We start from the raw sequence: 545633 nt of genomic DNA, 5'->3' as shown, positions 1-545633 counted from the left end.
CGTGAAGTGTTTTTACATGGAATGTCGGAAAAAGGGGTTCGAACGATTTACGGCAGGAGATTTGGATCGGTTTGTTTTGCTATGATTCACGAGTGTATGTGGTTGAGTAACCAGTAAAAGCTTAATTCAGCAAGCACATCTTTGTGGTTCTTGGACAAAATAGATGTGTTGATGGTGAAAATCATTGCCTTCTTAACAGGTGTAATTAGTGTGTTGTTCTCCAGTCATAATATGAAAGAGCCCCACTGTTGTTTGACAATGTGAGCAATATGCCAGGCTTCATAACCAATCTATCTATCCATCCATCCATCCATTTCTCTGCCACAGTCAGTCTATACACATTGCACATTGCAGCAGCTGTGACAGATGTTGCCACCAGCTCCAATACAGCCACCAGGTTTGGGGCAGGAGAATGGCTGGCAGAGTGTATGAAGGAAAAAGCCAAAAGCAAGGCTCCCGAGAGGCTCCCCATCTTCTTTTTCTTTAGTTTTGTTTAACGGTGGTTATATGTGGCTAAAGGTGCATTACCGCCACCCACTGATCTGGAGTGTGGACTGGGGAGGCTTACAGACTACTTGAAATAAAATCTCTCTGTTGAGGAAAAATAGATCATATTTACCTTGTACATTCAATGTAGCAGAGCTGCTAATCAGAGAGTATACAGCAGCTCTCTGAAGCTTTCCTCTGCAGGTGTATGGTCCAGTATGTGACTGATCAGCAGAAAGGATTGTGTATGTGCCTCCATTTACACTGCTGGAGTCAGCCTCATCTACAGGAAGCTCCTGTCCATCTCTGTACCATTCATAAATCCACTCTGTAGAGCTGCCCTTAATTACACACCTCAGAGTCACTGTTTCATTGGGGAAGACCTCTGTCCATCCAGGCTGCACTGTCAGCTGGGCTTTTGGGAGAGCTGAAAATGAATATGACAGTGTCTTGCTGTAAATGGAAGGCTTCAGAAGAAAACCCTTTCAAGGATTTTTACCAGATATTTTAAATAACACATTATCACTGCAGTGGAAATGAAATGTAGAAGAAGCAACTTTAAACATGACAAAACAAAGTTGGAATGGTTTAACAATGATGATTGTTTTATACAAATGAATATAATTAACCTTTTAAAAAAAAAAAGTTTCTCTCAGCCTCTGTTCTCACAGTGAGTAACTTAGTTGACCAGTTTCCTGAAGTCATTCATTTTCTATGAAGTTGAGCGATGGCCAGCAGCATGAGCAACTGGGCAACTGAGACACAAGTTGGCCAAAAAAGGTGCCCGTGGCTTAACTTTTGGGCTGCATCGCCTGTCAACATCCAATCAGAGTTCTGTGCTTCCTAGTTTCCAAACCGATTTGATCCTAGTTTGTGAATAATTGTACCACCTGGCTTCACTCAATGCAATGGAGAAGCAGCTATAAACTTAAGGACAGGTGGTAGACTGTGGCAAATACATAGCATGCCCTAAAAAAATCAGTCACATTAACACCAAAAACACGTTGAGCTTTTTTACAGCACCGGAGATCTGGCTATTGCTCACAATTTAGCTATTCAATGAATTAATTCAAGCTCTTGCCCCTCCCTCAACCTAGTACACTTGAGCGACCCGTCAACCAAGTCACTCACAGTGAGAACACTGGGTTAGATATCCACAAAGTAAACTAGAAATAATGGAATGATGGGCAGAGAGAGGCACTGAAGATCAGTATCTCTCTTTTTATTCACCTCTTGTATAAAAAAAGGAATTTACAGGGTTGAATAAAATAAATAAGGTATGTCTGTGGCTCAAACTGTCTATATTGAAAATGAAGAACTTTTCACACTTACATAAAACATTCAGGTTTACAGGACTGCTGGTTATAGACAGAACTGGGCTCCTTGTGAGTTTTCCTCTGCAGGTGTATGGTCCAGTATGTGACTGATCAGCAGAGAGGATTGTGTATGTGCCTCCATTTACACTGCTGGAGTCAGCCTCATCTACAGGAAGCTCCTGTCCATCTCTGTACCATTCATATATCCACTCTGTAGAGCTGCCCTGAATTACACACCTCAGAGTCACTGTTTCATTGGGGAAGACCTCTGTCCATCCAGACTGCACTGTCAGCTGTGCTTGAGGTATACCTGCAAATCAATACAACAGTCTCTAATGATGAAATTAAGGCATCACTCTAAACACTCTCTTTGTATGTTTTTAATTATTAAAGCAGATCGATCAAAGCCACATTGTACTATTGTAATAGTTCTCACCAGATATTTGTAAAGTCATAGGATCACTGTAGTCTGAGTAAAAAGGGTTTCTTCCTCTTGCGGCTCTACACCGGTACTCTCCACTGTGGGCCAGAGCAGCAGGGCTGATAGTGTAACTGGACCCTTCAGACCTGCTGCTGGCAGTGTTGGACAGAACTGTTCTCAGTGTGTTTTTGTACCAGAAATACTCCCAGCCAGCAGGATCTCCCCCAAACCCACAGCTCAGGGTGACACTCTCTCCTGTGTACATCTCTCTGCTGGGGGCGTTCTGGGTAGTAACAGGCTTTGGCTTTCCCCCTGATGAAAGTAAACATGTGTCTTAATTTCTTAGCATTTAAAAATGTAGATAGGCTTCATCACATACAAAATCATATGGTTAAGAAAAAATCTCCTGGAGAAAAACTAACCAGACACATTTAACACAAGTGATCCAGGGAAAGACTGGATAACAGGGTTTTGTCCTCGTTCACTCTCCACTGTCTGACTCTCTCACAGAGTGCAGGATGAGCTTTTGTTGGCTTTCAGTACTGTGGGCACTGAGCCTCTCCAATGTTCTCTTGGTTTTTCTTATCCATGAATATCTCCAGCCAGACCCTTTGCTGATGTCACAAGCCAAGGTAACTGTTTCTCCTGTGAACATCACTGAGGCTGGGGGATCAGTGACTACAACAGCCTGCGGAGGTGTAGCTGAAATGCACATGGGAATACAGAATGGAATTTGTTTCATAATTTCATTTCATATTGTTTTATGAAGCAAAAAATAAAAACACGAAACACTAGTTGAGGAGACTAGTTTTCAATTACACAACTTACCAGATGCTGTTATGTTATCAAAGTTTGGTCATTCCCTTTTACAGCTACACACCGATACATTCCACTCTCTCTCTCTTTCACAGCATCCAGAACCAACTCAGAGCCATCACCACTGGAGCCTGAAAGATGTTTTTGATAACCCTGTCTATGTCTGATCCAGTAAAATGTCCACCCCTCAGATCCAATAACTTGACAGGTGAGAGTAATCGTCTCTCCTGGGAACACAGCTGACCATGGAGGATTAGCAATCAGATGAACCCTCGGACTGGACTGTGCAGCTGAACAAGTTATAACAGAATGACACAAGGGTTTAACAATGAAGAGTTTGCAATACATAGTATCAATGAAAATAGACATTTTTAAACTTAATTTAAGTTTAATATTTTCTAAATGCCTTGCATTTTTTCTCATGATTTGCATTCTTTATTGTAACACTTCCAGTCTTTCAGAAAGCAAGTGTTTTGTAAAGTTGCCATGTTCGTTGTCAAATGTAATAGCTGTGTGTGTTCCACAAAACAAATGTATGGTAGTTATGTCCCCGCCAAAGCATAGATGTAATATCTATACCTGTCTGTTCACCAAAAAACAGCAATGCTGTTGCATCTGAAATAGAGAAAAAGCAATTTCCATGTCTGATACAGGTTGAATAAAATACAATGATTTTTTTTTTTTTTTTTTTACATAATAAACACCAATACATTCTTCCAAGATTTTCATGAAACAATTATTTTTAACATTATCAATTTTTCAAATGTTCATATTGTACATCATTTTCACTTGCTACATTTTTCATGCAATATTTTAAATTGATAAACTTACACCAGTTAACCAAATGTTAGAGTATGATTGTTCAGACACAAGAGACAGTCATCATTTTGAAAATACATGTTAAAAAAAGTTAAATATAAACAATGCACTTCTTTTACAATATTGTTCAGTGAAATGAAATTAAAATGAAAGCAGTCACAATTATACACTGTATGACTCATGCCCAAAGCAATATTTTGAATGTATTCAGGTTTTTCCCAACATAGCTGTTTTTGTAATGTCCCACATACTGCATATTAAACCTTTTAATCATCATTCTCATGTTAACAAATCATTATTGCTTGAAATTGCATGATTTAAGTTTTTCTACTTACAAAGCAGAAAGGATACTGTGTGCAGCTCCATTCTGATTACTCTGCCTCAGCAGAGGCCAGGAGGTGTATTTGGGTCAACTCAGTTTCCACACAAAGAGGAAATGCAGCAGGCAAGGCAGTGACTAAAGATGAAACAAATGCAATGCCTGCATCTAAATCAAATCAAAGTTTATTTGTCACACTCGGAATTTCCTCAGACGTCTTAGGTGATACAGTCTCTGCCGTGACTTCCTCACTTCCTCATTTCAGTGTTGGTTTTCCATGTCAGGTGCTTGGTGATCTGGGCACCAAGATACCTGAAGCTCCTATATGTGACCTGGCATAACACCACTCGATTACGCCACCTTGGGAATTATGCCCAAGGAAATAGTTAAATATAATAAATGAGCCGGTAGGTCTTCCCTGCCGCTGGGGGGGCTACTGGGTGCGTGCGGGTACGGGTCCATGGAGGGTGGACTTACCGGAAGTGGAACCGAAAGGTCACTCACTCGTGAAGGTGCCAGCAGACATACAAACATACGCACTGTATAGCAGTGAGATACGGACACGGTGAATGAAATATTCTACTTCTACACACACACTATACCATGCAGTGAAAAGAACAATACCACTTCCGACGGCACCATAGCAACCTCCACGCCAACCCAGATCCCAAACTACGCACTGCAACGTAAACAGTAAGTCGCCCCAAAGCCCCAACTCAAGCAACAGTTGGTTTGTCAATAGTAAGGATATATTAAAAATACAAATAAATACAGAACCCCAGGGAAAGGTGGTGTGGTGGCCCGATCAGGAATCGGTACACCACTGGAGTGGAACGGCCCGTGCACCGGCGCCAAGCACTGGGAAAGATCTTTAACCACGTGTATTTCCCCTGTTCGTATCTAACAGAGTCGCACCGAGGAGAGAGAGCCGGCGGGGAGAATCAGCACCATGGCCAGCGACACGGAGAAAAGACGCGTGAGGAATGCGAGCTAGAAATGAATTAACATTTCTAATTGGACAGGCGCAGCCGGACTGACTCCAAGGAAGAACGAGAGGCCGTACAAAAGACGGGGCGCAACCACAGAGCGGGGCTGAGTACGGAGGGAGACGGAGGCGAAGCCCAGTGAGTTGGAAAACAGCCATTAGAAACAAGCAACGACACCACGGTGGAACCGCGGGTCTTCGGAGGCCCTACAGAAAGGCGAAGGCGGAACGGACCACCCACAGTCACCGACGGACCGGTGTACCTAATTTTTTGGCCGGTTATTTTTTTTCCCGTTTTTTGAGAAAGCTGTTTTGTTGGAACTTTGTGAAAGTGCCCTGAAGGCACGTGGGAAATAATTAAAATATTATTTTTTGATCTACTCTTGCTCTCTCTGTCTCTCTCTCCCCACGGGGCGCCACAGTGGGTACAACAGTTTAAAATCACCAATGCTCCACGTAGCCAGTTACTGGCGTATTAATAGAATTGTCGCCCCGCTATCCACGTTCCTTAGCTCTTTAATGAGCCTATGCGATAAATGCAAATTATTAATGTCAGCAAAACAGCAGCTAGCAATGTCCTATAATGGCAGAAAAACATTTCTTAGTGCATAGGCAGTGTGGCGTTCTGGAAAACGCAATATTGTAGCGCATTTTAACAACTACATTACCTCAGAAGCTAAATGCTTTCCTACTCATACCATTAACAAGATAGATTAAAATAAATACCTCAATAGGCTATGCACATGTAAAGTCTCAAGCTCCACAACCTCGTCTATGGCGACCTACAATAAAAATTCTCATCAGGCTTACATGGAACATTACGTGGCTGCAAGTAACAGAGCAAACTGCAACATACCGTGAAGTCAAACAGGGACTTGCATACCGGAACAGGGAGGAACACAAACCACCAACAGGTAAGGCATTTCCTTGGACCTTGTTACTATTTATAGGCCCCCAGAAATTATTGATATGCCTGTCAGTAAACCAGACACTGGAATGCACATTCACCTAGCCTATTCACTAGTTAGGGTGTTAGTGAGTAATCAGTACTTGCAACCTGTTACTCTATAGTCCACAATCATCTCCTTCGTTTTGCTGATATTCAGGAGGATGTTGTTGTCCAGACACCACTGGGACAGACACCCCACTTCCTCCAGGTAGGCCTTCTCATCATTGTTGGAGATCAGGCCTACCACAGCTGTATCGTCAGCAAACTTGACGATGGAGTTGGAGTCAAAAGTGGCCTTGCAGTCATACCTGTACAGGGAGTATAGCATGGGGGCTCAAAACACAGCCCTGGGGTGCTCCCGTGTTGAGGATGAGGGAGGATGACATGTGGCTGCCCACTCTCACCACCTGAGGTCTGCCCGTCAGGAAGTCAAGGATCCATCTGCACAGGGTGGTGTTTAGTCCCAGATTCTTGAGTTTGGTGATGAATTTAGAGGGGATTATGGTGTTGAAAGCTAAACTGTAGTCAATGAACAGCAATCTCACATAATTCCCCTTTCATTTGTCCAGGTGGGATAGGGCAGTGTGGAGGATGTGGGCGATGGCATCCTCTGTGGATCTGTTGGGTTGGTAGGTGAACTGTAAAGGGTCCGTGTGCAGGGCAGTGAGGAGCAGATGTGGTCCTTGACCAGCCTCTCAAAGCACTTCATCACCACAGAAGTAAGAGCTACTGGGCAATAGTCATTTAGACAGGCTGGCCTCGGTTTCTTGGGTATGGGGATGATGGTGGATTCCTTGAAACATGTGGGTATGACAAACAGGGCCAGGGACGGGTTCAATATTTCTGTGAACACTGGTGCCAGTTGGTCGGCGCTTGTCTAGAGGACTCGTCCTGCGATATCACCTGGTCCTGTAGCTTTCCTGGTGTTCACACGCTTAAACATCCTTCTAACGTCATGCTCAGAAAGAGCAAAAGCTGTGAAAGGGGTCTCTACCCCGCCTGCAGCCTCTGCCTCAGCTGCGATGGCTTGTTGGCGATTTCTCACCTCAAAGCACGCAAAAAAAGCGTTTTGCTCTTCCATGAGTGACGCATCGGCGTCATCGTTCTTATTCCTCACCAAATGCTTCTGGGATCACCCTGTTGGAATTGTGATTCCCCTTCTAGCCGTATTTTTCCGTTTTGTCTCCCTCACTGCTTTCCTGACATTGTATGAGGCTGCCTTGTAATCATCCATGTTGCCTGTCTCCAGCCCTGAATTGTAGGCAGTAGTGCGCATGTTCAGAGCATCACAGATGGTTTTCTTAATCCACAGTTTGGGAATGTCTTAACAGTGACTTTGGGTACAGTTGCTTCAGTTGTTTTACGTATTTGTTCCAGTGCAGACTCTGTGAATTTGTTGATGTCATCAATGGAGGTGCTCTGGAACGGGCCCCAGATAGCGGCATGCAGTGCTACTTGAAAGTCGGCTTCTGATTGATTAGTCCAATACGTGACCTCCCTCGCCACCGGTCGCTGGCGTCTCAGTTTGTTTACATATTTTGCTTTGTTTGCTGTATGTTTTTGACAATTTCAGGCAGCAAGGTAGAGAGATCTGCCAACAGTCAGTTGACTTTGATCAGTTTTATCATTTTCCCGAAATTGTATGTGGTGAGTGTCCTGGTAGTATTGTCAAAAATAGCAAGAAAAAAAAGTAAATAACGTAAATAACAAATAAATATCACAGTCTTAGCAGAGCCAGCATGGAGGCGACCGGACCCGCCCGCGCCAACTACATCTAGTTATGGTCTCTCAGGCCTGTTAGAAAATAAATAAAAAACATTTAAAATGGGTGTAATATAGGCAGAACGTTGCATGCATATTCACCCTCTTAGGCTAATTTCCTAAGCGATACAGTATCTCCTCTTTCTCAATACTCAAAGTTGATGGGATGTTTGAGTATCTCAGAAACTGCTGATCTCCTGGGATTTTCATGCACATTACACACTAGAGTTTGCAAAGAATGAAACAAAAATTACAGTGAGCAGCAGTTCTGCAGACAGAAATGCCTTGTTAATGTGAGATGTCAGAGAAATAGATTTAATCAAAGGTTCCATAATTATTGGAACCCCTGGTTTAGTACATCCGACTCTGGCAAAGATAACAGCATGGAGTCTTTTCCTATAATGCTTGGCAGGGTTAAGGAACACATCTGGAGGGATTTTGGACCATTCCTCAATGCAGATCCTTGCAAGATCATTCACATTATTGAGTTTCTGTTTATCAACTGCCCTCTTCAGTTCAGGCCACATGTTTTCGATTGCATTGAGGTCCGTCGCCTGAGATGGCCATTGCAGAACACAGATTTTGTTGCCACAGAACTATTTCTCTGTGGATTTTCGAATGCTTTGGGTCTTCGTCCTGCTGGAAAGTCTACCTCCAGCCAAGTCTCAGCCTTGTGGCAGAGGCAACCAGATTGTCAACCAAAGTTGTGTAATACTTGATGGAGTAAGTCACTGACTCACCACCATATTTCACTGTGACTATGAGGTGCCTTTTATATAGCTCTCTTTTGACGCGGAACCTATTTGATTTGGTCTCATCAGATAACAGTACCTTTGTTCAATCATAATTTAAATGACCAAATGAGACCAAAAGTGAATGTTTATAATGTATAATGCACATACATCATCATGTTTGGCATCGAAACAGAGATGCATCACAATAATTATATTATTCATTTATTTAATTATTTGTGCATTTTCTGCCAGGTAGGGGTGCCAATAATTCTGGAGCTCACTGTATATTCTCTATACTCCATTAAGCACAATTGATCTTAATACCATTTTATCACTAGAGTTCAATATGAATACTTGTACACAGTGGGGTGCAAAAAATTGGGCAACCCTGGTTTAAATGTCTGTGAACATCGAATCTGTATGTGATCGAAAGCAAATCTGAACTCTAAGTGGTTGCGTTAAACACACCTTTCTTCATATTTTAAAGCAAGATTGCGTTTTATTTTCATTTTTTACTGTTTTAAATTATGAAAAAAGGAAAAGGGCCCTTTTTGGATTATTACTTTAAAAAAATTGTTACTTTAAAAAAATATGATTACTAAGGCCCAGACCCAGGTGATTTACTCATTAGGGCTTCAGTGATTCAGGTGAATATAATTCCAGGGCTGAACTTTTTATTCTGAAGTAACTCCATGCCTTCTATCCAACTGCAGTGGCTGATCTGTCTGGTGTTAACAACCATGGGTTTCTCTACAGCAGTTGTCCAAGGATTTCAGAGTTAAGATGGTTCATTTCCACCAAGAAGGATACGGCTACAAAAACACACAATGTTTCAAACTACCTATTTACACTGTCAGAAATATTATTACAAAATGGAAGATAAATGGAACAGTTGAAGTCAAGCCAAGGTCTGGAAGACCAAGACAGTTTTCAGATAGAATGGCCTGAGACCTGATGAGAAATGTTCAGAAGAACCCACACATTACTGCAAAAGACCGGCAAATCAAGTAAGTATGCAAAAGAAAACATCTTTGTAGAGAAGACCTCTACCAACTGTGAAGCATAGAGGTGGATCCATTCTGCTTTGGGGTTGCGTGGCAGCTGGGGGCACAGGAAATATTGTGCGAGTAGAAGGAAAAATGTATTCCACCAAATATCAAGAAATTGTAGAGACTAATGTTCAAACAGGCAGCACGGATGGTGCAGTGGATAGCACTGCGGCTGGGGCCTCTCTGTGTGGAGTTTGCATGTTCTCTCCGTGTTTGCGTGGGTTTCCTCCGGGTACTCCGGTTTTGTCCCACAGTCCAAAGACATGCAGGTTAGGCTGATTGGAGATTCTAAATTGCCCATGGGTATGGGTGTGTGAGTGAATGGTGTGTGTGCCCTGTGATGGACTGGCGACCTGTGAAGGGTGTATTCCTGCCTTTCGCCCAATGTATGCTGGGATAGGCTCCAGCCCCCCTGCAACCCTGTTCAGGATAAGTGGGTTAAGATAATGAATGAATGGATGTTCAAAGGTCAGTCCGGACATTGAAGTTGAAGAGAGGATGGGTATTCCAGGAAGACACTGATCCAAAGCACACATCTGTAAAGCTGTGGGTTCAGAGGACCAAGCACGACAGTGAGGGAGTTTTTGTCAGTGAGTGCGGTCCAAGGACCGAGTGCGAACACTACATACACTAAACAAACATACACAAATTTTGACAAACAACAACAGTTGATGTCATGACTGCCTAACTTAAGGCCAGCCCTTCCTGCAGCAGAAATCAGACATCCGGCTAACATCTACCTGGTTTGGTGACTTAGTCCCAGCAAACTCCACCTCTAGTCCTATTAGCACTACAGACAGTGCAACGCTGTTGTAATGACAGGTAATGACCTGAAGAGGTCATTGTCATAGCCTAGGGCATTGTTCTGTGCCGAGTAGAAGAAGAGGAAGCCGGATAGACAGGGGATGCTTTTGTTGTTATGCTGGCAGACCTGTAATAAACCGAACACTGAGAACTCACGTGTAATCGTGTGTTATGTTCCCTACTAGGGACAGGAAACTATAACAAATTACTAAATAAAGCAAGGGCAAGAAAACGGCAGACAACGGAGGATAACTTTCAAAAATAATCAATTTATTATAATTACAAAAAAACATAAGTATTCAAAACGAAAGATAAAAAAAGAAGCCAGAAGGCCGCAACGAAGCCACCCAATTTTCCAGGCCTCGCTCCGAGCCTCTCACTCTGAGAATGGCAGGAGAGGCTGGGCGAGCGCGAAGTGTGGCGTGTCAGCTGCGACGAAGCCAAAAACCGGAAACAAAGTTTCCCCCCCCAAAGTTTCCCCCCCCAAAGTGAGCCAACCCCCACGGAGTGACGTCAGCCGGCACCTTTTATAGGACCGGCCCCCCAATCAGGCTCAAACAGCAATTAAGCCTCCTGCTGGACTGTCTGAAAAACACAGGAAGACAAAATGACAGCACAGCAAGAACACATAAATGCTTAGGGATGTAACATCGTGTCTAAATATATATGTGCCTGTTAGTTAGAGACAGACATTACAGCTGTGTGGCTAACAAACCTACACACAGTACAAGTAAGTAGGGTGTTCTAAATGACAAGGTTAGACAAGGATAGGGATATCAGAAAGGAGGGGCAGGGGAAATCAGGAGGGAGGACTAAGGTAGAGTTTGAAAAGGTGGGTTTTGAGTCTGCGTCGAAATAGGGGGAGGGATTCTGCTGTTCTGACAGTGGTAGGCAAGTCATTCCACCGCTGAGGAACCAGAACGGAAAACAGGCGTGAACGTGCAGCTCGACCGCCAGGTGCACGTAGAGAGGGAACCGTAAGGCGACCAGAGCTGGCAGACCGGAGTGGTCTAGCTGGGGATTAGGGAGTGATCAGGGATTGTATGTAAAGTGGGGCAGTCCCCTTAGCAGCCTGAAATGCCAACACTAGGGCCTTGAAACGGATGCGTGCCGCAATAGGAAGCCAGTGGAGGCCAATGAGAAGCGGGGTGACATGAGCCGACCTGGGCTGACTGGTGATCAGGCGGGCTGCAGCATTCTGGACCAGCTGGAGGGGCTTGATGGCACATGCTGGGAGACCGGCTAGGAGGGAGTTGCAGTAATCCAGGCGGGAAATGACGAGCGCCTGGACTAGGAGCTGGGTGGCTTTCTCAGTCAGGAGATGACGGATACGGCGTATATTATACAGAAAGAACCTGCAGGTTCTGGCAGTGGAGGATACTTGTAGAGCCAGGGTGAGGCAGTTATCAAGAGTCACCCCAAGATTCTTTGCCGTATGGGAGGAGGAAACTACAAAGTCCTCAACAGTCAATGAGAGGTCAATTGACGGAGAGGACTTAGCAGGGATGTAGAGAAGCTCAGTTTTGGCAAGGTTGAGCTTCAGGTGATGGGAAGTCATCCACGCAGAGATATCAGCCAAGCAGGCAGAGATCCGTGTGGTGATTTGGGTGTTGGAGGGGAAGGAAATGAAGAGTTGGGTGTCATCAGCGTAGGAATGATAAGAAAAGCCGTGGGAAGAGATAACAGAACCAAGAGACATGGTGTATAGCGAGAAGAGGAGAGGCCCAAGAACCGAGCCCTGCGGGACTCCAGTTTGTCGGGGTTGAGGGTCGGAGACTGCGCCCCTCCAAGTCACCTGGTAGGAGCGACCAGAGAGGTAGGAGGAAAACCAAGCGAGTGCAGAACCTGTGACACCCATCCCAGACAGCGATGAGAGCAGAATCTCATGGTTGACTGTATCGAAGGCGGCTGACAGGTCGAGGAAGATGAGGACAGAGGAGAGGTATTTGGCTTTAGCAGAGTGGAGTGCCTCAGTGACTGCGAGCAGGGCGGTTTCAGTGGAGTGGCCACTCTTGAAGCCAGACTGGTTGGGGTCATGGAGATTGTTCTGGAGAAGATAAGTGGACAGTTGGGAGCAGACCGCCCGTTCCAGAGTTTTAGCGAGAAAGGGAAGAAGAGAGACAGGCCAGTAGTTGTTCAGGGCAGAGGGGTCAAGAGTGGTTAACCATGTAGGTGGCTTTGTGAATAACCAAAAAGTGACAACCCTAGACCAACTAAAGCTCTTGCCTGCAGCTCTCTTTATAATAATAGAGATACTAGATGAGGCGAGCACAGAAAGCACACAAAGTCACAGCAGTAATAAGGGCGCGGACCTCACAAAGAAATAACCTCAGCCCTGGTTCTCTTGGGAAATTGAGCAGCTGTACCATTACATGGATATAGGGGTGTTTTGCAGGCTAACGGTGGACTAGACCATGAAGACATCCATCCATTCATCCATTATCACCGGCTTACCTGGAGTCGGGTCACGGTTGTAATAGGCTGAGTAGAGTATTCCAGGCGTCCCTCTCCCCAGCTACGCATTCCATCTCCTCCTGGGGGATCCCGAGGCGTTCCCAGGCCGGGAGAGATATATAATCTCTCCAGCGGGTTCTGGGTCTACCTCGGGGTCCCCGTCCAGTTGGACGTGCCCGGAAAACCTCCAAAGGGAGGCGCCCTGGAGGCATCCTGGCCAGATGCCTGAACCACCTCAATTGGCTCCTTTCGATGTGAAGGAGCAGCGGCTCTACTCCAAGCTCCCTCCGGATGTCTGAGCTCCTCACCCTATCTCTATGGCTGAGACCAGCCACCCTACGGAGGAAGCTCATTTTGGCTGCTTGTGTCCGCAATCTCGTTCTCATTTAGAGGTCAGGTTCACTTACATGTTAATTGGAAAAGGCTTTTTGACCAGTGGTGCCCACATTTCTGCACAATACTGTCTAATGCAGTATCTGCATCTGCATGCAATCGAAATGTTTCTGAAATTGATTTTGCGAGAAGTGCATTGCTCACAGATACACTGATGCATATGTTTGTTCATGCAGCATAGATTTTGTAACCGATGCCTTTTCTCAGCTGAAATGTCACTTCACCACACTGATGGCGGTAGAACTTAAATACTGAAGTGAAACTACTGAAGTGGTCTTGCTTTCACTTCAAATCAATCAAAAGGCACAGACAATGTTCCGAACTGTTTCAGCTGATGAAATCACTCACCACACACAAAGTTGCCAGTTGCCTTGGCCTTGGTTATGCAGTCAGCCATCTAAGGGGAGTCTGAAACTTTCATATTTCAGTTGTAGTCATTGTATTTTAACATACAGTATATGTCCTTATATGGTGTGATGAAGAGGTCATACCTGTATCATACAATGCTTTCTTTGCTTGTAAGAGGAACAACTTCTCTGTTAGTAGGAATTCAAGCCGCAGGTCAGTGGGTAACCTTGAAGATGACAGTGGTGTGAGATACGGTATAATTATAGCTGCCCCTGATAAACACATTACAGTCAAAACAGTTTGATAAGCAACTATAATCATTTGAACCTAACAGGGACAGCCTGTAGCCTTGTGGCTAAGTTGCTTGACTGGGACCCAGAAGGTTGGTGGTTCCAAAACCAAGTTTATAATTATAGTAGTCACCCAAACTCAATATAATTCTTTATTAGTATCAAACAACATTTCAAAATGACTATAACATGTATCCACTATGGTTTTAATCACCCTTAAGCAAGGTCATCAACCCTGCATTGCTCCAGGGGGGATTGGCCCCTGCTTAAGGAAATCAACTGTAAGCTAAATAACTGTAATGTAATAGAATGTAAATGTTCACGTTTCAAGTGTGCAGCATTGTTCATCCCTGAATTAAAATTGTAATAGAAATGGAAAATGTATTGTAGTGTTAGTAAAGATTCCGCCATGATAAAATGCTGCAGTGACAATGAAAATTTCACTTTCCAACTGCTCAGAATGAAAAAAAGGAGCAGCTTAGTTCTTCATTTTACAATTGTACAATCTATCAGTTTTGTGGGTGTGTTCCACAAACCTATCTTCACATTCATCGATTTGAGATTTTCACTCAAGCCTGAACAAAGCAGATTCTACAGATAGAGATCTTGTTGAGCTGCTAATTAGCATAGAGTCAGGTGCCTAATTACAGGAAACATAAAGAAAACCTACAGGATGGTGGATCTCCAGGAACAGGGTCGTTTACCACCATTTTAGAAGATGACCCTAAGAAGGCAACTGTCTTGGTAGGATGAATATTCATGCAATGTCCTATCATTACACCCATTCTAAATGTTTTTAATGTATTCTCAAACAGACCTGAGACCATGAATAGATGCAGGCATTGTATTTGTTTCATCTTGTATCTTTAGTCTCTGTCTTGCCTGCTGCATTTCCTCTTTGTTAGGAAACTGAGGTGAGCTAAATAGACCCCCTGGCCTCTGCTGAGGCAGAGTAATCAGAATGGAGCTGCACACAGTGTCCTTTCTGCTCTGTAAGTAGAATAACTTTAATCATCCAATTTCAAACAATAATTATTTAATCATTAATATTTTTTTAACATGTGAGAATAATGATTAAAAGGCATAATATATAATATGTGGGACATTACAAAATGGCTATGTTGTGGAAAACCTGAATGCATTCATAATATTGCATTGGACATAAGGCACACAGTGTATAGCTGTGACTGCTTTCATTTGAATTTAATATTCATTGAACAATATTGTGAAAGATTGTGAGATATTGTGCAGTGTTTACAATTAATTTAATGAAAATGTGCAACATGTATTTTCAAACTTATGACTATCTCTTGTGTCTGAACAATCATACTCTAACATTTGGTTAACTGGTGTGAGTTTATCAATTGAAAATATTGCATGATAAATGTAGGGAGTGAAACTTTCGAGAACATTTAGCTACTCAAAAATTGAAAATGTATTGTTTAATGAAAATCCACCCAACAAAAATGTATTTGTGTTTTCAATATGAAAATAATAAAATCCTTTCATGTCAACTTTTATTCACACTGGATCAGACATGGAAATTGCTTTCTCTCTATTTCAGATGCAACAGCATTGCTGTTTTTTGGTGAACACACAGGTATAGATACTACACTCCTTTGATCTATACTTTGGCAGGGACATAGCTACCAAGCATTTGTTTTGTGGAAAACACACATGAATTATAAAGCAAAACATATGGTTCATAATGGAGAGACTGGAAGTGTTACAATATAAGGAATGCAAGTAATGAGGAAAATTATACAGTTAGGAAAGTTTTGCATTTAGAAAATGCTATGTAGTTAAATTGAATTTAGAATGTGTATGTTCATTGATACTATATATTAAAGCAAACTCTTCATTGTTAAACACTTGTGTCATTCTGTTATAACTTGTTCAGCTGCACAGTCCAGTCCGGGGGTTCTTCTGACTGCTAATCCTCCATGGTCAGCTGTGTTCCCAGGAGAGACGATTACTCTCACCTGTCAGGTTATTGGATCTGAGGGGTGGACATTTTACTGGATCAGACTCAGACAGGTTTATCAAAAACATCTTCCAGGCTCCAGTGGTGACGGCTCTGAGTTGGTCCTGCATGCTGTGAAAGAGAGAGAGAGTGGAATGTATCAGTGTGTAGCTGTAAAAGGGAATGACCAAGCTTTCAGTAACTTTCACAACATAATAGCATCTGGTAAGTTGTGCAATTGAGAACTAGTCCCCTCAACTAGTGTTTCGTGTTTTTGTTTTTTGCTTCATAAAACAAAATGAAATGAAATTATGAAAAAAAATCCATTCTGTATTCCCATGTGCATTTCAGCTACACCTCCTCAGGCTGTCGTAGTCACAGATCCCCCAGCCTCAGTGATGTTCACAGGAGAAACCGTTACCTTGACTTGTGACATCAGGAAAGGGTCTGGATGGAGATATTCATGGATTAAAGAAACTAAAATAGGATTTGAGCATCTCACTGTCCGTAGTACTGAAAGGCAACAAAAGCACACCCTGCACTCTGTAAGAGAGTCAGACAGTGGAGAGTACACATGTCAGGGTGAACGAGGACAAAATCCTGTTATCCAGTCTTTCCCTGGATCACTTGTGTTAAATGTGTCTGGTGAGTTTTCCTCCTGGATATTTTCTCCTGTCTTTAACCATATGATCTTTTATGTGATGAAGCCTATCTATATTCATAAATGCTAAGAAAATAAGAGTAAGCACACGTTTACGTTTATCAGGGGGAAAGCCAAAGCCTGTTATTACCCATAATGGCCCCAGTGGAGAGATGTACACAGGAGAGAGTGTCACCCTGAGCTGTGGGTTTAGTATTTCTGGTACAAAGACACATGGAGAACAGTTCTGCCCAACACTGAAAGCAGCAGGTCTGAAGGGTCCAGTTACACTATCAGCCCTGCTGCTCTGGCCCACAGTGGAGAGTACCGGTGTAGAGCTGCAAGAGGAAGAAACCCTTTTTACTCAGACTACAGTGATCCTCTGACTTTAGTCATATCTGGTGAGATCTATTACAATAGAAGAATGTGGCTATGATTGATGTGCTTTAATAATGAAAAACATGAAGAGAGTGTTCATGATGCAGTTCATAGAAACTGTTGTATTGATTTGTAGGTATACCTCAAACACAGCTGACAGTGCAGTCTGGATGGACAGAGGTCTTCCCCAATGAAACAATGACTCTGAGGTGTGTAATTCAGGGCAGCTCTACAGAGTAGATATACGAATGGTACAGAGATGGACAGGAGCTTCCTGTAGACGAGGCTGAATCCAGCAGTGTAAATGGAGACGCATACACAATCCTCTCTGCTGATCAGTCACATAGTGGACCATACACCTGCAGAGGAAAACTCACAGGGAGCGCAGTCCTGTCCATAACCAGCAGTCCTGTTAACCTGAATGTTTTACGTAAGTGAGAAAATTAATTCATTTTCAATATTGACAGTATGAACCACAACCCAAATGAAGCCAGAACCCCAAAATTATTTTTGTATCCAAGAGGTGAAAAGAAGAGAGATATTTATCTTCAGTGCCTCTCTCTGCCCCTCATAACATTATTTCTTTATTTCTTCATGGATATTTAACCCAGTGTTCTCACTGTGAGCTACTTGGTTGGCAGGTCGCTCAAGTGTACTAGGTTGAGGGAGGGGCCAGAGCTTGAATGAATGAATTAAATCGCTAGATCGTTAGCAATAGCCAGCTCTCCGGTGCTGTAAAAAAGCTCAACGCATTTTTGGTGTCAATGTGACTGATTTTGGTAGAGCAAGCTCTGTATTTGCCACCGATTACTGCCTGTCATTAAGTTTTTAGCTGCTTGTCCATTGCATTGAGTGAAGCCGGGCAGAACAATTATTCCCAAAATAGGATCAAATCGGTTCAGAAACTAGAAAGCACAGAACTCTGATTGGATGTTGACGGGTAACGCAGCCCAAAAGTTAAGCCATTTTTTTTGGCCAACTTATGTCTCAGTTGCCCAGTTACACATACTGCTGGCCATCGCTCAGCTTCATAGAAAATGAATGACTTCTGGAAACTGGTCAACCAAGTCACTCACTGTGAGAACACAGGATGAGAAAAATCCATATCAAAAATGTTAATATTAATGGTCAATTATATTCACGTGCATATCACCAATCATCATTGTTAAACCATTCCAATTTTGTTTTGTCGTATTTTATATTGCTTCTTCTTCATTTCATTTCCATTGCAGTGATAATGTGTTATTTAAAATATCTGGTAAAAATCCTTGAAACTGTTTTCTTCTGAAGCCTTCCATTGACAGCAATATACTGTCATATTCATTTTCAGCTCTCCCAAAAGCCCAGCTGACAGTGCAGTCTGGATGGACAGAGGTCTTCACCAATGAAACAGTGACTCTGAGGTGTGTAATTCAGGGCAGCTCTGCAGAGTGGATATATGAATGGTACAGAGATGGACAGGAGCTTCCTGTAGACGAGGCTGACTCCAGCAGTGTAAATGGAGACACATACACAATCCTCTCTGCTGATCAGTCACATACTGGACCCTACACCTGCAGAGGAAAACCTCAGAGAGCTGCTGTATACTCTCTGATTAGCAGTGCTGCTACATTGAATGTACAAGGTAAATATGATCAATTTTCTCTCAACAATTTGCATGTCCAAAGTTAACTGATAAGGTTGAACAACAAAGTGAGAGCTTCCATTCAGCTCCTTATCATGTGCATTGGGAATGATAGATCAACTGATACTGTTCATCACGGCTTTGACACAGTTCTGAGTACGATTGTGATGTGAGGCCTGAAACAGAATCGGTGAAAACGTTATGGAAATAGCCTAATGCAGCATTGGGCATAATATTCCTAGCTGCTTGTTCCATTCATGAGTTCATCTGCCAAATTATTTCCTTCATTATTTTTACTATTTCAAACAACAACATGGCTTTGTCAAATTATGACTAGAGTGCAACACACTAATTATACCTGTTAAGAGGGCAATGATTTTCACCAGCTGTCCATCAACAAATCTCACCAATGTGAGAGGAATTCCATTACTTCAGTATCATGTGGGAGTGAATCCTGTCACTCCAGCTACAGTAACTTTCTGCTCTTAATCAGTAGTGTAAGGCTTAGTGGATTACAGACTCAATTGATGATATTGGTTTTGACATATAACACGTTGAGTTGGATGATAAGCATTATGGGATCTTGCAGCTCAGCCTCAGGCAGCAGTGACCCTGGATAATGGATGGATGGAGATCTTCTTGATCATCACTGAAGGCAGTCTAACAATGAGGTGTGAGCTTCAGGGAACCTCAGCCAACTGGAACTACATATGGTACAGAGACGGAGCACAGATCTCACTCAACCACACTCGGGAGAGGCACACAGTGGGATTTTGGAATGGCTCCTACGATGGTGAATACAAATGTCAAGGAAACAGGACGGACAGAGTGTGCTACTCTCTCATCAGTGCAGGCTTCAAAACAACTAATATTCGTAAGTTTAATTAATCATTAAGACCACAGACAAGTAAAAGGTTAAATCCAGTGAAATAGCCATTGTACCATAATGTATAACAACTTCATGCAAGAACATTTGTTAAATCTTATCATACATTTCTCTTTCTTTTTTCATATGAAAGACTCAATAAACAGTCCATGAACATTTGTGGCAAGAAATAAGCAATACAGTTGCTGAATGATTAATATTTGATCTGCAATGCCTAGTTTTAAAGTTGGAGCTGAGGTTCTGCACTGCAAGCCTCTCCATAGGAAATGAATGGAATGTGTATTTACATGATTCGTAGGACAGGTTGTGACCAGTCGTAAATGTTGTTTCTACATTACAAAAAATACAAGACCAAATCTGTTCGTACGAGTGGTTCTTGCATGAGCCCATTGTCACTTATATTAGTTGACCTCCATTCTTGATTTAAGATGTCATTTATAAATGAGAAATGTCAATGAAATGTACTAGATTGCATTATTTTTTGTTTTTAATACCAATCCGTATCTGAATGATTGTATATTTTGGCAATTAAGGCCCAAAAAAGGGGAAATACAATCCCATTCATGTCCCTTCTTGATTAAGATGAGCAAAAAAATAGATCATATCATATTATACTAATGTATTTGTAATGTAGAGATAGGTGTCAGGACTATTCAGTACTTTGTGCACCCCCTCCTTGTAAAGATAACACTGCTGCCCCTCTTATGTAGCGTTTCATGAGATTGGTGATCATACAGTATGGGTAGGATCACTGACTAAAATCCTTCAGACCTTTTGCTCTGTGCTTGTTGCCTGCTCTCTTGCTGAACTTTAGTTAATTTTATGGGGCCTTTGCTCATCTTCATCACGGGTATGAACAATTTTGGATGGCACTACACTGTACATGAATACACAAGGCTGATTTTGCAATCCTGTATTGGTACAGGATTGGAATCTAGTTTTAATGTTTTGAAAACATTCAAAAGATTATATTATGTCTCATTACATCTTCCTGTTCTACCTCCACTGCAGGGCTGTACTTTATTGTGGGTGTTGCTGGTTCAGTCATAATTTTCATAAGCCTGGTGGTGCTGGCAGACAAATGCTTTAAGAAATGCAGGAAATCAGGTGCGTAGTAGTACTCTTTTACCACAGCTATACATTAGGCTATCCACTTTAACAATGTATTAATGTATCAGCATTGCAGGTAAAACTGAACATTTTGTATAGAAATGTAAATATATGCACAGTTAATATATTTTCATTATATTTCTTGTAATTTTCAGGTTACAGAACAATTTTTCTTTTTATCTATGGTGTCTAAGACTTTTGTGCAATACTGTAGATATGGAAGTAATTGGAAAGAATGGAAATAAATCGGAAGATTATTATTTTAATGAATAGAAATGATATAATAACTTCATAAATGCATTGTACATATATGTATATTTCTATATTACCAGATTTATTTCTTCACATTTTTTCGATTATTTTATTTATTTTAGTATTATTACATGTCGGGCGGCACGGATGGTGCAGTGGGTAGCACTGCCGCCTCACAGCAAGGAGGTCCTGGGTTCGAATCCCTGTCGGCCGGGGCCTCTCTGTGCGGAGTTTGCATGTTCTCCTCGTGTCTGCGTGGGTTTCCTCCCACAGTCCCAAGACATGCAGGTTAGGCGGATTGGAGAGTCTAAATTGCCCGTAGGTGTGAGTGTGTGAGTGAATGGTGCATGTGCCCTGCGATGGACTGGCGACCTGTCCAGGGTGTATTCCTGCCTTTCGCCCAATGTATGCTGGGATAGGCTCCAGCCCCCCTGCGACCCTGATCAGGATAAGCGGGTTCAGATAATGGATGGATGGCTGGATTATTACATGTGCTCGTTTTTCTATTAACACATTTCTGTATTTGTTTATTTTTTATTTTTTTATTTAATTCTGGGATACTCTGTGGCCCATAGGGGAGTGAATATTTTATGTCATTGTCATTGTTCATCTTTGCTGGTGTGTCATTGTTTATCATTGCTTGTGTGTCATTGTTTATCAAAAACCAGCGTGATGGGGATGAGTTTTACTCCAGGTTAAATGGATGTTACATAAGTGCAGGTGAGAATAGATTGTTCTGAGTTCTGTTCCTGTTACACTGCGCCCCAAGTGTTTGTTGAATTCAGGCTTTTTTTCCTCTCTTCTCCAGATCATGGATTACCAACTGATGCTGTGTATGAGGAAATACCCCTTAGTATAGAAACTGAAGGTCAAAATACAAATTTCACACCTGTGATTGACAAATTAGCTTGGCACTAAACTAAAAGCCATGATACTTTGACAGATGTTGTCTTCATTTATACATGACACTCTATTGAGATCAAGCTCCATATGTTCTTCCAATGTTTTCCCTCAACCCCTCTGATTTATTGGCAATAGGTTCTGAAGCAGTCATGGGCCAGCATGGTTTCTACTCAGCTGTTCAGTTAACACCATTAAACAAAGGTAAGTTTAAAATGAACTGTGATTAATTCAGTGATTTTTCATGATCATTCTCTGTGATTGTATAGATTGATTTCTTATATTTTTCTTGCATGAGTGTTGTTAAAATCTTATTAGTTAAAGTGCTGTTACTGATATTATTTTATGGTAAGGCATTCAAAAATATATATTGGCATAATCCTTGCATGCACTGTGATTGCAGGTCCAGTTCTGTAAGTGGACACGGGAATCCACGTCTTACCTTCATATGTGAGGGAATATACTATATCATACAATGTGTATACCCCACTATGTCATATTATATTTTTTTAATATCTTATATAATTTAAGGTCACCATGTTTCCCATTGAATAATGATATGCTGTTGCATCACTCTATTCATTTCCTATTCTGAAGCAGTATTCTATTCTAAAATGTATTAAACAATTAAAGGTACAATAGGTCAGATTCTTTTGTTAAAACATTGTTACAAGACCATTTTAAATCGCTTCCTATCATTGAAAAAGGCTCACTGACATGTTGACTCACCCTCTGCCTGTGTTTATAGTCCTTAAATAAACAGTGTTGTGGTTTGAGGGTGTTTGTTGCTGCAATTCTTCTCTTGACCATTAGAAGTCTGAAAGTACCTATTCTACCTATAAATTCCAATACAGGTGTCCTCAACCCTGGTCCTGTGGTGCTGTGATATGTCTTCTGTTTTATTGTTCCATATTTAATCTTCCATATTCATTTAATTTGTCATTTAGCTGACGCTTTTATCCAAAGCGACATTTTTATCCAAAGCAACAGGATAAACTTTAGTTACAGATCTTATCGTGGCAACACCGGGAATTGAACCACCAATCAAAAATGTTTTTTGCCTATTTTTTCAATTTACAATCCAATTTCTATTCTTTTGGCTCTGTACACCAGCACATTGGATCTGAAATGATGTTAAAGTGCAGACACCTTTAATTTGAGGGTATTTACATCCATGTTGGGTGATCCGTGTAGGAATCCCTTTTTATAAATCTTCTTGTCATTTTATGTGACCAAACGTAATTGGACAGTTGGCTTTTTCAGATTAGCTCAATAATTTCCTTAGTGCAGGTAAAAGAAAGCTTTGAGTATCTAGTTCTGCTTTGGAAATGAGAATAACACAGTCATAGACATAGACCAAACAAAAGGCTCATGGAAAACAGTTTAGAACATTATGAAATAAAAAATCACAGATCACCCAGCGTGGATGTAAATACTCTCAAATTAAAGGTGACAGTTTGCACTTTAACCAATTTAAAATTTCATTTCTTCCTAAATTACAGGCGGCACGGATGGTGCAGTGGGTAGCACTGCCGCCTCACAGCAAGGAGGTCCTGGGTTCGAATCCCCGTCGGCCGGGGCCTCTCTGTGCGGAGTTTGCATGTTCTCCCTGTGTCTGCGTGGGTTTCCTCCGGGTACTCCGGTTTCCTCCCAAAGACATGCATGTTAGGCTGATTGGAGAGTCTAAATTGCCCGTAGGTGTGAGTGTGTGAGTGTATGGTGTGTGTGCCCTGCGATGGACTGGCGACCTGTCCAGGGTGTATTCCTGCCTTTCGCCCAATGTATGCTGGGATAGGCTCCAGCGACCCTGTTCAGGATAAGCGGGTTCAGATAATGGATGGATGGATGGATGGATGGATGGATTTCTTCCTAAATTCCTTCAAAATTTCACGGAGGTGTATGTACGTGGCATGTTTCTAGATTTCTCTTCCCACTTCTTTGTTGTGCATCAGCTGACAAGTGCTCAGTTCTGCTCTGACAGGCTCCCACACATTGGTTTCTCTGAGCTTAATTCCCCCTGATGGTTTTTAGCTGTGTGAGCTCTATATTAAGGTCTCTGTTGCCTAGGCTCTGTGTAAGCAGCTCCGAGCCATTTGCTGCAGAGCAGCAGCCTGTGTTGCCTCACTAGTGTGTAGGGGGTGTCCGAATCTGCAGAAGTTACCGTGTCAATCTATGAGATTTGGGCACAGTTTAGTGGGTTCTCTTAGCAAGACATATTCTTAGCTTTGTGGTGGGCAGTTTTTTTTTGAGACAGAAGCATTTGAGGCTGCCTAAATCCACAGAAGAACTGTGGATAGTTCTCCAAGATGTTTGGAACAATCTACCTGCCCAGTTCCTTTAAAAACTGTGCAAGTATAGCAAGAAGAATTGATGCTGTTTTGAAGGCAAAGGGTGGTCACATCAAATATTGATTTGATTTAGATTTTTCTTCTGTTCATTCACTTATTCTGTTCATGCATTTTGTTAACTGATAAAAATAAACTATTGACATTTCTATTTTTGAAAGCATTCTTATTTTCCAGCATTTTTTCACACCTGCCTAAAACCTTTGCACAGTACTGTAGTGGCACTCTGTTTGACTGTCTTACTTCCTTTTATGCCATTTGATGCACATGGTCGAAAACAGGTTGTATGCAGCAATAAAGTCAGTTCCAAACCAGTTTTCCTTTTTTGGTCGTTTACTCCAAAATAATCCATGTGAACAAACATACATGTATTGAATTCTGCTGCTGCTGGCTTTGTCTGCTGCTGACTTTGTCTGCTGCTGGTAAAAACCATATGTTCTCCCAGCCACATGCATACCTCCCCCCTTCTCCCGCACTACCTATATTGCCTGATTAAAGTGCGTCTCTGCCAGGTGCATTTGGTTAACCAATTACAGCCTCTCCTGTAGTGCTTAAGGCGCGCCCCCTAGTGCCCAAAAATAATCAAACTATACAACTACAATAACCTTCTAGAAATAATTAGTCAAATGGCTTCTACAGTACTGTATATATATATTGGCTTGGCCTTAAATTTCTCTGTTTTTTTATGTTGTGTGTTGTGTGTTAAGATTAGTACCTGCGCTAGGCTGTCCCACTGAAACTGCCGGTAGCCTGCTGTTGTTTCACGTCTGTTCTCGACTGCAAGCCATTTTGAGTCATCTCCCCACTTCCTTCAGAACAACTCAAATGCATCAAAATCTAAGATATGTTGAAAGCCATAGATGAAATCAGAATGTTTGTAAACAAAGTTCGCTGAGATACTTCCGGGTGGCCACTCGCGAGTAATGTTATTTAAAAATCGACTGAACCAGAGCTGTGTAGAAACCATTAGCTAGTTAACTATGTAAGTAAAGAAAACCAGAACTTCAAATTGTATTGCTCATTTCCTTAACAAATGTTATTGGCAGCTAACATTAGCTAATAAACACCAGACGCTCATCAGCGGCTGTACAGAGAAACACTGGGATGATAACTTTACATGAAACGATTAAACGTTAACTTGACAGTTAACCTGGCAAAAAATAAAAATTCGAAGAATAACACATTAGTATTTGCTAATTATGTTGTTTCTAGACATCCAATTGGTGCAGGCCTTCATATTACCTGTTAAATATGGCCTACAGTTTATTTGAAAAACATATTTGGCGTATTATCATGATTATATTATTATGTGGCAATTGCTTCTTTAAAAAAAAAAAGCTACAGTGTTTATAAAGCGTTTATACTGCAGGACATGATGGTTTCATTGAACAAAATGGCCTACACAGACATATTTCCCCGCAAACTTTGCATATCAGAAAATAACCACAGAAACTGACCACAAATTATTCAATTGAATGTTTTAAACAATAGGCAACGTCTTCTGTAGAATTGGCATATAGGCTAAAACGTAATCTCTGATTATTGTACAAAGAAAGTGTAATAACCATGATCATGTAACCTTAGTTAATAGACCCATTACATTTTCAAGTATATTAATTGCTCTTTGACTATTGTTTTATGCAGGTGTAACATTTCTGAGTTGTTGGGTTTTGGTTCCTACCTGCTGTTGTGTGCGGGGGACAGTTTAGTGGGGGAGACAGTGTGGAGTTGTCAGTTACTGTCGTGCCGTATTGGTTGTCGTTATTGGAATAAATAAACACTGATAATATCCATTGTAACCCGTGCGTTACTCAGGCCAGAAGGACTGGAGAAAGCTACCCCTACAAAAATAAGGGTTACAGATTGGTGGCAGCGGTGTTTTCTTAATTTTCGACGTGAGCCAAGGCACTCAACTAACAGACGCCGGCCGGAATTATCGAATAACGGCTGCGGTCTACGGGTGCACTCCGTGAGTTTGTTTCAGTCAAACGGACTGTTAAATAAGAAACGGACACTTGTAGAAGGAAAAGCAGACCGAATATTTTTTTAACTTATTTTCGCCAGGCTGTTTAAGTTGGACAGTACTTTCAGCATGTCGTTGCGGTCAGTATTCAATGATGCTGAGGACGAGTCTCCCGACTCTAATGGCGACGCGGCCCAACGAGAGACGACAAAGACTGTGTTTCACTACAGAGTGGAATTACCGCCTTATTTCCATGGAGATGGTAAGGATAAAGACAGTTTTTCAGTGTGGAAAAGTAGATTGGAGCTGGCAGTTAAAGCCTGTGCAGATGGACAGCAGTTAGATATTGCCACGATACTTCCCACCCGCCTTAGTGGAGATGCACTGGCATATTGGCTGTCGTTATCACCAGACGTGCAGCGGGACTATGGCGACTGTGCAGCTAAGCTAAATGATGTTTTTGGGAGGAAAGAATTTTTGCTTCACTTCCAGTCTTTTGTGAATGCCAGACAGCATTTGCCTAAGGAACCTTTAGAGGTTTATGCTGCGGAAATCACAAGGCTGGTACTGGAGGCATTTCCTAACTATGGCGGGCCAGCTATTACAATGGAACGCTTCAGAAGATTTGTTGCTGGTTTAGATCCCATTCTTCAAGCAAAATGTCATGAACATGGCGCTGCTACACTGGAGGATGCCTTAGCTGTTGCATGTAGATGGGAACGTGCACAGGAAGCTTTGAAATTCCTTCCTCCACCTGCTTCTTCACATGCAACCACACAGTATGCTGCTCCTCCTGCTCCACAAGGTGAGCCACTTTCAGCTATGATTGCCACCAACCATGGAAAACCTCACTCTGACCCATCTGCTGGACTTTTTGATGCTGTCAAGCAGCTCTCAAAGGATGTTCATGCACTCAGGCTTGAAGTTACTCAGCTGGGACAAGATTTTAGCCACTCTGCTAGTCACCGAGCTCCCCATGCTGAATTCTTCAAACACAAGTACGAGGGTGAGGGTAGCAGAGGAAGATATCGCCGCTCTCCATCTGTGTCTCCTGAGCGTGGTGCCTACTCCTCTGCAACCAACCATCAGAGATCCAGCAGGTCTCAGAGTGATTATCCCCATCCCAGATACTCTCCTGGTCGCCGTGATAGGCGCTACTCACCTACTCCTCCATCTTCTCCACATCATCGACGTGATCATCATTCTGCCAGCAGTCAGGATCGCTTCAGGCACTACAGCCCAGACAGGTGCCGCTCTCCTGACCGCTTCAATGCAAGATACACACACCAAAATGACTCCTACAGTCACGCCTCCTACTCTTCCCCATATGATTCAGCTAGACCCAGGTATGACTCACACCAAGCCCACCCTGCTGGGGAAAGACACCCACCACACAGGGAGAGGAACCATCATGTGAGCTTTGAAGAAGACCCCCTTGAGCGGGGAAACGAATGGTAGCAGATGCTGTGGGCCAAATATCTGCTGCTACTGGTGATGAGGCCCCACAACAGGTGTTGCCACCCTCTCACAAAAAGGCCACACGCTATGTAATGGCTGTCATTGAGGACATTGCCACATTGCCTACTTAGACACAGGTTCAGACATATCACTAATTAGTGAAGCCTTTAGAATGTCTATTCCATCTCTGAGAACAAAAGCTATGCAACGCTCTGAACTTTTTCCTAAGTCAGTGACTGGTGATTATTTAGACAGTCTAGGCACACTTCCTATTACCATCAGGGTAGGTAATGAGGTTTTCACCCACACGGTTCAAGTGGTCAGAAATGTTACACAACCAGTGATCTTAGGTTGGGACTTCCTACTTGCACATTATGCAGTTTTTGATTTGAGGGAAGGAATTTTTAAAGTACGGAATCGTACTAGCGTCCCTCTCTTGAGTGCTACTGAGACTGCTCCCTTGAGCTGCAACGTTGTCACTTTATCTCCTGTTGTAGTCCCTGCTATGTCACAGATGACTGTTTTGGCTAAGGTTCAGCCCACTATTGGTGTACTGGATCTCGAAGCAGACTACACAGGTATCTTGGAGCCGGGTCCACCTAGTTTTCAAGGCCTGTTAGCTGCACGCACACTTGCTCCTGTAAAGGCAGGGCTGATTTACGTCAGAGTAATGAACCCGACTAATGCTGACCTACAAGTATCCTGTGACACTAGGCTAGGAGACTTTCATCCACTAGGCAGAAATAGTGAAGACGACTACTCTATAGCGGAACGGACGTAGCTACAGTTGCTATGATAGCAGAATCCTCCCCTCAGCAGACATTACCAGATGTTGACCTCAATCAGTTAACACTTACTGACAACCAGCGACAACAGCTTGAAGCTTTATTGTTGACTTACAGTGATGTTTTCAGTGCTCATGACCAAGACTATGGACGCACTAACATAGTCAGACACAGTATCAAGACAACAGATGCTCCACCTATCAGACAAAGAGCATACAGAACCTCACCCAACATCAGAGCAGAGACAGACAGGCAGGTTCAGCAGCTCTTTTCACAAGACGTCATTGAGGACAGTTATAGCCCCTGGTCTTCCCCTGTTGTTCTTGTAAGAAAAAAAGATGGTAGCTACAGATTCTGCATCGATTACAGAAAGTTGAATGCAGTCACCATCAAAGACTCATACCCCCTGCCACACCCTGCCGATGCGCTTGACAGTCTGTCAGGTGCATGCTGGTTCAGCACAATGGACTTATCTAGTGGGTATTGGCAGGTTGAGCTTGAGCCACTTGACAAGGAGAAAACAGCATTCAGCACTGGCAGTGCTCTGTACCAGTTCAAAGTTATGCCTATGGGTTTAACCAACGCCCCACCAACTTTTCAAAGGCTGATGGAGCTGGTGCTCCATGGTCTACACTGGAAGGAATGCTTGATTTACCTGGATGATGTCCTTGTGTTCAGTCGCTCTTTTGCAGGTCACCTACAGAGCCTGGAAGAGGTGTTCAGCCGGTTTCGCTCCGCTGGTCTCAAGTTGAAAGCCAGAAAGTGCCAGCTGGCACAAACACAAGTGACCTTCCTGGGACATGTAGTCTCCAATCATGGACTCCAACCAGATGCAAGGAATCTTGAAAAGGTTCGTGGATGGCCTACACTCAGAACAACCACAGAGGTGAGAGCATTTGTTGGACTGTGCTCCTACTACCGTAGGTTTGTCAAAAACTTCTCTGTCATGGCCGCTCCACTACACGCTCTCACACAAAAAGGAGCGAGGTTCACATGGACTGTTGAATGTGAGGATGCTTTTCAGTCACTGAAACATGCTTTCACTCACCCACCGATTGTGGCACACCCCATCTTCACACAGCCTTTCTTGTTGTACACAGACGCTTCACAGGATAGCATTGGCTCTGTGCTGGCTCAACGTCAAGACAATAAAGAACGTGTCATTGCCTATGCTAGCCACACACTCAGGCCTCCCGAAAGAAAATGGTCTACCTTTGACCGTGAGCTCTGGGCAGTTGTTTGGTCTGTGAGGCATTTTAAACACTTCCTGTCTGGCAGCTCATTCACAGTGATCACTGATCATAAGCCCCTCCTGAGTCTGAGGAAAGCTCCAGTGGATAACGATCCTACTGGCAGACGCAGTCGGTGGATACTTGAGCTGGATGTGTATGACTACACCCTCCTGCACCGGGAAGGTAAAAAACATGCCAACGCAGATGCCATGTCTAGGCGTCCCAACTCTGGGACCCACAACAAAGCTGTTCAGTGTGTCATCTCTACCATCACCTCCACAGACAGCCATGACAACACTACCTCAGGTATTCCTGAAATCAGCCACACACTGTCAATTGACTTGGGAAAACTCCAGGAACAGCAAGGCGAGGATGAATGTCTCAGTACAGTCATTGCATGGCTAGAGGACAATGCTCATAGACCACCTATAGGTCGCCTCAAATATTCCTCCCCTACACTGAGGAAACTCTGGCATGAGTGTCCCAAATTGACCATTCGACATGGTATCCTCTGCAGGACAGTCAAACAAAGCCCACACAAACCTGCAACCTTTCAAGTTGTTCTACCTGCAGCTCTCATTCCCACAGCTTTGACAGGTTTGCATGGAAATCAGTTCAGTGGTCATTTGAGCGCAGAGCACACACTGCAAAGAGCCAGACGCATCTGTTATTGGCCAAACATGACCCGCGATATTCACAAGTTTTGTGCAGAGTGCTTGCCATGTCAAACACGGGGTTCCCCAACTCCACATGAAAGAGCCCCATTACAGTCAATTCAAGCAGAGAGGCCATTTCAGAAGATTGCTGCAGACATCACGGAGCTACCTGTCACTACACAAGGCAACAGGTATGTTCTGGTAGTAATGGACTATTTTACGCGCTATGTTAACCTTTTTCCACTGAAAGACCAGCGTGCCACTACGGTTGCAAAGTGCATTTTTGAAGACTATATAAGACATCATGGCTTGCCAGAGTCAATTCACACTGACCAAGGCCGCCAGTTTGAGTCAGATCTCATCAAGCATCTTTGCAGCTCACTTGAAATTGGCAAAACACGCACATCACCATACCATGCTCAGTCAGATGGTATGGTGGAAAGACTAAACAGGACATTGAAAGATCAACTTGCTAAGTACATATCACAAAGTGGTGGCGAATGGGACCAGTACCTGCCACAGTTTGAGCTTGCTTACAACTCAAGTGTTCATTCAAGTACATGATTTTCTCCTTTCTTCCTCGTTCATGGGAGAGAACCTAACTTGCCACTGGATGTCATGTTGAACTGTAGTCCTGCTGTGACCTTGTCCCCACCAGGTACACCAGCAGCTTATGCCCAGGACCTTGTCACACGCTTGTCACTTGCTTTCAAGGATGCAGGCAAAAACTCTGCTGCAAACAAACAGCATCAAAAGACTCAGTACGACAAAAAGGTGGTATTTCACCCTCACCAGCCAGGAGACCTTGTTCTCCTGGATGACCCAGCACAAAGGATGAACAAGCTTGCTCCCAGATGGAAGGGCCCGTTTGTGGTCCAGCAAAGGATGAGCAGAGATGGACAACCTGGCGTCACCTATGAGATCACAGATCCGAGGAATGCACGCTCACGGACATGGATTGTTCACCATAATAGACTAAAAACCTATAAAGGGACTTTGCCAGCTACCCCTGTCAACAGCCGGACACCCTCAGTGCCAGCTGATGCGGGTACATCAGTGACATCAGCCCCTTCTCTCACCGCTTTGTCGGGGGCCCTGCCTTTTCGCCCTCCTACTCCCCCGTATGTGCCTGCCAGAGCTGGGAGGGAGCCTCTCCCTGCTCCTGTCAGTATTGCTCCTCAGTGCAGTGCTCCACCTTCTCCTCTTCCTCCCAATCTTCCCCCCCCTTCCCCCTCCTCAACTGATGGCCATTCCTCGTCTCTTCAGGAGCCCCTTCGTGTCACGTCACGTTGTGGATGCCTGATTAAGCAGCCACTCAAGTACGGAGACTTTGTTACTTGAGGTGTTTTGATTGGACTTTCACAGACCCTTACATGTTGTTTTTCTTGTTGAGGTGTTGCGATCTTGTGTTACATTGTTTATATGTACCTGACTGTTATTTGGGTTATACGTCAGATCAAGGACTTCCTTTCAACTACATTGGTTTGTGTTTTTTTTTTTTTTTTTTTTTTTTCTTACAGAAAGTGTTTCATGTGTTGCTGAGTTGCTACATCCTGAGTGTATTCAGATTACTGGGTTGTGACTGTTGACTTCATGATGGGATTTGTTGGTGTTACACTGTTTTGAGAGGTTGATTGAAATGAGGACATTTCTTCTTGTAGCAAGGGAAGACTGTAACCTTAGTTAATAGACCCATTACATTTTCAAGTATATTAATTGCTCTTTGACTATTGTTTTATGCAGGTGTAACATTTTTGAGTTGTTGGGTTTTGGTTCCTACCTGCTCTTGTGTGCGGGGGACAGTTTAGTGGGGGAGACAGTGTGGAGTTGTCAGTTACTGTCGTGCCGTATTGGTTGTCGTTATTGGAATAAATAAACAGTGATAATATCCATTGTAACCCGTGCGTTACTCAGGCCAGAAGGACTGGAGAAAGCTACCCCTACAAAAATAAGGGTTACAATCAAGATAAGTTTGCTGATTGAGTGATTTGCAGATTGCATTTAATCACTGAAAATGCTTTAATATGCAATCCCCAATGGACTCAATCTCAATTTCCAAAGATGTAAAATCCAGCTATGCCAGTTTGACTAACTTGAAAATTGAGCTGGTCAAGCTGGTCATGAAGATGGTCTAGCTGCGCATTAATAGATAAACCAGTTAGTGCTGGTAGCTTGTCAGCTGTTTCAAAACATAGCTTCAGCTGTATAAACCATTTCAAGCTGGGAGTTGGTCTGAACTGGACACCCAGCTTAACCATGTCGGCAGGGAGCTGGTCTGAACTGGTCACCCAGCTTAACCATGTTGAGCTGGGAGCTGGTCTGAACTGGTCTGGTAAGTATCCATTGGACACTGTCTAAGTCTAAGGAGATGAAGGAGGAGTGGGGCGGGCAGATCTCAGTGCTTGGGGAGAGAGCCAAACTGCCCATTACTAGTCTGAACTGGTCAACCAGCTACCAGCTGTTTCAAAACCTAGCTTGACTTTTTAAAATGTAGACCCAGCTCTTTGTGAGAGGATGACAGACCCTCTCAGACCTCGGGCACCAGTGTGGCTGGACCTCCAATACCTTTACTGGTCTGGACTTTGCATTGTATGTCTTTCTTCAAGTAGTTTGTTTATATATTATGTTTATATATTAAGTCAAAAATCTTGAAGTGAAAGATTAAGTTTCTTTTCATAGAATAGATAGATCTGCATTTTGTAATCCCTTTTCAGAAGCCATTAAAGGCTGTTCGGAAAAAATAATATTCAAGATTACTTGTATCATTTCTGGTTCTTAAACCTTTGTCTGAAAGTTTGTTTGTGGGTGGGGCGACATTAGCTCAGCCGGTAAGAGCGGTCATCTGGCAGTCAGAGGGTTGCTGCTTCAATCCCCTGCCGTGGGTGTGTTGAAGTGTCCCTGAGCAAGACTCCCGACAAGCTGATTGGAGCATTGCATGGCAGCCAATCGCCGTTGGTGTGTGAATGGGTGAATGAGAGGCATCAATTGTAAAGTGCTCTTGAAAAAAGTGCGATATAAATGCAGTCCATTTACCATTTTAATGTCACAGAATGCAGAACAGGAGGGCCAGAGCATCACTCTGCTTTTACAAACCAGGAGAAAACCCTGCAATGTTTCACATGAACTATTTGCTGTGTGCCGTCTGACCCTTATCAACAGTGGCTCTTTAAGCACAAATTATTTGGGTTGGAAGTCTAAGAACCCCTTCAGTGAATGTGAGCTAAAGCAGTATCATTCTGAAAGAAATAGGCCCTGAATGGGGAAGTGAGAGAAACAACAGGGAACAGTGCTGGGTGGGTAAAGACTGCAGAGACAGGAACATCATTGTGTGAAGGCTTGTCCCACTATAGCCCATAGCATGGGGGGGAGTCCAACAGGATACTGTTAGGTTCGATTTCTTAAGGGTTGGGCTGAAACTTGTTTTGTCAGGGGTACAGTTCAGTTTTTGAAAATAGTAAATCATACACATGAGCTTGAACATTACATTTAAGTGGTTTAATGTCCTTAAAGATGTCAGACCTGGGTCAGGAGCAAGGAATGGATAGCCCACTATACATTAACACTTTCATCCACATACCCCTTCCCCCCATTAAAAAGCACAGGCATTGAGAAGAACATCAATCATGGCCCTCAGGGGAGGTTATCAATCCAGAGACCAGATTCCATAATTCCCCTTTAAATTGAGCTATTGGGCTCATTAGCAAGTAGACGGTCCAGGAAAACGCAAACTGAAAGTTTCATATCTCATTTAGCGACATTCTCAAATGAAATATACTTTATCTAGCTTATACAGAATACGCATGTAGTTATTGAATATAATCATAGTGTGAAGTAGGTATGTGTTTAATGTGGTTCCATCATGACAACGCAATCTTTGAAAGGAGATTGAGATCCTTAAAAAGATTGTGTTGTCATGATGGAACCACATTAAACACATACCTACTTCTCAAATGAAATATACTTTATCTGGCTTATACAGAATATGCATGTAGTTATTGAATATAATCATAGTGTGAAGTAGGTATTTGTTTAATGTGGTTCCATCATGACAACACAATCTTTTTAAGGATCTCAATCTCCTTTCAAAGTGTTACACTCCCAATTTAACAGTGAAGGCCATTCTGAAGGGGCTTCCGTGCTGGATATAGCAGAAGGAACAGTACTTTTGCATTCCAACCCTCATCATCAGAAGAGCCCCTAGATCAGGGGTGTCAAACTGAATCCCCAGGGGGCCGCAGTGTCTGCGGGTTTTTGTGGTTTCCTTTCAATCAGCTTCCAATTAAGGCCAATTAAGGCCTTGAGAACAAGGTGTGTGGATACTTTAATCAATCAATGACTTGAATGAACCCAGAACACCCCAAAAACCAGCAGACATTACAGCCCTCCAGGACTGGAGTTTGACACCTGTGCCCTAGATGAACACAAAAAGCGTCTCAATGCTGGCCCCGGTGGACACTGCTGGTAACACAAGACCCAAAGAAAGGTCTCTGGATTGATACATGTATGCCGGTATGTATGCAGGATTATAGCAGGGAAGGGCGACTCCAGACCTGGTCCCTGGTGATGACCAGCTTGGAATACCAGCTACCAACTGTTTAAAAACCTAGCTTGAGCTGTTTATTTCAGCAGGGGTGCGTCAGTGTTTTCACAGTATTGTTTTTTCCTTTTTTTGGGAATGATCTTATGATGAGTGACGAAAATGGAGCAGCTTCCATTTTTACATGCACTCTCTTTGAACAGCTGTGTGTTTCCTGTGCTTTACCGAGCAACCACCCCTGAGTTGCAAGTCCAGCTCCAAACCTTACTGTATATAAGTGATGAACAGCTGTGTACAGTGATGTCTGCTGTGTATTACCTGTTAATGGCCATCAGAAAAGACTAATATTTTATGTTTGAAATTAATCAAAAATAAGTGATTAAATACCAGTAATGTATTTGAGGAACCTTTTGGCTACAATTGCTGTTTGAAGATTTGACACCCAGATAGGATGCAGCTATTGTACCCAAGACAATGGTAAGAATATTGGCTTTATAAACAGCTTTTATATAAAGGTATGGGACTGGAAACAATCCAGATTGCCGCCTTTGATGAGCAAGTGACTTTATGCTATGCAGAAATATAATATTAATAAATGGTAATTTGGTAGAAAATAAGTAATGTCAGCTAATTGCACTGTTTTAATATTCACAGTTGCCTTAACTCTTGTCTCTTGTCCCAATGTGTCTAATTTGACAGACAAATTTGAGTAGGAGCAGGAGGAGCTAAACCTTAACAAAGAATGATGAGAGGACCAGGTTGGACCAGTGGTCTCCAACCCTAGTCCTGGAGAGCTACGGGGTCTGCTGGTTTTCGTTGCTACTCTGCACAGAGACGGCCTGTAGCGTAATGGTTAAGGTACATAACTGGGACCCACAAGGTCAGTGGTTTGATTCCGGGTGTAGCCATTAGTGCATTAGTGTTCTGCAGTGGGTTGGTAGCATTTTCTCCTGGATTAGTTAAGTATCATTTGTTTGTTTGCTGTTTCTAATTCAGTTTAATTGTCATTATAGTGTTCTGCTATGTATTTGTTTGTTAGTTAATACAAGTGGTGTTTATTTAGATTACAGTGAAACTGGGTTAGATGTTTGTTTCTCTCAGGTGAGCTAGGCTATTGAGTTAGGCTATTGTTTTTACTGGCTGACAGGCCACAGCTTTTGTTGTAGGAGGAGCCAATAGTTTGCACCCTGCTTAGGGTATAATTACTGGCACAACTGAACTCACTTCAGTGTGCATTAGTGTTCTGCAGTGGGTTGGTAGCATTTTCTGTATTCAGCGTCAGCTAGTTATTTAAGCAGTTGTGTAGCGCACCAGCGGCAGCTGGGTGCGGCAGCCTCAGCTACTTGCCTCGGCATACGAAGTCGCAGGCGTACAAAGTCGAGGGTGTCTATCTACGGGTGTCCATCCAGGCTGTCTGAGAGCCTGATGAGTGTTTTTGTTTTCGCTGCCTGCCCTCATTTCACTATGTAGTATTTCTCTTGTCCTCCCTAGTTCCCTCCATGTGTTCCCACATGGGCAGAATATCTCAAACCTCATCTTCCCTCCCGGACCGCTGGTATTGATCTCTGTGTGGCTGGTGGCTTCTGGAACTGCCAGTCCGCTGTCCAGAAAGCAGACTTCATATCTGCCTATGCCTCCCACCTCAACCTTGACTTTCTTGCTTTAACTGAAATGCGGCTCTCACCAGAGAACACAGCCACCCCGGCTGCCCTTTCCTCTGCCTTTTCTTTTTCCCACACACCCAGAACCTCTGGCAGAGGAGGTGACACAGGTCTCCTAATCTCATCCTCATGGAGATCTAGTGTCTTCTCCTCATCCTTCACCTTCTCCTCTTTTGAATTTCATGCAGTTTCTGTTACTTTGGCTACTTTGCCGTGCAAACTGTTTATTATTGTTGTTTATTGCCCCCCGGGTCCTCTTGGGAGCTTCTTGGATGAGATGGACATCCTCCTTAGCTCCTCACCAGTCAATGACACCCCCCTGATCCTCCTGGGTGACTTCAACCTCAACTCAGAGTCCACCCAGTCTACCTTTCTCTCCCTCCTTTCTTCTTTTGACCTTACCCTCACTCTTTCCCCTCCCACCCACAAAGCAGGCAACCTTCTTCACCTCATCTTCACAAGTAGCTGCACAACAACCAACCTCTCTGTAACACCACTCCATATATCTGACCACTCCTTCAACTCTCTTCCACTTTCCTCTAACACCCATCCATCTCTCCCACCATCCACTGTCACCTGTCGGCAGAACCTACGCCACCTGTCTTCCTCCACCCCCTCATCTACAATCCTCTCCTCCCTACCAACCACGGAGTCTTTCTCTCGACTGTTTCCCGATGATGCTGCTACAACTCTCATGTCCTCCCTCTCATCTTCCTTTGACTCTCTGTGTCCCCTCACCACCAAACTAGCTCGGGCCTTCCCCCCTCAGTCCTTGGCTTTCTGATGCTCTACGAGCTGTCCGAACCGAACTGCGGGCAGCGGATGGAAAATGGAAAAGGTCCTGTCTCCCCAGTGATATAGCTTCCTTCCATGCCCTCTTATCTTTCCATTCCTGTCTCTCTAGCTAAATCTTCCTTCTTTCACTCGAAAATTAACGCAGTCACCTCTAATCCCCGCAAACTGTTTTCAACCTTCTCCTCCCTTCTGGCCCCCCTTCCCCCCCCACTCCCCTCATCACTCACACCTGATGACTTTGTCTCCTTCTTTGAAAAGAAGGTCGATGCCATTCGCAATTCCTTCTCCCAACCCTCTCCCCCCGCTGACCCTCCTACCTTCCCCAACTCCCTAGCCTCCTTTTCTCCCCTCTCTGACTCCGACACATTGAAACTCCTTACATCCCACCGCCTGACCACCTGTCCTCTTGACCCCATCCCCTCTCCCCTCCTACAATCTATATCTGATGACATTCTCCCTTTTCTCCTCTCTAATCAACAACTCCCTCTCTTCCAGCACCATCTTCCCTGATGAGGGCCAGAGTCACACGCCAGAGCCCATACCACACAAACCTACTCTTGACCCCTCTGCCCTGAACAACTACCAGCCTGTCTCTCTTCTTCCCTTTCTCGCTAAAACTCTGGAACGGGCGGTCTGCTCCCAACTGTCCACTTATCTTCTCCAGAACAATCTCGATGACCCCAACCAGTCTGGCTTCAAGAGTGGCCACTCCACTGAGACCGCCTTGCTCGCAGTCACTGAGGCACTCCACTCTGCTAAAGCCAAATACCTCTCCTCTGTCCTCATCTTCTTCGACTTGTCAGCCGCCTTCGATACAGTCAACCATGAGATTCTGCTCTCATTGCTGTCTGGGATGGGTGTCACAGGGTCTGCACTCGCTTGGTTTTCCTCCTACCTCTCTGGTCGCTCCTACCAGGTGACTTGGAGGGGCTCAGTCTCTGACCCTCACCCCCTACAAACTGGAGTCCCGCAGGGCTCAGTTCTTGGGCCTCTCCTCTTCTCGCTATACACCATGTCCCTCGGTTCTGTTCTCTTCCCATGGCTTTTCTTATCATTCCTACGCTGATGACACCCAACTCTTTATTTCCCCCCCCCCGACACCCAAGTCACCACACAGATCTCTGCCTGCTTGGCTGATATCTCTGTGTGGATGACTTCCCACCACCTGAAGCTCAACCTTGCCAAAACTGAGCTTCTCTACATCCCTGCTAAGTCCTCTCCGTCAATCGACCTCTCACTGACTGTTGAGGACTTTGTAGTTTCTTCCTCCCGTAGGGCAAAGAATCTTGGTAACTCTTGATAACTGCTTCACCCTGGCTCCACAAGTATCCTCCACTGCTAGAACCTGCAAGTTCTTTCTGTATAATATACGCTCGTCATTTCCCGCCTGGATTACTGCAACTCCCTCCTAGCCGGTCTCCCAGCGTGTGCCATCAAGCCCCTCCAGCTGGTCCAGAATGCTGCAGCCCGCCTGATCACCAGTCAGCCCAGGTCGGCTCATGTCACCCCGCTTCTCATTGGCCTCCACTGGCTTCCTATTGCCGCACGCATCCGATTCAAGGCCCTAGTGTTGGCATTTCAAGCTGCTAAAGGGACTGGGCCACCTTACATACAATCCTTGATCACTCCCTACTCCCCAGCTAGACCACTCCGTTCACGCCTGTTTTCCGTTCTGGTTCCTCAGTGGTGGAATGACTTGCCTACAACTGTCAGGACAGCAGAATCCCTCCCCCTATTTCAACGCAGACTAAAAAAAACACCTTTTCAAACTCTACCTTAGTCCTCCCTCCTGATTTCCCCCGCCCCTCCTGGTTGCTTCAAAATGTAGCTGCCCACTGTCTGGTCAGTTTTTTAGAGTTTCTTCCTCTTTATTTGTTTCAACTGGAAGAAACAGCCTGAGGTCTATAAATACAGCAATGACAAAGGGAGGGGGGAATTATATGTTTTGCCATCAACAGTGACTGTTATGCCGGAGGGGGAACAGAGGAACCAAATGCAGACAGGGGTGCAGAAAAATGGCAGGTTTAATTTCAAAAGGGGCAGACAGAGCAGAGTCAAAAAACAGGCCAGGGTCAAAAAGCAGGGGGTCAGTCCAACAAAGCAGAGGTATAGATATCCACAAGGCAAAGAAGAGTCCAGGGAACCAGGCAGGGGTCAGAACCGGAAATCCAGATAAACAAGGGCAAGGGCAAGGACTCAGGAACAAGGGCAAGGGCAAGGAAACAAGGAGGCTAGAACTGTAACTAGTAACATATAAATGATTGTTATTATAAAGTGTGACCAATTTTTTCTTAACCATATGATCTTGTATGTGATGAAGCCTATCTATATTTATGAATGCTAAGAAATTAAGATTAAGCACATGTTTACTTTTGGAAGGGGGAAAGCCAAAGCCTGTTATTACCCAGAATGCCCCCAGCAGAGAGATGTACACAGGAGAGAGTGTCACCCTGAGCTGTGGGTTTTGGGGAGATCCTGCTGGCTGGGAGTATTCCTGGTACAAAGACACACTGAGAACAGTTCTGTCCAAAACTGCCAGCAGCAGGTCTGAAGGGTCCAGTTACACCATCAGCCCTGCTGCTCTGGCCCACAGTGGAGAGTAGAGCTGCAAGAGGAAGAAACCCTTTTTACTCAGACTTCAGTGATCCTCTGACTTTGAACATATCTGGTGAGAGTTATTACAATAGAAGAATGTGGCTTTGATTGATGTCATCAGGTTTATAGAACACCAGACCCAGAAGCAAGACCAAGGCATAGCTTTTTGTTCAAAGTCTTTATTGAAGCAAAGGCAGGTCAGACTGGCGAGGTTTGATAGCCAGTAAACAGGAAAAGCACGGAATAGGCAGTTTGTTATCAAGTGTCCAGAAAAAGGGTCAATACTCCAGCAAACAGGTATATCAAGTATAATCCAAATCTCATGGTCACAGGTGAAAGGTTGAATACAAGCGGGCAGACCAGACAAAAACATAATCCAAAGACAGAGGTCAAAAAACAAAAACAGGTTGATAAACAGTGGATCAAAACTAAACAGACGGGATAAGCAAAATGCGGAAGTCGAAACCAAAACAGGTCGTATCGAGTATGTAGAACCCGCACAGCTAGACCAATGAGGGAATAGCTGGTGTTTTTCCTACTGGTGTTGTTGATGCGAAAAAGGGATTTGTCAGTTATTTTATCCTCCGTTTATGAACAGAGCACAATCACATTTAAGAATATACTGGGTCCGTTGCCACGAGTCAGATATGAATCACCCTGCTCCATATCCCGCTTAAAACAGGCCTGAAACAGATCAGAAAGATTCTTAATATTCTCCGCTTGCAAACGGGGCCATGTTGTCATCACGGATATATCCGATCTGTCGTCCAAATGTCAATATTCTATAGTAGCATTAGGACATTCACAAAGGAGCTGAACAACACCGAATATCTATAATCACAAAAAGTAAGCTAAGCAGTTGCTATTGTTTAACTCATTATTTGCCTCCAAATGAAACTAGAATTTAGAATTTGGTTTTAATCATGCGCAAATCTTGGAGTGGTTACACTCGACTCTTCCCTGTGTGCCACCATTACTCAATATATGCTCCCTGCTAGCACTGTTGCCGAATCTCAGTTCATTGGAGAACACAGAGGTTGGGGGTCTAGCCAACACAATACATGCATTATATTGTGCATAGCTAGTTGTGATCCCTGGTCAGCGTGCATTCAGAGGGCTCCTTAACGCTAATTTGACAAGAACCGAAGAAGAACGTCCATGGGTTCTCTTCACGTCAAATCACCAGAACCATGCGCCACCAGTCTTAGCTTACCTGCCTATCCCCACTTGGGGACTCCACTAAAGTACCAATCCACTGATCAGTTCAGTCATAATTTAGGCTGAAAAAGGTATAAAAATGGATTAGAGTCATGGAGATCACAGAAGTTAAAATCAGAAGAATTTATTGACAGGCAGGTAGGTCATTAGCTTAGAATTCAGAAGTCAATTACAACATACAGAAATTACAAATAGAAATACAAAGTAAATAATGGCGGCACGGATGTTGGAGTGGGTAGCACTGCTGCCTCACAGCAAGGAGGTCCTAGATTCGAATCCCCATCGGCCGGAGCCTCTCTGTGTAGAGTTTGCATGTTCTTCCCGTGTCTGTGTGGGTTTCCTCCAGGTACTCCGGTTTCCTCTCACAGTCCAAATACATGCAGGTTAGGCTGATTGGAGAGTCTAAATTGCCCATAGGTATGAGTGTATGAGTGAATGGTGTGTGTGCCCTGCGATGGACTGGCGACCTGTCCAGGGTGTATTCCTACCTTTCGCCCAATGCATGCTGGGATAGGCTCCAGCCCCCCTGCGACCCTGTTCAGGATAAGTGGGTTAAGATAATGGATGGATGGATGGACAAAGTTAATAATCTTACCCAGCCTGCTTCAGCTACACACAGACACAGAATATACATGGTGTGGGAAATCGGTTACGATCTTCCCTGATAGGCTTGTAACACAGACACAGAATATGCACGGTGTGGGAAGACAGTTACAATCTTCCCAGATTGCTTGATTTAGTCTCCTTGAAGCCAAAATCAGGCCTTTGATCTTGCCCATTTGGAATTTAGAGCCAGGCCTCCCCAGGCAGTGAGCAGGGGGTCAGGGGATGAGGCCAATGGCTTTCACAGGGACAGATTTCCACACAGTTTCCCCTTAGGTTCCTGGATGGTTATGTTGTCCTAGGTATACTATTGTGGAAATTAGACCATTGCACCAGTCACACTGAAACAATCAGAACTATGTTCTGATCTAGGATTGTCATGAAACATCTTTATGCCATATACACCATTTCAGCGCTCCAACCCTGAAAGGAATGTGAGAGGAGGGGGGATTTACAGGGGGTTCAGGAAGACAGCTGTTTAGCGAAAAATGCATGAGTTTTTCCGCCACAGGCTCCCGCCTGTATGGGTGCCGAGAAAGTGGGGGCTAAAGATGTATGCCCTGGGGGGGATAGTTAAATTACTTTATAGCCACATATTGCCATTGTATCAGAGGAGGTGAGCGAGCTGACCAGCGAGACCAGATTTAATAATTTCCGCCTTACAGATATCAATCACAAATAAACACTGGAGACTATGGTCAGGACGCATAACAATCTGGAGATGATCAAGACCAAGAAAGTGGTTTTTATAACACAGCTAACAAAAGGGAATGACAATCAGATGTGGGAAACAATCAAGAAGTGAAACACAGGTGAAACAAATGAGTGAGGTGAATTGAACTGACAGTCAGATTATGGTGTGCACAGAGGGTAACAAAACACGGAAACGCAAAGCAAGTAGAAAAATACTCAAGATAATGAAAAACACAGATCCTGACAGATGTGCTTTAATCATTTAGAAATATGAAGAGAGTGTTTACGATGCTTTCATTTCATTAATAGAAACTGTTGTATTGACTTGCAGGTGTACCTCAAACACAGCTGACAGTGCAGTCTGGATGGACAGAGGTTTTCCCCAATGAAACAGTGACTCTGAGGTGTGTAATTCAGAGCAGCTCTACAGAGTGGATATATGAATGGTACAGAGATGGACAGGAGCTTCCTGTAGACGAGGCTGACTCTTCAAGGGTTCTGAATTTCTGTATGTTTACACTAGGACTCGGAACTGTACTGTCCTCTCAGGTCCACTTTTGCACTTGTTCTTGTGTTTGATTTGCACTTTGTTGTACGTCGCTCTGGATAAGAGCGTCTGCTAAATGCCACGTAATGTAATATAATGACTCCAGGAGTGTAAATGGAGACACATACACAATCCTCTCTGCTGATCAGTCACATACTGGACCATACACCTGCAGAGGAAAACTCACAAGGAGAGCAGTTCAGTCCATAACCAGCAGTCCTGTTAACCTGAAAGTTCTAAGTAAGTGTGAAAAGTTATTGATTTTCAATATAGACAGTTTGAGGCACAGACATACCTTATTTACTTTAATGAACCCAGTACTTTAAATTGTTCTTTTTGTATCCAAGAGGTGAATAAGACGAGATAAACTTATCTTCAGTGCCTCTCTCTGCCCATCATTACATTATTTCGACTTTACTTTGTGGATATCTAACCCAGTGTTCTCACTGTGAGCGACTTGGTTAACAGGTCGCTCAAGTGTACTTGGTTGAGGGAGGGGCCAGGGCTTGAAGTAATTCATTTAACAGCTAGATCATTAGCGATAGCCAGCTTTCTGGTGCTGTAAAAAAGTTCATGTGACTGATTTTGGTAGAGCAAGCTACGTATTTGCCACAGTTCTTAAGTTTTTAGCTGCTGCTCCATTGCATTTATTGAAGTCGGGTAGAACAATTATTCACAAAATAGGATAAAATCGGTTCAGAAACTAGGAAGCACAGAACTCTGATTGGATGTTTACGGACATTGCAACCCAAAAGTTAAGCCGCGGAACCTTTTTTGGGCAACTTGTGTCTCAGTTGCCCAGTTGCTCATGCTGCTGGCCATCACTCAGCTCCCTAGAAAATGAATGACTTCTGGAAACTGGTTGAAAAAAGTCATTTACTGTGAGGACACAGGGTGAGAAAAAACCCCCCTTTCTTTTGTCATGTTTTATGTTGCTTCTTCTACATTTCATTTACACGGCAGTGATAATGCATTAAAATATCTGGTAAAAATCCTTGAAAGTGTTTTCTTCTGAAGCCTTCTATTTACAGCAATACACTGTCATATTCATTTTCAGCTCTCCCAGAAGCCCAGCTGACAGTGCAGTCTGGATGGACAGAGGTCTTCCCCAATGAAACGATGACTCTGAGGTGTGTAATTCAGGGTAGCTCTACAGAATGGATATATGAATGGTACAGAGATGGACAGGAGCTTCCTGTAGACGAGGTTGACTCCAGCAGTGTAAATGGAGACACATACACAATCCTCTCTGCTGATCCGTCACATACTGGACCATACACCTGCAGAGGAAAGCTTCAGAGAGCTGCTGTATACTCTCTGATTAGCAGCTCATCTACATTGAATGTACAAGGTAAATATGATCTATTTTTCCTCAACAGAGATATTTTATTTCAAGTAGTCTGTAAGCCTCTCCAGTCCACACTGCAGCTCAGTGGGTGGCGGTAATGCACCTTTAGCCACATATAACCACCGTTAAACAAAACGAAAGAAAAAGAAGATGGGGAGCCTCCCGGGAGCCTCGCTTTTGGCTTTTCCCTTCATACACTCTGCCAGCCATCCTCCTGCCCCAAACCTGGTGGCTGTATTGGAGCTGGTGGCAACATCTGTCACAGCTGCTGCCTTGTGCTGTGGTGCAGGTTTCTGTTTTTGTATTCACAGCTGATTTCTGTTGCATTATGTCCTCATTCATCAATAATTTCAGAAATCTGTGTCCAAATTTATGTTTGATCAACCAACCAAACAAATTCCACCAGATTTATCGAACAGGTGTAGCATTTTTTGGAATCACAAGTGTATGATGAATACCAATCAATTGTAAACAAAAAGTACATGTACAGAACGTATGACGTCGACCTCTGGAATTATTGTTGCGTTCATATTTATATCATACAAAAAACAATAATATAATAAAACCGCAAGATTGTTGAAAAGACTCCACTAGCGAGAATACCAATTCAGATTTTTATCAACCTCTCATTTGCAAAGCAGGCCAATAAAACTCCACCCTCCCCCAATTTCTTGATACCATTTCTCTTTGTCAAAAAATCATGTTCCAATATAAGAACAAAAATACACTCACCCCTTCCTGATTTCTTATTTTTTTGCATGTTTGTCACACTTAAATGTTTCAGATCATCAAACAAATTTAAATATTAGTCAAAGACAACACAAGTAAACACAAAATGCAGTTTTTAAATGAAGGTTTTTATTATTAAGGGATAAAAAAAATCCAAACCTACATGGCCCTGTGTGAAAACCTAATAACTGGTTGGGCCACCCTTAGCAGCAACAACTGCAATCAAGCGTTTGCGATAACTTGCAATGAGTCTCTTACAGCGCTGTGGAGGAATTTTGGCCCACTCATCTTTGCAGAATTGTTGTAATTCAGCCACATTGGAGGGTTTTCGAGCATGAACCGCCTTTTTAAGGTCATGCCACAGCATCTCAATAGGATTCAGGTCAGGACTAGGCCACTCCAAAGTCTTCATTTTGTTTTTCTTCAGCCATTCAGAGCTGGACTTGCTGGTGTGTTTTGGATCATTGTCCTGCTGCAGAACCCAAGTTCGTTTCAGCTTGAGGTCACAAACAGATGGCCGGACATTCTCCTTCAGGATTTTTTGGTAGACAGCAGAATTCATGGTTCCATTTATCACAGCAAGTCTTCCAGGTCCTGAAGCAGCAAAACAGCCCCAGACCATCACACTACCACCATATTTTACTGTTGGTATGATGTTCTTTTTCTGAAATGCGGTGTTACTTTTACGCCAGATGTAATGGGACACACACCTTCAACTTTTGTCTCATCAGACCACAGAGTATTTTCCCAAAAGTCTTGGGGAACATCAAGATGTTTTCTGGCAAAATTGAGATGAGCCTTAATGTTCTTTTTGCTCAGCAGTGGTTTTCGTCTTGGAACTCTGCCATGCAGGCCATTTTTGCCCAGTCTCTTTCTTATGGTGGAGTCATGAACACTGACTTTAACTGAGGCAAGTGAGGCCTGCAGTTCTTTGGATGTTGTTGTGGGGTCTTTTGTGACCTCTTGGATGAGTCGTCGCTGCACTCTTGGGGTAATTTTGGTCGGCCGGCCACTCCTGGGAAGGTTCACCACTGTTCCATGTTTTCGCCATTTGTGGATAATGGCTCTCACTGTCCCAACGCTTTAGAAATGGCTTTATAACCTTTTCCAGACTGATAGATCTCAATGACTTTCTTTCTCATTTGTTCCTGAATTTCTTTAGATCTCGGCATGATGTCTAGCTTTTGAGGATCATTTGGTCTACTTCACTTTGTCAGGCAGGTCCTATTTAAGTGATTTCGTGATTGAGAACAGGTGTGGCAGTAATCAGGCCTGGGTGTGGCTAGAGAAATTGAACTCAGGTTTGATAAATCACAGTTAAGTTATGTTTTAACAGGGGGGGCAATCACTTTTTCACACGGCCATGTAGGTTTGGAATTTTTTTAACCTTCATTTAAAAACTGCATTTTGTGTTTACTTGTGTTGTCTTTGACTAATATTTAAATTTGTTTGACGATCTGAAACATTTAAGTGTGACAAACATGCAAAAAAATAAGAAATCAGGAAGGGGGCAAACACTTTTTCACACCACTTTACATATGCAGACAACTCTTCCCACAATGTTTGCATCTGTGTCATGATCAAAAAATGTGCATGTGATTTTAGAGTAACCCGAGAGATGTATATCAAAAACTCAACTTGTGAGTTTGTGAGCGGTGCGTCCCCCATGCACTTGCCAGCCATTCTTGCTTGGCTTTCATTCAGATCTGAACATGCAAACATCTTAACCAAAATAGGAACTGATAAAGAACCAAAATAAGCTGTATACTGTAAATGAGTGCAGTTTTAGGAAGTCATAGCGATGATCTTGTGCACTACGAACTGCTCATTTGGCTGCAGATATATTCTTGGACATATATAATTTAAGCCCACACATGACATTTGACACTATCTGGGGTACTGGCCAAACTGGTTAGTTTCAGAAATGTAATACCTTACAATATATGAAATATAGGTATATGTACTGTATATAGTAAGTCTATTATTTAAAAAGGCACAGTGCTTCTTCAAATACACTGAAATTCCTTCACATGTTGAGAGTCCTTTTCTGTTATATTTTTTTAAATAAAAAGTATTTCACTAAAATGCTGGTCTAAGGTACAGCTATGTTATCCATCTATGCTTTAGAGAGAAGTAAAATAATTTCACTCGAGTTTTATGTGGATCCATCATTTCTTGATTGTAACATTCAATAAGTGATCTACTACTGCCTTCTTTTACAGATTACTCAATGGAAACTGCCACAGTCCCACTGACATTGGATGGAAACAACGGTAATTGGAATTAAACCTTTGAACTGAGTTTTAGATTCATTCAAGGTTTCACAGTACAGGGTAGAATGCTGCACTAGTTGACTAGTTGAAGCACCGGCACTATAGTGCATCAAATGATGATGGGTTTTTAAGGGAAATGCATTCATTACAAGGTCAAATATGTCTGATAAAAAATACTTTGGCATAGATTATTGGATTATTGCAGAATCATTGCAGAAATAATCCAAATTATAGCACTGAAATGGGAAAAACCCTTTTAATGTTATTCATCTTAAATCTAAAATCTAAAAATATTTTTGCAAAATTGAATGTGTGAATTGCTTCTGCATGTGTCATGGATCTTCAAAAAAGATTGAACTTCCTGAACTACTGCTTTCTGTTAGGTGTTACAGACAGCCTGGTTGTGGTTGGTGCAGCTCTGGGCATGTTGGCGTGTCTTATTATGGCTGCTCTTGCTCTGCTCCTTCTCAGAACAAGATCAGTTTCAAAATCACTTGGTAAGACCAACCACCGTACAAAGTTTGGAAAACATTACTGATCAAAACCATCCAACATTTTGCTCAAGCACTGGGTGCTTAGGCAGAAACTTGTGTGCTTGCGCTGACAGTTAGTAAGTTTAAAAAATGACATTCAAGCCCCGTATTTCAGTTTGTTGAAAGAAGCCTGGTCATACCACCAAGTGCTTTAAAAAAGGATTCGGGACCTATTGCATAATTTAACCCTGGTTTTCTAAACCCTTAAATCCAGCGGACTTGTCCGTCTCTGTGGACAATGTACAGGTAAGTAGCATCTTATTTCTAAACCCTTATTATTGCAATCACTTTTTCACACAGGGCCATGTAGGTTTGGATTTTTTTTCTCCCTTAATAATAAAAACCTTCATTTAAAAACTGCATTTTGTGTTTAATTGTGTTGCCTTTGACTAATATTTAAATTTGTTTGATGATCTGAAACATTTAAGTGTGACAAACATGCAAAAAAATAAGAAATCAGGAAGGGGTGAGTGTATTTTTGTTCTTATATTGGAACATGATTTTTTGACAAAGAGAAATGGTATCAAGGACTTGGGGGAGGGTGGAGTTTTATTGGCCTGCTTTGCAAATGAGGTTGATAAAAATCTGAATTGGTATTCTCGCTAGTGGAGTCTTTTCAACAATCTTGCGGTTTTATTATATTACTGTTTTTTGTATGATATAAATATGAACGCAACAATAATTCCAGAGGTCGACGTCATATACATGTACAGCCTGGTCTCAGTTGTAACTGGCAGCTGGTCAACCTATAATCATTTTGTTGACTCCAATGATATATACAGTAACGGAGTCACAAAATAGCAACAATAATCTGTGTTACAATATTGTACATGAACTGCATGTCCATGCAGACTAAAATTTGATGAAAAGTTGTGAAATGCATCCAGTTTGCATTACGCTAGCCCTACAAGACATTACAAGACATATTGTATCACTTATTAAAAGTAGATCTGCTACAACGTATATAATAATGTGCATCGTAGGGGCTTGAGAGCTAAATGTAATATCTGGCATTGTATTAATTTGATTAAAAATATTGTAATTTGCAAAACATCGTGTTCAATTAGCTTTTGCTTGAATTTCCATCAGGGGGAGAATGATGGGGGGTTTCATGTCTTGGGCAACTTCTGTTATTGGAGGGTAGACAGTGTAGCAATATTAACTACATATTGTTTCATATTTTGCTCCCAAACTGTATGTGCTCCCACTTTTTCATTTTCAAAACAAGTTTATGTACCTTGATATAATGAAAGATTCTCAGATGAGTATTTTAATAGAATGTAGAAATTTAGCATACTGTCGCTGTCGTGCAAATACTTTTGATGTCATTTTTTCCATACTGGATAAACACACATTGGACTTTGAAACCCAGCTCAAATGAGCCCTGTGTGTAAACAATGTTGTTTTGATCAATGTAAAAAGAGGTATTTGAAGCTTGCTGCAGTTCACTGCATACTGCTTTAAGAATCACCTCAATGTGGTTCTCAGGGTCCTCCCCCCCCCAGGAAGTTTGAACAATGCAATTTCCAACTTAAGAGTTTGACTCAAAGATTTGGGGGGACTTGTTATCTTCAATTCCACTAAATCAGTTTTGTTACAAAATAATTTCCCACCATACAGTAGGGTAAGCAGGCCTACTGTATGTTTCGTTAGAGATTTTAATGTGTTCTCTGTAAACATTGCTAAAAGATCGACTGGACGAGCTGGTGTCACTGCTGATGGCAAAACATACAATTTCCCCCTCCCTTTGTCATTGCTGTATTTATAGACCTCAGGCTGTTTCTTCCAGTTTACACAAATAAAGAGGAAGAAACTCTAAAAAAAACTGTCCAGACCGTGGGCAGCTACATTTTGAAGCAACCATCAATGACGCTCATATATCTTCAAGCAAAAGCTGTTTTTTTTCGATCGCTTTCGTTTTTATTGGCCATGTTTTGGCAAACACATGCCTACCCTAAGTCAATGGGCATGATAACACTGCCCAGAAGAAACATTTATAGTCTGACATTAAAATAGCTTGTTGAGAAGAAACAGACACCCGTAACGAAGACGCAGACACGCTAACTCTGAAATTGGAACAGAATGAAAATGAGTTTTAATAAATATCTACGCATTTTCAAACAATGTCCATTTTGATACAATGTTAATTTGATTCAGTCATTTTCTTGGCACAACTACTTAACTTATACAGCCACAATAGAGGACACAGCCAGGAATAGCACCCCACCAGATATCTGGTTCCATCTTTACTTTGACCGTATTATTTGTGGATATTTATTTTCTGACCAGAAAGGACACTGTCAAGGAGCTGGCTTTGTGAACTCACAGAGTACAGACCAACTGCTGGAGTCAATAAACATACTTTCTTTTCCTTTATATTTACACATTTTTGTTCTTCTTTCAGCCACCTCCATAAATGTCCTGGAAGATCCTTCATCTGAAATGAAGAAAGACAAGAACATTAAGTTAAGCAGGTCAATCAGTATGCTGTACTTGAAAATGCACTTTTAAGATTCATATTCAGCACATCAGTTTTGATTTAACATATGAGCATCCCTGTTAATTCCTTCCTCCACCAGCAGGTGGAACAGAAGGAATGTGTGAGCAGTCCAACCCAGTGGTCTCCAACCCTGGTCCTAGAGAGATACTCGTTATGCTGGTTTTTGTTTTCTCGTTAAAATCAGCACTCAGTTCAGAATCAGGTAAGCAGGTGAGGTGAGGTAACCGTGTAATTAACTGCTCTAATTGCTTAATTAAGTGCAGAGTAACAACAAAAACCAGCAGACCTCGTAGCTCTCCAGGACCAGGGTTGGAGACCACTGGCCCAACCTGGTCCTCTCATCATTCTTTGTTATGGTTTAGCTCCTCCTGCTCCTGCTCAAATTAGACACATTGGGACAAGAGACAAGAGTGAAGGCAACTGTGAATATTAAAACAGTGCAATTATCAGACATTACTTATTTTATACCAAATGAAGATATATTAATATTATATTTCTGCATAGCATAAAGTCACTTGCTCATTAAAGCAGGCAATCTGGATTGTTTTCAGTCCCATACCTTTATATAAAAGCTGTTTATGAAGCCAATATTCTTACCATTTTCTTCGGTATTGCATCCTAGCTGCATCCTATCTGGGAATCAAATCTTCAAACAGCAATTGTAGCCAACAGGTTCCTCAAATATATTACTGGTGTTAAACCACTTATTTTTGATTAATTTCAAACGTAAAAGATTTGTCTTTTCTGATGACTATTAACAGGTAATGCACAGCAGACATCACTGTACACAGCTGTTCATCATTTATATACAGTAGGGTTTGGAGCTGGGCTTGCAACTCAGGTGTGGTTACTAGGTAAAGCACAGGAAACACACAGCTGTACAAAGAGAGTGCATGTAAAAATGGAAGCTGCTCCATTTTTGTCACTCATCATAAGATCATTCCCAAAAAAAGGCAAAAACAATACTGTGAAAACACTGATGCACCCCTGCTGAAAAAAACAGCTCAAGCTAGGTTTTGAAACAGTTGGTAGCTGGTATTCCAAGATGGTCATCGCTGGATTTTACACCAGGGACCAGGACTGGAGTCATCCTTCCCTGCTATAATCCTACATACATACCAGCATACAGTCATGTGAAAAAATTAGGACACCCCGTTAAATATTCAGTTATTCATTAAGAAATGATCACATATCGAAGAACAAAAATTAACCTTTTTTTACTCATTAAACAAAAGACATCAACATAAATGCATATTCTAACTGAGGACAAAGTTAGGACACCCTACTCCCTAATACCTAGTGTTACCCCCCTTTGGCTGAAATAACTTCAGCGAGACGCTTCTTGTAACCATCTACCAGTCTCTGACATCGGTCTGAGGAAAGTTTGCCCCACTCCTCAACGCAGAATTCTTTAACCTGTGAGATGTTTGAGGGGTTTCTTGCATGTACAGCCTGTTTCAAGTCACCCCACAGCATCTCAATGGGATTAAGATCTGGGCTTTGACTGGGCAATTCCAGGACTCTCCACTTTGTAGTTTTCAGCCAGTCCTTGGTGGATTTACTGGTATGTTTTGGGTCATTGTCTTGTTGCAGGGTCCAGTTCCGCTTCAGCTTAATTTTTTTTACAGATGGTCTCACATGTTCCTCAAGCACCCGCTGGTACACTGTAGAATTCATGATAGATTCTATGATGGTGAGCTGGCCAGGTCCTGCTGCAGCAAAGCATCCCCAAACCATGACACTTCCACCTCCATGCTTCACAGTTGGTATGAGGTTCTTTTCCTGGAACGCTGTATTTGGTGTGCGCCAAACGTCCTCTGTTCTGGTGTCCAAATAATTCAGTTTTAGACTCATCTGTCCAAAGAACATTATTCCAGAAGTCCTGGTCTTTGTCCATGTTCTCTCTGGCAAACTTCAGTCTGGCCTTCATGTTTCTCTTGGAGAATAAAGGTTTCCTCCATGAAAGTTAAACTTGTGCAGTCTCTTTCTGATTGTAGAGGCATGCACTTTCACATGAACAGTCGCCAGAGCCTGCTGTAGGTCCCGTGATGACATTTGAGGGGTTTTGGAGACTTCTATTAGCATCTTGCGGTCTTCTCTCGGGGTGAACTTGCTTGGATGGCCAGACCTGGGCATGTTGGCAGTTGTTTTGAATGTCCTCCACTTGTAGACTATTTTCCGGACAGTGGAAAGGCTGATTTCAAAATCTTTTGAGATCTTTTTAAATCCCTTACCAGACTTACCCTTACCTGTGTGTGATTTCAGCCATTTTAGGTGGGAAAAAATGTGGGGGTGTCCTAATTTATTCCTCACCAGAAATTGCATTTTTATATTATTACATTTTACAGAAAGTTTTAAAAAGGATTTTCTTCAGTTTTACTTGTTTAGTTATATTACTTGAATCTCTCAGTTTTGTTCAAATTGATATTAAATATCCATATGTCTGAAAATGTTTAAAAAACACACAATTGTCCATAGGGTGTCCAAGTTTTTTCACATGACTGTACATGTATCAATCCAAAGCATTGAAATGCTTTTTGTGTTCATCAAGGGGCTCTTCTTCTAATGATGAGGCCATTCTGCTGAGGGCTGGAAAGCATTGCGAAAGCATTGTTCCTACTGCTATATCCAGCATGCAAGCCCCTTTAGAATGGCCTTCACTGTTAAATTTTGAAAGGAGATTGAGATCCTTAAAAAGATTGATGGAACCACATTCAACACATACCTACTTCACACTATGATTATACTCAATAACTACATGCATATTCTGTATAAGCCAGATAAAGTATATTTCATTTGAGAATGTCGCTAAATGAGATATGAAACTTTAAGTTTGCGTTTTCCTGGACCATTGATTAAACGGCCTTGCTAATGACAGCTCAATTTAAAGGGGAATTATGGAATCTGGTCTCTGGATTGATAACCTCCCATGAGGGCCATGACTGATGTTGTTCTCATTGCCTGAGCTTTTTATTGGGTGGAGGGGTATGTGGATGAAAGTGCTTTTCATTCCTTGCTCCTGACCCAGACATTGACTGAGGTCTGACATCTTTAAGGACATTCAACCAATTAAATATTCCTTCTAGGAGCTATAAGTAGAAGTTATGAACTCCCAATCTTTCCTTAGAGCAAGAAAACATCAGCGCATCCTTTTGCGGCAAGGCAGGAAGAGAGGCAAAGCCAGAGTTTCTTTGGGTCTTGTGTTACCAGCAGTGTCCACTGGGGGTCAGCATTGAGCTGCTTTTCATGTTTTTTCGCAGCAGTGACTCCAGGTCTTCAATCTCATTACATTACATTATTGGCATTTGGCAGATGCTCATATCCAGAGCGACATACAGTTGATTAGACTAGGCAGGAGACAATCCTCCCCTGGAGCAATGCAGGGTTAAGGTCCTTGCTCCAGGGCCCAACGGCTGTGCGGATCTTATTGTGGCTACACCGGGATTAGAACCACTGACCTTGCGTGTCTCAGTCATTTACCTTAACCACTACGCGACAGGCCGCCCCAGTCTCCTGCCCTCGTACACCGACACGACTCATGCAAATGCATGAGGTACTTATCCTGTCAGTGCTCAGTTACCAACATTTACGTATGTTATCACAAAATAACTGAATGAAAGAAGATGCCAAACCACAGCTTGTCTCTCCAAAAGTAATTCCAAGAATATGCCAAGACCAACAGAAAGCAGAATATTCTAAAAACACCAGTGATGAAATAGAACAGACCTGGATGCAAGCCTAAAGTAAAGACAGGCCTACCTTTTATATAGTTGAAGGGACCAACCCATACAGGAACCAAATAAAACTAGTACTGTACATTTTCTAAAGTAAATTACAGGCAGTCATACGTTCAAGCTCATGTATGTGATTTACAATTTTCAAAAACTGAACTGTACCCCTGACAAAATAGCCCTTAGGAAAATGAACCTGACAGTTTCCTGTTGGACTGTACACAAAGCTATGGGCTATCGTGGTACAAGCCTTCACAAAATGACGTTCCTGTGTCTGCAGCCTTTACCATTACACAACACTGTTCCCTGTTGTTTCTCTCACTTCCCCATTCAGGGCCCCATTCATTCTCTTTCAGAATGATACTGCTTTAGCTCACATTCGCTGAAGGGATTCTTAATAATTAAAAAAATAATTTGTGATTAAAGAGCTGCTGTTGATAAGGGTCAGACGGCACACGGCAAATAGTTCATGTGAAACACTGCAGGGTTTTCTCCTGGTTTGTTAAAGCAGAGTGATGCTCTGGCCCTCCTGTTCTGCATTCTGAGACATTAAAATGGTAAATGGACTGCATTTAATCAATTGAGCACTTTAGAGTTGATGCCTCTCATTCACCCATTCACACACCAACGGCGATTGGCTGCCATGCAAGGTACCAATCAGCTTGTCGGGAGTCTTGCTTAGAGACACTGCAACACACCCACGGCAGTGGATTGAAGCAGCAACCCTCTGACTGCCAGATGACCGCTCTTACCGCCTGAGCTAATGTCGCCCCACCCACAAACAAGCTTCCAGACAAGAAGGTTTAAGAACCAGAAATGACTTAGGCCAGTGATACAAGTAATCTTGAATCTTATTTTCTCCGAATAGCCTTTAATGGCTTCTGAAAAGGAATTACAAGATGCAGATCTATCTATTCTATGAAAAGAAACTCCAAAAGAAAATAAATATTAACAGTGAACGATTAATCTTTTGCTTCAAGATTTTTGACTTAATATATAAGCGTACTATATAAACAAACTACTTGAAGAAAGACATACAATGCAAAGTCCAGACCAGGAAAGGTATTGGAGGTGCAGCAACACTGGTGCCTGAGGTCTGAGAGGGTCTGTCATCCTCTCACAAAGAGCTGGGTCACCATTTTAAAAGGTCAAGCTAGGTTTGGAAACAGCTGGTAGCTGATCTGCCTGCCCCACTCCTCCTTCATCTCCTTAGACTCCAATGGATACTTACCAGACCAGTTCAGACCAGCTCCCAGCTCGACATGGTTTAGCTTGGTGATCAGTTCAGACCAGCTCCCTGCCGACATGGTTAAGCTGGGTGTCCAGTTCAGACCAACTCCCAGCTTGAAATGGTTTGAGCAGCTGAAGCTATGTTTTGAATTAACAAATTAACTGTAGCCCATGTTTAAAAGGTAATAAATATGAAGAAGGCCTGCACAAATTGGATCTCTAGAAAGAACATATTTAGCAAAAATTAATGTGTTAATACTTGGAATTTAAATTTGTTGCCATGTTAACTGAAGTCAATTGCATTTCATTGCAGGCCTATAGATGAAATCACCTTGATGTCACAACAGCAAATAACTTAGTTCTGGGTGGATAAGGTTGAGGAATGTTAATAGCAGGCAGTGTTTTCTGTGTCATTTAACCAAGGTCTGAACACATAAGGTCAATGTTGGAATATAAAAAGAATGAATAAAAACTTTTAAGTAACATTACTCCATTCCGCGGCTGAGTGGCCACCCGGAAGTATTTTAGCGACCTTTTCTGATTTCATCTATGGCTTTCAACATATCTTTGATTTTGATGCATTTGAGTAGTTCTGAAGTGGGGAGATGACACAAAATGGCTTCCAGTCGAGAACAGACGTGAAACAACAGCAGGCTACCGCCAGTTTCAGTAGGACAGCTTAGCGCAGGTACTAATCTTAAAGCATGTGATTATTTGCAGAAGAGAATGCAAGGTAACAGACAGTATCTGGGGGACATGGTCAGAACATGCAAAAAAAAAAAATGTTGTACCTAGATTTAGATAAGTGAAAGTTCTCAGGTTTCCATTTCCTGTCTGTAAAGAAAAACCCAGTCACATACCTAAAAGGTTGAAATACAACGTTTTATTAGGTTAGAGCATAATCTTATTAATTATCCTCACAATTAATGTAAAAGAATACATGCATAATGCTTAGAATGTACACCTCCAAGAGACTTTTTGCCTTCTGAATTGATTTAGGAAGGAACCAGAAGCAATTAGGACAGTTGTGTGATTTATTGCATGCAACATCTCACCAGAAAATATAAAGCCCTCACATTCATCAAAACACATTCCACTGGTTTAATTTTCCACATAACATCCACATACACTATCAAATTCATATTGAGATGCTAGAAATAAATATTAAAATATACGGCAAGCTACATAATGTACATTTGGCTCTGTACCCCACAATTTTACATTTGTCATCAAACAATTCACCTGTGGTTCAATTCACATTCTCAGCAACTTTAAAAAGGTATTTTTATTTTAGTTTCACCATGTAGGAATTACAGCTCTTTTTTTTACATATGTAGTCCCTCCCATTTCAGGGCACCATAATGTTCGGGACAAATGACTTCGCGTGTTTCTGATTAGTCATGTGTGTTCGATCACTTCCTTAGTGCAGGTAGCTATGAGAGCTTTCATTATTGAGTCTTGTTTTGAGGCTTTTGATAGCCTTTGGTGTCTGCTATTGCCACAGTCATGCCAATGAAAGTCAAGGAAATCATTATCCATCCATCCATCCATTATCCTAACCTGCTTATCGTGAACAGGGTCGCAGGGGGGCTGGAGCCTATCCCAGCATACATTGGGTGAAAGGCAGGAATACACCCTGGACAGGTTTGATTTGATTTGATTGATTTGAAAATTTAACTAGCATACCTATATATATATATATATATATATATATACATATATATAAATATATATATATATATATATATATATATATATATATATATATATATATATATATATATATATACAGTACTGTGCAAAGGTTTTAGGCACGTGTGAAAAAATGCTGGAAAATTAGAATGCTTTCAAAAATAGAAATGTTAATAGTTTATTTTTATCAATTAACAAAATGCAGGAACAGAATAAGTGAATGAACAGAAGAAAAATCTAAATCAAATCAAAATTTGATATGACCCCTCTTTGCCTTCAAAACAGCATCAATTCTTCTTGGTATACTTGCACATATTTTGAAGGAACTCGGCAGGTAGGTTGTTCCAAACAATTTGGAGAACTAGCCACAGTTCTTCTGTGGATTTAGGCAGGCTCAAATGCTTGTCTCAAAAAAGAAACCTACGTCTTGCTAAGAGAACCCACTAAACTGTGCCCAAATCTCGCAGATCGACACAGTAACTTCTGCAGATTCGGACACCCCCTACACACTAGCAAGGCAACACAGGCTGCTGCTCTTCGGCAAATGGCTAGGGGCTGCCTAGGCAACAGAGACCTTAATATAGAGCTCACACAGCTAAAAACCATCAGGGGTAATTAAGCTCAGAGAAACCAATGTGTGGGAGCCTGTCAGAGCAGAACTGAGCACACCGGGCTGTTGGATGGTCACTTGTCAGCTGAGGCACAGCAAAGAAGTGGGAAGAGAATTCTAGAAACATGCCACATATACACACACCTCCGTGAAACTTTGAAGGAATTTAAGAAGAAATGAAATTTGAAATTGGATGATGGATATGAGGTTAAAGTGCAGACTGTCACCTTTAATTTGAGGGTATTTACACTGTTTTCCGTGAGCCTTTTGTTTGGCCTACGTCTATGACTGTTTTATTCTCATTTCCAAAGCAGAACTAGATACTCAACGCTTTCTTCTACTTGCACTTAGGAAATTATTGAATACACTGGACAAAACTGAAAAAGCCAATTACGTTTGGTCACATAAAATGACAGGAAGATTTATAAAAAGGGATGTAATTCCTACACGGATCACCCAACAAATTAAAATACATGTAAATACCCTCAAATTAAAGGTGACAGTCTGCACTTTAACCTCATAAAAATTGTTTCATTTCAGATCCAATGTGCTGGTGTACAGGGTCAAAAGAATATAAGTTGTATTGTAAATTGTAAAAAATAGGCAAAAAATATTTTTGTTTAGTGGTTCAATTCCCGGTGTTGCCACGATAAGATCTGTCACTAAAGTTTATGAATATGTCACTTTGAATAAAACCGTCAGCAAAATGACAAATTAAATTCATTTGAAAAATTAAGCATTGAGTAACAATGAAAATAAATACATATTACAGCCCCACAGGACCAGGGTTGAGGACTCCTGTATTAGAAGAATTTACAGGTACAATAGGTAATTTTGGACTTCTAATGGTCAAGAGAGGAATTGCAGCAACAAACACCCTCAAACCACAACACTGTTTATCCCTCCCCCTTCTCTGTGCTGACGTTGAAACCATTGGCTGTGGTAATTAGAACCACTTTCCAATCAATGAGCTTGAATTATTGTACAGCTATACAATGTTTTGGTGTGTTGGCCAATCAACTGCATATTTTGAAACACAAATGTAAGGACTATAAACACAGGCAGAGGGTGAGTCTACATGTCAGTGAGCCTTTTTCCGTGATAGGAAGGGATTTAAAATGGTCTTGTAACAATGTTTTAACACAAAAATCTGACCTATTGTACCTTTAATTATTTAATACATTTTCATCAAGTCAGTTCTGGAGACTGCTTCAGAATAGGAAATGAATAGTGATCCAACAGCATATCATTATTTAATGGGCAAGATGGTGACCTTAAATTATATAAGATATTAAAAATATATAGTATGACAGAGTGGGATATACATATAGTATGATATAGTATATTCCCTCACATATGAAGGTAAGACTGAGTGAATATGGATTCCTGTGTCCACTTATAGAACAGGACCTGCAATCACAGTGCATGCAAGCATTACGCCAATATATATTTTTTTAAATGCCTGATCATAACATAATATCAGTAACAGCACTTTAACTAATACGATTTTAACAACACTCAAGCAAGAAAAATATAAGAAATCACTCTACACAATCACAGAGAATGATTATGAAAAAAAATTAACATAATAACTTACCTTGGTTTAATGGTGTCAACTGAACAGCTGAGTAGAAACCATGCTGGCCGATTACTGCTTCAGAACCTATTGCCAATAAATCAGAGGGGTTGAGGGAAAACATTGGAAGAACATATGGAGCTTGATCTCAATAGAGTAATGTATAAATGAAGACAACATCTGTCAAAGTATCATGGTTTTTAGTTTAGTGCCAGGGTAATTTGTCAATAGGTGTGAAATTTGTATTTTGACCTTCAGTTTCTGTAGAAAGGGGTATGTCCTCATACACAGCAGTTGGTAATCCATGATCTGGAGAAGAGAGGAAAAAAAGCCAGAATTCAACAAACACTTGGCACACAGTGTAACAACAACAGAACTCAGAAAAATCCATTCTCACCTGCACTTATGTAAGATCCATTTAACCTGGAGTAAAACTCATCCCCATCAAGCTGGTTTTTGATTCGAACTTCTGAAATCGCAAAGATAAATCATGACACACCAGCAATGATAAACAATGCCACACCAGCAATGATAAACAATGACACACCAGCAATGATAAACAATGACACACCAGCAATGATAAACAATGTCACACCAGCAATGATAAACAATGACACACCAGCAATGATAAACAATGACACACAAGCAATGATAAACAATGACACACAAGCAATGACAAACAATGACACACATTAAAATATTCACTTTTGACTCCCCTATGGGCCATAGAGAGTTTATATAAGAGTTTAAATAAATAAATAAATAAAAAAAGAATACATAAATGTGTTAATAGAAAAAATGAGCTCATGTAATAATACTAAAATAAATAAAATAATTTAAAAAATGAATGAATTAATAAATCTGGTAACATAAATATATATGTATGTACAATGAATATATGAAGTTATATAAAATATTTCTATTTATTTCCATTCTTATTTATTAATTTATTTCCAGATATACAGTATTGCGCAAAAGTCTGAGACACAAAAGATTTTTAAAATAAAATTTAGGTCTGTAATCTGAAAGAAAAAAAAAGGAAAATATATTAACTTATGAAATTAATTGCGCATATATTTACATTTCTACACAAAATGTTCAGTTTTACTTGCAATGCTGATACATTAATACATTGTTAAAGTGCATAGCCTAATGTATAGCTGTGGTAAAAGAGTGCTACTACACACCTGATTTCCTGCATTTCTTAAAGCATTTGACTGCCAGCACCACCAGGCTTATGAAAATGATGACTGAACCAGAAACACCCACAATAAAGTACAGCCCTGCAGTGGAGGTAGAACAGGAAGATGTAATGAGACATAATATCATCTTTTGAATGTTTTCAAAGCATTGCCTAAATATACAATCAATCAGATACCGATTGCAATTCAAAAATAAAATAATGCAATCTAATACATTTCATTAATAGTGACAATGGGCCTCATGCAAGAAGCACAGATTTGTTCTTCCATCACTTGTATTTTTTATTATGTAGAAACAACATTTATGAGTGGTCTCGACCTGTCCTACGAATCATGTAAATACGCATTCCATTAATTTCCTATGGAGAGGCTTGCAGTGCAGAACCTCAGCTCAAACTTTAAAACAAGGCAATGCAGATCAAATATTAATCATTCAGCAACTGTATTGCTTATTTCTTGCCACAAATGTTTTAAGAAATGTATGTTCGTGGACTGTTTACGAGTCGTTCATATGAAAAAAGAAAAAGAATTGTATAAGATTAAATGAATGTTGCAAGAAGCCAGTTATGTTATACATTAGGGTACAATGGATATTTCACTGGATTTCACCTTTTACTTGTCTGTGGTCTTAATTATTAATTAAACTTACGAATATTAGTTGTCATGAAGCCTGCACTGATGAGAGAGTAGCACGCTCTGTCCTTCCTGTTTCCTTGACATTTGTATTCACCATCATAGGAGCCATTCCAAAATCCCACTGTGTGCCTCTCCCTAGTGTGATTTAGTGAGATCTGTGCTCCGTCTCTGTACCATATGTAGTTCCAGTTGGCCGAGGTTCCCTGAAGCTCACACCTCATTGTTAGACTGCCTTCAGTGATGATCAAGAAGATCTCCATCCATCCATTATCCAGGGTCACTACTGCCTGAGGCGGCGCTGCAAGATCCCATAATGCTTATCATCCAAGTCAACATGTTATATGTCAAAACCAATATCATCAATTGAGTCTGTGATCCACTAAGCCTTACACTACTGATTAAGAGCAGAAAGTTACTGTCGTTGGAGTGATAGGTTTCACTCCCACATGATACCAAAATAATTGAATTCCTCTTCACATTGGTGAGATTTGTTGATGGACAGCAGGTGAAAATCATCAACAGGCGTAATTCGTGTGTTGCACTCTTGTCATAATATGACAAAGCCATGTTGTTGTTTGACATAGTAATAATAATAAAGTAAATAATCTGGCAGATGAACTCATGAATGGAACAAATAGCTTGGAATATTATGCCCAATACTGCATTTGGGTATTTCCATAACGTTTTCACTAATTTAGTTTCAGGCCTGACATCACAATCGTACTCAGAACTGTGTCAAAGCCGTGATGAACAGTGATTTATTTCACTCTATAAGTTGATCTATCAAAACATCAAGGGGTAGGCCATTACTCTGCGGTGCCAGCACTTTCTTGTAGAAAACTGCAAACTTCAGAGTTGTCACAAAAGATTGTATGAAATCATGGAGTAATTAGCATATTTCAGTGACTTCAGTGCAGTCATTTGCATAGACATTCCCATTCATTGCCTTGTATTCCCATTGCACATGATAAGGAGCTGAATGGAAGCTCTCACTCACTCCTCATACACTAACTACTTTATGGCACCAAAAAGTGCCAAATGTTTTCTTTTTTTTCTCACAATCTGTCAAGGGAACAGCTTTTACTTGGTTAATGTAAGGCAAGCCAGTCAAAGATCATGGTAATTATTGATAAGGGCTTTGTTCTTCAACCTTATCTTGCAAATTGTTGAGAGAAAATGGATCATATTTACCTTGTACATTCAATGTAGCAGCACTGCTAATCAGAGAGTATACAGCAGCTCTCTGAAGTTTTCCTCTGCAGGTGTAGAGTCCAGTATGTGACTGATCAGCAGAGAGGATTGTGTATGTGTCTCCATTTACACTGCTGGAGTCAGCCTCATCTACAGGAAGCTCCTGTCCATCTCTGTACCATTCATATATCCACTCTGCAGAGCTGCCCTGAATTACACACCTCAGAGTCACTGTTTCATTGGGGAAGACCTCTGTCCATCCAGACTGCACTGTCAGCTGGGCTTTTGGGAGAGCTGAAAATGAATATGACAGTGTATTGCTGCAAATAGAAGGCTTCAAAAGAAAATTTTTACCAGATATTTTAAATAACTCATTATCACTGCAGTGGAAATGAAATGTAGAAGAAGCAACATAAAATACAACAAAACAAACTATTTTAAGTACTGGGTTGATTAACATAAATAAGGTATGTCTGTGGCTCAAACTGTCTGTATTGAAAATGAAGAACTTCTCACACTTACATGAAACATTCAGGTTAACAGGACTGCTGGTTATGGACTGAACTGCTCTCCTTGTGAGTTTTCCTCTGCAGGTGTATGGTCCAGTATGGGACTGATCAGCAGAGAGGATTGTGTATGTGTCTCCATTTACACTGCTGGAGTCAGCCTCGTCTACAGGAAGCTCCTGTCCATCTCTGTACCATTCATATATCCACTCTGTAGAGCTGCCCTGAATTACACACCTCAGAGTCACTGTTTCATTGGTGAAGACCTCTGTCCATCCAGACTGCACTGTCAGCTGGGCTTTTGGGAGAGCTGAAAATGAATATGACAGTGCATTGCTGTAAATGGAAGGCTTCAGAAGAAAACACTTTCAAGGATGTTTACCAGATATTTTAAATAACTCATTATCACTGCAGTGGAAATGAAATGTAGAAGAAGCAACATAAAATACAACAAAACAAAGTTGGAATGGTTTAACAATGATGACTTTATATGCAATTGAATATAATTTACCATTGATATTTATATTTTTTCTTTGGGTTTTTCTCACCCTGTGTTCTCACAGTGAGTGACTTGGTCGACCAGTTTCCAGAAGTCATTAATTTTCTATGAAGCTGTGCAATGGCCAGCAGCAAGAGCAACTACAACACAAGTTGGCCAAAAAAAGTTGCCCAAAAAAAAAATGCCCATGGCTTAACTTTTGGGCTGTGTTGCCCGTCAACATCCAATCAGAGTTCTGTGCTTTCTAGTTTCTGAACCGATTTGATCCTATTTTGTGAATAATTGTTCTGCCTGGCTTCACTCAATGCACTGGAGAAGCAGCTAAAAACTTAATGACAGGCAGTAAACTGTGGCAAATATGTAGCTTGCTCCACCAAAGTCAGTCACATTAACACCAAAAACACGTAGAGCTTTTTTACAGCACCGGAGAGCTGGCTATTGCTAACGATCTAGCTATTAAATTAATTAATTCAAGCTCTGGCCCCTCCCTCAACCTAGCACACTTGAGCAACCCGTCAACCAAGTCGCTCACAGTGAGAACACTGGGTCAGATATCCACAAACTAGAAATAATGTAATGATGGACACAGAGAGAGAGAGAGATCAGTATCACTTTTCTTTTTCAAAAATACAAAAAATAATTTTTGGGTTCTGGCTTCATTTGGGTTGTGGTTCTTACTGGCAATATTGAAAATTAATAACTTTTCACACTTACGTAAAACATTCAGGTTAACAGGACTGCTGGTTATGGACTGAACTGCGCTCCTTGTGAGTCTTCCTCTGCAGGTGTATGGTCCAGTATGTGACTGATCAGCAGAGAGGATTGTGTATGTGTCTCCATTTACACTGCTGGAGACAGCCTCGTCTACAGGAAGCTCCTGTCCATCTCTGTACCATTCATATATCCACTCTGCAGAGCTGTCCTGAATTACACACCTCAGAGTCACTGTTTCATTGGGGAAGACCTCTGTCCATCCAGACTGCACTGTCAGCTGGGCTTCTGGGAGAGCTGAAAATGAATATGACAGTGTATTGCTGCAAATAGAAGGCTTCAGAAGAAAACACTTTCAAGGATTTTTACCAGATATTTTAAATAACACCTGATTACTGCAGTGGAAATGAAATGTAGAAGAAGCAACATAAAATATGACAAAACAAAGTTGGAATAGTTTAACAATGATGATTGTTTCGATACAAGTGAATATAATTTCACTTGTATATAAACTTTAATATTAAAGTTTTTCCTATGGGTTTTTCTCACCCTGTGTTCTCACAGTGAGTGACTTTTTTTTCGACCAGTTTCCAGAAGTCATTCATTTTCAAGGAGTGATGGCCAGCAGCATGAGCAACTGGGCAACTGAGACAAAAGTTGGCCAAGAAAAGGTGCCCGCAGCTTAACTTTTGGGCTGCATCGCCCATAAACATCTAATCCCCGGTGTGCAACTGCAGCGAACTGCAACCGCGAGTCTGCTGCGAGAACCGTTCATTTAATTATTTTTGAAAGAATCTGATCTGTACAGAATGTTATACAGGTGCCTAAGACTTTTGCACAGACCTGTATACACAAACAGCAACAGGGTCACGGGGTCTCAGACACAGAACCCCAGCACAGGGTCACAGGGTCAAAGGGTCTCAGACACAGAACCCCAGCACAGGGTCACGGGGTCTCAAACACAGAACCCCAGATATCAGGAGTTAGCAAAGCTCTCCACCGAGAGGGGTGATAACTCCAAGAACTGTATATTTAGAATTAGTGAAATGCATAAAATATTCACAAACATGCAGTCAGAAGAAAACGAAGACAGTGAGCATCTCGGCTCCAATGTCAATGCAGAACTTCTGACTCTAACACAAGAATACACAAAACATATTAACTATCTAATTTTCCTGACGAAACAGGATTACTTAAAAAGAGACGTGAATACATGAAACTCATTAACCTTGTAATTTAACTGATGAAACAGGAATACGAAATACAGAGGTAGGAAGTGTACATGAACAGTGACAGAGTTCTCAGATACAGAACTGTCAGCTTTCGAGGAGTCTCGCGAGGCTCTTAAATAAGAGGGGCGGTCTCCCACGACCATGCATTTAGTCTCGGTGAAACCCCACACTAATAGCACACATGCAGTAACATTAACGCAACAACAATATGCTTCTCGGCTCCACCACCGGTGCATGAGCCCTAAGCGGAAGCAAGATAAACATCCGCCGCAAAGATCTCCCACAACAAACTATTTGAGATTCACTAAACTACGACCGGGAGGAGCGATGATTTCAAACTTGTGTAATTAATCTTAATGCTATACAGATAAACAAACCTGCACTAAGAAGGCAACAGAAAGCATAAGTATCTCGTGCATGACACCTATGTGGAAGTAACCTAAATGCACAATCCGCCATGGAGATCTGCACCCACAGATCCCCAGACCATCGGAGGTGTGTAAAAATCTAAAAGGATGTCTTCTGCGACAGGGTGTCTTGAGTGCTATACACACACAAGAACAGACATGAACAATTACAACAACAACGAAAACAATGAATATGAAAAGTGACCAAAAGAAACACCTCACTCTACCAAAGTAAACGCACTGTGGCAGTCAAACTTGGAAACAGCAAGCTACAGGAAACAGATACACAGCAGTGCCAAGAATAACTTCCATGTACGGATAGGGGAAACATTGACTTATCCCTTACGCCTGACCAAAGCTGAAAAAAGTCTGAGCCAGTCTTAGCCACTGAAAGAGGGCCTCATGACACAAAAAGGTAGAGCCTGAAAATACATCAGAAAAGAGCTCAGAACCATCACAAAAAATAACAATTCTAAATACTGGGTTGATTAACATAAATAAGGTATGCCTGTGGCTGTCAATATTGAAAATAAAGAAGGTTTCACACTTACCTAAAACATTCAAGTTAACAGGACTGCTGGTTAAAGACTGAACTGCTCTCCTTGTGAGTTTTCCTCTGCAGGTATATGGTCCAGTATGTGACTGATCAGCAGAGAGGATTGTGTATATGTCTCCATTTACAATGCTGGAGTCAGCCTTGTCTACAGGAAGCTCCTGTCCATCTCGGTACCATTCATATATCCACCCTGCAGAGCTGGCCTGAATTATACACCTCAGAGTCACTGTTTCATTGGGGAAGACCTCTGTCCATCCAGACTGCACTGTCAGCTGTGTTTGAGGTATACCTGCAATTCAATACAACAGTTTCAAATAATGAAATTAAGGCATCATGAACACTCTCTTCGTATTTTTAAATAATTATTAAAGCACATCAATCAAACCCACATTCTTATAATGTAATAGTTCTCACCAGATATTTGTAAAGTCAGAGGATCACTGTAGTCTGAGTAAAAAGGGTTTCTTCCTCTTGCAGCTCTACACCGGTACTCTCCACTGTGGGCCAGAGCAGCAGGGCTGATGGTGTAACTGGACCCTTCAGACCTGCTGCTTTCAGTGTTGGGCAGAGCTGTTCTCTGTGTGTCTTTGTACCAGAAATACTCCCAGCCAGCAGGATCTCCCCCAAACCCACAGCTCAGGGTGACACTCTCTCCTGTGTATGTCTCTCCGCTGGGGGTATTCTGGGTAATAACAGGCTTTGGCTTTCTCCCTGATGAAAGTAAAAGTAAATATGTGCTTAGTCTTAATCTCTTAGCATTTAAAAATATAGATAGACTTCATCACATACAAGATCATATGGTTAAAGACAGGAGAAAATATCCAGGAGGAAAACTCACCAGACACATTTAACACAAGTGATCCAGGGAAAGACTGGATAACAGAGTTTTGTCCTCGTTCACCCTGACAGAAGTACTCTCCACTGTCTGACTCTCTCACAGAGTGCAGGATGTGCCTTTGTTGGCTTTCAGTACTGTGGGCACTGAAACTCTCCAATGTTCCCTTCGTTTTTCTCATCCATGAATATCTCCAGCCAGACTCTTTACTGATGTCACAAGTCAAGGTAACGGTTTCTCCTGTGAACATCACTGAGGCTGGGGGATCTGTGACAACAACAGCCTGAGGACGAGTCGCTGGAATACACATGGGAATACAGAATGGATTTTGTTTCATAATTTAATTTTATATTGCTTTATAAAGCAAAAAATAAAAACATGAAACACTATTTGAGGAGACTAGTTTTCAATTACACAACTTACCAGATGCTGTTATGTTATGGAGGTTACTGAAAGCTTGGTCTTTCCCTTTTGCAGCTACACACTGATACATTCCACTCTCTCTCTCTTTCACAGCATCCAGGACCAACACAGAGCCATCACCACTGGAGCCTGGAAGTTGTGCTAGGCCCCCCTGTCCGTGTCTGGTCCAGTAAAATGTCCACCCCTCAGATCCAATAACCTGACAGGTGAGAGTAATCGTCTCTCCTGGGAACACAGCTGACCATGGAGGATTAGCAGTCAGATGAACCACCGGACTGGACTGTGCAGCTGAACAGAATGAAACAAGTGTTTAACAATGAGGAGTTTGCTTTAATACATAGTATCAATGAAAATACACTAAGCTAAATTTAACTACATAACATTTTCTCAATGCAAAACTTTCCTCACTGTATGATTTTCCTCATTACTTGCATTCCTTATATTGTAACCCTTCCTGTCTCTCAGAAAGCATGAGTTTTGTGAAGTTCCCATGATATTTTTAAATTCTGGTTTATAATTGCTGTGTGTTTTCCACAAAACAAATGAATGGTAGTTATGTCCCTGCCAAATCATAGAAGTAATATCTATACCTGTCTGTTCACCAGAAAACAGCAATGCTGTTGCATCTGAAACAGAGTGAAAGCAATTTCCATGTCGGTTCCAGGTTGAATAAAAGTTGACATTAAATGATTTTATTATTTTCATTTTGAAAACACACATTTTAATGAAACAATACACTGTCCATTTTTGAGTAGCTAAATGTTCTCGATAATTTCACTGATGAACTCACACCAGTTAATGTTAGAGTCGATTATTCAGACACAAGAGACAGACAAGTTTGAAAATACATGTTGCACATTTTCAGAAAGTTAATTGTAAACACTGTGTAAACACAATATTTCACAATAATATTCAGTGAAATTCAGTGTGACTTATGTCCTAAGCAATATTATGAATGTAATGTCATTCTTACATGTTAACAAATAATTATTGTTTGAAGTTCTTCTACTTACAAAGCAGAAAGGGCACTGTGTTCAGCTCCATTCTGATTACTCTGCCTCGGCAGAAGCCACAAGGTCTATTTAGCTCACCTCAGTTTCCACACAAAGAGGAAATGCAGCAGGCTAAAGATGAGACAAATGTTATAGTTATATTATTCATCCTACCAAGACAGTTGCCCTTTTAGGATCATCTTCTAAGATGGTGGTAAACAACCCTGTTCCTGGAGATCCGCCATCCTGTAGGTTTCCTTTAGGTTTCCTGTAATTAGGCACTTGACTATATACTAATTAGGAGCTCAACAAGATCTCTAGCTGTAGAATGAAGTGTGCTTTGTCAAGGATTGAGGGAAAATCTCAAATCGATGAATGTGAAGATCAGTTTTGTGGAACACACTTGGCTGCTCCTTTTTTCCCAATTCTGAGCAGTGGGAAAGTGAAATTTTAATTATCACTTCAGCATTTTATCAGCTTTCCTAACACTACAATACATTTTCCATTTCTATTCCAGTCTTAATTCTGGGCTGAATAATAATGCACACTTGAAACTTGAACATTTACATTCTATTACATTTCAGTTATTTAGCTTACAATTGATTTGCTTAAGCAGGGGCCAATCCCCCCTGGAGCAATGCAGTGTTAAGGACCTTGCTTAAGGGCGTTTAAAACCATAGTGGATAAACAGTGGAGGCTCCTCCATAGAGGTGGAGGAGGCCTGGCCTCCCCAATAATTTGAGAGAAGAGAGAGATTAAAAAAAAACAATAAATATATTTATTTTATTTATTTATTTTAACAAAAAACATATTTTTTCTTATTTTTTATATTCATATTATTTTAGTTTTGTTCATAAATCTAAATTTTCCCATGGCTAAAACCCAATATTGCAATTGTAAAGCAACAGGCCAGATTTCCCTATCAGTTTGTATTAAGGGAGGCCAGGCCAGGCCAGGCCTCCCCTAGGAAATGAGATTCTCATAGAAGTCAATGTAATGCATTTTTTTTCATGTCAATATGTGATTGGCCAGATCACTGAAAATGGGTGGGCAACGGAGGCCTGGCCTCACCATGCATTGTGTCCAGGGCTGAAAGATTGACATTTTGTTCGTCCAATCACATGCTACTGGTTCATTTGGAATCAACTATCCTTTCCTTTCTATTCAACACAGAAGCCATTTTGAGAATTCGCTAGTCACTTCAGTCAAACAAACACTCGCCATAGTGGCTACGAGTGTCCTATCAACTTGTGCTTTTCAGGAAATTTAGAGAACACCCCTGGCTATCATCCCTGGAGCTCATTTGGCCAAACACTTTTGCTTAAAACTACCTCGGAAGTCGGCGAGATTCTAGCGCAATTTGAGATCTTGGGCTGGAGATATGCAGATTCCAGATACTAGGGAGTGAGAATGACATTCAATAGGTCATGTTAGACACCATTTGGGATTTATTGAACAGTTTTATTTTTAATGTAGTCCATTTCGTTTTATTACAAGTCAATTTAATAATCTTCCATATCAAATTACCGAATTGTTGCTCTGTGAGGAAATTCACTCTAAATACGAATAGAGTGCTGCCCTCTAGTGGATAACGTTAACATTAGATAAAGCCAACTGGAACCATATTTTTACATATTTTATATTAAATATATTGAATAAAACTACATATGATAAAGAAAGTGTTATCTTATCTTTTTTATATGCTAAACTTGATTAAATTGGTGATTACATGTTGAAGCTGTAGAAGAATGAAAAATGTAAGCTAAACAAAATTGTTTTTAACTACATAATTAAAATTCCTGCCTTTTACACATGTTCACTTGGCATTTATATTATAAAGAATTATATTGAGTTTGGGTGTGCAGTGTGTGCAGGCTCTACTGTAATTATAGACTCGGTTTTGAAACCACCAACCTCCTGGGTCCTAGTCAAGCAACTTAGCCACAAGGCGACAGGCTTAGATTCAAATGATTATAGTTGCCTATCAAACTGTTTTGACAGTAATGTGTTTCTCACGGGCAGCTATAATTATACCGTATCTCACACCACTGTCATTTTCAAGGTTACCCACTGACCTGCAGCTTGAATTCCTACTAACAGAGAAGTTGTTTCTCTTACAAGCAAAGAAAGCATTGTGTGATACAGGTACGACCTCTTCATCACACCATATAAGGACATAGACTGTATGTTAAAATACAATGGCTATTGAAATATGAAAGTTGCAGACTCCCCTTAGATGGCTGACTGCATAACCAAGGTCAATGGTCAAACTGGCAACTGCGTGTGTGGCAAGTGATTTTATCAGCTGAAACAGTTGGGAACATTGTCCATAGCTTTTGATTGATTTGAAGTAAATGGTATTTACTTGGTAAATTTGAATTGTTACATCGGAAAGAACCCTGTGAAAGCCAGACCACTTCAGTAGTTTCACTTCAACATCTAACTTCTACAGCCATCACTGTGGTGAGGTGACATTTCAGCTGTGAAAAGGCATTGGCTGTAAAACCTACGCTGTATGAACAAACTTGAGTCAAAAGCAATGTATCTGTGAGCAATGCACTTCTCACAAAATTGATTTCAGAAACATTTTGATTGCATGCAGATGCAGATACTGCATTACAGTACAGTAGAATGTAATAGTTTTGGCACCCCTGCTCAAAAAGCATTTTCCAATTAATATCTAAGTGAATAGAAGTGAACCTGACCTCTTTGCCATTCTTCCTGGCAGAACACATCTCGCTCATGAATATTCTTTGGCTTCCTTGCATGTACAGAATTTTTGAGATCTCTCCACAGATTTCTCTCCATAGATGTTTGTAATATATATAACCCCAGTCTTTCACAAAGTCATTTAAATTATGATTGAACAAAGGTGCTGTGGTCTGATGAGACCCAATCAAATGTTTTGGTCAGATACACAAACATGTGGAAACCTGATAAACCTGTTGGTCAGATCAACATTTTTAGCATCAAAAGAGAGATGCATAAAAGGCACCTCTTACCCACAGTGAAACATGGTGGTGGGTCAATGATGCATTGGGGCTTGTTTTAATTTGAGAGGCCCAGGGACACTGGTTAAGATCAATGGTTTAAAGGATTCCAACAAGTATCAGACAATTTTGGCTGACAGTCTGGTTGCGTCTCCCACAAGGCTAAGATTCGCCTGCAATGGCCATCTCAGGTGACGGACCTGAGATGATCCAATCGAAAACATGTGGCCTGAACTGAAGAGGGCCACATGAGGGCCACAACTCCCTCCAGATGTGTTCCTTAACCCTGTCAAGTATTACAAGAGAAGACTCCATGCTGTTATCTTTGCCAGAGGTGGATGCACCAAGTACTAAACCAGGGGTTCCAATAATTATGGAACCATGATTTTGGTGGCATTTTGAGTTTATTTTAAAAATTACACTCATTAAACTTATTTTTTTAGACTTCTACTGATGTAGCCTATCCACGTAGAGTTATGATGTGTTGTGTGTTCAGAGATGCTCTTCTGCATAGCACTGTTGTAACTTTGTTTTTCGTTACTGTCAGCTTTGACCAGCCTGTTAATTCTCTTCTGACGTCTCTCAATAACATTGCGTTTTTGTCTGCATAACTGCTGCTCATTGGATGTTTTTTGTTTTTTTGTACCATTCTTTGCAAAATCTAGTTAATGTGCATGAAAATCCCAGGAGATCAGCAGTTTCTGAGACCAATCTACAACCAACGATCATTCCACGGTCAAATTTTTCCCCCATTCTGATGGTCGATGTGAACATTAACTGAAGCTCCTGACCCGTAGCTATGTGATTGTATGCATTACATTGCTGCCACACAATTGGCTGATTAGATAATTGCATGAATAAGTTGGTGTAATAAAGTTAAAATGTTTCCCAAACAGTGCGAGAGAGAGAAAGAGAGAGAGCCAGCCCACTATACATACGGTTCTGTGCAAAGGTTTTAGGCAGGTGTGAAAGAAAATGCAACAAAATGCTGAATATCTAAATCAAATCAATGTTTGGTGTGACCACCCTTTGCCTTCAAACCAGCATCATTTCTTCTAGGTATACTTGCACCTTCTTTGATTTGGATCCTTCATCAGGTCAGGTGATCTGTATACAAGTAGACTCTTCATACCCAATATTGTGAACAACTGATCACCGCAAGAGTAGTATTGTTAACTCAAATTATAAACTTGATAAATATGAAAATATTAATTAATAGCCCAATGAGCACAATAAGAAAAGCTGGGGAACTATTTATGAGGGCTATTGGAGAGTAGCTTATAACTTTGAGTATCGAGAAAGAGAGGAGATACTGTATCTCTGAGCAGATGAGCCTAAGTGAATATGCATGCAATGTCATGCCTATATTACACCCATTTTAAATTGGTTTTTTTGGGGGGTTTTTTCGGACAGACCTGAGAAGACCATCATTGGATGCAGGCATTGTATTTGTCTCATCTTGCCTGCTGCATTTCCTCTTTGTGTGGAAACTGAGGTGAGCTAAATAGACCTCCTGGCCTCTGCTGAGGCAGAGTAATCAGAATGGAGCTGCCCACAGTGTCCTTTCTGCTTTGTAAGTAAAAGAACTTTAATAATGCGAATTCAAGCAATAATGATTTGTTATGATAAAATGAGAATGATGACAAAAAGGCATAATATGTAGTATGTGGGACATTACAAAAACAGCTTTGTTGTGGAAAACCTGAATACATTCATAATATTGCTTTGGACACAAGTCACAGAGTGTACATTTGTGACTGCTTTCATTTTTATTTAATTTCACTGAACAATATTGGGAAAAAAAATTATTGTATTGTATTTTCAAACTTATAACTGTCTCTTGTGACCAATCATACTCAAACATTTGGAGTTAATCAATTTAAAATATTACATGAAAAATGTTGGGAGTGAAACGATCAAGAACATTGCTTTCAAAAATAGCTACTCAAAAATGGAAAATGTACTGTTCCATGAAAATCCACTCAACAAAAATGTATTTTTGTTTTCAATAAGAAAATAATAAACTAATTTCATGTCAACTTTTATTCACACTGGAACAGACATGGAAATTGCTTTCTCTCTGTTTCAGCTGCAGCAGCATTGCTGTTTTTTGGTGAACAGACAGGTATAGATATTACACTCCTTCAATCCATGCTTTGGTCAGGACATAATTACTGTGCATTTGCTTTGTGGAACACACACAGTCATTATAATCCAGAATAAAAAAATATCATGGGAGCTTTACAAAACACATGCTCTCTGGCTGGTGTTACAATATAAGGAATGCAAGTAATGAGGAAAATGATACAGTTAGGAAAGTTTTGCATTTAGAAAATGTTATGAAGTTAAATTGAATTTAGAATTTGTGTATTTTCATTGATACTGTGTATTAAATCAAACTCTTCATTGTTAAACACTTTTTTCATGCTGTTATAACTTGTTCAGCTGCAGAGTCCAGTCCGGTGGTTCATCTGACAGCTAATCCTCCATGGTCAGCTGTGTTCCCAGGAGACACGATTAATCTCACCTGTCAGTTTAATGGATCTGAGGGGTGGACATTTAAGTGGAACAGACATGGACAGGGGGGCCTAACAGGCTCCAGTGGTGATGGCTCTGTGTTGGTCCTGGATGCAGAGAGACAGAATGGAATGTATCAGTGTGTCGCTGTAAAAGGGAATGACCAAGTTTCCAGTAACTTTCATAACATAACAGCATCTGGTAAGTTGTGTAATTGAAAACTAATCCCCTCAACTAGTGTTTCATGTTTTTATTTTTTGCTTCATGAAACAATATGAAATGAAATTATGAAACAAAATCCATCCTGTATTCCCGTGTGCATTTCAGCTACTCGTCCTCAGGCTGTCATAGTCACAGATCCCCCAGCCTCAGTGATGTTCACAGGAGAAACCGTTACCATGACTTGTGACATCAGGAAAGGCTCTGGCTGGAGATATTCATGGATGAGAAAAACCAACATAACATTGGAGCATCTCAGTGTCCGCAGTAATGAAAGTCAACAAAGGCACATCCTGCACTCTGTGAGAGAGTCAGATAGTGGAGAGTACACATGTCAGGGTGACCAAGGACAAAACCCTGTTATACAGTCTTTCCCTGGATCACTTGTGTTAAATGTGTCTGGTGAGTTTTTCTCCTGTCTTTAAGCATATGATCTTGTATGTATAAATGCAGAAATTAAAACTTAGCACGTTTACTTTTATCAGAAGGAAAGCCGAAGCCTGTTATTACCCAGAATGCCCCCAGCGGAGAGATGTACACAGGAGAGAGTGTCACCCTGAACTGTGGGTTTGGGGGAGATCCTGCTGGCTGGGAGTATTCCTGGTACAAAGACACATGGAGAACAGTTCTGCCCAACACTGAAAGCAGCAGGTCTGAAGGGTCCAGTTACACCATCAGCCCTGCTGCTCTGGCCCACAGTGGAGAGTACCGGTGTAGAGCTGCAAGAGGAAGAAACCCTTTTTACTCAGACTACAGTGATCCTATGACTTTACAAATATCTGGTGAGAACTATTACAAAAGAAGAATGTGGCTTTGATTGATGTGCTTTAATAATGAAAAACATATGAAGCGAGTGTTTATGATGCTTTAATTTCATCATTAGAAACTGTCATTAGGAAAACTTCAGAGAGCTGCTGTATACTGTCTGATTAGCAGTGCTGCTACATTGAATGTACTAGGTAAATATGATCGATTTTCTCTAAACAATTAGCATAACCAAAGTTAACTGATAAGGTTCTAGAACAAAGCCCCTGTCAAAAATTACCACGATCTGTGACTGGCTTGCCTTACATTAACCAAGTAAAAGCTGTTCCCTTGACAGATTGTGAGAAAAAAAAAAAAACATTTGGCAATTATTGGTGCCATAAAGTAGTTAGTGTATGAGGAGTGAGTGAGAGCTTCCATTCAGCTCCTTATCATGTGCATAATGCAATGAATGGGAATGTCTATATAAATGACAGCACTGGAGTCACTGAAATATGCTAATTAATCCATGATTTCATACAACCTTTTGTGACAACTCTGAAGTTTGCAGTTTTCTACAAGAAAGTGCTGGCACCGCAGAGTAATGGCCTACCCCTTTATGTTTTGATAGATCAACTGATAGAGTGAAATAAATCACTGTTCATCATGGCTTTGACACAGTTCTGAGTACATTTGTGATGTCAGGCCTGAAACTAAATTGGTGAAAACGTTATGGAAATACCCAAATGCAGTATTGGGCATAATATTCCTAGCTATTTGTTCCATTCATGAGTTCATCTGCCAGATTATTTACTTTATTATTTTTACTATGTCAAACAACAACATGGCTTTGTCATATTATGACAAGAGTGCAACACACTAATTACGCCTGTTAAGAAGGCAATGATTTTCACCTGCTGTTCATCAACAAATCTCACCAATGTGAAGAGGTCCAAGTGCACCTCTAAGCCAAGCCAAGAAGACTCAAGGCACGGAGGTGTAATATAGGCTACACACCACGCGCACCAGCCGCTACGCGCGCGCGCACCTTAGGTCGTCCGGCCAACAACTAGTCTATAGCCGTGCAACACGGGACACTAGCGAACGTGCCCGACAGGGTTCCGCCTGCCTGACAAGCGCAACCAAACAAACTTCAAACAAAACAGCACCGAGGCAAAACAGCAGTGACTGTTGCACCTACAAAGTGAAGAAAGAGTTCAAGAGATTGGTTCATCGGGTGAGATCCTGCCGGTGCCACTCCCCCCACCTCAATTACTGCACTATTAGGGACAACAGCGAGTCTAGCTCGCCTTGTCACATAAGGTTAGTGGATTTCAGACTCAATTAAGGATATTGGATTTCATAGATAAGCATTATGGGATCTTGCAGCTCAGCCTCAGGCAGTAGTGACCCTGGATAATGGATGGCTGGAGATCTTCTTGATCATCACTGAAGGCAGTCTAACAATGAGATGTGAGCTTCAGGGAACCTCGGCCAACTGGAAGTACATATGGTACAGAGACGGAGCACAGATCTCCTGATTTCTTTTTTTCTTTTCTTTTTTTATTTTTGCATGTTTGTCACACTTAAATGTTTCAGATCATCAAACAAATTTAAATATTAGTCAAGACAACATAAGTAAACACAAAATGCAGTTTTTAAATGAAGGTTTTTATTATTAAGGGAGAAAAAAAATCCAAACCTACATGGCCCTGTGTGAAAAAGTGATTGCCCCCCCTGTTAAAACATAACTTAACTGTGGTTTATCAAGCCTGAGTTCAATTTCTCTAGCCACACCCAGGCCTGATTACTGCCATACCTGTTCTCAATCAAGAAATCACTTAAATAGGACCTGCCTGACAAAGTGAAGTAGACCAAATGATCCTCAAAAGCTAGACATCATGCCGAGATCTAAAGAAATTCAGGAACAAATGAGAAAGAAAGTAATTGAGATCCACAGAGAATACGAGTATCCATTTGAGATTTTCAAAAACCTGGTCTCAGTTGTAACTGGCAGCTGGTCAACCTATATCATTATCATTTTGTTGACTCCGATGATATATACAGTAACGGAGTCACAAAATAGCAACAATAATCATGAAATGCATGTCCATGCAGACTAAAATTTGTTGAAAAGTTGTGAAATGCATCCAGTTTGCATTACGGTAGCCCTTGACGTCTTTCAGGCCGTGACTTCTTTGTTTTTTGGTCCCTCAGTTCACCATGCTGTGGAGAATGTTGTTCGCATCTGTGTGGCTGTGGCGGTCCTCCTCTTTCTGTCAGTCATTGTCAGACTCGCCTTCCGGAGAAGAGTGTCAGGCCAGGACGTGGTGCACAGTGAAGAGGAAATGGCAGAACAAACTGCAGATGCCTGACCACACATTGCGGTTTTTCTAGCTTTGCTAAATATTACAAGACATATGTATCACTTATTAAAATTAGATCTGCTAGAACGTATATAATTATGTGCATCGTAGGGGCTTGAGAGCTAAATGTAATATCTGGCATTGTATTAATTCGATTCTAAATATTGTAATTTGAAAACATTGCGTTCAATTAGCTTTTGCATGAATTTCCATTGAGGGGAGAATGATGGGGGGTTTCATGTCTTGGGCAACTTCTGTTACTGGAGGGTAGACAGTGTAGCAATATTAACTACATATTGTTTCATATTTTGCTCCCACACTGTATGTGCTCCCATTTTCATTTTCAAAACAAGTTTATTTACCTTGCTATAATGAAAGATGTTATTCATCTTTTTTCTCAGATGAGTATTTTAATAGAATGTAGAAATTTAGCATACTGTCGCTGTCGTGCAAATACCTTTGATGTCATTTTTTCCATACTGGATAAACACACATTGGACTTGAAACCCAGCTCAAATGAGCCCTGTGTATAAACAATGTTGTTTTGATCAATGAAAAAAGAGTCAGGTATTTGTGCTTTAAATCAATAAAATACATGTTTCTCCATGTACAGCAAATCCATGTCTCTAGAAGTTGTATGTGTACATTCATTTTATATGAAGAATACATGGGTAATCCAATCGTATGCATAGCCTCACATTAGCATTAGAGAGTTAATCGTCAATGTTATGAGTTTGCATATTGCTGGCATAAAAACAGCTTGAAGCTTGCTGTAGTTCACTGCATACTGCTTTAAGAATTACCTCAATGTGGTTCTCGGAGTCCTCCCCCCAGGAAGTTTGAACAATGCAATTTCCAACTTAAGCTTAAACAAATAAAGTGGAAGAAACTCTAAAAAAACTGACCAGACCGTGGGCAGCTACATTTTGAAGCAACCATCAATGACGCTCATATATTTTCAAACAAATGCTGTTCTTTTTTTATTGCTTTCTTTGTTATTGGCCAAGTTTGGGCAAACATATGCCTGCCCTAAGTCAATGGGCATGATATCACTGCCCAGAAGAAACATTTAAAGTCCGACATTAAAATAGCTTGTTGAGACGAAACAGACGCCTGTAATGAAGACACAGACAGGCTACCTCTAAAATTGGAACAGAATGAAAATGAGTTTTAATAAATATCTATGCATTTTCAAACAATGTCCATTTTGATACAATGTTCATTTGATTGTCATTTTCTTGGCACAACTACTTAACTTATACAGCCACAATAGAGGACACAGCCAGGAATAGCACCCCACCAGATATCTGGTTCCATCTTTGCTTTGACCATATTATTTGTGGATAGTTATTTTTCTGACCAGAAAGGACACTGTCAAGGACCTGGCTTTGTGAACTCACAGAGTACAGACCAACTGCTGGAGTCAATAAACATACTTTCTTTTTCTTTATATTTACACTTTTTTGTTCTTCTTTCAACCACCTCCATAAATGTCCTGGAAGATCCTTCATCTGAAATGAAGAAAGATAAGAACATTAAGTTAAGCACGTCAATCAGTATGCTGTACTTCAAAATGCACTTTTAAGATTCATATTCAGCACATCGGTTTTGATATAGCAACATATGAGCATCCCTGTTAATTCCTTCCTCCACCAGCAGGTGGAACAGAAGGTATGTGTGAGCACTCCAACCCAGTGGTCTCCAACCCTGTCCTGGAGAGCTACTGGTTATGCTGGGGTTTTTTTCTCTCGTTAAAATCAGCACTCTGTTGAGACTCAGGTAACCAGGTGAGGTGACGTAACCATGTAATTAACTGCTCTAATTGCTTAATTAACATTACATTACATTATTGGCATTTGGCAGACGCTCTTATCTAGAGCGACCTACAGTTGGTTAGACTAAGCGGGAGACAATCCCCCCTGGAGCAATGCAGGGATAAGGGCCTTGCTTAAGGGCCCAATGGCTGTGCGGATCTTATTGTGGCTACACCCGGAATCGAACCGCTGACCTTGCGGGTCCCAGTTATGCACCTTAACCATTACGCTACAGGCCGTCTCTGTGCAGAGTAACAACGAAAACCAGCAGACCCCGTAGCTCTCCAGGACTAGGGTTGGAGACCACTGGTCCAACCTGGTCCTCTCATCATTCTTTGTTATGGTTTAGCTCCTCCTGCTCCTGCTCAGACTCTTGTCTGTCAAACTAGACACATTGGGACAAGAGACAAGAGCATTTGTTTGACATTACTTATTTTATAGCAAATCACCATTTATTAATATTATATTTCTGCATAGCATAAAGTCACTTGCTCATTAAAGGCGGCAATCTGGATTGTTTACAGTCCCATACCATTATATAAGACCCGTTTATAAATTCAATATTCTTACCATTTTCTTGGGTACAATAGCCGCATCCTATCTGGGCTTCAACATTTGTGGCCAACAGGTTCCTCAAATACAGTACATTACACCACTTATTTTTGATTAATTTCAAACATAAAAGATTTGTCTTTGCTGATAAACAGGTAATGCACAGCGGACATCACTGTACACAGCCATTCATCACTATATATACAGTAGGGTTTGGAGCTGGGCTTGCAATGCAGGTGTGGTTGCTCGGTACAGCACAGGAAACACACAGTTGTACAAAGAGAGTGCATGTAAAAATGGAAGCTGCTCCACTTTTGGTAGCTGGTTGACCAGTTCAGACCAGCTCCATACTCAACATGGTTTGACCAGCTCAAGCTAGGTTTTGAAACAGCTGATAGCTGGCTTGCCACCTCAGACTGGTTACTGATGACTGGTTACTGCCATAACATCTGGCACAAGAGTGGTCTGTATTTGTCTACCGTTTAACAGCCAAATAGGCGGACTCTCAGAAAGACCGGCGGAAAACTTCATTATCATGCCTCTTTTTTGTGCAGCGTTGCGTTGGAGAGGTCAGTGCGTAGCTCCGGGCCACGGCTGTCGACTCATGGAAATGTGAAGATGTCGGGCGGAGGACCATATGGAGCCGTAACGGGGTCATTTTTAGAACCCTGCCATTGAGAACATTTACATGGGAGAGGCTGCATTCCCCCTTACTCAAGAGACCAGCCTGGTCCCACAGCTGCCTCTGTCCCACCGGGACCCAAATAGATCATCAAATATGTGAGCAAAATGTTCAAATGTAGAGGCAGGCAATCCCCCCCCCTACTCCCTGGTGTCTACATTTCCTCCTCCGAGCCAGGCCCAAGTCGGCTCTTGGTTCCCTACAGAGTTCAAATGGCTTCTCTCTGCTCCCCGGCCCAAACTCACAGCTATGCAGTCGCCATACAGGATCCACCACCAGTTCCTAATGTTCCTCTGCAGTTCTCTGCAAATCTTCAGTGCTCCTTAATCTCTAAAAAATGTATGAGTTTGCGCTAGATAGAAGGCAGTCTCTCAGAGTAAGAGTAAGTAGCATTTTGCCTTGTGTAACGAGTAACATTTGCATTCTCATGATGGGAGGCATATGGAAGCCAAACACGATGCCAAACGGTGCTCTATTACAAATATCCAGTTGTAGGGAGAGTTGCATTCTTTCTTTATGTTTCCTGTGAAACAAAAAACCCAGCTGCTCTTTAAAGCTGAAATGAGAACATAAGCCCAGTGCTTGCCTGTACAAAATGGAAAACGGAACAAGTAAATAATTTCCAGATGAGCAGTCCTATCATAAGGTAAAACAGGCTTGTGACAATTTGGAATAAAACTAATAATCCCTGGCGAAAAGTATCATGATATGCAGCTAATTCTGCCATGTTTGAGAAAGATTATCCACTTCATGATTATATACTTGACTAGTCATTGTGCATTTGATCTCCTACTTCAGGTGCCACCCTCCATGTATCCCTTCAAATGCACCCAATTCAGTGGCTTCCCTACTGTAAAATCCAGCTCTGACCAGCATGAAATTATCAGCCACCAGCTGTTTCATAACCTAACTTGAGCTGGTCAAGCCACTATTTCAACAACGAGTTGATTGCAGCAATCAGAAAAAACCTCAAGGCAACAAGAAGGAGGATACTGCTCAGGTGTTGGAAGTGGAGATGAGAAAATGCCACTTGATAAATTAAAAGTAATATACAGTAAATCCTCAAATTGTGTCCGGGATTCTATTTGAAGCCGGGCCTCGGATAATAGCCGGGGGCGTGGCTGATTCGGACAAATAAAGGCTGGCCCCCAAATACAAGCCGGGGTAATATTGCCTACCAGTAGGGCTATCACTCCATGAGCACTAGAAGACATTGTTTCGATTTAACTTAATTAAATAAAAGAGCTCTTCTTAATATTTTATATTGTTGGTTGGTTTAATACTGTTGCCAATGAAAAGTCATTGTCCTACACCATGGGTCTCCAACACGTTGCTCTCAAGCTACCAGTCGCTTGCCGTCCCCTTCTAAGTAGCTTGCCAAAGGCTGAAGCAGTATACATTTAAACACAATTCCAGCCTACAAATTTAATAAGTAAATCAGGCAAAATTAACTCAATTTAGGCTACTTGGCTACGCAATAAGGTTTCCATGTATTTACAGCACAGCGCACGTTCAATGAATGAATGAAACAGAAGGGGGGAAATCCCAACACTCTTTCAACTACATAAAACTTAACAGTGAACCATCAAATACCCCCCAGATTTCAGTACCCATCAGTCCCAACATTTAGCAATAGAATCAAACAGTCCAAAAGTAAATTAAAATCCTAAACCAAAACGAAAATCTTTTGATAGCCTACCGGTATGCTGCCCCAAACGAAACGCATGTCTCACAATAAAACGCACTTTAGGAAAAAAAGATCATTAACTTGCTGTTATCTATCCATCCATCCCATCCATTATCTTAACCTGCTTATCCTGAACAGGGTTGCAGGGGGCTGGAGCCTATCCCAGCATACATTGGGCGAAAGGCAGGAATACACCCTGGACAGGTCGCCAGTCCATCGCAGGGCACACACACCATTCACTCACACACTCATACCTATGGGCAATTTACACTCTCCAATCAGCCTAACCTGCATGTCTTTGGACTATGGGAGGAAACCGGAGTACCCGGAGGAAACCCACGCAGACACGGGGAGAACATGCAAACTCCACACAGAGAGGCCCCGGCCGACGGGGATTCGAACCCAGGACCTCCTTGCTGTGAGGCGGCAGTGCTACCCACTGCACGCTGTTATCTATGCTAATTTGTTATTGTTCATGAAGGCATGTCTGGCAAGTTGTTATTTTATGGATTCTGGACATGCATGTGATTTATTATGTTTGAGAATATTTGCAATAAACTAAGTCTGTTAAGACTGACACTATGACTTACCAAACGGTGTTTCCTGATTAGCCTACACTAATTGATTTCTGAACGGTTACAGGAAGTGTTGAACAGTGTTGGCCCACTTTAAGTGTAGCCTTTTACTTTATTTCTAAGAATAAAATTCTAAAACAGAAGCCTAATAAGGAATACAGGCCTGCCTCGATTACAAGCCTGCCCCAAATAAAGGCCTAAAAAATAAAAGACCCCGGACACAATTTGAGGATTTACGGTATATATATATATATATATATATATATATATAAATAAAAGTTGGCAAAATATATAGTAGCAGTTCAATATAATAACAAATATTTGCCCCAATGTTTCTGTTGAAATATAAAAACTCAAATATTTTTGGCATACCATGTCAACACTGCACATGTAAGAGACACAAAAAAAAGTATACGTTTTCAGCTCAGTTTCTTAAAATGGCCGACACTCAGCCCATATAAAAAGCCCTCGTTGGCCATGGCACTTCCTGTACTGCTATCCTGTCTCGATCTGTAATCCTCGCTCTAGAGGACAGTCCACTCATAAAAAACAGAAATAAATAAAAAAACTGTCGGTATTAGTCGGTATTCAGATTAACCTGAAGTCTGTACAGTGCCCATTGGATGTGACTGTGTTTGAGTGCTGTTTAAATTCGCAGTACGCAGTACAGTTGTGTAGCAATACTCTACTGCACATTAGCGTATGTACTTGTCCACTGACCTGTGTGTATGTTTGAGGGTTTACTTTCTTCCCTTGACAGCCTCAGGAAGTATGACCTCTGTTAAGGAAGATAAAAATTATACATTAGGCACAGCACAAATAAAATGATGCTAATTGAAATGTATACATTTTCATCTTGCTTTGAGTATTCTTTGGAAAAACTAGAAGCAAAGCCTCAACATCACAATAATATAATACTATAATTTAAAATATAATTTATAAGAATAATATAGGAGAAATATTATGATAATGGAGGGCTCCAACCATCGAGATCTAAATTAGTTTGGTCCTGTAAAATGTAAAGACTGAAGTATACATTGTACTGAAAACTGAAGTTCACAGTTGCTTAATAATTTGCAAAAAGAGTTAAATTGGTTATAACCAATCAACACTTAAAATCTTTAATAACAAGCACCAATTACTTTTTTCCTCTTTTCTTGAATAACCAGTCACCAATGACTTATTTACTCATGTTTGAATAACCAGTCACCAATTACTTTCAGATTTAAATATCTTAGACATATTCACTCATAAATGAAATTTGCAAAACATTTATCTACTATATTATTTTAAATAAGCATTTACTAGATTTAGGAAATTATTCATTAAAACAGAAAAAAATTGTTTCACTGTGAACAATATCCATGCCCCTGAATGAACAAGTTCCTGTTTGTAACTCCTTACTAAAAAAATGTTCACAAAACTAAGCCAGATCACGTTCTGCTTCTGTCTGAATGAGTGACACTTCGCAAGCCGGAGTATTATAATTCCCCAATGAAACTCAATCACAGGGCCAGACTCGGCGTTGGTTCAGCAGGTTCAAAGGAGGACGGCTTCCGTCCTGGTCCAATGAGACGGGCCGACTGCGGTGACTCACGTCTGACCTCCAGCTTGCAGGCCACGGCGGCCTCCCCGTGGGGGTTCCGGGCCCGGCAGGTGTAGATCCCGCCATCGAAACTGCATGGCTTGCGGATTTCCAGGGAGCACACACCCTGGTTGCTGATCTGCCGGAACTTGGGATCGTCGCCTATGATCATCTGGTTCTTCAGCCACTCGATCTTGGGCTGGGGACAGGGAGGGAAGGGGGGAGTTTGGTCACGTTAGCGTCACCATGAGCAGCATGTTGCGTGGAGCAGAATAAGCCTAGTGGCTAGCGTGCATGACTGGGACCTGGAAGGTTGGTGGTTCACAAGCCCCAATGCAGCCAATGATAAGATCCGTGCAGCTGTTGAGCCCTTGAACAAGGCCCTTGACCTCACATTTCTCCATAGGGGATTGTCCCCTGTGTCAAATCAACTGTAAGTCGCTTTTGATAACATTGTTGGCTAAACAATTATAATGTAATGTAATATTATTATATACTCCTTTTACACTCACTGAGCACTTTATTAGGTATTTATTCAACCTATTTCTTTAGACTTATTATTGGTCGTCTGCTGCTGTGGCCTATCCACAGGGTTGATGTGTTGTGTGTTCAGAGATGCTCTTCTGCATACCACTGTTGTAATGTGTGGTCATTTGTGTTACTGTCACCTTCCTGTCAGCTTTGAGCTTTGAGATGAGCAGTTTCTGCGATACTCAAACAACCCTGTCTGGCACCAACAACCATTCTACAGTCAAAGTCACATTTCTTCTCCATTCCGACATTTGGTCTGAACAACATCTGAACCTCTTGACCACGTCTGCATGCTTTTATGCATTTAGTTGCTGCCATATGATTGGCTGATTAAATATTTGCATTAACAAGCTGGTGTACAGGTCTACCAAATAAATTGCTCACTAGGTGTATATTAAGGGCACTTGTGCTACACAGCATGCATGTTTACCTCAAAACACTGTGCCACATTGCCGCAATTATTCATTACTCTTCAAAGTGAGGAGTTTGGGTATCAGCTCTAGCTGCATGGGTTACACAGAATAATTTCCTTTTAGACCATCATCTAATACTGAAGCCCCCCTGTCACACAGAGGGAGACTGGGAGTTAATTGCAGGGACTACAGTATATTATAGATGTTATTTACTATACTGTGTTTTGGCATTTGACTTCATGACTGCACTTCATGACGAGTCACTATTTAAATGAATATTGTTCAATAATAGCTAGGTTGTATCATATGTCAGTCAACGTTATCTCCCCAGGTTAACATAATAAGGCCATTTCCCATAACAGACAGGGCCATGGTCTCCTTGTTGGGGGGGGGGGGGGGGGGGGGGCTCATGTCCCGTCATGAGTGCCAGAGTTGGTAACATCCGGAAGAAGGACCTTAGTACACCTCGAATCCATCCCTTTTCAAGTTCCCGACCCACAGTGGAAAAAAGACCCTTGACCCAGTGGGAGTGCATTTTAGCACTCATCCCAAACTTTCACTCTGAAACCCGGCACTGGGTCCACACAGGCCATGGGCACTGACAAGCGTATGCTGCAACTCGACTCCACACTGCACATCTCTCTACTCCTGGAGATGTTGCTAAATGGCGCACTGACAGATTAACTGCCCAACCCCCTGCGCAGAATCTGTGCCGGCAAAGCCTTGCCAAGGCAACCCACGTTCTGTCCTTTGCCCGGAACACTACATCCAAACATACCGCAACGCGAGCCACCAGTGGGTCGATGACTTATCGCAAACCGGTCCTCATTTTAGCCAAGGATTTCGCCCCCAATGTCCAACACACTAGGCAGTCTCTCAATGTGTCCGTATTTTTAAATTTCGGCCTTTGCGGTCATCATTGGTTTTCCACCAACAGGAGTAACTTAGTGGCGGGGCGGAGGCCCGGTCTTGCCTGGAGGCCAGCGGTGCAAACTTTGTGGATAGGGGAGTGGTTATCCTTGTGTGACACGCTACGAGGAGAACATTCTCAACCGCTTGAATATAGGATGATACATTTTAAACGCTTACTTCTCCAAAACTACAGAATGGACACAAACTAATACTTTCATTGTGTTTCTTCAATGCCCTCTTGTGCAAATTGCACATGAAAAGCGACAAAGTGTGACCAATCACCATGTTACTCCTTTAAAACAGAGGAGGGCGGGGGAGAGAGCTGATAAGCGGGCAGCTGCTGCTCAAAATGGCTGCCAAAGAGACCCAGGTGGAGGCTCTGGAGACGGAGATGGCACCGGCCGCATTCCCGGTTATCAGCACCCTGTTCCCAGGGATACGTTTTATCAGCCCTGTCCCTGCCTGGGCTGCACTCTGTCACACAGTGTCACAGGGGAGTCACAAGGCCTGATAGGGTTTCCAAAAGTAGACGGTGTCTGGCAGGGCACTGGGACTTTTCTCTTGGCAAGGGCAAAATATTCCTCAGAGGTCCCCTACTACAGTGTTTCTCAGCCACTTGCCAGAAAGTTTGTGCTTGTAACCAGGAACAAACACACCAAGGACATGTTTGGTAGTTCGTTTGGTTCAGTCATTAAAGGTACAGCACGTAAGATTTTACGTGTGTTTTTTAATTTTTTTTTAATTTTTTTTTTAAAGTGTTAAATCATTGTTAGAAGACCATTGTAAATCCCTTCCTATCATTGAAAAGGGCTCACTGACATGTTGACTCACCCTCTGCCTGTGTTTATAGTCCTTAAATTCGGGCTTCAAAATATACAATTGACGGACCGACGCACAGTTCCAAAACATTGTATAGCTGTACAATAATTCAAAGTCATTGGTTGAAACATAAGCATGTTCACAGAGAAGGGGTGGGATAAACAGTATTGTGGTTTGAGGATGTTTGTTGCTGCAATTCCTCTCTTGGCTGCTTGAAGTCCAAAATGATCCATTTAAATTGGTTGTGTGAGTTTCTGGTTACAACAAAATCCTTCTGGCAAGTGGATTTTGAGGACTGAGAAACATTGCCCTATCGGACCACTGGGGAAACTAATAGTGGCATAAAAAATTCAGACAGAACCAACATCAGCTATACACTGATTTGACCATCGCACAATCCAGAATTATTATAAACAGCAAAAATCTGATGAGCTACAATTGAGAAGTTTAGCAATCAAGCATCAAGCATGATTGATTTGTATTGGCCATGACCCTAGGGTGGCATGGTAAAGTATGAACCTGTATTTTGAGGGTTAATTTCTATGGTGCATTCCCATAAATGCTCACTTTGCTTCTCCTAAGTGCAAGAAAAAGATCCGCCGGTCCACATTGACATTATTGACATCAAACAAATGATATTATTTTTAACCAATATGCCAACCAAGCTCATATCCACAGATATGTCTCGTGGTTAGGAAGTGAAAGCTTTCTCTGAGTACAACTGGTTTCAGAGTATGCTGTATTTTTCCACTGTATTGTCAAAGAGAAGAAATCCCATTTTTATACTCATTGCTGCACTCATGCCCACTCATGCACGCTCATGCGCGCTCATTGTTGCACCCATGCACAATCATTGTTGCACTCATGCACACTCATGCACACCCATGCACAATCATTGTTGCACTCATGCACACTCATGCACACCCATGCACAATCATTGTTGCACTCATGCACACTCATGCACACCCATGCACAATCATTGTTGCACTCATGCACACCCATGCACAATCATTGTTGCACTCATGCGCACTCATTGCTGCACTCATGCCCACTCATGCAGGCTCACGCACACTCATGCACGCTCATGCACGCTCACGCACGCTCACGCACGCTCACGCACGCTCATGCACGCTCATTGTTGCACCCATGCCCAATCATTGTTGCACCCATGCACAATCATTGCATACAGTACTGCATACTACATGCACCAGAAACTAGATATGCGGTAATTAATCCAGGGCATCGGTGGTCAGTCGCACTCATTTTTAAAGTGACTGCTCAGAATTCTAAATTTATCAATGAGATGGTTTTAAAATGTCATATCCACCTACTGCCTTCCAAATTTGACAAGGTTTGCAAAGACAAGGTTTGCAAAGACTGATCACGATTCAGAATGTGGAGAGGGGTACATGAAATATTACCAACAACATTATTTAATAGTCTCTGCAAGACTGATATCATCACAAAGTCTTTGATTAAGCGGAAGCTACACTGCATATTCAAAGCAGTACAGTGGTTTCAAGTGCTTTAACTGAAGACAAAAACAATTATACATTCTTATGAAGATACATTCATTTTGTGATATAATCGCGACTGAAATTAGTTTATTGCATTAAACCACCACAGCTAGCAACACTGCTTATGAAGTGCCCACTGATGCTTATGGAAAGGATCAAACATTGTTTGGTAGGAGAGTTTGCACGCTCCCCTCGTTTAGCTGTTCCGACTCTATAGCCGATCTCTAGGAGGCTCCTGGCTTGTTTTGCAGAAAGATTGCATGAGCCTACTGTACTGTAGCAGGGCACACCGGTAGGCCAGAGGGGTTGGGGAACCACTGACACAGTTTCCTGTGCTGATGGCTTAACCTAAGTGGACCCACACATGGGGTGCACAGCAGTCTCCTGTTGCGGCTCATGGTTGTGGCCCCTACACTCAGGGGTGTTTGACCGTATGCAGCCTCTAGGGGGCGCCTGCCTGCTTTCGTGAGAGATGTTAAAAAAGAAGTCTACAGTAGCAGCTGCATTGTCACACCCACTGGGCAGCTGTGGGCCTCATTTAGAGCTCTAGCTTGGCAGGGCGACTGTACGAGTCCCTGCTTGTTTATTGCCTGTGGCAGCAAGGGCACCTTGGTCAACTAAGAGCAATATTCCCATCGTTACAGGAACTGTGGCCTGCTGACCTGGAATGTGCAGGCTGTGTTTTTTTCAAATGAGGTTCCCACACAACGACTATAATTCATAATTAATTCATGATAAAGCCTATAGCTCAAGCATCACAAGAATTACATTTTCACATTTTTCACCAGTGATATCAAACCTGTGAAAAACTACATTCACAGCAACAAATTAAGATTTAATTCTGCTTCCGTAGATTTCTCTCCAAGAAAAATATAATTAAGAAAATAAATAAAGTCTGTCCCTGGTGAAAAATCCAGCTATGACCAGCTTTAAACTACCAGCTACCAGCTGTTTCATAACATAACTTCAGCTGGTCAAACCATGTTGAGTATGGAGCTGGTCTGAACTGGTCAATCAGCTACCAGCTGTTTCAAAACCTAGCTTGAGCTGGTCAAACAATGTTGAGTATGGAGCTGGTCTGAACTTTCAGGATAAAACAAATCTATCAAAGTCTATCGGATCTCATCTTAATAAATACAGGCCGGGTATCAGAGGATATGCTTTTCTTTTGTCCTTTTGTCATACTCGGTAACTACAGAAAATACGAATTGGATGTGCCATGATGGGAATGTGGGTTGAGGGGAAGTGTGCAGTGAAGGCGTTACCTTGGGGGTCCCGCGCACAGCACACAGCAGCCTGGTGGTGTAGCCCACAGTCGCCGCGTGATCGTTCAGGGGAGCCGTGAACTTGGGAGCCTCGCTGAAGTCAAAGGCTGGGTACTCCGGGGGGGTGTACTCGATACCTAGGAGAGAGAGACGTTTTCCCGCTCAAACTGCTAAATTCTCTCCATACTGCACAGGGCCTAGAGCAGGGATGGTCAACTCCAGTGCTGGAGGGTCGGTGTGTTGTGCAGAATTGTGCAGCCACCAGTTACCCCGGCTCAATCAGCTATATGCAGCATGACCGATTCACTCATAAACTAGGCCACAATAAAATGCTACAGGACAAGAATATTTATATATTTATATTTATCTGCTGCTGTTTATGTCATGGAATGTGGCTATGAATGTCAGATCATGTAAACGATTGGGCTAATTCAACAATTAAGAGCAGAATTTGGTCTGAAATCCAGAAACAGATACGGTCCTCCTTGCCATCCCTGGCCTAGAGAGTAGAACCTTTTGGAAGAGGACAAATCTTAATGCCACCGGACTTGACGCCCAGTGTAATTTTGGGACTTGAAAGTGTGGGCTGCTCGGTCCTCAGTGCTTAGCAAGGGCTCTCCTTTGAGTGCCTCGGGACCTGAGCCCAGCCCTGTGGGCACACAATCATGGCCCCCTAATCACTGCCATAAATTAAGCCTTAAGTAACGCATACCATCCTCATCCTAATGCTGTTATAATTCTGAAGCAACATGATAGCTTTGCAACAACGGCAAAAGGAGGTTGTGGAAACCTTACCCAGGGCCTAGTGCATTGTCCCAGGGTTTTTTTTGTGTGCAAATCCTATGAATCCCTCACTGGTACATCCAACCTGCCTGGTCAAACTTTGAATTTAACTCCTACTGAGCGCTAAAGGAAATGTCAGACGTGCTGAAGTCCACCGGCTACGGAGAGCGAGGCGACCCTCACCTATCTTGTCGATGGTGACCTGCCCCTTTGCGACGGTCGCCTCCTTGCCCGTGCCGCACTTGTTCTCAGCGAAGACACGGAAGCCGTATGAGTTCCCCATGACGAGGTCAGAGATGGTGCCACTCAACCTGTGGTAGTGCTCCAGGACCGTGAACCACTCCTGTCAACGAGAAATGGGAAGTTAAGACTTTGCAAGGGGCGGCCTGTAGTGTAGTGCTTAAGGTACTGGGGCCCACAAGGTCGGTGATTCGATCCCCGGTGTAGCCACAAGATCCACACAGCCGTTGGGCCCTTGAGCAAGTAAGTCGCTTTGGCTAAAAGCATAAGCCAAATGACAAATAATGTAATGTAATGTAATGCAAGGCAAAGGAGTGCATGAGTAATTGACATCAGGGCATGTAACCAAATAATTACTTATTAAGACCTTGGGAATAAAACCAGACCATAGATGGTTTCCGTGAGGTAAAAACATTAATTCACCCGATAAGTCCATCCAAGCAATATACTTTGTTTCTCTGGCGTCTGTGCTGGGTCATATAGACTGTCCACAGTATTTCATTGAGTGTTTGGTCATTTCACATTTCATAAACTTGCTATGAAATTAAAACATTTAAAACATTTCATGAAAGTTACTGGAATAACATCATGACATATCTTTCAAGGCATTTATTTCAAGAAAGAGTGTACAATGCAATTAGAAAGCAAAGTGATCTGTTGACATCTTTCAAACTGAAGTGTCTTCCATATTATGCTCATTAGCTTTTCCAGTGGAGACATGGTTGATTATAGGAATGCACTTGATACGCAGCAATAAAATAACACGGCATGGTGTTTCTTTTCAAGAGCAATTTAATCATCTCATGGTTTGACCTTGTTATGAAGTGTCAGGTTTTCCTTTGGCCCAGTGAACATCCCATGTGCTATATCCTGCCTTCTACTCTCCATCACCCACGCCAGAACTGAGTTCTGTCGTTCTGTTAAAGTGTGTCCATCACTCACAACACCAGACGTGCGATCAAGATGGCAAACTTTAGCTAACGTTCACCAACATAAAAGTTTTAGATAACTTTAGCTAACAGTTTGAAAAGGTAGTGTGTGGCAAACAAAAATGGCTGCTGATGGGGGAAACTTCAGTTGACAATTCTTTGGCTGTTAGAGGACACTTTAATCAATGTATTATTTGTTCTTACCTTAAACAATTAATCATAGGTAAGCAACAAATCATCCAGCTGGCATTGTTAGACCCAAGTCGCATCCATTTCTAATAAAAAGGCGTTGGTGGCAAACTAAATGGAATGTTCATTTCAAATAATTTAATAGTAACCATTTGCTGCAAACATAGTTCGGCGCAAATATATGCGGTCTTGAACGCACGTCAGGCAAACAAGCTGTGGATCAGGAGGGACAGCCTGAGACAGAGCCCAAAGCCTCAATACCCGGTGTAGATTTACAGGCTTGGTAAGCAGTTAAATTAGTCCTAACATCACCTCACACTGCCCGCCAGCTCACCCCCTCCCTTGCCACCATCTTAAGAAAAAGATTTTTCCATCACTGACGTGTCCCCTCCTATCACTCTCTGGGAGTCAAGCCAGACACCACCCATAAGCGACAGTCCTGTCAGAGGTGCCATAACTCACATCCCAAAAGAGATATGGCATCATTATCTGGGCGTAAAACAGGCTTGAGTCAAATCTCAAGGCCCGCAGATGCCGATTCTAAGCCATGGAGTGACTAGGTTAGGAGAAGAGAAAGTCGCTAAAGGAGGCCCAATGTTCACTTCCTCAAAAATGCTGGGAGGCGCGGTGAGTTTATTGAAATCCACAACTAATAATTATTCATGACTAAGGTTTAATAATTCACAATTTAACCATGTTAAGCAGTGTTGCCAGCCCATGAATCAGATTGATCCCTAAAATGAACAAAACCTGTTATACTGTTTACATTGCACTGTCCACTAAATAAACTCCCCACCCATCCATTATCTTAACCCACTTATCCTGAACAGGGTCACTGGAGCCAATCCCAGCATACATTGGGTGAAAGGCAGGAATACACCCTGGACAGGTCGCCAGTCCATTGCAGGGCACACACACCATTCACTCATACCCATGGGCAATTTAGACTCTCCAATCAGCCTATCATGCATGTCTTCGGACTGTGGGAGGAAACCGGAGTACCCGGAGGAAACCCACTCGAACACGGGGATAACACGCCAACTCCACACAGAGAGGCCCTGGCCGGGATTCAAACCCAGGACCTCTTTGATGTGAGGCGGCAGTGCTACCCACTGCACCATCTGTGCCATAAATAAACACTCCTCTCTCCAGAAATCATCAGGCAATATAAGGCAGTTTCTGTCTTGGAGTGTCTACACATGAATGGGTTCCCTTGCTTGAGTCATCATTGAGACAGTGCAGGACAGTCTGTTCTTTCTGATGACCTCAAAAGCAAATCACACATTTGAAAACATTTAGCACTTCTGCATTTGCGTTATCCAGGTATTTATAGGCCATGTCCGAAACCGCTTACTTGCTTATTATTGCATAAGTAAATGGAGTACAGTGGATGAGAAAGTTGTAAAGTAGGTGAGAAGTATCTGTAATGTAAATGTAATGTAAATGTAATATGATATGATATACGTATTTCCATGGATTAGCCCAGTGTGGGCGTACCTGAAACTACAGCCTACTAAACAGACTGCTGACTGCAACATATTCCCCATACTATCTGCCACCCCAACTGCGTAAGTGTGGTAAGGTGCCCGCCCTTGTAATGAAAAGCCCCTCTATGATTTACTGGACTGTGATTGAACCCCAAGATGGCTCCACCACTTCCTCTCTCTGGGGAACCTCAGCGAAACTCAGCGAAAATCCTGGAAATAGTTATATTAAAGGTACAATAGGTCATTTCAGACTCCTAACGGTCAAGAGAGGAATTGCTATGAATATATTGCGTAATATAAAGCGTGTTCTCATGCACTCTTTTGGAAAGCTGGCAGTGACAAACGTGACAGAGTCTGCTGTCTTTTCGTAGTGTTTGAGTAAAAAAATGTTTGCCTAACAGGTGACTTCATGAAATGTTGATTTTAGTGTGCTACACAACACTATATTTTTCGTCTTTTTGAAGTTTTCACTATAGCTAACCAACTATATTATGAGCAAGCAACTTATTTATTCTAAAAATATGATAGTCTGCCACAACCGATGCAAAAGCGACTTACAGTTTGAGACAAATCAAGGTTTAGCTAAACACGGATGATTGTACACATAAAGAGATAAAAGGTATGTGTAGCTGCCAAAATTGTACTCCAGACAAGCAATCAATAAAACTCTATACTATTGCTCATTATCCAAGCAAATACTACATATCTAGCTCTAAAACAATACCAGTTTGTTATCGGTAGCAACAAGCGTATTAGCTTGCCGAATATGCAAATATCCTAAATGGATCATTTGCTTGTTGCTACTGATAGCGAACTGGTATTTTTTTTATAACTAGATATGTAGTCTTTGCTCGGATAATAAGCAATATTATACAGAGTTTTAGTTATCGTTTGCCTGGAGTGCAATTTTGGCAGCTACACATGAACAATCAGAATAAGCCCCCACGCCATTGGAGGTGGCAATTAGAACCAATTTTCAACCAATGAGCATGAATTATTGTCCAGCTGCACAATGTTTTGGTCCAGAGTGACGGCCCGTCAACTGTATATTTTGAAACTAAATTTAAGAACTACAAACGCAGGCAGAGGGTGAGTCAACATGTTAGTGAGCCTTTTTCCATGATAGGAAGGGATTTACAAAGGTCAACAATGTTTTAGCACAAAAATCTTGCCTATTGTACCTTTAAAGTAGACTACATTGAGAGAGAATGTGGCTACTTAACAACTTTCTCATCCACTATGCTCCATGCCTGCTTTCAAGAATACATCGATTACTCATATAAGTAAGCAGCCTGTTTAGTAAACATTACATAATTTGAGGAAACAGTAGTTACTTGACTCAAAATGACCAGTCACTATGATACCAAACAACCACAGTATTTTTACCATGAACTACTCCTGACTGGAGAATCAGGAGTAATCACCAAAAGCTAAGACAACAGATATCCAGGAAATGGTTGTCTGAAGTATGGGGTGCATGAATTTGTAGTTTTCTTTAACACTGTCATCAACTTTGTGTTTTATAGTATGGCTGACAGTTTATGTTATGCAGGAAATACAAAACATTTATCAACCACCGTTGTGGGTTTGAGCAGAAGCTACTCACCCCAGTCTTCTTGTCAGACTTCTGGATGGTATAGCCTGTGATTTCGGTGTTGCCAGTGTCCTTGGGTGGGGCCCATTCCAGGGCCGCACTGAAGCCCCAATTGTCCACAAGCTTCATGCTGGCGGGGGGTCCAGGCAGGTCTGCAGGCCAATGAGTACAGAGACAGACGCCCATCAGCACTTGCGAAAAATGGGCCCCAGGCAAGAACCAGTCATACTAACAGATTTGTTCTTTAATCACTTTTATGAGCGATTTAAGATAACTTTGCATTCACCAATTTTCTTGTTTTAGTTTTTCTCTTCGGTAGGAACAACATTTATGAGTAGTCCCAACCTGTCCTACATATAAGCCCCCACGCCATTGGCGGTGGCAATTAGAACCAATTTTCAACCAATGAGCATGAATGAGTACAGAGACAGACGCCCATCAGCACTTGCGAACAATGGGCCCCAGGCAAGAACCAGTCATACTAACAGATTTGTTCTTTAATCACTTTTATGAGCGATTTAAGATAACTTTGCATTCACCAATTTTCTTGTTTTAGTTTTTCTCTTCGGTAGGAACAACATTTATGAGTAGTCCCAACCTGTCCTACATATCATGGAAACACGCATTCCATTTGTTTCCTGTGGAGAGCCTCGGCTCAAACATTCAAACTGGGCATTGCACAGTAAATATGAATCAAGATTCAGCAACTGCTGGAAGGAATAAGATGAAGTCTATCGATGGTCCACCATATTATTATAGTTTGCTAAAAAAACAATGAACCACAGTCTACCCAATCAGTTATCAACTCCATGAGATGTCCCTTATTCTTGTTAATCCCATTGGCCATCTATCCGAAGGAACCCACCTACAATCCTGCAATTCTCTATATATAGGCTTAGACCAGTCCTCTCTCTGCCGTCTGCAGCTAGTGCAGAACGCTGCTGCCCGCCTTCTGACTGGCAAAAAAAAACGGGAGCATATTACACCAGCACTGTCATCCCTACATTGGCTTCCTGTCCGTTACAGGATAAATTTTAAAATTTTATTATTTGTTTTTAAGGCAATGAATGGTCTAGCACCTACATACTTGTCTGAACTCCTCAATATGTATACCCCAGCTAGATCACTTAGATCATGCAATCAGCAACTTTTGGATGTCCCTATGTCGAGGAGAGCTAGGAGGGGTGACCGGGCCTTTGAGGTAGCTGGCCCCAAGTTGTGGAACAGCCTACCGCCACATATTAAATCTGCCCAAAACATAGATATTTTTAAATCCCTGTTAAAAACCCACCTTTTTAGTGAGGCCTTTATGTCAGACATAAATGGGGAATCCAGATGATGTACTTGTATTTCATTTTATTTCATTTCATTTCATTTCATTTCATTTCATTTCATTTCATTTCATTTCATTTCATTTCATTTTATTTCATTTTATTTCATTTTATTTCATTTCATTTTATTTCATTTTATCTTTAATTTTATTGCCTGGTTTTGTTTTGTACAGCACTTTGGTCAACCATAGTTGTTTTAAATGTGCTTTATAAATAAAGTTTATTATTATTATTATTATTAATCCCGTATATACTGCAATATAAATGATATCTTCGTTTAGGACAGTTGACTGAAGTTAGAAGCGTTTTTTTAATCCAACCTGGCACACTTGCATGAGTCTCAGTGGAGCACTGACCGCATGCTCATTGTGCGAGCCGTGACTTTGGCGGTTTGAATCCGACCGTCTGACATTTGTTGCATGTCTTTCCCTCTCTCTCTCGCTCCCATTCTTCCTGTCTCTCTATACTATATACTGTCCAATAAATCTGAAAAAGGCCGAAAAAAAATCTTTAAAAAAAAAAAGTAAGATAAATGTATGATAACAATATAAAAATATTCTTGCATTACAGGCCCAATGTACAGATAGGCCTAAATCAATGTTGCTTCGTCGATTGAACATCTTCATTCAAATAAATGCAACTGTTCAGATTGTTTCTTCCCATCCATGGTTTAGAGAGGTCAGCAGTGATTAGTATGGAGAGAAAATTTTATTATTTTTGCTTTGGGAAAAAATGCAGAAATTAGTATTGATTAAAGCCCATAGTCGCATCAATTTGCCTTGAGCATTCTCTCGTTAGAGAGGGCTGCAGTGCCTGCTGGTCTTTTGTGCGTGTCAGCACACAGTGCTTGACTGAAGCTGTACTGGTCACCCAGTCTTTCTGAAGCCTAAAATGGCTGCTGTTTGAAAGGAAATCACAAAAACCTGTAAGACTGAAAGACTGTAGCTCGAGACACCCATCTTCTGGAATCAGTTCCTAGGCAGGTAAATGTCGAGCCAGTGTCGGTACCTGTGACAGGGTACTCACCAACAATCTGGATGACGATGGAGGCCTTGTCCTCAAAGCTCTCCACCTTGACAGACAGCTGGTACGTGCCGGAGTGGCTCCTGTCAACCGTGCGGATGAACAGGATGCTGTCCTTTTCGCTGTTGCGAACATTGATCGTCTTGGTATCCAAAGGCTCGCCATCTTTTGTCCAAGTCACCAGAGGCTTTGGCTTGCCCTGCACAAGTAAAACAAAGAACGAAGAACTCCATCTATGGAATACACCGTAACATAATACAAGTTCTTTTTGGAAAATATAAAAATGACACTACACTCACCAAGCACTTTATTAGGTATTTATTAGCCTTATTTTTTAGAACGCTCGAGACTATGCACTTAGAGTTATGATGCATTGTGTGTTCAGAGATGCTCTTCTGCATGTCACTGTTGTAATGTGTGGTTAATTGCATTACTGTCACCTTCCTGTCAGCTTTGTCCAGTCTGGCCATTCTCCTCTGACGTCTCTCATTAACAAGGCATTTCTGTGTGCAGAACTGCTGCTCACTGGATTTTTTTTTTTCCACCACTCTTTGCAACCTCTAGAGACTAGTGTGCGTGAAAATCCCAGGAGATCGGCAGTTTCTGAGATACTCAAACCACTCTGTCTGCCACCAACAATCAAAGTCGCTTAGATCACATTTTTTCCCCATTCTGATGGTTGATAGGAACATTAACCGAAGCTCCTGATCCATACCTACATGATTGTATGCATTGCACTGCTGCCAAACAATTGGCTGATTAGATGATTGCATGAATAAGTAGGTGTAATAAAGTAAAAATGTTCCTAATAAAGTGCTCTGTGAGTGTATATTGCAATAGCTGAAAGTTTGTATAGAGTGCAACATATCTTAAAGGTGACAGTCTGCATCGTTTCATTTCAAATCCAATGTGCTGGAGTGCAGAGCCAAAAGAACAGAAATTGCACCACTGTCCAAATACTTACAGACTGCACTTTATTTGCCTATACGTGGTACAGTGTTGCAATACATTGATAAGACACTGTATTTACTACATATTCCCACCTATGTAAGAGTGAATACGGAGCTGCCTTTAGATCTGGGCAGGGGCCACCACCACCACCACTCCCCCCCGTCATGTTAATGGGATTCCTGGGGGTAGGCTTTCCTGCAGTTGACTTACATTGAACGGGATGACAAGGTTGACCTGGTCGCCGACCTGCTTGACAATTCTTGACCGGAGGGAGCGAGGCAGGCGGACTTTGGGACGTGCTGTTTAGGGAGAGGAGATAGAAGGATGGATGAGCAAAAGAAGACCCGGTTCTCTACATCACTTAAGGATCTGCTCCAATGAAAAAAAAAAACTTAAAAAAAAAACATTTTATATTTTCTACTGCAAATCATACCTCAACTATTCAACTTTCAGGATAATACCACTGTTTGAATGATTACGCCATGTGTATGGTGAAACGAGTATAATTATTTAGAAACTACTTTGGAGTCGATTTTCTCGAAACCTAATTTTTGGCGATATTACAGAACCATTTTTCTCAGTGCGTAGTCATCCTATCATCATTAAACTTTTACTCCATATCCAGGAGAGTGTTGTGAGTCAATTGTTTTTTGTTTTTTGTTGTTATAAACTTGAGGGGTGGGTACAGCATCTCATTGTTAGATCATGAAATTTCATAATTTTTTTATAATACATTTCTCCAAAATGTCAAGAAATTTTACCATTTGGTACTGGTGATAAGAACAAATGCCTCAAAACAATCTTCAAACTTCAAACAGTCTAATTCAGAATCTGAAATAATGATAATGATATCTTACTTGGTTCAGATCATAGACTGTTACAAATATCTGTCATTTCCGCCATCTTGAATAACGTATGCAAATGACCTGGGGCGACATGGCTCAGGCGGTAAGAGCAGTCGTCTGGCAGTCGGAGGGTTGCCGGTTCGATCCCCCGCCTGGGCTGTGTCGAAGTGTCCCAGGGCAAGACACCTAACCCCCAAATGCTCCTGACGAGCTGGTCGGGGCCTTGCATGGCAGCCAATCGCCGTCGGTGTGTGAGTGTGTGAGTGTGTATGAATGGGTGAATGGAGAAGCATCAATTGTACAGCGCTTTGGATAAAGGCGCTATATAAATGCCTGCCATTTACCATTTACCATTTACCTAATCTTTTCAAGTCCAAACCTCATGGTAATTGAAGGATGTACCTCTGAAATGATCTGGAAGACCAGGGATGCATTTTCGGTGGAACATATCCTTAAGCCTGGTGCGCACTACAGGACGTTTCAAATCCTAACCGATATTGAAAACGTGGAAGACCTCAAACCTCAAACAATACATTTGTTACATGATATTTATACAGTAGCAAACCACAGGATGAATTGTCAATGAATTGCCAATACCTAATGTAGATGTTAACATGAATTAATTATGTACACATTAACAGAGCTGTAAAGATGAACTCCTCAGTAGTAGTTCGTTAACAGCTACATTAGTTCATGCCAATTCATGGAACCGTATTGTAAAGTGTTACCACCACAATACATAGTTTAAGATACATATGAAATGTAAAGGTCATATAATGCATGTATTGCTTTGCTTAGCAGATACCATAATCCAGGCAAAATGACACTGCATACTATATTTTAAAAAATGTATATCCTGATATTACTTCCCTATTTCTCACAGCCATCTGGAAATTAATATTCAGTCTCATTGCAGCCTGGGCAGTGGGAGGAAATGAAACCCATATCCCTCATATTTGGTGTTTAACCGCAACACCACCCATTGTGATACTTCATTGTGGACATTATCTGCAAGTGTGAAACCTGCAAAATGTATCTAATGTGAGGGGTCACACATGTAGGGAATGACAAATCACTGAGACCAAAAATAGACCAGAGTTGCACTGGGAGACAAATGTTAAGGAGTTAAAATTAAACCCAGCACTCAACTGGTCATTACGTACAACACCGTACCACCTTCTGTTAGTACTTAAAACACCGACACAATCCAAGCAGGGATAACATTATTACTTTTTAACCATTATGGGTTCTGCTTTTCAGAGAAGATTATGATCACAATTGGAATTGGATGGTAAAAGGATGCTGATTACACAGAAATGGTGAAAATACTGTGTGTCATTTTAAACAAAGAATATAGATTTCCTGCCATTTTTGACTGACTTTTGGACTTTGGACACCCAGTACTTTTGGAAATGAGTGGTTGGAAAGTTTCAAGAAGATTAAAGAAAAATAAATCAAGTCCAACGACTACCTTAATAAAGTTCACAGACTCAAGGTGACAGGTTTACTGCTGACCTGAAGCAACTGAGAAGGCCAACCCTGGAATTACATGGTCTGGTCAGCAGGCAGTAATGTGGTCCTGTACAGAAATCCCCCATAATCATCTGAGAGACACCTCACATAAGTTGCAACAAGGAAACCTCACCCATCAATGAATACATCATTAAAATAAATACAAAAGCCCTGAACCCTGCGGCAAAATCCAGCCATGCCTGCTTGGAAACCAAACTTGTGAAGCTGGTCCTAAATGGTCAACCAGCTAAACCATGTCAAGCTGGTAGCTGGTCTGACCTGGTCAACCAGCTCCTAGCTGTTTCAAAACCAAGCTTGAGATTTTTTCCAGCAGGGGGTAGTCCGGTTTTAAGATAACCATATTCAGACTTTTCCAACTTTAAAATGATTATTGATGTGGACTGACGCATCGTTCCTCTTGGATTCTTAAGTATTTGTGGATGAGGGGAAAAGCTTCTCAGGTTTCTGGAATCATCTGATGTCATGGATTATTTACCTGCTGTCGCAACCTGAGACACTTTGCAGGATTTCTCCATTTAAGCAAAATCCTAGATGCCAGATTTGGACGACCTGACAAATCTTCGCTGTGCCCTGACGGGCGAACATGACATACGATATAGACAGCGATCCCCTACTGTGCCCCGAGCCGGCTTTGACCAGCTTGAATTCCCCCCCTGTCGTGCACACTCACTTGTCACTGTCACTCTTCAAGGGCCACCAAGACCCAACCCAGCTCCGGTAAACATCCCTTCCGAGGAATCAAAGCCGCACAAAACGTTCTGTTCCTAATCCGTGCTAATAGCCACGCTTCCCAGTCATTTTCCGGCTATTTACGACTGACCTGGCTGTTCTCATTGAGGGATATGATTCATAACGTTCCATTATATCTGCACCCATGTTCATCCGACCCTATGGCTTCCACTAGAGGGTGCTGCCCAGAGTGCACCAATCAGGCTTGAGTTACAGTTCCCTGCCCAGCAAGGGATACGATGCCGTTTACAAATAGTGCCTCTTGTTTCGGGCCAAGGACCACGGCTTGACGCATGACTTTAAAAATTGTGACTGATCAATAACTGAGTGGTGAGAATTGGCAGGCAAATAGCCGATTCAACCACAAAGAACAGTTATGGGTGCAGAATTCCCAACAAATTTGATTCCCAACAAGATCAACCAATATTGAACCAAAAATAAACATACTTCCACAGAAGCTTGAATTCAAAACACGGCCACTCTTCTGTGTACACCATTTCCTTGACCACACTAAGGCCCCCCAAACATAACTAGAAGGGGTTACTAATTAATTGTACGACATGTGTAGCATACAGCCTAGTACTCATCATGCCCCAGCGGGGTCCTGTTTTGGACCTACAGTGGTGCCGCTGTATTACTGGAAATTATTCTCCTGATGTATTTAGCTGGAGACCAATACATTTACTCCTAGCACGGCTTCTCATTCGAAACTCAATTCAGCATGACCACTTTGCCTGGCCTGGTTAAGAAAAAGAGCTCCATTAATGAGTCAACTTTTGCCAGGAGGAAAAAGAACTGTGAAACCAAGAGTTCAAGAGGTCACTGGCAGCCATCTTTGTTTTGGGTGAGAGTAACAGCACAGTTTTATGCTATATAATTTAAGAGCAATGAAAGCGCTTGTCATCGCAGGGTCTTGGATTTACGGCTGCACATCTGCAGAGCCCAGTGGGGTGAGAGGCGCTAGCAGGAAGCCCTGCCACCTCAACTCCTTATCAGCACGCCAACATGACATCAACAGAGAGGGCAGTTTGGCTGCACCTTTCAGGGGCCCCTCCCATGCTTCTGTAGGGTAGTAACACCTTAGTTACCAAAGTCAGTTAAAATTATGAAATCAAAACGCCTCAAGCAATCTATACCAGGGCTGCTTCACAACAAAGACATGACACATACAGATTATGTCAATAAACAGACACGCCAAGCAAATTGGATCCTAGCCCAATTTCTTCTGATAGAAGGTAGGCAGGTATCAGGACTAATCTAAATCTGTACAGAATCAACATATATCCCCCCCAAGGGAAAGAATAAAAAGCAATATCCATGCACTGGAATGGACACAGCAGAGTATTTTGCATTGGGTATTCAAATATGTAATAAGTCTGCTGTCATGAAAATAATGACTCTCCCCGTGTGTCATTTTTCCTAAATATGTGGCTTAAAAATATGCCTATATGTAACAAATATAATCAATCTCATCAAACCATTTGAGCCAGGCGACACACATTGTCACTGGTTCTAACACAAATGCTGCTAATAAGGAGAAATAAGATGAACATCATTCATCATTAACAGCCATTCTATTTTAATCTATCTGGGTATTGATTCTATTTACATCTGAAATTATCTTTTAGTATAAGCCTGGTTTTTATTCTAAGAGAGTATACATATGTAAAATATTGGAATTTCAATATTTTTGTTATTTTAAATACAAAACAATCTTTCAATATGTCCTAACATACCTAAACAACAACAAATGCAATGTTATTTTTGCAATGGCAGATATCAGATGGAGAATGTACTGCAACACTGCCGGAAATGCAGTGTTAAGTGTTATTCTGTCAACATGCGCTGCACAAACTCTTGGCCATTCTACCAATAGGAAGGAACCTACTAGTTTGATAATGTAATGTAATGTAATGTAATGTAATGATACATGTACAGTTGTGTTCGATACAGCAGAACAAAATCAGTAACCTGATGAAACGCTATTGTTGGTAGTAGTGATATTTCTGCATGGCAAATAATTTAGTAGTGTAATAGAAAAACAATAGACCCAACTGTCATGAAATGCATGCTGCTTGTTCGGAGTAATTGACTCATTCACAAATTGTTATAAAATATATTTCCTTCTGAATTGCTAAGTAAAATGGGCTGTTCCAAACATTGTTCGGAGGGACAACGTCATTTCATTAAAAAGTTGATTGGAGAGATGAAAACGTATAAAGAAGTGTAGCAAATTATAGGATGCTCAGCTAAAATTATCGCAAATGCGTTGAAATAACAACAAAACCCCGAAACACGCAGAAGAAAATGAACAACTACTGTTAAAACGGATCGAAGAATAGTCAGAATCGCAAATATTCAGCTATTCATCAGCTCCAGAAAGATCAAAGATGATCTACAATTACCTGTAAGTGCTGTAACAGTCAGAAGACAGATTTGAATCTTAGCTATCAGCAAGAAGCCCCCGTAAAGCACCATTGTTGAAAAAACGGCATGTGAAATGTCAGTTAAAATTTGCCAAGGAACACATCAATTGGCCCAAAGAGAAATGGCGTAACATACTGTGGACTGATGAGAGTAGAAATGTTCTTTTCGGGTCTAGTGGTCGTCAACAGTATGTCAGATGACCCCCGGGTACTGAATTCAAGCCACAGTACACTGTGAAGACAGTGAAGCATGGTGGCGCAAAAATCATGGAATGGGGATGTTTTTCATACCACAGTGTTGGGCCGATTTGTCATATACCAGGGATCATGGATCAGTTTGAATATATCAAAATACTTGAAGAGATTATGTTGCCATATGCCGAAGAGGAAATGCCCAACAACGACCCCAAACACACAAATAAGCGAGCAACATCTTTGTTCCAGACAAAAAGGATTGAGGTAATGGAGTGGCCAGCTCAATCCCCCGACCTCAACCCCATTGAAAACTTGTGGGGTGACATTAAAAATGCAGTTTCTGAAGCAAAACCCAAAAATGTACAGGAACGGTGGACTCGAGAGATGTTCACAAGTCATCAAATGCAAGTCCAAGTCAAGTGTCAAGTCTCTGAGCTAGAGTCCAAGTCAAGTGTTAAGTCTCTGAGCTAGAGTCCAAGTCTCAAGTCTCCAGAATGGTGCAGCCTAAACAACAGTATGGCTATAGAAAATGTTTTCCATTCTCCACATTTTGCTAGTTGCAATCATTTTGTTTGGCTCCATGAGCCTGAATTATTTAAACTCAAAAGGCCACAGCATGCGGAACTGTAATCTTAGCGAGCTATGCTGCAAGAAATACATTGTAGGGTGTTGCGCGTAAAATGACGTTGGGTGTTTTAATGAAGGAATATCTTTAATATAAATAATTGAAAAATAATCATTGGCTGTGACATTATTCACTTCGGCATTTTCACGATGCCATTTGGCAGACTCTTATTGTTCTTATTGACGAGTCCAAGTCGAATCTGAGTCGAGTCTGGAGTTTGTGTATGTGAGACTCAAGTCCGTCTCGTCCCCATCTCTGGTTGAATTGATGCAACGCAGATGGGCAACAAATATTTGTTCTGTAATTTAAAGTGAAGTTAAATCTTGAGTTTATACAGTAAGTGTTTGTTTGAAGAAAAAAACACATACCTGATTAAATGTGTTAATGCATTGATTTGGAATTGAATGTCTAATGTTTGAACTACACTTGAAAAATTTTTTACGCACTGCTATTTATTTGAACACAACTGTACGTGCATGACATCTTATTCATGCATTGCTTTATAAAGTATAGTGTGTGGAATTTTGCTTGGCCCACATGTACCATTATAAACGAAACATCCCCCTTGAGGGTGGTATGGCCCAGGTGTTACTGGACTACTGGTGATCCCCCCCCCCCGCCCCTACTCCTCCTCCTCCCAGAAACTCACCCACAATCTCTGTGACTTTGACGGGCTCGGCGAGCACAGCGGGGGGGCTATGGCCAGCCACATTCACAGCCACCACACGGATGTGCAGAAGGTCCCCCTTCGTCAGGTCACTGATGACCATGCGATTGGCCTCTGTCAGCTTCTCGTTCACCACCACCCAATCAGGCGCTGCGGGAGGGGGTGACAACATGCATGGAATGGTGATAACGCCAAACAGCAATACCACGCAACGATGCTCACATAACCTGCCTTTTTGGTTTTCCCAAGAACCAGCTAGGATCTGGGCCAGAGTAGATCTACATCTTTGATCTTTACAACAAGTATCATAGGTTGACCCATGTCGTATAGCACCTATACCCAAATATAACATCTGAAACACAGCCCTCTTTACAACATCAAGTACAGCAAGTACCACAGTATCATCGTTGACACATATAGTATAACACCTATACCCATATATAACATATGACACATAACTCCTCAGTATGTTAATGTTGGCACACTGTCCAAACCAGGAACACAAAGAAGTACTCGCTACCATATTTGAGAATTCAGGTACATAATAAAATGTGACAAATATCAGAGAACAATTAGTCTAAAAGAAATCAGTACCATTGTGTGTACTACCACAATAAATGACCAAAATGTTGTAATTTTCTAGAGGGTAATGTATACTGATACGACATGCTGCTTGAAAACATATCCTACTACCATGGACTCTGTAGAAGCTTTATCAAGTAGCTCCTGCCTTTCTTTTTATTTCATTTTATTTCAGTCATATTTTAAGATTCTAAGGCCAAGAAATCTCTGGGATGCTCCAAACTCATCAGTTCCAAACTTACAAACTGGGTCATACACACTAATAATCAATTTCTTCTGCATACCTTTTGATTTTTAAAAATTACTTGCTACTCGGCTACTATCCGTATCATATTATACACTTCCTTCAAGGCCCTGATGAAATTCCTATGGAAATCAAATGCCTTTATAATGCAAACTGTTCAAACCTACAATCCAAAGCGTCGCTCCACAGTATAGCATGCAGTTCACTTCCGTTAGTATAATGCAATTTTAAAGGCATGCCTTTGTGACATCGGCATAACCCCCTGTTCTAAATGTGGGCTTTGCAGATACAGTGACAGTCCTTGACAAGCAGTCTTCCTAATACGGGCAGGAGAAAGTTATGTAGAAATCTAGCGCTGACATACTGGGGACAGGTGCTATCGATGGGTCTGAGGCTCCAGGACAAGTTTCCAGACTGAATTTCTGTAGACTTACAGACAGTTTCATCATATAGGACCAGTTTCACTGACAGATCAATTATTACATTTTATTTTGAATGGTAATTATCCATACAAAACTCTTTAGTCCAGACGTAAACATAATCTGTCTATGAAACTGCCCCATAATTTATTCTGAGCTTCAACAAATTTGGCATAAGGGGTCAATTCCATGGCCTTGCAAGACTTTGAGCAAGCAAGTTCAAATAGAATCAACCTCCACATATTTTTCTCCTGAACCTTAGTGTCATTCAATAACTATTTATATTGTATTGTGAGATACACAGTAACATTTATGGACAAATAGCAAATGTAGGCTAATAAATGCTGGCAAATGTTTTTATTTATTTATTTATTTAATTTCACAAAAACATGCTTCATGAATTAACTAAATTAACATGAAATTTATTTAATGTATGTGAGCTTTAAAATAAATGCGGAGAATTTTTACATCAGCAGGGATGAACATAGCCTAATGAACTCATCGCATACTGTTCAAATGAGCTGCATTTCCTGCTACATTCAGACCTGACCTGAGGTCAAAAGGCCAAGCATGACGAAGCACGCTAATGGGAGGAAGAGTTCAGAGCTGGTTTTTAAAATTATTCCATGACCTCATCTCCCAACTTGTCCAGAGTGAAATGGTGTTTAGCATTGGCTGGCAAACTCATAAACAGTTACAGATTTTTAATGAATTAAATGCTTTGAAATAGGTAAGATATTTGTGCTAAAACAAGGCTCACTGACTTACCCTCTGCCTGTGTTTATAGTCCTCAAATTTAGGACTCAAAATATATAATTGACAGCCCGAAACTGTAACAAAACATTGTATAACTGCACAGTAATTCAATTTAATTAGTTGAAAATTGGCTCTAATTGCCACAGCCAATGGTGTTTCAACGTCAGCGCGTTTACAGAGAAGGGGGAAACAGTGTTGTGGTTAGAAGGTGTTTGTTGCTGCTATTCCCTCTTGACTGCTAGAAGTCCCAAACAAATTTGGAGACAAATCAGGCTTTTTACTTTCTGTAATATGTCCATGTATCTAGGCGCTTTTTCCCAGAGAGCCACTCCGCACCCCACCTCAAGCATATTTTGACATAGAGTTATACTTACTTTGGTCTTTGCAATACTCCACTGTGTACCCATCCAGACCGGAATTGCCAATGGTCTCTGGCGGCCTCCACTTGATTGTTACCGAGCTATCATTGACATCTTCAAGCGTCAACTTCAGAGGTTCGCTAGTGGGAACTGGTCATCAAACCGAAACAACAACACCAACAACAACAACAACAACAACAACAACCACATTATAACAAAAACAAACCACTGCTAAATAATTTAAGTCATCCAGAAATAGCAGATGAGAGGAGGTTCTCTTCAGTTCAGCTTACCTGCTGGGGGAGGGGGTGTTGGAGGTTTGGGCTCCTCGGCTGGAGGTGCCTCAGCAGCTGGGGTTTCGGCAACTGGTGCGACAGTATGTCAAACACGCAGTTATATTAGATTTATTCAACTAGCTTCCCTCAACTGCATTCCCTTCAAAGATCCCAATGAGGCCAACACCCAAACCGTGTCGGATGGTAGGATAATGCAAAAAATATCTTTAGGCTTAGTGTCAAATTGAAACATCTCTTCAAAATCCGTACTTCCGTAGCTTTATCATTAAAATACTGCAGAACATTCAGTCGTTTGTTACCGCAGTGATTTTGCAACCCTGGGAAGAAGGATAATTGAGCATTCCGAAATCGTGTTTTTGAATTCTAGGGTTAGTCGTACCCTCTGCCGGCGCTTCACTGGCAGCTGGGGCGGCAGCATCATCAGCAGCAGGAACAGCGATGGCAGCTGTTATATTAAACAATTGATGTTACCTTCGTTACAGCAGCACATACGCACAAGTTGAAGTGATTCAATTGCACTTAACAAACATAGGGAAGGTACGAAATTGGAATTCTGAAGCCTGGTGCATATCGTATAAGTCCGTTAAGTTAAGAGCGGTGAGGGTACCATTTTGTTCTCCAGAGGCGTACCCGACCTGGAGAAACTCTATTGCAAAGTTTTTCTAGGTTTTCCTCGGAATGTCGGTTTACCATCAGCAGGAGCTTCTGGGGCAGTGGGAGCAGTGACCTCTTCTGCAGCTGGGGCAGCAGCGTCGGCTAATGTTAAATGTTAGATGGTGAATGACAGCCAAATGCAATCAATGTTACAAACCAAATGCAATTGGTGTTAATATAGCTAGTTGCACAGCTTGGTAGCTAGTGGAGCTATTTGGTGAGATTAGCTAGGTTCCAGTGGCTAGCTACCGAGCCATATGCAACTTGTCGTTATATACTCAGTGGACACTTTATTAGGTACACCTGCTTGTTAACGCAAATAGACAGTCCCCCAAAACAATGAATCATCTAGCTGCAACTCAATATACAAAGCATACAGACATGGTAGAGGTTTAGTTGTTGTCGACCAAACATTGTAATGAGCAAGATGTACAGTACTGTGCAAAGGTTTTAGGCAGGTGTGAAAAAATGCTGTAAAATAAGAATGCTTTCAAAAATAGAAATGTTAATAGTTTCTTTTTTTATCAATTAACAAAATGCACAAACAGAAGAAGTGAATGAGCAGAAGAAAAATCTATATCAAATCAATATTTGGTGGAACCACCATTGGCCTTCAAAACAGCAGCATTCTTCTAGGCATACTTGCACACAGTTTTTGAAGGAACTCGGCAGGTAGGTTGTTCCAAACATCTTGGAGAACTAGCCACAGTTCTTCTGTGGATTTAGGCAGCCTCAAATGCTTCTGTCTCTATGTAATCCCAGACAGACTCGATGATGTTGAGATCAGGGCTCTGTGGGCCATACCATCACTTACAGGACTCCTTGTTCTTCTTTACACTGAAGATAGTTCTTAATGACATTGGCTGTATGTTTGGGGTCGTTGTCCTGCTGCAGAATAAATTTGAGGCCAATCAGATGCCTCCCTGATGGTATTGCATGATGGATAAGTATCTGCCTGTACTTCTCAGCATTGAGGAGCCCATTAATTCTGACCAAATCCCCAACTCCATTTGCAGAAATGCAGCCCCAAACTTGCAAGGGACCTCCACCATGCTTCACTGATGCCTGCAGACACTCATTCTCGTACCGCTCTCCAGCCTTTCGGCGAGCAACCTGCCTTCTGCTACAGCAAAATATATCACATTTTGACTCATCAGTCCACATAACTTGCTGCCATTTTTCTGCACCCCAGTTCCTGTGTTTTCGTGCATAGGTGAGTCGATTGGCCTTGTTTCCACATCGGAGGTATTTAAGACCACTTCTGACCAGACGTCTCGGTTCAGGAGAAGGGTGTACCTGGGTCCCACTGGTTTCTGCCAATACTGAGCTGATGGCACTGCTGGACATCTTCCGATTGCAAAGGGAAGTAAGCATGATGTGTCTTTCATCTGCTGCACTAGTTTCCTTGGCCGACTACTGCGTCTAAGGTCCTCATCGTTGCCCGTTTCTTTGTACTTCTTCAACAGAGCTTGAACAGCACATCTGGAAACCCCTGTCTGTCTTGGAATTTCTGCCTGGGAGAGACCTTGCTGATGCATATATAGTATAACTATATAGTATAACTACCTTGTGTCTTGTTGCTGAGCTCAGTCTTGCTATGATGTATGACTTTAACATGATATTAAACTGTCTTCAGCAACCTCACCTTTGGCTGTTTGGCTGTTCCTCACCCAGTTTTAAGCCTCCTACACAGCTGTTTCTGTTTCAGGTAATGCTTGTGTTTCAAACTACATATTAAATTGATGATCATTAGCTCCTGTTTGGTACAATTGGTTAATCACACACCTGACTATATGCCTAGAAAATCTCTGACTTGCAAGTGTACCTAGAAGAATTGAGGCTGGTTTGAAGGCAAAGGGTGGTCACACCAAATATTGATTTCATTTAAATTTCTTCTGTTCACTCACTTTGCATTTTGTTAATTGCAAAAAAAACAAAAAAAAACTATTAACATTTATATTTTTGAAAGCATTCTTACTTTACAGCATTTTTTCCACACCTGCCTAAAACTTTTGCACAGTACTGTACTTTGACGATTGTTGGTGCTGGTCGTAGCCTAATTATTACTGCATGTCAGAAACAACTGCCTTCCTGAGATTTGAATGCGTTACAGTCTCATGAGTTCACAAAGAATGATAAACAAAAATGAAAAAAGTGAGTGGTGGTTCTGTGGGCAAAAACACATTGTTAATGAGAGAGATCAGAGATCTCAAATAACATGTTGAACTTGTTGGAAATGGGTTAACTACAGCAGCAGAAGACCACACCCGGTTCAACTTCCCCAAGCTAAAAAGAGGAAGATGAGACTATAGTGGGCATGTGATCTCCAAAACTGGACAATTGGAGGTAGGATAAAGGCAATGCAATGATTCTATGAGTCAGCATGAACCAAAGTCTCTGAGGAAAGTTTTCAGCACCTTGTTGAATCCATGCAAAAATGTAGGTTGTTCTTCAGGCAAAAGGTGGATTCCTAACCCAGCACTAGAAAATAAATAACTCAATAAAAAAATTAATGTGGCCACTGAGTATAACTACTCATTATATACGGTAAAACCAAGTAACGGTGAGTTTCTTTTCCTTCCGCTAACAGTGGGGTTTTTATCTCAAATTCATCGCATGGCTCTACTGAGACAAAAAGTTCAAAAGATCAAAAGTTTGCTATCCTCTGCAGAGGGAAAAGAAACTCCTCCAACCTTTGTGTTAATTTACCGAGCACAGGCGCCTCGGCGTCGGGAGCAGGGGCAGTGATGGCAGCAGGTTCCTCTGCAGCAGGAGTAGCGACGGCGGCTGATGTTAAATTTGAGATGTTAAAGGACAGCTTCACATGTGGACAACACAATAGCACCATATGGTTATAGAGATATATATATATATATATATATATATATATATATATATATATATATATATAGATATATAGATAGATAGATACTTTATAGATAGATTATCGTTCATTAAACAACTGTTTGTATCTTATTTGGCAAAAAAGTCATGCAAATATGATTTTTAGTCTAAATATAAGACTAAAATTCTAGTTAAGATTTCCTTCTCTTTTTTTTGCAGTGTAAGATAAGTTAACCAAGCCTTTCTTTTCCCTCTTCCAACAATTATACTTTAGTCTCAAATCAAGATGCGTCACTAGCCTCTGAGCCAATTGAAGGCTGTTGTGCTTTGCGGGTGGAGGGATAAGAAATTTGTCTAATCTTGATGCGCTATTTTACACTACTTTACCATCTGCTGGGGCAGTTATAATATTATGATTATGATATTATATACAATTATAATGTTGTATAATACCAGTCATTATTGGATAATATACTGTAGCAAGTAGCCAAGCATCCCTATGTTACAAAATCATGTTTTACCAGCTGGTTTCTCAGCTTCCGGCTCAGTGGGGGCAACAGGTTCTTCAGTGGCAGCTGCAGCTGATGTTAAACGTTAGATGTTAGATGTTAGATGTTAATATATTGCTGTAGAATGTCACAGATCTCTTGTTGAAAGTCAATATACAGAAAACAAGGGGAACTATTACGAGGTTACAGGCTAGTCTTATGTAGGCTAAATATTAGTAGCTACTGTTAAGGCATGTAGGCTTAGTTAAGTTTACTGAATTTACTAATAAATGGGCAAGCATAGATCTTCAGTAGCTTGAATTGTTACTCGTTTATTTACCATCAGCTGGTTCCTTAGGGTCCGGAGCAGCTACTGCGACAGGTTCAACAGCAGGGGCTGGTGCAGCTGACGTATACATTTGTTGTTAAGACAAATGTAATAGCTACCTAGACTACTGCTGAATTATACACGTTATCAGTTTGCAGAGGTCTCAAGTTAGGCCTTTTCTGCAGCTATTGGTGCAGTAAAAATTATGTGCCGGTCTAACAACTAGAAAAACAACATTGACTGAAAGCCAAGCACCCTGAAAGGATAAGGCCAGGGGTTCCCAAACTGTGGGTCACTCAACTTCAGGATGGGGTCGCATGAAAATCTTTAAAAAGATTTTTAAAAATTGCAATATGCAAATGAAGGCGACTATATGTTTCAAATGACAGCAACCCTGTCTAACTAAAATAAAGCAATGAGGCAGAAGAGGTTGTGGTATATTTCCAGTATAGTCCTGCCTAAAGAGTGTTGTTAGGCACAACATGTGTGGGTGGGGTGTTGGGGACATGTAAGTTTGTGAACATTTATTTGGGGTCACATCAGAAAAATGTTTGGGAACCCCTGCATAGGGCCTGTAACTCAGCACATTGAAGGCAATTAATTATTGTTTGGCGTAATACCTGGAATAGCATTATCCTCAGGCTTATCAATCTTTTTCTTTTTTTTACCATCAGCTGGTTTGGCAGCAGGAGGAGCCGCTTCTTCTGGGGTGGGGGCAGCAACGGCTGATGTTAAAATGTTAGGTATGTTAGATTAGGGTATAACTTGCAGGTTAGCTACCTGGGTTCTACAGGTAGCTAAACTATTCAGTAGTGAAATAAAATGTCATCACCAATTGCGCAAAACCAATCTAACAACAGTAACTTTTAAAAACTTTTAGGTTATGCAAAGCATCATTTTACCTTTACTACATAAGCTATAGCAATTAATGCTGTCACATTGATGTCAATTAATTATTGTTTGGCGTAATACCTGGAATAGCATTATCATCAGGCTTATCAATCTTTTTCTTTTTTTTACCATCAGCTGGTTTGGCAGCAGGAGGAGCCGCTTCTTCTGGGGTGGGGGCAGCAACGGCTGATGTTAAAATGTTAGATATGTTAGATTAGGGTATAACTTGCAGGTTAGCTACCTGGGTTCTACAGGTAGCTAAACTATTTAGTAGTGAAATAAAATGTCATCACCAATTGCGCAAAACCAATCTAACAACAGTAACTTTTAAAAACGTTTAGGTTATGCAAAGCATTATTTTACCTTTATTACATAAGCTATAGCAATTAATGCTGTCACATTGACGTCAATTAATTATTGTTTGGCGTAATACCTGGAATAGCATTATCATCAGGCTTATCAATATTTTTCTTTTTTTTACCATCAGCTGGTTTGGCAGCAGGAGGAGCCGCTTCTTCTGGGGTGGGGGCAGCAACGGCTGATGTTAAAATGTTAGATACGTTAGATTAGGGTATAACTTGCAGGTTAGCTACCTGGGTTCTACAGGTAGCTAAACTATTCACTAGTGCAGTAAAATGTCATCACCAATTGTGCAAAACCAATCTAACAACAATAACTTAAACGTTTGGGTTGTGCAAATCATTATTTTAACATTATTACATAAGCTATAGCAATTAATGCTGTCACATTGACGTCAATTAATTATTGTTTGGCGTAATACCTGGAATAGCATTATCATCAGGCTTATCAATCTTTTTCTTTTTTTTACCATCAGCTGGTTTGGCAGCAGGAGGAGCCGCTTCTTCTGGGGTGGGGGCAGCAACGGCTGATGTTAAAATGTTAGATACGTTAGATTAGGGTATAACTTGCAGGTTAGCTACCTGGGTTCTACAGGTAGCTAAACTATTCACTAGTGCAGTAAAATGTCATCACCAATTGTGCAAAACCAATCTAACAACAATAACTTAAACGTTTGGGTTGTGCAAATCATTATTTTAACATTATTACATAAGCTATAGCAATTAATGCTGTCACATTGACGTCAATTAATTATTGTTTGGCGTAATACCTGGAATAGCATTATCATCAGGCTTATCAATCTTTTTCTTTTTTTTACCATCAGCTGGTTTGGCAGCAGGAGGAGCCGCTTCTTCTGGGGTGGGGGCAGCAACGGCTGATGTTAAAATGTTAGATATGTTAGATTAGGGTATAACTTGCAGGTTAGCTACCTGGAATAAAAATGTCATCACCAATTGCGCAAAACCAATCTAACAACATTAACTTTTTAAAACGTTTAGGGTATGCAAAGCAGTGAAAACGTTATATTCTCCTGATTTTGTCGGGTTATTTATAAACATTGGGACCTGCAGTAGGCTACGCATTTAAAACGCTTAAAAACCGTTACAAAATTGTTGGAAAGATAGTTGTGGTTTGGGTTACGTTAGGTATGGGTTAATGTAAAAGCCACTACAACGTAATTACCATATGCATAACCTTATGTAACGTTGTAAAAAGTTGTGATACATGTTGGATATACAAGAAGAAAGCAATGTAATTGGTAATATGAACTAGCAATATTATTTTACCATCAGCAGGTTCCGCAGCGTCCGGTGCCGGAGCAGGTGCAAGTTCTGGTGCGGCTGCTGGTGTTAAATGTTATTCGTTAGCTTTGCAATGTTAATGCTGAATGCGAATAGAACAGCTATAGTAATTTTGGCAGCATAATCATTTATTGTGCAATCGTGGAATTGGATCCAGAAATCATGTCGCCGATTACCCTCAGCTGGCTTGTCTTCGGCGGGAGCGGTGTCAACGGCTGCAGATTCTTTTGGTGCAGCAGGGGCGGCAGCTGATGTTAAATGTTAGATGTGAATCAAAAATATTGTAGGCTACTGAATGTTGTAGGAACTTTTAATGCTAGCTGATAAGTTAGGCCTACCGTCAGTCGGAGCCTCTGGCTGTGCAGGTGCAGCAGGTTCCTCTATGGCAGGAGCAGCAGCGGCAGCAGCAGCGGCTAACGTTAAATGCCAGTGCCAATTAATCATCGCTGGTCAGGCATGGTTAGTTAATTAGGCTACACAAATATAAAGGTTAGATGACCTTATAAGTCCTCAATGGTACAGTTAGTCTTAAACATAAATTCGATGGATAAACTCCAAAAGTAGCTACTAATAATGGTATTAATCTGTGTTAGAATTAACCCTTATTTCAGTTAACTTAATGCTTTCATTAGCCTAGTTACGCAAGGTAGCATAATGCCGGGTTTTATTTAATTTTCTTTTTTTTTTTTTTAAGAAAGTTTGATTAGGCCGGTACGCCCTGGATTTTGAAATGTAGTTTTATTAATTATTATTATGATTATTATTATTATTATTATTATTAACTATTTCTAGGGTCCACGCTTTACCTTCTGCGGGGGGTGCGGGAGCGGCTTCCCCTTCTGCTGGAGCCGCAGCTTCGGGCGCGGGGGCAACTTCTGCAGGTGCCGCCTCTGTCAGGACAGGAGCAGCCTCGGCTGGGGCAGGAGCAGCCTCGGCTGGGACAGGAGCAGCCTCGGCTGGAACACGAGCAGCCTCAGTGGCGGCAGGCTCGTCGGGAGGCGGGGCGGGAGCCGGCGTGGGCTCCGGTGCAGGAGCCACTTTCTTAAGCGCTACCTTCTTAGAAGGAGCTTTCTTGAAGAGAGCCAATTTGGATGGCATGGTGCTTGAGGACCCCGAGGGACAGCCAATCCTTTGAATAAAACGTCCCAAGAGGGGGCTGACAAATATATATGTACAGCGGCGACTTTGAAGCCGAGGGACTCCACCCATTGACAACTTTATATATAGCGCGTTGCGCGCACTGGACCATCCCCTTGCTTTTCTGAAGGCACCCGAGAAGTCTCAAGCACGGTCTAGCCGACATGGTGGTTACGCTGCAGCATCGTCACATATTTGTTTTAACGGCCAATATCCATTAAAACGGAAGCAAACTTTTCTAACTTCTTTATAGGCTCAGTGAATGTTCGACTCTTGATATTATTTTTGCCCTCTTATAAGATGGAACTCAGAAGATGGGTAACTATAGCATCAGCCACTTGTTTGTTTTTAATAACTTTTTTCGATTAGTATGTGTGCTTTATTTTGGTGGGGGTGGGAATGGTGTAACACTGGTATTACCATTATACTGAATGTTGTAATGTGTGTTCTGATCAATTTGTGGAATAATAATAAGACCTTAAATGGAAACCTGTTTCAACACATAAGTAATTCCCTGCCCTCAGTCGACATCGTTCCACTAGGGGCTACGACCACGCAAATAAATCACAGGTGTAGAGTTGGTTTGGCATGTTTGCAATCCTGCCCTAAACTAACAAGCTGCGTCAAAACTTAACAGCCCTTTGCGCAGGCTGGATTTTAATTAGATTAGTTAAAGGTAACAAATTACCATTTTGACAATTAACCAGGGGTTATTAGATGTAAATATAGCCGTCTTAAACCACTCCAGTGCACTGAAAATAATTATTCTAAATGTTTTACTTCAATTTATTAGTTAGCTTTGTGTTTTCCCAATTGAAAAACCTAAAAAAAATATACAGGTTTAAGAACTAAAGTAAAGAAGTAAAATTAAGTTTATCCAATGACGCATTTTTTAAAACACTTTCTTCAGTGGCACAATGCGTTTTCGAGACTGACATAAGTATGCCCTTAACAGTGGTCATATTTAACGATTTGCATTAGACTACAGCGCTGTGTATAGACTACATCATCATATGTGATTGAATATAAAGGATAGCCTGAAATATTATTATTATATTGCATTAGCTTTTTAAAATAACTTTGGTGGTATGTGGAATAATTTCAACATTTCAACCTGGACTCAAATAGCTAAATTACAGCACTGTAACACAATATCATGGTCAACAAACCGACGATAGCACCAGCAGGGAGCCGATGACCCCATCTTGCCAAGCATTTTGACAATTATCCAGGGGTTATTAAATGCAAATATGGCCGCCTTAAACCGCTCCAGTGCGCTGAAAAAAATTATTCAAAATGTTTTATCTTTTCGTTTTTCCAATTTAAAAACCTAAATAAAAAATAATAATAGTGTAAGAAGTTGATGTAAAATTTTTGGTTTATTCAGACACATTTTTTTTTAAACACTTTTTTCAGTGTGGATTATTTTGCCATAATGCTTCTTCGAGACTTATCATATGTGATTAAATATAAAGGATAGCCTGAAAAAATGCATTATTATATTGCATTACATGAGCTTTTTAAATCACTTTGGTGGAATAATTCCAAAATTTCAACCTGGACTCAAATACGCGAAATTACAGCATTGTAACACAATACCATGGTCAACAAGCCGACGATAGCACCAGCAGGGAGCCCGCGACCCTATCTTGTCACCAAGCATGAGCTAAAGAGGTACAGGTGGAGGCCAACACCACATACCCATGGCTTCTGCCTTCATCAGTGCCAGACACGGCGGCGTGGCGACAACAATCACGCTTACTGTGACGGCCGGCTGGTTCTAAGGCCAGTCCAACCAAAGTATTTTTGGAGGACAGAAAACAAGAAAAGATAACTAGGGGAATTAGCATGCAAGCAAAGTCACCTGGAAAAACGAAATCACCGTACAAATTATACAAACCTGGAGAGAACGTGCCCGTTATGTTTACCTAAATCTAAACCTACATATGCATGCTGTTCAGTTCACGAGTGCAAAGACTAAAATATTAATGTTATATATTTTATATGACGGTGTATAGTCACTTCAGTATTCGCATGCGTTCTACAGTAAAGCAGAAAGAGTTCAGCTTTTGGAATGAAACCTCTCCATAAAATCACCTCCACTCCCACCCCATACCCAACCCAGCCAGCTATCTTTATCATCTTACAGATTTGGCTGCTAAATTTTTACAACACCAGGCATAAGTCTGAGGATAAAGCACGTTGCCAAAATGTAATATACGCTTACTGAGCACTTTATTAGGAACACTATACAAATACTGCTTCCCTTTGTCCCCAAAACAGCCTAAATGCTTCATGGCTTGGATTCCATGCAATTTGTCAGCTGCACATTGATGCTGCGAATCTGCCGTTCTACCACATCCCAAAGGTGTCCTATTGGATTCAGAACCGGTGACTGAGAAGGCCACTGAAGATCATTGAACTCATTGCCATGTTCATGGACTGTGTATAAAAAGGGATGCAATTCATACGCGGATCACCCTCTGGATTTAAATAACCTCAAATTAAAGGTCTGCACTGAAACCTCATATTGATCTATTAATTAGAAATGTAATGCATTGGACTACAGAGCCAGGAGACCAGAAATTGTACCACTGTCGAAATGCATACGATCTGCACTGTATGTTCTCATTGGATGAGTCTTTCATGCTCACGTCTTTCTTGACAGAATTAGAAACATTTAACTTCACTGTATGGCATGACTTTATTGAAACAAGTGAACGAGGTTAGACAGATGAATTTTTTGTAGTTAAAAAAAGAAACCATGCCTTCAAGTACCCTTTTTTCCTGCATAGGGCTACTCAGCACTGAAGCAATATAAAAAATGGCTACCCAGCCAAACGCTCACTCAACCACGCCCCCGGACATCCTTTTTTTTTTTTTTTTTTTTTTTTTTTTTTAAACGTGATTGTTGTCGCGGATGCGTTCATTATTTACACTGTTTACAATTGTAATATCCTGTACAAAATACGTTTTACAAAGGATTGCTTAGGAAAAAGAAAGATCTGTTCCTTAAAAAGAAAAAGGAGAGAAAAAGAAATGCATAATTATTTTAAAAATCCCTCAAAAATGCAGGTAGGTCCCATGGAAAAGGCTTCGCAATGCAAACACACCAAACGCGACATGCATTAACATTAAGACTCCCATCACATCTGCACGTCAGTTACATTATATACCATCATTACAATGTAGTTTTTTCTTCTTTTTCTTTTTTTTTTTTTAATAGCAAGCTTTGCAAGATTAAGACTTAAGTGTGACTATTCAGCAACCTATAAAGGCTTCAGATCGTTAGAAAGCATTTGTAAATATCGGTAAACAATCGCCATTGTTTGACAATGCTACAGGATAAATAGGAAGGCAATACCACTTTCAGTTTCCATTGGTTATGGCGTGGAGCGGAATGCCAAGGAGGAAACCGCCTTTTCCAGTAGGTCCACTGATCATTTTTTGGTTAATCTACACTTGAGACTCTAGAGAACTAAAGACAGTCCACTACAGCTGCAAAAAGATCGCCCTTTTGACGTTGTGCCCATAATAAATAATAAAAAACACCACCAGAAAAAACCTCTTCTATATCCGAAAACCTGTTGATTGATGCCTCTAATGAGTTGCCATATGTAAAAGATCTTTGGCTCGTCAAAAAAACAAAACAACAACGTTCAAACAAGCAGATCAACAGCAGCTGGGACCACAGCAGCATTCTGAGAAATGTTGGGCAGATACTGAAAGCGGTGTTCAAATATGGTGAGGTAAGGCCACAGTGCCAAAGACATTTTGGTCTGAATCCGACACACGAAAACCATTACACAAATACATTTACATTAAGGCGTGACCCCGTCATCCTCGTCTATCATCACTTCCTCTTCCTTGTTGGATCTTCACCAATAAGACTATGGGTTAAGAGGGTCTTCCAATCGCATCAGCGAAGCCTGAATATAAAACTAATATCACACTAATTTGCTCCAATTTCGTTTGGTACTGAAATTTTAGTTTCTGGATGATTGTTTTTATTTTTTAAATTTTTTTAGTCAAAGCCAGTAGAAGTTGCTGCATAGTCTCTCACACACAGGACAGCTGCTCCAGCAGAACACAGGCACGACAGTCAGCAGGGATTTACACAGGGAACGGACTGTGCAGACAGAGCAAAAATGGCTTCCGACACCTGCCTGCTCAAGGAGGCGATTGGCTCGGTCACACCAAATGCAGTTATTCACGAACCCCCTCACAGACAAACATTTAATGTCACAATTTTAGATGTGAGTTTAGGCAGCTCACTCTTAAACAAGGGCAGATGTAATTCACACACTTTTGATATTCTGAATAGCCAGTTTTAAATTAATATATTTGTAATATCTTTTCTAGGGCAAGCGTTTATTCTTCATCAAAAAATGTCACTTGTTTCTCTTTCAACAGAACATTCATGAGTAAATGTGTAGCGATGCAGAGAAGTATTGGTCTCAAGAAATTACAACCACCGTTATGATCTTCTAAAAGCCATCCAGAGCAAGGCATCACGAAAGCCAATTTTGTTCCTCGTCTTTTTAAGCAAATTTAAGCAAAATAATATTTGAAACAGGTTTGATTAAAAGTGCAATACACAAAAATCCAGTCATACAAAATTCCATTTAAAAAAAAAGAAAAAAAAGCACAATCAATTCTCACCATGAATTCTGTTTCTGATAGTGGCAGTAACCTACAACCGGTAGAAATGGCCAACTATTTGGGGGTGATCTACGATGAATGTTTTGGCAGGAAATTCTAGGACTCAAAACACAATGGCCACTTCACTGGCATTACTAAGAGAAGGTTGCAATTTAGGACCAGACTCACTTGATTTGGTTTCCTGCCTTGTTTGCTAGCTATTAGTAAAGTGTTGACATTCATATATACAGATTACTGTAATGTTAGAATGCATTGGTATAAAGTCCTAAAAACACACATAAAAAACATTTTTCATTACACCGTGTCAGAGGACACCTACTAAGGATTATACACAGAAATAAAAGGTTACAAGCCTTATCTGAGAAGGGAATTGTGTACAAGCTTGTTCTCATTACCCAAACCACCTCTCTCCCCGGGGGCATGCCTTTTCAGTTCACAGCTACGGAAATCATTCATCTTTAACCATAAAGGGAACTTACTGGCCCACAACTGCAAATTTTATTTTATTTTTTGCTTTTTGCCACTGCCTCTTAATTATGTAAGTGCTTGACTGCCTTTGTAGATCACCAATCAACAAGCTCTTAAAAATCCATACAAGTGCAATCACAAGCTGTAGACCATGGCCCTTGTGCACGCCCGCCCTCTAGTGGTAACATTTAATCACTGCGCCCCACTGATGGTGGCTATAGAGTGGCGGGTACTCAAATCTGACCCTCGGAGTCAGCAGTATTGGCTGGTCTTCTGTTCTACCTGATAGTCCATAGTCCAATATTGCCAGTGATTGGCCAGATATTACACTCACCATCTGCATCACGTTTAAATAATTCCCCCATTAGAGGGGAGGAAGGAAAACCAGCAGTACTCCTGGCCTGGGCCAGTTTTGAGCATCCCGGTATAAAAACACAGAAATACACAGCGTAGCAACACCTTCACCTTGTGGGTACAAAGGGAGCCTACACTAGTCATACTGAGAAACCATAGTCTTACTGCAATTTCAACTCAACAGCCTTTCTCCATTACATCATAAAATTAGTCAACTTGCTCAGTAACGGTATGTTTCACCCCACAAAGTCAAGAAGCTTATAGCTGCTATGGTATTAACTGCATTCTGAGGCCCACGCAGTGAATGTATTACAAATGCTACTCCAGCAGAGGGATTTTGGTCTTTTTGTAACCAATTGATACAGTGTGTTAAACAATCGAAGACATTCTATAAAAATGGATTTCAGTATGCGCTGGATTTTACACACTGTACCTCCCACAGGAAGAGAAATATATTTTCGAAAACTGGTATTAATTTGTACATGGCTCTCTAAATAGACATTATAAAAGAACTGTGTTGGGGTCGGGGTGCAGTAAAGTGAATGCTAACAAATACTTATAATGGTATCTTCCCCAAACACACCCATACCCAAAGATGACCCTTTTTCTGAGCAGAAAGATAACGGTAATACAGGGTGACCTTGAATTGGATATGGGGCTACGTTTTTTTTTTGTTTCGTTTTTTCCCAGATGCAAATGTAGTATCAACTACCATGCAGTTACAAATCAGCATTTGTAAAATCAGGATAACATTATATAAAAAGAAACGATCCTTAGCAGGCACAGTACAGAGATTTACTGGATCCTGACACTGTTGAACCACCATGCAAGAAAACCTCAGAACTGCTGGCTTAGGCCTTTAGAGGGCATTTTCCCTCAGACTATGGTGCTTCATATAAAGGCTATTGAACATTGGCATGGTGCCCATAGTGGGAGCAACAAAGAGATAATGATTGTGGGTATTTTGGAAATTGTCACCATAACCGTCAGCAGCTTTATGAATCGTCCACGATCAACGTCTAGCAAAAATGTTTATCATATCAAATGGCCTCCCCTTTTCACTTTTACATACATCTTAATCATCATCTTAACTTTGCTTGATATTATGATTGACTCCAGTAAGACATGGGAGCTGCAGCCTGGACATAATCTTTTTAAGAAATCTGTAAAACATTTGAATTTCATCAATCCATTAAACTTAGAAAAGTGATAGTGACATACCCATTACAAAAGGCTTACATGAGAGAATGTAAAAATCATAAATATATGTAATAAATACGGTAAGCTGCAGAGCTTGGATTGAAACAGAATGGTACTACATTATATTAATGATGAGGAATTTAATAAGAATAGCACAATGGAAGAAAACACAGAGCTACAGGGAATCATGAACACTGCCCCTGCAGGATTTGCATGTGAACTGCACCTGTAATTGCCTTTTCTGTTTTTTTGCAAGACACAGCGCAATCCACTGATCTCCGCTAAGGTACACTTGCTGACAAAACAACCAACAAAATGGAAACTAAATAAAGTGCATTTTGGCTAGTATCAAGTAAAAAGGTAAACAGAAATAAGCAAGTCCAAGCACCATTTTCTTTTTGAGGTCAGCCTCAAAAAGACCAGTTCACTCTGCTACCTGCTGAAAGCAGTGTACACTGATGGTTTGATAGAATAGAACTTTTAAATTGTATACAGTACAGTTTTCTATGGATAGCAGAGTGAGGAAATCTGCGGTCAAGGAAACAATATAGCGAGTTTCTAAATTAAGGCGTTTGTTTTGAGCACCATTTGTTTAAATGTGTGGTCATTTAAAATTGCATATCTGTAGGAGGGTTGATCTACACAACCTGGGCAGCTGGGTCCTATAGACATCTTCACAATGTTTTCAAAGGGCACATGCCGTCTCACACCTGGTGGGCAAAGGGTTAATAAATAGGGTTTATAAAGAAAAAAATCTAAACAAAACAAAAAAAGAATACAAAACAAACCTGACCCCATTGATTTTAGCAAATAGAGACAAATAAGAAATGTGGCTTTTGTTATCCAGTGCACTGACTGCTTTTCAGCTAAATAGGTAGCACTAGCTGTGTAGCGAGAAAGTAACTAAATCTATGACAGACTAGGTGGCTAGTTCACTAACCGTTTTCAGTAGCCGAAAGGAAATAAGCATCACGTCCATGAATTCACACAGGATTTGACAGGATAGCGCAATTAAATCTCATAAACAAATCTAAAATCTCAAAACGCATTTCATGAAAAGTTTGGAAAAAATGTTTGTCTTTTTCTAAAGTGATTGCCATGCTTTTAAAGAAGGTACCCAATCCAGCGAAAATGTAACATCCGTACAAAGTCACTGTCATGTGGCACCAGAGCAATACTGGTAGGACACTTCTCAAATGTTGCAGAAATCGAATACTAGCTGGATAATCATTTAAATTAACTATAACCAAGTTTAAAATATTGTTTGAAAGTGCTCTGCAGTTCTGAACTGATTGGTCTTGTAATCACATAAAGGTCTAAGAATTTGGAGGTTACAAATGGAAACTGTTCTTTGGAACTATTTAAAAACTACACAACCTCTTTAAAGTCTATGATTTGGAGCAGGTTATTTTTGGGTCAGTTAAGTTGACTCATCGCACTCATAATTAATCAAATTACATTTGACTGGGGTATCCCAGAGATGTGTGATAAGCAAGTGTTTGCTGTTGAAAGCTTCTGTGTGACTGTCTCTGACCACAAGCTGTGAGGACCAATGAGGTTAAATAATACTTGACAGTTTATCCAATCAGCAGCAGTTTCCTTGAGTGGTATTGAGGGCAACAGTGGAACAGTAATGGCTCCCAACCAAGGGGTTTATTGTCGTTTTTTTTGTAAACAGGACCATGTAACATTTTCTTTAAGAAAAACAGAACAAAATAAAATAGAAAATGTGGAAACTAAATCAGAATAATTCTATTTGAAATCTGCTGTAATGATTGCCATGCATTTGTAGATTTAATAAAACTTAAAAAGGCCAGTACGAACAGCTGTTTTCTGTTTTTTTTGCTGTTTAGAGTTATAGATGAAATCCTGGGACATTTGATTCTGTCGAGCGCATCTGAGGAGCTGTAATAGATACAGGACAGACTATGTCTGAGTTATTTTTTTGTCTCTGCGAAAACCCACACTAAAGACAAATGGCAGAGCCTAGAGGCTCAATGACGAATGAAGGAATAACAGCACTAGCCATCCAAAGTGTTCGTTCGTTCGTCGTTCGTTCGTTCGTCCATTCATTTCCTGGAGATGTTCAAAGTGACGACTGGAGGCTGGGGTCTGCCGTGGTTTCTCGGTCTGGAGATTCTATGTAATTGGCTGCCTCCTGTAACTTCAGTAGCATGGCCATCTAGGATGGATGGAGAGATCAAAGTGAGAGAGAGGAAGAGGGAGATATCTTACCATAAAATACTCATATTCAGTCATATTCAGTGTAGCTATAAAAAAATAAAAAAATAAATAAAATAAAAAAACTGTTGAAACACATCCTTTACTCCCAGTTTTCTGTGTCCAGTTGGTCGGTCATGTAACTTTCACTATTTTAATGTCTACGACTAATGTCATAAACCTCAGGCCTGTAGCACGAGAAGGCCCAGGGAAGAGCTGGCACCTGCTGGATTTTACTGCTTTCAGGTTGCCTCGTGAACTACAAAACTATCAGACCTTGATGACATCAGCGTATGAGAGAGACTCACCAGCGGGTCTGAGTCGAGGGAGCTGGGGGGGGCTTCCTTGGTGACCCTCTCCTCGGGGGGCTGGCCAGCGCTGCTGGGGCCCACAGTGGGAGGGGGCAGGTGGAAGAGCTTGGCCTGGTCCTGCTGGGCAGAGGGCCAGGGTAGGGTTCCCCTCACCCACTCCACCGGGTCCTCCCAAACAGCCTTCTGACCATGCACCTGCAGCACCACAGCACAACGGTACGGTCACATGACTGCTCCTAAGTAACAGTCACACAAAAGGGGGCAGCCTGGAGCCTAGTGGCTAAGGTACATGACTGGGACCTGGAAGGCTGGTTGTTTGAGCCCTGGTCTAGCAACGATAAGATCCGCACAGCTGTTGGGCCCTTGAGCAAAGCCCTTAACCATGCATTACTCCAGGAGGGGACTGTCCCCTGCAGTACCTTGATGCCGTCCTTGGCACCCTCCTGCAGGTAGGGGATGATGGAATGGTTCCACAGGTCGATGAACCAGGAACGGAACTCCTCCACAGTGACCGGGCAGGACAGGAAGAAGCAGGGACCTGCACACAATTTAGGAAATTAGGAAACCCCTGTCAACCAACAACCTTCCTCATACTGAGGGCTCCTGGACGGCTCATAACTATAACGTCCAACCGGTGCCAAAGCCGACTGTGGCTGGCAGCCCTGCAGAGCTACACAGTGGACTCTAGCGCCACCTAGTGTAGGGAGGACTTCAGTCAACGGGGATGATGGCACCAAATCAGGCACCAGCTACGAACCAGGCCAAACCAGGTATTTGAGTAGTATGACCTCTGACCCCGTACCAATGAGGAAGTCTGAGGTGCTGTGCTTCTCTAGGAAGGCGTGCAGGTGGTACCACAGCTTGGGCACCCAGTCCAGCACCCGCAGGAGATCCTCGCTGTCCAGGCTGCCCCCGCTCTCCGACTCCACCAGCTTCCTGCGCAGGTACCGCACCAGGAACCCGTTAGCCGGCTCCACGTTATTGGAGAACGTCACCATTCTGAAGTGGAGAGGAGCAGAGAGAGGGGGAGAGGAGGGAGGGAGAGAGAAAAGGAGGAAGAGAGAGAAGAGGGAGAGAGGGAAAAGATAGGAGAGGGAGGAGACATTAGCAGTCAATTTCGTCCTTTGTCGACTCATTTTTGTGCAGAAACACACCAAAAACCAGACACCAGGACTGGTATGTGCAATCCCTGGGTTCACAGATGACCTTTTAATGATATCAATAATAATAATAATAATAATAATAATAATAATAATAATAATAATAATAAAAATAGTAATAATAATCCTGTACAGTATTGCACATTATACCTCACTGTGGTAATGAAAATAAAATGTTAAGAAGTAACAAAAAATTTAAATATTAGTTAAAAATGCTACAGCTGTGATCTATGAATAGTGACAACATACAATATTATAAGGCTTGATGGACAGCAGGACAGATACAGAAGGTCACAAACAATGTCACATTCAGTGAAATGGAGAACCAGTGTGGGCTTTGTGGCCATTTCCTATGGGTACCCCCCCCCCTCCCCCCTTGACTACACAAAGGTTTCACGGTTCCTCAAGCACAAATCATCAAACACTGCTCCAATTTAACGAAAGGAGAACAAAAACTGATTTTAAAGCTGTTACAAAAAGACGCTTTCTACCACTGTGTGTGTTTGGGTCACGTGAATACCTGAAGCTGAGATGTAGACCGTGGTTGGGGGTCATCTTCACAGGCTGATTGGTTGTTCCGATGATGTATGGACTGCGGAGGGAGGGGGAGACGGAAAACACTCTTTAAGGAAAGATTGATAACCAGCGTAATGCATGTAGATGAGGACTGTTTAATTCCCTGTACTCTGCTATTCAACCTCTCGAATTTAAATCCCTGGTTCCCGTTTCTCCTGGGTAATTAGCCCTACTGATTTGGTAGACTGTGTTCACATCTGACTCCCAGGTAAAGGGTGGGTGGAAAACCAGCAGTTCTCTGCCCTCGAGGGCTGTTTGTTACTGATCCCTCATTTATAAATATGTCACGGCAGCTCACCACTTATGGTACTTGCAGGTGAGGGCACCGTTGACAAGCTCGCTAATGGAGGCGGAGTCACTGAGGTCGTCCACGACTATGACCAATGGGACGTCTCCTGTGCTGGTCTCCCGGTCAATCTGATTGGCCAGGTTGGACAGGTAGAGCTGAAGATCCTGAGAGCCAAGAAGAAGAACAAGGAAGTGCCATCAACAGTGTTTATTCTCCTGTGATCAGCTCAAGAAGATGAGTCAATGAACAAAACTTCAAGACATAAGATTATTTTCATTGTCCTCCAAACAATGACATTATTGATCAGTATTGATTTGAAAATCACTGGCTGCATACATCCAAAGCAGCACTCCATGTTTCACTTGCAGCGACGTAGTAATTCAATAATTTGACAGTACACTTCAATAATTTGAGAGTCCATGGACACAGACTGGTAAAACACAGGGAATACCTATGAGGATATTTCAACCAACTGAATTCGAATTTAAATTGATTGAACTGAAACGGAACTGACCCGAACTCTGGCCCTAGCACACCCCGTCTTTTTTTCAGATTGACAGCAGGGGGAAGCGAGTGAAGGGGTTGAAATCCCCCCCCCTGCCGCAGGTTGAGTGGCCCCTCCCGGCCCCTCCTGGGTCCCTCACCTTGCAGGACTGGCGGTGCATGTTGTAGTTGACGGCGATGCCCTCGGTGAGCTGCCGTCCGCTGCGGTCCACCAGGTACTCGGCCAGCCGGGAGGTGAGGTAGGTCTTCCCGGTGCCACTGGGGCCCGACAGGATGAGGCGGCGGTGCTTGAGCAGCAGGCTGATGTAGTGTTGCATCATGGGCTTGGGGATGAGTGTCTCGAACACCAGGCTGTCCACGCACTTCTCCTTCAGCCCTGAGCACGGAGAGGAGAGGGACTTTTAACGCTGCGACCTCAGCCCTGAACGGAGTGGAGAGAGACCGTTCCAACACAGCCGGCAAATTCAGCACATATGCATTCGAAGTTATGACAGCAGATAGAATTAAAAGTCTGGGGCCATTTTGTCTTTATCAGAGTTTATTCCCAATGCAGAGGACAGCTGGTTAGTGCAGACCGTCACCCTGTTAACCCTTCTATTACATTAAGAGACTCCAACAGTTTAAATGAACAACCTCTCAATTCAGAGGTACGGGAAGTGAAAGTTTGGCACCTGTATGGGAAAGTGCCACCAAAATCATCCACAAAGAAATCGGAGATTAAAATAAAAATGGTTGTATATTTTCTGACATTTTATACAGTTGGAGGGTCAAAATAAATCCATACAACAGATTGGTACAGGACTTCTGAAAACAAACCATTATGTTTATTGCATGTTTACTATTTAATCCCACCAAAATATATATTTTTTTAAAAATCATACAGTATCAAGATTTTAAAAAGGCTAGCTCGTTTTTAAGAGATGTCAAACACTAATGGGGTCAATGGGCCCAGACATAATAGCAGGGTTACAGACATTTCATGAAAGTTAAAATATACCAAACAAAGACAATAAATACCATTGCAACCAATAGAAGCAGAATGCTATCATTAATAAATCACCAGCAAGATCTGAACAGATGGCCTGAGAGTAGATACTGAAAACACCTCACCAGCCAAATAAACAGGATAAAGAAACAAACACTCACTGAGCACTTTATTAGGTATACCTGTACACCAGCTCGTTAATGCCAATATTTATTCAGCCAACCATGTGGCAGCAACTAAATGCATAAAAGCATGTAAATGTGGTCACGAGGTTCAGCAGTTTCAGACCAACGTCAGAATGGGGGAAAAATGTGATCTTTGACTGTGGAATGGCCAAAGATGCCAGGAACTGTAAGTCCCTTTGGATACAAGTGACAGCTAAATAACAGTAATGTAATCGGTGCCTGTAGACCTGTTGAGTGCTACACTGCCTTTTCAGACTGCTGCATTACGGGCATCTTATCTGAGCCCTTACTGTGAAAGCAAGGGCAGCCTGTGGTCAAACAGAGGGTGCGTAGGTAGGTGCTTGTGAAAATAACACAGACAATCCGATAAAGAGGAGGAGGACTGTTGGAGAAAGAAGAAAGGGGATTATATTGTAGCCGCGGCAACAACAGAAAGACTTGGTGCCTCAGGAGAGTAGCATCAATGCTTTTATATGTGGTACAAGTGAACACCAAAGCATATCTGGCCTTTCCAGGCTCCCTGTAGACTTACTGTACTGTACACTGTATACATTTATTACGATTTCTATGGATGGTTATGATGATATTTATTTATACATCTGCACAGATATTCCTGAGATCTGTTCTAAGATGCCCTGAGCCTGCTCATAATGAAAATGGATAGATTGGCCAAATAAAACTGCCATGACCCCCCCCCCCAAAGTGAAGCAATAATACACTAAAACACAGCCACAGGAGGGAAAGGAGAGGCTGATATTCACGACTCCCACACCGAGTTCAGCTACCACAAGATGAGGTCACTAAAAACTGTTCGTGAACCATTGTTCTGTCACTGATAAAGAACAAGAACTCCTACTCATCTGGGTTTTGTGAAGACTCCCTCCCCCAGTTCCTCCAGGAAGTGAGGTGAGGTCATTACGGTCAGCCACTACTGGGTGTCACTGTGAGGCCATAGCTGCTATATTCAGCGGTGTGGTGCAGGTTTACGGGAACCAGTGCCATTTTAAAATTCAGGAACTGAATGTACAATAGGCCTTTATAGTTTGCCATAACACTAAAATGCTGAGATGTACAGGACAGTATGTCATCGTGGTCCACGGCTACAATGAAATTCAGTGGTGCAGGTCATGATGGTCCACCACTATTTTGAAAGTGCGAACATTAAGAAGGGCTTGAGACTTGAAACACGCGGCAATTAAGATGTCGTGACCGTTGTCTCATTATTTGCCTCCCTGCCCACAGAAATACTCAAAATTAGACACATTTCAACATTTAATTTAGCATTTATCTCAATGGCCCATATTGTGGAGAATGACATGTCCCTTGCTATGGAGATTATTAAGGAGTTTAAGGTGTTATTAAAAACTGTGAAAGTATCAAAACGCAAATGAATCCAAACCATCCGTATGAAGAAAATGTGCATTTTAAACGACCTCCGTGAAGTTACGGCATAAATGTATGCTCGTTTGCTTTAGCGCGGCCCACACTTTGTAGTCAGAACAGATGACGTTCAGTTAGTTGGAGCTAGGAGCCAATCAGAACAGAGGTGTCTTAATGTCAGTGAGACACAGTCACTAAAACAGATTGTTCTAGGTCAAGAGTGTGGACATGTGAAACTGGACGGAGATTGTATTTGGTACGTGAAACCACACAAACGCCTTCTTTTGGATATCAGCACCTAAATAAAAGCCTAAAAGCCTCACTATTCACCTTTAAGGGCCACAGTGATGCAGCAAGGGCCCTTGCCCATGCACCAGGAGGGTGTGGTCTCTGGGCAGTCCCCACCCAGCACCCTCCTGCCTTGGTTGAGGCTGTAGCTGCAGATGGAGTCTGCAGACAGGCCCAGGCTGGAGGTCGGGTCCACCCTGCTGATATAGTCCTGGTGAGACAAGGAGACCCGCATTAGCCTCAGCTTAAAACGAGGAGAGGAGAGGAGGGGGGGGGGCATATCATTGAACAGGTAGTCCTATAAGACGTGGGACAAAAAAATCTAAAAAGTTATTTTAGTGACAGTAATTTTCAAGTAAACATGTTACAAACTAAAATGTGCAGTCATATGAACTAGTAATTATTGTCTCGACATTGGTCAAAGCAATTGCGTTTCTTTCAGAATTGTGAGTATTATACAGGAATTTTACCAGTACGTGAATTAATTGATTACTGTACGAGAGAAACGCACACCTACGTAGATTGCAGAAGTGCTGGCCAGAGGAACATGATCTGCAGCAGCTTCGTTAATGCTTTATTTTACAGCCGGTTAATTACCTACAATTTCATAGGTGAATACCAGGTACGTATTAGGCAACCATTTTGATTTCAGAGGCAAGTACTATGAACCAGGCTGTAAAATGTACTTACATAGTACTTACATACCCACTGACTTTGTTGCAAAGTACCTACCACTGAAATCAAAGTAGTTACCTAATAATTAGTACGCTAGGTAATTAACGGGCTGTAAAACAAGTCTTACCGTGTTACCGCAAAGTAAGGTGCTCTTTGCTTGTCACTCTAAATCATTTGACCCAGCGGTCATAACAGAATAAGATGGGATGAGGCACCTGGAAGGCCTGGCTGACATCAGCATCCAGACCGGCCCAGTCCGTTTTCCCGTTCACCTTCACCGAGCCGATGAAGTAGTCCTGCTGCTTCACCTCCTGCGATATGAAAAAGGGAAAATAAAATGGCCGACCACATCAGGACGACCGAGAAAATCCATACATAAACCGCAACCTTAAAGCAGAAACGTGTACTGCATTTCATCAGTGCTGCAGCAATGCCGCAATGCAGCAATCGTGCCGTAAGGCCGTGGTCTCAAACTCAGCACCCGGCATGGCCAAGAGGATGTTGGTTTTCATTCCAGCTTTAGATTTCGATGATATACAGTTGTGTTCAAAATAATAGCAGTCCAACATGACTTACCAGATCAATCACTGTTTTTGGTAGAAAATATATTACTACATGGCAAATAATTTACCAGTAGGTGTAGTAGAGTCATAGAAAACCAAGACACAACATTCATGATACACATGCTCCTGAGTCTGTGTAATTGAATAATTAATTGAAAGAGGCGTGTTCAAAATAATAGCAGTGTGGAGTTCAATTAGTGAGGTCATTCATTCTGTGAAAAAACAGGTGTGAATCAAGTGGCCCTTATTTAAGGATGAAGCCAGCACATGTTTGCATGCATTTCTCTCTGAAAGTTCAAAAGAACAGTGTACTTTGATTAAAACGTTGATTGGAGAGGGAAAAACATATAAAGAAGTGCAGAAAATAATAGGCTGCTCGGCTAAAATGATCTCCAATGCTTTAAAATGGAAAGCAAAACCAGAGAGACGTGGAAGAAAACGAAAGACTACCATTCAAATGGATCGAAGAATAGCCAGAATGGCAAAGACTCAGCCAATGATCAGCTCCAGGGTGATCAAAGACAGTCTGAAGTTACTGGTGAGTACTGTGACAATTAGAAGACGTCTGTGTGAAGCTAATCTATCGGCAAGAAGCCCCCGCAAAGTCCCACTGTTAAAAAAAAGACACATGCTGAAGAGGATACAATTTGTCAAAGAACACATCAACTGGCCTAAAGAGAAATGGAGAAACATTTTGTGGACTGATGAAAGTAAAATTGTTCTTTTTGGGTCCAAGGGACGCAGGCAGTTTGTCAGACGACCACCAAACACTGAATTCAAGCCACAGTACACTCTGAAGACAGTGAAGCATGGTGGTGCAAGCATCATGATATGGGGATGTTTCTCTTACTATGGTGTCGGGCCTATTTATCGCATACAAGGGATCATGGATCAGTTTGCCTATATCAAAATACTTGAAGAGGTCATGTTGCCTCATGCCGAAGAGGAAATGCCCTTGAAATGGGCAACGACCCCAAAACACACCAGTAAGCGAGCAGCATCTTGGTTCCAGACCAACAAAATTAAAGTTATGGAGTGGCCAGCCCAATCCCCGGACCTTAATCCAAATGAAAACTTGTGGGGTGACATCAAAAATGCTGTTTCTGAGGCAAAACCAAGAAATGCAGAGGAATTGTGGAATGTTGTCAAATCATCCTGGGCTGAAATACCTGTTCATAGGTGCCAGAAGTTGGTCGATTCCATGGAACACAGATGTGAAGCAGTTCTCAGAAACCATGGTTATACAACTAAATATTAGTTTAGTGATTCACAGGAATGCTAAATCCTGAAGATTTTTCAGTTTATACAGTAAATATTTGAGTTTGTAAAGAAAAATGCAGACACTGTTATTTTTTTGAACAGCCCAATATTCATTTTTCTTCATTTTCTGTAAAGTAATTTAAAAATTGACACATTTTTCTTCATGTTTTGATTTAGGATATAATGTGCAGTGTTCCCAATGCATCAAAATAAAAACTATTATAAGGATTTTGAGCTTTACTCACGTTTTTAAACACACTGCTATTATTTTGAACACAACTGTAATTAGTTCAACCATTTTCTCAATTAGTGCTGTATTTCTGCACACAATGTATAAAATGTGAAATGTCTTATTTGCGTTGTCTAAATAACAGCTGTTAACATAAGCAGTTAAATGCATGTGGCTGAATGAGCGATCAGAATCAATTCAGGCAGCATTAAGGGGTGACATTGACTGCCAGACGACTGCTCTTATGAGCCAGAGGGTTGCCAGTGTCAAAGTGTACCTGAGCAAGACACCCAACCCCCAAATGCTCCTGATGAGCTGGTTGGTGCCTTGCATGGCAGCCAATCACCGTTGGTGTGTGAGTGTGTGTGAATGGGTGAATGAGAAGCATCAATTAAGGCGCTATATAAATGCCAGCCATTTACCACATTTGCATTTAATCGGCTGGAATAAAAACCTGCATACACACGGCCCTCTGTGGCAACGGGTTTGAGACCGTTTCCATAAAGGAATGTAGCGAACTACGCAAGCTATCTGAACATGATGACAGCCTACCAAATGACAGCCTACCAAATATGTACAACATAGAGCAACGGCAGAGCAGAGAAAACAAGAATACTGACGTCTTTGAAAAGTCGCTGGTCAGGCAAGTGCACCACCACCCGCAGGTGTGTTTCATCCCTCAGGGGCGGGAGGCTCAGGACCTCCACGGGAGAGAGGTCTGCAGGAGGAGAGGGGAGGAACCATCGGAAAAATTAGGCCTAAATCAGGGAGTCATCAAATCTGGTCCTCAAATCCAAATCCAGTCCTGGTTTTCTTTCATCCCCGGTACTAAAATTAGTGCTACCGATTCCCGGACTGTCTTCATATCAGACTCCCAGCTAAAGGGAGGGTAGAAAACCAGCAGTTTTCGGCCCGCTGAGGACAGCAATTTAACAGTCCTTGGCCTACATAATCCCACAATAAAACTGCTGAATAAGTCCTCAGAGGCCGACGTGCTGGGTGCACGATTGTGTTGTACCCAGCCGTTTATAAAACAAATTGGTACAAGGAGTGAATTTGAGGCACAATTCTGGGTCACACTGGACCCATGACCGCATTTCCCCCCATAATATTATGTCTACATTGGATTACCAATAAAAACAACCCTTTTGACCTCTAATTGACCAACCTAATTTGAGTTCAATGGGTCACATATTTGGCAGGAATGTCTAATATTTACCCAAATAAATAAACAAAAACAAATGAGCAGATTTCTCTTGGCTGTGCTGGTTCTGACAAACTGACCTGTATTGTTGCATTCATTGAGGCTCAGGCTGAAGGACTTTGTGAGGGACATGGTCAGCGATTGCCGTGGCGATGAGGAGCCCAGGAGGGACGTTAAGCCTGAAGGTTGGGAGGTGGAGGTGGGGGGACCTGAGGGGGGCTTGGGGCTCCCTCCAGTCTTCAACTGATCGTTCTCCGCCTTAAGGTTCTCCACAGTCGTCTGCAGGTCACACAGAGTATAGAGGGGGGCGACATTAGCTCAGGAGACAAGACCAATTTTCTGGCAGTTGGTTGCCGGTTCGATACCCCGCCCTGAGTGTGTCGAAGTGACAAAGGAACGAGTTCCCAACGAACTGATCGGTGCCTTGCATTGGATCCCATGGAAGTGTGCCACTGCAGCCTACAGCATACGAACACGCAGAATCAAAGTCTTCAAAGTTAATAAAAACATCATGCAACGTGCTATATTTCAAATGATTCCTTTGGAAAGAGATTTTTTTAATGTTGTGAAATAAGAGGTGAAATCAGTGGAGCTGTTGGTGTTTGAAAAAGTGGACACATTGGTAATTGGGCTCTGGGGGCAGATTTACGGACATCACTGCAATTAGCGAATGTTTTGTTTTATTGACTAAAACCAGGGCCACATTCAGCCTCAACATCCATCCATCCATTATCTGAACCCGCTTATCCTGAACAGGGTCGCAGGGGGGCTGGAGCCTATCCCAGCATACATTGGGCGAAAGGCAGGAATACACCCTGGACAGGTCACCAGTCCATCGCAGGGCACACACACCATTCACTCACACATTCATACCTATGGGCAATTTAGACTCTCCAATCAGCCTAACCTGCATGTCTTTGGACTGTGGGAGGAAACCGGAGTAGCCGGAGGAAACCCACGCAGACACGGGGAGAACATGCAAACTCCGCACAGAGAGGCCCCGGCCAACGGGGATTCGAACCCAGGACCTCCTTGCTGTGAGGCGGCAGTGCTACCCACTGCACCATCCGTGCCGCCTCAGCCTCAACATAACATGGCAAAATGTTTCAACAGAAATGGTGGCGTGTTGAACATCTGGTTGCAAACTGCGGGTGGACAGACTGACGCAGTACAGTTTGCTCCTATGGTGTCTGAGAAGGTGTTCTCCAGCCTTTAAAGCAGAGGCCTACGTCATTATAGATTCGGACTACACCCCTGACACACCCACCAAATGGGAGCAAACATATCTCAAAGCCCGTTGCAAAACATTGGAAGGAAATGTATCGTCCAACACAGAAACCGTAGCAGAACGTTTTCTGACTGAACGTGCCCCGTGATGAGAACGCTGAGGCCTGTGGGCCGGTAACTAAGACAACTCCCCCCCCCACCTGCATGCTGTTCATGGCGTCCCGCAGCTGCTCCAGCTGGTGGGCGGAGTTCAGGGCCTCCAAGCGGATGTCCGTCAGCTTCATCTCCTTCTCCCACAGCTCGGAGCGCAGGTCCGACACCACCTTCTCGTCCTCGTTCTCGTTCTCGTTCTCCTGCTCCTCGGAACCCTCGAAGATCCTGCGGGAGGGAGGGTTTGGGGCATGAGCTATCGCTGAGGAGGGAACACCCGCCCACGCCCCGCAGCCCTGAGAATGCACCCGCTCTGAAACCCGAAAAGTGACAGGAACTTACACAGAGGAGGAAGCGGAGGAGGAGCAGGGCTCCAGAGAGAGTGGGGGGTTGTCCCCGCCCTCGTGAGACAGCTTGGGGGAGGAGGGGGCCGAGGAGTTGGGGGTGACAATCTCCTCGATGTCGGAGTACGAGGTGCCAGACTTGGGCTTCTTAATGCTGAAGGCCTTGTTGAAGGAGCTTCTCAACTGTTGGGGGAGAGATCGAGAGAGGACCGAGAGTTATGGAGATAAAGTGGAAAGAAGGATAACTTATGCCACAGCTGTGGTGAAAATATCCACCATAAGCCAACTAGGCATCCTTTTGTATTACACATCATTAAGCAGACCTGAATGAATATTGTTATAAAAAAGAATTAAGCAAAAATAAAGCAAGAGAACTAAACCTAGAATTTCTACACCTATTTGAATTCCCCAGACAAAGATGGAGAGGGGGCAGCCTGGGGCTTATCTGACAGAATATTTCCACAAAGTCAGGCACTTCCAATCAATGCTCTCAGAGGAGAAAGACTGAAAAAAGTGGCTTAATTGAGCAGGACTTTGTGCAGGAATGGAGGGTGAATACGCCAGAGAGCGAGGACGGTGGATGAAAGGTAATTAAAGCGCGTCTCTGCCGTGGCTTTGAGAGAGAGAGACGCCGAGAGCGACGGGCAGCGTCGACCTTCCGCCATCACTTTATCCGCCGGCTTAGCTCCAAGAGGAGTCACCTTGAATCTGCCCAGATTGTGAGGGCAAACTAGACTTCATGGAGTGCATGTGGGCAGAGACACACAGAGACAGACAGACAGACAGACAGATGTTTGGAGGCCTGCTGTATCTCAGGGGGTCTGAGCTGTGCGTTTCGCTCTCAGAGACTGAAGGCCGCTCACCCAGCTCTTCTTCTTCTTCTTCTTGGCGTCGGCGTCCTTGAAGCTGCCGATGCTGGAGTGGCTGGTGATGCTGTTGAGGCTGGAGATGCTCTCCGACGAGTTCTGCCGCTTGATCCGCAGCTCTGGGGAGAGGGGGCGAGAGCACCACCATCATCATCATCATCACCATCATCATCATAATCACCACCACCACCACCACCACCTTTAAAACCACCGCCCTTGTCATGAGCACAAGCTACCAGAGATCTATACCAGTGGTCCTCACTCCTGGTGCTGGAGAGCAGCAGGGTGTGCTGGCATTTGTTCTTACTCGGCACTTAATGGGTCAATGACAGCAGCTGATTCGACACTTAACTCACATCACCTTGTTGCTTACTAGCACTAGATAGGCTACATCGCCTATCCTTCATCATCACATATTTGCACACTGAATCCTCTTATAGCTGCGGTACTGTGACTGGGTTTTAGGGGGGTCCTCCCTACCTTTGGGGGCGATGTCGGGGTTGTTGAGCGCCCCGTGGATGACGGCCTGAGCCTCGGTGTTCTTGGTCTGCAGGAGCTCGATGGTCTCTCGCAGTTCCACCAGCTCAGTGTCCTGCTGAGAGTAGGGGCTCGCATTACTGCTTACAGTGTCTGCAGCGCTACTCAACACCGTGTCCTGTGGGCAGCAGTGTCTGCAGCGCTACTCAACACCGTGTCCTGTGGGCAGCAGTGTCTGCAGCGCTACTCAACACCGTGTCCTGTGGGCAGCAGTGTCTGCAGCGCTACTCAACACCGTGTCCTGTGGGCCGCAGTGTCTGCAGCGCTACTCAACACCGTGTCCTGTGGGCCGCAGTGTCTGCAGCGCTACTCAACACCGTGTCCTGTGGGCCGCAGTGTCTGCAGCGCTACTCAACACCGTGTCCTGTGGGTCGCAGTGTCTGCAGCGCTACTCAACACCGTGTCCTGTGGGCCGCAGTGTCTGCAGCGCTACTCAACACCGTGTCCTGTGGGCCGCAGTGTCTGCAGCGCTACTCAACACCGTGTCCTGTGGGCCGCAGTGTCTGCAGCGCTACTCAACACCGTGTCCTGTGGGCCGCAGTGTCTGCAGCGCTACTCAACACCGTGTCCTGTGGGCCGCAGTGTCTGCAGCGCTACTCAACACCGTGTCCTGGGGGCAGCAGTGTCTGCAGCGCTACTCAACACCGTGTCCTGTGGGCCGCAGTGTCTGCAGCGCTACTCAACACCGTGTCCTGTGGGCCGCAGTGTCTGCAGCGCTACTCAACACCGTGTCCTGTGGGCCGCAGTGTCTGCAGCGCTACTCAACACCGTGTCCTGTGGGCCGCCAGTGTCCGCATGCGTTTGCGTCAACCGTGCGCGGATTTCACCGATTAGCTTATTACACTGCGGTCCATTTTCGGGTCGCTGCGCTAAGGCAGCTCACGCTCAGACAAAGACCACCACGCCGACGGTCTAGACTACTCCATTCCCTGGGGGCGGCAAGGCAGAAATGACGCAGGAGGAAGAGGGCAGTCCATGTTTAATTAACCCGGATACCGGGGCTGTGGGGAAGAGTGTGCAGGAATGCTGGAGAACACGTTATTGACTGCAAAAAAGTCCGGCTTCGCACGCATCAGTCTTGTAATGAGGCTTAAAATCTTATTTTCTTCTCTCCCGTAAAAGATAATAGCTTGGTATTGTTTACTTGACAAGTGCAATTCTTACCCCGTTGGCAAATCTTGAAATGAGTCAAAACGGTCTCATTACATGTAGGGGCAGCACAGTGGTGCAGTTGCCTCACAACAAGAAGGTCCTGGGCCCTGGCCATTCTGTGTGTTTGCATGTTCTCCCCATGTCTGCGTGGGTTTCCTCCAGGTACTCTGGTTTCCTCCCACAGTCCAAAGACATGCAGGTTAGGGACTACAAATGAAATTGAGTTTATTAGCTAACTCTGGCGCATTTACATTGATATGGAAACTGAAAATGTTGATTAATGTACACTGTCCCTGATAAATAAATCAACAATGGTTGCTTATATAGTAAAGTCATAGAAATACTATTTTAAGTCTAAATATAAGACTAAAATACTTGAGGGACTTTTGTTCTCCTGAATATTTCCTCTCAAGTATGGATATGCTGACTTTCAGACCCCAGATGTATTGAGCGAGGGATTTGACTGCATCACAAACACATCAAGAGTAAGAGCACCAGTAAGGCCGAACACATCTGTCCTATGACATTTCCGTTTACGGTCCAAAAACCAGCATTTCCCCGTTAATTGGGAACAGTCACAACCCAGCATGGACCCCTCCAGCAATGATGAAAAAGCACAACCTGACAACAGCAACCCTGTTTGGGATCCCCTCCTACCGCATTGCCCAGGTCTCTCCAGCACCCCCTCCCCCAGAAGCCCTGGGCCCTCCCCTCCATCCGGTTGGTTAATATCAGAATGTGGGTCACACACAACTACGGTACACATTAACCAATCAAAGTGCAGCGGGGTGCATCTGCTCGGCTTGGCTCGGCTGAAGGTCTGGTGAACGCTCGCGGATATTCAGGTGCGTGCGGTTTAGCTGGGAAGATACGAGTCGCTGGTGAAAAAAAAAATCTAACGCACGTGTCGCAGATGCGGACCGCCCCCCGGGGGCGAGAATCAAAGGCGTTTAATCGGCTCTCCCGCGGCTCGGAGCGCTTCACGAGGCCACGCTCAAACCTCCTTTACGGGCCCTCCCCGTTCCTCCTCGCTGATCAAAGGAGGTGAACATTACCCCTCTGCATGGGCGCCATCGCCAGGTGGGGCGCGAATGAATGACCCTCTCCCCGCCGCCCATTCGACCGTGACGCGAGGAGAGAGAGAGAGAGAGAGAGAGACAGAGAGAGAGAGAGACAGAGAGACAGAGAGAGAGAGAGAGAGAGAGAGAGAGAGAGAGAGAGACAGAGAGAGAAAGAGACTGATAAAGAGACTGATAAAGAGACTGAGAAAGAGAGAGAGAGAGACAGAGAAAGAGAAAGAGAGAAAGAGACTGAGAAAGAAAGAGAGAGAGAGAGAGAGAGAAAGAGAGAAGACAGGAGGACGTACCTTCTGCTCGGCGCTGAACGAGAGGCTCTGCAGCCGTGTCGTCATGAGGGCCAGGCTCTGCTCGAAGGCGGCCACCAGGTTTGCCTGAACAGAAAGACGGACGAATGGTGAATGGTAAACAGACTGCATTTATATAGTGCTTTGAATAAAAGCGCTTTACGATTGATGCCTCTCATTCACCAATTCACACACGCACATGCAATGGCGAAAGGCTGCCAAGAAAGGCACTGACCAGGCAAAGGCAAGAAGGCCAGCTAATAGGCTAAGCTCTTGTACATTTAACCCAAAATGACACAAATAACCTTGCCAAAGGGCAGCAAATGTTGGTGTATAAGCCTCAGGCACATTAATCACAAGCTATTGTGGCTCCCGTTCTTAGCGGTGTTGCTGAAATAAATAAGTAAATAAATAAAAAACGCACACACAACAACTAAATTATTTCCTGGAATTAATAGTTCCCTCCCTTATCAAAAGCATACAGTAAGGCTATAATCTGAGGGTGAATACAGATCTCATTAGCCTGAGTTATGGAAGTAATTAATCTCTCAAAACCCAAAAAATGGCTTTCATGGACACTGGAACAAGGGTTTTGTCTTTTTTTATTCCCGTTTTTGTTTCCCCAGACAGCAACTTTCATCCAGTACAGAATCTCACACGTTGCCAAGGGCAGGTAAAGCCACAGCAGAGCACAGAAAATAGGTGCTCCTTTAATTACCACAAGATGGCCACATGCAAGCGCAAAAAGGCAACGAACCCAACGCCCTCTCAGGTTTAAAAAATCTCAAGGTCGATTGGGGTCACCAAGTGGTGAGTCCGCCACTTAAAGAAAGGGTTGGACTAATGCACACACTGCAAAGAAATCTGTACAAGTGAAAATATTCAGGCTATAACAATTTTTTTGATGAGATAAATTCGCTAAAAGTACTGTCTGTGTAAGTTTCTGTATCTTGTTTGAACAAAATCTAAAAAGAAATCTCATCCCATTGGCAGATAATTTTGCCTGATTCAAGCATTTTTTTTCTTGCAGTGCAGAGACAGACGGACGGACAGGCTCAGCCGAGTCGCCCCCTTCCCTCTCCGCTGTCCGCAGGAGGGGGTAGGCAAACAGACCTGGGATCAGGGCCTGCATTGGGCGGGGCCAGGCTGGGTTAATGGGGGCCGCAGTGGTTCGGAGGCTCTGTCTGGGAGCATTGGGGCGTCACGTTCCCACAACTCTCCGTGCTGTAAATCTCTCCCTGTGCTCAGCTCAGGCAAGGTGACTGCATTCTCCACCACGCTGGCAGGAGGGGGGGGGGTTTATCATGTCTGGGGAGGGGCCTTCATAGGCCAGCGCATGGTTTTTACTGACTCCGGGGGCGCGTTTCTTCCTCCTACGCAAACTCACATAAATGACGGGAGCGAATACACTGCGTTGGAGGGACGGAGGTTTTGGCAAGCTACGCTGTACTCCTCTCCTTAAGCAACCCCCTCTCTCAAAGGCCTTAAATTACCTTAAAGTAACAAGTTTAAGTATGCTTTTTATTTTCCTGAAGAAAGGAGGTGGACTTGTCACATAAACACCATGATTGCACTTGACGAGTGGTCATAAACCATCTATAGAAGACTCAAGTTTATGCAGTTGCTTGTTATCAAACTACAGTCAAATGGGATAAGACAAGTTTGAGAAAACCATGCTCGGAGAAAGATGCAATCATGGAGTACAGTGGTACTGACTAAGAGAAGAATGTCGGCAATGATTGGCCAACCACTTAACCAACCACCAGTCACTGTCTATATATCAAGTGAACGTGAAGGTGGTCTGCTTCACCTACTGGCCTTTTCAGATTAGCCCTCAATGAAAGTTTTATAAATATACACTAAGTATATACCCCATCCCTTCATATTTTGCCTGTCTTTTGCTATGCATCTGTACAACAACAGTGACTTGATTACAGGAAAATGAGATGAGTTAGTGGCTTTTTCCCCATATTGAATGTACCTTTTTTATGCTGCCTTATTCCAGCTGAATGCCTATTTTGTAATTGTAAGCCTGAGCCCTTTCTTTTGTCCTCAGAGTCATCACCCTCTTTCTCGTATTTCAATATGATTGAGGCTGGGGTCCCTGATTAGCAAGGACCTGTTGTATCTGGACCTACAGCTGAGGTGAATCTGTGCGGCCTCTCAACCGCAATGAGCCCATGTATACCAAATAACATGGCCCTCATAGGCAACATCAACCCGTCTTATTAGTTACCCTCTTAATCCGTCAGCTCCACTGTAGGCTACACTGTGGCAGGCGTGTTCACCTGAAATAGTGGTGGTGGACCTTTCCTGTATTTGCCCTTCTGCTAAGTGGACACAGAGGTGGGTAACGTTCACACGCAGAGGAATGGCACAGTAAAGCGTGCAGCAGTACGTATGTTGGGTAACGTTCGCACACAGTAAAACCTGCAGCAGTAGGTATGTTGGGTAAGGTTCACACACAGTAAAGCCTGCAGTAGTAGGGATGTTGGGTAATGTTCACACACAGTAAAGCCTGCAGTAGTAGGTATGTTGGGTAACGTTCACACACAGTAAAGCCTGCAGTAGTAGGTATGTTGGGTAACGTTCACACACAGTAAAGCCTGCAGCAGTAGGGATGTTGGGTGAGGTTCACACACAGTAAAGCCTGCAGCAGTAGGTATGTTGGGTAACGTTCACACACAGTAAAGCCTGCAGCAGTAGGTATGTTGGGTAACGTTCACACACAGTAAAGCCTGTAGTAGTAGGTATGTTGGGTAACGTTCACACACAGTAAAGCGCAGTACAGTACATACGTTGGCAGACAGCTGCGTGGTGAGGTTGGCCACTTTCTCCTGGGAGGACTCCAGTTCCCGCCTCAGCTTGCGTATTTGCTGCCAAAAGCAACAAACAGGAGTCTGTTAGTCATTCAGGGCCTCCAACAAAGCACTCCGGGCGTCGGGCTCCAGTGAGCACAACGCGATACCTGTACAGACAACGGTCCGTCACACTGGTAGACCGAGTCCGCCTCCATTTGTGTGGAAGATAAGGACAGCTTGCTTTCTCTGAGCTGCATTCAATGAGTTTAATTCTCTGCAGTACCGTGTATTTTATATCAGGATATCATGAATTTTCAATTATCATATTAAAAAGAATAACTAAAAATGGGGGAAGGGGAAGGCGGAATGGCATGATGGGAGTTGGAGTTGGATGAAAAACAACGGGTGATAGACCTAAGACGAAGCCTGCAGACGGGAGGAGAGACAATAAAATGGCATCTTCCCGCCAAAATCTTGACGAAGGCAGAGCTGTTCACACGACAATAAGAAGTGGAGACGTACAGTAGAAGTACGATAGACCCTGTCAGAGGGCACTAATCTGGAGCAGGGAATGACCGGAGGGAGGGTGAGTGCTGGGTGGAGTAAGCGTGCGGGGGGCGGGGGGTCCAGACAGAAGGAACTTACCTCTCCCTGCATCCTCTCTTCAGCCTGAAAGAGCGTGCGGGACAGACAGAGAGAAAGAGAGAGAGAATAAGGCGCTACCACTAGAGCAGGGTTAGGGTCAGAGCTGCAGCCTACAGCAGTGGCAAGGTTAAAGGTCAAAGAGTAAAGGGGGAAGGGCCAGAGAAGGAGAGGTGGGGTGTTGGGCACCGTGCACGTTATACGATTTTAACTGTCCATCTGCAGAGAATATTTCACCAGTTTGTCTGCAGATAATATTTCACCTGTTCATCAGCAGAGAATATTTCACCAGTTCATCAGCAGAGAATATTTCACCAGTCAATCTGCAGGATTTTGAATTCTGAACCGATTCCAAATGGATTCTGGTGCAGACCAGTGTGAAAGCAAAATCAGAGACTTTTCGGCCAGTGGCTTTTTGAAGCGTGCAGTGAACAATGAGTGAAGAAAGCCAGTTCTTACAGGCTAATCACCATGGTTTTAATAAGCGACTAAATTCTGGTGAGGTCTGGAGGACTGCACGCCCGGCGATGCACTATTCTGACAGGGCTGGTCATCATGCTGCCTGCTGACGGAACCTTCTGGACAAAACCTGCTGCGGTCGGCAGGAGTCTACAGTACTCACCGAGGAATAGTTAGATGACGCGCTGGACGCCAGGGAGAGGACGGAGCCATGAACTGTAGAGAGGGAGGGAGAGAGAGAGAGAGAGAGAGAGAGAGAGAGAGAGAGAGAGAACAAGATAGAGAGAGAACAAGATAGAGATGAAGGACAATTATGGAGGAAAAAACAAGAAAGAAAGGGGAGAGCAAGGCGGAGAAGGCGAAGGACAGAAAGAGAGAAAAAACAGGAGAGAGTGATAATGTTATAACAGGTTTTAGGGTTTTAGAAATGATGCATTCCTTTAATATTCCTCTGACACAGCGACCACAGCATAACGAGGGGAAAGATCTGCTCGCTGCGTTTCCGTCTACAGCCGAGAGGCTTCACGCTCCCGCCTCCTTCGGCAGCTGCGTTTCATTGGCTCGGGGATGAGCAGCACATAAACTGCGGTCGATTACTGCAGATTCACACAGTCACAGACGTGTAAACGAGTGACGCAAAACCTCCGTTTTGGCACAGCGGCGTGAAAACCGGGAGGAACTCGGTCGGGCTCCCCAGAGTTACGTCATACAGTGCAAAAAGGGAGCCGCTAACAAACCGAACGGAGGGGAAGGCCAAGGGCTCAAACTCCGATCCAGAGCGGCTGTAAAAGTAGCAGGCTGCTCTAAAGTCGTACTAGGTCCGAGCTAGTAATAGTCCAATATTATCAAAAGCATTGCACTGCTCAGCTTACATTTAAGACGCAATTGAAGTATATATATTTACTTAAGTAGTTCATGTTAAGCATGTCGCACAAGGGCACACAGGCGATTTCACCACCCGGGAGTCGACAACGAAGTCACAGATTTATTAGCCGCAGTCGCTAACCGCTACGCTAGGCTACCCCCATAAACACTGGCCTTTCTGGTACTGAGCCAGAGAAAGAGATGAAATTGGCTCAATAAAACAAAGAAGAAGTAAAAGCAATGAAAGCCCCGCCCTGGCTGAAAGCGGGCGGCGGGGGACACTCACCGTCGTCTGCAGGTTCGCGGAAGGATCCGGAGCGGATCATGCTCTTGGGCCGGTCGGCCAGCGAGAGGGTGCTGCCCAGCGGAGACACCCCGTAGAGCTCGAACCCGGAGTCGTGGGTGGGGATGCTGTTGGATCGCGTCATCCTGGGGGGGGCGCCGTTGGGGGTGGGGGCCACTGAGGGGGCGGGAGGGTCGCAAAACAGATCCTAATTTAGCCAGCTTCCTCCACGCATGCCGTTTACGAAAATGACAAATACTGTAATTATGCAAAATAGTTAAGTGGATTCAGTCCAGAGAGAATCATGCTGTGATGAGGGGGTTTTAAGATTTAAAGGGCTTTCACATGGGCTTTTATACTTAATTAATACCCATTTATTCTGCATCTTGACACGATTATCCTCAAAAATGTATCATTGTTTTACAAGTGCTCCGATGGTACACTATAGGCCAGCTTGGCAGACACAGATTAAGCCTCGTCCAAGACCAAATAAAAATTTGGTCTTTCTCCATGCAAAATGCACTTTAGTCAAGGATAAAGCTTACTCTGATTCTGTGAAACCAGCCCTAAATATTCAAAACCATTTGTTACTTAAAGCACTACACCAGGGATTATCACAGAACTGCTGCTCGGTGGATGTTTTTTGACTCTCACCATTCTCTGCAAACTCTAGAGACCGTTGTGCGTGAAAATCCCTGGAGATCAGCAGTTTGAGATACTCAAACCACCCTGTCTGCCACCAACAATCTTTCCATGGTCAAAGTCACTTAGATTACATTTTTCAACTGGATGGTTGATGTGAACATTAACGGAAGCTCCTGACACTTATCTGCATGATTTTATGCATTGCACTCCTGCCACACGATTGGCTGTTTAGATAATCGCATGAATAAGTAGGATGTACAGGTGTTCCTAATAAAGTGCTCAGTGAGCGTGTTTCTCGGCATAGCCATGTCTGCCTGTATTTCCCCCTCCACACCAGCAGGGGGTGCCAGACGCGTCACTCACCCACATTGGTGAAAGGGCCCTTGGAGGAGAGGGAGACCGAGGTGGGGGACGGGAGCATCGGGGGGCTGGCCGACTCGGTCAGGCTCAGGATGGTGTGGGAGTGGCGTCTCTCTTTGCTCTCGTCCTCCGATTGGCCAGAACCATAGCGACTGGGAGGACGGACAGGCAGGAAAGGTGTTAAGCACACGCAGGAAGAGAGCCATTAAAACGCAAGGCTGGTGGAAACTACTCTGAAAGGTTAAATCAAGTCACCTTAATCCTTTCTTTGGCAGGGTGTTCCGGTCCCTTTGTGAACTGCAAAAGGTTAAAGAAAAAACAAGACGCAGTTATTTAGCGCCCGAGTAGTGAGTGCAGTTATTGCAGAAATTAATTCAGAATTTTTTGGACCTTCTCCACAATCAATATTCATACAGTAACATTATTTATTTACATGCGCAAAATAATAGCCTAATGGCCATCTTGAGTTCCACTCAGCCCTGTATGGGAGGCAACTTATTTTAATTAAAAAATACCCTGGAGGAAAAAACATAGATTTTCTCAATTTCGTTATCCAGGGAATAGAAACAATTAAAGCTTTTCTGGCAGCAATGAAATCTGTGGTCCTTCAGAGAAGGGGGGGTGGGGGGCACCTTTCCATAATCCTCATGAGGGTCTAGATGGCGTATTGTTGCCCGGCGGGGACTGCATACGGTTTGTGTGACAGACCGAGATGTACGGCAGAGAAACCCACTCCCATGCCTAGCTAGCCAAGTCTCTTAGCAGGCCCGTTCTTAGCCAACAAGTTACCCTGCAGGGAGTCTGATTGTTAACTGCCATATTAACAGTCTGACATGTTATTCATGATATTATTTCTGTCTGAAGTATGATGGCTGATTCTTCATAACCTGAGATATGAGACCGCAAACAGACTATAGCTACGCACTGCAAGTACACTCTTCCTGAGCCTGAATACTGAAAAACCATTAGAGTTCAGAGTTACTTTCTAATTTTACTCTGCAACCTCTCATCTATTAATTAATATTAATATCTCATCTAAACAAACCCCACACAGGAAGGAAACCCTATCTGGTTTATACAGATGCGCTGGCCAGTATTTGTGACTGCAGATATGATTCACTCATTCTGTCTGAGTCTGGTCATCCTGTCATATCTGACATGTTCTCATTGTTAGTGGCACAAGACTATATACTGGACGATGCAGCATTGCAAAGGGTATCTCTACATCAGGGATCATCAAATCTGGTCATCGAATCCAAATCCAGCCCTGTTTTTCTTTTCTCCCGGATAATTAACAGTTAGTGCTACTGATCGGCCAAGACAGTCTTCACACCTGACTCCCAGGTAAAGGGAGGGTGGAAAACCAGCAGTTCTCAGGCCTAGTGGCCATCACAGAATGGTCATGCTTACAACTGCCTGCTTCAGAGGATTATATCATAAGCAGATAGCCAGTACACCGCTAATCATTGCTGCTTTGTAGACTATCACCACTCCAACGGTGCCACGTAATAAGATGCAGTCCCTGATCTGGTCAACAGATGGAGCTAGATATAGTGTGGGAAAGGCAGAAGCTGCTTCTGGACAGTGGTGGTGGGAGCGGACACACCTCACACCTCTGCAATGCTAAAGCAAGGCAGTTAGAGCAGGGAGCGCAAGCTGATTCAGGAGCAGAGCACGAACTGACCCAGGTGCGGGGGGGTAAACTGACCCAGATGCGGAGCAGGAAACTGACCCAGCTGACAGAGGGGTGGCCCAGAGGCACCAGAACATCCCTTGCCAGTCCCCTGCCTGGGTCAGACACAACACTGCCCCTATCGCGGGAATGAACCGTGGGAGGAGAAAACAGCTAAAGGGGGAGGGAGATGTTTCATCGGAACCCACCTGTCCAGGAGCGTGAGCGAGGTCCTGTTGCTGGAGCTCCACCCCCCCGGGGGTCTCTCCTGCTCCCGGGGCCGGGGCTCGGCCGGGGGCACGCTCATGTGGAGGGACAGGCTCTCCATGCTGCGGTGGAGCCCCGACAGGCGGGGGTACAGCAGGGGCGGGTCGTCGGGCGGGGGGTCCTGCTCCGGGAAGCAGTCGGCAGAGTTGACGTGGAGGACGGGAGCGGGGCTGGGCGTCAGGCAGGGCGAGGGGCCACCGGAGCCAGCCAGGTCCTGGAGCTTGGAGTAGGGCGGCACTTTGGGGGGCAGCTCGCTCTGAATGGCCAGCAAGGTGGAGTCCAGGCTATTGGAGTTCACCTTGTCCAGCTGCATCAGGCTCGGGGGCTTGCCCAGAGACTTGCCTGGAGCTCTACGGATTAAAAACACAAGATGACAACGTCCAAGACTGCACGTGGAGTACATGTTCTGTTCAATAACAATATAGGTTAAAAAAAAAAAAGAAATGTCTGAAAAATACCTAGCATACTTATTTCATACATTTCAAGAAGATGTTTTTATTTCAATGTTTCTTTATTCTTCAAATTGTATTGTCCAATCTTCTCCGTAACATACAAACAAGCTCATCCTCCAAACCACAAGCAGAGCTAGCTGCCCCTTCATCCACTCTGTGATGCCCTAGCTGAGCTATGCCAGAGGAGTGCCAACCAGAGGACCTGCCTTTGAGTGAGGAGGAAGTGCTTCTCATAACCTTCTCTCCCAGGACAATGGTAAGGTTAGTGTTGAGGTTAAGGTCTCCCAGCTACAGTCAGAACTGGAGAAAACACTGACACGGTTCTGGGGCTCAAACCACTGCACAAATGCAATTACCATGGTTCGATACTACAGCTCAGAGTCCCCACATCTTACACACTGTAGGCATCTATATGCTCACCTAAACAAGGTATTTTGTCTCTGGTATTCACTTATTTAAATATATCCAGTGATTAAAAAGCTATACATCCATCCATCCATCCATTATCTTAACCCGCTTATCCTGAACAGGGTCGCAGGGGGGCTGGAGCCTATCCCAGCATACATTGGGCGAAAGGCAGGAATACACCCTGAACAGGTCGCCAGTCCATCGCAGGGCACACACACCATTCACTCACACACTCATACCTATGGGCAATTTAGACTCTCCAATCAGCCTAACCTGCATGTCTTTGGACTGTGGGAGGAAACCGGAGTACCCGGCGGAAACCCACGCAGACACGGGGAGAACATGCAAACTCCGCACAGAGAGGCCCCGGCCGACGGGGATTCGAACCCAGGACCTCCTTGCTGTGAGGCGGCAGTGCTACCCACTGCACCATCCGTGCCGCCCCTAAAAAGCTATACAGTGAAATACAACTGAATATTTGTGAAATGTAAATGGAATATGTCGTCAGAAGATCAAACCCTGTGCTTTCAAAATCTACATCACATGAGCCTCATGTGACCCCATGGTTACCCCATGCCCTAAGCATCCCATAGGAGAGCACTGGGGGCAATGAATCGGCACACATCCCAGGAACTTTCAGGAATTACAGCAGAACCCGAGAAAGCAGCTCCCCTCCCTCCTCCTGTCCGAGAACACTCACAGAGGGAGTGGGGGCTTATGGGAAGAGGGAGTAGGAGTTGGAGGTCGAAACCACAGCTGTTACTGACTACCTGCTGACCAATCACGGGGCTGTTAGGATCTGACGCACCACACACGTTGGGACGAGGTACGATTTCATCAAGAAGCACGTGAAAATATTAACAGATTCTCAACGGTGATTAAAGGCGATAAATCATTAACAGCTGCCGAGCATAAGGCTGAGCTGTGAAGAGATACCCCAGAATCTCCAGAACCGGTGAGTCATAATCATTCCCCTCCACTCAAATGAGAATCTCTCTTAACCTCACCGTGCCGCTGGCTTCCAGAATACCTGTCTCACCTGCCTGAATTTTTTGCCCCTTCCTGTACTTTGTAGTCTAATCTAAAACTGATACAATTGTATTTGTATCTATATTGCATTTGTATTTATCTTGGCGCTGTTAATGTCCTAATTCCTTACTGACTTGGCCTATTTGGAAATAACATTCATGGTTGTACAATGTTTCTTCTTTCTTATCGGACATGACATTACAAGGCATTTAGCAGACGCTCTTATCCAGAGCGACGTACAATGGAGTGCAGTTCAAACACAGGAACAAGTGTGAAGAGGACGGACCCTAGAGGACAGTACGGTTCGGAGTCCTAGCGTGACCATACAGACACAGTTGGAACCCTTGCAGAATACATCAACTTCCGAAATGGCATACCACGGTTGGCAGCTAGAGGTTACAGTTCCTGACCTGTTCTGAAGTTTGCTTTAATGACCTTTATATTCCCTTTTTGTATTTTGTTTTGGATAAAATAATAGATCTTCTTGATAAAATGTAAACAGGGAGAATAACATGAAAAACTGGCCACCACCCTTAGTTGCTTGGCGTCATGGAAAACCAATGGAAGAAGTTTACGCTGAGAGTGCATGCCATGAAAAACGGCAATAAAAGTTGGCCTCTGAGGCTTAAACTGTCATTTCCACACAGTAGGCTTTGGCCCAGATGATGATTCTAGGTATCATGGGCAGTCTGAGAGTTAGGTACCAGACTTCTACCTTTCAGGTTTGCCAGTATCATATGCTACCAAAGGCTGCGGGTTTGCTCATTGTTTTTGGATTGAAAGCTGATATCTGCTTCAGTACAAATGAATAGGCCAGAAAGAATAGTACTTATGGTACAGGACACAAAAGCACTCAGAGCACAGCATGAGACTATTCTGGAAAGGACAAAGCGTATGATGGGGACGGTACTTGGGAATAATGGGGGATAAAGTACAGGGAGTGAATGTGGAAAGTGATTAGCGACATTAACGGCCAGATTTGGGCTGGCAACCTGATCGTATGTTTGCTTTTAATGTGTAAAAAAAGCCTGTGCTTCTTACAATAAGCACAGTGTCTAGTTCAATACTCATGTAAGAGACACGTTTCTTCAGTATCACCTTAGTTCCGTACTTTTTCAAATGTGACTTCGCAATTCAGTGATTGTCAGATAAAAGCAACCAAAAGCTATCTGGGATATTGCCGTTTGTCACTATGGCTATCTCTCTTGCAGCTGGAAAACAATTGCTCTGAAAGTGAACCCTATGATATTGTCCTCCACTGTCATTATAGTATAGTTATAGTTGTGGTGTGGACTTCAACTACTTAACTTGAACGATTTTTAAAACAACATACTTATTGTTTCTGTTATAGCTATCATTCTTGGTGTGGATGGGCCTTTAAGACTGGACAAGCGGCCATTTTGTGTCCTGGGAGGAGGTGCTGACAAAAAATGGCCACGTTACCTGTGTGAGGTGGGGGAGGACAGCTCGGAGAACCTCCCGCCGCTGGTGGGCCGTAGCCCCAGCGTTCTGGACCCGGTCTCCCCGGGGGGCTGGGAGGAGGGCGGGGCACAGCCCGGCTTCGCGGGCCCTCCCTCAGAGTCCCACACCCCGGCCTTGGCCCTGGCCTTCTCCTTCTCGCGGTCCGTCTGGTTGACGGGGCCTGTGCTGGAGCGGCCCCCAGGTTTACCGCTGCCCGGCTCCCTCAGACGGGACCCCCCGGGGCCCGGGGCGGAGGGCATGGGCTTCAGGCTGAGCAGGCCGCTCCCGTCTGCGGTGCTGCTGATGGGGCGCGAGCCGGGCCGGCCCGTCAGGCTCATGGTGCTGGACTTGGCCGGGCGGGGGAGGCTGCGGTACTGGATGTTGTTGCGGGCGTTGGGTGACAGGAAGCCCTGGTCGCAGTTCGACACGTCCAGGCTGGTCTTCCTCCCCCCTCCTCCTCCTCCTCCTCCTCCTCCTGCCGCCGTTCCGCTCACCGGCTTCACCGGGATGCCGGAGGACTTCGGCGTCTTGCCCACCGTTGCCGAGCCGCTGGAGATGGCTGTGCCGCCGGCTGTTAGCACTGTTGCCGTGCCGGTTGCCGGGGGCGGCTTCTTGTAGCCGAAGCCGGCCGAGGGGCGGACCAGGCCTGAGGGAGGCTTGCGGTGCTCGCCGCGGTCCTTGCCGGCATCAGAACATGACCGCTGCAGCGCCGTCCCCTTGACCGCCATCTTGACTTTGTCCACTGGCTTCTGCTCACTCTTTGGCACTGGAGAGACAGAAAGACAGCACTGAGATCACCACCAATAACCTCACATCTCAGGCCCCATAACCATATGGTACTATGACCAAGTGGGAGAGTTTACCCAATATCCATGAGTGAGCATTGAATGTGCTTTGAGATTCTTCAGTTCCAGTTCCATCAGTAGAATGAGGGGGCATACATGGAAATTAGCAAAAGGAAAATCCCACAGACATTAGGATGAATTTTTCCCACTGTGTGCAATAGCTTACCAGTTCATGAACTTGAGGCAGAAACTCAGGGGGTTTTCAAGACCAAGCTTAACATAGTGTTAGATCCCATCTGGTTTGTAGGTAACCAGTGAGCATTAGGCACACTTTCATGGTAGTAAAATGGCCAGCATTGTTAGGTTGAATGGTCTGTTTTCATTATGATACGTTATGATAAGCCAGTAGTATGTTCCATTTCTCATGACAAATCATGAGATTGTGGAGGTACGGTCCAACGCGATCGTTGAGTTATAATGTCGGCAAAAACTTGGTAAAAGCCAAAAAGACCAACGTCACAAACCCCGACTCATGGGTGCTGGGACTGATAGAACTCCATTAATAGAGTCAGCCAGCCCTGTTCCCACCACTATCGCTTCATGATGATCGGTTTTCCAGACCTGTGAGCTAAAACCGTCCTTTCCTGTGTACCCAGGATGCAAGGGGGGTGGGGCGGCCAGACCCAAAGTTAAAATGGACCACACCCTGCAGGAAAGGCCAGACCTCCATCCTGGATGGAGTTTCCACCGTCGCTGCAGGCAAGTCCCCTCACAGTTTCCCAGAGAAAGTAGCAAGTCGACACTGGTCATCTGATCCATCACACATATACATATAGTATATACTCTTAGTACCAAGGATATACCCTTACCTTGAGACTGCTGCTCCCCTATACCTCTGAAGATAATAAACAGGTCATAACCCATCCCGCGATATAGGTATATTTATCTCAAAGCAGTCGACCTCTTAACCACTCAAGAACTACCCATTTTAAAAGGTTTTCTAACTTTTCTTGCACATTTCTTGTAAATATTTGTAACAGAGTTGATAATATATATCATTGACATTTGGAGTTTTAATATGATTGTGCGGATTAGTTACAGGAATGTGCAAACCAAACCTATCAATATATCCACTGTTATCCATCTTCTGTGCTAATATTGTTGCAGTGTTCATGGCGTAATTAGTTAGCTGATCAGAACAGGCCTTTCTTGGGCCAACAACCCAGCAACTGCGTTAAAATCAGCAATACACGGATGTGTCCATTTCTACAGTATGGGAAAAATCTGGATTACAGGCAGTTTTCTTTTTATTATTATTTAAACCATGAAAACAAGGATCGTCAGTTAAGCCTAAGGGAAACATCCAAGAGATTTAAAACACATTAGCTCCGTAGCTTGGTCACACAAATGCAGTTCGAAATGCAAATTGCAAACAACTGGACTGCCACTGGACATGGAGGAGACATGTGAATGTACTTATGGGCATTTACAAACGTTCAAAACCAGCAGCGTGACTAACACCAAAAGAGTTGTGACTTTGATCCCGGTGAAACATGACAACATAGGCCTCTGCCCCGAGGGCTCGGACAGACCCTTAACTGCTTTTACAGCGACCCAATGAATTCACTGCGTTTGACAACCGCAAAAAAAGTCATTCTTCAAAAGTGCTGAGAACAACAGGATCCGAAATAGAAATTGAATGTTGAATTTAAAAGACGCTATACATGAGCATGCATTCTTAAAAGACACAGACATGCAGCTGCTACAAATGGCAGGTTAGCGGCCAAGAATAAGTTCCCTGTAACCTAGTGGCGAAGGTACATGACCCCAATGCAGCCACAATAAGATACACACAGCGGTTGTGCCCTTTTGGCAAGGCATTGCTCCAGGGGGGATTGTCCCCTGCTTAGTCTAATCAACTGTACGTCGGTTTGGATAAAAGCGTCAGCTAAATAACAAATTATTTATTTTATTTAATATATTCCCACGTGGCTGTGATCAAAAAGCAGTGTACTATTGCTCAATGTCTTTATCCGCCCTTCGTCAGAGCTAAAGGGGGCCATGGGGCAGGATTTGAATCCTCCGCGAAATCTGTCAGGGTGCCAACGCAGCCCGTGCCAGGCAGGGCGCCAGGCACAACGGGGAGGTCCTGGTGACAATGAGCACTGTAACAGACTGAGCACAGCCACGCTCTGGGCAGGGGACGGGTTAGAGGGGGAGGGAGAGAGAGAAAGAGAAAGGGAAAGAGGGGAGAGGGGGAGAGAGGGGGAGAGAGAGACAGCGATGAAGATGGAGAGTGGGAGGGAGAGAGGGGGAGAGAGACAAAACACTCGCTGTCTTGTATAGAAAAACTGCAACTCTCATTCATGGTATTAACGCTCTGACAAAAGTACTGTTGCAGAACAGACCCACTCAAAAGTAGCTGATCTGCCACACAATGCAGGGTCAGGGTGGATTACACCAGCCTCTCTCAGAGACAAGTGTGACCCCCAAAGGGCTGATGCCACCAAGAAAAATACCATGAAGCCCAAAAGCTGCTTTTCTTCTACTTTTATGCTGTGCTCTTGGCACGTTGAGCAGGCCAGCACTAGAGGATCATATGGCCATACTAGGACCTAAGAAATAGTCATAATATATACTCAGTCATCACTTTATTATGTAGACCTGTACACCAGATGCAAATATTTAATCAGCCAATCATGTGGCAGCACCTAAATGCATAAAAGCATAAAATGCAGACGTGGTTTTCCAGACCAAATGTCAGAATGGGGAAGAAATGTGATCCAAGTGACTTTGATGGTGGAATGATTGTTGGTGCCAGACAGGGCGGTTTGCGTATCTCAGAAACTATCTCAGGGATTTTCACTCACAACAGTCTCAAGGGTATGCAGAAAGTGGTGCGAAAAACAAAGAAACATCCAGTGAGCAGCAGTTCTGGGGGAAGAAAGGCATTGTTAATGAAAGAGGTCATCGGAAAAGGGTCAGACTGCTTAAAGCTGACAGGAAGGTGATAGTAACGGCAATAACCACACATTACAATGCATGCATGAGAGCATCTCTGAACACACAACGCATCATAACTGTAAGTGGGTAGGCTACAGCCTATAAAACATAAGTGTAATAAATACCTGTGTAGATTTGGGGCCAAGTCATCTGTGCTTTAGAACAAGTGAAAGTGCTTAAAATCAGGTAGTGTGGGAGTAAAAAGGACAGGATCCAGGCTACTGCTACGGTCACACAGCGTATTGGGCTTTTTAGAGGTCTCATAATTCTGAAAACAATGGGCCTTTCAGCACATACTCTTTCTTGGGGACAGTCAATAAAGCCCCCCTCCCACCCCCACAAAACATGATTTGAAGAACAGACGTTTAACAGGAATGACAACACGAGAATTTTACCACCAAGTGAAGCTCACTAGCAATTTCTAACGGCAGGAACAATCCTCTAAATTACAGCCTCGCCGTACCCACAAGCACATGTTGAAAAGGTCCGCATTCTTCACTGGTGGACTAACGCTGCGGGCGGGTTCCCGGTACGTGCCGATAGCTCGCAGTGTCACCGCTGATGCGGGTTTTCCCCGGCCACTGGAAGGGTTCGGCAGTCGCTGAAAACATAACGAGCTTTCGTTGGTGCCCCGGCAGCGGAGCGTTTCATTAGAATTTTTGAGGGTTTCCCCTTCTGGGCTGTCTCACATCCCCTCCCCCCGAAACCAGGCTCCCACAACACGCCCCAATCCGGATTCGTAGAGGTTGCATTAAAGAAAAAAAGGTTTTTGGAGGTGTCCTGTGGTATTGACATCTGTTTCTCACATCCACGGGGATATGGTTTTTATTATCCTCCGTTAAAAATAATATTTCGCTTGATTCGTATTTTTCTTGCGTAGAAAATGTATCTTTATTTAGATTGTTAACAGCCATTAGACATGCAAGCATAAGCATTCAAATTGTAATTCAGATAGCCATGGCTTACTATATACATTTAGCATTCTATAGTACGATAAAAGTGAATTGCTATTCAGACCACATTACCCTTTCACATATGGGCAGATCATCTGGCGAGGGCTAGCAGATATGCTCATCTAAAGCGACCTCAAACGCTTCAGAAAAATCACCCTTCCTGAAGCGACATCCGCTGATACAACTGGATTTACATTTACTGAAGCGATTCAGAAATTCAATAGAAGCTATTCAATACCTGCTCAGTGGTACAACAGCAGTGTCTAGGATGCCAACTGGTAAGCGGACCAGCAAATTTCAGCAAAATTATGTTTGCCATCAGTACCGGTATTGCAATTCTGCAGCTCCATCGACCATTTGAAAAACAGCAGTCTGTCTAGCAGCGCTTTCCCTTTAGCCATCATTGTTTATCTTCATGTCCCCCCCGAGAGTATGATAAATTCACCAACGCTTCAGGCACCAGACCCATTTCTCAAAGTACAGCTAAAATGGGTCCCAACTGTATTGCACTGTTGCAGGTCACAGGTCAGTCATGCCAGGCTACGACTCTCCATTAGCTGTTGCTAGGCAGAGCCTACCTTTGACAAGCAAAACGGAACGTGATTGGCTGAGAGCCGCCTCGGGGGCGTACCATCCGGAGTGGCATTCCCCAATCATCAACCCAAGGTCAGAGTGCTGACTGACCCAGTACACACAGGCGCTTGTGGTTTGAGTAAGGATGCTCGTCTCGAACAGAAAACATGACTCATGTTCAATGCGGAGACAACGGTACCCATCTAAAGTGCCCACGCACGCCGCAAAAAACTTGTGAAGCTGGACAGGGGGTCTCTGTTGTGCCAAACAGAGGGCCAAAAATAGTCTGGACACCATCAGGTGGATTTCCCCCTCTTGTTAGGAGCTGAGACTTTGGCGTTTCTGCCCGACATACACCTTCGTCCTTCAGCCCCTGATCATACAGTAGCACACAATGGCCCATATTCATGAAACATTAGTAGAGCTGATCTGGGATCAGTTCTGACTTTTAGATCATAATGGACAAGGTCAGGTTGTGGACCAGGAAGAACAGATCCTAGCTTGCCACCCTTTAAGACCATATTTAGTTCTACAGGACACACACAATCATCTGGAAGGGCCATGTCAGCATTTTGAGTTTCAGCTGCGGAATCATTTCAGATCTGGGAACAGGTACAAGTATACACACTCTCCAGGGTTTAGACTCATAGGATCTCCTTTTACAACAAAGACACTAAAAAAAATCCTTTCAATCAAGGGCTTTACATTTATTCTACTTAATCATTAATACAGTTTTATGAAAAGGGGTTTTTACATCAAGTGGAGAGGAACACACACTTAAAAAAAAGAAATAATTAACAGCAGCTACCCAAACATGAAAAGTACCATATTTTAAATACTTTCTTTTCCATGAAAAAAATGAAGCAGGGAAATTATCTTTGTAGTTAGCTGAACTGAGCTGTTAGGTGCTCAAAATGAAAGTGCTCATTTTCTTTCGGTTTTGCCTCTACCAAGGCTGTGGCATTTTGTAACAATTCCAAACGTATATCTTTGTCTAGGTCGGGTAAAGCGGTTTGGAATTAATTTTTTTTATTTTTTATTAAGGGACGTTTGTCATACTTAAAAAATAAATAAATAAAAAAAAATAAAAAAAAGTCCAAGGCATACACAACATTTCTAAATGAAATTATTTGAATCAATAAATACTCACAGAGTGGCATTGCTCACATTCCTTCATTGAAGGCGGTATTTTTCGCATCACAAATACGGTCCTTTTCTGAGGTCATCATTTATGCATACGAATAAACTACAGGACGATCCTACGCATGTCAAGTCCTATTGTCCTCTACTCTGATTAATATTCATAAGTAAGCTCAAACAAAGAAAAATCCCACCGCAGCCATTCTAGCGGTTACTACGGAGAATAGACTCTGGGTCAACAACAAAGCAATGCTGTATAGCTGCGTAGCATTTACAACCCATAAACCAAGAAACCATATTGTCTCAAGGTTTATGAAAGTTTAGAAAGCACACTCTCTACAGACATACCTTCAAACATAATCCATTTGAACCTCACTGCCACACAAAAATCAAAATGCCATCAGCGCTCTCCTATTGGTCGATGTGTACTCTGATCGACTGTGACATTTAGATGGTCTTTCAGAGGAAATCACCCCGAGCAGAAAGGCTGACACAATAACATGGAATGGCAGATAAAAGCAAGGTACAGGGCTATAAATACAGATATAGGCACGGAAAGGCACCAAGAGTCGCTGAGAACCTTTTCTTTCACTAGGGTGTATTTATCCTTCATGACAAAAGAACCAATAGGGACCCTCAAGAAGGGTACAATACAACCACACGTCGCTTCAGCTGGTATAAAGGTCTATGAAAAAACTGGCTGAATCGACTATCAATGCAGGACAGTCATTCCTCCACATCCTTGACTAAATTTCTTAATTTCTTTATATTTTTCTAAGAATATTTCATAGGAAACATTTTGTTAGGATATCAAGCGGCTGTTTTGGTGACGTCCCTGGCCATCTGGTCCCACTGACATGAACGCACCAAGCCTCCCTCCCGCATGGACAACTCAGTAATACAGTTCAGACACACTGGTCCGGGCTGGGACAAAGCCATTTGTTGGCTGTAAATGGAATTCCCATGGCAGCCAATCACAGTCGGTTTCATTCTGCAGTAGTAACAGGGAGGGGGAAAAAAAACTAAACAAATGTAAAACAGCTCTGCATTTTCTAGCCAGGTGCCTACAGGTCACCAGTTAGAGATAGGCGCGCAGTCACATGCTACAGTATACTGTGTGGCTTGTAATGTGGATATCACTCACTGGTTCAAAGGTGATTGATAGAGGAGAGCCTGCTTTTTAGGTGCAGTACCTCCAGAGTGGCCATCAGGGGTAAAGGTTTTGAATTGAATGTAATTGATGGTGAGAGCATAGTGGGTAGAGTTATGGTCTACTCAGGAAATGGAAGGGGTGGGGAGGTTTATCTTCAGTGGCCAAACTCGCAGGTTTGTTCAAACAGCGGGATGTTGGCGTTCTGACGGTGGCGAAAACGATAAGCGACAATGCTACGGATAACGGGAAACAGTCGTAACTCACAAGACAAGCATAAAAAAACCCAATGTTATTCCTTGTCCGAGACTTTCATTTCAATGCTATAAATTCCCAGCCGTGAATATATACTCCATGGGAAAGTGGCCAACAAAATGGCTTCTTTCAGTGTTCAGCTGGCAGGAAGCGGAGAGGGGTGTAGACGGGTGAGTATGGGTGGCGTATGAACAGCTGTTTGGCTGCGACCCCAAAACGGAGCTCCACCATTCAACCAGACGGGCACCTCTGAGAGGCCTCCGAGACCTTTCATGTACCTTCCTGTTCCTGTAGATAACCAACGGAATGCATGCACTACCAAAACAAATCATTTCCTCTTCATGCATTTCATTTTCTTCGTTTGTCCGATTGAGTACATTGCATGAGAACCTTTTCGGATTTTGTCAGGACTCCAGGCATGCCCGATTCCCATCTCAAAAAGGGAAAACACTGTGAAATGTCTGTTACAACTGTGCCGATTTTCAGCACTGCCCTGTATTTGCGAATGCTGCATGACCTGTTCCGCTGTCTTCCACATTGTGGATGCTAAATAAAGTTCAGTGGCTGAGGTATTGGAGCCGTCATACTAGCTTTGGCAATAAAGAGATGATGCTTCTTCAAATGGCCCTAGTCTTCATGCTCTATGCTTATACGCATAACTGAAGGATATGAAAGAAATAGCATCAAAGGAACCTTTCCTGACAGGCTGACAAGACGGAGCCCAAAGTGAGGCCCGTAGAAAGGCAAATCAGCCCCCATGAGCTCACAAATCACACCAAGCAGCACAGACTTGAGGATGGTGTTTATTTGTGTGTGTGTGTGTGTGTGTGTGTGTGTGTGTGTGTATGCATGTGCTCTTACCTGCCACTTTGAGCATGCTCTGGTAGGTGTGTGTGTGTGTGTGTGTGCATGTGTGTGCGCGTGTTCTTACCTGCCACTTTGAGCACGCTCTGGGAGGTGTGTGTGTGTGTGTGTGTGTGTGTGTGTGCGTGAGCGTGCATGCGTGTGTGCGTGTGGTGTGTATTCTTACCTGCCACTTTGAGCACGCTCTGGGAGGTGTGTGTGATGGGGGAGGTGACCCCAACAGGGGGGTTGCGGTTCTTCCTCAGGCCGTGGGGGTGTCCCAGGGTTTGGGGCTTCCTCAGCTCGCCCCGGCCCCCCGCGTCCTCGCCCCCGCTCTCAGGGGGGCGCGACTTCCTCCACTTGCTGGAGGGCTCGGTCTTGAGGCTGCCCGTGTCGTAGCCCCCGCTGTCGGGTTTACGCTGGGCCTTCCCCCCCTCCTCACTGTACCAGGACAGGCCGCTCTCCACCAGGGAGTGTTTCTCCGCATCCGTGCGCAGCTGGGAACAGGGACACACACACAGAAACGTCAGGCACGCTTACCCTCGTCTCAAACACCATACTGTACATACTGACTTAGGGCTCATTTATGCTTTGTCGACAAAGTGTCTGCAACGTGTCCACAGACAAATAAATGATTAAAATTCCTCAGTTTTGAATTCAAACCGACGCTTTAGTATCGGAAACGGGTTTCCTGAACCTGCTGATTTTCGTAAGGTCGCAGACACCCGTCAGAAGTGTCGCGCAGCTGCGATTGGTTGACTGAAACTAAAACAAAAGGTTACCACGGCGAGGATACTAGTTTACTAGGCCTCTGGTTTTTATGAATGAAGATGTTTTGTTTTCATAGCAAGCAAAGTGGACCGGTTTGTGGAGAAGCTGGTTGCTATAGTAACAATGTGCACTGTCTGTGAACTATAAATGCAAAACGTCGTCGGACAGAGTTCAGTTTGTAGACATTTGTATTGCACGACACTTTGTGGCAATTGCATAAATCATTCTGTGTTGCATTGGTGAAAAGTGTCTGCTAAATAAATGTAATGTAACGCAACATACCCTTCTGTTTTTGGGTTTGGGACTGGGTCTTCCCTAAACTGTGGGACATGACCCCAAATTTTTGAAAAAAAAAAAAAAAGATAATGTACTCTACTACATGTCGAGCATCACAACAACCCAACCATAATAAACTCAATGAGGCACCAGACATTGTAGATCAGCAAAATGGTTTTGCTCCTGGGCCCAACATCTACACAGATCTTATCGAACTACACTGGGGCTTGAACCACCAACCTTCCGGACCCCAGGCGTGCGTGTACCTTAGGCACGAGACTACAGGCTGCCCAGCTGCAGTAAGGTAAAGGGCTTTGTCTCGGAGCGTTCCAGTGATCTCACTCACACTAAACCTCCACAGTCTGCGTTTCGGTCACCGTTCGTCATTCACCAAAGATGGAAGCGAGACTCATCGGTTTCACGCGAAATATGCAGCTGCGCTCCAGCCAAGAGACCAGGAGGGGGGGGGGGGCCTGGGCTTCTGAACCGGCGCGTTAGCGGTCAGAAAAAATGACTGCTGCTTTTCTTCTGCCTTCTGTTCTACATCGCGCAGGAGTGAACCGAGTCAACCGCCGCCCACGAACCACAGCCAGGTTCACCGTCCAGCCACTCTGCGCTCTCATGCTTCAATAAAACAGCCACGAACCCGCCCCGCAAACTCTCAGGAATTACTGCCCCTCTCATTACCTCTCTCAAATATTAAATTCTCCCTGTTGTATGAATCAGGCAATTTCCCAAGAATCACTGCAGGTCACCGAGCTAAAGGTCGCTGATACATTCCTTATACATTCTCCCTCCCTTATTCCTTTTGTTTAGTCTGGGAATCAGACAATATTAATGGGCCAGAGACAAATAGGTACAGCCCTATTAACTTTGTGAAGCCATTACACACCTCCCTGAAGCACTAAAGGCCTTAGCAAAGAGACCCTCTTTCATTCAAGCGTGGCAGTTTATCAAGAAAAGAAATTTCAATCTATGCGAAGTTACAAAGGTAAGAGTAATTAAACGGAACGTACAGTAACTCATGCAGATCATATCACTGGGTTGTCCCGAACAGCATTTTTCCACGCTATTACCCCCTGTGTCTTTGTCTACCCCCGTTTGTGCTTCTCACACCTTCTGCACAGCTCATATACAGTAAACCATCCCTGAGAGATGCTCAGACGGACGGGAAGAGAATTAAACGTGGACAGCAAACGCAATGAACCGAAACGCAGTCAGGACAAATGTCAAACAAAAACCAGAGGATGTATGACAGAAGGAGAGGAAGTGTGAGGTTCAGGTCTGGGTTCAACAAAACAAGAGCACTGCCATTTTATCTGCCCCCACGGACACAGACCTGCACAAAACTCCCCAGTGAAGGCTGCCCACCCCCACTCAACTTCCTCAGGGGCAGCCTGTAGCCTAGTAGATAAGGTACAAGACTGGGACCCAGAGGGTTTGTGGATCAAGCCCAGGGGTAGCCACGATAAGATCCGCACAGCTGTTGGGTCCTTGAGCAAGGCCCTTAACCCTGCATTGCTCTGGGGGGAGATTGTCCCCTGCTTAGTCTAATCAACTGTAAGTACCTTTGGATAAAAGTGTCAGCTAAATAACAAATTAAATTAAATTTTAAATTAAATACAATTATTTCCAGAGCCATGCATGACATGTAGAGTGGCTGATTTATTAAAGTGAGCTGCCCTAGAACAGAGGAAGAATATCCTGGCCTCTCTTGCTGACGGGGGTGAAAGGGGAGGCCTACGTTGTCTTGTTGAATAAAACTGACTGGCCCTCGGCGATTATCGAAGCAGCAAACGCTGGCGCTTCCTAAAACAACTTTGAGGAGACGCCTTTGGCCTTATGAGGAGCCGCGGATTAGACAGGGCGTGACCCCTGACCCCACAACGTGTGTACTGCAGGGTACAGGCTGAACTCCTCCTGACTGCAGGGTACAGGCTGAACTCCTGACTGCAGGGTACAGGCTGAACTCCTCCTTACTGCAGGGTACAGGCTGAACTCCTCCTTACTGCAGGGTACAGGCTGAACTCCTCCTTACTGCAGGGTACAGGCTGAACTCCTCCTGACTGCAGGGTACAGGCTGAACTCCTTACTGCAGGGTACAGGCTGAACTCCTTACTGCAGGGTACAGGCTGAACTCCTTACTGCAGGGTACAGGCTGAACTCCTCCTGACTGCAGGGTACAGGCTGAACTCCTCCTGACTGCAGGGTACAGGCGGAACTCCTCCTGACTGCAGGGTACAGGCGGAACCCCTTTTGCCAGAGAGTGATGATGCCAACGCACCTGTCATTGTCTATTTGTGCTGAATGTATGCCAAGGAGGTGCGTGAGAAAGACGCGTTTGGACAGCGTTGCTCAGAACCAGGGATGAAAAGCGCATTAAGTTCAATCTGTTCCTGAGCCTTGATCAAAATGGCGGCAACAGATGAAACATGCTAGGCGCTTGGCAGACAAACTGATGCGAAAGGGGGGTGGTGGAGGGGGGCACGGGTGTGTTTGTGTGTGCGGTGTGGGTGCATGTGGTGTGCGTGTGTGCGCGGTATGGGTGTGTGTGTGTGTGTGTGTGTGTGTACGTGTGTGTGTGTGAGTGTGGTATGGGTTTGTGGTGTGTGTGTGTGCTTGTGTGTGTGGTGTGTGTGCGTGTGTGGTATGGGTGTGTGGTGTGTGTGTGAATGTGTGTGTGTGTGTGTGTGTGGTGTGTTTGTTGTACATCGCTCTGGATAAGAGCGTCTGCCAAATGCCAATAATGTAATGTAATGTAATGTAACGGTGTGTGTGTGCACGTGTGTGTGTGGTGTGGTATGGGTGTGTGGTGTGCGTGCTCATGTGGTGGGGCTTGGCGGGGCTGTGTGTGACAGATGCGCGCGTGTGTGTGCGGTGTGGTATGGGTGTGTGGTATGGGTGTGTGGTGTGTGTGCGCGTGTGTGTGTGTGTGTGTGTGTGTGTGTGTGTGTGTGGTATGGGTGTGTGGTGTGAGTGCTCATGTGTGACTTGGCGGGGCTGTGTGTGACAGACGCGCGCGTGTGTGTGCGGTGTGGTATGGGTGTGTGGTATGGGTATGTGGTGTGTGTGCGCGTGAGTGTGTGGTGTGTGTGTGTGTGTGTGTGTGTGGTATGGGTGTGTGGTGTGAGTGCTCATGTGTGACTTGGCGGGGCTGTGTGTGACAGAGTGGACAGAACGAGTCTCAGTAGGGCCCACAGCCGCTTCTGCGATGAATCGGGCCCGGTAACCCCGCCCCCCACAGTTCCGGGGTGCAGATGGCTCTTTCTGAAAACGCGCCCTCGCCGTGCCGAAAACGCCAAAACCCTACTGCTCCACTTCTAGCTTCCCCAAATGCAAGGTTGCCATGGCAACGCAGCGTCCTCTATGATTGAGTGATCACAGATCTGTTTTCCTGGCGATCGTGGTCCAACCTCATTCCTGGATACATTTCCTTTAAACAAGCTGTCAAGTTCCAAAGATATCTTGACCAATACAATTTTTAGCATTTCGAAACATAGCTTAGCTTTAAGGCTGGAATAATAGACTGCACGAATGCACTGTGAATCTGTAGGAAAGTAGGAAAGAGCAGCGATGAACATGCTTGTTCTGCAGGGCCCTGCACTATCCAAATAGAAATCCAGCTATAACACAATATTCAACTATTCACCAACCTCAACGACAACAACTGCAGCTGACCTGTAAACAGCACCCGATTGTTGATAACCCTACCCCAAAACATGCTGCATGTAGACGATACATTTGAGGATATATACCATAGGAACAGGCCAGCTCATTTTTGCCAAGTGTGCAGTGCTTTGGCCATGCTTCCCCATGTGCCATCACAATACCCTGGGACTGAAGTCAGCTATTTTGGGGAGACAGTGTGAACAAGGGGCACCACTGAGACACGGCTTTGAAAAGACGAGTGTGGTTGACAGAATGTTATCCAACCCGAAACTGACAAGCACTCTGTGTTTTGGTGTTGACTTGACCCAAAACCATTGCGTTTTAAAAAGGAACACAGCATACAGATCATAAATTAAGCTTAAACAACAGAAATAAGTGTTAGATGCCATTGCTTAGTATTTCACCTTGAGAAGAAAATGATACAACAGCTGTTATTCATAGGCTCCAATTAGCACAGTGCCAAAAATATGTTTGTTCCTTCAGACGTCAGAATGAGGGAAAACATTGGTCAGGCAAATAACCTAAATACACTAAAGGGTCAAGCTCACAGTCAAAATAAAAGGACTACAGTCCTTATTATGAGTATACTTTTTTTTTTATAGACAATTGATATATATATTTTTTTTTTACATAATTGTTGGAATTTTTATTTTCATCATTGATTACTTTATTGCAAACTATTTTTCTACTGTATTTTTACATGATCTTCAATTTACTCTTTTGCTTTAATTGACTACTGTTTTTCCTCATTTCATTGTATAACCTTTGTGCAACGGGCCATACATGAAGGATGGAATATGAATGGCTATTATAATGACCATTATCAGGTGTTATTAACTTTGAAGAGAGTGAATGCAGTCCCCTCCAAAAGTATTGGAACAGCAAGGCCAATTTCAGCTTTTATTTCCTGGTAGTTACACCTAGACGTGTTAGACTACTTAGAACATAGCACCTTTGGCATCAGACTACCAAATGTTTAGGCGAGCAAAAGTATTGACTCAGTGTATAGCAAAAGCAAAGGAATTGACCTTGCTGTTCCAGCACTTTCGGAGGAGGTCTGTCAGTGAGGTCTGTCAGTGAGGTCTGTCAGTGGGGGCGGTTTGCGGGCTGTTCTCACCACGACGGCGGAGTTGCGGCGGGAGCCCACGGGCGTGGTGGGCAGGGAGTTGAGGGAAGAGCTGGCGTTGAAGTCCTCGGAGCTGAGGTTGTCCGACGCGTCGCTGAGACCGCTGCTGATGGAGCTGCTCTCGTCCCAGCTGGGAAAGACAAAATGGAGGAGGTCTGTTAGTCCAGGCAAAACGGTCTCACCTCATTGGCAATATTTCTGTTTTATTTGGCAAAAGTAACAGAAATAAGACATTAAGTCTAAATATGAGACTCAAATGCTTGCCGAGATGGACTTATTTGTTCATCTTTACAGTGCTCAGTCACTTGCCAAGCGAACGTTGATCAGCCCATCATGCTGTCTCAAGGGACCTGGGACTCGGCTATAAATAAATTACAACATATTTCTTTGTCTGTCTGTCAATGTCGCATAAATGATTAAACCCCACTTATGTGGGATGCTCGAGAGGCATAAACAGGAATGCATCAGCTTTGAATAAACAGAGCTTGTATGAGGGAGGGAGGGGCATTTCACCCTTACTGTACCCAGACCTCCCCTTACCTTGACAAGTGAAATCCATGTCACATGACTGAGCACTATGGCAGGGAACCTCAAATCTGGCCCTCAAATCCAAATCTAACCAGAAGTTCTTGGCCCTCGAGGGCCGTGATTTGAGCAACAGGGTACTACAGCATATAAAGCAATTCCAGGCAGGTTACAACGAGAGGCGATGGTTACATTCAGGAACCAGCAGACAAAATCAATGATTCAAGACTCAGACTTGTCACATGCACATACAAGCACAGTCATGCAAAGTGAAATGTTGGTGTGACACTCCTTCAGGTTGCGCAATAATAACATAAGTAGTAAATAAGTTGCAAGGAAAATAAGTCACAGGGGATGGTACAGTGCAAAGGAGGAGGTAGGTAGGTAGGTAGGTACAAAAATATACGGAAACAATAAAATAAGAAAACAATGGGAGTATCCGTCCATTGAGTCGAGGGGGAAGAGATTTCACATCTACTCTAGATTTTGTATTATTTGTATTGGGTTTTCAGCTTACGGAGTTGCGATTGACAGCTTCTGTGCACTCTGATGTGATGCAGTAGAGGAAAGGAGCTTGAAATCTCGGTCACAGCTGCCGATAGGCCCGAGGGTTGGGGAGGGGGTGGGGGCCGGTATACTGGTGAAGCCGACTGACCCGTATGCCCGTCAGAGCAGATGTGTGAGGGGTTCTGCAGCGGATGTGGAGTGGTTAAGCGTGAGTGGTCGGCCATTTTAGATTGGGTCACACTGTAGCCCAGGGACGTGGTCTGAGGAGCAAGGTACTTATCTTGCCTTTATGTATTTTCGGCTTTATATACACAATTTCGGATTTTATATTTACATGTATAAATAGAAAGAAAAAAAAGAAAGAAAGAAAAAAAAAAAGCTATGCAAGTCAATCGGGATAAGTGTCTAATCATCAAAGTCTATCATGCTGAAAGAAGGCGGGTAACATGTAGATCAAGGTCCTGCCTGAAGAAGATTCCTTCTGCAAACAGTCATTGAGTTAGATGTGTGCTATGCTAGGACTGCAGAGATTAAAGGCTTTGGAAGGGAGGCTTGTATTCCTGTAAGGAGTCTACGGGTCTCTAATGATACGCTGGTTTGAAGTGTCAATATAGACTCCAGTCACAGGGAACGATAAAGTCATCACGAAACGAGCGGTGACACGCGTCACACACCCTCCCCCCACCTGTAAAGGAGGCCTGCAAACTGCCCCCCGGTTAACCTGACATTCCTCAACACAAATTATACCCCTCCGTGCCCCCCTGTTCAAAAGCGCTACCTTGCCACGCAGTGTCGAAACTGCTCTTTTTTTCTGTGTCGAAACTGTTTCATCTGCTACCCTGCGACTCTGGGACCCAGCCATCTCCCGGAGACTTCTAGCCGTATGGGCATATGCTGCGCTTCCAAACCCGCCTCCTGAATTATTCAGACTGAATATTAACAAGCGCCACTCTACTGTGAGAGATACAGAGCTCCACGGCATAAAGTCTTCACATGTCAGGAGCTGCTGTACAGATTTCTTGTGCAGAAGCGTAAGAGAGATCCAAGAACAGGGTTGAAGGTCAAGTCGACACTAACCTTGTTCTAGACGCAGCCTGCCAAAATCAGGAATTTGCCACCCAATATGAATTAAAATTAAATTTAAATTTAAACTAAGAATAGAACTGTACATAAATATTTCATGGGAGATTGATGGACCTACTTGAAATATCACCTAAATTTCTAATTATAGTAATCCCGTTCAGACTTAAATCGACTAATCTTGTGGAAAAGGGACCAGTAAATACCCTTCATTGATCCACACTGGCCTGATATGCTGACATTTTGAACTGAGGCATTGTGAAGCATAAGGGTGTGTGGTGAGAGCTTTTAAAGGGGACCGCAGCAGAAAATACGCTGCAGTTTGCTAAACTGAAGTCCAATGCACACAGAAATCCTGGCTTTTGAAACCACACTCAACTCAAAGTAACAAAGCTACCTGGGTGTTGGTCCTACAAGCAGAAAAGTAAATAAAGCACTCCCACAAAAAAAATGTAATTACATTTCGGGCAAGATGCCCTTCTTCACCGTGCCAAAGGTTATAAAGCAAGTGTTGCCTTAAATGGGGCTAATTACTGCTGGTTCAGGCCTTCAGAAGATTTTAGTCATTTCATAGATGCAGACTTGATGCTCCACCTCAAAGGGAACTGATATTATTAGGGAGCAGAAGGTAGTTAGGACATAGTACACTCAGTAATCTCAGTTTCAGACAAATTAAGGACACAGTCGCAACAAACACTTACACAATGAATTTTTGCTACTACAAGTAGTCTATACTATAAGTAAATCTGAGCTGTGAAAAGCCGTTTAAAATGCTATTTTTCTTTTCAGTTACAACTGACAAATGAAAGGACAGGCAAAACTTCAGCCCCTGTGTCCTACAGGCAGATGTGACATTGTACACGTCCATAACAGAATGTCCGAAAGAATTTAGTTGAATTTAAAATTTTCACATATTTGTTTGGGATGCAGGACAAAAGGAAGGAAAATGACATTTTAGAAAACAAGAAAACCTCTCTCCCTGAGCCAGTATGCCATTTAGTGCCACACCCAGGCATATGTCGTGGCCTCTTCTCGTCACTCTCAAACTGTGACCTTGACAGCAAACGGTCTGCAAAACGCCGGGGAGCTGGGGAAGTGTCAGGCGACCCTGTTCTGACCCGGTCCCAGGGCTTCACCGCGTCTCAGAACCGCGTGAAAGACATGTCGTGGTGTGACCCAGACGACGCACAGAGCTGTCACTCAGCAAGCCTGGCGGCTCGAGCAACCCGAAGCCAGCACATCGGAATCCTGGTCATTCCCTACTAAACACGAACCAATATGCTGCGATTCTGTTCAACACATTGGGCTCCACATTGGGCACCCTGTTCGCTTGGTTTAAATTGGGGTCATTCCGTGCAAACCGAGGGGAGAATTTTTGCCCAAACTTTGTGTAAATGTTCTTAATATATTCAACAGAGAACAAGCAACAAATTGATTAGTCATTCAAACATTTTTTTAATGACCATAGATTTTCATAATACTGCTCAGAAAAAAAGTCCACCCACCCGCCCTATTTTAAGCATCAATATCTCTACAACTACAAATTCAATGAGAATTGAATATATAGTTAACATTTACACAAAATTTGAGCAAAACTCAAGTGCCCCCCCACCCCCACATCTCTGATTTATTTATCATGGAATGACCTGATGGCACAAATCGTACCAGTTGTTATAAACCCTTTTCCCATGAAAACTGCATGAAGTGCACGGCTTTTTCCTTCCACCGCGTTCAGCCCGGGCCCTGTTCTCAGTTCACTGCACAGGCAGGCGAGATGGAAACAGACATGTTCACAGCCACCCTGGGACTATGACCTATTGGCAGTTGAGCACTGTAGCTGAGCCCATCAATATCTTAACTGTGAATCAACTGTGCCCGCTGGCCTCACTACTCGCCCCCCCAGTCATGTGACCCATCTGCAGCCTCGTCTTAAAGGACAAACATTCAATTGTTTTTGTGACTTTGTGGGTTCGGCTACGTGCATTTTAAAGGAGAATAGAAAGAGTGACAGAGGCCTCTGTCAGGCCAATGCAGAAGTGGGTACTGTTTATTTGCTTAGGGAAGGGGGAAAAATAGGCCAAATAATTAAGGCAACATACTGTTAAAGCGAAAGAATGATTTATTAAGCAAACCATATTAAGCTTACAGTATAGTATATTATCAGTGAAGCATCTAGTTCAATCAGGCATAAAACATGCAAGAGTGATATATGGTTGTAATGTCATAATCACACTTCTATAGGACCGTGCAAGCCCTGAGCTGGTCATTAAATATCTAATTAGAACCGACCAGTGAGAAAAAAAAAAAAAAAGCCTATTTCTCCTAAATGAGCTTTTCCGTCTGAATTGATCATCTCCTTGGATGACCATCCTGACAGATTCATGGTGCAGTCTCGGTTATGGACTTAACGCAGACAGGAGCCCCTGATAATTAGGCCTGTATGTTTCCATCAAAGCAAGGCACACGCGTCGGCTTGACAGGGGCCATTTGACACCATATTGGCGTCCGCCTTAAGTAATAAAGATCAGGCTGGTTCTTCAGAAGCGGATTTAGGAAGGCAAGTCAAGTGTGATGGTTAGACACAAGTTGTTAGGCATCCATCAGGAGGTAATCTGCTTCTCGCTTTGAGAATCACACCCGGGATCCCCGTGTGGACACCTGCATGACAACGCACACAATTTGGAAATTATCTGAGCTGGCCTAATACTTCTACAGAGAAACGGCTTTGCTGTCCTACAATAGATCCTTTGAAACAACTGCGAATCGCCCTCACACACACACACACACACACACACACACATCTTTCACAGAATCAAACTGCACAATAATTACTGCAGTGAAGCTCTCGAGACTATTGTAGAACAGAGGCGCGGTGCAAAAAGCCTGTCAACTAGGAGAGATTTGGAGATTAAGGGTCCTCTCCTAAACCGAACATTAGCTTTAACTGCACGGATGCTAGGCGACCAGATAATAGCATTATTACACGTTGGGAGTCGGCTCTTCAGTAGGTTTTCAGCACTGCCTTGCTGGCCTAAAGGAGAGATTGCATTTATGACGGCGCCCATCCCTGCCATCGACCCAAATAGCAGAACAGGGATATCAGGGACATACCGGGCGTAACTTCAGATAGAAGTGCTCCTCAGCTGAAGAAGACATCTTCACAGCTGTCTTAGCAATGGGAATTAATTCATGTCAGATGGTATCCAACGGCTATGGAGTTACACAAAACAAAGAACCGACTTGTTCGGGTTTAAAGGTTCTGCTTCCTGCTACTTTATACTGTACATTGGCGATGGCGAAATGCACGGTAATACAGAGCGACTGTGAATAGAAAGCAGATTGATCTTTTGAGATTCCCCTTTTCACATCGCGGTCTTTAAGCGACGCCACTCCCATCCAATTTCAAGCGAGATTTTCCCGAGCACCCGGTAATTATCGCAAAGAAAGCTAGCCCCATCTGCTAGCATGTCAAAACACACTGTTCTGATGGGTTTTTTTTAGAATAAAACCCAAAGACTGTCTTTTTAGGAGGCCTAGGAGCTGGATCCCCTGCTGTGCTCCGTCAGAAGGGAGCTCAGCAGGTGCAGCACACGGGAGCTCGGCTGATCAGCTGAGACGCACGCGGCGGCCATTTTGCTGTCGAAGCCCCCATTCAGCCATCGCCTTCTAGAAGGACAAGCCCAAATCTTTCTGAGCATTTGTACATTTACAAAACTTAGTGCGACAAGCTAGTGTGACAATAAAACGGTTATGAATATATTTTCATATAAAACTATTTTTTGTCGGGCGTTACATGAAGTGAAGTGGGCAAACGTATTCAGCAAAACCGGTCTTCTTCTTCCAAGGTGCAGTGCTTCGTACAGTGGGTTACTTGTTGTGGCTTGTCTTCACTCAGAACAAGCAACCCGAAAGAAAGACTGCCCAGACAGAAGCTATAATTCATAAAGCACGCAGGCTCATTACAAAGAGAATTGAAATATTTGTGGGATTTTCTTCATATTTCCCAGCCACTACTCGCTACCTGTTTGAGCTTTGTGCTTCTGATGCAGTTCAGCTCCCATGTGGTAGAAACTGCTTGGTAAGAATAATAATTATGTTATTTATCGGACACATTTTATCCAAAGTGACAGTTGATTACACTAAGCAGGGAATAAAGTTAAGGGCCTTGCTCAAGGGCCCAACAGCTGTGCAGATCTTATCGTTGCTACACCGGGACTTGGACCACCAACCTTCCAAGTCCCAGTCATGTACCTCAGCTACTAGGCCGTCCCTGTAGCCAAGTGGTGGTCTCCTTAAACTGCACTTCCTCCCAAACACCTTAACAGAGTCTCCACTGAACCCGAGGTAAGCCGAGGGGCTTTACATGGGAAACTGATCCGGGTCTCAAGCATGAACTCCAGACCAGATGTCACAGCACGGCTGGGGCAGCAGTAAGTTACTCATAAGTAGTAATATTCTCGCGTTAAATACCATGGCTGAAGAGGCTCATATGATGCTAATCCCTAGGCACAGTAGTCGGGCCAGACATATTCATACGTCGTGAAGAGTTCACAAAAGATTAAGAGTTTTATTTACTGAGCTGTATGCCAGTTGTAAACACAATCGGCATCATTCGTCATAGATATTTCTTTGGTGTTCCTCCCAAAAAAGGAAGAGGAAGCACACACTTGTGCTTACATACTTCCTCCATAAAGAGCTAGCAAGTACACAATCAACTCTGACATCCATTCCTTTACAAACTGTGGCAGGAGTAAGCAGTACCATCAACATTTTGCCTATAAAAATCTAAAGCCCCATGGTCAGCAGCACTAGTGAATGCAAAGTGGCACACAGGGTCATATTAAAGCAGTGGTAATAATAATAATAATAATAATAATAATAATAATGTTATTTACCTCACACTTTTATTCAAAGGGACTTACAGTTGATCAGGCTAGGCAGGGGACAAGTGGGATTAAGGGTGTAACAGCTGGACAGATCTTATTGTGGCTACACCGGGGCTTGGACCACCAACCTTCAAGGTCCTAGTCATGCACCTTAGCCACCAGGCTACAGGCTGCCCCAGTACATAAATACAGAGATAGGAATGCAGGCTAAAGGAGTGTGAAGTGGGTGAGGGTGCCCTCTGGAAGGGGCCTCTACCGATACCCTCACCATGATCCCTGGTACGGACAGCCCCAGCCCAGCGGATGGCAGGGGGAGACTCCCACTCTTTTGGGGCACTTAGCTTTTACATTCCAACCAAGAACCCTTAGATCCAGCGCCAAAGGAATCATGCGCTCGGGGTGGGGTGGGTTGGAGAGGACGGCAGTTGATAATCCAGACATGATGCTTTGCAGGTAAATGGAAATTTCATATCCGGAGGAGAAGGAGGAGGAATATGCGAATCAGAAGGGAAACGCAAAGAGACTAGATTTGCTGGAACAGATGGGTTATTCACGGCTAAATCTGGAAGGAAACGAGAAATTGCACAATTCATCATTTCACCCAGGTAGCTCCTGAAGCCAGATGTTTGTGATGAAGTGTAAAAAAACTGCAATTTGTTTTTTAACCATGTGCAGTCATTCATTAGGGCTTGGAAATCTAAGATTATCACTTCATCTCAAAGGATCAATACGCAGACACGCCAGTGGACTTAATTAACTGCCTGGTCCGAAACTCTATCCAGCTTTCTGCCGTCGTTGAGAGAGCAGAAGAAAGAAAGAAAAAATAAGCGCCTCCTCCATCTACTCCCAAAGTGTTTTCGGAATCGAAAACAGCTGTGATATGAAAACCCACTCAAGCAAATCAATTTAACTGCCGCCCAGCCAGTGCACACTGCAGTACATTTGGCCTCGTCTCAACCAAACGTTTCTGAAAAGTCACACACTGGCAAACACAAGGACTCCACTGCGATATAGGGAACACGAAGGCTCAATAAAAAAAATAATTAGGTGCCAACAAACCATGAGGGCTCTTTTTAAAACGCAATTTTAAAAATTGCCCAATTTTATGTTTTATGCCAAACGGTGCTTGGCTTGGGCCTGACCAAATCCTTGTCAAAGCATTTCCCATTTCAGGCACCTACTCTTTGAACCTCGACCGAGTGGAATCTGATCACATGCAACAGGTGGGAAAGGGATGGTGGAGGACTATGGGTTCCACTGCCGTGTATCAAAGCTAGCACAGGTCTCGACGCTCATCTGAAGTTTCTATGGAGGCTTCAGATGGACTACTAGAGCAGATGGAGCAGGGCTGGCCCTGGCTGATGGCGCAGATGGACTGCAGAACGTGCTGCTAGACTACCTTTCCGGCCTGAGCTACGAAGACCTGACTGCTGTTTCATTAAGCTTTGGGACCGCGCTGTCTGCTAGCGTGCCAGCCATCCAACCAAGTTAAATACAAGTAGTGGCAGAGACAAAGATGCTAAGCTACTTCGCCAATCATGGCAGGAACAACTGAAGAGGGATTTAAGATGGCAGAGAGAGAGGGTCTTTGGAGCACCGTTTTTTTTTTTTGTGAAAGGAATATCGATTAAGCATCCCTGGAATTCAGTTGCCTGTTGCGTAGCTTTTAAAAATGTAACATCGGGCTTTGAAACGCAAAGCAGAAATGGGAGCATTTCAGAACAATGGCTTAACAAAAACCAGGCGCAAGCTGTGCATGAAAGGGGACCTCAGAATTAGCCCTTTGTAAAGTTGGGAAGCTCTTCTTGTGAAAATGAAGATTAAACTTCCTTTTTATGTTGGTTTCCTCAAAATCTGCTGTTCTCTGTTGTCGAGCCCACTGACATCATAAGAAATAAGCAACAATTAGTAAAGGGTGGTCACACAAAGAGCTGGGCCTGCTCGTACAATGGGAATTACAGAGGATTATTTATCAGGCATTGGTCCTATAATTCCAATTAATTCCATCTGTCAAAAGGTCAAAAAGATTATTCTCAAGCAGAAAAATAGGGCCCCTTACCAATATAGACCCAGAGTGGGGGTGGGGGGGTGAGTGTGGGAGGCCCCTGATTGCAATTGCTCCTGACATCCCAAACTGCGAGGCCACCTGTGGACTACGGAAGTGGCCCCCCACCTGCCCCCCACCTAACCCCCCCCCCCTTTTCAAGTGGCACTTCAGATAATCCGCTCTGTCACCGGAGCAAATGCTGGCTCCCTTGGGAATTCTTAACCACCAAGGATTACTGGGAGTGGAAGGGCATGGAATGCCTTGAACTTTGTTGACTGTGGAATTTGTGCAATTGTCAACGACCTAGCCTGGTGCCTAGTTTTGCTTCCTAACATAAGCCAAAGAGGGCAAAGACAAGGCACTTCAGAGCCATGAGGGGTTCGAAGAGGGGTAAGGAGGGGCCAGGTTGTGTTCCCCGTATTGAAAAATGCCTTTGCAGACAAGCTCCTTGTCCTATATATAAACCTTTATTTCACTAGGAAGAGGTTTATATAGGACAAGCAGAGGCATTGGAGCTGCTTGTCCTATAAAGAAGAAAATACAATTCATTTTCTGGTTCAGACCTCATCACCTCAGGATTCTGCCATGCTGCTGTACTGGGACCCAGGACGTCAGACAGCTTTTCAGACTCACAGACACCTTAAAAATAGAGAGCGTTGTTTTTTTGTTTTTTTTCCTCTTTCAGCAGCCGGCTAATGCTCCCACACACAATTCACTGAAGTAATCAAAGGAAGCACATTTATTTACGATTCCACAGGACCCCAAAAGCAGGTCTTCATGCCCCCTTGGTTCATCAAATGAAAGTGAAATGATCAGATAGAGAAAATTTCATTCACTTTTTAAAAGATATTTGTTTGTGTATCACGCTAAAGGCCTACATACACAAACAAATCCTTGTGTGACAAACAGGATGTAGCACAGGACCATTTCTGTAATTCTGAAATCCATCATTATATATACAAACACAAATTTATATCAACTACCAATAATGATGTTACACGTTTCCTATAATCAGATGCTAATGGGTAGGTGTTGAAATGCAAAACCTCATATGAAGGGATTTTATATTTTATAGGCATTGTTAATTGAGCATGACTGTGGTTATTTGAAAAGAATTTTGGAATATCAAATGTGTTTTTTCAAGTCTTGGTACAAAGAAAAGTTATTTTCCAAGTTATTTTTCTTTTGTTTTGAAGCACTAAATAACTGGGATTGTTTGCCAGCCCATCAGAAAGCCATCATGCATTTTCCCTCATCTTTCAAAGCTCTCTGATTACATTTCTGGCAGCAGCGTTTTCTTACAAGTCATTCATAATTATATGCATTATACTTTTGAGCCAGAATGGCTCCATGCCTATTGTTTTGTTCGCCTCTTTCTTCTTGTTCTAAAAAGCATTCCTGCTTTACCACCAAAACGGAGCAAAGTTTTCATTGTACAGATACGCGTAGAAACAGATTTCAGTTGCCAAATATCCCCAACCAAGCCCAGTACCAACAATATATGTCACATTTTTCTTTCAAGCTGTGATGTCTGAATTTAACCCAGCCATGATTATTCAACTGGAATAATTAGTAGTATTTGGACTGCCTTCTCTACCATGCTGTTGGCCAAAGAGCAGGGCGATAATTCCCTCACGAGATCAATCACTGTCACTGTGTTTCATATTTAAATGACTGTCCTTGTTGTTGCCCCGGACATGGCCGCAGAATGTTTGCTGTAGCTACTAGTCAAGTCACCGTTCTGAGGTGATCCTGAAAATGCAAAGACGTCACCATTTCCTCAAAGTATTAAAACATTGGCAAGCTTCAGACACTTCCTGTAATTTTATACAATATACTGCAACTGCCCATGCCAGTGCTCATAGTCTTCACCAATAATTAGAAAGTCAAACTGAATTTGTCCACAACACATTCTAGAAATGCTAATGGTCTGATTTTGTATTTGTTTAATTTATAGCAGATTGAACATGCATAGGCCATAGATGTAGGCCTACATGCATTTCTGGTCAATACCAATCTGTCACTGCATGCTTGCACACAATTTAATGAATCACTTGCGTACTTATTCTTTTTTTAAAGGACAACAGATGGTCCGCCTTTTAATATAGTAAATGTTTCATCATATCCAGGCAGAGAGGAAGCAGAGCGGGTCTAAAGGCCCACACGCATATTCTTTGTGCATTTGAGCTTTTCATATAGTCCTGTAGCTTTCGATTTGTGTAGAACAATTGCAATTTTGGAAGAAGTATGCATAGTTTAGGGGCGAACTGCTGTTTTTCCAAGCCGTTTATAAAACGATTTCCCACATGACATGACGTGTTTTTGCATAATTATCGGATTACGGCGCTAAATGTTAACACAGAGAGCTGACCACAGGAGACAGAGGGGGGGAAAGCTCAGGGAAACATTACTGCTCTTTGCAAATGTTCTGTGGCAGTTTTAGATACGAAAACAAGGAAGAGACAGCTGATGCGTGGGGACCTATAAAGACAGAGATGGCATCGCTGTAAAGAAAGTTCCATGGTGGGGAACCTAGCTGTAGACCAGGGGGATTCATATACAGTTTGAATCAAACACTAACGTCTGTGCCACACATTCTTTCCACTTGTTCGCTTCAATTAGCATCCGGTCATTCATGTTATATTTTCTATTTCTCTCAAACGTCTCAGTAAAACGGCTCACGACTACAGCCTAAAATCATCGTTTACCACTTAAAAGCCTACAGCTTTCAGATTATAGTTTCGCTTGTTGGAGCACGTGTTCTTCTGTAACACCTTGTATTTTCACGTTCATTTAGCTATAAGTGCGCATTAATTTTAAATGCATTCCATAAAAACAAAGAAATAAAACAGAATATTAGCCGAGGACTAGGCTGGTAGGCAGGCAACCACTTGTCAAAGAAGTAGAGTAAGCAATGTATGATTATGAAGACAGTGTTTTTTGAGTGTTATTTATTTTTTTCCTCCTGATCCTAGTTATCATATACTTTCAGCAGTATCACCATAACCGGTAATCTTGCTCAGCAGATAATTGTCTTTTTCCTTAAAGCAAGATCCTAAGGTTGCTTTGGCCTTTGTCGAGAGTGTGATGTTCGCCATTTTCTGAGGGTGAAAGTACACGTTTGTGTGGGTGTCGGGATTTCTCAATTCTGCACATACAAAGCTGGGGGTCTGTTAGTCATACCACCCGGAATGGTTTGGGAATGGTTTGGGAATGCTGACACACAGCCAGAGATGAAGCGGCTGGAGCAATGCTCCACTGTGCTCGGATGGAGTAGGGAATCTACAGTTTGCCAGACGGTTTTTGTAAACAGACGAAAACCAGATTGTGGAACTCCATTGCAGTGAGACACGTGTTTTATGCACCGAGATATAAATGTCGCTGTTATCATATGTGATGGTTAACTGAACTAAAAGGCTGCGGTTTAATGTCAAGACAACAAAGCAGCCATTTAAGGTATTGAAATTTTGAAAACGAGCCTCTTAAACATTTTTTTCCATTAATAAAATCAGCAGGCACCTGGTCTGACCAGTAGCAACTTCCAGATAGTGGTGAGACAACAGAACTAGCCAGTTTACAGTTCGAAAGACTTGACAATGTGAGCCATCCTCAGCAAGCCACTGTTAATCTATGTGGAAAATCCTTCCTTAGGAATGCTAAAAAAATAACATCTTTCCATGCTGTTTCTGTCTTGAGGACCAGGCCACATTCTGAAAATTTCCTTTGTGGAAATTTGTACCCCCCCCCCCCCAAAAAAAGCCATGAAATGTGACTCTTGGTCAGTATAAGTGATATTTTGCTGAGCCTTTTTATTCCTTCCAACCCACAAAAGACTATCACAGATACAGGCTATAAAAAATTCAGATTGATTCACGAGATCCACTGACAAATTCTCCAAAATGAAGCACTAACCCACCAGACTAGCTTTGCAAGAATAGCAACGTTTCCTGTTTCAGATGCTTTAAAAGTGTATGTGGAAAAACTGCAGAAAGCATGACAGAAATAGGTGTGGTTGGCATGAGGGCACAGACTTTCTGAAGTCACCATGCGGAGAGAAGTCATTGCAGTATGCAGTAATGGAAAGACAGCCATTATCGTAGGCTCTTTTAAAAAAAGTCTCCTGTCAAACATGATACAAGCTTGCTCCCTTGAGAAAGGGTCACACAGCATTGTCTTGGATATAATTACACACACTTTCATTCAATTTTTCCATATCCCTTACTTGTATATCCACAGTTTATTTACTGAAGTATCTGGCTCAAAGAAAAAATTGCTGTTCAAAAGTGGGCACATGAAATCAAGCATTCAAACCCCCTGGCGGTCAAATATTAAACAAGGACACCATGCATGAAGGCTTGGGAAGAATGTGAAACTCAAGAGTAAAAAAATAACAGGTTTATGAGGAACATGAGTGTTAATGGTGCTAAATCACATTCAACGAAACACTGCCTCCCAGATATGAGAGAAATTTAATAGAAAGGGGTTCACCGTTCGTGGTAGCCATGAAACTGCCAGGATTAACAGGTTTCTCAGTCCTATGTAGTTATCAATCTGTCACCGAGGTAAGGGAAGGAATGTTCCAGAAACTTCCCGGGGATCCCCGCTCTCAGCCCACCTCGAGCCATCGCTGGACATGAGCAGGAGGAACCCAGGAAGTTTGTCGGAGGCTGACATGCTTGAACTGGCTTCATAGAGAAGGCTGGGGGGGTACTGGTGTCTGCCTATGAAGGGAAGCCTTCTCATTGGCTAATGAAGTCAAGCGGAAGGCACACCAGGAAGAAGATGGGCCCTCAAGCTGTCGACCGAATTTAAATGACCCTCGATAGAGCGACCGTTCGGTGTGCTTCTCCCAAACCGTGACTCGAGGGCAGGGGGCGGGGGGCGGGGGGGGGGGGGGGGGGAACCTGGACAAACCTGGCCAACCAGCTGAGTGCTGGGGCTGGGGGCCACTTCCTGTTTTGTGTGGCGGCGCTCCAGGTTGGACGGTTGATTTACGCGCGCACGCTATTATGTAGAATGTTTTGGTTTGAACGGGCGAGAGAGAGGGAGGGAAACCTTTAAACGGTCCTCGCTCCTCCCCAGCACGGCGTAAACCCAGAGCAGCTGTGAGCGGAGGGGAGGCCGACCTGCTGCCTGCTGCAGCTGCTGGACCAGCTGGAGGCCTCACACACACTCATAATACACACACACTCATAATGTTCACACTCACAATGTACACACACACACTCTTAATGTACACTCACACTCACAATGCGCACACACACACACACATAATGCACTCACACACACACACACACTCATAATGTACACACACACACTCACACACACTCATAATGCACACACACACACTCACTCATAATGTACGCACACAGATATACACAGTGCGCGCACATACTGTGCACATACATACAGACACAGATATATGGACTGTACTCACACGCATACACACACACTCACACGCATACACACTGCATACACACACAGATACACATACACTGTACAAACATACACAGGCACACACATCAACATACCCATATAGAGACACACACGCACCCATATCCACATATACACAGATATACACGCATACACACAGTAAAGTGGAACACACAAACTTGGTGTTTGTGGAAATGCAATTTTTTTTTCTTCCCCCAATTGTGAAACAAAAGAGGGAAGTTCTCTAATGCAAAAACAAAAATAACAAAGCTTATTTTTCATTATGGGTCATGGCACCTTCGGAGCTGTGATCCCTTCTCCATCTGTGAAGGTCTCTGCTTTCAATTTTTTTATTTATAAAAAAATAATAATAATCCAGCTTTCATTTGAATTATTTCTTTATCAATTATTATTATTTTTTTTTAAATCAAGATTCTCTATTGACCCAAATGCTTGTTGCATCTACAAAATCGCAAATAGCCAAGGCGTAGGCCACTGGTTACAATGATGGACACTTGTGTTCCATCACCGTTCCAAAGCCTGTGTGCCTGTGTCTTAGTTCTTGCTGTTAATTCAGCAGAGAGATTATATCAGTAGCTGTATTGTTATCAGTGCCCGTGAAGAGGTAGTCTGGTGTGGAGTCTGCGCCAACCGACCACAATATGTCCCCTTGATCCGCAGCCATTCTGCAGCGCCAGCAGTCCGCTGTGCAGACAAAAGGGCCACCGGCAAAAAAGGAAAACCTGCAACGGTTTCTGCAAGACCGTATCTTAGTCTTCGTGCCTTAGTCCGAGACATTTATTAGTCCAATAAACAAGCAGTTTTCAAATGAACAAAGACAACCTGCCTCCTGGCCTTCAAAAAATAAGAAAAGCACTGAGACCCATGGACAAAAAAATAATAATAGTACGCAAGAATTTAAAACACAGAGCTCTCGCGCAGGTTCAATATTGATTCAACACATTAACAGCTGGTAAAGTGCCTGTTTTCCTCTTTGTTGGGTGGGCAAATGTAACCTGTCAGTCTTCTGCAGGTTACTGTAAGAACAACAAGAGGCAGGTTCCTGGCTCGTTTGAGGGAAACCTGAGAAAGCCAACGGCTCTTCTTCACCTGCTGAAAGAGTGCACAGTGGTCAGCCTCGCAGCCCAAGAGCAAGGCTTTACTCTGGAAGCTGGCATCGTGGTCACACACCCCAGAGGGACCTTTCCAAGAAAAACCGAATAGAAAGTCCACAGAAAGGAGAGGTTTCCACTTGAGCCCAACGATGTACAACGCGATCCACGAGCAAATAGAGGAGTCGTTTATTATTGGTAATAAAAACTTTAAAATAGTATTATTATTTGTAGCTGATGTTTTTTTCCAAAGTGACTTAGAGTTGATTAGATTAAAGTGGGAACTCTTAGTCTGCATTTATATAGTGGTAAATGTCTGTCTGTATATAGCGCCTTTATCCAAAGCCCTCTACGTCACACATACAAAAAAAAGTTCTCATTTCCTTCTTCATAGTCCAATTTATTATCCAGAAATCTGTATCTATAATTCAGCAATCTTCTCATTTATGACTGCCATTAATAAAAGTATGTCAAAGGCTACTGCACCAATAGAATTATTACCATTACATTTCTGAGACACTTTTTGGTTTAGTTTTCTGGTCTTGTTAGAAGGCTTAATTTGAAATACTGAATTGGCTGAATTCGATTTCACAACTGCACTCAAGCCTGTCATCACTATTGCTATTATCATAACAATCACATTATCATTACTCAGTGGATTGGACAAGTTGGCTTGTATGAGTTTAATATTTAACAAAACAGCCAGACAGTCAAGCAGGCAAATAAGTGTTGTGGTTGGCAGGGAAGTGCACAGTTCCTATCCAAATACAAAAATAAAAAAGGCTGAATCTTCTTGCCTGGTGAAATGTGCAGCTAATGGCCTTTGAAGTCCTTTGTCTAACCGGTAGGTGACTTATGAAGGCAGCCTTAATAAAGAGCAGGAGCTGTCACCTAATGAAAATATGGGCTTACTTCATCAACAGAAAGACTTCTGTCGGCAATAAAGTCTAATTGGCAGCTGGCGTCTCACTCAGACTTGCCCAAACGACCTTGATGAAACCAGGCAAGTTTCTCCACCAGACAGGAGACGGCCTGGAGCCCCCTGCACCCAAATGAGCTCAGCCCAGGCCTCCCGGTCTCACAGGTTTCTGCCTCTCCAGCAAACCCCGCTCTTTTCATCACCGCGCTAAGATCTTAAAGGGATTACAAAGCGGGAGAGACGAAACGCACAAACAGACTGGCAGATCCCGTCGTCATTAAGCCAGGGTGTCCGCTTCCATCTGCTCCCCCTGTCAAGACTCCGACTGAAGAGAAGGTGGGTGCGCTCGACTCCGTACGGTGACCCAGTTATGGGGGACAAAATGGCAGAACGGTACCATGACGTGGTGAGCCGCAAGGGTAGACTACGTGGTTTATTTCACCTAACCGAATGGCCTTCGCTTGTTACTTTTGACCATAACCACGAGGACACCATCTTACGGCAAAATCTATCCATCACTCCTAATGAATTATGGGTAGAAATGTATAGTTAAGATCAGTGTGATATGCAGCCGTCCTATCAACACTTTGCTTTTTGACCCTGTTGGGGAAACAATTCCCCAGAAGGAGGAGTGTACTTTCATGTTTACACCTGTTCATAGTTAGAGCCAAGGAGCGATGACATCATGGCACTCTGCCCATTTACACAACGAGTGACAGGCGAGGAAAGAAAGGATCTTTGTCCATACGCCATATTTACCCCATCAACAGAACCTGCCCGCGGCTCGTTGGGCCTCCAGCACAACAGGAAACTGGAAACCATTAGACGATAGAGGCCCACAGTAAAACTTAACAACAACTTCAAAATAAAGCTCTGGTGCCCTAACCAGACCATGGGGGTGCATTTAACTGTCAATGGCACATTTTACACATTACTGTTTGAATTTAAAAAAGCTTGTGTGATGAGCTTGTTTAGAAAGATAGCACGATTCCTACCAGGGAAAATAACTTCTATTCTACTTCTAAAAATAAAAAAATAAAAATATAATATTGGATATGTTGGCCACCAGTTTTGTGATCAAAGACAGAGCAGTAAGTAGGTGCAAATGGGGATGTCAATCAAGAAGCCTTGAGGGCAATTCCATGGTAACGGATGGTACAACTGCCAGATATAACGGTCTGATAAAATTCTGCAGCTACACAATAGAGATTGATACAGGCTTCTATAACCATCAGGAGCAAATAGCCCCGTCAGCCTCTTAACAGCTCATATTTGCACGGTAATATCCAATAATCATCCACATTTATAACATCAGTTACCAAGGAATTGCCCCTGTGGTACCTGTTGTAGTTTCACCTGTCCTTCAAAATATATATATTATTTGAAGGACAGGTGTTTAAGAGAAATGCACAATCTTAAACAAACAGATACAAAGGTCAAACCACCAACTGTGAGAGCCCCCCCCCCCCTTTTCTTAAGTCCATTGGTATTGCTGCTCCACTGCCCCCTACCCAAGCTAAAGCTCTAGTTTCCACATGCTGGGTTTCAAGATGGCTGACGGTCTGACTGCCCTTCTTCACGCTAATGGGTTTACATAAAGGGTTGATCTGGGGTCACCCATCCTAAAGGGGGGGGGGGAGAAGTACACACACTCTCAGGTCAGGTCAGAATCAATAAGCCCAGCTTCCACATACACACGCACATGAGGGGGTGGGGCTGAGGGGGCCCCCCTGTCTGTTCTGTCAATGCTAGTCTGCCATGACAATGCCCTTGAAGAGGTCAGCCACAAGTCATACTCAAAAGGTACAATAGGTAATTTTCAGACTTCAAACGGTCAAGAGAGGAATAGCAGCAAACACCTTCAAACCACAACATTGTTTATCCCTCCTCCTTCTCTGTAAATGTAAATGTGCTGACGTTGAAACGCCATTGGCTGTGGCAATCAGACCCAATTTTCAACCAATGAACTTGAGTGCTATACGATGTTTTGATACAGATTGCCGGCCCGTCAACTTCATATTTTGAAACCCGAATTTAAGGTCAACATGTCAGTGAGCCTTTTTCAATGATAGGAGGGGATTTACAATGGTCTTGTAACAGTCTTACCTATTGTTACCGACATAAATACACTTCTTGGTATGAAAAATAAATAAAATAAAAAACTGGAGTGAGACCCATGGTGGCAGTAGGGCTGTTTGAGGTTAGATGATACATTAACGTGGTTGAATGGGTCAGTCTTAAGTCATTGGGGTCAGGCAGCCCTAGTCCTGACTTAAGCAGTTTACATCCAGGACCAGGCTGACTAAGTGCCAGATCTTGCTTTGTAGCCATTTTCTTGCCATTAGTCTTCTGAAACAAGACTGATCTTGCTCATCAAAGTCTCATCAAACAGTCATTACACAAGCTGTAACACATAAGACTCTTAGAGGTCTCATTACCAAATATCAAAGTGCCCCATTTGCTTGTGTTCTAATAATTAGGTACAACGCAACCCAAATATATTTGCATGCACAGCTATGATAAACAGTACAAAAATGTCCAAAGTGAGTAACACCTGTGTGTTTGTCACAAAACCGGTAATTCCACAGCATAGCGACAAATGAAACTGTGGGAAAGGTGGGATCTCAAATCCCCACCCACAGAAAAGGCACTCTGAAGAAACCAGGTCACCCTCAGTAATACTGCAGTCAAGCACCAACGTACTAGTGCTGTGTCCCACTTGTCAGAAGAGCTTGGAGGTCCTCGTCAACAGACAAACCCCCAATCTCCAAAACACACTCACACAGACACCTATTTGAATGCAGTTTTGCATAATGCAACTGTTCATCAGAACAGCTATTCACAATCCAAAGGCAATTGCATTACACACAAAGCAAAGAATGCAAATAATTCATTCTGCATTCTGTTGAGACAACTCGGTCGTTTCTTATTTATTGATCGTTATGGGGCGCTTACAGGTTAGGTTGTATCTCCGGTTTAGTTGATAGAAAAGACTGGCTTTTGATATGAAGATACATATATAAATAGCTCATCCAAACGTGTCCGTGCACACAATGAAACAGCGTTTCCTTGATTCTGTTTCCTCACTCCGATGCAAACAATAGATTGGAGAACAGAAAGCAGACAACAGCTAAGATTAAGTGCAACAGCAAAATAACCTGTGCTAAATGCCGTTTAACAGAAATCGTTATACTCTTCCTAAAGAAATGTGCGCATACACACTGGCTATAACCTGATAATGTATGTAAAATGGAACAATTATCATAACTGCACTGTACAAAAGCGTGGGTCTATTTTGCCGCATTTACTTCGATTTAAACCATACAGCACATCTTAGGGCAGATCCAACGACCACAGGCTACGCGCACAACGGTGGCAGAAGCGCAAGAACCAGTGTAGCTCACTGGTAGATTCATCAGATCCGTCTCTTACCTTGAAAGAAAGTGCATTGTCCTCCCGACGCGCTGAGCCGGCAGCTGCAGCATTTTCCCATTGAGAACGCGGCCGCTCATCCTCACGAAGCTCCGTTCACCAAAAGCATGACACGAACGTAAGAATCCCACCTTTATTCGCTATGTTCAAAACGGTGTTGCTTACGAAGGTATCGCGGCTGCGCCCGTACAGACTCGATGCCTTTCCACTATAAAAACCGCAGCCCCACTCTCCCACATGGAGAACGGAGGCACGGTTGGGCAACACCCCCAAAGTCCCCGCCCACCCTTGCCTTCTCCCCCTTGATCACAACCAGCTGTGATTTTCAATGTTCGCAAAACTGCCGCATATAACCCACAAAATGCGCCCGCTGCATCAACGTATTTTCAACGGGAGAAGATTCACAATCGTCTTAATTCATCTTAAACGGCGCTGCAATTAATTCGCATTCATTCTCGTCACTGTGTTCTTTCAATGAGATAATTAACTGTGAGATAAAAGGAACGAGCTTCATTTGCATTCGATTTGAATACGTGGCACCTCTTTACTGTCTTTATAAGTAGGCTATGAGATGTGTACTTCAAAGTGCCATGTAGTGTAGTCATTCTCAGAGGCTGCAGAAATTAGGGTACTGTACTGCATCAGCGCGTTAAGGACTGCATTAAGAGAATGCATTTATTTCCTGTCATTGCGGTTTGATTTACCAAGCGTCTCTCTGACAGCTCCTACCACTGACTAATTGGTTTTGCCAGGAGAAAATATATTGGGCGCAATTTAATGCGCTATTGACATTGTACAAGTAGAGGTTTGGCGACCACAATAGCGGTATCCGACTTGACAGCATTAATTAAATAGCAAAAATTGACGTGAATTCATGACCTTGGCCAATTTTCAATAAGGAATATTCTGCTAGGGAATGGTAGAACATTGCAGAGCGAACAGAGTTACTAAATGAAGCACTTTGTTTGACTGCTGAGTCAGTGATATCCTGGTATGACTGCCCTGTTTCTGAAGAGCTAAGACGCCGTTGGACGTGAGTGGGGGTTCATGAATACGAATATCGCTTTAACACAGACGATTCTCTCAAGCTCTGGGTAAACAAAGAGGAGCTTCTTCCCAAAATGGTCCTTCTGCTCCCCCGTGGCCCCCACCCCGTGCCAGGTGTGAGCTGAGAGGGGCTGTGCCGGGCATCTCTGATGGTACAGCCAGCTCGTGCTGGGGCTTCGCCGACGCCGGGGCAGAAACAAAGAGAGTGCTGACAGGCTAACAAACGGGATGCTGATGGAATCGATGGCGGCCCACACTTCACTATGCTCCTCCTGCAGCACGGATGAGGGGGTTGTGGGTAAGCGTGGCCGTCTCCCCCACCCCCCCCCCCCCCCTCCCCCGCCCCCAGGGGAAAGCTCTCCGCTCCGGTATGCGCTGGAGCGTGTGCCCGAATCCACCTTCGGTGGTCAAACCCCCCCCCCGCCCCCATCAGCACCCCGGGGGGGAGACCGAGGCGAGGGACAGGGGGCGTTTATTATCCTGCTCAGTAATGCGTCCATCAAAACGCGCACGCACACATGCGTCCCGGCACACACACACACGCTCAAATGCGTTCCTGCATGCACACACACACACACACGCGCGCGCTTCCCTGTACACACACACGCACGTACGCACACCTCCCTGCACACGCACACACACACGCTTCCCTTTACACACACACACACACACACGGGTCCCTGCACACCCTCAGACACAGGGCCACAGCTATGACTTCTCAGGCCCGGGAAAAAAATACATTGGGAGGCCCCCCTGCCTCACAATATTTAGTAACAAATTTAAAATGCACCCCATTTCCGGGCCCCCTCCTCATTCCTGGGCCCGGGAGAAAGTGTCCCGGCCCTGCTCAGACACACACAGATAAACGCCGTGTTGAAGCACAGTTTGGACAGTACGAGTCAGTTTAAAATCCATAGGGCCGCTGATGACAAGATGGTGACCATTCCTGCAGCAGGGGTCCCAAAATGTTTACACAAAGCCTTCATCATGCTCCATCTTCTCCCTGCCTCCTACTCGGGGATGTGAATGTCCCCTGACCACCACGACCCCCGCATTCGGGATAACGGGACAGGCTGAGGCCAGAGAGCGCTTGGTTTGCCTGGGAAACCCGTCGCAAGGAGGGGGCGGGAAGATAAAAGCCGGAACTCCAGGTCGAGAAGAACCTGGGAAATCTCATCCCCGTTATCTAACGCGCCGATTCCTCCCTCTTTCCTTTCAGACGGGGGGCCCCACCACTTTCTCCGGGCCTAGCAGACTTCAAACAAGCCCCCCCCCTCCCGTTCCCCTTCACTACCACCACCTCTACCACCCAGACCTGCGATACGCGCTGGTACGAACCTGCTCCCCGGGACAGCCCGGGTCCAACACTCCCGGCTAATTGATCCAATGTGTCTCAGAGGATCCACTTCCACAGGAGGGCTGAGGAGGGCTTCCCCCCCCAGCCTGGCCACACTCGGACGAGCACAATGTCTGCCATTGTAGCGGAGCGCGGAGGAGCCAAAACCGAGCCCCGCGTTCCCACAAACGTTTCTTTTTCTCTCCCCTCACACGCTCGCACGCTAGCGGGTGGCGGGGCGGCCATGATCTGCCGTTTCAGGTGCGCCACGGGGAGGGAAGGTCGGGTGCGGAACGCAGGCCCAGCGAGACGCTGACCGCGAGCAGCGCTTCCAGCCAACCCGAACAGCTCAGCCTCACACACCGAAGGCCGGGTTATAGTTAGGCGACGTATGACCGGACGATGGATATCGCTGCATTGTTCCGTTATCACTCCACTTTGATTTTGAACGACGTCATTAAAAGTGTTAACTAGGAACGCATCGCAAAAGTGGAGTCATTGCGAGGTCAAGACATGGAAGCTAGTTAATGCCACTTCGCTAAAGATAATTACAATGTGTAATAAGTTTGTCATGAGAATTACAAACTGAATTACAGCGATGGGGTGGGGGGAAGTTCAATACAATTTATGTCTCGGCGATGGGCACGACGATGATGGCGGTGACATCTTTCTAGTATAAACAAAAGGCCTCTGAGACCTACCACAAAATGTGATAATCACTGCTGGCAACGATCATCCATCGCCCAACTATAAACTGGCCTTGGCGCCCGGAGCGTACACACTAAAGAGCTCCCCGTTTACTTTACATTACATTATTGGCAGACACTCTTATCCAGAGCGACGTACAGTTGATTAGACTAAGCAGGAGACAATCCTCCCCTGGAGCAATGCAGGGTTAAGGGCCTTGCTCAAGGGCCCAACGGCTGTGCGGATCATATTGTGGCTACACCAGGATTAGAACCACCGAACTTGCGTGTCCCAGTCCTTTACCTTAACCACTACGCTACCGCCTACCCACACGGCTCAAAACACAGGTGTGCCCCGCCCAGTACACGCAGAGTTCAGCCGTGTTAACGGTCGGACTAATGCTTCCTGGTTTTTTTGTTCCTAATAGCTTCCTCGAAAGGCTCCCGGGGGTGAATTTATGAGCTTGTGCGATGGCTTTATTTACTGCCTCCTGCGTGAGCCGCAGTAGGTGAAGAGCTGAGGCTTTCATATGCAAAAAAAGAAAAAGAAAAAAAAACCCGACTGCTCATGAAGCCCAGGCCAGAGCAGGGACATCATAAAGTTTAATGTACACGCACGTAAAAACCAGGGGAGCGCCAGGAGGCTGGAGCGAGACTCAGGCCTCATTCCAATCGTATGTTCTTCTCCACTCTTTTCCTTTCCCTGCTCCTGACCCGGAAATCGATTGAGATCTGTCTTTAAGGACATTCCAACCCATTATACGTTCCTTCTAGGACCTAGAAGTAGACATGAGGAACTCTAAATCTTCCCTTTTGAGCAAGAAAACATCAGCGCATCCTTTGCGGAAGTTTAAAAAAAAAAAAATTTCAGAAACCATGATGTATAAATGATCGACCAGTGGATCCCCGTCTGCCACGTCTATAACTGACGTGGCTTCAAACTAAAGGAGCGAGGACATTCCATTTTCCTAATTCAAATTTTCTTGATTTCCCCATCTTTTCATTACATTGCATTTTATTTTGCAGAAGGTGCTATTCAAAGCGATGTACAAAACAGTGCGTATCAAGGTCATATAACAAACAACCGAACACGCCAGATATGGTACAATTCACATATGATTGGTTGTAAGGGCATGAACATATATCCAGTACAAAAGGTAGGCTAGGCCAAGTCAAACTACCATACCAAGACAACTACAACTTGAGGAACTACAGTACCGAGACAAATACAAAAGTAAAAAGTCCTAGATTAAGGTATAAAATACAAGGGATATAGGACTAAAGATAGACAGGTGAAAAACAAGTGACAGTAGGTTCGGGGACTCCTGCAGAGGAGTTAAGGTACAGTGTGAAGAGATGAGTCTACAGACTGGCGGATGGGTGGAGCTAGGAGCGAGAAAAGGAAAAAGAGGAGGAAAATAAGGCCGTGGAGCCCTGGGGCTCTGGCCCAGGCCTGGTGGGTCCGCAGTGAGCGTGTGCAGACGAGGCACAGCTGCTCGGCGCGCTGACCCGGCCCGTTACCGAACGCAACGACGGGTCTGCGTGTCTGCAGGCCACCGCTCTCTCCAGGAAAGTCTGGTACAGCTCTGCATCGACCGTCCTCCACGGGTAAGGGTTTCCTATACGTTTTACACACACTTTCCTTTGGCCACAAACCGGTATTCATCACAAATGACTAATTTTTAAGTGACTACTCTCTTAAAAAAAAAATTCCAACAGGATTAAGATACATTTTCTGTGCTCTTACCAATATGTTCAGAGGAATGGTACTTAAATAATTATAATGCAATAAGACAGACAAAACCACCCTGGTACCACAAGCTTTTACTCTTACACAGAGGGACTGTGACTTCTTCCAGTGTATAAGGCTTTGTAGAAGTCCATGTCTTGTCTTTTTGCACATACAAGGCCAGTGTTGAAGTGAGACTTGACTCAATGAGAAGTATAAATGGTTTTGACACTAGAGAAACCCACTAAAGTGCTGTTTAGTCAACACATCCCCCTGAAGATTGACATTTTTAAAAGAGGAGGGAACATTACAAAACAACCGCTGTTTCTTTTATTTTGTTTTTTTATAAAGGGAGGCCAAAAGCATTCCACCACTGGCCAGATGGAATGCAAGAACAATACTCAAAAAAAATGTTTTGCTTGTCCTCTTTGGAAGTCAATAAAAATTTCGTAAATTTTAATTTTTTTCTTTTCAGTGTCTGGAGAATGTGCTTATTTCTGCTCTGCTGCTGCCAGACTGGGAGGGAGGGAGAGAGAGAATAAGAGAGGGAGGGCATGAGACAGGTAGAAAGGGAGAGAGAGTGAGAGAATAAGAAGGAGAGTGTGAGAGAGGTAGAGGGAGAGAGTGAGAATAAGAGAGGGAGAGCATGAGAGAGGTAGAGAGGGAGGGAGAGAGAATAAGAGAGGTAGTGTGTGAGAGAGTGAGAGAATAAGAAGGAGAGTGTGAGAGGGAGAGAGAGAGAGGGAGAGCGTGAGAGAGGTAGAGAGGGAGGGGCATCCTGAGGGTAACGTTCCTCTCTCCTCTACGCTGTGCCCTGAGGCTCATCCGTGTCCCCCCCTCAGCTGCCTGGCCTTGGCCCCAGGGCTCCCAGCACACACAGGGGCCCCCAGGAGTGCGTGAGACCCCCCCCCCCCCCCCCACCAGGGCCCCTGAGGCCAGGAATGCTGGAGGAGGTGGAGGGCGGGTTGTGAGAAAGGGAGACCCCCCCAGCCATTTTATGCGCATTTTAAGCTTCTTTCACACCTCACTGTTTTACTCCCAGATTAGCTTCCACTGGGAGGAGGAATGAAAAGGGAAACGGCTTCCCTTCCACAAGTTGTAAGTGTCGGTATCTGAGAGCACACTAACCAGGAGCAATGCCTGGAATAAGTATTGCCTCGGGCATATCTGAGGAAGGTGCGTGTGATAGCTTGCCTGACATTAACTGCCATTTTTAGCGGCTTTTTAATATGTTTGAAAAGTAACACTAAAACAATGAATAACTTTTCTGTTGTTTCTCTGTTCATAATGTGGACAGTTCCTAGCATCGTCTATATGCCATTTTGAAGGCTTAACAGATGACAGAACGAGGACGTCTGTAATCCTCAGCAGTCATTAATGCATTAAAAAGCACTGTACCCCGCGGGGGCCTTCTGGCTCGTCTTTGACCCCGAAGGTTTGGTGAACTGAAGCGGGTCCCTGGGGCTCAGACCGTGGGGAGCAGTTAGTCGGAGGATTGAAATATAAATCACAGGGGCTTTTTTTAAAGCTTCCGCTTTGGGGCGCCATGTGCAGAAGGTTGGAGAAAAGGCCGCCTGTCGTTGGCATGTGGCCTAACCTGGCCCCAGACGTGTTTCACCACCACAGCCGTTTCCGAGCCTGACCGCGAATCACCCGTAGGGAGAGACCACCCATAGGTACGGGGCTGGCTTCCACGCAAACAAACAAAAGGCCCAAATGCATTGTTTGCCGTTTTTTGTTTTCATTTTAAATGGTTTTCGGTTTACACGAGTCTAGCTTTGTCGTCTCCTTATGTCGGCGTCGGGGGAAATGTAGGTCAAAGCGGTGCTTTCAGAATTAACCTTTAGGGTACAGGAATTCCTCGTTTTCTGGGCGATACTGAAAAGGGGCCTCGGTGTTTAAAAAAGACACGCGACCTGGCTGACCCCTGCGTGTTTCAGGATGGGCCTCTTTGAAAGGCTGGTTGCCAACGCCGGGGGGAAACATTTACCTTCTCCCAGACCCCCCAGCATCCTGAACAGGAGCAAACACTTTGACCCCCTCCAGACACCCTTAACTTGCACCAAATCTACCTGGGACCCCTCTCTGCCATTTTGGCTCTGCCATTTGCAGTCGCAGTGGATCCGTTTCTCTGTGAGAACAACCAAGGACCTTTTAGTGGGATGGAATTTCAAAATTGAAAATGTTTTTTTATTTATTTTTATTAATCCACAGTCATTTTTTATATAGCTATGTACTTTTATGTTATGAGGAAACTGTATATAAATGAAACCCAGGTAATCCATAATCATTTTAATGTATACACACTCTGATCACAAGTAAATCTACTCATATGCAAGTAAATAAAAGGAGCTGTGGACGTATCATCAGATCGATACAAATCCACAAAGAATCGCCTGACAGCCCTCTGAATGTTCGATCTGGGTGACGATGTGACGGACTGCCTGTGATTAGCAGCACTGTGGCCAGTTGTCTCTGTGCAGGTCTCACTGCAGGAAGTTGTCTTGGGTACATCAGCCTGTGAGACATGCCCCCCCCCCCCCGGCCCCCCTAGGGTTAAATGCAGTTTGCAGACGTTGCAGCACGATTCTCCCCAAACCCCCGGCCTTCCTCAGTGCCTGGGCTGTCGTCTCTTATCTGATTACGGGACAGCCGAGGCCGTTATTAGACCCCTCCGCTCATTTCCTCCCAGTCACGCCGCCCACCCGCGCGGACAGGGGGATTTATGGGTAAACGACGTCGGAATGACACCTGTTTGGTGCACTGGCGAGACGGTATGACCAGCACCGGAGAAGCTTCCGGAACAAAAACAACATGACTTCATCCTCCCCACCCCACCCCACCCCACCCCTGTCCTGGTCTTCGGGTCTCACTTGACGTAATTCTGCTTTCGAATAAACTTTGGGTCTGCCGAGGATGATGATGATGACACTTCCAGTCCTTTTGCCTCAGATCCCCGAAGAGAATGTTCAATGTGTCACAGCCGAAGCCTGACGTGACTTCTGAACGATGAAGAGGAATGCTCTCCGTGCGAGCTAACGAGTAAAACTGCTCGAGTGACGGAACGGTTAAGGCACGTGGAAACGGGCACCCAACCGAGCTGTGGTCCTCACAATGCTAATAACAGGCTTGGGCAAAATAGCACGCTTGCCTTTCAGTTTGGTCAATTTCCGTGGAAGATTTTCTCATTTAATGTGTACGCTTGCTTTATGAAGTCACGTTGAGAGTAAATATATCCATTAAGCTGATATATTTTCCAGCTGCTGCAGTGTGCGTCATTAAATAGCAGTTCTTCGCGGAACGCATTTAAGTTGAGCTCGGGAATAAACTGCAAGCTCGCAGTGAAGGACTTTACAAACATACCTGCCACCACGATGAAGTCAGGGCTTTGGAAACCGGGGAAGAAGGGCCTACATCTCCCAGACTGCCACTGGGCACGTTGCCGCACACCTTGGTGCACTGACGGGCCTTTGATAGCATTCCTGTGTAATCGCGGCCTCTCAAAAGCTGCGATTCGGGGCGAGGGTCGCGGAGCGGCAGGGACTACAGGGTAATGATGAGCCCGTCCCTGGCCCCCGTGGCTCTCCCTGACACCTGACCCTCCCACGTTTACAGGTGTGTCCACGCCTCCGTTCCCACATGTCCCACTCCAAACACACCTGGAGCAGACAGCCTGTTCCTCCGGTTAATTGGGTATCGGGATAGTGTCCTCCAGCAAAAATAACAATGCCCTGCCCTTTGAAAACACCCCGAGGGATGGGCCACATGGCTGTTTTACTCCAGCAGTTCCGCCACAGGATTCACCCTATTTGCGCCAGGATCCAGGGAGCGAAATTGTTCATCTGTATTTGACATTTTATGAGATCGGAACACAAAGGCGCACGGAGATTAATCACGCAGACAGAATTCATCCTCCGCCACCTCCAGACCCGCTCGAAAACGTAAAGGTCCCCACTGCTTTCCGAACGGGAGGCTAGGCCGGACAAGAGGGCGAGGGGGTTGACATGCGGTCGGCATGGAAACAGGAGAGCGACACCTCGCGTTGGTGTAGCAAAGGGGAGCTGGTGTCAGACAGCGCATTTGGGGTGTTGTGGTACCCAGAGACCGTTCCTCGATCTCCCCCTCTGTAGACCAGACGAGCCCCCTGCCCGTGTGCTGGCTTCCCTTCCCACTGTGCTCATAATGAGGTTTGTTGAGCTGTTAATTGGAGGCAGTTCCGGAGTTTTCTCCGTTTGATCCGATCTGGTATTGCTGAAGAAATGAGACTGGAAGTGTGCAAAAGCACAGCATATCTGTTCCTGCGCACCACTTAAACAAATTGCCAAAGGGTAATATACTATTTAGCACTTACTAACTTAATTATTAACACCAAACTTAATTATTCAAGTTAATTAGTTTCTCACTGAGCTGTTTAAGGTACAAGGATTTGTTCCGCTTTATTGAGACAGGTGCCCTGAATTAAATTAAAGGTTGGTTAAGAGTAAAAATATATATATATATATATATTTTTTTCCAAAGGTGAGCTGTGCAAAGGCCATGATTAGTAGCTTAAACTAATAAAGCTCCAGCAATTTCGGTTGCTAATCGGCAAAAATTACACGGATGGTAACTAAGTTTTTAACGTCTTGCACCGACGTCTTGGTAACCACCTTCAGCCATTGTTACTGTTGCAGTTTGCATAATGCTACCTGTATTGACAAGTACATCTGAGGTAGTTAGACGAGGTTTATTTGGAAAAATGTTGGCTAACAAGTCCTTTCTATATCCTGGTGAGTGTACGATGAGTTTGTTTCCATGGCGCTGATATCAAAAACAAAGAAATGCAGAAGATGAACAAGGAAGCAGTGTATGTCTGACACTTATTTAAAATACCCATTTCCTTTGAAGTGCTTTTTATGGGGATCTTTATCTCTGCAAAACAAGAGTGGCTAACAACTGGACAAGGCCCTGAAGAATTTTTATAGAATACTCTTTGATTCTGTGAACACAAAATATACACGGCACTGAAATTGTGCAAAAGTAGTTCGCATAACAACAGAAAGCAGTTGTCTGCTTGGCTAACTATACTATACTAACAGGTTCTAGCATTTTCATCTGTCTGTATAACCATAAAGAAGATTGCTTTGAGATCATCAGGGGAAATGTAATGTTCACAAAGGTAATGTTTTCCAGTTGTTATATCCATAACTAGCTTGCATTTGACTATTCTGTGTCATTATGATAAAATATTCTCCCTACTCTGCTAAAATCCCCAATGTTTTAATCTGGCCCTTTTCAGCTGTATTACCTCCTTGGAATGGACAATTCCATGGTTCAATCGCAGGACTTATTTTTATGACTAATACTCATAATTAATTGCAGTTTTATTTCCATCTTTTTATTCTGCAAATGTGAGACAAATTATTGATAATTGAAAATTAAAAAAAATGTTTTTCTTTTTTGCCTAGCAGTTCCCTGCACCAAGGCATGGCCCTTGTTGGCCTATGCAGGGTTCCAGGCCTGGTAACACCCCTGTCTGTGTCCTCATAAGACAGCTCTACCTTAGTTCATATGAGATTTAAATATCCGGGCAGATGAGGATCACAGGGGAACTTCAGCGAAAGGCAAGGCTGAAATATTAATAGAGGCATGCTGTTCTCTGCCTTGTCTGAGAGCAGAGTTTGTGAAATTGCTCAAACCAGGGCTCTGCAGTTTTGTAAGATTTCCTGACTGTCCAGGAGATCAAGACATTAATCTGGGAGGCATTCAGTCTAACCCCTATGGTGTTCTGTCTTGCTTAAGCATGTACTTAATAATAAACCGCATTCTAGACACAATACAGCGTGTTACAAATCCATCTAAGTACTGCCAACAATCTATGGGGATGCCACTTGAATCTGGATTGTTTTGTTGATTTGAACTGAAGTTGAGTGACCGGTAACACGTCACTGTAGACTGACTTAGTTTCAAGATTACAAGAGTTCCTTACAGCACAATTGTGTTGAGCTTTCCTCCAGGAACACACCTCTGGTTCTGGGGGATTTCTCTGCATCCTTTTCCAGGTACAAATTATGGATCTCCTTTCTTCACGCTGTTGTCTTTGGCTTGGCTTTGGTATTATTCCTCTCTTTGCCATCTGCTGCAAGCTCTTCGAGGTATTTCCCAACCTCCTAGTGTTCATTAGTGGAGAAAGGTTGCATTGTGAGGACGTTTATTTGGGTAGTGATGCTCCACTGAGTTGGCACGCCTTTTTGGAGCGGGCGCTAACGGGAAGCAGAATGAGTTTCGAGAGGGGTTTGCTGGAATCGGGCATTCCCACTTGACTGTGGCTCAGTTTGGATGACAGAGCTGACTCGCGTGTTGCTTTTTTTAAAGAGCTGGACAAGCCAACGGAGATGTCTCCATTTTCTTCGGATGATAATCTGGACATTTGTAACAAGGACAAACAAGTGTTTAACTTTTATGTTTAGTCTGCGTCAGTTGACTAACGAAAATCAACAGGGGTCTCCCATTCCCCCTTTGGCCCCCTTTGTGTGTGCAACACTCCGAGGATGACGGAAAATTCTCTGTCAGGGAACCGTCAGTTTGTGGAGACTCTAGAGAAGGAACAGCGGTGGAAATTTGACTGAAAGCCCTTCATGGATTCTTGATACAAATGTGAACTGGCTTGGCTCTTCAGACCACACTCCAGCTTATAGCTTCCCCCAGACCAAAAGAAACAAAATGGTTCCTCATTAAAAAATAAGGAGGGCCACAATTAAGAGTCTTTCAGCCTTCTGCGACTAAACTTGCCAACAGATTTAACTTTCAAAATTGGCTTCTTATCCTGCATTTCTTTTTTTTAATTTCCAAAATTCCTGCAACTGATGGTAACAGGTGAAATTTTGTTTTTATATCTGAATGGAATAAAATCTCGAATTAAAACTTCCAGGTTGCAGGGCACGTGGAATAGACAGAATACTGCGCTGTATTCAGTGGGCATATATTGTACAGACACACATTAACATAGCAAGAGGCAAATCCACTGAAATTTAGGATTCCTCATCTAGACGGTAAAGTCCACAGGCTTTTAATCTGCAAGGATCTATTGGCCGCCTGTTGTCATCCCAGGTATTGCTAAATTAGGCACACATTTCACTCGATTCTTCATTTTGCTTTGACAGAGCACTTCTGTTATAATTTGGGGGTGAGAATGGAAAACCGCGCTATACGCCAAGGTGGCAAGAGAGAGCCATTTCCTTCGCCAAACAAAGGACCGCCGCTCTCTCCCCAGTCCGCATGGGAATCTCGTCAGAACAGCAGAAAGGATAAAAAGGGACTGATGAAGCAAACAATATTTGTGGAGATCGCAGGCATTCAGCCTGGAGAACAAACGGTTCGGTGATACGGTTTCTGACGTACACTGCTCTCAGCAACAGTCAAGCGAACAAACACAGTCCCAGCCTCAAAGCACTGTTCCCGTTTAAACTGCGAGAGAAAGAATACATTAAAATATGAACATGAATCGCATCAATGGCTGCAGGTTTTTAATACAATAAAGGATTATGATACTGCACGGCATTTTCACTGCAGGGTATTGTGTCTGCTATCTGGTGTACAGTCTGGTTGCTGTGATTCTCTTTGCTTTAATGTTCCTATTATGATTTTTTTTAAAAACCTATTATATATAAAACAAGAAAAATAATTTTCCCGAGTGCAATTTCCGACCTCAGTGACAAAATGATCAGGGATTTGCCCATGACTGTATTTTATATTGACTGGGAGCTGTCTCATTGAGGGCATGAATGGTTGTCTGATAACTTTAATATTGTTGTCTTTAACCTCATTTCCTCTTTCATATATACATATCTTTTTCTAGAAATTCAGCTGAAAATATCAAGTAAATGCAGTATTTAATGGAAAATAAAATATTCTCAATCTTAATAAGATTTTAGGGACTGACACACAGTCCAGATCCTTCATCGAGATCCAGCAACTGTGGAGTCTCTGCAGCTAGGAGTCTTTTGTGACCTCACGTCCATGACCTTTGACCCCCGGGCGGTTAAAGTGAGGAGGGTGCCAGTTGGTCGCCCGCCAGACGCCCGGCCCTTGAGCGGATTGTTTAAATAGGCGTTCCTCACCCTGCCGCCGTCCTGCCAACGTACACAGCGCCGGTCCAGCCAGCATGTTGCGGCATTCCCACAATGCCCCAGTGGCACACGGCGGGGCGATAATGGAGTGGCGCGTCGCAGGAACGTGAGAACAAACATTTCTGAGGGAGCCCAGTGGCGATAGCATGACCGCGGCTTTATTTTTAGCATTACAGAACATCCAGCATAAACACGTGGGATTTGCAGCAAAGCAGCTATCTTGGGGTTTGCTGTAGTGCCACTGTAAGGGTACGCCATTGTGAGAACGTCGCACGATAACATATCAGGGTCTGATGGACACGTGACTCAAACGTGGTGACTGGCACGCGTGGAAAAGGAAAGTTATGAAAATATCACCGTACACCACAGCGACATACAGTATCTGACGTATGCCAGACAGTTAACACAGGACTCCATTATGGTGACCAAAACCTCACGACTATTTTTGTTCACCGGAAATAAAGCCTTGAGAAGGAGCTTTAAAAGGATATATAATAATAATAAAAAACAATTGTTATTTTTTGCTGATGCTATTACCCCAAGTGACTTAGAGTTAGTTGATTAGACTAAGCAGAGGGCAATCCCCCTTGGAGCAATGTGGGCTTAAGGGCCTGGCTCAAGGGCCCAACAGCTGTGCGGAACTTGTTGTGGCTATAACCGCCAACCTTCCGGGTCCCAGTCACATACCTTAGCAACTAGGCTACAGGCTGGCCCACTCTCTACAAACAGATGGACCCCCTGGGCCCATTACCATGCTAACTGACTGACTCTATCCATTAAATTACATTACATTAATGGCATTTGGCAGACGCTTTTATCCAGAGCGACGTACAGTTGATCAGACTAAGCATGAGACAATCCTTCCCTGGAGCAGTGCAGGGTTAAGGGCCTTGCTCAAGGGCCCAAAGGCTGTGCGGATCGTATTGTGGCTACACTGGGGATTGAACCACCGACCTTGCGTGTCCCAGTCATTTACCTTAACCACAGGCCACCCTCGCCACCCTTGTCCTACGCTATCCTTCTGCCTGCTCTGTCATGTTTGAGGTCCGCTGCTTATCCTGCTGAATGGGACTAACACCATGGGGGGGAAAGGTCACATGATGTACTCGGGCCAATAGAGGAGGCTAACAGAATGGATTCGCAGGAATAGGAGGAGACCACCGCATTTTTGCATAACGATAGCCACTGGCAAGTGTAGGCCCAGATGCACGGTGGGAAACGTTAAGCTCGAATCTGTGTTCCGTCACGTCGGGCTAAAGATACCCCTGCCCTCCAGCCTTCAACAACGGCCACATTCATCGAGGAACGAAGGAGCGCTAATAAAAACAACGGATCGCTCCCGACTGGCCTGTGGCGCACAAAGCGGATGCCGGCAGAGAAACTGATCTTTTTGGCTTGCGCTCCCCGGCGAGACGAGGGGGCAGAAAGGTGGATTTCAAACTGCGGGACTTTGCTTAAAAACAAAAAAAAACCTGCAGACAGAGACGCCAGAGCAACAGGGGGAAAGGAGAACGATGATTTATCCGGATAAATACTGCAACAGGACCCGAACTAGGGCGACAGGGTTACTGACCAGTGTCTGTGTGTGTGTGTGCATGTAAGAACGTGTGTGAGTGTGTGTGTGTCCTGTGTCTGCATGTAGGAGAGTGAGTGTGTGTGTGTGTGTGTGTGTGCGTGCGCGCGCGTGTGTGTGTGCGCGTGCATGTGTGTGTGTGTGTGTGTGTGTGAGTCTGTGTGTGAGTGTGAGTGTGCGTGTGTGTGCATGCGTGAGTGTGTTTATGCGTGTGTGTGTGTATGTGTGCGCATGTGTGGGTGTGTGCGCTTTAGGATGCATTAATCATTACAACATGCTGGAGTGAGCTAGTCATGTCTCCTGGTGGGATCTCCCCTGGAGAAAGCAGGATGACAGGAGGAAGAAAGAGAGCCAGAGAGAGAAACTCATAAACACAGGCATATGCAAACATATTCTAACGACACACACACACACACACAAACACATGCACACACACACTCATACCAATGCACAATCAAGCACATGCTTAAATAAACAAACAAAACAACAGCATGTATATCCAAACAATTCACAAGTATGCAAACAGACACACACACAGACGTACACACTCAGAGACCGAACCCCGATGTTGTGTCTATTTTACACAAGCTGACTCAGCCGTTGTTATGAACAGGGATGGAGTCGGTGCCAGGTCTTGCAGGAGGGTCTGTGTGCTAATACCGGGATTGGGGATCGTGTTCCAGGGATGACTGTTTCGCATTAGGGAAAATACAACGTGGGGAAAAGCCCCTTCATCACGGCCCCCCAGCAGCTATGACTCCCCCCCTTTTACCACAATGCCACGGTGAGGACGCCATCACGCTGACACCACATTACACTTTTACTGCTGTTACTACCAGGCTAAACAAACGTTTTGACAACATTGCTACTGTCGCCATGATGTGATTTAACTGAGGCCTCTTGACAGCCAGCTAAAATCGCTAAACAGAGCGAGTCAATCCCATTTGTTGGCCAATTTAACACCTATAAGAGCTTAAGTGTCTGATTAGAGCTCATTTAAACGCCGTCTACGAACGAGCTGAGCAATATCGGTGGAACGTCTCAGGGGTCGGTAAGGAGGCTATCATTCGTAACGGTCCCCTACCACGGTGACTACATGAACGGACGTCGGCGTAACCGGTCGAATTCCGGTAGACCGCACTCAAAAACGGCCGGCAACCTCCTCAAAACGGACGAGACCGAATCCGCAGTTACATACTTTGCCCAGCAGGTGGCATAGAGAGCAAGGAACGTGCCCTGTGGCCTCTAACACTGAGGCAGCAGCAGCTTGCTCTGAGAGGGCAGCTTCTCCAGTGGATGCTCGGCCTCTCTCTCGGGAGGGGAGTCCAGGGCACTGCAGGGGGAATCTCCGCAGGATAGAGCAACGCACCTTGCACCAGGGACCGAAGGAAACGGCCACCAGCTCAACGAGACCGAGAGATAGGGAGATGGAGAGAGAGAGAGGAAGAGAGAGAGAGAAAGAGAGAGGGAGGGAGAAGGAGGGAGAGAGAGTGACTTAGAGAGAGGGAGGGAGGGAGAGAGTGAGAGAGAGGGAGAGAGAGAAAGGGAGAGAGGGAGAGAGAGAGAGAGTGAAAGAGAGGGAGAGAGTGAGAGAGACTTCCGACCCATGTAATTACAAGCAGGGCTTTTTGCCGGCGTCTCATGTTTCACAACAGTGCAGAGGTGAAAGAGACTGAGCATTCCCACATCTGATCCCCCACCAAGCAGATCCATTAGAGCTGCCCCAGACAACTCCGTGAACAGGAGAGGTTGGGGGGGGTCTCCAACACCCCAGCCATCAACCTTGGACGGCTGCCAGCACGTTGTCAGTGTTTACATGACAGCCTGGAGAATAAAAAACATCAGAGGGTCCTCACATAGCGTCCATGCTAAACGACAGCGAAACAAAGGCTCACAGAGGACGTATGCGCGCGCGAGCGTGTGTGTGTGTGTGTGTGTGTGTGTGTGTTACGGTTCAAGGTTTGACTGTATTGGCTTTCCGTCCTGAGAGATGCATAACTGCCATAATTAGGGGGAAAAGAATTGGCCATGGGAGGCCAGGCAGGCGTGCGAAGGCCAGAGGGATGTATGTCTAATTAAAATGACCGCTCCGTAAAATGGCCTTCATGTCAGCTCCAGTCACACCGCCAGCTCTGTGGGAACAAACCGACACCTTCGTATCCTTATCTGACTAAACGAGAATCAGTCTGATTAAAGGAGAACAGTCTGCGGGGCGAGTGTTTCTTTCAGATACTACCAGGGCTTTAGCCTGGCCCTGGTTGACAGTACTTCCCCATTTGCCTAGCCTGCTGTGTGAACGAAAGATCGGCTGAACATCAAGCAAATATTTACAGTCTCTGTACGCCCGCCAAAACAAACCAGGTGGACGAGCGAAATCAAACGGTTTACAGCAGGTGTTCAGAGAGAGCGAGAGAGAGAGAGAGAGAGAGAGAGAGAGGGCCAGAGAGAAAGGAACGAGGAGACCTTCGGCCAAACGGCAGTTCCCGCTTCATACGTTCCCCAGCTGTTGGGATTCTTCTCCCTTCGGAAAAGATCCCGCCGCACCTCGCTGGGAATGTCAGTGTCAGGGGGGGACGGCACAGCCGCGTTGCTGTGGGAGCGCCGGGCGTCTCGAACCCCAGGCCAGGCTAATGAACCGAGTCTGTCCACCGAGGTGGAAGACAGGCACGTGCACTCCAGGGGCCAGGAGCACCTCGCCCTGTTAGCCGAGCGCTGTTCACAGGCATGTCGCACTACGCTGCTCCTCCCAGTCAGACCAAACTCCACTCAGCTACCGCCCAGAGCAGTCACACCAAACTCCACTCAGCTACCGCTCAGAGGTACACCCTTCTGAAAAAACAGCTCAGGCTAGGTTTTGAATCATCTGGTAGCTGGTTGACCAGTTCAGACCAGCTCCATACTCAACATGGCTCAGTCATTTTTCGCAGACAGGAAAGGAATACTATGTGTGTTTGAAAAGGTTATGCTTATTGTTTTTGTTTGCATTGGATAGATCTCCTCTTCAAGATTCACGAGTTGCTGTCAATGTTACTTTTTTGTCATCATTATCTTACCCCCAGCAACTCTCATGTCTTACACATTATTTAACATGCAGTCCTCTTACACAGCAGTAAATATTACTGAAGCAATTCAGGTCAAGGACGATCCATAAATGCTTGTCAATAGTCAAAAATGATTATAGCAACGTGTGACTAAGTGTGTGTACATGCGTGTGTATATGTCGTACACACACACACGTGACTCAGTTAATGTGAGTCAGTACATGTTCCGTACTGACTCACAGTGTCATCCCCCACCCCCCCCTAGCAGGGAGACCTGTAGAACCTGGCCCTCCTCAACCCCATCCCTGATGTGCCGGCACACCGACCCCCCCAGCGGGGCTGCAGCTCCGGCCCTGATCTACCCAGAGGAAGCCGCTTCTTAAATCGCCAACCCCAGACCAGCTCCGAGCCGCATTCCGGAGGTTTCCTGCGAAGGCGTGACGCACGCGGCCTTCCGGAGATCCCGCAGGAGATACGGAATCTGGGTCGGGGGGAAAACAGCGGCGCGGAGCGAGCCGAAAGCGCCCCGTCACGGCCAGGGAGAGGAAATTAGAAACCGGAGTCCGGTGAGGGCGACGCCTTGAGAGACGACAAGGGAGACCTATGACACACTACGAGGAAATGAGCACTTTACCCAGGTCTGAGCACGTGCAGTTCAAACAAAGAACAACAAAACCCAAAAGCCGATTACGATCTTTCAACAAAATTAAATCCAAGCCACATTTAAACATTTTCTTGTGTGTGTGTGTGTCTATAGAAGTCCATGGAATAGAAAGATACTTCGATTTTAGATTCCAGAAAAGTACTTCCTCTTCAGGGCATCAGGTGTAGTATATTGATTTAAGCGCTGGCCTAAACCTCAGCAGTGAGCAGACAGTTCAGTGGTAAGCAGTCACGTTCAGTCGGGCTATCTCTCTCGCGCACAATGGATGCGTTTCGGGAAATCAGCCGGCTGCCACGGAGAGACACAAGCAAATTCTGCGAGACAGGAAATAAACGCGGGGAAGATGGAGAGAAATATGCATTATACATGACGGGCGTAATAAACGGTGAGGCGACTGCAGACCCCAGGGCTTCGCACCGGCGACAGGCAGAAAAAAAAAAAGTAGCAGCTGGGGTCAGATTGACCCCCTATTTCTCTCCTCGCTCCTGTGGGCGGGAGGGCAAATAAAACGGCTTTACCTCGGCGGCCAGGTTTCCTGATTATGTCAAACGTGCGTACGGTTAGCAGTTAGCGGTTAGCATTCATAGCGTTTGGGGGGCGCACTGTCCGTCTCCTCTCTAATGAAGACGAGCCACCCCGCCGGGAAGGAACAAACGTTCGCCGACTGCTCCTAATGTTCTTGACTGGTTACAGAACATAAATCAACCGCATAAATCATACTCCCTTTAAAGTGCCTGACTATATGTACAAAACTCATAGTGTGGTGGAATAGGTAAGGAAAGACAATGTGGACTTGCTGTGTGACTATGCATGTACTGTGCAGTTCAGAAATGCTCTTCTGCATACCGCTGTTGTAATGTGTGGCTTCCTCCTAGCTTTTCCTATGACCTCTCTCATTAATAATGCATTTTTGCTCGAGAGACTGTTGTACATGAAAATCCCAGGAGATCAGCAGTTTCTGAGATACTGAAACCATGCTGTCCGGCACCAACAATCATTCAAAATCAAAGTCACTGAGATCACATTCCTTCCCCATTCTGACATTTGGCTTGAATGCTTTTATGCATTTAGTTGCTGCCAGATGATTGGCTGATTAAATTTGCATTAACAAGCTGGTGTACTGGTGTACAGGTCTACCTAATGAAGTGCTCACTGAGTGTATATCACCAGGGATAAGGCCGATCTGATAATAAAATTTAAAAAAACAAATAGACCCTCTCAAGGTTGCCTGTGCATCTACAGTCCCTTTTGTCTGTCCGTAGCTGGTGGAAATTCATTGATTTCAGACTGAGAGTCCTTTTTCCTCTCCTGGTTTACAAACAGTCCTGTTTTGACGGCCGTCCATTATCCACAATTAGCCACTCGACAGGACAAGAGGCCAATATTCTCCTGGAGGTTCAACACATGGGCAGCATTAACAGAGTGGGAGTGATGGTGGTTATTTTGACTTCCCTGCCTGGAGGCTGCTCCTCCCCCTCCCCCTCAGTGTGGGTCCTTAATAAGTTAATGTTCCTGAAAGGGTTGCCGTAATTAAGAGGGATTCCACTGGCCGCTGGATGGCTTTCCCTTCCAAGGCCTGATTGCATAAAAGTGCCTTGGCCTCCTAATGGTGGGTGAAATGTACCCTCTAATCCTGGCAGGCGTTTTGTTTTTGTAGCGCTGCTAGGGTTATCAAAGAATGACTACGATCTCTGTTAAGCACACCCACAATGCACCCTGTAGGTCTAAGTATCCAATTCTAAGGCAGGGGGGAAGTCTGGTAAGGGCAGAGAAGCAGGAGTAGTGATGCATTAGATTGTGTGGGGTTAGCACGATCTCCCCCTTTCCACATGCATGCATTGACACATGAGCTTGTCTAGCTGGGTAACAGCTGGTCAACCAGCTAGTGCTGGTAGCTTGTCTGTTTAAAAACACAGCTTGAGTTGGTCAAACCATGTCGAGCTGGGAGCTGGTGTGAACTGGTCAACCAGCTAAACCATGTCGAACTGGGAGCTGGTCTGAACTGTTCAACCGGCTAAACCATGTCGAGCTGGGAGCTGGTCTGAACTGTTCAACCAGCTAAACCATGTCGGGCTGGGAGCTGGTCTGAACAGCCTAGCTTGGGCAGTTTTTTTCAGCAGGGCAGCCATCTCAAACGTGAATATAGAGTGAGCTGGACTCCTGTTCCATGCTACCTGTTGTCACGGCAACCCCCCAGCGGACGCAGGCTTGCGTACGTACAGGGGCGGGGCGACGGCGAGGCGGTCCGTAGCTCTGGAGACATGCAGCAGCAGTATGGACCCGGCGGCCGGCTGACACAGTGACTGCGCAGACCGGGTAGATGGAGTGGGAAAGGCAGCGGTGGCTCTGACTCCATCTTACACGCACGTGCTTTGAAGGAAAGCCCTGTGCGCTCCTGCTTTTCTTCACGAAGCAGGAGTGCCGTCTTTTAAAACGGCAAAGCTCATCGGCTGAGAGAGCAGGATGGGGGGGGTCTTCGGGGGAGATGAGGGGGGGTCGTGCGCATTCCTTTTGGGCTTCCAAACCACAGAAATATCAAAAGAATAAGCAGAATCTTGGAAGTCAGGGCTGAGCCACTGCTTTAGAGATGACAGGGGGGAGATGAGGGAGTGGGCTGGACTTACGTCCCTTACGTCAAATATGCAGTCTTATGTGTGACATTCTTCAACAACGAAGTTGTACTCTGACCTGATTATCATTGTCTCTACCTGTCAGCCTCACGTATGCACACCCACACACAGACACAGACACAGACACACACTGATTGTGCCCATCCCACCCCAGCCCTCTCCACTCCTCTCCCTTGGGGGTCTCCGATCCGGAGCGGATTGATTTTGGAGCGGTGCGGGAAAGCTTTGTCGCAGTTGCCACGGCGACGGCACAGCCAGGACCAGCTGGGCGCATTAAGCCGAGAGGTTCTTTATTCGTCCTCTATTGTGGACACGAGGGGCTTATGGGTGTTTTACACGTACCCTACATTAAAATGGCCTACCTCGGCTCAGACCAGCCATAAAAATAATAGCCATTTATAAGAAGGGCTTAATAATATTAACATATTGCTGGTCCATAGCGATGCCGGATGTCAGAGCTGGTGTTTGTGGTGACACAGTGTTGTGTTTGTGTCGCTATTCAGGCGAAGAGAGGGTGAGACAGACCTAGTCCACAGTGCTTTAAAAACAAGAACATCTATCTTTCACACCATGACACCATTTTGTATACATCATGGAGATGTACTGTTTCCTCACAGAAAAACACTGCTACTTCCAACAAGTAACCATCTGTCACACCGGGACAAAAGGACAGAAATGAGCCTTCATTTATTCAAGAGAACGTCATCGGCTGTACATCTACTGTGTACATTTGCATAGCTCAAAATGAGGAGTGCAATTAATTTCATAACAGCCAGACCATTGCAGACAAAGACATGACATTATTCCTGATGTAGCAAACTGGGGTGGATTAAAACACCCAGAGCCAGAAATGCCAAGGACAAGCAATTTAATAACTACTACAGTAGATCTCACACAGATCCATTTCCACAATGGAAAACGCATTAATTACAAGCCCCTGGGAGGTCTGTGTGTGTGTGTGTTTGTGAGTGCTTGTCACATGTAGCTGACACACACTCTTTCCCGCAAGCACGCACAGACACACACACACACACACACACACACACACACACACGCACGCACGCACGCACGCACGCACGCACGCACGCACGCACGCACACACAGACACACGCGCACACGCACACGCGCACGCACGCACGCGCACGCGCACGCACACGCACACGCACACGCACACGCACACGCACACACACACACACACACAGACACACGCCAGACTGGACTGATTTGAAAACACTGCACGGCTCTAATGTGGCTCTGAGGAGGGGGTTGCCATGGCGACCAGCTTCCTCTCTCCTTTCGGGGCCCTGTTGTGAGTGTTTGTGGGGGCCCTCTTGCGAGAGTGTATGTGGGTGTGTGGTATTGTTTGTATGTGTGCACGGTAAATTTGGTGGTGGTCTTTCTTTGGGCTGGTCAGCATATTACCCATAACCCCTCTGGCCCACATCTTCAGTCTCATTCCGCATCACTCTATCACTTATGAGGATCAAATGACCTTCCACGCGCCTCTTTCAGCTCAAACGGCTGTCGTGCACACAGCGCAGATCGAGAGAGTCAATCACAGGCCTCTAATCGCGTGCTGGAATCAGGGACATGGAATTGAGTTGATTATATGCCAGAATCCTGTGAGAACACAGAACACAGATTCTGTACTTCGGAAAAGCTGAGGATGCAGAGCAAACTAAGCTACAGTAGGTCTTAATGGGTGTTCATTTTAGATCAGGCCCTCTTAGTAGTTTAGTCAGTGGAGGTCTGACCCAAAGTGCATACCACAGAATAAGAAAAGAAGGGAAATTATAACAGTCGCTCTAGGCAGCCGGCAGACAGATTTGGGATTGACCTCTGTCAGAATTTGGTTGCTTTCTATGACACACTCACACACGCACACTCTCACACACACAAACCAACACTCACACTCACACACATACACTCTCACAGGCATACACACACACACACACACACTCATGCACACGTGCCCACACGCATACACACACACGTCCTTAATCAATAGTATGCACTCACTCTTGGGAGCAGACAGGCAATCAATAGCCATTACACCAAGAAAATCATGTTGGAGTTTTTCAACCATAAGGAGGAATATCCACTCTGGAAAGAGAACATTTCTGGCTGCCAAGCCAGTCCAGTTGCTATCACATTAATTGCACTGCTCTCGTATTATAAAGCAATACTTTACAACACACGTTTGCGTTTTGTCAAAAAAAAAAAAACCCAAAAACACGGTGTTCATTTACAATGCACTAAGCGCTCTTATGTGAGGACTTTTGTTTTGTACGGTCAGTATTTCTGCAATACGGCATGATTTGAAGAGAGACAGGCCGAGCTCCAGTGGCATATCCCACACACATCGCTGAGAGGGAGAGGCGTTCGGAGACGAACGACCCTCCGCCCGCGTCCACGCGGGTACGTCCTGCAGGAAATGAACTTAGCGCTCCACTTCCATCAAGCCAATAATCGCCTGAGAGGAGCATTTCCACTGGAGGGCTGCTGGGTTGCAATAAAGCACGCTCCTCCAGGTCCGAGAACCACTGGTTTTCCACCCTCCCTTTACCTCAGGTCAGGCGTGACTACAGTCTGGCCGATCAGTAGCACTAATTGGGATACACTGCTGTACAGCAGTGCTAACCAACCTTGTTGCTGGAGAACAACCATCCCGTAGGTTTTCACTCCGACACTAATTTGGCACACCAGACTCAACTAATTAGCAGCTCAACCAGATCTCTAGCTGTTGGCCACTGGGTTGCAATAAAGCACTTTCCCCCCCACTGCATATCAACCCAATTCCTGGATATCTACCATCCTGTAGGTTTTTACTCAAAGTCGCTAATTTGGCATAACTGTCTCTACTGATTAGCCGCTCAGCCAGATCTCTAGCTGTTGAGGGAGGTGTGCTTTGTTAGGGCTGGAACAGGGGTGGGTTCTGCTACAGTACAGGGCAGGGATGGAGGGGTGTGGAGGGGAAACCAGCTCTTTTTCTCCTTTAGCCATCGCAAATGTGTTTCAGCGGGCTGAGCTGACCTCCCGACGGAAGCTTCGGTGGGGTCAAAGGTGGCTTCGTCCCGCAAAACCATCCAATGGTTTTTTCCTGCCGCCCGGTATCAGGCCATGAGAACCGGGATCAAGAAGTACTGTAAGCAAATGCCGTCCTGTAATTCTGATTAATTTACCAGGACCACGGGACTCAATTAGCCAGTTTAGTGCAATGTGGAACGTAAGGCTGCTCATGTGCGCATTAAGTTTCCTGCAGGGCAGTAATGGTGTGTACAGTGATTACCTCTGTATGCCCACCACACAGGACTGGAATATACTGCAGTTCACTGAAGCAAAACATGTCATCAAGATCAGAATAAGACACCCTGCACTGCGCAGTACACGGGTAAATGTGCAAAGTATTGCCATGCTCAGATACTGCCAGATTTGAAAATATATATTTATGTGAAATTCAGTGCAGTCCGTAAGTATTTGGACAGTGGTACAACTTCTGTTCTTTTGTCTCTGAACTCCAGTACATTGGATTTAAAATGAAACAATGAACGATGAGGATAAAGAACAGGAATTGTACCACTGTCCAAATACTTACGGACTGCACCGTCATATATATTTACTGTAGGATAATTCTCATTCATAAATGTAAATCTAGTATTCAAATTGCTCCCATCAAGCTTCTCTTGGTAGGGAAGGTGGTTGATGAATAGTATAAGCGATAGAGAATCTTCCAGAACGGTCTACTGACATGGTCAAGGTGAGAAGGTTTGACCAGGCCTACCCAACTGGCCCTCCAAAACACTAAACCAAATGCCCTTCCCTTGCCTCAAAGTCCTCCTAAACATTAATGTAGTATAGACATGTGGGCGCACAGCAGGTATATTAGAGTTCCTATGGTGACGCTCACAGTCACCTTGGCAACCTGGGGCTGCGCTGACAGATGCCGACATCCCAGAACAGCCATGGGGGATGAGGGGAGGGCACTAGGAAGGACCAATGTCCTATAACAGCAGTGTAATGTAACTGACAATGTCACCAGTCATCTGTGATACAGGATGTCCTTCCTACACAAAGAAACATAATCACACCTGTGAGCTCAATGCACTGGAGAGGATGCATGTACATCTGCTGGACAGGTGTCAACAGCGTTGAATATATGCAATGTGACTCTCCCAATGCAATGACTGCTCCCCTTTGAATGCTCACTGGGGTGGCATAAGCAGCTAGAGGATTCAAAGTTAGCTTAACTCTCTCCCTCTTTCCCTCCTTCCTCTCTCTCTCGCTCTCTCTCTCTGTCTGTACCCTTCTCTCCTTCCCTTTCTACTTCTCTCCCTCTCCCTCTCCCTCTCCCGCAGGGTGTGGGTCTTATTACACATGGTTAGCCATGTAAGACTCCACTGCACAAGGGCTGAGCTGAACCAGTACCCATCCGTCTGGAGCAGTGACCTGAGCTGCCTGCACTTTACCACCTATAACAAAGCCTGTGTGTGTGTGTGTGTGTGTGTGTGTGTGTGTGTCTGAGTGTGTGTGTGCGTGTGTGTGTGTTTGTGTGTGTCTGAGTGTTTCTGTGTCTGTGTGTCTGTGTGTCTGTGTGCGTGTGTGCGTGTGTGTGCGTGTGTGCGTGTGTGTTTGTGTGTGTGTCTGTGTGTGTGTGTGTGTGTGCGTGCGTGCGTGTCTGTGTGTGTGTGTGTGTGTATGTCTGTGTGTGTGTGTGTGTGTGTGTGTGTGTATGTGTCTGTGTGTGTGCGTGTGCTTGTGTGTGTCTGTGTGCGTGTGCTTGTGTGTGTGCGTGTCTGTGCGTGTCTGACTGTTTCTGTGTGTGTATGTGTGTGTGAGAGAGGGAGAGAGAGACAGAGAAAGAGAGGGAGGTGGACTTCAAGCATTTGGCTTAGAGAGGGGAGAGACAGAGAGAAAGACAAAGGGAGCTTTAAATGAGTAAATGAGACAGAAAATGAGAAAAGCAGCCAGCTGCCCAGCTAACGTGGAACCCATGGAAACGCATCCCCATCCTGAACACAGCAGGATATTTATGAACATTAACCTCATCATCCTCATAATGCATACAGTTTTTATGGTGGAATCTACTAAACTATTAAGCTACTCCCAAAAAGTACTCATTTTTTGTATCAGCGGTTATTTATGCTACTCTAAAATTTAAAAATGCAGAAATGCACACTGCCACTGTGTTGGATTTCTGTTACAGTTTTAGAAACCACCTGATAACTAGATAACATTGCTGTTTAATCAGAGCACACTTTGAGGGTGTTTATAGAAATACTGGGATAACTCTTTATATCTTTGAGGCTCTTGGTGATGACATCATAAACACACACACACACAGTATTGAGAACCCTAACCCCTTCGCCAGCTAACACCCTTCCTCTGGGGGAGCGAATGTTTGAAACATTTGTGGCAGGGTGATATCATATTCCACACAGCTGTGTCGTGCTCCACGATGAGGTCCATGGCTGCACTCTCATAGGGGCTCTTTGCTGAGCTCCGCGAGGAGGCCCGTGATTACACAACAGGAAGGGGCTCACAGACGAGCTACAGGAGAGAGACCATGTCTATGTCCTATGGACAGGCACAAAGTATGGCTCCGTGAGGGGGGCCCATGACTACACTGCACAGTGGGCCTCACAGACGAGCTACAGGAGAGAGACCATGTCTATGTCCTATGGACAGGCTCAAAGTAAGGCTCCACCAGGGGGCCTCACAGACGAGCTACAGGAGAGAGACCATGTCCACGCTCTGAGGACAGGCTAAAGCTGACTAAGGCTAAGGCCTACAGACGCCTGTGACAAGATGATATTGGTGGGGAGCCTCATAATATGCTTCATTACAGCACAGCCAAGCCGTGTGTGGCTTGGAAAGGATCCTTTTATCCAACTCCGTTTCATATAGATCTGGCTTGCGCATTCTGGCAGCTTCACACTGTTCCTCAAAGCAAACTCTGCATGGCTCTCCAACAGGGGTGCACAACTCCGGTCCTGGAGGGCCGGTCTGCATGGTGGTTTTTGTTCCAACCAGTTACTTTCATTTCAGTTTTCTGACAGCTCTTTAGATTACACTGGTTCACAGTGAAATCTTTAGGATACACCTACAGTCTGTGACTGTAGCTGGCGCTTATACAAATGACCAAGATGCATCTAATTGAAAAATTGAGCTAATGAGATAATTAAGGGCAGAAATAATTAAGGGCAGAAGTCATGAAATGGTTCAGCCCTTGCTGTACACCCTTGCTCTGCAACCATTAAAACTTCTAAAAAAACTATAATTCTGAGAAAGCACTGAAGAATCCCAAAATGTATCACACAATATGACCAATGCTCCACATCTGATATCTGGACTCTGGGACTCTACTATACAATGGCTGTATTGTGTTTTGTTTAAACATTTGATACAGATCCAGTGCAAACAAATGGTCAGGCCATAAAGCTGCCTTCTCTGGCAGAGACCAGGCAGCCCCGCCAGAATCGAAAAACAACAGCAGGTGTGCTAAGGCAGCAGAAACTTAAAGCTGAGATTTGACTTCGCACTTGAAGATTGTCCTCCAGAAATAAGCCCAGGGAAAGTGTTATATGACTAACTCAAGGCCCCTTTTCATGCTGCTACAGTGACAGACAGGAATAGATCGATTATGCGATTCCCTGGCTGTACTGCATTGTATTGTGGTGTCGTCAGATCCAGTTGTGTAGGGCTACGGTGTTGTCTGGTTTCTGATGTGTTCTGGCACCTAATTAGAATTGAATTCAAGTCATTGATTGGCGAAAGTACACACACCTTGCCCCTGGGTCCTAAAGACTCCAGCAAGTAGTGCACATTTCTGAAGACATTATTTTAAATAGCACTTCTCTAAGTATTTTCAAAGATTTCTTTTTTCTTTTCTTTCCTTTAAATGTGATATGCTATTTTGTGTATATTGTTATAAAGCATGCTTATTCTGATTATTGTGGAATGAAAACTTGTGTCCTGCAAAGGACTATATAAAATTAAGTACAACTACAACTACAACTACTACTACTACTACACTGGTTAAAAGGGATGAGTAAACGCCTGCAGACACTGTGGTCCAATATAAGGCCACCGTTCTACATGCTCCTTCATGAGTCTGGATACCAAAAAACAATAACAAACAGAAGAACATGATTGGACAAACCAATCTCCACGGCTATGTAGCAGGACAATCATCAAATCTGGACCTCGAATCCAAATCTGGCTCTGGTTTTCAGTGGTTTGCAGTTCTCTGACCTCGGGGACCGTGATTCGATGACCCCTGCAAGAGGCTCATCCGGACGGAGGGGGCGGAGTCAGGCATGCTCACCCATTGGCCAGGTCGTCGTCCTCGTCATCCTCGTCGTCGGGCAGGCTCTTGCTGAGCTGGTCGCTGTCGCTCAGGTAACCGGACTTGGGGTGGAGCTCGGGGTCGAGGCCCTGGATGAGGGCCAGTCGGGCCACTCCCCCGGGCCGGGCGGGGACCCGGGCGGGCATGGTGTGGGAGGCGTACTGCCCGGCCCCCGGCCCCCCGCGGTAACCCCCGCCCGTGGAGGAGGGGGCGTCGCCCGCCTGCAGCCGGGGACTGGATTGGCCGTGGCGCCAGGAGAGCGGCGAGGAGCGGTTGGACAGGCTGGACACGCTGCGCGCGTTGGTCTCGTCGCTGTCGTAGCACACGCTCGTCTCCAGGCAACTGCGGAAAGGGGAGGAGACACGAAGTGTTCTATGGTGCCAAAAATACTCAAATGTATACAGCATTAGCCCTAAAAGAATAATTAGCAAATATTCATTGAAACAATCGAGCCTTTGATTGTTTAAAAGACAGAATTTCAAATGAACCATGTTGATGTAAATAGATGTACATTTTCTAATTGTTTTTGTTGTAGTACATTACAGTCCAGTACAGGTAGATAGTATGGTAGTTACAGACTTGGCCTAAGACAACTACAACTTCAGAAACTACAGCACCGAGACAAATACAAATTGAAAAGTCGTAGATTAAGGTGGAATGTAGAGAGGACAGCCTTCGCCCGCAGAAACAGGCGTGACAGAGGAACGCACTGTTTATGCTAATGCACCTGTGTGTTTGATTTATGTGACATCTTTATGAATATTCCAGTGTGAAAATGTGAGTTATAATCAACCATAAACCAGGAGCCATTCATTTATGTTCCACAGGAGTGCAGAACTCAAGTCCTGGTGGGTGTGTGGATCACGTTTTTAGTGCGTCTTCAGTGTGTTTTTAGTGCGTCTCCAGTGTCTTTTTAGTGCATCTCCAGTGTCTTTTTAATGCATCTTCAGTGTGTTTTTAATGCATCTTCAGTATGTTTTTGTGCATTTCAGCACCAGTGCTGTGGAGTTTGCTCCACTATTCTACAGGACTTCATATAAAAATGTATAGAACTATGAAACAAACAAAAAACAACTATATTTCACCAGTTTACTTTTCTAAGCTGACCAGCTACCAGAATTAATTTCCATCTGCTTTGGATCCACAAAAAAATGGTCAATGGTCGTACCCCAAAGTTTGTAGGTCAAGTTCCCAGGCAGAGCACTGCTTTAGTAACACAGTACATAACCTGCGTGACTTCAGCATCTCCAGCAGTACACACGGATGCTATGCTAACAGTGTAACACTGCCTGCATACGTGGCCCTGGACAAAAGCCCGTGCTAAACGCTAGTAATCTAATGTAATGTAACAGGAGGAAATTGAGCCCAGGAGTGTTTAATAGGAGTGTCAGCAGCCAGGTCGACAGGGAAACGCTGCCAACTGCAGCAGGGGCCAATCAGATGCGGTCTGGCTGAGGACATTTCTGGGCTGAATGGCTCTTCCTCCACCTGCAGGCAGATCCGCGAGGCGGGGAACTGTGCGGTGCCGGGCAGGGGAGGAGCGGCAAGGAGCACAGGTACAACCAGGGGGACACGGGTTCAAGTCCCAGGCACACCAGGCTGGAGGCAGCGCTGGGGGTAAATGGCAAGCCTAGGCGGGCCGGATGGCCTCCACTCATGAATATGTATGAGTCACACGCCGCGTGACACCCCCGGGTGCGGAAGTTTCCGGGTTTGCACCGTAGCTTGCCACATGGAGAAGGAGAAGGAGAAGGAGGGAGAAAGAAAAGGAGAGAGAGAGCATCCACACCAATGTGAAATCAAATGAACACCTTCACCCTTCCCCCTCACAGGCAAAAACAATAAACTAACACAACAAACTAAAACAACAAAGACAAAAGAGAGCAAAACCCCGCGACAGCTTTTCAGCTCCCTGCTGGTCTCAGCTGGCTAATACCATGTAACATGTAACATGCAACATGCAATTTTCTATTCCCTATGAGGTTTGTAGAGATACATGGTCTGCATATTTTCCCTAAAAGAAACATTCACAAAAGCGAATTAAACATTCAAGCCCTTGATGGTTTAAAAGACCATCAAATAAATTCAAATAATCTGTGTTGATGTAAATAGATGTAACCATTTCTTCACGGTTTTTGTTGTAGTAAAATCTAGAGAGTATAGCCTTTGCCTGCTCTCTCTATTGCTGTCTGATACACTGTCTGGCTGTTTCATCTCTCCACTGTCTATTTATGTCTATGATTCATACACTGGGTGACTGCATCTGACTGCACCTTGGCTGAACCTCACCAGAGGTTTATATATTCTGTGTGAGGCCTTGATGCTGCAAGATGCATAATGAAACAACACTTGTGAATTACATTAAGAACATTTTTTATTAAGGTTTATGCAAAGTCTGCTTCGAATCTAAAGTCTGATCTCAAACATTTGGGAGCAGAAGATCCAAATCATATCTTAGTTTATATTTCATTTGAGCAGGTCATGCTTTAAAAAGCGATGTATTTTATCTCAATGTTTTTGTTTTATGTGGTAAAATACAGGAGCATCCATTATAAGAGAAAATTATAAACCCCACAAACTATGCCACGTATGCAACTTATTTTAGCATTTTCAAAACCAATGAATTAGATTTGTGCTCAGAAAGATAAAAACAGATTGGACAAAGGAGGGCCAAGAATCATCAGAAGCAATCAATGGCTGTCAGTCATCTACCTGATGGTCAATTATGGGTATACAGTGTAAAGTGTCTTAGATAAGCTGCTGAAACAAGAACTATGAAGAAGGATTATGAATCCTCATCCAAAAGCCATATTAAAACATGAAATGCAGTAATTACAAATGGGCTGCATTCTTAGACTAGTACCTTTCCATGAATCATTTTTCATAATCTCAGAATTCTTCAGACTCTAGTCTTGCAAACTCTTTTCAAAGATATACTGTCCTTAGAGAAAAAAAAACCTCAAAGTTTTGGATTTGAGGAAGGAAAAGTATTTTGAGGCACTGTTCAGTGCTGATCTAATTCTCCCTCTAGTGGGGAACTGTTGCTACTGCAGGTTACAGCTGAGGGAGCCACAGGTTATTGGGTAGAGGTGGAAGAAAGATACTGAAGCGTTGGTCTGCTGGTAAGTGGGTCAGGGTGTGCCTCGTATCACCTCAGACAAGGCCTTTTCTGCCGAGACTGGGGATTACATAACCTGATGCAGCAATACCAATGAATAATGCAATGCCTCCCTGTCCCCAGCAAATATAAGGGCATGTTGAAACTATTTCCCCCGAAGACATGGATATTTCATTAACGGTGGAGTTCATCCTTACAAACCTCAGTCGCAAGTAGCCTTTCATTTGGAAAACAGACTACAACAATTTCAGATTTCCCACAGCGTCTTTTTTATAACAAGTCTACTGCTTGTATTATTGTAATAGTTTCAGATATCAAAGCGAGCTCGGGGTGAGCAATTCAAATTAAAGAGTGTTTACACTAGCATGGCTCTCAATGCAATACAAGGACACTGGAGTGCTGTACTGTACATATTTTTAACTCTTATTTAAAAGACTTGCAATACATGCAAAAGTCATACCCTCTTTGTGGTTGAATTGGCATTCTTTTTTTGGAAAAATTGAATTTGGAGGCCAACATGAGGCTGAGCATATCCAATTCCAACCCAAATTTGGAATGGCCAATCATCTACAACCGCGGCTACGTATATCAACCAATCCCGCTGCCGATTCAGGAAACTGTAGACACGTGGTGTCACCAGTGGCTTCTTTTCACACCGCACACTACAGCTAAGCTCATGTAGGGTGGAGACCTTCCATACGTATGCATCCTTGACTGGAGTCTACAGACATTTGTTGGACCAGGAAGGTTTGGTGGGTAGCACTGAAAGTGGAAGCCTATCCTGGCTGGGTATCCAGTTCCCTTGGCAACGCAATTGGCAATAGTGCCAATCACAAAATGAAGCTTCGGTACCAGTCACAGGGGACACTGGCATGACTCAATCTGAGGCAATGGGGCTCGTCCATCCACCACTGTGAGGTGCCTGAACAGGATGAGCAGGATAGCACTTCTTCAACCAGCCTTTCTCAGATCCACACGCTAACCAGAGGTGGCGAGAGTAGCTTTCATGTGAGTCCGTGTCTGCCAGAGTAGATGACATCAGAGGTTGCTTAATGAGCAGGTGCCTTTGGCCAATGGAAACAGCCCATGCTTCAATTCCTTGTGCCATTGTGCCCGCCCTCGACGATAGCTCCGACGGGATCCAGGCTGAGAATCACACCCAGGGCCGCAGACGCACCATCCCCCACCACCCCCTCCAGACCAGCTCCATACTGGTCAACCAGTTCAGACCAGCTCCATACTCAACATGGTTTCACCACCTCAAGCTATGTTGTAAAACAGCTGGTTAACCAGTTCAGACCAGCTCCATACTCAACATGGTTTCACCACCTCAAGCTATGTTGTGAAACAGCTGGTTAACCAGTTCAGACCAGCTCCATACTCAACATGGTTTGACCGGCTCAAGCTAGGTTTTGAAACAGCTGGTAGCTGGTTGTCCAGTTCAGACCAGCTCCATACTCAACATGGTTTGACGGGCCCAAGCTAGGTTTTGAAACAGCTGGTAGCTGGTTGACCAGTTCAGACCAGCTCCATACTCAACATGGTTTGACCGGCTCAAGCTAGGTTTTGAAACAGCTGGTAGCTGGTTGACCAGTTCCATACTCAACATGGTTTTACCGGCCCAAGCTAGGTTTTGAAACAGCTGGTAGCTGGCCATAGCTGGCCATTTTACACAAGGGCACTGCAGTCACGTCTATGCAGTCAGGACCTCTTTCTCTCTCCCTCTCTCCATCTGATTATGTTTTCAGGTGTCTAGCTTTCATGCACTGACACACAGAGCCTCGTTTTACCGACGACCTGACATTCAATGTTTTCAACCCCGCTCTCTGGATTTCGAAATGGCTTTCATTTCCTTTCCCGCTAATTCTACACTTAAGATATTCACAGATTTAAAAAAATAATTCCTGCCTGTTAAACCGCACACATTAGCATGACATTAAAATCCGCGTTTGCTAATATGCTAATTCCGACATTCCCCATTTTGGCTCTCTTTAACTGTCAAAAGAGTTTCACATTAGTTTGCAATTTAGAGCCGTGCGCTCTGCCAGTTTCCTTCGTGGCCATATGAAGAGTATTAAGAGGGGAGCGGATATGAGATTGTGGGTATCCTGTTTCATTTCAGAAATGAATTAAAACTAGACGGGTCTCCGAACGTGGATTTTGTCCTTCTGCTCTCTCTGAAGTAGGTTATATGTACAAAGTACTAAATCATCTTCAATGACTGCTTACCTTGCTTCTTTTGGATTATAACGCATTGACATATAATAACAATTTATAGGTCACAATGTTTATTGGGTTTGATTTTTCATTTTTGAATACAATTTTATTCAGTTCATCAGTATGGGATGTATGTACACCATGAATGTACATCCAACAGTAGCATACAACAAAAAGGGTTTGATTCATGACTCTGGGTCTGAGTAGCAGAAATATTTAGATAGCAGAGGATAATCCCGGCCTTTCCCCAGCACTGTAAGCACTAAAGCTTACAAAAGGGAACAGGTTAGTTCTTACAGGAATTACTATACAATTTGCTGCCGGGATATTGCAATAATTGAAGATTTCTGTTGAACTTCAGAAATTGTATTGCCTTCGACTGTATTCTTTAGAACCATGCATGTAGGCAAGTACGGCCCTCAGACAGATATGGCTATTTTACCCTTCAACATTACCCTCGCATGATAATATGTATAACACTTAGGTTTGACTATTAGTCCATTTATGCTTTAGCACAGGCCCTTGTGAAATGCTATTATATGCCCTATGTTTCTGCTAAAGAAACAAAATATAAGCGCAAAATACAATCAAATATCCCAAATCAACCTGGCTCCCCCATCTTAGAAAACAGCTGAATAATGCAGCAGCCCAGCTCACAGGCAAGGACACACACATCGGCCAGTCTGCGATAGAATCAAAACAAGAATCACCTCCCTGTGTACGGAGGGGGGGATTGCTAGGCCCTGCACGTCCTGCATAGTCGGGGGCTTGGGGTGGAGGTGGGCAGGGGGCTAGGATAGCCAGGAGACGAGCGCTGAGCGAGGCCTTTTAGCCTGAGCGTATCCCTCTTTCTGCAGCCGTACACAACGCGCTAAACAAGGGCAGTGCACATAAACAGGGTCGTTGGCGAGGTCTGCTACAACTCTAACTCTGACTCTCTGTGCAGCTCAGACTCTGTCTCTCTGTGCAGCTCAGACTCTGACTCTCTGTGCAGCTCAGACTCTGACTCTCTGTGCAGCTCAGACTCTGACTCTCTGTCTCTCTGTGCAGCTCAGACTTTGACTCTCTGTCTCTCTGTGCAGCTCAGACTTTGACTCTCTGACTCTCTGTGCAGCTCAGACTTTGACTCTCTGTCTCTCTGTGCAGCTCAGACTTTGACTCTCTGTGCAGCTCAGACTGTCTCTCTGTGATGGCGTGTTTGCTGTCCAGAGATAAAACCAAGATGGACCGAAGTGCCAGAGATGGAGCACGCCATTGTGCTGTCCAATCAAAATCCTTTCAGCATGAATGGCCGGGAAGTGAGGTCAATTAGCATCTGCTGTGAGTGACTCGGAGAGTGGACTCAGAGAGTGGACGCTTGGCCTTTGCAGGAAAAAAAAGCAAATGTTTGGAGGCACAGTGTAGCAATGCAAGTGGCCTGAGTGAATACTGCATGTGTGCGTGCGTGTGCGTGCATGTTTGCATTTGTGTATGCGCAAGTGTTTGTGTGTGTCCCAAATGACTAAATGTAAAATGTGTGTGTCTGCACCGTGGGATTTACGACTTTGTCAATGTCCAATAGCGGCAATTAATTGCACTTGACCTCAATAAGTCACACAGACTTCAATTAATAGGCTGCTAAATGCCGATTGTGAATGTTTCCACCACAGTCACTGACAGACACAGTCACTGGAGTCAGCAGCGTGCAACTACCAAGCAAATCACAACTGACCCATCAGGCCTGTCTAGTTCCTGAACACTAGGAAAGCCCCGCCATATTAATCAATGGAAGAGAACTGCAGTCAAAAACAGCTCAAGCTAGGTTTTGATACAGCTGGCCGCTGGTTGACCAGTTCAGACTAGCTCCATACTCAACATGGTTTGACCAGCTCAAGCTATGTTTTGAAACAGCTGGGAGCTGGCCATAGCTGGGTTTTACACCAGGGTATATGTATTCATGAACAAACTGGAGGTTTTGAAAATAAGGCCAGCCCTTCATGAGAGAGATATCATGCGCATGCTGGATGTCTGTCAGGCAAGAAAATGAAATCCAGGTGAAGGAGGAGGTATAATATCAGAAGCAACAAAATCTTTTTCATGTCAGATTACGGTTAATCCTACAGGTTTAAAGTGTCGATAGGGGGAAAGGAAGGAGAAATCACATTTCAAAGGAGAAAACGGAAAACAATATCTCTGAAAAATTCAGCCAGTTATCGCTGTTCCGCTTGCTGTTTTAAAAGACTTGCGCTTGCTTTTTTCTTTTTGAAAGTCGATAGTTTTGTAACTTGAAAGGCAATAAGGAGGACTTTTGAATCCAAGACAGTTACTGTATGTATAAAAGCCTTTTGCTTACCTGTGGCTTAGCTGTGACCCCCGCAGGCTGGTCATGGTATCTTCCAGGTTCTGTCTCAGATCGAGGACGTTCTGCACAGTCCGTTTCCTCTGGGACTCTGGATCTGTGGGAGAGACCATTCAGCAGGTGAGACACTTTATCCTTTGTTGTCTGTCACGGAAGTACTGAGACAGCCACCAACCCCCCCCACTGCTCCCACCCCAAACACACGCGCACACACACACACATGCACACGCACACACACACACACACACACACACACACACACACACACACACACACACAGGCTTTGCCGAGTTAGCATTCCCCCCTCTCGCGGAGTACTCATGAAGCACACGATGCATTTCTCCCAGATAGATACTCTAGAGCCTAATGTGGTCTCAGCTAAAAAGCTTTCTTTGACACAGAATAGCGTAGGAACACTTAAGAACCGGGACAATACAGTGGGCCCTTCCTGGACAATACAATAGTGGGGCTTCTCATCAGCCTCCAATGTCGATGAATTAAATATTAAGTAGAAAGCCTGCCAAAAAGCCAACGGCTCCTCCAGCTGTAATGGAACTCACTTAACAGAACACGCTCTCAGTCTCTTAAACAACACATTAGGATGGTTAAGGGTCGATCCATTGTCTAATTACTCCCATTATTAAAGTGGGTTGCGCTGGCACAAAATCCTCCGTGGTGCCCAAACCTCCAGAGCGCCATGAAAAAAGGAAAAAAAGTCTGGAAATACACAGAGGAACAGCAGAGGACGTTGACTGAAATTATTAATATTTAGCGAAATCAGTATCTGAAAGCATTGATCTTATCATTTTGATTAAGATGGCTTACACAAAGCATACAAGTTCATTTTCAAGTAATACATTGTCCTTGCTTTGTTTTAGTTTTTACTCCACTTTTGAAAGCGCGCACACACACACACACACACACACACACATTGTCAATGATATAGTAGAACATATCTATTTGTGCTGAAGTGTTCATGAGCATTTTTCTTCTGAATAATATTAAAAAAGCCACTTGAGTGTCAAATTAAGAAATCAGAGTGGCGAGCCCATTCGCTTTTACAGTGCACAAGAAATGAAGCTGCTTCTCTTCCACATCATAATATGTGTGTTAAGTACATAATTGCTATAGTACATCAAAGCAGGACATGACACTGTAATTAAACCCGGGCCACTTTAATGAATACGTACCGTCTCCTTAAGTGGAAAGGATGCGCTAGGGTGCTTCAGAACCGAAAACCAGCGAGTCGCCTTCTGTTAGCTGCCCGGAGTGGCTGGTACTACGCCCCGTATCCAGGGTTAAGGGGGCAGAATCAACAGCACACTGACAAGTGGCCATTAGCATACATCAGCTAACCTGACTGCCAGTCGCCATGGCGACAGAGGCCCCTTACAGAGCGGCTTTTACGGGCTTTAGTTGTAGAATATTAATGTGATAGCTTGCCTCCCCTCCTAAAAAAATACCTCAAACCCAAACTCTTAGTGAGATTGTGAATGCGCCAAAAGCCAGGCATCTTTGGGTGTGGCAGGTTGGTTGGCTAAGGCACCTCTGCCTCTGACCTCTTCACCTCTTCACCAACTCCACGGTCCTCAAGGGCCAAGAAGTGCTGGTGTTCCACCCTCCCTTTACCTGGGAGTCAGGTGTGAAGACAGTCTGGTTATCTTGCTATTTGTTATTTAGCTTGACCCCTTTATCCAAAGCGACTTACAGCTGATTAGACTAAGCAGGGACCAATTCCCCCAGGGCAATGTGGGGTTAAGGGCTTGCTCAAGCTCTTATGGTGGCTACACCAGGGATTGAACCACCAAGCTTCTGGGTTCCAGGCATGTCCCTTAGCCACGAGGCTACAGGCTGCCCCCTGGTCAATCAGCAGCAATAATTACCCAGGAGAAAATTATACCAGGGCAGGATTTTTATACAAGGGACCTGGATTCTGCTCTATGACAATGGCACAAGTACCATGGTTGCTCATGCCCCACTATTTGAGGCTTTCCCCATGACCTTCCCCCTTTAACATCACTACCAACTAGGGTTGCCACCCGTCCTGGATTTTGTTCTGTCCTGGAAAAAATAATGAAACGAAATGTCCCGGAAGTATTTTCGAGTGTTGCATACATTAGTCTTGCTTAATGAAATGTAGACAGCGTATCCAGTGTTCCTTCCTAAATGTAATGTAACAAATGGTGTTATTAGCCGTACAATAAATAAAATGTTCAATAGTTTACAACAGTTATATGGTGTGCTGTTTGTTTTTATCTGGTTAACTTGCTTTACGAGCGTCTCATGAGCGACTGCATAATTCAAGACTTACACCAATATACCAGACTCTCAGCTCCTGCTTGCACTTAATATTAGTTAATATTACTTTCAAGCTTCCTCTTCACTGGAATGCAGTTAAGGTTTGTAACACTAATCTTATCATGAAAACAGGTCCCAAGCCAAAGCATTCCTGGCTAACAAATGAATTTTGCAACTCTAGTTTTTCGGATTCTACTTGTCCACAAGTTTGCGTTTGGATAGCCCACCAGAGGACCGGACGAAGACTTGTCCACTTGGACGACTATCCGTGCACGGAGGTGATACTGCATCGTGGTGGGCCGTGAGTGGAGCGATTTTTCAAGACCGTCAAAACGTCAAATCCAATTTAGAGTGCGAGGGTCATGTTGGGCCGTGCTCCCAAACTTTCCCCGCAGGTCGTCGAGAAATAAAACAGTTTGACAGTATCCCTCAATCCATCCTGGAAGGCCAGGAGCTAATCATTTTATAATCTCCCCGCGAAGGGGGAGGGCAGACAGAGGGGAGAGCGGGGCAGCCACAAATTTACTGTGAACCCCGCGACCCAAGAGAGGGAGGAATGAGCCCAGCAGAATGTTGGAGAACTTCCAAATGGACGTCGTCAGCACGAGTTTGCCGTTTAATTGCATTCTTTTGCCACCTGCGTGAGCTAGAAACGACTCCGGATTGGAGAAATCACTGCGTCTACGGTATGGAATTCTTACGCACAATTTTCACTGGTTCCTCCCACCTATTATTTTCCATTTTTACAAAGCTGAGATTATTTTTCTTGCTCACGGTTACCATTTCATAAGTATGAACAAATGGAACTCAGAGAGTTTTTGTAGGACATACTCAGCACGCACCAATGAAAATACACCTAAAATGAGTCCAAAAAGAGAATTATTTTTCCAGAGAAACTCTACTGCCACGTTCTAGCTTCCAGAGCAGATGTGCTAACCTGGAAAAATCACGAGTCTAAAAACGGCATTCATCAAACCGCGTGCTCAATCGCACCTCCACCTCATAACTTTTTTTTTAATGGAGGTAGCTGCGAAATGGTAAACGGGGACAGGAACGGTCGCGTTTGCCTGCAGGGCTGGAGCCGCAACGCCCTGTTAGCGAGGAGGCAGGCCCAGCGCTCCAACAGCTCTGCGTTTTTATCGGCTCCGCCACGCTGCGGAGGGTCATCAATCACCAGCCCCTGCCACCAAACCATCACCTCTGCCTGGGCCTGGCCCGTGTCAAACTGCATTTAGCATTCAGGAACCGTGCTCCGAGCAGCCCCGGGGCAAGCGCAGGGATAATGGACCACACAACGCCGGCGTGTACTCCACAGTAAAGGTTAGAGCGCTGGCCTCTAGAAATGGGGTGACATTGCAGGCGCTGATATAGGTCGGTCAAATTAATCATCATAATGCATCGTCTGCCATTAATTCTGTGCGTGGAGCCAGACAGCAGTGGGTATACACAGTGACTGTTGCTAATATGGGAATAGCATATAAATAACAATGCATACAAGTACACTCTCAGAAGTAAAGGTACAAAAAGTACCTAAAAATGTACAAATACTCATCACATAAAATTGTACCCCTAGCCAGCAATATACCGTATAATTAATTTGTACCTTTCTTGCTTCAAAAAGTACTTATTTGTACCCAAAAGAGAACATTGCTGTGTACTTTTGGGGGAAATTTGATCCTTGAACAACAGAAATGTACCTTCTTTGTGACTTCTGAGAGTGTATGTTGATGACATTCCAAGATGGTGCAGCCCCGTTGCATACATTGTAATAAACCTCAGCAGAACTACGCATGTATATGGTCTCTGTAGGATTAAGCTCAGTTCAGTGCTTTTCAATGAGGCTCTTACAGGGGGTGCTGTAGCACACAAAATAGACAGTGTCACTGTTGCTCCATTTCTCCTTTGTGAAGCGCCAGTGTAAACAAGGACTCCAGAGATAAATCCGTTCCAAACAGGATCCCACAGGCCAGACACAGCCTCCGGGTCCTCTGTGCAATTTGAGGGGATTCTGATGGATATTAATGCCCACTTATTTGTTTAACCTAGCTAGCCTTCACACGAAAACCATCATAGCGCCATCGCTAAATCATTAATGTGAGCTTTTCCGCGAGGGCAGATCTAAACAGGATGGAGTAATGAATGGTGCGCTTCAGAATGAGATCCTCCAGGGCTCTCTAAAATGGTAGGTGCGCTGTGCATTGCGGTCGTACTGTAGATGCGCCAGTGAACGCCATGCATTCAGAGGCAAATTACAGAGTGAGTGCCCACTTTACTGCCCCCAGAGGGGCAATTGTGAGCACACAGATACTGCATCTTGAGTCTGTGCCCTAATCTGTGCTGCCAGGGCAGAGAGATTCAGTTGGTTTGTGAGGTCAGACGCCAGTAAGGAGAAAGGTCCCGTTTTAATGCTTTAGCCCCCCTGCCCAGGAGGGACCAGTGCACAGCCCGGTTATGGATGACCTGTAGGCTAGTGGCTAAGGTACATGGCTTGGACCCAGATTCTTGGTGGTTTCAAGCCCCCGTGTAGCCACAATAATAACTGCACAGCTGTTGAGCCCTGGAGCAAGGCCCTTAACCCCGTTCCAGGGGGGATTTCCCCCTGCTTACTCTAATGAACTGGATAAAAGCATCAGCAAAATGTCTAATTATTAATTATAATTATTTAGTATCATTATCGTTATTATGGGTGTGGTGCATTGTGGGTAAAGGGAGAGAGGTACAGAGAGTAGCCCCCCCCCCCCGTAGCTGGAAAGGGGGTCTCTGTAGCAGACTGCTGAGGGTTCAAAAACAGCAGCAGTCTGGTGGACGGTCGTGGGGACCAGCTGGGTGATGGTGGGGGGGGGGGGGGAGAGAGCCCCTCCGCTGGGGAAGGAGGTCACAACCTTCAGAGGTGTCATTTTCCAGGCCAGCTGGTGCCGCGGGGCGCCCCCCGCACCCGAAAATGGATTTGTGCGCGAGGCGGGCGGACGCAGGGGGATTGATGAAAGGGGCACGGGGATGGGGGAGGCGTAATGGCGGGATGATGAAGTCATCCTGAACACGGGGCCACGGCCAATCACAATGTGCACACCCTCCTCTATTGGCTGGACAGACGCATACAAAGAAATCAGTGCACTTTGTCATACGTGTAATTATAACTTCACTACAGCATCATTTTACACCGGTGGTGTATCAAACTCTACTTCACTAATGAATTTAAAGCAAGTGCTTATTTTTTGTTTGTTCGTTATACAGCATTCGTCATGAAATTCAGAGGCTACTAGTCTCGTGATTTTGTGATTTTCACAGCATAAACACACACTGCACTACATTTCATGGATCTTACACGCACATGAGAGAAATACGTATAAAGGTCAACTGTACAGCATATGCCCTAAGTGTGAAAAGCTACACCATCTTCAGAAAACACAAGAATAGGTCGTCATAAAGATGAATATGTTGAGGGAAAAGCCCTGTTTTCCTGCGCGCGCGGTTCTGCCCCTCCCGGGAGAGCCATACTTGCCGCCACGCTACACTAGAGGGCACAGTCGTCTGAGAGCAGACCTCCAGACTGCGCTCTACGGAGAGGAGCTCTACCCAACCGCACGCACTTAAGCCGCTCAGGCCTGTCCGAGCGGCTAAAACGGAGCGCCCACATTCCTGAAGTGCCACGCATCGCCCTTCTCCTTCAAACCCCCCATGCCAGGCCTCCGTGACGCCGCCAAGAAAGTATAAACTGGAACGAAAAGGGCACATTCTTCAGCGCAAAATTAATTAGCGATTGAGACGGCGCTGTAGGCTGATGAGAATCAAGTCCCGACCAAGTGCGAGAAATGTATGAAAGGGACACTTGGGATATGCGGTGAGGACCGTAAGTATTCGGACAGTGACACAATTTTAAAGGGCTGCAATTCCTACATGATTCACTCCATATGGATGTGCGAACTCTCAAGACTGTCAGATGTACTTAACGTTAACTTGATGGTAAGTACATCTGTAGGACATACACAGTGTAGGAGTTACAGCAACTCTACGTTGTGGATTTTTTTGGGTTTTTCATTTCAGCGAGTTTCTTACTGACAGTTTGGTTCTTTTGTGCATACGCAACGTTGATAAATGAGGCCCCAGGTATGGATTTGCCAAAGATAAATGCATACAGGAACAATTTAGATTTTGTTCCATTTTCTAAATTTCACAGTAAAGTCCTGATTCGATTAAGGATCAGTCTAATACTCCAGCACAACCAGAGCATAATGCATCTATACGGATAAGGGAATCAGTACACCTCTAGTAGTGCAGGTGCTACTGGATGTCACTTGCTCATACGCACTTAGCTGATGTTTAAGTAATGTTTTTTGATTAAAATGTCATTTAGTCTATAAAGGCAGGATATGCCATTCAGTCTATGAAGGCAGGAGTTGCACAGGTTTAGCACGCACGCACGCACGCACACACGCACACACGCACACACGCACACACACGTCCAAGGACGCGGATAATGTCAGACAAATCGAAGGGTTGGAAATTGATTTGGTGCTCGCTTGGTAATTAAGGAACGGCCTGTGTGGGCTTTGTCTCACGCTGGGTGGTTGTTGGGTGGGTGGGTGGAAGAGCGAGGGAGAGAGAGAGAGAGAGAGAGGGAGAGAGGGAGAGAGGGAGAGAGGGAGGGAGAGAGGGAGAGAGGGAGAGAGGGAGAGAAAGAGGGATGGAGGAAGAGGGGGTAGACAGGTGGGAGGTGAGAATGCTGCCCCCCCCCCCCCATAGCTTCCAGACTCAGCTGTGAGGAAGGCGAGGGTATTAGCCATGCAAATGTACCCCCCTCCGCACACACCCGGCCCCCAGAGGAGGCTGATGAATCACCGCTGACTGGTTAAACTGGGAGGATACCGCCACGGCCGCCACTGGGAGGAATGAAGGAATTAACCGCATCAGACAAGCGATTTGCTGCGCTCATTAGCCTATTCAGAGGCAGTTGCGCTAGCTTCATCCGGCGCGCTCTCGTTCTGCTGAGCCCGGCTCTGGCCCCCATCCTAATTGGGGGGCTCTTTTGGGGGGGGGGCGCTCTTGACACAAATTTGGAGACAAAGAGTCGGAGCGTCTGATCTCTGTGACAGTAACAAATACCGGAGAATACTCACAGGGGCTCAAAAGGCCAACAGCACACAGACAACGTGTGCATTTCACATTAATATAGACATAACCGTTGAATTCATAATTCTGTAGAGACCCGAGAAGTAAGGCAGAGGTTAAAGCTTTGTGTTTGTGTTTGTAGAGTTTGAGTCCAGAGTTGTTGTTGCAACCCTTTGCAGCTGAACTCCTGTCCTTCACTGCACAAAAAATATTAACAAGCGTTATAGTCTTATAATGATTTAAAATCTTTCTTTTCTCTCTCTCTCTCTCAAGTAAAGAATATTAGCTTGTTTTTTTTAGTTACGGTTTCCTTGACAAGTTGGCAAATCTTGTTGGCCATATTTTTTCTTCTTATTTAGCAAAAAAGTAATAATATTTGTCAAAACATAAGACAAAAAATGCGTTTTGCAGCGCTGAAGTTCATGTATAAATAATGGTGCGGAGCCGAAAGGACATTCACAGGCGTCTAAGCCCCAGAGCTGGGCGTCGCTCAGTGCCATGTAACGCAGCAACACTGTCACATTTACGGCTTCCTTTATGAGGAACAGCAGTGGCATCAGATCCAACACGTGTGAATCATTTTTACTCAGAATTAAAGGCAGCACGCAAAGGCGGCGTTAGCATGCACCACTGGGATCTCAGTGAGGGAGCACACTCACACACAGAGCTGCGCACTGCCCTGTCTGTCTTAACAAGCGTCTTTAGTCTTAAGACTAAAGTAATAATAATAAGACTTAAGATCTTTTTTTTTTTCTCTCAAATAGAAAATATTAACTTGTTTTAAGTAACCGTTTGCTTGACAATTGAAACTTTCACACCTCATTGCCACTCTTTTTTTGTCTCACAAAAAAGGAATAGATCTAAATACAAGACTAAGATACTAGTCAAGACTGATGTATTTAGAAGTTTTTTTGCAGTGTATAAAAAAGAATGAGGAGGCGCAAAGCCAGCTTTAGCCCAGACGACTGGGATCTCAGCGGAGGTCTAACGGCGTGATGGCACACACACACACACACACACACACACACACACACACACACACACACACACAGCTCTGAACACAGTGCTTCCAGAACCTTCCGCCCTCCAGCTCCCCCACCCCTACGGGCCACTGGCCTGCTCATGAGCTCCAGACCCCAGCTACGCATGACTCGTGCCATCTAATTATCCGCTCCAGCGAACGCACCCAACTTCATGATATCCTGCTGAGAAAAACAACTCAAGCTAGGTTTTCAAAACAGCTGCTAGCTAGGTTTGACCAGTTAAGACCAGCTCCATGCTCAACACGGTTTGATAAACTCAAGCTTAAGCATGTTTTGAAACATCTCTTAGCTGGTATTTTCAAGCTGGTGTCATAGCTGGATTTTACAGCAGGGCACGCTATTGCACAAAAGCCAAAAAATACATCTCAACATCTAAGATTTATTTTATCTCATTACAAGACTAAAACAGCGTGCCTCGCTATTGTGAGAGGGCAGATTACCAGAAGTCCAATCATGAGTGATGGGATATAACCGTTCAGATTATGGAGATCCTAGCAAGCAGGCTAGCCGCGTGTAGCGAGTGAGCTTGTGTCCGCTGGTAACCACGAAATGGGATTTGGCCCAATGAAAAGACGCTGACAGCTTGTCAGGGGGAGTTTTCCTCACTGATCCCAGATCCCACCCAGCTTCAGAAAGAGGCATCAAGTAATAAAACACAGCGTGCTGGGACTTTTGTCACATGTGCCCAAGAGAAACTCAAGGTCTACAGAGACCAAGGATTTGAAGAAAAAATGTTGAATTCCGATTCAGAAATTATGAGTCAGAAATGGCTAAACTTGGTTTCTGTCTGTTGTGGTGGTAGAGTATAACCAGAAACATCTTCTCTTTTTTTAAATGACAGTAAATTATACATAAATTACCACAAGGGCTGCAGTATGGTTATGCATAAACGTTTTAAGTTAAAAAAAATATATATATCCACGGCAACAAAACTCACTTCAGTTTCCACATATTGAGCAACGCAACAGTGAAAAATTATCAGTGTGGCGATATTGCTCATTTTAAAAACAAAGAGGGGATCATTTTCCTCCACATTCAGATGATTATCTGGGTCCTATCATTGATTCACATGAAAGATAGAGGCAGACCCTGGATCCTTCACAACGGGGCCGAGCATTGAGAGATTCAGTCACTGCCCCCGCACTGCAAAGAGAGGGAGAGGGAGAGAGGGAGATGGAGAGGGTGGGAGAGAGAAAGAGAAAGAGAGAGACCGAGAGAGATAGAGAGAGAGGGAGAGAGAGGGATGGAGAGGGGGAGAGAGAAAGAGAAAAGAGAGACAGAGAGAGATAGAGAGGGACGGAGAAAGAGAGAGAGGGAGTGAGAGAGGCAGAGAGCGATGCTCTTCCGCCCACAGGGTAATTGAGGTAAAGAGAGTGGGACCGTAATGCACTACAGTACAGTAGAGCCTGTGAATAGCACACATAATGGAAAAAGAGAGAGAGAGAGAGATGGAGAGAAAAGGGTTATTGTCTCCGGGAGACAGTCTGGAAGTCTTTTTAAGAGGAAGGCCAAAGAATCCCCATCATTCCCAGCAATCTGGGAAGTGAAGGTGACAAGACAGGTCACCTTGGATGGAAAAGTGAGGCCTGGTCTTTATAGAGGAGCATTATGCCTAAAGCACGCTTAAAGGTTTGTGTGAGGCCTTTCACAATGACAGCCAATGCTGCAGGCCTGCCTGTATACAGTACGGAGTGCCAGGGCTGCTAGCTTTCTGGGGTTCTCTCTCAAATATAACATTAAGAGACACGCCTAGGGCTAATATCTAATGGAAACACGATCAGGAGTTCCCTGGGGATACCCAACCTAGATTTTCTGTCCTTAGTGGCTGTCCGTTTGTTTGCAGTGTCCCAGGACTGAGGACATCTGCTCTGACTCTGCTGATCATCAGACCCGGGGTCAAATCCATAATAGTTTTAGATTCAAAATCATTTTCTACACTTTACTGAGCTTGTCTGGTGTATTGAAACCAATGGAATACTCTCAAAAAGCGCAAACCTTGCCTTCTGGTCCTCTTGGTAGGCTCAGGCAAGATCAACCGAGCACAGAAAAATGCTCGACCCAGGTCTGCTGCCAATACAAGTGAGAATGCACACGGTTAGGAAGTTGAACTCTGTGCATTTAAAATGAACCGTCATATGGTGCACCATATGCCCCGAACAAACAGGAAGCAGGCGATTCCATTAACTCCAGCAGAACACACAGTGCGGATAGCGGAGCCAATCCAAAAACAAACCAAAGTGCTGTCATTGAACCATCTCGTTTGTTCTCTCAAGCCACCAGAGCAAAATAAAGCAAACACACTGGAAAAAATGGCTGTCTTGAGAAGTGTTATAAGATCTTTTTTTCTTCTTCTCTCAATTAGAAAATATTAGCTTGTTTTAACTTTCTGTTTGCTTAACAAGGGACATTTTCTCACCCCGCTGGCAAATCTTGACATGAGTCAAACTTTCACACCTCGTTAGCATTGTTTTTGTTCCATTCAGCAAAAAAGTCAAAGAAATGAGATATAAGAATAATTTGAAATAAGTCTCAAAATAAGACTAAGATACGTAGACTGACTCATTTGGTTTTTTGCAGTGCAGAAATGATGACAAAGCGAAAACGTTACCGGGGGTATTCTGGAAAGCGCTTGAGGTGTCGGGTCCACCTCCGCCCACCTGCTTCTGTGTGGTGACATCATCCCGCCCGGTCCCACCGTAATGTCGTCTCATTCATTGACTCAGAAAATGATCCGCTTCCTGTCGGCTCTTTCATGTTGCGGGGGGGGGGGGGGGGGGGTGGAAGCTCGGCGTCGACCTTCAGCGGTCGGGAAAACAGGAAGTGGAGCGCACGAGCGGTTTTTCGGCAACATCTGCCGCTTCGCCACCCCACCCTCCTCCCTCAGCAGGGGGGTCCTGAGCATGCCGTATCACAGCGGGGGGGAAATGAAAACATGCAGGAGGAGCGTGAACCGAAAGGCCCCCCTTCAGGCCAAAATAACACGGGAGCAGCTACACGGGAAAAACCACAACACTTATTTTACTCTCATATTTAGACTATATATAGACAATGAGGCAAGACATCTTTACTCATGTAAAGATTTGGAGTAAGAAAAGCTCACTTGTCAAGCAAAAAACTTAGCAGGCTAATATTTCCTACTCAAGAGGAAAAAAAGATGATTTGAAGTGTCATTACAAGACTGAGACACTTGTTAAGACAGGCAGGGTTCGCGATGTCGAATGCCCTTTATTCTATTTGCAGGAACACAAAAGCCCGTTCTCCACATCACGTCTCAGCAGTACAAATGCTTGGAGCTAAGTAGTTAGCCCAGCGAACTCTTCAGTTCAGTCAACCCCCCACTCAAACCCTGAGTGTCGGATCATTGCTGAGCTATTACCTCATGGCTAATGTGTTTCCTGAAGGCCCAGTTCTCCTTCAGTTCAGAGACTGTCGAGGAGAGCGTTGTTTTCAGCTGCGTTTTAATAGATACAGAAATGGCAGTTGTATAGTACACATCAACTGGAAATTATGAATAATAAACATGGACTAGAAATGGTGTCTAAATGGCCTTCTAAATGATCTTGTTCTCTAAAAGCTGTTACTTCTTTCTAAAAGTATGATCCTCTTTTTAAAATGTAACACAATACTATTGCTGACAAACATTGTACACAACAGTAAGTATTATGTAGTAGTATTAATGCAAAAATAATTGTCCTTCCCAGGACCTTGAAGGAAAATGATCAGTTTTCAAGGGTCTTATTCGTGAATGAATGGCCTTAATATCGCCAAATATTTGTTATTACTGCTTTTTAATGCCACCATTTTATCATCACGTATCAGCACACCATTACTCCTTAAGAAAACACCCCATTTTGGAGACGTCCGTGTTCATCTCCAAAACAACGCAAATACCACAACTGCACAGAACAGCTGAGGAAGCTGCCTGAAGGAACGCTTCCCATGATGCAATAGATTTGTTATCCAAGTCTTGGAGAGAGCGAGAGAGAGAGAGAGAGAGAGAAAAATCTCAGAATGTGGGGGGAAGAAAAGAAAGCGGAGAATCGAATGCAGGAAAGGGTCCATCCAAACCCTTAAACCGTGGGCTGAGCAGTGCAGCCGTGAGTCTGGGGACCGTCGTCAGTCCTTCAGCAGTCAAACAGACCCTGGGAAAATATATTGAAGTATAGATAATAATTTAGCTGAGGCTTTTATCCAAAGCGACTTACAGTTGATTAGACTAAGCAGGGGACAATCCCCCCAGGAGCAATGCGGGGTTAAGGGCCCAACAGCTGCACAGATCTTATCGTGGCAACACCGGGGCTTGAACCACCAACCTTCCGGCCCCAGTCATGTACCTTAGCCACTAGGCTACAGGCTGTATGTACCTTTAGCCTTGAGGTCTGTAAGAAAAAACGAAACAAAAAAAATTGACCAAAAAAGAGAAGGGGGACCCTTAAAGGGCGGTGAAGAGTGTTTTTGCCTTGCTAGTGGACCTCGAGGCGTTGTGCTGGGACGGTGGCCCGGATGACCGGAGGTTACACGGCCCTGTGCAGCTGCGAAAACCCCACGCGGCCGCAGCTGCGCCCGTGACAAACCGCTGGAGTCCCGCCAAGGCCGAGGGAGCCCCCCCCCGCCCCTCCACACAGGCCCGTTTACGAGCCTAATCCCAGCAGAGCTAGCGCTAGCCTGGAGCTGCAGCGCCGAAAAAATTTCTCTTAACAAGCGGTTTTAGTCTTGTAACGAGACTTAAAGGTACAATAGGTAAGATTTGTGTGTTAAAACATTGTCACAAGACCATTGTAAATCCCTTCCTATCATTGAAAAAGGCTCACTGACGTGTTGACTCACCCTCTGCTTGTGTTTATAGTCCTTAAATTCGGGTTTCAAAATATACAGTTGACGGCCTGACTCTGTACCAAAGCATTGTATAACTGTACAATAATTCAAGCTCATTGGTTGAAAATTGTTTCTAATTGCCACAGCCAATGGTGCGGGGGGGGTTTCAACTTCAGCACGTTCACAGAGAAGGGGGAGGGATAAACAGTGTTGTGGTTTGAGGGTGCTTGTTGCTACAATTCCTCTGTTGACCGTTTGAAGTCTGAAATGACCTATTGTACCTCTCAGATCTTATTATTTAATACTTCAGAAAAAAACTATTAGCTTGTTTTAAGTTGTTTAAGCTTGCTTGACCAGTGACATTTCCTCACCCCAATGGTGAATCTTGAAATGAGCCAAACTCTCACCTCATTGGCATTTTGTTTCATTTCTCATTTACCAAAAGAATAAGAATAAGTGTGGAGCCTTACTCCAAGCGGGGATAGCGGTTCATTACCAGCGTGCCTCTGGGCACGATGGCTTGACTGTCCAGGCCATCCAGTAGGACGCCGTACCGTGGAACAGCACCGCCTGTCGAGTGCTGACCTCAAGCGCGACTCCACCCTTGTTGTGTGACTTTTATGTGGCCAGCGGCCGTTTCTGTTGTCTCCATGGATTTGCCAGAACGCCAGAGCAGATGGATGGGAGAGGGAGGAGGGACAACTTCAGAACAAGCCTTTAGCCTTCCGAAGCCAGTCATTTACTTCCAAAATAAGCTGGAAGAGATTCCACCGAGTAAGATATTACAGTGATTTGTCAACAATCTGCTTGGAGTCGTTTGACCTGCACGGTCAAGGACACAATCGTGTGCATTTAGCCTGCTGCGATAAAGCAACAGTGAAAACCAGCTTTGACAAGGACCCATAACTCCATCTAAATAAATACACAGTGAAGTTCCCGGGATAAGAAGTGATTTCCTCTGGATACACCGTCTTACCTCCATTAACATGGAAGAACTTGCACGAGTTGCACAAGTTCTGGTTTGCAGGGAAAACCATCCCTTTGAGTGGAGGAGACGTATCCAATGAAATGAAATCAGAATGAGGTCAGTGGAAACACAGAGGACTAGGCCCCAGGAGGTAGACCCACCCGCTGCCTGAATTGAGACACCACTGAGGGGGGGAACCTTCATCAGCGATGAGGCATTCAGGGCATATTCTCACAATTATTGTGTCAACTATGGGAAAATTTTATTCACATTATTCAATAAAGCCCAGTTTCCTCAACAAAAACATTTTTGTTTTTTTTGTTTTACTTGAAAGTATGGACATGATTAGTCGACTAGCACAGCTGCATGCACAGTTACAGGATGCTAAGCAGCTATTCCAGAGGCTCTGGCTAGCGTTAATCCAACTCTCAACCCAACATTCGCCTGTCGCAATTATGGTGTGGTTACCACATTGTGTTTCACAGGCTGGCAAACAAATAACCACATGTATTTGTTAAAGCCCTATTGCTGTAATATTCTTTTTCATAAACGCAGTCCCAAAGTGTTCAAACTACGTTTTCTAGAGGGAAATGGACAACTCAAGTAAATGGGGCAAAAACCCAAAAATTCTTCAGTGATTTGATCACTTTTGGAATGCGTCCTATAGGGTGATCAGAGGTTCAGAGCGACTATAAAGGGAAGACCCCGTTGAAACATCACGGCTGACGCCTGAACTTTCACGGTCCATTTCTGTGTCCAATCATGGGTCATTAAGGGAAAATAATAGACTTAAAAAACCAGCAAGTTATGGTGCTAGACTGCATCCCTGAAGCAAATGCTGGATTTCTGGGGGGTAACGGCAATGGAAGAGTCAGCGTGCAATTAAAATATTGGAGGGGGAGAAGCTTCTCAAGGGACCAGTGAAATTAGTGCTGTTGTTTTGGGTCGGTCCATGTTTTTGTGTTTTGGGTCCAGGAGAGAGAGAGTGAACTTGTTGAGGACAGAAAAGGTCTCTCGCCCATGTGATGTCACCTTGGATCTCCATCAAACCCAAACGGTCACCCTGACGCCAAGCAGGCCTCCCCCCCTACAGAGGCCTGATGCTATGTGACCACGGCGCATTTTCGGGGGTGGGGGTCACATATGCTCTGAGTCCATAACCAGCGCCACAGCAAGAGCCAGAATGGCTGCCCCCTACCAGCGCAATACAAGAGCCCCGGTTTCATCATTCGAAAAAGCAACAGTGATGTTCTGAACAGTATACTAGCATGAAACACGCTGCACCTGTTGAGCCATTTCCCTGTAAAGTGATCGCATTATAAAGGAGCGCGTTGGGATTAACATTAAAGTTTCATACTAATGAGACTCACAATGTGACCCTGGCAGCCTGTCACAGTTGTTATGATTCAATAAAGCGGGTAATCAAAACGACACGCAGCATTTGAAGAATTCTGAACGTAAACCCGTCTGCGGTACAAACGAGGCAAAGGCTCCGACTCATTTTTCCAAAAACCTTTCAACAAGATATTTATTTCCCGCTGAAGTGGTGGCACTAAACATTTAAAAGCTTGCGGTCATATGTCAGTGTGTGTGTGTGTGTGCGTGTGTGTGTGTGTGTATGCGTGTGTATCTGTGTTTAAATTTTTTTTTTTTCATTTTTTACATTCTACATATTTTATTAAAAGTCACCTCTGTACTCATCTGGAGAATTTTTAATTTTCCATGTAAAAAACAAAACGAAAGAAAACCTGGAAATAATGATTTTCAGACCATAAATATATTTTGATTTTTAGTTATACTCTGCTGCGATCAGCCCTTGATGTGAGTGCATATTACATTCCTAAGTACATTACATTCTTACAACCAGTGGCTGAGTAGCTTGGGGTCAGAAGACAGTGGAGAATGTGGGAAAATGGCGTCCAGGCCCACAACCTTTCATACAATTCTCTGTTCGTGACCATTTCTTCAGGAGAACATAGCAAGACATATGCATACACTATGAGCTTCCTGTTGTCAAAAAATATGTTTATCATGATTTTAGAAGGCTGCTAAAATTGTCCAAATATAGCCTTTTTCTTTTGGGGTCCAGACTGCTTGAAAAATAAGGCCTGGGTTCAGAAATACAGAACCTATCCTTTAAGACCATACATAATTTATGTAAATGTTCCCTATAAAAACAAATCTGTAAATGCCCTTCATTTGCCCAAGTCCCAATGATGCTTAAAAAAGACTGATCCACTGATAAGCACAAGACCTTTAAGTGACCTGCATTTAAACATTCTGAAGGACAGACACAGAGTCAATCTGCCCTTTCTTAGGGTTAAGTCGGCACAACATACTCTAGGTGGGAAGATGATCTTTCTGCAATATGGGCCAAAGGGAGGTACACAAGACCTATCCAGTCAACCATAAACAGACCAGAAACACAGGCAAACAAAGCAGGCAAACAAACATTCCTCAAGTGTGTTTGTGAGAAAGGGAGCAAGCAAATGAAAATGGGAGGAGAACAAATGTTGTGGCGTATCTGCCAAGTATCAACATGCACACACACACACACACACACATACACATACACATGCACGGTTACACACATATACTCACACACACGGACATACTCATCCACACACACAGTCACAAACCCAGGCACACACACAAACACGCACACACACACACACACACACACACACACACACACACACACACTGTCACACTGACTCATTAGCAAACGCATTGAGTAGGACCAGGCAGAGGATGTGCTCTGCGCTTCAGACTGTGTGCACATGTAGGTCAGGAGATGGCCAGATGAAGAGCAGTCCATTATATGTATTACCCAACATGTCGTTATACTAATTATCAGAATTAGGGACTGTATCCTGGAGTGGAATCTCCCAAAACCCCATTTTGAGGCCCCACCCCATCATACCTCCCTAAGCTCCACTATGAGGACAGATAGGCATCACCCATACATCCCACAAACAGACGTACGTTGCCACCCTCGCTAACCACATTCATCTGCAAGTACAGTAGAGCATTCAGCTGCCTCGAGGAGCTCCGCTTTGCTCCCATTAGTGCTGGCTGGCACGGGAATCCAAGGTTTCTGAACCTCTTAATAAATATGTGTCTGTTCCATAAAGTCCCCTTTGAACGCTTTGACCTCATACCATGTGACGGTCTCTCACAAGCATAGCTCCCGACAGCTGTGAAGCCGAAAACGAGGCTCGTCGGGCTGGAATGTCTGCCAGCACAATGGAGCTTGTGTGGAGAGAGGCATAGCGGATAACTCTACGCCCATCGCCCATACGGTCTCACCCTGACTGCGCTAACGTGCTCGTGGGCAGAGACCGTGCCACAGGGAGAACTCGAGGCCAGAGCACAAGGTGGAGGGGAATTCACAAGGTGGAGGGGAATTCATTCACAGAGCTGACTCGACGACCAATGAGGGGATGCGGTGGGACATACTGTGACAGTTCATGCCCCGATCAGGTGAATGTCCTTCTTGGACCACATAGGCGGGAAGCTGCTGCATTGTGCAGATTATCTACGTAGATTAACGCACTCGTGCATTCGATATTGAAGTCTATTCCACCAAGGAGACCCACCTGTAAAAGTAATGCTTGACCAGCTTGAAAAGTTAGCTGGCCTGGGTATGAGCTGGTCAACCTGCATGGCCAAGCTGGTCAAGAAGCTGGTCCAGCTGGGTATGAGCTGGCCAACCAGCTAGTGCTGGTAGCTTGTCTGAGCTGGTAGCTGGTTAACCTTTTGTTTTCAGTAGGGGACTCAACACCAAATAGGAAAACACACAAGGCTGGCTAAACACACCCACAGGAAAAGCATCGTAAGTGATGGCGAGTTGGTCGTTTCTTGAAGGTGCACTTTTAGATGCAGTGTCCAGACCAGTTAATGAGCCAAGCCATTATTTTATGAGCAATCTATGAATGCGGCCTCAGAGGTCAGGTCATGGCGGGACATCCCCTGGGTGATATACAACTAAAACCCCTGGTCAGTCTTCAACTACACCCCCTCCACTTCCCATCCCAACCCCTCCCCAAAATTCCCTCCCAGCCATTCTGGTGTCCATAGCTGCTGCCCCCTTGACATCTATAAATCAGAACATTGATTCTCCTGTCTGGTCAGTATGAGTCCCCACTTCTAAGGAAACGACAACAAAAGGAACACGAAGGTGGGGGGTGGGGGGCTGAAGGCATAATTAGGAAAGTCAAGCCCCCAGGAAGATTAAACTCCAGCTTATATAACCTTTGGACTTCACTGTTTAGCTTCTCCCCGTTTTCCTGCCCCCAAGCATCCACCTGCTATGGTGGAAGTGGCGGCCATCTTAGCCCCCGAATCCATATCGCCCGGGAACCAGAAAGCAATCTGGGCCTTTTCCTCCAGGGTGGAAACGCATATTCTCCTTTTTCCAAAACCTAAAATGTTTGGCCAAATGAACACTGGAAACTCTCAGCCTATTTTCATCTCCAGACCAACACAAAGACATGCAAAAAAAAGGACCCTCACTCTGATTCACTTTAAATAAGCGGAAGTGGAATTTGTTTGTTTCCATTATGAGCGAGTTGTGTTTCTGTTATGTTTCTGAGGTGTGTGTGCTCCAGCCATTTCGGGACCCAGTGAAGCATCCCGGGTAAAGATCCTTCTTTACGTATCTTGGACTCCTGGTCGTGCAGCACCGACCTCTTTTATAAAGCGGGCTCACTTAAATTTTTTTTATTTAAACGCATGCATCTAAGATGGACTGCACATCCCATTTGATACGGCAGACAGGGAAAGCAGTGCTCAGCAATATTCACTGAAGGGCTGGAGACTACAGACGACGTGGTGCAGAGGCGGTTTCCCAGGGGAAAAAACCAAGATCACCACAGAGCCGTTACAACCTTGAGAACAGCCTCTTGTGCTCTTGGACAAAACCACCACCAGAAGCAACACTGGAGCACTGATCCAAACCAGCAGACACGTCCACTGTAATTGACAAGCAAGGGCTAAATATACGTGCCCAGGCCAGCCTTTTCTGCTGAAGTACTCAGAAAGTACGCACCGCGGTTTCTCCTGCGACCTATTCAACGATGACTTGTAAACACGTTTCTATTTTAGCGGAGCCTCTATTCCTTTGCGATGAAGCGGAGCTCAATTTGCACCCTTTTTTCTAAACGCGTTCGCGAAGCGGGCTAAAAGGCCACAACTCTCCCAAGAAGATTCACATCTAATATGATGGCATTTTCTCCTATGTTTTTAATGACATATTCCCAATTTGCATAGAGACTCAGCGGGTTCTGTTGAGGGACAGTGCAGTAATGCTCTGGGCCCTCCCTCTGCCACACCTCGGAGGAGTACTGTGCAAAATGAAATTGAGAGACAGACTGCATTAGCATTCCATGCAGAAGCGGAGACATTAGCCGCGATGGGTAATTGTATTACACGGTGGCTGGCCGTGAAACAGTAAACAGTAAAGAAAGATATTCACATTTCATTGTCAGAAGACCGCAGTCGGAAGTGTGCAGTGCAGACTAGCATCACAAAAACACCACCCTCATGCCTTTACTGCAAAAAAAGATCTATTGTTCACCAGACCATTGCTTTTAGCCTGTCCTCAAGCTTTGTTTGTTTACATAACATAAGAGCGCTCGTCTTTCTGGATGCGCAAACAAAATTACGGACACGCATCGCTGCATGTGCTCACACACACAAACGCAAAGACGCATTCTCATGATGAACACCGCTTCTCAGGCCAACTGCTGTGCGTCTGGACACTGTGAGGGGCGGTGTGTGTGTGTGTGTGTGTGTGAGAGCTGATCAGCCAGAACAATTTGGGCGCACCGATGCAATTATAGAGAGGGGGAGGGAAGCAGCCGGCACCAGCGCAGCTGGCTGCTGATAGGTTAACCTTTCCGAAACTCCAGCATCAGGCCAGCGCCTAACAGCCACAGTCATCTCATGTACACAGAAAGCAGTCCTTCAAATTGGGAAAACGACAGATCATTTTGGAGGAAATAGCATTTCCAAACCCATTTCCTGCTTGAATGGATAACATGCCATGTAATGTGAACCAGAGACGCTTTTCAAACAGGGCAAGAGACGCGATGAATGGATCTGCGATGAATGGATCTGACGGACATTAAATAGCCTCATGACATCAGAGGTAGGACTTGCTGACAGTGGTCGAGGAGCGGGTTGGTCGCTGGTCCAAGGAACTCTGAAGGTCAACCAGGACTGGGGTAAAGCAGTCCGGCAGTCAGGACCGGGGTAAAGCAGTCCGGCAGTCAGGTTGTAGCAACCTGGTGTTAAATCCAGCTATGAAATTACCAGCTACCAGCTGCTTCAAAACATAGAGCTTGAGCTGGTCAAACCATGTTGAGTATGGAGCCGGTCTGAACTGGTTAACCAGCTACCAGCTGTTTCAAACCCTAGCTTGAGCTGTTTTTTTTATAGCAGGGCACTACATTATGCATTTAGCAGATGCTCTTTACCCGAGTGACACTGCTTACATTTAGAAATACAATCCGCAATCCACTTAGACCGCCGGATACTTGGTGAAACAATTCAGGTTAAGTGTCTTACTCAACTGCACAACAGCAGCACCCCACTTGGGTATAAAACCTGTAAACTGAATTACTGAGCCCAGTTCGATTGGCATTACACGAGATGAACAACAATCTCAGCATGATATTAAATTAAGGTCAGCAGAAAAAACCCTGTAGAATCCAGCAATGTCATAAGCTGGTCTAGCTGGGTATGAGCTGGTCAACCAGCAAGTGCTGGTAACTTTAACTGTTTACATATAGCTAGAGCTGCTCAAACCATGTCGAGCTGGGAGCTGGACTGAACTGGTCAACCAGCAAAACCATGTCGAGTTGGGAGTTGGTCTAAACTGGTCGACCAGTTACTAGCTATTTCAAAACCTAGCTTGAGCTGTTTTTTTTCCAGCAGGGTGGACAGACAACAATCTTAGCGTGATATTAAATAAAGGTCAGCAGAATGGACACAAAGGGCAGGAGAACCCCCTTGTTGCCCCTCGCTGGGCTCTATAACCCAGCACACAGAAGGAAAGGGTGTTACAGGCTCTGCCCTAGCCAGGCAGGGGAAAAGGAAGCCAAACCTACTTTTATCGGTATTAGAATTGTTTCAGTCACTGACTTTTTACAATAAAACAAAATAAAGTTTTACAATCGTTTAGCCAACAGTACTCCGGGACCTTTTCGGTCTAAAGATCAAAACAACCCGTTAATACAGGGGGACCTTTTTGGACATTAAAAACAACGGCTTCCTTTGGTGCCCACAAAGGTGTTTTCGTAACATTTCTGTGCGTTGCTCATTGAGGAAATTCATTGTTTTTCCGAGCCCCGAGTGGACAGGAAGGACTTTAGCGGCCGCGCTGATATGACAGTATTTCCTGTTCCTCTGTACGAGGGACACGTAGAGCGCGGGGAGCGGGCCACGGAGGCGATGTCGGCGGAGTGGCACTCCTGGGTCAGGGGGAGACGTGCGGCGGGATGGCAGGGGGAGGAAAGAGAGGGGGGGTGGGGCGGGTGAGTGATCCCACTCAGGGTGCCGGAGCCCTGGGCACAGAGGGCAGAGGCAGTGGGTAGGGAGTACCAGCACACTGCAAAAAATGTCTGGCTTAACAAGCGTTTTTAGTCTTGCAATGAGACTTAAGATCTTATTTTTTGAAAATAGTAGTGTGTTTTAAGTTACTGTCTGCTTGACAAGTGCAATTTTCTTACCCCATTGGCAAATCTTGAAAGGAGTCAAAACTGTCTCACGCCATTGGCAATATTTTTTTCTTATTTTGCAGAAAAAAGTCAAAGAAATAAGATGTATTTTTGCAGTGCATGGTGACACACCGTAGCACTAGCACAAAAACAGCCAGAGTGTCTAGTGCTTAGAGCGGCAAGACACATCCTGGCCCTGCTGCAGTTCAGACCTGGGTCAAACACACACTTGAAGCACTTTAATAACTCTGCTGGCTTTGAGCCTTCGGTCCCCGCTCGAGTGGCGAAATGGCCGCTCCAGCAAGGAAAACAAAAGAGCAGTGACCGACTTTCAGAGCTTCTCGGTGTCCCTGAGTCCTTCCACTGAAACAGAGTCACAAGCAGCTGTCACACTAACAGTCCAAATATTGGCATTTCAAGAACTAATGGGATAAAAATTATCATTCACGCCGTGACGTTCCTTCATTGTCTTTATGCTTCCGTGGTCTTTACGACTCCCATTCTGGGACCGGGTTAAAACAAATTGAGGACATGCACAGCAAAGAGAACTGTTATGGCAATTAACCTCTAGCTCTGACGCTGTTTCCGGGGGATCTGGCAGATCACATTCACAAAGGTCAGCTTTTCACCTTCAGCTTTTCATTCTTATCGGCCACTTCCAGTCCATTTTGATCCTAATCTTTTTTCGAGTCACAACCTACCAGTCTATCCATACAGACATACACGAATACTAAACTGGCTGTTGTGTGTCACTGAGTCAACATTACTAGTCCAGGCATCAGCTATTTAACAAGACACTGAAACTTCACTCCAATATGATTCACCAAAACCCTTCACCATATTGCAAATGCAGTTCCGACTAAACACAGAACAAAAATGGTATCCGACTGACTCACTTCACGGCTGACTAATAACAATAATTTTGAACACTATAGTTGTATTCGACGGTAAAGGGAGTCAAACGGGCACGCAAGCTGTACATTCAGAATAGCATTAAAACTGAGGTTATTGAGAAAATGGCCGCTTCCCCTCAGGCCAAGCCTGGATAGATAAGGCGTACGGCAGAGATAATGAGGGCCAGGATGTGAAATAAACAAGGCCGGGAGCGAGTGTGGAAAGGCCGCGGCCGCGCTGGGGGGGCACTCAGCTTCAGCGGAGACGGCGGGAAAAGCATCTCGCCGTGACGGTTACGGGCCTCGCTGAAGCGCTCCCCGTCGAGGAAAGACAGATAAAGATGCGCCCGTCTGTGTACACCTGTCTGTGCATCTTTTATTAAGCAGCGTTTCCGCGCGAGCGCTTGGTTCCACATAGAAAGCGAGTGAGAGCTGTCCGTCCATCCCCCGCACTGCAGAATGTAAACAAACGGTCTACCGGTGCCGTCAGGTACCTGCTCCCTCCCTTCCCTTCAGATCTCATCCTGCCTGCATTCTCCACCCCCGCCTCGGTGTCAGGGGAAGGGGTGCGGGGGTGAGGCGCCATCTGCCAGCGGCCGTAGATGAACAGGGACCGACCGGGGGCTAAGTACGCCGCTCGCTGGGCGCTGAGACCCGCTCAATATGCCCCGGTTTATTTCAGGGGCTCCTATTTCCGGATGTCAAAAGGGCCGGCTGGCATATTGAGCGGAACAGAGGGGACGGCACCCTGGGTAAATGTCACGGATATACACGGAGCACAAACACGGGACACGGGCAACCCGTCACCGCGGCGAATGACGGACCCTGGGGCCGGGGGCCGAGGCCCGTACGGCGCTCACACGCACGGCGGTAGACGGCAGGCTTCAGACTCTGTGTCAGTGTGTCAGCCTGGGGTGCAGGTACCGCGGAAACAATGCCAGACCCCCCCCCCAACCGACACCTCCTCCCCCTCTCTCTCCCGCTCCCTCTCCCTCTCTCTCCCTCTCTCTCTCCCGGGCTCTCTCTCCCCCTCTCTCCCCCTCTCCCGCTCCCTCCTGCAGAAGCGCATGCACTGACAGCCTGTCAGAAGCAGCTCCGGCTCACATCATGCTCACATGCGCGGGAACCAGCAGCGGGATGCGGTGAAAGCAGGCGATGTTTTTTTAATGAATGGGATTATCTCCGCAGAAGGAGGAATGCGGGTCTGTGACGCCGAGCGAGGGAGCGGCAGGGTAGTGGCGATGGCTCTGCTGCCGGAGCGAGCGATGAGACAGCCAGGGCGCATGCACTCCCCTCCTGCCCCTGTTTACTCACCCAAAATCTGGCTGAACAGCAGCTGCTCCAGGTCCCCCAGCACCGTGACCACCAGCTCTGGGTCCACCTTCAGGAAGGTCTTGTCCCCTTCCTCGGTCCCCTTCTCCCCCTTGTCCCCCTTCCCGCCGCCCTGCGGAGCCGCCCCGGAACTTTCCGCCAGCTTCTTCTTCTCCTGAGCCTGCTTGGCCTTGCTGGAGAGGATCTCGTCGTCCGACTTGCTGTCGTCGGCCGCGTCGGGGGCCTTGCTCAGGGGCTTCACCTCGGCGTAGGGGCCCCGGGGGATGCGGCTGGGCTTGCCCAGCCCGGAGGGGGCCGTCAGCGGGCTGAAGGGCTTGGCCTTCCCCTGGAACAACGAGTGCTCCGATTTGGAGAGGTTCCGGGACAGCGGTGCGGAGCCCTCCTTGGCCTTGGCCTTCAGGCAGCCCCCGCCGGCCGGCTTGGCCGTGTCGTCGCACCACTTGGGCTCGTAGAGGTGCAGCTTCTTCTCTGCGTCGGTCAGAACGCACAGGTTGGTGAGGGACTTCTGCTTGCGCAGGCCGGAGGGGGCCAGCAGGCGGCCCTCGGGGGCCCCGGCCCGGAACACCCGCAGCTCGCCGCGGGGAGCCTGGGGGACTCCCGACTTGCCCCTCTTGGCGGCCATGTTCCCGTCGCCCTGGCCCTGGACGTCGCTGGCCTCCCGGTCGCTGTCGAGATCTACTCCTCTGCCCTTCACACTAGCCCCAAGCACCCCTCCTGCGTGAAACCATTCAGAGACATGAGGCAGAGAGACGGATGAGAAAGCAAGCAAGAAATCCAACCCGGTACCGATTCCCTCTCCTCCGGTCCCTCTCTGTCTCTCTCGCCCTCCCTCTGTCTCGCTGTCGCTCACACACGTAGCCTTCCCGATAGACTACGGCCGGGAGAAGCGCTAAGGTTGGATTTTTAAAAGGAGAAGTCCTCCCAGGCAGTGGTAATCCGTGTATCTGGGTGTGAAAATCCTGCTCCTGTCTCCCTTTCTCTGGAGCTGCTGCTGTTGAGGCTGCAGCTGCCTCACTGCTGGTCAGTCTCTCTCCCCCTCTCGCTCCCTCCCTCCTGCTCTCTCTCTCTCTCCACTTCTCCTCTTGCGTCGGCAGACCCTCCTGCCGCTGAGTCGCGCAGCAGCCGAATGACAGCAGAGACAAACGCAGCAACAATCCCTCCCCCTTCTCCTCTGCCTCGCTCGCTCGCTCTCCCTCCCTCCCTTCCTCTCTCTCTCTCTCCTGCTCTCTCTCCCTTCCTCTCTCTCTCTCTCCTGCTCTCCGTCCCTTCCTCTCTCTCACTCTCCTGCTCTCTCCCTCTCTCGCACTGGTTCCGAGATGCTTCCCTGCACCTAAGCGCTAAGTGTGATAGCTTAGGGGCCGGTGATAAATTACCAGCCCCTTATAAAAACTGGATGGCTCCCAGACTTTTATTCTGTTCTCACCAGCACTCCCGTTCAGCTCTGGGTTAATCCTTTTGTTCTTGCCCTCTTCCTCCCCCACCTCCCGTTGCCTTTCGCTCACACTCACTTGCTATTACACACCTCTGGTCAGACTGTGGTTCACAATGGGTTCAGTAAACCAGATGAAAGATCAGCGCATTTCCCTTTGCCATTTCTAGTACAGGATAAGTAAATTAACTCACTCAATCCCCACTCAAGTCTGATAATCTGATTACCTAAAAATCCATTTGATTACTATAATTCCAAATATGATAAAAAGCACGTTTTAGAATCAGTCGCTCGGTTGTTAAGAAAAAAAAAAGCTTCATGCATTAGACTGAATAGAGGATTCCAGTCTCGCTCATTGAAACATATGGGACAAGAAAAAAAACTAACTGGGATGCCCGCGTAACTGGAATTCAGTTTGAGTCAGGGAAATGAGGATATCCCCGACTTTCAGTGTCAATCACATCACACATTAACCCTCCCATCTCTCCACACTCATCCAGACAGCCGTGTCTCCTAACGCGACCCCGTCGCTCCTAACGGGCGTGACAAACGAAGAGGCGATTTGTCACGGTTCTGGGTTCCCATGCACTAGTCGGGGCTCCCCTCCTGCCTTCCCGTACGCATTCTCCTCCTACGTGAAGGAGGGACGTCAAATCGATACGGCAGCCATGGTTATCGTAGCCTCCAGAACCGTTCTGGGTTTGGCCGTGTTCCACTTGCACGAAGAGGGGGGGGTGGTGAGCCCCCAACCCAAACACACCGTCTTCTCTCCTGCCCCCCCCCCCCTTCCCCGTGCAAAAAGAGCTCACTTGGAAGAAAAGCCAAGTCATCCGAGCAGACAACCCGGGCTCCCTCTCAACCCGGGCATCCAGAATCCCTCGGTTATTAAAAACCCTTTGATGTCCCTCCATTAACGGAGAATCGGTTTGATAGGTCTGTGGAAAAAAATAAATAGGTGGCTGTCGCACGATTGGCTGATTATAATTAAGGGTTTTCAAGGACAATTTCATCTTGCTTTCATTCAAAAAGTGATAGCACGCGTGCTTCTGAATTTAGAGTGAAATCCTATTGTCACATAAAAAGGTGATCTTATTTTGTGTGTGTGTTTCTGCAGATTATTGCAGTTTCTTCTCTCCTGAGAGACCCAGTAAAGATACACAATGGGAGTGTGGTCGGTCCTTAGTCCTCTCCGAGATATGAATCGCAACTGTTTCCATCTCACTCCATTTGTGTCAGTGAAAAATGTACCTATTATAAATGTTTTGTCAATTAGGTTTGGTTTGATTTTCTTGACATTTTGTTTGAGTGATGCTTTACTTTTAATAGAAGGACATGACGATTGCAAGCTTAATTGTAAACACATCGAAAATAACTGTGTAAGTATCAACATTTGAGTTTTTTAAACAAATATTGAATATTATGTCCTACCTTTATATTGTGGAGGGAGACCAACCATTTCAAAGATTATCATAAACTGATCTATTTACAATGTATAAGTAACTGCAAACTGTATTTCAAATATATATATAAAAATATAAAAATGAAATGAACTGAATGAAATGATGATTTGTGAGGATGATTATACATGACTAAAATTTCTCACTCATTGATTTAGGCTCTGCGTGTTACTGTAATGGCATTAGACACTCATTCAGTGAAAATAAACACCTTTCTAAGACTTCTTCGAGCATTCATAATCTTCCCTTACAGTCACCGATCCCTTTGCCAATGTGAAAATGGCATATTTTACGGAATATTTTTTAGTGGATAGGAAAATACAAATCTTAACAGATTTTAAAAATAATAATAATAATAATAATAAAGCAAGATAAGATGATACAAAAACAAAAATATCATGACACACTGTTGGTAAACGAAACAACTTGTCTTGGAGACTCCAGTATTGCTTGCCTACATAGAAAGAAGGTACACTAAAGTACATATTGAATGAAGGATCAGGGCTGCAACTCCATGACTGGACAGAAAATAAATATATCTGTCGGTAATGTGCATCTCTACCTTTCACTTAGTGTGTTGTTTTGTCTGTTGATCAATACAACTACCTTTGTTAAGTGCTTGTGTAGCGGAGATCGTAAGATCTATGTGCTCTACCCCCACACGAATACACCATTAGCATAGTGATTACTACATAATACATTTTGTGACATTAGCAGAGAATAAATATCATTAGCATGTCAATATAGTATACAGGACTGATCATTGTAACAGATTGCAATTATAAAGCACCTTTTATCTCAGGATCTAAATGCACTCGACTGTGCACCCTGTTTTTGTGGCAGCCATTTTGTACTATTTTTCTCTCCCCACACAAACACTCATTATTTGCAGGGACAGTAAATATATTAGGTGTGGCTATTTTGGAAAGGCTGGTTCATTGCCATACTTTTCCAAAAATATTCCACGTCCATTTGTTTTTTTCGGCCATTGGCTTACACAAACTGTTCCCTCCTTTTCGAACACAATAGCACCATTAACGTGGCCCACATTTCAGGAGCCCCACACCCTCTCAGACACAGCTTTTTGTGACCTTATCTGTAGACGACTGTTACGGCCAGTATTCAAAGAGATGTGTAGGTTTGAATACTCCAGATCATTTTCATAAATCTAAAGAGCGCCTTTCACAGTTATGTCTATGCAAATCCTGGTGCACAGCAACTGAATAAAAAAGCAGCCGGCGTTAAAGTAGTATTTGTTTTATGCGTGCTATTCTATTCAATGGTTTTCTTTTTCAATTTAATTTCCACCAATGTAAAATTTATATCACAAACAAAATACAACAGCAGCCACTGTAACTAGAGAATGTGTGGCGAGCACTCTTTAGAAATCATGTTCTGGGATTGCTCATACAGTAGACTTGACATAAATGTAGGAGTAAAAACGTAAATGAACAAGAAGCCAATGATGCAGGCGCCAAATCAGATGAATACAGGACTGCATGGTCCTGTGCATACGCAGTTGGTAGACCAGACTCGTACACTGTAGACACACACTAATTACAGAACCAGCGCTCCTGTTTGCAAACTCCCAGCCATTCTGGCCAGTGATAAGAGGGTCGAGGGGCTAGCGGACCCAGGCGATGTGTTGGGCTGCTGTAATCCCTCAAAGAAACATTAAAGTTGTGGAGCCATCGGAGGACACAAGGGCAGCGCTGTTTGGACAGCGGCACGCTAGCTAACCCTAAACAGCGCGCTTGTTTATCCGCAAGCCCAAACGCCCAGACGCACCACGGCCCCTGTACTCAAAACGTCTCGGGACGTGACCTCACTGGCTGGTCACACTGATGACTTTCATAAGTTTCGACACTGACCCGACTGTGCGGTTCTGCCACCCCAGACATGAGGTGGGCGCATTGGACGCACTTAAAAAAATGGCCTTAATGTCAAAGACCCGGTTTTTTTTTAAAATCCTGCTGAGAAAAACCGTGGAAAACTACGATTGCTCAATGCATTCATCGCATCGCTTGAATTATACACTCGATAAACGCCACAAGCAATTAAACATCGTGTTAAGAAACATGTTTTTTTCCTTGCGTTATTCAAAATTTCACACGATGAAATATATTCTTTACTGTGAATAAGGCTTCGTGTCTACGGTGAAAAAAAGTTGGCGGGGGTTGCGCTGAACACGCCCATGTGTTTTATGGTCATTCTCGGGCAAATGTGCCATTCTGGAACGCTTGCTCTACGGGCTTTACAAGGAGTTTTCTCTCTGGAAAAAAAAAAAAGGTTCTAATTTTGCACTGTGCCACACCCGAGCATGAGTCAGACAGGAGCTCTTGGAGCATGGATGTAGGAGACGGGGCGAACAGACAGGGACCATACGCTTACACGTGAAGGACATCCTGCTACAGATGCCATACATACAGGTCGAGCTTATATCAGCTCTGGCTATGAACACTCTCCCCCTCATAGTCGGGGTAAGAGGAGTTCTGAAGCACGGACTTCCATTTTCTGCTTTACACCCAAAAAGCCGTCTTGCGCAATGACACAATGGAGCATGGCTGGCTAGCTGTCAAAAAATGATGTTATTAATCAAGATAATCGAAAATATATACCCAGCGAACAATTTTCTGTTCCCAGAAAGTTTTGGTAACGGTTTCCAAGGCATAAATTTGTTTGGTTTCCTTGATATTCTTTGAGCTTTATTTTTAAGTCAAAAGAACATGTTAGGAAATGTTTTCAGCTTTAGTATTCCAGTTTGTTTTTGTTTGTTTGGTTTGTTTTTTTGTTCATATATTACGTTATGTTAATTTTATCAATGTTGTAAATAAAAGTGAAATCTCTTGGAATGTTCTAGAAATATCTAGAAATCTGTTCGAGAAACAGATCCTCCTGTTTTCCATGACTGGAGTTTGTATACGACACACCTTGAACATTTTCCTGATCAACATTCTTGAAGTAGTATTATCCCACAACCAAATGGGAATCTAGCAGGAATGTTCGACAACATTCTTGAAGCATTTGTTTTAGGTGGGTACATAAGGCAGTGAATGCACAACTTAAAGGCAACTAAGGCTCTGTTGAAAAAGCTTATTTAAGCACTTAAACTCAGGAGAGTGTCAGGTTGGATGAAGAAAATCTCTGAAAGGGTAAGCGATAAATCTTTGGTGCCTCCCACGTTTGTCAAATGCGTTTAAAAACAACTTTTCTGCTGCATAAGACAAGGCAAAAAAAAAAAAGTTTGGCATTAGTCAATGTCCTGTCCTCACATTGGAGAGAGAAATTCTACCCTCCTAAACAAAGAACACAACTCCCTTGAAACGCACAGCATTAATCATACACAGAGCGTAATGAAATCTGATGAATCCATTGTGACTATGCCAGTCAGGCTTCCTCTTTAAACAAATTATGTTTTTTATCAGTAATGTTTTTTACTCCTATGAAGCGTTCCCAGCAAAAACAACATGAGATGTTATTGTTCTAGAAATTCACATTTCCAGTCATTATTTGGCCAGCATTTTCAAAGCTGTCCAAACTCTTATGTTTCTTAATCGAAACCAAAATATGGACTAAATAATAATGAAGAACCCTTACATCATACTGATGCCTTCAAGCATAATCTAATGACAGGATACCTGGAATATGAGGGCAAAAAGGATATTGTTACTATACCACAGGGAAGGCAGACAATTCTATAATAAGGATGATCTGCACGTAACATGACAGTTAAATGTAGAAGTATTGGCACCATGACTCGATTTTTGTTACGGCTCTGTACACAGGCACAGTGGAAACAAGGACTCAATGATGAGGTTAAAGGAAAGACTGTCAGCTTTAATTTGAGGGTGTTTAGATCCATAAAGGGTGATCCTTGTAGCAATTACAGCCCATTTATATACATAGTACCCCCCATTTTAGGGGAGTAACAAAAATCCTGTCAGTGTTCCGATACTTTTGCATTTAGCTGTATGTGTGGTACAGAAGTTATTGAACAGAAGTTTCCAGGATATAAGATGTAGGATGAGTCCACCTGTGAAGGAAGATGCCAGGGATTAATTTGGGGAGATGGCATCCAGCACATGCCAAGGTAATAATAATAGTAATAATATTATTAATATGTAATTTAGCTCACGTTTTAACCAAAACTTACAGTTGATTAGTCTAAGCAGGGCACAATCCCCCCTGGAGCGATACGTGGTCAAGGGCCGAACAGCTGCACAGATCTTATCGTGGCTACACAGGGGCTAAAAACTACCAACCTTCCTGGTCCCAGTCATGTACCTTAACCAAAGGCTACAGTCTGCCACAAAACCTGGTGGGTAAAACGTGGCGACCTGCTGAGACCTCCCAAAAACTGCAGCCCAAAATCATTTGGCACAACCATGGAGCTTTGGACTTCACTGAGACCAGGTCGGGGGGAATGGTGGCTGTGGACTTCACTGAGACCAGGTCAGGGTGATGGTGGCTTTGGACCTCACTGAGACCAGGTCAAGGGGAATGGTGGCTGTGGACTTCACTGAGACGAGGTCAGGGTGATGGTGGCTTTGGACTTCACTAAGACCAGGTCAGGGGAAATGGTGGCTTTGGGCCGTTACACTGAGACCAGGTCAGGGTGATGGTGGCCTTGGGCCAGTGGGCGCAATAACAGCTGCACTAATGAGGAAAGATGTAAAGCTGATTCATTTAGAGGCAAACACAGGTCTTATATTTTCCATTTGTGAAACCCACAAGAATTAATTCAGTTTTTCTTGTAATTTCCCCCCACATATTCAAATAATTTTTTGGTCAACAAGTTAACCTGTTCCACGCTGTAGCTGCAAGGCTGTGGCTCTGCTCTTTCCAGACAGCCCCTTAGTCACACATTATTTTTGACATTCCTTGCACACACACACACACACACACACACACACACACACACACCTCCCAGGAGTATCCCACAATGCTCCAGCAGCATCTATCATCCATGGAAACAGAGCGGCTTGCCTCACAGCTTGCTGTTACTGCGCTCTGTACTCCGAATCTGTCGGCAACGTCACAGCAGATGAACAAGGGGGAAAAAAAATAATCAATTTTTAATTTTACACTGGTTACATCGGTTTGCTCTGTAAGACGGCGCAAGGCAAGGGCAAATCGGAAGACGTCTCTAAGGTACGGGTTGTCTTGGCGTGTCTGTCGGCGTGCGTTCAGAGAAAGCCCGCTGGAATGCGAGGGGTGCCATTCTTTACGGCGCGCGGGTCTGAGTCGGACCGTTAATCTGTCAAGTTTACGCACCTCGCTGTCGGACAGAGGCAGATTCATGGGGCCGTCAGGGCGACTCGACGCTTCGTGACAATGAGAGCGGAGAGAGAGCACGCACACACGCACGCACGCACGCACGCACGGCCCGGCGCTGCGACCCTGCTCCCCCCGCGTTTGTAAAGGACGATTAAGCAATTCAGCGCGACCCAGTCGGTGGAGAGGGAGACGGGAAAACGCACATTAAGCGCAGTTTTACTCGGGTAAGGAGGGCAGGAGAGCGCTTTGCTTGGGGCGCGAGAGACGCTCGTGCGACTTCCCGCTCGTTCCTCACAGACATCGTTACTCAGAGCGATAGCCTGTCAAATACACGGCGGCCATTTTGAGACGCTCGGCTGCCTTGCACCAGTGTCCTCTCCACGGTCAGTTTCATCTAGACTACTGTACAGTACGCTCACACAGACAGGGATACAACGCATTAGGATTGCAAAAAAACATTTTAAACATGCATTAATTATGCTTTAATCACAACATAATCTTAATATTTCAAGCGTTATCCCCTCCTCATCAGTATTTCTGGAGTAAAGATGAGACGCCGTGTAACTGCAGTATTAGCCGGTCTCCATCCATTGTGGTTGACTCAAAAGTGGGTGGTTATATTAAGTATTCACTCAGGAGGTATGCGTAGCTTACATCTGCCCCTAATACGCACCTGGACATGGACCAAAGTGATTGGACTACAGCTGAACCCCGCCCGGGTCGTGAACTACTAACCTTCCGGTGCGGTAATCATTCTGCCACATTAGGCCCCTCCGGGGAGGAAGGGATGATGAGACGGTAAGCTTAGGAAAAATGCAGCCAAAACGACAGATTAAATCAAAATCCCAAAGCCCTCATTTCCAGCGGCGTAGCTTTGGGACAGGGGCACGTGTCGCTGGACCTTAATGAGGTGGATGTGGTGAGCAGGCCTGGCCCTAGTGACTGAGAAAGCGTGGCGGCGCTAACCCATATCTGACTGCAGGCATCAGCGTCCGTTTGGCCGCCGCCGAACGCGCGATTCGGCGCGTTAGCAGGGCGTGTCAGCAACGACGGGCGCACAGTAGATGCTTAATAAGATTGCTCCAGACTTATCTCTCCAGGTAAAGCTAAAAAAGCTCCTTTAGTGCGCAACTTTCCTTATTCCGTCAATATCATTGTGCGTTGGTGAGAGCCTGTCGTGTAGTGGTTAAGGTAAGTGACTGGGACCGGCAAGGTCGGTGGTTCAATCCCCGGTGTAGCCACAATAAGATCCGCCCAGCCGTTGGGCCCTTGAGCAAGGCCCTGCATTGCTCCAGGGAAGGATTGTCTCCTGCTTAGTCTAAATCAACTGTAAGTCACTTTGGATAAAAGTGTCAGCCAAAATGACATGTAATGTAATAGAGCTGACGTTCAGGCGGAATTAAAACAGAGGCTATCCTCCCGGCAATCCTCCTGGATCAGGCCCAGACTGCTGGAGAGACGGAGGGGGGGGGGGGGGGGTGGGTGTGGGTGTTTTCGGGGGTCCCACCTCGCACATCTGGAACCCATTGCGGGCCTCAGGGCCCGGAGCAGAAGCGCACAGCTGTGTGCGGAGAATTCGCCCGAGATAATCCCCCAGAAGATGAATAATGGCCGGCGAGACCCAGCAGCTGCGGGCGTAGCGCCGTACACCGGCGAGAACATCGCACCGGGAACGCTTTTTCAGGGCCCTTCGGACGATCGCCGGGGGAGCGAGCTACCCACCGGACACACCTGCGCTGGATGGGAGCGAAGGCGGGAAACGATCGGGGGAAAACTTGATGGAAAAACCCGGGTGACCGATTTCGACGAATAAAAAGGTAGCGATTACAATAAACGAAACGCAAACAGCCCCGCGCCTTTTTGACGGTGATCCAGTGGGACGGGGATATGGTAAAACATTAAAAGCCCTGTGTGTCCTCCCCCATCGCCACATGCTGCACGCTAGCTGAATCCCAGCGCTCTCCATCTGAAACCTGTAAACACGGACAGATGCTAAGTTTTCCATTTGGAGAATGACTCGAAACCCACTCATGTACATTTGCGCTTCGACACGCTGCACTGAAGGGGATCTAAGTGCTTTCTGTGTGGAGCCGGGCTCTCTCACCGAGGTGAGTCTGTCTGTCCGTAATCACCGTTCTGCACACACATGCCCTGGGAAGGCATCTCTGCCGCTTCACATCACCAACTACTTTAAAGCTTGCCATAAAAGTTTCGCTTGTAGGCACTGTAAAACAGTGGAAAGGCTGGTTTATACTCCGTCGCTCAACTGAAATTGCGACTGTTCATGAACATTCTAACGTCCCCTGACATTGACTATGGTTGTTTAATTTAAAATATATTTAATTTATGAAGTACAAACTGAATGTTGCTTGCTGGTTGTAGTGACGGAACTTCTTTCTATTATGTACATACTGACATCTGTCCTCTTATTTTTTACTTTTATTGTTTTATCTCTGTAAATATACCACTGTGCACTTGTGTGTATGTTTTATGACACATGCCTTCCTGGCCAGCTCAGCATTGTAAATGAGAATCACTTTCACCTGGTTAAAGAAATCAGTAAAAATGAATAGTTTTTCAGCTGTCATTCATTTTCCATTGTGTCACTTGACTGTGACTTGTCACTGGGCTGGAAATTGGCTTCCTCGTAATGGACTCGCAATGCGGAGAAGCAAGGAGGCCATTGTGCCCTGAAGCTGAGCAGAGTCTGGCTGAGGAAGCCCGTCACCGTGGAAACCATAAGGAACCCAGCCATTGGCCTATTGTTCGCTGGGCTCGGGGCAGATGTCAGACCCCGGCGTGACCCCGCTCCCGTGCGGTCCGGAGTGCGTTAGTCAGGGGAAGGTCCAACAATGCAATGTCACTCTTCTCCAACTGCTACGGTGCAGTTAAGTTAACTCTGCAGTCGCAACGGAACAGTGCTTTCACTGTTCATGCTCGCGTAACTTGGGTACGGTTACACAATGCCACTGCCATGATTCAAACGCAATAAAGATATTGATTTTTGTGTTATTATGGTTGTGGTAGGTGCTTGGTTGTTACGGTGCACTGCTTTTGACGCACCAAGGCAAAACAAAATAATCATGTCTGTCAATCACAGCACAGGATGGAGGCATATACAGCACAGCGATGGGTGAAGTCCTTACATGCATTTATTTTTATATTTTTATCAAAACATCTGAAACTTGTACGGTTCTGCTTCCATTGACATGTTGCGTAGGTATCCGTGGTAGTAGGGAAAGGCATTACCCCATACGGGGGTGGTAATCGAGAATCCAGACCGGGAAATTTAAAGACAGGTGTATCCCCCATCTTCCCCCAGGAAGGGAAGGTTGTACACACCCAGCAGAAGTTTGAATTGAAAACTCCTGCGAAACGATAAGGCCTGAGCGGAATCAACACTTCACAGACACGGTGTAAGTGGAAATGTACAGCTTTTTATTGGACTGCACAGCATAGAGATGGGAAGAAAGGGGAGTGAGAGAGAGAGAGATGTGATTCTAACCTCCGACATCGCAGCTCGCAATGAGCACGGTGCTCATCACTGCAAAAAACAAAAAAGAAGTCAGACCAAGTATCCTGGTCATATTTTTAGACTTAAAATCTTATTTCTATTACATCTTTTGCTACATAAGCTACATAAACTTCCAATGAGGTGAGAATGTTTGACTCATTTCAAGATTTGCCAGTGGGGTGAGAATTTCACGCAAACAGTAACTGAAAACAAGCTAATATGTTCTACTAAAAAAAGGACTGACAGTCATTTTTTGCAGTGTACAGTCCATGCCACAAGACACATTTTGGTGTGTACTGAACTAAAAGTTGAAGGAGAGAAAGACCAAGTTTTATTTATGAGTAAGCGTTGATTGAATCCGGCCCTAAATCTCTGGGATTGTAGCCCACAGCTCAGCTGGTTATATCAAGCACAGAACACAGTGTCCCAATCAAACATTTTCCCTGGCTATATTTCTTTATAGACCCACTGTGTCTTTCCTGTGTTTTTCTGCAAGACAAAACAATCACTTGCACTTTCTTTTTGTAACAGAATCACCAAAAAATGAATATATATAATATATATATACATAAAAAAGGCAAACCAATGACTATGCTGTATGCACTGCATAAGTGTCTGTCTTAAGTGTTTTAATCTTGTAATGAGACTTTTACAAGATTAACTTTTCACTTGTTAAGATTACATTTGTTTAATCTCAATCAAAAAATATAAGCTTGTTTTAAGTTACTTGACAAGTGAAATTTTCTTGAATTGAGTCAAACAGCCTCACCTCACTGGCAATATTTTTGTCTAGCAAGTAATAGAAGTAAGTGAAAATATAAGACTAAAATACTTGCCGATATTGAGTTGTTTTAGTTTTTTGCAGTGTATATATGGAGAGTAGAAAAAGGAAATGCACATTGTGAATGTATTGGGGACTCTTAAAAGGGCTGTCCTGTTCCTGTCCAGTAGTGAATCCAGACCATTAGCTCCTGGATCAATAAGCGACAGACATTTTGAAAACGGGCGGATGGGCCCTGGGGGGTCTGACCGCATGGGACCCCACTCCACGCTGACAGGAGGCGAAACGCAACCCCCGGCCCCGTCCCCCGTCCCCCGTCCCATCACATCTGTCTGCGGTCTGTTCCGCCACCTAACACCCAAACGCGGACGCTCACCAATGAGTGTGGAAGGCAGCCAATTTACCCGAGAGTTATCCGTGTAATTAAGTGTACACTCTGAGACTTCTTACGCTATATACAGTCCTTGACTGGATGTGTTTCTCATTAACCTCTCTGGGTGTTCCCCGTATGCATTTCTCAGGTCTGGCATTTCACAGTGCTGATGGTACATTTTCAGGAGGTAAAAAAAAAAAGAAAAAAAGTAATGAGATCCAAGGTGATGGATCTCCTGCAGCAATGGAAATGAAACAAATCAAGAAAGCAATCTATTTGTAGATCCACTTCAATCAGAATATCCCATTTTCAGTGGATAATTCCCGCAGAAAGAGATGGTTATTCCCACTGATATTTTATCATAATTATGGCAAGTCCCAGTGCATGAATGAATCAAAATGATACAAAGAGATGACGGGCGTGGCACGTGGGATATTGAGGAGGAAAGCAGACCGCTCGGGCATCAGTCAGAGAGAGAGAGAGAGAGAGAGAGAGAGCGAGCTTGGAGGGGTCGCAGGTCACCTTATGAATCATTTTGTACGGTGGCTCTGAAGTGCAAAACACAAAAACAAAAATAAAGTGCAAAAACAAAAACCTTCGGCCCTGAGGTACAGATGCAACATACAAAAACAAAAATGTGCAGCCCTGAAGTGTAAAACACAAATACAAAAACAAAATGCTAAAACTTTTGGTCCTGGCAAATACAATATACAGAAACAAAACCTAGAAGCCCAGAAGTGCAAAACACAAACGTATAACAAGCAGCAGCCCTGAGATGCAGATGCAATATACAAAAACAAAAACTAGTAGCCCAGAAGTGCAAGTGTTTGTTGCGTTTTGCACTTCTGGTCCACTCCTTTTTGTTTTTGTATGTTGCATCTTCACCTCAGGGCTGATGCACCTGTGTCCCAACACAAAGGACACAAAGAGAGATAATGCCCAAAGACACAGCACACTCTAAAAACCATGGAAAAACTGTCACCAGCCAACTGTCTCATCTGAGATTAATTGTTAGTATGTAAGAGCTCACTGCAAAAAATGGCTGTGTTAACAAGCGCCTTTAGTCTTGAAAAAATTCACTGATTGCTTAAAATTCTCACCTTGAACAGAGTAAAACTCTCACCTCATTGGCAGTTTTTTGTCTTAGAAATAAGATCTTGTTAAGACAGCTTTTTTTTGTTTTGAAGTGCTGGGTTTGGGTCATAGTGCCTGCCAACTACGACTCCGTCCGAGGACAACAAATTGCTATGTATTGTCAATAAGCAATATTACACAAAACAAAATTGTTTCAACTTAAAAACCCAAGTAAATGAGCTGCCTTAACGTTTTAAGTTACACAGGATTCATGTAAACAACTTGTCTGCACTTAACCTACAATTTTAAGGCAGCCCAGACCCTAACCTTTTAAAGTTGAAACAATACGTTTTTTTTGTTTTTTTTCAGTGTGTATTTTATTTATTGGGAAGTTGCATAAAATTGTTTGTTGGTTGCAGTGAGCCCAGCTTTGCATGACAGTGCTCAGAATTTTGCCGAGTGTGCTGGCTAACGTGCAGCCTCGGGGTTGACTTTTTGCTTGAAAACTTGAAAGCTCAACTTCTGCCTTTCACATAGCTACAAATGAGCACTCCCTTTCTCGGTCTCCTGACCGCAATTACAGTAATTACCGCCGCTGCCCACAGCCCTGTGTGAAGAGCGGCAGGGGATGCAGTGCTGCTCCCAGCGTCTACGCGGAGCCATCCTACAGGCCTCTGAACGGAGGCCAGCCGCACCCACAGCCTCTCTCCCTTCTGACAACATGAGATACGAGAGAAAACCAGCAACACCAGCTTTGAGCCGGCGACATTCAGCTCAAACCTTCTCAAAGTTCTATGCATCGTTCATTTAAGATTACAATGGCTCTTTCCACAACATTTCGGTTGGCCGAGAGACACCCCCAGCTCCCCATGGACATACGTGCAATATTTACACTAGCACCTGGTGGCCTGTTCACCGTGTATTCCTGCCTCTCACCCAGTGCATGCTGGGATAGGCTTCAGCACCCCCCACAACCCTGACCAGGAATATGCGGGTTAGACACCGGATGGATGGATGGATGGAGTTACAAGAGCTAAACCCCATTTCTAACAACGCAGGCATCCAAAAAACCAACCCTGAGAAGGAGAGGGAGAAAGAAAGTGTATGTTGGAACCACACTGCAGAATTCCAGAAAGTTCCATCACTGAGTTCTGGAGTGAAACCTACACAGTGATTAGGGAGACAAAAACACAGAACAAAACCAGACCAGAGCAAACCAGACCAGACCAGACACAACACCCAAAAAATGGAGGAGATAAATGAAGGATGAAAATGAATGGTAAGCTGTAATGAGAAGGTTTCTGGTGCAGCAAGCAGGCAGAAAGGAATGAACATTGGGCCTGTTCTCCAATAAAGAACCATAAATCCACAGTCAGACTAGCCCTGATACAAACCAGATACGTTTGGAGAAATCTCATGATGGCTCTCTAATTTATATCATCCCTTCCAGATGAAATTGAGTTCTCCAACTTCACCCAGAAGTTGGATGAAGGTTGGCGCTTTAAGAATAGTATCCGACTCCACTGGATCGGAGAACGGAGTTCTATTCCCCGCTGCCAGAGGGGAAAATCCGCCTCGTGTCACATGTCATTTCGGCCTTCCTCGGAAAGACAAACAACCCGGAGAGCTCGGAATACCCTGGAACAGGTCCCAGATCCATGTTCCTCATCCTCCACTCCCCAAAAACCTACTTTAGAGAACAAAATCCAAAATCCAGATCAGGAGGGAGGATTTATTAGGATGAGAGGGAAATATGCAACTCTGTTGAAATACCTGAAAATGCTCTAATCCCCACTGGATAAAAAGCCTCTGTACAGCTGCAATGGAGGCTGCAGAAAGTGGCTGTATCTAACTTACAGTGGGATTGATTATTTTGCTAAGGCATTCCCTGTAGATATGGTGCCAAAACGTGACATGGGACAGTCAAAATGTGATTTATTTCGCAGCATGTGCATACATTTGCATTCTTCTGGTCAATTTACATTTTTTTTGCAAATTACCCTGAAAAAAATTATTTTTATTGAACACAAACGCAAGGATAAAATATTTTATCGTCAAACACAAAAACAACGTAAAAGCATTGAACAAATTTTCTGTTTTCAATTTTCTATTGACTATGAACCTAGCATCCGGGGTTGTTAAGGACACACTTTGTCCTCAAAGTCTGTGAAGCCATTTTAAATGAGAATCTTTCTGATTGAGACATTCTACACATTGAGAATCCATTATGAAAGGCCGCTGTACAACAGAAACTATTAACATTCTGGTCAGATTTAGTGTCATCCTGCCTAACTGCATAAAGGTTTATACTGATACTGGAGTATAGCTAAAATAATGAAATACAGCGCCTGTAAAATCAGGGTGCACACAGCACAGCACACAAATCTCCCATAAACGTGTGGTCAGGGCGAATGAAATTACACATCCTAAATGAAGGAACATAATTTTTTGCCTTTTGAAAGGGAGCTGAAAATTAAAACTAGGCTTTTGAAGTTCTGCAAGGAAGGCTATAAGCACTGCAAGCAACCTTGTCCCTGTTTCACATCCTGTACCCCGGAGAGTGTCTGGAGACACGAGTTCGGCGACAGTGTGTTCTTTCTGTGAGCCCTCGGTCTCTATCCTCCCGTACCCCGGGGCCCCCCCCGAGAGGAAGGAGGAAGCGCTCCCGCCAGCCTCTGGGGGGGGGTTAGGCAAGGTTCTGTCAGGGTACTGTTCGACAGAGACGCCATCACACAGTGACTGCCCTCGTTACCACTAACTCACAGGAGGACCTGCAGCAGAGCGAACTCGTCTATGTCAACCTCAGGTCTGGTCACAGCAGCGCGGCAGGGACTGGGAGTGTGTGTGTGTGTGTGTGTGTGAGAGAGAGAGAGAGGGTTGTGTGTGTGTGTGTGTGTGTGTGTGTGTGTGTGTGTGTGTGAGAGAGAGAGAGAGAGGGTTGTGTGTGTGTGTGTGTGTGTGTGTGTGAGAGAGAGAGAGAGAGGGTTGTGTGTGTGTGTGTATGTGTGTGAGAGAGAGAGAGGGGTGTGTGTGTGTGAGAGAGAGAGAGAGAGAGAGAGAGAGAGAGGGGGGTGTGGTGTGTGTGTGTGTGTGTGTGAGAGAGAGAGTGTGTGAGGTGTGTGAGAGTGAGGAGAGTTAGGTGTGTGTGTGTGTGTGTGTGTGTGTGTGTGTGTGTGCATGTGAGAGAGACTGTGTGTGTGTGTGTGTGTGTGAGAGAGAGAAAGTGAGTCTGCCTGTCCGTGTGTGTCCGTGTGTCCGTGTGTGTGAGAGAGAGAGAGTGTGTGAGGAGTGTCTATCTGTGTGTGGGAAGGGGGGGGGGGGGGGGGGTATGGAGTAAGTAGGAGATTTATAGATAGAGCACCAGGCCTAAAGCAGATTAAAACAGGACTGGTGACCTTTGACCTCTCCCCATTATGCTCTCCCCCTGCTGTTTAGGAAAATGTGAGTGTCAGAGGAGATGACCAATCATAGTGCTTTAGACAGTGACTAATTGTGACAAGTGCTGAAAAGCACACAGTTGAAGCCATGGTAAACAGTTTGGATGGAGTATAGACGCACTCTCAACCCTAATGAATGAGGTGCTCAGCTTGTGCTTGGAAGACTCACCTTTTCTTGAACCACCTCCTCCTTTAATAGTGACACATACAATTCAATAAACCACCAGGCACACACCAACCCCTGTAATTGTGGGTTTCCTCTGCGTTTCCTCCCACAATAGACATGCAGCTTAGGCTACTGAGGGGAAGGGGGTGGGTTCACAGGGTGTTGCTGTAAATGAGTGTGTATGCTCAGCCAACCGACCTTGTATAAATAAAGGTTAAAAATATTTTTTTTTCCCCACATATGCAGGACAGATCAGGCTTTTCTTTGGGTCAGCAGAGTTGGTAAATACATCATACTTTTTCTAGGTTGTGGTTTTCTACATATCTTTATTTTCTGCATCCTGTGTCTGCAAGATGGCCGTCTGACTCAAATATACATGACTACTACACTGAGAGCAGGTGTGGTGAGAGTTTTCCAGGATGAGAGACAAATATCTGTACGTCTGGTATGCTGTAATTGCCTAATATATTGACCATATGGTTCAGTGGAAAGTTTCATTTTTCTCTCGGGCTGAAGAGCAGCTCCGGAGCCGAGCGGCGAAGATGGCGGCTCGGTGGGAGGACGGGGGCGGGGGGAGGCGCTCACCTGTGGGGAGGTCATCGCAGCACACTTCCATGGAGTCAGAGGAGCAGTCGCTGAGTTCCTCCAAGGACGAGGCCAGGTTCTCCTCCTTAGCGTGTAGCCTGAAAAACCAGAGTGGAGATCTGCTTCACTGTCCTCCCCTTCTAAACACATTCACTAAGTTATAATAATAATAATAATAATAATAATAATAATAATAATAATAAATAATAATCCTAATAATTCGCTGACACTTTCATCCAAAGCGACTTACAGTTGATTAACCTAAGCAGGGGACAATCCCCCTCAGAGCAATGCGGAGTTTAGGGCCTAGGCTCAAGGGCCCAACGGCTGTGCGGATGTTATCATGGCTACACCGGGGCTTGAACCACCAAGCTTCCGGGTTCCAGTCACGTACCACACGGCTACAGGATTCTCCAGCTAGAATAAGCTCTTCAGACCAAACAGAACAAATGCCCAGTAATGCTCTTTAAACCGTAGGTTTGGGTTTGGTTAGGGTCTGGAAGGGACAGTCAAGGCCTGCTTACAGATACAGATAGAAGCAGCTTTTTACCATCTACTGCAATACCTCAGGCTGTAATCTCCCTATCCACCATGTTATTTGCCCTGTAAATTCTCCATTCCCTTCCTGTTACCATTAAGCCCAAATTTAACTGCTGGCTGGTCAGCATATTTACTTGTGAAATTTCTTACCATTGTGGAGTGTCTTTCTTTGGACAGGATTCCTTTTTATCTCGCTTGCTAGTTTATGGCGGGGTCGGGCCCTTTCTTTCCTAACTTCCTGTAAATTGTCTATGTCAGTGTTTCCATAAAAATAGCAACAGAAATTAAATGAATTTGAAGAGATATGAGGGTAACATGACTGCAGAAAAGACATTTATGCAGAGGAGTATGCTAAGAAGTAGTCATTGATTCTTGTTTTTAGGGCGCAAAATATAAAATTTAAATCCTGGTGTATTTTCAAAGCATAACATAGGTTAGTGGTAGCCATGTTTAGGAAAGTTGATTACAGAAGTAATTTTTCCACTGATTGAAATGTAATACTTAACTGAAAGCTTATCTGACAGTAACAGTGGAGACTCATTTTTACACAAGTGGAGACTCACTTTACTTTGACTTCTCAAATGTACTTATCTCACTTTGTAAGAAAAGCACTTCAACAATAAATGCAATATTGACAGTGGCAGCGTAACAAGCGTGAGGCAGTTACAGAAATATACCCGCAAACGCAGGGTCACATGGGTGAATACGAGACAGAGTGGGAGATGTTTGCATTCCTTATCTTCAGAGTGATATGTATTCCTTCACCGCAAGACCACACAACCCTCCCCGCCCACAACCCCTCACACCCTGAGGCTGATTTGTCGCATCCCCAACGAGTCATCACTGAGTCACCGTGTGAATTGGCTGGGGAGAGTGTTTCTGGCAGAGAAACAGGCAGACATTTTGAAGGTGAAGGAAGGGGATGGGGGTGAGGGGGAGGGGAGAATTGTCCCAAAAGGGCCCTCAGGACTTATTAAGTGTGTGCGCAATACAGAGCAACAGAGTGGCAGTGGGGGGACACCAAGGGACCTGGCGGGCAAGAGGAGGTGCCAAAAAGGAAAAAACAACCAGAATATAATGACAGGCGGCTAGAGGCTCTCATGAGATACACGGTATTTGTGGGCATTGGGTGGAGTGGTGAAACGGACAGAACGGGTGCTAAAGAGATGCAAAGTAAATGTGAACTTTCTGCTGTAAAATCCAGCTATGCCATCAAATTGGTCAAGCTGGACATAAAGCTGGTCTAGCTGGGTATGAGCTGGTCAACCAGCATGACCAAGCTGGTCATAAAGCTGGTCTAGCTGGGTATGAGCTGCTCAACCAACATGGCCAAGCTGGTCATAAAGCTGGTCTAGCTGGGTATGAGCTGGTCAACCAGCATGACCAAGCTGGTCATAAAGCTGGTCTAGCTGGGTATGAGCTGGTCAACCAGCATGACCAAGCTGGTCATAAAGCTGGTCTAGCTGGGTATGAGCTGGTCAACCAGCATGACCAAGCTGGTCATAAAGCTGGTCTAGCTGGGTATGAGCTGGTCAACCAACATGGCCAAGCTGGTCATAAAGCTGGTCTAGCTGGGTATGAGCTGGTCAACCAGCATGACCAAGCTGGTCATAAAGCTGGTCTAGCTGGGTATGAGCTGGTCAACCAACATGGCCAAGCTGGTCATAAAGCTGGTCTAGCTGGGTATGAGCTGCTCAACCAACATGGCCAAGCTGGTCATAAAGCTGGTCTAGCTGGGTATGAGCTGGTCAACCAGCCAGTGTTGGTAGCCTTTCTCAAAACATAGCTTGAGCTGGTCAAACCATGGAAGCTGGTCTGAACTGGTCAACCAGCTACCAACTGTTTCAAAACCTAGCTTGAGTTGTTGTTTTTTCCAGCATGGCACTCTAAGGCCTCTGGAACAAAAGTGGGCATGCTAAACTGAGAGAGAAAATAGACCATGGGTGCACAACGAGGGCCAATCCATTTGATGATTTTGCGCATGAGCTCAATCATATCTTAATGTGACATCTGTACCAGCTATAGCCACACACTGTGAATGTATCCTGAAGATTTCACTGTGCTCAGGTACAGGAGTGGACAGCATAGTTTCTAGAGCTGTCAGAAAATGAAAACTAAGGTATTCGGTTGGAACAAAAAAACAATGTACAGACCGGCCCACCAGGACCAGAGTTGCACATCCTGCAACAGACCTTAATAAATTTGAAGTTATTGAATTATGAATACAAACCAGTCCTGTTTTGTGATGTATAACATGGTGTAAAATGGAGGACAGGGAGTGGAAAGACCAAGCTCTAATATGACTTTCGGCTTTGAATGTGGCCCGTGCTGCGGTCTGTTTAGTGAAGCGAGACTGGGCCCCAGTTTTGTGCGCTCTGCTGCACTCACCTGTACCTGAACGGTGCGATGGCGGCCATGTTGACGTGGGGCGGCTGCCTCCCTTTGGGCAGCTTCACGCTCTGGGCGTCGGCAGGCGGGGCAGGGGGCGGAGCCGTGGCCGGGGGGGGGTTGGGCGTGCTGGGGGACAGATCTTCGGGGGTGGCCATCTCTTCATCCGAGAGGCTCCCGGACCTGTCGCGCTCCAGGGGCCCCTTACGTTTTGCGAGGCCGGACCCACCGGACCTGGGGCCCGACGGCCCAGAGAGGAGGTTCTCGTTGCTGAGGCCGTGAGGGGGGCACCCCTCCGTCCCCTGCCCGGGGGACACGCCCGTCTCCTCAGCGGAGCTCCCCTTTTGGGCGTTGGTGTTGTCCAGCCTCTTATGGGCCGCCCTGGAGGGGGCAGGAAGGCAGTTCTTGTTCCCGTTCCTCCTCAGCTCTCGCAGGGGCTCCAGGGTGGGCGCCCCCTTGCGGACGTCGAGCGTGTCCTTGGAGCGCGGGTCCTCTCGGCGGGGCGCCTGGGGGCTGCTGAAGGCCGAGCGGGTCCCGTTGGCCCTCTCGGCCGCCCGCGAGGCCTTGCTCTGGGCCTGCGAGAGGGGCAGGCCGCTCCTCTGCAGCTGCATCTGGTTCCTCAGAGCCGTGTCCCTCAGGAGGTCCCGGGAGGAGACGCTGGCGCCACAGGAGGCCTTGGCTCCCGTGGGGATCTGGGTGGCGGGGCGGGGAAGGCCGCTGCTCAGGTGCTTGTGGTCCAGTTTCGGGGAGGGCATCATGGTCCGGGGCAGGGGGATCCCAGAGCCCGGCTTCACATTCACCCCTCCACTCATGATCGCCTGGAGGGGGTCAGAGAGCGCCTTTCTGGAAGGGGGACACCAAAATCACGATTTAGACAGATAGATAGATAACATTACATTACATTACATTACATACATAAGATTGATAAACAGATAGACAGATACATAGATAGACAGATATACAGACGCATTTCTATATCACTTTTCCCACACTCAAAGCGCTTCACAGTGATGAGAGGGAAACTGGCCTGAGCCACTACCAATGCGTAGCACCCACCTGGGTGATGCACGGCAGCCATTTTGCTTCAGAACAAATGCTCACCCCACACCAACTGAGACAGAGAGGGAGAGAACCTTCACCCCTCACTCAACAGTCACCCGCAGTCAAAACGCCATCACACAGTCCAAGAGCCTCTTAAAGCTGTCAGTCCACCAGACTGTTAGCTGTCAGTCCATCTAAATTGGTCTATTTGGTCAACCAGCCTCAGTCAGCAAGTCCACTAGTTGACCACCAGCTCACTCTACCAGCTTAACCAGCTAGAGAACAGCTTTGACCACCTACTGACCAGCGATGGACCAGCTAGAAGTGTTGAAAACACAGCTTAAACCATCTTAAACCAGCTTTGAATCCCAGCCGGCCTGAGCTGGAGTTTTTCAGCGCGGAACAGCTGGCCCCTCGTCTCAACGGCCACTCGCCGCAACTGTCCGCTGTTGGACCGCGGCGAGGAGTGAAAGGCCGTCAGCCGGACAGCTGCTCCGATGGCGGGTCGCTAGCGCGCCGCTACGCACACAGGCTGGGTCGGGCACGGTGGGAGAGATGAGAATCACCGAGAAAAACACCCAGGAATTTCATCAACAAATACGATGCGGTCAAATTGGACACGATTTCTGAGTCTCTCGCACTGCAGCTTACGTAATGTGAGGGCGAGTGTTTTTCTTCCCCTTCATGACCTCTCTACAAAGACCGTCTGAACAGAGAGCAGAGGTTAAACAGCTCGTAAATCTGCTCCATCTGGAAACACTCTTTCTCTTATTGCCAATCTTGAAATTCATTGTCAAGTGTCAAGCAACACACACAAACAGACACACATACAGACACACACACACACACATACATACAGACCCACACACACACACACACTCATACACACACATACACATACACATACACACACATACATACGCAGACAGATATACACAGACATACACACGCACGCACACGCACACGCACACGAACACACACACAGTCTCCCCTTGCTGCAGTCTGATTCTCCCTTCAGGCAGCGCTACAGTCTAGATCAGCGAAAAACAATAACAAAACAATAACATTTCCAACTGAAACCATATTATTTGAAACAGAATCTGAAAAATCTGAAGCTGGAAATATCAAGGTGGAAAAAGCCAGTAAAAGGGTGTCATTCCAGGTATCGAATGAATAAAAATAAATAAATCTTACCTTCGCACCAAACAATACGGTATCTTAAACTATCTCCCCGGCAGTTAAGGGTCCCCACAAAACATGCAACATTGCTGAAGAATTCAGTACGAGCAGATGGGAGAATGCATGTGGCCTAGCCAAGCATTACACCAGCTTATGAAAATGCAGGCAAATCTCAAGCCCATCTTTAATAGAGAAGAGGGGGGGGGGGGGGCATAAATGAGATTTAACACATCCCATTAGTGGAGGGTAATCTGCTGCCACTACACTGGGTCCCCGAGAATTGACACGCGTACCCAACAGTCACAGAAATGCACGGAGCCGGGGTTAAGACTAATTTGGGAATTGTTGCCCCTGAACAACAGTGGCAGAGTTTGGGTCGGGGGCTGTCAGGGGGGGCGGAGGTGGGTAGCCGCGTAGACGCGGAGAGGCATTATGAAGACCCGGGGACCTACATTAGCCAATCGGTCATAGTTATGGCGGAAAGCACTGAAGGATATCCAACCTTCATAGCAAAGGACAAAAAAAATAGCCACATCTATTGTTATTGAAGAACGTTTAATTTCTCGTTTCGATAGCTATATCTTTGTTCTGGCCAGTGCTGACAGGATAAATAACGTGAGACATAAATGGAGACGTACTGGTGAAGGCCACAGAGAAAGCGAGTTTAAAAAACTATTCTGAATGATTCACAGTGATAGTCCAAGTATTTCTACTACAGGGTAACTGTTACTTTTATTTAATTGGATGCAAGTAATGATAATATATTAATAGATAGAGAAATCAATTAAGTAATCTATTGATGAACAAAGGCAGTTACAGTTTGTACTGCTGCAATGACCAAGGCACTATATTTCAGAGGAATATGAGTCTCATCCAGGCTTCATTACTGACTGTAGAATTAATTTTCACTCAAAGCACTCAACTCAATCTCAAATGTAACAGCACGTAAACTATTTAAATTTCAAATGCGTTTGTAAGTATATGCCGGTGCACGCGCACAGGCACAGACACAGACACAGACACAGACACAGACACAGACACAGACACAGACACACCTTTAAACCACCTGAGGGCTTTGATGTGATGTATCATTCTGAATCATTGGTTTCGTATTTCCTCCACAGGTCACTGCGGCATTGAGGTGCTGTATCGACCGAGTGACACACACACACACACACACACCAGGGAAAGAGAAACTCAGCATGGCACACACACACACACACACACACACACACACACAGCGGGGAGAGAGAGACCTTTCAGGCATTGCCAGCACCCCGTCTGAGCCCCCCTGTCTCTTCGCCCGCCCACAGTGCCCTTTACTCTAAGGTACACCCCCCCCACCCACACACACACCCACACACACACACACACACACACACCCTACCGCGTCCCATGAGACCGGCCGCAGCGTCTGTGTACAAATTCTCCCAGGGAGACGGGCGCCTTTCCACAGAAACAAAACATCACAGTCTGCGCCCCAGAACGGCCTTTTACTGTTTGTGAACGCGCCTGGCCTGTCGAGGGAGCGGGGGAGGAGAGGGGACGAATGGGCGCGGGCGAAGGGACTGGGGGGAGCCAGGCGGCGAAAAGACCGGGCGGGGCCGGGTGGTGGGGGGCGTGCGACACACGGTGGTCCCCAAACATCTGCTGCTGCCCGGCGGAACTTCTAAACAAGCCGCGAGGAGAGAACACTGAAAAACACCCAAACAAAGCGGAACGACAAAGTGGTCCGTTCTGGAGAAGTCGGCGTACGGCGCGGGCCAAAACCAGGAGGGTTCAGAGCGGTGTTTACCAGTCCATGGCAACAGGGGGTTGCGGGTAGAATGCTCAAAATGCCTTACAAAGACACAGACAAACACCTAGAATCATTCATACACCACACAAAATGGATGTCTAAACAAGTGTTTTTAAGTAACTTGTAAGTAAGACTTTTTTTTTCTGAAGGAAAAAATACTAGCTTGTTTTACGATACTGTTTGCTTGACAAGTTAAATTCTCTCACCCCATTGGCAAATCTTGAAATGAGTCACACTTTCTCACCTCATTCGCTGTTTTGTTTAGCAAAAAAGTAATAAAAATGAGATTAAGTCTCAATATAAGACTAAGATACATGTTAAGACTGACTTTTTTTGTTTTTTTTGCAGTGTACTACAGGGCTACAGTGAATAAGAGAGCGTTGCGCGGGTTCGAATGGCTGCAATAGTTTTCGGCGCAGGCTCACCATGGAAGTCAGCTGCAGGGGACGAAGGTCTCTGAAGGTCCCAAGCCTTTCTGTAGACGTTCTCCCAGTCACCTGAAATGGAGATCAAATAAGATTAGACATTTACAGCTGCCGTGACCAGCCGTTTGCATGCAATTTACCAATTTACCTGCTGAGAGCAGCCCTAAAACAAAAACAGTCCCGTCTTTAAGGGTGGTGGTGAGGATTGGGTGGGATAAAAACTTGCAAGCAGGAGGAATTGCACATTAAGGATTTTCTAATGACGAGAAATTCGATTTCAACCTAACGCAATAGCCCTGGCTCCTAGATGGAAGCGCATCGATACTTTCCCACGCTCGTAAAAAAGGAAACTGCTGCAGTGCACAGCGCATGAGCTTCTAGGCAGCCGTAAATGACTTGAAGTAAAACCTCTCCGGTAAAAGAATCCAGTGTGCTCCAAACCAGCGGTGAAAACCAGCGCACATGGAGACGTTATGCAGTGAGCGTTTAAATCGGCATGACGATGGCGGTACGGGCCAAAGCGCACAAGCTTTAACCGACCGAATCGGCTGTGATGTTTTATTATAATCATCGGTGGGAGAATGAATCGGGCGATGGCGTGATGCAGTCGGGGAGCGGCAGGGGTAGTTGTCTGCTCCGAGACTCGCTCTACACCCCCCCATAACCGGACAGCCGAGACGCCAGCAACACAAACCAGCCCGCGACAGCGCCAAACGGGCCGGGGAACGGCTGTCAATACACAGTGCAGAGAGAGAGAGGGAGGGAGTGAGTGAGAGTGAGAGAGGGAGGGAGGGAGGAGAGAGAGTGAGAGAGGGAGGGAGGGAGGAGAGAGAGTGAGAGAGAGAGGGAGGGAAGGAGGGAGGGAGTGAGGGAGTGTGAGAGAGAGAGGGAGGGAGGAGAGAGAGGGAGAGAGTGAGAGAGAGAAAGAGGGAGGGATGGAGGGAGAGGCAGAGAGGGGGAGGCAGGGAGAGAGAGAGAGAAAGAGGGATGAAAAGTGGGGATAGAACGATAAAGCAACAGAATGATACATGAAATCCTGGTGAAATCCCCTGCCTATGGCACCTTTCACAATAACGAATATTCATGAACATGACCCGTTTCGCTCAGCGCAGGAGCTGAAGCCGAAGAGATAAGATAAGAAAGGTGGTTATTCTCACCGGTCCGCAGTGTCTCCGTCTCACTGTCCCCCTCTCTCTCCCTCTCTTTCTCTCCCTCCCTCTCTCCCTCCCTCTATCGCAGCAGCAGCAGCAGCAGCAGCGCGAGATCCTATCCGTGCAGCGCCTGCACAGCACCAGCTGCTGTCTGTGGCAGCGGGATGAAACCAATAATGCAATTTAATACACTTTCTACAGGAGCCTCGTGCTGCTTTCCAGAGAGAGAGAGAGAGAGAGAGAGAGAGAGAGAGAGAGAGAACGAAAGAGAGAGAGAGAGGGGAGGGGGGGAGATGCAAGGACAGAGTTGGTGAGGACGAGTCACCAGCCAGTGAGTCAGCTGGGACAGGGATAGTGGATCACAAGGTCTGACAAAAGAGAGAGAGAAAGAGTGAGATAGAGAGGTGGAAGGAGAGAGATGGACAGAGAGGCGATGGAGAGAGGGGTAGAGAGAAAGACAGACGCACGTGCCGAGCACGCCGCTTTCCCGTCTGCGAGCCAGCGTCTCTCTGCCCGCTCGACGATGACATCATCGGCTCCGGCCCCGCGGGAAGGCGTCCCTCGCGCTGCCTGGTTTCTCCTTTAGAGAACGCCCTTGGAGCAGCAGGGCAAGAGCTCAGCCTCTCTCCACGAGTACAGCACGGGAACGGGCCGCACACGCTAACACGCGTCTATAAACGACATTATATTCATTTCACAGACACAGAGCACGAGGGAACACACTGCATGTGCGTCCCGCGTGAGTCATATCAGCTGCATGCAGGACCAGGCTAACAACGCATAGCCTGTGTATGGGCAATGCTGTTAAAGCAGTCATGAAGGAAAAGCACGCCAACCCAGAACCGTGGCTAAATCATAATTATTAGGGTTACTGTAATGCAATAAAGTGTTTTGGTCTTGTAATGAGAAAGTACAAGACCTTAAAGAGTAGAAAATGTTAGCTTGTATTCAGTTACTGCTTGACACATTTTCTTACTCCACAGTCATACCTCATTGTCGATATTTTTGTCTTATTTACCAAAATTTGGGTTTTTATCTATTTAAAATCTAAATATACTTGCTGAGAATTACTTATGTTTTGGCTTTTGCAGTGTGAGATGGCTAGCATGTTGTTTTTTGGCTATGCCAGGGTCCCATAGGACATTGTGTGTCCTTGCCTAAATGTTATGCAACGGCTCTTGTTTGGCGGTTAGGTCTGGGCCGGTGCTCCCACATGGATGCTAGTTTCTGCCAGTGAGCCTGGGGGGAGGGTGCGGGGCGTGCCCGGTGATGTGCCACGAACCGGCAGCATGGATGTGACAACCGGGGGAAGGTCACTGAGGGGTGACAGGCCGAGGCTGCTCGACAAGGAACAAGGTGCTACCCCTGAACCCTGCAACCGGTCTGAAGAACCTTGAAATGCTTTTTAAACACCTGGTAGCTGGTTGACCAGTTCAGACCAGCTCCCAGCTCTACATGGTTTAGCTGGTTGACCAGTTCAGACCAGCTCCCAGCTCTACATGGCTTCACTGGTTGACCAGTTCAGCCCTGCTCCCAGCTTGACATGGTTTAGCTGGTTGACCAGTTCAGACCAGCTCAAGCTAGTTGGTTCACCAGCCACCAACTCAAACAAGCCGCCAGCACTAGCTGGTTGACCATCTCATTCCCAGCTAGACCAGCTTAGCCATGCTCGTTGACCAGCTCATATCCAGCTAGACCAGCTCATACCCAACCAGACCGGTTTAAGACCAGCTTGACCAGCCTTTACAGCAGGACTACTCCAGGATACCCCACTGCTGAACCCATCTGCTGCTTCAGCTGTGATTGGTGCACTTGGACCCACACTCTGAGAAACACAATAAATAAAAGTACCATGGTGCTACATTTTTGTTCTGTGGGGAACTATTTGCCAAATGTACCCTGAAAATACAGTAATGCTCTATTTAGGCACTAAAAGTACCTTTTACAAGCAAAAACGTTATAACTGAATTGTATTGCTGGCTAGTGGTTAAAGTTTATGTGCCCATAGGGTACCACCTTCATTTTGCAACTTCATAGGAACTTTTTCATAGCTATTTTTCTGAGAGTGTAGCTGGCTTGCCAAAAGGTTTCCAAACACTGGCCTTGACTCTCCCTTTGATGTTTTCCCACATCGCCACTATACTTTAAAAATGTGAACACTCCAAGAATCTTCGATGGTGGTACCTAAAAAAAACCATCTCTTTCTGTGCCACACCATATACAGTAGATGCTCTTGGGCAACAACAAAATGAGTTTTTATGCGTTTTCCCAGAAAGGAGCTACAGCCAAATCAATGCCTTTACTGTCCCAGAGAGGACTGCTGAGAAACCTTCTCCATTTTACAGTTCAGACAACGATTAACGGCGCACGATTAAAGGCTCTAGCCCCAACACGGGGACGTGTGCTTTCCATAGGCTAGACTGAATCCAGCCCTAAAACCCATCCACTCTGGGGGAAAAAAGAAAAAATGGATAGTTGGCTTCATCCCATTAAAAATATAAACCGTCCACTGGAAACACACTTAAAGCTGATTCATCCCATATGACAGGCAGGAAAGCCCTGGATGAGGGACCAGGGGAGGACAATGCCTGGGCATAGAGAGACGAAGCAAAAGTGCCAGAAAACAGAGCGAAACCCACCGGAATCAGGCCTAGTGCCCACTGCCGCCAAAAAAGACGATAGTATATGTGTGTCTTCATGCCAGGTGTAACGGGTTAGACTGATCCCAGATACTCTCCCACGAGCTGCCCTGGCAGGACAGGCGAGAGAACCGGGCAACCGCCCCGTTCCCAGAAAATCTAATTCTCCCAGAATGCATTGCCAGGAGCGGGGGCCGCGTTCCTGGATCGGAGAGAACTGTAACAGCATTCTGGGTCCGGTTGAGGACCAGCCAAAACACCCGCGAGCTAAATGTTCCTCAGCATGCGGAGGACCCCGACGACAGGGGGTCAGACAGGGGCAAGGTTCAACAGGAGGGATCGTGGAGAGAGAGTGGGGGGGAGGGGAGGACTCTGGGAAATATCCCTGGAAATGCAAGGAGACTTCATCACGCATCATCACAGAAACTGCACCGGCGGAGGGACTTGTGCAAATTCCATCCGTTTCATGGAATATCTGTCCGCTGATGCGGATCGAGGAAGGAATAAGAAAGTCATCACGAGGCAGAGGATGAAGACAAACTCCATCCCCGCATCCTATCATCAGAGCCCGGAGTGGAACTTCAATTCAACCAAATGTGTTTTTAAATCCCCCACAATGTGTCGTCTACTCACCCCGAAACAAATATACAAATGAAAAAAGAAAACGAAAACAATATCTCTTTGAAACACATCTTCGCCTGGCACGGTGATTGGACGGAGCAAATCCTGTCTGGCTGGGCATTGGCTGTGCAGTGGGCTTACGCTGGTCATGTTGGAAAGCAGGCATTTATCGGTCTTAATCTCTGCTGATCAGTCGACGCTTAAATCGGGAGAGCTCGGGAACATTACGGGACCTGATGACAGATGTTAGGATTACGGCCCTGCCGGGTCCCAATGAACCACAGAGCATGTTCCAGAAGGTGAGATAAGCAGTTTTATCATGAGGTGGCTCTCTTTGCCCGATTAGTCACTTCAGACTAATCCGTCTGGCCATACCACACTGGGAATGACATTCTCCCATGAGCTCACCGAGCGACGCGCTCGTACTCATTTCGGAAACTTCCACAGTCGCGCGCTGGCCTCCTCCGGCCATAAAATGTGGTTTGGTACATGTGTTTTTATTGTCTTCACGAAAGATATTTTAAATGACATCGTAAATGTCTCGAAACTGCGGGTTCTTGTTAGGTGCAGGCAATGAGTCCGTCCTCGCCACAACCCAGAAAGATGAGTTCTGTGCTTTCGCTGTAATAAACTCAGCAATAAACACCACGTTTTTGTGTTTCAAACGCATGATTACAGAAGCTCTCTTTGCCTTCTCTTTGGACAAATGTGAGGGACATTCACAAAGTGGCAAAATAAATCTATCAATGAGTGATCTAAGTGCCTGTAAACGAAGATGATTGACCCATTTAAAAGTGCAAAGCTCTGTCTTTAATGATATTAAACTGGGGATTTGGCACGAGTTCACTGGAACAGAAGGATACGCTTGCCTATCCTATAAAGCCCACTACAATATGTTAATGCCCATGTAATCTGCAGTGGAGTACCCAAGGTTTCCATGGTGACGGTGGACCAGGCTTCGGCCTGTAGATGGGTTAAAGGGTCCCTTTTGTCATGCTAATCCATGGTTTATTTTCAATTAAACAAGCAACGCAATACAGAGTGTTGTCAAAACCGTCTCCAAATAGGTGACCCTCGCCGGTCATACGATCCGATCACTTCCAACGCTACATGAAAGTTGTTGTCGGTGCTCATTGTGTTGAGAGAAAAGGACTCGAACTGTAATTGTCCGGTAATGCAGTCCTTTTTTTAAGGTCAGCACTGTTGATGAGCAGGACCACCACTGGCTGGTGTGGTGAGTGAATAGGGCTTTAATCTCACGTTCCGTCTCTTCTTTAGGCCGGACGCCATTGTGACTCGTCACACCCGTGACAATGAGAGAGTTCAGACTTCAGCAGTATTTTTCTCAAAGGAAGGCCGTGCCACACAATGGCCGTGTCACACAGCAGCCCAGAGCTGCTTCTGGCCGAGGCCTGACGCATTTTATGGTCACCTGTTCGGTATCGATGGCAACAGCTGTGTGGGGGGGGGAAGGGGGGGGATTGTGGTAGTGGCGGGCATTGGGGGGGGGCCAAGATTCTATGTTGTCAAAGTCACTAAGCTGTCTCAGTAACCTAGAACAGTCGTTGGGACATATGACTCAATTCTGAGGAGTCTTGTCTAACCCGTTCTCCTCTTTGGATAGTTGGCCAGATTCTGTGTAGCCTTGTCCCCTCTTTGGATACTTTACCAGACTCTGTGTAGCCTCTGCCCCTCAAAAGATAACTGGCCGTATAGCCCGTCCATGACTCATTGCGTAACTTGCCAGAATCCATGCAGCCGAGGTTACTCATAGGACAGATTACCAAACACACTACATGATTATTTGAGGCCGTTTATCTCTTTAAGCAAAATAACAACTTCAGCTCTATCATAGCTTTTACACAGCATCCCAGCTGTAGAAATACTTGGTACAGTTTCATAAGAGCTTTTTGTACAGACAGGAGACATGTCACCCACAGGCTCCAGGCGAAGGGTAAATCAACAGTTAAGACACAGAGGTGCAAAAATGGGCCAGAAAACCAGGTTACAACATTAGTGTTCCGTTCCTGACACCCTCGTGAGTGGTGCTTGCTTGTCCTGACCCCAAAGCTTCTCCCCAGTGGTGAAACGACCTCCCCATTCCTCCAAGAACTTCAGACATGGCCCATTTTCCAAATCCAACACCACTCTGCAGGAGTACCCTAACCTAGTGCCACATGTGTCTTGTTCCTTTTGCCTTGTTGTACTTCGTATCTTAATCTAGCACTTGTGTTGAAAGTGTATCCATCTTGGTATTATATTTGAATATTATATCTGCTATAACATTCCTTGCTTCTAGTCTCACCCACGGTACCGACAGACAGAACCAATATTTACCTTGTGAACTAGACATGATATTCATGGCTGTAGACAACTGATTATTTTTGCCAATTTAGTGACCTTCTGCAGTTCTTACCATGACCTTTTGTACATCGCTTTGGATAAAAACATCTGCTCTGCATCAAATCTTATGCAAGATGGTGAATGGCAAATGGATCCCATTTACGCAATAACACTGATCCAAAGTGCTATCACAATTGATGCTTCTCATTCACCCATTCATATACACACTCACACCAACGGCGACTGGCTGCCATACAAGGCACCAACCAGCTCATCGGGAGAAATTGGGGGCTAGGTGTCTTGCTCATGGACACTTCCGACACACTTAGGGTTACCAACAGACCGCTCTTACTTCCTGAGCCAATGTCACCCCAATAATAAAACATAAATGCCGCTATTGGTCGGAAAGAGTGAAGCACAACCTATAAGAAAGCAACACCCTGCTGCGGCTGTGACATCATCGAACTGCGTGGGACCTCAGCACCTGCTGTTCTGTTACCTAACCGACACTGATATCCGAGAAGACAGATGGAGCGGGAAAAAATAACACAAGCAAAATAAATGTGTGAAATTCTCAGAAGATAATGAAAATTCATGGCACACTCTGTAAGCCTGCATACCCGGTGCGTGTGTGGGCAGGGGAAGTAGGTCAGTGGCACAAGGAGATTGCTACAAATATGCTGAAGGTGCGAGAACGAGAGGATGCGCTCGACGGCTAATTACGCTAATCCCAGGGTGTCTTTCTTCTGACCACGTTTAGTTTCCCGGGAAACGTTCCCGACACCCCCCGCCGATTTCTCGGAACGGCAAGCTGAGGCTGGACGTCACGTAGGCACCCCCTCCCCACACACCCCCACCCAGCAACTAGTTATCAGTCAGTCTCATAGCAACCAAAGTCAATCCCTTCCGGCAGATTGAGAAATTGATGGAATCTGATTGCAAGCGCTGACAGGGCCCCGTGTTTGACAGAAAGCGTCCAGCAGTGCATCTGTCCACTGCATTAGTGGATCTGTACACCCGGTCGACAGGAAAGATTGAAATAGCTTTCCTTCCTGGTCAGATATTCCATTGTCTTTGTCGAGCTCAACACAACAGCGAGTGCTCGCCGTTGAAAATTGACTCCATCTTAATTGAAAATGCTAATGAGTCACAAGCGGGTCACCCAGTGACACACATATCCATATTTCATCCAGGGAAATGTGTCAGAGTCTCTCCCGCCACATGCCAGGTTAGTTCCTACACTAGCAGCTGCTTCCTAATTTATCATTATAATTTGTCAATTAGCTGATGCTTTTTATTCAAAGCGACTTAGTTGATTAGACTGAGCAGGGGAAAATCTCCCCTGGAGCAATGCGGGGTTAAGGGCATTGCTCGAGGTCCAAACAGTTGTGCAGATCTTATCGTGGCTACACCTGGAGCTTGAAACACCAACTTTCCAGGTCCCATGTACCTTAGCCACTAGCTCACTTATTAGGCTGCTTTCACCCTAATAAGTGAATAGGTTGCATTGATGGCTCTGTTTGGGTGAAAAATTGCGGTAGCCGCTATTCGTGGAATGGCAAGATGGCGTCACGACAGCGAAGAATGGGAGCCCACGTCATCGATTCTATTCGCAGAAGGAGCCGCGTGGCTTAATAAGCAGGAAGCTGACAAAAAGATTATCGCCTTTCACTGCTAACCTTTCAAAAAAACATAGCATTAGCCCAGAGGAACGCAGCCTCTTTACGCAGTGCTGGCTTTCACAGAGTTAACTTAACGGAGGAGCCGTTTAATCGCTGCGCGGAGAGGAACCATCGACACACTCGAGAAACTGACCCGAACTGCGAGAACAAGAAAGGCCGAGAGGGTTGCAACGAAGGAGGGTCCGATTTCATTTTACATCGACCGCAGTGCCAAGCTGCAGTGTACACACATGCGCGCACACACACACACACAACACGAATGCACACATAATGACTGGTGTTCTTGCTGTACTCCTCTGCAGTTCATGCATAATGCAACAGGAGAAATCCAGCCGTGTGTTCAAGTCAGCACTCCTTAATCCTCACTGCCAAATTGGAGAGTCTGAGATAGCAGCCATTTCATTGGCTGGTTTCTGAAATGGTCTTTGAGCATACTGGTTACTGAACCATATTAACCCAACAGGCTTCCGGCCACAAGAACAGCTGGCACAAGGAGATGTCTGTGAATATGCAGCTTCTCAGTGGGCAAGGGTAGCACTAGGTTGGGACTTAGCTTTAGCTCAACCGGCTGACTCATTAGAGCCAGAATGGCTGAGCATTTGCAAGGCCTGATCTCTCTTTTTCCACTCTTACTTCTGTTTCATACCTTTCTGCCTCTCATTAAAATACAAATCTCTCTCCCTCTCATTTGCTTTACTGGCAAGACAACTACAATCACATCGCCAAAGCAACCCAATAATATAATACTGTACATAGAAACACAGAAATATGTAAATCGCATATACACTCACTGAGCACTTTATTAGGTAGACGTGTACACCAGCTTGTCAATGGAAATATTTAATCATCCATTCATGTGGTAGCGTCTAAATGCATAAAAGCATGCAGACATGGTGAAGAAGTTCAGCTGTTTTTCAGACCAAATGTCAGAATGGGGAAGACTGTGAAACTATTGTTGGTTTTAATATCTGAAAAACTGCTGATCTCCTGGGATGTTCACACACAGCAGTCTCTTGAGTTTGTAGAGCATGGTGCAAAAAAAACAAAAAACATTCAGTGAACAGCAGTTCTGCAGGCCAAAACATCAGAGAGAGGTCAGAGGAGAAGGACCAGACTGGTCAAAACTGACAGGAAGGCAATAGTGACGCAAATAACACCACATTACAACAGTGGTATGCAGAAGAGCATCTCTGAACACACAACCTGTCAAATCTCAAAGTGACACTAAGGCTACAGCAGCAGTCTAGAAAATAAGACTTAAGTCGAAAAAATAAGTATTAAATGCCAAATAAAGGGCTCACAAAGTGTGTAACATGCAACCAGCGTGGACACATACAGGTCGTAAAAAAAAAAAAAAATTGTGAAGAACATAACAAAAATTATATATTTCATCTAACATCAAAAAAAATATGTAGTCTATGTAATAAAACAAATAGGTAATAAAAAAATCTCTTTAAAATAGATTACAAAAATGGAAATCCATGAACATTGCATATTAACTAAAATATAAAATCTCTCTCTCTCACTTTTTCTCTCTCCCATAATGTCTTCATGCACATACACAGGGATAATTTTTTTCTCTCCTTGTGTGTGTGTCAGCTTGCGTTTCACTTGCCTGTGTGTGTGCCGGCATGTGTGTGTTTGCGCACGTGTGTGTGAAGGCCCTCCGTGTATTTCCATTAGGGTGTCTGTCTGAAGAGGATGGGAGGAGAAGCCCAATTAAGCAGCCTTGGAGATCATTTTCCAAGCCAAACAGATGTGGCCCGATCCCGCTGTCTGGCTGTATGGAAATTTCCAGACCCTGCAGCACTGTCCCACACCAGCAAAAAATAAATAAAAATAATGAACTATAATTACTCGGGAAACACCTCCCTTATCCATAATTGGACAATTTAACTTGAATTATAACGTTTGAACTTAGGTAAGCGTTTTCATAACGCATATTATGAAGTTCTGCGTATAATATGGCGAACGGAAAGTGATTCTAATGTCGGCAATTCCACGGTGACTGAGGGTTATTGACAGGTTATTTTTATAATATATACATAAGCCCTTATGTATCCATATTGGGCTTTACCACCTAAATATTTTTGTAACGTCAGTCACCGTGGAATTGCCCGGTACCTCGTTCATGAAGGCACACCAGAGGTTAGTGCTTAAGTCTTAAAGTGAAATGCTATTGAAGCTACTAAAGAGTAGTGTTTCTATTAGTCCCAACACCAGTGTGCAGAGAGCACTAAATGGTGGGGGAGCCACCGTGTAAAGAGTGTGTCACTAAGACCAGGCAGGAAAGGGGGGAGGAGGGGGGGCGCAGTTTCCTTGGTCAGTTTGTGTGGGGGAAAAGTGATTTCATACAGAACAACTCAGTGCGGTGACTCATATCGGTGCCATAAGGAGATATAGCTGCAGCATATCCGTGACACAGTGACACAGTGAGTGACCTCATGTCTTTATTTTGATAGTGCCTTCAGCACTATATTGAATAAACTCTACCTGAACACAAAAACAAATGAAATAAATCACGCAAGTATTGTCTAAAATATAATACAACAAGCAGATTGGTTCCTCTGGCAAAAATGTGATTTCCTTTTTCGTCCCAGATAACCAGGAACAAGAGCCGTAAGTTTTCAGAACATTTGGATTGAGTGGTGCCCCAGTTCTCTGGGACATGCTATCGGGTTTAACTGAAAAGTTAAAAACTCTCTTCTTCAGCTTCCAGACTGCCCCAGTGCCACTGCCTGCTATTTCCATCAGCCTAACATGCAATCAGGTTATATAGATGTCTATACACACACAAACATGCAGACACACGCACTCACACATACACATGCACACACACGTATACACATGAACACATGCCTGGCTGAAGAGAGGTCTCATCCCATGAACTGCTCCATACAGTCTGCCTGCATCAACACCTACTTCACAGATGCATGAACATATCTCACACAAAGAAAATACGACACGTACAATTATAGCTTTCCATTTGCAACTTCCATATTTTCTCAGTACATTATTCAGCATCTATATTAGTTTTAATGTAAAAAAATAAGTTGTTATTTTTAAGGAGGTATCCTCGATCTGTTAATCTTTTCCGAGGTGGAAATCCAGGTTCAGAAAGTAAAAGTCCTCCCCAGTATGTTGTTTGCCAATTAGTACAATATAAACAAAACCACAGAGCAGGGGCACCAGGTGCCCCATACCCAAAAAATTACACAAGACTAAATGTAAAGTGACCCTGGTCGAATCCAGTTACCCTGTTGTGTGTGAGATACGCAGCCAGCTCTTTGTATTGTTGTGCTATTGTGTAGTCATGTGATAAAGGCAGTACATAGAGAGACTCTGCAGACAGGAGACACACACTGCGGTTCACACAGGCTGATGGGGCTCCCGTAATGTGAATCACTGCAGCACTGTGCCCACTCCACAGCCTCACTGCTCAGCACTGCCACCTACTGGTGAGCCTCCTCTCCGACACCCAGCCAAAGAAGCACACAGGAAATCCTTTTAGGTGAAACTCACCATGGAGGACAAAAACTGTGTTTTGATATCATGACCGCTAGATGTGCAGGACCATGCCGTGCAGCTGAAATGCATCTCATATCTCATTTAAATGGACGTGTAATGGTAGTTTTAGTGTTTTGTTTAAAAGGCCTTTATCCATTCAAACGGATTCACACATTTTTCTTAAACTTCCGGATGGAAAAAAACAGCTTGAGGAGGAAATATAACTGTACTGCTAATGTCAAGCCACTCTTGACAAATGCCCCACAGGGTCTAATTTTTCAGCATAAGGAGCCTTTTTTTCTGAGGGAATAGTTTTAAATATAGCACAGCACGCTTTGAGCTCCCAAGCGGACTGTCACACATCGTCCTCCTCTGCGGCGGCCATCTTTGTCCTCGCATCTCAGAGCGCCCCAATTAAAGCAGCAGCTTGGCCTCTGCCACCAGGCCTCTCCCATGTTGTGTGGCCCCCCGGCTTAACTACGTCCCTCACAAAGGCCCAGCAGGGTGCCGGCATGGCCTCGTCGGAGCATTAGTTCCACACGGCCCCGTCTGAGGGCCCCCGCGTTGTTGGTGGGTCACACGGCGTCTGCATGACACCACTTGACATGGGTATCGTAACCTTGAGTAGCGTCTATGTCGCTTGTGTCCTTTGTGACTGCGTGTATACGTGTGCACGCCTACGCGTTTGTATGCGTGTGCGTCAATAGCTTGAGTCCCTCACCGGCTGACAAAGATGCGATTCACGGACGGACAGGAAGTGACCTCATCGACTTTATCAGCGATGTACTTTCCCCCCGTGTGTGGCTCATGTCTTGGTCACTCTGTCCAATATCCTGTGAGTTTAGCACGCGTGTGTTTTTCTGTTTCTTTTCATCTGTTAGAACATTTTACAACTTAGTCCTCCACATCAAAGTTCTTTACAACAATGGAAGCAACCTCATAACAGCAATAATCCCGATGTAGTGTAATAGCTAAATACCAACTTCACACACAGTATATATGCATGTCATATCATGTCAATTTTTTAAGGCTGATAATTTTGATTATTGTTTTAGTTTAAACACAGAGAAATTATACAACAAGCCTATTCTCATTCATCTGAATGCTGTGAAACGATTCAAATGTGTGAAAGTGAAGCTGCTTAACTTACCAGCTCTTCTCAGAAATTCCCAGAAAGCGAACTGAAACTGCTTCCAGTGAGTATGAATTGAGTCATTCAGAGCTTTAGCCTGAAACAATAGAATGTTTTTTCCTGGAGTAATGGCTGCAACAAGGGTCCAGCTGTTTCATTGGCCCATAGTGATGAGTTGGAGGAGGAAACGGGAAGCTGTCATAACAGCCAACAATGGGCTCAACCAATCAATTTTCCCAATGTTGCAGCTTTGAAATAACAGCACATTGTTGGGAAAAATGGTACACAGTACCGTTTCCTCCCATCTCAGTCTTCAAGCCTAAAAGCCATCTCAAAATAGTAGCATCTCATCTTTTAACTACAAAAAGGAATATTTTTTAAATGAATTAACATCCAAGATACATGGAACTTTTAAGGCCTCTGTCAGGTTGAAAAAAAAAGACAATATTTAACATTAACAACACCTTCTACGGAGAGAGTCAATTTCATCTGCATCCTGTGCTAGGTCACAAAGTTCAAATTCACGGATGTCACACTCGCAAGCTATCAAACAATTTTAAGTTTTAAATCTGCCCCATGGACAATATGGCCTGCAGCAATATCTATTAGAGCGAAATGGTACTCACTTAAAGCGAGGCTTGCCAGCGGAGGAAAATCTGTCCTTCAGTGTGTTTTAACAGGGAGAGACTGACCGAACAGGAGCTGAGCATCTTTACACGCACTACGATGAGTCATCCATCTTCGATAATGCTGAGTCGGGCAGATGCAGAATCTCCACTGGAGATTAAAAGCGTACACAATTCAATCTCAATTGCCCACCCCCTTCCACACACAAATATACACCCCTCCCTCCTCTCCTGCCCCACTCCCAGATGATTACCTTTCCTAGTTTTAAGTGATTGATTGCCAACACACCGTCCTGTACCACACGATTCCCCAGAGCGGCCGGACTAAGTGCATTCAGTCCTCTGCCGTTTAGCTCGAGGCTCCGTATGGATTGGCGGAGCTAGCCGGGTCTCCTGAGCGCCTCGGCGCTTCTACCGCGTACGTCACTCTGCATGGCCGATGCCGCAGTCCGCCGCAGCGCCCCGGACCCCGCCCCTCCGCCGCTAAACGGGCCGGCTGGCTCCGGTCCCGCAGCGGCTGAAGCCCCGGGCTCCGGGAGAGCGGAGGGCTTGCACGTGCTAACCGTCAGGAAAAGAGGCGCCCCGATCCTGGCACCCGTTTTTATTGAGAGGGCCGCACCCCCAAAATGTGCCTTCAGGTTCTGCTTTCTCGATAGAGAGTACTGACACCTGAATAAGCTAACGTGCTAATTAGTTAACCTGCCTTTGCCACAGAATAACGTGGCGTGTTTGAAAGTTCTCACTTTCTGGAATAGTTATGTGAAAACTCGAGTGTGTGTGTTTTTGCCTTCTGCAATAACTGTGTAAATATAGGCCACGTTTCTGCTCTCCTTTGCTTAGGCTGGGAACTAGGCTACAAGCCGAGATGCATTAATCCCCATGGTGAACATTAGCATTCGTCTGCCATGCGCCTCCTTATGAACCTGTGAATATATGATGCTCTAAGCATTTCCCCAAGTCCCATCGCGCTGCAGCGGGCAATTCCGAAAGAGCTCTGCCCCCTGAGTAAAGCGGCCTCAGAGCTAAGGCACTCTTCCTCAATGCGATTCTGGCACGGGCTGTGCTTAAGTGCTGTGCGTAAATCGACCAAAATAAAAACAGGAAGCGAGGACAAACTACAAATAAGGGTTTCATTAAGTCGATGTGACCGCGGGAGGGGCGTCGAAAAAAAAAAAGGGTTTTGTAGAGGCAATTACAGGAGCACAGCTGTGTGAGAGAGAGAGAGAGAGAGAGAGAGAGAGAGAGAGGGGAGGGGTAATTAAAGTGACTGTAATAACGGGGCAGAGGAGGAGAGGGGGCAGGAGAGCCGAAGTATTTTTAGAGATCCCACCCTCCGCCTCCCCATGTCTACGCAGAGCGGTGTTAACGAAGTGCCTGGGGCTTGGCGAACACGCGGCTTGGCGAACAGAGAGAGTGTTGTTATCCACACCTTCCCAGAATGCTAACACAGGTGCGGCATGCTGACAGTCTGACAGTGACTCCACAAAATTCACAGGGCTCATTTCAATCCCTTATTTTTCTCCTCTTTTTTCTGTTTCTTGCTCTTTATCTACTCATTACATTACATTACATTATTGGCATTTGGCAGATGCTCTTATCCAGAGCGACGTACAGTTCATTAGACTAAGCAGGAGACAATCCTCCCCTGGAGCAATGCTGGGTTAAGGGCCTTGCTCAAGGGCCCAACAACTGTGCAACCACCGACCTTGCGTGTCCCAGTCATTTACCTTAACCACTACGCTACAGGCCGCCCCTAACTCCTAGCTCCACCCATCGCGAGAGGCTAAGAAAGGTGGCAAGAAAAATTAATGAATATGGGGAAGTCGAGAAAACGTCAACTGGGCAAATGGAATGTCCTTGCTCCTTCAAATGTCAGTTCGAGTTACAGATGTGGCAGATGGAGAGAGGCGGATCCATAGGTTGATCATTTATACGTCAGGCTTTCCAAAAAATACTTCCGCAAAAGAATGTGCTGATGTTTTCTCGGACAAAGGAAAAATTGGGAGTTCCTAACTTCTACTCCTAGCTCCTAGAAGGAACATTTAAGGGGTTGGAATGTCCTTAAAAATGGCGGACCTCAATCGGTTTCCGGGTCAGGAGGAAGGAAATGAAAGGAGAGCAAAATAAGGGACTGGAATGAGCCCCCAGTCTTCACTAAACTCAAAGTTCTCTCTGAAGGTCCTGAAGTGGTTGATGGCCTTTGGGCCCACTGTATGTTTTTCTCTTTTACTCTACGGATCTAATCGGTAAAAGAATGGTAGCACAAGGAATTAATCTTCTCTCATAATTACTGTCCCAAACAATAAAAAAAATGTGCATTACAGATGGCCATGCTACCTCGTACATGCAATCCAATTATACGGTTGGATGACAAAGAAGTTAAGGATCAAAGGTCTTCAGATACAGGACTATGTCCGACAAAAATATGATCATCATTTTGTTAGGTGGAAAAGAAAGTCCCTCTTTCATGTTAAACGTTCTCAGATGCTATGGTAATGATATCATTATTATATAATTGAATGCTGCAGCACATAGCTGTAGTTAATGCAAATCATCCACAGAAGTTATTCTTTACTAACACAGCTCATAGTAATCCAAAAAGAATGTCTTCCCTTCAAGATAAAGCACAACATGAATACATGGCTATTGCATCTGGATTTCTTTACTTAGCCACAACAACACAGTATAATAACTGATAATTATAAACAGAAAGGCTTCAATCGTTCCAATTGTTAGCAGATGGAGCAGGGACATTAGTTCCTTGTGTTTAATGTGCTTCAGATGAAACACACCTGACCAGACATCCAAAGACCACATTGCGAAAAGCTCCATATATGTCCAGCCAGGCGAACCCCATCGCTGGTCAGCTACAAAGACACTCAGTGGGAGAAGTATATGGCACAAAGGACACAGGATCCCACAAAAAATAAGCCAGTCTTAACATGTATCTTTATCTTATATTTACACTGAATCTTATTTCTATTACTTTTTTCTATGAGACTAAAGAAAATGCCAATGAGGTGAGAAAGTTTGACTCATTTCAAAATCTGTCAATGGGGTGAAAATTTCACTTATCAAGCAAAGAGTAACTTAAAACAAACTCATATTTTCTACTTGAGGGGGCAAAAATCTTACGTCTTATTCCAAGACAGCCATTTTTGCAGTGTAGGAGCATTGTTTTGTTGCACATACAGTATAGTATGTTGGTGCCTTTCTTATCCCAAATTTAGACTTGGCACTGAGTCACCCACAGCCCTGCCAGGAAGCTTGCCGGCTTATACAGTACACTTCTCCAATGGCCTTACGCATTAAGCTATTCCACCGGCCACACAGTACTGCAGGAGAAAGCTAGTACTTTACGAATCAGAGGAGAGTTTTTCTCACTGAGGACAGCAGGCAGCTGTGGATATGTACCATGTTAGAGTTATCTTGCATTGCAGGTCACGTCTGCTAAACTACCTGTTACAGTTCATTGTAAATGGTAAATGGTTGGCATTTATATGGCACCTTTATCCAAAGTGCTGTCGAATTGATGCTTCTCTTTCAACTGTTCATACACACAATCGCACACCAACGGTGATTGGCTGCCATGCAAGGCACCAAGGAGCATAGGGCGGCCTGTAGCGTAGTGGTCAAGGCACATGACTGGGACCCGCAAGGTTGGCAGTTCAATCCCCGGTGTAGCCACCATAAGATCCGCACAGCCGTTGGGCCCTTGAGCAAGGCCCTTCACCCTGCATTGCTCCAGGGGAGGATTGTCTCCTGCTTAGTCTAATCAACTGTACGTCGCTCTGGATAAGAGCGTCTGCCAAATGCCAATAATGTAATGTAATTTGGGGGTTAGGTGGTGTCTTGCTCAGGGACACTTTGACACACCTAGCTCTTACCACCAGAGCCAATGCCACCCCATTGTAGATCGCTCCATTTGCTCTAGTCTGCCAAAATCAATGTAATTGAACTCATACAACCCCTGCTGAAAAAAAAACAGCTGGTAGCTGGTTGACCAGTTCAGACCAGCTCCTAGCTTTACACGGTCTGACCAGCTCAAGCTATGCTTTGAAACAGCTGGAAGCTGGTTGACCACCTACCAGCTCAGACAAGCAACCAGTGCTAGCTGGTTGACCAGCTCATACCCAGCTAGACCAGCTTGATCAGCTCAATTCTCAAGCTGATTAAACTGGCATAAGTGGATTTTACAGCAGGGAACAGTGACATGAGTAACCAAACCAAACTTGAACCCAACTTGTTTCTGATGGACTTCACTGCATTTCACCACAGAAAACTCCAATAGTTCGATATTAACACCACCAAGAGTCAAACCTGTAAAATCTATGGGAACAGGTAAAGAGGTGAGCACCTTTACTGGCTATGCTACTTAACAGAAAACCTCATATCATATTAATCTTTATCAGCACTGCACAAAACTGCTACAGCTTTAGCGAGAATATCTTTATAACACAAGGTCACCCTGCCGTAGATGCATCTCGACAAAAATATCACCCGATATTGCACTCTGATATTACAGGATTCATAAGTGTGCAGTCTGTCCTCCATTTTGACAAAAGAGACAATAACCTAACCGGCAATAGAGCAGAGGAACCGAACGGCCAATCGCATTACGGCTGCCACCCAGCCGGCGAACACCTCTCACAGGCGGAAAACAAAAACAAATATATTTCTCCCCCCTCGGGCATCTAGGTGCGGCCATTTTAGCAGGAGCCTGAGTTGGGGACCAAGAAGAAGACATTCATCTCTGCTATCAGTCCCCACATGGGCCACTGCCTTCTCAGTCACCGCCCATGCGCCTCCAGCAGACTGAGATGTTATTCTGTCATTAATCACGCTGGGAAAGAAATCGAACCACCGGGAAGGAACAGGAGAGAGAGAAACCGATAAAGAGGAGGACGGATTTTGATTTTAAATAGGGTTGGAGGCAAAGTGGAATAGAGAAAAAGTATAACTGCAATCCTTCTTCATCTCCCTTCTTCTTCTCCTAGTGGCTAAGGTGTTTGTGTGGGACCCGGACGGTTGGTTGCCCCCGTGTAACCACCATAAGTTCCGGACATCTCTTGGGCCCTTGAGGAAGGCCCTTAACAGGGGGTGTCTCTGTTAGAATTAGAATGTACAGCCTATCTGTCCTTCAGAAAGGGGAAAGGAGGCCTGGGATTGTATTCGGTTCTGCAGAGGAGGGGGGGGGGGGGGGGCTTTGCCAGGGTTTATTTTGAGGAGGAAGGTGGAGGCACAGCTCGCCTGGGGGAGCGTGAGGCACACGTGGGCAGATCTGTGAAAGTGAAGTCGTGCGCCTGCGATTGGTCGCGATGCTGGCGCAACGCATCCACGCACACGCATCCTGTATGAGGCAGAACACCAGCACTCCCGCAGTACCTGCGTAAGACCGGCGCCCTCTACAGGCCACACACCAGACCTGCATCTGGGACAAATGAAGGCAGCGAACTCCACAGGGTTCACGAGCAGCGACGCCACCGTTCCGGTGATACGGAAACACGATCTCACCTCGTGTCCTTTAGCCGGAGAGGAAGTCGTGGGAATTTAAACCGCAGCAAACCCGGGGACGAACAGAGGACTCAATGACTGTGATGCACATCCCCCAGGTGCCCGCAGTAATTAAGATATTAGGAACAACAAAACGGAACAAACTGAGAAAATGGCCGATTAGCGCAATGAGCGATTAGCACTAATGGGCTATGCAATGGAGGCAACACCGGAGAAATCCTTTGCTGGTCCCACATCTGACAGCTACAGCACAGCAGGAGTTGACTGTGATTCAATAACACAGGGTTTGACTGCACATCACACTAATGCCCTTATTGTGCACGCTCAAATGTGGAACAATTATAGATATCTTCATCAATCATCTCAGTCTATTTTATTAGTTTTACAACTAAGCCATTTGTTGCCTCAGAGTGGGTTTCACAATATACGGAAGGAATTACAGACGGGAAAAATGAGCTTGTTTGGTTGAAAGATGAACAGCAATTTATATTGAATATAGTAGCCAATCTACCATCATATTTAGTACAAATTTCCATCAGTATGTTCCAACGTTGCACTGATTAAGGTACATCAAATATTTCAATATTTGAGTAGCAGCCTGTGGCTAAGGTACATGTCTGAAGCCTGGAAGGTTCTTTAAAGCCCTGGTGTAGCCACGATGAAATCCACACAGCTGCTGGTCTCTTGAGCAAGGCCCTTAATCCTACATTGCTACAGGGTGGATTGTCCCCTGCTTAGCCTAATCAACTGCAAGTCACTTTGGATAAAAGCAGCAGCTAAACAACAAATTATTATTAGCTGAAAAATTAGTTTTTTCTTTGCCAAGTTCTTTGAGGGTCTTTAATGAAGGCAGTAATGTACAAGCCCATAGCTTCTTCTAATTCTTCTTCCTCTTAATGTTTAGGCTTGGTTGTCAAACACAACGATTGCATAAAGACTTTCAAACATCTGTTACATCAAAACATCTGTTAAGTGAACCGAAGAAGGGAATGTGTATACAGTAAAAGTGAACTAAAAGTCCGTCCATATTTGTTTGCGAAATAATCTTCTGTTGAATTAATGTGATGTTAAGACTATGTACCCTGACTTTGGCAAGCCCCATCCCTCTGATATCCCCGCTCTCGCGCATCACTTTACATAAGACATGCACTGTTCAGAGCAGCAACAACACAGAAACACCATTTGATGAAGCAAGGAGAAGCTGCAATGTCGGACAACGAAACTAAAATTAGACGAGACGACATCTGACTCACGCAGGACAAAGTCACAAGACGGTCACATTATCACTGAGAAAGATCCTTACAGCGTTATAGTAAGTCAACAAAAAGAACAGGTTCGAAACAATTTAAAAATTAAGAGAATTACGAATTCGCTATACCCTAATAGCTAAACCCCCCCCCCCCCCCCCCCCCCAAGAAAAAAACAAAAAAACAACTACTTTATTTCACTACAAAAGAGGCATATTTGCTCCGCACAAACAGTTAAAAAGCAGTAATGTTGTTAGACAAGGCTTCACTGCCCCATGGCCCTGTAGCAATCAGCAAAACCACATGATGTCTCCTTACCACACACAGCACAAAAAGGACATTGAACTATATATATCAGTCGGACAATTATCCTTGGCACACCACACTGCAAAAAACAGAATCTTCTTCTATGCAGATATCTTTTTTCCATTGCCTTTAATAATTTTTTAATTAAAAACTTTTTTGGACTCTAATGAATTCTTAGAATATAAATCACTCGTTGAGCATTACAGAACTCAAAATAGTTCATATTTCATTAGGGAAAAGAGAGAGACAATGATTCTTATTGTAAAATGCACCTATGTCAAGAATGCTATGTTTATTGCAACATTGATTCCCTTTTATAAATGACGATACACCACATAGTATTTTGTGTACGCTCTGGATTTCTACTTGAGGTACCACTTGACTTGTTGGCAGCCTAAACCATTTTCAGTAAACCTGCAGGTGTCTGGCATTCAATGGAAACGAAACAACCAGTCTTAGCCACGCTATTACACAACTCGCAGCTCGCAAAAGCCACAAGGGTGGTCCTTTGTTCGAGCAGCCAGATCGCACACCAACTTCCCTTGAACTAAAGCTTTGGTTCGCAATGACAGACACCCACACTGTGAAAGGTTTAAAGGGGTCCATCTTCCCCAGCAGCTGATTAAAGCCCTCTCTGACGCCTCGTTACAAATTTACAATGGTCAAGGCAGCCACAGTAAAATTACAGTGATGGGCTGCTTAGAGTTGGTCACAGGCGGTGTTGCCAGAAAGGAAAAGAGAGGATTAACTGCAGGGACTTACTCAGTTCTCCTGGCCGCCGGTCAAACTCCACACACAAAGACAGAGCGATAAAGAGAGGGAGACAGGCTGTCACCCCCACAGAATCATGTAAACTGAAAACAAAAGCACTTCCCCTTTGGAAAATGGCAAATTTCTTCAAAACTAAAAAAGCGAGAGAAAATTTAAAAAAGTATAGACGTTTTTCTCAGTTAATCTGTCACAGAGCGCACTCTGGTCCCCAGAGTAGATGTGAATGCGCATAGGAAACAGACAGTGAGGTTACGCGACAGGGGATATAAATAGGGTCTCGGTGGGCCGCACTTGTCAGAGCGTGAAGCCGAGAGACGCAGAGAGGAAGAGCGCTTCGGTGATTTTCGGTTCTACGCTTCCCCTTTCGGACTCCTTTCGGACGCGATGCTCCGGTGTGCGTTTCGCTGTCCTTCAGTTCTTCGATCGCTGGTATTGGATTACCTTTTTGTGGGTCTGCTGTGTTGCATCCTGAGCATGACTTTGCTAAATAATAAACTTTTTAAATTAACAGAATTTGCCAAAGCCGCAGGTTTTTAGTAGCCCCTGAAAGGTTCAAAGTAATATTTTTGTGATCAACACAGTCTGACCTGCGGAACTAAACCATACTCTGATGCACTGAACTGTTGTGCACTTTTGCACTGGGCAATATTATACTTCCTCAAAACATAAGCTACATACACCCAGATCTGACAATCAGTGTCTCAGTGAAGTTCAATCGGGAAGTGAATGCATCACACATTATGCCACAAACAAGATGCTTAGCTCCTGAATCCTCCCAGATTAAAGCCTAAAAATATTTATCGAGAGCCATTCAGCCGTTACTGCAGCAAACCTCAAAGTCTGACGACACAAATGGGACAAATACCACACTGTGTGCTGGATTCTCGGAAATAAAAACAGGGTATGCAAGGCCAAATTAGGCCATAGTCTACCGATTATTAAAATCTGGATTGCTTTACCCGCACCATTACAATTCAAGACTTGTTTTAACACACAGTGATCCAAAAACAACACCAAAAGCTGAGCACAGATAAGTGTCCCGCTAGCCAGCTGGTCATGAAGCTTGGAGAACAGAGCAACACAGCCATCCGTCACTTCCTGGACAGCGCTGCTAGACGTCTCCCAGCTGGGGCAGTCCGCATTATATCACATCGAGGGCCACTGCACGACAAGTACAAAAGCCCCAGACAGGATGCTGGACCCTCAGAATAAACCCCGCCAAGGCACAATACCTCATTATGGTAGAACTGCAAAGCAGTGGGCAGACCCTGGCCAGACATGGGTCCTGCTGTCAGAAAAGGGCTGGCACAACCCAGTCAGACTCGGAATCACTCCAGTGTAAGAGAGGATGGAACGGGGATGTGCTTTTACTAGAATCCATATTTCCATGCAAGGGAGATGTGCTATGGATACTCACTGTTCTCCCCCTCGTGAAACTCGTGACTGATGCTAACGCTAGTAGCTGAATACTTACAGTAGCACTACATAGCCTCGCCAGCAGCTATATACGGTATACAGATATATACACGGAGCACTCCATACAGCTCAGACAAAACCAGGATAAACTGTTGCTGTTATCAAGTGTGAATATAATTGGTTGGTAATTTACTGTATTTATTGAATATTTTATGTGTGTATTTATATTTAAACATATACACACAACTATTATTTGATGTTTGCATTAGATAGTTTGATATAATACTACATAATTGTACTGTAGTAGCTGGAGGTACCTTTAATATTCTATATGACTTATCAAAATTTTTTGTCCAGCCGAAAGAGCGTCAGTGAACTGCCCTGAATCTGCTTGTGATCATGCAGAGTACAGTGAAATAGTCTCTTCTGCTTTGAGTGATTATAGGTCATGGGTGTACTCCCCTTGCACTGATTGTCTCCAAGATATACTGCTGATTCTCAAACAGGATTGCAATAAATCGAAAAGAAAGAATCAATAAAATGTTGCTAAATACAGTAATGTTCATCACAGGGTTAATGTTGCAGTTTATATACCAGCACAGAAATCCTACAACACCCTGTTTCAGTACAGTGCCACCGGCTTGCAAAATTCGGAATAAATTATCTTTTTTATCAAGCTTCTAAACATCCAAAAAACAAAAAGCGGCCTGTTCTATTGTTTCTAGTCTTCCTTTCACAGACAGATAGCCGTTTCTGTCGACCAGGATGTAATTAACGAGTTGATGCTGTCTCCGGCGTTTGTTACATTATAATGGATAACGAGCTGTAAATACAGGAGTGGGAGAGAAAGGAAAGGGGGAAGGGGAGACAGAGAGAAAGAGAAAGGGAGGGAGGGAGAGAGAGAGAGCAGGAAGTACACTGCGAAATGCACACACATAACAGACAGATGACAGGCTTCCAGCGAGAACACGGTCACAGGAAAACCTCAGGTTTAGCCATCACTCATAGTCACAGATGCACCGAAATAGCAGCAAACCCCATGCCCGGTGTAACAGAAGCCAGTGCCCACACCGGTGTAAAACCCAGCTATGACCAGCTTGAAATCACCAGCGACCAACTGTTTCAAAACATAGCAAGAGCTGGCCAACCCATGTCGAGGTGGGAGCTGGTCTGAACTGGTCACCCAGCTACCACCTGTTTCACAACCTAGCTTGTGCAGCTTGTTCAGCAGGTCAGACACCTGCACTTCTCAGAACGGAGCAAGTGCACACAGCACGCAGTCACTCGAGTGCACTCACACTGCCAATCTCCCCGTCCCCTACGCTAGTTTAGCCCTCTCACAGACAGACACGCAGACTGAACCGGCAAGCAGAACGAGACGAAAGGAGAAGTCGTCTCCCTACTTACGCGGGTCCCGGCGTTCGCCGCGGCGTGAAAGAGCACATTGTGCGCGTCTCCGTGCCCCCTGCGGAAGGAGCGCTCGCGGTCGCGGTCGACAGGTCTGAGTTACAGCACCGCGCGGAGAGCTGTTGCTCGGTCGATACAGAGGCGTGAGATAGCGTCTGGACTGCAACCCGGCGCGGGGCGTCAGGAGCTTCTGTTTCGCAGCGGGCGTGGGGTGTGGGGAGGGGGGAGGGGGGAGTGGGAGGGGAGGCAGGAGGTGAGGGGGGCTGGGGGGGGGGGGGCAGGCGCTGGCCCCCCAGGCACGCTCCGTCCCTTTCTTTCTCCCCGTGATTAGGAATGCCCGGCGGCCGCAGCCACAATGGGACGCCTGTGCCAACAGCACCCTAAAGGCCACCGGGGTGTGGGGGGGGGGGTGCTTCCTTTCAGCGCAGAGACCCCGGCTGGAGAGGATGCACACACTGCCATCTGTGTGTGTGAGGGGGGAGAGAGGGAGAGAGGGGGAGAGAGGGAGTGAGAGAGGGGGAGAGAGGAAGTGAGAGGGGGGGAGAGGGAAGAGAGAGGGGGGGAGAGAGAGAGATGGGGGAGAGAGAAGGAGAGAGAGGGAGAGAGAGAGGGACGGGGAAAGAGGGAGAGAAAGACAGGGGGAGAGAGAGGGAGAGAAAGACAGGGGAGAGAGGGTGAGAGTCAGAGAGGAAGAGAGACAGGGGGAGAGAGAGAAGGATGGAGAGGGGGGAAGAGAGGGAGGAGAGAGAGGGATGGAGAGGGGGGAAGAGAGGGAGGAGAGAGAGGGATGGAGAGGGGGGAAGAGAGAGAGGGGAGGGACAGAGAGCGAGAAAGAGGGAGAGAAAGGGATGGAGAGGGGGAGGGGGAGAGGGAGAGGGGGGAGAGAGGGAGAGAGGGGAAGGATAGAGATAGAGAGGGATGAGGGAGAGAAAAGGAAAGAGATGAGAGATAAAGAGTGAGAGAAAGAATGAGGGAGAGGAAGTAAGAGGGAGGGAGAGAGACAGCCAAAGACAGACAAATTTGAGAGAAATTTCAAAATGACTGAACAACTTTCACGACGCACGTCAATGATGGAGACAGAGAGCAAGACAGACAGGTAGAGATTTATGTAAAGAACTGGACAGGTTTCACCGTACATTTCACCACCATAGACACAGACTGGGAGAAAGCTCATTTGCCACTTGAAACAGCCTCCACATGCAATCACTCACAAAGAGCAGGGAGGAGAATACAGTCTCGTTCAGTGCCGCAGACTGAAAGAAAAATATGTTAAAGGACAACAGACCATTATTTATCCTGGCATGTACACAGAGACAGAGAGAGAGACAAGAGACAGAGAGAGCGACTGAAAAGAGGAGGAGGAGGAAAGATAAAGAGAGAGGGAGAGGGTGGGAAGAGGACCCGGGCCTTCAAAGAGCCCGACAAACAGCCTTTGAGTAGGATGGTGTCCAGACGTGCGTGATAGCAAACGTTCGTGGCGAATTATGTTTTCCGCCACCTTTTTAATACAAATGGATGCAACTTGGGTCTAATGATGCTAGCTTACCTGTGATTTATTTTCAAAGGTAAGAACAAGTATTACATTGTTTAAAGTATATTATTACAGCCAAATATTTGTCAACGTTTTCCCCATTAGCAGAATTTATTTTCATCGCGTAGGCCTACTACCTTTTCAAACTATTAGCCAGCGTTCGTAGCGAACAGAAAACAACGGTGAATATTGTTGGCGAAATTTGGTCCAACATTTGCCGTCCCGAACGCACGTCAATACATACACAGTTTGACTGACACGGCTTGGTTTGCACAGAGGCGGCTAATCTAGGGCAGTCCCCAAAGTCTGGCGTGTCCCGGCTTTCCATACCTCCCCCACGCCCCACGGGACTCCCCCTGCTACCTGCCCTTTTCGTCACTGCCGGGGCCCCACGCTATCGACTGCAGGACCGTCACCCATTTTCACAGAGACGGAGAACACAAAGCGAAAGCCACAGATGTCCATCGGTGGTCCATGCGTCGCTCTGGTTTTCATCACACTCCCAAAACTGCCTACGATTCAGCTCACCCTAAAAGTCCACACCTATCGTATGTACAGTTTTTTTGCAAAAATGTCTAAAAACATGTTTGTCATTATGAGTTATTGAGTGTAGATTGATTTGCAAAAATGGCAACTTTATCCATTTAAACTTAAATGTACAACACAATGTGCAAAAAGTTAATGGGTCTGAATGGCCTATTTTCTTGGATTTACATAGTGTCTGTTATTAAATTGCTTTCAAAGGACACCATTCGTTGGGTGATGGTCATGGACTATGACCTTCTAATTAGGATAAACTCTGGGTCATCAGCACTCAACGAAAGCAAGAGAGTATTAATTCACTAAACTATCAATTTCATCATGAATTTAATTATATCTGGTAGCAAACACGTTTAGCTATTGCTATTAGCGAACGAAAAAGAACATCAGAATACAATTAGCGCACCGATGTCAGTTCAGTTCAATCATTCAACTGGTGGGCAGAGAAACGAAACGATTGCAAATATATGCTCTGGTTTCCAGAATAATAAGACATTACATCACCATTATTCTTGATCGCTTTAAATTACGATGTGTGTGCTATGCGTCTTTGATATTGAGCATTTATATGGTTGTTGCACCTTTTTCCACAGTGGAGCAAGAGGTAAAGGTTTAGTTTTCTATCACCTTATAAGGAAACACCAACGTAACAAAAACGGACACGCGCAACTAATCTTCTTACCATTTAATAAAGAGCCTTGATCATGCTGTACATGTTACTTAATAAGTAATATAATGAATATTGAAGTGCAAATAAGTATAAACCATAATCATAAAAATGCAGTATTTGTGTACAATAGAGACGGGTAATTATTATTATTTTTGTGAAGCAAGGAGCAAGCCTAAGGATTAACTCTTTAGCATCTTCTTTAGGAAGCACAGCAGGTAGCGGGGGCACAGCTGGTGAACGGAACATAAATGAAGAAGCAGATTAATAACACATCCCCCATGGAGCCCCCCTGCCCAAAATAAGCCCCAGACCCTTCGCTTAACCAGCCCTCCACAGCCCCCAGCACTGTCTGCTCAACACTGGAAACGGACACATCTCAGCATGAAGGCACGGCCACTATGATACAGGCTAGTCTGTTGCCACCATGGTTATAAGCTCTCATAAGCACTCATTATAGCTTAAGATAGCATGCCTGTAGATGTAAATAGTGTTGCTCTATGTTCAGGGTTTAAAGTGGCTTTGCTGTGTAGTTTACAGTGTCTAACATGGGATGTTGTTCTTAAAGGTTATGACTACCATGACATGTTTTGAAGGGCTTGTTCTTAAGAAATTATTCTGATCACAGTGATCTTAGTGAATTTTTATTTACATCTTATTTTCAGCCCATCTTTCTATCTCCCTTTTCATAACTCCCCAAACCTGTCCCCCATTACCCCAACCCTGTCCCCCGTTACCCCACACCTGTAACACCCGTCACCCCAAATCTGTAACACCTGTCTCCTGAAATCGGTCACCCAAAACATGTCCCCTGTCATCTAAACCCTGTCCTCTGTCTCCCCAAACCTGTAACACCGCAAAACTGTTACCCCCATCAACCCCAAACATGTCCTCCCTGTCACCCCAACCCTGTCCCCCCTGTTGCCTACCCTGTTGCCCCTGTCTCCCCAAACCTGTAACCCCCGTCACCCCAAACCTTTCAGCCCTGTCACTCCAAACCTGTTCCCACTGTCACCCCAAACATGTCCCCCTGTAGCCCAAAACCTGTGACACCCGTCACCCCAAACCTATCACACCTGTCGCCCCAAACCTGCCGCCCCCACCACTCTTACCCAGAGGGACGTAGCTGCACAATCCATTGTTCAAATTATGAGCCGCGCTCTCCCTGAAATGGATGCGATTTCCTCATTAATGCTGACACATTGCAAATGCATTCCCCGCACTGATAATAATCCCGGCTTGCGTGAACAATAAGGAAAAACGATAACCCACGGTAAATTGGCTTAAGATCTAGAGATCACAGGCAGCTTGAATTTTTATGACTCTGTTTACAACAAAGAACATATGGCAAAAGCTCAGTGAATCTCAATGAAACATAACAAAGATTGTTTTTGGTACATTCTGTAAGATCACTGTATGATTCATTGCACTACATGGCCAGTGTGTGATTCATAAAGTCTTAGGCTTTATAGAACTGGTCTGTATAAACACTTAGAAGCGTCAATAAACCCGCTGTAGAAACACAACGAGTGCAACAGAGAGGAAGAGATGAAAACTAACATGATATGACCCAAGCACTTCAAACAGATCTGTTACCAGGGTTGCCAGGTTTGCAGTTCACAGCAAATTGGGATCCTTTTCAGACTTAGCTGCAGGTAGAAAATGATTATTCATGGGTCACTATTTTTGGGTTATGCCTGGCTGTGGAGAAGGAGAGGTCTCTTGGACTATCAGCCAGACTGCACAGTTAAGAGGAGCAGTTGTGTGACACGATTTGGTGCTTGTGTTACTGCCCCCCACCAGCGTAATTCACCTCACCCAGTCCGCCATCACGATCTCAGCACCCCACCCCCTGTGCACCAGTGTGAACACCCCCACACAATTACTTCTGGGCTGCATTATTTTCTAGGCCTAGCAATCCTGACCTGTAAGGCATTTGAAAAGGTACAATAAGTAAGATGTGTGTTAAAACATTGTTACAAGAGCATTGTAAATCCCTTCCTGTCATTGAAAAAGCCCCACTGACTCACCCTCTGCCTGTGTTTATAGTCCTTAAATTTGGGTTTCAAAATATACAGTTGATGGACCAAAACATACCAAAACCAAAAGCTGTACAATAATTCAAGCTCATTGGTTGAAAATTGGTTGTAGGGCGGCCTGTAGCGTAGTGGTTAAGGTAAATGACTGGGACACGCAAGGTCGGTGGTTCTAATCCGGGTGTAGTCACAATAAGATCCACACAGCCGTTGGGCCTTTGAGCAAGGCCCTTAACCCTGCATTGCTCCAGGGGAGGATTGTCTCCTGCTTAGCCTAATCAACTGTACATCGCTCTGGATAAGAGCGTCTGCCAAAATGCCAATAATGTAATGGAATGGTTCCAATTGCCACAGCCACAATGCCACAATGGTTCACAGAGAAGGAGAGAGAAACAGTGTTGTGGTTTGAGGGCATTTATTGCTGCAATTCCTCTCTTGACCGTTAGAAGTCCAAAGCGACCTATTGTACCATTAAGTGATATGGTGGAATGTGTTCTTCTGATTTAATTAAAGGCATTATTCAGAGCACTCCTTCCAGCTGTGTTATATTTGGCAGTGTCAGAATACACTAAACAAGTCTGTTAGTCAGGCCACCTCAGTCCGATATATCTTCAGATTTTTTGACATTTGGATGAATAATGACAACTATAAATACTGATTAAAGTAAAATACACATTTGTAAGCTCGTAAATGTAATTCCTGCTGTCTGTGTATGACGACAGTAATTCCGTGTTCAGTAATCTGTGTGGGTGTTGACTAACTGCTGCTCTTCTGTTACTCTTCTGTTGCGTTCATAACCGAGGACAGCCACAAGATGGCAGCAACGGGCATGTTTCAGTGCTTAGAGTATGTCACCAGAATCGGATTATAGCATTGGCAGTAATGGATATTATGCAAAATTGTGAATGATGTGTGTTATACTTTTAGAATAGTTTGTCATTCAGGATGATGGTTTCCAAACAGCTACGCACAGATTTTGTGTTGACCCTGTGAAGCACAACCACTATGACAATACAAACTCAGAGTGCATTTAGTTTAGGAGTAAGGTGTAATGCAAGATAAAAAGGAAATTGGTGTGGTAGCAAACCAAGGCCTAATGTGAAACAAAGAACTGAACCCTGCTTCTGTTTGCATGCCACCTCTGTACTTCCGCCAGGCTCAGAACTGTTCTTCCCAAGAGGTGTCAGTTTATGCCAGGTTCTGATCCGTGGATCTTAAGTCATGTGGACGGGTTCATAGCGGACGCCAAATTGAAAACCAGATCCAAGTTAAAAACAGAATTAAATTCAACAGGTTAAAGGCTAATGTGAGCCAAAGTTTGCAAACATGAGAATCCTCACATTTTAAAAGGCTGATAAAGAGCAAAGCCAATGGCACACTATTGATACTTTTACCACCATGACTGACAAAGGTCAGTGTAAGAAAAACATTGGTGTAAGACCATCATCTAAACCAGGGCTGCCCAACCCAGTTCCTGGAGATCTACTGTCATCTAGGGTCTCATTCCAATTCTAACAAAGCACACCTCATTCAACAGCTAGAGCAGGGCTGCCCAACCCTGTTCCTGGAGATCTACCGTTCTCTGCAGGGTCACACTCCAACAGTAATAAAACACACCTTATTCTATAGCGAGAGCAGGGCTGCCCAACCCTGTTCCTGGAGATCTACTGTTCTGTAGGGTGGAGTCTCATCCCAACTGTAATAAAACAGGCGACCTGTAGCGTAGTGTTTAAGGTAAATGACTGGGACAGGCAATGTTGGTGGTTCAAATCCCAGTGCAGCCTTGAGGAAGGGCCCTTAACCCTGCACTGCTCCAGGGGAGGATTGTCTCCTGCTTAGTCTGATCAACTGTACGTCGCTCTGGGTAAGAGCGTCTGCCAAATGCCAATAATGTAATCTCTATTGTCGTCTCATTCCAACTGAAACAAAACACACCTCATTCAACATCTACAGATCTCATTCATCTGCAAATTGGGCAGATCTAAATACAGATATACAGTACAATAATACACCCAGGACCAGAGGGGAGAATGATACCAAGATTTCCTGACAACAGAAACAGAAGGGAAAAACAGAAGAACAAGCAAAGTCTAACATACAGACCAACAGTCAGATAGGAAATCTCTGCAGCGCTATATGAGAAATAAAAATTAGTGATATTTCTGGGTTCATCTGCAGGCCCGTGGAAAAGAGCACCACCTTGATTTACGGAGAGAGATTGACTTGCCCTTTTTGCTCTGTGAGACTAATTTCAATTTATGTGGCGTGATAGCCAATTACAGACCTTCAAACCAAAAGTGCTCGCTCATTTAGACACCCGTCGACAATGACATCTATCAGCAGCAAACTCCAAAAGGTCAGGAACCAGTGTGAGGGCCTCCAAACCGCATCCAGACACAGTGTTCAGTCAGAGGTAGAGGAGCAGAGAGTTAATGTAATGATCCGACCAGAGGTCATCTTACCCATGCAGGTGACTACCAGAGAATGAATGCTGTGCACTTTCACACTTTATGGAAAGCAATTACACTCACTAGTAGATTGCATGCAGCTGGTTAGCCTGCCTGCCTGCTTCAAGGAGATGCTCTAATTGGGTCTTACCACTAGAGGTCCTCGGTAAGTTTTCAGCCTCTGCTTTTTTTCTGAACTGAAGTGGTTGTGGGTGCTGTAGATGTTGCTGGGAAAGGTGGGTCTGTGGGTAAGCTCTGCAGCTGTCCTGCCGTGGACACAGAGCTAGTGTGTTTGCTCGTTGGGCTGTGGAAGATCCTGGCAGGACCTCTTTTTGCGCACTCCGCCTAACACCTCTACTATATCAGTTACTCAATCCTTCCGTTTTCACCCGTCACTCCTTCTCTCTCTCTCTCTCTCTCTGTCTCTCTCTCTCTCTCCCCATCTCTCCCTCTCTGCTCTTTCTCTCTCCCCCCTCTGCTGTCTCTTCCTCTCTCTCCTGCTCCCTCGATCTCCCCCTCTCTCGCTCACTCCCCCCTCTCTCGCTCGCTCTCCCCTCTCCCCATCCCGCTCTCCTTCTCTCTCGCTCTCTCTCTTCCCCTCTCCCTCCTCTCTCTCCCCCTTTCCCCATCCCTCTCTCTCTTACCTCTTGACACCTTGCACTCTACCTCCTCTCTCTGTACCCCTTCCATCTCCCTGCTGTAAAATAGAGCTACGCCAGCTTGACCGGCTTGAACACTGAGCTGGTCTGAACCGGTCAACCAGCTACCAGCCGTTTCAAAGCCTAGCTTGAGCTGTTTTTTTTCCAGCAGGTCTCGACTTCCCCACTCTCACTCTCCCTCCCTCCCTCCCTCTTTCTCTCTCTCTCTCTCCCCCGCTCTCTCTCTTCCCCTCTCTGGCCCCACCCTCAGCTGTGACACGGAGCGTGCAGCCTCTCAGCTCGTCTGTGTTAAACAGGGAAGTCGCAGCACAGCTCCTCAGCACATCTGGAGCTCCAGAGGGACTGCTCTCACGCCAGGAGGACCCCAGCCTCGCACACAACCGCAGGTAGGACGGGGAGATATTTCCCACAATCCACCTCTCTCTCCCACACACGAACAGGGCCGTTTGAGCCAAGATAAGCTGTTGGTTGGTCTCTGAAAGATGCTACGTCTGCAAACTGAGTCCTGGATCAAACCAAAGAAATGCTTATTCTGTTCTCAAAGGACCTATCAGTCTTCTAATGAGTTTCTGGCATTGAAGTGTGCTGGGTGTATAATTCTGTGTCCAATGCTTAGCTAATGTAGCCAGAACATACTTGAAAACTAGCCATTTTACACAATTTATCATACTTTTTCTCTCGCTCACACAGCTCTCTGTGAGTAATGAATCCATATCCGTAATTTGCACAGCTTTTTTGCACAATGAAAGCAGCTTTTTACTTTTTACTTTTCATGATTAAAAGTAGTTCACAGTTTATAGTTCTATTTGACACTACAACTGAAGGTGCGAATTCCGTGATTTGGCGAGAGGCGTCTGTTAAAAGCACACGCATGCGCTACTCACGACCTTGTTTGTTTAGCGGTTAGCAGAAACTACATCACGCGTGTGCGGCCACCTGCGTGCATATACCGCACAAAGCCTCAGGAACTACAACCGCACACAGAAACTGCACCCGACCTCTCCGTTATGTCACTCCATGGCAACCGCCTGTTAAGATTTCGAAAACATTTCAGATCAATGGGTACAGGGTGGCATTTCTCTACGATGTTCCACACCCTTCCCCTTCCCGTAGTCCGTGTAGAAACTGAGGAATTTGGACATTCCCTGGAGAAAAGGACTGTTTACGTGCAGGGGGGTCTGGGCCAGGAGCACCACTGCTGTGGAGTTCCGTTCCAGGCTGCAGCGTGGAATTTGGTGGAAGGGAAAGAACGGATGTTCTGGTGACTTCCTGTTGGGCAGTCATACCGGTTAATCCGTCCAGCAGGCTCAGTGAGATTTCGGCTCCCCTCGCCCATACACCCAACAGAGGCGACTAAAACTGAAAATATTAATGCCAAGTTTGAGAAAAGCAATAGCTCTGCGTGGAAGGAAATTGCCTCAGAACCAGGCCGGGCTTTGATAGTGAAATTAATAACGATGAAAGCCATATTCCGTCTGGTTTAAATTAACATCTGTCCTTGACTTAAAAAGAACTGCAATTGTAAACCAGCAACCACTCCAGAATGGTGTGCTTGTGTGTTTCCATGCAGATTTGACCACACAGTTTGCAAAACAAATTGTGCCACAAGCATCTTTTTCAATAAATTTCTGACATAAAAATAAATAAAATCCAAGTTTCTTTAGTAGCTAAAGTTCCCCGCAGGTTCCTTCCATCAATGAAGTGTGGCCGGAGTGCACTAATCATGTACTCATGTACAGTTATGGCTCATTTCTATGGTTTCTATGGTTTGCTTGTTTGTGTCCATTGTACATATACACAGCCGAGTCTCTGTTCTGTTCTGTGTGGGCTGCTTCCTCTTCACAGTATCATATCCATGACAGAACGCAATGCGTTAGAACGCAAGGTCCAGCCAAATGTTTAGTCTGGGCTGTAACGAAAGTATGCCTGAAATTTTCCCCGGGCCCTCAAACGCTGATGTAAGAAATGCTTAAGGGGCATTCTATGGTTATCTTATCTGAATCAAGAGACATTACGGGTTGACCTCCTTTAGCCGAGTACAGAATACTCCTTAGATCTTTTGAATAGGTGCCTGGTCTTAAAACGACGGTCTCTTTGAGGGTCCTGATGCTAATGGAGGTAGGCCAAGTCCTCCTCAATGGCTGCGTGGCCCATATAAGGCTGTGGAGAGACCAGCTCCCTGGGAAGAGTGATGCGATTTGAAGGAATGGGAGAACTTTCTGGAAGGAGCCGCATTAAAGCATACCATGTGAGCAGTGACGGCAGCAGTGCCAGCTGAAAGAGATTTTACCAACAAAGAGTGAAATTAATGAGGGGAATGTCGCACCCCAGCCTCCTATTAAAAACACATTACATCTGAAGCCCTGCGGTCACCGCCTTAGTTAATGAGAATTTAATCTCCCAGAAGGGAGCAGAGACTCCACCTCAGTCAATAAGGTCAGTCCATGTCACGGCACAGTAATGGACAGAGAATCGACACACGCCGGGTGACAGTCCTGGGAGGGACCCAATTTCTGGACATGGGGAGATTTGTCACTTCCATATTTCACCAGTTTTATTTGCCGAGAGAGAGGGAGAGAGAAAAAGTGTGTCCCTGCTGGAAAAATAAAACAGCTCAAGCTAGGTTTTGAAAGTGCTGGTAGCTGGTTGACCAGGTCAGGCCAGCTCCATACTAAACATGGTAGCTGAAAATTTAAGCAAGCTATAACTCAATGTTACAGCAGGGGTTAATTAAATGAGCAAATAAATGTGAATCTTCGCCATTCTTTCATATGGAATCCTGGCATAAATAGCAAACTAAAACAACAAAGACGAAATAAACAAAGCGGTAAGAAAGCTTTTCGCCTCTCTCAGAATCGCTCACTCTCGGCGTGTGGGTTCCTGGACTCTCGGCCCTCGGCCGACTATCCAAATTAGCCCAGGTCGTGTTCCCACCCAACCAGCAGGCGTGCCCTCAGCCTTCCCTGGTTCCCTCTGCCAAACCAAGCCCTACCAAAGTCCATTAAAAGTGATGTGCAAATACACGTGACAGTTTGTTACAGATTTGACATACTGAAATTCTTGTGTGCAGTCAGACTCCTTTCTCAAGACTGTGTTTGCATTACATAGAGCAGCTACTGAGAGGTATTGAGATCCTTGTGTGCTGTATGTATCCGCCTCTGTGTATGTACCCTTTCAAAACGTGAACATAACACAGAACATTACATAAAGACCCAAAACCCACCTTTTCAAACTCTACCTTAGTCCTCCCTCCTGATTTCCCCTGCCCCTCCTTTCTGATATCCCTATCCTTGTATCCTTGTCTAACCCCCCCCCCCCCCCCCCCCCGAAAAAAAAAAAAAAAAAAAAACAATGTTTAGAACAGCATTTCATGTGTATTTTGCTAGTTTCTGGATGTGATGCTTTGACTTATGGTAGAACCTATGCACTTGTAAGTCGCTTTGGACTAAAAGCGTCTGCCAAATGACTAAAATGTCAATGTAAATGTAAAGCTTCATTAGCACTATACTGTACAACACTGCATAAGACACTACATGTATGTACGTAATGTCGTTTATGTATGTACATAAATGTTGACATACAACACTAAAAATATTGGCAGGCGTCTTCAATGAATGCTCTTATGTCTGAATGAATGTTTATGACCTTCATATGAAGAGAGGTTCACTTTGTGAAGTATTTTGTAACTCAGTGTCAGAAATTTTGAGTTACCTACTGATTCTTAATCGATAGTTAGAATATACACTCAGTAAGCAATGATTTAGGTATTTATTACTTATTTCTTAGACTTATTGGTCTTCTGCTGCTGTAGCCTATCCCCTTAAGAGGTTTGTTGCGTTTTGTGTTCAGAGATGCTCTTCTGCATACCACTGTAGTAATGCATTACTGTCACCTTCCTGTGAGTTTTGACCAGTCTGGCCCTTCTCCACTGACCTCTCTCATTAACAACGCATTTCTGCCCACAGAACTGCTGCTCACTGGATGTTTTTTTGTTTTTTGCACCATTCTCTGAAAACTCTAGAGACTGTTGTGCGTGAAAATCCCAGGAGATCAGCAGTTTCTGAGAAAGTGTAACAAATGTAACTACGCGGCAAACCTATCTTTACGCAGCTATACCCACAACTTTTGTTCGCAAAAGAAAATCCAAAAAGAAGGAAAAGGGATAGCTAAAAAGATTCAGGGGAGCCGTGGTTCAGTCTGAAGGCAGGTCCGCAACAGCAGGGTTTCTGCTGGCCTAATAAACGAAGGAAGCGCTCACTGAGTGTCTATTGAACAGTAGTAATAGTTTAGCATTTCCGGTCCTTTCTTTCTCTCCACTGTTGGCGAGTCTTCGTCCGCGCGAACGCGTCGTACTTCTCGCCAAGCGAGCCAGTCTGTCGAGGGGCCCTCTACGGCATATGGGGGGGGGAGCCCGTTCTGAGAGGGGATTGCATAATTTGGCCGTCCCGTGGCTGTGCCTCTCTCACACATGCCGTGTCTCGACAGGATGCCTTTCGGAGGAGGAAACAAGTGTGGCTGCTGCCAGAAGACTGTGTACTTTGCAGAGGAGGTTCAGTGCGAGGGGAGGAGCTTCCACAAGTCCTGCTTCCTGTGCAGTGAGTACAGGGGAGGGCAGGGGAGGGCTGTTCCAGCGATCGGGGCAGTTGATAAATTCAGTGTTGTTTCCATGAACACTGCCTTCACCCGAGTTAACCCGGGCAAGATACTGTGTAGAGCATGTGTATTTTTCCATGTTTAGTATGCGATATGAATACAGTCAGTTGCATTCAGTCGGAATCTATTTAAAATGAACATGCGTATGGGTAAAATGGAGAAATGTAACAAGTCACAATGGGTGATATCTGCTTTATGCTAGTAAGCATAAAAATCTGCTATGCATAAGACAATTTGTGATGAAGTGTCATCAATTTCATTTTAACATCATCCCCACAACTCAATAATAGCGAGATTAGAAAGACTGGGAATTGCCAGTGTTTCTTCATACCCTGAGTTTCTATTCTGCAAAACAAAACAAAACAAAAAACAACCAGAGTCCACATAAAGGGATATTAAATTACTAAAATACCAATGGCTTTGTCATGAGATACACTAAATTAACTTGAAAAATCCCCTTGCAAAAGTTTAGACGAATAAAAAGAGGACAACAACATTTGTGCAATGCATAAATCAAAGATTCCTCACAGTACACTGAACCTTTAGCCGTACAATAACACTCCCTAACACTGAATTCACATAGTCCCTTATATTCAGAATATGGAAATGTATATGAATATTCAGAAAAACTTGTACTGTAAACGTGCTAGTGCAGTATGATATAGCTGGACCAGTCTAATTCCCCATGAAAGCACATCTAAGCACAGAGAAATGTTGGAGGGTTGCAATGCATATATACAGACCAGCGGTGTCCCCAGCCCTGGCACACTCACTCTCTGTCACCCCCTGCAGCCTGACGGTTGTAATTCCACCCCATCAACCAGGAAGTGCAATTATTAGACCATTTTTAGTCATCATGGCCTGATGGAATGCGAGGCATTTCGGAATGTTCAGAAGCGCAAAAAAAAGTGGAAAATCTATCTTCAGGGTTGATGTTGATATTATAGCATTGTCATGATGTTCTGAGATGAAGAGTGATGTTAATATAATAATTGCTTATTGTTTTATGTCCTCAAAAATAACTATTGCTTTTTATGCCTGTAAACTGGTATACCTTGTGATATAAAAATAAATGAAAACTAAAATGATAAGTGTAACCAAGTACAGAGTGTCTCAAGTAGAGTGTCTTTTTAGATTACTAAATATTTATACTAGAATGGCTACAAAAACTAAATTACAAGATATGTGACATTTAAATTTGCAAATGCATGAAATATGATAAGATACTTTCAATGACTTGCCATGATTACACAGAAGAGACATAGAAGGTGTGTAACAGTCACAGCGGTTGAGACGTTCACTGAAAGAATGTATTTATCGAGAAAGAGAAGCAGAATGTTCCGACATTGTTTACAGGGGCTTTGAATGAGACTGCCCAAATTTGGAGATACTATCATAAATGCGTTCATTCCTTAAAAGGCCGGATAGGTATTTGGCTGGGAGGGTTCTGGACGTGAGGGTTTTTGTAGCATTCCAAGCCCCCGCTACCCTTGGCAACACTGATTAAGCGGCTCGGGATGAGGTCATGCGGATGCGTCATTCGAGACGCACTGATCCCAGAGCAGGGGAAACGGAACAGTCTGGAATGTGACTCTACAGAAGGGGCCGCTCTGACACAGACCGTCTGATCTTACATTGGCTCAACACACCATCGCAAACTACCAACTAGCATCCCCACTTTATGCAAAACCTATTTTACTGCTAAATAATGATACCATTGTTTTGTTTTTGTTTGTCTTGTTCTTTTTGCAAAGCCACAATGTTGCAGAACCCCCCCCCTGCCCCCACATATTATTGACAAATAGTTTAATCTCTCTTCAACTTTCGGTGTTATTCGTAAAATATTTTAGATAATAATCATGTCGGTTTGCAATCGTATGTGAAGTTATGTATAATGTTGTTTTTAAGTTAACCATTTATTGAATTCGTAGCATTCTGGTAGTGACACTTGTAGGCATGAACAAAAAATTATATGAAACAATCACTTGCTTTAACACCCAAAACAGCCCTAGTTGATGTTCAAGTGTGAAAATCCAAAGGATAGATTTATTTCACTGAGAAAGAACTGATTCAAACTTAAACGAAATGGACTTTGCCTTATGGTACAGCAATAACACAATGGTACCTGATTTTCAAGGGTAATTTAAGGGTAAACATTTGCCATTTGCAGATATTCAGAGTAGCCAAAAACACAACTACTTATATCAGGAATCAAAGAGCAGGAGTACCTTATGGGCTAAAGTATCCAGACTGAATAGTGCAAAACAACTTTTCATCTCCCCTGAGTAAACAAAACCAAACAAAGCACTGGCAAACAAAACCAAATTAGCCCGAATGACACCAGCCCTCCGGCTGAGCTGTGTGATGCTCTTTGGCCAGCGTCTGACCTCTCTGCTGCTCTGCCGGGTTTCAGTGGTGTGCAAGAAGAACCTGGACAGCACCACGGTGGCGGTGCACATGGACGAGATCTACTGCAAGGCCTGCTACGGCAAGAAGCACGGGCCAAAAGGCTACGGCTACGGCGGGGGGGCAGGAACTCTGAGCATGGACACGGGGGAGTCCCTGGGCATCAAACCCGAAGAGTAAGATATCTCTCCTTGTGGAGCCACCTCCTACTTCAGCTCCTACTTAGAGCTGTATCATTCTGCTTTACAACCCTGATTTTAAAAAAAAACAGCTGGTACCAGCTCAGATAGCTACCAGCTCAGACAAGCTACTAGCACTAGCTGGTTGACCAACTCATACCCAGTTAGGCCAGTTTTATGACCAGCTTGGCCATGCTGGTTGGCTCAAAAACCTAGATAAAATGGATAAAATAAAGGTTTAGATAAAAACTTGAACCCTTGGCATTAATCTGATAACAGAGCAAGAAGCAGCAATAAAGCAGTCAATGCTAAAGTTAAGGTAAACCAGTATGAATTAATAGATTGGTCCCTGTTCTTGTTCTCAGACCAGTGCCCCATCGCCCCACCAACAACCCCAACGCCTCCAAATTTGCGCAGAAGTTTGGGGGCTCGGACGTGTGCCCTCGGTGTGGCAAAGCGGTCTACGCCGCAGAGAAGGTGGTGGGGGCCAGCAGTGTGAGTATGAAGCCAAAATACACCCCTTTCCCCTCCACACTCTCATCCTATTGGCCCACTCGCCTCCTAGAACATACCCTGGCCAATTACTATCCAGATTAAGGAGAGGAAGCAAGTATAATTCAAGCCAAGGCTCGGGGGAATTCCATTTCAATTCAGTCAATTCCAGAAATGCACTGGAAAGAAACTCTCACATAGTGTTCTGTGGAGATTATGAATTCTTTGAATGACATTTAAAGAAACCGTGTGACATGCATGGAATCGCCCGGGCATTGTGCCTGGCATTGTCACACGTAGCCAACAATAACTATAGCCAAGCTGGATTTATACTGCATCAGTCATCCGGGGTTATGGGCTCTCCCCCCAGATCACACGTGGTAATGGGTGCTTCCCACTGTCCCTCGGTGCTGAGGGGGGGAGAGAGGGAAAGAGAGAGAGAGAGAGAGAGAGAGAGAGGGAGAGAAGGAGAGAGAGAGACAGAGACAGAGCAAGAGAGACAATGTTTACCTCCACAGGCAGGGTGTGAATGAGTGTGAGAAGGTGTCAGATACCCACCGGACCCCCCACACTGTTCTGAGAGTGACAGAAGGGTCCCCCCTCCCCCCTTCTCCCCCCCCCCCCCCCAGGCCTGGCACAAGAGCTGCTTCCGCTGTGCCAAATGTGGCAAGGGGCTGGAGTCCACCACCCTGGCCGACAAGGACGGAGAAATCTACTGCAAAGGTGCACACGCGCGTCTCACAGCACCATATACCACACTACACAGAACAAAAACAAACAATCATACTGTACAAACACATTCGCGTAAAACACGTATCCAGGTCTGCCAAACTATGTACAAGTTTAACCTTGTACTAACTGCTAAATAAAGGAGGCACAGCACCGGTCAAAAAAATATTTCAGTTAAGTTCATGTTTTTGAAGTAGTGCTTAGACTTTACATGGTTAGAGCCTTGAATAAATCTGCCAGATGTTAAAACAATACTGGCAGTGCAGCAACAGGGTGTTCCCAGCTAACAAGCACACAGTAGCCCATTAGCGCCTGTCTGTTAGCGCTTTGGTATCAGCATGACTGCAGTGCGCTAGTGGACAGTTGAGACAGGAAGGAAGTTGAGAGGAGGATTAGCTGTTCAGAAAATGCAAAAGAGCTGTTGAATGGTCCTGCTGCTAGCAGTGCGTCGTAGTGTCGATTGGCAAAGACCCAGAGGTGCGAAAGGGGCTAGCCTGCTGGACTGCCTTGCCTTGCTGTACGTACTGTGAGATATCTCAAAAGAGAAGCCACTATGTCCTAAAGCCACTATATCACACATCCTTAGACTTCATCTTGGTCGTCTAGCATTTTCATTTTGCACTCGTATCTCTGTTATTTACCAGATCACTTAACGTAATCATGCCTCATAACTACTTATACGACATGCCGTAACTTGACTGACTTAGCCTATATGTACCATGTGAACTAGACTTCATGTTCGTGGCTATGAAACATGTTTACGTGAACTGTACCTTATCTGACCTAAACAAATGTAAAGAATTTCTTATTTAGCTGACGTTTTTATCCAAAGCGACTTTCAATTGATTAGACTAAGCAGGGGCAATATGGGGTTAAGGGCCTACATCTTGTCTTGGCTACACCGGTGCTTGAACTACCAACCATCCAGGTCCCAGTCATGTTCCTTAGCCACTAGACTACAGGCTGACCTGTGTTCTGTAGTTGCCCCAATGACCTTCAGGATGCACTTATTGTACAGTAGGTCCCTTTGGATAAAAACGTCTGCCAAATAAATACATGTAATGTAATGTTTGTGCCCCCACAGGCTGCTACGCCAAGAACTTTGGTCCCAAAGGCTTCGGGTTCGGCCAGGGCGCGGGAGCGCTGGCACACGCCCAGTAGGGGGCAGACTCGAGCAGCGTGGCCTTCCGGAGGCGTATCCTGTAACCTGTGTAACCATGCCATGACATCAGCACTCGCTAGCAGCGCAAGAGCTCTGAGTCACCAGGGCGGATCCGTCTGCCCCCGAACCACACAAAACAAAAACAAAACATGGCCTCCTTACTCCCGCCGGGCTCTGAAAGCAGAAGGATACGAGCTCTGCCGACCCCTGTGGGGGCGCCAACACGCTTCAGGGCCTAAAGACGCGATTACTGCAACCTGACCGACAACCAGGCCTCCAAATGTCAACTCCACACACCTGCATTCTTCTGTATTCCAATTCTGGGCTCAGTGTCTTTAACGTAGGGAATACTTTTATCGTTACTCACCGTTGCTTCTCGTTCCCTAAACGTCTCCGTGTAAGGTAATGATGCGTAGTGCATGGGGTGGACAGGAAGTCAGAGTATAGCTGTGTTCCAAACCCCTTCCTTCTTTCTGTGCATGCTCCCTGCCGCCCAACTCCCAAGTGCATGGTTGCCTAGGAGGCCGAATCAGGAGCGAACGCAACGGAACGCAACCCGAAACATGGTGACAGCATGCAAAGAGCACTCGCACAGCATTGACAACCGATCGCTGCCTTAAGATACACGCTACAGCATACCCCAGCTTGCAAATACACATTTTACAGTATCTCCGAGGGCTACTTTGGTATGTAACATTGATATTTTCTATAGACATAGCCCAAAATTATTATTTTTTTATGTTGCAAAACCAAAATTCCTTCATGTACCACTTTGTACAAGTGCTTGGGTATACATTGTGTCACTGTGATGTCAATGAATGCATCTTTTAAATCAGAAATGCAATGGATACTGTATATACACTAATGCACTATCGCCGATTAAAACTGCAACGTGTAAAAACCGGCAAACGCGCCTTGTGTGAAGACATGCATAACATCACGATCGATTGCAGAAACGCAACACCGCAATGTATTCATGGGTTTCAGTTCCTGAACATGCCATTGCAAGATCGTTTTGTGTGCTGAGTCATTCCTCACATATTCCTCATAGCATCATGGCGAAACTAATTAATAAGGGGCAAAGCCACTCCACTATGTAAAATATGTTGCATTACTTAGACACGCTGTAATTGTGTGGGTTTGTGCTATGCATTACTCAGGAAGAACGAGAGGATGTTGTTCTTAGTTCAATGTGCATGCAATTTCCCCTTGTCAAGCCAAGCCATTTGCTTTTTATGTACTTTGTGGAAGGACTTCAAATTGTTTTTATTTCACTGGACTAATTTATGCCAGAGTTCATACAGCTTTTATAATGAAACGGAGGGCCTTATCTCCCTCTCGCTGTGTGACAGGCCAGACCATTAGCGTCCTGCTATCAACCGGAAGTAGATTGCGGGTGGTGGTGTCATCTCACACATGGCAAACCTAAATAAGTACCCACAAAACTGTCGGGGATATGACTGGATTGAGGGTAAATTATTGAAACATAACTGACTCCGGTATGAGGATTATTGATTGGATATGTTTCAATTATTTGTTTCCATTCCATAACATTAGTGCCCACAAGCCATGGCATAACATTATGTTCATTCAGCAGATCTTGTTCTTATCCAGAACAATGTAACAGTGTCAGACTTGGCTAACATTCCAACACCAGAGAGTGTAATCTCAACACCACGACTGCATTAATGCAATTTAACTATGCCAACCAAAATACTAACTATTAATCCAGAGTGTATCCATAATAAGCTCTAAAAAATAATATCATGTCCTAAAATAAAAGCATAGCATATGGGTGAGAACGTGGACATGGGAGGGGGGTCATGATGGAGACTGAAAAGGTAGGTCTTCTGTGGGGTGAGAGGTAGATTAGTGCTATTGGGAAACAGCCTGGGCCAATCGGAATCCTACTTTTACACACCTGAAAGAGAGGTATACAAGTGTAGTCCATAAGTATTTGGACAGTGGTACAATTTCAGTTTTTTTTGGCTCTGTACCCCAGCATATTGGATTTGAAAGGAATCAATGACTATGAGGTTAAGGTGCAGACCAACACCTTTAATGGGAGTGCATTTACATCCATATTAGGAATTACATCCCTATTATACATAGTCGTCCCCCCCCCCCCCGTCTTTAGGGGACCAAAAATAATTGGACAGTGGGTTCACAGAAGTTTCTGATTAGTTAGGTGTACTCAATCACTTCCTTAGTGCAGGTATAAGAGTCTGCATTTCAACCTCATCCATTTCAAGTGAAAACGATGTGCTAGACCACAGAGCCAAAAGAACAGAAATCGGTAACACTGTCCAGATAATTACTGTCTGCACTGTAGATACCAGGAATCTTAATACCATAAAATCTGAGAAGGGTTTTTTACTCCTCTCCACCCAGATTAAAGAAATAAGTTCAGTTTTCACATTTATTAGAAAACTGACTTCTGAAAGACAAGGGCCTCTGCTGCTGGTAAATGAACGAGTAATCTAAAAGTTCCCAAAGTTTAGTTTTAATAATTCAAGCAGAATGTGAATGTTAAAGGAACTGACAGAGTATTGAATAACAGATCAAAATAATCTGAGAGTGAAATGATTTGGAAATGTCACTCATTTTCACTGCTGCGGATTTCCAGTGTGGGTTTGCGCTATGCATTGCTCTTATTCCCTGGGGATTCTTAGTCCGCCTTGCTCAAAATAGATTCAACCACAGACGTGTTTTCGTGTATAAAGGTCTCCATTTCGGGAATAATATTTCACTTCATAAACCCCTTCAGAAAGTGCAAAATAAGTGCATTTCTAGCGCTCTCTTGTGGAGAAAATTTCAAACTGCAGCCCACAAAAATTCCCTGCATAATTTGGTTTATTGGCATTTGACAGCAAAGGGAGTTGCCGTGGCCAAAATAAAGAAAACATTCCAGGCCATTCAGCATGTACTGAAGAGAGTACCCACAAGCACCTTGTAATTTCCCGTACAAACCACCACCCTCTTAGAATGCACTTAGAATAGTCTTTGAAGAGGGTACATTTTCTTTCAGACCTAACATCTTCCATGTGTTTTTACATTACATTACAAAGCATTTAGCAGATGCTCTTATCCAGAGTGATGTGCAACGAAGTGCAGATCGAACACAGGAACAAGTGTGAAGAGGACCTGAGCGGACAGTACGGTTCCGAGTCCTAGTGTAACCATACAGATACAGTTGGAACCCTTGAAGAATACATCAACTTACAAACTAGCATAGCATGGTTGGCAGCTAGAATAGTTTCATTTCCAATCACCCATTGTCAATTAAGATGAATCATCAACTTCCTGTTAAGGCAACTCCATTCAGATCCATCCATCCATTATCTTAACCCGAACAGGGTCACAGGGGGGCTGGAGCCAATCCCAGCATACATTGGGCGAAAGGCAGGAATACACCCTGGACAGGTCGCCAGTCCATCGCAGGGCACACATATCATTCACTCACACACTCATACCCACAGGCAATTTAGACTCTCCAATCAGCCTAACCTGCATGTCTTTGGACTGTGGGAGAAAACCGGAGTACCTGGAGGAAACACACATAGACGGGGAGAACATGCAAACTCCACACAGAGAGGCTCTGGCCGACCGGGATTCAAACCCAGGACCTCCTTCCTGTGCTACCCACTGCACCATCTGTGCCGCAACTCCATTCAGATAAAGATGTTAAATAACGGCAAGATGGACAATACGGAGCATATAGTTTTTCATTCACTCAGTGACCCTACAGCAGGGTCCTTTCAGGGAGTATACATCGACAGTACAGTCACACTGGCGAGTGCTGGGTGATCTTTACCACACTCGGCATGTTTCCATGACAAGCGGGAGACTTATTGCCTAAACAATACGACAAAGGACAAAAGGTCTCCCGCCCCCTGACAACAGTAACAGTAACAAATAATGTCATGTTTTCTGAAAGAAGATCAGACCCTAAGAGCTCAAGTAGAACTGAGGCAGCACTGTTGCGGTCGATGTCAGAGTTACTTTCCTAGAATTATAAATGGTTAACCGTTATATTTTTAAACGCTTCCCAGTGCGAGTGCCAATCAGCAGTAAATAAATATGGAACGAGACAAATAGATTAGTGGTGGGGGAGTACTGTAATTATAAACACATTCAGAAATGCCAGTAGAGATCCTCTGTGGAGCTCCCTTAGTCTTCTCCAAAAACAAGAGAGCAACAATGTGGATAAAAAGATACTTTATTATTAAACACTGGGGACAGATGGCAAACTAGTATATACTATGCACAAGTAACAAAGCGTATGGGAAAGCTATTATTTTGTAATATTGTTTTTATACAAAATTATAAATAGCTTATGTTCCTTTGTACCTTTAAACTTTTTAAGTATTACAAAAAATACTTTGGAGCAAACTGGGACAGGTGCATTGGATGACAAACAGTATATTAAATGAGTGGAGTCCTACACAATGTCTAAGTTGGGAAATTGTATTAATTTTATTAATAAAACATTTATTCCTGCTATGACAAGATACCTGATAAAGGTCAAGGTGACCGAATGGTTGCAACCTTAATAAACTCTTTCCTAAGTGAGACATTGTGTATCCATTTCTGCAATAGCCATGTGTCAGCAGAGATTGAGTGAACCATTAAACAGTACCAGAGTTGTTTCCTGTCAAAGACCAGTTGCTGCAAGTGAGGAATTCTCACAGAAAGTTAACAATTATCTCCATCAGCAGTCTCATTTTCTAATGAAGATGTCCCAACCTAACTGCTTGTGAATTAAATATTAGAGATGTCATTAAATAATGCTGTGCTGAAAAATATATTACAAAAGACTTAAAGATTCAATAATGTATTGCCATTCCAGTGAAGCATTGGTTGGAATGTGCGTACGGGTAGACAAAAACAGCAACAGTAAAGTACACAACAGCCGAGACATGATGGGTCAAATGCAGTGGGCTTAGCTGGAGTTTAAACCGCAAGTTTAAACCTCTAGACCACAGAGCTGCATTTCAACTACAGTTTAACCCTTGTGTAGTCTTAACATTCTGTATACTCCCTTTATCCTAAGGATAAAAAATGACCCATCTTCACTGAACCCCTAAAAAAAGGCAGCTTAATTGAATTTCTATTTTTTAAATATAATTTGCATGAAGAAACAACCTGTCAACTTTGTCATCAAATTTCAGGTTGAAAAAAGATATTTTCAGTGGATTTTCACTGATGCTAAAAATAGTGTCATTTTTTAACCTTAAGTCAGCACAAGGGCTCCAGCTAAGTACACTGCAACTGACACAATAAGAAAAATAAAACAGCAGGCAGCATTCAGTTAAAAGACAAACACGAAATAACAATGCAAAGTAACAAATAGTCCTTGATTATTTTCATCCTTTTCCATTGAATGCAGATGTAGTGTATGTCACCGATGATTGGCAAAGCCTCACCAGTCATTTTGTTCTGCTGCTTTCACTGCCTTGTGAAGTTCTTTCCTGTCATCGGCACTACCACACTGTGATAGATAGAGTCCTCATATTCTCTATCACTGCTCTGTGAAAACCACACAGCCCTGTCTTGGATACCTTAAACTTCTTGAGTTGTCTTGGGAAGACCGGTGACTTTTCGGCAGAATAACGCTTCCATCAAGGCCTGTGTGGGCACAGGCTTGTGTTCCAACCCAGCAGTTACACACCTGATTCTACTCATCAAGGTCCTTAGCAACAACTCTAATGGTTGATTAGTAGAATCAGGTGTGTAACTGCCTGGTTGGCTTGGCCCTTTCTGAGTAAGATTGAGTATGCCTGGCTTACATTATCGTTCCATTAAGAGAGGAAGATCTAGTGGTCCCCAGGAATTTGAGGCTTTCTACCCTCTCGGCAACCTTTAATAACCAAAGGCTGAAGCTCGTCTTTGTTTCTGCAGAAGTACATTATTATACTTATTATTATTAGATTACAACCATGTCCTCGGTTTTGGAGATGTTTAGGATTAGGTTGTGATGACACCACTCATCGAGTGAGGCAACTTGTACGCCGATTCTTCATTACAGCAGATCAGACATGTCACCGCGGTGTCATCCGCAGACGTAAATATCTTCAGAAATGTGAAATTTGTGAAGATATTTTTGAAATGTGAAATTCAGTCATACGTATACAAAGAAAGATAGGCGACAGAGAAGCCTAATAAAAAGGTAGCATGTTGTTCATTCTAACTGCCTGTAATCCCCAAAAAAGAGCCAAAAAAGCCAAGGGTCCAATTATACATGGACCTGTTGACACCAAGCTTTGGGAGTTAGTCATGCAGCCTTAATGGAATAACAGAATTAAAGGCAGCGCTAAAACCAATGAGCAGAACATGTGCGTAGGTAGCATGGGCCTCGAGCCACTGCAGGTTCGAGGGAATGCCCACTCCAACTTCTCAGATTATCTGATGTCGATGTGATTGACATATTAAACTATAGAAAACTATGAGGTTATTTTTGAGATATACAATTTCCTTGCCATAAATTTTACTTTCTGTTCTCTCACTAAATCCCACTCTCGGGTTTACAGACATAAGAAAATTTACCCAACAAGCCAGACATTTTCTTCCACTGTCAACCGAACAATCCAAATGTCCGACGCCTAAAATGTAGAGTAGAAGCAGGAGTAGAGTAAAGTGGAAAGAAAAAGAAATTAAGACTGGGAAATCAAGAACTTGGAATGTCCTTGCTCCTTTAAACGTCAGTTCGAAACAACATCAGTTAGAGGTGGATCCATCCATCCATTATCTGAACCCGCTTATCCTGATCAGGGTCGCAGGGGGGCTGGAGCCTATCCCAGCATACATTGGGCGAAAGGCAGGAATACACCCTGGAGAGGTCACCAGTCTATCGCAGGGCACACACACCATTCACTCACACACTCATACCTACCGGCAATTTAGACTCTCCAATCAGCCTAACGTGCATGTCTTTGGACTGTGGGAGGAAACCGGAGTACCCAGAGGAAACCCACGCAGACACGGGGAGAACATGCAAACTTCCCACAGAGACGCCCCGGCCGACGGGGATTCGAACCCAGGACCTCCTTGCTGTGAGGCAGCAGTGCTACCCACTGCACCATCCGTGCCGCCTAGAGGTGGATCCACAGGTCAATAATTTATGCGTCAGGCTTTCCAAAAAAATACTTCTGCAAATGTTTTCTTGCTCAAAGGAAAGATTGAGAGTTCCTAACTTTTACTTCCATCTCCTAGAAGGAGCATTAACAGGTTGGAATGTCCTTAAAGATGATGGACCTCAATAGATTTCAGGGTCAGGAGCAAGGAAAGGAAAAAAGTGGAGAAAAATCAGCGATTGCAATGAACCCCATTTCCTCCTAACACCAGAGTAGGTTAGATTGTCATGACTATCTTAGATGGCACAGGGAATGGATCACCCTTCTTGGTTACCAGCTTCCAGTTGCTAGTTGCCACACCCAGTCATCTGAGCCTGAGGGTCATTTTAGTTCCTGCTTGGTTACACTGACTGCCCTGCGTTGGAGAGAAATAACCCAGCACATCTCATCACATTTATATTATTTTGGGCAAGGAACACCTGAAATTGAACACTGCTTTTGTTTATTTCATGTGGACATTTATTTCATGCAAGAGTTCACAACACCTCTTTTCTTGGCTATATAAATCACAAAATCTTTTTTTTTTTGGAGCATACACGGTTCTCCGGGGCTTATACATAATGTATACTGTCCCTTTAATCAGCTTTCTCTTTCTTTTTAAAAGGCCTACAAGATTTAAGATATAAGCTCTTTGAATACGTAGGTCTACCCAGGAGTTTAATTTGCTCTTTAAAAAATATTATCACTCAGCATAACTGCAAATGGAAGAATTTTTTTTTTTTTTTTTTTTTTTTTTTGGAGGAACATCAATATGTCAGGCTTGCCACGCACCTCCTGAATGCCAGCGGAATGTTTAGCAAACCTTTACACAGTATATTGAGCACAAGCTCTACATTTCAAAGTATTACCCGCGCGGTTCGTTCCTGAAGTGGTGGCCCTTGCCGTCAAGTACCTTTAACATTTAGGAAACAACTGACGTGCCCTTTCGCCGGAGACATGTGCAACGACCCGTTAGTCAAGTGGGCACGCTTTTTTGTGAATGAGTGTCAGCTGTCGGGCTGACAGTCAGCAGTAAATTGAATCCGTGAAGAAGCGTGTTGCGTTAAACATAGGACTAGATCGCATGACATCACAGACAGGGCGGGGCTGGCTGTCAGGCGGTTCTGACAAGAGAGGGGGAGGGAACCCTCAGCTCTGGGCAAGTACAAACATATCCAAAGCACCGGGACGATTGGCAATGCCATTCAGTCGCTTAAAACTGGACAATTTTGATGATTTGGAATTAAGATTTAACAGGGAACATGCTGTAGTTTCAGAACAAAAGCGAACCGAGAATATAAGTTAAAAACTGTTAGTTTAAACTCAAAAGACAAAAATAACATCGCCATCGTCGGCAACAAAGATAGAGACGGAGGACGTTTCCCATCAGAGATCTGTTTTACATCTGGGAAAGCCGACCAATGAATCCAGATGTTTCCAGCGTAAAACGAAACTGGAAACGAATGAAAGCTGATACAGACTTCTGAGGGATAAGACGACATCGTCCCTTCTCGCAAAAAAACCCAAAACTGTATAGCCATAGTACAACTGTTCTGCAAACATGAACCCGCAGAAAGTGATGAAAGAAGGGTTTTTGGAGAAAAGAAGCAATGGTCTGTTACAGCTATGGAAGAAAAAACAGTGCGTTTTGACTGAAGATGGACTTCGCTTGTATGAATGGAAACGCAGCGGCAGCGGCGCGTCTGGCTTCGGCTCCAAAGCAAAGGAGTTACACTTTGAACGGATGGCCACTGTGGACTGTGTCGAGTACAAGCGAGGACTGGTCTACTTCACCATTGTCATGGCAGGAGGGAAAGAGATTGATTTCAGGTGTCAGCAGGAAGGAACAGCCTGGAACGCAGAGATAGCCCTCGCATTGGTGCGATTTAAAAATCTCCTTGCCGTGCAGACTGGAAGGACCAGGCATCTGTCACATCTGGGTAGCACCGGGGAAGGCGAGGCGCCCGATGAATGAAGGTACACACGTGTTATTTTTTAAATTATTTTTCTTGTATTTCAACGGGTTTATCAGTCCATGTGTATTCGTGTAACGGTTACATTTTAGGCTACTATACATAGCCTAGTTTTGTGGCGCTCCACAGCAGATTGTTGTCACGGAATCTCCACAAACTGTTTCAACCTATTTTAGTAACGTATGTACACTGTGCTATATATTCTTAGTAAAAGTTCGGAGAGTTCTAGTGAAATGACAGTCTTTGTGATCTATTCTAATTACATGGTATAAAATAAGACTATTTCCCCAAAGGAATTAATTACGCAGTGCGTTTCAAAATAACATCTGCTTTTCATTTGCAAGCCACTAGCGATTTGTCTTTGAAGACTGGCAAAACAAGGCATTTTTAAACGAACTCCACATGCTGGGTGGGTTATGAAATAATCAGTTAGCCAATGTCCAGCAGCAGCGCGCAAGTTCATATTGTTCTGTATATATTAACCAAATATTACCCATGGATTTAGAACCACAAGTTTTTTTTTCTTCTCTTTTTTAGAGCCACTTTCATAAGTGGCCCGTGACGTGTGCCAGTTATGAAAGTGATGTATGGATAGGCAATTAAAGTTTACCCGTTCAATCCCACTAGCCACATGTTTGAAGCATGAGCGAGGGGACTTCCGAATCAATATCCTTTCAATAAACCATTTTCGGGTTTTTTTTGTGTTTTTTTTTTTGGAGACAAGACTACGGTGGCCGACTTGGCAATTAATTTGTAAATAGTAATTGAAAACTTTTATATTTGATATGTGTCAGCATAACAATAACAATACAGTGAATGAGTAGGCCTAGTACAGTATATCCTAGCATGTCCCTGTCCCTAGTACAGGCTGCTGTTCTTAATGTAGACGTTTTCAAAGTTACGAGACAAGAGTTAAAAGGCCAACTTTACAATAATCTGTATTTAACTTAATTTGTACATTTCATTAGGACAATAAATACATATCTTATTTTGTTGCCAATCTGTGGCAATGTGTTACTGCTGGGTTTTTTCCTTGCAAATTTTTTCAGTCATGGTACAATTTTATTGTGTGTGAGTCAGTGTTATTCTGGGAACATCAAACACAGCTGTGTTCATTGCCAGGAAAAAATCTCTATCCAGCTGCGTGCGTATGAGATGTATTCAGGACTTCTGCTCCAACACAAATGAAAACGGCTCGATTAATTTGATGTGACTTCTATATTCCCTAGACTTTTCCCACCCTGGACCTGGAAGAGTATCCGACAACTTAGCATGGACAGAGGAGAGGAAGACGGAATAAAGGACTATTCAGCCGATCCACATGGTATATCACGTTTCCTTGCTGCTGGCTCTGAGGACTGACGCTAACGCGCGGCGAGGAAGTCGTGCCCAGAGCCTGCTTTTTTTGCTTCGAGTCCGTTCACACCCTGCGCTGCCGGGAATTGACCGTTAATGTACAATCCCTTTGAGTTCCAAGCCAAGGGACCGAGCCGTATTCCTGCCGGCCTACGTCAAAACGTGCGAGGACTCCCGGGATGTGCTGCCGGCAGAGCAGAGAGAACCTCTCGTTGGCAGAACAGGGGCTATTGTCTGCTTTCTACAGTAAACTGTATTTTAGCTGCAGATATGAGCTACTTTGCTTAGCATACAGGAGAATGTGCTTTACGCTGTATTCTGGCACCGTTACGAGTCAAAAGGACATGGTATCTCTGTGTTAATTCCCAAGTATGATATTTCATTTAAATAAAAGCTTGAGGCTGTACCATATCCACTCCGTCTTTGAGTTAGTGGGAGTACAAATACTGTACTAAATGGGTGAAGGGTGAAGGGTGAAGTGTAGCTTATTCACACTGGCCTGTTGTAGACTGCTGTCTCAGGAAACAAGAGAGGAGCATAAGAAAACACCTTGAGTTTCTCTGAATGGAAAACACAACAGCCTAGGAAATTGCGGGGGATTCCAACTGTGAAGTTCAGGCATCTCACTGCATGACCCTGGGATAAATTTCAGCACAATCAGACACAAAAATTTGAGCAAGTCGTCAGAAAACACACTGAAGGCAGGATTTCTCTCCGATATCCAGACACCCACACACAGGTTGACAGCCAAACCAAAACGCGAGAGACTAAACAGATCTTCAAGCTTGGGTTTCCTGTAAAAGAAACACAGCTGTCTGCTTATAGCCTGTCAGTCACACCCCACCAACACGGATGATATGAAAACCCACCGACCTATCGGTTTTCTTGGAATGTGAGTACTGTGTTGCATCTGCATTGTTCATGGAAACAACACATTCCGTGAGATGAGCTGATGAGATCAGTTTTTGATAAAACATCAAAAGCTACCTGCAGCCGAGTGGCTGAGCTACAAGCCTGGGCCCCGGAAGGTTTGCGGTTCAAGCCCCGGTGTAGCCACAATAAGATCCACACTGCTCTCCGCAAGGCCCTTATCCCCGCATTGCTCCAGGGTTTGGATTGTCCCCTGCTTTGTCTAATCAATCATAAGTCGCTTTGGATAAAAGCGTCAGCTAAATAATTCTAAAGAATATTAACAGAAAACTGTTGACAAGTTCAATTCAGTATCAGTAGTGAAAGTAGTCACAAAACTTGTACCACAACAAAACTATGAACGGGAGCAATTAGAAAATAAAGTTACAACATTACATTATTGGCATTTGGCAGACGCTCTTATCCAGAGCGACATACAGTTGATTAGACTAAGCAGGAGACAATCTTCCCCTGGAGCAATGCAGCTGTGCGGATCTTATTGTGGCTACACCGGGATTAGAGCCACGACCTTGCCTGTCCCAGTCTTTTACCTTAACCACTACGCTACAGGCCGCCCCCATAGGGTAACTGACGCGAAATAAATGTGCCTCAGCGAATGAAACAAATGAGACCTGGAACAGGGAGAGAAAATACAATCTCAATAAAATACCCATTGGACCTTTGTGGCACCTAAAAAAATAATTTCTTTATATTTGGAAAGTACAAAATATGACTAAACTACACCCACACACAGACAACGTGTACCTTAGGCTGTTCAACGGTGGTATTTATGAGTGGTCCTCGTTTACCGTTCCAGAGGGCATGTGCGTCAAACAGGTGTGTGTGACGCTAGTTATGTGTTGAAGTTTCGTGCCTGCGAGAGCCACTCTGATCCCCTGGTCGGTCCTGGTGAGCACATAAGCAGGGCACGGTGGCACCACGTACCCCGGAGGTTTGCATGTGATCAAGGCATGAAAATGAGATATTTACTGCATGCATGGGAACGGGTGGCATGAGTCATAGTCATTGCTCGAATCGAATTAACGACAAAATAAGTACTCAAATTCTGAATGGTGGCAGTGTATTCTGGTGGTTAAGCTGCCTACCCCTGTAGGCTACTGTAGTTATTTGCTTAAACAAGGTCGTTAAACATGATCGCTTCAGTAAAAATATACAGCTGTATAATTGTCTCCAACGATTGACGCAGGTTTTCCTGCAACGTTTTAGGGTTTTTCTCCCCACAGGGGATTTTCTGTAACTTCATATGCTATGTGGGGGCTTAGGGCTGGTATTTACTTACTCTGAACAGCGTCTTTGGAACAGTCTTTTGTGAAAAGCGCAATACAAACAAAATCGAATTGAATTGAATTTCAGGCAAAATACATAACTGAAAAAGGAAGTTGCTGTGGATAAGGGCATCTGCTACTACTGTCAGTGTCTTCAGCCATCTTGAGTAAATGTGATTTAGCTGGGCTGCATCCTGCTTTATGTAACGGCCCTTTTGTTGTCATGGGCTGTCGGTGCTGCCCTGCAGCTCAGAAGCAGCCGCTTCAAGACTAATGAGACCAAGAGAACAGAGAGAGTCTGCCACTTTCAGTTTACACAACACAGCAAAAGAGTGTGTGTGTGTGTGTGTGAGTGTGTGAGTGTGTGTGTGTGAGAGTGTGTGTGAGTGTGTGTGTGTGAGTGTGTGTGTGTGTGTGTGTGAATGTGTGTGCTTGTGTGTGTGTACGCGTGCATGAGGGGGTGTTTAATCTGTGTGTGTGTGAGTGTGTGTGTGTGTGTGTGTACGCGTGCATGAGGGGGTGTTCAATCTGTGTGTGTGCAAGCGTGTGTGCACACATAATCGCATACACAAGGGAAAGTCTGCATATGTTTGTGTGTGTATGTGTGTGTGTGTGTGTGTGTGAGAGAGAGATATTTTATTTATTTTGTTTGTATTCACATTCCTATTCCTTTCTGTGTGTATGCTTTGGCAATATGTAAGAATGTATTTCATGCCAATAAAGCATTTTGAAATTGAATTTGATAGAGAGAGGGAGAGAAAGGAGAGCGAGAAGAAAGAGATAGATAGAAAAAGAGAAGACAGATAGAGAGAGAGAGGGAGATAGAGAGAGAGAAACCCCCTGAATAATCACACTGCAATGCACAGCCCTCCCTCAGCCTGCTGAACTTTACAGCCTGTACACAGGAGGCCAAGAGAACTGACCAGATGTATCAGACTTCAGGCTCCCTGGCGTAATGTGAACAGAACAGACGTCAATGCCCTTGGAATAACTGGGTTGTCTTATTTGCCTATAAGTGGGTCAGGAATTTGATATTCATAACCTATGAGTCACAGCAGCTTGCGTTATTTTCTTCCTCTGCTATTTTTTCACGCGCGCTAGCTGCTCATATAGAACCGCGAGCGTCTTGGGTTTGCCCAGCCGAGAGATGAAACGCACGCCGCCCGTCGCCTCGCCCGTCGGAGATCACTGAACGGCATCTGTTGACTCGTAGCAGCGCGCAAATCACGGAAGCTTCCGGGTGTTAACACGGGACCAGAGGGATCACACCCGAGGGGGCGGCTCGTTTTCGTGAAGGTCACGGAGCCGATGCAGAGGGAGTTTGTTTGCGTTGCGAAAGAGGACGGAAGGATTCTGGCACCGGGTCGAGAGCTTGGTGTTGACCTTGAAATGTATCCAAGGAGACGGAGGGAAGCCGGGAGCTAGGCACGGACAGGCCACATCCTAGAAAATACGGGGAGAAGCGCACAAGTTCAAACCGCTGTTTTAACCACCTCACCTAACGGGCTTCTTAGACAGCAGGTTTAGTTTCTGCCGCTGTGACTTGATCATGTTACAGGCTTGCAGTTATGATTAAGATCAGGTTAACCTGGTCCTGGATCAGTCGTTGGAGACTGCATGGAGTTCAGTCTCCCTGTACCAGAGAGGACAGTGGAGAGCATTGTAGGCAGTCCCGCTCTGCCCGCTTGGTGGGAACAGGCCAGTCATCCTTGCCCTACAGGATTACAGATTGCCGCAGACATGAATTCCCAAGGTGCAGAGAGATCCTGTTCTCCCTGGGGTCACCTGCCCCAGTTTGGGGATGCGCCGCCCTCTCAGCTCAAGGGCCCGGATGTTGCCCCTGGCTGGGGCATAATGGGACGATTGTTTTCTCTGCGGGAAATCCCGGGGTGGTAAAAGGAAACAAAGCACAATTGCGGGGATGATTCTCTGCTTTATTCCATTTTAATGAAGCCATTTTGTTTCCTCCCAGCACCAGAGCCAGTATCCAAGGCACATTTTTTCAGCATGCACTTTGTGGCCTTTTGTCCTGTAATAATAATAATAATAATAATAATAATAATAATAATAATAATAATAATAATAATACATTTTATTTATATAGCACCTTTCTCTAATCTCAAACTCAAGGTCACTTTACTTACAGATTATGATAAAAATGATATCCAACAGATAACATACAACAATAATAGAAAGATGCCAGAAAAAAGTACATTGATGAAGATTAAATTACTGAAATGAAAAGCAAAACCAAGAGAGGAGGAAACAAAGGGAAGTAGAACAAATCCAGGTTACTCAGTGAGGAGAATAGTGTTGGGAGAAGAGGTAGGTTTTTAAGTGGGATTTGAATGTAAAGATGCCGGTGCAGTCTCAGAGATGTTGGGGTAGTGAGTCGGGGGCCTCGTCCTGTAGTTCAAGGGTGAGACATTCTGTGAGCTGCCGGAAGGAGTCACACATTGGCACATGGGCCGAGCCCAGCCTAAGGCAGGCAGGAGCTAGTCGGAATGCTAGGCTGGTTAGCGCCCGGGCCGTCTTCGCTTCTAATTCCTGACTACGCTGGAGCAGTGCTGTGGCAACCGGGCCTGGGTCAAATACACTTCTGAAATGCCTGTACCCCATAGCTGCTGCTTGGAAAACACACGGTATTAAATGTGTTACCATACCAAAATAAACAGTGATTTGAATTAGAATAGTTTTAATATTTATTCAAAACAGATGTTACTTCTTCTAATAAAGCATTTGAACCAAGGGCCTGTATCATGAAGCACGATAACTGAATTTGCCGGATAACTGCGTAAAATAATCTGAGTAAAACCCAGAACAGCTCTTTTCACTTCAGTCCATCTTCAGGATTTGCATGGGTTCTGCAATACTCGGTGCAGTTAACTCAGTAATCCTCCTTTGTGGAACAGGCCCCAGGCCTGGCAGCTGCAAATCTCACTTGGTTATCTTATCTTGCTGTGCTAGTTTGACACAGTGATGAAACCCTTATAACACACTCACTAACTGCTCACTTGCAAAATAGGGCTACAAGAAAGTAGCCTACACAGGGAGTGCAGATGGGCCTAGCCCTAGCATTTTAAAGGACGTTCAAATGCAAATTCTGGAGGAACATGAAATAAAAACAGATGAAGGGTCGTGAAATATAAGGCTACCACACAGAGTAAGAACAGCAAATTAATTGTTAAATAGGATACAACTCCCAAATTATATTATCTATTTTCTACTACTTAGCATTAATACAATTAGCTATATCACATAATTATTCAATGAAAGCAAGTTGTTGTTTTTTTTTTTTTCCTGTAGTTGTAGTTCCTGTGGTTAAATTTACAAAAGCAATGCATGTTGCTCGTCTAGCTAAAACGAAAAAATGGGTAAAACGTAAAACGATTTGACCAACTTATTCTAGCCTACCACATCCTGACGGATGATATCCGTATTGAAATTGCAGTTTTTTTCCTTTCCTGCTTGGGTGATGCTAATATTTTCTGAATGGTTGAGTCCCAACGTTTTGAACACCAAGAGGTTTCAACCTCATTATATTTTCATAAGCAACTATATAATAATTAGGCTACATCTAAGCTACTACAAAAGTGTCCTAGTTATAGCGAGACTGCAACTACAACTAGTACAAGAATATCAACAGATAGCTAGCCAATTGACACATAGCTATGGTTTCTGCACACCCACCCCACCGGCCCCTAACGTAGAGATGGCACTGTTCTGGACCCTGCACAGTTCACAGGTGGGCCTGTTGCAAGGTAAGGTCTGGACAAAGGTAGCGATGTAGTATGTTGTCTCTCCGTGTTGCTGGAAGGTTTCTGCACCGTCATAAACGTGGAGAGCCTTGTTAGGCAGTGCTGGATGAAACTTGGTTGACCGTGTGAAAGGGATGGTGTGGGAGGATGTACGTAGTGTTTAGGCTTTTGGGGGTACAGCGCTCTCCGTGTGTGGGTGTGGGTAGGTCAGCAGAAGTGTGCGGAATGTCTTGTCCAAACAGAACTGGAGCAGTCTGGATCACCTCCAATATCTCTGCTCTCTGTCATTCGCTCACACACACACACATGCACACACACAAGCACACACACACGTGCATCCACGGGCATACACAAGCACACACACACGCATGCACATACATCTCTGTTCTCTGTCTATCTGTCATTCGCTCACACACACACACATGCACACACACAAGCACACACACACACACGTGCATCCACGGGCATACACAAGCACACACACACGCATGCACATACATCTCTGTTCTCTGTCTATCTGTCATTCGCTCACACACACATGCTCGCACACACAGATTAAACAGCCCCTCATGCACACACACGCACGCACGCACGCACGCACGCACACACACACAGATTAAACACCCCCTTATGCACACACACACACACACACACATATATATTACACACTCCCTCCTGCACACACACACACAGTTAAACCGCTGACATGCAGATTCAGTGTTGTACAGAGCCACACAGTGTGATTATGCTGCAGATGTGCAGTGTCAAGCATTGCTGGAGGTGCCAGGATATGCCTGTCACACAATGAACTTTAAAAGACTCTCTTTGACCTTCAGATGAACCGTAAATACATCTTTGTGCCTGAGAGCAGCAGTGCAATCTAATTATTTTCTTTAGTGTCAGTATCTGAGAGAACTAAATTAAGCTCCACAAATGCCAAAAAGGGATTGTAACAGAAAATTGGCATGAAATTAATTTTGTATCAATCATGAATTTGTTTCATAGTCATAAGCATGCAAAGTAATAAAGTTGAACAAACAAGTAGAACAATCTTTACCTTGCATGGTCTCACACCTTAAGATGGAATAAACATTGACCATGACCTCCTTTTGCCGGGGTCATGTATATTGCTTACACTCAGAATTACATAAACATTTGGTTCTGACTGAAATTATTCACACCCATAAATAGGTTTGTATTTTTAAACAGCAGCATTCAGTCCAACAGTTGAACTGATGACCTTTTGGTTATTTGTCCACTGCTCCACACTCCCACCCCTGTTGTTAGGAGTATGTGAGAATGTGTTTCATTAAAGTCATGTACAGCCGCAACCTGCATGAAATACCCTGACAGGAAAGCCACGACTAACCACAGAAAAGAGCTGCAACTAACTTGAGGAAGAAGCGCAGCTAGGTGCCACTTTTGTCTACTTCTGACACATTAATCTCCCAGAATGCCATGCTCTTCTTGAGCTTTTCACTCACACTACAAGCTGAATACAGGGCAGGGGGGAGTGACATTCGGCAGCTGCAAACATTCAGCCAAGGCCCCTTCTTCAAACTCCCCGTAATTCTCCAAACATTGTCCCCTCGGACCAAATCTGTCCGCCTGAATAAAGCAGCCTTCAACTAGCATCTTGAATAGATGCCGAAGCGTGTTTTCCAAGAGCAACTTCCTTTTGACCAAACAGAACAGCGGCTGTTGCATGCCAAACAGCCGAACTGACTCATGGGAGATTCCAAGGCAGGGAAAAGAGGGGGGGAGGGAGACTGAGCCACAAATACAGCAAGACCTTCCCCTGCCCCTGTTCTTTAGGGCCTGGCCACGCCTGCTAGTGCCTGGGAGATAAGAGACCTGTAGCATGGCTAACATGCATCTGTGAGAGGGATGGGCGTGGGGCTAAGCACAGACCCATGGGGGATGCCAGACTCTCGTGACGGAGTGTGACACCAGATCCAATAGGAACAGGATGAAAAGGAATGACTGTCCTGCTCCTGTTGTGATCAACTGTGGTTGTCTAAGAAATCCAATAAGGCAAAAGGCAGGTGCAGGTGCAAATTTACAACCTACTATGTGCAGTATTTGACTATTTAAGTATTACTTCTTAACCTGAAGTGAGGCTTGAAAGCCCAAATGAAATGGTGGCTCAATAGCAACTCCTCTGGTTGAGTGCACCCGGTGTCTCAGCTCTGAGTGGTAAACTGTGCACCTCAGATGTATTTACAAATGTGCGGGTGCATGTCTGCGTGCACTGCCTTCCAAATAGACAGGGCATGTATGCATTATGGGACAAATATAATGGCCAAAAATGGATAGCTCTGTTGCCTCACAGCAAGAAGTGGGTTCAAATCCCGGCCTGGGCCTTTGTGTGTGGAGTTTGCTTGTTCTCCCCCTATCTGTGTGAGTTTCCTCCGGGTACTTGCAAAAGAGCAAGCGTGCTCAGTCAACTTACCCTGTATAAATGAAGGTCAATAAAAATAAAAATAATAATAAATAAATAAATAAGAATATAGATATATATGATGAGGTAAATGATGGGAAATCCACATTCTGTGCACAAATCTACTTGAATTAATCCTAACTGGGGTTATAAAACATTTCTAGAAATGTCATATATAGACATATATAGAAATGTCGCATCCAGATCTTAGACTAGAGAAAGTCTTCAACATTCAATGTCGAGCACAAAGCAGGACAAGTTAATAATTTGAGGAGGCCTTAAATTTGAGAACAGCACAGGCGGATAATGCTAAAGGTCCCTAAAGTTAATAATACCAGAGAAAGTCGAGGAGAAGGTTTCCCACACCCCTGCCTGTGTTCGGGAAGTATCGCGTTTCCGGGGAAAGCTCGGATTCTCTGCGGTAACACAAAGAACAGCAGCGCTGTTAGGTAATGAGAAACTGAAGCGTTAAAGATCGCCGTGGCGACCACCCTGGATTCGGGAGCGCAGACGGGTCTCGTGGAAGGAGGGCGGCATGTCGGGGGTTAATGAGTCCCTCTCTGGGAGGCGTGGGGTCCGCAGGGGGCCGTCTGGCGCGGTCTTACCGGCGTCAGTGTGGGAACGGTGCATCCGCCCAGTGTAAACACTCAGCACCCACGCTGCAGCTGCACTGCATTAGTGAGGTTAACTCTGTCACGACAGAGCGTCAGCAGGGTTAACTCTGTCAGGACAGGGCGTTAGTGAGGTTAACTCTGTCAGGACCGAGCGTCAGCAGGGTTAACTCTGTCAGGACAGAGCGTCAGCAGGGTTAACTCTGTCAGGACAGGGCGTTAGTGAGGTTAACTCTGTCAGGACAGAGCGTCAGCAGGGTTAACTCTGTCAGGACAGGGCGTCAGCAGGGTTAACTCTGTCAGGACAGAGCGTCAGCAGGGTTAACTCTGTCAGGACAGGGTGTCAATGGGGCTAACCCTGTCAGGACATAGCATTAGTGAGGTTAACTCTGTCAGGACAGAGCGTCAGCGTGGTTAACCCTGTCAGGACAGGGTGTCAGTGGGGTTAACCCTGTCGGGACAGAGCATCGGCGGGGTTAACCCTGTCAGGACAGGGTGTCAGTGGGGTTAACTCTGTCAGGACAGGGTGTGCAGGGTTAACCCTGATAGGACAGGGCATCAGCAGGATATGCGGGCTTAACCCTGTCAGGGTGTGGAGGGTTAACCCGGTCTGGACAAGGTGTCAGCGGAGATTCACAATCTCCCTTTGTGTATGTGGCTACACGCACGCACACACACACACACACTCATCAAGGACACACATTGAAAGGCCACACACATATCAAGAAGAGGATGTCATTGCCTTGGTGAGGGCAGCCCCCATATTTGGGTGTGCACTGCTGCAATCACACACTGAATAACACACATCGCCCTATCAGTAAATCCCCAGGAGTCAATTCCAAAGGGAGTCACATGATCTTAAAGCAGAGCTGCCTCAAGTGGCCGGTGGGAGGGAGAGGACTACATCGAAACCACCGAGGTCCGGATATACGCAAGACGGCCTTAGAAACCCATTCCTCTGAATGCCAGTACCCTCTTTCCAGCCTCCAATCTGGCCTCCCATTCTTTACTCAGGCTGAGTCTGACCTCCCGCGGGTCAGCTGGCAGGAGTCTCAACCCATTCTACACCAAAATCCCTTCTAACTATTAACTAGAATTATTTGTCAGATTGGTTTTTTTAATCCCATTGGAGGTGATTGTCTTTGGATGAAGCTGTGTGTGATTGAATAGAATCCCATCATACAAATCTACTTTTCCCTCACACTCATCCGTGTATACATATCCATTTTCTCAATTTTCTCGCATGAATTCTAAAATTCCAATCTTTTGCTAGAAAGGTGTTTGTTAGAATCACATCAATGCGTAAATACACATTTACTTCACATTCTCTTCAATAATCGTATAAACGTACTATAGATGTGGTTAACACATCTATACTGTATAACTGTACATTCAGTACGTTATAATGTGATGTACAGAAACGCAGGCGGAAGGTGGAGGTCAGTGGAGACCTGCGTTCCAGAGGCTGACGCTGTGCTGGCGCTGCCTCTGTCGGCACCTCGTCTCCCCGTCGCTTAGAGGCCGCGCCAGGCATGCTGCATCAGAGCCCCGTGCAACCCCAACCCCAACCCCCCGCTAACATCACGGAGAAAGTGACAGCTGTCCGGGACAGCGGCGGTGAGCCAAGGCAACCTAGGTGTGGCCGGCAGCTGGGCACGGAACACACTGCACACGGGGATAAATTTGCGCTTAAGGACTTAAATTAGTTCGCAGCACGAGTTACTGGGCACGAGGCAGCATGACATTTTCTGCGTGACTGTCGTGATCTTTTGTACGTAATAGTGTAGGGGAAAAGTAGGCACTAAAAGAAAAAACTATTCATTATAATGGACGTTTTTGACAAACTACTTTTGACGTTATTGAAGTTTTATTGGTCATAACGCGTAAATTGTCGTATGCCATAGCTACTACCAGTCATCCCAATCTCACAGAAGCCATGAGCCATTCGCACAAAATAACTTCGTGACTGAGCTGTAGCCCCTCCCAAAATAGAACACTGCAGCCTACCGATTGAACCCGGGCTGCTTAAAACGAAACGGGCTATGCGCTATTATGTTTCCATGATTCAGTGGATTTAATAAACGATGGGGTGCCCCTATTCTTCATATTATCTTTTCATACTACGATCTGTGCTCAGTCCAAAGTAATCCCGGAGCACCCGGGTGTTACAGTGTGGTTAAAGCCGGGCCCCTCACCTAAATCCGCCTGAAAACCGCAACATTCCGGCCGCAGCTGGGCGTCATTGCGTGCGGTATGTGAAAAAGGGGACCGTGCTCGCTAACGGCTATTCAACGTGCGACCCACAGCATCCCAAACCTCCCAGACATGCTTATCTTATATTCCATGGAAAATTATGTTATTCGCTTCAACGGCGTTCCCTGGTGCTTAAAACATTGAGCCCGCACAGCTGCTCGGATCCGTAGCCATTTTACTGTACCCTCGACCTCATGGGAAAAGCACATCTGAAACACATCACATCCAAGCTGACACTATAACGGATTTCCATGGGTGCCCTTCATTCATTCAAGGTTAGGTAATTACTCTTGCGAGAATGCCTTGGTTCTCCTAAAGATGTTGATTAATGTAATGTTATTTCAACTCAACAGTGGCACAAAGCGGATGCCAAGGGGGAAAATCGAATTACATGCTTGTAATAACAGCCAGGTGAATAATGCGAAAGCAATGCGACTATCCAACCAACAGAGGGCGAACTCTGTCCTCCGATAGCTCTGTCGTGTTCAGAGGTGATTTAAGATCAGTGTTCTCTGGAGAGTTAAGTCTTTAAAAATTAATTTAATACATAAATCTTTATCAAGTGAACACATATTCTACAATTTCCACCTTTTGCTGTGGTCAGATGCATCCTGTTTGCTTTGTTTTTCAGATGTGTCTAGAACTTTATTGGAGTGCATCTGTGGCAAATTGAATTGATTGGACATAGATGAGAAAAACACACACCTGTGTATACACTCGCCGAATAAAGTAACATTTTAACTTTATTACACCTATGTATTCATGCGATTATCTAATCAGCCAATTGTGTGGCAGCAGCGCAATGCGATCAATCATGTAGGTACGGGTCAGGAGCTTCAGTTAATATTCACATCAACCATCAGAATGGGGGAAAAATGTGTTCTAAGTGACTTTGACCATAGAATGATTGTTGGTGGCAAAACGAAACAAAAAAAATCCAGTGATCCAGTGAGCCGCATTTCTGCAGACAGAAACACCTTGTTAAAGAGATGTAAGAGGAGAATGGCCAGACTGGTCAAAGCTGACAGGATGGTGACAGTAACGCAAATAACCACACATTACAGCAGTGGTATGCAGAAGAGTATCTCTGAACACACAAGGCATCATAACTCTAAGTGGACAGGCTACAGTCCGGCCAAACTGAGTTACCAGGCAAGAAGGGCCCTGGGTCAGGGAGGTGACCAAGAACCCAACGTTCGCTCTAACAGAGCCTTGGAAGTCCTCTGCAGAGATGGAGATGGAAGGACGACCATCTCAGCAGCACTCCATCAATCAGGCCTGTATGGTAGTGTGGCTAGATGGAAGCCTCTCTTGAGTAAAAGGCACATGACAGCCTGCTTGGAATTTGAGAGCATGAGGAAAGAGATTATCTGGTCTGATGAGACAAAATCTGAACTGTTCGGTCTGAACCCCACATGCTATGTCTGGTGAGCAGCAGGCACTGTTTACTCAAAGCTGTAATTGCAGCCAAAAGGGCTTCTACAAAGTACTGAATTATGGGTCTGAATACTTATATAAATTAGATATTTCAGTTTTTGATTTTTCATAGATTTGCTAAAAATGAAATGTAGTGCAATGTTTTCACTTTGTTATTATGGATTATCTCTTGTAGATTGATGGGCAAAAAAAAGTGTGAAAAAAGTGAAGGGGCCTGAATATGTTGTGTATGTGTCTGTGCCTGTCATATTTTATATTTGATAGAGCCAATCAAAACTCTGCTTGAACTTAAATGCAAGCCTTCACATAATATAGTGCACATACTGTACGCACAATAAGTAAAATCCAGAAAGGTAACACAGACAATACTAATTCTGTCATATTTATTTGGTGGAACATTATGACATGATGCTGTACAAGTGTGAATCTCCACAAACACTGTAGCAGGGTTCCAAAACTGTATTTTCCTGTTCAGTGCACTTGTCCCAAGTTTTGAGTCGCACGTCGCTCTGGTTAAGAGCGTCTGCTAAATCACTGTAATGTAATTTAAAACGTGTTACGTACTTAGTAAAGGTAAACCACCATTTAATGGCTGCCATCTCTGCTTCCCCTGTGTTATCTGAATGGCGAGCTCTGGTATCTGGCTCACAGCACCCCTGGCCCCAATGGTTTATATATAAACCCACTCAGCCTGGCTTCTCTTAACCCCTAGAATAGCACAGCCAGATACAGAGCGGTCTGACGAGTAATCCCAAGTAATCCCTCCAGGCTGATGGCCTTTCTCCGGGCTGCCAGGGTATAGCAGGGCACAGGAGGGGATTCACCACGCAGTGGTGTGTCCTTGAGGCCTGGTACGGCCTGTTCTGGCACCGGAGCGAATGCCGAGGGCTGCCTTAATGCGTCTCCTTGGCCGGCTTTCTCTCATCTTGTTTCTAGTCTCTGCTTTATGCGGTCAATTCTATCAATTTGAGAGTGGCAATCCCCAGACGACTAGGTATCGACACAACAGCTGTGATGAGATTAACAGGGTCCAGCCATCAGCGACGGATCTTGTGGCATGCAGATGTGACTCCAAGCCACCAGTCTCTCATTAGCACCCTTTACCAGCCCCGTGTTGTGAAGGCACACCTAATATGAGCATAGTATGAACAACCAGTGTTGCCAGATGCTTGTGATTTTACCTCCCAGAATATTATTCGAAATTCTCACCTGCAGTACCAGCCACATACACTCAGGGTTTTTATTACATATTTATTCAACTTATTTTTTTTAAATGAAGTCTTCTGTGCTGTAGCCCATCCACTGATAAGTGTGACGCGTTGTGTCTTCCGAGATGCTCTTTTGCATACCACTGCTGTAATGTGTGGTTATTTGCATTACTATCACCTTCATGTCAGCTTTGACCAGTCTGGCCATTCACCTCTGATGTTTAACAAGGCGCTTCTGTCTGCAGAACTGCTGCTCACTGGATGTCTTTGGTTTTTTTCGCCATTCTCAGCAAACTCCAGAGACTGTTGTGCGTGAAAATCCCAGGAGATCAGCAATTGCAGAAATACTCAAACCAGCCCATCTGGCAGCAATGGCCATGGTTGAAATCACTTAGATTTTTTCCCCATTCTGATGGTTGACATTAACTGAAGCTCCTGACCCATATTTGCATGATTTTATGCATTGCACTGCTGCCACACGATTGGCTGATTAGATAATTCACTTGCGTACACTTGGGAGGAAAACATCTCATGTGGCAACTGTAACGCAGAATATTCTGCCAGCATATTGCACTCCCACTACATTTGAACACAAATATCCTCCCAAATTAATTCAATTATCAGTCAATGGAGACAACGGATAGCTTCTCCTCAGTGTTTTGCTTTATATTACATTACATTAATGGCATTTGGCAGACGCTCTTATCCAGAGCAATGTACAGTTGATTAGACTAAGCAGGAGACAATCGTCCCCTGGAGCAATGCAGGGTTAAGGGCCTTGCTCAAGGGTCCAACGGCTGTGCGGATCTGTGGCTACACCGGGGATTGAACGACCGACCTTGCGGGTGCCAGTCATTTACCTTAACCACTACGCTACAGGCTGCCCCCTGCTATTGTTAGTACTTGCAGTCAGGGGAAATTCTTTACCCTTTTCCTAACAATGTTTTGAGGTTTTTTTTATCGTCAAGAGCAAACTGTTTTTCCCGTTTATATAATCTCTACTGATAGCCAACTGCAAGGCATTCCTTTATGACCACTCATATTTCTGTGGGAGATTTCGACCATTAAGAATTGTTTATATTACATAGATACACATCTATGACACACCATGTCACAATTACTCTTGGTATATTTTTTATTAAGAGTGTTATTAAGAGTGTTACCTTAGTCATACTTCTTTTGCATAAAGTCTATAAACAAACTGCTCAGTATCAAAATTGTCCCAACAGAATGTTTTAACATTCATTAAATTATCTACAATTGCGATGTCTGAGTCAATTCCCTAGACTCACTGAAAATAATGTCTACATTCCTAAATTCTCATGGCTCTCTCTCAATACCACGGCCAATAAGAAAGAACAAGACTAGGGCTACATTTTACGGATTTCTGACCTCTGCTAGGGCTTATGGGAGTAAGTTCCCCCTCTGCCTTTATTACTTACAGCTGACCAACGGTAGAGGGAGTAGACTCCTGGGAACACTGTTGCCTTGGTAAAGAGAGGAAGCAGGAACTGCCAGCTGAGTGATTTGTCCAGAGTGTTCCGTATCCATGAGTCTCATCGCTGACAGCCAATCAGGGCCCTCGACGCTCCACTTGTGGGCAGCACACAGCTGATTGGTGCTTTGGGCCTGCAGGGAGAAGCAATGAGGTCACTGTCAACATACCCCACACCATTCTTCCCTGGCCTCTATTGTGGCAAAACAATCTCACACTTTTGGTACTTTCTATTTACACCTGACTCTTCGCATTAGAAATACAAACACATCTCATTTAAGCATATTCAGAGTACAGACAGGAGGCCATTTTAATTAACCACAGTATAAAATAGCCTAATTTATAAGATTACAGTATGGACATTGTTATATGCATATCCAAACATGAGCTGTTTCATTTTAGACCCCTCTATCTTCCACAGGAATTTAATGTCATATGAATTTTAGAACTTCCTTTATAGAATTAAGAAAACATTGCTGGTCTGGCTTGCACATTAAAATGAACAGATATTGACTGACATAGATAAAATACTTTTTATATATAGTGCTGTGCAAAAGTCTTAGGCACAGTCTTAATAAGAATGATTAATGAAGTGAGGAAGATGTTGTTTGATGTCGAAATGTCAGTCTACCCTGTCCGTTAGACAGGGTGCATTTCTCTGAGTTCAGTGCCCTCCACCGTCTCTTATTTCGGGCGAGTACCTGTGACGTTGTCTGGGTAAGGAGGTCTTGTGTCATCTGTCTGTCCTGGTGGTAGAGCACCTCTTTGGTCCTCTTTTTTTTTTTAGCTGGCTTGTATTTTATTATATTTTCATTTCTGCACTGATAATAAGTGTTGAAAATGGCTGTTGTTCGTGCCTTTGTGAAAGAAAAAAAGACGTATATTGTATTTAATATCATTTGTTCAGTTAATTGCATTGTAAAATGTGTTTTGTCTTAATGCATTGCAAAGACTGGTTGAGTGGATCTGTCATTTTCAATTTCATATTGTGTGGGGAAAAAAAGATTCTGTCTATGGTGAAATGGCCAAATGGTACTTTTTTTTCATCCACCAGACTCAGTGGCCAGTCAGTTCACCAAAAAGTTAGTTTCAGATCCTGAATTTGCAAGGCTGCCAAGCCACAGACCAAAGTTCCCAGCCAAAGGAACAGATCACAATCTGACTGCTTCTTCAGGACTGAAGCCATACTCTACAGCAGCCAATTCACGCCCCCAAAACCCCTCCCTTGTTTTCATGAACTGTACTCAGAAACCAAATCTTTATTGCAGCAAAAGCCAGACAGGTACAGTTGCCAAATATTAGATATTATATCCCATATTACATAGGGAATCTTGTATTTTCAGTTAAAGGGGGGCTGGTGAAGGTGGTGTTGGCAGTAACCAAACAGCAACCCAATGTCATTCATAAAGTGCGACAGACAGGACAAAGGGATTCCCATACAGAACTATTTGTGGCTGCAAGACTGGACATGCCAGGTAGGACCACTGTTGTCACTTTGGTTTGGAACAAGACTTCAAAACAGGTGAAAAAAAACACCAATTTCAACCATTTCACTTCCAGGGCATACAATTTAAAATAGTTATCTAAATACAGGGAAACAAGACTTGCAGCAAGCCCTAACGTTGAGAAGGTTCGAGACGCTCTCATAAGCCAGCTGCGGTCTGTTTGAGAGCCAGACTCCTCTCTCAGCCAGCGATTAAACATCAAATGAAAAGGCATAGCTGGGATGCTGGCACGGCTGCGGGTTCGGGGCTGGCCGCGAATGCCAGCCTGCCATCGCCTCTGATGGATGGCTCCCCGCAGAGGCCTCCAGGAGCATGGCTGTGACCTTTACTGGCCCACCAGCAGCTCGAATCTCCGTGGGCTCCAGTCCAATGGCTTATTTCTCCCCACTCTTTTCCCATCTTTAAGGATATTCCAACCCATTAAATGTTCCTTCTAGGAGCAAGAAGTAGAAGTTAGGAACTCCCAATCTTTAATTTGCTTAAATATTTGTTTTCGGAAAGCCTGATGTATAAATAATCGACTTGTGGATCCGCCTCTCCCCATTTGCCACGCTTCGAACTGACGTTTGATGGAGCAAGGATATTCCATTAGCCTAATTCGCGTTTCCCCGTCTTCACTTCTTTTCCTAGCCTCTGTTTCTAGCCGATGGGTGGAGCAAGGAGAAGAAAAAGGAGCAAGAAAGAGGAGAAAAATAAGCAATTTGAATGAGCCCCAAGATCCCTCACTCCACCTCAACAATCCTTCCCAGTGGATCATACTGAAGAAGTGTCTCTGCTACACTTTCTTTACATTACATTACATTACCCAGAGCGACGTAAGGTTGATTAGCCTAAGCAGGAGACAATCCTCCCCTGGAGCAGGCCGCCTCGTACTCTGTACTCTACTCTGTAATGGTTGAGTTAGAGAGTATAAAGCACAGCACCTACTGTATGACCATTTATTTCATTTATTACTCCATGTTCCCTTCCTATTCACTCACACTAATATTGGTGTTATACAGTGAGTGTGTCATTTCAGTAGATAGTACCTTTGGGAGTACTGTAAAATGCACACCTTCATTGACAGACATGGGTCAAATACATAATTGTTCTGCATTCAAATACTCTTCTGTGCTCGATTGATCTTGCCTGGAGCAATTGAACCAACCAAGAGGTCCAGAAGTCTTGTTTTTGAGACTAACGTTATTTCATCATAGGTTCCAATACACCAGACAAGCTCAGTAAAGCAGAGAAATCTACTCAAATCCAAAAACTATGTATTCGACCCAGGTTTGTTCACTGAGAAGAACAGAAAGTTGGTTTTATTATCACAGAACAGACTGAATAATTCAACTCATATTAGCAGCTCCTGCATACAGGATAACCCCCCTAAATTCAGCACAGGTGCTGGATTCTGTTAACAGCTGGACCCAGAGCACCCCAGGGGAACTACACTACCCTCCAGCACAGTGGCAGAGGGGTAAACTGATCCCACCTTTGGCACACCACACTTTTTCCATTTCCTCGTCAGTCATCACCCACCTGCACCGGCTCCCGAAATCATGACCACAGGGGGGTAGGGTGGTATGAATGTTCCCTCAAGAAGGGCTATTTTAGGAGTTCCACAGTGTCTGATCACTTCTGCCTCTATCTAAGGCGAAGTTCCCTGTGTCATCGACTGATATTAGCGCAGGGAACTGTGCCAGTCGCACAGGCACATAGCCACTTATTATCAGTTGGACAGCAGGGCCTGTGCTTCTATTCATAATTGGAAACACTTAGCATAGCTACGACTTTAATCTACAAAATAAAGTCTACATACTGCTGGTATAAGCATGACATTGACAAGTCATGCCACTATATCAAAGCTTGTGAATAAAATGTCATGACCATAACACTGTACTCTGTGAATCCAGCAAAACCTAAATAACCTATTCAAATTTGGTAAAGGTTAAATTTTATAATATTGAATTTGGGAAGAAAAGTCATGGAGGTTTGTCTGTTGCGGGTGCAAATCAGGTAATGATTGGGAGTATGTCCCTAACCCTACGGTACTCAGGGACTGGGACAAGGCCATGTCTGGTAATGCCTGGCAGATCCCTCAGCACATGGACCCAGTGACAAGCAACCTGAAGAATGAGATGACCTCCCCCAGGGAAAGTGACTCCAGAGAAAGTCAAACTGGTTCCTGAGGAGCTTTGAGGCCACGGACAGCGAGGTGTTGACGTTGCATGAGCTATACATTGTTTGAGCTTAACAGCTTTGTGCCGAACCCTCACATACTTGATGCCAGAAAACGTATCTGTTGCGCAGGCCCCTGAGAATTATCACTGGAAAATGTTACAAACCAAAATGTGCCAAAACAACAAAGAAACATACACACATCCTAAGAGTAGGCCCCAGCTTAAGGGAGTGAAAAAAGTATGAAAAACGTTCACGTTCAAAGTTTTGATTAAATTTGGATCTGTGTCAGGACAAAACTCAAACCAAAAGTCAAATTCAAGAAAAAAACTGATAAATAGTGATGAAAATAAAGCTCTCATCCAAAACAAACTCTCAGTATTTGCCGGAAATTTCTAGATGGCGAAAGGATTCTGAATAATGATTTGCCTGAGGTCTGACGCACACACCGGCACATGCAGTGCTTTATACTGCGAGTGGCAGTGACAGGTGGTGCTGGGTTTGTGTTGGTGAGGCTAGACCGGGCCACTCTGAAGCCTGGGAGACAGCCTCGCAAATACAATTACACAGGGCCTCTTCCAGAATCTCATCCGGGGCTACCCGACATGCCCCGGTCACAGGGCATTCCAGGCGGCCCCGCCCGTACGGTCATTCATAAAGTACGGTCCTCTTTGTCAGCGCATGGACAGGGATGGTTATGAGCTAACGGTCACAACAACCCTGGGATCACTTTCCCCCCCTCTAGGCCCATCCCTTCCTTTTCCACTTTCTCCCCCCTTACAGACTCTGATGTTTCTCAACTCCTGCTCTGCCACCGCCCTACAACCTGTGCCCTTGACCCTATCCCCTCTTCTCGTCTCCAAACTATCACACCTGACATTCTCCCATTTGTCACCTCCCTTGTCAACTGCTCCCTGTCTTCCGGCTGTATTCTGGCATCCTCCAAGAGGGCCCACATCACTCAGCTGCTTAAAAAGCCTACTCTGGATCCCTCCATCATCCAGAACTACCGCCCGGTATCTCTTCTTCCTTTCCTTTCTAAAACTATAGAACGAGCCGCTTCTACTCAACTTTCTTCTTTCTTTTCTAAGAACAACCTGCTAGACCCCCTTCAGTCTGGCTTCAGATCGGGCCACTCGACAGAGACTGCGCTCCTCTCCGTCAGTGAGTCACTCCATGCCGCACGAGCAGCCTCCCTCTCCTCTGTCCTCATTCTTCTAGATCTCTGTGCTGCCTTCGACACTGTGGATCACTCCATCCTCCTGTCTGCTCTGTCAGCAACGGGCATCTGTGGCACAGCCACAGACTGGATTGAGTCCTACCTACCTGGTCGCTCCTTCCAGGTTGCCTGGGCTGGTTCGGTATCAACACCTCGGCCCCTCGCCACAGGAGTTCCCCAGGGCTCAGTCCTAGGCCCGCTTCTTTTTTCTCTTTACACTCGCTCCCTTGGCCCTGTGATCGCTGCACATGGGCTATCCTACCACTGCTACGCGGACGATACCCAACTCTTCGTCTCGTTCCTGCCGTCTGATACGCAGGTTTCAGCCCGTATCTCTGCTTGCCTGAGGGACATCCAGAGCTGGATGGACAACCACCATCTAAAACTCAACCCAGGCAAGACTGAAATGATATTCATCCCTGCTAAAACCTCTCCCCATCTGGATCTCTCCATTTCCCTTGGGGATACCACACTCACGCCGTCACCCAGTGCAAGGAACCTCGGCGTGGTGATGGACAGCAGACTGTCCCTCTCCGAGAACATTGCGGCGGTGACCCGGTCATGCAGGTTCTTCCTATACAACATACGGAGAATCCGCCCCTTTCTCACCCCCTACTCGACCCAGCTCCTGGTCCAAGCGATGGTTCTGTCCCGCCTGGACTACTGCAATTCCCTCTTGGCTGGCCTCCCAGTGTCCGCCATCAGACCCCTCCAACTCATCCAGAATGCAGCAGCTCGTCTGGTCTTCAACCTTCCCAAATACTCACACGTCACCCCCCTGCTTACTTCCCTCCACTGGCTGCCTGTCATGGCTCGCATCAAATTCAAAACATTGGTGCTAGCCTTCCAAGCAGTTAAAGGGTCTTCCCCAGCTTATCTACAAAAAATCATCAGACCCTACACCCCTGCCAGACCTCTTCGTTCAGTCTCCACAGGCGGCTTGGCACCTCCCCCTCTCCGAACCTCCACATCACGCTCACGACTACTGTCTGTTCTGGCTCCACGGTGGTGGAACGAACTCCCCGTTGAGGTCAGAACTGTAGAATCTCTCCCCACCTTCAAGCGCAAGCTGAAGACACACCTCTTCAAGCAGCACCTCTCCCCATCCCTCCCTACCTCCCTGTGAACCTTAATTGTTGTCTCTGTGACTTGTTTGTATATCGGTATTTTTAGTTGGCTAGGTAAGCAGTGTTTGGATAGTTAACTTTGGTCACTTTTGCTCTGTTTGTTTGTTTCTTTGTTCTAAAAAAAAAAAAAAAAAAAAAAAAGGGCCCTCGTCCTTATCTTTGTTGTACAGGTAGCAGTTGAAATTGTACTTCCCTCTAGGGTCTTTCAGCGAACTTATCCCCAGTTATGGGTATGCACTTTGTTGTACGTCGCTCTGGATAAGGGCGTCTGCCAAATGCCAATAATGTAATGTAATGTAATGCCAAACCCTGCTGAAAAAAAACAGCTCACGCTAGGTTTTGAAACAGCGAGTAGCTGGTTGACCATATGAGACCAGCCCCATACTCAATGTGGTTTGACCAGCTCAAGCTATGTTTTGAAACATTTGGAAGCTGGTCATTTCAAGCCGCTCACAGCTAGATTTTACACCAGAGTAGACAGCTAAAGCAGCTCCTGTGAGTTGCTTGGTAACAATATGACAGGGGTTCTTCTGTTAGACCACAAGCTGTGTCTTGCAAGGGAGAGCATACGCTCTTATTTTGATAGGAGTAACTGATTCATTGGAAAAAGGAAATTGAGTTTTCACACTGTGAATGTTGTCTAAATCAGGGTGTGTAGACTATTTCCACATTGCTCATCTGTCCTACATTTGCATAAGCTGGCTATGTTTGCATTTCGTTATGCCAGGACACAGTTACAAATAAAACAGACTGATGGAGGATTAGTAACGTTGATCTTGACAAGTTTTTTGCAATGAGATGATGATGGTGAATTTGGCCCCAGCAAAAACAATTCTAATATACACTCAGTGATCACTTTATTAGGTAGATCTGTACACTAGCTTGGTAATGCAAATATTTAATCAGCCAATCATGTAGCAACAACTAAATGTATAAAAGCCAAGGGGTTCAGCTGTTTTTCAGACCAAATGTCAGAATGGGGAAGAAATGTTCTCTAAGTGACTTTGATCGTGGAATGATTCTTGGTGCCAGACAGGGTGGTTTGAGTATCTTAGAAACTGTTGATCTGTTCAGATTTTCACACACACGCAGAAAATGGTGCGAAAAACAAAAAAACATCCAGTGAGCCACACTTTTGCGGGCAGAAATGATTTGTTAATGAGAGAGGTCAGAGGAAATGGGCCAGACTGGTCAAAGCTGACAGTAATGCAAATAACCACACATCACAACAGTGGTATGCAGAAGAGCATCTCTGAACACAACACATAACAAACCTCTTAAGGGGATGGGCTACAGCAGCAGAAGACTTAATACATTTAAAAAATAAGTCTAATAAATACCTAATAAAGTGCTCAATGACTGTACATGATTTCACTGCAGGAGAAAAATAAGTGAATTAAAACGTAGTTGATGATACAATTGGCTACATGGAGTTAAGGCCCTGTTTTGTTAGTCCTAAAATTACATTACATTACATTAATGGCATTTGGCAGATGCTCTTATCCAAAGTGACATACAACAAAGTGCAAAGTGCATACCCATAACCAGGGATAAGTGCGCTTGAAAGACCCTAGAGGGAACTACAATTTCAACTGCTACCTGCACAACAAAGATAAGGACCAGGGCCTATTTTATTCATCAGATTTTTTTATTATAATTATTTTTTTAATAGTATCACTAGTTAGTCTGACAGTGAGAAATAATCTGGGATGTGGGAACATGATTTTTGGTTTGCTTTGGAACACACAACTGTGAAACTCTGAGATGTCAGCACTCGCATGATGAAAGAGACGCAAGAAGCCAAGTTCCAAACCAGGATTAACACAACTGTCAACTGTTTATCCTCCAGTGCCCACACCAGAGCGGACAGTTGGTACATGTACAGAAGGCTAATATTTCACCTGTTTTACTCATCATGGTACACTCACAATACACACAACCCGTGTGAAAAATACCAATCATAATCAACTACATTTTCTTTTTATATCACACAATGCATTGAATAAAACTTCACCACAGCTACACTGGCCTAAACAATACAATGTACAATACAATGAGGAGGATGCAACTATGGGAAATAAACTATTTAATCTCTTTGGAGTAGTTGCATGGATTCAGTCAGAATTAAATGGCAAATGGTTGGCATTTATGTAGCGCCTTTATCCAAAGCGCTGTACAAATGATGCTTCTCATTCACCCATTCACCTGTATTTCAGGTGTTGATGATGATTCATTTGAGCTGTGATGAAAAAAAGCCCAGCATATTTGTGTGACAGTGTGTATGCACACATACATGAATGTGTGTACGTGTTTGTGTTGTGGATGTATGCGTGTGTATATATGTGGGTGTGTGCATCTGTGTGAGAAAGTGTGTGTACATGTGTGCGTTTGAATATCTGTGGGTTGGTGTGTGTGTGATAGTGTGTACATGTTTGAATGTGTGTGTGTGTATGTGCATGGGTGTATGTGCATGTGTGTGTGTGTGTGTGTGTGTGTGTATGTGTGTGTATGTGTGTGGGCAGAGGGGGAGATGGAGAGAGAGAGAGTGGGCTGTTCTATTTATACCACCCAGTTAGGACCGGGCCAGACAATGGGAGCCAGGGTTAAATAGACCGGCACATTCCTCCAACACATCTTTGTCCCATCCACTGACCACAGCGACCGCAGCGACCGCAGCACACCGGACCACCACAAGGTAGGATGCTCCGAACCCGTCAGACTGTGTGGGGTGTGTTTGAGAGGTACCAGACATCCCTACCGTCTACCAGGGAACTTTGAGCTTTTAGCAGTGTGGTATAAAGGCTAAGCAACACGTCCCAATCGGGGCAACCCTTTGGGAAAGGTAGTCAACCTGAGTAAATATCCAGCAGAATAAATGGATTGTATTGAATGTGATAAAATGTAAATTGTGTAAGTTGTTCTGGTTAAGGGCGTCAGCTAAATACCTAAAATGCTAACAAAATACTGTAATATCTATTTAGCTTGATCTAGCTCTAGGAGGGTTTGGCAAATGATTTAGCATTAGCAGCATACATGTCAATAGGCAGCATTGTGAGAGCAAAGGTACTTTGATTGATTGCACTGATTTTATCAATTCGATATGTATCTATCATTAGATACGTATGCTTCATGAAGCACTAACTGGGGTAAAAATAAAAACCCCATGTTTTCATAGCAGTCTAATTAAAAATACATAAAAGGGGTTAAGAGTATATAAAATTGATGCCTAGTCTGAAGGGGTTCCCTTGTGAGGAATTCATTATGTGCCATATGAAATAAAACATGTACAGAAATTATGAAGAATAATTGGGGAAGATTATGAGGATGGATATGAAGCACCAAACAGAGTCCAAAGCAAAACCAAGAATTGAAGGCGCAAATACTATGATAACAAATACTATGCAATTTTGATATTGAAACTATACTCCATTGTCAGAATAAAACACCATTATTAATTTACCGTGATGTAATTAATTGAATTACAGGCTGACTGAAATATTTCACAAAACCGTACTGTATAACAGCGCAATAACATATGCGGTCAACTTTATGCTTCATATTTACAGCACAGTACGGTTTGTGTTGGTGCTCATTTGTAAATTTCGAACATTTATCATCGTATTTTACTATTACACTACTTTATTATACCAACAATACGTTCTTGTCTTTGTTACTTGTGAAAGAATAGGTGCATAGATGAGTATCCCTGTGCAGTTAGAGTAGAGGAACAGCTCTGGCGGTGATGTATCCGTGGTGTCTGGTGCTCAGATTTCCGTCTCATGTTTGAGGATATCGGTGGAACCTTCCGGACATCCAGCCGCTGCCCAGGGCCCTCACAGTGGCCTGGGGCTATTCGTGGAGGCTAATCAATTTGAATTCCTTCTGGGCAGCTAATCCACAGAAGAAAGCAGGGGATTGTTATCTGTCTGAAATACTACCATGGCACAAGACAGCCTCCAATACCGCCCCGCCCCACCCCCCAAATCCTGCCCTCCTAAAATTCTTCATGATGTCTGTGATACGTGTCTTTGTAGGGTGTGCTGCATTACATGTCTGGGGGGGGGGGGTGTATTTGCTAAAAGCAGACAACATGTGGATCAACATGCCCTTTAACAAAAATGGTCTAAAGGCCTATTGGTTCATAAAACGAGTTTTGGAAAATCGTCTGTCCTCAAGGGGCAGTTGTAAGAGAGACCCAGCTCCAAGGCTTCTGCTTCTGGCCCTCGAATGCCCGATTGATTCACACCAAAAACCCAAACCTATCCAGACTGATACAGCGTAGTGATTCACACCAAAAACCCAAACCTATCCAGACTGATACAGCGTAGTGATTCACACCAAAAACCCAAACCTATCCAGACTGATACAGCGTAGTGATTCACACCAAAAACCCAAACCTATCCAGACTGATACAACGTAGTGATTCACACCAAAAACCCAAACCTATCCAGACTGATACAGCGTAGTGATTCACACCAAAAACCCAAACCTATCCTGACTGATACAGCGTAGTGATTCACACCAAAAACCCAAACCTATCCTGATCCTGACAGCGTACACCACATTCGCTACTGCACAAACTCAGGATGGATTAACACCGCAATCTACAGCCTAATGCTTCACACATCGGGATTAAAGCACAGTGGGAACGTGCCTTATTTTACGAGTTAGGGATCACCGAGACACCAGAGAAAACTGGAAGCTCCTCCACAATCCCAGACTGCTTTCCGTTCCCCAACCAGACTTTTTTCCGTTCAGGTCCGATTTATATTTTACAGCTTGGCCTTAGCTCTGTCATCCAGCCACTTCTACGTCAGTGGTTTGGAGACAGCTGGAAAAGCCAACAGGCCGTGGATCCTACCCTCTCCGAAGACAACTGGCAGGAATCCCTACCCTTCAGACTATGAGGGTTGCAGAGCTGAGTCAAGGCCTGTCTCTCACTTCACGACTCATTACTTATTAGCGCTGCCGATGCCTCGCGAAGAAACTAACGCGAGGGAGTGGAAACTCGAGCTCTGCTGAATGCGTATGTTTCCAACAGCTGAGAATCTAATGAAGTGGCCAATGCGACCCTTTCGTCAAGCCCGGGAACAAAAGAACTTATTTTTGCCTTGCAGGGAGTGCCATCAATACCAAGATGCCAGAGCAAGTGTAAGTATACTGTATTCCATTATTTCACATCCATCCACCTACCCCATCCCCAACCCCACACTCCACCATTTTGGAATTGGAGTCCCCTATAGAATGACAGCTGTAGAAGAATGTTAGAAGACATGGCTCAGAGGATGTCTACAGAAAAGCACCAGTAACAACAGCTCTGAAACAACACTAGTGCTTCCATGAACTACATTGTCTAAGCTATTTCAGATGAAATCACAGAATCTAATTACTGGAGGCAATCATGTAATTTTAAAGACAAATGGCTAATAATAATAATAACAGCATATACAGTGAAATGAAATTACAGATCCGTTGAAATATTAGTCGCTTTACTAGGCAATAACAGTAAAGAACGTATAACTCTGGCGGAAAAGCAAAAAGAACATTGTCTGAATTTGATGTATTTCATGACAGTAATACTCTTTCAGGACTAAGTGTTGTGCTCACTCTGATAATGTATTATAGCATCTCTCCAATGCCACAAATTCTTACATTGTTCTCTTTTCTTTGCAGACGTGAGGTAAGATTTCTTAATGTCTCATTATCATAAATATCCTGCACCCATCTTATGTGTGTGGTTCTTATTGCATACACATGCTTATGCGAGTATGAAAGACAGAGAGAGAATGAGGGATAGAAAATATGCACTTCACATTGTATTTTGTAAATGTAAGAAAATTCATTTGTAAGGTAATGATTGAAATTATCAACAGTACATAGAGCAACTATTATGTAAAGGTAAAAAAACTGATGGATAAACTCATCTGATTTTGTGTGGTATCAGGCAAATGAAAGATATTGCAGTATTTTGATGTGAATTTAATGCCTCCATCTCTCTTTAGAGAAAGTCCAAAATCTCAGCCTCCCGCAAGCTCATGCTGAAGGTGAGTGAGAAGAACATCTCAACACATCCATCCATCCATCCATCCATAATCTTAACCCGCTTATCCTGAAGGGGGGCTGGAGCCTATCCCAGCATACATTGGGCGAAAGGCAGGAATACACCCTGGACAGGTCGCCAGTCCATCGCAGGGCACACACACCATTCACTCACACACTCATGCCTACGGGCAATTTAGACTCTCCAATCGGCCTAACCTGCATGTCTTTGGACTGTGGGAGGAAACCGAAGTACCCAGAGGAAACCCACGCAGACACGGGGAGAACATGCAAACTCCGCACAGAGAGGCCCCCAGCCGACGGGGATTCGAACCCAGGACCTCCTTGCTGTGAGGCAGCAGTGCTACCCACTGCACCATCCGTGCCGCCCATCTCAACACAATGTGATCAAAATGTGATATTTTGGGCCTGGCAAGCATCTTGCTAAATCACTAGCCTTCAGTGTAGTGATGCTGTGTAGTGGCTCAGGAGCTAAGAGCGGTCATCTGGCAGGCGGAGAGTTGCCTGTTCGATCCCACCCTGGGTGTGTCGAAGTGTCCCTGAGCAAGACACCTGACCCCCAACTGCTCCTGATGAGCTGGTTGGTGCCTGTCCTCACCTCAATGCATGAGAGCGACTCCTCCGTTCAGCTGGGCCCTGTTTCACAAAGCAGGATTGCTGAGTTAGCTGGATAACTGTACTGACTGGAACCCAGAACCTTCCCAAATCTGGAACATGGACTGTAGTAAATAGAGCCGTTCCGGGTTTTACTTATCCAGCTAACTCAGTAATCTGGATTCATGATACAGACCCCTGGTCTCCCCCCATTTTGGTTTGAGCCACAGCATATAATTTACAGTCCTCCAAAGCAGTGACTGCATGGCTTAGCTCTTGTACTACAGAGTGAAAAGTAGGATTTGAGGAGGAGAGTGGGTGCTTTGTCTGAGCTCTCCCAAAATGGTGTAGCACTGAGACCTAGAAATATAACTCTGCATTCCTGGAAGAAAAAGTATCGAAAATGTAAAAACATCTAGAAAATGATGCACACTGTTGTTCATTTCTGTACCACAAGAGGGTGAGCACAGCTCATTTTAACCACAAAATGGCCGCCGTATAACCACCTACTGTAGGCAGAGAAAAACATGCAAGTGTCATTTTCCACCGGCTAATGCCACTTGAAGGCTTGTGAAAGAAAATACTGCTGGCCTTCTGTGTAAACTGTGTCTGCGTCTCCTCAGAGTTTGATGGTAGCCAAGGCCAAAGAGGAGCTGGAGCAGGAGATTGTTGACAAGGAGGAGGAGAAAGAGAAATACCTGGCAGAGAAAGCCCCTCCCCTGCGAACCAGTGGCATGTCCTTCGCAGAACTCCAGGTAACGTCGCACACCCCAATAAAAAAAATACAATCCCCATAATACCCCACACAACCTCTTTTCCACAGACCTGCTCATGACATTACAGTTATTTAGCTCACATGTTTATCCAAAGCGACTTTTGATTAGACGAAGCAGGGGGCAATCACCCCAGAGCAGTGCTGGGTTAAGGGGCTTGCTCCAGGGCCCAACAGCTGTGCAGATCTTATCGTGGCTACACCGGGGCTTGAACCACCAACCTTCCAGGTCCCAGTCATGCGCCTTAGCCACTAGGCTCCCAATACCACAAGGCTCGTTTGTCTCCTTGATGACATCTGACAGGTCTCCACAGTGCCCAGACATGACTGTGTCTCCAGACAGGAGAGGTGTCAGACCCCAGCCATAAAGGGCTGCAGTGTGCAAAAACTTTACACTTTTGGGTGCCTTACACTACATAGGTGCTTAATTTAAGTCATAGGTTGGCTAAACAGTTCATACTTCTGGTGTCCAAGGCCTATATATTATACTCAAGGAGGGAGGTTGTTTCCACCTCATACTTACAATGAGTCTGTGGCACGTATCAGTGTTAAAATGTTTTAATTGAAAACAATAATTACTGTAAATTACAGTTAAACCACATTTCTGTGTCTAATGTGTATGTCTGCTGCTGTTTCCACCCACTTAAGGGAAAGGCGTTTGATTCTTACAGCATTTTAAATTAAACATACTTTCTCCCTGTAAAACCTAAATTACATTACAGGATAAACTACTAGCAGTGGAATGACACAACTTGAGAAGAGAATACGATAGTGATACAATTACTCTTGGTTCATAACAAAACAATATGATTAATAATAATTAATCATGATACGATGCCATTAGCTATGATGTGAATGCGACCATTAGACAGATTTACCCCACCCCACCAACACTCAAGATCACTGAAATTACAAAGGTTTTAACTCTAAAAATGTATGTGTTTATTAACTTCAGTGCCTCCATTTGCCTAAATACAAGTTTGCCATGTAAATTAATGATTAATTGCGATAAAAAATCAATGTACACGTAACATCGATGCGTCTATTAGGTATTTTATTGAGACTTATATTTTTTTACTTCTACTGCTGTAGCCTATCCACTTACAGTTATGATGCGTTGTGTGTTCAGAGATGCTCTTCTGCATACCACTGTTGTAATGTATGGTTATTTGTGTTACTGTCACCTTCCTGTCAGTTTTGACCAGTCTGGCCCTCCTCCTCTGACCTCTAACCGTTGGTGCATATTTACAACACTACAGCATGGCAGAAGTAGTACATGCAGCCGTGATAAGATCTGCACAGCTATTGGGCCCTTGAGCAAGGTCCTTCACCCTCATTGCTCAAGGGGGGATTGTCCCCTGCTTAGTGTAGTCAAATGTAAGTCAGTTTGGATAAAAGAGTCAGCTAGACAACAAATTATTTTTACTCCAAGCAAATCACAATTCTATATCGGTAACTGAAGTAAACCAACAAACGCATAAAGAGGAGAGATTATCCAACAACCTTATATACTGTAAATGTCCATGTAAATTCCTTATTGAGATAGACAGCATGGCATATAGTTTCCTAATACTTGTGTTATTTTCATATTTAAAAAATTATATTTTGTGTAACCACATGGTTTGTTAAATTAATTCATTTTTTGCATAGTCAGTTTTGCCAGTTGTACTGTGCATTCTTCAATGTTAGCCAGTTGGCTAGTCTCCCAACTATGGCATGCCATTAATGAAGTGCTTCATATACTGTACGCATGAAACCTGGTTATATTTTATTTCACATGTAAACATAACACTCCGTTCCTTCCCGGCCTTCAAGATGTCTGTTCCCTTTACCGCAGTACAGAGACTTATCGAGTGTTGCCAACTGAAGGGAGAGCCGAAACAAAGCAGAGAGTGATGTAGAAATGAGTTGGAGTCAGAGGAGGGAGGGAGGGACCTTACCGAAGAGACTTGCGTGGGTTGGGAATGTAGCCATGTTATGAATGAGTCAATCATCGTGGCTGGATTGGGCTCTGCACCAGTTTTCATGGACTGCTGTGTGCACAACTAAACGCCTCTTTTGTGCCCTTTAGTGTAACAACGCATACCAGCGTAATTGTATGTGAAAATGCATACCTGGTAGGGAAAGACATACCGGATGACAGATCTGCATTCCATTATTATAGCTAATTTGTGTCAAGTGTCAAGCAGTAATCAAACTATCACAACATGTCTGATAGATAAATTGGTGGTAACTTTAGATTTGCTACAAAGTAATTCGAGAAATTGCATTAAACAGAGTACTTTTTTAAATTTTTATCTAGACATACGTATATACACTCAGTGAGCACTGTATTAGGGTTATTAGAGTTATTAAGTCTTGTGCTGCTGTAGCCTATCCACTTAGAGGTTTGATGCGTTGTGTGTTCAGAGATGCTCTTCTGCATACCACTGTTGTAACGTGTGGTTATTTGCATTACTATCACCTTCCTGTCAGCTTCGACTGGCCCGTCTCCTCTGACCTCTCTCATTAACAATGTTTTTTTGCCTGCAGAACAGCTGCTCACTGGATGTTTTTTTTGTTTGTTTGTTTTTTTTACAAAATCTAGAGACGGTTGTCAGTGAAAGGAGATCAGCAATCTTTGAAATACTCAAACCACCCTGTCTGGCACCAACTATTCACACAGTCAAAGTCACTTAGATGACATTTCTTTTTTTCATTGTAATTTAAAGGGGCTAAATCAAGAGATTACTCTCAGAAATAAAGTGTCATATTATCAATTATCAAATTTCCTAAATGTACTCTGGAATACAGTATAGTTCTCTTTTGGTACAAATGAGTACATTTTCCAAGCATTTGTATCTTTCTTGGGGCTTTTCATACCTTTATTTCTGAGTGTAACCTACTTATGTTTCATGTTCTATTGACAAGAGTTACATTCAGACATTCTAAAATTTTGTTTGTATTGGCCCCTCCCCTTCCTGTTCTTTCTCTTTGTCTTCCTGTTCCACCTGTTCTCTGGCTTTGTCTGACAAGGGAGTGACAGCCTCCTGTCCCCTAAGCTTTCTGCCCTGCAGTTATTCTCAATATCAATATTTTTACCACAAGACACGGGCAGCTGCAAAGAACTGCTTATTCTGCTTCCAGTCTTTGTTTCGCACATTTTATACAAAGATTTTGTTCATGTTTTTGTTTGATTCATGTTTGAGAAATTCTCTTGAAATTTGATCAAAGACAACATAATGTATCAACCTTTCACAAAAGCTGCGGAGCGCATATCGTATCCAATATCAAAGGTTTAATATCGAGACGAAAGCTGAAATTCCACTGGCATGGAGCGCCCACCATGACAATACATAAAGGCCATTATGTCACAGAGCCTTCAGTGCTCCTTGCGCATTGGCTGAGGGGGACAGACAGGGTCGGACAGGCATGCACTGAACCAACAGAGATGATGGCGGATGTGAAATATTTGCTCAACACCTAACAACAATGTTGGGGCTAACAGTACATTCATGGCTGCAATGTGCTTCACTTGGTCACCTGTGCTACCATAACTGAAGCAGCCCTGCTGAAAAAAACAGCTCAAGCTCAACCAGCTCAAGGCTGGTAGCTGCTTGACCAGTTCAGACCAGCTCCATACTCAACATGGTTTGACCAATTGAAGATATGTTTTGAAACAGCTGGTATCTGGTCAGACAAGCTATCAAAACTAGCTTGTTGACCGGTTCAGACCAGCTCCATACTCAACATGGTTTGACCAACTCAAGCTATGTTATGAAACAGCTGGTCGCTGGTTGACCAGCTACCAGCTCAGACAAGCTACCAAAACTAGCTGGTTGACCAGCTTATACTCAGCTAGACCAGAATTATGACCAGCTTGACCATGTTGGTTGACCAGCTCATACCCAGCTAGACCAGCTTGGCCATGTTGGTTGACCAGCTCATACCCAGCTAGACCAGCTTGGCCATGCTGGTTGACCAGCTCATACATTTTCAAGCTGGTCAAGATGGCATCACTGGAATTCACAGCCGGGATGTCAGGCCCTCCTGTGTGAGAGGCATGGCAGTTCCTCCTGAAACGTGTCCGCTCGCGGCCGAGTGGCCTGCTGACGCCTCTCCCTGAGACCAGCCTCTCTTACCGCAGGAGCTGTGCCAGGAGCTACACGACAAGATCGGCGTGGTCGACGAGGAGCGGTACGACATCGAGGCCAAAGTCACGCACAACACCAGAGAGGTAAGAGACAATATTGAATACAAGGTGCCAGCGCATTCAAAGTTCATTTCACAAAAAAAGGAGCATTTCAGCAGCAACTCTCTTTGCATCTTTTATTAAGAATCACAGCTAACACATTTCATAGCTAATGCTTCTTCGGCATGCTCTGATGACGGAGTGTTAGCTCCGAAATGTGTTAGCTGTGATTAATTAATTTTTTTTTTTTTCAACCAGAGCAATACTGTTAGTACAACAGCAAGGGAAAGCTTTTCCAAATCCCACAATTCAGTTGTTTGCGAATCAAGCTGAACTTTCAATGTCCACAGAGGAACATAAAATTAATTACAGAAATGGAATATTGTATTACAGCCCAAATGATGTTCACACTTATCTGTTGTATTTTGCAGTATATTGCAGTGCATTCGGCTACTGCAAGGGAGCTCTTTTTTGGGCAAAATGTACTTTCATGGATATATCCCAGAATTCCCACCGCTCCATGTATTCCAGATCAAAGACCTGAACATCAAGGTGCTGGACCTGCGGGGGAAGTTCAAGCGTCCCACCCTGAGGAGGGTGAGGGTGTCGGCCGACGCCATCCTGCGCTCGCTGCTGGGCTCCAAGCACAAGGTCTCCATGGACCTCAGGGCCAACCTCAAATCCGTCAAGAAGGAGGACACCGAGAAGGTAGGCCTGGCGGGCCTTCCACGACGGTCCTGGAGAATCGGCCTTGCCAGGGTGTTCTATTCACTTGAAAAGTCAGCGAAACTACCGTCTAGATGCAGAGGTCTTCACTCCTGGTCCCGGAGAGCAGCAGGGAGTGCAGGCTTTTGTTGTTACTTTCGTGATCAATTAAAGCAGTGGTTTACAGTTAACTAACCTCACCCGGTTCTTGGGTCTGAATTGGTTGCTGATTCTAGGGTGAAAACAAAAACCAACACAGCCAGCGGCTCTCCAGGACCAGGAGGGAAGACCACTGGTCGAGGTGCAGAAGCTTAACTGTCTACTGTGTACTCTGTAACTGACCAATGACATGCTGGTTAACAATGGTACCCAGCACACCCTGTATTTCCTCAGGACCAAGATTTAATCCCTTAAATGAAAGCTTAAATTAAATGTTTTTTGAACAACAATAAGGGCCTATGGCATATGCAAAAGGAATGTGCAAATCCTTTTAAAAACTCAGAAGAATGTCTGATGGAAAAAACAATGACAATTTTCTCAGTCAGAAGAAAGCAGATGGTAAATTCATACATTTCAATGAAAGACATTTTCTGTCAAGAGTCACCTTGAGGGCATCTGAGGAATTACAAGATCCTCCGCTATTCAGACAGTATATTTTACAACATGCATTGGCGAGGACTGCCCCTTGGCTTACGACAGTACTTTTCCACTGCTATTTCCTCTTCTATTCAACCTAATATAACAATACAACACTTTGAATAATTTGATCTGAGGAATAGGGCATGTGGTATGTGGTATTGTTGGTTTTGGTTGAATTAATGTGTAGGAATCTAAGCTGGCTGCAGTGTTGGCATTGCATGGCCAGGACACTGTTAGCCTCACCTGTGCCTGTGCAGGGAGGGGTTAAATCTCATAATAGCTACAATGCCCGCATCAGACTCAATAGCCAGCGAGATGTTACACTGTTAAAAAGCTACAGAGTGTCTGGCGTCTTTGAAACTGAAGGTTGCTGGTCAATGCCGGAACCAAAAAGGAGCTGCCAAGAAGAGAGGTTACGCTCTGTCCCCTCCAAGACCCTCGATTTCAACACTGATGTGGAAAATACGGATGACATCACCCACAAAGGCCCTTAGGACGGCGTTTGGGAGGGGACGTGGGACACCGCAGTACGGAGCAGGCAGCAGAAAGGCGCTTTTGATGGCTCACAGGAGAGATGGTGTCACTGATAATACTGGGTGGCGGCCACGCGGGATTGGCGGGGGCTGACAATGGCTGCATTGTGCCCGCTGAGATGAGCCTTTGTGCAGGCCTGCTTTCAGCCGGGCCGCCCAGACCGCCCAGACCGGCTGCGCTTCATCCAAGCTCCGCACAACGCTCTGCTCGGCTGTGGACCGGTGGACCCGTCGAACCAGTACGACGGACCTGCCGGTCACACCTAGGTCACGTCACGGCCAGTTTTAATACTTTAGTTTATTATTTGTTCATGTTGGGTAATTCTTCACGTTAATTACCAAATCATTCTAAAGTGTCTGTATGCTTGCTTCATAATAGTGTTGCACTTTTGCTGAATAGATTGTTGTCTGGGGAATGAAATTATGCCATTGGTCTGTTTGCACCATGTCAATGATGCCAGAGCATATTGTAATTCATTGTGGCGAACAAGAAAGAAAATCCAGCCCCAAGAGAATAAACTGTTCCCTGACCTTGTTTTCTGACAAACAGTCCTATCCTATACATCCTATCCTATCCTATCCTATTATATCACAGACAATAGCAGCACTCAAAAACCACCCTTAGATGTTTGCTCAGCAAATCCACATTTGATGATCAAAGTAAGACGAAGAGAGGATTCCTGACTGTCTCGGTAAAGAAGGTCTTCACCTCAAACACAAGCTGGATCCTATAGCCCTAGGTTTGAGCCTCTGACATGTTAGCCAACATCAGTTGGCCAGGAGTCTATAGCAGACACAATAGGCCTTGGCCTACCAGCATTAAGGAGAGGTCAATTCAGGAGACTCTCTTGCGTCACTGTAATACTTGTTTTCAATGCACCAGGTTCCCACAGGATGCCTGTTGTTGCCTGTGATAGCTACACCTCCGATTATCACTCACTCTCTTTAGTAGTGCTGTATTGCTTGTAGTGTATATAACGGTGCCTGGCACTCATGATGAGTCTACAGTTGCAAATTGCAGCCTAATTTGTGCCATAACCCAAATACCGTTGGGATTACACTATCCTTGAGAATTGGCCTTCAAGGGAATTGTTAGTTGGCTTTCAGGGGCGGCAGTGGTGTAGTGGGTAGCACGGAGGTCCTGGGTTTGAATCCTGGTTGGCCGGGGCCTCTCTGTGTGGAGTTTGCCTGTTCTCCCCGTGTTTGCGTGGGTTTCCTCCAGGTACTCCGGTTTCTTCCCACAGTCCAAAGACATGCAGGTTAGGCTGACTGGGGAGTCTAAATTGCCCGTGGGTATGAGTGTGTGAGTGAATGGTGTGTGTGCCCTGCAATGGACTAGCGACCTGTCCAGGGTGTATCACTGCCTTTCGCCCAAGGTATGCTGGGATAGGCTCCAGCCCCCCTGCGACCCTGTTCAGGATAAGTGGGCTAAGATAATGGATTGATAGTTGGCTTTCAATATCAGTGATGTCATGCGTGATGGAAATCGCTGAATGAGGTCTGGGAAATGAGTTTGCTGTCGCAGAGCTCTGGTCCTAAATAACAGTTTCTTTCCTCTGTGGTGGTATCTTTCCCTATCCCTCTTTCCCTCCCTCTCTCACTCTGGCATCTTTTCCTTACTTTCTCTCTCTCACTTTCCATCTGTTCCTCCTGCGATCACCTTCCGTCTTCTCTCCTTCCCCTCTCTCCTTCTGTCTCCTTCCTTCTCTCTCTCCTTTTCTCTCTTGCCATCTCTGTCTCTCTCTCCATCTCTCTCCATCTCTCTCTCCCTCCCTCCCTCCCTCTCTTGTTGATAGAAGCGGCCGGTGGAGGACAGTGACTGGAGGAAGAACGTGGAGGCCATGTCTGGGATGGAGGGCAGGAAGAAGATGTTTGATGCTGCAAAGGGCCCTGCACAGTGACAAGGTCAGCCTGGATCATGTGACCTGCATGGCCACTCCTTTAGACAACACAAAAGAAGACAACAGACACACTACAATCACAGTCAAGACATGCATACCAGGGGACATCAGTGAGAGATCAGTGCTAGCTCTCCTGCAATGCTATATAACCTGATCCCTGCTACATAGCCTGTAGTCTGGAAAATTATCTCCTCCTCTATACAACCTGTAGTCCAGAAAATAGAAACATGGGGCACAGCCAGGAAAAACGTACCGCCAGCCTATTCCAAATCATACTTAAATAGAAATGAAATATGTAAAACCAAAATCTCATCTTCAAAGCAAAAAATAAAGAAATAAATAAAAAACACATATGGTTCCACTTTCAGCCTGGGAATTCCTTTTTAGCCAAGCTGCTGGAAATGCTCTCATGGAAAGAACATTGGGCGGGTCATTAAAAGTCCCTCTGTAGGAACTGGTTTGATGTGTTTACAAAGGCATTACCTGGTAATTTGGCACTTGTCTGCATTTCCGTTTCTGGATTGCAGCAGGCCTTTGTGACATGGTCAGGATTTGTACAATTCGCTTCTCCTTCTCTTTGATGCTGTGTAGAAACTAAGCGAGAGATTCGGCTCACTCAATGACTGCAACAGGACAGGTGGTGTACTTTTGAGTTTTCTGTGTCATCCACCTGGGACTGTTGTGGTCCTATTGTGGTCTGCCCCTTTTTAAGCAGCGGCATGGCAGCTCTACCATGAAGTGGCATGCATCTGACGTGGCCAGTATAAAAGTCACACTGAATGAGACCATGGCTCTAGCTACGTATGCTTTACTCCTGTGATGTTCTCGTAATACTTTCCATGAATGGTCCTTCACAGGAACCGCAATATATAACCACTGCATAACCATTACATATACTTTGGCCAGTAACCACAAATAGGCATATGGCATATATTGCTTGGAATGTCACGATAATGGAGTGCATTGGAGTGCTCTTACTATTATGACTGCTATTGAAGGAGTTATGTGGCTCTTATCAAGGACCGTTGATAGGAAGGGTTACGAATATCTCTGAATATTAAATGCTATTTTACCAATGTTTATTTGCTTTTATTTGACCTGGTTTCACAGGTATCGACGGAAGACGAAACAGCGGGGACTCAAGACTCCACCAAAGCACGCTTATGAAGACATTCGCTTTGTGTGTGTCGTCCCTTCATGTAGTATCAGCGTTAAACTGAGCGAAGACTGTAACAGGTTCTTGTTCTTAAATGTATACTCACAGTTCTAAGCTCGGTCACCTTAAAGACTGCGTTCTATTTTATAAGATTTAATGTTGTATCAAACCCTGCAGGAATCCGATACAATCAATCATTCCCTCAGTCTACGTGTGCTATAGAGTTTTATGTTCAACTGATGCCATTATATTACACTTATCATTTTAGCATGTAAAACAAATTTGTAAGGTCTGAGATTAACAATACAACATTAAAGAAGATATCAACTTTATATGTATTATTATACTGCAGTTCAGCACCAATTAATAAATTGTTTTTCTTTTATCAATGATTTATCAATGATTGATGGTTGATCAACTGTTACCAGAAAGATATCTCAATGCATCTTTGGGTTTAGCCATTTTCTTTTTGTGCACTGATTTCCTAATCAGAGATAAAGATTGTTCCAGAACCACTGCTCAGCCCTCAATTACATCTTAAAAGTTAATGTTAATCCAGTGTACTGACATCCTGTTCAAATGAGGACATACACTCAGCGAGCCCTTTATTCGACTTCTGCTGCGGTAGCCTATCCACTTAAGAGGTTTGATGTATTGTGTGTTCAGAGATGCTCTTCTGCATACCACTGTTGTAATGTGTGGTTATTTGCGTTACTGTCACCTTCCTGTCAGCTTTGACCAGTCTGGCCCTTCTCCTCTGACCTCTCTCATTAACAAGGCGTTTCTGTCTGCAGAACTGCTGCTCACTGGATGCGTTTTTCGCATCATTCTCTGCAAACTCGAGAGACAGTTGTGTGTAAAAATCCCAGGAGACCAGCAGTTTGAGATATTCAAACCACTCAGTCTGGCACCAACAATCATTCCACAGTCAAAGTCACTTAGATCATTCCATCTCCATTCTGACATTTGGTCCGAAAAACAGCTGAACCTCTTGACCACGTCTGCATGCTTTTATGCATTTAGTTGCTGCCACATCATTGTCAGATTAAATGTTTGCATTAACAAGCTGGTGTACAGATCTACCTAATAAAGTGCTCATTGAGTGTGTATTAAGAGGTGAAAAGGCTCATCAATTGAGCATATTGTGATGGCCGTCTAGCTACACTTAACACTTTGGAAGGTGTTATTTGGAAGGCTCAAAGTCCATTCAGAATGCTTACACTATCTCAGCATTTCGTCCTATCATATGCAATTAAGGGGTCACATGCCATTGGGATTTTCACTGAGCACTTTAACATATGTAAATCATTCATTGAAAATGCTATTATAAAACGACTCTAAGGCTGTAGGCATTGTTAAATACCTTAACTTTATCACAGAGAAATAAACGACATCTAATAAGCACACAGTGGATCACTGAATGGAAATGAATGGAAAGCCTGCTAAATGTCCTACAATGACATTTGTTCAAGAGTTTGAGCACTTTCTTAGTCGTATTTCATAATCCTACTTGGTCTTCTAAATTACTTCCTTTTATTTTTGATTTCATTTCCTTCTTGACAGTTTGCCAGTCTGGCCATACGCTGTACAGCGTCTCCCGTTTCACCACATCGATTCACCCGGTCTCCAGCCTTCTGACAGCGGTTTAACCTGCAAAACCTTTCAAGGGGGACTGTAAAATATGGAAATCGAGAGTCAGAGCCATTCCTCCACAACAGCGAAGGTGAAACGATCGACTGGCCGCTCTCTGCATAGCAATAAAACAATTTAAGCATCCAGACCTTTCTCCCTTTTCCACAGCATAATCTGATCTGCATGTAAATCCGCCCGACTAATCGGGTGCTATCTGTCAGCTCATAGCATTCACACGCGATAGGGCGAACGACATTACAATGGCCGACCTATTCTATGATTGCTGCTTGACTGAATGACTTAGGCCATTTGCATGCATGGTATCATTGACATGACTTCAGGTGGTGCGATATGTACCAATGCAAATATGATCTGGCCCATCAGTGCTCCCAATGGCTACAATAAGTTATATGCACTCATTCCATCGAATGGCTTCTAAAGTTGTGTCCGAATGAAGGATCTTCAGCAAGGAATTAATTACGCTACACTCAGTGGAGCAGAATGTCTTCATGGTTGCTATGGCCTTGTTAATCAACTGATTTCCCTAATCTCTTCTTCAGTTCAGAAGCCTATTATGAATCAATTATTATAATACAGTGCCATAGAAAAGTACTTTCCTCCTTCCTGATTTCCTCTATTAGTGCATATTTGTCATACTGAATGGTTTCATATCTTTAGACAAAATGTAATATTTGACAAAGGGAACAGGTTAAATACAAAACACATTTTTAAATATTATTATTATAACATTTAATGAAAAAGTCAATTTAATCAAACAAACCTGTGAAAAAGTCATTGCCCCCTAAGACATAACTGGTCACACTGGTCATAACTGTTTAGCAGAAATTATAGAAACCAAACTTCCTATAATTTTATGTTAGTCAAATTTGTAGATTTTCAAGCGCCAATTGCTTGTTTCAGGTTCTGCCACAGTTCAAGTCAAGACTGGCGTGCCATAATATGCAATAGAGGAAATCAGGAAGGGGGCAAATATTTTTCATGGCTCTGTATATGATAAATGGTTTCTAAAGCTGTATGTGTTCAGGAAAACAAAACACTCAAGAAAATAATTGCTAAAAACTAACTACAGAGGTAAAAGATGCACTGATTTAATCATTTTTTTAATGAATATTGTTTATTTTCCAAAACACGACATGAAAGGTGCTGACAGTAATTTCACACAGTAACTGCCCCTCCTGAATACAGACTCTTTTTTTGGATTGGATTAATGCTAATATACTCGGTTAGCAAACACCAATGCTGGTTCACTTTTAGATTAGACAATAATACAATTATTATTCACAAGAGGGACACGGAAGTCTTCAGGTGAGTCGAAGTGTCCCTGAGCAAGTCAACCAACCCCCAATTGTTAAATAATAATAAATTAAGAGGAGAAATAGGCCCTCCATGAACAGGGTCCCCCAACCATGTTCTACCACATATATATGCAAAAGGATATCAAACTATTAATTTAATTACTGCAGTATACCATGTCATAGTACTAACAGGTGCCACATAATTTAAGTATTCTTTGCTTCACAATCTGAAATAAAACTTTCTTGTGTGAATGAACATACAGTTAGACAATATACAATTACAATGAACCTGGGAGGTGAAAGAAAAAATATCTTCATTCTGCACAGGAAGTTGGACAATATGGGTGCGTGTCTTTAAGAAGTTGCTTCTTAAAGCATCTTATACTGTTGATACATTGTCCTGGTCAAAGTACAGAAAGCAGTTCTTAATAAAGGTGTGGTCACTGCAGCAGAACAAACACACAGAAATGCAGTGCGGATGAATTGTGAATGCTTGCCACAGTCCAATGACCTGTTCAATAAAGTCTACTTCTCAGCCACACTGTGTTCTTATTTTTTGATGAAATCATGCCACCCTTATGGAAAAGAAATATACTGTAATATGTTACAAATATATGTTGTATTTATGGTAGTATACTATACTATACTATTTTTCCTGTTTATGTATTATATGTTTGGAATATAATGCTTGCAGTATATTTCCAAGTATGCTTCAAAAGACTATATAATAAAGTATGTTATGCTCATTACATTTTACAATATAACGTAAACCATACATGTAGAAATTTTAGAGAATATTCAATATCAAAGTATATAAAAGGCAGTATATGGTGCTGTACATACATTTAATATATTGTCAAAAAATGTTTCTTGTGATTGATTGATCTATTTATTGTGTTAATTCGTGCATTGCTAAAGGATTTACGTTCTATGCCTTGAGCTGAGGGACATTCTTGTGCAGTTTTGTCAATAGACATACCGCTATTCTTTCGGGTTTAAAGCAGAAAACACGCCAATTAACTGGTGAATGAATTTGATTTCACTCCGAATTGGTCAAATTTGAGGGGAGTTTGAGGGGAGCGAGGGTAGGCTATTGTAACCGGCAGGGGCGAAGAGGTGCCACTTTAAATTGCCCATCTGCGTGCTCATTCAAGTAGCCTACAGGTGAGACCGTCCATTCGCGCAAAAGCTAAATAATAACACTAGGCTACAGTAGCGAGAAAAGAAAAAAAAAGAATTAAAAACTTCCTAAATGAAATCCTGCCAACATCAACGTATTAGCATAAATAGCATTTAGAAGTTGCTTGGGATAGGTAAATGACCGCACCGAACAATGGTATCGCAGAAGTCATGTGATCTCTCAGAGGTGCGGGGTAAAGGTGGATGTACAGTAGGCTGCCGCTGTCGCTACTGGGATTATGAAAAACACGAAAGTCGCGGAGTCAGTCTAAGCAATAAGACTGTTCTTTGCAACAACAAAAAAATAACAGCGTGGACTAATCGTATAAAAACAATCATGTCAATTAGTCGGAAGAACTGGTCGGCTCTGTCCAGGTAAGTTGAAATAGTTTAAATCCTTTTTTTTTTGTTCTACATGCTTGAAGTAGCCTGCAATTGCTGTGCGGTAACGCACGCAACATGGAAGAGGTGATGGGACAAGAAATATCGTCAAGTTAAATGAGAGCTTGTTGTCATTTCAGAAAAAAATGTCCACATTTATGCAGTTCGGTGGAAATATTTGATGAAGTAAACCAACAATGGGGCTAATTGTCACTTCGACTAAGTAACCTAAAGAAAGGGTCCACTGTGTATCGAAGAAATACAGAACACACATTTTATTTTTTATCATTTCTTGGGTGCTTTAGGTAATTTTCTGAAACCGATTTCAAATCATTCTCAGTAGGCTATCATATACTTTTCATAATCACGAATAGACTACACACCCATGCCTTTCTGTAAAGAAATAGGAAACCTGAAACGCAGGCTACAAGAGTTGCCTGAAGGGAAGAATCAACAGGGAATACCTGCACAACTGCGAACTCCCCTTTCTGTAGCTGCAAGGTGCAGGCTACTGCATCTGACTGCGTCTTGAATATCCTCTCTAGACAAAGAAACCGTGTTGAGGGATTCGTTTAATGGCCCTTAATCCCAGAACGCCAAATTAAATTTCAGCCGCGGATTCCCTAACTTGCGTAGAGATAAAAGCAAAAGGTCCAAAGTGTATTGAAAGCACGTGTGCGAAAATTCGCGATGATTAATTAATTAATTAAAGCAGAATGTGAGGATTTATTTATTTACTTACACTTATCTATTTACACACAGGAGAAATGTAAAAAGGAGATATAGCTAGACCATGTTTAGGGAACTAAATATGTGGCCTAACAATACGAATAACCTGCGTTTGCTTGCACTTTCATTATCACTCTCTAAGGTCAGGCACCAGTAATCTGCTAACATAAAACAAATTTGTGAACTTTTTTCCAAAACCACGTGGCATCCCATCGATATTCAATTTTCCAAACCCATTGCCAATTCAACAGCAATAGTAGCTGCAATCCACACACACCAAAAGCGCGATACGACCAATACGTTCACCTGAATGGTGGGTATCCCTTCGGACAGGTGTTTGGAGTGCACCCTGGTTTCTTCTTTACTACGGCATGTTTTTTGGCATTTGGCCGTGCGCGTTCCAGTGGCAACAACGATTTAATTCTAGTTACACTTGTAGGCTACCCTGCTCAACAAAAATAGCTCAAACTCCTAGGGTTTGAAACAGCTGGTGGCTGGTTGTCCAGTTCAGACCGGCTCAATACTCAACATGGTTTGACCAGCTCAAGCTATGTTTTGAAACAGCTGGTAGCTGGTAATTTCAAGCTGGTCATAGCTGAATTTTACGCTAGGGTATATGCTTTAATACCGTATAGCACTAATGTTAGGACTACGCAGTAAAGTCCTCGGTGTTGATTCAAGGAACATAGCTTATTCTGGTCCAAAGTGATTACATATTAGAGTAAACATTATTAGAGTTAACACTGGATATTTGACAGTTTATACATTGAGTTAATGACATGACATAAATATAGGCATAGCCCTAAGGGATGTATCAAATATATCTATAATATATAGCAATATCAAGATATTATGTTGAAACTGTAAATAATTGTCAGCACAATGGTCCACCGGTGAGGTGCATTTCCCTGCAGGCTATATGTATGCCTCTGTTGGAACGATGCTGTCACATTCCTCATCTCTCAGTGCTGAATCTATACATCACTATAAAAAGAGAACATAAAAATGTGCTGAAATATCAGTTATATTAATTAAATCAATAATGCTCTCCAGAACCCCAAACCCCCTTTTTTAACAATTGCAATGTATATTTGCAATGCACACCCATACCCATATTTACAATGGAGACAAACTTATTTATTTCAACTTAGAGCTTACAGCCTTCAGAATGTCCTGTACATTATGGGTGTATAGCAGGATAACTGAAAGGAGTTAATGCTAAGTACTTTATTCAATGGTATAGTGCAGCGCTAATCAGAGATGTTTTAGTATGTATTGCCACAACTGTAACATAACCTGAACCCACTTCAAAAACCATAACACTTCAAAATCCACTAACACTCGCAAACAAATCCATGACAGTTCTCAGAGCCTTGGTCATGCAGAATAGCTACTATGTTTCCCTCAATGTTAAAGGAATGTTTTATAATTGGTTTCCTTGTTCTAGCTATGCGACTTCTAACGTTAGGCTTACAAACCCATTTGCTACTTAAAGCATAAAATCCTCAGTCCCCTCGCGATTGACTAAATCCTCATGCACCTGTTTCTGCAACAAATATGTCATAGGTTTATGTGCCAACCCTTCTGATACTGATGACTTTGCATTGGCTCTGCTGTTTGCATAAAGCTTTATGTTTGCGCTTGTCCAAGTTGCTTTGGATCAACGTTTCTGCTAAATTCTTAAATGCAATGTAATGTAAACATATATAACAATTATGAATTTTTCACTAAAAAAGATCAAAATTTACCATAAAGCTCCATAAATCTAGGCATTAGTTAATCCATAAGTAAATTACTCCCTTGGTGCAGGTATAAGAGAGCTTTCAGTATTGAGTCTTGATTCTATGCTACTGGCTGCCTTTGGAGTCATTTGTCAACCACATTTGGCCAAACATTTGGAACATCATTAAGAAGAACAGCCACTTCAGGAGGCAGGCGTTGATGTGTCAGTGACTACTGACCACAGAATACATCACAAACAGAACACAAACAGAGGCCACATCACAAGACGCAAACCACAAGTTAGTCACAGAAACAGAATGGCCAGGTTACAATTTGCAATGTAGTACCTAAAAGAGCCTACAGAGTTCTGGAAATAGGTATTGTGGATAGATGAGCTTAAGAATGGCTTGTATCAGAGTGATGGCAAGAGCAAAGCATGGAGGCTAAAAGGAACTGCCCAAAAACCAAAGCACCTCCTCCTACCTGTGAAACGTAGTGTTAGGGGTGTTATAGCGTGGCCATGTATGGCTGCCACAGGTGCTGCCTCACGTGCCTTCATTGATAATGTAATCGCTGATAGTAGCAGCAGAATCCATTCTGAAGTGTTCAGAAGCATCTTATCTGCTCAGTTCAACCAAATGCCTCCAAACTCATTGGATGCTGTTTCATCCCACAGCAAGGCAAAGATTCCAAACATACACCAGTGCTCTCTTTCTTCTTAATAATGTTCCAATCAGTTTGTTTCAGTAAGCTGCTTATGTCTCTTGACTGGTTTTTTTTCCGTATTATTATTTCTCAGCCTCATAGTGGCTTTCTTGACTTTCACTGGCACAACAACTGATCCGCAAAACACTAATCAGAAACTGCTGAGAAGCCAACTGCCCAATTATTTATGGTGAGACTATGTATAAAAAGAGATAGAATTACTACTTGAATCACTTGTTAAGGGTGCAAATATGCTCAAAGTAAAGGTGACAATATACTCTTATTTATTGTTTTATTTCAAATCCAATGTGCTGGAGGACAGTACCAAAGCAATAGAAATTGTACCACAGTCCAAATACTTACAGACTGCACTGTATGTAATAATTTTGATACCCATTCAAAACAGATTTTTGGCTAATTCCAGTAAAGAAATGACATTGCCTAAATATCCTTAACTGTGTGACATAAAACGTGCCAGAATACATAATAAAAATGAATGATGTGTTGTAATGTTTTGTTCCTTGTGCAGTCTGACGCGGCAGTGGACGATGGAGGATGAGGAGGAGGTGGAACGTGAACGCAGGAGGAAGATCCGGACCTACAGTACGGAGCCGGGCGACAGCTCCCCTGAGGATCTGCCCCCTGCATTTACCAGGTGAGTTTGCCCCTGTCCAATCGCCAGTCTCCAAGCCTTTTGGTCAAAACTGTCAGCACAGTTACCAAACCTTGATTTATAGATACACTAAAACTTTAATATCCGATATTTAATTCTGATATTTAATTGAAGCCAGGCCTACAGTATGTAATGGAACATTTTAAAAAATCGGTTCACATTAGAACCACTTAATGCCTTTGAAAGGTTTTGACTTTTTGTCTTTTCCCATTTATTGAAGCATTTCTATTTCACCTTTTTGTCATTTTAATAGCTGATATATCTATCTAAGCATGTCTATGGAGTTTTATTGCCTCAGTCTTATTTAACATACAGTGCCCTCGATAATGTTTGGGACAAAGACCCATCATTTATTTGTTTGCCTCTGTACTCCAAAACCCCTGAGATTTGTGATAAAATAAAAAAATAGTTAAAGTGCACATTGTCAGATTTTAATCAAGGGAATTTTTTAACATTTTTGTTTGAACATGTAGAAATGACTGCAGTGTTTATACATACCAAAATGTTGGGACACAGCAAGGTTATGTAAATTAAAGTAGTCATGTTTAGTATTTTCTTTCATATCCTTTGCATGCCATGACTTCCTGATGTCTGTGACCTCGCAATATCAACAATCTCTGGATATCTTATTTTCAAGTTGTCCTACAAGATAAAACTCTGCTTTTTAATGGATTTCTATGGGAATTGGGGGGGTCAGACTAGGGTCAGCTGTAAATTATGATGATACTGTATGGACCACATTTGTTGGCTAAATAGCTTTAAGTGATAAAGGGCCCAAAGTATCAAATGAGCCTCAAACCACCATGCTGCTGCCAGATATGCAGTAAAAAAGACAGAAAAACCTGTAACACCAAGTCAAGGCAGCATGCATGTAAACTGTATACTGGAAATAAGCTAAAAGGCTGTAAGACTCCAGACATGGGATTCTGCTTTCAGACCCATGAGTTCATTGTATAATTTATGTGCTGTATACCTATGTTGGCAAGATGGCAAGTATTTGCCAAAGATCAACAACCTTGTCACTGCTTTTTCCTGTTCAGATGGGACCACAGTATGTGAAATATGCCTCATTGCACATTAATGAGGTGCGCTATATTAATAGCATGGATATTTGTCTTTTTGCACAATGTTTGCAGGAACAATGAGGACTTTGAGTGCTGACACAAATGCTTTCCCTGTGTAAACTGATGCTAATCCTACAAATGTTTTCAAAGGAATGTCTGGTTAAGTTTTCCTCATGCAAGGAAACCTAGTGAATGGTGGTATTATCACGGTCTGTAAGGTGTTCAATCCGTGAAATGTTTCTAATGTCTGTGTCTGTGGGTTAGATGTAACTAGCTCAGGTAAAGTGGATGTGCATGGGTACATACTGTATAGTATTTGTAGTGCAGTTGAAATTGTACTTCCCTCTAGGGTCTTTCAGCACACTTATCCCTGGTTATGGGTATGCACTTTGCACTTTGTAGTACGTCACTTTGGATAAGAGCGTCTGCCAAATGCCATTAATGTAATGTAATGTATATGATTAGACAAGGTCTGTGTAATGTCTCTGAGAGTATGTGGCATATACTGTATGTAAATATTAAAAGGTTTTGATGGCGATGTGGCTGTCAGTTGAAATGTTCTGAATATACCAGAGGCAGCGCTTATGAAAACAGGTTACCGTTAAACAAATAATGCCTCAACTGGTTTTCATGTGTTGTGCTTCATTAACAAGCATGGCAATGTACTGTTGTGAAGTGATTGGAAGCCATTGGTAGATATTTCCCTTGGTCTACTTTATGAGTTTTGTTCAATAAACGCCTATCCTATTTGGATATTACATGAGGTTTATCAGGTCAAGTGCAACACTCATGAAAAATCTCAGTTGAAATCATTTAATTGATTATTGCGAGGTGTGCGCTTATTAATTGATCTGTACATTTGAATATCAACATGGCCCATGGATGCAGAAGAATACATGTATTCCCTTGTGGAATAATCTGAATATTTACATACAAGCACCTCAATCTCTATAGAAATAAAACTAATGATCCAAGACGACACAGTAAATGGAAAGGGAATTCCCTAACTGAGTCATTGAGATTAACCGACAAAGGAAAAAAAAAAACAGGTTTTATATTTCCTGGGAAATTAACTCACAAGGTGACAATCAGAGTTTAAAAGTCACTATATGAAATAAGATTCCAAAAAGATCAACTGACCATCTTGCCGATATTATTGCAGGGTGTGTCTGTGCTTCGATCAGCGTAGATAAGAGTTTATGGTGCGTGTGACAACTGCGTCTGTGTGTGTGTGTGTGTGTGTGTGTGTGCTGCATGTGTGCATGTCTACTGCGTACTGAGCTTCTCCACCCTAGCTCCCCAGTGGTGGAACGACCTCCCCATCCCCATAAGAACTGCTCAGGTGCCGCCCATTTCCCACCGCAGTCTAAAGACTCATCTCTTCACACTGTACCTGAGTCCCCTAAGCTATTGCCACTTCATTTTCTCTATCTTTAGCCCCTTGTTGAATTTTTTAGGACTTCTGAATTTGTATTCGTCTCGGTACCATAGTTCCCGAAGTTGAAGATGTCTTTGTATTGCAGTTACAGTACAGACCCATCTACCTCGCGTAGTAGACTTGCGTTCGTGACTTTACAACGTAAAGTGAATCGTACCTTAGCCAACCTGTTCTGTAGTCTGTCCTATGCCCTTGATATGCACTTGATATCGCGTTGGCGAAATGTTTTCTGATGTACCGTGTCGTGCGCACAGCTCAGAGGACGCGGTGGAGGGGGGAGACCCAGACGCCCCGGTGGACTTTGTGGAGATGCTGCGGGTGCGGGACGAGAGGAGGAGGAGGAGGCACATGGAGGTGCTGAGGCAACAGCACGATGAGGAAGAGGGGAAGGAGGCGGGGCAGGAGGCAGAGGTGGGCGGCGACAGACCGGGGCGGAGCTCGGAACCCGAGGTCGCCCCGCCCAGCGCCGCTGACGTCATCGAGGCAGGAAGCCCGGTGAGTCTGCTGTGCCAATGGGTGCGTCCCATTGGTTGGGAAATGCACACTCCTCCACTCCGCTGACCCATTTTCGAAGTTGACGGACAAAACGGCTCCAACTCCCCCCGGCGGAGTGTTCAGCCATGTAAACGGAAGGCTGCATCCCAGTGGAGGGAGGGAGTCCACAAAGACCTGTTTCCAGGGCACGGAGTGGAGGAGGCTAATGGGACACACCCTGGATGGATATACCAAGCACTCGATCAGAGTTGGTATATCCAGAACCATTGCCTAGGTGTGTGTTTTGGCCTTATTGAACCTAATAAAATCCCATATTGTCGGAAACAACATTTTCATTGCTATGTGAATTATAAAGGAGTTCAAGGTGTGAACACCGTGAAAGTATCAAAGGGCCCAGTTCCCAAATAAGTCCACACAATCAATATGAAGGCAATGTGCATTTAAACGAGCTGTTTGGAATGCCTTAAAGTAATGACATCACAATGATACGCCTTGTAGCCGGAACGAATCCGAGCGCTCGGCACAGATGGCGTTCAGTTAGTTGGAGCTTGGCAGCCAATCAGAACAGAGGTTCATTGCTATCAATGACCCTTGGAGACACAGTCACTAAAACGGCCTGTTCTTGGAGGAGAGTAAGTACCCCCTGCATCGGTTTGGCACTGCTCTACTCAGCCGTTCCCACGAGCTGAACATTGCTGTCAATCATCTACACGGGAGGCCATTATCAGAGAGCTGTGGCAGGCTGCCTGTGGGAGGGCTCAGATATCCACGTCTCAGAGGAACTGAGCACAGCCGTGGTGTTTGTTTGGACTTGCATACTGATCGCCAAGGAGCTGCTTCTGCAATAAGCGGGGGAATCGGTTCCATTGGCCTGCCTGTTATATTTTGCTACATATTTTCATTTCATATTTATTTTACATTAACATGTCCTTTACCTCAATTGGGTTACATTGTCACATGATTGTATGACGTTCCTGTGCTGAAAATTACTTTGTGGAAAATAAGCAACCATAAGGAAGCTTTGGGTGTAATATCTATGGAGAAGCTCAGGGTATAATATCTATGGAGAAGTTCAGGGTATAATATCTATGGAGTAGCTCAGGGTATAATATCTATGGAGAAGTTAAGGGTATAATATCTATGGAGGAGTTTATATTGTGGCATAATATTCATGGGTGGGGTGTTTGGGGTATTAATATGAATAATTCTATCAATGTCATTATAGGGTGAAAATGACATCTCTGAGCCCAGCCACAGCAGAAACGTGGAGACTCCTACAAGAACGTCACGGCTGTTTGTGAGGTGATTGCAACTGGTTTCTGACCTTTACTCCCTTGGCTATCAGCCCCAAGATGGCGGCCTACACATAGGGCATTTTAGGACTTCATTATCCTTATCAGTGTCAGAGAAGGCTGTCCTTTGGTGACAGCATTGTACAGTACTTTCTGTTTGCCATCAGGTGCAGGTTCTGCTGTGTAACGATCATGGCCTAAACCATCAGAATGCAGTTTTGAAGGGTTGGCACTGCATTTCGCATTAGACTTAATGTGCCAGACAAAAGTATTTATACATCACTTATGTATGAAACACTAGATTTGGTTTGTCCAAATTAACACATTACAGAGATTATTGCTTCAAAACATTAAAGGGTAAAGTTGTCAAACGTAAAATGGATCAGTATTTGTGAGAAATTAGGGATTCAAGATTTACTAAAGGATGGTTTTATCAACAAAAAATGTCACCACCCCCCACAGTGAAAGAGAAGATATGAAGTAACCGCTGACTCATCATGTTTGATAGTTGGTGTAGCAAACGAAGAGATGATGTCATCATCGACCTCCCTTTTGAAATTGACCTTGTGTCACCTCCCTGTCACCCCCTGCAGCTCGCTGTCCATCTCCATGGACAAGACCCCCACCTCCCCCACAGAGAGCGGCAGGGGGGTCTCTCCCCTCAGTCCCACCTCCTCTACAGGGAGTGGCAGGATGGTTTCTCCAATGAGCCCCACCTTCTTTACCGGGACGGGCCGGGTGGTCTCTCCCCTGAGCTCCAGCTCCTCCGCATCGGCCGGCAAGGTGGTCTCTCCCCTCAGCCCCACTTCCTCCAGATCACCCAGCAGGGTGCTCTCTCCCCTCAGCCCCACTTCCTCCAGATCACCCAGCAGGGTGGTTTCTCCCCTCAGCCCCACGGGCACCTTCCGCACAGTGTCTCCAGTGGAGCGTGTCCGTAGCCCCGCCCCCGGGACCACTTGCTCACTCGCGCTGAATGGAGAGACACAGGTGAGCCCTCAGCCAATCAATGCAGGCCTCTGCGGGGGGCAGACACCTTTACTTCCTGTTTGTTCTGTGCCACTACCTGCTTTATTGTGGTTTGTGTTTGGTGAACTTTGAGCTTTCTACACAACACTCTCTGAATTTAAATCGAGCTGGCCGACTATGACGACAGCAACAACACAGCCCTCTAGTGTTACAAAACAATAATTGCATCTACTTGTGTTACAAAGAACAAGTGTGCTAATATTAACGCAGTTAACCTTTTAAACAAGCATTAACATAGAAACTTTGTTGAGCCATAATTGAAGCACTTCAGCAGACCATTCATAACATCAGATTGGTTGAAGAAATAAAGACTTAAAAAGAATGTTTAAATTTAAAAAACCTGATAAAAATACAACTAAAATGACAGAAACTAGCTAAATGTATATAAAAATAAAAGTACTTATTGGTATTATGTAATCACAGGCTACATATATATTTTCATATTTGTAATAACATACATTGAATGCATTTAAAAAATAAATAAGTAAATGTAATTTTTGGTTATGGATTCTTCGACCTTCACTGAAAAAGCCTTTGATGCGTGGTGTGTATCTTGGTACTGTGTTGCTCACAGGAATCTCGGGATGAGTCGTCGGCAGCGGAAGGGGTCACTGGCACTCCGCACCCGGAGGAAACTCCATTCCACAGGAACAGCCCCAAAGCCGTGTCATTCAGGGTAACGTGCACACCCTCCAAAACACCACACCATGTACATTCAAATGTACACGATACCTATGAGTACAATACTGAACCTCTGTCACCGGACTATAAACTGGCTTTAATACTACAGTAAGTCCTGTTAGTATATTAGTTATGCTAGCATGTACCAGCATATTAGTGAGACGTGTAGGTCACTCTGGATAAGATATGCAATTCCTAAAGTATAATGAAAACAATCAGAGCATAAATAATTGAAATAATACTTTATACAATTCGTTATTGCTAATGTTACTCAAATTGTAAACGCTCTCCATATCTCTGCACAGATGGCAAGAAAGAAGGAGGAGCCAAGCATGCCTTTGCAGAGGAGGTAAGGCACACCACCGTGCTCTGGATTATTTTCAGACTGCAAATCATATCAGCAAGTATATTAGCATTTCATTTAGATCTCCGTTAGAGCTTGGGTTGGAATCCCACTCGGAGAGTACAGGAGAGCCTTTTCCTCCAGAAGTCCTTGTACTTGTCTTCCTGTGTGCGCCTTTGAAGAACAACTTATCACCAGTTATCACAAGGCAGGAGAAATGAACAGACAGGTAGCCCTGGCCGAATGGTTAAGGCGATGGAGTAGAAATCCACTGGGGTCTCCCTGACCGTGGTCGAGTCCTGCCAATTACGGGTTGTATGTTTTTGTTACGAGTAAACCACCTCATTCTTCTGCCAAAATCACTTTTACGAAGCAACTATTTAGGTCCAAGCATTTTCTGTAGGCTGGGGTTGGAATCCCCACACTCAGAGTATAGGTTAGCCGAGAGGTTAAGGCAATAGACTAGGTTGGGGTTTCTCCATGCAGGTTTGAGTACGGGCGATTATGGGTCGTGTGGGTTTTATTGTGAATGATATTGGTGGCCCATTTTGGCCCTCTGCCGGAATCGCTAAGACTACGTAACAGCCGGCAAGTCAGGATGGCCGAGCCGTCTTAGGCGCTGCGTTCAGGTCAATGGACAGGTCATAAGGCGCTGGACAACAGATCCATCAGGGTTTCCCCCGCAGAGATTTGAATCCTGCCGATTACAGGTCTGGTGTAATTGTTGAAGTTGACCCAGCTGATTTATAGTCTTCAGCGGACATAAAAAAGTGGTGTTGTTCCAGTCACGATGGCAGACCCATCTGCCATATTCTGGTCACAGTCTCTTCTGGAAGCATGATCAAATCAAATCCCATTGCTGACAGCAGAGGTGAACCTTTTCCTTCAGAAGGTGATAGAGTACCAGTCCTGTTTCAGGAGTTGCTTGTGAAGAGCTGATATTTTAAGCAACATGAATTTGTGTGGCTGGATAATTCATGGAGCAATTAAAGTGAAGAACATTCACTTAGTGGTAAAACAGCTGTGACTCCCCTGAGAATAAGTCCTCTTCCTTACAAGCCTGGTTTAAAAAACTACAGCGAACAGGCGTTCCACGTCTTTAGGCCTTTCAGGAAATATATCCACATCCACTCACTAACTGCTTTCAAACTGTGCTTCTTTTGACAGCGCCAGCGTCCGTATCTCATCCAAGACCACTCAAGCCAGCAAGGTGGGATTATCAGAATGCAAGAGCTACTTGCAAAATCTTTAAATAAATATGCAAATATGAAAAGAGGAATACAAATTTTCTAACTAATACGCATCTACAGCATATATTTTCATGACATGAAAAACCTTGAAATAAGAAATCAAAAATCTTCACAATCATCACAATAACTTCAGCAAACTATGTATCTGACCAGTGGATATATTTTGCCGTGCTTTCCAATCTACACTAAATCTGTTTTGAAAAATGGCAAAAACAGGGCTTTGAACGCTTTTGTCTGTTCATTATTTATTGTTCTCATATAGTCATAATATCAGTCTGGTTTTTTGTTGTGGCGAGTCCTTAGTGGCAGTGTTTTGTCCTTGCAGGCCCCCAGTCCGGAAGAAGATAAACAATCACCATTTCAAAGGAAGTGAGTCATTCTGCTCCATCTTTGGAGGCAAACCACACATTTTTAACCGCAGTTTTTGTTAATTTCAATGACTGCTGAATAACTTAACCCAACAAAAGACCTGAAAAAGGAGGCATGCATTACGTCACATTCATTCAGTCATATGGTTTCATCCAGAGAAACTTATCATAATATGAGAGAACACACTTGCTGACAAAGCAATTGAACGAAACAGCTCACGCTAGGTTCTGAAACAGCTGGTAGCTGGTTGATCAGTTCAGACCAGCCCCATACGTCACGTAATTCACACCCACTCTAAAAGCGAGATGCAACCAATACGTTCACCCGAATGGCGGGTCTCCCTTCGGACAGATGTTTGGAAAGCACCGTGGTTTCTTCTTGACTACGAGATGTTTTTTGGCATTTGGCCGTGAGCCTTCCAGTAGCTTTTCATTCTAGTTACACTTGTAGGCTACCCTGCTGAAAAAAACAGCTCAAGCTACATTTTGAAACAGCTGGTAGCTGGTTGCCAAGGTCAAACCAGCTTCATACTCAACATGTTTTGACCAGTTCAACCTATGTTGTGAAACAGCAGGTACATGGTAATTTCAAGCTGGTCACAGCTGGATTTTAGACTAGGGCAAGCACTGTCTAAAAAAACTCCACCTCTAATGTGTGGGGTTACATGAACTCTGCTGTCCGCACAGCTCCAGACAGAGGGTGTCTTCACGCACCATCCAGGAGAAGATGGACAGACTGGCCCTGGCAGTGCAGGTGAGGATGGGCTGAGGGAAAAGACTCTTATTTTGGTTTGAAACACTCCAAGCCGCTCCATCGTCGAGGCACTGCAGAATTACTGTTGCGGTGGTACACCACCACAAGGAGCAGCTCAAAATCTGAACATTTTTCCATTTTGGCAATTACAGAGAAATGAAGAACGGGGGAGGTGGGTGACTACATAGACAACAAACTATAAATACGTTTTACAGTAAAAAATATAGAAAATATTACAAATATTTTGCTGACGCAAAAGGATTTGAGAAATATGAGTCATGACCTCTACATGTGTATCTGTTGAGATTTGACCATGCCAACCGAGACGCGTACATAACAGTTGGACACAAGTACCTGACCACGTCCCTTTTCCTCAGAAATCGGAGAACGTGAAATCGCCCTCCGTCTCCCAGAAGGGTCTGTACGTGCTGGTGGACGAGGTGTCCAGGAAGAGGGGTCTGTTTGAGAGAGACCCGGCCACTGGAGACGGGACCTTCAGACAGGTGACGCGCTAACCGCTAATACCGTACCCGCACTAACCTCCGCGTGCGGTAACCTCCGCGAGCGGTCACGTTTAGGCTAATGTTTTGTGGAGCGTGCTTTCACTAGGGACGCAAATATGAAGGAATTTCCTTGATATATTTTCACTAACATTAATAAACAGTTATCGATTAATCCCAAACAGAACATCTTAGCAAAATATCCCAGAGTCCCTCCACCCTCAGCGACTATTGCTTTGTACGGGTAGCATCTGCTTGAATTAAAGAACATTACCGCAATTAGATTAGATTAGATTTTGGGAGTATAATCCAGTATAACCCAATACTTCCACTTGATGCTTTTCCATTGACAAAATGGCGAAAAATTATATCTGCCATTAACGACAGCTAACAGTTACGGTTAATGAACAGTTGCTTGAAATAACAGCAGCTAGGCTACTACGGAAAAGCTTATACAAAAAGGTAATCCAAGAAGTGCTTCCTAATGTTAGCCAACATTTACATTTACATTTCCACGTTTCACTGGAAAATTCCCATGGACCTGCAGGTGTTTTCAGAGCGTGCCTGCATCTAAAGAGTTAGCGTGTTTCAGATAGCAGCACGAATTTAACCCAGGGCTGCTGTGCCTATGATCCGAGCTCACTCTGTCCCTGTGTGTTCTGGATCGACAGGACTTCCGGACGTTCTCGGCAGGCATCTCGGACCGCATCAACCGCTGGGTCACCAGGGCGCAGGGGTCTGGCTCCCACTTCACACCGGCGGTGAGTGTGCGGAACAGCCAAGCCCTCTGCCTGCGCTGAGAGATATGTTGGGCAGACCCAAATTGTCCCTTGATGGACTCTTACCAGCATTATAATAGAGTTGGTGCAATCGTAGAATAGCGACCGGGAGTGAGAGATCAGGAACTACTCGAGTCAACAAGACAGGCTGATTAATTCACAGCTGTATGGTCAGTACACTACAGCCTACTTGATAGGTGTCACAAAATTGTCTACATGCTCCCACTATGTGTATTGCACACTCTTGATCAAAGTAAGTACATTACATTACATTATTGGTATTTGGCAGACGCTCTTATCCAGAGCGACGTACAGTTGATTAGACTAAGCAGGAGACAATCCTCCCCTGGAGCAATGGAGGGTTAAGGGCCTTGCTCAGGGGCCCAACGGCTGTGCCGTTTTATTGTGGCTAAGAACCGGGATTAGAACCACTGACCTTGCAGGTCCCAGTCATTTACCTTAACCACTATGCTACAGGCCACCCTAAGTATGAAAAGGAGTCACTGGAAATGTTTGGGGTTCAGTCTGACTCTGCTGAATCCTGAGTGTCATTTGTGTGCTTTATCACTGCTGGTATTAGAATAAACCTTTCATATTTTCATAGTGTGGACTGAGGTCAACACCGCATAATGATGTGCATTAACTGTAACTTCTATGAGAACATTCAATATTTTGATATAATGGAATATTTCAAGACTAAGCAAGAGACAATCCTCCCCTGGAGCAATGCTGGGTTAAAGGCCTTGCTCAAGGGCCCAACGGCTGTGTGGATCTTATTGTGGCTACACTGGGGATTGAACCACCGACCTTGCAGGTCCCAGTCATGTACCTTACCCATTATGCTACAGGCCCCCTCGTATGTAGAAATACCAGAGCTAAGCCCACAGATAGCAAGAGGTAAACAAAACAAAAAAGACAATCTCTCAAGACAGTGGCAAGGAAAAATTAACCCGATGGGACCCAGTTATAGCGGGATACCCATCCTCCACTGGCCTATAGGTTAAGATGGTAACAGTTGAGGTATTAAACTAGCAGTTAAACTAGAAAGTCCACATTAAGCAATGTAAATCTGAAACCATTATACATTTCCTTATACCGGCTGCAGTAAAGTATTCGCAAGTATTCTCAAATAGCATGCTGAAACCAACACGATATCAAGCTATTTTGTCAGGACTGCCTGGTGAAAGTCCTGGGCCCAGGACAGTAATATTAACCACGACTTCACAGACCATTGGGCCTGTGAACTTAACTGGGGGGGGCAGCCTATAGCTTAGTGGCTATGGTACTTGACTGGGACCTAGAAGTCTGGTAGTTTAAGCCCCGGTCTAGCCACGATAAGATAAGCATAGCTGTTGGGCCCTTGAGCAAGGTCCTTAACCCCGCAATACTCCAAGGGGGATTGTCCCCTGCTTAGTCTAATCAACTGTAAGTTGCTTTGGAGAAATGTCAGCGAAATAAAAAATATTTATTATTTTATTATAACTGTGAAGTTAATTTCCATTAGTGCTTTGATGTGTTACATATGCTCACTGTTCTGGAAATACTGGTCTGATATTATCACTCAAATAAATCAGGCTACTGCACTTATGGTGTCATACTCTAAAATGGCTTCGAAACCATGCACTCATTTTATTAAATGTTGAAATACTTTTAAGTAATTTTAAAAACATCACAGCACTTTTTTTTTTATAATTGAACAAAATATTTTTAAAAGGGAAAATGGTTTACATTTTGCGGAGATATCCATCCTGGTGAAGGGTAGAACACCTGGCCTGACTTCCATCCCACCACTGGTGAGAGTTGTACATACATTTAACACTAGATGGCAGTGTTGCACATGGTGCTGTGATTGTAACTGTGGTGTCAGCAGCTGCATTCCTGAGCTTTGCTGTACCAGGCAGAAGCCAATAAGAAAGTGAGCTGAAACTAGGACTTAGACAGTGGTAAAGGTCAGTTGCGTGGATCCAATAAAAAAACGAGCTTTTACAGTTGGAGGATTTACGGCTTTTAGGTTCTTATCTCCAGACAGCGCTGGCCAGGACTGAGGATCATGGCTTACAAAGATAAACTATACCACACAGTCATGATCATATAATGTTGTTAAAATCATATCATTTTTAACAAATGTATGTTGCTCACTCATTTCTGTTCATGTGTTATGTGTGGTTTACAGATACAGAAGTTTCAGGGTGTAATGAAGGGTTGTTTCACTGGGTCGTCTCTGTAAATGCTAAATACAGGGAAGAAGATACAGCGGTTACCTTTAAACCATGAAGTTAAGAGTGAAGTAATTAAGCATACCCTCTCATTACAGGACTTGAGAAATGTGGACATCGCCAGCAAGAGGAACATCTGGGAAAACCGTGCCGAAGAGGGACCTCCCAAAACATCACCCAACAAGTAGAAGCCCCTTCCGAATGACTGTAGGCATTTAACTTTATTTATTATTATTATTATTATTATTATTATTTCATTATTATTATTATTATTATTTATCATTATTACATTATGCTTCACACCTAAACCTGGCCATGAACTTGTGACAACAAAGCTGAGGCCATCATTAATATGATTTGAAGAAGTTTTTGTGAGTAGCTTTTGTGAGAAATCAAAACTTGATTTCATTGCATAAACATAGTGCATATTCCAATGGAAATGAGCAGTGAAAAGGTTCAGAACCGAGAGCACAGCGCAGTGCTTTTAAGTTCACAATATGCTAGTCATGATGCTAGTAATATAGCACTCAAGCTATATTTGGGAAAATATCCCCAGGTTCAAAGGCTTGTTGAACGAAGAACAGTCTTGGAAATTAACTTGAAATAAAAACATTGATACATAAAACTACAAACAAATATGGAACAATTTAAGAAGAATATGTTTATGATTTCTAGTTTAATTTCCATGACCTTTATTAACCTTGGCTAAGTGTGTCTGGAATGCTAAGAGGACTCATTGCAATATGAGATCTTTTAAAAGGCCTGGTTCGTTCAGGCATGTGGTGTAAAATTTTTGGGTCATGATTCAAAGCACAATCGCACACTGGATCATATCCGCGTGGGCGTCACTGATTAACATTTGGGCTTATAAATAGATCTGGTGTTGCGATAAAGAGTTTTAGTTGTGAGTATGCCGCCATTGGGAACACAGCCGAACAGCATCTGACCCGTGTAAGAATGCATTACTCATTTGCACAATGCTGCAATTAGCACAACATTACTGAACTGTTGGAAATGTTGTGGCTGTTGGGCTCGATGAGTTCTGCGTCACGTCGGTTCGGGTGAGTTGGTAATCGAATTGAGCTCACTTCATGTGGGAAAATTAATGTGGAGCAGAAATTACAATGGATAAACCCTGCTGATAAAAACAGCTCAAGCTATGTTTTGAAACAGCTGGTAGCTGGTTGACCAGTTCAGACTAGTTTCAAAATCAACTTGGTTTGACCAGCTTAAGCTATGTTTTGAAACAGCTGGTAGCTGGTTCACCAGTTCAGACCAGCTCCATACTCAAAATTGCTTGGACCAGCTCAAGATATGTTTTAAAACAGCTGGTAGTTGGCAATGACAAGTTGGTCAAAGCTGAATTTTACACCAGGGTTTGGTTCTCTACATGTTTACATAATATTCTACGAATGCTGTCTCAGTTTTTCTTCTTTTTCTCATAGTTCGTACCCTTAAGGAACATCACCAAAAACACATGGGGAGGAGAGCTCTACTGAAGGCGACATCATTTTATTTGCACTACCGATGATTTCCAGCTTTTTGGTGGAGTTCAAGGTTTTGAGGTTAATATTGGTCACTTGAACTCTGAATTAGACTTGAAATGCTGAAATATCGTAATTGAGGGGTTAATTTTCATGCTGCCAATTGATAATGCTCAGACAATTTGTACATTACCGTTCCGTACATTAGGTTATTGCTTCCCACAAGACTGCTTACCTATATAAAACAAAATAAAACCAACTTTTCTACTGCCAAGCTTCCTGCTTTTTCTTGTGTCTGTATCACTCTGTCTCAATATTCACTAAATTATCAAATGCTATTAGGCTATATGATGTTGTTCATTCAAATGTAAGGCTTTATTCTTGAACACAACAGGTTTGTCATTCATTTTCAATGATGAATTTTCCCCATATTCATTATTCATTACACTCGGAAACAGAACAAACACTCATCCTCAGGCACTTGTGGTTTTGTTAACCATAAAAGTATTTTGATAATGACAAAAATGCTGAATCATTTGTTTCTGTTACACAATGTGAATGTAACTTAATTTCCATTTGAAGTTAAACTAAATAGGTATGCTTGCTTGCACACAGTATGATGTTTGGTATTTTGGTAAGCTTATTGTTTGGCCAATGTCTCTGACTGCTTTTATTTCTTATTTCTCTGCCTCATGGCTTGCTTGGCTTTCCTTGGCACATCTCTGACCCTCATCTTCACAAACTCCCAATAACAGACTTTGAAGGCAATCAAAAGCCTAGACTCAAGACTAGATACAGAAAGCTTTCTTAGACCTTCACTAAATAAGCGACTGAATACAATTGACTGATCAGGAACAGCAGAAAAATGGAGGGGGGGGCAATGTACTCTCGGTAGCACTTTATTAGGTGTTTATTAGACTTATTCTTTAGACTTATTATGCCTTCTGTTGTAGCCTATCCACTTAGAGGTTTCACATGTCACACTCATTAACAACATGTTTCTGCCCGCAGAACTGCTGCTCACTGAATGTTTTTGGTTTTTCGCACCATTCTCTGCCAACTCTAGAGACTGTTGTGACAATCCCAAGAGATCAACAGTTTCTGAGTCACTCAAACAACCCTGTCTGGCACCAACAATCATTCCATGGTTAAAGTCACTTAGATCACATTTCTTCCCCATTCTGACATTTGGTCTCTTGACCACATCTGCATGCTTTTATATATTTAGTTGCTGCCACATGATTGGCTGATTAAATATTTGCATTAACAAGCTGGTGTACAGGTCTACCTAATAAAGTGCTTACTGAGTATATAAAACAGGGATGTAAATCCCCTCAAATTAAAGGCGACAGTCTGCGCTTGAACATATTAATCAATGTTTGATTGCAAACGCAATGTGCAGGAGTACAAAGTTAAAGAACAGACATTGTACCACTGTCCAAATACTTACGGACTGCACTTCACATAATTAATTCCATTTTCTCTCTATTAACCATTTTATTGACTCTATTTTCTCTAGTGATTTCCATTAGGCTTTAAATAGAGGGAGCCTTATCTCAAAAGCGACTGAAACACTGCATGGGTGACATCATCCCTTCTCACGGATAGCTGATGGTAGAAGCTCAGAGCTGGGTCTCCTTGGTCGAGGTGCTAGAGGTCCAGCCCTGGGTGTAGCGGAGGAATTTTCAGATGGCCCTGGGGGAGACTGCAACTGCAAATCCGGTTGGAGGGGAACGGGGGGGGGGGGGTTGAGATCACTGACCGAATTGCGATGTGTGTGCCTCTCGCCGGCAACGCATGGGGGGAGAAGGCGATGTTATCGCGGATGCTAAGAACGTGACTGGAGACGGGCTCCAGCTCACTGTCGCCTCGAAAATGAAGAGGAGGGCTGATTACAAAAAAAGACACTACTTCACGTCAGCGCGACCTACCCTACAGGGTGGGGGACATTGAAATGGATCAACCGCCTCCCTCACCCCCCGTATCCCCTGCCCAAACAAAGGCACCGCCTCCCTCACCCCCCCGTTTCCCCTGCCCAAACAAAGACCCGGCCTTTTGGGAGAACCCACAAGTTGTACAGTTACCCTCTCAGTTAAAAATACATACCGTAAGAAGCCCAATAAGGCACAGCCCTCTCTTTCGCTCTCTCTCTCTGCCCCGTCAGGCACCCGGGTCAGAGCTAGGCCTAAGTCATGTGACCACAGGCACAGTTTTTAAAGGTGAATGGCTTTAAGGAGGAACGGAATCAGGCTTTTTTTTCACACAGGGCAGCTCTTGTTCTCATCCGACTCCAGCACCTCACCTATTCAGGTAGTAACAAGTACCACAGTCATTTGTAAATGGTCATAAGTTTTTTCTTATATTGTGCATGCATGTGCGTATGTAATATTTACAATATAAGAGATAATAATGTATATAATAGATATATAATTTCCTATCACTTCATGTGTGACACAGTAAATTGATGAGATTAAATTCATGGAATTCAGAAAGAAAAAAGGAAAAATATATATATATTTCCACTGGGCTGGACAGTATTAAATGTCCCCACAAACACAATATGTCAAGACTGGATTTGTTGCAGTTTCACAGGTCCTCAAATAGACATGTCGGACAACGAGGAGGCGGAGTACGAGTATGTAAGAGTTTACACTTCTGCTACCCCACCCTCTGTAAAAATGCTATATAAAAGTTTATATGAGCTAATATCCACGTCACACAGGGAATAGAAAAAGCAAAGTCAGTTTATACAGTATTACTGCATTGTTTAATTTGTATCTGAAAATAACAGAAATGAAGACTAATGTTCTTTCATCCATTTCAGGGAACATGAAGGTAAGTCATATAATCTATTGAGTGAATTTAGGAAATGTATGTTCTGTAGAGGTAGAGAGAGAGAGACACGGAGACAAATTCCAAGCAACTGCTAAATTGATGTTCCAATACATTATTTATTCATTGTCTGTGTTCTGTAAAATTCCCAATTCAGTTCTTTAGACCGATGTACTGTTACTTGAATATGTTTGGTTCTCTATGAAAATAAGAGCAGATTTTCAGGTTCTTCAGTTGATAGATTGGATCTTCTAATTGATAAATTAGTGCTATGTGACTCTGAACTTATGTATACAACAGCAGGATTTGTATAAATGGCTGCTGACCGCTGTCGTCTTGTCGGTTGTCATTTGTTGATTGTGACGGTGCACTCGTCTTCTTTTGCGTTTTTCGCCTCGAGCAGAGGAGGAGGTTGCTGAAGGTATGTACTATATAATCATCATTGTGAATTATTATTATTATTTTCTATTTCACAACTGACATAAAAATTTGGCATAAATAATAGCAATGGGACAGAGTAAGGTATGATAAAAAATTATAGAAGACGGTACAGTAAAAACACAAGTACAAATCGAAATAGAGATAAAAGGCCAACCACTGGCAATGAAAGAGGTAAAAAAACATATGAACATTGCAATTTAAAAAGAAAATCATATTAAAAAGGAATTACTTTTGATGCTTTGATCTCTGTAATCTAATAGTGGTTAAGTAGAAGCCTAGAAACAGTGATATTAACCGCTGCAGCGGTAGTGGTCATTTAAGCAGTTGTACAGATGTGCAAGTATAGCAGAGACCATGAGAGATCCCATCAGTCCATACAGGCATAGCTGCATTTATACATCGCTTTAATCCAAAGCGCTTTACAGCTAATGCCTCTCAGTCACTCATTCACACTCACACACACACCGTGATAGGCTGCAAGGCCCCGACCAGCTTGTCAGGAGCAATTGGGAGTTAGGTGTCTTCCTCAGGGACACTTCGACACACCCAGGGCAGGATCGAACAGGCAACCCTCCGACTGCCAGACGACTGCTCTATGAGCTAATGTTGCCCTCCAAGCTGCTACGTTGAGTGTTATTCTGCCGCTCAACTCCCAGACAGCTCCACACACCCAGCTCCTCAGGACCATCTCTTCCCGACCCTGCATCCTGCCGTGTAGGCTACATGTCCTGGGATACCCCCGGGGTACGATCCTTGTCATGATTCAAGGCATTCCACAAGTGACGGGACCCTGCTTTTTGTTGCTTGCACAACAGCAGGAATGTGTGCACGTTGTTATTGCCACAGAATTTTTTATTTTGTTTTTTCAAAACAGCAATAAATTACCATTGACCGGTGAAACCTTTTTGAGATGCGTTTCGAAATTGGAAGTTCAGGAACTCTCATAGCTTCAAGCACTGAAGTGCACATCTCGAAACAACGGCCAAAAACTGTAGTTTTACCACAGGACAAATCAGTTCAATAACACAATAACAGCCTACTGATTTTCAGACTGACAAAAATGGCGGATCCAGGGCTTCTTCAGTTTCTTTTCTGAAGTGAAAAAACTGAACTGTTTTACTGCATGTTATACTCAGATTCTGGAAACATTTCCCTCACAACAGTGCTCTTAAGGAGCTTCAACAGAATCAGAAACTGATGGTGGTGGTCAATTGGTCAGTCTCAGTCCCAGTTCCACCTTTGTAACCATTGTAGCTGAAGTTACTAGTCACTATGTTTACTAGTATGTGCAGTAAATGGGGTAGCCATGTTTCAATGCCCAGGCCATGGCAGCGGAAGTGTCAAGTGTCAAAATGCAAGCTTATTAAAAGGCAGATACTGATGACTCTGGAGGATCTGAGCTTTAAAATCAAACAGAGGCAGAGTGGCATAAATGACAATCGAATATGTCAAAAAGTACAAAAGTTATGTATTGTGGTCTCGTATGTAATCACTATCAATCTAATTTAAATTATTAATCTGCTTCCTGAAATATCAGTTTATTGGACTGAGTTCCAAAAAACAGATTTTCAGTCGTAAGCATGATGTTGTGACTTCAACTAAACAACATTAAGCTGTATTGAATTACTCGCGCGGTAAGTTCAATACAGGGTTCTGCTGTTTGTCCCCAGCTTTGGGTAGTTTGTGCCTGTAAGAGCGGCCTGGATCCTGGCTGGAGAATGTCTCGTTCTGACCTAACTGTCTGCTCTTGCTTTGTGCAGAAGAGGTGGTGGAGAAGGAGCAGGTGGAGGTAGAGGAGGAGGTGGAGGTAGAGGAGGAGGTGGAGGAGGAGAACGAGGGGGTGGAAGAAGGTACTACTGCTTGCTTTCGCATGTCCACATTACTCCCACACCGTGCTTGGCAGCAATACTTTTTACTCACCACTAACCAGTATTTTATATTTTGTTCTGCGCTCCCCCATTAAAACGGTCATTAAAAACGGAAAAAGGAAAAGTGGAAAATGGTTATATTTGTAAAAGCAAGTGGTAACAACAAATATATATGATCAATATAATGTATTATTATTATTATTAGTAGTAGTAGTAGTAGTAGTAGTAGTAGTATAAATAGCCTAATAAAATGTTAAATGAGCATAAATGCATGAGTAAGCACCATGGCGTTGGATCGAATCAGACCCATGCCAGTGCCAACTAGCAACCCAAAGGAACAGTGCGTAATTGTCTTTTGCTGCCCAGGGATATGGGAGACAGTGGGCAGGCATCGTCTGTTCATTTCTTGAGCGACTTCCTGCTTCAAATTACTAGCTACCAGCTGGTTCAAAACCTAGCTTGAGCTGGTCAAATCACGTTGAGTATGGAGCTGGTCTGAGCTGGTAAAAACCTAGCTTGAGCTGGTCAAATCACGTTGAGTATGGAGCTGGTCTGAGCTGGTAAAAATATAGCTTGAGCTGGTCAAATCACATTGAGTATGGAGCTGGTCTGAGCTGGTAAAAACCTAGCTTGAGCAGGTCCACTCACCTGAGACGGCAGAAGGGACCTCATAAGAGCTCGCTCACATAGTTTGTGAACTGGACATTCTAAATTCAGGTGGGATGAGAGATGCCAAATCTACAAAAAAATAATAATAATTCAACGTGTGGTTTAAAAAGCACTCCCTCAATTCTGGGAAGAAACTGTGAGCAAATGTGGTTTAAAAAAGTACCACCTCAATTCTGGGAAAAGCAGACAGACAGCCACGCCCGAGGACAATGATTAATACAATGATACACACATTGTCTGCAGACACGCTTGGCTGTTCCCAGCAGTGACAGCTGTCACGCTGTGTCAGCTGTCATGTTATAGATATAATCCAGACCCATCTACAATCTACCCCTTATCTAATGCGGAAGCTAGGACCTGCTACGTTATATTAACTTTCATTGTCACAGCTTGGCAGAGTCATATCCGTTGATAGTCAAAGGCTGTTATCTTTCCAAGAGGAGTGAGTCATCTGCCAAGGCCGCACCCTCCTCACAGATGCATACTAGTCAACAGATACCGAGGTTGTTATGGAAAGCAAACACTTCTGAATAACTCAAATGCTAATACTGGCAAATGTCAGTGAAGAACAATACGTGGAATTGTATACTTGAAACCATAGCGACATCTGAAGTGTACGTCCGGTTTTTGATTTTCTGAGTTGGGTGAATCTGATCAGAAAAGGATGTCTTAAAGCAAACTTACAGTGGTGTGCAAAAATTTGAGCACCCCTGGTCAAAAACCTTACCTGTAAATGGTACAACGCTGAACATGACACATTTCTTAAAATCTTAACGCAAGATTACTTTATTTTAATTTTAAAAAGTGCAAAAGTTAGTTAGTTACTTACTTTGTAACTCCTCTGGCAACTATAACCACTAGTAAACACTTCCTGTAGCCAGCTAAGAGTCCTTGGTTTTGGAATTTCTCCCCATTCATCCTGGCAGAACACCTCAAGCACAGAAATATTCTTCAGCCTTCTGGCATGTTTGGGACCTCTCCACAGATTTTTAATAATGTTCAACCTGGACGGACATCCGTCTTTCCTGGAGGTACTTCATGGTTGATTTTGAGGTATGCATTGGATCATTGTCTTGCTGGAACACCCAACCTCTCTTCAACTTCAATGTCTGGACTAACCTGTGAACATTAGCCTCTAAAATTTATTGATATTTGGTTGAATCCATTCTTCCTTCCACTTGCACAATATTACCTGCGCCCCCAGCTGCCACCCAACCCCAAAGCATAATCGATCACCCCCATGCTTAATAGGCAAGGTGTTCTTATCTACAAAGGCTTCACCCTTCTTTGGTGATGGCCAAAAGGTTAAATTTTGGTTTTATCAGTCCAAAGCACATTGTGCAAAAAGGCTTCAGGCTTCTCAATATTTTCTTTTGCATATTTCAGACATTTAATTTTGTATTGAGATCGCTCTTTCTGGCAACTCTGCCATGTAGGTCTTTGTTGTTTAAAGTACATTGTACTGTTGTCCTGTGAACAGCTAGACCTGTGTCTGCTACTCTTTATGCAGCTCTTTTGCAGAGACGTGTGGGTTCTTCTGAGCATTTCTCACCAGGTCTCGGGATATTCTATCAGAAAACTTTCTAGGTCTTCCAGACCTTGCCCTGACTTAAACTGTCCATTTATCTTCCATTTTGTAATAATATTTCAGTGGAAATTGGTAGTTGAACCATCTTCATCCTGAAATCCTTGGACGACTGTTTAGAGGAACCCATGGTTGTTAACACCAGACAGAACAGCCACTGCAGTTTGATACTTTAGAAGGCATGGGGTTACTCCAGAACAAAAAGTTCAGACCTGAAATTATACTCACTTGACTCATTGAAGCCCTAACAAGTAAATCACCTGGGTCTGGGCCTTAGTAATCATCTTTTTTTAAAGTAACAAAGAATAATCCAAAAGGGTTCCCACACTTTTGCACAGGGCCCTTTTCCCTTTTTTATCATTTATAAACAGTAAAAAATGAAAATAAAAAGCAAGATTTGCAGAAAGGTCTCCTGTTTAACTGAGGGTTCAGGTTTGCTTTTGATCATGCACAGATTAATTGTAACAGACATTTAAACCAGGGGTGCCCACATTTTTGCACCCCACTGTAATAACTCCAGTTCCGCGATCAGGTCATTTTGAAGGAATGTTCCACATTGATAAGAAATTATATACTGTCTGAAATATTTGGAGCCAAAAGTGAACTGCAGTTTCCCCCCAACGCAAAGGCACTGGAAAATATTTGGACAGTGAGGTAAGCTGCTGATTGGTCAGTGAGGTAAGATGACACCCTGTGACTGCTGCACTACATCTTTTTAAATTTGATTCAGAAGCATAACATTTACCCTCATGTCATACTAATAAAACAAAAAACAATTAGGCACTTACAAATCAAACAGATTCCGTTTTAAATGGCCCACCCAAACCGATTATACAATGTGCTTTTTACTTCTGTGTTAAATGAACCCTATCGATGTCACAACCTGCTGGGTGTCCCCATTTTTCCAACGTTTATTTGGGCCAAATGATATCACTAAATCAATGTGTGATTGGCAGAGGTTCATGATGAGGAGGAGGAGACCCCAGCAGATGAAGAGGATGAAGAGAAAGAGACCACTCAGGAGGCAGGTGAGGAGGCAGGTAGTCTGTCAGTATCCGATCAGAAAACACCATCAAACAAGAGTGAAACAATGCTAGGCTAGACACACAAACATCAGCCCACGCCCCATATAACATTTCCAGTATACACTCCAAGCATTGGAAATGAAGCACGACCATTTCACCACAAAAGCACAACACACATATAACAAAAAAACAAAAAACAAAAATCGGCCCACCCTTTTCTTAAAAACATAAACAATTGCAAGCAGGTGTGGTTTTGGTCTTCCTCCCTGCCTTGGAATTCACAAAGCATGTTGAGGAACTGTAAACAGACCGTTAAATTATTTCTTGCTTAACCCTTGCCCCAAGCCACCAAAAGTTCACAGTGCACTGGGGGGGGGGGTCAGAAACAAATCGTTGTGATGAACATTTAGCCCAGAGTGTGATAGAGATACTTTACTATCTTCGACAGGCAGTGATGTGTCAACAGGTTTGCTGGAGGGGGCGGGCGGGCGGGGGGGGTGGGGCACTGAAAGTGCACAACAAAAAAATTGTGTGGAAAGCAGTCCCAGCAGGAGAAAGGGAGGGGAGATTCCTCGGATGCCAGCCCTTCTTTGGTAAACACAACCGCGAGGGAGCCTGCCTTCCGTCAGACACACTTTCCCTCTAGTCTTCGTCTTATCGGCTGTCTATTCTGGTTCCTCTTCCAGGAACCCCGGGCTGGCGGTACACCGCCGCGGCACGGCTGTGTGTCATTAACATTCCCGTTAAACTGTCTCCGTGTTTCCAGATGCTGACGAAGAGCTTGACGAGGGCGAAGGTAACGACAGCCGCTTGTCCTACAGCAGCGTAATACGCACGCTCCTGCACAGGGACTGTCGAAGCGACAAGCTTTATTTAGCATGAAATATCACGAGGAAGCAGAGCAGCTTAACCTGTCAAGAACTGCAGACGAATCCCATTATAATCATTACGATAAAGTCTTCCCCTTTGTGCTCATACTCACGACTAATCCCCTGAAATAAATAAATAAATAAATAAATAAATAAGTAAAACCCTGCAAAGGCTGCATACAAGCCTCCACTTGAACACAGCAAAACTGAAGGCCCGGAGACTTCACATTCAGCATCACACCCTTACTGTGACGCATGCGCCATTGAATGGGGTCACAAAAGACCTTTCCAGAATTTATTTGAGGTCGCCGTGAACAGGTTTTAATTTTCTCTCTGTCTTTTCACCCGAACAGAGGAGGCAAAACCCAAGCCAAAGTAAGTGGGCAAGCACATTCATGCTAACAGTGGAATCAACAAGGTTTAGCAGTGTTGCATTTTGTTTATTTGTGCGACAACAACTGTAGGGTTGTTTCAAAAGACATTAATGTCCCCTGTTTTTCACACAGGCCGTTCGTGATGCCCAACCTGGTACCGCCAAAGATCCCCGATGGCGAGAAAGTTGATTTTGACGTGAGTGCATCAGAGCAGGTTTCTCGTAAAACTGGATTTGTAGCCGCATTTTGCAACACATTTCATCACATTGCAGTTATTTGCCTGACGCTTTTATCCAAAGTGACTTTGGATAAGAGCGTACAGACAAAGCAGGGGCCAATCCCCCCTGGAGCAAGGTGAGGTCAAGGGTCTTGCCCAGGGGCCCAAGTGCAATACAGATCTTATTTTGGCCGCATTGGGGCTTGAACCAACAACCTTTCAGGTCCCAGTCAAGCACCTTAGCCACTAGGCTACAGGTGTCAAACTCCAGTCCTGGAGGGCCACAGTGTCTGCTGGTTTTTGGGATGTTCTCAGAACCTGTCGTTCATTCAAGTCATTGATTGGCTGAAGAATCACCACATTTTGTTCTTAAGGCCTTAATTGACAGCTGATTGTAAGGAAACCCCAAAAACCTGCAGACACTGCGGCCCCCTGGGAATTCAGTTTGACACCCCCGCACTAGGCTGTAGGCTGCCCCATGTTAAGACCTCAAAATGTTCTACAGTGAAGGGCAGCAACTCACTTCAAATGCCACTAACACCCAGAATAGTAAAATAAGCTCTGAGCAAAACAGCAAAACCAGAAGGCCGCGTGAATCTCTGGGGCAGGGTTGTGCAGTCCTGCAGTAAGTGACTGATTGGTGGAGTTGCACCACATGGTACAGCTCCGTTTAAGCAGGACATAAACCCAGGACTGTCCCTTTCCTCTGCAGGACATCCACCGCAAACGTATGGAGAAGGACCTGAACGAGCTGCAGACCCTGATCGAGGTACACTTTGAGAGCCGCAAGAAGGAGGAAGAGGAGCTGGTCAGCCTGAAGGACCGGATTGTGAGCAACTCACGTTTCTTAGGAAATCATTCATAATCATACCTTTTTCAGGATATTCCTTGACTTACCTACATACATGAAACTTGGACAAAGATGGCCTAAAGGGGTCATGGAGGGTGGAAAAGTACCATAACCCATCAGAAGTAGGTTAACCCATCAGCTAACAAAAATATGAAAAAAGCTGTCATACAGAATACAGAAACATATGAAATCTCAGCTTTAAAAATACTGTTTAATAGCTTGACTTTTGTTCAGGAACTCAAATATTTCCAGAATAATACACTAGTGTCTTAATTTCCAGGTGTTTTCCATGACTGGAAAACTTGTCCAGTGATACATTTCCAGCTTTTCCAGGAAGAGTGGGAACCCTGCAGTACAGTGGTGAAGTGGTCAAGATGATGGGTAACCCAAGGGGTTGACCTAGTTCTCTCAACGATTAGTTTGATTAGACATTTTGAGAGACCGATGTCCTGCAGTTTGATTGGTTACAGCAGACCCACCATGACAAGTTCATAATATTTCAGAAGCAACATACATATTGGTTTATTAATAAAGCATATATTTGCTAGGAAACCCATGCGTCTGACACCAAGGTGTCATCTGGGTCAGACTTACAGTACTGTAACGTTAGGAGCATGACGAAATCCAAAAGGTGCAAATTGAAATTCCAACTGAGAATGATATTTCGCACAATGTGTTTGCCTTGCAGATGCAGAGCAAGTCACAAAGCCTACACACCATTCACTTGTCCAGCTTCATATTTATTTCAAGCAATGACCTTTCTCAAGGATAAAACAACAACGCTTCATCCACTAGCTCCTTAACAACTACACTCCATTCAAACGTCACTTTACTTTCACTACACATGCTTCTGCTAAAATGCCCTGGTAAATGTGTAAAATTAGCAGCTATAGCTTCTATTTTTGGTGGGATAAAGGTTGCCTGCTGAGCCTTAAATTTGATCAGTATAGTCAACTTGTGAAACTAAACTTGATTGCAGGGGTTTTATATGTTCTGTCTATCTGTTACCATCGTCTCTATACAGTCGCTTTTAATTATCTTTAAGGAAAACCACCGTGATAGCCACCATCATCAGATTAGTCATGCAAGCTAAAGGTAAGAGCGATAGCTGATATACAATATACTGCAGAATATTGTGTACAAATGGAGGAACATTTTTGGAAAATCCCCCCTGCACCAAGAAAGCAAAAGTTGAGACATGAATATTTAAACTGGAAAACTGAGAAATCCACCCTTTTTTTTCAGGACAAACGCCGGGCTGAACGTGCTGAGCAGCAGAGGATCCGCAGTGACAGAGAGAAAGAACGTCAGAAACGGCTGGAGGTGAGTCTTCCTGTGTCTCCCATCACATCCTCCTCCTTCACACCTTCCACACGTTGTAACACGTTCACAACAGAACAAATGTAGACAGCCTGATTTGTAAGTGGCTTGAGCAGAATTCGACAGCCAGGTAGACAGCAAAAGCCCTCATTGGCTACAAGCTTTGTATACTTATGAAGACAAAATAATATGCCCCAAGTTTTTAAATATAACAGCCATTATGCATTCAATGCACCAGTCTGCACACACTTGGTCTAAAATGGCTCCACACGAGTCTACATGAGTGTTCTACAAAAACTAATATTACAGTCAAAGATACAAACACTCCAATGGCAATTTGATAGACTTTGGTCTGAAGTAATAGCGATGGCATTCTGATTTTCAGGAAGAAAAGGCCAGGAAGGAGGAGGAAGAGGCAAAGAAGAAAGCCGAAGAGGATGCAAAGAAGATGAAGACCCTCACCAGCCTCCATTTTGGAGGTTATATGCTGAAGGTAAGAGACAGGGCCCTGATGCATGCCCATACAAATGGACAGCCACCTGTCCAGGCTAATGGTATTCCAGAGGCTAATAACTAGAAAAACTTAATGATGAAGATGATTAGTCTGACATGCTCTCACACAATCTGTCCTAGTTTGATTAGATGGCAGTGACCGCTGCCATCAAATAAATCATTAAAGTCTTTGTTACACTGCGGGCGCTGGTCTTTATGTTTGTCTATTGGAAATTATATTTAACAGAGTAGTAAATACTTGAACGACATTTAAAGGAATTGAATCACCACTGAAAATGTAGTGACTTAATGCGGTTAGCTAGCTAAGTAGCCCAACCTAAATGACAGACACCCAACATGTGACAAAATGCTGAATGTACTTCAGTGCGTTTTGTGACTGAGAGCTGCTCTCACGCTGCAGTCAGAGAGGCGGGGCGGAAAGAAGCAGACAGAGCGAGAGAAGAAGAAGAAGATCCTCAGCGACCGGCGGAAATCTCTGGACATTGATGACCTGGGCCAGGACAAGCTAAAGTAGGGCCGGGATTATTACCTCAAACAGGAAAACACCACAGAATCAGCCCTAACAGTGAAGTCACAGTTCCCAAACACAACTCCTTCGTGGATAAAGAGGCACCATGAAACAATGGGCTTTGAGGGAAATGGCAGCATTACGTTTCCAAGCCCCAAACAGCGTATGGGGACTTTTCAGATTCACTTCAGTATAACTAGGCTACAGTGTAAGACACAAAGCTAAAGCATTTACTTAACATTCACCTTTAAAGAATGGAACCCTCTATGCAATGTACATGTTGTGTCTATGACAACCTTATCCAGCGGTCATATTGCTGCCTTTGCAGAGAAAAGGCCAACGAGCTGTGGAAGTGGTTGCACCAACTGGAGGCAGAGAAGTTTGAGCTGCAGTACAGGTTCCAACGGCAGAAGTATGAAGTAAGAAAACACTGTAGCACCGTCGAACACGCAACACCGTAAGGGAAGATATACACAAAAAGTGCAGAATGGCAAAATAGTGAGTCTCAACTAGCCTAGAATGGAAGTTACGCCAGTTGTGGTCAGGCTTAGAATCTCCATCCATTCCACAACTCTCTTCGTGGTGTTTTTCGACAGTCATGTTGTTTATGGGACACGTTCAGTTACCAGGGCTAAAAGATTTTAAATATGCCTGTTACGGCTAACTAACGTTAAAGCGTCAGGACAGAACAAGGAATTTCATTTTCAGATCTAATTGAAACGGGAGCCATGTGTATTTTAAAACATCACTTTACCTTGCGGTAAATTATAAAACCTTTGTTGGCCACCAAGCTTGATCAGCGATATTAGATTTTTCCCATGCCGTGGTAAGCAGCCATGTCATGGTAAACAGGTGCGTGCAATCCGCAATGTGACGTGAAACCATGCTTTTGAACTACAATGGGGAGATTTGCTTATTGGTTTACAAAACTGCAATACCTCAAGTAACCACTCGAGTTTGCTTGTTTAATATAAATAATAAATCCTGAGGCAGGCAATGTGCAAGTACTGTATGTTTCCAATAGCATGCAAAGAGTGAAGTAGGCTATTTAAAATATGTGCTAGACCCAGGTCTGGTTCTTCAGCAGGAATTACCCGACATTGTAAATTGTACACACCATATAAATCATCTCATGGTTCCAAAGCTCAAGGTTGCGATTCAAAGCTTTAATAAGCTTGTGTTTGTGGAAAAAATTGCCCTGCTTTTAGCCGCGTATACGTGAAGAGACCATGAAGAGATAAATGAGTAGCACAAGAAAAACAAGTTACTATTTTATCATTCAGCCAAGGAAACTATTTCAAACCAACAAAAATTTTAACAAATTAGGTCCATCACGGTAGAACCACTTATGAGACCATAGGAGATAATATTTTAATCGTGATCTTAAATACAGTTAATCAGGCGGGCTAGTTAATATATCCTGAAAAACAAAATAAAGATAACCTCTCATTGCTGCAACATCTGCTGTTCTTTCAGGAGCGTGCATACATGCAAGTGCTGTCCTCTGGAGAAATAATATGGATGGAAAACCTTCTGTTCTTTTGGATTAGGTGTATTTGCTTAACATTGTGATGTCCATCCCTGTGTAGCAGGGGTAGCTTGGCTAGTTCGCTAGTAAGCACAGTGAAGTACAGGAAAGCGAAGGCTCGTAGCAGGTTACCGCGAATTTTACAGTATTTTTTCATTGTTTGTATTTAATTTAAAAAAGTAACATATTACTGTAAGCAACTGACTACTTTTTACATAAAAACTTGATCAAGGCTGTCTGAGATCAGAAGCAAGGAGCCAACCAAAGTCTGCAGAAGAACTGTGGCAAGTTCTCCAACATGCTTGGAACAACCTCGCTGCTGATTGTCTTATAGAACTGCAGGACAGCGTTGGCTATCTCAGAGAAGTGATGCAGTTTTAACGCCGAAGGGTGGTCACAAAAAATATTGATTTGATTCAGTTTTTAACTATTCTGCCAAATTACTAAAATGCAATGTAAAATGTATAGTACGTTCATTTAGGACCTTTCATTGTATTATTTTTGAAAGAATCTTATCTGTACAGAATGTTATACAGGTGCCTAAGACGTACAGTACTGTATATAAAAATTACTGTCTTGGCTTGTGCTTCCAATTCCCCTTGCAAAGTATAATCCTCTGTGCTTTATAGTATATGACGGCAGTTTGCCGCAATAGCAGCAGTCATCGTGGGTGGCATGCTGGTCCCACCCAATCGGGACGTTGAGTGCAGGCAGTGAACTGCTGCTTGCAACTCAACCCCAAATGGCCGAACCGGATTGGTCTAGTCAGGCAGAGAACTCGCCACTAGTTACAGCCCCCAGGGGATCTGCCAGCTTATTGAGTTTTTCTCATGACACTTAGAAATGAAGGGAGTGTCTGAATTGCTGCAATTTACGGCAGCAGTTTGATTGAATTAAGTGTTTTGTAGCCTAATGGCAAAGAAACTGGCTGGACTAGCTAAGGCTTGAACAGAACTGGGGTTTATGTACCAGGAGCAGGCATTTATTCCTGCACTAGCACGTTCACAAGAGCATTTCAAAGTCCAAGAACAGAAAAGCTGCCACACCCTTAGTAAGAGGTTTCGGCAGCCAGACAAAGGAGGCAAACAGTCGAGCTTCTCTCCGCCAGCCCAGAATGTCTTCATCATACCCAACGCATCATTGGACTCATTGTTTTGGTGTTCTTTTCCCACAGGTTAATGTGCTACGGAACCGCGTGAGCGATCATCAGAAAACGTGAGTGTTTTTCTCTGCTCTGACCCCCCCCCCCTTACTGAAAAAATACATTGCATTACATTAATGGCATTTGGCAGACGCTCTTATCCAGAGCGACATACAGTTGATTAGACTAAGCAGGAGACAATCCTCCCCTGGCTCAATCCATCCCCAGGGTTAAGGGCCTTGCTCAAGGGCCCAACGGCTGTGTGGATCTTATTGTGGCTACACCGGGATTAGAACCACTGACCTTGCGTGTCCCAGTCATTTACCTTAACCACTACGCTACAGGCCACCCCAAATAACAGCCCAAGCTAGGTTTTGAAACCACTGGTTGACCAGTTCAAGCTATGTTTTGAAACAGATGGCAGCTGGTCATTTCAAACTGGTCATAGCTGGATTTTACACCAGGGCCATCTTTCTCTCTCTCATCCCTTCTTCTCTTGCCCTCTCTCTGATATTCCACCCAAGCCAAACAGGTGCCTTGTGTCACCATCAAAGCCAGGAATTGGTCTTTGGACCTCTGTTCAATTAGTTTTGCCAGGATCTGAAGTCCACAATAATATTGGTGATGCACAAGTCCCAGCCTAGTAAACTGCAGTCTCATTACAACAGCCTGAAGTCGAGGTGCCAAGTGTAAGCAGTCTCAGAGAGGGGTGTAATGTAAGGTGATTATGTCTTTAAAGCAACTTTTGTGTGCAGGATTACCTTTAAGAAGGGATTAATTCCCTGTTTATACATGCAAAGCTTTATTGAAAAATGTTCCAATTCATCTACTTACCTTGGAGTGTTAAACCTGGGTGAGGGAAGATAATGCCCTATCAGAGTGACGGTTTACCCCCTACTTCACCAAGAATCCAAAACCCTTGTAACATTACAGTACATTAATGGCATTTGGCAGAAGGTCTTATCCAGACATACAGTTGATTATGTATAAATCCTCCCCTGGAGATTGCTTAAGGGCCCAACGGCTGTGAAGACATTATGGTGGCTAGACCGGGGATCGAACCACCGACCTTGCGGGTCCCAGTCATGTACCTTAACCACTATGTTACAGGTCACCCGCAACCCCCGTCGCCCAGTCCAAGTCTTTTAAGGTGGTCTTCCACAGCTGTCTGCTGGCCTTGAGAGGGGCCTGTGTGTGAATAAGCCCTCAGAATGGATGAAACAAAGGTTGAGTTAATATAAAGAGACCTCACCGTCCGCTGGCTTCTCACCATCCTGTCCTGCCACTGGGCCTTCTGGTTTGTGTTTTGTTTTCATGCGAGGGCACGGTACAGACCTCAGCCTGTCTGAAAAGCATGTCTGATTTTAAAATCAGTTTGCATTTTTGTCAGAGAAGAGAATGAGGTGGAACCACATTTACTGATCCAGAACTTCATTTGAGTGACTTTGTGGAAAGCATCACATACACGCTTCTCCAGTCTCTTCGCCTTTTTGAAATGACACCTACAGTACCCAACCCAGTTAAAGAGTGTTAAAGAGACACATATACGTCTCTTCAGATTATATATTTACCTCTATCACTCCTGATGGCCTCTGTCTGTGTGCTTGTCTGTCTAGACTAGATAATTGGAACCTGGCTTGTAACCGCAAGGCTGCAGGTTCAATTTCCAGGTCTGAAATTTAACTGGGTTCAAGCAAGGTACTTTAAATTGAGCAAGGACCTTAACCTGAATTCCTTCAATATACACTCAGTGATCACTCCCTTAGGTAGACCTGTACACCAGCGTGTTAATGCAAATATTTAATCAGCCAATCATGTGGCAGCAACTAAATGCATTAAAGTATGTAGACATGGATAGGCTACAGCAGCAGCTCACTGAATATATGTTCAGATTTATGAATGGGTACTGAATAAAATATTTATACAAAAAAACGTTGCATGTACACGCGTGTGCTCTAATGTACATGTACATGCATGTGCTCTGATCTCATCAGTTCTCACCGGGGCTTGGGAACATTTGGCCCTGTTTACACTTGCCTTAAAATGCAACTTATCCCACGGAGCATAAGACAGCTTGGAATCTAGACATCTTGAAGGGTGGAGAATCTAGGTTGAGAGACATTTTGACATAAATGGATTAGGTTACCCCCAATATAAAGTAGCTCATTTTTTTTACACAGACAAAGCCTGGCCAACTCCTCGTCAGCTAGAAAACATGAACTTTTTCACCATTTTTAACCAAGTGTAGCCTGGTTTCTGCCCGATTGCCGAGATGGCATTTGACCACAAAAATGTTAACTGGGATTTCTTGATAAATTTCCTGTGATACCTTCAAGAATTGAGCCCTAGAAACAAGAAATCTGATACGGACTGCACTTTTCTATATCAAATCTGAGCCACATCTAGAGGTTCTCTAGAGTCTTGTGTTCTGCCAGTTGGATATTTCAATTTAGCAAACAAACAAATCAAACTGGGATTTGGGGCGGCCTGTAGCGTAGTGGTTAAGGTAAATGACTGGCACACGCAAGATCTGTGGTTCTAATCCCGGCCCCAATAAGATCCCCACTGCCGTTGGGCCCTTGAGCAAGGCTCTTAACCCTGCATTGCTCCAGGGGAGGATTTGTGTCTAAACCTTAAAAATGCGAAATCCTGGAACAAATTCAATAATCTGTGATAAATGGACTGCCTATATGCAGTGCTTTTATCCAAAGCATTTCGCAGTTAATGCCCATTCACACTCACACACCAGCTCACCGGGAGCTATTGGGGGTTCGGTGTCTTGCTCAGGGACACTTCAAAACACCCAAGGCAGGCAATCGAACCGACAAGCCTCCGAGTGCCAGACGACTGCTCTTACCGCCTGAGGGGACAAACAATGTCACCGCCTCATACGTTATCTGTCTGTAACCTTCATGTTTATTTGTTTTATACTGCCTCTTGGCAAGGTCGGTCTTGAAAAAGAGATTTTTACCTGGTTAAATAAAGGTCAATAAAATACCAGCTTCTACACCTGTCAAGCTGAATACTTCACTTTGCCTGCACCGTGCGAGTCTGGGAGCTGGGTGGAATTGGTGTGTCGGGTGGGAGTGAGTGGGGCCTGGACACAGCAATAAGGGAAGATCAGCTCATCATTAGCAGTTATATTTTTAAATGAGGAGCTTATTTCTCATAATCTTTTGATTATACCAAGGGAACAATCAACATTTCAATAAAGTGTGCCGCCATCAGGGTTCTACACCTATACTTATGAAGGCACACTTTGCCAAAATGTTGGTTGTTCCCGGGGTATAATGACAAAATTAGGAGCATAAATTGGCAATTATTTCTTTCTTTCATGAATGCAATTATCAATGATTAGCACATCATTATATGTAGGGCGTGCTTCTTGAGTATTTTTTCTTACATTAAAGTATGGTATCCCCCCCGCAGGGCAGGACAAAATCTTATTCAAATTAAATCCACCTTATTTTAATTTTGTAGACTGTAAAGTGTGAATTACTTTGAATGCTGGGTATCTTGTTTAGATAGTTGATATTGTCCATTGTTATAGTGCTGTAAATTATATATTTTTTGTTGTGTATGTTGCTAAAATATAACAGAACAGTTTCTTTTTTACAATTCTGCACAGGTCAAAGAGAACAAAGAGAGGATTGAGGAAGTGAAGATCAATCGAAGATGAAAATGAGCCCTTCAGTCAATGAGTCATTATATCTGTTGCCAACAACCTAACCAGCCCTTTCTTATTGCTTTCTTGTACTTGTTCTAGTTTGCCAAGCTTTTCTTTAGTATTTACATACAGATGTGTTCTGCTGATATGTTGATGCCTTTGCTTTAAAAACAATTCTTCAGTTTTTCGCCTTTCAATACTGTGGATTGATATTTTCTATTTCTGATTTCGCCCCCTTGTACTGCATATAAAGTATTACAATTTCCTTTCTAGTTTTTATTTCTAGGCCATGCTGGCACACCGTGTCCATAGATAATCTACAATTAAAGCTCAAAATGACATATAAAATATGAAGTCGATTTTTCCTTTTAGTCAGTCAGCTTCATTATTAGTTCAAATTAATCAATGTAATATAATATACTCTGGACTAAAAGCCAGCAAACCTTGTTGCAAGAACAAAGTCTAGTGTCTTCTCTAAGCCTGACTCTGGCTGATGCAGTATGCAATTCTAGCATCTCCATGACAGTACTATTTCAGTGCATCTAAAAATGTTGCATCAACATTCTGATGCGATTTTTCATCTAACTGGGTGAGGCCTAAGAGAGTGCATGCCACAGACACCACAAATCTTCACACCACATGTCCTACTTTACATTTTACATTGTTCCTCAAAAGTGAAAAGCATTAAATCCATGAACAGAAAAACAGGCATTTAGGGCAGTTATAGCCAAAAATATGTCATCATTGAGCTTGTGAAGAGGGAACCACACGGTGACCAGAGCTGGCAGACCAGAGTGGTCTTGCTGGGGTGTAGGGAGCAATTTGTCTCTGGATGTACAGTGGGGCAGTCCCCTTAGCAGCCTACAAGGACTTATTTTTTGCTCTTTCTTTCCTGCTTCCACCACCGGTGTGATACTTACCCTCCAAACACAGCTCAAAGACTAAAAGGAAGAAACTGTCATGTAGAATGTCACAAGGAAATTGTTGATCTGGGACAACAGGCCGGCTTGGTTCATAAAACAGTACACTCTCGCTGCCAACAACGATTGGCCCTACATTATGCAGATTACCAATTTATTCTTCTGAAATTACTACATGATAAACATTTTATAAAGGATATCACGCAACTATTAACATATTAAGAAAGAGAAACAGAAAAGCATCCTGGAATGTGACTACAGTATTGTGGTCTAGAAAAGTGGCAAGAGTTAATCAATATGCTAAGAAGAAAAACAGAAATACAGTCACCTTAAAAAGTATTGGAAGAGTGAGGCAAATTCCTTAGTCTTTACAATATACGGAATACATTTGGGGTTGAGATGAAAAGATGAAAACAATACGTTCAGAATTTCAGCTTTTATTTCCTTGTATTTACACCTAGATGTGTTAAACACTGATGTGTTAGCACCTTCAGTATCAGATCACCAAATTTTTAGGTGAGCAAAAGGATTCAAACAGAGTATTTAAGTAAATGAAAGTAAAATCTGCTTCAAGCCTGCAACCCATTGACATTAACAAACTGTTGCATTCTTCTTTGGTGATGTTTTTCCAGGCTTTTACTGCAGTCTCTTTCAGTTGTTTGTTTCATCAATCTTCTCTTCAGGAGGTGAAATGCATGTTCAATTGTGTTAAGGTCTGGTGACTTGACCAGTCTAAAATCTTCCACTGTTTCTCCCTAACCTGCCACTCCATTTTGTCACTCCCAATCTGTGATGTGGCAGCAGGCAAAAAAATCTACCTTTAAATTAACAAACGATTGCCCCAACGTTAGCTATGTGCTGAAATAGATACAAAAGGCTAGATTATGAAAAGCTGCAAAAAATAAAAGTAACAATGAATTGCTGTGTGAAGTGTGCCTGTTTATGTTCATTTTGCCATCCGGCGAGCTGGAGCGGACTAACCCACCGGTGCAGTCCTCAATAATGACAACAGTTAGTGTTCATTGAAAGAAATTACAGTAAAATACTGTTCAGCGACAAATGCAGACAAAAGCAGTTTTTAAACCATATTGTTGAGCATATTATTAGTTATAAATGAATGTGTTTAGCAGCTGCCCTGCAGACATATCTAGGGCTACTCACATTTTGTTTAATTTTAATAAGCTTTTTCTTTTCAATATACTCCCTAATTGCTAACACTGCTAACCTTACTCAAAATATTGCCTCACAGGTTACCAGTGTGCCATCCAGTGAGACTGGCAGCATAACGGCTCTGCTCCAAAGCACCTTCCATGCAAGGTAGTATATTTGCCGTACAGATGGGTCACACAGTACTACAGGAGAGCAAGCTGCAGTTGGACGATGGGTACATGCTGGAAACAGGAGTCTGCTGCTGGGCCCTGGTGTCTCCGAGCCCACCCTGTTCCTGTGGAGAAAAGCCCACTCTGTCCCTTTACTACTGGATCGCTGAGTCAGCGGAAGACACAGTCGAGGCACGTTCTGGCTACAGAGTCCAGCCAGCATTTGTAGAGACACCTTTTACTAGCAGAGCCAGTCAGTAACTCCATAAATTGTATGCAATATCAGCATACTTACATACAAAAAAAGGGGTAACAGTGTCCTAGCCTGAATTCAGATCTGCAATAAAGTAAAATGCAATGATGAGGCCTATGTCATGAATCGTTCTCACTGTAGATTCAAACGATACAAAGAGAAACTGCAGACATGCTTTTACTTGCAGCCCGCATGAACACACAGGAAGAGAGGCTAAGAAAAGCCCGGAGGTCACAAAGGAAATGAGCCTTGCCATGTAATAATATATCCCATTGCAAGCATGAAGTCACCAGATGGAGAACCGTGTATGGTGTCATATGTACCCTCTCTTGTTTGATGCGGGTTATCTTTAACTGAAACATTCAAGAGATCGGAGTGGAAACTGTGGGAACACACCGTCTTTAAACATGAGAAGGGTGTCATTACCTGGGGTTTGTTAAATTGGTAGAATAACCAACTCCAGTGCTCTGCTGTAGTACGGAGCCATCCTGCACTGCAGGCAGTGAGCTGAATTTGGGCAAGATCTGGACTCCACTTCCCATCAGCCCCTCTGATAAACGTTGTTCATCGTACTGACCTTACTCTACATTCTCCATATTTTTCAACCTCTATAAAATCAGTCTCATGTATGTATTGTCAAGTGCAGGATTCCAGAAATGCGTGAGATATCACATTCCGAACCGCATGGCAACCAATATTACTGAAATTCTTCATGTCACTTTTTAAACAACAGGACGCCTACTCACAGAAAAGTCAGGCTCATTCTCCCACCTTGTTGCCGTTGAAAGTACAAAAATGGCAACGCCCACTTTGCCGTCTTGTAATTAGCCTGAAACATGATTAATGAGGGCAAGACAGTGGTGTGTGAGAACCTGTCGCAGGTGGTTTTATCTGTGCTGAAACTTTCCTTTACTGAAGTCTGGCAGGAGAGCTGGAAGAATTTCAAACATCTCAAGTATCAAGGTTATTATCTCGCTCTGCCACTCCCAAATCCTTCTGCTCGTTTAATTAAAATAATGGTCAGGATTCAGAGGCGGAATTGAGGTAGGTGGTAGCACTGCGAATAACTATCTGCCTGTCAGACTCAGTATTAAAGAAAAAACAAACTGACCTTAAAACACTCAGCTGGCAAGGTGAGACATCTAAGCGGGCGGCCATTCAGCTATCTGTAGTTGGCCTATACCAGCAGTATGAGCAGAGCGGTCCTCTGATGCAATAACATCGGAAATTGGCTCTGTAAAGTCGTAAATTCCCCATTAATGGAAACCACTTACACCTGTAGTCAGACCGTAAAAGTTAAAATGAGGAAATTAGTACAATGTGAAAATAAAAGCGTTGATTATCCAGCGTTTGACATTTCCAGACTTGCTCCCATCGCCCCAAAGGGACTTGTGCTGCTCCTTTTGATAATTAAAAACACTTTACAAGAAATCCATGTTTATTCCAGCAATAAGAATGGTCACAAAGTGCACACAGTATATACAATTATAGAAGCTTCATTACAATAATTTCTATACAGCTCAGAGTTGCAGCACTGCAATCCAGGAGGGGTAGGGTACACTTTCCAAGTTGTAAAATGACTTGGCCAATTAAAAACGTGAGCGTTAATGAAAGTCCAAGTGGCTTGAGAAGATATTTTCTTGCCACAGAGTTGAGCACACCAAGTGCATTATAAAATGGTTGGTAGTGCTAGGTTCCATAGCAATCTCCTCATCACATTTAAAAATCAGGAAACTGCAAAATCTTGTTTCCAAGCCTAGTAGACCTCCGATTTACTGAAATAAATTCTGGGCACGTGTCAGCTTTAGAGTCAGCTGTATTTCAGTTCTGTCAATTCATGAAACTGAAATTGAATTAATGCACTTGAAATATTGCCATATTATGCTATGGCATTTGTCAATGCAATAATAACACTTCAAATAATTTCCTCATTTGGCTGAATTGAAATACAACTGACCCAAATTTTGGTACATACTAAACCAGAAGGACTTGGCAGTTCTCCATGACTGTGGAAAGCTTTGAGACCTTATCAATACAATGCAATGCACACAAAATGTGCATGGAGGCTACAGGTTAACCTGGGTATGAATTTTTTTTTTTTTTTTAAGAAAAAAAAAAACACTAAAGCTTTGCTTTAGAATAACCATGGTAAGAATGTAAAATCCAATTAACATTTTTTTTACAAAGCACAAAAAAGCAGAAGACATACTCAAGGAGACTAACTTCGCCCAAAGCATTAATTAATTAGTTTGTGCCCATGCCTGCTTAATCTATCTGGGCTTGAAGTACGGAGAAAAATCTCAATGCAAAAACAATTCAACATTGTTTCAACAGAGCTTTAAAACACAAATAACGCATATCAGAATGTGCAAAAGAGTACAGTTTACGCATAGTACATATCATTAAATTGCAGTTTTGTAACATGAAATTAATGGCTTTCTCTATATTTGTAGGCACAAATGCATGCATTCCACAACACATTTACTCCAGTGCGAGATTATTTCAGTGTTTTGGACCGAGAACCCCACAACTTACACACCATCACACATCAGCATTCGCAAAACATGAAATACGCCTTTCCAAAGCACGAAACAAAAGAAATAACTCTTTGGCGTCTTCCAAATTGACATATTTACATCTTCATCGATGGACAGAAATTCCCCTCCATAACGCACCGATTTTCTTTATGACACTCAAAGCATCCTTAACATTAATTTTTAACAGTGGAGAATGGACCCAAGTCTGCCAAAACAATTGTATTAGAGCCATTCCCCATAACACACAAATATGGTATTCTCTTTCTGCGGTTTCAAATAAACTAGCCAGTAAAAGTTTATATCCTGTCAACACCTTGGAAAAAATTAGTTTCTTTAGTTTTTTACATTTGTAATATAGTTACAAAATGTAACTGTTTTTGTCATTTAAAGAAAAAAACAAACAAACACATTTTGTAAAAATGAATTCACAAAAAGGGAAACAAAATGACATAGAAAATTCTTTACATGCAGCATTACAATCTCCAGATCCCTCCAGTCTCAAAATTTAGGTCTCCACCTGTAACAAAAGACTAATGTAGTCAACAATTCAATCATGGAAATGTATTTTCTTTATTTATTTCTGTTATACAATGAATAACGTGTAAATTCTCTTTTTGGTAAGCCTTCCCACAAAAGGATCTTGTCAAAGAACCAGAGAAATGTGCAAAAACGGCATTATTTCTGAAGCCTGTTGCAGCATGTACTGTAAGAGAGGGTACAGGGATCTGCTGAAGTTGAAAGAAGTACCTTTTATTCAAACGGTATCTCAGACATGACTTTACTCAATGACCTGGGCCGCTTTGTGGGCTGCTGTGGTGACATCATTCACAAAGGTACCCTTGCTCATCCCTAGCTGTAAAACACACAAACAAAAACAATAATATTAGCTGGGGCGTTGAACATTTGCCAGATTGTAAAGTTGTTATTACCAGATAGGGGTCAATTAATTATTTTAAATACCTTGCTTATAAAATTGAAAAAATACATTTCACCAACATTCAGAAAAAAATTCCTTTCAAACAATTTGATTAGTGGTAGGTTTACTTTCCAAGGAACCAGCACTTAAAGAGTTACAAATGCATATGTGTTGACCCATGTCTTGCGAATGCCCCAGTCACAGCTGGTTTTGCCTTTGGCTGTGGCTGTGGCTGTGGCTGTGCCTGCAATTAGTTCCAGCCAGTTTGCCCTTGACAAAAAGCACTGTTTTCCCAAGAGCAAAGCCAGTCCATCACAATCCACCCAGGCTCCGTGTGACTGCCTTTCTGCATGTCGGGCCAGGCCCTCCAGCAGGGCACGGAGCCAGAGGGAACTGCAGCAGACTGGGCGTGGGTTATTGCCTGCCTAATTTGAGAACACAATGGTGGAGGGTTGAACCACTCTCTCCCGGTACACACTTGCTGCTCAAGGGAAACTTGTCGGGAAAGGGATAGAGAAATTCAAAACCCCTGTCTCTCTTCTATAACTGTATTGGGAATATCTGTTTAAAAAATATACATACATACATATATACATATATTCTCTTCCACTCAGTGAGCACTTATTTGTTAGACTTGTTTTTTAGACGTATTGGTCTTCTGTTGCTGTAGCCTATCCATGCAATATGTGTTCAGAGATGCTCTTCTGCCTGCCATTGTAATGTGTGGTTATTTGAGTTACGGTCACCACCCTGTCAGTTTTGACCAGTCTGGCCCTTCTCCTCTGACATCTCTCATTAACAAGGTGTTTCTGTCTGCAGAACTGCTGTTCACTGGATGTTTTCAGTTTTTCGCACCATTCCGAGTAAACTCTAGGGACTGTTGTGCGTGAAAATGCCTGAACCCTGTCTGCCACCAACAATCATTCCACGATCAAAGATCAAAGATCACATTTCTTCTCCATTCTGATGGTTGATGTGAACATTAACTGAAGCTCCTGACCCGTATCTGCATGATTGTATGCATTGCACTGCTGCCACAAGATTGGCTGATTAGATAATCGCATGAATAAGTAAGTGTACAGGTGTTCCTAATAAAGTGAACTTCTTACCTTCCATATCTACAAAATGAAACTAAATAAGGTTTCAAGACTTCAAGAAAAATGTATTAAAATATTTTTAGTGCCGTTTAACTGGTCAAAATGGTCAAAAGTTTTGAAAACTTGCTTTTTACAGTATTTGCACCTGAGAAGTCAGTGAGGCTTTAGCCCGAGGGTTAGCCCCCCGCCCCCCCTTTGTGCGAGCACGCTTGTGAGAACAGCCATGCGATGTTCTGGGCCTGCGATAACAGCCCTGAGGGCACACGACTCGTTCCTCTGGATTCCTCTACTATTCTGTTACTGCATTTCTCCTGGAATGGGTGTGGGTATGGGGGGGGGGGGGGGGGGTACGGGGGGGGTGCAGGACAGGGCAGGGCAGGGCAGGGCAGGGCAGGGCTGGTGGGGTAGGAGGAGGGGAGGGAGGGAGGAGGGGGATTACACAGCTGCACGGCTGAGAGCGAGCAAGCTCGGACAGACACAAACACGCCCGCACGCTCCACCCTTCTGGAAATTCCACAGCCGGGCGGGGACGTTCGCCCCCGCCTCTCACACTACACACATCCTCTCAAACCTGCCCCGCCCTGCCCTAACTGCCATCAAAAACCCCCCAGCCCCCCGGCCCCAGCCTTCCCTCACAACACTACACCAGCGCTACTCACCCCCACGTCCAGCGGGCTGTGGTGTCTGCAGGCATTTGCTCCTACCGTGCACCACCGTGATTTCACTAATGGGCTTATTATCTGAACCAAACAGGTAAAATAATGAGTGAAATCAGGTGGTGTAGCGCCGGGTAGCAGCACATCCCTGCAGACACCGTGGCCCACAGGACGTGGGGTTCAGGAGCACTGGACTACAGGAAAGGCACTTTCTTCTCCATGTCTGTCTAATTCCATATGCCAACAATGCATTATTAGGCCAATTAAAAGATTATCATTTTTACTGCCCGTTTTTTTCTTCCAGTCAATCCCAACAGTCCAACTGAACGTCCATTCCACTGCAACATTACATTACATTACATTTATGGCATTTGGCAGACGCTCTTATCCAGAGCGACGTACAGTTGATTAGACTAAGCAGGAGACAATCCTTCCCTGGAGCAATGCAGGGTTAAGGACCTTGCCCAAGGGCCCAACGGCTGTGCGGATCTTATTGTGGCCACACTGGGGATCGAACCACCAACCTCGATGCACCTTAACCACTACGCTACAGGCCGCAACGAAACCCTTAATCAGTTGTGAAGTTCACAAGCCTGCCTGGTCATGTGTAGGCAGGCACCCTTTCATCTCCCTGCAGTTCACCAGCTGAGCTGCACAGAACAGCCACAGATGCCACCACCAGGCTTAACCTCGTGTTTGAAGTGAAACAAAATGGCCGGTGTTGGCCACGCACGTGAAAAGTGGATTAGTGATGTTTGTGAAATTTGTTTGACGGATGGGTCGCACATCATGCGATATTAAAATATGACACGCCATCGCTTGCTGCCACTGGGAAGGGTGATTATTTTAGGACTTTGCATGCAGACTGGAGCCATGTGCACAAAGCCAACCTCTTGCCTCGCGTCTAAAACAGCTGTATTGTTTTCTTTTGAGTGCCTTTTTGAGTTTGGAGTCGTCAAATATCTCGACATCGTTCAGTTCTTGCAGATAAAATAACAATAATGATCTTATTTTATTTCTTTATTTTTTGGGTGGGGGGACATAAGAAGCAAGGTCCTTCAAACCCTCTGACTGAAACCTTCCTTCCGTGGGTGAGGCCATAGCCAATCATGCACCAGCACAGAAGGCTGCTGGCTGGTATCTGTGATGTACCTGGATCGATCAGGCACTACGCATACATGGTTTATGAATTCTCAATCCCAACCCCTGCCAGTAATATTTTCGCAGATGGTTTACCTTTTTAACGACACTTTGGAGGTCCTTCTCTGCCCACAGTCCATAAAGCAGGAGAGCAGCTGCTTTGCCGGATTTTGGAAAATACCTGAGAAAGCAAAACAGGCAAATGGCTCATTCCAGCTGAAGCAAACCGCAAGTAAAAGTTTCAGAATTCCAATTTCATGAAGTACGTTGGCAGACACTCAAGAAATGTTCTTTCTCTTGGCCTCAGGGTTAAAACGCAAAATAAACTCAGATTCTCAGGGGCACAAACACTGCATGGAGACATTATGTACAATATTCTCACTGTTGAGTTGATGAGCTGTGGCTGCGCCTTATAGCCATAAACATTTGTTGCTGGGAAACAGGGATACTTAGAAAGTACTGCTGGTATTACTTGACACCTGATAAATAATTGATCGATTGGCCAAACTCACCTGGTGTACCAGGTTTAAATTACTCCTGAGTAGAGGGGAGAATGGAAACCAGTAATAGGCCCGGCCACAAGGGCCAGGTTTGAGTATCCCTGCGGTAAGTTTTCTTTATTGATGCATTTTTTGAAAAACAAAAGTAAACATCCATCCATCCATCCATCCATCCATCCATCCATTATCTGACCCCGCTTATCCTGATCAGGGTTGCAGGGGGGCTGGAACCTATCCCAGCATACATTGGGCGAAAGGCAGGAATACACCCTGGACAGGTCGCCAGTCCATCGCAGGGCACACGCACCATTCACTCACACACTCATGCCTACGGGCAATTTAGACTCTCCAATCGGCCTAACCTGCATGTCTTTGGACTGTGGGAGGAAACCGGAGTACCCGGAGGAAACCCACGCAGACACGGGGAGAACATGCAAACTCCACACAGAGAGGCCCTGGCCAACGGGGATTCGAACCCAGGACCTCCTTGCTGTGAGGCGGCAGTGCTACCCACTGCACCATCCATGCCGCCCAAAAGTAAACAAACAAACAAAAAAGAAAACAGTTGCAAAGGCTACAATAACATCCCTCACCCATTAATGCTGAGGTCGCTCAGGGAGTTCACCAATGTCTTGTCCAAAACCTTCTTGCCCATCTCCGGCTCAGCGTTCAGAAGACTGTGGACCGTGTTGCAGGCCGTCGCCAGGTTATCGTCAGAGTCTTCTCTGTCGGTGGTCCCGGAGGCCAGTATGCCGGTCAGGTGGGGCAGAACTTGCCGGGCTGTGGACCAGAACGTAGTCGCATGGGTCACTCGCTGTATTCAAAAGCGCAAGTGGACTTAAAGACGAGCTGAAATCAAAATGAACTTTTTCCTCAATTTAGTCAATTCCTAACCATAACCATACCATCACTTCTTAAAGTATATCTTTTTTTGAAAAAATCTGAAATTGTGTATTTTCATTTCAATTAATGAGTGTGAATGAGTCTGTTTTTAGCATAATGCAGCTTTTTCTTCCTCTTGTAGGAGGACTGTCCTATTTTCCAGTCTGTATTTCACCCAGGATCGGTTAATATACAGCATATTCCACTCTATAAAGTCGCTGCAGAGTTGTGCCCTGTACCAAATCCATGAGCTGAGCAGACCTGGGTCAGGTACGCAATTGTTTTGGATTCAATACTTTTCTATGCTTTACTGAGCTAGTCTGGTGTATTTGAACTGACGAAGTGCTCTCAAAGTGCAAACCATGCCTTCTGATCCTCTTCACTGGCTCAATTGCACCAGGCACCAGGCAAGATCAATTGAGCAGTATTTGAATCCAAAACAAGTATGTTTGTCACCCAGGTACGGAGCGAATGGAGTAGAAGCCGCAGTTGCACCAGAAGCAGGCCACAGAGGCTGGTCCCCTCACCCAGAACTTTCTGGAGGCTGGGGTTGCGAGACAGGTTTCCCACCAGGGAGACAGCGGTCTTCTGCAAGCTGGGACTGGAGGACTGAAACAGGGGTATGATCTCGGGCAGACCGTTCAGCTTGTGCACGATGGTCTGGCTCATCGCACTGGGCACCTGGAGACAGACCAGCAGCCATTACCCCCTCCAAGCTAACATGCAGGTAAACTGTTACTACCACTGCTGCCTAAATCTAAACGGTTACCACCTGCAGGTAAACTGTTACTCAAATAAACTTTAAATAAATAAAAATACTACCACTGCCACCTAAATCTAAACCACTACCACCTGCAGGTAGACCATAACCACTACTGCCACCAAATTTAAAACATTATCACTTGTAGGTAGACCATAACCACTACTGCCACCAAATTTAAAACATCACTTGTAGGTAGACCATAACCACTACTGCCACCAAATTTAAAACATTATCACTTGTAGGTAGACCATAACCACTACTGCCACCGAAATCTAAACCGCTATCACCTGCAGGTAAACTGTTACCACCTGCAGGTAAGCAATAAAATTAAGAGGACATAGTTTCCCTGATTCTAGACACAGGAGGCTCACAACTCAAACAAATCTGAAAGCCCCCTGGGGGTTAGTAACTTGGGAAAATAACTGAAAGCCCCTGGCAAAATAACCCAGCACTCCGCTCACACAGACTAATTTGTAAAAATTACAATATTTTAACCTTCTTTTCAAACATTCTCACAATTTAGCCCGGACAAATTTGTGACCTTAATGTGACCTTCATAAAAAAAAACAATGACTCTAAAAATGTCTAGTCAAACAATCTCATAAAGGTACTGTAATGTAAATGAGTGAGTAACCTTTCGTATGTCAGATGTACAAGCTATCTTGCTCCCTATTTTCCCTAATAAGTCGTTGCTTGAGCAGAGAACCCGAGGGAAGTCAGGTGCTGCTCACTGATGGACAGTAATGCTGAGATTCTTCCACTTTTAAACCTTTTTCTCCTGCTCTCAGGGAGAAGGGTGTGCTTACCAGTCCCTTGGTGGCGGTGAGGTTCTGCAGAGTCCCAGCGCACGCCTCCAGGGTGGCGTCCTTCTGGCTGCTGCCCAGGAGGGAAAGGTAGGTCTGCACAGTTTTGGAATGGAAGAGCAAGCCCATGCCTTTGGGGTTGCTGTCCTCCGTCAAAGGGAAATTGAAGACGTTCTATGAGGGACACAGGGGAAACGCTGTGGGTTTTTGCAGCAGTGTTAACAAGCCCACGGATTTGACGTGCCAACCCTGTTACACCTTTCCCACAATTTCCCCACAACCTTTCCAACAATTCTGGTGTGTGCCAGACAGACCTCATCAGCAAATTTAATTACCTTTGCTTTTTTCATAAGCAAATTCAAGATGGATAATAAACGCCCCAAAATGTTATCCAAACTTGTGGTTTGACTCCTACAGGTTAGACAGTTTACAGAATCAGAGCATTTTGGGAAACGTTACAAAACGGCTTTTCCCGTACAGTATATACACTCACCAAGCACTTTATTACGAATTTATTTTCTTTATTACACCAATGTATTTATGCGATTATCTAATCAGCCAATTGTGTGGCAGCAGTGCAATGCATACAATCATGTAGATACGGGTCAGGAGCATCAGTTAATGTTCACATCAACCATCAGAATGGGGAGAAAAAGTGACTTTGACCGTGGAATGATTGTTGGTGGCAGACAGGATGGTTTGATTATCTCAGAAGAGGGGGAAGGGTGGGGAAGGTTGAAGACCAGACGAGCTGCTGCCAGACAACCAGACGAACCTCCTGCTCAAGCTTGCTGCTCTTGGGGCTGAAGCAGCCGATGGGGGAGCCCTTCTTGGAGGCGGTGTTCCTGGTGGGCGGTTGTGAAGCTGCAGTCATCTTGCTGAAATACTCCGGGGCCTCACTTTCCACCTGGTACGTGAGGTTGTGCAGGATGCACATGCAGTTTTCCACTGACTGTGGCAGGGAGGGAAACAGGGGCAGAGTCAGGGCCCAAGCCATACTTATTTGTCGAAGACTTAAAAGGTACAATAGGTCATTTCAGACTTCTAACGGTCAAGAGAGGAATTGCAGCAACAAAAAACGCTCAAACCACAACACGATTTATCTCTCCCTCTTCTCTGTCAACGCACTGATGTTGAAATGCCATTGGCTTTGGCAATGAATACCATTGTATTATATTATATTAATATATAATACACAATATAATTAATATATAATATTATATATATTATATTGTACTTTTAAAAACAGAGAAACTGGAATATTAGATTAAAATATGTGGTGGTTGAAAGAAGAAAAAAACTGCACAAAAATGCAATTCCTAGTGTCAGTTCAACCAAAAAATGCAAGGTATGTTCCCATTTGCACGTACTTATCTGTCCAGCCAGATAGGTTTCACTGAAATGCTTGTCATCGTCAACATATTTCCTGTATTTCACGCTGGTAAAACAGACCTTCATCCTGTGGCTTCAAAGCGCAGAACAAACGTACGTGTACAAATTGCACTTGCTAATATCCAAACCATGAATTTCAATATTAACTTGCTTTAATAAAGTGAGTTGCAAACAAGTTGTTAAATTGAAACTACAAAATGGAATTTCCCATCGGCACCACTCAAGTTTCATACTAGTCTGCCTGCCTGCTACAAAGCTGGTGTACTTTGGTAGAAGTAAACTAGTTAGATGGAACCTTGGAGAATATGAACTCTGTGGATGTGTTTGTGCTTCACTGCAATTTATTTGGAAAGAGGAGTTACTGTTGCATCTTTCATATAAAAATTTTTTTTAAGCTTAACATATTTATCACACACAATTTATCCAACAAATGTTTTGCTTCCAGATAATGTTAGGGAAAGGTTTCAATCTTGACAGAATTGTTCAAATGATTGGCTTTTACTACATATTCGGCTTAATGTTTACGATTAAACTTTTTTTATAATCTTTGCCAGTGATTACAGTGAATGCTGAACCCAGGATGTTACGTAAGAAAAGAAAAAACAGCACATATTTGCGCTGAAAAAAAAACACAAATATGTGAAATTCGATGCCAAGGCAGAACAGGTTCCGGGTCTGCCCACCTTGTCATCTGGGCTGTCTTCAGAAACGCAGGACTGGATGTAGCTGACCAGGGAGTCGATCAGCCCACGACAGGTCCTCATCGCCTGCCGTTCCCCTTCTTTCGCACAGCTCAGGTTTCTGTGATACGGACAAAAAAATAGTCGCTCATCTCGCATTGTTCATATTGGCAGTAGTAGGAATTAAGACGCAAGTCTTTACAACCATCAGCAAAAGGCTACTGTATACAGACCTGCATCAAACAAGCAAAATGTTAACTACTGTCACATTTAACAGTTCACAAATGTTTACACATTGGCCATCATCTTTCCCAAAAATTAAGTAACAGTGCAACATACTATAGCTACCACAGCTGCCATGGGGACAACACTGCGAGAGAAGAATTGAGTTGACAATTGTAAGTGTGGCGGCACGGACGGTGGGTAGCACTGCTGCCTCACAGCAAGGAGGTCCTGGGTTCGAATCCCTGTCGGCCGGGGCCTCTCTGTGTGGAGTTTGCATGTTTTCCCCGTGTTGGGTTTCCTCCGGGTACTCCGGTTTCCTCCCACAGTCCAAAGACATGCAGGTTAGGCTGATTGGAGAGTCTAAATTGCCCGTGGGTATGAGTGTGTGAGTGAATGGTGTGTGTGCCCTGCGATGGACTGGCGACCTGTCCAGGGTGTATTCCTGCCTTTCGCCTAAATGTATGCTGGGATAGGCTCCAGCCCCCCTGCAACCCTGTTCAGGATAAGCAGGTTAGGATAATGCATGAATTAATGAATTGTAATTACAAATTGTAATTTTTGTTTGTTTATGTTTTCAGAACACAGTTCCCCTTGATGAAAATGTCGACAACTACTTGGCACCCCAAACTTGACGCTAATCCACCCTGACGTTTGAATGTCATAAATGTAAAAATAATATGATAACCAGCCAAACAATTCGGAACAGCTGAAATCTGTCACTGAGGTGGGAGACAAGACATACAAAGAGCTAATCATTTTAGCATGGTGGAATATTTAATAACATTTGTTGAATATTTACTTGAGAAGATAACATAGGGCCAGCCTGATGAAAAAGCCTTAAGGGCAGTGCTGAGCAAATATACGCAGTGTACAATTCACCATCACCGGCATGTCAGTTAATATACTGCTTGCATCACGCCCTCCAGATCCTAGTACATCCTCCATTTTAGGAAAACCGACTCCTGTTGCGAAATACTTAGTGACATTCTGACTGGAAAAAATGTCCAGCAGCTATACTAGTACACATTAAATTTCCACATGGAAAAATGCTTGTCCACCAAGTGCATTAATTCAAACTTATAGCCAACAGCCAGCAGTTTAGTCTTTTGTTAGAAGTGATGACATGCAGGCAACTGCTAGCTAACTGTGAAGAGAAGGAGACTGTATTCGAGACCTGCTCTATCAAAATCATATTGACCCCAAAACACATTTAATCGAAAGACAGAGAATACCAAAGTTCTCTCTCTACTCCAGATGTCAAGGGAGTTGTGTCCCATTTCATTTTCAGTGCCACCAAACCATGTTTTTGAGAAAAGTTTTGTCGTAAGAGTTGGGAGACGACCATCACTGAGCGAAACTTGTCCTGTATAAACCCTTTAAACCAATATTTTTACTCTGAACATTTACTCTTGACATTAAGACATACAGACCATGAAAGTAAATACTTTAACATGTAGCCACAAATGCAGCTGATGTGGTTGTTTGGGACTGTGATCTGTGACAAGCTAGCTAGCCTCCAAACAATGCACAACTCGTTACTTTCACTTTGTCTAAAAGCTTAAAAAATATATTTTCACTCTAAATGTGGCATTAAGACTTGCAGATTATGAAAGGCAAGGTATAAAGGCAAGATTCAAATTGAAGCCTAAAATATCAAAAAAAATTTGCATTGACTTTTGGGAAATTGGCCATTGAAACTCACAATTGATTATGATGTGAAAGGGCCGCATTTGTGAAAGTGATTCATTGTGATTAAATTGAAGGTTTCCATTTTTGTTTTTGTCCCACAGCCTGACCAGTTAACATCAGCCATCACAGGCCCTGAGTGTGTCAAGATTCAAAATGTTATCTTGTGTGTCTTAAATGTACAATTATACGAAATAACATTCATTTATGTACGCTGGGATAGGCTCCAGCCCCCCTGCGACCCTGTTCAGGATAAGAGGGTTAAGATAATGGATGGATGGATGGAGTTGTAGTAAACAGTAGTCATTTTTTGGCCATGTAAAGGGTTAAAGTAAGAATAACAAACACAATAATTCCATGCACTTATATAGCGCATTTCTCATACTCAAAGCGCTTTACAGTGATGAGGGACAAAGTCACCACCGATGTGTAGCACCCACCTGGGTGAAGCAACGGCAGCCATTTTGTGTCAGAATGCATCAGCTGAAAGTACTTTAGTTTGAGTATCAGACCTCAGCTTTGACTCGGTGAAAGGGCAACTGCCCTTTCCGGAAGTCTCCGGGGGTGCTTACCGCAGGCAGCCTGTGGCGTTGTAGAAGACGTCGGGGTCGATGTTGTTGGTGGCGCTGCTTTCAGACCAGCAGGTGAAGGGAACCACGATGTTCTCTGTGAGAATGGGCAGGCCGCTCTCAATCAGCTCCGGCTTCAGACTGTCTGCAGATGACAAGTTCCACAGGAGCCCTGTGGAGACACATAATAATAATAATTTGTTATTTATCTGGCGCTTTTTTCCAAAGTGACTTACAGTTGATTCGACTAAGCAAGGCACAATCCCCCCTGGAGCAATGCAGGGTTAAGGGCCCAACAGCAGAGCTGATCTTATTGTGACTACACCAGGGCTTGAACCACCAACTTTCCGAGTCCCAGTCATGCACCTTAGCCACTAGGCTACAGGCTGCCCCAGTTACATGTACAAACAGGCTCATTAAGCCAAGTGCAACTGCCAAAAAATACCTCACCTAGCATCAGTGCTTCTAGAATGTTAGAGCAAATATCACGCAATCCTATTTTGACATGTGTCTCGCTCTATTAATAACTCCTCTTCAACATCGAAACAGGGTGCCATTACCACTATTTTTTTAGGCCCACCTACAAGTCTGTTCTACACCCTAACACCAGAAACTCAAACTGGAAGCTCCCATCGTTAAGGAACACCAAAGCTGAATACGAAGTATACAGAACCTGTGATATTGTATTACACAGAGAGATTTATATAGTGGGGAATTCCTCGTGTGGAATGTTGTTTTTTAATTGACCTGGCCTTTGCAATATGGTGGGGCCTGTTCCAGGCATGCAAGTAAGCACAATGCCAATGCTGTATGCTCCTTCTAGTATTGTCGAAAGAAATACGAAGACGTGAATTACTCTCTGCAAACAAGAAAAACACTTTCTGTTGCCAATAAGGTATGGACAGGATGCACACGAGGCACTGTGAAGCAGCAGGTGCCTTGCAATCTTGTCCAGTTTACAGCTATCAAGCAGCGTCTATGTAATGCTATGGTAAAACGGTAAACGGACTGCATTTATACAATTGATGCCTCTCATTCACCCATTCACTCGCACACCAACGGTGGCCGGCTGCCATGCAAGGCACCGACCAGCTCGTTGGGAACAACTGGGGATCAGACGTCTTGCTCAGAACCGGCCACCATCCGACTGCCAGACAACTGCTCTTACCTCCTGAGCTAATCTCGCTATGTGCTGTCAGTGGACATGTAGGTTCGTTTTATGGTTTTTAAACGCAATGCATTTAATATAGTAATATACACTCAGTGAGCACTGTATTAGGTATTTATTAGACTTCTGCTGCTGTAGCCTAGCCATTAGAGGTTCTGCATAGAACTGTTATAATGTGTGGCTATTTGCATCACTGTCACCTTCCCGTCAGCTTTGACCAGTCTGGCCCTTCTCCTGGTCAAAGCTGACAGGAAGGTGACAGTAATGCAAATACTGAGGTCGGACCTCTCTCATTAACAATGCATTTTTTGCCAGCAGAACTGCTGCTCTCTGAAAACCCTAGAGACTGTTGTGCGTGGAAAAAATGGGGAGATCAGCAGTTTCTGAGATACTCAAACCAGCCTGTCTTTTTAAATGTTTTCAAAGAGCAATGAACCTCATGTATTCATACAATGGGATGGGTGGATGGGTGGATTTGTAAAGAAAAATTAAAGCAGGAATGTCATTATTCAAGTTCACTGTGGGAAATTGAGGACAATTCTGTTGAAATTAGTGTAATGTTGTAACAACAAGCACCAACTAACATTACATAAGGATCACACACTTTGACACCCCCATTCGCTTATTTTTCTCCTCTTTTATCTTCTACTTGCTCCCGACTTGGAAGTCAAGCAAGGTCTGCCATCTTTAAGGACATTCCAACCTCTTAAATTTTCCTAGAAGTAAAGAACAAATTTTCCTTTCCTGTGAGGAAACGCACGCTCGTTCTTTGCGGAAGTATTTTTCCGAAAGCGTGACGTATAAATGATCGACCTGTTGCTCCACCTCTCCCCGTCCGCCACATCTGTAACTGACGTGGCTCTGAGCTGACGTTTGAAGGACCGAGGACATTCCATCTGCCTAATTCACATTTCCGTGTCTCCACTACTTTTTCATTCATAATTTCCTAGCCTGTTCCAATGGGTGCAGCTAGGGGCAAGAAAAACAACAAAGAAAAATGTCAAAAACAGAGGGGGAAAAAAAGGGATTGGAATGAGCCCAAACTTCCCGTTCCTAGGACCAACCACACTGTAGCATGTGACACGACCTCCGCCCGGGAGAGCAGCGCTGGGCTTCAATGACGCGGTGCGTTCCCGTACCTGAGAGCTGCTTCTGCGTCTCAGTGGAGCTGGTGTCCCGCAGCAGGCCCAGGGCCTCCGAGATGCCGCCGCAGCGCTGGACCTCCTGCTTGTTGGCGGCGTGTCTGAAGACCACGTTCCTCAGGGCGGCGGCGGCGGTCTGCTGGATCTGCTGGTTGGGGCTGCTCAGCAGGCCGACCAGGGCGGGGATCCCGCTCAGCTGGAACACCTGAGGGGCAGGGGCAGATTCGGGAATCCCCTCATGAAAAGGTACGAAAAAGGGACTCAAAAGGTACAAATGCTGGTCCCTGGGGCGGTACCCTATAGGTGCATACCGTTGTACCCCTAGCCAGCGATTTGTAACTAATTTGTACCTTTCTCTGCTCGGAAACTGTACTCAATTGTACCCAAAGAAGAAATGACTGTACTTCCCGTGGACATTTGGGAAATTTCATCTCTGAAAACATGTATAAAATGTACCTCCGCTGTCACTTTATTTCTGATAGTGTATGGAAACGTCTGCATACACAAACATTTAGGCGCGCACACACACGCACACACAGAAAATGACTGTACTTTCCGGGGACGTTTGGGAAATCTGATCCTTGATGAACAACAATGTACCTCCACTGTCTATATTACTATATTTCTGAGGTAGAAACTTCTGCATACACATACATGCATTTAGGGACACACACCTAAACATTCACATACACACAAGGGGGCACACAGACACACACACACACACACACACAAGCTTCACACAAGCTTCACACAAGCTTTACACAAGCTTCACACAAGCTTCACACAAGCTTCACACAAGCTTTACACAAGCTTCACACAAGCTTCACACAAGCTGCAGTGGGCATAACTTGCTCTGACCCGATGGGGGATTATGTTTCTATAGACAGTCAAAGATAATTTGACATTTCAGGAAAATTGGTTTTATTTGCAAGAAATGGCCAAACTAAAACACAAGGGTGACCAAACATCCAAACATATTTTTTACTGTGTTTAATTTTCTTATCAGTCATCACTGATCCCAGAACTACATTCAAAGTAATTTGATACATGTTATGTTAAAAAATAAAAGCAATGCCATGATCAGATTACGGACTACTTTGTCTCATTGAACTAGCCCTTCCATTAATAAAACGAGAAAATCAGGTTCATTGCTCAACCCTATCATCACAATCTGTATCATCATCATTATCATCATCATCATAACTGTCATAATCATAATGCCTGCTTCACATAACCATGAAACCGACTGTATAAATGCATTGCAGGCAAATAATCGCATTTCCTTACTCTAACTACAAATATCTTGCATTTAAAGCTTCCAAGTTTTAAACGGGTTGATCGATGCAGCCATTTTGTGGAGAGCTGGAGCAGACAGTGTTCATTATGAGCCAAATGAGCCAGTGGCACATTTGACCGGTCATACATGGTCATCCTTCACTAGCAATGCCTCTGAACCAGCATGCAACAAAATGCCTGCCACGAAGACAGCATGGGTGAAACATTTAAGAAAAAAACTCTAACTGTTGCAGTAGTAGCTTTGTAAAATGTGCCTTGTTTTGGCAAACTCGGTTAGGGTTAAGTTTAGGGCTAGCGATGTCATATCAGTGGTTGAAAACAATTCTGAACATTACTTTTATGGATGACTGTACTTTGTAATGTATGGAATTTTTTTTATGTATGGTATTACAAAATCTTTTTTTAGCATTTAATTTATACATCTGGCCAGATCAACTCTCACTGTCCCCAAAATATTGGACTGAATGTGAATGGGGGAGCATGTAGCTGAGTGGCTAAGGTATACGACTGGCACCCGGAAGGTTGGTGGGTCAATCACCGGTGTAGCCACAAAAAGATCTGTTGTTGGGCCTTTGAGCAAGGCCCTTAACATCACATTGTTCCAAGGGGGATTGTCTTGCCTAGTCTAATCAACTGTAAGTCGCTTAGGATAAAAGCAGCAAGTAAATAGCCCATTATTATTACTTATATCAAGGAAGAGAAGGCTCCGACTCACCTCCTCTTTCGCGCTGTCCTCCTTGAAGGTGCTGTGCTGGATGTAGGAGGCCCCCCGAAACTGGAGGCTCTCCTGCTGGTCGGAGAGATACTCCACCGCCTCTTTCATGGTGATGTCTGGGAGGCTTCCCCCCTCGTTCACCCTGTTCACAACATCAGGAACAGTGAGCCATTACGTCCACCGTCACCCCCGCGTTCACCCTGTTCACAACATCAGGAACAGTGAGCCATTATTTCCACCTGACGAGCTGGTTGGTGCCTTGCATGGCAGCCAATCGCCGTTGGTGTGTGAGTGTGTGTATGAATGGGTGAATGAGAAGCATCAATTGTACAGCGCTTTGGATAAAGACACTATATAAATGCCAACCATTTACCAAAGTGCTTGGTTGTAAAGTTTTGTTCTTTCAACGTTTTCCCCATCGCCAGTCCTTTTTGTTTGCTGCGCACTACCTTTTCAAACTGTTAGCTAATTTCGACTAAAGTTAACGAACATTAGAGGCAAACGTAATAAAAGTGCAAATATGTTTGGCGAACATTAGCTGACATTCGTAGCGAACCGAAAAAAAGTGTGAATATGTTGGCGAACGTTAGCTAACGTTAGCTAAAGTTTGCCGTTTTGAACGCAATGACCAGCGATGCTCACTTACCCCACGAACTCGCTCTTGGTGGTCTTGGCGGTGGCCATCTTGACCTCCCCGCTGGAATGGGCGGAGGCAGAGGCCGGGCGGCCCGTGCGCACCGGGCCGGTGATGAAGCCGCTGGTGCTGAAGCCACTGGTGCCGAAGACGCTGCTGCTGCCGTTGACGACGGTGTGCATGCTGGTGCGGTTGGAGCGGGACTGCTGGGATTGCAGGGTACTGCGGTTCCGGGCCCGCGTCACGACGGCAGGGGCGTCCAGCGCCGGGTCGCTGCGGCTGGGCTTCAGCGCGCCGGGCGGGGGGATGACGTACCCGTTGGAGGCGGCCACCTGGTTGACGCGGTGCTCCCATTGGGTGGAGGTGCTGGCGTACCGCCTGCCCAGGCTCTTTGTGGACATCGTGCGGTTCTGCTGGACTTGGCCGGCCTGGAGGGAAGTACAGTAAACCCAGGGAATGTTTTTAGCAGGACATACAGAGCGCATAAACCCTGAGTACATTTTTTAGCGGGATATACAGAGCGCACAAACAGAGGAAATGTTTTTAGCAGGACATGCAGAGTCATCATGAATTTTGATGCACCTCCTGATCCACCACCTGTCATTCAGCCCTTTAGGCATCAAGTAATAAATTGAATATTTTCTGAGAAAATTCGATTTACATCTGACTGCATAATCTAGGAAAAGTGTATAGCTTAAAATACCAAGTGAACTGCCATCTATGAGCCCTTAAGTATAGCCCTGAATCAATAGGCCCGGCCAAGAGAACTCCTTCCCTGGGCTATATAAAATAAAATATAATATATAAGAATAAAGTGCTTTTTGGCTTGTCAAACAAGGAGTATGGCAAAGCAGCACTATCCGATTTGACCCTCATGGCTAACTACCTGGGTTCCTACAGCTTTACTTTTATTTAAGGTATTCATTTTAAAATTACCTACACCCTGCTGACTCCATCCATCCATCCATCCATTATCTGAACCTGCTTATCCTGAACAGGGTCGCAGGGGGCTGGAGCCTATCCCAGCATACATTGGGCGAAAGGCAGGAATACACCCTGGACAGGTCGCCAGTCCATCGCAGGGCACACACACCATTCACTCACACACTCATACCTATGGGCAATTTAGACTCTCCAATCAGCCTAACCTGCATGTCTTTGGACTGTGGGAGGAAACCGGAGTACCCGGAGGAAACCCACGCAGACATGGGGAGAACATGCAAACTCCACACAGAGAGGCCCCGGCCGATGGGGATTCGAACCCAGGACCTCCTTGCTGTGAGGCGGCAGTGCTACCCACTGCACCATCCGTGCCGCCCTGCTGACTCCAAGAGCAAGAATTTTGTTCTTATCAACTTTTGAGAAAGTCACAAGCCGAACAATCAGCGTCGTTTCCACATAATCCTTATTAGCCACAGTCTTCACTGTGATTTTTACTGGGGGTTTTCCCAACTGTACTACAAAGAGCGTGGAAAATATCAGTTGTTGAATCTCCAAGCTCTGCCAAGCTGCCAACACCCATAAGCAAACATTTTGACTGATAACACCTTTAGCCATTAGCCTAGTCAACCAGCAAAGTAACAATTTAGTGTCACTACAAACAGCACACTATAACAATGTATAATACTGAATTCAAGTGTAAAAGCATTGAAGTACAGGTACATGATTAACTCATCAATTCCCACAATGCAAGTCCTATCAGCAGTGATACAAGCTGGGGAGATAAGACACCCCTTTGATGTCGAAACAAGGGCGGGTCCCGATATCGCTCTCTCAAAAATCACTGACTCTGGAAACGACTGCAGGGTAGGAAGCAAGCATGCCAGGACGCATGCACTGGTTCCGTCTGACGCCTGCTAAACCATTTCCCAGGGGGACGTGCTTTCCCGCTCCTGCACGGAAACTCAATCCGCGCCTTCGGCTCCGCACCACCGCGCTCACAGACAGTTACGTGCTGAGGTCCAGCGGGCAGACTCCTTTGCCTCTTATATAACACTCGTCCCATCTGCCTCAGGGTGTTGAGAGTGAAAGCGGCCTTCGTTCACTCCCTTTATGTGTCAAATAACACTCTTTATTTACCCATATTTTATTTTATTTCCTCAAAGCTGAGCACAAAGCTGGTAGACACACGCCCAAAAGACTACCAGTCTATCGGGAATTCTAAATCTATCGACATACAGTAGCCACAAAAGGTCAACAGTATAAAATTGTGTGTAAAGAACAATTCTGGAGCAATAGGTGGCAGTGAAATGAAATTACTGGTGGCACAATTAGTGATTATAAGGCTCTTCAGATCAGGTCTCCTTGAAAAGCAGGGACACACTATTAAAAAGCCAAACACACTACTAAACCTGGCATGCATTATTCATTTTTATTTTTCATTGTATATACAGTGCCCTCCAAATGTTTGTTTATTGTACGGTGGAATTAGTTATTTTTGCTGTATACATAAAGCTGCAAGGCACATTTCACAATGGTCGCAATATTGAATAAGGTTACCCATAACAACATTTACCTGATACACCTAGCTCCATAATTTTCTGCACGTTTTACAATAGGACAACTGGTGTGAACAAGGTCCTATTGTGACTGCTGAATCGAGGCTAAAATACACCCAAGTGGTGCTGGATTTCTCTCAGAACAGCTCTCTATGAGCATGACCGTTCCCTGATATGTTTCTAAACTACATAGTGCAGTTTTTGAGACAGGCACTTGGACTTGAGGTCAAACGTTGAATACGGATCAAAAGTAAACGCAGAACCAGTTTAGTGAAACTGCGGTTTTTGTGTCAAGTCAACCACAGCTGAAAATGAAAGTTCACAGATGTCTGACAGGTCAGGTGTTTCCTCTTGATTTTAGCATTTGCTTTCATCTGTGGAGATTTGGAGTCAGAAGGCATACACCATCATGAAGACCAGAGGACTAGCTTTGGCTGAAAAACTTAACTGTAAGCTAAGAGCCAAATTAAAGGTACAATAGGTAAGATTTATGTGTTAGAACATTGTTACAAGACCATTGTAAATTCCTTCCTATCATTGAAAAAGGCTCACTGACAAGTTGACGCACCCTCTGCCTGTGTTTATAGTCCTTAAATTCAGGTTTCAAAATATACAGTTGACGGCCCGACACTCTGTACCAAAACATTGTATAACTGTACAATAATTCAAGCTCATTGGTTGAAAATAGGTTCTAATTGCCACAGCCAATGGCGTTTCAACATCAGCGTGTTTATAGAGAAGGGGGAGGAATAAACAGTGTGGTGGTTTGAAGGTGTTTGTTACCGCTATTCCGTTAGAAGTTCGAAATTACCTATTGTACCTTTAGGGACAAGAGCATAGAAACTGGCTGTATCAAGTACAGGAGTTTGGAAACCTTTATTGAAAAATAAAGAAACCAGTCGGCCAAGACAGACAAACTGCCCTGGAACACCATGAACAACAGAAAGTACTAGAAGTCCCTAATCGGAATGCTGGCAAAATTTACCTTGGAAGTTCAGGACATAACATTTGGCATAACATTTTATTTGACTTCTGCCAGCTAACTGTTCGCATGTGCCAAGTTCACAAAGTCCAAAATATCACAAGCCACCATATGGGGCGGCCTGTAGCGTAGTGGTTAAGGTAAATGACTGGGACACGGAAGGTTGGTGGTTCTAATCCCGGTGTAGCCACAATAAGATCCGCACAGCCGTTGGGCCCTTGAGCAAGGCCCTTAGCCCTGCATTGCTCCAGGGGAGGATTGTCTCCTGCTTAGTCTAATGAACTGTACGTCGCTCTGCATAAGAGCGTCTGCCAAATGCCAATAATATAATGTAATATGCAGATGACCTTGAGTGCAGGATGAGAGAGGTCACACTGCATCGATAGTAAGAGCTGAAAGGCCAGATTTGAATTGGCAAAAGCCAGAAGAGTTGTGGAACAGTTTCATAGTGCAAAATACACCTTTATCAATGTGATGGACTGGCGAAAGAGTGGCAAAAGGAAGGAACAGCCTTCAGGGTAATAGAGTAAACAAAATAAGAAACAAAAAAAAGGCTTTTAAAAAGTGAATGCCCTGTCCCAAAGCCACCCCTGCAGTCACCAGGATCATCAGACCAGGGTACACAAGGCAAAAAAACGATATGCCATTGTCCTGAAGTGCAAGTCAGCTCTAATATCGCTTGAGATGACTTGTGTGGGGACAGGGCATTCACTTTTTAAAAGCCTTTTTTTTGTTTGTTATTTTGTTTACTCTATTACCCTGAAGGCTGTTCCTTCCTTTTGCCACTCTTTCGCCAGTCCATCACATTGATAAAGGTGTATTTTGCTCTATGAAACTGTTCCACAACTCTTCTGGCTTTTGCTGTACTGCAGTGCTGCATATGAAATTGCAAATTGGGGAGATTTGCAATTTGTTATTGTGGATCAGCGGTTCTTGGCTGACTCATTAACTATCTTGCTAAGCAAGTTTTGTCATCTAGATTCCCATGCACAATAGCTAACTAGCTAATGTTATACAGGCTAATGCCCATGTTGCAAGTTTGCTTGTTAGCCAAACAAACAAATTATTAGTGCGTCACACAGTTGTAATGTATTAGTGATAAGCTCTACAGCAGTGGTTCCTGGAGGTCTACAGCCTCATATGTTTTCACTCCAGCCCTAACAAAGCACCTCATTCCACAGCTAGAGATCTCATTGAGCTAGTCAGTACAACAAGTGTGCCAAATTAGGATTGAAATAGAAGCGTCAAAAAGGCAGCAGCTCAATTTAAATTTACATTCCAAATTGTACCGGTATGTTAAATTCCACCTTGCCGATCAAATTGAGAAAACAGTTTGAGGAACACCGAAAAGTGTGGGCGCTAATTTCCTTGGTGTCTTTATTTTTGTGAATAAATGTGTTGCAAAGTCCTTCTGTTTTGACCATGGGCCCATGGGAACAAAGTTTTGATTTTATGCACAAAAAAAGGGGGGAAACGTCCAACGCTCTGCTTCCCGTTTTCCGCAGATGCAAAATCCCCTCGTGAGCCCTCACCTCTGGCCCTCTGTCAGACAGCCTCTTCAGGATGTTTCAGAGATTAAGACACAAAGGAGAGGCCTGAAGCTCCCGAACACAATGGCGGAGGGAGGGTGCCAGGTTCTCTCTGTGTGCTCGAAGTTCTCTTCCTCGCCATGTCAGCAGTCGCGCGGTGAGTATTTCAGCGTGAAATGGCCGCCGCATATCATCCGAGTAGGGCAGCGCTACACCTCCCGATTTCACTAATGAGCGTATTACCTGAACCCAGCAGCCAAAACAGTGCATTTAATTTCACTAACAGGTGGTGTAGCGCACGGTAGGAGCGAATACCTGCAGACACTGCGGCCCGCGGGAACGTGGAGTTGAGTAACGCTGAAGTAGGGGATGAGGTATGCTCCTTTCGCTGAAGAGCAATACTATGACTTCACCATCATTCTTTTCTTGCACAGATGTTGATGCCCTACAATGCCCTAAATGCAATGAACAGCTTGCACTCTACACCAACAAAAAAAGTATTTATTGTCTTTATTGCCGTGACAAATTTTCTTTGTGTTCGCACCAAGGATCAAATATCTACTGTGTGTCTTTAGCAGGTAATGTAGTGCGTTCCTACTCTTGACAGTTGCAAACACTCAATGTCAGTGCACAACTTCCTGATCCGCCTTGACATATAGGTGTCTATTTTCAATTCCAAGGGCTTATAACTGAAACGCTAGAACCACTGATCAGAAGACAGAAGGTATTGTAAAGACGTTGTTTAAAATTAAATTAAAAGAAAAAAGAAAAAATACTATACTACAAAAATAACTATATATATTTCACACAGCAAAACAAAGATTGCGTAAAGCAAAACTTAGAGATAACATGATTCTCAAAGATTCAATACTAAAACAATGTTTTAATCCTCTGTTAAAATTATCCTAGCAAAAAGGACAACAACTGAAACATCCTACTCTAAAATACAAAATGAGAGGCAGCTCTATTTTATATTAAACAAATCAGCAGACTGTACTCAAATACGGTTCCTTTCATTTGGAAGAAGAATCCTATGCATTGTGCATTTGTCCTTGACTGTTTTACTTGCCAAGGCAACAGATCAAAAGGGAACTGTAAGGGGTACATAGTATTAGCATTTACATTGGATTAACCACTGTATGATATCCTGGGTCTGTCATCTATGCCATATTATAATTAACTAGAATAGCTGGTCAGCTAATTCATTTTAATTGGCAGGTCCACTCAATGTACTTTGAGGTCAGTGGATGTTATTATGGGCTAAAGTGCCAAGCAGCTGCAAGGTGCGCAGATTCAGAAAATGATACTTTTGCACTCTGAAGCACAGCCCAGTCTAGACTGAGATAAAACAGGAATGTAATAAAGTGCCTTCTACACCATGGAGCTTGGAGAGCTCACAGTAAACACAGATGTTCAGTCCTCTAAGGCAGCCAGCTGGTGCTGTGGAGCAGCACAGACAGCTACATCAGAATCCCCTCAAAGGGGGCTGTCCGGAAGGACTGATATTAGCGGCTAAGACTGCAGTTAAAATATTGGGTTGCCATACAGCAATATTCCGTATATTCCGAGGTGGAAGGCCAAGCACCGCCCTGGAACACCATGAACAACAGAAAGTACTAGAAGTCCCTAATCCAAGTTCACAAACCAATTTTCAACCAATGAGCTTGAATTATTGTACAGCTATACAATGTTTTGGGACAGAGTACCGGCCCGTCAACTGCATATTTTAAAACCCGAATTTAACAACTATAAACATAGGCAGAGGGTGAGTCAACATGTCAGTGAGACTTTTTCAATGATAGGAAGGGATTTACAATGGTCTGGTAACAATGATTTAACAAAAAAAATCTTAACTATTGTACCTTTAATTCAATTAAGAACTAAAATCAAGTTGCCCTCCTATACTTGGTAATAGGTACAGGACAGCACAAAAGCACAAGCATATAGACAGTGGGTGGGTGTGAAGATTACGATTCCTTACCTTTCTGTTGAGCAGAGCCGTTCCTGTGGAGTTACTCCGGGAAAAGATGGTTCCATTGAGCTTGGCTGGGGAGAACTTGAATGATCGAAAATCACTGGTCTCAGTGGTAACCTCGGGGCCTGCAGAAAACAAAATGGACCAAATTAACCTTGTGTCCATGTACTGTGTCGTGAAACATTATGTGCCCCCTTCCTGGCTTCGTCCATTATTGCATATTTGTCATGTTAAATGTGAAATTATTATTTAATTTAATGACAATAATTCATCAAACACCAATAATCACCAATGTGAAAAACTTCATTACTGGTTGGACTAACTTTTGCAGCAATAACTCCAAGACATATTTTTTCTTGATTTGGCTCTGTAGTCCACAATTGTGGATTTTTATATTTTAAATGAATTCCTATGTGCTTCAACGACAGATAGACATATAAACACTAATGTAGCTGTATATTTCACCATGCAGTAACGGCAACACTTTTTATAATCCCCCATGTCACAGCAATAATGTTTGGGACAAATGGCATCAAAGGTTTTTCAATTTAGTCAGGTGAACTCAATTGCTTCCTTAGTGCAGGCATACAAGAGCTTTCAGTATCTAGTCTTGATGCTAGGCTTTTGATTGGCTTTGGAGTCTGCTATTGACATTTGTCAACATGAGATAGCTGTACCAATAAATGTCAAGGAAGCCATTTTGAGGCTGAGAAATAAGAAGCAAATAGTCAGACTTAGGCCAAACCTTAGGGACATACAAACTGTGGAACATAATTGGGAAGTAAGAGTGCACTGCAAGAGTTTAGTAATCACAAAGAGCCTCATAGGCCAAGGAAAACCTCTACAGTTGATGACCGAAGAATTCTCACCATAATTAACAAAATGAAGTAACACCTGAGCAACAGATCAGAAACTCTTTTCAGGAGACATGCATGGAAGTGTCAGTGACTACTGCAGACTACTGAAGCCTGCATAGTTCTGAGAAAAGGTCTTATGGACAGATGAGATCAATATCGACTCGTATTGGAAAGATGGCAAGTACAAAGCATGGAGGCCATAAGGAACTGCCCATTATCCAAAGCACCCATCTCATCTGTGTAGCACAGCGGTACAGTTGATTAGACAAAAAGCAGGCTAAAATCCCCCCTAGAGCAATGTGGTGTTAAGGGCCTTGCTGAAGAGCCCACAACAGCTGTGCAGATCTTATCGTGGCTACACCAACTTTCCAGATCCCAGTCATGTACCTTAGCCACTAGGCTACCCGCTAGGTTGTGGTTGTGGTTTGGACATGTATGACTGCTACAGATACTGACTTACTTGTCTTCATGGATAATATAACTACTGATAGCAGCAGCAGAATGAATTATGAAGAGTAGTAAAGTATCCACCCCCATCCAAAATAGTCTCTTTTCCACACCTTAACTACAAAGAGCACGTACATACACCGCAGCAGACAGAGCACCACATTGCAAGATGGTCCTTGCATAGCCGGTCCCTAGCAGTCATGCAGCTATTGACAAAAGTTCTCACTCTGGTTTCCTCATACTCTTTTGACGAAGAGTTATTTTGTGCAGAACTCTGGTGGCGGCGGAATATTAGACAATAATGATGCATTTCCTAGCAATTAATGTCGTTATGAATAGACGACACTTGAGGGTCTTCTCTGTTAAAACATTTGTGCTACAGAACCGAGTTGAATACCGAATTCCAATCGATTGGCCTGGGAAGTCCCAGCCAAAGGGTGAAGCGTGAAGCAGGTCAATTGAAGCTGACACTTTAACCTCACATTTATAGTACCATTTCAAGAAATGTTGTCAATGTCCAAATGCTTACAGAATGCACTTGGTTCCACCATGAAGAAAGTAAAGCACTTTTCACACCCCATCAAAAGGATAGGTGGTGAATGCGGTCTCGCCTATCAGATGGGGGCACAGAGGTAGAGACGGAGGATGAGGCAGAGATAGAGAGATGAGAGGATTTGAAGTTAGAGGCAGGAAGAAACTGACCATCCATAGACCAGGAGCAACATTCATTAATAGTAAAAATAACAATGATGATAATAATAATAACAATAATAATAATAATAATAATAATAATAATAATAATAATAATAATGCACTTCATTACCGATATTGCTTCTCATAAATGTACCTTTTTCTACTTTCTCTTTTACGATTTACATTTGCTGTGCCAAATGAGCACACTGGGATTTTATATTATATATTTTATACTACTGTGCGTTCACCTGGTGTAGTTGATATTGTTGCCTTCAATCATATTGAAAATATTGCACTCTGGAAAATATGAAAATTTCAGCACAGCTGCTTTTGAAATTAAGATTGTTAATTTTTATAATTGAAAATAATTAAAATTACGATCGTAACAATGACTATTGAAATGCACCCCTGATCAAAAGTATTTTGGTGCAATTAGCCTAAAATGGTCATGATATATTAATTATTTGGAGGACAGACATAATTGCATGAAAACTTGATATCCCTCTTAAACACCAGATAGGACTGAACAATTTCAGATGACTCCCCCCACTTACAATACAGAGAGTGACCAGAAAGGTTCAAATTCAACAAAAAGGGCCACATACCTGGCCCATTTTCTGTATGCTTCGATACTGATGACATAACTAGATGCAATGATACAGTATAAACTATGGATAAAACATTTTAGCATTTTAGCATTTCCAGGCAGATATGATTTGTAAATAAATTGTTTGATATACTTTTTTGTTCTATAATAAAGCATAACATTTTATGTTTTCTTCGGCTAGAATTGAAAAGTTTTCTTTACCTTACTAGCACCAATGCTACTGGTAAATTGAATTTACAGGTCCATATCCCCATCATCTTCGGTTGAGCCATTCAATCAATGTGCGCTTTTTTAACAATATTGTCATTGTGTAGTCATACTCGCAGGTCAGGTATGGGCTATACCACGGTAATGCCGCTGCTTCACATCACTACTGCTTACCCACTGAGGCATTTCGCCTCGGTGTGCTATTTTCATGGGGGAAACCCTACATGTTTAACTATAATGACACACCGTTGTTAAGGCAACAGTAAAGCAGACAGATCAGGGCTGTGCTGCATTTCCCCCCCTAGCCAAATAAGACGACATTTGCAATGCAAACATCATTCAGCTCTCGGGCATTTCTTTCCTTTGTATTTCGCTAAGTTGCCATTTCCCATGGTGGAAGACAAACCTGATTTCAGGTCCTGTGTGAAATAATCAGCTCGTCCTCCGACAGTTTAGTGGGCGTTACCCACGAGGTTTCCCTTCCATTACCTTATATAATGGAAACGATCATTCATTTAGCATTCATTTAGCATACATGTTACCGTCATATTTATTATCATTTCCTCATTTCAGTCCTTGCAAATCACAAAAATAATGTTCCAATTGTATTGCTGAATGTTAATGAATGTTAAGTCAATTCGTTTTATGTCATTAAATGTTTTACTTGTACATTTTAATCAATACAAAAATTAACGTACAACTCAAAGATTCTAAAAAATGGACAGACAGGGTAAAGGAGGGCGTTGTTGGCCCTTCAGGATATAAACATTTTTATTTCTCCAATTTATTTCAATGATACATATGAACAATTTAAAATGTGCTCTATTGTTGCTATTCCCTAACAACTACTTTAATAAAGACACTGAATTGTCAAAATTTTTTAAGCAGTTACCTCAATATCTGTTCAGTACAAATAAAAATGGAAAACCAATGTACAAACGTAAGTGTAAAACCGAAGTGTAATCGCCAGGGATTGAACCACCAACCTTGCGGTTCCAAGTCAAGTACCGTAACCAATATGCTAACGGCTATCCTGTCCTCATCCACAACCACTGACTGGCTCTTTCAGCTGTTTCTTAAGTTCAAGAATGTAAAATTATTGCGGTTGGCAAACTGCGGAGCCTGAGGTTGCCTACCAGTGTCTGTTATTAATTTCCGGTAGCTTGCAACACTCCATCTACGAATAGTCTATTATTTACCTGTGCCTGAACACCACAGCACTGCCCCTCTCGCACAAAACCAACAAAGCTATTTCCACTAGAAACAGGAAGCTAGTTAACCTTGGCACCTTTCGAATACTAAGGCCAAACATTAAGAAGAATAAAGAGATCGCAGTTGTGTCACTAGTTTTATTCTAATGTTACTTCACCATTTAAATAAAGATGCAGCTTGGCAAAAGGGTGAAATGAGTTCTGTCGTTTAAAAGCATGCAGCGTCCTTATGATATTGCTAGCGTGTAATGATAACCTGGCCACAAAGCAAACTTGCTAGAGACAAAAAGGATAAGAGCATGTCTTTTTGACAGATAAATGAAGATGTATTAAACCCAGGTGAAATCTAAAACAGCACCAGCAAGTGTATTGTCACATTTTGTGACACCAACTCATTACCAATATCATCCTGCGCAAAAACTTGAAAAGCAAATGTTGATTTATTTGTTCTTACAAGTTGATGTTTTGGAACAAATATAGACCGATGGGTTTTTGGTTACGGACTGATAATTAATGGCTGAAATGTCCGTTTCTTCACAAACAGTTTGATGTCTTTGACAATCGTCAAACCTGCCAAAACGCTGCCTTAACCCAGGCCTGTGATTTCAGCAGTTACTAAAATCTATATTCTTCACTCACTATTGTAAACCAGTGATCGCGTATAGAAAGGATAATGAAAATAAATGGAAATAAAATATATTGCAACACTTCCCAATTCATGTGAATAAACATCATTGCTGCTGTCAATTACTACAATATACTACAATTAATGCTGCGTAATATATTTATCATTACAGTATTACATTCACATATTTTTATTGCTGTATAATTCAGAGCAAAATGCAGTAGATTCCGCCCTGTACATCACATCAAACTTGGGATCATTTATGATTTATTGCGAGAGGCCAGAACAACGAGGCCAGAACAACAGTGCTCATTCAGAGCATAACTGAATTATAAATTCATCCTGCCCAAATGAGATACGAAACGGCCAGGCAAATTTCTGGAAATTACCAGAAAATTAGGAACTACAATTAAATATAAATGAATAACTAAATATAAATCAAGACGTTTTTAAATGCCCGTCTAAAGAAAAGGAATCATCTTTCATGCATATATTTAAATCACAGGTACAGCCATGTGCAAGAACAGAGTACCCTTCATCAATCAATTTACTGTTACTGTTATGAAGACATAACCAAATAACCAAATGAATAACGATAGCCATAGCTGTAATGTGGAATATAGTTACCCTTGATAGAGGGTAAAAAATTCCAGGTATATTCCTATTCAAAATAACTAGAGCAGCTTCACTCGGAGACACGTGTTCTTTCCCACGTATTCTCTGAAATACTCATTGACAGGCAAATGCAGTCTTTGTATGGTATAAAAGCGCATGCGAATCTGCAGGAAGGCTTTCTACAGTGCCGTGAGATCGCGCTCCTCACTTGCCACGCAGTTCCATTGCGGAAAATAAAAAAGTCATAACTTAAGGGAACAACAACACACTTTAATAGGCACCAACCCTGACATTCAGGTAATGGCCCTGTTGTCCTCACTGCGACCTCACACGCTGCTTCGAAGAATACACAAGCTAAGCACATTTATTACAGGTGCGGGGTAAAGACAGCATAAACAATGAACCCGTACCTTGACTGTGCTCGTCACTGAATTTTGTGCAATCGTTAAGAGCAACGGTAAACACGTAAAATAGAGGACCTCGGAAAAAAGGCACTATACAACACTCAACCAACGTCAGCTGGACTACACCTGACCAGAGTCGCCGGCGTTCAACTGATAATCAGATAGGGGGAAATAATAATCAATACACCTAAATGTCATGCCACGGACGGAAGGGGAACAATTTCTCAAATGCATATGGTCTCTGCATATAAGCTATAGACGGTTTTGTGTACAGCTATTGCTATAGTAAAACTCAAAGTGGTGAGCTGAATGCTGCTAATTCTTGTGGATAAACGTCTGAAGCGCGAAGCTGACACTGTTCACTTCATGAGAAAATGATGCGATATGTTAAATGTTCGGCTATTCTTAGTGCATTTCTCTATGCCTTTTCTACGTCACAATAATACTCATACTAATAATAATAATTCTTACTTGTTGGCGAAAGTGATCCACTTTTCTTTGACCGACTTCGCTTGATTGTGTGAACTTGTTCCAGGACACGCTGCTGTCCGGACCTCAGCTTGGCATCCGATGGCAGAGCGAGCGATGTGTCCTCCACATTTTCAATGGTCATGGCCGACCGCAACGGCTCATGCGTCATTTTTAAAGTTTGGTATTAGCTTCTTATTTGTCCTTACTACGTATTAAACGCAGCGCCGTGGATACTGTAGTCGCAAAGAGCAATATATCCCACTGACAGTCTCGACGTCCAATTCACCTTTCCTGTATTAACTCTGATGAACTGATTGCGCACTCCACCTTGGCCTGACTTAAGCCAAGAGCCACACCTATCTGACGCGCATGGGTAACTAGACTATCTACGTTTGTGTGTCTGTGTGCGTGTTGGCAGACAAAATGTTTGTATTTAAAAGCTGGACTAACACGTTCGACGACAGCTCCCGACGTTCCTGACAGCTATTAGGATTCAAAGTATTTTTTACCTTGTCCTGAATAAACTTAATTGTAGGCTAGACCAGCACACGTGTCAACAAGACTGTCCACCTAAATTTTACATGTCCTAAATAAACGGAGTTTGCAGAGCAACATCAGGTAGTGTCTGGTTACAGCGTGCACGGTTCAAGGTCCAATGCAATAGCATGCAATTTAAAATGTCTGATCAAATATAGACGATGTAACCTGCATAAAACTGACACAATTCACTTTAATAAAGTAGCATAGCCTACTGCATTCATTAAATATATACGTATATACAATAAGTGAATTCATCGTTAAACAGACGTTGAAGAGGCTACATTTAAAGGAACAAACACGTCCTTACATTGGACGAATGTGTTGCTCCTCCCAGAAATATATAATTGTGGCAAATAGAGTGCGACTAATTCCCTTGCCTCTACTGTATATCAGGTAGGTTTGAGAAAGTGGAGTGTTTAAGTGTGTACACTCACCGGCCACTTTATTAGGCACACCGGCTCATTATCGCAAACACCCTGCTCCTCCAAACAGCGAATCATGTGGCTGCAACTACATATATAAAGCATGCAGGCATAGTGAAGACGTTTCGTTTTTTGTTCGACCAATCATTAGAATGGACAGGATGCGTCATCGAAGCTACTTTAACTTTATGGCGTTTTGGCGTGAGTTAAAAACCGCATGGTAAGCATACTACATTTCAATGATAATCAGTCTGAAATTTCGTACGACTTTGATAGATTTCGAACATAGCCTTTGATAGCCTGCGTCAGACCTGGTTCCTGCATCTCAGAAACAGCTGCCCTCCTGCGATGTTCGCACTTCACAGTTTCTAGAGTTAACAGAGAATGCTGCGATAAACAAAAACATCCAGTGAGTGGAAATTCTGTCCTATAAATGGGAAAACGTGTTCAAGCTTACAAAAAGGGCACAAACGCTTAAATAACAGCTGTTTACAACATCTAAACGACAAACACACAGACATCCCACCTCTCCTGGAAGGTCTGGGGATCTCCCAGAATTTGGCACCTGCTCCCCGATACCCGCAGGAGTCTCCCACAAATCAGCAATTTGCACCACAGACAGACTTGAAGTCTAGAAATGTACATTATGGAAACTAAAGAACAGAAAAGTGCTGGGGAATGATTAGTGTTATGTAAGACCGTTACAAAGTCTCAAGTCTCATGCTGGTTCCATTAACCTGACAGTGCCTTGAGTTTACTCCAGTGGCCTGCACAGTCCCCAGATTTCGATCCAAAAGAGCACCTTTGGGATGAGCTATAACTGAGCTGTAATATTTTATTTAGGAAAAAAAAGCGCAATTTACCCATGCTACGGTTAGCGCAAATAACAGTAAAAAGGGAAACGGCGGGCATCAACATCGCTTCAGACAGGGAAAATGAATGATGGGAAAACAACAGTCGGTAGAACCTGCTGGATCTGGAGGCAGTGTCATAAACACGTTACATACCACACCCTGAATCAAGGTTCTTAAATGAATGAAAGCTTACTGATAAGCATTATCAAGCTGTATAGATTTGAAATTCAGGAAGGTACCAGGTTCAGACAAGAATATCCACTTTTTATTTTTTATTTTTTGTCCTCGTTGTGTTTGGATACCGAGTTTATAGTCGAGTGACTGTTAGATTTACCTGCTGACACACGATCATGATGTCACTGTGAATATGTAGTGTGCAAATGTGCAGGAAATCTATAATTACCTACCACACCTCATGATAGACTGAGTGGCCACAAAAGCAACAGCCTACTGCTGTTAGCGTTGAACTATGGATGGAGCTATGCCCTGATACATGGTGTCAGATGAGGGCTTGGGTTGAGTTGGTGGCATTTTATCACCCACCCAAGAAGTTCACATATTTGTTAATGGCGGTATGCTACAACACAGCATGCCATGATCATTGACTTAAGTTTATGAATGGTATCAGCCAATCTCATTGTTATTTTTATGCTTTTTACTTTAGATTTCCTTGTCCATGGTTCATGAGTCAGGGATCTGACTCCACACCTCATCTACCCTCTGAAAATGTGAAGGAATCCAACACAATCAATCAGGAAATAAATTTACTCGTTTTACTGTTCATTCCAATCCACAACTCAAATACAAGTTTGGGAAAAACACTTTGGCATAAAAGGATTAAGAATTATACTGCCTGCTTTAAGTTTTTGTGTTCTAAGCTGTCCCAGCATCAATTGCATTGTCGTGTTATAGTGAGTCTTTAGACATTATTTTTTATTCTATCCCTAAACAATCTGCCTACATTTTCTATGGTTTCAGGTTCTAGCTGTGGTTATACCAGTAAACCGTGGCAACAGAGATGTCAGCCAATCAAATAATATTCACCTCCCTCTGTGCTAAACAAATATAGGTCATTTATCTTTCAAATATAGAGGCGCCAGACTCTCGGATTCTCACCGGCGCCTTGCTAATCCCTCACCTTCTCTTAATGTCTTGAAAAGACTTTTAAAGACTTTAAGAGACTTGCAGCTCGATCTACATGATTAACTTTCATTCCGTTTTCATGTACACCAATTGGTTTTTGTCATTTTCTGCTGAAAATGTGTATATAAATACATCTATCTGTATCTCTGTTTGCATGTTTCAGTAAATTTGTCTGTCTGTGTATGAACATCAGAGTCTTCATTAATCATAAAAGAACATTTTTTTCAAGGTGAGGTTGGTTCATAACCCAAGTACCTGTTGTTTTGCATCGTTATTGTCGTCATGCATATGCAAAGAAAAAAATAATTGTCAGCCAATCAGATGTCTGACCTGACATCCAAGAGTGTGGAAATGTCCCTGGCATCTGGCAGCTGGTAACTCCTAATGAATAACTTCAAAAAATGCCTGCTCTCCTGGAAAGTTCATTATTAATGCTACCGTTGTTTAAGGTAATGAAAAACAACACACCTACATAAGCAGCATGTTGTTTTAATGCTGAGCTGTGAAAGCAGAACAGAACGTATTCAGCTGGAGGTGACATGCTTGGGGCAGTTGTTAAACAAACACTGGGGTAAGGCATTCTTTTTAAAGCCTTTGTGCTTTGCAAAAACAGAACATTAGGATTACATTAATGTCACACTTCTCAGGAAAGGAAAAGTTTTGATAATGCTATATTTTACCGTTTTGCCGTTAATGACCTAGCATTTACTGGGTAATTACAGTACTTACAGTATGTGAAATTATTAGGCAGCTATTTTTATAAAATGTATTTTCATTGTACTGAAGTTTGTTTCATAGTACTTACCTCTGAAATCAAAATAGTTACCCAATAATTACGCAAGTAGCTGGTATTTACCCAGTAAATAACATAGGTAAATGATGGGCTGTAAAATAAAGTTTTCACTGAATTGTGTGTGCTGAGATGGGATTTTTGTTGTGGGGTTTTTGCTTTAGGGCAGTGATTATCAAGCTCTTGATATCACAAGAGGCGAACATGTGTGAGGGTGCATTATATTTCTGCCTTCTAGACACGAGTAAATGCTAAATGTGTAATGCTGCACACCCTGGCTACATCTACAGAAAAGAAGATGAGGGAGTGTTGCTTACACACTTCCAGTTTATTCATGAATATTTTTTTTGCCTTTGGCACTGAAAATATAGTGGCTGTAACTATAGCTGGAACAGTGTTTTTATCGAACAGATAAAGGCTCACTGTAAACGGTACAGTCATAAGACTCTACCTTCAATCATACTCAAAATGAAGACATAATTTTCCTGGAACTTAGGCACTCGTTTGTAAAAAATATTCTTAGATTTCACCTTAAACGTAATCTTGAGATCAGTTGTACTTATGCAGTATCATAACCAGCACATAATTAAGTTACATTTAGAATAAACTTTGTATGAAGATAGTATCAATATCTACACCAAAGTGTGATTTTGTAAAGGTACAATAGGTAGATTTTTGTGTTAAAACATTGTTACAAGACCATTGTAAATCCCTTGGTTGAGGAAGCACATCTCTGAACACACAACGCATCATAACTATAAGTGGATAGGCTACATCTAAAAAAGAAGTCTAATAAATACCTCATAAAATGCTTTATTAGGTCATTATTATACTTATTTTTTAGACTTAGTAAGTCTTCTGCTGCTGTAGCCTATCCACTTAGAGGTTTGACGCGTTGTGTGTTCAGAGAGCTCTTCTGCCTACCACTGTTGTAATGTGTGGTTATTTGCATTACTGTCACCTTCCATTTTGACCAGTCTGGCCCTTCTCCTCTGACCTCACTCATTAACTAGGCTTTTCTGCCCGCAGAACTGCTTCTCACTGGATGTTTTTTCGTTTTATGCACCATTCTCTGCAAACTCTTGAGACAGTTGTGTGTGAAAATCCCAGGAGATCAGCCGTTTCTGAGATACTCAAACCAACCTGTCTGGCGCCAACAAACATGCCACGGTGAAAGATCACATTTCTTCCCCATTCTGATGGTTGATGCGAACATTAACTGAAGCTCCTGACCCGTATCTGCATGATTGTACGCACTGCACTGCTGCCAGATTGGCTGATTAGATAATCGCATGAAAAAGTAGGTGTACGGGAGTTCCTAATAAAGTGCTCAGTGAGTGAAAGTCATGGCGTTGTATTCATATGACAATCTTTTATATCTGAACCAATATAAATTTGGCAGTTATCTCATACACCGGCATCCTTCTTAACTAGGAGGAAGCAAAACAAGAAAATATAAAAATAATCGTGAAATGAATATGAATATGAATAAAATGAATAAAACAGACAAAACCCCTCAAAACTAGTTAGTCACACTGTGAACCCATGGCACAACACTGCCACCACCTGGAATATATGGGGAATATATTTCTGAAAGAAAAAAGGCTGCAGTTAAATAATTATTGGTGATTATTGGAATCTGTATTCCATTGCTTCAATATACTGCAATTGCAAATTAAGTAAAATCATTTATATTTATTATTCCAAGGGTCCATGGCTGTCCTTCCTGTGTGTGTATTGTACCAGTGATAAGCCTTGAAAAGTCTTGTGTTCAGTCCTACAGCCTGGCAGCAAATTCTACAATATTGCAAGTATTGCTGTAAATGTGTTAGTTTCCATGTTTTATTAATACTGAAATAATACATCTGCTGAGTACATACCAAACGGCCGACCAGTAGCTTTTTTCATGAGATATTTGAACATATGGACACATTTGTTCAAATAGCAACATTGGCTCATAAGAGCAGTCGTCTGGCAGTCAGAGGGTTGCCGGTTCGATTCTGCCCTGGGTGTGTTGAAGTGTCTTTGAGCAAGACACCGAACCCCCAAATGCTCCAGACGAGCTGGATGGTGCCTTGCATGGTGTGTGTATGAATGGGTGAATGAGAAACATCAATTGTACAGCACTTTGGATAAAGGCGCTATATAAATACCAACCATTTGCTCAGGAACCCCCCAGCCATAATTCTTCAGGAGTCCTAAAATATATTTCTCTCGACATTTGGATCCCTGCTTTTGAAATGATTGCAGCAGCCTTCTATTTCTTCCACTCAGAATCTACGACTTTTATCCCAACTTTTCGAAATCCTCCATCTTTGTCTATGCAACACAGTTTATTCAGGAATTTACCATTTTTCCAAAATCCCTAGGTAATGTAATCCCCCAATCTGGCAATCGTGTATGAAGCACAAATAATTTATCGAGGCTGTCGATGTGCAGATTTTCTGTATTACGATTATTGGACTTAACTAGGCGGCAACACAGACATACTGCAACCTCCACGTTTCCAAGTGGCCATTGCTCAAACGTTTACAAACAGGCATCTTTATTCCAAATTTGTAAAAAGCTTTAGTGAAGAAAAATCTTCTGAACATTTTTGCTCTTGGTTTAAACATATCATTCAGTAATATGAGGGAACAGCAGAAGATCAGCCCCTGAGAAGATTATGAACAGGCACACAGCACTGGCCTATCAGCACAGGGGTGATAGTCTATCATAGTGGTGTGAACCGTGGGTTACATTCCAGTACTGTATGGAGTAGGAACTAGGGCGATTTCAGAAGCAGTAAACTCTGTGATTTTACCACCATTCCTTCTCTCGTGCATTTGCTTTCTCTGCCCTGTTCATTCATCTATACCTCTTTACCTTTGGCATAGATCGTGCCCCAGAGAGAGAAAGAACACTCTAATTTAGAGATAAAGCTAATTTATCGGCCGTGTTCCACTTCGGTATTTTTCCACAAGAGTTAGAATACACAGTAGCACTAGAACAAAAGTATTTATCTAAAGATTTGGTACTTGTACATATTTAGCATTGAACAAGATCACCTCGCCCCCCAAAAAAAAAACTGCATGTCCACAAACTTCATTCTTTTATCAATGCATGTTGTCAGGTTAACCTCAATTATCAGGATAATATCAATGGCAACTAGAAAAAGGTCATATTTCTTGGGAAGAAAAAACACCACCAATGCAGTCATATGAACATTATTTATTCATTCACCCCCCTATACAGTTCATGACTGAACAGTATATGAATTTACTACATGTTTAATACACTGAAGGTATTTCAGTTTACTGAAATGGTGTGAGGAATTTGACTGCCTTGAACCATTCAAGGAGGCCAATGTATTCTGTTCAAGTATTCACTGTTTTACTAACTTCTAAAATAAGTTTCGCCATTTTTTACGTTGAGACTACTCAATATATAATTGCTTTTCAGTGCAGTAATTAAATACATTTTATGGTTTTTCAATGTAGTCCAATTATGGACACAGTGGTCGTGTGTATGTGTGTAATACATTAGATTTTCTACATTTCTACATATTAAACAGGAAGGATATTAAGCACGAGTGTCGGTGTCATAAAAAAGCATTGCAAACAGGATCTGCTCTGTTACAGGCCATTCTCCCCAGAGACAAAATGACGCGACTCATTTCAGCTGACGGCCTGAGCCAGTGAATCTCTAAACAGGTTTCAGTGGTTACAGATAAGGAGTGATAAGAGAGCACATTCAGTTCTGCAGCTCTCTCGCCGAACAGGCCTACGAGGGCAGGCCGTGAAGAAGAGCCTCAGCCTCCTGGCTGTAGCTCAGAGCCCACGTGAGCGGAAAGATTCATTAAAACACAAACACATTTTTTTGGGTGGGGAAAAGGTCACAAAAATACCTTCTCGTGCACTGCTCGAATCTGACCGGCAGCCCGTGTCGCCAGGACAAATACGTCATGTGACCCAGTTTCATGAAAACACCAACAACATAAAAAATGATTAAAAGAGAACTGAAAAGAAAACACTGACCAACATTACGCTGACTGACCGTAGACTAAGCATTAAATAGTCCGGGATTAGTTCTGGTGTGGGCTTACGAAGCACTAGTTCGGGGTTGTCAACCCTGGTCCAGGTGGGCTACAGGGTATGACGTCTTTTGTTTTCAGCTTTAAAAAATCTGTAATATTGATTTAGACTGGCCGTCATCAAATCTTGACCTCAAATGGTTTTCTTTTCTCCCAGGCAATTCGCTGAACAATTAGTTGCCACTGATTGGCCAGACTGTCCTCACACCTGACTCCCAGGTAAAGGGAGGGTGGAAAACCGGCATTTCCTGGACCTCGTAGACCGCGTTTTGATGATCCCTGGGTTAGCCCAAAGAAACCAGATGAGGTGCATTAACGATGTTAAAAGCTGCTTTAGCACGGAGTAACGGTGTGGCTCTGCAGCAGTAGCAGCAGCAGGGGCTTGTTGACGTTCTGACGCTTCTCACAGCTGGTTTCAGGGACCTTGGTACTGTACACATCAGGGATCATTAGATCTGGCCGTCAAATCCAAATCCGGCCCTTTTCTCCTGGGTAATCAATTGAACAGTGTTACTGAGTGGCCAGACGGTCTTCTCACCTGACCACCAGAGGGGGGGGGGGGGGGGGCAGCAGTTCTCAGCCATTGATTTGATGATCCCCGGTACACATCCAAGAATCGAGGCACGTTACTGGTCCCATGAAGATCTGCAGGAGCCAATCGGAATGCATCCCAGCAGATCCCAGAATGGTTTTCACACCTACTGTAGCTTTCAGTAGGCATGGCAACCAGGGTTTGGAGGGCTCAATTCCATTGCATTTTAGTCAAAAATTGCCATAATATTCTATAGATATATCTCAGTCAATGGATGGATCACTTATTACCTTGAACCGACTGAATAAAAGATTGAATTGATCGCAACCCTGACAATGTAAAAATGTATGGGTGAACATGACATCAATCATGGAGCAGAATGACAACCATACATTGCTCCATACAGCATCACAACCTTTGGGTACATTATATACGATAGATAAACAAATGCAAATAAAATCAATTAAAAGTAGAAAACGATATCAGAATGCATTCTAGAATCCATTGGTTCACGAGGTGGCCTTATAATACAGTAAAACCCCGCTATAACCACGTAAGTGCGGTCCAAAAAATGTAATAGCGTAAAATTCAGGGTGGCATTATTTCTTCAGTCGGTCTGTGTGAAAAATGTTAAATAGGCCTCACCTGTTTAAGTTTATACACACACAGCTATCACAGATAAACTAAAATTAAGCGGCCAGGAAATAGTGATTATTTCAAACAAAACCGGCATGTGACAAATATAACCGTACGTAAAACCTTGTTAGAAATTACATTGCTTTGGTTTACATACAAATAGTCCACAAAAAAAAATCTGAAAAGCTTACTTCTGTACATTTTACAGGAGATTTTACTGGTAATTTATTGGTTGCAGAGTTGCTGTAATTTTACAGCATTCTTTTTTTACAATGTACTGAAATACTGTAGCACCAATTACCATACTAAAGCAGTGATGCCCGGTGCATTATGGAAACTTTTACTTGGATTATAAACGAAATATTTTTTAGCGGTAGCAAACAGGTGAAACGAAAAGGACGGGCGTGTAGTCGGTACCAATCCATGAACGTTAAAAATGTAAAAGATAAGGAAACGGGAGTCAAGCGAAGATCGCGTTATATCCGAATTCACGTTACCGCGGGGCACATTATAGTAGGGTTTTACTGTAGGATATACGTTTCTATAACCCACCCACCCCCATCAATTTACGTCCAATCTCCATAATCAGAAATAACTACATGTAATACTCGGATGTTGCGTGACCACTCAAAGCAGTTTTGTTTTCAGTGAGTCTTACGCCTCGGTTAAATAGCAGAGCCAAAGCAGGAGTGATGCTAGGATAACAGCACAGCTTGTGCCCGGCGCGCTCTCAGACCCCCTTCCACTTTCGCCCTCCTCCTCTCGGGAGCTTAAAATGAAATGTGCTAGGAACAAATGAGCGTCTCCTCTCTCTTTCTCCACGTATGAAAGTGTTTCAAGGCCTCCTTTCAAAGGAGAGGGCTCATTCTAATCGCTTAACTTTCCTATTTTTTTCTTGCTTCTGACCTGGAAGTCGATCGAAGGACATTCCAACCATTTAAATGTTCCTCCTAGGAGCTAGAAGTGGAAGTTAGGAACTCCCAATCTTTCCTTTGAACAAGAAAACACCAGCACAAGTATTTTCTCTGAAAGCTTGGCGTATAAATAATTGACCTCTCCCCATCTGCCACGCATCTGTCACATCTTTAACTGACGTGGCTCTGAACTGACTTTTGAAAGAGCAAGGACATTCCATTTGCGCAATTCACGTTCTCTCGATTTCCCCGTCTTGAAAAAAACACGAGAAAAATAAACGATTAGAATGAGCCGAAAGTGTCCAGTAGTGGAGGGAGCTTGTCCTCTTCCACAGCTCCCTCTCTACTCTTCTGGATCCAGAGGTCCGGGAGTAGCGCGGGAGTTTAACTCCCCCTGCTGGCCGGCCGTGGTAGCGCGTCCCCGCAGCGCCTCCTGCAAGCTCCCGGCCGCGAGGCTCATCTGGTCCTCCGCGCCCTGCAAGGCCTTGACCTGCGCGGTATGGAAAGCGTACAGCGGCAGGGCGGTGAGCAGCACGGCCAGGCACAGCGCCCCCAGCAGGTAGAAGGAGGCGCGTGGGAAGGGCTGCTCTGTCCCCAGGGCCAGCCAGGGCACGGCAGCGATGGCCAGCTCCAGCAGCAGGAGGACCAGCCCCATGGCCCCTGTCCGGCCGGCCGTGTGCCGCATGCGGCGGGCCAGGTGCAGACCCACCTTCAGCTCCATCCGAGCCTCCGTCACCGTGTCCACCAGCTCCGGGAGCGCGTCTGCGCCGCCCAAAACACGGGAAGGAAAACACCGTTACCTCAGGGGTCGCCTCTGCTAGCTGCTAGCGAGGGCTTAATACAAGCCACTGATTTCAAACCACAGTCCTCTAGGCCTGCAGTCACTACTAGCTGCTAACGTGTATCATTACATTACATTACATTACAGTTATTTAGCTGACACATTCATGCAAAGCGACTAAGCAGGGGACAATCCCCCTTGGAGCAAAGGGCCTTGCTCAAGGGCCTAAATAGTGCATGGATCTTATCGTGGCTACACCGGGGCTTGAACCACCTTCTGAGTCCCAGTCATGTACCTTAGCCACTAGGCTACAGGTTGCCCCAGTCATGTACCTTAGCCACTAGGCTACAGGCTGCCCCAGTCATGTACCTTAGCCACTAGGCTACAGGCTGCCCCAGTCATGTACCTTAACCACTAGGCTACAGGCTGCCCAGCAAGTGAGGGCTGAATACAAGCCACTGACTTCCAATGCCTATGTAAGTCACACTAGAGAAGAGTGTCCGCTAAATACCTGGATACGTATTTCTTCTCAATTTATTGTTTTTCTTCTCATTGCCTTATGCCATTTTATTTTGTATTAATGCCAGTTCTTATGTTCTTTTATTCCAATGTCTGATGGACAGCACTTTGAGTTACATTTTGTATTGAAATGTGCTACACAAACAAACCTGCCTTGCCGCGCCAGATTGGTCAAAAACATATCTTGATTCCAAGGCTTTAAATGGCTTCTGGTTGGAAACCACAGAAACGTGCAGATGTGTAAGCTCTCCCAAGATTTCAGTTAGAAACCACGGGTGGCTGGATTTACAAAAGCCCAGATCTGGAATGTGGGTGGCCAAGTCTGGCTGCAGAGAACGACATGCTGCCTCTTATTTTCACCTTGAAATGAGGAAAGACTTCAGACCCAATACACCGGGCAAGATGAGTTAACTGTGTAATCAGCTGTAAATTGTCTTGTCAGGTCACGTAGTGGAGGCAGAAACTCTGGGGATTTTCAAGACCAGGCTTGCTGAATGCTGGCTACCATCCAGTTTTTATGAAAACTAAGCAATAGGTAGGAAAATGCGAAACATTGTTTGGCTGAACGGCCTGTTCCCATAACTATGTAATGTTATCTGAGCAACACTGAAGACAAACACACTGCAGTCCGCCATAAATAATAAAACTGAACTTTTAACTCAAGATGGCGTACTCCACACCACAACTATTACAACAACGACAGTGACAAGCAATATCATTGGGATCACGTTCAGAGCGATTCCTTTCACCTGCTTAAAAAATAAAACACTGGCAGCCAATCAAATCCATCTGAATTTACAGGGTATAACATTAGCATAGCCTAGAGGCTATTTACAGAACGCTATCGTTCATCAATTTGCATCATCGTGATAGTTGTGGCTTTAGTTCTTGGTGTGGATAGGTCTTTGGCCCTTCACTAAACAGCCCTTGGATTAGAGCTAATATAACCTCACATGAATGCAGGCCTGCAGTCTGCCAGCTAAGCTGCGGCCTGTAACCTACCCGGAGAGTAGCCGTCCTGGGTGCCCTCGTTGTCCTGGGCCTCCTGTGTGCGCTCCACCAGGAGCTCCGCGCTCAGGGCTTCGTGGTCCGAGAACGGGAAGGGCTTCCCTGGGAAAGAGCCCTTGGTGGTGGTCAGGGACTCGCACTTTACGCGCACTGTCTTCGACCCCTGCGAAACGATGTCCGTTTGTTCAAAATTAAAGCTTACCGACGCACAAGCCGGGCTGTGATGGCTCTCTAAAAATAAACTGTATTTGTATTTCATCAAGGAAAGAAGAAATGCTTTTAAGGGAAGTTTGTAAAAATGCGCTCAGTTGGGGCGGCTGTCTTTGTCTCTGCACGATGGCAGAGGCTTAGTTGCATCATATTCATCAAAGACCACAGCAATAAAGACCTCAAGCAATAAACAGCTTCTGTAAGAAACAACAACAATCTATTTTGAACCCATTTAATCACACTCACCTAGACTAGCACCCATTTAATCACACTCACCTAAAGTAGAACCCATTTAATCACACTCACCTAGGGTAGAACCCAATTAATCACACTCGCAGAGGGTTGAACCCATTTAATCACACTCACCTAGACTAGCACCCATTTAATCACACTCACCTAAAGCAGAACCCATTTAATCACACTCACCTAGGGTAGAACCCAATTAATCACACTCGCAGAGGGTTGAACCCAATTAATCACACTCGCAGAGGGCAGCACCTATTTAATCACACTTACCTAGGGTAGAACCCATTTAATCACACCTACCTAGAATAGGACCCATTTAATCACACTCACCTTGAGTAGAACCAATATAATCACATTCACCTAACATAGAACCCATTTAATCATGGTCACCTTCAGTAGAACCCATTTAATCACAGTCCCCAAGGGTAGAACCCATTTAACCACACTGGTGTTCACCCACCTTGAAGAGGATGTAGTCTATTCTGATCCCTTTCTCGAAGGGAATGAGCTCTTTCTTGTTTGTGAAGGGGTTGTCTGCTATCAGTGTGACACCTTCATCACAACCCTGTCAGGAACAAAACACAGGTGAGGTCACAGAGATATCTGCTTTCAGGAACCTGCATGGCGTGTAACCGTTCCGACATTCTGCAACTTTCAATTCCAGATGAGATGACACACTGCAATTTGGCATTTATGGTCAACCAAGAATACGTTCAACACAGGTAGGTCATATAAACACTGTGTGAATACGGAAGCATTATAAGTTACATATAACAAACACATCTTATGAGAAAAAATAGGATGTGTGCAATGTAACAGGATGACTTCTATAGACCCATACAGGACACAAGAAAAACAACTTGCGTCAAACTTGTCCGTGTCAGTGTAGCAGTCTCTGAGTCCCGTGTACGCACGGACGAGCCTGTTTCCCAGGTCCTGGGGGTGCATGTTCAAATCTCCTCCTAAAATCACCACATCCGCCCCTCTGGATGTGTGTCTGTCGGGCAGGAGGGCGGAGGAACAGTAAACACACTGGCCTTACTGCTTTCACATTCAAAATTGCCTCCTGTTTCTTACTACATAAGGGGGGTAAACCCACAATAAATCACTTACATTCTCATTATCTGTAGGCAGTTATGATTTTTTACATCAATTGTAAAATTATTCCAGACTTGTGAAAGTCTAATTCTGAGGCATAAATCATCTTTCAAATTCCCGCCCGTTAAAGAGAGCCCAAAGGGTTTCTTCAGTGCTATAAAACTTTTTTTAAAGGATCAGAATTGACAGCTGCAAACTATGTAATGAAGACCAGCTATTAAGCTGTCAGATTAGCTCTTGATCTCTCTTTGTGCTAAGGTGGTAGTCAATTATGTAAACTATTTATAATAATTGTCATCTTTGACTCATGAATAAAACACAAAAACATAAGGGTGACGGGGCTGTACATATTAGGTATTAAATTGAAGCTAGGGACCAAACCAAAAACTGCCACTAGAAAATGTAGTTTGACTAGTACAGTGGTACACAAAGGTTATATTCAGAGTGGCCCCCTAAATGAGTAATTAGTAAATATGAGACACGCTGAACATTATCAGCTGTGAGTTTGACAGAGGAAGGAATGAGATGCAGGGTCCAGGGCACCATTTTGAAATGGAAATGACTTAATAATGACAGATAAGCCTTTGTAAGGGTCCGTTCCCTGAGCTCTCCTACCGAACAAACTGCTGCAGCTCCCAGGCCTGGACCACTCTGTGCGGCAGGTATCCGTCCTTCTCCCTGCAATACTCCGCATGCAGCTGCAGGGCGAGACACACACGCCTGCGTCAAGTACACACACACACCTGCGTCACGTACACACACGCCTGCGTCACGTACACACACGCCTGCGTCAAGTACACACACACGCCTGCGTCACGTACACACACGCCTGCATCACGTACACACACGCCTGCATCACGTACACACACGCCTGCATCACGTACACACACGCCTGCGTCACGTACACACACGCCTGCATCACGTACACACACACACCTGCATCACGTACACACACACACCTGCATCACGTACACACACGCCTGCGTCACGTACACACACGCCTGCGTCACGTACACACACGCCTGCGTCACGTACACACACGCCTGCGTCAAGTACACACACACGCCTGCGTCACGTACACACACGCCTGCATCACGTACACACACGCCTGCATCACGTACACACACGCCTGCGTCACGTACACACACGCCTGCGTCACGTACACACACGCCTGCGTCACGTACACACACACACCTGCATCACGTACACACACGCCTGCGTCACGTACACACACGCCTGCGTCACGTACACACACGCCTGCGTCACATACACACACGCAAGCCTGTGTCACATACATACATACACACACAAGCCTGCATCACATACACACACCTGTGTCACGTACACACACACACACACCTCTGTAATGTACACACACACACAAGCCTGCCTCACATACACACATAAACACACCTGGGTCACGTACACACACACACAAACCGCTATCACAAACACACACCTCCTCTGTGAGATACACACACTCAGCTGCATCGCATACACACATGCCTTTCCGTCACATACGCACGTGCCTCCATCACATACACGTGCACACCCCTGCCCTGTACACACACACACACACACACACACACACACACACACACACACACACACACACACACACACACACATACACACACACACACACACACACACACACACACACACACACAGTATACTCCAGCACATTGGATTTTAAATAATTTAATACAATGTTAAAGTGCACTCTGTGTGCCTTAAATTGAGGGTACATAAATCGATTTCAGGTGATCAGTGTATGAAATACAGCCATTTTATACACTTCATCAAATACAGTATTAACCCAATTTCCTCATTGTTAAAAAATTCTACCATATTTATACCAAGTAGGGATAATATGAAAAAAGGCTATCATTTAAAAGGCTACTCATTCAATCCTGACCTGTTGAATCAGGCAAATAAGTATCAACTGAATGATTAAAATGCGATGTAATGTGCAATGTAGGTATTGTCAGGAAGGATTAGGAGCTTACGTGCGTGACGTAGACGTGAGCACTCAACCCACAGATATTCACAATGACCATCCCCACGGCCTTTCCACCGAACCAGTCACCGTGATGGAGCTGAACCGGGAACATAAGAGCATTTCCCAGAATGCAACAGCAGCCGTTCCACATTACAGTCTCACAATACACTGATACACAAGCTTGTCACGCAGCGCGTCACAATGTGACCACTGGTTCTACACCATTAGCTCTTCTTACAATCCTTTATGCTGTTCCCCTTCGAGCATGTGAAGTTGTACGTCGCTCTGGATAAGAGCGTCTGCTAAATGCCACGTAATGTAATGTAAAAAAAAGTCGCCACTACGGTTTCTCATCATACCACGCTGTAAAAGTCAGACTCACACAGACATGAGTCGGGGAAAGACACTTCATGTGCATCTCAACAATTGGACTTGCTTTAGATGACAGTAAACTTCCCGCAGTTTACAAATGATTTTACATGGAACATGCATTTTTACTAATATTAACAAAATGGTTTGGATGCGATTGTATATTTGTAGCTAGAAACAACTTTTTTTGGGTTTTTTTTTACAGCATTTTGCAGCTTGAATGAAATGTGTGGGGCAAAGACATCAGTTCAATGCCTCAGCTAAGTCTTGAACATGCAAAATTCCTGGAAGTGAAACAATGTGACTAATGTGTAAACTCACCATGTAAGGATAGCCGTTTAGGGAAAAGCGGTAGAGAAACGCGTCATGGATTCTGTGTCTGGAGAATACAGCCAGTCCACTTCCAATGACCCCGCTGCAGCAACATATGACACAAAAAGAGCAATACTGACTCAATACTGTACACGTCACGCACTGCGGAGCACAGCGATGACACAGCACCTCCAGATGGGGCTGGCTCCTGGAGCTGAGATTTACTGGGCTGGGAGATGTTCCCCCCTCCATTCTCCTATGGGAAATCACCCAGAATTCCCTTGAGGGTCAGCTTCTAGTCCAGTGGTGTCCAACCCTGGTCCTGGAGAGAGCTACAGGGTCTGCTGGTTTTCGTTGTTACTCGCCACAACTAGAGCAGCCGTTAACCTCACCTGGTTACCTGGGTCTCAACAGGGAGCTTATTTTAAGGTGAAAACAAAAAGCAGCAGACCCTGTAGCTCTCCAAAACCACCGCTGTTCTAGCAGAAGGGATGTGCTAACGGTTTTATGCAATGCACCCAGAGAGCTTTTGTGACTGGAGGGCTACAGAAATAAGCTCACAGGCAATGTCCCAGACCTTTCTTGACCGGAGGACTGCAGGACTATGCTTAGAGGCAATGGCCCAGCAACATGAAGTAGCTCTTTCACAGGGAAGTAGTGAAAAGATTAAGAACACAGGGGCCTGTGTTCCAGTCTAATCCAAACACAATGGCGGGAGCCAAGGCCATTGCTGTGGTGGCAAAATCTCTGCCTGCCAACATATTGCAATATATTACGCTGCTGTGAAGTATAATTAACCCAAAGGTTTTAAGATCCTTGTACCGCTTACCTTTTGAAGTAATGGGAGTGAGGATGAGTGCTTGCAAGAGTCTTCTTCAGGAAGAGGAAGTCTTTTTCACTCCAGACCTATTATACACAAATAACGACAAGGTGCCAATATTAGAAACATCAACAATCGATGCACAAGGATGTTTATTGATACCATTTCCGCCCATTTTCTCCAAGTTTGGAATACAAGTTCAACCTCTGTATACAATAGGAGAGAATGTAGACAAAAACACACTCTGCTTCAAAGCATGCAATGTCGCCAGCCGCTTCTTGTCACACGGTAGCCTACAAGCCAAGCTTGTTCAGACCGTAGACTGTAGAAAATATATGGACCACGTGCCTGTTATGTCACCCACTGACTGTCCATGGGCTTGCGAAAAGGGTTTTCCAAACCACAGAACTCAAGCTTGCCGCCGCCACCATTTTGTACGATTTGAAGCAGAGACGATGCAGTAGTGAACCCTCACATGTCACCCCCCTACTCAGCAACCTCCACTGGCTGCCTGTTATGGCTTGCATCAAATTTAAAACTTTGGTGCTCGCGTACCAGGCAGTTAAGGGATGAGCCCCTGTATATATTCAATCGCTCATCAAGACCTATACACCAACAAGACCCCTCCGTTCTGCCACTTTGTGCCGTCTGGCGCCTCCCCCTCGCCACACCTGCACTTCTCGCTCATGACTGCTGTCTGTCCTGGTCCCACGGTGGTGGAATGACCTCCCGGTGGATGTCAGAACGGCAAAGTCTCTGACCTCTTTCAAGCGCAGACTGAAGACTCATCTCTTCAGGCTACACCTTTCCCTCCCTAACTCACCACCATGATTAGCCTTATATATGCCATAGACTGTAATGGCACTTACATAGTTGTATAGATGTTGTTTTTTGTATTGTTGTACTCTGGGTATTCTAGCTGCCAACTGTGGTAGGCTAGTTTGGAAGTTGATGTATTCTTCAAGGGTTCCGATTATATCTGTATGGTTACACTAGGACTCGGAACTGTACTGTCCTCTCAGGTCCTCTTCACACTTGTACTTGTGTTTGATCTGCACTTCGTTGTACGTCGCTCTGGATAAGAGCGTCTGCTAAATGCCATGTAATGTAATGTAGTGTAGTGAAGCATGATGCGGCTCCTCCGTTAAGCGTGTGAGAGAGTGACATAATCTGTCCCTGATTCATCCACAAATTACTGCTGTGTTGTCCGAATAACACAATAACTTAAGGAAAATCCGCACGTGGTGAGACATTATAGAAAAAAAACACTGCGACTACATTCTCTTGTGGGGAAAAACGACCGTATTTTGACCGCAGTTGCACCATTGGCTTCACATTCAAAACAGGTCTGAGTGACCTACACTGGAGCCAGCCACAGTGGTGCTAGTGAGCACCATCTCTCAGAACAGTTTAAATGAGCCATTTTGTGACATGGTCAGGTTTATAAATTAAACGTAAGAATCAGCTCATTTAACGCACATGCTGGGTACACAGGTTGGTGGGGGTAAACATAGAACTCTTATTTTCAGCTTTGATTAAACCTTAAAGAACATTCTGTGCTTTAAGCTGAAAAAAGACAATGGCATCACCCAGAGTCCACAAACAAACACAAAGCAGAATCAATATTTAAAGGGCTTGTGAAACACAGGATAGAGGTGGCACCATGAGGCCAGCATGTTTGCTCAATCCAAACAGCCACTGCTCAGCCCATAGGAGGCTCATGAACGGAAGAGTGTGAGCTGAGTATCAGCACTGTGAGTATACATGTTTGGTGAGTATGCATGCTCATTGTTGCAGTATTAGCACTGTGAGTATGCATGCTAAGTGCAGGAGTATCAGCAGTGTAAGTATGCATGCTCTGTGAGTATGCATACTGAGTGCAGCAGTATCACTGTGAGTATGCATACTCAGTGCTGCATCATGCATACTTGGTGCTGCAATATCACGGTGAGTATACATACTTGGTGCTGCAGTATGCATGCTCGGTCCTGCAATATCAGGGTGAATGTGCATCCTCGGTGGTGAAGTATGAGGGTGAGTATGCATACTTGGTGCTGCAGTATGCATGCTCTGTCCTGCAGTATCAGGGTGAGTGTGCATCCTCTGTGGTGAAGTATGAGGGTGAGTATGCATACATGGTGCTGCAGTATGCATGCTTGGTGCTGCAGTATCAAAGTGAGTATGCATACTCGGTGCTGGTGGTGATGCCAGGGAGAGCCATGACGAGGGTGCGTCTCCATGACAACGTGACACACCTTCGACTCCACCCACCTCCTGCAGCAGGGCGAGATCATGCTCCTCCCTGCTCAGCAGCTCTCCAATCATCTCATAGCGCTGCACACAATGCTGGCTGAGGTAACGGATCCCCCTGAAAGACACACACACACACACACACACACACACACACACACAGAGATAAACACACACACATGCACACACACAGACAAACACACACACACACACACACACACACACACACACACAAACACACGCACACAGAGACACACAGACACATAGACGCACACAAACACAGCGTATTTACTTCCTTTGTGCTATGACCACGCAGCTTTGTGTGTGCTTAGTGTATAGTTAGGCGAGGTCACTCAAGGTCACACGCTCTGGGGGGGTGCAGGTGAACATCAGCCTCGCCAGCTCTCTGCTGCTTTCAGGAGAAACCACAGGGAAACCCTGACTTTGCATCTTTTCAGGCTGAAAAACCAAAAGCCCCTTTGCAATCGTCCTTTTTTCCTCCTAGACAAACCTGAGCACTGAAGTGCAGAGCTCATTGTTGTGCTGGATAGCGTTTTGCATGCTTTGCAGATTTATCCCTCTCAGTGAGGCCCCTAGTTCAGTGCAGACGGTGACCACACGCCATGCGTCGCTCATGTACACAGCTGACAAGTTTTTTTTTTCTTTCTATGAATTATATTCAAGAAGGACCAGCCGTGGTTTAGTTCTAATTCATTTACTGTTAACGTTTTCCTTTGCACATAATATAATTTTTTTTTTTTAAGTTCATAGAGCCTGCGACGTTATAACGTGTCATTTGCAGAGAGCTGAGATATTGCAATTTCCTGTTTAGGTAGGCAGGAAACGGTTACAGTTCGTCTAACAATAGAGAAAGATCAAATCGCAAATACTGACACTATTACAACATATTGTCGGTTTTGACTCAATCTCTCCTCAAAATCAGCGGGTGTGAATTCAAGGGACATTCTGACATCCAATTTTGCTCGCTTAATTTTCGTATCCTCTTGAAGTCACACACCATACTACATGTATTTACAAATAATTTCAGGAAATAATGTTAGCACAAATAATGAGGAATTCTAAACAGCTTTTGAGAGAGCCTTCCTTTAAATCAGATTTGAAGGTTTTTCTTGGCTGGAATCACTACCCAAATCAATTACAAAGACGTCGAAGACATACTAAACTATTGCCTCCGCAAAGCGGCATGGGCCAATAATTGAACTCACCAACAGTTTAGGGAGAAGATGCGCAACTTGGCAGGCTGACCGCCGGACATGTCGGCAGATGGGAAGGCTTCGTTTAAGTAGCGATGGTGGCGCCGGTGAGGATACAGTTCTTACTGTGAGCAGTCAGCGCGAGTCTCTCTCTCTCTCTCTTCTTTCACTCTCCCTCAACACAGACTGCTGACAGAACTTAAAGCGATCGCTGCAGAGGAACGGAAGTGAAAAACCGCTGCATCAGAGGCAAATGAGGGTCCTGGTTTCTAAATCCCCTCGATTCACACAGAGGCCCGGGGCGCCGGGCTCCCAGGATCAAAAAAAAAAAAAAAAAAACATGACTACGAACCATACGATTAAAAGCAATATTATTAATAGCTTACTACACACACATTCTGAACCAGCTTCAACCACACGTGGAAGCTAATATCCTAATATGCTGCAACTTCCATTATCCTATTAGGCATTTTTTGTCAGAACTGTGCGCGCATGTGAATATAAATACGAACTTCAGAAAGGTCAGACAACAACTCACCAGAAATGTTATTTTTCCGAAACAGAGCATCTGTAATATTGATATATCCTGGTGCCGCACGTCGCCAGAATAATGGCGTATACATTCACATTTAAGTAACAGGCTGAGATGACCATGGCTTCAGTGTTTCCATAGGAGCGTTAGAAACTGGGCAACGAATGCCTAATACATAAAGGTGCGCTTTGCCACTCCCAGAAGAGTTATTTATAAACCATTGAACTATGGCCTGACAATGAAGCCTGCCGACACACTGGCTCCTCCGTGCCCTCCATCGCCGTCGGAATGCATAATAGTCGTGAACGGCAGTGATCCAAAAAAACAACCGCTGCCTGTCACCCAAACATAATGAAATGACTGCACCCGTAATGTACTGTAGGTAAGCAACTTATTACACACATAATCTGTCGAAACGAATAAGTGTACAGTCTTTATAATCCAGAAATAAAAAGAAAGTTACTAGAAAAACCACCACTCGTTAGAATAAGCAAAAAGGCTTTGATATGAGCAAGTGTCTCTTCACACAGTTCGGTCATTTATTCGATTTATTAATCAATAACGTTTACATTTTAAATAGGCCACATTTGTCTTTTCAGGCGTGTATTGGATATTTTCCACTCATAAATACGTAATCGGTCCGGTAACTCGCTACGTCTGCATCAGAGGATAAGGTTTCTTTGCGTGAACTAAGCCTCTGCGTTTTCAGGCTAGCAATGCCATACATTTGTATACCTACTTGAAAGGGTTAGTAGAATACCTAAATTACACATAGACTAGATAAGACAAGACAACAAACAGATGTGTGGTTAAAAATACTTTTTTTGGGGCAACATTTGAAGGCGATGCTTGACGAGACAAATATCCACAACAAGCAAACAATAATCAACATAAACTCTCCAGTTTAAATAGAACATGTAAACTTCTAGCTATGCAACGTGGCTTCGTTGACTGTATCGTAAGCATAAGCTACAGAGAAAAAGATACGCCGTACTAGGTCGATTTAACTATTTGTAATATTATAGCACTTTGCGCATCGTTATACATTATGTCACATCCACCTCAAATGTTTGTTTTAAAGGAAAATAACCGATTGCCGGTAGCAGCAACATCATTATCAGCTTACTGTACTAAACTTAGACGTCGCTGCTGCGGCTTTGCATTGTGTCCGGCTGTCCCCCAACGCCAGGGGCTACTGCAGCGCCGTGGCGTAAGCGCACAAACTTCGGCATCCACTTCACTAACATTAGTAGGCTAATCGTTGCGGTGTAACTACAATTAGCGGGCGAGTTAGTTATAGCATAATATGATATAGTATGTCGTCATGCTGCATAGTTTAGAAATGTGTCTGAACAAGAACACACGCGTAAGTTAGGCTACACAAAATATTTTTGATAGCTAACGCAGAGTCAGTATCTCACTGCATTATTAGCAAACCTTAAATGGCTGTCTCGCTGACCGGAAAGTAGGATTGGCAACATACTTGCAGGAAAAAACTAGAACGTAACATTTGTTAAAAAGGTACACCAATTTAAATGACGACCTAATGGTTACATTGTGAAAATCGCATATCCAGCTACCGTTATCTAAATGAATGAATGCCATCTACCGTTAGAATTTACCCGGCTTGAACCAGTGGCTATCTAGCTAACCAGCTAACTTAGTTGGCTAGCGCTGGCTAATGAGTGAAATGATGCGTTATTTTTTGGGAAGTGTCATTCACCTCTTCGTTCAGCAGTTGCCTAGAGGGGGGTCCTTCCGGTACCGTTTTATCCGCATATGTCTAAATTAATGCTACTGTAAAAAGTGCAGCATGTTTCCTCTTTATAGAGCGGAGCACTGAGCTTTTACGCAGTGAACTTCCAGTCGAAAACCACGCGCTCTGCCTTTCGGTATTTGCAGTCTTTAGGAGACTGCGGAAAAATACTGAAGGAAAATAAAACTTCATAACCCATAATCCACGTATGCTTGCGCCATTAACATTACAAGACATCTTGGGTAATGAAGTCACTGACGGGGAAGAGCACCTGCCTCATAAGGACGGGTCATTTCTGGAGGTTTGCTTGCAAAATTAACATAGATTAAGATAATTCAAATAATATGGCACATATTTTTTAAAAGAACAATCAAATCATACAGACTCTGGAGACACTGCAATACAAGCTCTCTTCAAGTTACTTGAAGTTTATTTTCTTGCTTTAGGCCACTAAACCCTAATTTCCCCAGCCATTGTAAAACTATAACGCCATCTGAAACTTGTATTCATCTAGAATATCCTTAGTCACACATAAATCTGTTTTGGTCATTCGAAAAGATACACTAAAATAGTGTACAAAAACCCCAAAAAGTGACTGTTGACTGAAAGTTCTCTTGGTCTGCCCTTGAGAAGCTCTCCCTGTGTACACTGGTGAATAAAGTGTCACTGATTGGACCTGCTGTGGCCATCTTGGGGTTCCTGCGTCTGTTCCTGGGGAGCTGGTCACCACATCAGTGGCCAAATCCATGACATAGGCAGAACCTGAGGATTTTGTTGAAATGTTTGTACATTCTGAGCAGAGTAGTATGAAGTTAATTATATGAAATCGCTATAACTGTGTAATTAGAGGATTAATTTTATCATTCCATTACCATGTCAATGATGGAAATCTAGCTGAAGATATGTCTGTCATAGGTTTTATCCATTGCACACAAATAATAAACTAAAAAAGGTTAAAAAAAAAAATGCTCCACTGACTGCACTTGTTTTGGACTTTCACTCAGCTGATAATGTGGAACATTATGGGCTCATTCCAATCACCTATTTTTCTCCTTTTTTATTTTCCTTTCTCCTTTTTCTACTCCGAGCTCCAACTGTCAGAAGAGGCTAAGAAAAGTGGCAAGAAAAATAAATTAAGGCAAGGAAATTCAGAAAACGTGAATTAGGCGAATGGAATGTCCTTTCAGTTACAGATGTGGCAGATGGGGAGAAGTGGATCCACAGGTTTATCATTTATCATTTCAAATGGATAAGATAATTGATGTCATGAGATAATCCATGTCATAAGAAAATGGATGAAAAGATAATGGATGTCATATGACGACAGATAAGCTAATGGATGGTAAACTATAATGGATAAGATAATGGATGTCACAAGATGATGGTTAAGAAGATAATGGATGTCATAAGATAATGTGAGAACGTAATGGGTGTCATAAGATAATGGATGTCATGAAATAATGTCATGAGATAATGGATGTCTTGAGATAATGGGTGGCATAAGATAACGGATGTCATGAAATAATGTCATAAGATAATAGATGTCTTGAGATAATGGGTGGCATAAGATAATGATGTCATAAGATAACAGATGTCATACGATGATGGATGAGAAGATGATGGGTGTCATAAGATAATGGATGCATGAATGGTACACACCATAAGAAGCCTACAGGCCTGAGCCCTTGGTTGCAACAGTGAAGGGTTCTGGTAGTGGAGTGGGCAATTCCGCTGCTGGAGGGCCGGTGTGTATTCAAGTTTGTGTTTCCACCAATTACTAAATAAGCTAACTGGCTGTATACACCAACACTAGTTCACCCGTACAGTAATTTCAAGTCAAATGTTTCACAGAGTCTTCAACTCTCATTCATGTGCTTGTGAAATAATGTTGCGGACAGTGGCAGAAATATTAAGGCAAATTAAGTAATTTAAGCAAAGGCTAGAAGTTGGCATGAAAACCAGAAATGGATATGGCCCTCGTAGTCCATCTATGCTATGGCAGACGCAAACTATTCATACAAAAGGCAGTAACATTACAGAGCAGGGTGCCCAATCATGTGTCATGTGGTGCAGAGGAGATTCCATTCCAACCTATCCCTCCACCAGCTGATTTCACTAATTTAATTCCCTCCTCTCTGGTTGAAGGTGTAAATTAGCAGTGGGTTGGACACTCTTGGCCCTCCACGGCACGTGATCGGACACCCCAGTCATGGAGCCATTTCACCTGATCAGTTGCAAAAGCCTTCGCGGAAAAATCCAATCTCTTTTCATCAAGCCAAAATAATAAAACTGGATTGCACATGTTCTCATTAATAAGCAAAAATATTACAATTTCAAGCTTGAGTCCAAACTGCTCATAGTTTATTACATTTCACAGATCGAAATTGCAAATCACTAAATACACAATACTTTTAAAATCAACTAAAAGGCAGCCAAGATGGTGGTGAATCTTTCATTGGAAAAGACCTCTTTTCTACGTAATATTCTCCCTCATTTAACTTTTTTGTACTTTTTTGAAATTCTTCTGTTAAGGTGGTGGCTGACTGAAGGGGGGGGGGGGTTGTCGAATTTCGAAATAAATGGAAATTATGATGCAAGACCAGCATGAATGTATATAACATAAATGTATTCTCCACCTTACATTCCAATGAGCATTGACTAACCTTTCCCACCAAAAACATTTAGATGAACATCTAGGTCATTATTGAAAAGATTCAGTCTTGCATCTGTACACTTCTAAGCCCGGTGGTGCCTGCCACAACGGTTTGAAAAGAGAAAACCCGTAAGCAATAGTGTGGAAATGCATTTAATCATCACTCAGTATGTAAAATAGCAGAAACTGTGTCGCTGCATCTTCGGTACCTCGGCACGTAAAAACAAGCAAACCCATGAACAATACCGTCTCTGGAATTGGAGAGAACATGCCAAGGAATATTGTTGCAGGAAAAACAAGCACATGACAACAAATCTGTATGGAAGTCAAATGAAAAAACGGATTTTTGAGGAATATTGTTGGAGAATTTCACAAGCATAGAAGGAAGACACCTCTGGCAGACGTTTAGCGAGTTTTCAGAAGAAAATTGGCTCCTGAGGCACCATGCGTTTTTTATTGGTAGATTATACACGATACACTGATTATATGATACAACCCCTCACATTGTAGACAACAGAATATACAATAATGCAATGCACAATTTGGAACCAAGGCCAGAATGTACCACCAAAAAGAAAATAATAAAAAATTAAAAAATGCGGGTGGGGGGGGGGCGACAACAAACCAACTCACCCTGCCTCTCAGCTTAAAATACATTTCACATACCTAATTAATCAATATCAACACACGCACGCGCACACGCACACACACACACACACACACAATGCTCAATAGATGCACTTGCTCCTATTGAAAGTCAAAAAAGGATGAGTCTTTTTTTTTTTTCTTTTTCTTTTTTTTTTTTTTTAAAAGGTCAAACATAAGAGACAGGAGAAAGGCACTGCTTTGATGAGCCGCAAGGTCATTCAAGATCAGATGCGATACTTTTCACAGACACGATTCAGTGTATATCCAGGCCCCTTGTGACTAAGTGACAGTCGTACCAGACTCAAAACGCCGCTATTCACTTTAAAACATTCAGGGAAGAGTAGGTTTCTCTTCCTACACGACGAGCCCGGTCTGAAGGGTACATGCGTAACCGTCACCTCCCCCGAATGTCGAGACACAACCTAGAAAAAAATAATAATATCCACACTCGCAGCATGTAACAGCACAGCGCAGAGAAGACCTGCATTCCAAACCGTATACTAGCATACTACTCGTACTACATTTCAGGCTGATTTTCATTGAAAAGTAGTACGAGTGGTATAAGTATGCGCTTTCGAACACTGCCCACGCCTTACAGCAGGGATACTCAATCTTACCCAGAAAGGGCCAGTGTGGGTGCAGGCTTTTGTTCCAACCAAGCAGTTACACACCTGATTCTACTAATCAACCATTAGAGTATTTGCTAAGGACCTTGGTTGGAACAAAAAGCCTGCAGCCACGCCGGCCCTTTTGGGTAAGAAAGAGAATCCCTGCCTTACAGACTCTGTGGCAATCGGTTCACGTGCAGCAAACGGTCACACCTGTAGCTGTGTGGCAACATGGAATAAAAGAGGAAGCCAGGAAAGGCCTGCTCATCAAATCTGACTCGACTGCCTGCTGCAGACACAAGCCTTTCCAACGAACCAGAGATTTTACATAAAAGCTGTTTCCTGTTTCGGTAAGCTTGCCAATCCACTAGTCGAAATCTTGTTTTATGATGTGCCCCACCAGACAGTAATGAAGAAGCCCATCCTTGATCTGTGAAATGAGCCCTCTGACAGCAGAGTGACCTCATCAAGAACAGGGGAGAGGGTGTCAGGCAGAGAGCTGAATACTGGAATTATTTTAGTGTTGACCTTATGGCAGGAGGGCAAATAATTGTGTACCTTTAAAAACAAAATGTCCTCTCACGCACCACGCCCCATGATGGAACAGATGAACTGAGTTTCTTGCGAGGCAGTGTCTCTGTGGCAGTCTTTTGATAGAACTTACTAAAGCTCATTTGAGAGAGTAACCGACGTACCAACTTATCTGGACAACAGCAAGAATATTCTGCACCCAAACAATTCAAAACAACAAATCAATAAAAAAAAACAACTGACTTCTGCTTTAAATCTGTCCAATTGAACAAAAAAAAAAAAAAAAAGCTGTAGTCGTACTGCTTTAGACTGAAGGGCATGATGGCAAAATGTCCCCGGACTATTTTAATGTAACAGATCCTCCCATTGCAACCACACAAACTATTGAGTCAACCATTGGATTTTGCGTAAAGGTGGATTACAAAATAAAAATAAAAAATAAACTTTTTTTTTTTTTTTTTCTTTACCCTGGATACAACTTCACAGTTCTTTCTCCTAAAGCCCGATGCTTGCCTCAAGGAAGCGACGGTGTCAGTACAAAGCGATCGCATTTGCGACAGGGGCGTAAAGGAACTGATAAGTGCTGGGAGTATTCCTGTTGATGACTAGGCCGGGCCTGGTACCGAGTCCTGGCTTTCCGAACAACACCTCTTCTTTTAAGGCTTGTATAATTAAAAAAAAAAAACTTAAAAAAAAACTTGCAATAATCACAAAGCACCAGGAGGTAGAAATTCTCAGCCCCGACTCGCGTTTGCTTTGAGTTAGTTAAGAAAATCAAGCGTAGATACAAAAAAATAAAAGCCAAAATCAAACAACATTTTGGTACAGTTAAATAGCCGACTACCCCGGTAAAGAGAAAGGCCGATAGCCAAAGGAAACCTTCGGCTTTGCATCGTACGGAAAAGCGACGAATTAACAAAGTTCTTTAGTCTTTTCTCATTTTGTCCCCCAATGTCAACATGTGCCAAAAGAAAGTGTGCTTCCGAATCTCCGTAGCGTCAAAATGAGTCCTCACGTTTCAAGCCATGTTTGCTCTTCTCTCGGTTTCTCTTTATCCAAGACAAGAGGTAGTGATCAGCTCTAAAAAAAAACAAAAAAAACAAAACAAAAAGGCACTCCACGTACGTAGATCTGTAACTTGTCTTTAGAAAAGGGTACTCGGCACGATGTTTTTAACGTATCGATGCCTCTTGGTAGTTTGTTTAGGTTTTCTGTCCTTCTGCACTCGTGTGCTGAATACTAACAATGTATCCGATATTCACTGTTCCACAGTCTGTCTTCACCCCTGGCCACTGCCGTTGTACCATCTTTTCCTGAAACCTTCCCATGTGACGAGGCCCGGAGAGAGACTTCCTCCAGGAAATCCTCGGAAAACGCCAACACACTTATATGAAACTTCCTCATTCCCCCGATACAGAAAAAAAAAGATTAACATCATCCCTGAAAACATATATTTTTAAGGAGCATGACTGATGTAACCTGCTTTGTTTTTTAAACATATTTAAATATATATATAAAAAATTGCCCTTACACAAAGTAGTGCATAGTTTTTAGTTTTTGTTTCATTTTTTTTGTTTGTTTAAACTTCATACAGTTCCTATTTTACAAAATTAGTAATGATAGTAGAAAATACCCACTGTGCTATAAAATATACTTATTTCTGTCTGTTCAGTTGAGCAGTTGCCCTTGTGTCTGTATGTGTGTGTGTACGTTATATGTATGCTTTTGTTTTTGGTTTGACAGATGTTTAAATGGGGCATTCCTAGCGCTCCGCCATAGAAGACCCTCAGTCCTTGACGAGCCGGTAGACGTGGTACTGAGCCCCGTGTTCACTCGTCGACACCTCAAAAACAAACGCTATGCACAGCAAGGTCTCCTGGGTGTCCCTGTTTGTCACAACCTGAGGCAGAAACAGCAGAGAGCCAAACTCAAAACAAGCACAACAAATACATATTTAAAAACGCTTTATTTTATAGCCCGTTAATTACACTGCACTTACTGGGTGAATACCAGGTACTTATTAGGCAACTATTTTCATTTCAGAGGTAAGTCCGATGAAACAAGCTGTAAAACATACTCGCATAGCACTTACATATGGTACTTACTGACTTTCTTTCAAAGTACTTACCTAATAATTACACAAGTAGCTGTGTACTTACCCAGTAAGTACTATGTAATTAACAGGCTGTAAAATAAAGTGTTACTGTTTTTTTTTTTTTTTACTTTTTTATTCAGTGAACTTTTATCCTCATTTTCATACATTCTCCAATTTAGAAAGCTATATCATAGTTGTACAGGGAGTGCCCACAGCAGATAATGTAACTGCTTCCAGGTTGAGCAGGAAGGCTGCAGATGTGTGATTGACCACAGGAACCATTATTGCGCTGTGAAACATGGCCTACCACCCTCTGCCCTCAGAACAGTGACAGGCAGCTCTGAGCTGCCACCAATGGGTCCATTACATTACATTACATTACAGGCTCTTATTCACAGCAACGTACAATAAAGAGCTTAACCATAACCAGGGACAAGTATGCTGAAAGACCCTAGAGGGAAGTACAGTTCCAACTGCTAGAAGTGACCACATAGATAAAAACTTCAACCCTTGTAGATGAATAAGAAACTGACCAAGAAGCAGCAGTAACACGGTTTTGGCAAATATAACGCCAAGAATAACAAAACACGTATACATAAGCGTGATAATTACAATAGATAGCTTACATAGCTAATTAGAGATGAAATGGGGGGAAGGGAGGGGAGGGGACAGGTGGTGTCTTCAGTCTGTGTTTGAAGGTGGTCAGAGTCTCTGCTTGCTGTTCTGACCTCCAGGGGAAGGTCATTCCACCACCGTGGGGCCAGAACAGATGGCAGTCGTGACCGGCAAGTGCAGGTGCGAAGAGGGGGGAGGCGTTACCTGCAGGATGGTGAAGTTCTCTAGAACGCTGTTCATCATATACTTTTCGGGCAGGTGTTTGAGCTTATGGATGAAGTTGATCATGTACTCGCACATGGGGGAGCGGTGGATCCGGTACACGCACCGGCCGCCTTCCACACGGGCGTACTCCGTCTGCAAAGGGACAGGCCGCGCGGCGTTAGCCACGCTAACTGCCCTGTTGAGGACGTCCACAGGCTGACAGGCATTTGGCTTGATGTTAGGCTACTAAACAGGAACCAAGTACACCTAGCACCTATTAGCAAGATAAAATAAACTGTTACAATGAAGAGAAATCTTGGGGTGTCTCAGTGGCGCAGCCTGTAGAGCACTGACCGCATGCTCATTGCGAGCCGCGACGTCGGCGGTTCGAATCCGACCGTCCGACATTTGTCGCATGTCTTCCCCTCTCTCTCGCTCCCATTCTTCCTGTCTCTCTATACTATATACTATCCAATAAAGCTGAAAAAGGCCTAAAAAATATCTTAAAAAAAAAAAACAATGAAGAGAAATCTCACATTACTAATTTCTTTGGAAAAACAAGATAAGACAACTAGCTAAATGCTATAAATTGGTTGTCACAGTCTTTGTCAAATATTTACGAGTAACGGGGGCATGATCGTCATCGTTACACAGTCTATTGTTTATATAACAAGTACATAATTATAAGCTGACATACAATCAATGGTTGTTTTATGATCTCACTTTCAAAGCATTTCCACTAGCATTGAGGCTATGTGGTCCTGTATTCGTCTATCCAAGTAGCTAGCATTAGCTACCTGTCTAGCGTTACTGTCAAGCTATTTTTAACTAAGTGGTTCAAAATATCACGATTCTAAGTGCACAGAAATTTGTATATCATTATCCAACATCTGTGAATGTTCTCCCCACACACAAAAAAAAAAATCTCTGACAGAGCTGTTTATATGGAAAACTGCCATTGACTGCCATTCATCCTGCTCCATTTAACCCCATTTTAGTGCTCAATGTTGCCCCCTGGAAGTGAAACCTGAGATTCATGGCATATCTCCGTACTATAACATCTCGGCTGTAACCCTGAGCACACGGTAAGGGGCCTCACCTCGACCTTCTCCACCACCTGCTTGCCGAAGGAGCAGACCTTGGTGGAGACGGTGATGGTCATGTTCTCGGCGCTGCTGTACTGGCTGCTCACGCCGTAGAAAGAGCCGGGCCCGTCCTGCATGCCGCTGCTGTTCAGGTCCGCCTGTAGGGGGCGTCAACACGGTCAGTTAACGGTCAGGTGACCCATCGAGAGTGGACTTCAGTGCACTGTAGCGTAGTGGTTAAGGCACTGGGCCCCGCGAGGTCGGTGGTTCGATCACCAGTCTAGCCACAATAAGATCCGCAAGCCGTTGGGCCCTTGAGTAAGGCCCTTAACCCTGCATTGCTCCAGGGGAGGATTGTCTCCTGCTTAGTCTAATCAACTGTACGTCGCTCTGGATAAGAGCGTCTGCCAAATGGCATTAATGTAATGTAATGAGTGTACACCAGAAACAGAGGACTGGGAGGACTAAGCCATTCCCCAGGGCCCATGCAGCAGGGCACTCACCCAGAACTTGACCAGGAAGAAGGCGTTCTGAGGGCCTTTCTCATACAGCTCCTTCAGACCACCCTTTTTCTCGGGGAACTTGTCGTAGATCTGCCGGATGTCCACCGCCTCCAGGAGAGGGTCGCTGTACGAGGGGTTGGTCTGCCCGATGTGAACAAACAGGTGCTTGCTGTACTGTAGTGGGGGAGACGGAAGGAAGGAGTTTGAGATGCAGGTCGCTAAATGCAAACTAATTCTAAAGTGTTAAAAGTCAGACATGCTGCATAATGCATTCATTAACAGCAAACCCTGCCCAGTCCCCTTTTTAAGAAGATTTTTAAGAAGTCATTTTTCAGTGGATAGTTGACAATGTGCTCACTTAGAGTAGCTTTAGCTCTACGGGTACTGCTTAGAAGATGTGTTGCATTCATATGTGGGGACTGAGGGACAGCTGAAAGGTTGCCTACACTATGTTAGCATTTAGCCCCCATATTCTGAGAGAATCTGGCCCATTTGGGAACAAAGTACATGCACATCTCTGGATCTGCACTGCAAATGTGAAACCCCAGGAGAGGGTAGGCCTCCTGGTGGAGCTGAGGCAGGGCCTCCTGGTGGAGCTGAGACAGGGCCTCCTGGTGGAGCTGAGACAGGGCCTCCTGGTGAAGCTGAGGCAGGGCCTCCTGGTGGAGCTGAGGCAGGGCCTCCTGGTGGAGCTGAGGCAGGGCCTCCTGGCGGAGCTGGCTGAGAGCCTTCTCACCGTGTCCTGGTCCCTCTGCACCTCCATGAAGGCCGAGTACTCTAACATGCGCAGCTTGGAGGAGGCGATGGTGCGGTCCTGCCACACGGGCACCGCGGTGGCAGCCGGGGGAAGCGGGGTGGGCAGGGGCTCGTACGCTGGGGGGACAGTCACAAGAGTCACATCCACAACTCACCAAACCTTCCAGTGACATTTCAAGGACATATTTATGACTTTCAAGATGGTAGAACCTAACTTATAGACAGAGAATTCAGACACTGGCAACAAAACTAGAAGTAGCATTTGCAATTACGCCTTATCAAGCTCATTACCACAGACGCAAAAATATGAGCATTCAATCAAGAGTCACATGGTATTATTAGTATACTCACTTCAATCAAGTTTTATTGGCTGTTATTATTAATGATATTAGATATTAATATGAAATATTATGGTGAGACTCACTACCAGTAAGTAACAATACCAGTACCAGTCAACTATTCTTGTTCTATATGTATACTCAATGACCTGCACACATCGTTTGACACATTGTGCTTGGCTTATCATTCATTTCGGTATGAACAGCATTGCTTGGTACTCACTTGATAAGGGAGGAGGAACTGGGCCTGTTAAGCTGGGGTATGGGGACTGTGCAAATGGTTTAATGCTGAAAATAAAAAGGGACATTTGTGAGATAACACTATAGCTTCTATCTTACTTCTGTAGAGAGGATGGGTCAGATCTTGTACGTTATGTTGGCAGTGATTCTTTCCTAGCAGTACCACATCAGCATGATTAGTTGCACCAGCCAGGAGAAAACGCCTTCTGGGCTTAGCTTTAGCACCACAGGCACAAAGAACGGGCTCTGTAGTTAAAATAGAGAATCTGGCAAATTTGCCAACAAAGTGCATGCATATCCCTTGATCAGCATTGGACAATACCAATGGCTACAGAATATAGAAATATAGATCAAAAGAACTAATACCTCCAATAGCCAGATTATCGGTTTACAGAATTTGTGTCGGTATGTGTTAGGCTAGCCTTGTGGCATTTCCTTTGAACAAAGCTATCCAATAAGGACATAGTTTGTGTGACCTTAATTAAATCCATTTTCAAGCTGATGCAGCAGTGCCAGTGAGGAATTTGCTTCCCCCCACAGCCCAAGCAGTACAATACAAACTCCACCTGTGGTCACTTCAACGCCTTCTGAAAATGGTCCATGCTGTGGTTTGAGAGACTAAATCCTACAGTATGCACTGACGTTGTGTCAAGTGAGTGTCTCCCCGTGAACTTGAATGAATTGCAGAAGTGAAAACTACGGTCACGGGGACTTCAACAATAACATATACTCACTCCTGAGAGGGTCCAGGCTGTCCTGGTATTGGGCCTGGCCAAAACTGTGGATACAATTGTGTACAATGAGGCAAGAGACATGGACATATCCCACAAAGTTTAGCAACCAACAGCAACAACCACCACAAGAACAACTATTAACAAAAACCACAACCAGCAACAACCAACAACCACAACAAGCAAAACAATCACCACAACCAACAACAACAACAACCCACAACAACCACAATCACAACAACAACACCCAGCAACAACAATAGTAAAGTGCTTACCCTGGCTGGTGGTGGGTAGGGAGGCTGGGGGAGAGGGGGTAGCTGGCTCTTCATCACGCTGGCCGATACGATTTGAGCCGACGACAGGGCGGCCATGTTCTGAAGGGCCTTGTCTTTGGAGGCTTGATCCTGCAGAGGAACAGCAACACAGAGAGGGGGCGTCTCCACATGCGGGCTCAACCAACATCCCGCAGAGCCTCTAACAGGGTAACTTAGGGTTATTAAAGCTATCAACAGCGAACTGTTCTACTATTCACAAATAGAATACTCAATGATTTGAAATTGAAATAAATCCTTCACTACTTGACTCTTTGCAACAGCAGCCTGAGTATAGTCTTGTCTGAGAAGAAATTCAGAAATAAAAGTGTGTTCTATTTAATATTCCAGGTTGATGGAACACAGCACAATGGATGTGAAAAGTGCTAAAGTGCAGAAGATGCTTGGTGATGAAGGGTATTTACATCCATAGCAGGTGATCTCTATGCCTACGTCCTGGGGAGTGTTCTTGATCTCTATGACAGTTGAAAAGGGTTTCTTCCTCACAATTAAAAGTATTCTGTAGTCATCCCCTACAGTAGCCATCCATGGTCTACCAGACTGTCTGCTAATGCTGAGCTCACCAATGCATTCCTGCTTCCTGATAATGTATCAAGCTGTTGATTTTTACACCCACAACGTTTTGGCTATGTCTCAGACTGATTTATTCAGATTTATCAGCCTCATGATGGCCTGCTTTAGAGGAACTGACACTTATTTGGTCCATGTGTTGAAAGACAACAGCAACACACTGCAAATGCAAATTCCATAACTAGAATGAACTCTAGACCTTTTCCATCTTTCTTGTACATTAACTAATAATGCAAAGACCTGGGCAAGGACTAACGCTGCAATTCCTACACGGATCACCCGATATGGAAGTAAATACCCTCAGATTAAAGCGGACAGCCTACACAATCAATGTGCTGGAGTAGTGCCAATACACCAAAAATAACTGTCCCTGTCCTAAAACATTTGCATTTAACGGTATATACGTTTAATGTTTCTGTTATATTAATACATACAAATAATATACACAGATAAATAGCAATGGTATTGAACAGCTTTGCATATTCTACCAATCAGGAATTGAACAGGAGTGTGAAGAGGACAGAAACATCACAAGCACATCAGGGGTAGAGGCAGAGGTAGAGGGAACTGAAGGAACAGCAGTACCCACAGAGAATAATGATAGCCATGGAAAATAGAGGAGAGAAAGAGAGAGCAGGCGTTTGCATTCCTACACTATCAAGGTTTCCAGTGATGAGCAACAAGAAACGGTAAACGATTATAGTGATGTGCAGCATAAGTCATCAATGGTTTGCCAGATGTAAGCAAATTAAAAAGGGGTTTGTGCAATAGTCTTTTGTGTATAATAGTCTGATTTATGGGTATGACCTTTGGTTTTTGTTATGCTCCTGAATAGGCAGTTATACTGGATGTACACTGACAGGATACTATAGTAAATAAACAGAGTAGATAACTATGTGTGCTGAAACACACCATTTGTTCTACTTTGTTTACTGCATGTCTTCCAGGACCTAAAGTTATAACTGTCTCCAAACAGGAGAACCTCAAAACTAAGCCTTTACTGGATAATGTCTATTTCATAGACATCATACGATCTAAATGCAATTTCATTAAAAGCCCTGGGCAAAGACACATAGATCTGTGCACATCTGAAAAATGTTGAACAATGCAGAGTAGTTTCTGTAATGGGCAGTACAGGCTTAAAGCTGATGAAATGGGATTTGAGAGGGTGGAAAAATCCCCATAGCAACAACTGGTTTAAGCTCAAGAAAGGCCTTTCCGTTATTCAGTCTGCACATTTACACTGGTTACTCACAAGAAGCCATTGCCATTTACACTGGATAATAGTTCAAATTAATACATACTACCATTTAACATAGATACAGCTAAAACACGTTAGCTTATATAGTTTTATATACAAAGACCGTAATCCACACGAGAACACCCACAACACTATATAGAATGCAATATGCAATTCTAAAAACATCAAGCCATTCTTTGTCACCAAACTATATTCAATCAGCAATAAAAGACTTCAAAGATTTCACTATTTTATCCATCACACACACACACACACACACACACACACACGCACACACACGCAGTCACATAAAATTGTTGAATGTGCACTTCAACAAAATGGTGTCCATCTCCACATGCAAGAAACTCTGATATGAGTGTAATTTCAGGGGACGCCCAAGGGTTTGAAGGCAGTGCTAGAGTTCAGATCAAAGTACCCTGACCCAGTCTTTTTACAGTTAAGATCTACCTGCATTCTCTTCCCATGAGCAACCTAAGTGTATCGCTACAGCATATTAATCACTTGCATCTTGCCTTTAAATCAACTCAAAAGCACTCCGTTCTGAAGTTAGCTTATATTCCATTCAGCTAAATAAATTGCCTCTATAAATGTGACACAATTTGTGCTTTACAAGGAGATAAATATGGAGAAAGAATAACATAAATGGCATTGAGATGCTATTTCAAAACACTTTGGATCACATATTAAAGACATAGCATTAAGCCTTGATGCATTTTAGCAATTAGTTGCCGTCACAGAAATGCATTTTAGCAAGGTTCGCGGTTCCTTCAAAAATCCACCAGCTACGCAAAAGTACCATTTGGTACTGCTGGGTGGATCTTTGTCTGGGTTAATAACGAGGAAAAGTCGCATCCCTGACGGCGTTCCTGGATGCGCGGAAAAGGGGAGCAGCGAATAGGGTATTAGAGAGCCTGAGGGTGGGGGAGCGTGTGATTGGGACATGCTCACTGTGCAAGATAGCGGTAGCGTTTCATTGGCTCAGCCAAGCAAGTGAAGCAAACTGCTAAGAAAATCAAAAACCAGCACTTACCAGGTTCATGGCCTGAATCAAAGGAAAGAGAAGCCATTAGTGCACTTTGTAATAATGCATATAATCGCATGATAAGGATTATGGGTAATTATATTCCCCTTTGAAATGAATTCAAACTGAAAGCAAAGAGGGTTTTAGGACACACCAATACATTCCACCAGCAAAAATAAAGTCATAACCCTCTCCTCTCTATCTATCGTCTTTGACTACAGCAAATGACAAACACACGAGGTAATTAATCTGAATTAAAGTCCCAGAGCGTTATGTTGCGCTCAGTCACTGGCCCATTATGGCCCTGCTTTTCACCAATTACATGTTTTATCTTGTCAGTCAATCTTGACACCGGTGACATAATCCTCAAATCGCCTTCCAATCTCACGCTCACATTATTTGCATTGCAGTTCCAAAGGCTACTACCGAGTCTGCGTTCGTTGATAACCTTACCGTTTTACGATGTTTGCAATCGCGTGGTTCTTAAGCTCGATCGAGCCAAAAGAAAACAAAAAAATAATACGGATGTATTTCCGTGTGGTCTCTTCAGCAAGAGTAAACGCTTTTTAACATAAATGGGGAAGTGTCGTCTTCCTGAATGCTAAAAAAAAAGTGAACCACATGACAGTAGGATTCCAAACATCACAAAAGAGTCAAACTCACATCAAGTGACAAGGGACAGACAGGGAGGAATAATGATGAAGGAAAGAGAGATGACGTTGCATTGAAGTCCCGCGCACAGGAATCAGAAGCTGGGGACTGAACACGGTATAAAGTTCAGATGCTAGTGTAGAAGACTAGTTCAGAGGACATCAGGGATTACAAAAGAGTAAGCGGGGAGGTTGGAATTGTGGGTTTGTAGATTTTAGTTTCAGGACTAAAAAAACAGGGTTCCCAATCAAATCTTGTTGTTTCCTTGTCATTTCAAATGATACAGAACAGAACCTAAGCTTGGCCACGCTTTATTTGACAGCCCCTTAATTACCTTGTCTTTAGTGGGTAAATACCAGGGACTTAATTTGGTAACTATTTTGAGTTAAGTTGAGGCAAGTACTATGAACCGGGTTGTAAAATGTACTTACATAGTACTTACACATGGTACTTACTGTCATATTACTTACCACTCAAATCAAAGTAGTTACCTAATAATTATGTAATTAATTAGCTGTGTATTTACCCAGTAATTAACAGGCTAAAATAAAGCGTTACCAAAACTTTTCAGTAATTACTTTTATTGTTGCAATAGTCAAAATCTTGCTAAGTAGGTCTACTCTCCGTAAAAGTTGTGATGTACAAATATTAAAATATTGTGTGTGTCTTCCCAGTTATATTATCATGGTTTCTTAAAATGTAATACCATTGATGCCTTTTGGCAACAGGCATACAGTATGAGCAAATGAAGCACCCCATCTGACATATAACCACCCTGACATTACTAGGTTTCACATTAAATAGTCAACTCTCAAAAGCGCTGGCCTAGCTTCTCCAAAAGTTCCGCTCAGCTTGTTCGCCTATTAAGGGGTCAGGAAATAATTTTAGAATTTCCCCCCAAACTGGCTACGTGTATTTCAGCTTCTTCTGTGGGAAATATTCACTAAATGTAGGATGCAAGCAGTAACTGGAGCTATATGAAAATAAACAAAATGAAAAGATTGAAATGACAGATACAAAATGGGTGCCTTTCAGGTAGCATAACATAAACAATTCTTGGTTTCTGAGAAGAATGGGAACCCTGTGCATTAGTCTTTGATTTATTGAGGTTAATAAGATTAACAAGTGTAAAAAAACCTGCAGGAACAATTTACAAAAGTAGTGTTACTAAAAAGTGTTTATATGATTTTTGCCTTCCTTTTCCCCAAAACAGGGGGACCAACCTAGGAAGGAATGTGATCGCAAAAAATGTACAGAAACTTTATGGTAATCAAACTGGGTCCACAGCTTGTGTTTATATGTACGTAGCAGATGCATCCTGCATCTTTATTGTGTGTGTCTGTCATGAGCCACTGTGCTTCAGCTCAAAACAAGTGTAAAAATCACATTGAGCTTTATATGGCTTTACGACATTGAGGGGTGAATGGTTTGAATGGTTTGGACCAGTACCAAGTTGAGGTCTATTTGGAATCAGTCTCAAAACTTAAATAAACAGATGGTAGTGAAATGCAGCTCCTGCTTGTGGGGTAATAATAATAATAAACATTTGTTATTTTCAGTATCTGACGTTTTATCCAAAGCAACTTACAGTTGATTCGACTAAACAGGGGACAATCCCCCCTGGGGTAATGCAGGGTTAAGGGCCTTGCTCAAGGGCCCAGCAGTTGTGCAGATCTCATTGTGGCTACATCGGGGCTCAAACCACCAACCTTCTGGGTCCCAGTCATGTACGTTAGCCCTTAGGCTACAGGCTGCCCACTTGACCAGGCATTTCAACTCAATTAATCCTTTAGAGGGCAGTAAAATAAAAAAAACACCCCAGTAGAATCCATAGTATCTTCAACAAGATGATGCCACTAAACCAAAACGCATGGTGATGTGTGAGAAAAAATGTTGTTCCGAGTGCTTGCAAAAATAGACGTCGTCAACCTACAGGAATTGTACTGGTGCTTAAAGGGTCAGTGAATGTGCGGTGTTTGAATGAGGTCTTGCGCGTCGGTTCATAGGTGACGGACCCCTTCGTCTGGTGTCCGGGGGCCGGGGTGTAAATGTGGTTTCAGTCTCCAGTTTCACAGGACAGTAAAAGATCCACACACACAGACGTGGGGAGGGGGGAGAGAGGGAGGGAGGGAGGGAGGGAGGGATGGGGAGAGGGGTAGAGAGAGGGGGAAAGGTGTGGGTTAGTGCAGTGCACAGGAAAGCCTGCTGGCTAGCGGTAGCATTAGCGTGTTAGCAACACTGTGTTGACTTAGAGGGAGGAGGGGGTGGGAGAGAACCCAGCGCACAGGCACTCTGCGGTCCAGATCACCCAAGCACTACGCACCACACCACAGCATAGCACAGCTACATACCACAGCACAGCACAGCTACGTACCACAGCACAGCACAGCTACGTACCACAGCACAGCACAGCTACGTACCACAGCACAGCGTCACAAAGCCGTCTCAACAGCCACTGCTCAAAGCAATGCCAGCCTAATTCTCACCACTACCCGCTTACTTAGTTCCGCGCATTGCATTGCTAGGTCACATGACTGGTTGACGGTGGTATGTCTCACTTCCTCTTTAGCAAACGAACACAATCTTGCACACGCACACACTCACACACGTACGTACACACACGTATACACACAGACACACAGACACACACACACACACAGACACACACACACACAAACACAAACAAACAAATGCACATACATGGACAAGCACACACACACACACACACAAACAAATGCACATACATGGACCAGCACAGACAGACAGACAGACAGACAGACAGACACACACACACACACACACACACACAGACAGTGTTGGTATTCTTACTGGTCCCTTATGCCACCCTCATCTCCCACCTCCTCTCTGCTGTTTTAGAGTGAGTTTGGCATCTCATCCAGTCCTATTTCAGTCCATGGGGAACAATGTAACTAATAATTTGTATACAAGGCATTAGGATGACACTGTTGTATGAGTGCTCAAACAATGGCAGTGATTTCTGGATTTAATCTTATTTTCTACTCAATAATGATATTTTAATAATGATCTATAACCACCAAATGTGTTTTCTGTGTCACCACTATGCATCCCATAATCGAATCAAGCGAGAAAGATTCAAAATATCTCACTTATACTGCTTCCCTCTTGTGGTGAAATTGGGAACTGCCGACAAAGATTGACCACCCGCTTCAAAAATAATAGCTGATTCCCAGTTGTAGTCGTCCATATTTTCTGTTGGTATATCTAATCCATTTAACTTTATATTTGCTGTTTACGTATGCGGATTCTTAGAATTTTCTTAATTATGAATGGTCATTTTAAGTAGCTACACAATTGATCAGTTTAAAAGTTTATCAGTTTAGAAATAAATCTTAATGCAGTATAACAAATAATGACCAGTATGAAGCCGTACAAAAATATGCTTTATAGCAACTTAAACTATTATGTTAACTGCCAGTTCTCACAACTAGTAACCTATAGGTTAATGTTCCCACATGACTAAAATATCAAACACTGAGAGCATTATACAGTAGCTAGATTATTGGGGTTATTTTCTGCCGCTAAACCCTAAATCACTGGCGACACAAGTTTTCCCCCTCACAAACGCGCTAACTGACTGCAAACTGCCACTCCCCCCCCCACGACAGCACCCCCTAGCCAGTTAATCCTGCTGCTGCAGCTCCGATTGGTTAGCTCAAAGCCAAGCTCCTACAAGCCCCGCCCAGCCCAGCCCAGCCCGCGAAAAAGCGCATACCTTCAGCTTTGACTGTATCTCGCGAGACTTTCTCCGGGCGAGAACCTGCAAATGGCTAGAAACCTGCAGAAAAAAAGAGCAAGAGAGGGGGAAGGAGAGAAGGGGAAAACAAAAAGAAGAAGAGAGAGAAGAAGAGAAGAAAAGCCGTAACCAAGGAGGAAAGAGATGCCCAGCCACACCCTAGCAACAACCCGACGGGCTCCACCTACCTTGATGCCTGCTTGATACTCCCGAACTTTCTTCCGCGCTAACACCTGTATGTGACTAGACACCTAAGAGGGGGTGTGAAATAATTTTAAACATACACACACACACACAGAGGACAAACTGAAGCACTGCATAGCCCCTTTCCACCTGTGTGACACAACGGAAAGATACTTAAGGTGCGAGTTAAAGGGTCTGCTTTCATCTTTCAGCGAAGGACAGTTTCGTAAACAAACTTGCCAAACACTAACAAGGACGCAAATGTCCTTTTCTGAATGTTTTGTCCTGTGTTTTTCATCCAATTAACGGTTTTGATTCAGGCCTGTCCAAATATTTGAGGCGCAGGCCCCGGTTTTCAAATAAACCACAACTCTGACAGTGGTTAAAGCCCTCAAATTTGGAAAAGGAAAATTAATATAAGCGATGGTTTCATTTCTCGTTTCGTACACGACATGGGTTTCGGAGTCATCGAAATTGAAAAAACGTGTGGAAAACAACAAAACAAAGGGGAAAAAAAACTGACGGAGCAGAACAACAATAACGTGAACGCGGAGTACAGCGCAGTTCTCGAAACTTTCCACGACACGGAACCGTAGATCACAGGAGACTTCAGGACTGCACGAAGGAAAAACAGACCAGACTGCAGGCCTCAAAATACATCTAAAGCATTTCGGCAAATTAAATTCTGGTCCGCATCAGCAAGATGAAAAATCAACTAAATCCCTGGGTATCCCATGTTTGTTGACAGCATCGGCGCAGTAAAACAGGCACCATTTTGTTTTCCCAAAGCTGTACAAAGATTTCCGTACAGCTCAGGTTGTGATTCAAGGGCAGGATGTAAATAAATATGTTGTATATAAATATAGGATTACTGCATTGGTTGTTCTGTGTGATGCAATACTGAACTGGACCTACGGAAAGGTCATTCAGTAGACACATAGTCTGCCTTACACACTCTTCTTATGCTCTATAGCTGCCTCATTCACATGCATTGTCTAGGGCGTACTTGCCTACTAGTGAGAATGCTGTACAGCAGGGGTGTCAAACTGAATTCCCAGGGGGCCGCAGTGTCTGCGGGTTTTTGTGGTTACCCTTTAATCAGCTGTCAATTAAGGCCATGGGAACAAGGTGTGTGGATTCTTTAGCCAATTAAAGACTTAAATTAACCACAGGTGCCGGGAACAACCCAAAAACCAGCAGACACTGCGGCCCTCCAGGACTGGAGTTTGACACCTGTGCTGTTCAAAGTACACGTTGCATACAAGTTATGACTCAATTGTGGGCAAGCAAGCGGATTCGGACAGGGGCCTACTGATACTAATTGGTGGGACCAAACTAGGAAGTAATGTGATGGTCTGAAGACTTTAGCCACCATCTAAATACCCATCAGTTCTGGTTGATGAAATTGCTCAGAAACCCATTTGCAATTTGGCAGTTCTAAAGTCTTCAGATAAGGTTAAACAGCGTTGCGGTTTGAGGGTGTTTGTTGCTGCAATTCCTCTCTCGACCGTTAGAAGTCCGAAATTACCTATTGTACCTTTAATAAACACTTTAAATTAAGCAGAAAATATAACACGACGCAGAAATCAAATATCCACCAGCGCTAAAAAGAAATAAATTAATAATAAGAAATATAAATAAATAACTTAATTAATTCATAATAATTTGGGCTCAAATTCCAAGATTGAGGCATCTTCATTGACATCATGCATATCAATGCTGGATCAAAAGAGAGTGAATTGGTGCAAGGTGAATGGGGCTGCTTTGCACAAAACAGCAGCTTTTCCACTGATATAGGGAATGTCTAAAAAATTAAAATTTAGCATTGTGTATTTAAAATGAAGGCCTGCCCTGCATCTCAAGCACTACATAACCCAGATCAGGGCTTTCCGCATTCTGCCTACACCCAGCAATGTCAGGTCTGTTTAACTGCTGATTCTGGATCAGTTCCTGAGGTAAAAAACATGGCGGTGCCTTGTGAACATCTTTAGTGCCACAACCTGGATTGAAGTAACCCCCCCTAACAACTACATTAGAAAAACTAAAGAACTAGCCTGCCCAGTTTCACAGAAACATATTAAGCCTAGTTCTGGACTCAATTCAAATTTGTTGAGATACTCCATACAAAATCGAATTTAGTCCAGGACTAAGCTTAAATCTGTGTCGGTGAAACCAGTCCATAGCATTTATTAGAGTTGAAGTAAGGGATAAATATGTAAATAACTGTCACTGGATTCAGCTGCTGGTCCGTAGGAAAATGTCATTGGAAAAATAGTTGACAGACAAAAAATGTAAAAAAAATAACATGCTGCGGCTACCTGTTTTCTTGTGCGAGTCTTCCCGGTCCGTAACTTGATATATCTCGCGATTAGCTCATTGCGACCTGTAACAGAGAAAGGCAAACAAACAAAAAGTTTACGAACGACTGTCTCTGAAAAGCAAGTTCATATTAAGCAACGAGGAAACTGCAGAGATGCCGTTGACATCTTGGCCTGGTTAAACCGTAGACCTACTGGAAACATACATTTAGACACCAATATAAAGTTATATTAAAATTTATATTAAAATGCGGTTTCCATCTCCATGCTTCTGGAGTCCACCGGTATGTGCTGTTCCACACAATGGCCACAAGGTGGCACTACACGTGTACTTCTGCGATCAACCTGCTGCTCAACAAACTCAAACCTTCAAGTCTGAACTGAACAAAATGATCCAAACACCTACAGGTACATATGGTACAAGCTATGGTGCAGGATGTCATGAACACTTCTCAGTACCACTCAGTAGATTGCAAGAGTGAAAATTACATTTTTAAAAACCTCTAGAAGTGCCAGCAAGTAGGACCTACATTTTCAACAGTGTATTTCGCTCCAGATAACTTATTTCAATATTGAAAGTTTGATATTATTTGGTTTTATTCTAGACCACTGCATTTGCCCAAACAACTGACACAGCACATGACAGGACTTATGCAAGTCCCAGTTTTATTAAAATAATCCCTCTTTGGAAGGTAAACAAAAACATTTGCGAGTAGCCCTCTATAAAGCGTTTACAATAAAGAGAAAACAGGTTCTCAATCTCACGAGACAAAGAGGGAGCAGCCATTTCCCCACAATTACACAATTGCAATGTACACTTCTTTTCTTTGTGTTTTTTTGAAGCGCCAAACTTTGTAAAATTTGTATAAATATGGAAAACACTCTGCAATGTGTCTGCGAGACCTGCATGCGAACATCTGAAAGGCAGTCTTTGTGAAAACAGGCGGAAAAGAGAAACATATTGATCTGCTTTGACGGTGCTTGTGTGTATGAGAAACAGACACGGCCTGGAACAGCACTGACCCAGCGTATTGATCTATTGGGGAGTGAAATGTCAAAACAGACTAATTAACCTCAGCCTGCATGTGTGCACATCCTTCAGCTCAGCTGAGAACAGAGCACCATCTTTGTTGTGATGGACCTCGATTAATCCTGCTGGTTCTCTGATTAATCACAGTCTTCACACACACACACACACACACACACGATGAGAGAGGGAGGAGAGGCTGAAGGTGTGTAAGTGTGTGTGTGCGCGTGTCGTGCATGTTTCTGCACGTGCATGCGTGTCTATGTGTGTGTACATGTGTCTGTGTGCACGTGTGTGTGCAAGGGAATTAAGTATGCTTGCGTGGGTATGCGTCTGTGAGCATGCATGTTTGAAATGTTTATGTGAGCTGTAAGGGTGCAAATGGGAGCATGTACGTGTGGGTGCATGCATGTTTAAGCTTTTGACATTCAGTATGTGTGTGTGTGTGTGTTTGTGTTTGTGCTTGTGCTTGTAACATTAGGTATGTGTGTGTGTGTGCTTGTAACATTAGGTATGTGTGTGTGTGTGTGTGTGTGTGTGTGTGTGTGTGTGTGTGTGTGTGTGTGTGTGTATGCTCAGACAGCCCAGCCCCTGACCTTGAGAACAGCTGTGTTTCGCAGCAGCCATGAATCTCTGGAACACCTCCACACCCTGTCAGAGACCAGGACTGAGCTCCACACCCTGTCAGAGACCAGGACTGAGCTCCACACCCTGTTAAAGACCAGGACTGAGCTCCACACCCTGTCAGAGACCAGGACTGAGCTCCACACCCTGTCAGACACCAGGACTGAGCTCCACACCCTGTCAGAGAACAGGACTGAGCTCCACACCCTATCAGAGACCAGGACTGAGCTCCACACCCTGTCAGAGACCAGGACTGAGCTCCACACCCTGTCAGAGACCAGGACTGAGCTCCACACCCTGTCAGACACCAGGACTGAGCTCCACACCCTGTCAGAGACCAGGACTGAGCTCCACACCCTGTCAGACACCAGGACTGAGCTCCACACCCTGTCAGACACCAGGACTGAGCTCCACACCCTGTTAAAGACCAGGACTGAGCTCCACACCCTGTTAAAGACCAGGACTGAGCTCCACACCCTGTCAGAGACCAGGACTGAGCTCCACACCCTGTCAGACACCAGGACTGAGCTCCACACCCTGTCAGAGAACAGGACTGAGCTCCACACCCTGTCAGAGACCAGGACTGAGCTCCACACCCTATCAGAGACCAGGACTGAGCTCTACACCCTATCAGAGACCAGGACTGAGCTGTGGCTGCCCACTGCTCCTAGGTAACTAGGATGGGTCAAATGCAGAGGACAAATTACCCCACGGGGTTCAATAAAAGTGCATCTTATCTGACTGAGCTCCACACCCTATCAGAGACCAGGACTGAGCTCCACACCCTGTCAGACACCAGGACTGAGCTCCACACCCTGTTAAAGACCAGGACTGAGCTCCACACCCTGTCAGAGACCAGGACTGAGCTCCACACCCTGTTAAAGACCAGGACTGAGCTCCACACCCTGTCAGAGACCAGGACTGAGCTCCACACCCTGTCAGAGACCAGGACTGAGCTCCACACCCTGTTAAAGACCAGGACTGAGCTCCACACCCTGTCAGAGACCAGGACTGATGGCCCATCAGTCCCCCTGCTACCCCCCAAGTGAGGACACAGCCTGGGCAAACTGGGCCATGGAAACTTCTGGAAATGTATGTCGGATAAGGCTGCGAGCAGGAAAGAGCCAAAATGGGTCCGGGCCTACTGCGCATCCAGTATGTAACTCTACACTTTCCTTCGGAAATCTGCTTCCCTCCACTACCCCAGATGGCCCGCTTTATTCTGAATAATGCACAAAATGAAGAAACAGAACCGGTCATTTCGAACAATGACTCTTCGACTTTTCTTAAAACAAACACAAAATTGAGACATGAAAAGAAACATGCGTTTGAAAATATGTACATGTGTGTGAGCATGCGTGTGTGTCTGCATGTGTGTGTGGACGTGTGTGTGTGTGTGTGCATGCATGCGTGTGCGTGCGTGTCTGTTTGTCTGTGTGTCTGTATGTGTGTGTGTGTGCGTGCGTGCGTGCGTGAATGAGTGTGTGTGTGTGTTGTGTGTGTGGACATGTGTGTCTGTATGTGTGTGTGTGTGTGTGTGTGCGTGAGTGAGCGAGCGTGCGTGCGTACGTGTGCGTGCGTGTGTGTACGTGTGTGTGCGTGTGTGTACACTGAAGTAAAAAAGCAGCTGAGACCCAGGCAGGCAGAGCAGAGGGAGAATAAAAGGACTTGACCTTTTCTCCTGGCTGCTTCTTGGCCCCTGGCCTCCTTTCAGTAGCAGCGGCACAATTACCATACAAGTCCTGCAGGCCATTTCCAGCAGGCCCAGGGCCCCCCGCCCCCTCACCCAGGGCCCTCTCCCGCTAACCCCCCCCCCCCCCCCCACCCACTTCTGACAGGGCAACCACCCCCCCTCCCCCCTCCCCCCTCTCACCCCCCCCAGGGAGACACGCCTGCCTGAGAGCCTCCACATTCCTGGCATTCCACCCTGCCCCTCACGTCTGTGTGAACCAGTCTGATTGGTGGAGGGGACCAGGCCGTGTGCACGCTAGCGCTCGCGCTAACATGGGGGGGGGGGGGGGGGGTAGCTGTGGGGACGCAAAACAAAAGCCCCTCTTTCGCCGGCGTGTTCCTGCCCTCTAGCCCACCCCCCTACCCCCCCGTAGCTTTCTTGTGTGTTACCAACGGACAGTGGACACCTGCCGCGATCTGTCCAGGGGGGAGGGGGGGCGACAACAATAACCTCCCTCACCCCCCCCCCCCCCCCCATCCTCTTCCAGCTGCCTCGGTCTCTGTCCCACCCCCTGTTCCACAGCCCTCTGGCTTCTGCACAGTTACTGTGCAAGCAGGCCCCGTCACCCCTGCCTGAAGCTCCACCAGGAGGAACAGAAGAAACTGCCCGATTAACGCGGCGTCTCGATTCCTCCTCATCTTCCCTCACAGTGCCTCAGCAGGCCAAGAGCGCACTCCTTCCTGGGCCGAAGAAAAAAAAACAACCAATCGCCATTCGGCCCTGAGAAAGGGAGACGCGTGTTTGTGCGTCGGCAAACTCGGACAGATTTTTTTAAAGTTTTGAAACAGCGAGGGCAACGCATGATAAAGAAGCATTTCACTGGAATAGAGAGCGAAATTGCATGAGCCAACGAGGGTTATTATACAGGGCCATGAAAGCTCCGCTGTGCAGCCTCACAATCTGTCGTCGGTGCAGTAAAATGACCCTATTGACCAATTAAGTGTCTACGAGTCATTATGTATGCGAGCGCAACAATGGCTCCACAGTTCGGCTCACTGTAGCCGCTCTCAACAAACTGACAAGTCAGCACAGTGGACTCAAGTCTCTCGAACAATGGCATCTGCGAACGCAAGTAGGACAGGCCGTTGAAAAGAAAGCCCACAGCTCTTGACCGCAGATGAAATGCTTGAGCAGATTTCTCATAAAAGTCTACACACACACGATGATAAGCACGTTTCAAATGTGAACTTAAAAACTCCCGAACATTCCTTGAAGCAGAAATCGACCATTTTGAACACGGTTATTAATGTAAAACACAGTACACATTTCCATTTAGGTCTCTCCGGTCATGAACAAAGGGCAACCGGAGAGACACAGCTGCAAATGCTGTGCTACAGATTAAGTTTAAAAATAATGGAGACAAGTTGAAAGCATTGTTCACATTGACAGTACAGTTTGCCTTGAAACCAAGGTAGTCAGTGAAGCCAAGGTACTTAAGATTGTCTTGGTACAGATAATGTCACAGGACACCTTCTGATTGGACGTTGCCTCATTCCACAAAGAATAACCCTAAAGTTCCATACTAAATGTAAATTAATGTCTACCTAGCAAATAGGACTGACCATCACTGCGGAGACTAGTGTGTAAATTAAAAGCTTTCTGCTCCCAATCCAGCTGACGCAGGAGCAGTACAAGTCTAACATTATTCTGTGAAAGCAACACAAGAACACTGATCCAGGACCAGCTCATGAAAACATAATGCAAACAAAGAGAGGCTACTCAAGCAGAAGGGAGTTAGATTAGAGGTGACATCTCCCACCCTCCCTCCCCTTACCACCCATCACCGTCTCTCACACACAAACGCGCACGCACACACACACACACACACACACACCAGTGTTGGGGCAGTAGACAGGTGCAGTATGGTGGGGAGATTAACACATTGGACACACCTACTCCCTCCAGCTCTCTCTCTCTCTCTCTCTCTCTCTCTCTCTCCAGCTCACTCTCTCTCCAGCTCTCCCTCTCTCTCCAGCTCTCTCTCTCTCCAGCTCTCTCTCTCTCCAGCTCTCTCTCTCTCCAGCTCACTCTCTCTCCAGCTCACTCTCTCTCCAGCTCACTCTCCCTCTCTCTCCTCAGAAGAGGCAGCAGCTCCACAGATTGCTCAACTCCCACTCGGGGTAATTTCCGGAAGCCCGCAGGCCGACGCTCGGCTCCAGCTCCGCATGTAACCCCTTCCTCCCCGCCGGCCACGTCTCCCCCAACTCCCCACAAAAACTTTCCACTCTCCCCCTGATGGCAAGCGCCAAGGGCTTCACACTGGAGCCAAACACCACACACCACCACAAATCCCCTCCATTCTGTGAATGAGCGAGTGTGTGAGTGAATGAGTGTGTGTGTGTGTGTGTATGTGTGAATGAGTGTGTGTGTGTGTGTATGTGAGTGAATGAGTGTGTGTATGTGTGTGTGTGTGTGTGTGTGTGTGTGTGTGAATGAGTGTGTGTGTGCGTGTATGTGAGTGAATGAGTGTGTGTGTGCGCGTGTGTATGTGTGAATGAGTGTGTATGTGTGTGTGAATATGCATGTGTGTGAGAAATCTGTGGAAGAACTATTAAGTAGTTTATACATTTATACACATACATGGTCTACAAAACTAAAACAAGACCTGCTCTTAGTTAATAGAAAATGCCTCACAAAAGGTCACTGCACTGCAGCCCCAGCTGGGGCTGGGTGCGACTGCGGTACAGTGCCATCGCAGGCCTCAGGGTCCACCACCCTCAAGTCGGGCAGCCGAGGAGCGAGCCATGCCAGTGCCCCCCGCCGTGCGCCTCAAACCCATAACACACTCGCACGCCTTTCCGCAGAGCGGCGAGACAGACACGCGGCTTCCCAAATATGAGCTTTCCTTCAGAGCCTGTTTTGCTTTTTCACAGACTCCTCTGCATTTTTCACCGTTTCCAGGGAAAGTTCTGGGGTCTCTCAGGCCGTGCTGCAGGAGGTTTGGCCGGCCTTGACGCGGCCCGGTCAGAGGGACCAGGGCGGGTCGGAGCGGTGGGCGATCGTTAAAATGCCCCCGGCCTCACGTCACGCCCGTATCGAGTGGGCTGAGGTCATCGCACCCCCCCCCCCCCCCCGGCCCCCCGCAGGAGGCAGCTTCTTCCAGGGCCAGGTCTCGGCAGTGCCAGGGAGGGCTTCGGATGTCTCCGTGCAAACGGATAGGGTGTTTACAGCCGCGGGGAGAAAAAAAGAAAAAGACGACGACGCACAAAGATGGCCACTCGGCATGACCTCTCGCCGCTCGCCGCCCGCCGTGCCCTTGACATTTCCCCCGCCCCCGCCCCCGCCCCCGCCCGAGGTCTGCGGAAGCTTCAAAACAAGTGGCGGACCCGCCTCCCCACCGGCGACGTTTAGCGCCAGCGCTATGAGCAATGCAACCCCACAGCACTCCCTTTCTCATCACCCTAGTCCAGTGCTACACAACCAACTGACTTCACTAATGATTTTACCTGCTCGGTTCAGATAATCTCATAGGTGAAATCTGGTGGTGTAGCGTAAGGTTGAAGCAAATGCCTGCAGACCCTGCGGCCCGCAGGGCGTGGAGTTGAGTAGCTCTGGGCTAGTCTGCACCTTCTCCAGTATGGGAGTCTCAGAGGGACCACAGAGGCCCCTACCTGTACCAGTTAGCACCAACGCTAACGCTGTGGACTTAAGATGGTGTCCCTGCACGGCCAAGCCAATGGAACACTCCACGAGCACGAGAGAGGGTTGTTTTCACGCTGGTTACCACCAGAAGTAGAAACCGTGGGATGAGATGCAGACTCTTCTCTCAGGCTTTTCTCACTCGCTCTCCCTTGGACAGAAAAGACCAAGTGGGCTGGGGTATGTAGTCAGACCACAAATGGCAGCTGAAGGCCATTCCTTAAGACCCCTCAGTCAGAGACCTCAGTCAGAGCCACAAATGCACACACACGCACACAGCGCATATACAAATAAACACATACACCACACATGACCACACACGACCACACACAGTGTGCACAAACACACACATGCATGGGCAGCCTGTAGCCTATGGCTAAGGTACATGACTGGAACCCGGAAGGTCGGTGATTCACGCCTGAAGGTTGGTGCAGCCACAATAAGATCCGCACAGCCATTGGGCCCTTGAGCAAGGCTCTTAACCCCGCATTGCTCCGGGGGGGATTGTCACCTGCTTAGTCTAATCAACTGTAAGTCGCTTTGGATAAAAGAGTCAGCTAAATCACAAATTATTACATGCAAAGTGTCATGTAAACACACAAACTGTATGGCCTTCAGACAGAGGCTGGGGAGAGATTAATAGAGAAGGACTCACACAGACCTGTTCACTCAGAATTGCACAATATGTTTGTGAAGCAGTCAATCTCTATAGGCTCCCGGCAGGTACTCCTTCTGCATACCGATGCTCCCCCGACTGGTCGGCGAGCTTCTGTTCCTGATAAACTCGTTTGCTGGTATCAAGCAGAGCTGGGTTTAACTGGGTCCCTAAACACTTCCCTGTCACTTCAGCACATTTTAAATCTTTCTTTTTTTTCTTTCTTCATCCTTCATTTAACTTCACTGTTGATACGAGTGCCAGTAACGTACAGAAAGGAAGCGTTGGCGTCCCAAAAGTCAACGAAACCAAGATGATTATCACGGTTAAAAATGGTTCCCCTGTTACGGTTTGCGGATAAGGTGTTGAGAGTAAGGAATGAGAGATTTTCATTTTTTCTGTTTTCAAAGTTTTGAGCCTGGACATTTTGATGATCAATACTGGACACCCAGATTGGGCTTTTATTGAACCTGTAATGTCAAAACACAGAAAAATCCAACCTTAAAATCAAATTTAGCCATAATTATCTCAATTCATTTTGGTTTAATGGCGCAGTACACTAGGTTTTAGTTGAAAATTATTATTATTTTTTAAATGGAAAAATAGTCTGTTGTAAAAAAAACCTGAATCAACATAAATATCAGAAGCATAGTGTTTGTCAGGACAAAGCATTGATTGTCAAATATGGATAATATACCTCAGAAACAACTGATAACAGCATCCTAGTGATTAAAGCAGTGGATAACAGTAATAGTGTCTGTGTGTGTGTCTGTGTGTGTGTGTGTGTGTGTGTGTGTGTGCATGGGGGCGCCTCAAACATAGTAACACAGTAATTGTGTGTGTGTGTGTGGGGGGGTGAATTTCCATATCTGATATAAAAAAAAAATCTGGTATGGAAAAGCACCCCATAATTTTAAGATCTTAGTTGAAGTAGACATGCTGAGAACCCCTGCAATGCACCTCTAATGCTTGCAGCAAATACTACTGATCAACATGTCCACACAGCGTACTGGTAAACACATAGGAAGTGAGCTAAAAACTAACAGTCTATTTCACTTCAAGCTTTTCCTGAACAGTAGGAAAACAGGACCTTTTCCAGGAAGAACAAAGCAGACTCGCTTCTACATTTTCTGGATCATTCTGAAGCCAAAGAGCAAATGCAAGGCTGGGGAGGGGGGGGGGGGTTGGTTGGACGATGTGGTAGAAACATGGTCTCCACTAAAACCGCTGGGTTCCATTTACTTTGCAGCGCATCCAACCAAAAAAATGTTTCCTCGACGGCTTACGCTGCGGCACGGATCTTTTCCCTTCAAAGGAAACAAACGCGTTCGGTTTCTGCACTGGAGGGGGGGCTCTGAGTGGAAACGTCGCATCAGCACTGAATTTCAGGATTCCTTCCCGTTCAAACAGTCTGAATGGCCATTAAAAACTACTACTGACAGAGACACCAAACCAGAATTGTAGCTCATCCAACCTGTTCTCTAGTTTGTGCCATGACCTTGACATGCAACTTTTTATATGTCACATTGGATAAAAGCGTCTTCTCAAATAAAATATAATATAATATTACTGCGCAGGCTCTTTCTGGGCACTGTAAGATGAGAAAGCAGGGGGTTGTGAGGTCAAACCCAGGGCTTTTAGCGAGTTGGACCTCTGGACTAGAGATTCCAACCGCGGTTCAGCGGAAGTCCGTGCGGTCTAGACTGCAGTAACCGGACTGAGAGGGCAAAGCCCAGCACAGGATCCTCTCTCTCCCTGTTCTCACAGAGGCCCATTCAACTGATGCAGCACTACCCATCCTTAACTTAATTTGCCCCAGTAAGTACGAGAATTAAGTTTACTGGAATCACACAATGTGTGGGAGCACACATTGGGTCAAGTGAATTTGGTAGCGGACCAGAAACTGTGACTGCAGACTCTGGCGTGGGAATGACAAGCATGATTTAGCTAGCCATTTTGCCATTTGCCGAGTGTGAATTCAAATTGTTAAAACCAAGCAACCGACCTAGCATTAGGTAGCGGTTAGCGAACCAGGTTCAAGAACTAGCGGGCGATAAATTCAAATCCAACACTGCTGGTGAGGCAAAATAAAGTACACACAGTGTGTTCTGTGCTTAAGGGCACCTACTCAGGGTAAAAAACAGGTTAACTAATGAGATGAGTAGGCGTTTTCATCTTCACACCTATTGCCACAACCTCGGACCGGTGAAATGGTACATAACAAGCATAATTTACACGTGTTCCCGTTTGTGAAAACAGAGGTCTTGTAGGGACGTAGCGATGCGCAACCCCGAAAGAACCCCCCCCCCATTTCAGGACATGGCGGTGAAGATTGGTTCCCGCCCAGCCGACTTAGCGCAGTCCGATCTGATTTACCTCCTCGTGAAGCTGGGAGCCCTAACTCAAACCAGAATCTGGGGCTGTTTCGGGTTCTGTCTCCAGATGGGGCAACGGAAAGTGGGGGGGGGGGGCTTTGGGGGCTAGCTGGGGTATCTATATAACGCCTGCGTGTCACCGCCCCTCAAACCAACCTCCCAAAGCGCCCACCTGGCGTCCGATCCGCTTAAAGGGGAATTAGCGGACGAGGTCATCCACAGCTGTGAGGTAATGACCAGGTAAACAGAAACAGATGCTCCCACCGCTCCAGGGCCTGCAATTCCACAGAGCCGCTCTGAACGGGAACAAGGCGGATATTAGCCTGGCTCGTTTAACAGCTAATCCCCACCAACAAGGAAGTGGTTTTAAAAAAAAAACGTGACAAAAGTATACTTAGGGTATACAAGCAGTTACACAAGGGTCTGGGATATTATTGAATGTGGATGGGGAGGCGTCCATTTTGAGTGGGCGACATCTGTGTGCAAGTGAATTCTGGGATAAGGCCTTTATGGAATGCGGTAATCACGGACCAGGAAGCTCGGCGTGCCGGCGGACCGCTCTGTTCAAGCTTCCACCATCGGAGACCTGATCTGAACCTCCGCGGGGGGGCTTAAAAGTCCTGTTTAAGCTCGGCTGACTGCGGAAATCAAGGTCTGCTTGTTCGAATTTCTCTCGGTGGAAGCGGCCCGGGATTTAAGCTTGCGAGACAGAAAGAGAGAGCGAGCGAGAACGCGAGAAACAAACCAAAAAAAACCACGACAAAAAGCAGGATGAACGTTTGACCCGCTCTAAACACCTTCCAAAAACTTTTCATGAAGCTCCAGAAGATACTTCTCTTTCAGAGGAAAAGCCAAAGAAAAAACAGCCCCTTTGCTTCAGGAGGGAGTCGAAGGCAAGGATTGATTTAGCGGCACAAACAGAAGGCGTTGCACAACTCTCCCTGCTCTGTGGAAAAAGGTAATCTATTCAGAGAAGATGGGAGCAATAAACCACATGCAGGGGCTGGGGATCCAGGCCAGCGGCTTAAGATGGCTGATAAGAGATGACTGTAAACCAGTTATGACCAAAAACGGCAGGGCTCGGCGATTAAGCCACGCTCTCAGAAACAAAGCGACAGTGGAGGTACGTTTTGGCTTTTTCGAGGATCTAATTTCTCTTTGGGTACAAATTTGTACGTTATCCAAGCAACAAGTTCATTAAATTCCAATCTAGGGGTAGCTATAGGCAAGTGACAAGCATTTGTACCGTTTTAGGCGGATTTCGTACCTTTATTTCTGACAGTGCAGGCCGAAAAGCCGGAGAACGGCCAGGTCGCACACAGAGGTGGCCCCGCCCTTATGACACGCTAAGGAAACGCACTGCTCCCATCTCCCTTTTGTGAATTTCGCATGCTCACATTTTCCAAACGCCAAAGATAATTTAAAGAAAAATAAAAAATCTGAAGAGCATACATTTATTTTTACCACCAAAAGTAGGTATGGGAGTTCTTAGCACCGTACAAGGTTTTATTATTTTAAGTCACATACCCAATCTTCTGTTATTTTAAATATCACTGAGCGGTGAAGAAGAGTACTATAGGTTTGTACGAGGGTCTCAGAGAAGACCATACCCACAGAGCGGGAAGCACTCTGATACGTTCACACCTGCCCTTTCGCACACACTGGTTAATGTGCAGCATAAATCTTTAAGGCCTATTCACACTAACCTTTGGCCATTACCGCAGGAGTCTGAGGAGGGTGGAGGGGAGGCAGGAGGCAAATTTAGTACGACATAAAATTATGAATGTGGCCCTAAAGCGCATTTCTTCTTCTTCCCTTCCCGTGGGTGTTACTGAGCTTGAAGGAAAGAAGAAGGAGGAGGAGAGAAATAAACGTTCTGGTTTTCAGTCATGCAGCAGATTATGCGGTTGGACGTTATAGGGGATTTTTTAGCGTGAAACGTTTCAGCAGTTCGCCACCACATAGTTAAGAAGCCCATGTAAGGGTAGAAATGTTAATCCTCGCCATTGACCTCAAACCAGAGAACGCTCAGCACTGTGAGAGAGCGGGCGGAGGTCTCTGCTCCACGAGCAGTCACTTCAGTGCACACAGTTCAGCGTGTGTGTGCGTGTGTGTGTGTGTGTGTGTGTGTGTGTGTGTGCGTGTGTGTGTGCGCGTGTGCGCATGCGCGTGTGCGCGTGTGTGTGTATCTGTGTCAGTGTGTGTGTGTATGTTTGCGTGTGTATAATATATGTGTGTGTGTGTGTGTGTGTGTGTGTGTGCACACGTGTGATTGTGGAAGATCCTGTCTCTAGTTCTGGGTCAGGCACAAAGCAGTAATCTCCCCAACAGGCAGGGACTTGTTCTGGGGCTTATGGAGAAAAACACCCGCAGTCAAATCCCAGCAATGGAAGGGACTTTTCCCTCCTCCTACCGCTGCCCAGCACTAACAGGGGCTAGCGATCGATCAGCCAGCACTGAAACCACCACACAACCCACACTCAGCCTTCCGTCAATCCACCGTACAGATAAACGGTCTTTAAATACATCGAAATGAATGTGCAGCCAAGCTTACAATTCCAGTCAAAACATCTTCATAATGTTAGGAAACAGGTTTGACTCCGACCGAACAGCATGGTTCTCATACATTTCTGAATCACCCTAATTGGAAAGCGCTTTTGTCGTGAGGAACGTCGTAATGATACGATAAGGCCAATACGGAATGCCGAGCAGCTTTCCAACATTCCGACAGTAAAAAATGTTCAATGCCGCCACAGCATTCCATCCGCATATCGCTTTAATGAGCGATAGGCAAACGTATACCGCCATCGTATAATAGCAGCGTAGCTCGGTGCTTGGACATTCGAAAGCCGCCACAGCCACTTTTCACAACTGCCAACTGTTCTGCAATGCCAAAGAGTGTGCTTTATTGCAAAAACAATACTAAAGAAATGTACATTTTTGAATTGTTCCCAGCCTTATAATCATAATTCTTGTAAAACTTTATAGAGCACATACTGCATACAAATGCATCATGTACTACACAGAATTTTCATTGCTCCACTATCATGTCTTTTTGTGGTTCTAATAAACCCAAAAGAAAAAGATTTGAGTCAAAATAAGAAAAAGAAATAGTGCAATTACAAGACGCATACCAAAGCATATTCTTGACATATTGCCAGATTGAGATAAACCACTGTACTTTGTGATTAGGATTTTTGAACGGGGGAATTTATTTATACAAATTTAGAGAAGTCAAATTCACCTACGCTGGCAATTAGAAGAGAGTTCACCTGCATAACTCGACTTATCTTGAACTGAGCGTTACGTGTAGCAGCCTGCACTGCCGAGCCGTAGGTCCCCAGCCCCCGCAGCGTGGAGTTAACCGTGTGCAAGCCGCTCCATACCCACCGAAAGAACCACATTTCCCACAACCCCCCCCCTCCCCCCCCCACCACCACCATCATCCCGACTTCCATTCTGAATTAAGGGCAAGACAAGCGAGTCTTAAAAGGATGGAATGTTCAAAGCTTTGCGAAATTCAAAGCCCAGGTGCGATTACGCTTTGAGTTTCAACCCCTGCTGCAATTTCAGACGCGATCCCAGACCGCTGGACTGCAGCGGGAACGGACGGCAGAGGCGACCGGCGCAGTCAGCAGCTAACTCCAAACGTGCCTCCGCGACGTCGACCGTATCGATCGTTTTTAACGCCGGACGCCTTCCCACGACGACACTACATTCTTGCTTCTTTTTTCTCAAAGCCACAAAAAGGTCCCTGTTACAATGATGATCAAGGTATGAAACTGAACGTGTACAGTTGATTCAACTCAGCAGAGGGCAATCACCCCTGTAGCAATGTGGGGCTAAGGGCCTTGCTCAAGGGCCCAACAGCTGAATGGATCTTATTGCTTGAACCACGACCATCCGGGTCCCAGTCATGTACCTTAGCCACTAGGGCTGTGCATAGATTATATATTAGCAGCAGGCCCCCCGGAGCCTAGCCAGGCCTCCCTTGCCTACCCTTGGAGCAGATGCAGCTCTCTGTCAGTGAGAGGGACATATAGCGCTAACTGATGGTCCCCCGATGGCCCCGGTGGAGCCCCTCCCTCCTGCGGAGAGGGAGGATAAATAACCAGGCCTGACGCTGGGGACGGCGGGGGCTTCTCTGCGACCTCTCTCAGCAAAGGTCGCGGCCCGCCCTGCCTCTCCCCTCCCCCACCCTTCTGTCTGAGCGCAAAGAGACTCCCCCGCCCCTACCGCACAGCTTCACCACACACTCTGCACTCAGTCTCTGCTGTACTATAACACTCTCCACTCAGTCTCTGCTGTACTAAAACACTATGTAGCTCTCTGCTACATTAAAACACTATGTAGCTCTCTGCTACATTAAAACGCTATGTAGCTCTCTGCTGTACAAAAACACTTTGCAACTCTGCTGTATGAAAACACCATGTAGCTCAGTTGTACGAAAACATGACATACTCGCAGTTCTCTAATGTGCTAAAACACTACGTAGCTCTCTTCATTCTCACATTGTTCCGCACACTTTTTACCAGAGCTGCCTTATGTTCACCTAGCATTTGTCTCTGTCTTGATAACATTCAACAAGGGGAACGTTAGCTAATGCTAACGAGCATAAACAAACTCATTTGATAATCGTCACTCAGTGAGAAGTTTATAATCATAATCAGCTGTTAAAATTCATTTTCATAAATGTGTTTGCTCTATTCAACTATTGAAATTCGTTCTATAGAGAAAAATACTGCCGTCAGTTTTAATCCCTTCACAATTACCCTTCACTCAAAAGTTATTGAACTCCTCTCAGCTGTTTTCAAAAACTCTTTCCTGTACGTTCACACTCAAACAACACTCAACTGTCTCCTCCACTCAAACACTGCGCTCTCCACACAACTAGAAACCTTTCCAGCTGAGCCAGTGCAGCTGATGGTGATGTCATACTCACCATCCTGTATTTAGTTACTTTTTAATTGATTTCTCTACATGAGGGAAATCAAAGCCCTTCAACGCACCGTAACCTCAGAACATTTTCAAAAACGAGGGGGGGGGTCGGCTAAACAGTTTCCCAAGTTACTTGCTCTTTGCGTAGAAAATGCCCCCACGTATGCAATTTCATTGCTTCCAGATACGGCACGAATAACCTCCAGCTTATGAATGCACTTAATAGGATTTTTTTTTCTTCTCCTCAATGGTTTAAATATTTGTCATTAAACCAAAGTAGTTGCAGGTTGGGGCATTCTGAACAACACTGCCTGGCACGACTTCACACATGAGCATTACGCAAAGCTCTTCAGTTAGCACAGTCAGCTTCGGGACGCTGGCGAAATAAAACACCATCAAACCCCGATTTTTTTTTTTCCTAAACAGCGTAAGTTTCAGCAGGGCGGGGGGGGGTGATTTTACTGCGGCCCCTGCTTTTAATTACACCCCAGCACGCCTTCGAATTAATTACCAGTTCTCCAGCCCCCTCTGCGCTGCATGGTGTGTTTTTGCCATTAATGAAGAGGTCCTGCAAGCAGCCAAGAATTTTCATTGCTCCACCTTGATCCGGGAGCCAAGTGTCTTGGCCGGATGGTGGACTATCCCCAAGGCGAGGGGAGGGGGGGGGGAACGTCTTCACCCACACCCCGCTGACCACGGCTGACCCCAGCAGAGGTCACACCTGTACGTGGGCTCTGAAACAGGCCGGGAGAGGACACCACCAGCGTCCAGCGTTTCCCAGCGAAGACGACCAAAGGCACTCTGGGAGAAAAAACGTCTACATCAGCACCCAGCTGAATTCAATGTTTAATTAATTCTGGAACGGCCCATTTGAACTGTAGGCCTGTCCCATTGCTGAGAATTCCTCAGTCCATTTGGGAGAGGAAAGGCTAGCACGCTCATCCACCAATGCGCATCAGTGCAACAGGCTATGCAGCTGGGATCACGCCACAAGCAGCCCCTGTAGCCGGCCAACAGGCAAGAGCCGCTCTTACCCTGACCCTGCAGGACCTCTGACCAGTGCTGGCCCAGTTTAAATCCGACCTGTGCCACGATAAAGACACACCCCGCTCGTATGTGTTACTTGGTCTCCCTCTCCCTCACCACACAGACGTTTTTTTCTTGCTGAAATTTTCGGTTTTCCTTAATACCCTACACCGCATTCACGCCATACTGCAGCCCGTCCGTTCACTTTTTCGGTACGTCGATGGGTTTTTTCGTTTGTTAATCTTTCGATCAACGTCTCTGGTAATCACGTTTCGGCTCTGAGCCAATCGTTACGATGCTCGTCTGTGTGCTGCCAATGAGCACTCCGCCGGAAGCTCAGGAGACCGACATCAGCACAAGACCAGAGAGGGTTCCGGGTTTGAATCCTGAGCCAGGACTCGACACCACCACTGCCGTGACCCCAGGTCAGGAAGGCGCAGGCACACTCTGTCACCTTCTCCAGCTGGGGCCCAATAAATAGGATCCTGTGAAATTCTACACAGAGGAAGCGCGCTGGGCTGAGAATGTCTGCTAAGCAGTTCCACCATAACAATGCCTCTCAGTGGTCATGTTCCACCGTCATAACACCTCGCTGTGGTTGTGCCTTTAGGCACTGCGGTGACTCCATAGGACAGCAGTTCCACCATAGCAATGCCCCTGGAGCAATGCAGGGTTAAGGGCCTTGCTCAAGGGCCCAATAGCTGTGTGGATCATATCACTCATTAACCTTAGCTGCTAGGCTACAAGCCGCCAGTTCCACCATAACAACACCACACTGGGGTCATGTCCCACCATGACAATGCCTCACTGTGGTCATGTTCCACCATAACAAGACTTCACTGTGGTCATGTTCCACCATAACAAGGCCTCACTGTGGTCATGTTCCACCATAACAAGACTTCACTGTGGTCATGTTCCACCATAACAAGGCCTGACTGTGGTCATGTTCCACCATAACAAGGCCTCACTGTGGTCATGTTCCACCATAACAAGACTTCACTGTGGTCATGTTCCACCATAACAAGGCCTCACTGTGGTCATGTTCCACCATAACAAGACTTCACTGTGGTCATGTTCCACCATAACAAGGCCTGACTGTGGTCATGTTCCACCATAACAAGACTTCACTGTGGTCATGTTCCACCATAACAAGGCCTCACTGTGGTCATGTTCCACCATAACAAGGCCTCACTGTGGTCATGTTCCACCATACCATAACCTTTTAGGCAGCAGACTGTGGTTCCCCCATAACAACGCCCGACTGTGGGCATGTCTTGTAGACCCTGCACTGTGGTGACTGGATAACACAGCGCGAAGGCTGTGACAGCACACCGTCAGAGGGAGGGGAGAGCTGGGGGCTGGGGGTGGTTTTCTCTCCGGAGGGAGCGCTGAAAGGGGATAGCCACAGGGGAAGGTGAGGAGAGGGGGTGGGCTTGCCGGTCGGCACTTCCACAAAAGGAGAAAATGCCTGGCCGTTGAAACAAACCTTCCCTTTCTGTCGCATCGGGATTATATTTCTTGTCACAGGCCTGCCGGCAGGCCTGAGCCCGGCAGGAATGCCCATCCCTCGCAGGCCCGGGAAAAATGATCGGAATGTGGGCCTCTGTCCAAGGCCTATTCTACAAGAGGAGAAAAGGGTCAAAATATACACACACGCTCACAGGCCCACTCGCACATAGACTCACAGTCGCTCGAGTGCGCTCACTCACACACACACACACACACACACACACACACACACACACACACACGCGCGAACACACACACGCAAACACACACACACACACACACACACACACACACACACACACACACGCAAACACACACACGCAAACACACACACGCAAACACACACACGCGAACACACACACGCGAACACACACACGCGAACACACACACGCGAACACACACACGCGAACACACACACGCGCACTCACACACACAGATGCTCGCTCACACAAATGTGCGCACACACACACGCTCGAGTGCGCTCGCTCACACACACACACACAGACTCACACATTCACTTAACAGTACAATAATACACAGACAGCCTCTCACACACGCAGACACACACTTACACACAGACTCGTATGCAGACAGAGTTACACACACACACACACCATGGCATAACTGTCGTGGTGTAGAAAAAGGCTACACATACAGATGAAGAAAAGCTACAGCAGGAACAGAGCCTTCTGAAACACACAAATATATTAAAGTCATAGAAATCGTGCGAAATAGGGTGCTCAAGCACAACGTTGTTTTGTTGCCCATCTGCCAATATTTTGTTTGTATTTATTTTACTTCCCCAACCCAGCTCAAAAACCATCAGTTTTTTTGCACAAGTGAGCAAATTCCATACATTTATTCAGTTACCCATGACAACCAACCACTACTACGCGTATACTTTGTTTCCATACAATGTACGCTACATGTTGAATGTGTTGCCAGAAGTGTGCTTTGGCCTGAAAACACATAAACAAAAGAGGCAATCAGAGAAAACAACCTCAGCCATCACAGCTATACAGTAACTACACGCATTTTATTACCGTGCAATTATTTATTTAAATATGAAGGCAAGGGTTCAGGCTGATCTCAGCTAACGCAAAACATTCTTCCCGCTCTGCAGCTGTGCCATAACGTCACCGCAACCTTACAGAGGAGTCACTACAGCATTCCAGAACGTTCCAGGAGTGTTTCGGATTGCTGGCACGCAGAAATTACAAAAAAGAAAGCGGATAAATTTTTTTCCCCAGCTGCCACACAGTTTCTTGGGGCACTCGGCGTGTTTGGCAATAGACAGCAAGCGATGAATCTTTAACGTTTATGTAGCAATGACCGACCGAAGAGGCCGGTCTCCTAATAGCATGCGGGGAAAGCTCATGGCGTAGCATGCCCACACCGGTAAATCACGTGGGATTCCCAACAGCCCCCGAGGAAAATGACACCCACACAGCAAACTCCGCTGGCCAGCTTAATAACAAACAGGCCCAAAACACTGGGCTCATTCCAAACGCTTATTTTTCTCCCGTTTTTCTTTTCCGTGCTCCAGTCGATCGAGATCCACCACCTTTAAGGATATTCCAACCCATTAAATATTCCTTCTAGGAGCTAGAAGTACAAGTTAGAAATGCCCAATCTTTCCTGTGAGCAAGGAACCATGAACGCAACCTTTGCGGAAGTATTTTTTTCAGAAAACGTGACTTATAAATGATGGCCCTGTTGATCCACCTCTCCCCATCTGAGGTGGCTTCGAACTGACGTTTGAAGGAGCGAGGACATTCCATTTGCCTAATTCACGTTTTCTAGACTACCCCGAGCAAAGGAAAGGAAATGGAGGAGACTGGAACGAGCCGCCTCTCTTGTGCCTGTTAGGCGTTTCATTCACAAGGATCACTCAGGCAGTGCATTCAGGTCAGCTTCAGGCATTACAGATCGCCTGGCACAGCAGTGTAGCACGACAGTTAGCGAACTCAATTATCAAGCGATGCACCGCCATTGCACTCTCAACGGGTACAAAATTTCCAGCTGTATCCTGGGACTGTACGTACAAATATACGTCGCTCTAGATAAGAGCATCTGTTAAACGTCTAAATGGAGATAACCTTCCGATATAATGCCTGATCTGAAGTCCACATGGCTCCAAGCACTGTTCTCTGAAATGGTACCCAAGAAAGCCTGGATCAAGTAGAGCACATTCACTGAGCGTGTACTACATCAAAATAATAACCGCCCAAATCACATTTTTTCTTTTTACATTATTAACTTTAACTTCCTCATATTTTCAGAAACATAACCATTCCTAACCTAACTGAAAACTTGTTGACGTTTATTTTCAGTGTTGTCTGGTATCCACTGTCTGGCAAATCCCAGGAGCTCAGCAGTTTCTGAGATACTCAAACCAACCTGTCTGGCACCAACAATCCTTCCACAGTCAAAGTCACTTAGATCACATCTCTTCCCCATTCTACATTTGGTGTGAAAACCAACAGAAACTCTTGACCAAGACAGCATGCTTTTATGCATTTAGTTGCTGCCACATGAGTGTATATTGGGTATACATAAGTACAATTTACCAGCAATATCAGACATGTATGTAAACAGGAACTTCAAAAAAATAAAAGCTATTTGGGTCAGTAACATTACAAACTGAAGTGCCAATGGAGAGGCTAGTCTAGAGTCACCTGACATCCATTGAGGGATATCTCTAGACCTTTACTGGAGGGTTTTCAGGCAACATCAAGGCAGCAGAACTCAATAAACATCCTCGTCCAACTGGTCAACCAGTGTCTGTTCTGCCCTGGCAAATGACCTCCGACCTCCCGCAACCCCACTAATGCGCTAACCAAAACAGAAGTCTGTTCCATTTAGGTAATCAGTTATTTTTGACTTTGTTTAGCACATCATAAGTACTTTCCTCTCATTCCCATGTCCCTAACTCCATCAAACTGCTCTGAGGGTCTAAACACACTAATTGCCTTTCATCAGAGGTGACCAGTGCCAAGATCTGCATCTATAAATCAAGAACAAGGCCTGTTGAAGACACCCAATACGCAAACTATATTGGTCCAGGAACGTCTACAAGGGACCTTACTCCAGACATGAAGTGCTGGTTATTCAATATAAGGAATGAGCTTCCTGCAAAAAAAATACAAAAAGAAAACTGTATACACATTAAACACTTGCTGTGTTTTAAAAACCGCAATCTCCTGGATTTAAGAAGCAGACAGGACGAAGGACTGCCCGAGGCCACAATCTTTTGGTTCCACAGAATCTGTGGCCATCACCAAAATCCCCAGGACAGCCCTCTTTGGCAGCTCTACCGGACTCAGGAGTCCCACCAGACTCGGGTTCCCAGGACGGGAGAGGCGGGTATTGTGCGCTGACTCACCGTACATCTTGCCCTCGTCGGACAGGATGATCTTGCGGCGGCCGCAGGGCGGGTAGATGGCCAGCGCCTCCTGGAAGCTCTGCTCGATGTCGGGGCTCCACACGCCCTCCGCGTCGCCGTCCATGGTCTTGTCCAGCCCGTCAGGCCCATCGTCCCGCCCCTCCTCCGGGCTGCCGTTCGCGCTCCACTCGTTGGACGCAATGATGGCGGCTCCCCCTGGGCCCAGCGACGAGCCCCAGAATGAGGACGGCTGGGAAGAGGAGGAGGAAATTCAGGCTGGAGGCACTTACTAGCAGCAACCAACTAAGGAGCCAGGGAGCGGCCTGTAGCCGAGTAGCTAAGGTACATGACTGGGGCGGCCTGTAGCCTAGTGGCTAAGGTACATGACTGGGGCAGCCAGTAGCCTAGTGGCTAAGGTACATGACTGGGGCAGCCTGTAGCCTAGTGGCTAAGGTACATGACTGGGGCAGTCTGTAGCCTAGTGGGTAAGGTACATGGCTGGGGCAGCCTGTAGCCTAGTGGCTAAGGTACATGACTGGGACCTGGAAAGGTTGGTGGTTCAAGCCCTGGTGTAGCCACAAGCTCAGCCGCTGGGCCCTTGAGCAAGGCCCTTAACTCTGCATTGCTCCAGGGGGGATTGTTCCCTGCTTAATCTAATCAACTGTAACTTGCTTTGGATGAAAGTGTCAGCTACATAACAAAACTCATTATTACTATTACTATTATTATTATTATTATTATTATTATTAAGAAGCATGTACAGATGCCAAAATGGAAAACCCCGGCATTGGAACGTTACAGTCCCGTTTGGTGAAATTTCCTCGCTCAACCACTGTTGGAGCCTTCAGCTTTCAAATGAACCTCAGCGATAAGAATTGCTATTCGAGGTTGGGATGACACATGATCTATTGTTACAGGTGGCCAGATAAATCCCATAACCGGAATCTCCCAGTATAGCTTTAAATCACCCTCAGCACATGTGATCGTTTCCAATTCTCAGATGACACCACATAATTCAACTGACCATCTGACTGAATCAGAGGAAGCAAAAACTGGATGATGCAATGGATGTCCTAGATCACGGTCAACTGAACGACTCTGCAGCGTACTGAACATGAAACCAGACTCAGGTAGGGAGGCGTTGAGGACATTAGCCACAGTTTACTACCTTCCCAGGGTGAGTCAATATAAATAGCACTCACTCGCTTGGGATAAATCTCAACCATATGCATCAACCATGAGGCGCTCATAAATTAAACACACGGTTTCAGGAAAGACCACCAATGCCAGTAACGACTTGCACCAGGCACACAACTACACACAGAGCCGCCAAAAACGTATCGAAATTGTCAACAAGTCAAGTTTTTCACGGTGGGGGCTCTCTGTATGTAGTTTAGTATTTCAAAGGTAACTTTCAAATGTTCACAATTAATAACTACCCTTTCCTGAAGGTAAATACTACTTTAAAATGACAGTTTTACAACATTAAACTGTTCGGTTTAATAGCATACAATTTTCAATTCTTGGTAGTCTTAAAAATATATAATCCAATCGCTGGTGTTCTCCATTTAAAGAAACAACACAAGCCGTAATTGTCGTTATAATTTCCGCAGCGATCATGGGTCTGAGCCGCCATATGTCAAACGAATCCGAAATATCATAAAGTAGAAGCTTTTAAAGAGCTCACTAATATGACCCAAACCGCAGGGAATTCTTGTGGTTGTTGAATTTCATCCCAATGTGGCGTCCTCGTTGCTGGGAAAATGTAGGGATCATAAGCGTTTTTCAAGCCCTCTCCTCATCAGAAAGGCACGGTTGGCAAGACAAGAGTACAAACTCATTGTTTCTAGGATGCTTATTAAAAGATTGGTGCATACATTATGCTGATTCTAGGAAAAAAAGGCTTGTACTGGGTAAATACCACAAATCTCAACTGGAACATTTCCACAGCAGACTCAATAACATTGACCACTCTGACATTCCAAGGCATTGCAACAAAAGGATTTTGCCATGTCTTTCAGAAAAAGTTCAATTGGAAATGGTAACAAACCACAATTAATCAAATCCTGGTGTCTTTCAAATCAGGGTGGGTGAGGGTCTGATTTAAATTCTTAGAAGAGTTTTTAGATGAAGCTTCAGTACTACAAGTTTTAGAAGAGTTTTTAGACGAAGCTTCAGTACTTCTGCAGAAAATACAATAAAGCAACATAGAGACCCGTTTACAGAACATGTAGGCCCACACAACAGTGCAGTTGCATCGAGAGTAGATGTTTTGTCTCTGCATATGTCAACAGTCTGACGTGTTTTTATACGTCATATTTCTGGGAGATGGCCTAGGGCAGACCAATTAGAAGAGATATTACATTGGAATGTACCAAATCGACTGTAAATAGGTGCTAGGCAACGGCTATGTCATACAAATAATTCTTCAGGTCAAATGAGTGTCAAAGAAACATGGTTTAACTCAATCCACTCATCCTTACCCCCTGCCTACATATTCAACAATGTTCATTCTGTCTCTCTCTCTCTTACTAGCATTCACTACATATAAAAGGAAGGAAACCAACATTTTACTTCCATCTAGGTTGATGCAAATGGAGTCTTTTTTGTTTCTGTTCCGCACTCCAAGACACCTGATTCTACTCATCAATGTCCTGCTTGAAGTCAGTGTTGGTTATTATTAGTAGACCCAGGTGTCACAGCCGAGCTGAAACAGAAACATCCACAGAAGGCCTTTCTGGATAAAACCTGATGCCCCGACTCTAAACAAAGAGTTCAAATATGGTGGCATTTTGCTCCCAGCAACCTTAACACGTTTACTGACCAGAAGCACCTTCCCAGCTCCAGTGCAGCACAAACGATGCATGGAAAAACTGTGGTATTTACAGTGCTGTGCAGAAGTCTTAGGCACCCTAGACTTTATTATATATATGTTTATTTTTTGTGTGCGTTAGTATAAAAGAACACATTTGTGATTTCAAAATATTCATTTTCCGAAAGATTAAATTTTACAGAGACATTTTTGTATTTTATTTAAAAAGTAACATATTGCTGTAAGCAATTGACTACTTTTACATAAAGACTTGATCAAGGCTGTCTGAGATCAGAAGCAAGGAGCCAACCAAAGTCTGCAGAAGAACTGTGGCAAGTTCTTCAACATGCTTGGAACAGCCTGACTGTCTTATAGAACTGGAGGACAGCGTTGGCTATCTCAGAGAAATGATGCAGTTTTAACGCCGAAGGGTGGTCACAAAAAATATTGATTTGATTCAGTTTAACTATTCTGCCAAATTACTCAAATGCAATGTAAAATGTATAGTACGTTTATTTAGGACCTTTCATTGAATTATTTTTGAAAGAAGCTTATCTGTACAGAATGTTATACAGGTGCCTAAGACTTTTGCACAGTGCTATATGTACAAAGCGCTCAACGCACATAGTGGCCATGAGCCACGTTGACCAGTCGGATTAGCAGACCGTGGTGCTTCAACTAAAACACTTTAGAGCTCATAAAAGGTGCAACAAGCAACTATAACCAAGTCTACACTGTGAGGATGACTTTGGCATCACCAGCAAACGAGAGAAACCAACTGAGATACTCAAATAATTCAGCAGTACAGTCTAATCCCAAGTCTGTCAGCCATTTTTCAGTGATGACTAAGCAGAAATAGGCCAAATGTGAGAAGGAAAAAAAGGTTCAAATACAATTATATCTAAAGTCCATAATAATGAATTGGGTCAGATCAAACCTTCATTTTATAATTTCTTTGCCTATAAAGGAAAATCCGTTCGAGAAGCAACAATGAATTAAACAAAACGATGATTTATCTTGCAAGGCTGATATGTATTTACATAAAAAAGATGCACAAAATGGCAGAACTGTTAAATATTATGGCATTACTGAAACATTGGGACTGGAAGACTGGGATCCCCAACAAGGGGTAGCATGGCTGGAGCAAGCTAATTTAAACAAATACAAATTCTTTGCAATGTCACTTTCAAGTTCTTGTTCGATCTGAAATAACCTATATTCTACTTTAAAAATTAAAAGTCAATAAAAAAAGTTTTCTTTACCAAAATTGTCATTGTGACAAAGTGGTTGTTGCACTCAATATATGTAGATCACAATATTAATTACACCTCAGACTGGCAGTTTTGTGTCTGAATTTAAATAAAATGATAACAACAATAAAAAAGAAAAAGAAAATTACATTTAAACGTGTAACTGTATTATGAAGCTCAAGTCCAGCATACCTTTTAATTCCAAATGTGGAGAAACCTCAATATGAAAAAGATATCTGGGGGGGAAACCGGTTTAATCCAAACTGTCCTTTAAAAAAAAAAAAAAAAAGGTTGAGCCTTAGGTAGTTCATGTAAAGTGTTGTCAACACTAACTCACTAACTAATAAAACATCATCTCACAAATAATTCTTCAAAATAGTACAATCAGTGGAAGTGTGAACGGGGTGTCAGTGAGTCAGTGTGAATGGAGTGACAGTGAGTCAGTGTGAATGAGGTGTCAGTGAGTCAGTGTGAATGAGGTGTCAGTGAGTCAGTGTGAATGAGGTGACAGTGAGTCAGTGTGAATGAGGTGTCAGTGAGTCAGTGTGAATGAGGTGTCAGTGAGTCAGTGTGAATGAGGTGACAGTGAGTCAGTGTGAATGAGGTGTCAGTGAGTCAGTGTGAATGAGGTGTCAGTGAGTCAGTGTGAACGGAGTGTCAGTGAGTCAGTGTGAACGGAGTGTCAGTGAGTCAGTGTGAACGGAGTGTCAGTGAGTCAGTGAGAACAGGGTGTCAGTGAGTCAGTGTGAATGAGGTGTCAGTGAGTCAGTGTGAATGAGGTGTCAGTGAGTCAGTGAGAACAGGGTGTCAGTGAGTCAGTGTGAATGAGGTGTCAGTGAGTCAGTGTGAATGAGGTGACAGTGAGTCAGTGTGAATGAGGTGTCAGTGAGTCAGTGTGAATGAGGTGTCAGTGAGTCAGTGTGAACGGAGTGTCAGTGAGTCAGTGTGAACGGAGTGTCAGTGAGTCAGTGTGAACGGAGTGTCAGTGAGTCAGTGAGAACAGGGTGTCAGTGAGTCAGTGTGAATGAGGTGTCAGTGAGTCAGTGTGAATGAGGTGACAGTGAGTCAGTGTGAATGAGGTGTCAGTGAGTCAGTGTGAATGGAGTGTCACTGAGTCAGTGTGATTGGGGTGTCTGTGAGAATTTCAATGCCACCATTTTATCAGCATTGTTTGTGGGGAATTGTGGCTAATGGCCAATGTTGAGCCTTCTGTACAGTACAGTCACAGTATAAGTATGTCTACATCTTCTAATGAAAATGAAAAGCACACAAGCAAAACCAAAAACACAGAAGAAGACCAAGCTTAAGAGGGGTACGTCCAAGCTCCCTTGAGTGTCGAGAGGTGAGAAACCACAAGACACTACCACAGGAGATTCTGAAGAGTGCTAGTTCTACCTATCTGCCATATGACCGAGACCCCACACCCGATACCCCCGCTCCCGTATTCCCTTGACAGACACTTCGTTTCCCCGTCGGTTGCCAGATGCGTCCTCGAAACACAGCGTCTGACCATAAGGTGTTTCTCTGCGAGCGCTTATCAGAGTCCTTTCCCAAGGCAGTTGTAAACTGGTTAACTTTTTCTGTGGCACACGCTTCGTACTTTCGCACAAATGTATCCACTCTCCCGTGCACTTTGGCCATCTGAAGTTACACGGCACATCTGGTGTCCTACTGCTCGCGAGACACCCCGGCTTTCGCTGAAGCGTTCCGCAGAAGCGCAAGGCTTCCTCTCCACACCAGCTGTGTGCGATATATCTGTGGGGTCATTTCTACAACCTGTGCCAAAGGGGGGAGAGGGGGGAAAAAGAGTCAACTACACTAAACTTTCCGGAGCTGAGACCACGGGATTCTCCGAGAGAAAAGCCTTCATAGACGTCTGTTTGTGAGTGTGTGTGTGTGTGTGTGTGTGTGTGTGTGTGACCTAAATGAAGATAAATAAATGCAACATGTCTGTCTGGAGAGGAGTTGCTGTGAATCAGCAGCTAGGAGCTGAGGGGGGGGGGGCTGTTTTTGGTGGGGGCAGAGAAAGAGAGTGAAAGGGATATAAAGGAATAGTTAGTCAGAGAGAGAGAGAGAGAGAGAGAGAGAGAGAGAGAGAGACGGGGAAGATAAAGACAAGTGAGTCAGGGCGAGAGATAGAGGGACAGGGAGAGAGATACAGCCCAGTGAGAAGGCGAGAGACAGAAGGGAAAAGAGAGAGAAAGAGAAGAGAAAGGGACAGGGGGAGAGAGAGAGAGAGAGAGAGAGAGGGAAGAGAAAAGGACAGGGAGAGAGAGAGGGAAGAGAGAGAGAGAAGAGAGGGACAGGGAGAGAGAAGAGAAGGACAGGGAGAGAGAGAGGGAGGGAAAAGCGAGTGAGAGTGAGAAGTAAGGGAGCGAGAGATAGACAGAAGGGAAGAAAGGAGAGAGGAAGACCGGGAGATAGAGAAAAGCGAGTGATAGACAGGAAAGAGAGGGAGCGAGAGGGCGAGAGAGAGAGAGAGCGAGAGAGAGAGAGCGAGGCTGAAATTCCAGACATGCCCTTATTAAGAAGGCGAGCAGAGCCTGAGCTGATTCTCCCCTGGCCTCTGGGAGCTCCCTCATGTCGCCCCCCTTCCCACCCCCCCGCCACAGAACGTCTCTGCCCAAATAAGGACCGGAGACAGGGGAGTCATACGGGGGAGGAGGAGGAGGAGGAGGAGGAGGCTCAGTGGTGATGAAGGGGAGGGCGCTGGCTGGGAGGCGGTTGAGTTTAGGGAGGGGGGGGGGATGGGGGTGTCGTTGACCAATTTAGGCATCTACCTCAGCCTCTGAAAACAAGGACCGCTCCCGGTGGAATACGCTGTGTAGTACGAGCTGGACAGAGCCCGCAGTCCCACCCCCTGGCCTCTTTACCGTGCACTGCCCATTTATATTCACAAAAAAAACCTAAAATGAGACCATTAAAAGCGGCAAATTATTGCCTCGACTGCAACCTGGAGCTCGGAGGACACAGATTTTCACGTTAAAATACAAAGGCGCTTCTCCATTTATGAATACAAATTCTCAGATGTGAAAACGCTTTTGTTGTACAATCCTAGCAATGAAACAAAACGGAAAACACCAATAGGAAGACATACTGTATAATGTATAATACATATATATATATAATATATATAATATAATTCGTGGTCGTTTTTTTTTTTGCATAACCTCGATATGCACCGTTTTGTACGTCACTTGACGTAACAAAAACAGCTGCTAAATAAAATGTAATGTAATGTACATGGTCAGGTCATTAAGCCTGTAGATCACAGGACAGAACTCTTGGAAAGTAGGTGCATAAACTAGCCAATCGTTCGACTCTCATATTTGGAAGCACTACATTAAGAGCATGAGTCACGCCTCACACTAACGCACAGAGCACCAAAATCCACAGGAGGGGCGTTTGCCGTAATGAAAACTGAGAAGGCCACGTGCCTTACTCCCGTAAGACACAAAAGATAAAGACGCACCGACAAGCCAACAGATTCATTACATAATGAGTGGGGGGAAAGCTGAAATTACAGGTTCATTTAGACCCACAGGTGAACCACATGGAGACATTTCAATAATCTACCCTTATCTGTTCCACAACACACGATTCTTATTACACTAGCTTGTCCATTTATCCTTGCATTGAAATTGCACATATCTACTGTGGACTGAAACAGGACTCCTTTCAATAAGAATTACACTGGCATTTGAATGGAATCCTTTGGTTCATAATCGGTCGGTTTATTATACAAGGAAACATGTTAATGCAGAAGACTGTCCTTGAGACTTTACTCGTAAAACGCGACTGATTACGTTATCGCCGATCTTTAAGCGTATGCACCACTTCCTCTGCTATCTTCGGCAGATCCCGCTCAGCGTTTCACCACGGCAACCGGAGCACAGACCCCACGGCCCAGTAACGGTCCCCATCTACGGGTCTAAGTTTTGGGTCTAAACACAGACAGGGATCCTGCGCTGTGCTAGTGTTTACCATACACTACGGGGGGGGGGGGGGGGGGGAAACCCTTTGTCATGCGGGTAAGAACCCAAACAAAAGGCGCTAGGAGAGAAAAAGTGAAGATTTCATGGAAGGACGGAGCGGTAAACAAATGTTGGAACTGACAGTCTGAGTGTCTGTTTACACTAGTACACCGTCACACACCCCCATCCACCTCACCCCCCCACCTCCCACCCCCCACGTCCGCTGCCAAGACCAGACCAGCGCTTACTCACAGCTTTTCCTAGGAACAACTATGACTGTGAGAAAGCTCCACAGCACCCATTTAAAACTCTGCAAGTCAAGTAGATTAATGGTACAATCCTATTGTGCAATTGACCCAACATATGCTCTGCTGATGTTGTCTGCTAGCATTTCAGGGCAATGATCAATGCGTATTTTACTAGCTATAGATTTGACGCTTTAACCTGCGGAAGAAGCTATGCATGTCACTCTGGATTAAAAGTGTCTGACAAATGTCTAAAATGTAAAAATGTAAATCAATGAAATGAAGTGTGGAAAGGTTGGAGACTTGAGAACTCACTTTAGCCTGTCGTGCTGGTTATTTTGGACATCATGTGATCTTTTCTTTTTTTCTTTTTAAGTTTGGCAATTCGTGCAGAAGTCTTTCTGTGGGGTGGGGCAGTAATGGAGTGGAGATCCAAAAATCTCAAATGCGAGTAACAGCCCTCTACTCCCGGCAGTGAGACATCACAATCACTCATATGAGCAGTGACAAACAGGATATGCTTCAAAGACGAGCCATGGACAACTGGAGACTAACCATGGGCAAGTACAGACTAGTCATAGAAAACTGGAGACTAGTCATAGACAACTGGAGACTAGTCATAGACAACTGGAAACTAGCCATGGACAACTGGAGACTAGCCATAGACAACTGTATATTAGCCATGGGCAAGTGGACACTAACCATGGACAAGTGGAATCTAAACACCAAGTAACAGGGCATAAATGCTGTGCCTGAAGGATTCTGGGAAACACATTTTCAGAAAGCCCTACCAGCCAGGTAGAATACACCAGGCAATAAACTGGCTGTAAGGTAAGTTCACACAACAGGACACCGAGCAACACCAGAAATCAAATTAGGTATGCTGTTGTGAGTAATGCTTCCAACTCAATGGCCAGAGTTTGTATCTTATTTACACATTTTTCTTTTTCACCCCCCCCCCCCCCCCAGCTTCCTAAAAGAGCACACAAACTTTTCTTGTGAAAATATTTTTCTCCGCAGAAGAGCAGATGAAACCCAAGAGAAGCGCCGATTACCTGGAGCACCCTGCCAACTCTCCACTTGTTTAAATATTAGCTCTCCAGAGTGTGGACGGAGAGGCACACACAGCAGCCTGTACCAGCATTCTGGGATGGCCGCCGTAAATCTTCACGAAATTGGATGAATTACGGTATCGGGTATTTCCATCTCATCGGCGTAACCACCTCCCAAATGGAAAAGTGGCTTCTTTTCTTTAAGACGTGGTAAATCACGGGGGTTTTACGGCTGGTGCGAGTGGAGGGTCAGTCTGCAGGGGATATGCGGAAAAAGCTGAGAAGGTCTCCACTGCTGATCCGTCAGTTTTCGCAGTCTGTTACTGATACCGACCTTTCGGAAAAAACGGGAAAAGCGATTAGGCCTTGGGGACGGATAGCAGCCTGGGGCTCAGGTCTGAGAGAGGCAGGGCCTCTGGGTCCACGAGACGGGAGGGGGGGGGGGGGGGGGGGGTGTGGACAGCGGGGTTTGGTAACAGAAGTCTTCATCTTCAGGGAGGTAGCTTGCACCCCCTAACCTGTCAGTATCGCTTCTGCTTTTGTTGAGAGGAGGAATGAGGGAATGGATGTTTGCCATAACAACACCCAGAGACGGTAAAGAGAGGCGTCACAGATTCAGAGGGCCCCTAAATTGCACCTCATTCGGATGTACTCCTGGGTACTTCCACATTTTCACTCTCGCGGACAGGTACCACTTACTTTAACCAGGACACTGCGCTGTTCTTGTGGTGCTTACTGTTGTCAAGTAAGGCAGTATACTGATTTGAAGAAAAGCAACATGAGCCTCTCATGAGCTCTAGCAAGAACAGGCTGTTTTAGTCTTTAACCCTCCTATTATGTTTGGGGTCAATTTGACTCCATTCAGTGTTTGACATCTCTAAAAAACCAGATAACCTTTTTCATCTTGATAATGTATGATTTTTAAAATGTTCTATTTTGGTGGGAATAAACAGTAAACATGCAATAAACATAATACTACGTTTTCAGAAGTCCTGTAGAAACTTTTCATGTGTTGTATGGGCTTACTTTGACCCTCTGTAACTGTATAAAATGCCAGAAAGGAGACAACCATTTTTATTTGAGATTTCTTTGTGGATGATTGTGGTGGCACTTTCCCATACAGAAGTTTCACTTCCAGTACCTCAGGCTCTAAAATGAGATGTTTCTCACAGATTATTCTATAAAAAGATTTTGTGTTCATTTAAACTGTTGGGGTGAATTTGACACCAAACATAAAAGCGGTCATAAACTCTTAACATAGCAGTAGGGTTAAGGCTCATTGTTATCAATGAACCTCTGTCCTGATTGGCAGGCTAGCTGTAACGAACTGAACGCAGTCAGTGCCGAGCGCTTGGATTCGTTCCGGCTACACGGTGGGCCACGTTGAAACAAACAAACATATTGTTGTGATGTCACAACTTCACAGAAGTCCAAGTGGCTCGTGAAAATTCACACTTTCTTCATACGGATTGTGTGGATTTATTTGGGGACTGTGCATTTTTAAGAGCAGAGTGTGAGCAAGCCCCAGTCATACACTGGAAGCAGAACTTATTTGGCAATAGGCGGCTAGTGTGGTTCAGTGTGCGATCTTCTATTACTCTGTGTCTGCCTGTTAAAAACACTAACGCCGGGTTCCACACAACCTTCGAACAAAGCCAAAGATTTCATGGACGAGGGAAGTCTAGCAATTGATAAAAGGCATTTTGTCTAATCCCCACATTAATCTCCGAGTCAGGTGCTTTCATAGACAAGTCACTGGGGGAAATCTGCAGGGCAAGTCTCAACCACCAATCCAGGCATGATTTATAAAGTCTTACTTGTCATCCGACACCTCATACACGCATGTACACTCAACACATCTGAAGATATAAGTGGCTATTCAGGGGCTCAGCTAGCCTCGGAAAATGTGTTGAAATTAACCCTGGACATTGGCAGGTGTGGAAAAGGGGTTAAACAAACCGGCCATGATTAATTTCCATGAAACAACCACCAACCCCTTTTCATGGCATTTTGAGTGACCGGTTGTCTCGTTCACCACAGAGGGCAACAGAGCGCGTTCTCTTTTCTGATATATAAGCCCATGAGACAACATTTCTACACAATAGGCTACACAGCATACAATGGGAATGCAAGCACCTCTCGTTGTCAACATCTTGAAACCTGGAGGGCAAGCCTATTCAACCAGCAGGCTCCAGGCCTAATGTAGCACATCACAGATGTACCAATCGGCCCTTGAAACAAATCACATACACACGCGCACGCACGCACACACACTAGATGAACTTAAAAAATGATGTCCGGTCAAGAACATTTCAAAGTTTCAAATCAAACATCCAAATTGATTTTCTTTAGTGTTTTAGAAATGAAAACATGAGGAAGTGATCGAGTTCCTGTTTATTAGTAAGAACATTTCAAAGTTTCAAATCAAACATCCAAATTGATTTTCTTTAGTGTTTTAGAAATGAAAACATGAGGAACTGATCGAGTTCCTGTTTATTAGTAAGGCTTTTGTTTAGCTAACCTCGACAATTTCCACCTCTTCAAGAATAATGTCATCTCTAATGACATCAGGAAAAAAAGGCCCAAAGATTCCATTACAAATACATTCAGTAATACCCAAAACTATTTTTATTTATACATTTCAAATTTTCAAATTTTAATTAGGTCAAAATCTGAAATGAATGGGGTGTCTCGGTGGCGCAGCCTGTAGAGCACTGACCGCATGCTCATTGCGAGCCGCGACGTCAGCGGTTCGAATCCGACCGTCTGACAATTGTCGCATGTCTTTCCCTTTCTCTCGCTCCCATTCTTCCTGTCTATACTATACTGTCCAATAAAGCTGAAAAAGGCCTAAAAAATATCTTTAAAAAAAGGATATATATCTGAAATGAATAACCGCAAAGGCACAATACTCCAACAATATGAATCTAAACAAGACATTTTAAACAGAGTTTCAGAAAAACATACAGATATTTGCAGAACAAATGAGTCTTAACTATCAGACTTGTTGCTCCCACAAAAGCAGGAACGCTAAGCAGACTGGAAATGGTGGGAAATGACTCACACCTTTCGAGTTTATGGGATATTCCTATTTTTCCTTCAGGAATGACAGGGCCTTTTCCTATCTAGCTACATCGTGTTTGTTGTTTGCTTCGCACACTGTGCCACATGTCATGCCTTACAAGTGTGAACAGCTGACAAACGGCCGCAATTGTTCTTCTCTCCAAACGAGATGACTCAAGTTTTGCGAAAATAAACCCAGGCCCCTTAAATCACGCCGCATCAGCAGAAATTAATTAAAGTAGATTAAGATCAGCAAAGAGAGAACCCTGAGAGTAGACTGCTGCTCCATTGTTTTAGCCCTCCAGTAGTACATTTTCATGACTACCCCCTTGATCCAGAAAGATGCATAGAGCCATATGCAATGTCCTTAGGGGCAAAAGTAAGTCTACTTATTGTGCTTTTTAAAATAATATTCAGAGACAGAGACGGGGGAGGATAGGGTAAGAGGCTGGGGTGTGGAGAGAGAGAGGGGAGGGAGGGAGGGAGGGAGGGAGGGAGAGTGCAGGCTGTCCGTAGAATGGAGGACTGTTGGTGCAGCTGTATCACTCGTCTGCGTGAGGCTTCCTGTGGCTATTCCCTGGCGTTAGCCTCCCCCCCCCCCACAAGATAAGACACCCCACCACACACACACTCACTCACATACATACATACATAAATGCACACACACATATGCTCACTCACACAGGCTCTGACAAACACACACACACACACACTCACTCACTCACTCACTCACATACATAAACGCTCACTCACACACTCACACACTCACACACTCACACACTCACACACTCACACACTCACACACTCACAGCCCCTCACACACGCACACACACACAGCCCCTCACACACGCACACACTCAGCCCCTCACACACACGCACGCGCACACGCACACGCACGCACACGCACACACAGCCCCTCTCACACACACACACACACACACACACAGCCCCTCACACACACACACACTCACAGCCCCTCACACACTCACAGCCCCTCACACACTCACAGCCCCTCACACACTCACAGCCCCTCACACACACAGACACACAGCCCTTGACAAAGAGGAACAGGGCCCTGACAGGAGAAGCAGCTGCTGGCTGAGATCAGATTACAGATAAGGAAGACGTGCTCGGCCCAGGCCAGAGGAGCTGGTTGCCGTGACAGCGAGGAAGGGAGTTTCCAACGAGGTGACTGACAGAACTGGATCTGCAGAACCCCGCCTACTCGGTCCATACACCCACAATGCACTGACACCATGGCCTGTGGCAGCTGGCTGGCGGAATGCAGGAAATGCATTAAATACAGCTACTGCATACTTACATAAAATGCAAAACATTTGCTGACATTTTTGATGAGTGACTCACGCACTATATATTAAATGGCGCTTTGAAATATACGGATGATATGCGTGAGAGCATGAGACCATCGACTGGACATTTTACTTTATTTTTAAAGCAGGGCTGCTTGTAAATGCCCCTCAAACACACACACACACACATACACGCACATACGAATACACACTCACACGCACATACGAACACACACACACTCACACTCACACATACGAATACACACACACACACCCACGCACACACACATACAAATACATACACACACACACACACACACACACACACACACACCCACGCACATACGAATACACACACACACCCATGCACATACGAATACACACACACACACCCATGCACATACGAATACACACACACACCCATGCACATACGAATACACACACACACACCCATGCACATACGAATACACACACACAGATAAACACACACACACAGACACACACGCACACACCCATGCACATACGAATACACACACACACAGACAAACACACACACAGACACACACACACACCCATGCACATACGAACACACACACACACACACACACACACACACAGACAAGATAGACATACAGACGAACACACACACACACACACACACACACACAGACAGACAAACACACACACACACACCCATGCACATACGAATACACACACACAGATAAACACACACACACAGACACACACGCACACACCCATGCACATACGAATACACACACACACAGACAAACACACACACAGACACACACACACACCCATGCACATACGAACACACACACACACACACACACACAGACAAGACAGACATACAGACGAACACACACACACACACACACACACACACCCGTGCACACAGACAGACAAACACACACACACACACACACCCATGCACATACGAATACACACACACACACCCATGCACATACGAATACACACACACACACACCCATGCACATACGAATACACACACACAGATAAACACACACACACAGACACACACGCACACACCCATGCACATACGAATACACACACACACAGACAAACACACACACAGACACACACCCATACACATACGAACACACACACACACACACACACACACACACACAGACAAGACAGACATACAGACGAACGAACACACACACACACACACACACACACACCCGTGCACACAGACAGACAAACACACACACACACACACAGGACTTGCAGAACCAGTCTCCACGCCGAAGAACCGACTGCAGACACACCTCAAGGCCAGCCAGACTGAAGCCTGCACAACTGGCTCCTTATCAACAGCAACCGCCCCCTGTTTTTTCCCATTCTTTTTTCGTGCCTCCCTCTCTCCAACCAAGAGGAAAGCACTGGAGGTCTGCGTTCCCGCCTGGCGCACCCGCTGTCTCCCACGGGGTTCGGGAAGCTCAGGGAGGCCCACCGGGCCGTCTGCTCCGGATCACGGCGGGCAAAGACCACGGAGAGTTTTCGAGGGGAGATGAGAGACCTGAAACACTCCTGCTGAGGTAGCAGGGCCACACGGCCTGTGTTGAGCTCCGAGCTTCGCTGACCCCCCCTCTGCACCCCCCCCCTACCAACACACCACCACCCCACCCCATCCCCAAACCCCACCCTTCCCCCCTCAGCCTGCATTTGGCTCTAATAAATCCTCTCCAACTCTTCCAATAACTTCCTCCTACTTCCGTTCTGGCAGGGCACTCAGGAAACAATCAAAGTTGAGAGCGAGAGAGAGAGAGCGAGAGCGCAAGAGAGCGAGCGAGTGAGTGAGGGAGAGAGTGAGAGAGAGAGAGCAAGAGAGTGAGAGAGCAAGTGAGTGAGAGAGAGAGAGAGAGAGAGTGAGAGAGTGAGAGAGAGAGAGAGAGAGAGAGAGAGAGAGAGAGAGAGAGAGAGAGAGAGAGAGAGAGAGGGCCAGACAGCTGCTCACAGGGGGAGGGGGAGAGGCAAGTGGAAGGGTGAAAAAGAAAAATAGAAGAGAGGGAAAGAGAGAGATACGTAGCATAAGGGAGAGAGGAGAACAAAAAAAAGAGCAGGGGAGAGAACCAGGGAGGGGGAGGAGAGAGAGAGAGAATGAGAAAGAGGGGGAGCGAGAGAGACACACACACACACACACACACACACTGACAATGAGTTCTGAACCGAATATGAACACACATATTCTCACCTTTCCCTACAAAATATACACACTACCAGACACCCACTCTATTCAAATAAGACACGTTTGGTAGCAAGCACTGCACAACACTATGAAACTGTTTCACAATCACTTCGCTACATTTGAAGAAACCCACTCCCTACTGTTAAGTACAAAGTACCAGCCAATATTGGTTCGCAAACGGGCTCTAAAATAATGCTAGCTCTGATACAAAGACCACAAAGTTGTTGCTCATTAAAAGAAAATTCAGGATGGACAAAGGAGCTCATTTTTCGGAAAGCGTGGCCATGGTGTTCTCCGTAACAAGCATGCCACCAAAAAATCCACTCAAGCTTACACACTCCATAATTACCAGCCGGCTGTCGCATTACAAAATGGTTTCCCCACAGTCTCATTATCATCATACAAAATAAACAACTCGCTCAACCTGTAGCAATGCCATTGTGTTTAAACAAATTTCAAATCACGGACATATACAGTTAAACCACGATCTGGCTGACACAGGCAAAGACCACAGAGTGAGGGGAAAAAAAAATCTAAGCATATGCCATAATGCTTATTTTACAGCCTGATTCAGCAAGTTTTCGTTTCCTAATATTTTCCAGGCGAGGTTTAGAAGCACTCGCCCCAGACGTTCCCGGGATTGGTTCTTTAAAAAGCGGGGAACGGTCTACACTGAATCCTGCCAGGCCCAAAAGACATATCGATTAGACGTGTGCTGAGACCAGCGTGTGGAAGCGATACAGCCTGGGGATGCTTGTAGCCCTGTGCACAGATGCACTCCACTCGAGGGGAAGCCATCTTGTGCTTGTCAATCATGCAGGGGAGGGATTCACGCAGTTGAACCTAATGTAATTCATCGCACAGCTACAGCATCATAACGTCCTTGCTAATGTGTTACAAAGTTGACAATTGCCTAAGCTTCGTTTCTGGCGTATATACGTGGCAGAAGTGCAGAAACCCCCCGGTTTCTGCACTTCTGCAACATACCATTGTCTCATTATCAAAATGGATATGGCTAGTGATCAATAAGGAAGGGGCTGGGAAGAGTGGACTGCAAATCTGTCTCTGAAGTCCTCCAGCCAGCCCTACCTGAACCTACCGCCCTTTGGGAAATCACAAAGCAGACCCACAAACTCCATTCCCGTTGGGCAGTAAACGTACGGTCTGCTGTTTCAGCTTAATCGCTGCATTTAAGTGACCGATTAGCTTGACTCACACACCTTATTGGCTACAGACGGAAAGGAAACCACAAAACAGCCTGAAGTCACTTTGGTCCACCAGGACCAGTCCCAAAACCCTGCTGCGAGAGAAACATCTCAGAAAATTTCCGGACACCTCAGGACGGACCGGACCCTCCACCGCCGGAGGAGTGCCTCCCGTGTCCGCCCAAATGTCCCCCCGCCTGATGCAGGGGAGCACCAAAAGGCTCCCTGCGTGCCCCTGTTGGTCCATCCATCAGCAGAGAGGGAGAGAAGGGGGTGTCCCCTTACCTCGAGAGCTCTCATTAGAGCCCAGCGAGGGGCTGAGGAGGACTGAGAAGGGCACTCATCTGCCAGGACAACCACTCAAGTTACGCTTCGTCAAAAAGAAAAAGAGGGACTGCAGCGATCAGGGTCAACAAGCCTCCATGAAGAGGCCTCCAGACCCTTTCTGGTGGAAGGAAAGAACCGGAAACCGACACCGAAAACAAAAATCTTTTCGTTAGCAGCTGAAGTGGTCCATGGTCTTGTGTTGAATGAGGTTTAGAGTCAAGACTCCACTCTGGGTTCCAAATCAGAAAGGTAGGGCCAGTAGGGGTGGTGGTTAGGATTGGGTTTTCAGAAACTGCCATCTGGAATGAGCATCAAAACAACTCCAACCAAAAACGGTTGAGAAATGGGCACACCGTTGCCCATTCTGCATAACAGCAAGCTGCTGAACACAAGGACTCATCCGACCTAGAACGCAAGGACAGAACTTCCTCCATCATTTTATTATCAGCACACAAGTACTGAAAAACATGCGATGAAAGAACGATTCTGTTAGCAAAATAGCAAATGGGAATGTATGGGTCAAACTCAGTTGAGAGTTGTTTCCATTTTGATGAGACAATGGGATGACGCAGAAGTGCAGAAACCAGGGGGGAATAAGAATATATATACCAGCAACAAAGCTTAGGCAGTTGTCAACTTTGTAACACATTAGCAAGAACGCTATGATGCAAACAAAAGATCAATCCAAAATTAGCGCTGTCGCAGAGCAAAGAATTACATTAGGTTCATACTCATGTGTCTTCTGCATGACCTGAATAAATGCTATCGGAACATTCTATAAACATTACTTGCTGGTTTTTGGTAACTGTGTTGTTTGTACATAAAATATTTCCTTGTACAAAAAACATTTATACCAAGAATATGGGTTTGATTATGAAAATGATCCTGTCAATTATCATGAAAACATCCAGCCAACGCTATGCTCCGCAGAACGACTTGCGCGGAAAATGCCAAGGGGAAAACATTCCTTCAAAAAACCTGCCTCTTCTTTTTTTTTTTTTTGTTGTATTTATTTCAGGAAGAATGGAAAAGGGGGCTGTAGAAAAACTGAATGTCTTTTGAATGTCTGTCAGAGTACTGGAGGGAGAAGGAAGAACACTTTCTTCATATCAAAATACACGGCTTTCCTGTGCAGGTCACCTGGGCTCCAGTAAGTCAGTTTACACGGGGTAAAGAGCACTTTAGCAAAACCTGTATGACAAACCGACACAATAACAACTAAGACGCACATAATAATACAAAATGTCTACTTCGGTACACACATCTTCCAAGTGCGTACAATACATACATGTACAACTGGCTAAACTTGAACAGATAGGGTGGGAGGACGTACCCGTGATTGACAGGGACAAGCATAGGCCTTCTTCTAAGATGGTGGCCTTCAGCAAACACCCTGGTGAAAGAACAGGACTGGAGGCTTCTCTGCCCTGGCAAACTTACAGTCCTCAACACTGCTGCGGCTCACTACAGCCCAAGCACAGGACACCGGTCTTGTTTGCTCAAACCACTGTTTACAGTAGGGCGGGGAAATCGTGACCATTTGGACGCACATTTGCGCCAAGTGTCAAGATGCCACAAACCGTGGCACAAATGGACGTCAGGCCCATTTCCTATTGAGGATTCGGCACAAGACGCTTAAAGGTGTTGAGGATACAACCTAAGTATTTAAGGACAGTATTTTCTATCCGTTTTTTTGTTTTGTTATTACAAACCATCTGGCTTTTGAATAAGAGGACGCAAAAATGATTTTACTGCGCTACAGCCTTAGGAAGAGCTCTGCACGCATATATATGCAAACGTAAACGCTATTAATTTTGAGGCTCCCAGGCCACGATGGATCTTTCTACCCCACGGCAATGGCATCGCAGCCTTGTGCACAAAACAATGAATCCGAACAACATACACCCTCTCATTTTCGTTATTGTGTTTGGTTAACCAAAAATGCTGAAGTATTGGCCAAATGAATAACAGATGGCCGTTTTCATTACTTTGAATTTCACAGCCCTAGGGATGCAGCATTTGGTGCTCCACTGAGCGAGGAGCGATATGAATGCCCTCTACCCAGAGTAACGCAAGCACGGGCAACAGCGAAAGGCACCTTGGCCCGGGCTTTTGAAAGTGAAAATGTTGGGAAAAAAGTTCAAAATTTGAACTTTGATTTTAATTCAAAATATAGTGTATTTGTAGTACGAGAGAGCAGTAAAGAGACACCTGCAAAAATATTATAATCGGTCATGCTATTGGCATCCATTTTAGATAAACCGTGGCCAAAGCTGTAAGCAAGTGGTCATCACCGTTTTCCATAAATCATTGCTAAAAATCATAAAAGCTATTTCATCTGAATAATAATGTCAGCGCTCTGCTCTGAAAGAGAGGAGAGTGTGGTTACTTTCAATCCAAAACATCCCCATACAAAAAAGAAAAGGTATTAAACTCACTTTTTGTCACATGATTTGATTTGGTGGTCATTTTACAGTATATAATGCAGACGAAGTCCTTCCAACAATAATACCAATCATCCTGCTCTATATTTTCTTCCTACAATCACAAATTTGCAACCTCTTTCAATGGACACAGGTCATCAAATCGAATTAGAATTCCTACTCTGTCAATATTGCCTTCCATTTTTGTGCCATATTTATTATTTGGGGGCGACATGGCTCAGGCAGCAAGAACAGTCGTCTGGCAGTCGGAGGGTTGCTGGTTGCGATCCCTCGCCTGGGCTGTGTCGAAGTGTCCCTGAGCAAGACATCTAACCCCCAAATGGTCCTGACGAGCTGGTCGGCGCCTTGCATGGCAGCCAATCGCCGATGGTGTGTGAGTGTGTGTATGAATGGGTGAATGAGAAGCATCTACTGTACAGCGCTTTGGATAAAGGCGCTATATAAATGCCAACCATTTACCACCTAGGAGAAGAATGCCAAAAGTGTGAAATAGTACTTCCTATTTGCAAAGGGAAAACATACATTGACTATCTTCTAGGGCATCAGACCTCAAGTTCTGTGAAATGCTGTTAGCTATTCCCTCAACAGTCATTACATACAAGCCATTGCAAATAGTTAGCGAATATAATAGGACTGCTCATGATAAACTTATGCTACAAGGGGTTTGTACTAAACAGTACGGGCCCTAGAACATGCTCCTCAGGTTAGCACAGTGCCCTTACCACATTAAACAGGACAAGTTTGCATTTCTAACAGCACTTCACGTACAGACTTCAACATTTGAAGTAAGCTCATATGGAATGGGTCATTTATTGATTAATTTAAACTTGAATCCAATGAAGAGTCCACCATAGGAAAAGGCCTAAAAACATTTTTGGCCAAAGAATTCATTACATTTGCCATCAAGTACATTCAATGGTTAAGAAGTACAAATATAAAACAATGCAGCCAAGAAATACACACAGATCCTGTTGATTCACTGCTGTAAGAAAGCCCTCTGGTTTGAGGGAGGCTCTTACTTTTCTCCAGTGTACACCAAAGTGAATCTGTCTGCGGAGCAGAATGTTAATTCCTTCCAGATTTTGTCTTCGCCATCAAAGTCTAATATTAGAATTCTTGAGACCTTTAGAATTTGCCAGTGATGCATTGGTTTCTCCTGCCGATTGTGCCAGTGCATAGTGACTGCAGGACATGAAATGACAATCTCAGAAAAGTTAGATAACATTAGTGTCGATACAAGTGTGCGTGCTTTATCAATGTCACTGACCAAAAGGCAACTGATTGGATAAAAAAAACACCTGATACTGTACACAGTACTCTGAGAAAAAGTGCAGTCAAAATCGTTGGCAACAGTGTTTTTATCCCAAGAGCTTGAATTGAGTCATGCCATATTTATTATTTATAGTTTGTGGCTCCTCTCAGTATAACTGCAAACAAACCAGGAGGGTCCAAAAAAACTAAACAAATCATAGGTTCCTGAACTAGACAACATCACCACACTAAAAGGTTGCACGAAAACCTAAAATTTTTGCCACAGTAATTCAGAAGGCATCTCAGTTACAAGATCTGCTCATCCTGTTTTAGTCTGGCTTTTATTCCTGGGATGCTATAGAAAATGCACACATAAAATCACACAGTGCATGTAGATTCACATGTCATTGCCACCTATCAATCAGGCTATTAGAATGTTGATGTTTTTCATGTCAAAGGACAGCCAAGGGCGAACAACGCACTGAAATACTGTATATACGCCTTCCCACGAGACATCGCCTCTCCCTCGTTCCATCTCGCACTCTCATCTTTTGTGCACATTTTAAAGAGAATTCCAAAACCATTCAGTTGATACAATTACGGGCAACAGTCCCCAATTCATTAAATTTACACCGCCCACGTGTCAAGTTTTCAAGCTGGCATTTTGTGAAGACACCTCATGAAGGGATCCTCAGCTGCCTCTGTAAAAGCAATGACGGGTACAAAACAGCTCAAGCTAGGTTTGGCTTGATCTGGCAGCTGGTTGACCAGTTCATTCCAGCTCTATACTCAACATGGTTTGACCAGCTCAAGCTAGGTTTTGAAACAGCTCATAGCTAGTCGACCGGTTCAGACCAGCTCCATACTCAACATCGTTTGACCGGCTCAAGCTAGGTTTTGAAAACAGCTGGTAGCTGGTTGACCGGTTCAGACCAGCTCCATACTCAACATGGTTTGACCACCTCAAGCTATGTAGTGAAACAGCTGGTAGCTGGTAATGTCAAGCAAGTCATAGCTGCATTTTACACCAGGGTATATGGGCCAGGATACACTAAAGTTTTATATCACCGGCCTACTCTCGCTTTCATCTACAACATATGTGGAAGGCCCCTGAGGCAGGAGCAGAGCCAGAAGCACAAAGCCTTCACCACGGCAATATAAACACGCTCCATCTACACTGCAACCTGCCGGAATCCGTCACAGACGTCAGCCTCCGCTCCTGAGAGGAAATGAGTACGAGACGTATTGCATCAGGCCGGTCCGGGAACAAAGAGATATCTAACCACCTTAAAACATATACGAAAAGCCAGTCATCTCCCCAGACCACATTCAGCTGCCATTTTGATTTTCGCCCTCCACCGCAGGCATGACCATACGGTGACCGAATACAAACATATTTCAACAATTACTGATTAGGGACTTGTTTTCCCAAGAATTCTGACTAATAGCCTAGATACATAAAATACATAAAAAACAGAAGCTTGAGAGAGAGAATTTTCACAGAAACTAAGGAGTCAGTCAACACCAGCTGTCATTAAGTCACGGTAACTGACAATGTAAATTACAAGGGCTGGGGAAACTCATTGGATTTTGTCACGTAGTCTCGGTTTTAATTAAGACTACAATCTGTCAAAGGTCGTCTAGCCTGCAGGAACAACAGCGCAGAAATAACCGGGGAGCTATTTAAAGGTATGATGTCAGAGAACACACTGGTCGTGCTTGCAGACCGGTTTGAAACTTCACAGCCAACCCTTACAAAAACACTTCCATCTCGCCTTCGTTTGTTTTCCTTACCCTTCAGACAGACGATGAAGAACACGGGAGAATCGAGACTGCTCTACAAAATACATAACATAACAAAAAAATGTTATCGAACTATAAAAAAACTGATAAAAACAGTTGTATTAATTTCCATTCTAGGAAAAAGCCTAGTCACCGATCGATTCAGCCTCACATCTTTTACAAGAATATATTAATATCCTGTGTAAAAAGTTTTTGAGGCAACATTTTTTGATAAATATGCTGTATTACACAGGCTAGAAAATAAGCCAGACTGTCACCAATACTATGTGTAAAGTGTAGTTCATCTTAGAATACACAGAAATAAAAAATAATTTCAAATGATTTATTTTGAACATTTGATGCAAAAATATGGGATTTTCCCCTTGCAAGCTTTAATAGAGAAACTCTATACATGTGCAGAACACAGCATATTACAATTGACAAACAAAGCACTCCACAAGGTACCGCTACATTCAATCTAATCATAAAGCTTTGCAAGAACAAACAATTTATACATGTTCACTTTCAAAACCAAACTACACTTTGTCACTGTTGATTGAGGAGTGCACGCTATGCGCACAGAAATCAATTAATCATTTATTATGATTAATAAATACGGAACGGCAGGGTGCATGAGGAAATCTGCAGTTTCATATGGACAGCTGAACAGCTGTGACCCCCGAGCCTCGGTGAGCAGACTGTGACTGACGGTCATTTGTAATCGGCGTGCGTGGCGTTCGCTGGAGAGCGGGCCGCCGCTGCCCCGGCCCCCAGACCCCGGGCGACACGGTGCTGGGCGGCCCCCGGGAAGACCGCGGCTCTGCAGCCCCTCGTGAGTCAGGGCGGCCGGCGGAAAGGTGCGGTGGCGGGAGGGAGAGGGATCAAAGGGCAAAGGGCAAAGATCAGTCGAGCTCCCCCTGACCTTTCCCAGTAAAGAGAGGCCCCTGGCAGGCCTTTGTTTAAAAGCCCATCTCCTGCTAAATCCCCCATAATCCCCGGCTCATGTGGAGGAGTCAGGAGCGACAGGCGCAATGAAGAGCACCCCCCCCCCCCCCCACCCCCCCTCAGATCCTCCTGGTGGAAATGAAACAACCACTGCAGTGAGGCTTTCAATGGGGAAACCACCCCACCCCACGCCACCCCACCAGCCCAAACATCACAGTCACCCCACTGGCTAAATCCTGGCCCTAGGTCTTACTCGCCAGACACCACACCCAGAACCCCCCCCCCCCCCCCCCCATTTAATTTAACCTTTAAATGCATTAACAATTGCCACCTTCTTTGCTGAATTATTATAACCCACATAATTTTTCTTTTCCAATTATGTATCGATATGCAGTAATACTTTTAAGGTGGTCTTTGTGAGAATAAAAATGAGCCATGATGAAACGATGATTGTTCCATTTTTCCACCCTAGTAATGAACAAAGATGGCAGCTTTTGTAATTATATGAGCCGTTTATACACAGAGAATGAATTGAATGCATTATACATGGTAAACAATAACAGAGGTTCTTCCAACAAGTTCTAACAAACCACCTCTTTGCAGTAAAGGCTATAAATGCCAAAGCCTGGTCGGCAAGCAGTCACAGTAACACAAATTTACAGGTGGCAAAAATGTTCCTTTCAACGCTCAAAGGAATTTAGAACTGGAAAAGCTTGACTACACCTGTCTGTCAGGTCAGACCAAAAGATGTGTTCTCATGAAAAAAGGTGTGGCATAGAAAATAGTGATAGCTGATTGATTCTTAAGACAACTTGGTTAACTTTCGGAAACATGTTTAGCTCCATTTGCATTTGAATAGAAACATTCAAAAGTTGGCAAGTGAACTGCAGATAATGGCTTGATTTGTTTTAACTTACATAAAACAAATAACATTCAAAAGCTGGCAACCGATCTTGCAGAAAAATGATTTGATTTGTTTTAACTTACATAAAAACTGAAACAAATTAACTTTCTGTTCTCTGAATTTTTACACTTGGTACCACTTACCTTGTGGATACACTCACTTTAACAGTGAAGGCTCGGAATTTAATGCAGGCCGAAAGGCACTGCCTGCAAAAGGAAAGTACATTCCAGAATTTTCCAAATTCATTAAACCAGGAATCAGATCACTTGTGGGTTCTACAGACAGGACCTCTCAAAACAGGTACGACATAAATTTGGGGAAAAAAATGGAAATACAACCAAATTTTAAAAATGTTAATTGTTCAATCAACAATCATATCAATACATTCCATTCACTTGTCTACATGGAAGAAGAATGGTTTTCATAAAGTCATTAACTCTTGTTGCCTGCTTTCATCCCATTTTTTTTTTCCCGTTTTCGTGCCATTGTTGTTTTCTTCAACACCCAACTGGAACCCATTTTGAGGAAACGGCAAAAAACAAACTGCTCTACACATCTCTTGAGTTAAACAGGCAGTCCGTCGACCAGCCTGGAGGTAAACCTTAAGTAGGTTTACGATTTGGGACTAGATGCCTGAGGACTGATTACTCATACAGCTCTTCCTGTGCTTTATTGTTGTAAAGTTGCTTGACACCAGGCGAGTCAAACAGCTGGTCAAAGATCTGTGAAAGGGCCACAATCCTGACTGACCACACAATAAACCTGTCACATTACAGCAGTCCTGCTGGACGGAACAGAGACTGTTTAGATAATGTGGTCCATGGACGGCAACAGAAGAGGTATGTGTGTGTGTGTGTGTGTGTGTCTGTGCATACATGTGTGTGTGTGTGTGTGTGTGTGTGTGTGCGTGCGCGTGTGTGCGTGTGTGTGTGTGTGTGTGTGTGTGTGTGTGTGTAGGAGGGGGCATAAAAAAATATACTGGAAAAAAAATCGTAATCTCCTTAGTTTCTGTGAATGTTATTTTCAATTTAACAAACAACAGGCAGTATTTGGGCGACAATTTATTTTTGCTTAGTATTTCTTTTTCTTATTAAAAATGTTGATACACTTTACTACCATATTTAAGTAGTATCAGGGTTTTATGAAGAACAATTAATTATGCAATATTGAGTAAATAGCTTACTAAATATATTTATTAAATAATAAGTACAAAATTAACACAAATCTGTAAAGTAAACTTCAAGATCATTATTTGACATGACCCTGAGAGTTGGTTCATAGCTGTATGTTCATATGTGCTTTAGTGTTCTTCAAAACCTTTCCCCTGAGCAGTAATGTGGAACGCAATTCACGTTCTCAGTCTTCAGACTGGGAAGTTTACAAAGAATCCCAGTGAAAGTTTAAGTAGATACGATTGAGCAAGGCGGCGGAGGGGTGGGAGGGGGGAGGTGATGATAAACTGATTGAGCCTCAGAGGAAGTCGTTGCCTTTTGTTCCTAAAATCCCATCTCCCTCCCTTTTACACTTTTTCAGTACGGTGAGGAAATCAGAACCGGCCACTTCCACAAGGAAGGGAAACGGATTCCTCGCTCTGTCAACATTACCAAATCATGTTGGGATAATTATATCGCCGCTATTTGTGCTGCAACATGCTAAGATCACTGCAAACGCTCTCTTTGCCCCCCTCACCCCGTTGCCTCGATATTTCCCCATTCTTAATCCGCCCTCGACGACTATTTTCGTTCACCTTCATTCATCTTGCTTTTTTTGGCCAAGAAAAGGAAACACGGGGAAATATTTTGCGTCTTAAACACCACGATGTCAAGTGTCGCGATCAAAACTACATCCACTTGCAGTCCACTTGCGTTTGAAAGAACATATTCTGATCTCGGAAAGTTTAAATTACGTGCGGCAGGCTATATGAAATTACGATCGAATATAATGACGTAGACTATACACAAATGTATAAAATGGGTTTTGAATTAAATTGTGCGCATTAACCAAAACTTTGGGTCCATCAACATGTAGGCTACCTTCAATCAGTCATGACTGGATGGTAGGCTAACTAAACACACGAAGTATCCTTTTTTTTTTAGGGGGGGGGGTGTAAAAGGAAAAACTAATATATTCGATGCTGTGATTGATTCTGGGACATAAGCAAAAGGGCGGAGGACAAAAAAGTCGGGAACACAACTCGCTCAATAAGTTTCGTGAGCAACAAAGTAGCGTACTTTAAAAAAATCACACGTGCATAAGCATCATGAGGTATAAGGTACATTTTAAGATTAAACCATAGATTTTTTTTCTGATGCAAAGAAATGCTGAAACATCAACTTCACGTTGGTAACTATCTTGATGCATTGGCGTACATTGTTTTTTCTTACCTATAAGATTATTGAGATGGTGGTTAAAGGAATCGGGTTTACTTCAGCAATCCACGTTTTCTTATTTTCGTTTTCGCCTTCAATTGATCCCGGGGCAAAAATAAAGATCTCCTCTCCCCTAAAAAAGTTTTGGGAAGTCTGAAGCGGCGTTTCAAGAAGCTGCGGGTAACACAGAGAGGCATAATGTTTAACTTCTTGGTAGGATCAACAATGGCAAAAATGCTAATAAAACCAAGGATAATACTAAATCTAAAATTTAAAGAGTGGGTTACATATCAAGCAGTGCATACACAGAAGGAGAGAAAGAAGGGCAAAAAAATCAATCATAATAGTTTTCTTCCCTCCCCAACTCTGGGAGTTCCGCGGAAAAATGCAAAAAATGACAAAGATCTGAAAACTTCAAGCGAGCAGCAACTGCATGAAACTTCACAAACCCACTCAGACAAAGAAACCGTATTTAGCTATAAAGACTCACCTTTTGCTTGATTCCCAGTTCAGCCTTTTCGAGCGCAAGTTAAAAGTTTACTCATTTAAACTGTTTATTTATCAGGCGCCTTTTTGTTTTCAATAAATATTTCTCCGGGTTTGACAGTAAAGGTGGAATGTAAAGTATGACTTTGGTATGAAATCAACGCACGACACTGAAAAACGAAGAAAAAAACTTTCAAGGAGGAGCCATGGCCTTGCGTCAATCAACAAAGTTGGGGGCAGACACTGTGCTGAAATCTCCACCCCCACGAGTTTGAAAATACAGGGCAGTACTTTCGAGTTACCCATCATTTGACAAGTGAAAAATGATCGTAGGCGTAGGCTGTTCACACTGACTGGTTAACGATTATGAAGGCTATGTTTTTTGCAGGAAAAAAATGCTACTGACCTTAAAAACTAATTAAGAACAATATTCATGTGACCAGGATTAGCCTGTTTATTAATTCCAGGTAATACATACTATGTACCAGTGAGCAAGTTTATTGACCTAAAGCAGTTCAGTAGTGTGCGAATTGTTCCGATATTTTAAAAGTAAGATATGTTAATAACCACCAATAATAAATAAAGAGGCATCCGAATAAGCACACACTAATACAAATAGGCATCTTCTTCTTTGTTATTATTATTATTATTATTATTATTATTATTATTATAGAATAGCCTACGGATATCCTGTGACACACGCACCAACGACTGGGTTTATCAGATCACCACTTGTAACACCATGCAGTAAAATCAAATAATCGTAGATTTAGGTACACTAAGCAATTAGTGTCTGAAAGGCTATAGTTCAGCAGATCCCAAGAAGAAATCGTTAGCACAATATAATCTCCTCATTTTATTTGAACGGCTTGATTTAACAGTCGAGTGCAAAAGTATAACACTGATGATGACTGAGGGAAAAAAGACCATTGTCGCTGCTGATATCCAAACAAGAGACCAACAATCAGGCCACGTTAGCCTAGTTCTGGATACTTCCTAAAATAAATCGCTGTTATCTTCCGTAACCTCGCAAACAAAAAGTTGGCTACCTCAGATCGAAGCAGGTATAGTAAATTTTCTTGATTGTATTTTAAAAAATATTTTTTTTATATTCAGTTGTTGGTACACTCAGAAAAAAGGTTATGACAAAGGTCATGAGTCCCTGCAAAAGTACTCACATTGTACCCCTAGTCAACACTCAGTGAGTACTTTATTAGGTAGACCTTTACACCAACTTGTTAATGCTAATATTTAATCAGCCAATCATGTGGCAGCAACTAAATGCACAAAACCATGCAGACATGGTGAAGAGGTTAAGCTGTTTTTCAGATCAAATGTCCGAAGGGTGAAGAAATGTGAGTACTTCTGTTCTAAGTAACCTGTTAGATAATACCAGCAATACAGCAAAATAACCGATGTTAAATCAACTATTACAGACTATTACTATTACTCTTTTATTCCATTAAGTGTTCAGTACTAACGTTTTCAACATATACAGCAGCATTCAATCAACAATTCTCAGACTGTACTGAGGGATAGAATTCCCCAGAAACTCCTGAGGAATTTGTATGCATTCCGATGCAAAACACAAACACGGTTCGGCTCTTTTTCGATTCCCCAATAGTCAAACTCCGTGATGTAATTTTTGGATCGCTGCCCAAGAACAAACGACCATTATGGAAAGCAGCAAGTGTCGCCCGTTTCCTTGAGCACGGTTTCTGCTCCACCAACAGTGCCATCTGCAGGACTAATGACTTTGTTTGCGCTCATGGTACACGAAATAAAGACGTATATCGTTAATATACGTGAAATCCTCTTTCATAATCAAAATATGATTTAACTGTTATGATGTGAACGGTTATGAAATTCAGTATAGGCTCTTATGACTTATACTATTACCGCAGGGCCGTGCAGACACATTTTGAGCGATAGGTGCTTAAAAATGAAAGGGCACACAAACTTAAATAAAAAGCGTTTTATAACACCCAGTTATTCATCAGAATACATTTTACAAAATGAATTAATGAAAATGAATGACAGGGACGAATATACTATAGGCTACAAGATGCTAATACAAATGTTTTGTTTTATTTATTCTTTAATCAAATCAAAGCGTGACATCGGCACTTGGGGCAAAAGGGGCAGGTGTTTGGGCACCTGGGCTCCCCCTCTTCACATGGCTGGTTGTATATATAGTTGTCTTGTGATAGCACCTTTTAAACTAAGTCATTTGACTGAATCTAAAGCCAGATATGTTTCAGATATCAAACTATATTTTTCTCTATTTGAAATTACTGCATTGATACTGATTGATTGTTTTCAGTTTCAGTTTTTAGTGTTCATATCATGGCCACCGCTGTACTACACCTTTGGGAGGCCCAAACAAAATCTGATGAGCTTATACTCTTCGCCAAAAAAAAGAACTTCAAATGTTATCAAACAACATGATAAAATTAACCCTAACACTTGCTGAATGGACTGCATTTATTTAGCATTTTTATCCAAAGCCCTTTACAGTTGATGCCTCACATTCACCCATTCGCACACACTCACTCACACCAACAGCGATAGGCTGCCATGCAAGGCAGGGTTAGGTGTCAGGGACACTTCGACACACCCAGGTCAGGGGATTCAACCGGCAAACCCTCCGACTGGCAAACGACCGCTCCCCTTTTTTTTTCGCTCCTCTGCTTTTTGAAATAGCTTGTGCAGTCCTTCTCACGTCATTGTTGTGAAATGGCCTGTGTCTGTGGAGAGCGGTGGTTTGAGCGAGCCTCCCCACACCGGAGCCGTGCATCGGAGAGCTGGGAGTAGGTTCAGCCAGCGGTGATCAGCCATGGCTTGCTACACGCCCGCCCGTTCTCTTCCAGCTGAAGAACCCCGACCGGTTTTTCTGGCAGCTCATTCTTCTGTCCCTACGCGTGCCAGAACTGAAAAACAACAGCCCTCAGTTTTTTGGGGGGGTGGTTGTCCAGAGACTCACTTGTCACTTGTGCAACGGTATAAAACATGTGGACAGCTTCTCCCAAATGGTCTGCAACCTATGTCTTTATAAAACATTTTTAAATGCAGAGTGCATGATTCTTCATCTTTACAGTCTAAAACCTCTCCAAATGAACTTCCTACAGTATATACACTCACTGAGCACTTTATTAGGAACTGTTCTGGCACTGGACACCTACTTATTCATGCGATTATCTAATCAGCCAATTGTGTGGAAGCAGTACAATGCATAAAATCACGCAGATATGGATCAGGAGCTTCAGCTAATATTCACATCAATCATCAGAATGGGGGAAAAACGTGATCGAAGTGACTTTGACCATGGAATGGTTGTTGGTGCCAGGGTGACAGGGTGATTTGAGTACCTCAGAAACTGCCAATTTCCTGGGATATTCAGCAACCATACAGTGCATCCGGAAAGTATTCACAGCGCTTCACTTTTCCCACATTTTGTTATGTTACAGCCTTATTCCAAAATGGAATAAATTCATTTTTTCCCTCAAAATTCTACACACAACACCCCATAATGACAACATGAAATAAGTTTGAGCAAATTTATTTAAAATAAAAAACTAAGAAATCACATGTACATAAGTATTCACAGCCTTTGCTCAATACTTTGATGCACCTTTGGCAGCAATTACAGCCTCAAGTCTTTTTGAATATGATGCCACAAGCTTGCCACACCTATCTTTGGGAAGTTTCGCCCATTCCTCTTTGCAGCACCTCTCAAACTCCATCAGGTTGGATGGGGAGCGTCGGTGCACAGCCATTTTCAGATCTCTCCAGAGATGTTCAATCGGATTCAAGTCTGGGCTCTGGCTGGGCCACTCAAGGACATTCACAGAGTTGTCCTGAAGCCACTCCTTTGATATCTTGGCTGTGTGCTTAGGGTTGTTGTCCTGTTGAAAGATGAACCGTCGCCCCAGTCTGAGGTCAAGAGCGCTCTGGAGCAGGTTTTCATCCAGGATGTCTCTGTACATTGCTGCATTCATCTTTCCCTCAATCCTGACTAGTCTTCCACTTCCTGCCACTGAAAAACATCCCCACAGCATGATGCTGCCACCACCATGCTTCACTGTAGGGATGGTATTGGCCAGGTGATGAGCGGTGCCTGGTTTCCTCCAAACATGATGCCTGGCATTCACGCCAAAGAGTTCAATCTTTGTCTCATCAGACCAGAGAATTTTGTTTCTCATGGTCTGAGAGTCCTTCAGGTGCCTTTTGGCAAACTGCATTTGGGCTGCCATGTGCCTTTTACTAAGGAGTGGCTTCCGTCTGGTGATGAGATGGTTGTCCTTCTGGAAGGTTCTCCTCTCTCCACAGAGGAATGCTGGAGTTCTGACAGAGTGACCATCGGGTTCTTGGTCACCTCCCTGACTAAGGCCCTTCTCCCCCGATTGCTCAGTTTAGACGGGCGGCCAGCTCTAGGAAGAGTCCTGGTGGTTCCGAATTTCTTCCGTTTACGGATGATGGAGGCCACTGTGCTCATTGGGACCTTCAAAGCAGTAGAAATTTTTCTGTACCCTTCCCCAGATTTGTGCCTCGAGACAATCCTGTCCTGTCTACAGACAATTCCTTTGACTTCATGCTTGGTTTGTGCTCCGACATGCACTGTCAACTGTGGGACCTTACACCTTACAGGTGTGTGCCTTTCCAAATCATGTCCAATCAACTGAATTTACCACAGGTGGACTCCAATTAAGCTGTAGAAACATCTCAAGATTGATCAGTGGAAACAGGATGCACCTCAATTTTGAGCTTCATGGCAAAGGCTGTGAATACTTATGTACTTATGTATGTGATTTCTTAGTTTTTTATTTTATGTATGTGATTTCTTAGTTTTTTATTTTTAATAAATTTGCAAAAATCTCAAAAAAACTTTTTTCACGTTGACATTATGGGGTATTGTGTGTAGAATTTGGAGGAAATAAATTAATTTAATCAATTTTCGAATAAGGCTGTAACATAACAAAATGTGGAAAAAGTGAAGCGCTGTGAATACTTTCCGAATGCACTGTAGTCTCTAGCGTTTGCAGAGAGTTGTGCGAAAAACAAAAATCAGTGAGCAGCAGTTCTGCAGACAGAAACGCCTTGTTAATGAGAGAGATCAGAGGAGAAGGGCCAGCCTGGTCAAAGCTGACAGGAGGGTAACAGTAACACAAATAACCACACATTACAACAGTGGTGTGCAGACAAGCATCTCTGAACACACATTGCATCAAACCTCTAAGTGGATAGGCTACAGCAGCAGAAGACTTAATAAGTAGAAAAAATAAGTCTAATAAATACCTAATAAAGTGTTCTTCGAGTGTAAATGTATATCATTTCTTCACATTGTGTATAAAAACAGATTGATAGATATAATCCATTGTCAGATGAATCTACAAGGCCCAAGTCCTTATCTTTGTTGTATACTTAGCACTTGAAACTGTACTTCTCTCTAGGGTCCTTCAGCGCACTTGTCCCTGGTTATGGGTATGCACTTTGTTGTACGTCATTCTGGACAAGAGCATCTGGCAAATACCTATAATGTAATGTAATATAACTTGTATTAAATATATGGATACATATCTGGGTTTTTAATCACAAAATCAAAAATAAATAAAATTAAAAATTCAGTCATGAGTCATGGCCCTGTATACTGTCAAAGAATAAGATGTTGAACCTTGAACACAAAATTGTCCTCTTCTTACGAAACCACCTTCTCTGGGGCTTTGGCAACTTCTGAGGCAAAAAAGAAAACCATGTCCATTTTTATATTTAAATAAATAATAAAAATAATAATAATATAATTATAAAATAATAATTACCATTCCCTCTTTTTCCAGAAGCCTCTATTTTCTCAGATAGAATATCCTAATGTGTTCAATGAACAAGCAATGAACTTTCATATACTTTAAACATTCCATTCCACTCCCAAACAGGAGAGGGCACTCCACCAGTAATAATCTGCACAGCCACAACAGGCAACCAGTCACATAGCATCCTACCGTTTTCAAATTCTGCACTCCATATCCCAGAACCTTTTGAGGAACAGAGCTATGCTCATTTCAAGCCTCTCTGCAACGTTTCTATTCTCCTTGAGCTTTAAGAAAACAGTTGGAGATGTAAACAAGAACAATGGTCAGTACTTATGTAAGATTTGACTGCTGAGGTTTACCCAATTAGAGAATACATTACATTATGTTATTGCCATTTAGCAGAAGCTCTTATCCAGAGCAACGTACAACAAAGTGTATACACATAACCAGGGAAAAGTGCACTGAAAGGCCCTAGAGGGAAGTACAATTTGATGTACTAAGCCTACAACAAAGATAAGGCTTTGGGCCTATTTGATTAATCTGACTATGGATTATATCAAAAATAGTTTTTTATACAGTACAGTACGGTTTGCTGTAAGCGACTGGCACCTGTTTTGTGTGGCAGCTGCTTATGTTATTTGGGTTCAGTAGTAGAACTGACGAGATTGTGGGAGTCGGAGTGTAATCTAGGACTTGGAACTGTACAACTTGAACCCTTGAAGAGTACATAAACTTTCCACTTAGCATACCACGGCTAGCAGCTGGAATACCCAGAATACAAAAATAATTATATATAAGTGCTATTATAAGCTATGGTATACAGACAGCTAATGATAGCAGCATGAATTTGCATCTATAGGAGAATGAAACAGACTCCAAATAACAGTTCTTCGCAATTAGTTCAGAGTGTTTTAACCAGAAGATGGTGGTGCTTATCTCACACACAAGTTGTGATGACCCCAAAATCACTCGTCCGACGAGGATGGGATTCGAACCCACGCGTGCAGAGCACAATGGATTAGCAGTCCATCGCCTTAACCACTCGGCCACCTCGTCACGCTGCCATGATGTGATGTTGCAGCCAGTGTTGTTGAAAGGCAATGTTGTAATACTGATGGGTTCACCAGAGTACACAGAGCATCTGTTTACTCTTGCCACTTAAAGTTACAGTGGTACAATTTCTGTTCTTTTGGCTCTGTTCTGCAGCATATTGGATTTGAAATGAAACAATGAATATGAATATGAATATTCATACAGGAATAGGATTCTTCCCAGACATCAACAATCTAATGATCTACGCGAAAGTCTTAAGTTGCCAAATAAACCCAGATACGATTTTAAGTAATAAAATTGGCATTGGTTTGGGATTAAAACTACTTGAAAGCTAACCAACTAATGATTAAAACTAATGTTGTGAATTATTATATTCTATAATTATTATTATGGATAAGAGCGTCTGCCAAATCCCAATAATAATAATAATAATAATAATAATTATTATTATTATTATTATTATTATTATTATTATTATTATTATTATTAATATTATTATTATTATTATTAATTATTACACATATGCTATTCTCTTATTGATATCATTCATATATTTTTAATTATTTTACTTTTCATTCAGATTTTAACTTAATTCTGATTTTGAAATCAATGGTGGAATGTTCAGTTACTAGAGTGATGAGCCACAAATAGAATATGAGATAGAATATGAGACTTTGTGCAGAAAGCTAACACATATGAGCCCTGATGAATAAAGACATGTCACATAAAGACTCTGTAGGCCTGACATGGCATGTCCTTAGTGGAATGGATATTCACATCAAGTTCATGGCAGGAAGCCCACCAAACAATCACACACTCTGATTGATTAAAATGTAAATGTCAATGTTAATTACACAATCCAAATGAAAAGTACATTGCTCATGCCATATAAAGTAAAGCTACACATATCTTATAATGAAATATTAAGTGTTTATAGACAAATGTATACAGATTACAGCATATAATGTCAGAAAACTGGTTTAAGCAGGTGGTTTTAATGTTGTAACTGATCGGTGTATAGCTTTAAAAGAACAGGATCCTGCTATTGCAATGAACTGTTTTAATTAAGTCACCACACTGAGGGCTGTTGCTCATTTTGTTAAAATTTCTTCTGCCAGAAGCCTGTAGTATTTCCAAAGGAGGGAGAGATTCCGACCACAGGTCTGTCCATGTCTCAGCGTGCAACAGTGACTCCCTCTGGCTGACTGCAGGACTGCCTGGGTCTCAGTGTGCAACAGTGACCTCCTCTGGCTGATTGCAGAGCTGTCCATGTCTTGGTGTGCAACAGCGACCTCCTCTGGCTGATTGCAGAGCTGTCCATGTCTTGGTGTGCAACAGCGACCTCCTCTGGCTGATTGCAGGACTGCCTGTGACTGTGGAGCTGCAGTAAGAGGTGACTGGCATCATTTGTTTTTGAGCAGAGCTGTTGTTTAACTGTACTCTTTTCAGCTGCAAACTAGTCAGTATTATTTAAGAAATATGGAAACTTAATTTTGAATATTTCATTCTGTCTTCAAGAAGCAAGAAGAATTGAATGAGAATCAATGTTTAAACATAAATCAGCATTGTGTCCACTACTGTGGCCTTCCTGCAGTGAGTATATCACCCTTCTTCTGGAGATACTGTATGGCATTATTCATATGATAGCGAGAAGTATATCATACAGTTAATGAGATTGTTGAAATTGTATGTACTGTATATTATCATAATCCTGTCCCAGGCAGGAAAACAGTTTATCTGACTCTATTAATTTCCAAAATGTACAACTGGGATGTTTAGTCAATTTTTTGTTAGAAAGAGTGGGGAAAAGCTGCTATAGAAACAAGATGCCTATATATAACCTGGTGAGTATGCTTTGGTGCTGGGCAGCTTAACACCAGCATCTGCTGCTAGAAATGCAATCTAGTCATTTGGCTTGGTATGCACAGGTCCCTTAGGACTTGCTAGAAACTCAGTCTGTTGCTAGAAACACAGTCATCGCCCAGACAAAAAGCGACTCTGGGCCAGATATTCCCCTGATTCAGGCCCAAAGTCAGCCGGTACCGACACAAATCCTGTCCGGAGTGACTTGCTATCTGGATAGACTTGCGACCCAACTCAGGACTCAGAGGTCCCTTAAGACTTGGAATCCGTTGCTTGAAACCTTTGAGACTTGTTACCCAACTCGGTAATCAGAGGTCCCATAAGACTTGAAATTTAGTGCTAAAACTCAGAAGTCTCTTGTGACTTGTACCTAACTAAGTGAGGTGTGGGGGCTGACCCCGAGACCCAAGTGTATACAGTATATACCTCAGTGCCTGGGTCTTTAGGACGTACACATCGGCTGACGTACGTTTATAACTGGATTCTAGGTATTTGTGAAGCTGCAGAAGAGCTGGACAGAAGATGAGATAAGTTGAAAAATGGTTTTAAACACGATCAGTGATCAAGTCTGTGAGAGCAAATATGAACACATTTAGCACCTATAGCTGAACACATGAACATGTACATAAGTACATAACCAAATAATTCCGCAATGTAGTGGTACCTGGAGAGCTGTGAAGCAGATTTTAGCTGAATGTTTCTTTGAACTTTCCTTAAATTAAATCCTGAGCAAGCCTCCCACCTTCCACAATTCAATTTGTTTGCCCTAATAAGGTCTGGACAGGAATAGGGCTATAGCAAAACTTTGTATGACTGTGTAATCTTATGATGGAAATTATCATTCCCCTATATGCTTGTTTATGGAGGAATTATCCACGACTTAGTCGAATCAACTGTAAGTTGCTTTGGAGCATCAGGTTTTTTTTCTTCTTCCAGGATCCTGTTCTTGAGGTGATGCCATGGGATACCATGTTTACTTTCAGTGTCCAGTCTTGTCCTGTCCCTTTAACCCCACTGCCTGGCACAATATGTCCACTGGTATTCCAAGAGGGTAATTTGTTTTGAAATGGTCTCACCCCTAATAAATGGGGTCGCAAACCAGACCTGTTAATCTTCGATGTATCATGCCTTGCTGTATTCCCTTTTCAGTTGCTGTTTAGAATATGTGCCCCAACAGTGTGCAATAGTGAAATTATAAAAGTCCTGAGCAAAAAGAGCTGGCTAGAACACTCAAAATGGCTCCTTCCACATTTATACTGCCAATTTCAGAACAGCTTTAGAACAAAGGTTGAGCACTTCAGCATTTGGCACAATAGAGCACTGCATTACAGGGATTTTACAGTTCCATCCACTTCGACTCAGATAAAGGGAAATCTTGAACTTCTTAACCAAGGTTGTGGCAAATTAATGTTAAAATCAGTATAAGCTTTTGTGTATCATTAAAATAGATTAATGTTGGATAGACAAATTATAGAAAGGAGAAGAGTGTAGCTGGCTCTCCTGGTAGTTTGAGCAAGTATGTAATCCCAACTCAAATCTAGTTTGTATGTGCACCGCTAACCGTGGCCCATGCACAGATAGACAGCAACTTTACATTACATTACATTAATGGCATTTGGCAGACGATCTTATCCAGAGCGACATACGGTTGGTGAGACTAAGCAGGAGATAATCCTCCCCTGGAGCAATGCAGGGTTAAGGGCCTTGCTTAACGGCCCAACGGATCTGTGCGGATCTTATTGTGGCTACACCGGGATTAGAACCACTGACCGTGCAGGTCCCAGTCATTTACTTTAACCACTACGCTACAGGCCACCCTACTTGTCAGATAGACAGAGCCCTTGCCTAGAGACAGTGTAAAGAAGGGATGGACCATAGACTGTGTAAAACTACAGACCAAGTGCCTGTTACGTCACCCACTGACTATCCATGGGCTCGTGAAAAGAGTTTTGAAGCTCAGGAAATCATTATTGCCATTTGGCAATCAAGGCAAATCAAGGTCACCAGTGCCGCCATGTCGTACAATTTGGAGCCAGAGACTGTGCTGTTGTATATGCTACTTGTTCTACCATTTGGTAGGCTAAACAACTAATAATAAGGATGATGTGAGACCAGGGAGAATTGTTTGTGGCACGTATTTGGTTACAAACAGAACTGAGGATTATAATAACGTAAGCACGTAACACAAAGGGGCGTGGCGGTATCTCACAAGGGACAAACTTAGGCTGTCAATACACAACATTTCCCCTACCCTTTGCTTTTGATGTTTACAAGTTTACCCTTAGCAAAAAGTAAAACACTTCACTGTCTCAGTTTCCCTTCTATAATTAACCATTAACAAACTTGTTTAGGCTATAGAACTTTGGGAAAGCGGGTTGACTACCTCAATTCCCGGACTGAACCCTGGGGATTATTCTGCCCCAATATCAAGGGTTAGTCTATGGACTACAATGACAGTCTTTCAGGCAGTCATCTGTCTCCTCTGGGGTAAGTACGACCTGTAGGCAAGTCAGTCACATTGTCTGTTGGTGAGGACTGTATGAATCCTGGTTTGAGAGAAGTGATGCCTGGGTTAGGCACCTGAGCAGGTCTAGGTGTGCCAAGAACATTTCTGACGGTTGCTTCTGGGGTCCTTCTGGTGATGGATACTGCTCCTGGTAGGCCTCCAGCTCTGGAACAATGGATGTTGGCTGAGGTGAGTCATCACAGGAACCAGGAACCAGAAGTGTGGAGCAGTTCATCAAAGTGTCTTCTCCAGATGAGATGATTACTGGTTTCTACGGTGTATGACACTGGACCTGTTTTTGCAACAACTGTCACAGGTGTCCACTTTACCCCTTTTGAATAGGTCCGTGCGAGAACCCTGTATCCAGCTATGAAGCTCCGAAGCTTTGCTTTCGCTTGTCTCTCAACTTGAGCTCTCTGTTGAAGGTGCACAACCTCCCTTGTCTTTTTAGGTCTCAGGAGGTCAAGTCGAGCGCGGAGTTGTCGCGGTAGGAGACACCTTTGTCGCAGCATGAGGTGTGTTTCGGTATGACAACAGGAAAGCACTGAGGCAGCTTTTGATGGACTGTTTACCTTGAATGGATGTGAGAGCTTGCTTCACGGTCTTTACAAATCTTTCAGTGAGCCCATTTGTAGCTGGGTGATACGGTGCAGACTTGATGTGCTAAATACTGTTCTCTTCAATGAATGTCTTGAACTCTTCAGACACTAGTTGTGGCCCGTTATCATTCCCTGTGTGGTGGAATTGTTCCCCATTGATTTCTATTTCTATTTCACTGTCTCTATATATTATACAGTGGTGTGAAAAAGTGTTTGCCCCCTTCCTAATTTCTTTTTTTTTTGCATGTTTGTCACACTTAAATGTTTCAGATCATCAAACAAAGTTAAATATTAGTCAAAGACAACACAAGTAAACACAAAATGCAGTTTTTAAATGAAGGTTTTTATTATTAAGGGAGGAAAAAAAATCCAAACCTACATGGCCCTGTGTGAAAAAGTGATTGCCCCCTAAACCACCACCCTTAGCAGCAACAACTGCAATCAAGCATTTGTGATAACTTGCAATGAGTCTCTTACAGCGCTGTGGAGGAATTTTGGCCCACTCATCTTTGCAGAATTGTTGTAATTCAGCCACATTGGAGGGTTTTCGAGCATGAACCGCCTTTTTAAGGTCATGCCACAGCATCTCAATAGGATTCAGGTCAGGACTTTGACTAGGCCACTCCAAAGTCTTTGTTTTTCTTCAGCCATTCAGAGGTGGAGTTACCGGTGTGTTTTGGATCATTGTCCTGCTGCAGAATCCAAGTTCGTTTCAGCACTGTCACAAACAGATGGCCGGACATTCTCCTTCAGGATTTTTTGGTAGACAGCAGAATTCATGGTTCCATTTATCACAGCAAGTCTTCCAGGTCCTGAAGCAGCAAAACAGCCCCAGACCATCACACTACCACCACCATATTTTACTGTTGGTATGATGTTCTTTTTCTGAAATGCAGTGTTACTTTTACGCCAGATGTAATGGGACACACACCTTCCAAAAAGTTCAACTTTTGTCTCATCAGACCACAGAGTATTTCCCCAAAAGTCTTGGTGATCATCAAGATGTTTTCTGTTGGATGTTCTTTGGATGTTGTTGTGGGGTCTTTTGTGACCTCTTGGATGAGTCGTCGCTGCGCTCTTGGGGTAATTTTGGTCGGCCGGCCACTCCTGGGAAGGTTCACCACTGTTCCATGTTTTCGCCATTGGTGGATAATGGCTCTCACTGTGGTTCGCTGGAGTCCCAAAGCTCCATTTGGATTTCTTTTCTCCCTTAATAATAATAATAATTTAAAAACTGCATTTTGTGTTTACTCGTGTTGTCTTTGACTAATATTTAAACATTAAATATTAATACTTTTTTTCATGACGCATTACATTAAAGTGAATTTAAGTACTTCTGTAACCCAAGCTCCACTGAGCACTTTATTAGGTGTTTATTAGACTTATATTTTAACTTATTGGTCTTCTGCTGCTGTAGCCTATCCACTTAAGAGGTTTGACGCATTGTGTTTTCTGAGATGCTCTTCTACGTGCCACTGTTGTAATGTGTGGTTATTTGCGTTACTGTCACCTTCCTGTCAGCTTTGACCAGTCTGGCCATTCTCCTCTGACGTCTCACATTAACAAAACACATTTCTGCCCGCAGAACTGCTGCTCACTGGATGTTTTCTGTGAGATACTAGCACCAATAATCATTCAATGGTCACATTTTTCCCCATTCTGACATTTGGTCTGAAAAACAGCTGAACCTCTTGACTATGTTTGCATGCTTTTATGCATTTAGTTGCTGCCACATAATTGGCTGATTAAATATTTGCATTAACAAGATGGTGTTCAGGTCTACCCAACAAAGTGCTCACTGAGTGTATTAGATAACTCCAAGCAGTACCTGTAGCACCTTTGACAAAATTGTTATCGAAATGAATTCTCTGAGGACATAAATCAGCAGTGCCATGAGTTTTTTAAATGTATAAAAAAGCAAGCAAAAAGAAACTAAAGCTGCCATTTTGAAGAGCAAAATAAATGCAGCCTGAAATCATATGTCATATCACAGAAGCTGGTGCTGCTCCAACTTCAGTTCCGCCTTGTCTTTGCATCATGGCTCAGGCAGTAAGAGCAGTTGTCTGGCAGTTGGAGGGTTCCTGGTTCAATCCCCGGCCCGGGCTGTGTTGAAGTGTCCCTGAGCAAAACACTTAACCCCCAAATGCTCCTGACGAGCTGGTCCGTGCCTTGCATGGCAGCCAATCGCCGTTGGTGTGTGTGAGTGTGTGTGTGAATGAGAAGCATCTGTTTTACAGTGCTTTGGATAAAGGTGCTATATAAATGCCAAACATTTACCATTCTTTAAGTGTAACTACACTACATGGCTGAAACAAATTAGTAGAGCATAGTCGTCACCCTCTCTCTCTTTCTCTTTCTCTCTCTCTCTCACACACACACACCCACACATTGCCTTCTCTGTTGGCATGGTCAGACAGGTGAAATCTTATTATTAAAAAGCTCAGCTCTGCTTAAAACTGAATCCTCCTGACAACAAAGGCAACTGAAATGGAAGACCAGACAATGTAGCAAGCTGTACTCATTGAGCTTTTAGCAGATATGTATAAGATGATTTTCTGTGAACCCATCTTGGTGGAGGGCATACACTGGCAAAACCCAAACCTAAATGGAAAATTCTTGCTTGGTAACTCACATTTTAATTATTGCCATCTGCTGGTTAAATGTTGAACTACACCTCCCTGACGAATCACAGAACTCACAAGGAAATACTCTCATGAACTGCAATAACTGGATCTTAAATCAAGAATGGGATATCAAGGGTAATGCGCAAAAAAAAAGTAGAGAAACGGCCTACTGTTTTTATGCAGCACAACTATGGAACACTCTTCCAAAAATATTAGAGAATCAGGCTCAGTTGGAATTTAAATTTCTTAATTGAATTGAAAGTTCTTTCAGTGCCCAATATAATAATAATAATAATAATAATAATAATAATAATAATAATAATAAATAATAATGGTAATAATAATAATAATAATAATAATAATTATTATTATTATTATTATTATTATTATTATTATAAGACATAGCTAAATATATTTGATCACAAAATGCATTAATTAAATGCTAATAAAATCTCACAACTGGTAACTTCCCATTCCAGACACTATAGAATATGAACACTTGCACACTTGAATGCACGCACGCACACACACACACACACACACACACACACACACACACACACACACACAAATACATGTCATAGACTCAATTTACCAATGCGCCACACATGATTGCTACCTCATTTCCTGAATTTGTTGAACTATTTTGTCGTTCTTTGGCAATTCTTCTCCCATCTCTTCTCCCTTTCATCCTGTTCCACAGCTCATTAAGGGGATCTTTGTGTCCGGGTTTCTATTTTTCCCTCTCTTTCACTCCTCCTGGCCTTGAATGAGAAGAAGAGAGAGAGTACATGAGATAACAGATGCAGCTAGCCTGTGAAGAAGTAAAATGTAATTTCATTCCATGTAAGGAGATGGTTTAAATACAAAATGTCAACTAAATACTTTGAGTAACTGTCCAGCAGCCTGACTGCTATGCAATATTGACCAACCTGAGTAATTGAAAGTCAGTATTATCAGTTCACAGACGTCGTATGCAAACTCCCTGTATATGTCACCTTGGAATGATAAGCATCCTACAGTAGAACTCATCATACAAATTAAAGGGGTGCGCTGCTAGCGTATACCGTGCCAAATTTCTCCTCCAACAAGTTTTCCAAGTTTTAAAATCTTGCTCTATGTCAGTGGCGGTTTGTATCTATATGTAACCGGTTTCAATTAAGTAATGGCGTATCTCTGAATTAATGTTCGAATAGCCTATGTTTGAACTTTCATTATACTGGTTGTTACACTGCAGGTGTTTTTGGTTTCAACAGTATACTGCCGTAGGCTAGAACAGGCAAGCCAGTGAGTCATTCATAAGAGTCTCTGCAGCCAAACTGAGATTGACAGGTGTACTGCAAAACCA

General features: G+C 44.1%; 10 protein-coding genes, 1 long non-coding RNA gene and 1 other non-coding gene across 68 annotated transcripts; 5 read left to right on the top strand and 7 right to left on the bottom strand.

The window, feature by feature from the left end:
• Positions 1 to 59404: 59404 nt before the first annotated feature.
• LOC133138331 (uncharacterized) lies at positions 59405 to 61056 on the bottom strand. The gene is made up of 3 exons (XR_009709719.1): positions 60859 to 61056; positions 60195 to 60290; positions 59405 to 59476 (listed from the first exon to the last, which is right to left on the bottom strand). It is a non-coding gene; the product is annotated as an uncharacterized LOC133138331 (long non-coding RNA).
• A 17119-nt stretch (positions 61057 to 78175) lies between these two features.
• Positions 78176 to 115704, bottom strand: LOC133138367 (myosin-binding protein H-like). 40 transcript variants are annotated; one of them, XM_061257026.1, is made up of 25 exons: positions 115261 to 115704; positions 114793 to 114867; positions 114631 to 114702; positions 114440 to 114496; positions 113923 to 114027; positions 113575 to 113679; positions 113227 to 113331; positions 112875 to 112979; positions 112523 to 112627; positions 111915 to 111980; positions 111608 to 111667; positions 110952 to 111029; positions 108279 to 108344; positions 107968 to 108033; positions 107586 to 107657; positions 107308 to 107442; positions 104915 to 105082; positions 98123 to 98211; positions 96965 to 97160; positions 94620 to 94759; positions 90352 to 90511; positions 89386 to 89522; positions 83941 to 84127; positions 83064 to 83121; positions 78176 to 78544 (listed from the first exon to the last, which is right to left on the bottom strand). In XM_061257026.1, exons 1-24 carry the CDS (start codon positions 115661 to 115663, stop codon positions 83084 to 83086), a joined length of 2790 nt encoding a protein of 929 aa, XP_061113010.1. In that variant the 5' UTR covers positions 115664 to 115704; the 3' UTR covers positions 78176 to 78544; positions 83064 to 83083. The 40 variants fall into 40 exon arrangements, with proteins under 40 accessions (XP_061113010.1, XP_061113012.1, XP_061113011.1 ...); XM_061257028.1 differs by having other exon boundaries at positions 112523 to 112606; XM_061257027.1 differs by having other exon boundaries at positions 114440 to 114493.
• Positions 115705 to 121856: 6152 nt separating this feature from the next.
• LOC133138225 (neuron navigator 1-like) lies at positions 121857 to 292928 on the bottom strand. 4 transcript variants are annotated; one of them, XM_061256807.1, is made up of 33 exons: positions 292576 to 292928; positions 271046 to 271117; positions 266603 to 267441; positions 263675 to 263772; positions 245564 to 246295; positions 221398 to 221500; positions 213710 to 214072; positions 165622 to 165760; positions 159976 to 160285; positions 151069 to 151852; positions 147679 to 148086; positions 146053 to 146094; positions 145801 to 145949; positions 144796 to 144969; positions 143809 to 143861; positions 143190 to 143213; positions 142542 to 142619; positions 139747 to 139830; positions 137172 to 137286; positions 136689 to 136810; positions 135824 to 136008; positions 135532 to 135709; positions 134185 to 134383; positions 133521 to 133618; positions 131064 to 131159; positions 130216 to 130384; positions 127476 to 127711; positions 126841 to 126995; positions 126487 to 126558; positions 125609 to 125805; positions 125226 to 125344; positions 124804 to 125001; positions 121857 to 124457 (listed from the first exon to the last, which is right to left on the bottom strand). In XM_061256807.1, exons 2-33 carry the CDS (start codon positions 271046 to 271048, stop codon positions 124362 to 124364), a joined length of 6618 nt encoding a protein of 2205 aa, XP_061112791.1. In that variant the 5' UTR covers positions 271049 to 271117; positions 292576 to 292928; the 3' UTR covers positions 121857 to 124361. The 4 variants fall into 4 exon arrangements, with proteins under 4 accessions (XP_061112791.1, XP_061112792.1, XP_061112794.1 ...); XM_061256808.1 differs by lacking the exon at positions 292576 to 292928 and adding an exon at positions 284139 to 284167 and having other exon boundaries at positions 266603 to 267445; XM_061256810.1 differs by lacking the exon at positions 245564 to 246295 and having other exon boundaries at positions 137172 to 137283; positions 292576 to 292925.
• Positions 292929 to 303515: 10587 nt separating this feature from the next.
• On the top strand, positions 303516 to 313817 carry csrp1a (cysteine and glycine-rich protein 1a). The gene is made up of 6 exons (XM_061257802.1): positions 303516 to 303673; positions 307773 to 307882; positions 310354 to 310522; positions 310891 to 311020; positions 311647 to 311740; positions 312831 to 313817. The coding sequence occupies exons 2-6, from the start codon at positions 307774 to 307776 to the stop codon at positions 312905 to 312907; spliced, it is 579 nt and encodes a 192-aa protein (XP_061113786.1). The 5' UTR covers positions 303516 to 303673; position 307773; the 3' UTR covers positions 312908 to 313817.
• A 7284-nt stretch (positions 313818 to 321101) lies between these two features.
• On the top strand, positions 321102 to 323760 carry phlda3 (pleckstrin homology-like domain, family A, member 3). The gene is made up of 2 exons (XM_061257803.1): positions 321102 to 321997; positions 323223 to 323760. Exon 1 carries the CDS (start codon positions 321582 to 321584, stop codon positions 321993 to 321995), a length of 414 nt encoding a protein of 137 aa, XP_061113787.1. The 5' UTR covers positions 321102 to 321581; the 3' UTR covers positions 321996 to 321997; positions 323223 to 323760.
• Positions 323761 to 349894: 26134 nt separating this feature from the next.
• Positions 349895 to 361371, top strand: LOC133138777 (troponin I, slow skeletal muscle-like). Its single transcript, XM_061257807.1, has 7 exons — positions 349895 to 349906; positions 350760 to 350801; positions 352035 to 352166; positions 356310 to 356399; positions 356886 to 357062; positions 360028 to 360136; positions 361243 to 361371. The coding sequence occupies exons 1-6, from the start codon at positions 349895 to 349897 to the stop codon at positions 360130 to 360132; spliced, it is 558 nt and encodes a 185-aa protein (XP_061113791.1). The 3' UTR covers positions 360133 to 360136; positions 361243 to 361371.
• Positions 361372 to 365569: 4198 nt separating this feature from the next.
• lad1 (ladinin) lies at positions 365570 to 383584 on the top strand. The gene is made up of 14 exons (XM_061258639.1): positions 365570 to 365790; positions 369482 to 369607; positions 372382 to 372622; positions 373848 to 373924; positions 374508 to 374901; positions 375515 to 375616; positions 375927 to 375970; positions 377132 to 377174; positions 377540 to 377583; positions 378270 to 378336; positions 378714 to 378839; positions 379508 to 379597; positions 381930 to 382038; positions 383277 to 383584. Exons 1-13 carry the CDS (start codon positions 365570 to 365572, stop codon positions 382017 to 382019), a joined length of 1665 nt encoding a protein of 554 aa, XP_061114623.1. The 3' UTR covers positions 382020 to 382038; positions 383277 to 383584.
• An 8051-nt stretch (positions 383585 to 391635) lies between these two features.
• Positions 391636 to 403025, top strand: tnnt2a (troponin T type 2a (cardiac)). Of its 4 annotated transcripts, XM_061257518.1 has the most exons (11): positions 391636 to 391738; positions 392502 to 392531; positions 392958 to 392979; positions 393111 to 393174; positions 393908 to 394024; positions 395291 to 395368; positions 395751 to 395858; positions 396279 to 396388; positions 396715 to 396805; positions 399089 to 399129; positions 402684 to 403025. In XM_061257518.1, the coding sequence occupies exons 4-11, from the start codon at positions 393121 to 393123 to the stop codon at positions 402715 to 402717; spliced, it is 633 nt and encodes a 210-aa protein (XP_061113502.1). In that variant the 5' UTR covers positions 391636 to 391738; positions 392502 to 392531; positions 392958 to 392979; positions 393111 to 393120; the 3' UTR covers positions 402718 to 403025. The 4 variants fall into 4 exon arrangements, with proteins under 4 accessions (XP_061113502.1, XP_061113503.1, XP_061113501.1 ...); XM_061257519.1 differs by lacking the exons at positions 392502 to 392531; positions 392958 to 392979 and having other exon boundaries at positions 391667 to 391738; XM_061257517.1 differs by lacking the exon at positions 391636 to 391738 and having other exon boundaries at positions 392262 to 392979.
• Positions 403026 to 406634: 3609 nt separating this feature from the next.
• On the bottom strand, positions 406635 to 437456 carry LOC133138075 (plakophilin-1). The gene is made up of 14 exons (XM_061256524.1): positions 437137 to 437456; positions 431006 to 431124; positions 424028 to 424443; positions 423382 to 423523; positions 421368 to 421575; positions 419064 to 419232; positions 416584 to 416701; positions 415284 to 415460; positions 414512 to 414682; positions 413470 to 413623; positions 412654 to 412840; positions 411657 to 411741; positions 408499 to 408604; positions 406635 to 408268 (listed from the first exon to the last, which is right to left on the bottom strand). Exons 1-13 carry the CDS (start codon positions 437303 to 437305, stop codon positions 408530 to 408532), a joined length of 2190 nt encoding a protein of 729 aa, XP_061112508.1. The 5' UTR covers positions 437306 to 437456; the 3' UTR covers positions 406635 to 408268; positions 408499 to 408529.
• Positions 437457 to 444080: 6624 nt separating this feature from the next.
• Positions 444081 to 460265, bottom strand: smpd2a (sphingomyelin phosphodiesterase 2a). 7 transcript variants are annotated; one of them, XM_061258624.1, is made up of 11 exons: positions 460124 to 460265; positions 457881 to 458079; positions 456676 to 456772; positions 454414 to 454490; positions 453594 to 453687; positions 452911 to 453000; positions 451517 to 451599; positions 450668 to 450800; positions 450264 to 450368; positions 449342 to 449510; positions 444081 to 447801 (listed from the first exon to the last, which is right to left on the bottom strand). In XM_061258624.1, exons 2-11 carry the CDS (start codon positions 457928 to 457930, stop codon positions 447383 to 447385), a joined length of 1317 nt encoding a protein of 438 aa, XP_061114608.1. In that variant the 5' UTR covers positions 457931 to 458079; positions 460124 to 460265; the 3' UTR covers positions 444081 to 447382. The 7 variants fall into 7 exon arrangements, with proteins under 7 accessions (XP_061114608.1, XP_061114610.1, XP_061114609.1 ...); XM_061258626.1 differs by lacking the exon at positions 460124 to 460265 and adding an exon at positions 460010 to 460061; XM_061258625.1 differs by lacking the exon at positions 460124 to 460265 and adding an exon at positions 459527 to 459974.
• Positions 460266 to 463219: 2954 nt separating this feature from the next.
• Positions 463220 to 545025, bottom strand: tead3a (TEA domain family member 3 a). 6 transcript variants are annotated; one of them, XM_061257073.1, is made up of 16 exons: positions 529838 to 529989; positions 529363 to 529521; positions 506439 to 506514; positions 502185 to 502434; positions 481275 to 481339; positions 478962 to 479024; positions 478753 to 478815; positions 474357 to 474368; positions 471439 to 471567; positions 471167 to 471210; positions 470416 to 470480; positions 469835 to 469971; positions 469099 to 469272; positions 468610 to 468753; positions 467511 to 467663; positions 463220 to 466496 (listed from the first exon to the last, which is right to left on the bottom strand). In XM_061257073.1, the coding sequence occupies exons 4-16, from the start codon at positions 502306 to 502308 to the stop codon at positions 466383 to 466385; spliced, it is 1287 nt and encodes a 428-aa protein (XP_061113057.1). In that variant the 5' UTR covers positions 502309 to 502434; positions 506439 to 506514; positions 529363 to 529521; positions 529838 to 529989; the 3' UTR covers positions 463220 to 466382. The 6 variants fall into 6 exon arrangements, with proteins under 6 accessions (XP_061113057.1, XP_061113058.1, XP_061113056.1 ...); XM_061257074.1 differs by lacking the exons at positions 506439 to 506514; positions 529838 to 529989 and adding an exon at positions 544905 to 545025; XM_061257072.1 differs by lacking the exon at positions 506439 to 506514.
• trnas-gcu (transfer RNA serine (anticodon GCU)) lies at positions 536615 to 536696 on the bottom strand. The gene has a single exon. It is a non-coding gene; the product is annotated as a tRNA-Ser (tRNA).
• Positions 545026 to 545633: the final 608 nt, after the last annotated feature.

This window comes from Conger conger, chromosome 10, assembly GCF_963514075.1.
Source record: "Conger conger chromosome 10, fConCon1.1, whole genome shotgun sequence".
Classification (NCBI taxonomy): Eukaryota; Metazoa; Chordata; class Actinopteri; order Anguilliformes; family Congridae; genus Conger; species Conger conger.
Note: the sequence above shows the minus strand (reverse complement) of the source record. Positions and strands in the feature narration are given on the sequence as shown.

Excerpts from the sequence above, each read along its gene's own strand:
- LOC133138367 (XM_061257026.1), bottom strand. The coding sequence starts at position 115,663 with ATGGGTGGAGTCCCTCGGCTTCAAAGTCGCCGCTGTACATATATATTT. Across the intron at positions 113,680-113,922 it reads TGATGATAATGCTATTCCAG|CCGTTGCTGCCCCCACCCCA; the intron begins GTATTACGCCAA and ends TTTTAACATCAG. Across the intron at positions 98,212-104,914 it reads CAAAGTCACAGAGATTGTGG|CACGTCCCAAAGTCCGCCTG; the intron begins GTGAGTTTCTGG and ends CTCCCTAAACAG.
- LOC133138225 (XM_061256807.1), bottom strand. Across the intron at positions 160,286-165,621 it reads GCCGCAACTCCGCCGTCGTG|CTGCGCACGGATGCGGAGAA; the intron begins GTGAGAACAGCC and ends CCCTGTTCCCAG. Across the intron at positions 144,970-145,800 it reads GGGCCCTTTCACCAATGTGG|TGGCCCCCACCCCCAACGGC; the intron begins GTGAGTGACGCG and ends CCGCCCCCTCAG.
- csrp1a (XM_061257802.1), top strand. The coding sequence starts at position 307,774 with ATGCCTTTCGGAGGAGGAAACAAGTGTGGCTGCTGCCAGAAGACTGTG. Across the intron at positions 307,883-310,353 it reads CAAGTCCTGCTTCCTGTGCA|TGGTGTGCAAGAAGAACCTG; the intron begins GTGAGTACAGGG and ends GCCGGGTTTCAG. Across the intron at positions 310,523-310,890 it reads CTGGGCATCAAACCCGAAGA|ACCAGTGCCCCATCGCCCCA; the intron begins GTAAGATATCTC and ends TCTTGTTCTCAG.
- phlda3 (XM_061257803.1), top strand. The coding sequence starts at position 321,582 with ATGAACCCGCAGAAAGTGATGAAAGAAGGGTTTTTGGAGAAAAGAAGC.
- LOC133138777 (XM_061257807.1), top strand. Across the intron at positions 352,167-356,309 it reads TGTCCTTCGCAGAACTCCAG|GAGCTGTGCCAGGAGCTACA; the intron begins GTAACGTCGCAC and ends CTCTTACCGCAG. Across the intron at positions 357,063-360,027 it reads AGAAGGAGGACACCGAGAAG|AAGCGGCCGGTGGAGGACAG; the intron begins GTAGGCCTGGCG and ends TCTTGTTGATAG.
- lad1 (XM_061258639.1), top strand. The coding sequence starts at position 365,570 with ATGGTATCGCAGAAGTCATGTGATCTCTCAGAGGTGCGGGGTAAAGGT. Across the intron at positions 374,902-375,514 it reads CGCTGAATGGAGAGACACAG|GAATCTCGGGATGAGTCGTC; the intron begins GTGAGCCCTCAG and ends TGTTGCTCACAG. Across the intron at positions 377,584-378,269 it reads CAATCACCATTTCAAAGGAA|CTCCAGACAGAGGGTGTCTT; the intron begins GTGAGTCATTCT and ends CTGTCCGCACAG.
- tnnt2a (XM_061257518.1), top strand. The coding sequence starts at position 393,121 with ATGCCCAACCTGGTACCGCCAAAGATCCCCGATGGCGAGAAAGTTGAT. Across the intron at positions 393,175-393,907 it reads GCGAGAAAGTTGATTTTGAC|GACATCCACCGCAAACGTAT; the intron begins GTGAGTGCATCA and ends TTTCCTCTGCAG. Across the intron at positions 396,806-399,088 it reads TCCAACGGCAGAAGTATGAA|GTTAATGTGCTACGGAACCG; the intron begins GTAAGAAAACAC and ends CTTTTCCCACAG.
- LOC133138075 (XM_061256524.1), bottom strand. The coding sequence starts at position 437,305 with ATGACGCATGAGCCGTTGCGGTCGGCCATGACCATTGAAAATGTGGAG. Across the intron at positions 431,125-437,136 it reads TGGATCACTTTCGCCAACAA|GCCCCGAGGTTACCACTGAG; the intron begins GTAAGAATTATT and ends TGTTTTCTGCAG. Across the intron at positions 424,444-431,005 it reads CGGCTCTGCTCAACAGAAAG|GCCGGCCAAGTCCAGCAGAA; the intron begins GTAAGGAATCGT and ends ACTTCCCTCCAG.
- smpd2a (XM_061258624.1), bottom strand. The coding sequence starts at position 457,930 with ATGTCCGGCGGTCAGCCTGCCAAGTTGCGCATCTTCTCCCTAAACTGT. Across the intron at positions 450,801-451,516 it reads GAGCTGCAGCAGTTTGTTCG|ACACACATCCAGAGGGGCGG; the intron begins GTAGGAGAGCTC and ends CCTGCCCGACAG. Across the intron at positions 447,802-449,341 it reads CCAGGACGGCTACTCTCCGG|ACGCGCTCCCGGAGCTGGTG; the intron begins GTAGGTTACAGG and ends TGGGCGGCGCAG.
- tead3a (XM_061257074.1), bottom strand. The coding sequence starts at position 502,308 with ATGGACGGCGACGCGGAGGGCGTGTGGAGCCCCGACATCGAGCAGAGC. Across the intron at positions 479,025-481,274 it reads AGACTCGCACAAGAAAACAG|GTGTCTAGTCACATACAGGT; the intron begins GTAGCCGCAGCA and ends ACCCCCTCTTAG. Across the intron at positions 467,664-468,609 it reads AGGTGGTGGAGAAGGTCGAG|ACGGAGTACGCCCGTGTGGA; the intron begins GTGAGGCCCCTT and ends GTCCCTTTGCAG.